At 44.6% G+C, this 572,568-nt stretch overlaps 6 protein-coding genes and 2 long non-coding RNA genes across 14 annotated transcripts; 6 read left to right on the top strand and 2 right to left on the bottom strand.

Annotated features, from left to right (window-relative positions):
• The first annotated feature begins 42,655 nt into the window (after nucleotides 1-42,655).
• LOC141981077 (uncharacterized) lies at nucleotides 42,656-44,347 on the top strand. Its single transcript, XM_074942881.1, has 2 exons — nucleotides 42,656-43,238; nucleotides 43,827-44,347. The coding sequence occupies exons 1-2, from the start codon at nucleotides 42,656-42,658 to the stop codon at nucleotides 44,345-44,347; spliced, it is 1,104 nt and encodes a 367-aa protein (XP_074798982.1).
• Nucleotides 44,348-91,150: 46,803 nt separating this feature from the next.
• EED (embryonic ectoderm development) lies at nucleotides 91,151-117,523 on the top strand. Of its 2 annotated transcripts, XM_074956223.1 has the most exons (13): nucleotides 91,151-91,291; nucleotides 98,438-98,590; nucleotides 105,489-105,581; nucleotides 106,544-106,609; nucleotides 107,368-107,493; nucleotides 107,612-107,693; nucleotides 109,580-109,671; nucleotides 113,138-113,271; nucleotides 114,463-114,568; nucleotides 115,722-115,880; nucleotides 116,333-116,406; nucleotides 116,647-116,790; nucleotides 117,327-117,523. In XM_074956223.1, the coding sequence occupies exons 1-13, from the start codon at nucleotides 91,172-91,174 to the stop codon at nucleotides 117,451-117,453; spliced, it is 1,476 nt and encodes a 491-aa protein (XP_074812324.1). In that variant the 5' UTR covers nucleotides 91,151-91,171; the 3' UTR covers nucleotides 117,454-117,523. The 2 variants fall into 2 exon arrangements, with proteins under 2 accessions (XP_074812324.1, XP_074812314.1); XM_074956213.1 differs by lacking the exon at nucleotides 116,647-116,790 and having other exon boundaries at nucleotides 117,327-117,514.
• Nucleotides 102,641-117,562, bottom strand: LOC141989485 (uncharacterized). The gene is made up of 3 exons (XR_012639991.1): nucleotides 117,342-117,562; nucleotides 103,397-104,123; nucleotides 102,641-103,096 (listed from the first exon to the last, which is right to left on the bottom strand). It is a non-coding gene; the product is annotated as an uncharacterized LOC141989485 (long non-coding RNA).
• A 9,894-nt stretch (nucleotides 117,563-127,456) lies between these two features.
• On the top strand, nucleotides 127,457-156,459 carry HIKESHI (heat shock protein nuclear import factor hikeshi). Of its 2 annotated transcripts, none has more exons than XM_074956245.1 (5): nucleotides 127,457-127,598; nucleotides 128,903-129,140; nucleotides 140,751-140,902; nucleotides 153,226-153,344; nucleotides 156,241-156,459. In XM_074956245.1, the coding sequence occupies exons 1-5, from the start codon at nucleotides 127,569-127,571 to the stop codon at nucleotides 156,293-156,295; spliced, it is 594 nt and encodes a 197-aa protein (XP_074812346.1). In that variant the 5' UTR covers nucleotides 127,457-127,568; the 3' UTR covers nucleotides 156,296-156,459. The 2 variants fall into 2 exon arrangements, with proteins under 2 accessions (XP_074812346.1, XP_074812352.1); XM_074956251.1 differs by having other exon boundaries at nucleotides 127,461-127,590.
• Nucleotides 156,460-162,150: 5,691 nt separating this feature from the next.
• Nucleotides 162,151-195,780, top strand: CCDC81 (coiled-coil domain containing 81). The gene is made up of 15 exons (XM_074956263.1): nucleotides 162,151-162,342; nucleotides 163,366-163,427; nucleotides 164,441-164,597; nucleotides 166,275-166,531; nucleotides 167,877-167,962; nucleotides 171,281-171,408; nucleotides 172,946-173,063; nucleotides 176,609-176,732; nucleotides 182,258-182,404; nucleotides 184,057-184,164; nucleotides 184,768-184,937; nucleotides 187,307-187,385; nucleotides 188,328-188,554; nucleotides 189,241-189,366; nucleotides 192,838-195,780. Exons 1-15 carry the CDS (start codon nucleotides 162,264-162,266, stop codon nucleotides 192,977-192,979), a joined length of 2,010 nt encoding a protein of 669 aa, XP_074812364.1. The 5' UTR covers nucleotides 162,151-162,263; the 3' UTR covers nucleotides 192,980-195,780.
• ME3 (malic enzyme 3) lies at nucleotides 195,262-378,148 on the bottom strand. Of its 3 annotated transcripts, none has more exons than XM_074956276.1 (14): nucleotides 377,847-378,148; nucleotides 283,586-283,719; nucleotides 281,497-281,646; nucleotides 256,683-256,758; nucleotides 248,772-248,933; nucleotides 245,280-245,383; nucleotides 222,778-222,887; nucleotides 209,427-209,524; nucleotides 206,904-207,017; nucleotides 206,055-206,160; nucleotides 204,691-204,833; nucleotides 203,444-203,617; nucleotides 202,476-202,574; nucleotides 195,262-198,256 (listed from the first exon to the last, which is right to left on the bottom strand). In XM_074956276.1, the coding sequence occupies exons 1-14, from the start codon at nucleotides 378,027-378,029 to the stop codon at nucleotides 198,095-198,097; spliced, it is 1,815 nt and encodes a 604-aa protein (XP_074812377.1). In that variant the 5' UTR covers nucleotides 378,030-378,148; the 3' UTR covers nucleotides 195,262-198,094. The 3 variants fall into 3 exon arrangements, with proteins under 3 accessions (XP_074812377.1, XP_074812395.1, XP_074812387.1); XM_074956294.1 differs by lacking the exon at nucleotides 377,847-378,148 and adding an exon at nucleotides 363,169-363,212; XM_074956286.1 differs by lacking the exon at nucleotides 195,262-198,256 and adding an exon at nucleotides 199,546-199,666.
• Nucleotides 272,648-281,187, top strand: LOC141981467 (uncharacterized). The gene is made up of 3 exons (XR_012637789.1): nucleotides 272,648-272,716; nucleotides 279,414-279,497; nucleotides 281,076-281,187. It is a non-coding gene; the product is annotated as an uncharacterized LOC141981467 (long non-coding RNA).
• Nucleotides 378,149-439,172: 61,024 nt separating the features above from the next.
• On the top strand, nucleotides 439,173-450,980 carry PRSS23 (serine protease 23). 3 transcript variants are annotated; one of them, XM_074956319.1, is made up of 2 exons: nucleotides 439,173-439,559; nucleotides 447,637-450,980. In XM_074956319.1, exon 2 carries the CDS (start codon nucleotides 447,650-447,652, stop codon nucleotides 448,766-448,768), a length of 1,119 nt encoding a protein of 372 aa, XP_074812420.1. In that variant the 5' UTR covers nucleotides 439,173-439,559; nucleotides 447,637-447,649; the 3' UTR covers nucleotides 448,769-450,980. The 3 variants fall into 3 exon arrangements, with proteins under 3 accessions (XP_074812420.1, XP_074812410.1, XP_074812429.1); XM_074956309.1 differs by having other exon boundaries at nucleotides 439,173-439,555; XM_074956328.1 differs by lacking the exon at nucleotides 439,173-439,559 and adding an exon at nucleotides 440,640-440,659.
• The last annotated feature ends 121,588 nt before the right edge of the window (nucleotides 450,981-572,568 follow it).

Below are 572,568 nucleotides of genomic sequence, written 5' to 3' on the forward strand. Positions count from 1 at the left end.
CTGTGCCTTCTTAGCGCCAGCTGGGGTGGGTCGCAGGCGGTGCCCTGGTGCCAGCCCTTCTCGTGCTAAGGCTGCTGATCCTCCCCAATCACCAGCGCTGCCCCGATTGGCTGGGACCTTGGACAGGTCCCTGAGTGTTGCGATACAGCAGTTTGCAAAAGTGGGGCGTCAGCACGATCTAGGGTGACCAGATGTCCCGATTTTATAAAGACAGTCCCGATTTTGGGAACTTTTTCTTATATAGGCTCCTGTTACCCCCCCACCCCGTCCCGATTTTTCACATTTGCTATCCGGTCACCCTAGCGCGATCCCATGTCCGCCAGTGTGCCCCTGGCAGCTGTGTGAGGCCCTTGCTCCTCTGGTGGGGACTTGACAGCCCCTTGTCAGAATTCATCCCGCTGGCTCTGTCTGCAGCATTCAGCGCCTCTCATCACAAAATGCCCCTCCCGCCTCCAAGAAGCTACAGGAGGGAATGTAAGTGCCAAACCCACAGGCCCGCAAATGTTCTTCTTCCACTTCCAGAACTGCTTCCTGAAGGGTTCTTCCAGACTGGGTCAGTGCCTGCACCTCATCCACAGGAAGTCGCTAGGCTGGGGATTTGATGTGTAAAGTAAACACAGAATGAAAGGGAAGCCGCGGGTAAATGATGCTCTCAGCTCTATGTCTCTTTTACAGGATATGTAAAAGTCCTCGGAGATCTGCACCAGGATGAAAGATAGCTGGCTAATGCTGAACCCAAGGAAGACTAAGGCTGTGCAGATAGGTAGAAGGAAACACTTTAAAAGAACTTGCCTCCTCTGCCGTGCCCCCAACAACTTCAAGAGAAACTCTATGACCTCATCCTCCACGAACCACCCAATGGACATTCTACATACTTCCCAAGATACACAAACAGGGGAACCCAGGCAGACCCAACCTATCCGGCCACAGCACTCTTACTGAAGACTGTCAGGACTTGTAGAAACCATCCTCAAACTAGTCACCATACAAAGCACCAATTTCTTCCAGGACACAACTGACTACCTCCAGAAACTCCACAACATTAACAGCCTCCCTCAGAACACCATCCCTCAGAACACCATCCCTGCCACCATGGATGTCACCTCAGAACACCATCCCTGGCACCGTGGATGTCACCTCCCTATGCATCATCCCTTACAATAACAGAATAACTGCCTGCCTTAAATAGCTAAAAGACAATGGACAATATTCAGATATCCATCCCAAACACATCGCCAAACTCATCCATTTCATCCTCACCCATAATAATTTTATGCTCAACAACAAACACATTGTCCAATCCATGGGAACAGCTGGGTTAAGTAGGATAGCTCCCCAATAATCCAGCCTCTTCATAGGACACTGTGAAGAAGAATTTCTGGATAAATGTACCATGAAACCAAAGATATACCTGTGCTACATGAATAATATTTTCATCCCCTGGATAGATGACCTAAACTCTCTCAGATTTCCACCACAACTTCAACAGCCACAACCCATCCATCAAACTCTCCCTAGAATACTCCCACACTAGCATCAACTTCCTGGACATCATGATCGGCTTCAACAATGGAATCCTGTTGACATCAAAACCAGGAAACCTATGGATTGCCATGCTTATCTTCACAGATTTAGTAACAACCCAGACACACCAAGAAATCTGTTTTCTACAGCCAGGTTCTCAGACACCACAGAAAATGCTCTGAAGAGAAAGTCCAGGATACACACTGTAACATACTTAAAACCTGATTCACCAAACAAGGACACTCCAAAAGAGAAGTAGTTTGCATCATGGAACTGGCTACCCAATGCCCCAAGAGAACCCACTTCAAAACAGGGAAAACAACTCTCTGACCCTACACCCCTAGTTGTCATCAACCACCCCACACTGGAATCCATGTGGCATATCATTAAACAATTACAACAAATACTCAATGGGGACCACATCCTGAACCCCCTCTTCTGGCCTTCAGACAACCCCCTGAACTTTGCCAAACTCATCATCAGAAGCAAGCTTCCCACAAACCAGGACCAAATAACTCAAAGTGGCAGCAGACCCCGCCATAACAAGACATACAAAACCTGCAGACATATCTCTATTTTTGCAATGATCAATAAAATCCGCAACATACCTTTCAATATGCATGCCTATCATAGCATGTGATGTACCTCATCCAGTGCAATAAATACCCGCAATAACAACTGTATAGGTGAAACAAGACAATCACTATGCTCTCAAATGAACTCATACAGAAAAATCATAAAAGACAAAACCATCATATCATCTGTGAGTAACATTTTTCACAAAATGATCACACCCTACCTGATCTCTCAGTTCTTGTGTTTAAAGGAAACATGAACAACACCTTCAAAAGACAAGCCTGGGAACTTAAATTCACAACTCTACTAGACACTAAAAATCATGGACTTAATAAAACAGTGGATTTATGGCTCATAGCAACACTCTGTAACCCACTAACCCTCCTTTGTCCTATGATTTAACTGCCTACTTCACCTTGAATGGTCTAGTTATACCGTGTTAACTATTCCACCAGTGTATGTAGCTGTGACACTGAGTCGTTTTCCAGACCTGAAAAAGAGCTCTGTGTAAGCTCAAAAGCTTGTCTCTTTCACCAACAGAAGTTGGTCCAATAAAATATATTACCTCATCCTCCTTGTCTCTGCTGACTTTAAAGTCAGGCCATGTCTACACTGCAAGTTACGTTGGCACACGATTGCTGCAGTTAGTATATCACTTGTGCATGTGCACAGCTGGCTCCTTGTGTTGGCACTACACATACTCATTATGCGTGCTTGTGCCGGTGCACCATGGATGGGTATCCAACTGTGTAACTTGCCACCATTCAGTGCACTCTCTGTTGGGTAGTTTTGGCATTGCATAGTGGGGCAGAAACAGCTCACACAGGGGATATAGTGAAAACTAATTTAAGGTTGTTGTTGCTGTTCATGGAACAGGGTGGAGTGCTGCTTCTGGCTGAGATACAAGCACTGCCTGGTGAAATTGTATTGTAATGCAGGTTTGGAATTATGAGGAGTGGCCAAAGAACTTTTGGATGTGCAAGGCCACATTCCTGGATCTGCGTGCCGTGCCTGCCTCAGCCATCCAATGCAGGTACACCAAACTGAGAGCAGCACTGACAGTGGAGAAGCAAGTGGCAATCAGACTGGAAACTTGCAATGCCGGATTGCTACCGCTCAGTGGGAAGTCATTCTGGAGTGGGAAAATCCACTGTGGGGGCCACTGTCATGCAAGTGTGCAGGGCTCCTAATCATCTCCTGCTATGCACGACTATGACTCTCTGCAATGTGCAGGACATAGTGGATGGCTTTGCAGCTACAGGGTTCTCTAACTGTGGTGGAGCAATAGACAGCATGCACATCCCTATTTTGGCCCCAGAGCATATCAACTGAAAAGGCTACTTTTTCATGATTGTGCAAGAGCTGGTGGACCACCACCACTAATATCAGTGTGGGCTGGTCAGGGAAGATGCATGAAGCTCTCATTTTTAAGAACACAGGACTTTTCAGAAAGCTACAAGCAAGGAACTTCTTTCCCAACCAGCGGATCATCATTGGCAATGTTGAAATACCAATAATGATCCTGGGGGATCCAGCCTACTCCTTAGTCCCCTGGCTCATGAACCCGTACGCCGGCTACTTTGACAGCAGCAAGGAAAGATTCAACTACGGCTCAGCAGGTGCAGAAGGACAGTTGAATATGCTTTTTGGTTGACTGAAAGGTTGCTGGTGTTGTTTACTCACCAGATGGGATCTCAGTGCAAAAAATATCCCACGGAGAAAACTTGCTGAAGGGTTGGAGGTGGGACGGCTGTGAGCTGAGTTTGAACAGCCAGACACAAGGGCTATCAGATTAGCTCAATGAGGAGTTATATGGGTTAGGGAGGCTTTGAAAGAGCACTATAATAAAAAGCCACAATAATGTGCTATGATGCACAGTGCTCAGCCTGGCACTGCAGCTTGGGGATCTGTTAGGAATCTTGTGGTGCTTTTTGCATATCTATACATGTATCACTGGCAGTGGTCCTATTACTGTTGGGCTGCTTCCTGTACATTTTATGATGACTACACTGTTTGGCACTGATCTTATGGGTTGTGAGTGTACAAGACCACTGCTTTCACTGCCCGCAGGCATTATGCACCATGTGTTGTAATCTAATGAAGGTGAACAACTTTTTAAAACAAAAGAGATCTATTCATTTACAAGAACAGCCAAAAAAAATCTGAAGAACTTAGAAGTAAAATATAGGAACTTCAATAAGTAAACAAGAGGTAGGAACACTGATGTCCATTGTAGCTGTGAGAGCCATGGTTGATGTATGTGAAGCTGTGGTTGTCTCTGCTTTTCCCTCATGTGGAGTGGTAGGCGTGTCGGTCCTGATGCCTAAGTTCCTGCTAAGCTGTGCAGCCACACAGCAGGCTGTTAAGGGCCATGCAGACATGCACCGGGGAGAGGTGCTTTGGCCCTGGCTCCACCAGAACTGCCGCAGCTGGGGAGAGGTGCTTCTCCCTCTCTGCCGGCCCCATGGGAGCTACCGCAGCCGGGGAGAGGTGCCTCTTCCCCGGCCCCGCCAGAGCTGCTACGGCTGGGGAGAGGTGTTTCTCCCTCTCCTCCAGCCCCACTGGAGCTGCCGCAGCCGGGGAGAGGCGCCCCTCCTTCTTCCCCTACCCCACCAGAGCTGCCATGGCAGGGGAAAGGTGCCTCGGCCACTGCCCCAGCCCTGGCCCACCGGAGCTGTTGTGGTGGGGAGAGGTGCTCTCCCTCAGACCTGGGCTGCTGCAGCAGCAAGAGAGGGTTGGGGGAGTCCTCTCTCTATGCTGCAGCCCTGGGGCAGCCTACACCCCAAACCCCCCCATCCCCGGCCTCACCCCAGAGCCTGCATGGCCAGCCAGAGCCCTCAACCCCCTGCATCCCAACCATCTACCCCAGCCCTGAGTCCCCTCCCACACTCCGAACCCCTCAGCCCCACCACTGCCACACATCACCTCCATATTGGTGCACATAACAAAATGCATTCCGCACATGGACATAAAAAATTAGAGCCTGAGGCTATGTGGAATGTTGGGTGGGGCGAGGTAGGGAAGTGCTGCACTGCAGTTTTCCACAGACTGCAATTGGAGTCCAGTGCTGGCTTGTTGCCTCTGGAGGTCCACAAGAGTCTTCAGCATCTGAGTTTGGTGACTGAGAAGCCCCATTATGTCCTGGTGCATCTCCCTCTCCTTTTCCTGCCCTTTCTCCTGTCTGCTCTTTCCTTCACCATAAAGTCTGCAGTATTCATCCTCCAGGCCCTCTGTTCAAGGCCTGATGCAATACTGGCTTGCAGGATCTTGCAGAACATGGCGTCCTGCATCTTCTTTTTTCTCCTCCTTTTCTGAGTCAGTTGTTCTAGTGGCGTGGGGGGGGAGGGTACCCCTCAAGGCTGCAATGGCCACAGCTACAGATCAAACACACAGAGGTACCATAGTAGGAACGGAAAGAAAAACTTAAGATTCAGAACTCTCCCCTTCCCTTGCACCCCTGCAGTGTTAAAAAAGACATGCTTTTTTACACTTCTGCTTTGGACTGCTTGTGCCCAGTGCCAATTTTAGCTCTAGCCATGGTGAGTATGACGCACCCGGGGTGAAGGAAACGAGGAGGGAGTTGCTCGTTTGCATGAAACTATGAGTATAGGGCACTGGCACTGAATAATGGCGCCGTTTTCTACAGGTGCTGGGGTTTTAGCTGATATTTCACTCCTGAGGGTAACAAAGGCAGAGACTGCACAGCTGCCGCTGGCATCCCAACGTCGCCCAGGCTCCATGCCACTAGCTTGTTTACTGCAATGGAGCCTGCCAAAGTTATCGCCGACTGGCATGGGAAAGTGTCCTACTGTGGAAGAAGAAATACGGCTGCAGTGTATCTCCATGGAAGTTTCATCAAGATCTCTCAGGAGGCTGCCACGTACATCCCAGTGTACATAAACAAACTGCTCTGCATCCCCCCCCGCCCATATCTAACTCGACTGGGGAATGCAAAGCAGATAGCAAAATCTGCAACATCTGTGTAAATACAGTGAAATTGGAGCAAAAATTATATACCGGGATCCCGAATTTCTCTTGCCTGGCCTGGGGATAACAGTCATTTGGGGGGGAGCATAGCCCCCTCTATGTGTTGTAGGGTGCCTAAGACCCTAACAGGACTGGGCCTCCCACAATGCATTATATGGCACCCAGTACATTCATGGGACAGTAACTTCTCTATGTTGTAAGGCATCCACCATGTGTTATAGGGTGCCCACCACACAGCTGGCACCACATCATCCTCTCTGCCTCCTATGATGCCAAACACATTGACAGTACTCAGCAAATTGTGAAGAAAGATTCACTTTTGTTCATTTTTATAGTAATCATATTCAACTTAACTGTAGCAAGCACCATACCAAAACCCAGGGGTTTTGGCTGAGATTCAGATTTGTGGGGGAGTTCAAACATTCTTGGAACGGCCTCCATGATCTTAGGACTTCTGGAGTGCAGCCATGAAAGTGATACAGGTCCCATCCAAACATGCAGTAATGAAAACAGTTCTTGAGATCCACCATTATTAGGATTAAGTTACAGTGGTAAATATACTATTCCCCCCAATTTTTAATAAAAAATGCATAGGAAGTCAGCCTTGTTTGTTTTTGATGTTGTTGTTTGTTTAAATTACAGAGAAAAAATGCTAGAAGGAGGAGGTTATGGGTGCAAGCTGAAAGGAAACCTCAGCCCTTCAACTTCCCAGCGTAGCCAGGTATGGGCTCTACATGTGCCTGTGATAACATTATAATAAATCCATGGCCTCTTTTGTCACTTACGCTGCACCTCATGGTGTCTCCGAACGTTATGGTGAAAGCAGGGCTAGGATTCAGTTCCCATTTCTCTAATAGCACAAACCCTTATATCTTGCTAATGGAAACTTTTTGTTAACAGTATTCACAGCCTAGGGCCAATGACACTCAGGCTATGGCTGTACTACAGAACTTACGGATGCAGCTGCCCCGCAGTAGCGCTGCTAGTGCAGATGTTCTAAGCTGACAGGAGAGAGCTCTCCTCCCATTGACTTAATTACTCCAGCCCCGGCAAGCAGTGGTAGCTGTGTCAGTGAGAGAAGCTCTCCTGCCGACAGAGCACTGTCCACGCTGGCGCTTTGGTCGGTGTAACTTATGTTGCTCAGGGGGGTGGCTTATTCACACCCGTGAGATACATAACTGACACCAACTTAATTGGGTGTGTGTACATAGCCTTAGTTGAACAGTTCCAATTGTGCCAGTAAAGGGACATAAGCACTACTCAGTTTCTTACAGTATAATAATTTTAAAGACATTTTCAAAGCATTTTGCAAAGAAAGATTTATTTTCTGTGGATTTCTATGAGGCAGTTAGAATAATATTCAACATTGACTACAGAAAGCACTAGCTGTAATTTGCATTGCTATAACAACTTCCATCCAAACATTTTACACATTAATTAAATTAAGCCTTGACACCCCTGTGAGGTTGGCAAGTGTTATTACCCTACGGTACTGATACAAAATTGGTAAGATACAAAAAGTCTAAGGTCAAGTGACACTTGTTAGTAGCACAGTTGAGAAGAGAGTAGATCAGGGGCATTGCTCTAACCACTGGTATATGCTGCTTTTGCCATTGCCAAATGGATTACAGATGTCCCTTTTACAGGTGGGGAGTCAGATTTAGGGCTGCTGGTATGGCACAAAAGAGCAACAACACACTACAGAATCAGATTCATTTTTTCTCATTGTTAGCTCTCTCCTTTATAGTTGCTTGCACCCACATCATACCTACCACTCAGGCCCATAAACTGAACATCAACTCCTCCCACTCTTCCTTCCCTTACACCAGTCCCTGGCCACATCCTGTTTATCCTCCTCTTCTCTGGTTTTCTCTAGACTATTCACATTAGCCCCCTGGAATCTGTACAAAATGCTCCAGCCAAAATTCTCTCTCATCCTTGTTCTGACCACATCCTCTAGCTGCCTCCTCATTGCCCTGTGCATCGAGTTCAAACTCCCTGCCCTTGCATTCAAGGGATTATGCCACTCAGCCCCAACCGATATCTGACCCCATCTCCTTTGAGTTCCCTCCATTCAGAGTCCCACTGCCCTTCTTGGGGCTGTGTGGATTCAGACTAGGTACAGCCCTAGATCAACTTTTACCAGCTGGCCTCTTTTTATTTAGGCCTAGATCCCTAAAAGTATTTAGGCTTCTAATTTAGGAAACTAAATACCTGTGGAAATGCAGGCCCTAGACCATGACCTAGGAGAGCAGTCCTTCCCTGTTATGAGGGAAGAGGCAGATTACATACTGCCCTCTTTTAACAGTGCTTATTCTGGTTGTTGGGGAAGAGGGGAGCCTTGCCCCACCCTAAAGGCTTCTGGTTCCAAGCCCTTAAACAGCCAATAGTCTGTGTTTTCTCCAAACATTAGCTATTCCCTGTGACCACTTCCTCTTTCCTAACACCTGCCTCTGCTTTCCCGTCAGTCTTCATCTGCTCCACAAGTTTAGAAACCTTAAAGGGTCATGCCATCAAACAGGGGTTGACTGACCCCCTAGTCTCTACTACCCTTAAAGGGTACACTTGTTACACCCATCCAGTTGCTAAAAGAAAAAGTCCATGTAACCCTACCCAACCCCAGTGATTGGTGCCCTGATTAACACCCCCGAGGTAGCTACAAATTCCTCAAGACCATCTCCAAAGGCAAAGCAACTCTCCCATTCCCAACTAAAGAAACTGTCTCCAACCCTTCCCCTGCTCCTCGAGTAGTGCCCACTCTCAGCTGCCAGTGCTCTTTTCCCCATCATACCAGGCTGGCCGTGTTCGTGGGACTTGGCAAGAGATCGAACTTGATAAGGATCCTTCTTCTGAGCACTTCACAGAGGGCCACACTTAACTAATTTCACTCCCATACCAGCTCACAAGGACTAAGGCATCAGAGAGAGCCCAGGAGCGACTTCATTCCTTTCAAGATCATTTAACTTGGAAATATCCCCTATCATTTTCTTCAATCACCTTTGACCCAAGAGCAAGGGTAACAAATTTGAGCCCCAAAGGAATACTTTTAAAGAAAGTTATAATCAACTAGAAGTAGAGGGTCAGAATAGAATAGCCACTTCAACCTATTGCCACGCTACAATTAGTAGTTACACATATACACAGAGTGCAGAATTTCATAGCGTTTAGGCTCATGCTATCATATTCTATCAGTGGCTGGCAAAGCTTTACACCTACATGAATTCTGATGTAGAGATAAAAAATGTTGATGCTTACATGGCTAACTACACCAGGGGAATAACTACATTTGGGCGCAGTCCTGTAAGCACGTAAATGAATAGTCCCACTGACTTCAGTGGGACTACCCACTTAACAGAAAAGCTACATGTAAACGTTTTTTCAGGAGCAGGCCTATAATCAGTACAGCAAGGGTGTATCCTGCTTCACTTACTCATATCACTAGTTCAATGTATGCAATGAGCGAAATTCAGACCTGGTGTAAGTAGGTGCCACTCCTTTGACTTCATTTTACACAAGGTCTGAATATAGCTAATGGGATGACTCCTGTGAATAAGGCTCTCAGGGACTAGCTGTGTATTTCTACGTGGCAGTGATTTGTGTGTGCAAACCTATGTGTGCAATACAGCCGCTCTATTTTTGTAGTGTGCAAACCCAGAGGCTAATTAGATTGTGTATAAGGTTTCATGAAACCTAAAATTAATAGATTTGTTTTAATACATTCCAATGTACCTGAACACAAAAATGAAAGTGACTTGATATTTGCCATTGGGTGAAATAAAGGACGTACAAAATGGCAAGGGATTGTATAATTAAATTAGTTCAGTTTTAATGATCTGAGATGTTATTAGTAACACAGGAGCAAGGAGCAAGCTCAGTCCTCTAAGCACCCTGTGTTCTCTGCTTCTGTCTCTGAGCCCTGATCCTATGAGCATTTATGCTCACGAGTAGTTCCATCACAGTCAATTGGATTAATGATGTGCTTAAATGTATTCACTTGCCTCAGTGTTCCTAGAATTGGGGCCATAGTTTGTAAGCTCTTTGCGTCACAGACTATCTTTATTTCATGTTTTGTACAGGTCAACACTTAACTATTATTATTCATTAAAAATGAAAAACACCCTGCTTTTCTTAATGGGAAAGCCAGACAAGTGACGGGGCTTATCACTGTAGGAATGAAGGAGCATGATCCATAGGAATGGGATACAGCTACTGAATTGCATTGAGATGTCATCAAGTTAGACACTAATCCAGCATATATTGTATCCATTTTTAACTTTCTCTTAGTCACCTGCTTAATAATGCCTTTGTTCATTGCAACACAAGTCTGAATGCAGGACGAGTTTACTATTGGACCTGTACTATTGAGCTTGGTCTGCAACATCATTTTATTAGCCCCCATAGCCCATAAAACAGCAAAAGATAATAGGCATTTTTGTCCTCTTATCTGAGTTGTACTTGTTCATATTACATAATCCAGTTGCAGGGAAAGGAGAAGATAAGTCACTTGTGCAACAGTTTGTTGACCTCAAAGTTCAGATGCTCAAAAGGACATCTCAATAAGAACAGCTGTAAGGAAAAGAGAATGAAATCGGCAGGTGAAGCCACGTATCTGATATTTTGCAAGTACATATTTTGTCATGTGCACTCTATTTTCAGAGCCCAAATCCCAGTCCTGTTGAATCAATGGGAAAATGCCCATTGAGAACAAACTGAGAAGGATTTGTCTCAGTTGACAGCATGCAGAGCAGTACTGATGGAGTGTCTATAGAAGAAGGTGCTCCGGATGTGGAATAAACACTAAAAGTTCAGCATCTTGACTCTCTTAACACTTTATCTCCAACTTAACAAAAGCAATGTACTTTGCCCTCATTGCCCCCTTTTAGCTACCTTATATTTTTAAAATCCTAAATACCTTAAAGTCTGACTGCAGACACGTTTAATGCTAGTAAACTTTGCTGAGTGGTTTACTTTAGCATATCTAAAAAATGGTTAAACAAAAAAAAATCACTTTAAAGCAGAGATTTGACAGCAATTTTTGCCCATCAAGTTTAATAAAAGCTCGGCACTGTTATTCTCCCTCTTTCCCCGTCCCCGACCAGTGACATTATGATAACTGAGATTCTGTCAGAATGTACATTCTTAGGCCTTGATTCTGCAGTTGGATCTGCATGGATAGACCCTTGCACTCACATGGAATCCCTTAGCATTATGGCATGGGGGGAGAGGAGTGGGGGAGAAAGAAATAACTTTATATATAATTAAATAGTAGTTCACCAAAATAGATCTATTTGTTAAGAATTCATCTGTAATGTTTTAAAATAGAATAAAAATAGAGCTGCTGTATTCTTTACTATAATTAGCAGAGTTTAAAGATAGCCAAATCAGCAGGAGATATCCAATTTGTCCTGATTGTGTGGGAAATGAAAAAAATGAAATACTTGGCACACACAAGAAATGTGGTAACCAAAAATCCTGTTGAAATATTAAATTAAATATTTACTGGGGAATAGTCTGTACTTTCTAACAAACTGGAAGAACAGACCCGTAAAATTGTGAACTACAGAAAAAAATTAAACCAGTGAAGTTTAATGATCAACAATCCTCTATAGACTTGAAAGATGACGACAATACTACATAAATCAGTCAAGTCCTTGGGCCATTTTTGGATACATTTACTCTCAACGAGTAGCACTTTATCATACAAATAGTCCCATTGGCTTCAGAATCTAGTCTCGTTACACAATTTGAGTTGCAAACTGTTTAAATTAAGAACAGCATTTTCAATAGTGGCCACCAATTTTTGAATGGCTCTGTTTCTGGGGTGTCCAGCTAGCGAGTCATGTAGCATTGCAATGAGAACTGAGGTTGTGGGATACATTATTACCGTTAGTTAAGTAAATTATCAAATTAATATTTTTTAGCAAGGCTGTTGTTGTTTAGCCCATATGTAGTTACTGTCTGTGAGACAATCAGCAGTACATGCAGCACTGCATAGTATCCTGGAGGATGTGTGGCAGCTTTGCATTTTCTGCTAAGCATAACCCTTTAGAGCAAATGGATGGCAGAGGTATCAGAAGTGCTCAGCCCTTGCCGCTCCCATGGATTTATGCTGGAATTGGGCGTGCCCATGTCTTATCATCAGGCCCCCATTGCCTCAAGTCGGGCATCCAACAATGGAGCACCCAGACTCAGTGGTCTTTTTCAAAAATCCCATTGGAAAGACTTTATTTGGTGGCCCACAAGAAATCAGGTGGTAGTTTCAATCCAAATCAGTCCTTAGGGGACAGGTGTCTGCATTAGAAAATACACCACTGCATTTGGCAGTAGTTTGTAGCCTTAGGCTCACCTCCTCTATCAAAGGAAAAACTGATTCTTCAGGAGCCAGTGCAGGACATTTCACCCTAGGGGACATTCACCTTTGGGGATGGGCACTGCTGCCTTTCTTTGGGAGTTCCATTGAGGAAAAGCAGCATGAAGTTTTGATGTGAGTTCCTGCCAGTGGAAATTGTGCAAGAAATGCACTGAATTCGTGCATACAACAGCTGCTTTGGTCATACCCACTCCCCAGCCAGCATGATTTGGGGAATGTATTCGCTACAGCCGTAGGCCTCTCAGTGGTCTGTGGCACTGCAAACCTCTTCTGGGTAGACTTTCTGCTGCCAAAGCCTGTTGGTGGTCTCTGCAAAATCTGAAGGGGCTTCCCTTAGAGTTGGTCCCTCCAGGGTAGTGTTAAGGCATAGTGGTGGAGTGGCATGGTGAAGAGCTGTTGCCCATGCTATGTTGTTCTGTGCATTCAAAGACAACGTTATTATCAAGACTGTCAACCCCGCAGGAAATTCACATAAAATGTTTTCTAATATCCACAGCTGTGGGTTCTGAAAAAAACATGATATGTTGACAGTGAATTAGCAGATTTATTATTTACCAGCCTTTTCTATATTTAGAAATGTGTGCCATTTCCCCCCACCACCCCCAAGAACTTAATTATGTGGATGTTTCTTCTTGTTTATGGACTTGACATTTCATAGCCCTGCTTTAGGGGAAGAGGTTAACTGAAGAACTTCTCCACCATGCAGGGAGGAACATATCTTTAAGTTCTTCTCATCGCTTAAGTGTTCCATTTCCTTGAAAGGACAGCTCACAGTTTCACAGGCACTTCTGCAAGAGTGTCCTTCCTCTATGGAGATGGTCTGCCTGATAAAAAATACCATCCTTCCAAAGGTCAAGAAGTGTAGCACGCATAATCTGAGTTCTCGTCTATGCTACAAAGATTTACCAGCAAAAGTCCTCTTCTGTCAGCACAGCCTGGTATGTGTCCATACTTAATTTTGCATCCCACCAACAAAACCATTTATTTTTGCCAGCACAGTTATTCTCTTTTCCAGAGTGACATACATCCTTTGTCAGAACTGGACTATTGGCACAGTGCCAGTGTGGACAAACACGTAGTGTCCCCTTGAAATTTATCTCATACTTGCAGTGGGAGGATAGAACTTATAAGGGGGGTTCAGGCCAACTTTGAGGACCTTTGTACCTCTGAACAAGTTGCTTTTGGATGTGCTCACTCTTTGTGATCTTTCCTCATCTCTTCAGGCCAGATCCTGAGATGCTGAGCGCCCAGATCTCCTGTTGAAGTCTGTAGGAATTGCAGATCCTCAGTACCACTCCACAGACTGGATTGCCCTGCCTGGGCTAGAACACACAGGACAGGGCTAAGAGGAAGGAAGATCCCCATGCAGAATTTCTCCCCCAGTGTTCAGTGGAAGGTGCAGTTTATCTCTTTCTGGAGAAGGTCACAAAGCTAGTTTTCAAACCTCACAGCTCTGGTGGGATTCAAAAGAGAGCATGTACAAACTCTTGCTGGCTCAGTGCCTCTGTATCCCCTTTCCCCATTCTCTGGCTCAAACAGAGCTGTGCACCAGGGATCCCCACCCCAACCCCCACTCACACCTGCCCCCCTGCTTTCATTGGCAGATGTAGCTTAAAAATTTATGGCACAATATGGCCATTTGTACTTCTGCACTGGCTTTCCTCTCAAACAACTTTACAGACAATGAATGCATCATCTTGTGAGGTAGGTAGGGATAATTGTAATGCAACCCATTTTGCAGTTGGGGAAACCAAGGCATAGAGACATTAAGGACATGAGGATTTGATGGTGGGACAGAAACCTTCCCCAGAGGCAGATCATAAGAGTGACCACCACTGACTCACTTTACAGCCAACCCCACACAGCTGCTGTGACCTCCCAACATATGAGGGGTATTTGACCACCTTTGATCCCATAGTTCGAGATCCACAGACCTCTTCTCTACACCATCTCTGAAATCCCATTTGTGCTAGGGTGCATGACTCTCCAGCATGGCTATGGTGCATGGGAATCCTCGCCCATGATTCTCATGGTTTCCTCCTGACATACAGCAGAACTTCACTAATGCCACTGCATCCAAGGCCTTCTGACCCAAGAGGGTAGGGGATGGATTTGCCTCTAAGTGATTTGCCCAAGGATATACAGGGAGAAAGTGGAAGAGCTGAGAACACATTCCTAACTCCCAGTCCTCTGCAATAAGCCCTGAACAATACTGCCTCCTTTCTTAAAAAAAGCAGAGGAACATAAACACATTAGCAAACCAAACTGCAGCTACAGCCATGTATGGCCAAAAAAGGAGCAACTGTGGGATTGTAATTTATTGAAGGTGTTTTCCTGGGAGTATGGAGCATTTGATAAAAGCTTATTTAAATCTAGCCAGTCCAGGAGCCTCAGGAGTCGTGTCTTCTGCTTTAGAGCTATGCTGATACTTCACTGAGGCCAAAAAAGCGGCATGAGTTTTTGACGCAGCACTGGGAGAGGAGGAGCTTTGAAGATTGAGACTGGAGCTTGTACAGCATAGGGCTGAAACAATTTGTTTAATTAAAACATTCTGCCAGTCAGAACATCTGAGTCACTCGCTTCAGACCCTGGGTGGTCCATCACCAGAAAATGTGGAGAAAGACATGGCCTCCCAGACTCTTCCCAGGCCCTCTTTTATTTATCTCAGACACTGCCGTAAAAATCTATCAGTGTCTTTACAACTGCTCCAGCCGTGATCAGACGGACGCTCTTCGGACGCCTTCCACTTCATATGTAAGTTCCTTCATTTCCCCTTCAAGCCCCTGCACAGTTTAGCACCTGCTCATCTCCGTGCTGTCATTTTTCTTTCCCCTCCTTGCTCCCTTTGCTCCACCCAACATATCAACCCCCCCTCCTCACACACACTTTTTGCCCTACTCCCAGTCTCATCTCAACATCTTCTTCCCTGTGGCTGCTCTGCCTGGAATCCCCCATCTCTGACCTGCCCTCCTTGAGGCACATTGCTTCTAGCAAGAGGCATAAAAACCCCAGCACTCCCTACAATATTGTTAGCCACCACCCATGTGCCCCCTCCTGGCCAGGGGTGCCTCTGCACTGCACTGCCCTGCCCTGCCCTGCTCTTTATTCGCCTTCATTCAGGCCCATTCACACAGATTCCACACACATCTGTTCATCCAATCACAATACGCCTTCCTGGGCTCTCGATTTGTTTAGATAAAGGCCAGGTCGACCCAACAAACTTACATTGGTATAACTGTGTTTCTCCGGGGTGTGAAAAATCCACACTACTGAGCAGCACAGTTATAAGCACAGTGTAGACAGCGTCTCCCGTCCACAGAGCTACTGTCTCTCACAGAGTTGGATTAACTATGCCGATGGGATAAGCTCTCCCCTGGGTGTAGTATCATCTTCACTGAAGCACGACAGAAGTACAGCCGTGCTGCCGCTGCAGCTTTTTAAGTTTAGACCAGCCCAAAGTAAACTCGAAAGTAAAACGTTGAAAGTCCCCAAACCAAATCCATCCATTTTTACCCTCTTGTTGGGTCACTCCCCCGCCGTTCCTGCCTATAGTTTCAATCCCCCATCCCAGGGCTCTCTACTGGAGCCTGCTGACTCCTGGTAATTTCTTGTCTCTCTTACCATGCCCACCCCTCCCCTGACTACAGCCTCCTGCTGATTTTTATAGGGAAAACACCTGATCCCTATTACGTATGGCTAATTATGTAATCAGGGTTGGCTGACCCCTGCCTTTCCAGCCTGTGGGGCAAGCGACCAAGTTACACTCCCCTTAAAGAATAGTTAATAAAATAGCTAATAACAGTATATAAAACAAAAACCATGCAAACAGTTTTTAATAACAGTATATAAAACAAAAACCTCCCATCAGCATCACGGGGCTACACGAGTGCTCTTACAGCAGCGCAACTGTATCAGTACAGCTGTGCCGCTGTAAGCTTGTAAGTGTAGACATGGCCTTAGACTGCAAACTCCTCAGAGCACGGACTATCTTCTCCTTTGCCTGTAAAGCATTCATTGCACCTTTGGTGCTATGGTGTGTTTCCATAACTATTGCAACTGTAGTTTAAAAGGGACACACAACGTTAGTATTCAGAGTAGCAGCCGTGTTAGTCTGTATTCGCAAAAAGAAAAGGAGGACTTGTGGCACCTTAGAGACTAACCAATTTATTTGAGCATAAGCTTTCGTGAGCTACAGCTCACTTCATCGGATGCATTCAGTGGAAAATACAGTGGGGAGATTTATATACAAAGAGAACATGAAACAATGGGTGTTATCATACACACTGTAAGGAAAATGATCACTTAAGATGAGCTAATACCAGCAGGAGAGCGGGGTGTGGGGGGAAGAAAACCTTTTGTAGTGATAATCAAGGTGGGCCATTTCCAGCAGTTGACAAGAATGTCTGAGGAACAGTTGGGGGTGGGGAATAAACATGGGGAAATAGTTTTACTTTTACCCATCCACTCCCAGTCTCTATTCAAGCCTAAATTAATTGTGTCCAGTTTGCAAATTAATTCCAATTCAGCAGTCGCTCATTGGAGTCTGTTTTTGAAGTCTTTTTGTTGTAATATTGCGACTTTTAGGTCTGTAATCGAGTGACCAGAGAGATTGAAGTGTTCTCCGACTGGTTTTTGAATGTTATAATTCTTGACTTCTGATGTGTGTTCATTTATTCTTTTACGTAGAGACTGTCCAGTTTGACCAATGTACATGGCAGAGGGGCATTGCTGGCACATGATGGCATATATCACATTGGTAGATGTGCAGGTGAACGAGCCTCTGATAGTGTGGCTGATGTGATTAGGCCCTATGATGGTGTCCCCTGAATAGATATGTGGACATAGTTGGCAACGGGCTTTGTTGCAAGGTTAGGTTCCTGGGTTAGTGGTTCTGTTGTGTGGTATGTGGTTGCTGGTGAGTATTTGCTTCAGGTTAGGGGGCTGTCTGTAAGCAAGGACTGGCCTGTCTCCCAAGATCTGTGAGAATGATGGGTCGTCCTTCAGGATAGGTTGTAGATCCTTGATGATGCGTTGGAGAGGTTTTAGTTGGGGGCTGAAGGTGATGGCTAGTGGCGTTCTCTTATTTTCTTTGTTGGGCCTGTCCTATAGTAGGTGACTTCTGGGTACTCTTCTGGCTCTGTCAATCTGTTTCTTCACTTCAGCAGGTGGGTATTGTAGTTTTAAGAACTCTTGATAGAGATCTTGTAGGTGTTTGTCTCTGTCTGAGGGGTTAGAGCAAATGCGGTTGTATCGTAAGGCTTGGCTGTAGACAATGGATCGTGTGATGTGATCTTGGTGAAAGCTGGAGGCATGTAGGTAGGAATAGCGATCAATAGGTTTCCGGTATAGGGTGGTGTTTATGTGACCATCGTTTATTAACACCGTGGAGTCCAGGAAGTGTATCTCTTGTGTGGACTGGTCCAGGCTGAGGTTGATGATGGGATGGAAATTGTTGAAATCATGGTGGAATTCCTCAAGGGCTTCTTTTCCATGGGTGCAGATGATGAAGATGTCATCAATATAGAGCGGCACTGCTATGGGTACCCGCATGGCCCCACAGTATTCCAACATTTTTATGGCTGACTTAGAGCAACGCTTCCTCAGCTCTTGTCCCCTAATGCCCCTACTCTACTTGCGCTATATTGATGACATCTTCATCATCTGGACCCATGGAAAAGAAGCCCTTACAACAAAAAGACTTCAAAAACAGACTCCAATGAGAGACTGCTGAATTGGAATTAAATTTGCAAACTGGATACAATTAACTTAGGCTTGAATAGAGACTGGGAGTGGGTGGGTCATTACACAAAGTAAAACTATTTCCCCATGTTTATCCCCCCCGCCCCAACTGTTCCTCAGACGTTCTTGTCAACTGCTGGAAATGGCCCACCTTGATTATCACTACAATAGGTTCCCCCCCCCCCGCTCTCCTGCTGGTATTAGCTCATCTTAAGTGATCACTTTCCTTACAGTGTGTATGATAACACCCATTGTTTCATGTTCTCTGTGTATATAAATCTCCCCACTGTATTTTCCACTGAATGCATCCGATGAAGTGAGCTGTAGCTCACGAAAGCTTATGCTCAAATAAATTTGTTAGTCTCTAAGATGCCACAAGTACTCCTTTTCTTTTTACAAGATTAGTAGACTTGCAATTTACCTTCTAGCCCTCTCCCTTTCATATTCCCCCATTATTTGTTGGCAGGGTCATCTAATTTATGTATTTTACACACACAAAATAAAATACTCCACTGTTTCCACTAGCCTTCCTTTCAAAAATAAACCAGTGCCAACAACCAAGTCCTCTTAACCAAGTCCAGTGTATGCCTACAATGGAAACAACGCTCAATAAAGAAGACACGTTTTCATTTCAGGCATCTAAGGGGTTTTAAACAGTGAGTACGAAACATTTTAAGCATTACAAAGAATAGAATCCTCAAGTGACCTTTGAAATTGAGGAGCATTTGAAATGTTAGTAATTTTAACAGTTTCCATTCCTGAGGGCCTGTATGGGAGTTCTGCACTCAGGTCAAGAGCACTGCGTGGCCCCAAGATAGATTTAAAATTCTACTTGGCTGAGACACTGCTGTTTAAAACAGATGTCAGCATTTTTATTTTGGGAAACAAAATTTGAATTACAGTTTAAGGACAAGGGGATTTATAGTGGATTTGTTCAATTAAAAAACTATACCTGAATGGGGAAAAAATAGTTTATTAATAACATTGATTTTGAAATTCTGAGATTAAACAAATGCAGCGGGACACATTTTCAAGGGAGTGGCCTCCATTCTGTAACTGCACTTCGTGCCCACAAAATTTGCTCCCACATCCTGGACGTGTGGCTGCAAACCTGAGAACTTGTTTTCTAACTATGTGATTGTGGGCACCAGAAGGGAGTCTGGTCTCAGCCATTTGAATATTTGCCCCACAAGACATTGTCCCTGGCTAGCATGATTTCCTCATGCCTTTGATATCTGGCCAAATAAGAATGAATGAAAGACACATAGCTCTCAAAGCCCCGTTTCAGCCTTAACACAGCTGAGGCGAGATAATTACAGTTGCGTAGCATTTTTGATGTTCAAAGTACTATATTAATATCTCTAGATTGGGACATACAGCAACTTGCCAAAGGCCAGCCATCAAAGGCCTGTTTTTCAGTAGTGTCAAGTACCTGAAGCTCCTACTAATTTCACTTGGGGTTGTGGTTGTCCCATACTTGTGAAAATCAGGCCTAGAATCAGGAACAGGATTAGAATTCAGGATTTGCTGGCTTTCCAGTCCTGAGCTGCCTCAGAGGCATCTGAATCTCCCACAGGAGATTTGCTTAGTACCCATTATAAAAACTGGACTTTATTTTATCGGGGCCTAGAGAAAAGCTCGAATGTGAGAATGGCTGGAATGTGTTTTTTGGAAGTTTTTCTTGCCTTGGTTTCCACCATGGAGAAGTTCCTCCTCAGGGACCATTCTGGGTATTTTCACTTCTCATTATAAACAGCAAGTTTAAAAAAGCAGCTTTTCTCTTGCAGGTAGCACAAATGTCCAACCGGCAGTAACAGAGCTTGTAGATCTGAGCAAGCATGTACTTAAACTTTGGATGTCATGCAGTCATACCTTTGACACGGTGTGGGAGTCAGCAGAAAGAAGAAAAAAGAAAACAAGTACTCCTTTTCTTTTTTCTTTTTACGAATACAGACTAACACGGCTGTTACTCTAAAAGCAGAAAGAAGGGCGAGGAGAGCCAATCCACTGTTATTCAAATGAACAGAGCAGCCTTACTTGCAGTGTGGAGGTGTGATTGCAACTATTTTTAAATTTAATTATGGGATAGGTAGAGTTCTTCGGCTTTCAGGCTACTTGAGCTCCTCACCTACTCTTTTTATTTTTGCATGGTGTAAATATTGCTATTTATGTAACAGGAAAGGTGTTAACCGCATCAGTGCTGGCTAGTGAACCATGTGAGGCCACACTCTGTTCTTGGATAGAATCACAGAATTGTAGGACTGGAAGGGACCTCGAGAGGTCTTCTAGTCCAGGCGCCTGCATTCGAGGCAGGATTAAGAAACACAATGGGGTAAAATTCAACCCTGTGCATGGCGCTAAGGCAAACCTAGCCACCACTTATACTCTATTATAAGGACTATTGCACTAGTTTAGATGGAATAAAGGGGCAATGTCTCCCCAAACAAAGAGTCAGGTCCCTCCATACACTTCATCCACCAGGGGCTACTTGCCTCCACTCTGTGTTTCCTGCAATATTAAAATTGCAGTCAGAATTCCCTATTGCTATTTTTAAGTTGCTGCTTTACTGTAAGGCTTCAGCTAAAACATGGCTTTAACTGGAAGTAGGATTTCTTTTTATTATGCTGCTCACGCATTTCACAATAAAATTTGTAGCAGTTATAGAGCTCTTGATAAAGATTAACCAATTATTCTCTCCACACCCTTGAGAGGTAGGCAAGTGTGTATTCTTATCCCCCTTTTACAGATGAGGAAACTGAGCTACAGATTAAGGGCAATATTCTGCCCCTTGTATCCCCATTTGCTAGATCCTGGCTCGGGGGTGGATAGCCAGGAGGCAGGCGTTGCTCTGTGACATGCTCTGTCCATTCCTGGGAGCCTGTTGGAAGCTGCTTTGCTGCCACTTGTGGAGTTCAATATTCCATGAAGAATTTGGGGGTAGTAAGCACACAGCCTCACCTTTAGGATACCCCCTCGTGCCGGGACACAGCATCACAGAGATCCTCATCTCTGGCAACCCTTATTTAGCTCCCCCCCAGATCTGCAATGGGCCTTTCTCAGCCTGCATCTTTCCTCAACTCCTGCTCTGGGTGTTATGTGCCCTGGCCAGAGGGCCAAGACACAGAAGTGTATAAACCCCTTCCAAAATAGCACAAAAGTCCAAACAAATCTTCAAACCCTTCCACTCCTTTCAGCTTCAGAGTAATTCTTGGCCCTACCTCTGGGCTCTCCCTGTAGGAGCCCAACCTGCTCCTATAGTGTTCTTTCTCCATTGCTTCCTGTCTGTTAAACCTTATCCCAGGGCTTTTCTCTGCCAAAGAGTCCACTTTCTCTCCACCTGAGCTCCCCTCGGTCTATTTATCAGGTCTAGTTCTGCCTCCTCTGGTCAGGCGGCAATTAGTTAATCACCTCCCAGATGTGGATCATGACTAATTGGGGTTCTCTCCTTTGCCTTACAAGTGATGGAAATTAAGCCTTATCCCAGGAGTGATGAAGGGAGCCAAGGAACAGTATCGCCTCTAGTGACCCTGCATATTTCTTGGCAGCCTGATTGGCTGTCAATGCTGCTTCAAAGTTGCAGCTGCACAGCATGGGATCAGCCAGTGGGTAGAGCCCTGCAAATCTGTGGATATCTGCTTTATGTCCACGGACCATGTCTGTGGATTGCGAATTGGATGCGGTTTCCAATTTTGTATCCGTGCAGGGCTCTGTCAATGGGGCAATGTTGACAGGGAGAGGAATGGCCAGCAGGGTGGCTACCACACATCTTCCAGGATTCATAGGGTTTGGGACTGAACCCCCATTTGTTCCATGTGGGGAGGATAAACCACCTGATGATGGAACAGTTAACAGAAAAGAACAGTGGAGTGGGAGATTGTGGAGGAATTCTCATGACTCTAGTTACCCCTCCTGTCTCTGGCTCATAAAAATATTTCTGATGAGAAAAAATATTTACCTTTGAAATGCATGAGACTGCAGATCGGTATTTCTGAAAAAGTCTCAGGTCAGGAATTCCTGCATCCCCAGAGAAGGATGGCATTCCCCAGAACCCACCTTTGCAAGATACTCATTTCACACACATTTCCTGTTAAGTGCAAGTAGTACACAGAAGGTAACGCCTTTGTACCAATAATACAGAATAATCTCCCTGTAGGAGTTTTGCAAGCAGTTTACACTTGGAAAAGCTCGACTTATGCAAGTCTACAGTCAGCTGCCAATTAGACAGCAGCCTTGGCACTCCCAAATTCTGTTCTTCTTTTCCTACCATTCTGTATGTACCAGAGTCCCCAGGATGCTCAGTCAGTTCACTGCTGCCCTGGTACTGACTTACTTGTCAAGTGTCTGTCAGTTTCTCTTATTCACCCAGGGATGCCTGGAGGCTTCCCATATAGACTCCTTCAAGACGTCTGAGCACAGCCTTCAAGCCATTGGAAGCGGACGGAAAGCATGGGTGGATGAATTCAATGGTAAGCATTGGCAGTACGTACTCAATATTCAGCAAGCATCCACACGGGGCTTTAACATTTCTGTTCTTTTGCTTCTCCCCACATCAGATTGGCCCAAATTTTGGTGCCTCAGGTGATCAACCAACATGACCACACAAGGGTGCAAGTCCTTACAGAATAAGTCCCTTGAAAGTAGCACTGATGTTAACAATTTACAGCTACATAGCATCTTTCCTCCCAAGGGATCCCAAAGCACTTTACAAACTGATAATACTGACTGCAGCCTCTCTGGAGTTAAAAAGCGCAGCTGTTTAAGAGCATGATCCTGTTCCAACTGGAGTCAACAGGAGTTTACCCATTGATTTCAATGGAAGCAGGATCAAGTCCTCAGGAAGTGCAATTAACAGGGCCCTGTGCTTCAGTTACTTATTTGTTAGCAGGTTTAGATTAGCAGGGAAGAAAGGTAAGCAGCAGAATACGGACCCTGGACTTCAGGAAAGCAGACTTCGACTCCCTCAGGGAACTGATGGGTAGGATCCCCTGGGGGAATAACATGAAGGGGAAAGGAGTCCAGGAGAGCTGGCTGTATTTCAAGGAATCCCTATTGAGGTTACAGGGACAAACCATCCCGATGTGTCGAAAGAATAGTAAATATGGCAGCCGACCAGCTTGGCTTAACGGTGAAATCCTTGCAGATCTTAAACATAAAAAAGAAGCTTACAAGAAGTGGAAGATTGGACAAATGACCAGGGAAGAGTACAAAAATATTGCTCGGGCATGTAGGAATGAAATCAGGAGGGCCAAATCACACCTGGAGCTGCAGCTAGCAAGAGATGTCAAGAGTAACAAGAAGGGTTTCTTCAGGTATGTTGGCAACAAGAAGAAAGCCAAGGAAAGTGTGGGCCCCTTACTGAATGAGGGAGGCAACCTAGTGACAGAGGATGTGGAAAAAGCTAATGTACTCAATGCTTTTTTTGCCTCTGTCTTCACGAACAAGGTCAGCTCCCAGACTGCTGCGCTGGGCATCACAGCATGGGGAGTAGGTGGCCAGCCCTCTGTGGAGAAAGAGGTGGTTAGGGACTATTTAGAAAAGCTGGATGTGCACAAGTCCATGGGGCCAGATGCGTTGCATCCGAGAGTGCTAAAGGAATTGGCGGCTGTGATTGCAGAGCCATTGGCCATTATCTTTGAAAACTCGTGGCGAACGGGGGAAGTCCCGGATGACTGGAAAAAGGCTAATGTAGTGCCAATCTTTAAAAAAGGGAAGAAGGAGGATCCTGGGAACTACAGGCCAGTCAGTCTCACCTCAGTCCCCGGAAAAATCATGGAGCAGGTCCTCAAGGAATCAATCCTGAATCACTTACACGAGAGGAAAGTGATCAGGAACAGTCAGCATGGATTCACCAAGGGAAGGTCATGCCTGACTAATCTAATCGACTTCTATGATGAGATTACTGGTTCTGTGGATGAAGGGAAAGCAGTGGATGTATTGTTTCTTGACTTTAGCAAAGCTTTTGACACGGTCTCCCACAGTATTCTTGTCAGCAAGTTAAAGAAGTATGGGCTGGATGAATGCACTATAAGGTGGGTAGAAAGTTGGCTAGATTGTCGGGCTCAACGGGTAGTGATCAATGGCTCCATGTCTAGTTGGCAGCCGGTATCAAGTGGAGTGCCCCAAGGGTCGGTCTTGGGGCCGGTTTTGTTCAATATCTTCATAAATGATCTGGAGGATGGTGTGGATTGCACTCTCAGCAAATTTGCGGATGATACTAAACTAGGAGGAGTAGTAGATACGCTGGAAGGTAGGGATAGGATACAGAGAGACCTAGACAAATTGGAGGATTGGGCCAAAAGAAATCTGATGAGGTTCAACAAGGATAAGTGCAGGGTCCTGCACTTAGGACGGAAGAACCCAATGCACCGCTACAGACTAGGGACCGAATGGCTAGGCAGCAGTTCTGCAGAAAAGGACCTAGGGGTGACAGTGGACAAGAAGCTGGATATGAGTCAACAGTGTGCCCTTGTTGCCAAGAAGACCAATGGCATTTTGGGATGTATAAGTAGGGGCATAGCCAGCAGATCGAGGGACGTGATCGTTCCCCTCTATTCGACATTGGTGAGGCCTCATCTGGAGTACTGTGTCCAGTTTTGGGCCCCACACTACAAGAAGGATGTGGATAATTGGAGAGAGTCCAGCGAAGGACAACAAAAATGATTAGGGGTCTGGAACACATGACTTATGAGGAGAGGCTGAGGGAACTGGGATTGTTTAGTCTGCGGAAGAGAAGAATGAGGGGGGATTTGATAGCTGCTTTCAACTACCTGAGAGGTGGTTCCAAAGAGGATGGTTCTAGACTATTCTCAGTGGTAGAAGAGGACAGGACAAGGAGTAATGGTCTCAAGTTGCAGTGGGGGAGGTTTAGGTTGGATATTAGGAAAAACTTTTTCACTAGGAGGGTGGTGAAACACTGGAATGCGTTACCTAGGGAGGTGGTAGAATCTCCTTCCTTAGAAGTTTTTAAGGTCAGGCTTGACAAAGCCCTGGCTGGGATGATTTAATTGGGGATTGATCCTGCTTTGAGCAGGGGGTTGGACTAGATGACCTCCTGAGGTCCCTTCCAATCCTGATAGTCTATCATTCTATGATTCTATGATTTGTGATATGGCAGTGTTATTTGACATGTCCACAGTAGCTAGATACTTGATTGGCTAATGGGTTGTGTAGGCATAACTAAGGGCAACGTTTGGCATGCAGTATCTTTACTAATGATGGTGATGCAAAAGCAAAAAATCTAGCTTGATTTTCATATCCCAACATGAATTTGTAGTGCTGGCAGCTTGAACAACAAAACAATAACAATAGTATTTATGTGAAAACTAAGCAATCTGATCTACGATGAGACAACCACTACTTACTTACTGAGACTGTAAGTTCTCTCTCAGGGACTGTCCTTTTGGTCTGTGTTTGTACAGCACCTAACACAACAGGGTTCTGGTCCATGACAGCAGCTCCTAGTTGCTACAATATTACAAATAATAGTAATAGCAACAACAGCTATGGAATCTCATGATATCATTTTTACAGAGGCATCTTTCATAGCAGAACTGCATTTTATGACGGAAATCTCTTCCTTCCAAATTTATTGCTGGTGTAACTCCATTGACGTTAGTGCAATTGCACTTGGGATGAATTTGATCCATGAAATATGAGAGTTACTTGAGGAGCCTTCAGGTTATGTGCACCTGGCTGTTGTTATATTCTACTGTCAGTCCACTTTCCAGCAAACACTTCAAGTGGAGGGTCCAGTTTGGGCAAACTGTTTAGGTGTAGAAACTACTTTGAAATGTGGGTCTAAGACTCCCCTCTGTATGTTATACCATCAGGAAGGCTTAGAATCATAGAATCATAGAATATCAGGGTTGGAAGGGACTTCAGGAGATCATCTAGTCCAACCCCCTACTCAAAGCAGGACCAATCTCCAACTAATATCATAATACACAAAAACCCAACCACAACCAAAACCAGACCCAATTATTATACATCATACCTGCAGCAGAGAAGTCTCTCGCCTGTCTGTATGACTAGTTATTACAGTTACAGCACCCCAAAGTGGTGCCAGCCTCAGAGAGATCACAAACTAGTAACACTTGATGCCACAAAGATGACTGGGGGAGGAAGAAGAGAGAGAAATATTTTTTAAAAATCATGCAGTTATTTGGAAAAAGGCTAGTGCACAGTGTGGTGAAGCTATCTAAGGGCAGGTCTACACTATGGGGCTAAGTCGATCTAAGTTACGCACCTCCAGCTACGTGAATATTTGTGGTGTCTCTCCCGTCGACTTACCTTATGCTTCCTATTCTGCTGGAGTACTGGAGTAGACGGGAGAGCAATCAGCGATCAGGAGAGTGATCTAATGAAGACCCGCTAAATCGACCCCTGGTGGATCGATCGCCACGCATAAGTGGAGACAAGCCCTAGGTATTTATATAGTTCTCATCACCATAGTATTTGGGCAAGATAATTATCTTTACCAATCTCTTTCATATCATGCTTTAACTAGGTGTACCCCCCTTTTCTTTTTCTTATTTCATGGTTTTCAGCCAAAAACACTTATTGCTGTAATTACAGCTGCTGTTTCTACTTGCTCGGAGTTGATATAGAAACATTCCCAGACAAGGTGGCAGCATAGAGTGACTGCAGAGAAGTAGTTGCTATTTTAGCACACTAGAGGGAGTGCAGGAAGTTATTAACCATGCTCAGTAGCTGTTTTTGAAGCTAGTGTGGAAGGCATCATTAAGGACAGACATTGCTGTATGTACATCCATTATGCCCCCTCCCCCATAGTCAGAAGCTGGAAGCTTGTGGCTAATCGTTATTGAGTTCTGTCAGGGGTACAAAACTGGCCGACATTTTGAGCACCAGTCAGTTCCCGTCAGTTTCGGGAACCTTCACAGTAAATATCAGAGAGTGCTGACGAAAGGATAAATAGAGGGTTTTGAGAGAAGTTGTCATAAATATAAAGGGAAGGATAAACACCTTTAAAATCCCTCCTGGCCAGAGGAAAAACCCTTTCACCTGTAAAGGGTTAAGAAGCTAGGTTAACCTCACTGGCACCTGACGAAAATGACCAATGAGGAGACAAGACACTTTCAAAGCTGGAGGGAGGGAGAAACAAAGGTTCTATCTGCCTGTGTGTTGTTTTGCCAGGAACAGAAAAGGAATGGAGTCTTAGAACTTAGAAAGTAATCTAGCTAGATATGTGTTAGATTCTGTTTTGTTTAAATGGCTGAGAAAATAAGCTGTGCTAAATGGAATGTATATGCCTGTTTTTGTGTCTTTTTGTAACTTAAGGTTTTGCCTAGAGGGATTCTCTATGTTTTGAATCTGATTACCCTGTAAGGTATTTACCATCCTGATTTTACAGAGGTGATTCTTTTACTTTTTCTTCTATTAAAATTCTTCTTTTAAGAACCTACTTGCTTTTTCATTGTTCTTAAGATCCAAGGGTTTGGGTCTGCGTTCACCTATGCAAATTGGTGAGGATTTTTATCAAGCCTTCCCCAGGAAAGGGGGTGTAGGGTTTGGGAGGATTTTTTGGGGGGGGCGGGGAGGGGAGAAGACGTTTCCAAGCGGGCTCTTTCCCTGTTATATATTTGTTAGACGCTTGGTGGTGGCAGCAATAAAGTCCAAGGGCAAAAGGTAAAATAGTTTGTACCTTGGGGAAGTTTTAACCTAAGCTGGTAAAAATAAGCTTAGGGGGTTTTCATGCAGGTCCCCAAATCTGTACCCTAGAGTTCAGAGTGGGGAAAGAACCTTGACAGAAGTGAAGGAAGATATACATATATATTAAAATATTCTGAGTACTTGGTGAGCAAGTTATTTCAAACTATGTGCATATATGATTTATAGGCTATTAAAGCCTATAATATTCATTATATTTGCTTGAATATAGGCTAGCTTTTCTCACTTTCTCAATGCCTGTCTAGAGAATACCAGTCTTTTTTCTGGTAAATTCTTTCTTTCTCTTTCGCGCATATAGCTTTTTGTCATTCTGTATGTCCGAGGTGTTTACTCGAGACTAATTAGTGGTCCTGGGGGAGACAGAGGATAGAGAAGTGAACGTGAAGAGAGATGTCTGTCTAGAAAATGCTGCAAGAAAAGTTATCTGCCCTATGCGTTCTGTGCATCAAAAGTGACAAACTCTGTAGCTTATAATTTGAGGACATCATCAATGACTTAGCTCTCCAAAAATCACAAAAGAAAATGTTTTAAATTTCAGTGTTAAAATTAATGTGATCTGCAAACAGACATAGTGTAGGTTGTACTGCTTCCATTTAGTAAGCCAGTCTGTATAACAGTAACTGCTTTTGTATTCCTGTAGATATAAAGTTTTCATATCTACTAATTAAGAAATCATAGACAAAAATATGTTAATTTGAAACTATTTTATAATGCAAGCAGGCATATTTCAAGACATGTTTTAGTTAAATTATTATTCTATTTTTACAACTTTACCTTTGTATTTATGCCAATATAAAGCTTTCATGTTTATATATTGAATGTTCTTTTTGTGAAAATAATAAATTAATTTTTTTAATGGCATGGTTCCTCTTACACTTGACATAGCTGAGTTATTTCCTCTGGCCTGCCATAGGCGCAGACTCCACTGGCAGCCAAGCTCCCCTCGCCGCCCCCCCCCAAGCGCACCATGTCCCCACTCCTCCGCCTACCTCCCAGCGCTTCCTGCTGCCAAACAGCTATTTGGTGGCGCTTAGGACTTTCTGGGGGGGGGGAGGAGGAGGGACGTGGCGCACTCAGGGGAGGAGGCAGAGAAGAGGCGGGGTGGGATTTTTTCAGTGCTGTAACTGCACAGTTTCTGTGCACTAAGTGGCTTGGCAGTGTGTACACCTCGAGAGTTACACCACAGAAAGCTGCTTTACTGCGCAGAAACTTGCCAGTGTAGACAAGGCCTAAGCATTACAGCAGCATAGCTGCAGCACTGTAAGTGTACACAAGCCTTCAATCTGGAGTTGGATCTCAATAAAGTTTCCTGTAATTTTACAGAAGTGGGTGGGATTGAGACTGGGAAACACCATAAAGGAGGAATCACAGACTGTCGGCCAGATGTCTTTGGGAAGTGTATTACATCATTAGCCTAACAGCTGGTTATTGTCAAGTTTTTTTTCTTTCATATTTGAAGTTGTATATGTGCTCAATAGTGCTGATGCTGAAACAATTGGTGATATAGCACAACTAAATATTTTATTTTGTCAGTATAATATCCATGGAGAGCCTACATGAAAGCAGATCTCCAATTGTCAGAAGTCCCAATCCCTGTATTTATTTTGTAAGGTATTATAAATAGATAGATTTTTGGGTTTAGGCCCTGAGTTATAGTCTTCATTTTAAAGCAAAATAACAAATCTCTGTTTAGTGATGGTAGTCTAGCTAAGGTGCATTGTAACGCCTGTTCTGTAATGGTTTATCTTTGCAGTGTTATTCATAAAAAGGAATTTGAAATTGTTATTTGGGTGTGCGCGTAACTGTCTTATGATAAAGATTAACGGTGAATTCCTAAGAAGAGAAAGAAAGTGAATCCTATTATAATTTCCACTTTTGGTTTTTAGAGGATTCTTACAGAAAAAACACCTCTAGTCTCTTGCAAAGATAGGAATTCATGGTCTGTGCAAATACTTTGTCAGACAGAGGAATTCTGTAGCACAGAATTGGTGAGTAAATTGACTTATCTCTCCTCTATGTAGGTTACACAGGCATGACTCATGCGTGTTCTTTGCACCAGACATTGAAAAGTTATTTTATCCTGTCCAGGTATGATCCGGGAACTTTCACTAGTATAGGCCCTGAGCTGACACACCAAGTCCAAAGTTATAATTCCTGAACAAACTGGTTTTCAGTTAGGACTTGGACACTCAGAATTTTGTGGCAACACTGAGAGTAGCACTTCATTCCTCTTGGGTCAAAATCACAAGGCTCTACCAGAGGGCAGTGATGGTTACATGTACACACAAAATGATTCGTTCCTTACAGTCCTCTGCACTTCTATACTGCCTCGTTCACCCAACGGTCTCACAGCATTTTCCCACACAGACACCCCCGCCCCCTGCGAGAGAAATAGGTGTGTCTACATCTCTTTAAAGAGCAATTGAAGCTACAGAAGTTTTAGAGACAGAATGTTGTCCAAGGTATTAAAGTGGAAACCAAATTTTGTTCATCTTACTCAAGTGAAGAGTCCCATATACTTTAACCGGGCTACTCACGAAAATAAGGCACGTAGAATCTGATGAAGTCAGTGGCAGTCAGGAATAAGACTCAGGATTTCCTCATTTTCAGTGCCTGACTCTAACTAACTTTTCATGCAGGGAAGTACTCAAGTACTAGGGAGTGGCAGATCCATCAGGGAAGGGTACATTGATTGGATGAATGAATGAATGAATGAAGCAAAACTTAGCATATATTTGCAAAAACTTTAACTTCCAGTGAACAAAATTCATTGGAAAAGAAATAATATAAGTATAAGAAGCCAAAGCAGGACCTCTAGTACGTTAGGAAGAATTTACTCTAATGGACTGAATGTCACAGTGATGGATAGGTATCTTATCCCCTACCCCTAGGGCAAGGCATTCCATTACTAATGGTCTGAATTTCTACTGGCAGATGATGAATCCCATTCTGGATCCAACACCTCCTACTATAAAAACCAACTGAACAGTGTTTCAGAACAGCTGGTACCTTACCAAATGCCTATGCTATTGTGCTTAAATTTAGGGCACCAGCCACACTTCCTGCATCCATCTGTCCGCCTCAGTAATTGCTCCTGTTTCCTGAACAGGAAGGAGATGTCTCCATCCATTATCTTATTTAGGACTCAATTCACATACCCCTGTGACAGTGGAGTGCCAGAAAGAGAAAAATGCAGTTGCTCTGGACTCTTCTGCTTTCTATCATTTCATCTGGTGCTCGGAGAACAAGGTGATCGATGCCTTGTAAATTCCACAGATTAGATAGGTGGCTGTCAGGATCTGTTTCCATATTAAGAAATATTTTTAAGCTTCCACTGTCAATTGTTCCTCTTCTGTTAAGCTGGGTTAAATCCATGAACGACAATGGGGTTGAACCATTCTGAGAGCAGAATTTTAAACCTCTTCCATGCCAAGTGCCCTTCTTCATATCCATCATCTATGAATCTATTAAAACCCACTACCTAAACAAATTGATCTACAGACCATTCCTCCTTCTCCTCTTGTATTTGCATCATAACTCCGTACATTATGGATCACATTCACCAGCATGTTCTGGCTGCTTTGTGCTGCTCTGGTGATGCAAAGCGCCGTCAACTTCATTTCACTGGTCATTTGCACCAAGGTTCGCGGCTACAACACTGGAGCAGTGCAAAGCAGCCAGTGTAGTGATGAACCTGGCCACATATTTGTACAACTGAGAATCCCTTCAAGCTGAGGCCAGGTTTTCTAAATGATTTTATTAAGTGTGATATACACATGCAGTGCTTCATACATCACATCTGCATATCAGTAGTAGAGCAGTATTATGATCCTGCTCTGTACAACCAAGCACTCAGCGTAAAAACCAGTCTGCGCTTATATTTGGCTGCTGTTATGTTTGATGTTCAACTTCTATTGCTGGATTAGAGCTGTCATTGCTACAGTGATGGTCAAAGACTGGCAGGATGCCTAGGAAGAGCCATCCCCAGGGCAGCCTAACCCAAACACCATTAGTGAGCAAGCAGCATGAGATACTGGCACAAGCTGTTGAATATGCTATCTTGAGGTCTCCAAGATGCAGCTTTTAACAATTGCTAACAACAAGCTATGGGAAAAAGGGATTCTGTATTGTAGCTACAGGAGGTGCAGAAAGTGTTCTGAAACAGTGCACTGGTAAAAGGCCAAATACCAAAAGATGGTCAGCAAAAGCACTATTCATCCCTCTGAAAATAAGGGTGTGTGAAATCTTTGATTCTTAAAAAATATTCCAATTTCCTTTTGCTTTAATGAAAGGGCAGCTCTTCCTCCCCAACCTTTTGGCTCAAGGGATATTTTTTTAAATTTGGACACAAAATGTGCCACCTGGATATCTGTCAACATGTCAAGGCAGCTTTTTTTTTTTTAAATGTACCTTTATTGTCTCACCGTGGGAGGAACATGATACTTCTCTGCTTCCTTCTTGGTGGAGTCTCTCCCATGTGCTCAGGAGAGTGAGCAAATGCTTTTCTCCATTTCCCTCAGCAAGGAAGGAGGCTGCACCTTGTGTGAGCTCTCTGAGCCAGTCAGAAAAAAATGGACTGAGCATGGTTCACAGCCGTGCTTCTCAAGCTATCGGATGTGGGGGACCGGCAATTTTTTTTTCCCAATGTGCGCGCAGACCGGCAGCCGATGGCTCGTGGACCGGCACCGGTCTGCGGACCACCACTTTGAGTAGCACTGGTTTACGCATTTAGTGTTGTCAGGGAACCAATTTTGGAGGGCCAAGATTTTCAAAAGAGACTGATTTGAGACACCGCAATATATGGATGCTCAACTTGAGATACTGCTTTTCAGAAAGTGCTGAGCACCCACCTTTAGGGTCCATCTATACTGCGTTTAAAAACCCCTGGCAGCGACTGTCAAAGCCCAAGCCTACAGACGGACTTGCTCGTGCTATGTTGCTGCGCAGACGTAGTGGCTTGGGCTCTGAAACCCAGGGAGCGGGGAAGGCCTCAGAGGCTGCACTCCGGAGCATGCCCAAGCATCTACACTGCTATTTTTAGCGCTGTAGCGCAAGCCCCACTAGCCTGAGTCTGTAGACCCAGGATCCGAGACTCTCTGCCGTGGCTTTTAAAATGCAGTGTAGACCAGGGCGATGGAACAAGTTTTGTAGTGGGGGTGCTGAAGTCAGACACCATGTATTTGGGTTGTTTTTTTCTACTTCGAGCAGGGGGTGCAGCAGCACCTCCAGCACCCCTAGTTCCAGCACGTATGAGTGTAGATGTACTGCTAGAGGGGTTTCGTGTTGGGCATCCAAAAATGGAGGTGCCCCATGGTCACTTGTGGAAAACTTGGCTTAATTAATCTTCACATTTTTATTAGCAGATCACTTTACAAAGGGAGTGGCCCCCTGAAAATCTGTTGGGTTGTGTTTCTGTCTGTGTGATTCCTGAACTCTTCCAGGCACCTATTCTATTCAAGTCTGTATTCAGCAAAGTACTGCAGCATCTGTTGGACTTTAAACATGTGCATACTTCCATGGAACTAGTCGTGCTTACAGTTAAAAAGATGCTTATGTTGTTTTGCTGAATTGGGGCTTTCATCTCCCCAGCTGGTACAGCCTGAAAATGTATTTTGTCCTCAGCATTTGGTGGGCTAGGTCGGTGTATGTCTCTGACTATGTAACCTATACAGTTAATGAGGCAGATATGGAAAGACGTCCTCAGTATGTGTAGTGGGTCAGAATTAAGGTTGCTAACAAAATGTGTAAGGGTGAGTGTTCACATATCACTATTGTGTACAGTAGTGTATGAACTGTAAGGCCAATAGAATATTTATGTAAGTAACTTTAATTGGTCATTTCCATTCCTTCTAAGGCTTAGGTTTCTTAATTGTAATGATCTTATTATGATTTTGTATAAGGGTTGTACAAAATCATGTAACTGTAACTGAAAACTTTGTAACTTGGAAATGTCTTTGTTTTTATTGTATTAAAGAAATATAAGTGGTATGTCTTATAGGTTGCTTTTACCTGTGCTAGGGGCCAAATTGGCCCCATTCTGCTGTGGTCCTGGGACAAGTGGAGCTCAGAAGATCTGAGATCCAGTCTATTGGGTGTAATCTGCTGCATACACTAAGGAGATGATATCAGTCACAGAAGTTAGAGAGGGAAAAGGCCAGATAAGTGGTTGTCCAGCTCTCTCCCCTGCATTCATGGTTCGAGACAGCAAGACTGATAAGTGGTGCTGGAGCATTTTTAATAGTGGCGGTGCTGAAAGCAGTTTTTACTTTTTACCTCATGCCCCCCCTTACCCTTGTCCACGCCCCTGCAAACCCTCAGAGCTGGGGCTGGGAGCAGGGCCGTGCCTCCAGGACGGGGGGAACTGAACAGGGGGCCAAAGCTGGGGCAACAGCTGGGGGCGGGCACAGGGTCAGTGGGGACCTGGGTACGGGGCCAGCAGCCAGGACTCTGTGTGCGGGGCCGGTGGCCAGGACTCCGGGAGCAGAACCCCAGCTGTGGGGCTGGGAGTGGGGCCCCGGGAGTGGAGCCTGCAGCACCCCCCGCATCCCTTGTTCCTATGTTCTCTTGTACACCTATGAGACTGATACATTATGTGATGGTGATTTGATCCACATTCACTTCTTTGCAAAGCTTCATGAACTTATATTACAGGAGTTTCATTTACAAAAACCAAACCCAGCGGTGTGCTGTTCCTGCTTGAAATGCTAGGAGTAGAAGTGACGTTTTGCATGATTCAGTGGGAAAAGGAGTGGGAAGCTTCTAGGGCCATGAAATTACCCCAGAGAGAACAGCAAATACGTTCACATGAATTTTTTTTTTAAATGTCACCCAGCTCATCTTGAAAGCGATGTGCCAATATCAAACAACAGCCATGGCCCTGGAAGTGGAACAGAAACAATCAGATCAACCGCATCTGCTTCTAAAGAATTAGAAGTTTGATAAAATGTTCTAAGCCTTTCTAGTGCTATGGTAGATACAAGGGAAGCGACTGGAGCAGCTGTGTTGTAACAGGCTTTACTGAGAGAGCTTGGAGACTATTTGACTTTTTCTAAGCAGGGGTTTGGCAGCTGCTGAATAGATCAGAGAGTACAGACATGAGGAAAGAGACCAGAGCTGCATCCAAAACACAAGGACTGACAGAGGCTCTTGAGGTTGAATTTCTGTTTTATGTCAGCAGTGCATCCAGATGCAGGCAGCTGCCATCCCCACTGAACTTGTCATTAACATGGATTAACATCAAATATTTACAACCTATCCTGAAAAATGATCCCTCACTCTCACAGATCTTGGGAGACAGACCAGTCCTAGCTTACAGACAGCCCCCCAACCTGAAGCAAATACTCTCCAGCAACCACACACCACACAACAAAAACACTAACCCGGGAATCTATCCTTGCAACAAAGCCCGATGCCAACTCTGTCCACATATTTATTCAAGTGACACCATCATAGGGCCTAATCACATCAGCCACACTATCAGAGGCTCGTTCACCTGCACATCTACCAATGTGATATATGCCATCATGTGCCAGCAATGCCCCTCTGCCATGTACATTGGCCAAATCGGACAGTCTCTACGCAAAAAAATAAATGGACACAAATCTGACACCAGGAATCATAACATTCAAAAACCAGTAGGAGAACACTTCAACCTCTCTGGCTACTCAGTAAAAGATTTAAGGGTGGCAATTTTGCAACAGAAAAGCTTCAAAAACAGACTCCAAGGAGAAACTGCTGAGCTTGAATTAATATGCAAACTAGATACCATTATCTTGGGTTTGAATAGAGACTGGGAGTGGCTGGGTCATTACACATATTGAATCTATTTCCCTATGTTAAGTATCCTCACACCTTCTTGTCAACTGTCTAAATGGGCCATCTTGATTATCACTACAAAAGTTTTTTTTCTCCTGCTGATAATAGCTCATCTTAAGTAATTAGCCTCTCACAGTTTGTATGGCAACTTCCAACTTATCTGTATGTATATACATATCTTCTTACTATATGTTCCATTCTGTGCATCCGATGAAGTGGGCTCTAGCCCACAAAAACTTATGCTCTAATAAATTTGTTAGTCTCGAAGGTGCCACAAGTACGCCTGTTCTTTTTGTGGATACAGACTAACACGGCTGCTAGTCTGAAACCTAAAATTAATATGGATGAGGCTAACGTGGAGAATGGGGCCAGATTCTGTCCTCATTTACACCAGTGTAAATCCAGAGTAACTCCATTGACCTCAGCAATGGCCTAGCAGTGAATGAACTCTTCTAGGCACCTAACCTGTTTATAATCCCCTCAGTGGAGCCACTCTGAATTTACACCGGTATAAATGACATCAGGATATGGCCTGTGTTGTTAGATGGTCAAGACAGAATGTGGCTGAAAGCTGATTTTAGATAGGAGAAGACTGAAAGGAAGTTTGGGATCTGAGATATGAGAGATCTCCTCTCACACTGTATATTGGCATAGCAGGTCAAGAGGAGCTAGAAGGGGTTTAACTCTTTTTGCTCCCTTATGTTGTATAAAGAAGGTTTGGGTGGTTTGACTTGTTTGTTTTTGAGTGGGATTTTTATTCCACGTTTTTTAAAAAAACGCCCTTTGAAATATCTGGAATAGCAATTCTGTTCTTCCCAGTTTTGCTGGAGGGCCTCTCAGAGGTTTCAGGAGATAAGTATTGCAAGCTAAAGAGATGGGATCGTTAGCAAAGCTTTCTCCAAAGTGTTCATTAGGGAATGGAGTTAAATAGGCTGTAACAATAACAAATGAAAAACCCAAGTTTTAAACAGGCTAAAAATCTTTTCCCCTCTCACTTGCTCAGCCATCAGGGTTTTGTGAGGTGTTTTTGTCTTTTGTGTTGTCAAAATTTCACAAATTCTCCAGTCTCTTCCAAGGTACACAACAGTTGAATTTCTAATACTAAAACAAGCTATTTTTTTCTTAGGCAAAGCCCTTTTAGGCTTTATTATTGATCACAAGGAAACAAAAAATGGCCCAAGCCTAATACATATATTATATAAATATATATATAATGTCCAGGTCATCTTTAAGATCAGCTGAGAATCTTTTATTGTCTGAACCTAAATTTGATACCTCAAGCTAAATTCATCCTTGGCATAAGCAGGCACAATGCCACTGATGTTAATTTAACCCTTCATGTGCTGTGGTGGTGAGCAAAACAAGGAAATACATCTCTATTATTGGATTACAGTAGTTGAGAGAGTTTGACTCCTGTATCAAGGCAAGATAGCCATGTCTGAGGAACTAAGTGTATGTCTGCACTGCAGCTGGGAGCGTGCCTCCCAGCCTGGGTAGACAGACTTGTGCTAGATATACTTCATGTGGCCCTGTAATGCAAGCAGCCTACATTTTGGACCCTCCTGTTTGGAAGTTGGGACCCCAGTGAACTGTAGCTAAATCATTGATCGCAGTCAGAACCCTAAATACTTTGTCTGCTCCAAGTGGACATGCACACAAATCAGTCCATCTTTAGCAAAAGCTGTCAGGGACCAACAAATTAGATGCCGTCCAGGTATTCTCAAGAGAGTGTGGCAGTATGAGGCTTTTCATCAGAGGCACCAAATTGAGCACAGCTTCAAACCACTTCAGAAAAAAAAAAAAAAGAACAAACATTAGCCCTCTTACACTGGCTGGTTTTCTGAAGGTTGAACATGGTATCCATCCACTGTAGCTCAAGGAGAGGAAGGATCACATAACACTAGGCCTAAGTGGAAACTGCCAGTTTTTGCAGGCTTTCTTATTATATTTTTAAACCAGGGAACACTTCTACATTCCTGCTGGAGCTATAAAGATCCCCCCGTTTCCCCTGCTTTATGCCCCTTTATACATGTCTAGTTCTCTCAAACTTTTTCATAGTGTGGAATGCATCTTACAGAGATTGTTTCATGAGCACCTCTCCTCTCATTAACTATTTCATAACATCCCAGTGGCAAATACAGCAATTGTATACATGGAAAAATATCAGGCAGGTATTTAATGTATTTTTAACAGCTTTTAATGCAAGTCAGCAGTGGGATGTGAGGAAGAGAGCCAGCATCAGGAGACTAGGCATCTCTCTGTGTACAACCAACAAGTGCTCCATGGACCTCAGTTTGGGAGCCACTGCTCTATGCCAGCTGCATGCAGACCTCATTGAAGCTTGTCAGCAAATCATCTGGAGAAGGGCCGAGGTGCCTTTCTTCAGGGACCAAGTAAGTGGCAGCTGCTGCTACTTCACCCCCTGCCCACACACTTTAAAGATCTATTTCATTTCATAGAAAACTATGTCTTTTCTATAGGCTTTCTCCCCTTTTTTGGACCATTCTATAAAGTTGAATATTCCTGGTACAGAATTCTATGGGAAGGTTTAAAAAAATATTATAGAAAGGATCTCATTCTCTAGTCAACTCTATAGGTTTTTAAGAACAATTTGTATAAAACCCTATTGGTTTAATAGTTGTTAAAGTCTATGGACTTTTCTCTCTGGGTTTTAATGTTTTTTTAGTGTACATGATTGTACTTAGAAAATATGTTGGTTTAATAATTCTGGCAAATCAGTTCCTTCCTGTATGCACAGAACGGGGGAGGGTTTGGACAGCTAAAATCTTTCAGTTATTTTTTCAGTGTTTCTCAAGCTGGGGGTCCCGACCCAAGATGGGGTTACAAGACTATTGTAGTGGGGTTGCGAGAGTGGCTGCTGGCCGGGTGCTCAGCTCCAAAGGCAGTGCTGCTGCCAGCAGCAGCACAGAAGTAAGGGTGGCATGGTATTTGGGGGGGGGGCGTGTCATCACTTTTGGGAGAGGGGTCATCACAGCCTGAAATATTTTCAAAGAGGGTTCCAGCAAAAAAAGTTTGAGAACCCCTATGCTAGACTGAAAGTTGTTACAATCTCATGGCTGGGCAGTGGCATGTTGAGAAATATTTGGTGGTTTCAGTTCTGTTTCCAATGGACAGGGGCCAATATTGCTTGGCATTAGCTGTGCACCTGTGGGCAGTACTAGCAGAAAGGCTAAAGACTGAATAGCATGGAGAGTGACCTACCTCCTCACCTGTAGATGTCGTGTTGTGTCCCCAGGTCTGGTGTGGTGGGTCTGGGGAAGCTTATGCTGTAATTCTTTGTGTTCTGTCTATTTTGTGAATAAAAAGAGGGCTTCATGGTCCAGAAATGTTGAGCTGGGGCCATTCACAAGCTCCACATTTACACAAAAATGTAGCTTTTCAGATGTTAGTAAAGAACAGGAGCAGCATGGACAGCAGCAGTGCGAGGGTCCTTGCTGTACTCCACCTCCAGGGAGTTTCAACTCTCATCTGGACGGACCTGAAAGGATCATTTAATTTCTATATTGATTCAGCACTTGGCTTCTCTGCTGAGAGGCTAGTAACGATTCCACCTGGAACAGTCGATTTGTGATATGGACTTCTGACTGTGAGCAACTGGATGGAGACCACCAACTCTTGCAACAGAGCTTGGCAAAGATAATTAAGGGTTGGTTTACACTAGATATAGTTAAGCTGACCCAAATCCCTAGTGTAGACAAGGCTAGGTTGATGAAAGAATTCTTCTGTATACCTAGCTACCGCCTCTCATGGAGGTGGATTACCTATGCCAACCGGAGAACCCCTCCCAAAACTGTAGTGTCTACCCTGAAGCGCTGTGACTGTAACATTTTAAGTCTAGACACTGATAAATGTTCTAAATTGGGAGGTGGCTGTTTTCAGACTGTAATAGCACTATTCTTGCCCCTATAGTTGTGACCAGTTTACAAGCTCATAAAATAATCCCACGGGACATCAAGGTCTGGTCTTCATTAAGGGTCTAATCCATGGTTTCATGGTTTGTATGTATAAGAACATCTTCTCTATTTTCCACAGTATGCATCCGATGAAGTGAGCTGTAGCTCACGAAACCTTATGCTCAAATAAATTGGTTAGTCTCTAAGGTGCCACAAGTACTCCTTTTCTTTTTGTGAATACAGACTAACACGGCTGTTACTCTGAAACCTAAAGACTATAGAATCCAAAGGAGAAGACAGTTCAAGGAGCACTGATGAAGAACAGACACATGGCTCAGCTGGCTGCAAGAAATAATCACAAACTTTCGGGAAGCCATTATCAGTGCAGTGCTCCAGTCCAAAACATAGGCTAATTTCATTGTTAAGTCCTCTTCTAGGAAATAAACTATTTCATTCAAGAAGTTATTACATTAAACAGAGATGATTAAGAGCCAGATGTTGTTACCCTTATTCATGTTGAATATAACCTTAGTCTGTGAACACTCAGTTCTTAAAGGACATGGACTTTCAAGAAGTAAACTTTTAATTTACACAGTTGCGAGTATTTTTAGCAGAGCCTTAGTCTTATTTCTGAATTTTTTGGCTCTTGCCACAAGGAGTTACAACTTCTCTGAATTTAATATGGAATAATCCAGAGTTGCCCCAGAGTATGATCTTATTTGCTACGTAGGATCAGGCCTGGTGAGAAACTCGAAGGAGCTACAGGAATTGGTCAAGGGCGATACAGTAGGTGGCATACTTTTCCATATCTGTACTGAGCAATGCTCAGCCTTGTGCTGGGCAACACTCGTCAAATAGTAAAAAAATTCAAATGCATTCACAAATATTTTTGTGAATACAAGCAAAGAGTTTGGTTTGCTCTGACGACTGGGCTCATAGGTATTTGCAAGACTTCGGATGATGACCAGACTTCTGGGAGAACAGTCACACGTCCTGACTTTTCCCTGAATTTTAGTCCAGTTGGGTATTCGGTGCTTTAATTATTGACTGTTCATTGCTCTTCTGTTTTAAACATTTGAGCCATGTATTTCGGGAGCAGAAGCAATGCCATGTGACGAAGGGCATGTCTAGCACTTCAGACAATGGGGGTGTAAATAGCAGTGCAGACCAGAGTGCTGCTCTGTAACTGCCCGCATGTGGACGATGCGGGTGCGAACCAAAGGGTTCTCAGCTGAGTTCACATAAGGGCGACTCTGATGTGAACTAGGAACCTTTTGGCTTGCAGCCGCAGCATCCACACAGGGGAGTTACAGTGCAGCACTTTGGAATGCACTGTTATTCACCACCCCACCCCAGCCTCTGAACTGAGGGACAGCATAGATATATACTAAGGCTATGTCTTCATTGCAAACACAGGTGTGGGGGTCAGCTGGCTAATCTGGGAGCGAGAGCTATCTCATTGTACAAGCCTGGTGGAGAGAAAACACTAGTTTTTAATCTTGATGTAACTAGTCAAAGTAAACCCCAGGTAGTGGGGAATAGAGTTGACTGCCTCGAGCTTTCTTTTTCTGCAGTGAAGACAGAGCCTTAGATGCCAAACACACAGCATGATTAATGAAGAGCAAACAGTGTAAGCAAATGATTTGCAAACAACCCATAGGCTGAGAATTACTCATTGAAAACAGGTTTCAGAGTAACAGCCGTGTTAGTCTGTATCTGCAAAAAGAAAAGGAGTACTTGTGGCACCTTAGAGACTAACAAATTTATTAGAGCATAAGCTTTCGTGAGCTACAGCTCACTTCATCGGACGCATACACTGGAAAATACAGTAGGAAGATATATATATACACAGAGAACATGAAAAAATGGGTGTTGCCATACACACTATAATGAGAGTGATCAATTAAGGTGGGCTATTATCAGCCGGAGAAAAAAATCTTTGTAGTGATAATCAGGGTGGCCCATTTCCAACAGTTGACAAGAAGGTGAGAGTGACAGTAGGGGGAAAAATAAGCATGGGGAAATAGTTTTACTTTGTGTAATGACCCATCCACTCCCAGTCTCTATTCAAGCCTAAGTTAATTGTATCCAGTTTGCAAATTAATTCCAATTCAGCAGTCTCTCGTTGGAGTCTGTTTTTGAAGTCTTTTTGTTGAAGAATTGCCACTTTTAGGTCTGTAATCAAGTGATCAAAGAGATTGAAGTCTTCTCCGACTGGTTTTTGAATGTTATAATTCTTGACATCTGATTTGTGTCCATTTATTCTTTTACGTAGAGACTGTCCAGTTTGGCCAATGTACATGGCAGAGGGGCATTGCTGGCACATGATGGCATATATCACATTGGTAGATGTGCAGGTGAACGAGCCTCTGATAGTGTGGCTGATGCAATTAGGCCTTATGATGGTGTCCCCTGAATAGATATGTGGACACAGTTGGCAACTCGCTTTGTTGCAAGGATAGGTTCCTGGGTTAGTGGTTCTGTTGTGTGGTGTGTGGTTGCTGGTGAGTATTTGCTTCAGGTTGCGGGGCTGTCTGTAAGCAAGGACTGGCCTGTCTCCCAAGATCTGTGAGAGTGATGGGTCGTCCTTCAGGACAGGTTGTAGATCTTTGATGACAAGAGGCTGCTAGGCAGCTCTCCAACACCACTTCCCCTCCGCCCCCCCCCCCCCCAACTGCTGTTCCTCAGCCCTGGTCTACACTAGGACTTTAGGTCGAATTTAGCAGCATTAAATCGATGTAAACCTGCACCCGTCCACACGATGAAGCCCTTTATTTCGACTTAAAGGGCTCTTAAAATCGATTTCCTTACTCCACCCCTGACAAGCGGATTAGCGCTTAAATCGGCCTTGCCGGGTCGAATTTGGGGTACTGTGGACACAATTTGACGGTATTGGCCTCCGGGAGCTATCCCAGAGTGCTCCATTTTGACCGCTCTGGACAGCACTCTCAACTCAGATGCACTGGCCAGGTAGACAGGAAAAGAACCGCGAACTTTTGAATCTCATTTCCTGTTTGGCCAGCGTGGCAAGCTGCAGGTGACCATGCAGAGCTCATCAGCAGAGGTGACCATGATGGAGTCTCAGAATCGCAAAAGAGCTCCAGCATGGACCGAACGGGAGGTACGGGATCTGATCGCTGTATGGGGAGAGGAATCCGTGCTATCAGAACTCCGTTCCAGTTTTCGAAATGCCAAAACCTTTGTCAAAATCTCCCAGGGCATGAAGGACAGAGGCCATAACAGGGACCCGAAGCAGTGCCGCGTGAAACTGAAGGAGCTGAGGCAAGCCTACCAGAAAACCAGAGAGGCGAACGGCCGCTCCGGGTCAGAGCCCCAAACATGCCGCTTCTATGATGAGCTGCATGCCATTTTAGGGGGTTCAGCCACCACTACCCCAGCCGTGTTGTTTGACTCCTTCAATGGAGATGGAGGCAATACGGAAGCAGGTTTTGGGGACGAAGAAGATGATGATGATGATGAGGTTGTAGATAGCTCACAGCAAGCAAGCGGAGAAACCGGTTTTCCCGACAGCCAGGAACTGTTTCTCACCCTGGACCTGGAGCCAGTACCCCCTGAACCCACCCAAGGCTGCCTCCTGGACCCAGCAGGCGGAGAAGGGACCTCCGGTGAGTGTACCTTTTAAAATACTATACATGGTTTAAAAGCAAGCATGTGAAAGGATTACTTTGCCCTGGCATTCGCGGCTCTCCTGGATATACTCCCAAAGCCTTTGCAAAAGGTTTCTGGGGAGGGCAGACTTATTGCGTCCGTCATGGTAGGACACTTTACCACTCCAGGCCAGTAACACGTACTCGGGAATCATTGTACAACAAAGCATTGCAGTGTATGTTTGCTGGCGTTCAAGCAACATCCGTTCTTTATCTCTCTGTGTTATCCTCAGGAGAGTGAGATATCATTCATGGTCACCTGGTTGAAATAGGGTGCTTTTCTTCAGGGGACACTCAGAGGAGCCCATTCCTGCTGGGCTGTTTGCCTGCGGCTGAACAGAAATGTTCCCCGCTGTTAGCCACAGGGAGGTGGGAGGGTTGAGGGGGTAGCAACGCGGTGGGGGGAGGCAAAATGCGACCTTGTAACGAAAGCACATGTGCTATGTACGTAATGTTAACAGCAAGGTTTACCCTGAAAGAGTGTAGCCAGTGTTTTATAAAATGTGTCTTTTTAAATACCACTGTCCCTTTTCTTTTCTCCACCAGCTGCATGTGTTTCAATGATCACAGGATCTTCTCCTTCCCAGAGGCTAGTGAAGATTAGAAAGAAAAAAAAACGCACTCGAGATGAAATGTTCTCCGAGCTCATGCTGTCCTCCCACACTGACAGAGCACAGACGAATGCATGGAGGCAAATAATGTCAGACTGCAGGAAAGCACAAAATGACCAGGAGGAGAGGTGGCGGGCTGAAGAGAGTAAGTGGCGGGCTGAAGAGAGGGCTGAAGCTCGAATGTGGCGGCAGCGTGATGAGAGGAGGCAGGATTCAATGCTGAGGCTGCTGGAGGACCAAACCAGTATGCTCCAGTGTATGGTTGAGCTGCAGCAAAGGCAGCTGGAGCACAGACGGCCACTACAGCCCCTGTGTAACCAACCGCCCTCCTCCCCAAGTTCCATAGCCTCCACACCCAGACGCCCAAGAACGCGGTGGGGGGGCCACCGGCCAACCAGCCACTCCACCACAGAGGATTGCCCCAAAAAAAGAAGGCTGTCATTCAATAAATTTTAAAGTTGTAAACTTTTAAAGTGCTGTGTGGCATTTTCCTTCCCTCCTCCACCACCCCTCCTGGGCTACCTTGGTAGTCATCCCCCTATTTGTGTGATGAATGAATAAAGAATGCATGAATGTGAAGCAACAATGACTTTATTGCCTCTGCAAGCGGTGATCAAAGGGAGGAGGGGAGGGTGGTTAGCTTACAGGGAAGTAGAGTGAACCAAGGGGCGGGGGGTTTCATCAAGGAGAAACAAACAGAACTTTCACACCGTAGCCTGGCCAGTCATGAAACTGGTTTTCAAAGCCTCTCTGATGCGTACCGCACCCTCCTGTGCTCTTCTAACCGCCCTGGTGTCTGGCTGCACGTAACCAGCAGCCAGGCGATTTGCCTCAACCTCCCACCCCGCCATAAACGTCTCCCCCTTACTCTCACAGATATTGTGGAGCACACAGCAAGCAGTAATAACAGTGGGAATATTGGTTTCGCTGAGGTCTAAGCGAGTCAGTAAACTGCGCCAGCGCGCCTTTAAACGTCCAAATGCACATTCTACCACCATTCTGCACTTGCTCAGCCTGTAGTTGAACAGCTCCTGACTGCTGTCCAGGCTGCCTGTGTACGGCTTCATGAGCCATGGCATTAAGGGGTAGGCTGGGTCCCCAAGGATACATATAGGCATTTCAACATCACCAACAGTTATTTTCTGGTCTGGGAATAAAGTCCCTTCTTGAAGCTTTTGAAACAGACCAGAGTTCCTGAAGATGCAAGCGTCATGTACCTTTCCCGGCCATCCCACGTTGATGTTGGTGAAACGTCCCTTGTGATCCACCAGAGCTTGCAGCACTATTGAAAAGTACCCCTTGCGGTTTATGTACTCGCCGGCTTGGTGCTCCGGTGCCAAGATAGGGATATGGGTTCCGTCTATGGCCCCATCACAGTTAGGGAATCCCATTGCAGCAAAGCCATCCACTATGACCTGCACATTTCCCAGGGTCACTACCCTTGATATCAGCAGATCTTTGATTGCGTGGGCTACTTGCATCACAGCAGCCCCCACAGTAGATTTGCCCACTCCAAATTGATTCCCAACTGACCGGTAGCTGTCTGGCGTTGCAAGCTTCCACAGGGCTATCGCCACTCGCTTCTCAACTGTGAGGGCTGCTCTCATCTTGGTGTTCATGCGCTTCAGGGCAGGGGAAAGCAAGTCACAAAGTTCCATGAAAGTGCCCTTACGCATGCGAAAGTTTCGCAGCCACTGGGAATCGTCCCAGACCTGCAACACTATGCGGTCCCACCAGTCTGTACTTGTTTCCCGAGCCCAGAATCGGCGTTCCACAGCATGAACCTGCCCCATTAGCACCATGATGCATGCATTGGCAGTGCCCATGCTTTCAGAGAAATCTGTGTCCATGTCCTGATCACTCACGTGACCGCGCTGACGTCGCCTCCTCGCCCGGTAGCGCTTTGCCAGGTTCTGGTGCTGCATATACTGCTGGATAATGCGTGTGGTGTTTAATGTGCTCCTAATTGCCAAAGTGAGCTGAGCGGACTCCATGCTTGCCTTGGTATGGCGTCCGCACAGAAAAAAGGCACGGAATGATTGTCTGCCATTGCTCTGACGGAGGGAGGGGCGACTGACGACACGGCTTACAGGGTTGGCTTCAGGGGGCTAAAATCCACAAAGGGGGTGGCTTTACATCAAGGAGTAGTTCAGGCAGGACTTCACGGAGGGTTCCAATAAGAAATGGTGCACCTAAGTTATTGTTCTTATCGGAACAAGGAGGTTAGCCTGGCCTCTGATTGATACATGGCTAGATTTACCTCGCTGCACCTTCTCTGTGAGTGACTGCAGTGTGACCTAGAGAAATGAGTCCCCTAGACAGGGGAGAAGGCAAATGAGTACAAAACAAATCTGGTCTGTTTCTTGTTTTGATCCACTCCATCTATCTTTTACATCTTTGGCTGGCAGCAGACGGTGCAGAAGGACTGCAAGCCATCCACATCTCATGGCTGCTCGGCAGAAGATGGTACAGTACGACTACTAGCCATCCTCATCTCTTGCCTGCCTGGCAGAAGATGGCACAGTACGATTGCTAGCCATCGTCATCTCTTGCCTGCCCGGCAGAAGATGGTACAATACGATTGCTAGCCATCGTCATCTCTTGCCTGCCCGGCAGAAGATGGTACAATACGACTGCTAGCAATCCGTATTGCCTGCCTGCTCACCATTAGACGGTTCAATACGACTGACTGCAGGACTAAAGAGAATGACCTGGTCAAGTCACCAAAAATTTAGTCCCTGCGCCCATGTCTGCCCAGGCGCTCCTGATCGACCTCACACAGGCGACCAGGAGTACCTCGGACATGACGAGGACGGCTACCAGTCGTATTGTACCGTCTGCTGCCACAAGGCAATGGGTTGCTGCTACTGTGTAGCAATGCCGTATCGCGTCTGCCAGCACCCAGGAGACATACGGTGACGGTTACCTGAGCGGGCTCCATGCTTGCGGTGGTATGGCGTCCGCACAGGTAACTCAGGAAAAAAGGCGCGAAATGATTGTCTTCCCTTGCTTTCACGGAGGGAGGGAGGGAGGGAAGGGGGGACTGACGATATGCACCCAGAACCACCCGCGACAATGTTTCAGCCCCATCAGGCATTGGGATCTCAACCCAGAATTCCAATGGGCAGCGGAGACTGCGGGAACTGTGGGATAGCTACCCACAGTGCAACGCTCCGGAAGTCGACTCTAGCCTCGGTACTGTGGAAGCACTCCGCCGAGTTAATGCACTTAATGCACTTCTGTGGGGACACACACACTCGAATATATAAAACCGATTTCTAAAAGACCGACTTCTATAAATTCGACCTTATTCCGTAGTGTAGACATACCCTCAGACGTTCTTGTCAACTGCTGGAAATGGCCCACCTTGATTATCACTACAAAAGGTTTCCCTCCTCCCCCCCCCGCTCTCCTGCTGGTAATAGCTCACCTTACCTGATCACTCTTGTTACAGTGTATATGGTTTCAGAGTAGCAGCCATGTTATTCGCAAAAAGAAAAGGAGGACTTGTGGCACCTTAGAGACTAACAAATTTATTTGAGCATAAGCTTTCGTGAGCTACAGCTCACTTCATCGGATGCATTCAGTAATGAAAAGCTTATGCTCAAATAAATTTTTTAGTCTCTAAAGTGCCACAAGTACTCCTGTTCTTTTAGTGTGTATGGTAACACCCATTGTTTCATGTTCTCTGTGGATATAAATCTCCCCACGTATTTTCCACTGAATGCATCCGATGAAGTGAGCTGTAGCTCACGAAAGCTTATGCTCTAATAAATTTGTTAGTCTCTAAGGTGCCGCAAGTACTCCTTTTCTCACTGAAAACATTCGGTGAATACTTATGAATATCACAGATACATTTGAAAAAAAGATTCACTAACCAAAAAAGGTGATTAGATTCATAAAAAATATTATTCAAAATGATTTGTTCACCTTGCTTGGTTTTTTGTAGCTCTAATGCTAGCAAGCACCGTAGTTAGTGATGGAAGTACCTTCTTCTGGATGAAATGTAAGGCTAAGCATGTGGACTCTTGTAACCATTACTATTCTGACACTTTTCACAGGAGTCGGAGTTTTAACTTCAGTGACCTGGCTAAATTCTAACTCATGTGTTTTTCTTTCTTTCTCAGTTTTCCCGATAGTTTTAGTTTGATGAGATATTTCTCACTTCCCATCTTTTGTGTAATGTTGGTGGCATAGAACGGCTGCAGCGTTTCACACCACAGAGACTGCCTATGGCCAGATTGCCTGAAATGCAGCTAAGGGATCTCTGTACAAAAACCATCACAAATATGCCCTCAGGACACATTCACTTAAGGGGAGCTGCATATTGGAAAGCAGAAGGCAGTCCACAGCCTAAGAGCTTTGGGATCCTTGCTGATTAATTGTGCTAGAGAAATGGAAGGCATTATTCTGAGGAATGTCGGCTGGACTTATTCTTCATATACGTAATTCAGGGGCTTTTTTCATGCCAAATAAATGAGAGGAACAACTGGGATTAGCTAATGAACTATGAAAAGGCGAAATCAAATGTGAGGAGCAAGGCTGCAGTATAATAAAGGGGAACTACAAAGGAACAAAATAGATAGACTTGTACATTTATGGTGTCCAAAGGAGCCCTGAAAAGATCAAAAGGGGGTCTCCTCTCCCCCCCTCTCGCCTTTTACATTAGAAATTCAAGGTATGTCTTATCCTGGAACTTTGTGAATGGTTGCAGAACTACACTGATTGGCTTTAATTCAGCCAACACATGACATGACCGAGGGATTTAGGAGTGTGGATGGAGGGTGAGTTAGAGTTGAGCTAAGGGAACACTCAAGCTATAAGTATCTTGGGTGTTTATATGGTCCCATTATATAATACCTGAACACCTCACAGTGCGTAATGTGTTTATCCTCACCACACCTCTGGGAGGTAGGGAAGTACTGTGACACAGAGAAGCTAAATGACTTGTCCATGGCCACACAGGAAGTCTGTGGTAGAGCAGGGACTAGTCTGCCAAATTCTAGGCTAGTGTCCTAACCATGACACCACTCTTTGTGCTTATCTACACTTGCAACGCTACAGCCGCACTGCAGCTGTGTCGCTGTAGCACTTCAGTGTAGACACTACCTATGCCAACGGGAGGGGTTTTCCCCAATGTAGGAAATCCACCTCCCTCAGAGGTGGTAGCTAGGTCGACAGAAGAATTCCTACAGCTGTTCTGTGGCGTGCAGGAGGCACCAAGAGGGAGGGGGAGGAGCTGATCGGCAGGGGCCACAGGCGGGTGGGAGTGGAGCTGGGTGGGAGGGGAGCTTGGATGCCGGTGGATGGTAAGCAGCCCTGGAGCACCCATGGAGACAGCGCCTATGGATGTAGCTATACCAACTTAACCCCTGGTGTAGACAGTGCTCGGTAGATGGAAGAATTTGTCTGTTGATCTAGCTCCTGCCTTTCAGGGAGGTGGATTAACTATGCTGACAGGAGAACCCCTCCCGTCGGTGTAGATAGTGTCTGTGCTACTGTGCCACTGTAGCATTTCAAGTGCAGACAAGTCCTAAGGGACTGAAACCTGACTGGTTGAGGTGAACTGTGGCTTTTATTCAGAACGTGTAAAACTTTTCATTTGTTGGTAACACCTACTTAGTTACAACATCTGGACAATCTCATTGTCAAAGATTCAGGCAGTTCCCCTTCAGTTAAGGAGTTAGAGAGCTCGCATTACCCATCTCAGAGCCCCAAAACGTTCTCCAGCAAAATCAGCGTAGACCAGACTTGACATTGCTGGAATTTCTATGGAACCCCCAAGCAAAACTGCCATTTACTATATTTTTAAAATCCTTTCAGGCCTTCTTTATACATAATAAACAAAGGTACAATCCAAATTTCTCCAAACACACCTTTAAAATTGCTTCTAGGCAGAGCGGGGGCCAAGTCCCCGGCTCAAACTTTTGAACAATCCAGATGTGACATTTGTAGCTTGGGCCCCATCTCTGTTTCATAGCTTAGAAAACTATTCCAGCTCTACGTGTGTGATTTTAATTTTTAAAGCCATCTGGCAGGCAGCTCTCCTCTCTGCCTATTACGTAAAGCAAATTATTGACAGCTGCAGACCTGTTGAGCCCATATTTTCATATTTTCTGCTAAATTCAAGCCTTGTTTAAAAAGTGCAGTTTTAACATGTTGTTCTTTCAGAAATATTCCACACTATGGGCTTTCACGTTTGGTTATATAACATTACATTCTTTTATAACAATAAAGCACAGTGTATTCTGGATTTCTCTACAGACTCAAGCAGTTTAGCAAATGGGGCAGATCCAGATGTGAAAACGTTCTGTGGCTTGGCTAGACGTGTTACTAAACTTTTGGATCAGACGCCCAAATGACACTCCATATGAATTTAGATTTCCTTTCTGAAAAGGGACCAACTGCTTTCCTAATATACAAATCAGAGTGTTCCCCCCCATCCCCCCATTTCTCTTTTAAAGGAGACCTGCAGTTTCACATGTCTAACTATAAATGCCAGATTGAATGTTAACTCTGTAACCTTATATTTCTTCATGCACTTTATTAAAAAGGTTGTAAAACCTGCTAACAGATTTGATACAGGAGAACACGTGTAAAGAATGGTGTTTTATTGGACCCGGTGACTTCTGGTTTAGAGAGGCAGGGATGATTGGCAAGAACTCAAATATATCATGGCACTTTTTTGTGCACGCACTCAGTGCAATATTAGCAGGTTGCAGATAAGTACTAAAAGACAAGTGACAGAAATCTGGCATCGCATGATGTAATACAATAAATATAAGAAGTTAAATGTACAAAGCACCTTTTAATGCCAAAAGATCCCAAAGCCACATACAGTTCATACAATACCATTGAAATACAATAGCCTCAGGGGTAGAGGTAAGCAGCCAATCTGCTGCACGGCCATGAGCCAGAGGAGATTCTGACAAGGGCACCAGGACAAGCCCATTTCTCATGAAGAGTTCCATAAGAACTTTGATGTCCATACAAAACAAGAAAGGAGGTCAGGGCTAGGTGTTGGTCTATGCCTTTCAGTAGGCAGCTCAGAATACCTGGATGGTTTTGCCCTGCCTGTTGCTCCTGTAACATCATTTGCACATCAGGCCAGGAGCTTCAGAGAGGAGACAGCTTGGGAGTTGTGTATGTCTGCCCTACATTGCTCCTACACAAGGGGAATTCTCTGTTGAAGCTCCTTTATGGACTCTATGCATCAGTAAAGCAGCAGACAGAATATGCCCCTGAGTGTTTAGGGTCTCTAAGAATACATCTATGATGCAAAGAAACCCAACAGCAAAAAAACAAGGTAGTGGGTCTCAGAGCCCAGGTCTACAGACTCAGGTGCAAGGGGCTCATGCTACAGTGCTAAAAATAGCCATGTAGATGTTCTTGCTTGGGCTGTGAGACCCACCCCCTTCGCCAAGTTTCAGAGCCCAGGCAGGAACGTTTACATGGCTATTTTTTGCACATGGCGCAAGCCCTGTGAGCCCGAGTCTGTAGACCCGGGCTCTGAGACTTACTGCCATGTGTTTGGTGGGGTATTTTTTTTTTGCAGTGATCACGTATCTGTAATGACATGTTTCTTGATTTATCTACACTATCTGGGAGAAGATGAAGGGCTAAGAAGACTGTATCAGGACTGGACATTGTGATTCTAGTGGCCTGATTCTGATCTCATTTACACCAATATCAGTCAAGACTAACCCCATTAAGTCAGCAGCATTTACAATAGTGTAAAACCAGTGGGTCTGAGTCAGCATTGTGTTACTCCATATACTCCTGGGGTAGGTAACATCACTGAAATCAGTGGAGCTCCAGTGGCATCAAACTGTGCTACACAATGGTGAATCTGCCCAGCACAAGTTTTAAATCTACAGCTTAGCCTGTTTGTCCTTTTCAGAGCCAACTGTACGAAACTCTGTGTTGATTGCCTTAGAACAGTGTTTCTCAACCTTGCAATTGCAAGACGGGTTTAGAGGGGTCATGGGTTCTGGATGTCAGCCCTGGGTGGCAGGGCTCAGGAGATTCAGCCCCAGGCAGTGGGTCTCCAGCTGCTTCAGTCCCAGCCCCGCATGGCAGGGCTCAGGTGGCTTCAGCCCCCTACCTTTTCAAGTCTTAGTAGAGGGGGTCACAATTTTTTATTTAGGTCCAAAGGGGGTCACCAGCGCAAAAAAGTTGAGAAACACTGCCTTAGAGCTCAATATCTGCTTTTGTTGTTGTTCCAGTTCTTGGTTATTGTTCTTCTCAGCATTAACCAGATGCTTTGCAACCGCAGGAATTGATACAGCTTCAAATTCCCTTTTTAGTTCCCCCCAAATGACTTATGAATATCTAGATGTAGAGGCCAAATGTTACAAAGTGCTTTTATCCCATCCTTCAAACAGACATAATGCACTGATTCACCATGCTGCTTGGTTCTTTATGTTTATTTCCCTGCACCATTTATTCAGAGAATTAAATCTGATGCATTTCAATTTATTTTGCTGGTGAGTACTGGATTAAATAGTTAAGCAATGTTTTCCTTTATAAAGGTAACCATTTTAGCTTCACACTTATCTCCATGTACCATTCACCCACAAGACACCTGTTTGTGTGGGGGACAGGTGATAAGAGAGCATATACAAGTTCATTATTTTGTAGTCCTAGTGCTTAAGATACAAAAGAAATGTATATGTCCAACAGATGTATATATCACACAGACACACACACTAGGTGTTTAAGGTAAACCAGTTCTGCAAAGTTAAGTTTAAACAACTTTTCACATAAAGTTCCAGATTGGGCTTTTTTTTAGGACTGTCAATTAATCTCAGTTAACTCATGCAATTAACTCAAAATAAATTAACTTGATTTAAAAAATTAATTATGATTAATCACAGTTTTAATTGCACTGTTAATAATAATAATAATAGAATACCCATTTACATTTATTATACATATTTTTGGATGTTTGTCTACATTATCAAATATATTGATTTCAATTACAACACAGAAAAGTGTACAGTGCTCACTTTATATTAGTATTTTTAGGGCTGTCTATTAATCGCAGTTAACTCATGCGATTAACTCAAAAAAATTAATCACAATTAAAAAAAGTGATCATGATTAATCGCAGTTTTAATCGCACCGTTAAGCAATAGACTACCAATTGAAATTGACTAAATATTTTGGTATGTTTTTCTACATTTTCAAATATATTGATTTTAATTACAACACAGAATACAAAGTGTACAGTGCTCACTTTATATTATTATTTTTATTACTAATATTTGCACTGTAAAAATGATCAACAAAAGAAATAGTATTTTCCTATTCACCTCATACAAGTACTGTAATGCAATCTCTTTATTGTGAAAGTGCAACTTACAAATGTAGATTTTTTTTGTTACATAACTGCACTCAAAAACAAAACAATGTAAAACTTTAGAGCCTACAAGTCCACTCAGTCCTACTTCTTATTCAGCCAATTGCTTAGACAAACAAGTTTGTTTACATTTACAGGACATAATACTGCCTGCTTCTTATTTACAATGTCACATGAAAGTGAGAACAGGTGTTCACTATGACAGGTTTCAGAGTAACAGCCGTGTTAGTCTGTATTCGCAAAAAAAAAAAAAGAAGTACTTGTGGCACCTTAGAGACTAACCAATTTATTTGAGCATGAGCTTTCGTGAGCTACAGCTAGAGCTCACGAAAGCTCATGCTCAAATAAATTGGTTAGTCTCTAAGGTGCCACAAGGTGTTCACTATGTCACTTTTGTAGCTGGCACTACAAGGTATTTACGTGCTAGATATGCTAAACGTTCATATGCCCCTTCATGCTTCGGCCACCATTCCAGAGGACATGCTTCCATGCTGATGACACTCGTTTAAAAAAATAATACATTAATTAAATTTGTGACTGAACTCTTTGGGGAAGAATTGTATGTCTCCTGCTCTGTTTTACTCACATTCTGCCATATGCTTCATGTTATGGCAGTCTTGAATGATGATTCAGCACATGTTGTTTCTTTAAAGAACACTTTCACTGCAGATTTGACAAAATGCAAAGAAGGTACCAATGTGAGATTTCTAAAGATAACTATGGCACTCAAGAATCTGAAGTGCCTTCAAAAATCTGAGAGGGACTAGGTGTGGAGCATGCTTTCAGAAGTCTTAAAAGAGCCACAGTCCAATGTGGAAACTACAGAATGCGAACCACCAAAAAAGAAAATCAACCTTCTGCTGGTGGCATGTGACACAGATGATGAAAATGAACGAGCGTCGGTCCGCACTGCTTTGAATTGGTATCGAGCAGAACCCATCATCGGCATGGACACGTCCTCTGGAATGGTGGTTGAAGCATGAAGGGGCATATGAATCTTTAGCGCATTTGGCACATAAATATCTTGTGATGCCAGCTACAACAGTGCTGTGTGAATGCCAGTTCTCACTTTCGGGTGACATTGTAAAGAAGACATTATCTCCTGCAAATGTAAACAAACTTGTTTGTCTGAGCGACTGGCTGAACAAGAAGTAGAATTGAGTGGACTTGTAGGCTCTAAAGTTTTACATTGTTTTATTTTTGAATGCAGGTTTTTTTTACATGAGTCTACATTTGTAAATTCAACTTTCACGATAAAGAGATTGCATTACAGTACTTGCAATGGGGGAATTGAAAAATACTATTTCTTTTGTTTTTTACAGTGCAAATATTTGTAATAAAAATAAATATAAAGTGAGCACTGTACACTTGGTATTCTGTGTTGTAATTTAAATCAATAGATTTGAAAATGTAGAAAACATCCAAAAATAGTTAAATAAATGGTATTCTATTATTGTTTAACAGTGCGATTAATCGTGATTCATATTTTTAATCGCTTGACAGCCCTATTATTTTTATTACAAATACTTGCACTGTAAAAAAGAAACAAAAGAAATAGTATTTTTCAATTTACCTCAGAAAGGTACTGTAATGCAATCTCTTTATCATGAAAGTGCAGCTTACAAATGTAGATTTTTTTGTTACATAACTGCCCTCAAAACCAAAATAATGTAAAACTTTAGAGCCTACAAGTCCACTCAGACCTACTTCTTGTTCAGCCAATCACTAAGACAGACAAGTTTGTTTATGTTTACAGGAGATAATGCTGCTGGCTTCTTATTTACAATGTCACCTGAAAGTGAGAACAGGTGTTCCCATGGCACTTTTGTAGCTAGCACTGCCAGATATGCTAAACAGTCGTATGCCCTTTCATGCTTTGACCACCATTCCAGAGGATATGCTTACATGCTGATGATGCTCGTTAAAAAAATAATGCTTTAATTAAATTTGTGACCGAACTCCTTGGGGGGAGAATTGTATGTCCCTTGCTCTGTTTTATCTGCATTCTGCCGTATATTTCATGGTATAGCAGTCTCGGTGAGGACCCAGCACATGTTGTTCGTTTTAAGAACACTTTCACTGCAGATTTGACAAAACACAAAGAAGGTACCAATATAAAGATTTCTAAAGATAGCTACAGCTCTCCACCCAAGGTTTAAGAATCTGAAGTGCTGTCAGAAGTCTGAAAAGAGCGACACTCTGATTCAGAAACTACAGAACCCGAACCACCAAAAAAGAAAATCAACCTGCTGTTGATGGCATCTGACTCAGATGATGAAAATGAACGTGCATCAGTCTGCACTGCTCTGGACAGTTATCGAGAAGAACCTGTCATCAGCATGGAAGCATGTCCTCTGAAATGGTGGCCAAAGCATGAAAGGGGTCCGGGATCGGGCCCGGCTCCCACCTCCTCTTGGTGTGGGTCCCCTGTGGGGGGCAGGTTGGGCAGCACCAGGGCTGCAGCAGCCAGGATCATGGGCACTGTGGAAACCAGCACCTCCCTGCCAGAGCACAGAGCCGCCTCCGTGCCTGGTGCATCTTGCCCACTCCGACTGTGCCGTGTGTCTGCTCTGCCTCCCCCAGGAGGGCCCTGCCACTGGCACCAGGGCTACTTCCCAGAGTACTTTCCATCCCGCCCTGGTGCCCAGGTCCTTCGGTCCCGCACTGTGCCCCAGCTGCATGGTCACTTCCTCAGTCCCTGATGCCTCACCTCTCTCCTCACTGCCTGCACTGGGGAATCTCTGCCTCTCCTGGGCCTCCAGGGGGCAGCAGTCTCCTTGCAGGAGCCCCCCCGGAAATGAAGGGGGTGCTGGCGGAAGCGCTGCTGGCGGGTGGCGTCCCCAGCCCTGAAGGACTCGCTGCCCAGGATGCAGGAGCTCAGCTTGCACTGATTTAGCTGCTGCTGCACTTGCTGGGCGTAAGGCAGGCTCAGCATGCTGCTGGCCTTGCGCAGGGGTGTGGGCGAAGCGGCTGCAGCCCCAGCGCAGACAGGGCGCTCTGTGGCCAACATGAGCCTCCTACTGCCCTCGCTGGGACCGGCAACTGACACAGCTAGCCCAGAGGTGCCAGAGCTCATCCCAGCAATCCCTAGCACAAATTCAGCACTGTCCTGAGGTGCCGGGGCTATGACTTGCCAAATCCAGAGGTGCAGGGACTGAAATTAAGCACTGGTAACACACTGGACAATGGTTTGCCTATACATGGCTTAATTGGGGCTTCAGTTTTGAGCTGTGCTCCATTTCCCCACCTTCTCTCACCAGAGTGAGATCTAAGCGGGGAGTTAACTAGAGGTGGAATTGAACCACTTCTTAATTAATAATAAAATAAGGTAGTCTTCACTGTTCTAGAGGTAAGAGACACCCATACCATTATCAATCCACTAAAAGCCACCATTTCCCAAACATATGAAAGCTGACTCCCCACTTCCAGTAAAATGAAACCAATCTTCCCTCCTTCAGCCCTGCCAAGTATTGTTAAAGGCCTATCCATCTTAACTGACACATCTTCTGTGCTATCTGACCCCAGGCTAGTCCTTCAGTCTCCCCCAGGAGACACTTACCAGGCTCGGAAAATGCTGCAGTACACCCTGAATGAAGACAGCAGGATTTTGTGTGGGCAGGGAAGGGGTTTAGCTGTGTATAAGGAAAGGTTCCAAGATCCATTACTGAAAGCTGTCTGGCTAAAAAATCTGGAAGTTGTAGAAGGTTTTTTCATGTCAAATACTTGCTGTAACGGGAGTAATTCCTTTTCCAGAAGAGGCAAGATCTGTAAATTTCATAGTTTTCCAATTCTCTGATGCTGTCTCCAGTGTTGTATCTATTACTCCTTTGGAGTAGGGTATCTTGGAGTAGGGCCATCCTCAAAAGCAAGCGTTTAAGAGAGGCAGTGAACTTGTCCCCTGTTAGTTATTGATTGCAGTGATCACTGTTGTTCAGAAACTGTTGATACTGGCACTCTGGTGACATCTGGACAAGATTTTCTCTGTTACAGTTCCAACCAATGTCACTTTTCCTCTCATTATTCACGTTTTGATCTGATGGAATGTCTGTGCAGCTTTTTGAAATTAATCACTTTTATATAACAGCACAAGGACATAAAGCACCAGTCCAAAGAGCAAGTCCTTCTACATTTCTATCCTTAAAGGACCTTATCCTGAAGTCAATGGAGTCGCTCACTTACACCAAGGCCGAATTGGCACAAAAAGAGCTAGAATAAAGATTGCAGCATCAAGCCCTTAGTTTAGTCCACTTATATTTTAACTGTAAGAAATCAATAACAACTCAGACTTGCATTATTTTGCAGCCCTTTACCCTAATGCTTTCTTTAAGATTAAATGTAGATTTAATTCTTTAAGATTAAAAGACCTAAATATCCTGAGAGTCCTGAATGTTGTGTTTGGTCTTTTGAGTATAAGTGAGACATCATGTGACCCAGTACATGGCACCAGTGGCTCATCCCTGCTCTGGGATAACAGCCTTTACTGCTGCTAATATAGTTAAGTCCTGTAACTCAAGTGATAGAAATATTTTTTTCCAAGTAAATTTGGGGGGCAACAAATGAGAAAACAGGGACAGGAGTGAGGGCCATTGTCCCAGCTTTCCCCTTCCCCCCGGACTGGAGTCACCATGGCTAGGACTGCTGCAGTGTTCTATGAATCCCAAGGAGAAGTGGGAATGTAGTGCTTGTAACTTGTGTGAATCAAGGCGGGTGAGTTCAGAATTCCAAGTTTCCATTTATCGTGTGAATACACTCACAATAGTACCTCTGTGGATTGTATCTTTTGCAGCTGGAAATGTGGCCTTGAGGGTCTCTCCATCCACACCAGCAGAGCAGCTCAGCCAGATAAGGAGAAGGACGAGGATGTGGGATGACATGTTCCAAGAGATCCTGCAAGGCTCTGGTGCTTCAGATACCGAACACCAGGGCTTGGAAGATCATCCTCATGGACAGGGCTAGAGTGGAGAGGAGAAAAGCACAGGAAAAGGAGAGAGACGTGCCACAGGAGATGCTAGCACTTCTCAAGCAGCAAACAGACATGCTGGAGACACTTGTTGACCTTCAAGCTCAATAGACCCAGGCTTGCCTTCCTCTGCAGCCCATAGAGAACTGCATTCTGGGTCCTTCTTACATGCACCTTCATTCCACGACTGGGGCCACTGAACTATCCCTACCATTTCATCCCAGGGGAGAGTACAGATAATCACAGCTGCAAGTACACTGTTGGTGTATGTGTTTGTGAAATTAAAATGACTGTTCTTTCCCCTTCTGAAGTTCTTTTTTCCTGTATTTATAAAGCTTCATTCAGTTATAAATATGTCTGTTTGCATGGGTTTGGAATAAAAGTGTATTTTTAGAAACTTAATTCACCCTTATTAGTTCACAGCATGTGCTAGCTGGGGCTGACGTCATTCACAGATAATAGCAATAGGTGCATTTGCGATGTTCTATTACTACACATACAGCGCTCATTACAAGGTTCATACCGGGATGCAAAAAAAAGCAATGCCAGGTAGAGCACACTACAGCAACACACATTACTGGGCTCACTAATAAAATGGTCTTTCAAAGCCTCCCTGAGCTGTATAGCTCCCCAATGAGCTATTCTTATAGTGCTGTTATCTGGCGGCTCAAAACCAGTAGACAGTCGTTCTACCTGTTCAGGAAGGACAGACAGGGCAGAAAAGGTGGGGGAGTAGCACTGTATGTAAGGGAGCAGTATGACTGCTCAGAGCTCCGGTACGAAACTGTGGAAAAACCTGAGTGTCTCTGGATTAAGTTTAGAAGTGTGTGCAACAAGAGTGATGTAGTGGTGGGAGTCTGCTATAGACCACCGGACCAGGGGGATGAGGTGGATGAGGCTTTCTTCCGGCAACTCACGGAAGCTACTAGATCGCATGCCCTGATTCTCATGGGTGACTTTAATTTTCCTGATATCTGCTGGGAGAGCAATACAGCGGTGCATAGACAATCCAGGAAGTTTTTGGAAAGTGTAGGGGACAATTTCCTGGCGCAAGTGCTAGGGGAGCCAACTAGGGGGGGCGCTTTTCTTGACCTGCTGCTCACAAACCGGGTAGAATTAGTGGGGGAAGCAAAAGTGGATGGGAATCTGGGAGGCAGTGACCATGAGTTGGTTGAGTTCAGGATCCCGACGCAGGGAAGAAAGGTAAGCAGCAGGATACGGACCCTGGACTTCAGGAAAGCAGACTTCGACTCCCTCAGGGAACAGATGGCCAGGATCCCCTGGGGGACTAACATGAAGGGGAAAGGAGTCCAGGAGAGCTGGCTGTATTTCAAGGAATCCCTGTTGAGGTTACAGGGACAAACCATCCCGATGAGTCGAAAGAATAGTAAATATGGCAGGCGACCAGCTTGGCTTAATGGTGAAATCCTAGCGGATCTTAAACATAAAAAAGAAGCTTACAAGAAGTGGAAGGTTGGACATATGACCAGGGAAGAGTATAAAAATATTGCTCGGGCATGTAGGAAAGATATCAGGAGGGCCAAATCGCACCTGGAGCTGCAGCTAGCAAGAGATGTCAAGAGTAACAAGAAGGGTTTCTTCAGGTATGTTGGCAAAAAGAAGAAAGCCAAGGAAAGTGTGGGCCCCTTACTGAATGAGGGAGGCAACCTAGTGACAGAGGATGTGGAAAAAGCTAATGTACTCAATGCTTTTTTTGCCTCTGTTTTCACTAACAAGGTCAGCTCCCAGACTGCTGCGCTGGGCATCACAGAATGGGGAAGAGATGGCCAGCCCTCTGTGGAGATAGAGGTGGTTAGGGACTATTTAGAAAAGCTGGACGTGCACAAGTCCATGGGGCCGGACGAGTTGCATCCGAGAGTGCTGAAGGAATTGGCGGCTGTGATTGCAGAGCCCTTGGCCATTATCTTTGAAAACTCGTGGCGAACGGGGGAAGTCCCGGATGACTGGAAAAAGGCTAATGTAGTGCCAATCTTTAAAAAAGGGAAGAAGGAGGATCCTGGGAACTACAGGCCAGTCAGCCTCACCTCAGTCCCTGGAAAAATCATGGAGCAGATCCTCAAAGAATCAATCCTGAAGCACTTACATGAGAGGAAAGTGATCAGGAACAGTCAGCATGGATTCACCAAGGGAAGGTCATGCCTGACTAATCTAATCGCCTTCTATGATGAGATTACTGGTTCTGTGGATGAAGGGAAAGCAGTGGATGTATTGTTTCTTGACTTTAGCAAAGCTTTTGACATGGTCTCCCACAGTATTCTTGTCAGCAAGTTAAGGAAGTATGGGCTGGATGAATGCACTATAAGGTGGGTAGAAAGCTGGCTAGATTGTCGGGCTCAACGGGTAGTGATCAATGGCTCCATGTCTAGTTGGCAGCCGGTGTCAAGTGGAGTGCCCCAGGGTCGGTCCTGGGGCCGGTTTTGTTCAATATCTTCATAAATGATCTGGAGGATGGTGTGGATTGCACTCTCAGCAAATTTGCGGATGATACTAAACTGGGAGGAGTGGTAGATACGCTGGAGGGGAGGGATAGGATACAGAAGGACCTAGACAAATTGGAGGATTGGGCCAAAAGAAATCTGATGAGGTTCAATAAGGATAAGTGCAGGGTCCTGCACTTAGGATGGAAGAATCCAATGCACCACTACAAACTAGGGACCGAATGGCTAGGCAGCAGTTCTGCGGAAAAGGACCTAGGGGTGACAGTGGACGAGAAGCTGGATATGAGTCAGCAGTGTGCCCTTGTTGCCAAGAAGGCCAATGGCATTTTGGGATGTATAAGTAGGGGCATAGCGAGCAGATCGAGGGACGTGATCGTTCCCCTCTATTCGACACTGGTGAGGCCTCATCTGGAGTACTGTGTCCAGTTTTGGGCCCCACACTACAAGAAGGATGTGGATAAATTGGAGAGAGTCCAGCGAAGGGCAACAAAAATGATTAGGGGTCTAGAGCACATGACTTATGAAGAGAGGCTGAGGGAGCTGGGATTGTTTAGTCTGCGGAAGAGAAGAATGAGGGGGGATTTGATAGCTGCTTTCAACTACCTGAAAGGGGGTTCCAAAGAGGATGGCTCTAGACTGTTCTCAATGGTAGCAGATGACAGAACGAGGAGTAATGGTCTCAAGTTGCAATGGGGGAGGTTTAGATTGGATATTAGGAAAAACTTTTTCACTAAGAGGGTGGTGAAACACTGGAATGCGTTACCTAGGGAGGTGGTAGAATCTCCTTCCTTAGAGGTTTTTAAGGTCAGGCTTGACAAAGCCCTGGCTGGGATGATTTAACTGGGAATTGGTCCTGCTTCGAGCAGGGGGTTGGACTAGATGACCTTCTGGGGTCCCTTCCAACCCTGATATTCTATGATTCTATGATTCTATGATTCTATACCTCCACCCCGGCAGAAACTTCCTCCCTTTGCTTCACAGATATTATGAAGCACATAGCAGGTAGCTATAACCACTGGGATTATTTTTTGCATTGAGGTCTAATCGAGTGAGTAGACTGTGCCAGCAGTCTTTCAAGTGGCAAAAGGCACATTCAACTGTCATTCTGCACCTGCTGAGCCTGTAGTTGAAGTGCTCCTTGCTGCTGTCAAGGTGGCAGGCGTACGTCTTCATGAGCCACCGGAGTAAGGAGTAGGCTGGGTCTCCCAGGATCACTGTTGGCATTTCAGCATGTCCAATGGTTATCCTCTGGTCTGGAAAGAAAGTCCTTGCTTACAGCTTTCTGAACAGGCCTTTGTTCTTAAAGATGCATGCATCATGCACCCTTCCCTGGCCGTCCTGCGGTGATGTTGATAAAATGTCCCTGGGGATCTACCAGGGCTTGCAATACCATAGAAAAGTAGCCTTTTATGTTGATGAGCCCTGTGGCAAGTTGGTCTGGTGCTAAAATAGGGGTGTGTGTGCCATCTATAGCCCAACTGCTGCTCGAGAACCCCCTTGCTTCAAAACCATCCCCTATATCCTGCACGTTGCCCAGTGTCACAGTCCATCGCAGAACACGATTAATGGCCCTGCACACTTGCATCACAGCAACCCGCACCTTGGATTTCCCAGCTCCAAATTGATTCCCGACAGATTGGTAGCAATCTGGCATTGCATGCTTCCACACAGCAATCACCACTCACTTCTCCACCAACCGTGCATTTTGGTGTCGCTGTGCCTGAGGGCTGGGGCGAGCTCTGCACACACTTCCAGGAATGTGGTCTGGTGCATCCAAAAATTCTGCAACCACTACTCACCATCCCATACATGCATAACGATGCAATCCCACCAGGCAGAGCTTGTTTCTCAGGCCCGGAACAGTGCTCCACCATCTGCAGCTGCTCTGTGAATACCAACAACAATCATGAATTGTTTCTTTCTATGTCCCACAGCAAACTAGCCCCCAAGGAATCATCATGTTCCTTGAAGCTCCTGGGGTGGCTCTGCAAATACTGCAGGATGAGGTGCATTGTGCTCGCGATGCTCATCACAAAAGTGCAGAGCTGTGCAGGATCCATGCTTCTCACAGAGATGGCAGACGTGCGGGTTTGCAGGGCTTTTGAAAAGAGGCACAAACTATTATGGGATGCAGATAAAATTATGGGATGGAGAAAACTTCATCATGGGACATTGAAACCATGTTCCCAGTCACTCCTGCATGACTTGTTTGCCCCCGTGAGGCATTGCAAACCCTTCCCAAAACACCCTGGGCTAGATGGTGGCAAGTTGCACAATCAGATAGCTACCCATGCTGCATAATGCAAGCGCTGAAAGTGAGACCGTGCACCACTGAGACAAGGAGTGTAGTGTGGACATGCAAAAGCGATTTAATTACTGCGGCAGCTGTATGTCGATGTAACTTAGGTCAACTTAATTTTGTAGTGTAGACTTGCCTTGAGTAAGTTTCCCAGACCTGAAGCAGAGCTCTGTGTAAGCTCAGAAGCTTGTCTCTCTCACCAACAGAAGCTGATCCAATAAAAGATACTATCTCATCTACCTTGTCTCTCTAACCATAGGGCAGACTGTTAACAAACAGGGCAGAGAACCCAAACTGGTTGTGTGCCCTATAATTAGATTTTGCCAACTCAGTAACAAATATGAACTCCTAAAACAGTCTTACCATAGAGTCAGAGACAGTCCCCTTGGGCATTCCAGTCTATCTTGCCAGGCAAGCTGGACTGACTGATAGTTGGTTGCTACTCCAAAGATCACAAAGTATTCAGGCCACTCCCAGTCCCAAGAGACCAGTAACTTACCCCAAGTCAGTTGGTACCTTGGATCTTAGACCAAAGACAATGCTTGTAGCCAATCCTATAGCAAACTAACTAAAGAAAAAGGAAAAAGAAATGAGAGTTATTTACAGGTTAAAGCAGGCAAACATATATATACACAAACGAGTTACAGTCGGTGCTGACAGACTGTACGTTCAGTGCCGACAGACTGCTATAACTCTGACACCAAAAGATGACAGAATTGTAGCAGGTTGACACTGGGGAATCTCTGCTTGTGTTTTGTAGCTCCAGCCCCATGAGAATCCAAACTGCCAAAGAGATGAGGATTTTCTTGTCAGCTGTCTTGATTTCTTTCTTCCAGAATTCAAGCTGATAGGATGAGCCCTGTTGCACATAGTCTCTCTTGGGTGTGCAGGGGACAATTCACAAAATCTTTGCATTGTGATGTCCCACAATGCCCCACTGCATTTTGATAGCCTTTTTGATGGTTAGGAGATGAGCCCTCCTGACTGGATTAACAGGTTCAGAACAAACACTTTTTACAGTCATAAAGCAAAAACTTAAATATTACCTTCCATGCAGTGTAATAAAGATATTAAAGATAATGATGATATTATAAGTGACATCAATGCCTGCAGCAGCTTACAAGCATTTCATAAAAACTAAACACATTGTTAAAAGTTCAATACCTGTCTTAACCATAGTAACACATAGGTGAAACAGAGTGGTGTCCAGCAATGAATTTGTCAGTGCTTGGCTGAGGCCTAAAGCCTTGGCAAGAGCTGGCACCTGGTTTGCCAGCTTCACACCCCCAACATAAAACTGATAGAGGTAGGCGTGTCACTGATGCTCCTGAATATGCTTCAGGGTCCCCCTATTCTGGACAAGGGATCTGCCTCTACATTTTCTTCCCCTTGATATGGAACAATCCAGTCCTTTGCTCGATGTAACCATATTCGAGGGGAATGATCTGTCAGAACCTTAACTTTTTTATTATACAACTCAGGTTTAAGTTACTTAACAGCCCAAACGATGGCACAGCATTCCAGCTCAATGACCGCATAGTTCTGTTCAGTGGGGATCAGTTTTTTACTTAAGAAGACAATAGAGTGCCTCTTGTTTCCCACCCCTAACCCAGTGTTAGAAGCACCAGTGCACAGCGCATAGGGTTTGCTGAAATCAGGGCTTTTTTGTAAGGTCTGTTATGTGGGCAGTGTTGCTAAACCCCTTTACAACCCCCTGTCTTAGTTGGTTAGACCAATAAAAGATTAGACTTACTTCTTAGTTTGTGGGGCAGGCCAACTCTGAATAGCTTCTACTTTTAAAGGCTCAGAGCAAACAAACCCACTACCTATCCTGAGTCCTCGATAAGACACCTCTGCAGCCGCCATCTTGCACTTGGACACCTTGATAGTGAAGTTGGCTTCTCTAAGCTAAAGTAACACAATCCCCACATGGTTCAAGTGGTCCTGCAGGAGCTAGTGAAAATAGCAATTTGAAAGCTCCTTCAACATAGCCTCCAGTGTTCAGGCTGAGTCCCAGGGTCTTATGATCAGTTGTTATGCCCCGCAAGAGGGAGGGTAATTGATAATTGGGTTGCAGGCTCCTCTGACTCCCCCCTCCCAGTAGCCAAAGATCCCATTGCCTGACAAATTTGATGGAGAGTAGGGCAAGTTTTGAGGATTCCTGAACCAGTGTTGGCTCCTGTTCTTACTTTGCCCTTGATCATTCCCCCTGGACCAGGCAATGTGGGGCTTATCTTAAGCCTGTTGACTGAAGAGACCTTGGCTAGGGTGTCCCACATCCTGAAACAGTCCAGTCCCCTCTTGCAAAAACTAGAAAAATTCATTCAAGTCATGTCTATTATCTCTGACAACCCTAACCATGCATAGACCACCAAGACAACCGGGTTCTTCAGGCCTTACAGCGGGGATGCCAACCCATATCCATGTACTCCCAAATTTCATTGTTTGGCTTCAGACCCCAGGTGGGATGAGGTGGTACAGCACCACCATTTCTGCCTTGGTTTAAATGGGGATGTAAAAGATGAGCTCAAGTGGGTGAAGCCTCCGCCTAGTTTGAACGATCTGATTGACTGGTGCATCAGAATCTATGCTTGCCTCATGGAGTGATGCTACGAGTGTATCTTGATTCTCAGGTGGTCACCATCCACCCCATCCACAGCACCCCAACTATACAAGTCTTCCTTGGCCTCAAAGCTCTTGCAAGCCAATCAGGCTCGCCTGCACCTCCCCACCTTGAACAAGCACTGATGCTGGGCATAAAGCTTGTGCTTATATTGTGGGGAGTCCAGTCAACTTGCCTTAACGTATCTGGTGAAGACCTGCTCGGAAGCAGGGCTGGGAAACACTAGGTCCGCAGCTCTATGAAGCTGGTCTTCTCCCCCTCTAGTAGTCCCTAGTACTCCCAGACCACAGCCAGCTTCTGATGAAACTCCAAATACCTCTATTGATTTGACTATCAGTAAGCTTCAAGATTCACCTAGAGGCCCTAGTCATCTTGGGGGCCTCAGGTAATATTATGGACTTGAATTTTGCTAAGGCGTATGCAGTTCCCACCATATGCAAGAATTCTCCAGATCTGGTCAAGACTATTGATGGGTCACTTCTCTCCTCAGGACCAGTAACCCAACAGACCTTGCCAGTAACCATTATCATCTTCTAGGGGCATCAGAAAACCCTCCAATTCAGAATAATCTGCGCCCCCATGGTCCAGTCATCCAGGGTTGGGTGTTGGCTGGCAACCAGTGGGTATACCATTTGTAAATTGCCTTGGTGACTTCTCACTGCCTCTAGAGTTCTTGGTGTACCTGTGGGACATGGGCCATGAGTTCAGTAATGCTCGGCATCGATGATTTGAAGGCAATCTCTAAATGAGCATAAAGGTGGAAACCATAGTTAGCAGAGAAAGGAGCCAGCTTATTGGAGGTATTTGTGGTATTCTTTACGCCAACTTGGCATGAAGGATCAGGGACAGTCAATCATCTTGGTGATAGTTTAGGAAGCAATATAGGTAGTGTTCTAGGACCTGAGTGGTTCACTTAGCCTGACCATTGGTGCTTGGGTGACTGACAGGCCATTGCAGTTAGGGTATCTGCTGAGACGGTGTAGAAATTCTCACCAGAAATGGGAAATAATCTGGGATCTTCAGTCATAAGCAAGCTGTGGAGATGAAAGATGCCTCCACAAACAAGCGGGATGTCTCCTGAGCAGGACAAAATGTGCATGGAACAAAATGTGCCATCTTGGTTAAATAATCAACCACAACTAGAACTGTAGTGTGGCTTACCCTGAGAAACTGAGTCCCGAGGCCCTTTGATGGTGCCCTCAAGGACAGGATACTGTTAAGAATCAGAGTCTACAACAGAGCTGCAGGCAATTTACCATGGTAAATCTGACAGAAGAAATGATATTACTCATAAAATATTGCTGCTAACAACCAAACAGGCACAAATGGATATAACCATAGTAATAGCATGGATCCTGGTAAATGTAGGGATAGCAGGCAACAAATTGGTGGACTATGATGGAGTGTATGAGGCCCTCTGCTGGAGGCCTTGCGGTCCTACCACACCACACCCCAGAAAAGGAGCAGTGAAGGTGGATCCTCCAGGCCTGCCTAGAGAGGCTGCAGCAAAGTGGCCAATCACCGCACAGCAGCCCAGTTAAAAGGAGCTGCAGGGCCTGAACAGATCAGAGGAGTAAGGAAGGGGTTTTTTTTTTTTTTTTTTTTTTGCTGGAGTGCAAGTGAGAGCTATAGCCCTGGTCAAGTGGTGGGTCTCCATGGGAAGTGGCCCAGGGAATAACAGCAGCAACTATTCCAGAAAGCAGCAAGTGGCTGCTATTTATAGGGTCCCTGGGTCAGAACTCAGAGTAGTGGGTGGGCCCAGATCTCCCCCTACCATCCACTGGCAGAGTAGCCTAAGCCCCGAGAAGGGGACAAGTGCTGTCTAGAGGCCCAAATGAAGGGCAGGACGCAGAGTATCCAGGGAGAAGGCCCTGGGGGCCTTGCTCTATAAAAGGGCAGGGAAAGATTGGAAGCTAGCCCAGAAGGGACTGAAAACTGAGCCCAGAGACAAGGCTAAAGACATTACCAAGGGCACTGTGACAAGCCCTGTTGGACCTTTCACCCTGGAAGAGGTTGGTATGTTTGTGCGTTCAGGCATATAGACAATGTGTGACTTAGCCGGAGGGCTGAGCCCCTGAAGACCTGCCTGACAAGATTAACTGCAGACAGGGAGCACGGCAAGCAGAGAGAGAGAGAGTGCGGGTCTGCACACATCTGACAGAGGCACTCATGAGGTATGAGTGACATCACACAGACCAACAGGCAAAAAGTGCTATTAATCATGAACAGGATGACCTAGGTGTCCCCTTAAGCAAAGTGGAATTTAAGCAACTAATCAGAAATGAGCTAAAGAGGGAATGGCAAGAACTGTAGGCAAATGAAACGAAGGAGAAAAAATTCAGAGAAATATGCCCTACAGTTGACAATGTTGATATATTCCAAGGCTCTGAGTAGAAGAGTGAAGTGTTTCTATTTAGAATTCTAACAGGGCATTTTGTATTAAATAGTAATTTATTTCTAATTAACATGCACAAAGATGGATTATGCATAACATGTAAGGTCCAAGAAACAATAGATCATATTATTTGGGTCTGTAATGGAGTGAAAGGAGGTGTTTATATAGAAAACGAAGAGGTCACAAAATTTTCCTTGCAGCGTCTATCAAGAATACAAGGAAAATGGGGTCCAATTTTTCTGCAATTCTTTAAGAATGCAGGAAAGGTGCAAGATTCTAAATCATGGAAGAGATGCAAAGTACAGTGCGTGGCTGTCGGCGAGGTGCGATAATGGTCCCTGAAATGAAAGTGTCATTATTTGCACATGTAAGCAGTGTCAGGATGAGCTCCACCCTGACATCTGGTGGTGAGGTGTGGCAAGTTGTGGAAAAAAAAAACTTCAGGGGCTGATCTCATTTGCATAGGCACACCCACGCCGCCTAGACTGAGGCCATAGCTGCCCAAATGGTCACTTCGGCTGCTGTGGGATCCCCAGTGTCTCTGTTATTGGGGCAGGAAGAATAAATTGTTATTACCCTGATTATGGGAACTGTGCTTGGAACTGAACTTGGCCTTTTGCTATGATGGAGGGACTCACTATCAACTAAGTAGCACTCGCTAGGCAAGGGTCATGGGTTCCAAAACTGTGTGAATTGAGAGAGACTTGAGACAGGTATTAGTACCTGGTGGTGTGGGCCCCTTTGTGAGGGCCTGAAGCACCAATTGCACCTCTGTCTCTCTCCACTGTGGAATGTCAGAGCTAATTTTGGGTCTATTAAGAGTCTTGCTACAGGTACTGTGCTGCATTCACTTTGGCCTTAAGGTGCACCAGCACTAAGGCCCCCACTACTATGAGCTGAAATCACTGAGAGCTGTGTCAAGTAGTGGGGAGCCGGAAGATCTAGAGTGCAGCGGTGTGTTCGTGAGACGGCGAGCTGTGCGGAGTGGAGCCGTCTGTGAGACAGCGGTGTGTGCGTGAGACGGCGAGCTGAGCAGAGCTGTTCGTGAGACGGCGAGCTGTGCAGAGCGGAGCCATTCATGAGACAGCGAGCTGAGCAGAGCTGTTCTTGAGACAGCGAGCGGTGCAGAGCAGAGCCGGTCGTGGTGGAGTGGAGCCGTTCGTGAGACAGCGGTGTGTTCGTGAGACGGCGAGCTGAGCAGAGCTGTTCGTGAGATGGCGAGCGGTGCAGAGCGGAGCCGGTCGTGGTGGAGCAGAGCCGTTCGTGAGACAGCGTAGCAGAGCAGAGCCCTGTGGGGCAGTCAGCTTCAGGACACGTAAGGTGCCCCTTGCCCCTTTTCCCCACACACAGGCACATTTTAGCCAGACTGGGGAGTAACACTATGCAGATGAACTTTTGAACTCTGGGGCTGGACTTTTTGGACTTTGGGTGATTTGTGGATTGCTGGACTCAAGAGACGTTTGGGTGCTGGGACTCAAGAACCTGAGGGAAAGGGGCATGCCCCAATTTGCTTGGGGTGGGTTTTTTTGCTCATGGGTTGTGTTATGAATCCTGTTGGTGGTGTTTCCCCAACATAATGCCACATTGTTTCTCTCTGTTATTAAAAGGCTTTTTGCTACACTCAGACTATGTGCTTGCGAGAGGGGAAGTATTGCCTCTTGGAGGCGCCCAGCGGGGGTGGTATATATTTGTCCCAGGTCACTGGGTGGGGGCTCGAGCCGGTTTGCATTGTGTTATTGGAATGGATCCCCTAGATATTGAACCCGGCCCTTGTTGCTGCCAACTCTGATGGGCAGAAGGGTTACACACAGTTCTAGAAACACTGCAACATGCCTAAGACTACAGTTTTTATTGTTTAAGTTAATTTCAACACCTTAATGTGATGTTTATTGGTCAAATCTACCAAATGAAAGTGTACTAAAATATTTGTATTGGTTTTGCATGGGCGACTATTTTTTCCCAGACATAATTAAGCTGTTTAGGATGTGGCAAAAATGACTAATATTAATATTTTGCAGGTTACTAACATGAAATATTTTCATTTTGCGTATTCTTAATTGTCAAAATATCTCATTAGTGATTATAATCATTTTGTATATTTTGAATTGAAATTTGCTGACCAGATCAGGCTCATATTGGTTGTGCACCCGCAGCAGTAGATTGCATGCCTCTGGTTTGTATTGCATAGTGGGTAGCTATAAATGTATGTGAATTCCTAACGTAATGCTTCTCCATCTGTATGCTTTTGTACATACAATGTAGCATCTAGTCTGCATGTAGAAGAGTTTATTTTGTAATTGTCTTGGTACTCAGCACTAGCCTTTGAAATATTCTAGAAACTAGCTTTTAAATTCAGTGACATTTATGCACGGGTCAGCATTGGTGTTAGAGATTACAATACACAGTTTCATATTGGGCTTCAGTCAAAGTGCTCATTGAACAAAAATGGCAATTTTGATACCAATATACAGATCTAATTTATATCTAATTTAGCACAAGCCTGTATATTTGTACAGAAGGAAAAATGGTGGTGATGGTAAAGCTAACAATATACTTGGGGAATTTTAACTTTACAGGGAAGTTATATTATATAAAGACGTGGAGGACACAAGCTCCTTACAGCTTACATCAAAGAGACAAGGACTCTCCACAAACTCTGAAAAATATGTTATTTGTTTAAAAAAAACTAATCAAAAGAATGAAAAACTATCAAAAGCAACCAGTGCTGGACAGAATTCTGTGATGCTGGCAGCAGAAGCCAGGAGACGTGAATTGTACTGGCGGCTACTGGATGAGTTTTCTTATTTAGACGATGTGCCACCAATACTCTATCACAAAGTTGCTTTCAGAAATACACAAGCAAGTTGAATTTGGCACATGTCCAAATCGTACTGAACCCAGGAAAGAAAACAGACTCTGAATCTGATCAGAGAATATCATAGCCACCAGAGAAAGCACAACAGCACGTCCTCCAGTGATTGATCCTGCTGCATTGTTTGCTTGAGAAACACGCAAGGAAGACAAACTTCATAAAATAGAAACATCAGAGCAAGAAACCAATCTAAGGGAGGAAGCTTTTCAAAAAGGGGTAGGTGACATGTTGCACAGAATATCTGTGAAAGACTTGATTGCCAAGTCTCACTCACCATGTCTCTCTTCCTACTTGAGTAAAATCAATTTTAAAGCAAAACCATCTAGTTACATTGCAACAATAGAGTCACCTTATGACATTACATTTTGTCAGGGGACTCGAGATAGTCAATGATACAAGGGTCATTTCCTATCCAAGCTGCTACAAAAATATACAATCGGACTTCCCTCGGATGTAGAAACTGCAAGCTATTCCAGTAGCAAATTACAGGCAAAATTAGAAAAACGCTATCAGTCTGCAATTTAATTCCATGCACGGCATGGACAAGGCAGTTCCACGCATTTGATAAATTGGCTGCTGAGTTCTTGAGACAGGTCTTAGAAGGATTTGACAAAGCTAATTCTGTAATCAAAGACTCTGACAGATATGACAACAGCAACTCTGTGAAAACAACAGAAACAGAACTCTGGACAGGATTTAAGGTTGGATGCAAGAAATACCAAACGATTGGTGGATTCCCTGTGTCTCCAGGGGAAAAGTTTCTAAATGTGGCATCTAACAAGCAGTCACTTGTAAAATTCCTCTGTGAATATATGGTTCAAAATGCAGCTGAGAGTGTAGTAACACACCCAACACAAACATTCCTCCTTGCTGGAGGCTTTTCCAGTGGTGAAGTAGCAAGTTAATTACCAGTAGAGGTGTTGAAGAAGCCCAAGACTTAGTACTCAAGAGAACTGGACACAAGGATGCTTCTGCATGCTGTATGTACCCATATGATTTTTGGGTCTCTTGGTGTCAAAGGAACCCTAGAAATAACACCTAGTACAGATGTTTTGATGTTCACTACTTTCCAAAATAAACACATAGATAACGTGGATTGAAACAATCAGCATTACCAACACAACTGACAAATGGCATTTTATACCTGTGCATACAATCTGTGATACAGTCACTCCTGACTTCTGCAACATACTCCCTGCTGTGTGCTCACATCATTAACAGGATGTGGCTCTGAGCCATCCCTATATGGTATTGTGGGGCGGGGGGGGGGAATGCTTAATGTTGTCAAAACAAAGGGATCTTACTGCTTCAGAGATCTTGCCAAAGTGGGACAGAATGATGACCACGCCACAATTTCTGCAGCAAGAAAGTTGGTAGAAGGGCTGTATGACCCGGGCGAGAAAGAAAAGGAGACCCAGAGAGACCTGAATTGCTGGTGCATCAATCTAGCCATCCAACAGGACAAGTCACTGTGGCATACTCCCATCATCTGAGGACAGTTTTAAAGAGCATGTCAAAAGAACATTTTGGCAAACAAAGATTTGGATCTCTTTGCACATAGGTAAATGAGATATTGGATCAGCAATGCAACATGGATGATGAACTACTTCCTGTATTCTTCAAGGGCCTAATGGCATCTAAGCTTCTTCAAGACCTTATTTGTGCCTGTATTGGTAGGGGTCATTGCACAACCAACTGTGTCTGCAGTCAGAGTAATCTTCCCGGCACAGAAATGTGTATGTGCCAGGCAAGGAAGACTATGGTAAACCACGTACTCTTGACAGAGGTCATAATGGTGAACATTGGCAAGATGATGATCATGATGTCGGCTAGAAATGTCACTCATGCTATGACATTTCAATGATGTACACATTTATTAAGATTTTGTTTTACCCTGTAAATTCTTGTTGTGATGCTTTGAGGTCACAAAGCATTAATTTTATGTCTTGAAATAATACACAGTCATTAAATTAACAGAAATGAATGCAAATATTTCAAGGTGGTCATTTTAACATGGTGATGGTGTCATTGTTTATCCCCGTTTCTATGCCAATGGTACCACTTGACAGCACCACATCGCTTTCTCTTAAAGCAGACATAATACGCTTTCAAATGATGTATGACGTGCCTGTGTGTTGAGAGGGTACATTAAATAGACCATATTGGTGCCGTCTGCTGCTTGCTTAAGGTAGACACATTGGCTTTGAAGCTCACTTCTGAGTGAGGGTGTATGTGAGTAGGGTGTGGGGTGGCAAAGGTAGCTTTAAGCCACCTTTGCAGTCTCCATATTCTGAGGCAGCTGGCAACCTTTGGGCTGCTCTAATTTACACTCTGCTTCTCCTGGTCAACTCCATGAAATTTCCTCCTTCTCCCTGTTCAACCCTGACAAGCTGAGGACTAGAAGCAAAGCTAACGTAGAGCCAATATGATAGTTTTGTGCTACTTCAAAGTAGGCTCCCTGCACAGGGGATACACTCAAGTTGTCATTTCCACCCCCTTTATGTTGGCAAAGCGGCATAAAGGGATCTTAAGTGTAACCAAGACTCAAGTCCATTATTTTTAAAAGATGAGAAAGATCTTAATGCTAAAGACTTTGGCATGCAAAAAGAGGTAACAGCTTTACAAGGATTTTCTCGATCAGAGGAATGGCTTGAGAACAGAAAAGCTAGATGCCATTCATCATGTTACAAGGTTTCACATTCAATTTAAAGAGACTTCTCCAGTAACTACTTACTAATAAATTGAAATATGCTCTGAGTGAAAAATCCAATTATTTAAAACAGTTGATCAGCCTGGGGTGTGAAACCATTTTTCAGGTATGATTCCAGCACCACACAGCTAAAGAAATTCAGGGTGTAACAGAATTAACAAGTCTGTACCTATCTTAACGTTTTTCTAAATTATCAATTGCTGTGGTATCTAAGCACTGTACACTACATGGTATTTTGGCATTGCAAGTAGTTTCTGAAGATGCTGCCAAAACCCTCATCAGTGGCTGTTTCAATGGAAAATATTTAAGGCTGGGTCTGTATTATTTTTTCCAGGGAGTGCCCTATATGATAGAAATGCCTGTTTAAGGAGATTACCTATATTCAGGGAGAGACCAGGGAGTGAGTGGGCTGCCAGGGACAGAGTGATAGAGGCTTTTGAGTGGATGACCCTGGCCTCCGGCTTATCTCCCAGGGCCCATGCAAGGGCCAGGGGGATCTGCAGAGTTTGTGGATGAGCCCTGTGGCCTCTGTGGGAATGACATGGAGGGAACCCTCGTGCGGTATGTACCTGTTTCTATGCCCAGTATACAGATACGGAAACTGAGTTACAGAGAGGCATTATCTGAACATTTATGTTTACCTACCTGTCCTTTAAGAGTCTTTGGCTGCTCACCTGAACTGTCATTGCCTTCTTGAGAAGATGCCCTGGCACTCTCTTGGTCACTGCAATGTGGCCAGATTCTGATCGCCATTGCATGACTGTAAGGCCTCATCTATATGAGAAAGTTTTATCAGTTATACTGTATAACTATGACAGTATATTAGAACCTCAGAGTTACAAACACCAGAGTTACAAACTGATCAGTCAACCACACGCCTCATTTGGAACCAGAAGTACAGCAGCTGAGACCAAAAAAAAAAAAAAAGCAAATGCAGTACAGTACTGTGTTAAGTGTAAACTACTCCAAAAATAAAGGGAAAGTTTAGAAAAAAGATTTGACTGGGTAAGAAACTGTTTCTGTGCTTGTTTCATTTCAATTAAGCTGGTTAAAAGCAGCATTTTTCTTCTGCATAGTAAAGTTTCAAAGCTGTATTAAGACAATGTTCAGTTGTAAACTTTTGAAAGAACGGCCATAATGTTTTGTTCAGAGTTACGAACAACCTCCATTCCCGAGGTGTTCGTAACTCTGAGGTTCTACTGTACTGATATGGTCATACCAGTATAAACATCTCAGGTAGATGCTCTTATTCTGGCATAAGAGTATCTTTTTTTTTTTTTTGGTATAGCTTAAACTCCTTCTCAAGCAACATAAGCTACCCTGGCATAACAAAGCCCCAGAGAGCTCTGGTGCAAGAACAGGTAAGGGGCTCCTTTCCAAATCCAAAATCCACCTTCTCTAATTCCCCCGCAGCCCCAATCCAGGCCCTCTGTCCCCCTAGCTCCTGCCTAGGTCCCAGAGGCCACTCAATCTGCTAGGTAGTACTTCATTGTGCTGTCCCGCAGGCCCCTCAAATTTGACCCAGTGAAGTCCAAGACAGGAGAGCAGTGAAATGGCAAATATTGTGGGCGTTGTTGGTGAGTTTGATGAAAACCATGAATCATGGGTAATGTACCTTGAATGGTTGGAACAATTTATAGCTTGCAACTCCATTCCAGACAAAGAGTTTCAACTTGCTGACAGCGATGGGTCTGAAGATATATGGATTGCTGTGTGACTTTTGTCTCCAACTGTGCCAGGAACTGCAATTACTGCAGCAATGCAGGAAAATTTTTCTCCGATGCCATCGATGTTGGCAGAATATTGGTTCCATCAGTGACACCAGGGAAGTGGAGAGTCAGTAGCATGGTTTGTTGCTGCTTTTAGGAAGTTGTGACGTTCCCCTCTGCTGTTATATGGATTGGTGATCTGCTAGGTCACTCCAATCCTTGACTCTGGGAGCCAGCCTTATCCTGCTCTGCTGTGAGAACCCCCACTCCTGGGCTGTTCACGCACAGCCTCTGGCATGTAAGCTGCTTGGATTCTGCAACTGAATGACGCTAGCCAATCTCTCCGGTCCCAGACACAACCCTAGGAACCCCCATCTTGCAGTGTCCAGTTATGCCCGCTGGACACTGCAAGCTTATATGAGTTTGTCAATTTAACAAAGAAATTGATATGTACCAGGCTTGTTATCCCCAGGGGAATCTCTGACATGCTTCAAACCAAATGCACTGCTTCAAGTGGAATAAACAAACAGATTTATTAACTATAAAGATATATTTTAAGTGGTTATAAGTCAAAACATAACAAGTCAGAGTGGTTACTAAAATAAAATAAAAGCACTCAGTCCAAACTCTCAACCCCATAAGACTGGGCAGCAATTAGATTAAGCAGTTTTTCTCACCCCACTGGATATTGCAGTCCTTAATATACAGGTTTGTTCCCTAAACCTGGGCCAATCTCCTGTGTTGGAGTCTTGGTTTCTTCTCAAGGTGTTGGTTGCTTGCAGCATGGGTGAGAGCAGGAGAAGGGCCCAGTATGTGTCCACTCGGTCTGTTTTACACCCTCAGTCCATGTGCTTGGGGAGCATAAGTCCAGGCATGTCTGGGGGGCATTGCTGAGTCTCTCCAAGCAAGGTTAAGCAATTCCCCTGGTGTGGCCTCAAGCAGGTGAGTCATTGCATTGTAGCGCCCTTGCTGGACAATGGCTGGCTGTTGATGGGTTGTTTGACACCCTGCCCGGGCGCTGGTTACTTTCCTTGCTGTTGCCTCTGTGGAGCTAATATCTGGCTGATTCCCCAGTTTACAGCATGCTTTAGTGACCACCATACAACACAATTCTCATAACTTCATATGCATTAATGATACACATATATGGATAGATAAATGTCTTCCAGCAGATCATAACCTTTCCCCTGATACATATACAGCATGCCTTGTAAGGTAAGATAAGATCACGATTATATGAAAATGAGGAATATGCGGGTTACAGTATGCTCCCCCAGGGTATAGAATGTCACAGAAGTTGTCACAGCATGTCAGTTTGGACAGACACCAAGTGATGCCCTGCATGACCAGTGCATCTCTGGATTATGCAATGACAAGATTAAGAAAATATTACTGACTGAATCAGCGCTTACTTTCAAGAAGGCTGTTGAAATAGCAGTTATCATGGAAAGATTCTCTGGAATTTAGTGTGAGCCAAGCAGTCCACCTCCTGAACCAATGAGACAGAGGACCACAGGAACAGAAGGAAGTTCTGTGTGGCGTTGTGCACAAACTACCCACGGTGAGAAGGATTGTTGGGCACCCAGGTCATTTGCAGAAAGTACCAGAAGAAAGGACAAATTGCCGTGACCTGTCACACAGTTCAAGGACAAGCAACATAGAGTAATCCTCCATCCAAGAAGACACCTATGAAGACTGAACCTAAGAAAGGATGGTGTCAGGGCACAGCTGGCCCCCTTCCTGGTTGGCATGCAACCTAGCAAGCTCAGCTGAGCCCAATGAGCCCCTTTCAAACAGTTGCACTTCCTGATTGGTCAGGGAAGCCCGTGGTCTGCTACTTGAGTCTTGAACAGCAGCAGTACATCAGCTACTTAATGCGTACCATGCCCGTAGCTGCACTTAACATGCTTTCACTTCCACTTCCTACTTCAGTCCTTGCTTCAAGCCCTGCTCCTGTCCTCTTCCTGCTCCAGCCCAGCCTCCCTGTCTCAGTTTCTGGCTCCTGGCTCTGACTCTTGGCTATGTCCTGACTATGACTCCAGCTTACCCTTTGGCTTAGAGTTCAACTTCTGACTCCTAGATCTGACCCCCTGGCTATGTATCTGTCTATTATTCTGGTTTACCCTTCATCTTAGGCTTAGGCTTCTGACTCAGGTTCTAACCTTCAGCTTGTCCCCTAGATCGTGACATTGGCTTTGGCCTGGGACTGGTGCCTGATCCCTGGACCTTTGCTTGACATTACCCAAACTCCCACTACGACCACCAGACTGGATCCTGCTCCATCCATGAGATAGGCAGCCTGTGCCGCAGCAGCTTGCTGTTTTAGCAGCCCACAAGACACCAGACATAGGGAGGGCATGGGCTTAAAGACATGGAAATCCCTTTTGGAATAACCACAGCAGGAGCCCTGCTCACCCTTTTGGTAGGGGTGTTACAGGGTCTGCAGGCTCAGGTTGCCATGCTTTGAGAGCAGAATGCAGTCTTGCAGGCCCTCAAAATGCACGCCTAGGCAGCTGCATTACAGCACTGGAATGCTTCCCTCCAGGCCCACGTGCAAACCCAGGGGGTGGCTACATGGACCCTGATGCTCACACCTACTGTCCACAAGACCAAGGTTCCCCTACTGGACAAGTTCACTGGGGACTGTGCCAAATTCTGGTTTTTTTTTAAAATCCATGTCACCTGCTGTTTGTACTGCGACTGCTGTTATACCTAATGAACCGGTCAGAGCACTAGTGAGATCCAGCTCAGCCCTGCAAGGAGAAGCAAGAACAGCCAGGGGACACCCAACTGAATCTGTGGGTTGGGTCTCAATACAGTTTCCTCAAAAAAACAGGAGTACTTGTGGCACCTTAGAGACTAACATTTATTAGAGCATAAGCTTTCGTGAGCATGCCGATGAAGTGAGTTGTAGCTCACGAAAGCTTATGCTCTAATAAATTTGTTAGTCTCTAAGGTGCCACAAGTACTCCTGTTCTTTTTGTGGATTCAGACTAACATGGCTGCTACTCTGAAACCTGTCAATACAGTTTCCTGTAATTTTACAGGTTAGGTGGACACTATTGGTCTGCAGCCTATATGTTAAGGTATCTGTAAAGTCCTTGGTCCTGAAAAGGGAAATAAATATATTTTATATAGAAGTGGGTTATAATTAAGGGGATAGGGAAGTATGCTACTTGCCTGAAAGGCTGCTGCCTTACTCTTTTATTATTCTGAGAAGTGAGCTTAGAATTAAATAAGTAGAGCAGTTGTATATATGTGAATATATATATATTCACATAATATTTTGTTGAGACACAAGGCATGGCGCTGTGCCCTGACTTGTAGAGCACCTATCAGATCTAGCCTAGCCCTGCAGGGAGAAGATAGAGCTGCCAGGAGTAACCTAGACTGAATGTGTGGGTTGGGTCTTAACACAGTTTCCTGTAACTTTACAGAAATCAGTGAGAATGAGACTGGGGGTGGGGGACTTACCATAAGGGAGGAAATGCAGACTGGAGGCCAAATGTCTTCAGGAGGTGTACTATAACACTGAACCAAAGACAGTGTTTGTGCTTAACAGCTACAGTAATTATCAAGTTTTTTTTCTTTCATATTTGAAGTTGTGTAAATGCTTAATAGTGTGGATGCTGAAACAACTGGTGATGTAGTAAAACTAAATGTTTTATTTGTCAATATAATAACCAGGGTGAGCCTACATGAAAGCAGAAGATCTCTGATTGTCAGATGTCCCAATCCCTTGTATTTATTTCATAAGGTATTTTAAATAGATAGATTTTTGGATTTAGTCCCTGTGTTATATTCTTCATTTTAAAAGAAAATAACAAATCTCTATTTAGTGATAGTCTACCTGGGTGCATTGTAACTGGTGTGCTGTAATGCTTTATCTTTGTAGTGTTAGTCATAAAAAGGAATTTGAAATTATTAAGTGTGTGTGTGACTGTCTTGTGGTAAAAACTAATAGTGGATTCCTAAGAAGAGAAAGAAAGTGAATCCTCTTATAATTTCCACTTTTAGTATTTGGAAAGATTCCTATAGAAACTCCAGCTGTAGTCTCTTGCAAGGATAGGAATTCATGGTCTGTGCAAATACTTTAAGTCAGACAGATCAACTCTGTAGCACAGAATTGGTAAGTAAATTGACCCACCTTCCCTACACATAGTTTACACTATGTTTAATTCATCTTAAAATAAACATGAGTAGATGAGAGCCTTTTAAGTGTGTCAACTCAGGGCCCAGATGTAGAAGGGCACGCAGGGTGTCAAGGTTCCTCCCCCACTTTGAACGCTAGGGTACAGATGTGGGGACCTGCATGAAAAACCTCCTAAGCTTATCTTTACCAGCTTAGGTCAAAACTTCCCCAAGGTACAAAATATTCCACCCTTTTGTCCTTGGATTGGCCGCTACCACCACCAAACAAATACTGGTTACTGGGGAAGAGCTGTTTGGACACATCTTTCCCCCCAAAATACTTCCCAAAACCTTGCACCCCACTTCCTGGACAAGGTTTGGTAAAAAGCCTCACCAATTTGCCTAGGTGACTACAGACCCAGACCCTTGGATCTTAAGAACAATGAACAATCCTCCCAACACTTGCACCCCCCCTTTCCAGGGAAATGTTGGATAAAAAGCCTCACCAATTTGCATAGGTGACCACAGACCCAAACCCTTGGATCTGAGAACAATGAAAAAGCATTCAGTTTTCTTACAAAAAGACTTTTAATAGAAATAGAAGTAAATAGAAATGGAAAAAAAAAATCCCCCCTGTAAAGTCAGGATGGTAGATACCTTACAGGGTAATTAGATTCAAAACATAGAGAACCCCTCTAGGCAAAAACCTTAAGTTACAAAAAAGATACACAGACAGAAATAGTTATTCTATTCAGCACAATTCTTTTCTCAGCCATTTAAAGAAATCATAATCTAACACGTACCTAGCTAGATTACTTACTAAAAGTTCTAAGGCTTCATTCCTGGTCTATCCCCGGCAAAGACAAAATATAGACAGACACACATACCCTTTGTTTCTCTCCCTCGTCCCAGCTTTTGAAAGTATCTTGTCTCCTCATTGGTCATTTTGGTCAGGTGCCAGCGAGGTTACCTTTGGCTTCTTAACCCTTTACAGGTGAGAGGAGATTTCCTCTGGCCAGGAGGGATTTTAAAGGGGTTTACCCTTCCCTTTATATTTATGACACAGGGTGCTGAGATTCATAGATTCAAAGGCTAGAAACTACATTAGATCCTCTAGTTGGACCTCCTGTATATCACAGGCCATTAAATTTCATCCAGCCAACCCTATACTGAGCCCAATAACCTATGTCTGGCTAAAGCACATCTTCCAGAAAAACATCCAGTCTGAATTTTAAGACATCATGAGATGGAGAATCCACCACTTCCCTTGGTAGTTTGTTCCAGTGGTTAAACACCCTTACTGTTTAAAAAAAATTGTGCCTTGTTTCTAATTTGAATTTGTCTGGCTTCAGCTTCCAGCCAGCGGTTCTTGTTGTGTATTTCCCTGTTAGATTAAAGATTTTCTCCCCATGAAGATACTTATACACTGTAATCAAGTCACCTTTTAATAGTCTTTTGAGTAAATTAAACAGATTGAGCTCTAATTCTCTCCTTGTTATGCATTTTCTCCAGCATGCCAATGGATTTTGTGGCTCTTTTCTGCTCCCTCTCCCATTTTTTCAACATTCTTTTAAAAATATGTACACCACAGCTGTATGCAGTATTCCAGTATTGGTCTCACCAATGCCATATGCAGAGGTAAAATCAACTTACTCCTCCTCCTCCCTTGTTTATACATCCAAGAATTGCTGTAGCACTGCTATGGAGACACTTGTTACAGGGACAGAGGGGCTCTTCCATCAGTGTAGTAAATCCATCTCATCTCCCTGAGAGGCGGTAGTTGAATTTTCCTGTTGACCTAGCGCTGTCTACACTTTGTCTTAGGTTGGCTTACCTACCTGTCTCAGGGGTGTGGACTTTTCACAATCCCAGGTGATGTAGTTGGATTGACTGAAATTTCTAGTGAGACCAGGCATTAGTTAGAGCGTATGTTGAATTGCTTGTCCACTGTGACCTCTAAATCCTTTTCACAGTCCTGCTTTCTATGAAACAGTCCCCCAGTCTGCATTCTTTATTCCTAGATGTATAACTTTGCATTTGGCTATATCAAAGTGAATTTTGTATGAATGAGTCAAGTTTACCAAGCAAACCAGATCGCTTTGTATGATTGCTCTGTCCTTATCATTATTTACCAGTTCTCCAATCTTTGTCAGATTCCATCAGCAGTGATTTTATATTTACCATGTATATATTTTTATATACAAGTATATATCTCTATGCTACTATATTTGTATATACTACTCATGATGGCCCATGGCTTTGCCAGTCAGATTTAAGGCTTTATGGTAAGTATAAGTGAGGAGGGAGGGCTGTTGTGCTGATAGATATTTGTTGATTTGTGCATGGGGTGAATGAGAGCTGTTTGCTGTGGTGAAGGGTTATGTGTGTTTGGATTACTGTGTGTGCTGCTTGTGTGGGTGGCTGTGTTCATTTGTGTCTGGGGGTGGGGATATGCTGGGGGAGATTTTGTGTGGGTGCCACATGAGGGGTTTGTGCCATGGTGAGGGGCTATGTGTGCTTGGGGTTGTTGTGTTGTTGGTTGAAGAGATGTGGCTGTTGGGCTAAGTAATTTACCATCTATGCAGTCTTCTTCAGGCAACCAATAAACTTGTTGCATGCAAATTAGTTGTAGAGTAATGGTGCTGATTGGTTGAGTAGCTCTGATATCACAATGGGCTAGGACTCTTGGCATGGTATAGACACAGGTCAGGTGTGACTGGTGAAGTCAAAATGGCTGAGAACTTAAAAATTGGATGGTAACAGACCATGAAACCCAAAGATGATTAAACCTGATGATATTCTGAACATAAAAGATTTTCTGTCATGCTTGTAGCTATTTCCATCCCTTCACACTGACTCAATAGACAGTCTAGGCTTCAGAGTGACATACAGACAGAGGGACAATCCTAAAATCTTATACATTTAGATGAGGCAGCTTTGCCACTAGTCTGGTGGCTGGGCTGGCAGATGAAGGATTCTCTGACCCCAAATGAAGTCACTCTGAAAACTGAAGAAGAGTCTACTGGAGTGGGAGAATCAATTTTTTAAAAAAAGGAGGGGGAGAGGGGAAGATAGTAGAAGCAGAAGCAGGTGATGATATCGGCAGCAAAGGAAAGCTGAGGAAGGAAATAATCCAACATGTTATAATTATAAGATTCCTAGCCAACGAAATACGAATAGATGATGTTAACCCTATGAAAGTAGCTGACTGGATTACAAAAAGAGAGAGAATACGGTAAGATCTAGGAGGCTGGGAGATGGAGTCTTTTAATTGAATGTAAAAACAAAGTGCAAGCTGATAAACTGATAAAAACTAAAATGCTAGAGAAAGTTAAAATAAGTTGCTAGCTACCAACTATCTGACTGAAACAAAAGGGTAATATATGGAGTGCTATTAGAGCTGACAAATGATGAGAACCAAAAGCACAGGAGAAGGTAAGTGACTAATTAGTAAACAAGAAAGAGAAAGCAGGCCATCTACAGCTGTACTGATTATGTTTAAGGGAGGGACTCTATCTGAGAAAGTAGCACTAGGTTTTCAGATACTCGGGACCAAGTCATATATCCCCCCACCCCAACCCACCCCCTTAAGGTTATTACAGTGGTTCCCAATCTTTAACAACCCACGAACCCCTTTCATGAAAATATCAAATCTCGCAAACCACCTCCTAAAAATGAATATTTCCAGGGATTTTCTCCCTTACCTGAGCATAAACAATAGAAGCAGTGATTTTGGAAATAATGTGGTTTTTTGTAAGCAGAGTCAGGATGAGCTCTACCCTGACATCTGGTGGCGAGTTGTGGTGGGTTGTGGAAAAGAACTTCAGGGGCTGATCTTATTTGCATAGGCACACCCACCCTGCCTAGATGGTCACTTTGGCTGCTGTAGGAGACCCAGTTTCTCTGTTATTGGGGCAGGAATAAACTGTTGTTGTGCTGATTTATGTGAATCAAGGACAGGGGAACTGTACTTGGCCTTTTGTTATGATGGAGGGACTCACCATCAACTAAGCAGCACTCGCTAGGCAAGGGTCATGGGTTCCAAAACCCAGTGAAAGAAGAACAGCTGGGGATAGGTATTAATGCCTGGTGGTATGGGTTCCCTGGTGAGGGTTCTACATGCTAATTGTACTGTCTCCTCTCTCTACTGTGGCATATCAGAGCTAATTTTGATTCCAATAGGAGTCTAGTTAGAGGCTGCTAAGCTGATATCACTTTGGGCCAATGGTGAACCAGCACTGAGGCTCTCCTACTACAAGCTGAAATCACTGAGCATTGTGTTGGGGGGGGGCGAAGCTATATTGTGGAGCAGTTCGTGGGATGGCTGGTGGAGCAGAGCAGTTTGTGAGATAGCTGGAGTGGCTCATGGAATGGTTGGTGGAGTGGAGCGGCTGCTAGAGCAGAGCGACTCATGGGATGGCTGGTGGGGCAATTGGCTTTGGACTATGTAAGGTGCCCCTTAACCCTCCCCCATTTCCACCCAGGTTGGGAGGTAAAACTCTGCAGATAAACTTTTGAACTCTGGGGCTGCACTAACCAGGGACAGAGACTTTTGGGTTGTTGGACTTTTGGGACTTTGCATGACTTTTGGGTTGATGGCCTCAAGAACCAAAGGTCCAATTTGCTTGGGGTGAGTTTTTGCTCATGGGTTGTGTTATGAATCCTGGTGGTGGTGTTGCTCTAACATAATGCCACATTGTTTCTCTCTGTTATTAAAAGGCTTTTATTACACTCAGACTCTGTGCTTGCGAGAGGGGAAGTATTGCCTCTTAGAGGCACCCAGCGGGGGTGGTATATATTTGTCCCAGGTCACTGGGTGGGGGCTCGAGCCGGTTTTTGCATTGTGTTATTGGAATGGAACCCCTAGATACTGAACCCGGCCCTTGTTGCTGCCAACTCTGATGGGCAGAAGAGTTACACACCTATTTATTATTACATTATTATTTAGCATTACATAATGAATTTTATTACATTATGAAAACGGCAACATTCTTCTCAGATTTCACTTCTGTAGCTCATATAACTTCGATTTTTCATCAAGGAGTAGCAGACATGAAACAGCATGAAGGTGTTTAAGAAGCCAGCTCAAATAAAGAGTTCCTCCTACAAGATTTTGGGTCTTGAGCAGTCCAGGCAAAAAACACACAACTACAACAAAGCTTAAACTTGTTCTGCCAGGAAGTCATGGTCACTAGGGTCGGGCTGCCAGCCACCACGGGGGTTGGAGTCCCTAGGGGCGGCTGTCTGCCATCACAGAATTTTTTTCTGAGAACCCCCTGATACATTTTGAGAATCCTCAAGGGTTCATGAACCCCAGTTTGGGAACCACTGGGTTATTATAAGCGCCAACAGTATGGGCACGTAGCAGCTGTTTGTAAAGGGAAAACAAGGTGTAGTAAATGTGGGGGAGAGCATTCCTATGAAAATTGTATAGAAGGGATAGAGGTCATGTAGTAATCACAGTCCAGCATACAGAGGGTGTATTGCAGCAAGGCAAGCTTGCTAAAGAGCTACAAAAGAGAACAAATTGTTAACAACATGTTTTATGTGAAGGCTGTAAGGAGACTTTCAAAGCACCGCATGAAGAAGGAAGGAACAGTCAGCACAAGAAAAGGGGAACTGCAGACACAGCTTCATTCTATAAAGAAGATAATAAACACTGGAAGAATAGGGCAATGATAGACTAGTAAAATGAAAGCTTTAGTGCATTTATGATAGAAGTCATAAATTGTACATCACAAACTGGGAAAAAAATCATAGCAGTGGAAAATACTTATATATTAGTAATATGTCAATGGACCTTATTCATGCAATTCTGCATGAAATTGATGGTGAAATATGATCAAGTATAGGGACCTCAATCTTTTATGGGAATATGCACAGCCTGATAGCACATGGTCAAGAACTATCCTGGAAATGAAAGCTAAACAACATGTCATATGTATGCAGGAAACATGGTTGGTTGAAAAGCTTGCATTTAAAATTCCAGGGTATATTGCCTTTAGGCAAGACCAAAAACTTGGAAGAGGAGGAGGCATTTGTACTTTCATAAGGGAAAGATTAAACTACCTTGCAATAGAGAATGAAGAAATAAGCCTAGATAGAATATAATGGAGAAGAGTAATATTTCTTTAAGGATTCATAATATCTATAACCCATGTAGGAAATTAGAAAGTTCAGAGCTACATGAAATAGTGAAGAATGCTAAAAGACCATATATTATATGCAGTGACCTAAAGAGTCATAATAAATTGTGGAGAAGGAAGACAACTGATTAAAAATGGTGTATGCTTAGAAAACAATCTAGTGGTTTTAGATGATGGCACCTCTCACTGTGCCTGAGTGGATCACAGCTGAGGTTGCCAAATTCATGACAGACTGCTGAGAAATAGGACACACTCACCCCGAATTGGAGATTATTCCATCATTAGATTATACCAAGCCAGTAACAAAACTGTATTACCACACTGGTTAACAAGAAGTCAAAAATGCAGTCTCCTTAGGCATTCCAGCCTTTGGCTCACCACTCAGACACTACTAGACTTTATGATGTGTGATTACTGAAAACCAATTTAATCAAATATAGGGTTCTTCTAATTCCAAGGGATCAGCACTTAGGTCAATATATAATTCAGATCTTACCCAATAATCACTCTGATGCTAATCCTTTAGTAACTAAAAACTAAAGGTTTAATAATAAAAGAAAAGAAAGTTATAATGGTTAATAGGTCATATATATACGTACGAGATTTTTCAGTGTTCATAGACCAGGATCATAGCAGTGACGGAATAAACTGGTAGCTTGCAAAAGTCTCTCTGGAGTTAACCAAACATATTAGGGGTCATCAGTCCTTGTCCAAAGCTTCTTTGTTAGAAATTCATTCCAGAGAAATGAAGCAGGAAATGAAGACAAAATGGAGACATCTTGGAGACATTTATATATCCTTCACCATGTGTATGGCATTTTACTGTCCCAAAGAAAGTCCACAGCCCAATGAATGGAAAATTACTAGCCCAAGATGGAGCACTTACATACTTTGATGAGTCACAGAGGCGGCCATTGCCCATATTCTTTCTGAGTTCTCCACAGGAAAGGCTTAATGGGTGGAATGAGTTTCTTCAATGGCCCTTTGTTAGAGTGAAGAGTCCTTGATGAGTCATCAATACATAGCTGCCCGGCACCAATGTAAATTCTATCTGGTGGATAAAAAGAACGAGGAGTACTTGTGGCACCTTAGAGACTAACAAATGTATTTGAGCATAAGCTTTCATGGGCTAAAGCCCACTTCATCAGATGCATGCAGTGGAAAATACAGTAGGAAAAATAAATTTGTTAGTCCCTAAGGTGCCACAAGGACTCCTCGTTCTTTTTGCTGATACAGACTAACATGGCTACCACTCTGAAACCTATCTGGTGGGTGTTACCCAGGAATATAATGCATGAATAAGATACAAGTCCATAGCCAATATTCATAACTTTAGATACAAAGATGATACATGGAGTTAGCCAGATAATTATATCTGATAGACTATAACTTTTCCATTGACATGATATATTTTGTACAAGATTTGTTGCAATTGTATTACAGTGGTAATATCAATTATATAAATGGTCATATTCAATCATACAGCATCACAGCACCTCGACTGGATTTAAGGCAGCAAATGGTAGTTTTTCCTGCTTAGACCTGGGAATTAGAACAGCAGATATCACAAGTAAATGCTACTGGGAAAAATATAAGGAAGAAGGAATGGGGAATGGTCATTTCCCTATACTTATTACTTTTCAAGGGCCAGGTAAGGTTGAAGGTCATGGAAAATTAGCCACCTGGCATTTTAAGAAAGCTAATGGAGAACTATTTACAAGTAAATATACTGAATTTGTGAATAATCACTGTGTGAGTCATGACAGTGAGAATTTCAATGATAATGTAACAAAGGGATTAATAGCAGCAGCTACTGTAGCCATGCCTAGGATATTGAAATACCCCAAAACTAAAAACTCACTTCCATGATGGAATGAGGAGTGGAAAATGGCTGTTAAAGAACAGAACAAGGTGTATAAAAAAGCAAAAAATACAACAAATAGTAAAGATCTAATGAAGTATAAAAGAATTATTTAAAATAATCAAAGAAAGAAACTTGGAGGAAGTACTGTGGATGGATAAACAAGACATCAGAAATATACAAGGAAATTAGAAGAATGAATGGTATTTAGACTAAGTTACATCCCATGTCTTATTGGGACTGACAATATAGTTAGAAGTTCTGATCATGAAAAGCAAAAGTTCTAGCAGAAACTTTCTGAAGGGTGAGTAATGAAGAAAACCAAAGTGAAGTTTCCCACCAGATTAAAAGGCAATTCACTGAAGAGAATCATGATTGATTATGTAGTTGGGGGTAAATATGAAGATACTATACTGAATGAATAGTTTGTATGCAAGAACTTGAGAAAGCTATTGATATCAGCAAGAATACATCCCCTGATAAAGATAATATACCTACCATAATATTTAAATCTCTCTCTGAAAGCAGTTTGAGGGCTATCTTGGAATTATTTAACACTATATGGGAAAAAGAAGTGATACCAGTAAGGGTGGAAACATGCAGTAGTAATTCCAGTATGAAAACCAGGCAAACTATCCACAAAAGTGGATGCTTCTAGACCAATTGCCCTTATGTCCTGCCTGGGTAAAATTATGGAGAGAATGATGAATGAAAGATTGGTTGCCTATTTTTGAAAACAATGGCATTATAGATAGGATGCATCATTGTTCACGTTGCTAAATTACAAACTGAAATACAGGGAGTACAAGTGGCACCTTAGAGACTAACCAATTTATTTGAGCATAAGCTTTCGTGAGCTACGGCTCACTTCAGCGGATGTATTCAGTGGAAAATACCACAAGTACTCCTTTTCTTTTTGCAAATACAGACTAACACGGCTGCTACTCTGAAAACTGAAATACAACAATGTATGAGGCACAAGGGCTTTGTGACAGCTGTCTTTCTAGATATTGAAAAGGCATATGACATGCTGTGAAGGGAAGGCTTATTGTACAAAGTCAGTGTACTAAGGAGAAGAATGTATGTTGGGAAAGTTATGTCAAATATACATAATACTAAAAATGGTACACCACAGGGAAGTGTTATCAGCTTGACCTTATTTAATATTCTGATAAATTGTCTCTCAAAACAAATAAGTGCTGGAATAGGTGTCACTCTATTCACAGATGATTGAGAGTTAAGAGCAAGATTATTGAGGTGGCAGAAAAGAGAATCTACAAAGCATTCTGAGAACCTCTGACCCAGGAAATGCCTGGGGTTTCAGGTTTTCCATTGCCAAAGGATTGAGCATTACAAAAGGGAAAGTTACAAAGGAATGCAAACTGTATTTGTCTGGAGAACAAATGGATATAGTTAAAAGATTCACATTCTTAGGGGTAATATTTGATACTAACTTACTTTGGAAGGATCATATAAACGATGTTAAAGATAAGAGAAGAGTGAGGGGGGATTTGATAGCAGCCTTCAACTACCTGAAGGGGGGTTCCAAAGAGGATGGAGCTAGGCTGTCCTCAGTGGTGGCAGATGACAGAACAAGGAGCAATGGTCTCAAGTTGCAGTGGGGGAGGTCTAGGTTGGATATTAGGAAAAACTATTTCACTAGGAGGGTGATGAAGCACTGGAATGGGTTACCTAGGGAGGTGGTGAAATCTCCATCCTTAAAGGTTTTTAAGGAGCGGCTTGACAAAGCCCTGGCTGGGATGATTTGTGTGTGGTGCATTTATTACAACACCTATATGTGTGCTCCAGACAGGGCCGGCTCCAGGCACCAGCGAACCAAGCAGGTGCCTGGGGCTGCAAATGTAAAGGGGCGGCAATCCGCCCTCAGCAGCGGCGGGAATTCAGCAGCCCCTCCGTCACAGCGCGTTTTGTGCTCAGCGGCAATTCAGTGATGGGGACGCGACTCTTCTTCGGTCACTGGCGGCAGTTCAGCGGCCGCACCATCACTCTGCCTCTGTGTTCGGCAGCAAGTTTTTTTAAATTTTATTTTATTTTATTTTTTTGCTGCTTGGGGTAGCAAAAGTGCCAGAGCCAGCCCTGTTTTCTAGTGAAAACCAGTTACACTATGAAACTACAGAACCTAACTTTCTGGGCCAAAGGTAATGAGAACTGCAATGATCAAAGAACCAAACAAGTTTATGAAGATTGTTGGGAACTCAATAGGTGAATTATAGCACACGATGTTAGAACTCCACAGGCCATTTGAGTTAAAGTGTGGATGTAGGAGATGAAAGACAAGGAAAAGCTGAATGAAACCAAAACTTTCAGTCATGGGAAAATTAGCTATGGATGGAAAGTTCAAACATAGATTAAGATTTATTTCACAAATTTATGGGTACAAAAGAAGTAGTAGTTATTAAAAATGAAGTATTCCAGTATATAGATGAAAAGTGTAGTCAGTTTTGTCAAATATATACAGATAGGTCCTAAAATGAAGAAAAACCAGGAAGAATAGGGATGGCAAAATTGGGAATTAGGACATCTAAAAGAATATCTGACTATGTAGCTACCATGACAGCCAAACTAGTAGCAGCAATGCTAGCATTAAATTGGATCTGGGATGTATGCCCAGCAGCAGTGGTCATTTTTCTGGATTCAATCTCAGGCCTTATGGTGATCAAAAAGAGTGTCTCTGGATGTAGAAGTGATTTATTCAATGCAGTTATATTACTAATAGCAGAGTTAGTACAGATGGGGATACACGTAGCATTAGCTTGGGTTCCAGCACATGTTGGGAAAACAGAGAACGAAATGGTGGACAAAGCAGCTAAAAATGCTGTAAGAAATGGAAGGATTGATGGTAGAGTAAACAGGATTTCAAATGCCTAGACCAGACAAATTTAAAAGAGGAATGTCAAAAAAAATTGGATTAATGAAAAAAGAGAGAGAAAATTTTTTGAATTATGCCCTCGAGTTGATGCTTATGACGCACTTCAGGGCTTGCATAGGACTAATGAAGCGCTTTTGTTTAGAGTACTAATTGCCCATTTTGGCTTAAACAAAATCCCTTTCTGAATAAAAAGGACACAAAGATGGACTATGTGCACTCTGTCAGGTGGAAGAAACAATTGATCACCTTTTATGGGTATGGAAGGGCGCTGATTTTAAAAAATGGAAAAACTTTTTGAGGAATATAAACATCTTAAGGTAAAAAAATACATGACATGACTTAGTAACAATGTGGGGGAAATGGAGTATTATGAATAAGGTGCAGACACGTTATGTGAAAGACACAGGGCAGCGTGAGAGCATAGACACTGCCAAGGAGTGAGGAATTACAGTTTCTGGCAGCTATAGACCATTCAGTGAAGGCTGCTTTGCCATAAAAATGAGAAAAGGAAGAAAAAAAGCTTTGCCACTAACGCCCAAACCCTAAAAGGTGTTTAGGCGCCTGCCGTCCGTTGAAATCAATGGACGATATGAGACTAAAAAAGACCCCTGAGATCATCTGAGCCTGCCTGCAGTACCCACTCGCCCGCCCGCTCTCTCTCTCTCTCTCTCTCTCTCTCTCTCCCGCCCCCAGCCAGCTCTAGCAGCTGCGGGGCGCCTGGGGCCAGACTGGATTTTTCAGCAGTGTGGCATCTCCCGCCACTAGACTGTCAATCTGCTTGGCGGCGCGAGGAGGACTCGTTACGGTGGTGCGGCGGCCCTGGCCCGGGCGCGCTTTACGGCTCCGTGGCGGGGGGCGGGGAAGATGTCTGAGCGGGCTGATCCGCCGGCGGCGGCGGGAGCGGGCAGTGAGATGCCGGCCAAGAAGCAGAAGCTGAGCAGCGACGAGAACAGCAACCCCGGGGACCTGTCCGGGGACGAGAACGTGAGTCGGGCGCGGGGAGCGGGGCCCCCTTGTCCCGGCGGGGCCCCCAGGGGAGCCGGGGTTGGGGGCTCGGGGGGGCCCTGTCCTGGGCTCGCCCCGGAGCAGGGGGCGCTGGAGATGGGAGGGGCTGGGGGCAGCCCGTTACTGGGGGGTTCCCCACCCTTAGCACGGGGAAGCCCCTGATCCTGGGTCCTTCCCCTCCCCAAGGGGGATCCCCACACTCCTGCCAGCAGGCATGGCCGGGGTCACCCCGTTACTGGAAATTGCCCCAGTGCCCCCCCCCCCAATCCTCGGGCCTTCATATCCCAAGGGGGATCCCCCATATCCCTCCCAGCAAGTGGGGCTGCGGTCACCTTATTACTGGGGAATCCCCCCAAATAGCCTGTATCTTGGAGCCTTCCCCTTCCCAAGGGGGATACGCACACACCCCTCACAGCAGGCTGGGCTGAGAGTACCCCCTTAACTGGGAAATCTCCTCCAGCAGCTTGGGATCTTCCCCTTAGCTGAAGGGTCCCACCGTAATATGTGGGCGTGGGGAGGTGCGGGACCCTCCAGCAGCGAGGAGGTTCTGGGATTTGTGTTTTAGGCTGTATCCGCTGTGGTGTTGGGGGAAGGAGAAGGTCCTTCACCTCAAAATAGTGATGGGGCAATTTCTGTCTGACGTTCCCTGCACTCTAAAATAGGGAGAGGGTATTTTAGGACTGAGGGGGCTCAGGAGATGCCGCATTCCTAAATAATTTAAGTAGGGTGGGGTTGGGAGATAGGCAGGCACCTCTGAGGTAAGGTGTAGGAGGGGTAGAGGTAGAGATTTGTAACAATTTACACTATAAAATGGTAATCAGTTTCTAGTAAGACATCTTAAAGTGAAAAAATAAAACACTATATGTGTGTGTGCTGTCTGTTTTTAAATCTTGTATTGTGGAACAATATGTTTTGCAATATTCCTACGTACACGTAGTCTTTTGGTGAAAGAAGACTACTTGAGAATGTTTTTAAATTAAAGTTATTACAGTGTTAGAAAACTCCCCTTTTGTGGCAAAAAATTATCACCAAATATGTGCCTCTAAAGACCATCCTAATATAAGAGCAAAATAAAGGCCAATGATTGGCTGCAACAGAACTGTTTAAAATGATAGAATTATACAAGCCAATAGAAAAGGAGTACTTGTGGCACCTTAGAGACTAACCAATTTATTTGAGCATAAGCTTTCGTGAGCTACAGCTCACTTCATCGGATGCATACTGTGGAAATTGCAGAAGACATTATTATATACACAGACACCATGAACCAATACCTCCTCCCACCCCACTCTCCTGCTGGTAATAGCTTATCTAAAGTGATCATCAAGATGGGCCATTTCCAGCACAAATCCAGGTTTTCTCACCCTCCGCCCCCCCCACAGACAAACTCACTCTCTTGCTGGTAATAGCCCATCCAAAGTGACCACTCTCTTCACAATGTGTATGATGATCAAGGTGGCCCACCTTGATTATCATACACATTGGTTAGTCTCTAAGGTGCCACAAGTACTCCTTTTCTTATTGTGAAGAGAGTGGTCACTTTGGATGGGCTATTACCAGCAAGAGAGTGAGTTTGTCTGTGGGGGGGCGGAGGGTGAGAGAACCTGGATTTGTGCTGGAAATGGCCCATCTTGATGATCACTTTAGATAAGCTATTACCAGCAGGAGAGTGGGGTGGGAGGAGGTATTGGTTCATGGTGTCTGTGTATATAATAATGTCTTCTGCAATTTCCACAGTATGCATCCGATGAAGTGAGCTGTAGCTCACGAAAGCTCATGCTCAAATAAATTGGTTAGTCTCTAAGGTGCCACAAGTACTCTTTTTCTTTTTGCGAATACAGACTAACACGGCTGTTACTCTGAAACCATACAAGCCAATGAGATTCATACCTAACGATATAATTTTTTTTCTTTTGCTTTAGTACCATAGGTTACATTCTGTTCATTCATTCACACAATACAGTTTGCAAGGCTTTTCTGTTAGACTGTTAAAATTAAATTCCGAGGTCCCAATTCTGCAATGAGCTGTGGTGTTAGATTTCTTCACCTATGTATAATCCACTGAGGGATGGAGGCTTAGTGATATAATCTCCTATAAAGGTGAAGTCCCTGTTTATTGTAATGCATATACAATATTTATACAATTATTTAAGTACCAACCATTATAATCTGTGGACATATTTATGTAGTTTAAGTTCTGAAATGATAGGATACAATACTAAAAAGTCCTGTGTGTAACCCTAGTCGGTCACTTCTGATTTACCCCTCTTTCTCTCTACACACAGGCTCCTGCTATGTCAAAACAGCAGTTAAAACAATAAGTCAAACTAAGAATATGTGGGCAGATGGGCTTGGAGGAAGTAGCAGTGAAAGACTTAAATGAAAGAGGGATTGGAGCAGAAAGGGAGGGGAATCCATTCCAAGAGGTAGAAGCAAAGTAAGGGAAGACAAAATTTTGTGGGAGGAAAAAAGACAGAGGGAGCAGTTGGGAGAGAGGATTGGGTGGAGCATGGGAGGCAACAAGAATGTGGAAACAAGGAGGAGCAGAGCTATTCAGACCCGTGAAGGTAAAGATAAAAAGATTGAAACCTGAGCAGATGAAGAGAATAACTGTATCAATCCCCCATCCCCCACAAACTTCACTACTTCCTCTTTTCATCTACTCAGATTTCAAGCACCTTATCTTCACCTTCAGGGGGTCTGAATAGCTCTGCTGCTGCTTTTGTCTTCACATTCTTGTTGCCTCCAGTGCTCCACCCAGTCCTCTCTCCCTTTGTCTTTTTTCCTCCCACCTTTGCCTTCCTTTCATTCTGCTTCCAAACCAGCTCTTTAAGGGTATGTCTACACTGTCCACGTTACCGCAGCGCTGCTGCAGCAGCATTATGAGGTGGGCAGTGTAGACATGCTTTATTGCTGGGGGAGAGCTCTCCCGGCGCTAAAAACCCCCCCACCCCTAACAAGCGGTGATAAAGCACTGTCTATGCTGGTGCTTTTCAGCGCTAAAAGTTTTGTCGCTCAGGGTGGTGTTTTTTTCCACCCCTGAACGACTAAAGTTTTAGCGCTGAAAGTGGCAGTGTAGATACAGCCTAAATAGGCTTAGGCTAAATAGGCTAATATGTTTGTGCTTGAAATGCTGCAGCTGACTGTAGCACAGTAGTAGTGTAGACACTTACTAAAGTGACAGAAGGGGGTTTTCCATTGCTGTAATAAATCCACTTCCTTGTGAGGCAGGAGCTAGGTGGATGGAAGAATTCTTCCATTGACCCAGTGTTGTAGACACCACACCTTAGGCTGGCTTAATTGTGTCTCAGGGGAGTTAATTTTTCACACCCCTGAGTGGCGTAGGAAGGTCGACTTATCTGTAGTGTAGGCCAGCTCCAGTTTACACTTAAAACTTAGGCTATGTCTACACTACGGACCTTACAGCAGCACAACTGTACCATTACAGCTGTACCGCTGTAAGGTCTTCTGTGTAGCTGCTCTGTGCCGGCAGGAGAGAGCTCTCCTGACGTCATAATTAACCCACCTCCCATGAGCAGCAGTAGTTATGTCAGCGGGAGAGCCGACGTAGCGCTGTCCACGGTGGCCCTTTTGTTGGTGAAACTTATGTCAGGCAGAGGTGTATTTTTTCACACCCCTGACTGACAAAAGTGCTAATGTAGACAAAGCCTTAGGTTGATAGAGCTCTGGCACTCAAAGGTATGAAAAATCCACACTTCTGGCACTGCACTTAAGAATGGCCATATTGGATCAGACCAATGGTCCATCTAGCTCAGCATTCCGTCTTCCAGTAGTGGCCAGAGCAAGGTGTTTCAAAGGGAATGAACAGAACAGGCAATCATCAAGTAATCCATCCCCTGTTGTTCACTCCCAACTTCTGGCAAACAGCGGCTTGGGACACTCCGGACATGGTGTTGCATCCCTGCCCATCCTGGCTAACAGCCATTGATGGACCTATCGTCCAGGAACTTATCTAGTTCTTTTTTTAACCCTGTTATAGTTTTTGGCCTTCACAACATCCCCTGGCGAGGAGTTCCACAGGTCGACTGTGCGCTGTGTGAAGAAAAACTTGCTTTTGTTTGTTTTAAACCTGCTGACTATTAATTTCATTGGGTGACCCCCTAGTTCTTGTGTTATGTGAAGGAGTAAATAACATTTCCTTATTCACTTTCTTCACACCAATCAAGATTTTATAGACCTGTATCATATCCCCCCTTAGTCATCTATTTTCCAAGCTGAAAAGTCCGAGTCTTTTTAACCTCTCCTTAAATGGAAGCTGTTCTCTACCCCTAATAATTTTTGTTGCCCTTCTCTGTACTGCAGTTGTGCTGTCTATAAGATCAATGGAAGAATCAGTTGAGGTGGGGTCCTTACAGCAATGAAAAACCCCCTTTTGTCACTGTAGACTGCGACTTATCTATGGGGTTACAGCAACATAGGCTGTAACTATGTTGTTATAGCATAGATGTGGTCACAGCTTTCTCCCTTTCTGTCCCAAACCCACTTTATTCAGTTAGTGTTGCTTTCTCCAAGCCCATGTGCCCACACGTTCTTAGTATGACTTAATGTTTTAGTTAATTTTTTTTTTATTTATAGAGTCAAATCTTGCTGTACCCGTTAAGTCAACTCCCACTGATTCCAGATAAAATCTGTATGGCTGCAGAGTGCTTTCTAACAGCAAAAAGCAGACAGACAAAACTGACATGTAAAGGTGTGCTGAGAGCCTGTGTATTACAGCAAGTGAAGATGGTACTGAATCTAACTACTTCGCAGGGAGTCTTGCCTGAGTAAAGATTGTGGGATTTGGTCTTTGTAGTGTAAACTCAGTGTGTGTGGGGGGAACTTTGTCGTCTTTGTTTGTAAAGAACCATGTATACTACATAAATCCAATGAGAATACTAGTGAAAGCTGCACATAAGATCATCTACATTGTCTTAACTCAGATATACTATCTTTGCTTGCTCCTGTACATTGGCTCTGAATGCACCTGTGTGTCAGTTTTGCCTGATTGCTTTCAGATGTTACCAGGATTATTGTGAATTACAAGAAAACATCATTTTGTAGTATCTGTAAAATGTATGCTTTACAGCTCATACAGTCTGTTAATTTTAATACTTGTCTGTGAGGTATAAATGGGGAAGGTGAAAAAGCCTCCTGTTAGAATGTGGGTTTTTTTCAGTTGGCCATTGCAGGGAACTAGCAAGTGTGTGTTGTATTTTTGGTTGTCTTTGTATTGCATGCAACACATACTTTTAGTGGTTAGTTTAGCAGACTGCTGTGGTGTCAGCTTGAGGATAAGGAATAACCTGAGGACTTGGGCTCTCTGGATTACTGAAGAATAGGCTCACGATGGAGGAGAGAGGAGACCACTTTATCTAAGAATCACAAAAGAGGCTTCTGGGGGGACCTACACTTAAAAATTGTACTGACATAGCTCTGCCAGGTCGATTGTGATCGTGTAATGTTGCATAAACTATACTGGAATGAGCATTTTTATACTGATATAACTACATCCCCACCATACTGACAAAGTCCTCCTAATGCCGACAAGGCCTGTTTTTTGACAAATCCACTGAAACTATAATTTCCTTAAGTTTAGTGGGGGTAAGAAGAGAGATGGAATTGAAGACCACAGACTTCCTATGGCTCTCAGAGCCTGTGAGGGCAGTCAGCCTTGCCCTGGAAAGCTGTCCTTCAGTGACAGAGATTGCAAGCACAGCCAGTATTTTTGGGTACCATATTGAATTTGTTTATGTTCTGTATATCTGCTGGGCCAGGGACTGTATTCAGCTCCATGGGGGAGAAGGGGCGGTTCCATAACTCCTCCAGGAAGTAAAAACTGTGGGGGGTGATTACTCCAGTCCCAGGGATTGTAAACAGTTCCAGAGGGGATATGGGTTGGTTTGTATATACTGGTTCAAATGGGTATCAGAAACCCAAGGAACCAAAGAAGGCTGAGTTTAACGTAATATGGGTGGGGCAGGGGAGGGAGACTTCTTACCATCTCAACAAATGGACTTGATCTTTGATTCAAGGCAGGCCCCAACACTGCTACAGTTTGGTAAACTCCAATTTAGAGGTTCCTGTGCAGAGAGAGATGAAGGTCTCGGGCATCTAGTCTAAGTGGGTGTTCTTTGAGAAGACCACGGGGTCAGGGAGGTAAAGGTGCAGTTATCCTGAAACTGCCCCATTCTATGGGGGGGGGGGAACACGGAGGGAATGATTCCCTCTGACTGAGGTGATTCACTTATTACCTGACTTTCAGAGGTACTGAGCTGCTGCAGCTCTTCAGTGGGAGCTGTAGTTGGTCAGTACCTTTGGAAAATCAGGCCATTACTGTCTCTTTTGTTTCCGTTTAGCCCCACGACACCTCTGAAGTAGCTTGATCTGTTACTGTTTTGTGTTCACTTTTATTCCTGAATGTTTATTGATACCATACAGAAGACAGCACTCCTAGGAAAGCAACTTCTGTCAAGAATGTAAATTTATACTAATTCTCTGCACTCAAATATTCTTTTCATTATAAATACCTCAGTGGTCTTTACAAGCATTGTTTATTCCTGTAAAATGCCTGTGAGGTAGATAATTACCATCCCTTTTTTTAAGACCATTTCCCTGCCTTGAAAAGGTTTAGTTTCTATTTCTTATCTAACCAAATTTCATGTGATGAAATGAGAAAGTGAGTGTCATTTAGTGTCATTACAGATAGCAAATTTGTTGGTAACAGTAGGAGGCTAAGCAATGAAAATGTCCCCCTGCTTCTGGAGTCGTTCTAGAGTCTTGCAGCTGTCTGCTCTCTTTTTGACGTACCCGAATCAAAAAAAATTAAAGGGCTAAAGTTTCTGTCTTTAGAAAAATGACAAGTAACCTAGTATTTCCTGAAAAAAATGACTTTACTACCGCACTGGACACAGCTGTCTGACCTTTCAATATCTCTGCAGAGGAATGCTGTTTTTATTTAGAAAATCTATAACATTTTTTTTCTTGAACATTTTCTTTTTTTAAAGTCCGTGTGCAGACAGTATTCCTATGGGTGGAGGGAGGGGAATGTAAAAACAGCTAGTTTTCCATTATTTGGGTTTCTTAAGTTAGGTACTGATGTCTACCGATTTTGTATATTTTCAGGATGATGCTGTTAGTATAGAAAGTGGTACTAACACTGAACGCCCTGACACCCCAACAAACACACCCAATGCACCAGGAAGAAAAAGCTGGGGAAAAGGAAAATGGAAATCCAAGAAGTGTAAATACTCCTTTAAATGTGTAAATAGTCTGAAGGTAAGGCTCAAATAGATGAGATTGGACATTAGATGCTAGTTGTGGTGACCACTTTGATTTAGAAACACTATCCAGTCTGATATCTCACCTTTGCTCATGCTTCAGAAGAAGGTGATCCTCTTTCCCTTTCTCTGTCCCTCCAAGCTAATTTATGCAATATTGGGCAGATACTATAGTGATGAACACCACAGAAATAACCATAATTAAATGGTGTATATGCAGTGGAGATGTCATTCATGATTCCTTGGGAAACAGCTTATGCCATGTGGTATGAAATGTATTTTACCCATCTTTGACCTATACAAAAGTGTAACAAGACTACACTTAAAAGTGAAAAATCACTAAAACAACTTAAAAGAATGGAATTTCACGTTATCCTGTAGAGATGTGTGAAGTAGGATATTTCTACCTTCCTAGACTTGCTTTCCATTACTTTTACTGTTTTTACACATTTGCCCTCAAGGAAACCATGAAGTGTGTCTATTACTCACTGCTGTAAATTTTAAACACTGTTATGACTGAGTCTGAAAAACCACTCTAAAAATATTTTTTAAACACTTGTGTAGGAGCTCCCTTAGGTGTAGTTTAAATGCCAAGAAAACAAAAGTATAACTTTCCAAATAAAGCAAACCTTTATTTCCTGTTTTTGTGTAGATTTATGTAATATTTTTTACAAATTAGTTGTCAAAGTCCCTTAAAAATTAAGTAAAATGTCTTTTTGGGGGGTAGATATTTTGAGAGCTCAAATCAGTAATTGAATATTGTAGATGTAAAGGTTAAGCAGTAAATAAGTGTGTATGCTGGGATGATAACCTATGGCGCAGTAGGTTTTTCTGAGAAAACAGTAGTTTCTTGATGGAAGTTGTTTGAGCTGTTTTGACACATTTCCTTTTAAAACAAAATACTGTCTTTATTTACTTTCCAAGACCTCAGCTGAGCATTGTATGATTGTACTTGTAAGAATTAATATAATTGCAGATACATTTCTGCTTTTCCTGAACTCAAACTCAGATTTGGACAGATAGGTGTAATTTTTTTAAAAACTTTTTGTTTAAATATATTGTCATGATTACAGGGCTAGCTTCACCCTCTGTCCTCTTCCTGGTGTCTGAATGACCAGAGTCCTCCCGGTCTTGTGCCTTTAGCTCTTACCTGCTTCAGAATGGTATTTCACAATTCTCCCACTCTTTCAGTAGGACCACGGCCAAACTGCCCTGTGTGTACCATGCATTTCTCACCATGCTGAGATTTGGACACCTATTTTCTCTCCATGGTAATCTGTGACTGGTGATATTGACCAATAGCCTTCTTAAAAAGAAAATATTTTCTATAGCAGCAAAGATTTAGAGAGAAAAAACTGATTTTAAAACAACCAATTTTTATGCTGTATCCCATAATGGTGACCTAGGCCAGATTAACAACTTCAGAGGTGAGTTCCTGTGGAGGTCTTGGGCTGTTTCTCCGTTTCCCTGTTCTCCCCCTCTCCTCTCTCCCCCTCCCCCCCCAAAAGTGTGTCCATTAGCTCTTTTATTGAACCATCTTCTGTTGGTGAAAGGGACAAGCTTTTGAACTACAAAACCGCTTCAGGACCTGAGGAAGAGCTCTGTGTAGCATGAAAGCTTGTCTCTTTCACCGACAGAAGTTGGTTCAATAAAAGATGTTGCCTCACCCAGGGGCCAACACTGCTACAGAAAGCTGCAAACAACTAAACAGTGTCAGCTTTCTTTGTTCTCCAGGAAGCTATTTCAAGTGTTGGTGGCCCTTGGCCTCCCCGCTTCCTCTATGCTGGTCAAACCAGTTCAGGGGCTGGACTAGAGTTGTCAGCGCTAATTGTTCTGGTGCATCTGATGAAGTGAGCTGAAGCTTACGAAAGCTTATGCTCTAATAAATTTGTTAGTCTCTAAGGTGCCACAAGTACTCCTTTTCTTTTTGTTCTGGTATTGTCTCTTAATACCTTCCATTTGAAGGTCATTAGACAACCATCATGACACGTTTCTTGCCTGCCTGGGCTAGATGGTCTCTTAACACCATGGCAGTGGCAGGCCAAAATACAGTCTTAATTATTAAAGAGCACCCTTATGTTTGTCACAAGAAAGAAGACACATGTGTAATTACAGGCCTATCTTAGTAATATTAAAATTTGTTTTTCTCACTTCTATAGTACCTTTCATTTGAAGATTTTAATCCACTTTGTAAGTGCTAACTTCACAGGCATATTGTGACCTAGGTTAGTATTGAAGTCATTTGTGGCATGGTTTAACTAAGGGTATGTCTACACTTGCAGAGTTTTTTCGCTGTAAGTTTCACTGGTGATAGGGAACTGGTGAAAGTAAAAGCGCTGGTTTGTGTACTCACTTAATTCCTCCGGCATCAGAGAGTTTTACATTAGCAGCACTTCCATCCGGGATGAGAGCAGCGCTCTAGGGCAGCTATCCCACAGTATACCTCTCTTCATTTTGACTATCAGTCTCGTGGGAAGGGGAGGCGAGCAGAAGGCATTCTGGGTCCTTGCTCAGTGCCCCGTGATGCACTGCTTCATGTCCCAGCAGCCCTATTACTTTCTTGTTTCTTTCGCGGCATTTTCTAACACTCCTGGCTGTCTGGCTGCTTTTCCCGCCACATCTACAAGCACGGCTGTCCACTACTCTGATAGCTGTCACATGCACGCCGCCGTGCTTGGCAGTGTAGCTGCTCTTAAACTTGCAAAGAGAACTGCAGTCAGAGATGCCTGATGAGCTGCCTGAAATGGAAATAAGTAACATTGGATTGCTTTTGGCATTAACTGAGGAGCTGAGCACTGTGGAACAGCGTTTTTTGGGGGTAGAGAAAGTAGCTCACAGTAGTATCATCGTATTGTTATGCTTGTCTGGGATGATGACCAGTGGCTTCAAAACTTTTGGATATGGAAAGCCACCTTCATAGAACTGTGTGCTGAGCTTTCCCCAGACGTGCATCGCAAGGGTACTAGACTAAGAGCTGCACTCACTGTAGAGAAGTGTGTGAGACAGCTACTGGTTGGCTGTGAACCAGTTTGGAGTGGGGAGATCGACCACTGGTGCTGTGATAACTCAAATGTGCAAGGCCATTCATTGCATCCTACTGCGCAAGACCGTGACTCTTGGTAATGTGCGTGACATTTTGGATGGCTTTGCAGAAATGGGCTTCCCTAACTGGTGGGGCGATAGATGGAATGTACATCCCTATTGTTGCCCCAGCCCACCTTGGCACCAAGTACATATATCGTAAGGGGTACTTCTCCATGGTTTTGCAGATGCTAGTGGATCACCATAGGCATTTCACGGATATTAATGCTGGATGGTCTGGAAGGAGCATGACGCATGTATCTTTAAAAACATTGGCCTGCAGAGAATGCTGCAAGCAGGGACTTTCTTTCCAGACCAGCTGATCGCTGTCGGGGAAGTGGAAATGCCCATTGTGATCCTGGGAGACCCAGCTTACCCTTTGATGCCATGGCTCATGAAGCCATACGCTGGAAACCTAGATGTCAGTAAGGAATGTTTCAACAACAGGCTGAGTAGGTGCAGAATGGCTGTCGACTGTGCATCTGGCCGTTTGAAAGCACGCTGGAGATGAGCAGGGAAAATATTCCCATGGTTATTGCAGCGTGCTGTACTTTACATAACATCTGTGAGGGGAAGGGGGAAAGATTTACTCGTATGTGGCGCGTGGAGGCTGAACGCCTGGCTGCTGAGTTTTAGCCAGATACCAGGGCTATTAGAGGGGCACACCATGTGGCAGTTAGGATCCGGGATGCCTTGAGGGAAAAGTTTGAAAATGAAAATCATTAACTTTGCTGCTGTGCTTGGGAAAGGAAGTGTTAACAGCACGTGCTGTGCTACGTGGCGGTTCTGTCTGTAATTTCAGTGAAGATGAAGTGCTCGTTGACTTGTAGCTGTGATGACATGTACAGAAATGTGAACACAAATAAAGCTTGCTTCTTTTTGAAAATTTTGTGCTTTTATTTTAAAAAGAGAGAGAACACCACATGCACATATATCCATCCTCAATATTGGTGGTGAACAGGGTGGGGGGCTCAGATACCTCACAGCTGTGTACAACTCCAGCTGTCATTTGATAAGTTGTCAGGGGGTATGGATTGTCGAGGAATGGAAAAATTTGCAGCGAGCCTATAAGAATGTGCAGTGGGAGTTTGGGGAGTGCATGGGAAAGAATTCTGCACTTGCCGCAATGCGGGGCGAGCACGATTCAGGTCACTCTGCAGTATAATGAGAGAATGCAACAGATTTGGCTGATGCTCCAGAACGTTGATTAGTTTCTCCGTGGCTTCCCTATGGAAAGCGTTATTCTCTTTTCAGTCTCAGTTCTCTTCCTCTTTCCACTTTGTCATGGTTTCTCTCCATTTATTTTTATCATGTGTCTCCGCTTGGGAGTACAGAATCCCCTCACGAAACATGTCTGCCTCAGTGCATCTTGGCCGCCTTCTTATGCGTCGTAGATGGTCTGCTACAGCGCGGGGTGGGTCTTCTACCATCATTTCCGGGAGACAAAAGCAACACATTACTGTGAAACATACATATAGGAATCACTGTGTATGTTGCAATACACCACTGGTAAGAAATTACTGTTGTGGTGAGAAAAGTCAAGCACCCATGGTGCATAAGAGCCCAGCAATGGTGAGGGAACGCAGGGTTAGAGGATTTATTGCATACACCCATTCTGAAAAGCAAGCATGAAGGGAGGGCACCCAGCACACAAACACAGCCACCTTAGTACTTTTCTATGCCCTCAACCTGCTTTATGCATTTTCAAAGCAAAGCAACTTACCAGAGCTCTGCTCTCCTGCCTCTCCCTCAGCAGCCAGTGGCCGCTCACACTGGCTAGACACTTCCAGAGCGGAGAAGGGCTCCTGAGTGCAGGCAACAACAGGCTCCACAGCTTCCTCAGCCGCTGCCTCCTCATCTACGACCACCTTCTCCTGGCTAGGGCCACTTTCCACTGCCTCCAGACTTAAAGAAGTATCCACTGGGCTCTTTGCAATGGAGGTGGGGTCGGAGGATTGCATCCAAGTCACTGTAAAAACGGTAGCTTCGGGGCGCAGCACCAGACTGATGGTTTGCCTCCCTCACCTTGTGGTAGGCGTTCCTCAGCTCCTTCACTTTCACTCTGCACTGCAGTGTGTCCCTGTTATGCCCCTTCTCCTGCAAGCTGCCTGCAATCATCTAGTAGGTATTGAAATTCCTTTATGGCTGGAACGCATCTGGCACTGCACAGCCTCCTCTCCCCAAATTCTGATCAGGTCCAGTAGCTCGGCATTGCTCCAAGCAGGGGATCATTTGCTATGTGGAGCAGCCATGGTCACCAGGTCAAATGAGCACTCGGAAATGGAGTTTCAAACTTCCTGGGGCTTTACAGAGGGAGGGGCTGACGTCTGTTTACCTAGCATCAGAGCAGCGGAGGTGCTGGCCAGAGTGGTCACTTTGGGCACTGTGGGATATCCTTCAGAGGCCAAAAGGTGTTTACGCAGGAAGAATGTGTCTTCACTTTCACATCACTGCAAAAAGAACAGCGGTAAGAACTGTGTGCCTTTCTTTTTGCGGTGAAACTTCTGAGTTTCACGGCAAAAAGTAATTAACAAGTGTAGACGCTCCCATGGATTTTGTGCAAAAAAAGGGACATTTTGCACTTTAAATGGCAAGTGTAGACATGCCCTAAGGCGTTACTCTAGAGCAGTGGTTCCCAAACTTTTAACAACCCACGAACCCCTTTCATGAAAATATCAAATCTCGTGAACCCCCTCCTAAAAATGAATATTTCCAGGGATTTTCTCCCTTACCTGAGCATAAATGATAGAAGCAGTGATCTTGGAAATAATTTGTTTTCTTTATGACACGCTTATTTCACACTATTTATTATTACATTATGATTTATCATTACATTATTAATTTTATTACATTATGAAAATGACGACACTCTTCCAAGATTTCACTTCTAAGGCTTATATCACTTCGATTAAGCCTCTCTACATGTTTCATCAAGGAGTACCAGACGTGAAACAGCATGAAGGTATTTAAGAAGCCAACTCAAATAGTTCCTCCCACAAGCATTCAGGTCTTGAGCAGTCCAGGCAAAAAACACATGACTGCAACAAAGCTTAAACTTGTTCTGCCAGGAAGTCTTGGTCACTAGGCTTGGGCTGCTGGCCCCCACGGGGGTTGGGGTCCCTAGGGACGGCTTCCCGCCATTACAGAATTTTTTTTGTGAACCCCCTGATACATTTCACGAACCCCAGTTTGGGAACCGCTGCTCTAGAGATTTGTACCACTTTAACAAGACAAGTATAGTTAACACCCCCCCCCCTTCCCCCGCCCGCCAGTGTGGACACAGTTATTCCAATATTGCTTTTTTCTATCTCCATAAGGAATAAGGTATGCTGATAAGGCCCTTTATACTGATATAACTGCATCCCAATTAGGGGTTGTATTAGGATAACTATTTGGGTTTACAAAAATCACACTCCTAACTGAAATAGTTATACTGGCACAAAATATATGTGGACCAGGCTTTAGACCCAGAGGTTGCCTTGCCCAGGATCACCAAACAAGCAAGTAGTCCAAGCTGCAAATAGAACCAGTACATAAGAGGTGGTGTTTTTTTCACTTCGCCTTTAAAGCTTGGAGCAGAGGAACATGTTTTTACCTCCCCTGAAGACGAACAAGTTAATGTACTGTGCTACTGTTTTTTTAAGAGCGAGTATATCGGGTCAGAACATGTAAACGGCTATAAATGTAGTGACCTTTTATATGGGAAGAGGTTGTACAAAAATAGGCTCCTTTTGCCACAAATCATGAGTTTCTGAGAAATAATGTCTGGTCTTCATTCTCTCACGTGTTTCCTTGATCTTATTTTTCCTTTACAGGAGGACCACAGTCAGCCATTGTTTGGAGTCCAGTTTAACTGGCACAGTAAGGAAGGAGATCCATTAGTGTTTGCCACTGTAGGCAGCAACAGAGTGAGTAATATGCTCAGTTTCTGTCTAATCATGTTGCCCCTACACGTGCTTCTTTATCTGTATGCCATTTTCTTCTCCCTCCAGTTACCAGTGTTCAATATTTAAAATACTGTGGTGGTGTTTTGTATTCCATTTTTCAAGGCTGTAAATGCTTGCAATTTTAAGATGGGTGAATCCAGTAGTTTGAAATGTGGTGGCATGCTTCAGCGGCTTGAGAATAAGGCTCCTATTTTACTAAAATTCCTTCAGTTTTGTAGAGGTTGGAAGATCTCTGAAAGGGAGACACTAAAATTCTTTTCAGGTAAAGTGTTGGTTCTCAGCTGTAACCTGTTTAAAGGGCTAAGTGATGTACAACAGAATGAAAGAAGCATCTTTATTGGTGTCAATGTGCCAAGTACTGATACTAAGTAAAGATTAGTGGCCTATGTGAGATGAGTTGATGGATTCTTGGTGAACAGGCGTTCACTTAACAGCAGCCTTAAGAAATAGTTAACAGCATTCAGAGAATGGAGTATCTGTTTTATGAGTAAATAAGAGAATTTCATTTTTCCAGGGTTGTCAGTGCGGCAGTTATTACAAGCACTAACTAATGTAGAGAAATAAGTAACAAGGGCCATAGTTCTGTGCAAAGAAATTAAACCAGACAATAGAATGGTTTGTCAATATCAAATAGAAGTAACAAGTTAGGTTAGAACTAATTGTATTAATTTCAGGGTATGGTATAGCCTGTCAGCAGCTTTCATCCCGAGGAAGTTTCACCATGAGGAATGTTTAAATAAGTCATTAGTCTGATAAGACACATGAATGCTTTTGCATCGAACCACTTCCACATTCAGCTAAGGAACAGATAGTAGATGGGACTTGTGTAGAGCAAGACACCCTTCAGTTTGCACAGATGAATGTGAAAATCACATGCCATATTGCATGAAATTAATAATCCATTAAACCTTTTTTCCCCCCAGGTTACGTTATATGAGTGTCATTCCCAAGGAGAAATACGTTTATTGCAGTCTTACGTGGATGCTGATGTATCCTTCTAAAGCAGCTTGTCATAAAATGGTATTTTAGTAGGACTAACATGAGAAACGTTTGTTTACTCCCTCTTGATGTGTAACAATTGAATTATTGTCTGTGATAAAATACTGTAAACACCTGTTGATAAGGAACATCCTTCACTTCAGATCCAAACTCCTGCCTGTATCCCACAAATTTTAGCTTTTCTTTTCTAATATTACAAATGCAGAATCAGGAAACATGTTATATAAAATATTGTTAAAATGATTCCACATAATCTTATGCCTCCCAGCGCTAATACTTGTATAACATGTTTCATGTTTGTAGCTTCTACAGTTTTCTAGCACTGCTATGTAGTACGTAGCATTCCTATTTTACTGCTTGGGCCAGGATTGGAAATGGGAATTCCTGGCTCCAGTCCTGAGGTTAGACCAATTACATGGCTAATAAATTATTTTCTCACCTTCATTTTAGTCATTTAGTTCCACCACTTGAGTCCTTTTGAAGAAGAAGAGAGAGCTGATAGATCAGAGAGCATTTCAGGTGTATGGTGCAGTATGAGGAAGTAAAAAGAGCAGCAAGGAGAGAAACACGCACAGGGGAAGGAGTGGAGTTGTAGAGAGCTTAGAAATCATAATAAATATTAATCTTCTTATCTCTGGTCATACACTATTGAGCTCTTTTATAAAACAGCAACTGTGCTTCTAAACAAATGTATGAATACCTTATTCTCTACAGCTGCTTCTGTAGTCCTTAACATGGCACCTATTAGGCAGATGAGAACTTTTATACTTGTGCATGGACCTATGATAGCAATACAAGTCACCCGCTTCTGGCTGTGGCTGGGTCAAGGGGTATTATTAGGATAATTAATCCCATTACAATGCAGTGCATAAAGGTGAGTGGTCACGGCTTCAAACTGCAGATTGCAGCTTTCTAAAATAATTTACAATGTATGTAGTCTAACTATCTCAATTTGAGGGGTGGGAAATAATTTTCTTTGAAATCTGTTCTAGCACTACGTGGGCCATGGAAATGCAATCAATGAACTGAAATTTCATCCAAGGGATCCAAATCTCCTTTTGTCTGTAAGCAAAGGTACGGCAGTTTAGCTGCTTTTTTTTGTTTAGGAACCATCTACTTAGATTTTTTTTTTTAAATACCATGTAAGAGGTCTTGGGTGTGAACGAGATGAGCTAAACCCCATCAGAACACAAAGATCAATGTATGACACTTTAAGAATTGAGGTGGACAAGGTGGGTGTGGTAATATCTTTTTATTGGATCAACTTCTGTTGATGGAAGCAACAAGCTTTCGAGCTTCACAGAGCTCTTCTTCAGGTCTGGAAGAGATAACCAGAGTGTGCCAGCTCTTTTCCAGACCTGAAGAAGAGCTCTGTGAAGCTCGAAAGCTTGTTGCTTCCATCAACAGAAGTTGATCCAATAAAAAGATATTGCCACACCCACCTTCTCTCTCTCATATCCTGAAACCAACTTGAAGCATTGAAACTCTAGAACAAATTAACTCTGTTAATTTGGATTTATGTGTGTTAGATGAAACCCACGGCCTGTATTAGATGTAACTGCATCCATTGGTGCCTAGGGACTGAAAACAATGTCTCCGTAGGTAGAAAGAAAACACCCATGTTTAGCTGTGACAGTTGTGCAAACCGTTGGGCATTGATGGAGCTTTGTGATTATCATTTAAATTGGTTTTTATATGCTGAGTTGTCCTGCCATCTACTGGTGTGGGTTACATGGTGCACACTACTTTCAGTATGGAAAAAAATTCTTAGCCTGATTCTCCTGTCACTTACATGAGTATAAATTAGGAGGAAGTGAAAGGAGAACTGGTTCGTATTGTCTTGATTAGACTATCCAACCAATCATAACCTCTTAAACTTGACTAACTTAAAGCAAGACTGTGTGCTCACAAGAGTGAAGTTTTGCAAGTGCTAGAGTTAAAAACTTATTTTGTTCCAAAGGCGGAACATCCTACAATAGTGCAGTGTTGTGGATGAGACTTCACAAGAACAAGAGTTGAGAAACTGAAAGTGATTCCTGCAGCTTTGTGTACAGTGTGGTGTAGCTGTATGAACCATAATTTTTTGAGTTTATTTTATTTGTAATTAAATAGTTTGGAACTTTAAAGAAGTGAAAATCATGCAGTCACACTATTGTATGATCACTGGATCAAATTTTGCCTCTTGGATGGCCAAGAACTGCTTGCCCACTTCCAATATAGATGAGGAGAGAGTGGGGGGAGGAAGGGGAAGCAAAATGCAACTAGTCTGACACATCCATCTTATAGTGTACTGTACTTTAGTGGAACCATAAAATCTTCTTTCAGTTCTTTCTAAACTTGATGTTTTTAAATGTCAGTGGCTCTTCATTGAAAATTGGCACGAAATTCTGTCTTATGAAACAGCTAGACGATTCCCACTGACTTCAGTGGAAGTTGCGTGTATGTAATTTATGGCCCATTCCTGCCCTCAGTTCACACTGTATTAAAAATCTTTTTTTGGCTTATCAGAGCACAAAATAATAGCTGAATACTTTAAAGAGTGAAAAGCACCCTTTTTTTCCTGCATACTTGGTAACTCAAATGACTGAAGGGATTTTTTAGCACACTGTCCAAAATATAAAATCATCATTGAGCTGAGAATGAATGGGACGTTAACTTTTGGCTGAAATATATTTTTCCTTCCTTTCTCCCCAGGAAATGACTTAAGGCCTGAAAATAGGCTAGGTAGGAGTTCATCATTAGAATGAAAACTTTCTCAACCATACCTAGAGTGGTGTTAAAATGATACTAACATTCAACTGAAAACAATTTTTTCTTGTAGTAATGGAAGAACATACTTTTCATACATTATAAATGGTACCGTGGGATTCCTGTTCTTGAAAGTGGTGGCTACATTAACTTTATTGAGGTACAAATGGATGATTAAGGTTAACCTGTCAGCTTCTGTGTTTGTATTCTAGATCATGCACTGAGACTGTGGAACATCCAAACAGACACGCTGGTTGCAATATTTGGAGGTGTAGAAGGGCACAGGGATGAAGTCTTAAGTGCAGTAAGTGGAAAACTATAGGGCAATGCCTTCAGTCTTATGTATGGGAATCCCAATATCTCTCTTTGAATCATATTTAGGCTTAAATATTGTGCCCAGCAAACCCAAAGTACATGAATTGAACACTTTTAAAAACACATTTAGGCTAATATAATTCTAAGATTACAAATCAGCACTAAAATACTTGCCAGCCCATAAAAACTGACACCTGCGTCACTCAAACTCTCTATCGAAATTGGATATTTTGCAACATGTCCTGAAGGTAAATAAACTAGGACTCTGTGGGATTAAAGAGTCGTGTTGGATGGAAATGGGAAGGAACTGTTCAAAGCCCTTCACTAGGAACACCTTGTTCTAATGAATGCCTCTAGGAACTGTAAGTATCCCAGTTGACCTCAGCTGAGAGAACTCATCATAGGGTAAGAGAAACTGGTCAGTAGCTACACTAATATTTAAAAGGTTTAGTTTTAGTAGGTAGTTGGATGAAGCAACCAAAGTTTAAAATAGCTTTATCCTTCAGTTTTTGCATTTGTAACATATAGCTTAAAGTGCGAAAGATTGCATAGCTTTTCATGGAATAGAGACACACTCCCTACCCTGAAGAACTTGCAGTCTAAGGCCCTTATCCTACCTGTGCTTAATTTTACACATGTGATTGATTCCTTTTGACTTCTGGTGGTAGGCACAATACAAATATCTTAAGTAGGCCGAAGTTGAAAGAAAAACAAAAGTTATATTTTAAATCTCTAAAATATTTATAATTTTTCTGTAAATATATAGAATAGACTTCCAACCATCTTATATTTTAAGTGGATAAAATTGATTAAAAAAAGTAATTACATTTTTATATAAACAGGTTTATTTTTAAAAGTAAGCCTATTTAAAATTTGAAATTATTACAATGTGTTTTTATGCCTAAATTTACTATAACCTATTAAGAAAGGATTAATATTAAGCAATACATGTTTGCGGCTGCAGTTTTAAAGAAAGTCATAGCGCTGAACTGGTGGAAGTCACTGGCTTAGCACCTAGAACCAGAATACGTTGAAGTGCTACACCAGCTTTTGACAACAGTAGCTTCTTCGGGTGTAGAGAGAATGTTTTCTTCATGTCAGTTTGTTCAGCTAGTCCAGTTCAATGACAATCAGTTCCATTCACTAACTACAGATAGTACTTCTTTTGCTTTAATAAAACAGTTAGCTTTAAATACAAAACATGTTTTGTTCTGAAAAACTTTTTTTCTTGTGTAACCAGCACATTTAAGGTAGTTTTATTTAACTAATAGAAATCATTTTGAAATGTTCTTTTGTGCATTTAATTTGAATTTTAACGTCCATCCAAATGGAGCTTGACACAATTCACAAGTAAAACTTAATCATCTTCTACTAAATAAGAAATGAATTGTTCATCATTTCTTAATATTTATTTAGTTAAGAAATATAATACTTTAAATAAATGTGTGTAGATACACCATATCTTTCTGGTCAGCAAAAGCACCAAGTTTAGTGTAAAGGCTACATTTAATTGTGAATCAACATGTTTTAATAGTTACAAAGCAGTGAAAATCAACCTTTCTTTATGATCAACCTTGATCTTTAAATATTTATGGTAAATAGGCCCAATGGCCTGTGATGGGATGTTAGATGGGGTGGGATCTGAGTTACTACAGAAAATTCTTTCCTGGGTATCTGGCTGGTGAATCTTGCCCATATGCTCAGGGTTTAGCTGATCGCCATATTTGGAGTCGGGAATTTTCCTCCAGGGCAGATTGGAAGAGGCCCTGGAGGTTTTTCGCCTTCCTCTGTAGCATGGGGCACGGGTCATTTGCTGGAGGATTCTCTGCTCCTTGAAGTCTTTAAACCACGATTTGAGGATTTCAGTAGCTCAGACATAGGTGAGAGGTTTTTCGCAGGAGTGGGTGGGTGAGATTCTGTGGCCTGTGTTGTGCAGGAGGTCGGACTAGATGATCATAATGGTCCCTTATGACCTTAGTATCTATGAAAATCACTAAAAAGTACAAATGCAAAATGAGATTAAAATCCATTACTTTAAATCAAAGCAATTTAAATAATCCCTCCTGGGGGGGTGTGTCTTTTTTTTTTTTTTGACACTTGTTTAGGATGATTTACAGTACGCACTCTCCTGTAGATTCACCTCTCAAGAGACGCAGTTATTGCTTCATGCCACCAAAACCTTTATACCTATTTCTGTCTTCTACTTTCGATGTGTACAAATAATCTTTGATTACAGAAATGTTTCTTTGGACACCTGTACAAATTTTTATTTGGGAGACCCAACAAACCTTGCATAATCCAAGCATCACATAACTGTGGAGTTTACTTGTTTGTCTATAAAACACCTTTCAAAGGTGACTTGGTGTTGAAAGACTTTGCATAAGTGAGCTTTAAGGATGAGTAGAACAAAAAACCTGGTGCTTTCATCCACAAGAGAATACAGTCACACGTCCCACAATTCCTGTTTTGGCCTACGGCAGTATACAATTAATTCAGTACTATTTCTTTAGTAATTAAGGACTTGACACAGATTTCACATTCAGCATGATTTACACCTAAGATGAGCTTTCAATACTGTCCTGGCCTCATATATCTTAATCAAATTGTGTGCATAACACGAAGGAAAGCAACAAAAAATATGAAGAGAGAGGAATGGATAAGGAAGGAAAAGGGTTACATTAATAAGGGAAACAGTGACTTGTGCTTGTTATGCTTGCTTACTTATGGCTCTCTTTATGTACAGATACTCAAATTTTATTGGTATGTAACAAATACCTAGATAGAATATTTGTGCTAGAAACAATTAATCATTTGGCTTTGGTCTTTCTTCCCATAGAAACATCGGTATTGCCATACCAAATCAGATCAGTGGTTCTTCTAGCCCAGTAATGTTTCTGATATTGGCCAGTACCAGATACTTCAGAAGAAGATGCAAGAAACCATATAGTGGACAATTAAGGAATAACCTTCCCATAGAAAAACATTTTCTTATCCCCAGCCACTTGCTGGCTTACACTCTGAAGTATAAGGGTTTATATCCTCTTAAAATTGTTTTTGTTCTGTATATTGTAATGGTGGATGGCCCTCATTTGTGTCCAATCCTTTTCTAAATTCTACTATAGTCTTTGCCTCAATTAAATCCTGTGGCACAGGTTCTACGTTGGGGAAAATACTAGTCTTCAATTTGTTGTCTTTCAGCTTCATTGAATGTTCTCTTGTTTTTTGCATTCAAGAGAGTAAAATAGGTGTGCCAAGATATGATACCTTTTACAGGAAGCAGGCTTAAGTTATATTTAATAGTTTTCTATCTTGAAATATGCTTATTTAGCTTGCTCTCTAGACTGAAAATATGACTTGAACATATATGCATCTAATGTAAATGAAGAAAATAGAATCAGTGAGTTAGTATGCTGAAACTTAATATTGAGGGCTTAAAGCTGACTCTTTTTGTGTAGGATTATGACCTTCTTGGTGAGAAAATAATGTCCTGTGGTATGGATCACTCTCTGAAACTCTGGAGAATCAATTCAAAGAGAATGATGAATGCCATTAAGGAGTCTTACGAGTACAATCCAAATAAAACCAACAGGTGAACGCAATCTTGATCTTTATTCGTTGATATATCTACTAAATATGAATCTTCTCACCAAGGGCCCATATCAGCTCCCACTGTAACGAGGGAGGTTTTCCATTGACTTAGGAGGTGCTGATCCCTAAATTGCTCTGGAAGAAGGCTTCTCTTACTGATATGTGGTGGCAACAGTGTTCTGTTTAATTACAGGTCCAAACACTTATTGAAATAGTCTGACTTCTTCCATTTATGTGCAATTGGATGGTTTTTGGAATTGGTGTTTTAATCCAGTTCTAATTTCTGAAGCATATATATAAATACATATCAGCAGCCTTTCCTGTCCCCTAAAAGGTTTATAGTAGAGTAACAAATACACATCAGAATAATTGACTAGACTATCGTAAATAGTTCCTTAAATTCTAGGTATGAAAATAATACAAGTTATTGTAATCAGTAATTTATTTGGGGGATATAGGGCAAAAATGCTTACACAGTTGGAATTACACTTGAAATTTTCAATCCTCCTGTGATCCAATTTCTAAGAAATAAGTTGATTTGAAAAGACCGTTACCTTTCAGTTATGCTACTAGCAAAATTTGTCCTTAATATTAAGGGAAACCAACTCATGTAATTACCTGTTCGTACCAACCCTAGTGTTGAGTAGCCTCCAATTTGTGAAATAAAATGTGAAGGATCTAAAACATACTGAACACATTTTACAATAGGACTAATACTAGAAGTGTGCCTACTTCTTAATGTTACCAAATCTTAAATGGCACTTCAGACAAAACAAGGTCCTTCGTGTGTTCTTACACATACCTTGTCAAAACATTTTAGATTTTGCTTGAAGAGTGTTGGGGGCTGAAGGAATCCCAGAAGTTGTTTCTGTTTTAACATGACTTGAAGTGTTTGACACAGGAATTGCTGAATTTCTTCAGAGGCTAATATGTTGTCTTTCCAGTGCCTCCAGTCTTTCCTCTCCTCTACCCCCTCCCCACACATATGTTGGGACCTCAGCTAATTCACTGAAGATAGTCTTCTAGTATTTACCTTACAGATAAGTTTCTGAAATGTACGCCGCAAATTATTAGACACAGTAGAAAAAGGTTCTACTGACAGTTATAAATTATCATTTTAGTGTTTTAAATAGTTTTTTTTAAGTGCCTCTCTTTGCTCTTCTTGCTATGACTCATTGGTTTTTCCCCACAGGCCTTTTATTTCTCAGAAAATTCACTTTCCTGACTTTTCCACCAGAGATATACATAGGAACTATGTTGACTGTGTACGATGGTTAGGAGATCTAATACTTTCCAAGGTAAAGTGTCTACTGTTTAGCCATATTGTTCAAGATTATTTGCTTACATTCAGGGCCTCAAACAATAGTTTTTGGGTGAGAGTGGAGTAGAATGGGGTGTCTTTCTGCTACTTTGATTTATTGGCCGGAAAGTTAACTTATTGTGCCATGCAAGGTGATTTTTTCTAGGTAGATTGAGAGTTTAACTAATTAGGTTTGGGTATATAAGTATCTTGTATTAAAAATCTATGTAAATTCTTCTAGCAATCAAAGCTCTAGTAAAAGTATATGAGAACTGAAAAGCCAGGATTCGGGTGGAATGTTCATTAGGGAAAAAAGCAAGACTGTTCATTTCTGGGATTTCATATAGCTCTTGCAACAAAAAGGAGAAATGAAATAGGTGTACTTAAATTGGAAAGTCTACATCACGGAATGACTTCGATTTGTGTTGCAACGTTAGTAATGTTTGCTCTGCAAATGTTGGCTAAGACCTGTTTACTCTGAGACTTGAAAACAACTTAGCTCGTTTCTAGTAAGAAACATGTTTGGAACATTACTAAAATTCTTCAAATTTGCATAGAGACAGAACTAAACCCCTCTTCTGTGTTTGAATTGTCCAAGCGCACTTCACTCGCACTCCTTTGGCAATTAAAGGTCATTGGCAAGTAGCTTGGGGTGAGCTGGCTGTGTTTGGACTGCATGGTGTAAGATCTGTGGATAGACACCTAAGGGCATGTCTTCACTGGCAATGGGAAAGCTCTGCCATGGCAGCACTTTAAAGTGGCTTGTGTAGTCACAGCACAGCGCTGGCAGAGAGCTCTCCCAGCGCTCTAAAAACCCACTTCCACGAGGGGCGTAGTTCCCAGCGTTGGGGGGCCTGGCTCCCAGTGCTGGTGCACTGTCTACACTGGCATGTTACAGCGCTGAAACTTGCAGCGTTCGGGGGTGTTTTTTTTACACCCCTGAGCAAGAAAGTTGCAGTGCTGTAAAGTGGCAGTGTAGACAAGCCCTAAGATTCCAAGTGACATCCTTGATTTTTTTCTTTATGTATTCGAGGGTAGTTGTACAAGGAGAAGTTTGGATAAAATTATAATTTGAAAAAAGCATGGGTGGTGTTTATGGGTTTTTTTTTTTTTCCCCCTCAAGTAAGTGATTCTTCTTACTCTTCCCATAGTCCTGTGAAAATGCTATTGTGTGCTGGAAACCTGGCAAAATGGAGGATGATATAGATAAAATCAAGCCCAGCGAGTCAAATGTGACTATACTAGGACGATTTGATTATAGTCAGTGCGATATCTGGTATATGAGGTTTTCAATGGACTTCTGGCAAAAGGTAAGAGTGAGCTTTGAACTTTTTGCTGTATTTGAAGAAAATCCCAGTTTCAGAAACTAACTCTTCCCCAGTTACATATTTAGATGCCTTAACGGTATATGAGGAAAAGTTTTCCGCTCACATGTGCTGATATGATGGGAGGCAACATGGTCTGGAGCAAGGAGCTTACTATTGGTAGTCATGAACACTAGATTTTAATCCTGACTCTCCATTAGTGGTATTGGAGGGAAAATTACTCCATCTTTTATCTCCATTTTACTGATGAGGAAACTGAGGCAAATACATAAGACACATGGGTGTAATGCAGATCATTGGTTTTATAGTGATTTGAGTATGTGAAGCGCTATGTGCGCGCGCGTGTGTGTATGTTGTCAGTCTTAGAGACTTTATGAAGTCTGGCTTCTGTTCTTTGATACCATATGTTAAAGTGTCTATATTCTCTCATTTCAAAGATGCTTGCATTGGGCAATCAAGTTGGCAAACTTTATGTTTGGGATTTGGAAATAGAAGATCCTCATAAGGCTAAGTGAGTATATAGAAATTTCTAAACTCCCCTAGATTCCTTTGTGCTACTGAGACATGGAGTTGGGGCACTTTCCTTCTTTACACAACTCATACTCTTGAATGGTGGTAGGGCACTTTCATTCTTACTTTACCCATAACACAAACTCTTGAGTGGTGGTAGCCACACCTTCAATTCTAACTTGTACGGTGAATAAGCATTTTGACCCTGTAAAGTTAACATCATTATTTGTATTTATTACAGTAGCGCCCAGAGGCCCCAGTCGGGTTGGGGCCGCATTGTGCTGGGCACTGTACGTAGATACAGTAAAAGAAAGTCCGTGCTTCGAAGAGCTTACAGAGTAATTAGGAGAAAAGTTTACAAAGTAATTGAGAGGAGACTTTCCAGGTGGGTGTGGCGCACAATGGAAGGGGGAGGGGAAAGGACTAGGGTAATAGTAGAAATACAGTTACATAGGCTAGCTACATGCATAATTTGGAGGGGCTTGTAATGTGACTTTCCAGTTGACCACCTGTTCCTGGCCAGGTGACTATTGAAGAGTCATATATGAGGCCTTCCTGGAAATCTTGCTATCTTTCATCACCCAATTACAATACTGTATTCCTAAGTAAAAATTAATACTTAGGTTTATTACAATAACCTACCTAAGATGACCCACTTTCAGAAGAGCTTTATGAAAATTGATCTTGGGTGGAGGAAGAAATTGCAGTGAGAGAGAATTAATTTCCTCTGGGTTCCAACAGCTAACTAAGGAGTACAGAATACACTAAGGGCCCAGCCTTGCCAACCTTTCCTTTGTGAGTGAGCTTCCACTGGCGTCAGTCAGATAACAAGTTAAAGTTCTGATCCAGCAAGCCCTTACTCACAAGTGTAATAGCAAATGCAGACTTAACATTGCAACTAAATCATTTCTTTCTTTGTAGATGTACGACACTTACCCATCCTAAATGTGCTGCTGCCATTCGACAAACCAGTTTTAGCAGGGATAGCAGTATCCTTATAGCTGTTTGTGATGATGCCAGTATCTGGCGCTGGGACCGACAACGATAAGTTCCTTTTTTAATTAAAAGTAGAAAATACATTGTTGGTTTACAGTTTAACCTGTTAACTAGCTTCTACTGTAGTTGCATTTAGAATAGTTTTTTCCACTGTTCAGTTGGCTGGAGCTGAACTTAGTAATGTTTACATTCTTTGTACTGTTGTCTTGCTCAGACTCTGCTGCTTTCATTAATAAAAAATATTTTTGTAAAGCTTTATGCATTGTCCACTTCAATTATTTACCCGAAATGAATTTCACAATTTAACTGTGACCTGTGATGTTGTGTTACATTGTGTATAGCTGGTACATATCATATGCATGTTAGCGTTGTGGTAGGAATTGAGTATACATGAGATTGCAGTCTTGCCTGTGTTTTTTTTCTTTTTCTTTTTTTAAGTGTGTCTTATAATAAAAAAAAGGAGTGTAATGTTGCTACAGAAATATTTCTTAGGGTTCACAATAATTTAAATTACATTCATCTGTATAACAAGTTCCTTAAAGTATAATATAAGAGAGATGTGGCTGTGCTAAAAATATTTTGCACCTGTTCCTTTCCCTGTGTTACTTTCACTGTAGATTATTATTAAAACTGAAGGAATTTTAAAACCCAAATGTGCTTTTCACCCATTAACATAAATGGCAAAATACTATGTTTGTTTACTTTTTGCATTTTAATGTTGGATAGTGGAAAAACAAGATAAGCCACCCTAGCTTCCTGATTCTTATTTACTACCTCAGTGCTGTAATGTTCAGATTTTGACTGGTGTGGGGGAATACTTTAATCCTAGCCATTGTTACTGACTCTTTTTAAAAAAGGGTATTTAGGTTTTATAAAACATTCCTTTTCCTAAATACAACCTAAATTTTGGGTCTTCTATGGTGTCTCGTCAAAGGTTTAGTTGTAAGAGCAAATAAACTATACAATGACTCTTGTTACTGTTTTTAATATTTTTATTAGAACTTAAAATGTATACAGTTAACCAAGAATGAGGAGAGAAACTTGAACAAGATATTCCTGCTAACGACATTTGTGTGGTGTTTTTGTCACTGTATAGTTCCAAATCCAGTAGTACGCAAGTGACCTAAGACAATGCAAAATAGTCATCTGACTATTTTAAATATATATAATCAGAATTTGCTGTCCAGAACCAATTTATCTCCATTCTTTTCTCTTGTCCTCTTTTGATTCTAAACACGCACAACCCAGGAAGAATGTACTATGGTAATACAGAAACAAATACACCAACCCTAATAATGTATCTGGCGCACTTTTTTTTTTTTTTTGGTCTGTAGAGCTAGCTCAAAGTTTGTCCTCCACAGCACCAATTTGAGGCATCTGGCTTTTCTGTCAGAAAAAGCCACTTCAGCTATTTCTTAACCAATTCTGGGAGATTGTAAATGTTTCACTTTCACAGGATCACCTGTCCAGTTAGTGAGTAATACGACCAGCACTCATGTTAGAATTTGCTTAGCGATGCAGATATTAGAAGGCAGGCTCCCAAGAAGAATAGATCTAAAGCTGAAAGGCAGCTCATAAGTGTTCAGTATGTGAGATGCCGAGTTTTAAAAAAATACTGCTTGTTTGGACATAAAACATCACTGGAATTGGAGAAACTGTACTTCCCATGTAAGTGTGCCTGAGCATCTCTCCTGAAGTTGCCTGGATTCTAGACCAGCGGTTCTCAAAATGTGGGTTGGGACCCCATTTTAATTAGATTGCCAGGGCTGGTGTTAGACTTGCTGGGGTCCGGGGCCAAAGTCCAAGCCCCACCATCCAGTGCTGAAGCCCAAGATCTTCAGTCCTGGGTGGCTGGGCTCAGGTTACAGGGCCCCCAGCCAGGGCTGAACGCCTGGGGCTTCAGCTTTGGCTGGCTCACCCACCTGGGGTGGTGGAGCTCGGGCTTTGGTCCCCCTGTTTCGATGGGCTCAGGCTTCCATCTCCCCTCCTGGGCTCACGTAATTTTTGTTGTCAGAAGGGGGTCACAGTGCAATGAAGTTTGAGAACCCCTGTTTTAGACCATCTCACTGTTTAGTACTGTATTTTGCTGCTTTTTATTTTTGACATGCCCAGCAAACTAGTCGGTTTATCCCTCTTGCACCATGCGTTTCAGCTCAAAGTGAGCTCAAAGGGATTAGCCAGATCTGAGGAAATAATTCTTCATCTTCTCTGCTTTATACGTATTACTGTCACGGTGAGATTTGTTATGGTTAATGCTGTGAAAAGTCACAGAACGATGGCACAAGCCAGGAAACTCTTGGCAAAAACCCTGAAACAGCAAGGGTGGCCCTATCCCCAACCTTACTAGCCACTGCAGTGCAACCCTTGGCTGCACACTCAGGCAAATCCCCAGTTATAAAGGCATTCACATTTGGAGCTTAATCACTGAACTTTTGCAGATGCTTTACAGCTTAATGCCTTTGGACCCCCCAAGTCTCCTCTTTCCTTCTAGGTTCTTCAGGCATTTAGGAAACTCTCAAAGCTAAGACGGAAATGGGACATGATAGAACTGGCCACTTCAGCTATTTCTGTTTTCTTTCTGGTGGCAGCCCTAGCTGCTTGCATGGAAGAACTGGGCGGGTGACATAGGAGCTCAGACGGGAGGAATGTAGTGCCCATCTTTAAAAAAGGGAAGGAGGAGGATCCTGGAAACTACAGCCAGTCAGCCTCACCTCAGTCCCTGGAAAAAGCATGGAGCAGGTCCTCAAGGAATCAATTCTGAAGCACTTAGAGGAGAGGAAAGTGATCAGGAACAGTCAGCATGGATTCACCAAGGGCAAGTCATGTCTGACTAATCTAATTGCCTTCTATGACGAGATAACTGGCTCTGTGGATGAGGGGAAAGCAGTGGATGTGTTGTTCCTTGACTTTAGCAACGCTTTTGACATGGTCTCCCACAGTATTCTTGCCAGCAAGTTAAAGAAATATGGGCTGGATGAATGGACTATAAGGTGGATAGAAAGCTGGTTAGATTGTCGGGCTCAACGGGTAGTGATCAATGACTCCATGTCTAGTTGGCAGCCGGTATCAAGCAGAGTGCCCCAAGGGTCAATCCTCGGGCTGATTTTGTTCAATATCTTCATTAATGATCTGGAGGATGGCGTGGATTGCACCCTCAGGAAGTTTGCAGATGACACTAAACTGGGAGGAGAAGTAGATACGCTGGAAGATAGGGATAGGATACAGAGGGCCCTAGTCAAATTAGAGGATTGGGCCAAAAGAAATCTGATGAGGTTCAACAAGGACAAGTGCAGAGTCCTGCACTTAGGACTGAAGAATCCCATGCACTGCTACAGACTAGGGACCAAGTGGCTAGGCAGCAGTTCTGCAGAAAAGGACTTAGGGGTTACAATAGACGAGAAGCTGGATATGAGTCACCAGTGTGCCGTTGTTGCCAAGAAGGCCAGTGGCATTTTGGGATGTATAAGTAGGGGCATTGCCAGCAGTTTGAGAGACGTGATCATTCCCCTCTATTCGACATTGGTGAGGCCTCATCTGGAGTACTGTGTCCAGTTTTGGGCCCCACACTACAAGAAGGATGTGGAAAAATTGGAAAGAGTCCAGTGGAAGGCAGCAAAAATGATTAGGGGACTGGAACACATGACTTATGAGGAGAGGCTGAGGGAACTGGGATTGTTTGTCTGCGGAAGAGAAGAATGAGGGGGGATTTGATAGGTGCTTTCAACTACCTGAAAGGGGGTTCCAAAGAGGATGGATCTAGACTGTTTTCAGTGGTAGCAGATGACAGAATGAGGAGTAATGGTCTCAAGTTGCAGTGGGGGAGGTTTAGGTTGGATATTAGGGAAAACTTTTTCACTAGGAGGGTGGTGAAACACTAGAATGCGTTACCTAGGGAGGTGGTGGAATCTCCTTCCTTAGAAGTTTTTAAGGTCAGGCTTGACAAAGCCCTGGCTGGGATGATTTAGTTGGGGATTGGTCCTGCTTTGAGCAGGGGGTTGGACTAGATGACCTCCTGAGGTCCCTTCAGACCCTGATATTCTATGAGTCTATGAAATGGATGCGCAATTCAAAGAGGAAGGAGTGGGTGTTGTAAACTGTCTGAAGACTTGACAAGATTTGTGGCTGGGATTTGGTTGTAAATATCCCACAATGTACTGGGAGCGCTCCTAAAATTTAGGAAGACACCCGTTCCTACCCCAAAGAGCATGCAGACTGTGAATAGTAGATGGATACCAAATTCAGAGGAGAGAAATTTGCTACAAAGGTGGTGGGAGCCCTAGAATGTTGGCTAGTAAAAGCAGTTCTGGAATAAAAGGGGAAGAAAGATTCATTTGCATGCCCTCGGTCTTCCTACTTCCAGAACATAAAAGACTGAGAAACCCATGCCTTAAAAGAAGTTTAAATGAGATTGTCAAAGGAGCATCTGTGTTTTTTTTGTTTTGTTTTTCCTTTTGTGCTCCTTTCATCTATAAAGGCTTGAATGTTGAAGGTTTGTGGGTATTTTTTTTTTTTTTTTTAAATTTTGCTTTTTCCCCTTTTGTATTTTCTGGGGGACTCTGGAGGATTGGAGAACTGGTGGAATTGTAGGAACCATCAAAGAGGATTAAACAATTAATGGGGAAGAGATTTTTAGTCAAACTTCCTAAGACCTATAGCAAACTTAACAAGTACTTGAGAGAAGAGCTCTCTATGAAAGGTTAGACCACTACTGTATACTGAGAGCTCCTCCTCCCAATGAGTTTGCCAGCAATAAACAACCTCCCCCCACACACACGCACCTTCCTCTTGTACCTAAGGTTATAAAGCACAGAGCTTTCAAAATTCTCCTTTCAGGCTGCTTTTATATATATTATAAAGAATCAAAAAGGGCATAAACGTGTGTTGTCCTCGGCCTTTCCCTACCCTTTGCAAGCCACCTTTAATTCTGTGTTCATCTCTTTGCCAAAGTGCATAATTCCCTCTTTTCTTGTCTCTGGGTTTGCTGGAAGCAGGATAGGTAGGGTCATGGCCCCTCTTCCTCCTTACCTTTCTCTGCCCCTCATAGCATGCTTTGTGGGCCAAGGAGGAAGTTGTTTCAGGAGGCTGCAAGTTTTACAAATGTGCCCCATTCAAAGTGGCTGTAAGTTGTGGAAGTTCTTGTAGCCTTGCTCCACTGCACCCACACTTCGTGCACGCACTTATAGGTTGGCCACACTCTGTCTCCTTGTTTACTCGGCATAATACTATTCCATTGGCTTCCTGTGGAATATTTGAAAGTGCCTATCGTGTTTCTCCTTATTACAGGAACAAGCTCATAGTACGTCATCCACCTTTATGGAGAGCTCCTCCTTGAAATGAGAGTTCTATGTAAAAAGGGGAGGGTGGAATGTAATCTCTACTTTATCAATTCCAGTTTATTTTAATGGATGTAGAACATTGATTAGCTTCAGTGTTGTTATAAATTTGCAAACGTCCCATCATTTACATGCTTTGTGTTGGCATTCATTATGCCCCTAGCCCTAAGTTTCTCTGTCAGAAAATCATTGTGCCTGTCATTGAGTTTTGAGTGGTGTAGATTAATCAACACCAAAGCAATGCAAGAACAGAAACTTAGTACTAGTTTACAATATATTACAAGTAAGGCTAAGATTTTGTCATGGTAATTTTTAGTAAAAGACAGGCCATGGGCTTCTGTGAATTTTTGTTTATGGCCTGTGACCTGTCTGACTTTTACTAAAACTAACCCTGACAAAATGGGGAGTGTGTGTGGGGGGTCCCAGCATCCACCGCTGCTGCCGCTCCCAGCAGCTGGGAGCTGCCCGTGCAGGCTCGGAACTCCAGGATGTGTGGCTGCGAGCTTGGAGCTCTGGCATCCCCCCGCCATTGCTTGGCACTGCTGCCATTGCAGCTGGGAGCTCTGGTGGCAACCTGCCGCCCGCAACGATGGGGAGCTCTGGGGACCACCCATGGCATCTTGGACCTACATAGGCCCCTGCTGTGGTTCAGCTCTGGCAGCTTGGAGCTCCGCACTGGCAGGCTCCCCACTGCCTGCGGGGGCTGGGAGCTCTGTGTGTGTGTGTGGGGGGGGCACTACAGCTCAGAGGTCCAGGGCAGGCAGCTCTGAAGTATGGTTAGTAGAAGCACCTACAATTAAGGTAGCCTATTATAAGACTTTTCAGTTGCTTGAACTTACAATGTTTAGGATGAAATTTTCCAAGCTTCCCCAGGCTAATTTTTTTTCAATTTCAGCCAAACTGTTTAGCCACTTCCAGGAATGTACATTTTGTACATGTGAAATTCTAGTGACCTTTACTCTGAACAGCTCTAGCCCCCCGTGCTTTGGAGCAGGAACTTGAAATGTGTGTCAGGGAAATGCCGCCTCTTGCCCCTTCCCCCCCAATCTGCCCCAATTTGCAAGCCTTTGAAAAATCTCAGTTCATACTTGCTCGCTAGAAGCTTCTTAGATTTCACTAGCTATAATTAGGGCCCTACCAAATTCATAGTCCATTTTTGTAAATTTCATGATCATAGCATTTTAAAAATCTTGAATTTCATTATTTCAGATATTTAAATCTAAAATTTCAGAGTTGTAATAAACCATGAATATTGAAAAATGGCAAAATAGAAACATTAAAGCCCTTAAGTCAGCATTTCTCAAACAGGGGGTCCTAACCCAAAAGGGGGTTGCTAAACTGTGTGTGTGTGTGAGGGGCGTCATAGTATTGCCACCATTAGTTCTGTGCTGCCTTCAGAACTAGGTAGCTGGAGCACGGTGGCTGCTTGATGGGTGCTGAGCTCTGAAGGCAGCGCTGCCACCAGGAGCACTACAGCCTTCAGAGCTGAATTCCCAGCCAGCAGCTGCTGCTCTCCAGCCACCCAGCTCTGAAGGCAGTTGTCATAAATATAAAGGGAAGTGTAAACCCCTTTAAAATCCCTCCTGGCCAGAGGAAAACTCTTCTCACCTGTAAAGGGTTAAGAAGCTAAAGGTAACCTCGCTGGCACCTGACCAAAATGACCAATGAGGAGACAAGATACTTTCAAAAGCTGGGAGGAGGGAGAGAAACAAAGGGCCTCTGTCTTGTCTATATGCTGCCTTTGCCGGGGATAGACCAGGAATGGAGTCTTAGAACTTTTAGTAAGTAATCTAGCTAGGTACGTGTTAGATTATGATTTCTTTAAATGGCTGAGAAAAGAATTGTGCTGAATAGAATAGCTATTTCTGTCTGTGTGTCTTTTTTGTAACTTAAGTTTTTGCCTAGAGGGATTCTCTATGTTTTGAATCTAATTACCCTGTAAGGTATCTACTATCCTGATTTTATAGAGGGGATTTCTTTACTTCTATTTACTCCTATTTCTATTAAAAGTCTTCTTGTAAGAAAACTGAATGTTTTTTCATTGTTCTCAGATCCAAGGGTTTGGGTCTGTGGTCACCTATGCAAATTGGTGAGGCTTTTTATCCAACATTTCCCAGGAAAGGGGGGGGTGCAAGTGTTGGGAGGATTGTTCATTGTTCTTAAGATCCAAGGGTCTGGGTCTGTAGTCACCTAGGCAAATTGGTGAGGCTTTTTACCAAACCTTGTCCAGGAAGTGGGGTGCAAGGTTTTGGGAAGTATTTGGGGGGAAAGACGTTTCCAAACAGCTCTTCCCCAGTAACCAGTATTTGTTTGGTGGTGGTAGCGGCCAATCCAAGGACAAAGGGTGGAATATTTTGTACCTTGGGGAACTTTTTGACCTAAGCTGGTAAAGATAAGCTTAGGAGGTTTTTCATGCAGGTCCCCACATCTGTACCCTAGCGTTCAGAGTGGGGAAGGAACCTTGACAGCAGTATTACCCCAGCAGCAACACCATACTATGCCACACTTTCTTTTGTGCCGCTGCTGGCAGCGGCACTGCATTCAGATCTGGGCATCTGGCCACTAGCTGCTGCTCTCTGGCCACCCAGCTCTGAAGGCAGCACAGAATTAAGGGCGGCAAGACCGTGACTCCTTTACAATAGGCTTGAGACCCCCTTTTGGGTTGGGACCCCTAGTTTGAGAAATGCTGTGTACTTGTATATACTTTTACCTTACAGTATAAAAGAGTACAGTATAAGGTAAAAGTATACAAAAGACCAGATTTCAGGGTTGGTCCGTGACATGTTTTTCATGGTTGTAAATTTGATAGGGCCTTAGCTATAATCTCCAAAGATTCTGTCCAGTCACCACTTGCAGCTGCTAGTGCTGCCCAGAGTACACATATGCTATCCCCACTGAACGTATTCCAGCCAAGAGTTACAGGGGTGAAGATGAACTTTCCCTATAATTAGTGGTCCAGGCTGGGGTGGGGCTGGGCACCAACTAAGAGCAGGGAACCTGTCTTCCGTGCTGTCAATGACACCCCTCCCCCTGCCTCCCTTTTTGGCATCCAAGCACTAGAGAGGAAGAAGCTGCCTAGTTCATGCAGAAGGAACAAGAGCTGGACCGTGGGGAGGGAAAGGAGTAGAACAGATGGGATAGAGCCTGGTAGGATGGTACTCTGAAAAATCAGGTCCCAGGCATTTCGTAATGGGCACCCTAAACTAGTGGACAATTTTGATCTTAATATCTCTGCTTCTGCTCCTCTTTTAGGATAACAAAGTGAAGGTTATGGGATGATTTGACTTGTCTATAATTACCATAGTGAGCAAAAAAAAAATTGATAATGGGCTGTTCAATCCAGCAGACAAATGTAGAACACAATTAAATAGCTGGAAGTTGAAGCTAGAGAAATTCTGGAATTGCAAGTTTTTAACTGTGAGAGTAATTAACCATTGGAACAATTTATGAAGAGTCATGGTGGATTCTCCATCTCTGGCAATTTTTAAATCAAGAGAGGATGTTTTTCTAAAAGATAAAAAGAAAAGGAGGACTTGTGGCACCTTTGAGACTAACACAGCTGCTACTCTGAAACCTTTTAAAAGATGTTTTAGTTCAAACGGGAATTAATTCAGGGAAGTCCTGGGGCCTGTATTATACAGGAGGTCAGTTTAGAGCATTACTGTGAACCCTTCTAGTCTTATTTATAATTCTGTAAAATGGGGATACTACCTGTTATAAGGTCATTGGCTCTTTAAGGGATGATGGGTCCAGCCCCACTTGAGAGACACTTAGCCCACATTCTCAAGTGGAGAAAATAAGCAAAGTCACATGACAGGCAAGTCATGTTATGGCTTATTCATAGCTGCTCCTTGCGCCTTCACAAATACTAGTTTTAGGTGCCAGGAGAGAGCATGTTGAAGGAATTGCTAGATGAAGATAAACTGCTGGAGAACTGTGCTTCACGTGCTCTAGTTTGTACGTGTATTTGAACAAAACTGTAAACTATGTTCCTCTTATTTTCTATGGTTGTTCTTGTTATGCCATGTGGCTCCTGCCAGCAAAGCCTGTGCAAACTGAATGGCTTCTGAAACACGTTAAGGGCCATACAAGGCCCCCAGCACCGGTTGTTTCACCCTGATGAACAGATGCAATGCGAACTTGTGTCCTTGCAACCTACCAACATGATCACAGCCCAGCACAGGCAATGAGGTATCTTGTATGTCAGGATACCAGTCAACCACTGCAGAGAAACCCTTTGATATGGTTTCAGAGTAGCAGCCGTGTTAGTCTGCATTTGCAAAAAGAAAAGGAGTACTTGCGGCACCTTACAGACTAATCAATTTATTTGAGCACAAGCTTTTATCTGGGCTACCTAAAATCTTCCCTGAAGGACCTTCTTGGCAGCTCGATACAGGTCCAGAATGCAGCAGGCACCACCACCTCTGAGAGAGATAGGGCCACCCCCATACAGTCAGAGTCCTTAGCACGCTCTACTTTATAACCCAGTAGGGCCCAGCCTGACAATAAACATCCCAGCATGCATTGCTCCATCCCTCTGGGAGAGGCGGTGTTCGGTGACAGACTACATGTCCCAGCATGCACTTCCCTTTCCACCCGCGGCGCAGCCTGGGACGACAGGTCCCGGGATGCATCTCCCGTAGCGCGGTGCATACTGGGGTATGTAGGCCTCATGAGGAGCGTAGACGAAGCCCCGCCCCTTGCCCGGAAGTAGTTCCGTCACTAGGGGTCACAGGCAGGGGCTGTTTCCGGGGGGACCAGGCATTATGTAGGCTGCGGAGTGGTCGGCCGTTTCGCGAAGCTTCTGCGGCTGTCGGGCTCCGCGGCTGCCGCCATGTTCGGCTGTTTGGTGGCGGGTAGGCTGGTGAGCGGTTCCCCGGGGCTTGGCAGGCGGCGCTTCCGGAGGGGCGGGGCCTTGGCGGGCTGGGTGGAGCCTCTGGAGAGACTAGTGTGGGGGAGGGGCCTTCGGGGGCCGGCCGCCGGCCGGGGAGGCTGTGTCGGGGGCCTCGTACCCTTCGGGGGTAGCCTGGCCTAGAGGACCCCCGAGGGAGGAGGCTCCAGCCAGTGGGGTTCAGGGGAGCGAGCTCGGGAGGAGCTGTGGCCGGGGGCGGGGAAGGGAGGGTTAGTGCCTGGGGACTCAGCCTGTGGAGGGTGTCTCTGGGGGAGGAGCTGGAGGAGTGGGGGGGTTTAGCCTATGGAGTGTGTGTGTGTGTGTGTGTGTCTGCGGGAGGATCTTGAGGAGTGTGTGGGGCTCAGCGTAGGGAGGGGGTGTGTCTCTTGGGGTGTGGGCTGTGCCTGGTGATAGCATTGGTTGTGAGGAAGTTTGGGGAGGGCCATACTGTGGAGGGCAGGTTCCAAGCTGGGGTGCCTCTGATTTTTCTTTCTCATTGTTGCTTTTTGGGAGCAGCTCCTGCATACATGACATATGTCATTGTGTCTTCCTCCCTCTCCAGATGTTCAAGTTCTGTGCAGACCCCATCCCAGTGTGCCCTCCTTCCCCTCATACAGGGTGGCACCCACATTTTATTGGCTAATGGGTGGGTAACCTCACCTTGCCAGAAGATTGCCTCAAGTTGCAGCAGACTGCAACCATGTTTGGTAATACAGATTTTTGGGCATATGGGAGGCGATAGATAGGTCCAAGCATTTTGTTTTGTGACTTGTTCTAAGTAGGAGCTACCTATATCAAGATGCATGCACTGATGTGTCATGTACAAGGACTCTGTAATAAAGACAAGGGTGGCTCTGTGTCCTCAACATTTAGCCATCCCTGAACTAAATGTATAAAATCATATCTTATTTCTTGCTTAAAGTGGTTTCCGTGATTAGGGTTCTGCTAGCCATGTGGTCGACAGCCACTACTTTATAGACTTGGTGGCTTCTTCTGCACCATATTGTACCACTATCCATATAGGGAGCTAAGGTACTCTGATACTACAGCCCTAGATGTGATATAAAGCCTGTGTAGCTAGAACAAGGACTGTGATTCCTTGTTAGCAGCTTATTACACAGTTCCCATGTGGTTGTGTTTGCCACTCTCTGTTTATAAACTAAAACTGGCATGTACCTCACTTCCCCTTCTTCAAACACTAGATGGATTTCTGAAAAGAGGGCTCACAGGTTGTCAAAATTAAGATTTCTAAACTAAAACGTGGTTTTATATTCTAGGTGCAAGCAGTGGCACAACAGGTGGCCCAGGATAAGTTTGTATTTGACTTGCCTGACTATGAAAACATCAACCATGTGGTGGTCTTTATGCTGGGAACTATCCCATTTCCAGAGGGCATGGGAGGATCTGTCTACTTCTGCTTTCCTGACCAGAGTGGGATGGCAGTATGGCAACTCCTGGGGTTTGTCACCAATGAGAAGCCAAGTGCCATCTTCAAAATTTCTGGTTTAAAATCTGGTAAGAGCAGTGAAATATAGCCATTAAACAACAAAGCAATTAGACAATGAAGTGGATGTTTAGTTGCTAATGAATAAATGTAATAAGATATCGGAACGTATTGTGGTTTTTTTTTTTTATTTGTATTATGTAGCACTTAGGAACCCTGTTACTACTCCACACAATGCACAGTCAACTTGTGGAACTCATTGCCAGAGGATGTTCTGAAGGCCAAAATTATAACTGGGTTCAACCAGATAATTAAATAAATTCATGGAGGATAGGTCCATCACTAGCTGTTAGCCAAGATGGTCAAGGATGTAGTCCTATGAGTGTCCCTAAACATCTGACTGCCAGGCTGAACTAGTCAACAGGGGATGGATCATTCGATAATTGCCCTGTTCTTTCTCTTTGAAGGATCTGACACTGTCCACTGTTGGAAGGCAGGATACTGGGCTAGATGGACCATTGGTCTGAACGAATATGCCCATTCTTACATTCTTATTCATAAACCATCATGTGACATGCTATACACTGGCATGCTACTTGAAAAGCCAAATGTCTGTGTCTTTTCAAGTGGCTCTTAATAGACCTAGCACTTATATTCTAAACAGTTCATTGAAACTGGCAGTTGTAGTATCTGATTGTAAATGAATGCTTGTGGCAGTGTTTCTCACCCTTCAGAGTTTGCAGGCAGTTTTCACATGGAGGCTTTGAAAACTAGAAGCGTAGAAAATTAACGTGGCACACGTTAAATGGATTAAAAACTAGCTACTTGATAGGTTTCAAAATGCAAATAGGGAATCATTGAGCAGGTGTATTTCAAGAAGCAATCCTTACACTATTTGACATTTATCAATGACCTGCGAGAAAACCAAAATAGTCACTGATAAAGTTTACAGATGATCCAAAAATTGGGCGAGTGGTAAATAATGAAGAGGACAGGCTGCTGCTACAGCGAGCTCTAGATCGCTTAGTAAAATGAGTTTAAGAAAACTGTTTTAATCCATATAAATGCAAATGTTTTAATCCAGGAGCAAAGCATGTACCTCATACTTAAAGGATAGGGGACTCTATCCTGGGGAGTAAACACTCTGAAAAAGATTTGGGGGTGGAGGTGGATAATCAGCTGAACACAAGCTCCTGATGACATTCTGTGGCCAAATGGGCTAATGTGATCCTGGGATGCATAAATGGGAATCTTGAATAGGAGTAAAGAGGTTACTATACCTCTATATTTGGCACTGGTTTGACTGCTGCTGGAATACTACGTCCAGTTCTGCTATTCACAATTCAAGAAGGATGTTGATAAATTAGAGAAAGTTCAGAGAAGAACCACCAGAATGATTAAAAGATTCGAAAACCTGCCTTATAGTGAGAGACTCAAGGAGCTCAATCTGTTTAGTTTGACGAAGAGAAGGTTAAGTGGGTGACTTGATTACAGCCTAGAAGTACCTGCATGGGGAACAAATACTTGGTAAGGGGCTCTTCAGTCTAGCAGAGAAAGGTAAATGTGATCCAATGGCTGGAGATTGAAGCTAGACAAATTCAGACTGGAAATAAGGTGTAAATTTGTAACATTGAGGGTAACTGATTGTCGGAAAAACATAGACTTGTAGACTTTGAGGCAAGAAGGGACCACCAGGATTATCTAATATGGCCTCTTGCACATTGCAGGCCACAGAACCTCGCCCACCCACTCCTGTAATAGACCTGTGACCTGGCTGAGTTACTGAAGTCCTCAAATCATGATTTAAAAACTTCAAGTTACAGAGACTCTACCATTTACACTAGTTTAAACCTGCAAGTGACCCATGCCCCATGCTGCAGAGGAAGGTGAATCCCCCCAGGGTCTCTGCCGATATGACCCAAATGAAAATTCCTTTCCAACCCCAAATATGGCAGTCAGTTAGTCCCTGAGCATGTGGACAAGACCCAACAGTCAGATGCCTGGGAAACTTCTCAAGGGTCATGGTGGATTCTCCATCATTGGCAACTTTTAAATCAAGATTGGATGTTCTTCTAAAATATCTGCTCTAGGAATTATTTTGGAGAAGTTCTATGGCCTGTGTTATACAGGAGGTCACACTAGATCATAATGGGCCCTTCTGGTCTTGGAATATATGAATTTGCACATTTTCAGTAGATTATAGATAGATGCACTTATATACATATTTAATGTAAAAGAGAGCTACCCTGTATGTTAATTAGTAGCATTTGTTAGGCACTTAGGTAGAAATGCCAGTGAATATTTATATTCACACTCAAAGATTGATTTTTTTGTCAATGACTCTTGCTTCTAGTAGCTATATGTCGTAGCTTCATAAAACTAGCCTCTTGGAATCTAGATGATATATGTACTGTGTATATTTTATTCCTCGAAACATCAGCTTTGGAAAATACTTTCCAGATTTTTGAGCATTCTTTGTTAGCACTTCAGCGTTCATAGTAGAATTTACTTCAGTGGGATGTCCGATTAGGTGGCCTGTTCTAATTAAATAGCTTTTTCCATGTGCACTCTAGCCTTTAATGCATAAGGCTGCGATTCTGTCGCGGAAGTCATGGATTCTGTGACTTCCGCAACTGCAGCGGATGGTACAGCTGACCCCAGGGCTGCCCAAGCAGCTGGCCCCGGGGAGTGCCCCAGCAGCAGTTGGTGTGCCTAGTCGTGGGAAGCGCCCCAGCAGCGGTCCCCCGGGGGCCGTCTGTACTGTCCGCTGGAGGAGCGGCCCCTGGGGGCCGTCCTGGGAACCACCCAAGCAGCAGTGGTCCTGGGGGTGGCCAGTGTGGCTGGTCCTGGGGGCTGCCTGAGCAACAGCAGCTGGTACGGCTGGCCCTGGGGGCCATCGGGAGAGTGGTCCCTGGGGGTTTCAGAGCAGGGGGCCACCATGGGCAGTGTGCCCCCACCGCTCAAATGGGCTCCCCAGAGCAGCGGAGCTCAGGAGCAGAGACTTAGTAATGGGTATTTATAGTAAAGTCATGGACAGGTCACAGGCCATGACTTTTTGTTTATTGCCCGTGACCTGTCCAGTTTTTACTAAAAATACCCATGACTAAAGTGTAGCCTCATGAATGCACTACAGCATGGATAGTCAATAGGTGGACTGCAGGACAAATCCAGACTGCCAGATGCTCTTGAACAGATCGCAAAATATTTTTTTAGGGTTGACGATTAATCGCAGTTAACTCACGTGATTAACTCAAAAAAATTCATCTCGATTAAAAAAAAATTCATCTCAATTAATCGCAGTTTTAATCACACTGTTAATTTCAATTGTTGTTCTATTGTTTAAATATTTTGTATGTTTTTCTACATTTTCATATACATTTGATTTTAATTACAACACAGAATACCAGTGTGTATTTTTATTATAAATATTTGCACTGTAAAAATGATAAACAAAAGAAATAGTATTTTTCAATTCACCTCTTTTTCAATCTTTGTCATGAAAGAAAAACAAAACAATGTAAAATTTCAGAGCCTATAAATCCACACAGTCCTACTTCTTGTTCAGCCAATCACTAAGACAAACAAGTTTGTATACATTTACAAGAGATAATGCTGCCCTCTTCTTATTTACAATGTCACCAGAAAGTAAGAACAGGCATTTGCATGGCACTTTTGTAGCCAGCATTGCAAGGTATTTATGTGCCAGATATGCTAAACAGTCTTCATGCTTCAGCCACCATTCCAGAGGACATGCTTCCATGATGATTATGCTCGTTAAAAAAAAAAATTATTAATTAAATTTGTGACTGAACTCCTTGGGGGAGAAGTGTATGTCCCCTGATCTGTTCTACCTGCATTCTGCCATATATTTCATGTTATAGCAGTCTCGGTGAGGGTCGCGCACATGTTGTTCATTTTAAGAACACTTTCACTGCAGATTTGACAAGACACAAAGAAGGTACCAATGTGAGATTGCTAAAGATAGCTACTGCACTCAACCCAAGGTTTAAGGATCTGAAGTGCATTCCAAAATCTGAGAGGGACGAGGCATGGAGCATGCTTTCAGAAGTCTTAAAAGAGCAACGCTCCGATGCGGAAACTATAGAACCTGAACCACCAAAGAAGAAAATAAACCTTCTGCTAGTGGCATCTAACTCAGATGATGAAAATGAGCAAGCGTTGGTCTGCACTGCTTTGGATTGTTGTTGAGCAGAACCAGTCATCAGCATGCACGCATGTCCCTTGTAATGGTGGTTAAAGCATGAAGGGACATGTGAATCTTTAGCACATCTGGCATGTAAATGTATTGCGACGCCGGCTACAACAGTGCCATCAGAATGCCTGTCCTCGCTTTCAGGTGACATTGTAAACAAAAAGCAGGCAGCATTATCTCCTGCAAATGTAAACAAACTTATTTGTCTGAGCGACTGGCTGAACACAAAGTAGGACTGAGTGGACTTGCAGGTTCTAACATTTTACATTGTTTTATTTTTGAATGAAGTTTTTTTTGTACATAATTCTACATTTGTAAGTTCAACTTTCATGATAGAGATTGCACTACAGTACTTGTATTAGGTGTATTGAAAAATACTATTTCTTCTGGTTTTTTACAGGTGCAAATACTTGTAATAAAAAAATGAGAATTGTACACTTTATTCTGTGTTGTAATTGAAATCAATATGTTTGAAAATGTAGAAAACATCCAAAATATTTAAATAAATGGTATTCTGTTATTAACAGTGCGATCACAAACCCTAATTTTTTTGTTGAAGTTGGTCAAAAAGCAAACCTTGACTTTGGGCTCTGCGGCTGAGTTTGCAAGGTTTGCAGTTATACTGTTCCTTCTTGTAAACTGGGGAAGATACCTACTGTAGATGAGAGAAATGCTACCCCACAAGTCCATACTCAGAGTAGAACTACACTTTACTTTTACGCTACTTCCTCTCCCCCTACCCCGTCCCCAAGAATCCCAACATATATCAGCCCCCAAAATGATAACTTGTGCTCAGTGCCATAAAGGTACAAAATTAATGACATCATCCATGGTATAAAATGCAGAGGGATAAAACCTACTGAGAAGGCTAGGAGAACCCATCATCTAATCTCAGTACAATTTCCAACTGATACCTTAACCAGTTGGAGGCATGGTCATCTGACCAGTTACAAGTAACATGATTCAGCTTGTTTTTATACAGCAGCTTTATTGTTGAAACTGAGTTAGTGCACCTGCACCTACCAGTCTGCCTATCTGGGTTTGTATTGGTGCACTTTGGGAAAATCTGCCTCAACAGGAGATAAAGTGCCAGAGAGCAGTGCCAGTTGTAGGAGGACTGGTGATGCACTTTGAAGTGTCCTACTATACATGGAGCTGAAAGGAAGGGTGACTGGCCAAACTGGCACATTTGGGAGTCTTGTCCGTGCTTTAGAAAACCTAAACGCATGCTGAACTGAGTACAGGAAGGCAATCATGTGCCAGCCTAGCTTTCTGACAGAGGTAAAATCCAATAACAAGGCAACTAAACATTTTTAACCATGTGTTGTGCAGATGCAGCTCATGTTTAGAGCTAACTATGCCAATAACTGGTTATAAAGTCTGTTCAGTTGTGACTTGGACGGGGTTTTTACTTCTTGCCTAATGGCCACAGGGTAGCAAAATAAATTACTCAAGTGGATGGGAGTGGTAAAACTTAAATATATTTAAGGCCAAGCAGTACAGCTGTGAGAGATCAATTTCAAAATCTCCTACCCTGCATATTAAAATCACACTTAAGCATAAAGTCAGGGAATATAGAAGTTAGCTTTCACTAGGTAACTAACTTGCCCAAGTTGCACATAATTTTAAAGACTAGTTGGACTATTAAATGCATACATTAATATAGCGTGTGCAATTGTGTTGCTATTATGGGAACTTCACTATGCGGTTTGTTGACTCTGAATATACACTAAAATTGCATTGATAAAGATTTCTCTTTAGTTTCCAAAGAGAGAGAGCAATACTGCCTATGCATGTGAGTATTTTCCTTCCAATTAGGCTTTAAAGTTCACACCTCACTGAGGTGAGGGCAGGATGACATTTATCAGGAATACCATTTTTGTAAAGGTGGATCAAAAGGGTAACAACAATTCGAGAAAGTAATGAGGACAGCAAAAGGAAGTGAGGAAATCAGTACTTGATCCTGCTGTCTCAACTGTAGTTGATTACAGTTCCCAATTGAACCAGTGGGAGTCTTGTCTTAGTAAAAGATGGCAGGAATGGACCTCTAATTTGAACCTCTTGGATGTTGCAACTGTGTTTCAGTGAGACACTTACAATCTTTCTCTTGCAGACTGGTCCAGCAGCATCCCTCTCAGGCCATGCAGGGAAAGTGTACGTTTTAATGTCTGCTTAGAATCTTAGATGTTTACTGAGTACACTCAAAATGACATTTTTTTCCGTTGTTTAATGTTCTAATTTCTAAACTTCCCAGAAAACCTACTATCATTGGGACTACTCTAAACTAGTTGCATTAAAATTTGAGAATCTTTGTACGGCAGTTTGTATTATTGATGAGTTAAACGTCTTGATGTGGAAAGTATCTGTTTTTACAATTCAAGCAGGTGAAAGAATTTTTATTTCTTAAAAAAAAAAAAAGTCACTTTGAAGCCAGTCACAACAGGAAAGGCACTTTAGTAAGGTATAAGAGTGTGATGTTAGAATTGGAAGTCCTGAAAGAACCTTTAACTACTCTCTTGCTACCAAGTGATTGTGATGTCTAGACCACAAGCCACAATATCAAAATAAGTTACTGGTAGATTTAAGGACAGAAAGTATCTTTGCCAATTAGAAGAACTTAAAAAAAGAGAAGAACTTAGTTATATAGATGTAATAGCTCTTAATAACCTAGACTTCTTTTTTTGAGGTTTAGTTAACATCAATGCTGACGAGCATAATAATAATGATAAAATCTAAATCTTTTTCTCCAGTTTGGCTGGAAACAAGGCAACCATATCTAGCTTCAAATCAGAAGTCCCTCAATAAAGAAATTATCTATCTTCTACAGGCCTAAGTAGCTCTAGCAATATCTGGAAAAACATGAACGCCGTAACCATGGGAATGAGTCATCTGCTTTTCCGAGATTGCTGTGATCAATTTTTGTGCCCATGTTACCAAAAGACACTAATCGGGAATATTTCTGGCTTCTCCGTACAGGAGTTTCAGGTAACCTGAGTAGATCAGAATTTTTAATAAGGAATCCAAAGGTCTCTCTGTTTAATGATACATTTATATTTTTTTTCCTTTTGATCCCTCTATCAAACATACAGATAGGTTCTTAGTCCTTTTCAGTAACATGAAAGGAATGTTTCATATTTTTGCAGTCCATTTGCAGTATTAAATATATATATATCAACTTAACCAATGGATATGGGAGTGAGCTTCTGGCAGCTATTTCGTCTGGAGCAGGGGGGTAGTTGGGCTGAAAGAGCAGGCTTCTCTGGATCTCAGAAGTAAAGCAGGGTCATCCACTGCTCCAGATCCCTTTCTTGAAGCCAAATAAAGGTGGTGAAAGATCAAACATGCTGCTCTGACCGCTGCTGGTGTAAGATATGCATTGGATCTCAAAAGTTAGAGAAAATGGTGGTATACTCTGAACAAAGTAAAAACAATGTCATCTTAGGGGTTCTTTGTGTTTCACCGACTCAGTTCAGATAAGTTTTGGTTGCTACCAACCCTGTAAACTCATCCAGGGATTTGACAGTCAATCTGTTGCTCTTTTTGGATCCTGCATCTTCACCAGTAATAAGGATTCTGCAGCGGGGAGTGATTTAACTGCCAGACTAGAAACTTCCTCACACTCCCAAAGCTTTATTGCCTCTGCAGCACAAACAGGAGTAAAAAGAAAATAAATGTACATTTATGGGAAAAGTGAGCAGATAGGATAGAAATACACAGGGAGCTGATCTTTGTAGTAAGAGATGCAAATTTTACTCTCTTTCTGATCAAAGCTACTGTTTTAAGTGCTTTTAGTAACAAAGGCTCTGGTACAATAAGCACCCAGTAGAGTTAAGTGCCCTTAGCTTTGCATTAGGTGCTTAAATATCCTTGTCATGCCTAATTGAACTGATGCTGGGTCTTATCACTTAAATCTTCAGATAGTGTCCTCTGCTTTCAAGCTTATTGCAGCATTTGACTTTTTCCTCTTGATACTGTGATCCCTTTTTAGGATTTGCTTATTCTCCAGTATCAAAACTGGGACCAGATCAATTTTGACTACGTCCCTAACTGAGTTCAGAATCTTTGAAATGATTCTTCTGGGTACTCATACTGGGTTCCAGTGATATGTCATCATCTAGAACTTCTTGGCATAAAAATGCTGAGGTCTGAATGTTTCCTTTCCTGCTAGGCATGGGTCCAGAGGACAGGAGCTTGTCTAGCAAGCCATCAAGATTGTCTTTGCCATGCTGTTTTGGTGGCCTTTTTTAATCAGGTAGGGATGCCATAAGGAAAAGGTGAAGACCAAAAGCAGTAAACTTAAATGAGAACAAAATGGCCCTGATGGAAGATGCTACCTCTCACAGCAGTTGTAGCCAGCCACCAGATCTTGAGAGCAGAAGCACTTGGTAACACCATGGCAAGTGCAACTGCTTGTAGCTGTCTGCGCACTTTGTGTGCCAGCTTCCAAATCTCCTTTAAGCCGTGACTAACTTAGACCAATTACATTTGACTCTCACCAGGAAAGAGAGTATAAAGATGCTTCCCTCATGAAGTGGGGAAGCTTGCTTTTATTTATTTATTTTTTTTTACTGTGCCTAAATGTGCTAGGCACTTTGGTGTGCAAGAGGAAAAACATGCTCTTGGCAGCAAAGAGCTGACAGTCTGATTGTAGACCTGAGATGACAAGTGGGGGGTAATATTTAGAGGTATAAGTCACCATTTTGCTCCCTCTAGATTTTTCCTATCTGGTGCTGTGATGGTTTACATCAGTCTTTAGTCTCCCCATCTCAAAACTTGTGGTGTAAAACCATGTCTGTGTTTGATTAAAGGAAATGGCTAGAGAATAAACCCAAACTAATTTCAAAGCCTGAAGGTGCTCTGAAATAGCTGAGTACTGTGGCAAATAGTTGGATAAAGGAAGAGAAGTGGGAGATCAGTGTGAAGAGACTATCCCTGCTTGCTCTTTTCCTGAAATGCTGGGATCTTTTGCAGCATTGCTTCCGAAGGCAAAATTGTGAATGCAAAAATATTTAGTCTGTATCTTGAAGTATTTTGAAATACTGCATGTTCCTTGAAATTTATGATTTATACGTTGTGAATAGAAGAGTTAGGCACTGAAAACAGATGTATTATTTTATAGGGCTTGTGATGGCCGAATATAATCCACATGCAGAAGAGGATAACTTTATTTTATCCTCACAAGTGGACAAATCTTGAGTATCTGTTCTGTGCTGTGTTCAACACTAACACTGTATGAGCTCTGAAGGTGTGCGTGTATGTGTCAAACAGATCTCGGTTGAGGAGGTGATACTTGAGGCAACTGGGGAAGAGGAAGGGAACAGCATGTGGGTGGGTTAGACCACCAGGAGGTAGTGAGAGGGCTCTGGCAGCTGCCTTCTTTGGTGCGGAGACATTTTTATGTGGGATGTTTGGATTGGGTTAAACTAAGATCTCTTGTGAGTCGGACCATCTCTTCTTGAGCTCAGTAGCTACTATTTGGCAAAACAAATCTAGATCTAGTATACAGTAAAGGTGGCAGATAATGTAACTGCTAGACTTACTTCATTGCAGATTGCAGTGCTACATGGAAAATTAACACTCTTAATTGAGTTTCTACATAAACTATGCTAGGAAGGACATGGTACCTGCTTCCTACATACTAATGTTTTAGGCCCGGGGTAGGCAATCTATGGCATGCATCCCAAAGCCGGCACGCGAGCTGATTTTCAGTGGCACTCACGCTCCTGGGTTCTGGCCACCAGTCCGGAGGGCTCTGCATTTTAATTTAATTTTTAATGAAGCTTCTTAAGCATTTTAAAAACCTTATTTACTTTACATACAACAATAGTTTAGTTATATATTAAAGACTTATAGAAAGAGACCTTCTAAAAACGTTAAAATGTATTACTGGCACATGAAACCTTAAATTAGAGTGAATAAATGAAGACTTGGTACACCACTTCTGAAAGGTTGCCAACCCCTGATTTAGGCCTTTGCTGAAGAATTAACTGTCTTCTGGAATCTTCAGATTTCCTTGATTCCTTTGAGCTGGGGTAGGGCAGAGACTTATGCTAGTCTCACTGGCTGAGATTTTAGCAATTGAGCCAGGTCACGTGGTGGTGTAGTTTTCATTTAGCCCAGTCAGCAGCTTGTGATACCACTTATTGGCATGTGGACTATGGCATAGCTCTTAAATGGCTCTGCTCTTCTCTGCTAAGATGATCCAGAGGGTGGTACTGAGCAGTTGCTTCTTTATTGGGAGGATGTTTTTCTACAACATTCACTAGAACTTATGTGCAGCTGTGTGTCTTATTCACATCTAATGGCATTACAGGCATTCTCTGGGCTTCCCATACACATTGAACAGGAGGGAGTGACAGATTTCAGTGAATCTAGATGATTGTGTTTATTTTTGGTGAGCCCGTGAGACTTGGGTTTAGAGCTGATTAAAGCTCAGCTTAGAAGAGTCAGAAGTGATGCTGGAGGTCTGGGATGATGCCTGCACAAAAGGTTTGCTATTTTCAGCCGGATTGTTAATGGATTCTCCAATGGCTTTTGTGACCAACAGGGCCTCTTTATTTTGCAACCATTTCTTTCTGATGTGGACCTTGTTACAGTCATTGGTGGCTTTATAATGCTGAGATTGGATTACTGCAGTGCATGCTACATGGGATAGCCTTGAAGATCACTCAAACCTCAGAAACAGCTGCCTATTTGCTTAGTGCAGTATGAACCACTGGAGCATTATACCAACCCTCACAAGCATTCACTTACTTTTTATTTGCTACTAGGTGCTGTACAAAGTGGTGGTTTATTTACGTTCATTTAAAAATTCATTCAGCATCCAGAGGCCATGATGGGGGCTGCTAAAAATAAATGCTGCATAATAGCTGTGTGATCCAAGGCATGAATATTGTCATATTTTTACTTTGAATGAATGAACCAAAGGACTGTGCCTCAGTACTTGTTGGTTCTGAGTTTTTCTGTAAACATTTCTGTGGATATTAAAGGATAGAGTAGTACTATAAAATCATACTCCTGAGCTTTTTAAAAAAATGATCATACTCCCTGTTGTACTGGAAAAGTCAGTAATAGCAAGAGGTTCAAATGCTTCTGAATCTTGCATACAAATATACAACCCAACTGGTTCAATGGGGAGGTTAGTTTACGTCTTAGGGGATTTAAGAAAAACTGATTAACTCTTCCTTACAAAACTCCTTCCCTGTAAGGTTCTGTTAGGATTGTCTCTCTCTTCCTAGTTATTAGCAAGATTAAAGATATTTTTGTATTTTAAAATTATCCATTGCATTTTTTCACACACTTAGTATATGAACTGTAGACATTTTTTTCATAATTCTGTATGTAGACAGACCTCTGCTTGGCAAGTAACAAGAAACCTCACACAAGAAATCTTGGTTACTTCAACTTAATATAATAGTTGTACTGATGCCAAGTTTGACATTTCTGCTGCTTGTGCTGTTTGTTTCAGGGAAAGGCAGCCAACACCCCTTTGGAGCAATGAACATCCCTCAGACTCCATCTGTAGCCCAGATTGGGATCTCAGTGGAATTGCTTGAACATTTGGCCCAGCAGACTCCTGTAGCAAGTGCTGCTGTATCATCGGTAGACTCGTTCACTCAGGTAATTTGAAACCATTGTTTCTAGCAGTCTTTTGCTCATTAGCGTTGTTATACCAATAAAATAAAAACCAGCAGGATCTTATTAAAGGGGATAAAGCAAAATGCCACGTTCATTGTGAATACAGAAAGAATCGGAGTAAGCAGTCAGTTATAGCTGTAACATCTCATTCACTCACACTCACACACAAGTTCTGTAGAGTTGTTATAGTTACCAGCCTAGGAGTTGCTTGTGCCAAGTCACTGGCCAGGTGGCCTGGACGCGAGGGTGGAGCAGGGCCTTGTCAGATGCGCGTCAGATGCTCCTGGAGGTTGGTTTGCAGAATCAGACCCAAAGTCCTCAGTCTTAGGGTTTGTTCTTATAGGGATTTCTCCTCATACAAGTTTATAGGGTTTGCCTAATCATGCTCTTCTCATGTTTGAAGTGATAATCAATCACTGTTCTCATGTTTGAGGTGATAGTCAATCATGCAGATGGCACAGCAAGGATGAAGTGACAGTATGTTATCTTGTTTCTCGGCTCTTTGGCCCCCCTGTCTTTGGGGCAAGTATGCCCTCAGGGTTATCGGGCTATTTCGTCCACTGCTTTCTTCAGCCAGACGATCTTATTTTAAGACTGGCACCTCAACCTTTAATTTTTCATTCCTCATTCAATCATAGATACATACAATCACACTCCAGCATATATCCTGTCACATCTGCATTTTAATCACCTACCCATCCTTTAACATAACCAGTCTAAAATCAGTGGGACATTGCAGACTTCAATAAGTCTATTCATCCCACTTATTGTATCTAAAAGGAAACAAACAAGATAAGCATGCAAGAATGGGGGGTTCACACCTCTTATTCCAGAGTTCAGGAAAACAAAGTTGTACCAGCCATAAAGGACAGCTGTTATCTTGTTACTTTTAGAACAATCTCTTTGTCTCTGGATGAGCTTCTACAATTAACACTGATCTTGTAAAACTGCCAGGCAATTTCAGTCAACACAGGCTCATCAGGGTGGCTGAGAAACATATTTCTTTCTAATGGTCAGGCCAAATTCTGGGGTCTGCAGTGGAGTCACTCTTTCTTACATTTCCCATATCGGAAATATACCAGTTATCAATCTAGTCCAATAGCGTAAGAGCCAGTTAAGAATCAAGCTCTCTGTTAAAGCAGGTGTGAAAAATTGTTACAAGTACAGTAGTTCCAAAACTACAACCCCCAATTGTATGTTATCAAGCTAACCATGATCTGGTAGTCTATTCATTCAGCAGAATACTTCAGATGAGATTTTTTCCCTTTGGAAAATATAGAAATTGTGTGCGTTTTTGGGGTGTTTTTTTTTCATTGACATAGTCTGCATACTTACACTTGTGTAAAATGCTGATATATTTCCCTCTTCAGTCAAGTAGTTCTATGTACATGATTTATAATTCAAGTAAACTTTCTTTAAAAGAACGTTTTAAGCCTTTCCATCACAGGAGCTGAAACTGAGGTTTTGGTGCATGAAGAAGATAGCTAAAGTAGGACTCTAGGCTCCTAACTGGTGCGGGAACTTAAAGTGCCTAGACTTGGGGGATGGGAAACACTTGGGGTGGAATACTAGGTCAAATAGGAAGGTAAGTCTTCTGTCACAGAGTAACAGGGCTAGCTGCACCTCTGTCCCCTTCCTGGTGTCTCCAACTTCACTTGCTTTAGGCCTCGTGCCTTTACCAATTTCAGGGCAAAAGTTTGCAATTTCCCCACTTTTACACCAGGCACTGAGTTACAGTACTGTGTGTGTCAACTATGCTTACCCTACAGGACTGACTGAGTTTGGGAACCTGCGGTTCTTCCCTTGGGAGTCTGTGACCAGTTGTGTACAGTGATCAGACAGTTTTCTTAAAACAAAAGTATTATTTTGTTTAGTAGTAGGCACAAAGCACTAGAGGGGGGAAAAAAGATTTGAACCGTCTACATGAATGTGTGTCTAGAGTCTTAGGGCAGGTCTACACTACAGGACCTATATCGTAAAACTACATTGCTCAGGGGTGTGAAAAACCACACCACTGAGTGACATAGTTATACCGACCTAATCCCCCTGTGTAGACAGTGCTATGTTGATGGGAGAGGTTCTGCCATTGACATAGCTACCATCTTTCAAGGAGGTGGATTAACTGTGCCAACGGGAGAAGCTCTCCCATCTCCGTGTAGGAGCGTCTTCACTTAAGCACTACAATGGCGCAGCTGCATTGGTGAAACTGCACTGATGCAGCATTTTAAGTGTAGACCTTCCCTTACTGTCCCCTGACATAACCTAGGTAGATCTAAGATCTTCAGGCACCCCCACTAGGTCCCAGGCCGTTTCTCACTAGAAAGACTATGGTGCCATAGCCCCCTGGTGTAGCCTACACCAACAGAAGGAGTTTTTGCGTCATTATAGGCACACCACCTTCCCAAACAATACGCTGTGTTGACAGAGTCACTCTTCCATTGACATCACCACATTTGCATGGGAATTTTGCTGGCATAACTATGTTCAGGGGGGTATTTTTTTCACACTCCTGACTAAAGTAGGTATGCCGATAGTACGTTTCAGTGTAAATCAAATCTCAGTCTGGTTTCCCTGAACACCTATTGCTTCTCTTCTGAGAAAAGAGTCCCTTTTAAACTCTGTTATAGGTGTGGGGTTTTTTGTTTTTTTTGTTTTTTTGTTCTTCTGTGTTCCCAAGGTTTGACTCTCCTGTTTAAAACCAGTCCTGTAGGTACTGCAGGATAACGAGCCAGTGGTTCTAGCATTGTACTTTAACAGTTCACGTATTTGCTGAGGAATGGCTTATCTTGAGCCATTTTCTTTCCTGCCTGTTTTTCCAGACACTCTTGTTGGTCTAAACCAATGTAGTCATATAATAAATATTCCAATAACCAACATTTATTTATAAATTATTACAGAGCAGCTCCAAATCTTTCACCAATATACTCTGAAGAAACTTACTCTTGATCCAAGACTATGCTGCACATTGAAGCTCAGGGCTCTTGCTTGGGGAACCATGGGAATGGCCAAAGCAGTTGGACTGGGCTTGAGGCAGATATTGTGATATCTCCATCAGCAGGCTTGTGCTGCTGCCTTAGCTAGCTGGATCCTCCTGCTTCTTGCTGTTGTGATATGTTGATGCACAGCTTTGCTGCTGGTGCAGGGACCCTGATATACTCCATGCTCAACTGGATACATATTCCCTTTGCCACGATCACCCTTTCTTCCTGCTCCAGCACCTCTGAGCGGTACCCTGGCCCATTTTCTCCTCCCAGTCTCCTGACCATTCAGTGAAAAGGTACCTTTGAAAGCCCCTCTCTTCTTGAGGGAGACTGCCCTGCACACTGAGGACTGCCATATTTTGGGCCTAGACTTAAGCATGTCCCACCTCCCCAGGCTCATCTCAGACAGAGGGGAAGGTAAATGGGTTTTTGATGTTCACCTGGGCAGTTGAACAGAGAAAGGGGAGGAGTGTGCAGAACCATGGGAAATTATGCCAGTGGCAGCTGCTCGGGACAGACCCTGCTTTAGCTTCTTGATCCAGACAATAAATTGTTGCTTCAGTTCTGCAGAAACTTTTCAGTCATTTATGATCAACTTCGCTGCTGCTGATTAATAGTTGTAGTGTGATAGGATCAGTTACTCCTAAAGAGCTGTAATGGAGCACTTTGAGAAACCTAACTTATCAGCAGCGTTAATCACACTGTTCACTGCTGCTCACAGTTGCCAACTTTCATGTAAATAAGCACCCCGACTTTCACAATAAGCCAAAAATCAGGCTTAATCCCACTTCAAAACAAAGCCAAAACAAGCGAATCCCTAAGAAGTCCAACACACTATGTGACTAGATCCCCCAGGTGTGCAGTCTGGGACTGTGGTGGGCCCGCTGTGCACGCCTGACTCTCTCACCCCCCCCTTACCCCTGCTTCCCGGGAGCCGATATTTAAAAAAAAAAAAAAAAAAAGAACCGACAAGCCAAAAACGAGCCAACAAGCAACTCAACAGCCTATTAAGCGAAAAACAAGCTCAGTTTCTGCTTTTTTTTTTTTTGGGTGGGTTTGGCATGTCTGCTGCTGCTTCCTCCAAATAAAGCTATAATCCAGTCTGTCATCACAACTAACTGTGCGGGTGTGAGGGACTTTAGAGTGCCTTTCAAGTGAGGAGTACTCAACAGGCGTAACTAACACACCTAAACAAATGCAGTTTTTATGTAAATATACTAAGCATGCATGGGGTGGGAGAGGAGAAAAACGGGATGGTTTCTGAACAATATTTCTCTGAAGCATCAAATCTTCCATTACTGTTTGTTGCACCACTAAGATAATGTACCTTGTGGGATAATTGACAAAGCAGCTAATGTCTTTTGTTGGTAGTTACAGTTAAGGGAGAGGCATTTGATATTTGCAAGTTACTTTTTACAAGTATATTCCAAGTTCAATTAATATATTGTTATAAAAAATGTAAAAATGTGCTTCAGACTTAGTCTGCGCTACGAAGTTTCGCCAACATAGCTGTGTCGGCTAGAAGTATGGCGGTGAAAAAAAAATCACACCCTCTAGGCAACAAGCAATGCTTTATCCTCCTCCCTCTTCTCCCCCCGCCCCCCCCCCGACTCCCATTCAGATCCAGCTATGTTGACGGCAGAGTACTTCTGTTGGCTTAGTTAATGTGGGATAGCTCACATGACTGGAGTACAGTCATGGATGGTTATAAACTGTTCAGGAAGGACAGGCAGGGCAGAAAAGGTGGGGGAGTAGCACTGTATGTAAGGGAGCAGTATGACTGCTCAGAGCTCCGGTACGAAACTGTGGAAAAACCTGAGTCTCTCTGGATTAAGTTTAGAAGTGTGTGCAACAAGAGTGATGTAGTGGTGGGAGTCTGCTATAGACCACCGGACCAGGGGGATGAGGTGGATGAGGCTTTCTTCCGGCAACTCACGGAAGCTACTAGATCGCATGCCCTGATTCTCATGGGTGACTTTAATTTTCCTGATATCTGCTGGGAGAGCAATACAGCGGTGCATAGACAATCCAGGAAGTTTTTGGAAAGCGTAGGGGACAATTTTCTGGCGCAAGTGCTAGGGGAGCCAACTAGGGGGGGCGCTTTTCTTGACCTGCTGCTCACAAACCGGGTAGAATTAGTGGGGGAAGCAAAAGTGGATGGGAATCTGGGAGGCAGTGACCATGACCATGAGTTGGTTGAGTTCAGGATCCTGACGCAGGGAAGAAAGGTAAGCAGCAGGATACGGACCCTGGACTTCAGGAAAGCAGACTTCGACTCCCTCAGGGAACGGATGGGTAGGATCCCCTGGGGGACTATCATGAAGGGGAAGGGAGTCCAGGAGAGCTGGCTGTATTTCAAGGAATCCCTGTTGAGGTTACAGGGACAAACCATCCCGATGAGTCGAAAGAATAGTAAACATGGCAAGCGACCAGCTTGGCTTAATGGTGAAATCCTAGCGGATCTTAAACATAAAAAAGAAGCTTACAAGAAGTGGAAGGTTGGACATATGACCAGGGAAGAGTATAAAAATATTGCTCGGGCATGTAGGAAAGATATCAGGAGGGCCAAATCGCACCTGGAGCTGCAGCTAGCAAGAGATGTCAAGAGTAACAAGAAGGGTTTCTTCAGGTATGTTGGCAACAAGAAGAAAGCCAAGGAAGGTGTGGGCCCCTTACTGAATGAGGGAGGCAACCTAGTGACAGAGGATGTGGAAAAAGCTAATGTACTCAATGCTTTTTTTGCCTCTGTTTTCACTAACAAGGTCAGCTCCCAGACTGCTGCGCTGGGCATCACAGAATGGGGAAGAGATGGCCAGCCCTCTGTGGAGATAGAGGTGGTTAGGGACTATTTAGAAAAGCTGGACGTGCACAAGTCCATGGGGCCGGACGAGTTACATCCGAGAGTGCTGAAGGAATTGGCGGCTGTGATTGCAGAGCCCTTGGCCATTATCTTTGAAAACTCGTGGCGAACGGGGGAAGTCCCGGATGACTGGAAAAAGGCTAATGTAGTGCCAATCTTTAAAAAAGGGAAGAAGGAGGATCCTGGGAACTACAGGCCAGTCAGCCTCACCTCAGTCCCTGGAAAAATCATGGAGCAGGTCCTCAAAGAATCAATCCTGAAGCACTTACATGAGAGGAAAGTGATCAGGAACAGTCAGCATGGATTCACCAAGGGAAGGTCATGCCTGACTAATCTAATCGCCTTTTATGATGAGATTACTGGTTCTGTGGATGAAGGGAAAGCAGTGGATGTATTGTTTCTTGACTTTAGCAAAGCTTTTGACACTGTCTCCCACAGTATTCTTGTCAGCAAGTTAAGGAAGTATGGGCTAGATGAATGCACTATAAGGTGGGTAGAAAGCTGGCTAGATTGTCGGGCTCAACGGGTAGTGATCAATGGCTCCATGTCTAGTTGGCAGCCGGTGTCAAGTGGAGTGCCCCAGGGTCGGTCCTGGGGCCGGTTTTGTTCAATATCTTCATAAATGATCTGGAGGATGGTGTGGATTGCACTCTCAGCAAATTTGCAGATGATACTAAACTGGGAGGAGTGGTAGATACGCTGGAGGGGAGGGATAGGATACAGAAGGACCTAGACAAATTGGAGGATTGGGCCAAAAGAAATCTGATGAGGTTCAATAAGGATAAGTGCAGGGTCCTGCACTTAGGATGGAAGAATCCAATGCACCGCTACAGACTAGGGACCGAATGGCTAGGCAGCAGTTCTGCGGAAAAGGACCTAGGGGTGACAGTGGACGAGAAGCTGGATATGAGTCAACAGTGTGCCCTTGTTGCCAAGAAGGCCAAGGGCATTTTGGGATGTATAAGTAGGGGCATAGCGAGCAGATCGAGGGACGTGATCGTTCCCCTCTATTCGACACTGGTGAGGCCTCATCTGGAGTACTGTGTCCAGTTTTGGGCCCCACACTACAAGAAGGATGTGGATAAATTGGAGAGAGTCCAGCGAAGGGCAACAAAAATGATTAGGGGTCTAGAGCACATGACTTATGAGGAGAGGCTGAGGGAGCTGGGATTGTTTAGTCTGCAGAAGAGAAGAATGAGGGGGGATTTGATAGCTGCTTTCAACTACCTGAATGGGGGTTCCAAAGAGGATGGCTCTAGACTGTTCTCAATGGTAGCAGATGACAGAACAAGGAGTAATGGTCTCAAGTTGCAGTGGGGGCGGTTTAGGTTGGATATTAGGAAAAACTTTTTCACTAAGAGGGTGGTGAAACACTGGAATGCGTTACCTAGGGAGGTGGTAGAATCTCCTTCCTTAGAGGTTTTTAAGGTCAGGCTTGACAAAGCCCTGGCTGGGATGATTTAACTGGGAATTGGTCCTGCTTCGAGCAGGGGGTTGGACTAGATGACCTTCTGGGGTCCCTTCCAACCCTGATATTCTATGATTCTATGAATGTTGTTCATGGAGGTGTTTTAACTATGCTGTCAGAACTCCGAAAAAGAAAAGGAGTACTTGTGGCACCTTAGAGACTAACCAATTTATTGAGCTGTAGCTCACGAAAGCTTATGCTCAAATAAATTGGTTAGTCTCTAAGGTGCCACAAGTACTCCTTTTCTTTTTGCGAATACAGACTAACACGGCTGTTACTCTGAAACCTGTCAGAGCTCCTGTCATCCCCCACTATATCTCCACTAGGTGGCTCTGCTGGCACAGCTAGACTGGCAAAGGCTCATACTGTTTCTCAGGAGTAAGGCTGCTCCAATGCTAGAGATTATGACTAGGATGAATTACAGGCAGTCCTCGGATTTACGACGCAATTGGTTCCTGAAAATTGCATCGTAAGTCTAAATGTTGTAACTTGGAACCGCAATACACTCCATTGCGGGACCGAGCATCGTAAAGTCAAAACCAATTGTCGTAAGTCGAATCAGGGTGTCAATTCAGAAACATTGTAAGTTGAATGCTGTGAAGTCGAGGACTGCCTGTACTAGTTAAGGACAAGTTTGCAAAAGGAACAGTTGCAACTGGCCTGTATTTTAAAAAAAAAAAAAAGAAAAAGAAAAAAAATATGATTGGAAACATAGTTTTTAATTTTATATTTAATCCATTTTATATTTAATCTTCATTTATACCAAACTAAAATTAAGTTGAATTATTTAGCATTGAACTTGAATTGTTCTTCTTCAAGAGATAGTCCCTATTGTATTCCACTGTGGATTACACATACACCCTGTGTGCCTGTAGTTGGAGAATTTGAAGGTAGTGTCCGTTGGTCTGCGCATTCACCCTGGCTTGCCTCATGCTTCTGACTGAGGTGATAAAGGGCAAGGCAGACTGATCACCTCCTTAGTCCCTACTCACCACTGCATGGTCAGAGTCAGAATCTTTAGCGTCCTCAGCCCCATCCTTTCCTGTATCCCATTCGAGTGCCAGACTTATGCCCAGTACTCCGGGCTTCAAACTCTGCACCTTCGGCCCACGATCCTTCTCAGTCAGCGATGACCATCAATGCTGCCTCTACTGTCTCGGAGAGGCCCACGCTGTGGCTCAGTACAGTATTTGTCAATCTTTCACCAGCTGTACCTGAGAAGGACAGGCACTTTGCCTCTGTAAGTACCTCATGGAATTGACCATGAGGCCTCAATCGGACCCAGGCTGGGGACATCCTACCCCCAACCCGCCCAGTACCCGGGCCTGAATCTGCAAGGAAGGCACCTCCTGCTGCAGAGTGTGACTTCAGTGCTGGAGGATCCGACCCCACAGCGGGGCCTAGTTGGGAGATTAGGAAGCATGGGACTAAATCTTCATCTAAATCCCTTCCAAAGATATCAGATCTGCCTAGAAGCAAACCCACCGGCCCGGCTCATGAGGTTGTCTTATGTCCGGATACCATCATCATCGCCACCACCAATGGCCCAGTAGGAGTCCCTCTTACACTGAGGAGATCTGGATCCATGGTTGCACCATAGGACGTTTTTGCTGTCCCGGATCCAGAATCCCCCCTTCCATTGGGATTCTCCATTTTTAGGGAGCTTATATCATCTCCGAGAGACCTGTCGGTGGGACGGAATTTATCATTTGCACTTATACAAAATGTACACCTCTCAGTCAGCACCGATGGTACCACCATCAGAACCCGAGTCAACTCTTTCCTTCTCAGGAAACTTGGAACCATTGGAGGAACCGATTTTCCTGTACTGCCATTCTCTACAAGGCCCACATGACCCTAGGACCAACCACCACCTCACCTGACTCAGTGTCACTGGTACCCGATGCCACCACCTGTCCACCTCACCTACTGGCCATATTGTAGCCTCCTTTGGGATCTATACGATCCACTAGAGTGTCATCACTTGCCTCCCCTACGAGAGAACCTCAAATTTATCCCCAGATTCAATAGAGGAGGCAGGGTATTACACTCTGGTTCTGGCAGTTCCACCTGAACCAGCCAGACTGCCATCACCATCGCTGGATGAAGTGGTGGCTTTGGTATTCCCCCCCCCCCCCCACATGTGTCACTCCATTTGTAAGACAAAACCGTAGTTGCCTTCAGGCATGGCTACAGTCAGTTTACGCCCCAAGCCGCTATTCTATGAACCTCATACTGAAAGTTCCCACTAAGGTACCGTTGTCCCTCCTTGGTATGCTTAGGGGTCCCCTTTCTCCCCTCCTTCCTGGACAAGGCCATTATTACAGATGCGTCCCTACTAAGTTGGGGAGCCCATGTGGGCAACCACATGGCACAGGGAACATGGACATCTCAGGAGTCCAGAATGCACATCAATGTCCTGAAATTACAAGTACTATTGAAGGCATGCGAGTTCCTTCTTCCTTTCATCAACTCTCACCAAAACACTATGATGGTTTTCTACATCAACATACAAGGGGGAGCGAGATCTGCCTCTCTGAGTGCAGAAGCAGTCAATCTCTGGAACTGGTGCATCAGCAATCAGATCACCCTATTTGCAGCCTACCTTCTGGGGACGCAGAATATGCTTGCAGACGCTTCACGATTGACCACAAGTGAGAGCTTCATGACATTTTCACATGATGGGGAACCCCAACCAGGGATCTGTTCACTTTCCAGGCCAACAACAAGTGTGCCACATATTGCTCCAGGAGAGTCCTAGCTTACTGCTCCCTCTCCTTTTTCCCTGGTCATAACAGTTCAACTATACCTTCCCTCCGCTACTGATTCTGTCACAAGTGTTATGCAAGATCAGACAGGATAGAGTGACAGTTATCCTGATAGCGCCTTTCTGGCCCAGACAGTTTTGGTTCCCCAAAGCCTCCTATGCCTGTCATCTCATCCTCTGATTACCTTCCCAATCTTCCCTGAGCTCCTAACCCAGTGCAATGGCAGGATCAGGCATCCCAATCCACTACCACTTCACCTCAGGGCGTGGTATTTTAGATGTTTGTCAGCCCTAGAATGGGTGTGCTTCTCGGCCGTGTAAGACATCCTTTCTAATAGCAGAAAGGACTCAACTAGGAAACATTACCAATCTAAATGGAAATGCGTCTCATCCTGGACACAGCAGAAAAGCGTTCTACCAGAAGCTACAGGTATCCCACTCATCCTCAACTATATCCTGTCTTTAAAGACATCAAACCTATTCCTCAGTTCCCTGTGAGTCCACTTGGCAGCTATCTGTGCATTCCGTCCCCCTGTGGAAGGCTACTCTATTTTCGCACACCTGCTAACCACTCGATTCTGCAAAGTCCCAATAAGAACTTTCCCACCCTCTCAAAAGATAATACCCCGTGGGACTTGAATCTTGTTCTTTCAGTTCTGACACAGGCTCCCCTGCCCCTTTGAATCCTTAGTGACTTGCTCCATGTCCCTCCTTTCCATGATGCTCGTCTTTCTTGTACCCATTGGCAAGGAGGGTTAATGAACTTGGTGCAATGATGGCAGACCCTCCATACATTGTATTTCACAAAGACAAAGTTTCTTTTATACCTACATCCCAAATTTATCCCCAAAGTGGTTTGGAATTTCACCTTCACCAATCCATTCCTGAAACCACACACGTATGTTAAAAAAGAGCATAGGCTCCACTCCTTAGATGTTTCATGAGCCTTGGCCTTTTACCTGCAGAGAACAAAACCATTCAGAAAGTCTTTGAGGCTGTTTGTCGCTGTAGTGGAGAGAGTCAGAGGTTATACCATCTTCATCCAGAGTTTCCAAATGGATATCTGATTGCATTCTACTCTATCAGCTCTCAAACCTCCCCACTCCATGAGAGATCAAGCCACGACTGTAGCGTCTCTTCAGGATGTACCCCTCCTAGACATCTGTAAAGCGGCCACATGGAGCTCCATCCACATGTTTGCAAGATGTTGCATTCTGGTACAAGATTCGGCCGCTGATGCCTCATTTGGTACGGCAGTTCTCCATTCGACCCTACCATCCTCATCCTTGCAGCTCCTCTTACTTAGGTACTGCTTGTCAGTCACCCACAGTGGAATACCATAGGGACCATCACTCAGCGAAGAGGAGGTTACTTACATGTAACTGGAGATTCTTTGAGATTTGTGGTCCCTATATAGTTTTCCATTACCCCTTCTCTTTTCCCTGTACTTTGGATCGTATCTGATTTGTGGTGGAGAAGGAAGTGATGTGGCAGTTGGACCACCCCACCCTTTATTGCCTTGATCAGAAGCATAAGGTGAGCCAGGGTGCATGCTCAGACCAACAAATGCTACTTTCAAATTCTCCAATTCCAGGCGCATGGTGAACATACATAATCCACGATGAAATACATATAAGGACCACACATCTTGAAGAACCTCTGGTTACAGGTAAGTAACGTCTTCTTACATGGAATTACCACTAAGTGAGCAAATACAAAAAATGAAGTACTTGTAGGCAAAATCATCAACAGCAGGTGCTATTGGTAGGCTGCCACTAACTTGCTAGTCTAGTTTGTAGGACAAGGCCCAAGTCTTAACACTACATCATCCATTAGTCCCATAAGACTTTACAAATTTTATTTTTGTTTATCTTGAGGTCGTTTAAGGCTTTCCTTCAGAAACTTGCTCCAGGAAACTAATCTTTTGAAAAGAATAACTGAATAAAAATCAAAATATTTTTAAGTTTCTGAGAGAATCTCTTTAGAGAGGCAGTGTCTGAGGGCAGGACTGGAAGCTAGGAATTCTAGATCTAATCCTCTCTAACACAGACTTCCTTTTTACTTAACCTCTCTGCCTTCCTTTCCCCCATCTGTAAAAGAAAGATTTAATCCACCCAGCATGAGGCTTGAAGATTAGCTAATCATTTGAATTGTGCTTTAGATATGAAAAGCATGATCAAAGTGCTAAATATGGATTTGATTTACAATGTGTGCTTTTTGGTATTTCAGTTCACTCAGAAGATGCTGGATAGCTTCTATAACTTTGCCTCATCGTTTGCTGTCACGCAGGCCCAGATGACACCGAATCCCTCTGAAGCTTTCATCCCTGCAAATGTGGTTCTGAAATGGTAAAGGAAAACATCTCAAGCAATAAGCTTATTTCTAGGCACCAAAACTGTGGGTTTCATAGCACTGAATTAACTTTCATGCCATGCAGAAATCTTACTTTGAAAATACTTAACTAAAAGTTCTCCTTTTGACTTTGCTACACTATAGTAGCTTCTTGTATTCTGTTCTACATAGCCTCTTTTTAAATACTAATCTTGGATCATTAAAATGCTGTACCTATCTCACTCTTGTTTGCTACCAGGCAGTTTAACCCCTACCTGCAGTACGTGGCTGATTCCGGAAGCCGCCTTTGCTCCTTGTAATGGTACTGACCATGGGAAAGCAGAACACACTGCCGTCTCTTGGGCTACAATCAATGTCTGCTAAGTTCTCAGGAGCACTTAGTTAACAACATTGTATGAACACTCCTAGTCCTTTCCCCACAAAGTCATCACCTCTTAGCCCAGGGTACATGTATTCAAAGGATGTTGACCTAGACCAAGTTTTAAAACACTACTTAAAAATGATTCAGACTGCCTGAACATGGTTTGACCATCTAGTGTGGGCAGGGCAAAGAGCGTTAAATGAGTTCAGCCTAATTAGTTAAAAATTATGCCTCAGACTGGTTTGGGTAACGGTTCCTAGCCAGCGTAGATTGGGAAATGTGGGGGGACGGACTTTTAATATACAGTAGCACCTCAGAGTTACGAGCACCAGAGTTTGATGAACTGACTGGTCAACCAGACACCTAATTTGGAACTGGAAGTATGCAATCAGGCAGCTGCAGAAGCCCTCCCTCCCCCCTGCCCCCCCCCCCCCAAAGAAAGCAAATGCAGTACAGTACTGTGTTTAAACATAAACCACTTAAAAAAACTTTCCTTTTTTTTTCTTTTTTTTTTTAAAAAGATGATGATTTGACAAGGTAAGGAAACTTTCATTTAAATTAAGATGGTTAAAAGCAGCATTTTTCTTCTGCATAGTAAAGTTTCAAAGCTGTATTAAGTCAATGTTCAGTTGTAAACTTTTGAAAAAACAACCATAATGTTTTGTTCAGAGTTATGAACATTTTAGAGTTATGAACAACCTCCATTCCCGAGGTTTTTGTAATTCTGAGGTTCTACTGTAGTTAGTGAAATTCCTTTGGGCTTGGAATTTGTAATCCTAAGATTTATTCTGAAAATAGCTGGTCCATTCTTATCCTTTGATTCTGATAGCACCGAGAATGTGCTAGGCACTGTACAAACGTAAAAGCAGGCAAGATCCCTGAAAGAAAAACGAAGGGTAGGGGAAAGGAGTTAAACAAATAGTCAGGATAGTGTCTGGTCAAGTCCTGATACAATTTTGATAAGGGCCAGCTTCTCTGTGACAGTTGAATGGCAAAACCGCTAGGGATGCCCAGTATCAGCAAAAGGACTTTTCCAGAGAGCGGCAGGAGATCCATTTCACTGGGGAACTACACTCTGTGACCCTGCTGGGATTCTGGTGTGAAGACTTGCTTAGGTGTCCTTTGGCCTTTGGTTAAATAAGTTAGGTTCCTGACGAGACATTGTTCAGTACATAAATGCCTCACTGAATCTGTTGAAAAGCCATGGAGGCAGGGATGCACCCATCGCTTTGCACCAGGCCATCCGAGGAACATGAACGGTGAGGCCAGGAGAGGCACTCTGGAGGTCTGCAGGGGCTATACCAATACATTAAAAAAAAATTAGAAATAGAAAAACTGAAGTGGGCCAAAGCAAGATAGGATCAAGCAATCTCCTTAGCTGACAAAAGTTCTAATTGATCTAGTAATCTGATCACAGCCATATAGGGTACCAGTAGTTTGACCCAGCTGGAGCAAGAGTTTGAAGAGCTTCACACTCTGCTCTCATTTGAAGTTGTATCAGGTCTTTCCAGAGATGACAGTATTTCTTTCCTGTGGCCATTGACTATTTCATCAATGTGATCTGTGAAGTGTGGACAGCTTGTGTAGAAGTGAGGATTTTGAAGCTTGTTTTTGGCTTCTGCAGGATCAAAGCCTGTAGTATATTTGTTGAAAAGGTCTCACAAGTCTCATATTCTGCCCTGTTTTTGGAACCTGTTAGATTATTAACTTTGATTATAAAAATTCTTGTTTTCATCACTTATGCTCTTTGTCCAAGATGGCAGCAATAGAGGAAGTAGGATGGTCTGTGAATAGTTAATTTCACTAAGCATTAGCACACTGTAGGGAATGTTAGCATCTAAAAACCCATTATTTTTATTTCTTTAAATTCAGCACTGGATTTTTGTGAAATGTACTTATATTCGTAAAACATAAATGTTGGGGTTTAAACTACTGTCATTTCAGCATACACAGAAAAAATGGCAAACTACTTATCTGGTGCTCTTCGTATGCATTATAAGGGAACATGTCGCATATGCATTAGTCTTCGATTACATAATCAGATACGATATTTTCCACAAGATCAAGAGCCTCATTTATTTCACAAGATGGAATCAAAGGGGACAGAATTAAGGGTATATGGGCAACCTTAAATGGGCGTTTTCTGACTTTTGAGTGCTTGACTTTGCAACCTGAATAATGTTCTTATAATGTAGTTTAGTATGTAATCCATGAAATATTTTAGTTTTTGTTAAATTTTAATCAGCTACACCGTAAAGATAATGACCTAATGGAATATACCTCTCAGTATCAAAGTGCCTGAAGCATGAGTGGGAAAACAGGGTTTGAAAAGACCATGCAGGGGAAAGATATATTTAAACAGTTTTCCATGCTGTGTGTGGGGGTAATACTTAAATCTTGCCTCTGTACAGATGACTTAATCTGTGATCTGGGCTAGTTCTTCAGTAATGGTTTGGAAAATTGAAGTTGTAATTCTTGAGTTGCATCATTGGGAAGCCATTTTAATTGGTACAAACTTTTGTCTCTTCTAGGTATGAGAACTTCCAGAGACGACTGGCTCAGAATCCTTTCTTCTGGAAAACATAAACTTCAGTCATGTCTTTTGAAGTGCTCTCCGACTATAGTCATGTCTTAAAGATACAGTAAATCACCCCACTAAAGAAAGTTGGTGCAGTAATCAAAGTCTAAGCAGACCACATGGATTTTATAGTACCATTGGAACTTATTTAAAATTAAAAACCTGAAAACAACTGCTCATCTTTGTGTTTTTTCTAGCTAAAATTATTGAACGTCAAGAAGTCAATGTTGTATCTACATCTTTATAAGTGCAATTGTATCCATTTGTAATTACGTCCCATTTTAAAATGGCTGTACACCATATTTGTACAAATTTTATGAAGTATTTACAGCATTTTGTTTAATGGTAAAGAAACCAAATTGAACCCTGTTCGTCTTATTCTTAAGAAATGCTATCAGGCTAAATCACAGTTTTACATTACTAATATCTTGGAACTAGATGTAAGACGCAATCACTTCTTATATTTCACTCAGCATAACAGTCTAAGGGTTGGATCCCCAGCTGGTGTAAACTGGCATAACTTCATTTTCCCTTGTCCTTGCAGGGCTCGATCCCAAGGGTTATGTGCTTCCTCCCACTTGTGAGTGGATGGGTGGGGCAAGCCTTTGGGCCTCATTTTCTCCACTCCACTTCAATCTGTCTTTTAAAATGGCCATCACAGGCCAATTCAGGGGCCCAAATTAATATTCTGTAATGCCAAGCAAAGGACTTGTTAGTGGGGAGAAAGAGGGAGGAAGGTTTGGGCAGCAGAGGCTATTTATAGTGGAGGCTCTTGGTGGGTTCTTACTTAGCCTGAGGGGTTTACTTTTTGTTTGTTATGATGCATGATCTGCTATCGAGGGGGGAAAGTCTAATACTTCTTAGTATTCAGAGTTTCTTTTTCACTAGTATATAATAGATAGTGGGGGTTGCAGCACTATCTTTCAACAGTAGTTTAAAGGGTCTTGGTTCTCTTAGGCTTGATTAAATAAGCTTATCAGATGCAGTCAGTAACAGTCTTGTGTTGGCCTTGCTCTACATGAAGCTGCCCTGACAACCAGTTAACATCTGTTTGACATTCTAGTCTCCTTTGTACTTTGCTGTGATTCTATTCCAAGGAAAAACAAAGGCACCTCCTATTGTTTCTGGTAAATTTTTCCTTCCCTTATGTATTCCCAGTCTCAGGGATTTGAACTAAATCAGTGCCTTTTCACAGCCTTTTGTTAGAGGGAATTTTAACATCTGTTTCATGCTTAATGTCTCAGTACCGTTCCATACGCTACAAACAATATTCTCTGATCCTAAAAGTGTTTGAAAAGAGGAATCTTTCCCTTTTACTAAACCAGCTCTTCTTTATACATACATACATACACACAGAAATGTGGGAGTGTTATAGCTGCATTATACACTGCTCTCAAATTATCTAGTTCCTCACCCCTAAATTCTTATTTTGTTAACCAGTTTGCTTTCATTTTAAACTATGGATTGAATTCAGTCTCAGGTGATCCAGTTTGATTTGAAAACTTCATTCTTTTGATTTCTGCACATTTCTCTTAACTTTTTAGTTTCTTCGCCATTCCTCAAACAAATAAATCTCAGACTTTAATGGAAACCACAAGGCTTAGAAGGTCAGGAAACCAGGGCCCTAACCTATTTGCGGTAATATTTCACTTTTTCCTTAATCTCTTAAGTAAGTAGTGCTGCTGGAGCATGGTAGTATCTAGTCCTTTTAGTGCAGCTGTGAGGCAGGGAAGAATTATCCCTATTTTACAGATGGAGAGACTGGCTAGAAATCAGTGAGTTGCATAATATGTTGGGTAGAAGATACTTTGCAGTAAATTGCTCATGCCTAAAAACAAAAAAATGCCATTTGGGATTTTAAAGTTCACTTTTTAAGATTGTTTAAAGTCTAGTCTTTGTCTTGTTTTTCTAAGTGAGACAGTGGCTCAAATGTCAGTGAGAAGGAGGATAGTCCAGTGGTTGGAGTATTAGCCTGGGATTTGGAAGACCTGGTTCAACTCTCTGTTTTTGTAGACTTTGTAGTGACCTTGGAAAAGCACTTAATCTGTCTGTGCTCTATCTATAAAATGGGGCTAATAGTACTTCCCTTCCTCACCTGGGTGTTATTCTTAACACCTTAGAGATTGGGAGGTGCTTTTAAGAGGACAGCTACTCTGCACCTCCTGAATATCATTCTGCTTTACTGGGTATGAAAAAGCAAGGCATTCAAAGATCACTAGTCACTTCTGAAAATCATGGCTGAGCTGTTTAATTGCCTATGTTTCTCTGTCTGTAAAAAGATATTTGCTTTTGGAAAATGATTTGCAATCTATGGTTGTAAAGCTCTGTATCAAAGAGGAGTTCTAGGTTTTATTGGCTAAATGAGATTCTTGTGTGTGCATATACACTCAAAGGGACTGCAGGGTGAGAGATCCCAATAAATCAAAGTTTTACAAATGCAAGATTGGGGGACTGCTTCAAGCCTACTAGGGAGAAGTGACTAGTTTATTTCCATTGTCCAAGGAAACAGCAATGCAGAAAGTAAACAGCGTAAAGGGTAGTGAGGTTAGCGGTCTATCACAGGAGTGGGTGGGTGAGATTCTGTAGTGTTCAATGTGCAGGAGGTCAGACAAGATGATTATGATAGTCCCTTCTGACCTTAGTCTACGAGCATTAAAAATGAAAAGGAGACTAATTTTAAAACTACATTTGAGTTTTAAAACTCTTAATGTTTGAGGTGGGAAACATGCTTTTTCAGCAGATAATGTTCCTTTAATTCCTAAACTTTTGGATAGCTATTCCTCCACCTCATTAGTTGTGCTTTTTTCCTGTATACTTCCTACGCGTGACAATGCCCTTTCTTTGTAACTCTTCATTTCCTTTGTGGCAATCTAAGGGCTTGGAGACGCACACATTGTACTGCTTTACGTACACTAGGCTAGTTAAAAAGCAGTGCACCTCCCTTTAAGGTGGATGCAGTTATACTGGTATATTCCTGTAAGGGAAGGGGAAACTACACCACTCCAAGGCAACTTTCATACCACTATAACTGTCCATGCTAGGGGTTATACTGATATAGCAGTTTGGGTAGAAAATCACATTTCTGATAGCTAAATCAATACAAAAACTGTCTGTAGATCAGGCTTTAGTCCAGTCCCTGTACGAAGAATAGTGTGCAAGAGGCGGCAGAGGGGGGCTCAGTCTGTCAATCAATACTCTTCCTGGCATAGCTCTGTCAGTGAAGAGTGGCAGGGATCCACCCTCTTCCCAGATATAGCTGTGCCAGCAGAACTACATAAGGTAGATGGAGTTATACTAAGAAAATTACGCTTTTTATCTTGCTTGGGGGCTGGAATAAATTATACCTACTAGGAGTGATTTGCTGGTATAATATAGTGGTATAGCTACACTGGCAAAGTGCTCCTACTGTAGACCTGGCCTTGGTCTCCATATTCCATCTGTATGCAATGCTACGTAACCAACACAGTGTAAGCAATGTGGCATGTTGGTTTAACGGTAAACAAGGTGTGGGTGGTTTTGTATTTAATCCATAGACCAGCATGCATGTCCCAAAGGAGGGTCTGCATCACTCTCCCCAATTGACAGGTGGAGAGAGAACCACATAGAAAGTGACTTGCCTGAAGTTGCACAATCAGAGGTGGAGCAGGGAGGATAACCCTTCTCTATCCCCTTTCAGGCCTTATTGAACCCACCAGCATCAATGTATATAGCAAAGGTTAGGGCTCAATTTCTGTGGAAAAGGATAGCTTAGTTTTCCCCTCTCTGGCAGTATAAGAAGCTCTTCCTTTTTAAATACTTAGTTGTGATTGATAGCACAAGAGAGGCTAGTCTGACCATCCTATACATTAAACTATATTTACGTGTCATTTTGGGGCTTTAGGAATTTCCATGATGAGAAAACTTTACTGGGAATGTTATATAGCTGCAACTGGGTCTACTGTCTCTCTGTTTATGCAAAAGAAAATGGGTGCGCACACTAAATCCTCACTCCCACTAAAAATCTGTATTCACTCCACATTTAAATACTAATCATGTGAACTGTAGGATGCTAAGCTCTGCCCTACAGCGTGCTGCCTTTCAGTCTGAATAGATTTTGATCACTATAAAAATAATTCCCAAACCACTCCCACAATATGTAGCAGGTTTCAGAGTAGCAGCTGTGTTACTCTGTATTCGCAAAAAGAAAAGGAGTACTTGTGGCACCTTAGAGACTAACAAATTTATTAGCGCATAAGCTTTTGTGAGCTACAGCTCACTTCATCAGATGCATTCAGTGGAAAATACAGTGGGGAGATTTATATACATAGAGAACATGAAACAATGGGTGTTACCATACACACTGTGATGAGAGTGATCACTTAAGGTGAGCTATTACCAGCGGGGGGAGGGACCTTTTGTTGTGATAATCAAGGTGGGCCATTTCCAGCAGTTGACAAGAATGTCTGAGGAACGGGGGGGGGGGGGGGGGGGGGGATAAACATGGGGAAATAGTTTTACTTTGTTCACATCAGCCACGCTATCAGAGGCTCGTTCACCTGTACATCTACCAATGTGATATATGCCATCATGTGCCAGCAATGCCCCTCTGCCATGTACATTGGTCAAACTGGACAGTCTCTATGTAAAAGAATAAATGGACACAAATCAGACGTCAAGAATTATAACATTCAAAAACCAGTTGGAGAACACTTCAATCTCTTTGGTCGCTCGATTACAGACCTAAAAGTGGCAATTCTTCAACAAAAAAACCAGACTCCAACGAGAGACTGCTGAATTGGAATTAATTTGCAAACTGGATACAATTAACTTAGGCTTGAATAAAGACTGGGAGTGGATGGGTCATTACACAAAGTAAAACTATTTCCCCATGTTTATTCCCCCCCCTCCCCACCCTACTGTTCCTCAGACGTTCTTGTCAACTGCTGGAAATGGCCCACCTTGATTATCACTACAAAAGGTTCCCCCACCCTCTGCTGGTAATAGCTCACCTTAAGTGATCACTCTCATTACAGTTTTCAGAGTAGCAGCCCTGTTAGTCTGTATTCGCAAAAAGAAAAGGAGGACTTGTGGCACCTTAGAGACTAACACATTTATTTGAGCATAAGCCATCCGATGAAGTGAGCTGTAGCTCACAAAAGCTTATGCTCAAATAAATGTGTTAGTCTCTAAGGTGCCACAAGTCCTCCTTTTCTTTTTACAATATATAGCATAGGCCAATATTTTAAATAGTAGTATTTTGTATTAAACTGTTTCAGACGTTAGAAACTGTTGCGCTTTTGTGCATTGGTTAGATGCATTTTAAAGAGGAGTCATGTTGGATTTCCCTCTTAGTCTTTTTATTATTGTGCTATGGAGAGAGAGTAAACTAACTTCACCAAGGGAAAGGGGGAACTTTGCCCTCCAGCAACCAGGGGCTGTGGCCGTTTGCATGGGTAGGTCTTAATGAAAGAGCAAATAAAAAGAAATCCTTCCTTCCCAGACTCTAAGCAACGCATGAAAGTTCATCCCGAAGGAGGCAGAGCGGGCAGCTGGGCTTTACCCTGCCTGGCTGACGCTCGCACTGCGACACACCCACCTGGGAACACCTCCCCTTGCGCTCCGGGTAGAAACTCACGGGTGGGCGGGGCCCTAGAGCCTCTATTATGACGTAAGTTCTAGCAACAAGTGAGCTTCTCTCGCGTCCTGGATACGGCTCCATCCCTCCCCCTGCAAGCTCCCTCCCCCTCCCCCTGAGCAGCCCTTTGAATCCCTGGCCCCCCAGCAGCTGGCTTGTTTGCCTTCTCCTTCCCTCCCTCCTCAGGGGCTCGGGGGAGGAGGCAGTGGAGCAGGGAATGGGGGAGAGGCGAGGAGGGCAGCGTGCTAAAGTAGAGAGAAGCTGAGAGGTGGGGAAGGCGGGAAGGTGACAGCCTCCTGGAAAAGGAAAAGCAGCGCAAGCCCCTCTGCTTTCTGCTGCTTCACCTTGGTGGGGATGTAAAAATGCTGGACAATATCCACGCTGCAATCCTCGAGTCTGGCAAGAGCGTGTTCCCAACACTCCCGAAGCTCACGGCGGACGGTAAGGCCTTCACGCCCCCCGGAGCCTGATTCGTGTGAATTTCATCAGGGAGACTCCGACGTACAACGGTGTTCTCCAGAGGCCCTTTGTGTGTCTGGTGCATGCTGGGGATGCCCATCCATCCTGCCACTCGCCCTACTGCGCTACGTACAGTGCCTTAGGCACAGACATGGCAGCCAGGGTGTCTGGGTTCTATTCCTGAGTCTGCTACGGATTTCCTGCATGACCTTTGGACAAAAGTCACTTGCCAAAAGTCTGGGCCTCCGTTTCCCCATTTGTAAAATGGGAGAAATACTAGTCTCATGGGAGGGAGATTTGCTCAGCTTAACTCATCTTAGTTAAAGTGTTTGGTCCTCTAGAAGAGTATAGTGTGGGTATCTATCCAAGGATAAAATACAGCTTAAACATAATGTGGTGTGTGAAATACAGGAGGGTTGTTGGATCCCCTTATGCCTCTCAGTAGTCCAGTCCTCTCACAAGCATTTGCATGGAACTTCCATTGACAAGTTTCCCTAGTGACTGGGTTTAAGGTTTGCTTTTGGAAGGAAGAGGGGTATTTGGCTTTTTAATGAAAGCTTTAAGCTTCCTATGATGCTTTTCTGTGCTGTAGTGACATCGCCAGAAATGACAGGTCTTAGCGCTGTTCTAAATTAAAAATCTAAGCTTGTGAAAACGAGTTTTTGAACTCTGAACATCTGTCCACTGTTATGTGTCAGGCTGCAAGAACTCCTTGCCCAAATCATTTAGAATTTGTAGAAAAAATCTGTTTCAACCCCAGACTCTTACTGAGGGTTTTAGAAGGTCCAAATCAGGTTTAAAGTGGAACTTGGTTGAAAACTTAACTATGGAGCAAGTACCATTGCTCTATAGTGAATGTATAAACTATGCAGGATGCTTGTGATTACACTGGGATGCTTCATTCTTATTAGTCAGAAAAGAAGAGTCCTATTTTCCATGGAGTGTGGCGAATTTGTGTGCTTGTCACTAGAGATCATGACATATTGTGTTTCACTTGCATTTCAGAAGTCTTTAGTATTTGGGCCAATGTGTCTGAATTTGTGGAACGGCAGCTGTCAATGAACAAGGTGGGCCTCACATCTTATTCTTCCTCTTGAACCCAAATGTTTCCAAGGATTCTGATGCACGCCCATGCCACTAAAACCTGTTATGCACGCCTCCTCTTAAAGCAAGAGGCATGCACAGGCAAACCAAACCAAAAGTACATTGTAGTCTACAAATGTGCCACAAGTGTCTCTTACCTAGTTTACTGGGTTATTCAGCACAGTGTAGCATAGTAAAGTTAGATTTAAAAAAAAAAACCCAACCACGTAGATCTATATGTAAGGAAGCTTAACACTTTTTATAGAGGTGGGAATTTTAGTATGATACCCCTTTAGGCCTGTTTTCCATGCTAAGAACAGATTTTAAAAACCCCATTGTGCTCATTTCTTTTGTTTTTAAAGGAGAAATAACCCCATTATTTTAAAAATTAGCCATTCAGGAATTGGCAAATATGTTAAGATTGGTACCAAGCCAACAGGTTGCTCTGGGGATTCCAGAAAAATCTAGCAGTGCCCTAATGCACATCTTTGGCTATTTCAATTAATTGTATCTAACAAAGAAATATAAGTTTCGTAAGGTATTTAGATTTCTAGGTTAAGCACTTAGAACCTGTTCCTGCCAATCCTTGATTGTAGGGGTAGTCCTTACTCAGGGTGATGTAGTCCAACTATAGCCTATGGTGCTACTTGTGTGGGTAGGAGGTTTACTCAGTGGGGTGAGGATTTGCAGAGTCGAGCTCTTTGGGGCTTCTCTAGATTAGAGTTATTTATTTTGCAGTTACTATATCAATGGTTTTTTTCAAATAGCGAAAGGGAGGGAGAGGAGAAAAATAGGAAATATTTGGTGCTTTCAGGGAGCTCTGAGAATTGCCCCATCCCGCTTCCCTGCACCGGAAAACATAAGGTGTGGACCGGATGTCAATCACCACCATCAAAATGCTCTGGCATAGAATAACAAATTATGAATTGATTGTGATTATATAGAAGCAAAAATGTTTCCCCTCCGTCCTGAATATTTATTATTGCTTATTTTTCAGGGTGTCCAAATACCAGGGCTTGGAACATTCTCCTTTTTAAGACAAAAATTAGATGTTGGCAACAATAAATTTATCCTTATTCAAAGACCTGTGTTTCTTCTGTCTGAGAAACTAGCCCAGATTCATGGACTCAAACTTGCCAAAATACACACTCCTGGTAAGAAGTTTGATTATGGCATTTGCCTTTCTTTGAAACATATTTGTCCTGTGCTATAAAATATCTGACAAGATTAATAATAGCTAAGCAACCAAATGTGATACATGTATAGAATTCCTTCACTGATAACAACGTAGGCTCTGTTGATAAGACACCAAGAGGGAATTTCTTTACAAGACACTGTTGCTTTTATATTTATATCCTGTGTAAGGTTAGTATGTCGCTGTTTGAAATGTTCTTTTACCTTCTGACTGCATAATGCCACATCTGTGGAGCTTTTATGGTAGCTGCAATATATTCTAGTAAAACTTTATTACCACTGAAATTCCATATGCATCTTTCACAATACTTCAGCTCTGCAAATTCAAAGCTTTGTGCCAGGTTTTACACATGCACAACTCCAAGTCTAAAGTGGCCTGCAACCGGTTTATTTTATTTTAGTGGCACATACCTTAATAGAGTAATCAGCTGGAGACAGCTTAAAATAGACCCGAACAAACAATAGGTTTTATGAAGCATGCGTACAGTTGTATGTATTCTGAACAAAAGGAGTTTCACATCAATACCATCATGTTTGCACAGAGTGGGGAGCAATGGTATTGATTATGCCTCTTGTGCAGCATCATGGGGCTGCTTTAAAAAAAAAACTCTTTTGAGTTTGAGTCTCAGTCTGGTGCCCCCTGGTGACAGAGCACTGGTACTGAAGGCAGAGAAATGGGCAGGCAAATTGTTAGGGAACTGTACTGTCGAAGGTAACAGATCTAAGAACTGGCCAGCACAGTCTTTGTACCATTTCAACTATATTGGTTTGAAACTGGTATAATTAAATCGATACAAATGGATGCAGTTACACTGTTGTCAAGGTGCCTTATATGGGAATAAGCTGTGCTTATACAGGTAATGCTTATTCCCATCATAAGCTATGCAGATATAAGGCACCTTTATACCTGCATATATAGTGTACACACTCGGGGTTGTACAATTTAACTATATCTGTTTTAAAGAAAATTGCACTCTTAACTGGAATAGTTAATTTGGAACAAAAACTGAATGTAGACCAGGCCTGATTCTCCTCTGCATTATGTTGGGCTTATGCGGATTTCAATAGTTATGCGGAGTTAATAGTTACACTGGTGTACAGCAAAGGGTGTAATGGAGTGCAGAATCAGTCCCCATATCTCTAAGATGAGTTGCAAAATGAAAGTTCTGATCACTTGTGGTTATCAAAGATCACTGTATTTAAGAATAGGGGTCCTGGTTAAATTCCTTCTCTGGTTTCATGTTCCATCCCCCTGCAATTTCAACTGCATACAGTATTCTTCACTTCCTGCCCTGAAATCCTGTGCTGTATAGCTGCCATGTTTCATTTTTGTATTTTCATATTGAGGAAGTCATCCCTGTATAGCTGGCATATCAGTTTGCTTTTAAAGAGCTTGGGATCCTTCAGAATAACGAGCTATATGGAGTTGTAAGAAGGTCAGTAAAATGGATATGATAATGAGCTCATAAAGGTTTTGTGAGGCTTTATTCATGGTTGTAAAGTGCTTTGAGCCTTTTACAGGAAGGTGCTACGTAAGTGCAAAATGTGATTCATTAATTCACAGCCTTGTTGCTGCTGTTATTTAGGAAGTCTGCTTGCTGTTTGAATTAGTGGGTTCCCCTGATTGTTGATTTCAGGTGATATCCCAATTATTCAACTGAACTTCATCATGTTATCCCTGGAGGGTCCCTTTAACAGGGAGATAGTGGAAGGATGTGTAAAAGAGACCCTGCTTTTTTTCTCACGATCCATCGCTATCAAACAGAATGTTGAATTCACTTTCAAGGGAATCGGAGTTCTCGTTATCCGGGACAACAAAGTGAAAATGAAATTTTACAAAGATTTCCTTCAAGCCATGGATGGCAGTGGCAATCTGGTGAAAGCTCTTTCCAATGTAAGTTTATCATTTTCCCAGGAGAACTTAAATTATTTTGAGTCAGTATCAGTCAATAATGTCTATTAGGCAGGTGGTGGGTCACACTGTGCACACAGCTAGTCTTGTACTGTATTATTCTTACCTTGTCCTCCCATATTATCATAATTTATTTATTCTTTGTTTTCTAGTAGTGCTTAGAGGCCTCCACTAAGTTCAGAGCCCTGCTGTGCTTGGTGCTGTGGATACACATAGTAAGAGACGGTCCCTGATCAGCAGTGCTCACAATCTCAACAGACAGGACAGCTCAATGTTGTTATAATGCTGTTATCCTTATTTTAAAGATGGGGAACTGAGGCACATACAAGCTCAGGGTATGTCTACACTGTAATTGGAGGTGCAATTGCAGCACATGTAGACATACTCGAGCTAGCTTTTTTCTAGCTAGCTCAGGTACCAATAGCAGTGAAGCCATGGCGGCACGGAATGAGCCTGCAAGGGAGTCTGATATGTACTCAGGTGGCTAGCCTGTGCGGCCATGACTTCACTGCTATTGGGACCTGAGCTTGCTAGGTTAAAGCTAGTTTGGGTATGTCTACATGTGCTGCAATCACACCTCGGATTGTAGTGTAGACATGCCCTAAGTGACTTACCCAAGGGCACACAAGAAGATTGCGGCAGAGTCTGGAACAGAACCCTGATCTCCTGAGTCCCATCCAGTGTCTCTCTCCCTATCCTACGTATTGCATCCTGTCATAATGCTCTCTGGGACAAGGACCATCTCTTGACTACATGTTTGTTCAACCGTTAGCACAACAGGGCCCCGATCGGCACCTCAGGGTGCTACTGTTGTACAAATAATAATGAATAATAGTACTTTGGGCAAAGAAAAAGAAGGCCTGAGTTTGTGTCCCTCCTTGGTATGAGGACAGAAATTTTAGCTGTGGGAAAGACTTGCTGCAGCTTTGTGAATGAAACCTTAACTGGACTAACTGATGTCTGTTCAAGTCCATAATCTGCAGGAACCGTACAAACAACCAACCAAGCAGTGCTTTAAAACCACACTAGTAACATGTGTTAACCATGTACCTGTCTCCACTTGCTTCTCTACTGGAAAGTAAATATCCTCTTTATTGAGTCTAATGATTCCTGACCACTCAGAAATCATGACAATATTATCATCCATTATCAGTGATTGGCTGGGACAGATTCCATCCGTTACAGTGAAGGACAAATGTGAATGAAATATAATTTTGTGACAGGATTTTGGAGCAGCAGCCTGTTGTTTTAGAAGTAGAAAGGGATGCCTTATTTGTTACCTGCTAGACAATGTCCTCCGAGTTATCTCAAATGTCTGTCATTGTAGAGGCCCGGGACAGGCGATTCAGTCATTTCAGGCAGAGAAACTGCTATGTCTCAGTCCCGTGGTTGCAGTGTTGTCATGTTTCCAAGGTGAGTACTTCCGCTTCTTTACCAGTTCACTGACCAAGCTAGCATCTCCTATCTTACATTTGACAGCCCAGAATCTATTGTGTTAGGGCTTGTCTACACATAGAATTATTACTCCAGAATACCTATTCAGGGTAGCTATTCCAGGATAACTCTATGTGTGGGCACTCTTTTTCTTTAAAAAAGTATTAAGCTAAATTGGAACAAGGCACTTTTATCCCAGGATAAGAGAGTCCACTCATGGAGTTATTTAGGAATAGTTGTTGCACTTTAACTTCACACTTTACCATAATCTGAATTAACTTCCAAGTATAGACAAGGTTAGATAATGTTTTTCATAATGCTTCACCTGCCTCATCTCTTTCTTTTGTATAAGATTTCAAAAGGAGTTTAAATATGTATGTTGCCTGATTTTTACATGAACAGCTTCCATTAAATTATGGATCTGGCCTTAGACTTACAAAAGTCATATGGTCATGTATGTTACTGGTATTTGTGGCATTCAATTGAATAAATCCGTACCACCAGTCTTCCTGGGTAGAAGATCCACAGGAAAAAGTGACAAGTCAAAAAGACAAAAGGATATCTTGCTTCCCTCTTCAGTAATTCCCTTTCCTTCATAAACTAACTGAGGTACACAACCTCCCAGGGAATCATTTCCTCCTTTTCCCCCAGAGGAGGAGTTCCACCCTGTCTCCCCCTTCCTGCCCCCATGACACTGGTTCAGAACAGGAACTATCCATTCATGTAACAGTGATGGGTTTAAAATATGACACTTTGTGAATCATCAGGAGTAGACTTTCACCATTAGAAAAGTGAACTTTTCAAGGACTTTCCAATAGTATCAATTATTTGTTTCTAGTCCTAGTACCTCGTGATATGTTGAACTGTAAAATTACAGCACTGTCATGATATTTAAGGTAATTTTTTGAGTTTCTAAAATATATTAGTTTTATTTTTTCCTCTCCCTCCGAGTCCCATTTGGGTGGACTTTAGGTAACGGAGGGGCTGATCCTGAGAGGGGCTGAGTACCCACTTCCAAGTTGCTCAGCTCAGTTTCCGCACACCTGAAGATGCTCAGCACTTAACAGAGCTCTTGCACCTTGCAGGCTGGGATCCTATGGGAGCCATAGGCGCTGACTCCATGGGTGCTCCGGGGCTGGAGCACCCACGAGGAAAAATTGGTGGGTGGTCTGCACCCACCAGCAGCTCCCCGCCCCGCCCCCTGCCTGAGCTCACCTCCGCCTCTGCTCCACGTCCTCCCCTGAGCACGCCGCGGCTCCGCTTCTCCCCCTAGCTCCCAGCGCTTGCCGCCGCGAAACAGTTGTTTTGCGGCAGCAAGCGCTGGGAGGGAGCGGGGAGGAGCAGGAATGCAGTGCGCTCTGGGAAGAGGCGGGGCCAGGGTGGGGATTTGGGGAAGGGGTCCAATAGGGGCAGTGAGGGGGCAGAGTTGGGGCTTTGGGGAAGGGGTTGGAATGGAGGTGGGGCAGGGGTGGGAGTGGGGGGACAGGGGGCGAGCACCCACCGGCACTGGGAAAAGTGGGCGCCTATGATGGGAGCCTGGCTTTAAATGAAGGGGAATGTAAAACACAGCACGAGTGAAATATTTGCAGCTTTCTGAAGCATCTCCAATAGTGACATCTCTATCAAATGTGTAGCATACACAGAATACATGGTGTATTGATGTGGTGTGATCTAAAGGGTTTATTGGTGTGGCTTGGGATGAAATGAATCACACACACTCATGCTGATAAAGCCTTCAACATAGATAGGGCCTAACCAAATTCACAGTCCATTTTGGTCAATTTCACAATCATAGGATTTTAAAAAAATTTAATTTTCATGATTTCAGATATTTAAATCTGAAATTTCAAGGTGTTGTAACTTTAAGGGTCCTAACCCCAAAAGGGGTTGTGGAGTGGGGGAGGATAACAAGGTTATTGTAGGGGGGACTGCGGTACTGTCACCCTTACTTCTGCGCTGGCAGCAGCTCTGCCTTCAGAGCTGGGCAGCTGGACAGCAGCAGCTGCTGGCTGGGAGCCCAGCTCTGAAGGCAGAGTCGCCGCCAGCAGCAGCGCAGAAGGAAGGATGTCATGGTATGGTATTGCCTCCCTTACTTCTGTGCTGCTGTCTGCAGAGCTGGAACCTCAGCCAGCAGCCACCACTCACTAGCTGCCCTGCTCTGAAGGCAGCAGCACAGAAGTAGGGGTGGCATGGTATGGTATTGCCACCTTTATTTCTATGCTGCTGCTGCAGGGGGTGCTGCCTTCAGGGCTGGGTGCCTGGCCAGCAGCCGCTGCTCTCCAGCCACCCAGCTCTGAAGGCAGCGCAGAAGTACCATAACGCCCTCCCCAACCACCTGTTGAGTTGGGACCATAGGTGCCAACTCCGTGGGTGCTCCGGGGCAAGAGCACCCACAGAAAAAAATTAATGGGAGCTCTGCACCCCCACCAGCCAAGCTCCCCTCCCCATCCCCCCGTCTCACTTCACCTCTGCCTCTGCCTCCTCCCCTGAGCATGCCGTGTCCCTGCTCTTCCGCCTACTTCCCAGTGCTTGCAGCCGCGAAACAGCTGTTTTGTGGTGTAACAAGCTCCGGGAGGGAGCAGGGAGGAGCGGGAACACGGCGCGCTCAGGGGAGGCGGCGGGGAAGAGGCGGGGCTGGGGCGGGGATTTGGAGAAGGAGTCCAATAGGGGCAGGAAGGGGGTGGAATTTTGGCAGGAACTTTGGGGATGGGGTTGGAATGGGGGCGAGGCAGGGGTGGGGAGGGCGTGGGGCAGAGTGGAGCTGGGACAGGGCCAGGGGCAGAGGGGGGTCCAGTGCTCACCAGCGCCAGCAGAAGTTGGCGCCTATGGTCAGGACCCCAGTTTGAGAAACGCTGGTCTCCCTCGTGAAATCTGTATAATATAGGGTAAAAGTACACAAAAGACCAGACTTCATGGGGGAAGACCAGATTTCACAGTCTGGGATGCGTTTTTCACAGCCTTGAATTTGGTAGGGCCCTAAACATAGAGCTTTGGTGTCCTTCGGTATAAAAGGAGTTATAGAAATGTAAATGACTGAGAATAGTTAAACTGAATACTTTCTGCCTTACTTCGTGACATATAGATTGCCATAAAGAATAATTTTTGTTACTGTCCATTTTTATGTAAATCATTTTACATGCATAATCCTTAAGGCTGCTCTATATTCTGCTTTTGAAAAGTGCAATCTTTACAGTAGTGCTAAAGATGCTTGTGTGACCAGGTTACTAATACAATATTGTGCCTTCTATTCTGGCATATGTTCTACAAAACAAACTGATATCTTTTCCTTGTTTCCAGGATTGAGTTGAAGGAAACAGACAACAAAGCAGCCATGGAAACCATCATAGAAGAACGTGAAAAGTCCAACAAAGAAAAGGAGCCAATAGAAAAAGAGAGAACTCATAGTAACAGTAGCAGTAAAAAGGGTAGGTTGTCAACTGAATATTGATACAGGTTCATTGTCATTCACTTGTCAGACAATAGGGGCCAGGTTTAAAATGTGCAGTTTGCACATGGTCTGGCACACATTTAACAGGTGTAAGCATCCATCATGGCAATGATCAATCACGCTAGCCATCATGGAACGGAATCACAAAAGGGTCCAACCCTTCCAATTCAAGAAGATATTTCCACTCAACTCTAATACCTACACTGTATTGCAAAAGGCTCTCTGCAGTTTTATGAGTTTGGCTAGGCAAAAAGCATTGAAAGTTCAGAAAATCTATTAGCATTCCAATATGGTGTTTGCCTCGTACAAAATCACAGCTGGCTTTTATTTGGAGAGAAAGCATCCTCCTGTGATGATCATTTGAAGGCTGCCAGCCTATGCCAATACTGAATTCTATCTTTAAAGCTGGGAAGCAATTTTCATTCTAACCCTCACTTTCAAGTTGCTCATAAACATCACAAAAATAATCCTTTAGGGCTGTAAATTCCCATGCTTAGGGTTTATCTCCACAGGAAAGTTTTATCAGTATATTGGTAAAAATAAACGAGTATAACTCCCTGTGTGGACACTTTTATTTTGGTATGTCACTCCACATGGGGAGTTACACCGGTATAAGTATATTGGTTTACATTCACACCTTAGCTTATACTGCTATAACTTTCCTGTATAGATAAGTCGTGAGTCTCAGCCAATGAGCCACATTCTGCATTGTGCTTTATCAATGGACAGGGAATGGAGTCTGAGACTAGTTGGTCAAAGTTAGGAAGAGACAAATAAATCAGAAGTTATTCAGAGAAAAGCAGCTAAAAATGCTTTAGCCTCGAGAGATTGATTGAAAGTGGCTGGTGTGCTTTGGAGGCTCTGTGCACACCACTCTCTTTGAATTCAGCTGAAAATCAGTCAGTTGCTGTATAGCGTTGCCAAATTAAGCAGGGCTGAGATAACCATCTTCAGTTATTTATTGTTTTGGGGCTATAACCAGGAGTTATGGGATGAGATAAAGCAAAGGAAAACTTAGACTCACTGAGCCAGATGCTGGAGCTACATCATTTTATACCATCTGAGCATCTGTCCCACTCTCATGGAAAATATTCCTGACACTGAGATCTATTAGGCTGTGCAACAGTCTCCTAAAGGCACTGGTAGCCCCATTTGTTAGAACACAGTATAGTGTAGAGTGTGGGGAATGATGCTGCACTATAGAAATTAATAGCTGGGAAACACCCATGATATTATGTGTCAGACAGGTATTAAAACCTGTAGGTGACTGAAACTCCTCCATAACTAATGTAGTTCAGTGGTAAAAGAATGGTTTTACGGCATTGGAATCAATGGGAGTACTCACCGAGTAAGTGACTTCTAAGACTATCAGAGTCTGTTCCTAAGGCATTTTTAAAACATGGAAATGCTGCAGCACATCTACAGTGTGTGTCTTATGTGAGCTCCCCTGCTATTCTCGTCTAAGTTGTCACAGAGATGCTGTTCTTGGGATTTTCCTTGTTTCACACTTACAGAGAATCTTCCCATTAAGCGCCTTCTGTCCCGACAATCTATTGTTCCTGCCAAAGTATCAGGGTTCAATCTGACTGATGAGCTGGAGAAGAACATCAAGCAAAAGAATGCCCCTGAAAGGTGAGACTCCCTGGGAGACGTGGATAAGGGTAACTATAAGCTTTTCAGTATTTTGATCTTGCACTGAACTACAGCTACAAAGTCTGTATTAATTGTGAAAAGAAAAAAAGAAAATTATTAATTAAACTAATGAGGAAGGGGGGTAAAATTTTCAAAAGTGCCTAAATCCCATTTTCAAACATGACCTGGGGGCAGATTTTTAAAGATATTTAGGCACCTAAAGATGCAGATAAGCGCCTAGTGGGATTTTCAAAAGCACCAAACAAGTTAGGCGCCTAAGTCTTCTACCACTACCTTTTGCTGCTCCTCCAGAGGCTGTGTTTTGTGCGGGGCCCGATCGGAAGACATGCTCTAAAGTGGCCTCTGAGCATGTCTACTGGATCAGGCCCTGCAGGTGAGACAGGCAGGGGAATGCCTAGTTTGTGAATCCCATTGGGACTTATGAACGTGTCAAGTGCTGAGCTGCTTGGTGGTGTCAGGACACTGGCTGTGCACTGACAGAAATTTAGGCACCTAGTGGACTTACCAATGGAAACCTAGGTGCTTAGGGACCTTAGGCACCTACAGGGTTAGCCAGCAGCTGAGTGGGTTTTGAGGACCTACATTTTGGACTTAAATGCCTAAAGTGGCCGTTAGGCATCTAAGTCCCCCATGGGAATCCCACCCTTAGGAACCTAAGTTCCATTGGCTTTCAATGAGATGTAGGCTCCTAAGTCCCGGAGTCACTTTTGAAAAGTGGCAAATAGGCTCCCAAGTCACTTAGGTGCTTTTAAAATTGTTACCCGAATCTGCTTGATGTGGCAGGTTCAGGCTCTCGAGTAAAGGCTTTAGAATGTGGCCAATATTTTGTATCTTTGTGTCCATTAGCAATAATCCTCTGAAGTCGGATAAGTAAGTAGATTTAATTTGTGTTTATTAGAATTATTGTACAAGCATGTCAAAATCTAAGCTATTTGGGGATGAATAGTATAAATGGGCATTTTCTATATAATGTCCCTGGGACACCAAGTTCCAGCTTATCCCTCGATCAGTGTATCAGTGTACCAGTTTATTTTCTTGAGATAAAAGTTAATTACCTAAGTAAACTAAAGGTTAAAAATTCCCATTGACTGAAGCTTTTATCATGCAACAGCCCTTTAAAAAACCCCAAATCTAGGGTAAGGGTGTGCTATTGGCTCATCTCACAGTGCCATTGGCTCATCTCACATTTTCTTGCTGTCTGGGAGGTATATAGCACAGTGAGTGTCTGTGAGTGTCTGGTGTCTACTTCATTTTCGTCTGACGCCATCTCCATTTTGTATCTGATAGTTTGGTAACTAAATGCAAACAATTATTCAAGAGGTTCAGGATCCTCTTACCATTCACAGTGGAGTTGAGTGAACCTGATCCTCCTACTTGATGAGAACAGTCTGCAGAGTTTATAAACATTTAATGGAAGAGAGACTCAGAGTGCTCTTCTAATGGCTTCTAAATGTTTTCACTGCTTGTCTGAGCTTTGTTTGACACTGTCAGTTGTTCTGGGAGGTCACTGAGACCCAATTCAGCCATGATTAAACATGTAGGAGCTCTTTGTTTTAATTTGACAGATACTGCTTTACAGGGCAAAGTGAAATTCAAACTTCTCATGCACCAAGGGGATAGAACAGTGCCCGTCTCCATTGTTTGTCTGGGGTTTAATCAGTTAACCGAGAGGCTTTTTCTTTTGTACTAAAGCTTATTACTGTGATGGGCACAATAGAACGGCCAGAGATTGATAGGTAGATAGAATTGCTTCTCTTACCAAATTGCTTTCTCTTTGTTTACAGCGTTCGCTACTAGCAATCTATCTGTATTGATCTTAGGTACTAATATGGCCCCCATTAGCATAGTGTATCACAATCTGTAGTGTATTTAAATGTATGTACAATGCCCAGTACAACTGTGTCCCCAGGTGCCTGACATTTAGATGACACTGTTAGTTAAATAGTGAGAGGGGCCTGGATCTGGGACACCTTGAGCTTTAGGGAAGTTCAGACAAGATGAGAGTGTTGTTGTTCAGGGTCATCGTCTCCCCCTCTCTGTTCATTTGAATACAGTCAGTGAAATAGGAGAAAACTGAATGCATGTTTCCATCCCCTGCCTTATTTATTGGTCATTTAAAGATATACATCGCTGCTTTGCATCTGAACCATCTCTCTGCCTCTCTGGCCGCTATCACCACAGCAGCTGAGCACCTCACAGACACTATTCAATTTATCCTCACCGTGCGCCTGTGAGGGGGGCACGTGCTGTTATCCCTGTTTTACAGTCACACACGGCATCTGCGTCAGAGCTGGGAACTGGGCCATTGGACCATTAGGCATGGGACAATCCTCAGCAGACGATGGATTGGACCCTAACCGATCGGTAGCACATTTTTTATTCAGCAACTATAAATGCAAGTGAATTCCTGCAGAGTTCTGTGTCCTGCTTTCCTGTTTCTCCAGGGGGTAATTTAGTTTACTGAAAACTTGTTTAGCCCTGTCTTTAGGTGTTCCTTCCTGGGCACATTGGCTCACTGAGGTTTTACTGTGTTTGTACAAGAGATAGTGGATGGACTCCTAGAATTGCTTCTGGGCCAGGCTGTGACAGTGTGCATGACAAAGCATCATATGTGCACACTGATGGCAAATTAGTTACTGGCTGTGACACAGGGTATGACCACACTGGTGCTAGAGGTTTATGTCCAGCTCAGGTAGACATACCTACGCTAGCTCCGATTGAGGTAGCATGCTAAAAATAGAAGTGTGGCTGTGGAGGTACATGTGGCAGGAGAAGGCTAATTGCCTCAGTATGATCCTGTCTGAAACCCTACTCGGGGGGATAGCTGGTCCTGTGGCTTGTGCTGCTGGAGCTACCTTGCTATTTTAGCATGCTACCTTGGTCAGAGCTAGCGCAGGTATGTCGACTGAGCTGGGAATTACACCTCCTACTCCAGTATAACCATACCCTGGAACAGTCTATTGTTAAGCTCAGTTTGAAGCTGTGGTCCTGATCTTATGGTTTTGAAGCCAATGCAAAGACTCCCCGTATAAGCCCATGAGTTCAGAGGCCTATTAAGGCAAGGTCCAGGCCATGGAGCTGAGCGAGTGCAGGAGCCAGTATTTCAGCTGTGAGCAACAAGAGGAGTAGCACACACCTGAGCACTGCTGGATGACTCCTGCTGCAGCAGGAACCAGACAGGGGCTAGCTCTCCAGTGCCTGGGATGACAAGACCAAAGGGAAGAAAGGATGGCAGCAGTTGGGAGCCCTGTGACTTGTGACTGGCTGTTTGGGAGCACCAGTGAGGTTTTCTCTTTATTCTTTTTACTGGAGGATGTAGCAATTTAGAGAATTTGGGTCCAGCTTCGTCTTAAGCCACCTCTTTATGTGTGGGCACTATCCTCTGGTGTGCATTCATGAACATGTGTTTAGTTTCTCAGTGATGTGCCAAACTCCATTGCAAAACTGCCTTATGCCCAGTGTGTTGGTGTCTGTACACGGCCCTTGTAATAAACTAATGCACACGTCCTGTTGTCTATTCCTAGCGCAACATCACCTGCTCCTCCGTGTTTCTCAAAGACTGAAACTGACTGCGGTCCCAACCTAATTCATGCTACCGGATCCAGAACTCCATCCCCTCTTTGTCAAGATCATGGTAGGGCTGGACAGGTACAATATATGGATCTTATTTACTTATTATGTCACTTTTTAATCGCAGCAAAACGTGGTTACCTGGGGGGTCAATTTTAAAACTGTCCCTAATGGCTGTTCATTATAACAGTCAATGGCTGTTTTTATAGGCCATATTGGATCTTACTTAAAAAAACAGGCAGTTCATTATGCAAGTATGAGTAAATCCTGGTCAGCACTCTATTTTGAAGAAACATATAGGAATACATTATTTGAGACCTGGTTATTATGGAAATGTTAACCATAAGGCTCTTCATTCATTAGCAATTATGGGATGTAGAAAATAAATAGTTTCCCTATTGTGCACAAGTGTTTTGCCAAAACAAGTGCGAAGGTTGCATATTTTGTCAATTATTTTTACACCTTGAAGTTTTCTGGGAGCTACTGAAGCAATGTGGGGACACTGCACTTTGATTCAAAAAGGGATTAGATATTTATGTGGATATCAAGAATATCCAGTGTTGTCATAATTAATGACTACAAACATTTTGGGAGGGATATTAAAATCCGTGATTTAGGGTTTGAGCCAACCTCTAACTATGAGAGACCAGGATGAGACCTGTGTGTGGGGCAGATTATCCCACATCTGCCTATTTAGGGGCTCTTACATCTTCCTCTGAAGTGTCTTTTAACAGTGAGGGTAATTAACCATTGGAATAATTTATCAGGGGTTGTCATGGATTCTCCATCACTGGCAATTTTAAAATCAGGACTGGTTGTTTATCTACAAGATCTGCTGTAGTTCAGACAGGAATTATTTTGGGGATGTCCTATAGCTGGCCTGTGTTATGCAGAAGGTCAGACTTGATGACCACAGTGGTCCCTTGTGGCCTTAGAATCTATAACTCTGGTGCTGGTCACTATCAGAGACAGAATACAGGATTAGATGGTCCTTGGGTCTGATCCACTGTGACTGTTCCTATGTTCAAACCATGAGAGCTGGCAACACTGATTGGGTCAGATCTTCAAAAAAAAAAGGAGCATAAAATTAGGCTCCTGAATCCATATTTAGGATCTATAAAAATTGTCAAAAGTTCGGAGCATGCAGCACTTCTGACTGGGGCTTATGTCCTCGTAATGCTGCTGTATTAATTCTTGAGATCAATAGGAGCTGGTGGCTGCTCAGCAGTTTTGAAATCAGGCCACTGATTTAGGAGCCTAAATATGGATTTAGGAGCTTAACTTTAGGCTATTTTTTTTTAAATCTTGGCCACTAGCTAATTTGTCCTATATTTAACTAACCAGCCAGCCGAACACAGACAACACATATACTAACAGCTGGGAAAATTTTCTGTTACTCTCACCTGCAATGTGCACTGTAGAACCCTGCTCACTAATATATATAAACGTTGCAGTTTGTCCATGTCTGACTATACGCAAAACCAGGCTCTTCTGTGATTTTGTTGTGTTCATGTTTGATTTCCAAGCTGATCTAGAAAGATTCTACTGCATGTTCTGGGTTGGAAATTATAAAGTGATTGGAATAACAGAGACTTGGTGGGATAGCTCACATGACTGGAGTACAGTCATGGATGGTTATAAACTGTTCAGGAAGGACAGGCAGGGCAGAAAAGGTGGGGGAGTAGCACTGTATGTAAGGGAGCAGTATGACTGCTCAGAGCTCCGGTACGAAACTGTGGAAAAACCTGAGTCTCTCTGGATTAAGTTTAGAAGTGTGTGCAACAAGAGTGATGTAGTGGTGGGAGTCTGCTATAGACCACCGGACCAGGGGGATGAGGTGGATGAGGCTTTCTTCCGGCAACTCACGGAAGCTACTAGATCGCATGCCCTGATTCTCATGGGTGACTTTAATTTTCCTGATATCTGCTGGGAGAGCAATACAGCGGTGCATAGACAATCCAGGAAGTTTTTGGAAAGCGTAGGGGACAATTTTCTGGCGCAAGTGCTAGGGGAGCCAACTAGGGGGGGCACTTTTCTTGACCTGCTGCTCACAAACCGGGTAGAATTAGTGGGGGAAGCAAAAGTGGATGGGAATCTGGGAGGCAGTGACCATGAGTTGGTTGAGTTCAGGATCCTGACGCAGGGAAGAAAGGTAAGCAGCAGGATACGGACCCTGGACTTCAGGAAAGCAGACTTCGACTCCCTCAGGGAACGGATGGGTAGGATCCCCTGGGGGACTATCATGAAGGGGAAGGGAGTCCAGGAGAGCTGGCTGTATTTCAAGGAATCCCTGTTGAGGTTACAGGGACAAACCATCCCGATGAGTCGAAAGAATAGTAAACATGGCAAGCGACCAGCTTGGCTTAATGGTGAAATCCTAGCGGATCTTAAACATAAAAAAGAAGCTTACAAGAAGTGGAAGGTTGGACATATGACCAGGGAAGAGTATAAAAATATTGCTCGGGCATGTAGGAAAGATATAAGGAGGGCCAAATCGCACCTGGAGCTGCAGCTAGCAAGAGATGTCAAGAGTAACAAGAAGGGTTTCTTCAGGTATGTTGGCAACAAGAAGAAAGCCAAGGAAAGTGTGGGCCCCTTACTGAATGAGGGAGGCAACCTAGTGACAGAGGATGTGGAAAAAGCTAATGTACTCAATGCTTTTTTTGCCTCTGTTTTCACTAACAAGGTCAGCTCCCAGACTGCTGCGCTGGGCATCACAGAATGGGGAAGAGATGGCCAGCCCTCTGTGGAGATAGAGGTGGTTAGGGACTATTTAGAAAAGCTGGACGTGCACAAGTCCATGGGGCCGGACGAGTTACATCCGAGAGTGCTGAAGGAATTGGCGGCTGTGATTGCAGAGCCCTTGGCCATTATCTTTGAAAACTCGTGGCGAACGGGGGAAGTCCCGGATGACTGGAAAAAGGCTAATGTAGTGCCAATCTTTAAAAAAGGGAAGAAGGAGGATCCTGGGAACTACAGGCCGGTCAGCCTCACCTCAGTCCCTGGAAAAATCATGGAGCAGGTCCTCAAAGAATCAATCCTGAAGCACTTACATGAGAGGAAAGTGATCAGGAACAGTCAGCATGGATTCACCAAGGGAAGGTCATGCCTGACTAATCTAATCGCCTTTTATGATGAGATTACTGGTTCTGTGGATGAAGGGAAAGCAGTGGATGTATTGTTTCTTGACTTTAGCAAAGCTTTTGACACGGTCTCCCACAGTATTCTTGTCAGCAAGTTAAAGAAGTATGGGCTGGATGAATGCACTATAAGGTGGGTAGAAAGCTGGCTAGATTGTCGGGCTCAACGGGTAGTGATAAATGGCTCCATGTCTAGTTGGCAGCCGGTGTCAAGTGGAGTGCCCCAGGGGTCGGTCCTGTGGCCGGTTTTGTTCAATATCTTCATAAATGATCTGGAGGATGGTGTGGATTGCACTCTCAGCAAATTTGCAGATGATACTAAACTGGGAGGAGTGGTAGATACGCTGGAGGGGAGGGATAGGATACAGAAGGACCTAGACAAATTGGAGGATTGGGCCAAAAGAAATCTGATGAGGTTCAATAAGGATAAGTGCAGGGTCCTGCACTTAGGATGGAAGAATCCAATGCACCGCTACAGACTAGGGACCGAATGGCTAGGCAGCAGTTCTGCGGAAAAGGACCTAGGGGTGACAGTGGACGAGAAGCTGGATATGAGTCAACAGTGTGCCCTTGTTGCCAAGAAGGCCAATGGCATTTTGGGATGTATAAGTAGGGGCATAGCCAGCAGATCGAGGGATGTGATCGTTCCCCTCTATTCGACACTGGTGAGGCCTCATCTGGAGTACTGTGTCCAGTTTTGGGCCCCACACTACAAGAAGGATGTGGATAAATTGGAGAGAGTCCAGCGAAGGGCAACAAAAATGATTAGGGGTCTAGAGCTAAATGAGGAGAGGCTGAGGGAGCTGGGATTGTTTAGTCTGCAGAAGAGAAGAATGAGGGGGGATTTGATAGCTGCTTTCAACTACCTGAAAGGGGGTTCCAAAGAGGATGGCTCTAGACTGTTCTCAATGGTAGCAGATGACAGAACAAGGAGTAATGGTCTCAAGTTGCAGTGGGGGCGGTTTAGGTTGGATATTAGGAAAAACTTTTTCACTAAGAGGGTGGTGAAACACTGGAATGCGTTACCTAGGGAGGTGGTAGAATCTCCTTCCTTAGAGGTTTTTAAGGTCAGGCTTGACAAAGCCCTGGCTGGGATGATTTAACTGGGAATTGGTCCTGCTTCGAGCAGGGGGTTGGACTAGATGACCTTCTGGGGTCCCTTCCAACCCTGATATTCTATGATTCTAAGTCTAAAACGACATAGCTGATAAGGGTAGGTCCACACTTGGGGCAGTGAATAGAGCCCAGACACAGCACACTCAGCTAGCACAGGTATAAACAGCGGTGGAGAGCGGGGTGGGTAAGGCTTAGGCGAGTAAAGACATGCCAGAATGCTAGGGTCTGTACCTTACATGGCTCTCTACACACCCAAGCCATGCCTCCCATGTCTCTATTTTTAGCAGTGTAGTGTCCCACTGCCTTCCCACTGCTGGAGCCTTTCTCCACTGCAGTGAAAGATGCCAGCAGCAGGGAAAGGCTCTGGCAGAGGGAGCCAGCGAGAAAAGGCTCCACCACTGGGGAGCTGCCGGAGCCTTTTCCCACTGCCAGAGCCTTTCGCTGCGGCGTGTAGCTACACGTACCCTGCATGTCACTGCAAGTGTAGCCATTGCCAAGCTCTGCCAGAGAGGCTTGTAGGTTGGGTTTTTTTTTGTCAATTTCATGTATATCTCCTGCCGTTGGTCCCATGTAATCTTTTGCACCGGCAGACTGTTCCAGATCTAGGAGTGCTAATAGTTATCAGGGATGGGATTTTCAGATGTTCCTACAGATTTAGGAGCAAAGTGACTTTCAAAATAAGTTTTTTGCCACTGCACAGGAATTGTGCATCTAGCTCAGGGGTGGCCAACCTAAGCCTGAGAAGGAGCCAGAATTTACCAATGTACATTGCCAAAGAGCCACAGTAATACGTCAGCAGCCCACCATGAGCTCCCCTCCTCCACCCGTTCCCAGCGCCTCGCACCCACCGGCAGCCGTGCCGATGAGCGCCTCCCCGTCCCTCCCCACACCTCCCAATCAGCTGTTTCGTGGTGTGCAGGAGGCTCGGAGCGGGAGTGGGAGGAGCGAGGGCATAGCAGGCTCAGGGGAGGGGGCGGGAAGGGGTGGAGTGGGGGCAGGGCCTGTGGCAGAGCCAGGGGTTGAGCAGTGAGCACTCCCTGGCACATTGGAAAGTTGGCACCTGTAGCTCCAGCCCCGGAGTCTTTGCCTATACAAGGAGCCGCATATTAACTTCTGAAGAGCCGCATGTGGTTCCGGAGCCACAGGTTGGCCACCCCGATCTAGTTGGCCTTAGTAAGGAGGAAATAATTTCCCTCTAGTATTTTTAATTAAAACACCATTTGTAAGAAGGTTGGATTTTCTTGAAGACTTGTGGAAGTTCATTGTAGGAGAAGGGTAAATAGAGGGTGAAAAAATAAAAGAGATGACTGTAATGTGCATTCTTTTATATTTCTATGGGGACTCCAGGAAATGTGCTACCTGTGTATGCAGCGTGCTCAGAGGAACATCCCAGCGTACTTCAGCGAAGAGAGGCGGAGGAAAGAGCAGGATGATGACAGAATATTGGTGCAATACCAAACTATGAAAGACCAGGAGGCTCTTCATAGGCAGCAGGTATTCCATGCAATTTGGAGCACTCAGAGAAACAGGATTCCTACCACCAGGGAGAGCTGAGTTTTGAATCCTTCAAAGAAGTAGGCAGGAAAGGTATCTATAGATCAGTGGTTCTCAACCTATTTGCCACCGTGGGCCACATATGCTGCTCTCTCTGTTATGTGGGCCGCATCCACACACTATATATATTACTTGTATGGCCCGAAGGCTTCACGTGGGCCGCAGCTGTGTGCTGATTGGGCTGCAAATGGCCCGTGGGTTGTGAACCACTGCTGTAGATGCTTGTCCATTTGCTATTCTGAGAGAAAAATTTCTAAATAAAAAATGAGGGAATAAAGAGAGACCTGCTGCATCAAGGTCTTGGTCCAAAGCTAGCTGAAGTCAATGGAAAGAGCCCCATTGAAATCAGTAGGCTTTTGATCAGGCCCTTAATTTAACTATCACATTGTTGCTTCGCAGAAATCTCTGTTTGTGCCCAGAGTTCTAAAGGCTTACAGCAGAATTCTCTCTGCATGGCAGTTCTTTACATTCGCTGGTCTGGGAGTGAAATGTGTTCCAATGAAGAGGCCCCACACAAGACTCTGTGCACCACTTCAGCCCCAGAGGCTTGAGGGTTTAAGTGGTTCAAAAGGCCCTGTGCTAGGTCCTTGGCATTGGCAAGCATTTCAGTCACCATGTGCAGACCAAGTATTGCCATGTTAAGTATTCAGAACTCATGGGAATGGCTTAAAAACTGTGAGATTTTATAATAAAAAACAAAAATTTAGCTGTTTTTTTTGTTTGTTTTTGTTTTTGCCTCCTGGCTTTTGGGTCACATTTTCAAGCTTTTCGCTGCACCCATGACAGCTAGAAACTTTTTTTTTAAAGAAAAAGTGAGAGCTGAGTTTCTCACCGAGTCACATTATTTCATGAGCGGGAGGTTAAGAAAAAGAACAAATATCATAAGACTGCCTATAAAATCACAAGAGTTGTGAATGCTGAGCTCTCAAAGAGACGTAAATTGACCCCTGCAAATATACAGCAAAATATCAACACACAAATCTGCCAGGTGGATTGGAGAAGAGAATTGTGCCCTTAGGGGAGGTTATGTGGCCTAGTAAGTAGGGCCCTAGTGGTCAGGAGACCTGGAGTCTGTTCCCAGCTCTGCCACTGACATGCTGTGTAACCCTGGGTAAATCATTTAACCTCTGTGCCTCAGTTTCTCCATCTGTAAAGGGAAGATGATGATACTCCCTTTGTAAAGCAGTTTTAGGTCTATGGGCTGAAAAGTGTTGTAGAAAGCTAAGTGGTATTATCGTTATTCACTATAAATATATTAGTTTTAGAAAGTATTAAAATGTTACCAGTAATATTCTTATTTTATGTAAATCTAATCTTTTAATGGTGTGGTAAATAATATTAGGACCTAAACTATTAGGACTTGATCCAAAGCCCATTGATGTCCATGGGGAGTCTTTCCACTGACTTCAATGGGCTGGGGCTCAGGCCTTTAATGTACAGAATTATCTATTTCATTATAAAAGGAAGAATGTAAACTGCATGTCCAGAGAATAGACATGTCATTACTGGAGGATTTCCTGGCTGTGCAGTGACATTACTTCTGTTCACATCTTCATTTAAAATGCATCTCTTTTCTTTTCTTCCCACGATAGATGAAGTTCTTGGCGAACAGAGAACAGAACCAAAAAAACGCTGCCTTTAATCTGGGGGTGGCCGAAGCAATGAGAAACCACAAGAATGAAAAATCCACAGAATTTCATGTAAGAGCTTTTTGTTTGGTTTTGTTTTTTAAGAAGAATAGTCCCATCCTGGTAACTTTTCTGCCCAAGCTGTGTATTGACTTTCCATTAGTATATATAACATGGAAAGAAACATAAGAAACTGGGTCACATAAAGCATTAATAGACAAATCCTTTCAGTGTGAGAACTTTCAGCAAGGGAGACTATTAATGCATTTAGCAGTGATGCTCAGATTTTGTTATCATTTAGTCTGACCTGCCTAACACAGGCCGCAGGACGTCACCAGTAATTCCTGTAATGGAAGGAATTATTCTTTCCTGCGATGTAAGTGAACATTATCTAGCACAGAGTACTGGAGCACAGTAATAACAATAGTGATAGTGGTTGGGCTACTTGGGGGCATTAGTGAGATCTTTGTCAACATTTTGCCACCATCCAAGGGGAATTTTGGGGTGATTCTCCTGGTTCTGATGGGATTGTCCCCTTTCTGGGTACTGCTAATGCATCTCTGCCTGAAATGGTTCTGCAGTGTTCATATTTAAGGAAATGATGCCATGTTTTCATGGTAGCATCTTCTATCTCATTTCTCCCATCAGATATGAAATGTGTTTCTTTCCTTGCAGAAATCATTTGTTTTCGTTAAACGGCCGCCCAGCCCTCCCCCATACGCCAAGCAAGAGGAGTATTCACAAGACTTGTTGAAGCAAATGGAGGATAAGAAGGAGAAGGAGGCAAAACTAAAGCAGGACAAAGAGCTGATGGATCGGCTGGAACAAGTGCAGCTTGCGGAAGAGTAAGTCTGCCTGTTGTCTCTGCCTAGGGTAGGAGATGGGTGTGGTGTTGGTGGGAGTGGGTCCATTCTACACATCTCTTGCCCTTGGCACTAGAGTTAGGACCCAGAGGCAATGGTAGTAAAGCCAGTCTTGTTAGAGCTGAGTGAAAAATTGATTTTTTGGTTCTGTGGCCAAACCACTTAGTGTCAAACAGAAACTGAATTTTTCATTTTTTCTCGCCAGAACAAAAACCAAAGAAAAAACAGTGTTTGGGCTGAAACTGAATGTTTCGAATGTCGATTTGAAATGACATTTGGAAACGGACCATGCCAACATTTCAGATTTTTCTTTTCCGCTTTTTCCCCAGCTGAAACTGTTCCCTGAATTCAATCTGAATTTCATGAATAGATTTGGTGCCCTGAAAAAGGCATGTTTCAATGAAAGAACTATTTGCACAAAAAATGTTACCTAGCCCTTGTTCTGTTCTGTTTTGAATGCTGGATTGGGACCCCCGTGAGAATGTGATCAGAAATATGATTTTAAAATATTCCTATTGTGTCTCTATCCAGTCTCACCTATCGAATCATTCCACCCACCTACTGGTGTTTAAGCACCTGATGTTACAGGTCAGTTCTACAGTACAGGTCAAAGAGATACATATACAACAACAATCCATCCCATAAATATCCTTAAAAGTCTACGTTCACCAATTCACTCCTATACAATTAGTATGGGGAATGAGGGGAAGCCACTACTGCCTTATATGAAATGGCACAAAGATCAGGATTGTTGACTTCAGAATGACTTGGATTAATCTTGTATGGTAGAAAAGGGGCTTCTTGGGGTAAGGACTGTTTCTGTGTGTCTTATTCAGTGTCATTGCTAAGGTAGAAGAAAGTAATATTAGGCTCACAAATAAACATAAGGGTCCAGATTCTGATTTCGCTGATGCTGATGTAAATCCATTGACGTCAATGGAGACACTTTTGGTTTTACACTAATGTAATGGCAATCAGAATCTGGCTCAGAGAGTAGTAAAGATGCAGATTTAACAATGTTTGTGTGCAGTGAGTGTAATGCAATATCTCTACAAGCAATTTAGGCAGAATTTATGTGCGTGGGTGTGGAGAGAGAGGCTAATTATGTGGCAGTACCTTCCATGTTGATTTGAGCCAAAGGTTTTTGTAGCCAGAGCTAAAATTCAAGCTGAATCACTATATGGGATTTGAAAAGAAATATATGTGAAATGGTGAACGAGGACATCGTAATCATGAGGAATCAACTCTGGTTTATTGTGTCTTCCCTGCATCTCATTTATGCATAATTGCAGTACAAGCAGGCACTCTGAGCCAATCAGGGCAATGGGTAGCAGTCATTTCATTCTGTTATAGAATTACTCCAGTTAGCGTTCTCTACAGTAAAATGTTATCACCTCACCTTCCTATTCTGTATAGTGTTCGCTTCTAAGTAGGTTCTTATCGCCATAGTATTGGCGCGCCTTCCAGCCGTGTATTAAGTGATATAATTATATCTGCAGTGTAACTTCTGGATTTGGTTCGGGTTCAGTTTTGTTGTGTGTTGTTTACCTACATGCTACTCTGTGTTTGTATTAGAGAAGGCAGGTGGAAGAAGTGCTCCTTGCATTTGGAGTGGAAGGTAGAGGGAGGTTTGTGATGGTTCTTGGTTCCTAGGGGAGTTCATCCCATGGTCTCGGACTGGCCCTGAGAATGCTCTGTCTCCTACACAGATTAACTTTACTCTTATGGTAGGAAATTCTAGAGGTTCAGCCACTTATGAACTGTTTTTTTGCCTCTTCAAACACAAGGACAATGATTTAACAAACTAGCTGGCTAGGGTTTACTGTATGCGTATCACTGCCCTCTGCCAGATGGAATCAGATCATTTACATTGTGTGTCATAGGCCCTATATTGCTAATAGCCAATAGAGGCTTCCTTTGGATCACATAGTAGGGGCTGACTGTGTTTTTGGAGCATGAGGAGGTCTCAGTCCTATTCCTGCTGAATTTAGGAAATTCCAAGCTGCCAAGGTAGGCAGCATCATAGTGACAATCCTAATAATCTGACGTGGCCAGAGATTTGTTGCTATATTATCGCATGGAAGCAAGGGTGATGCACACAGCTCAAGCTCAGTGTCGTAAGTTGTCTTACTCTATCATGGAAGTCATCATTATTAACGATTATTATTATAATAATTTTCGAGGAAGCAGAGCCATCTTGGTAAGGTAGAGAATCGTGGTAGCTAAATGTTATGGACTCAGCTATACTATTGGCAGATTTGTATTTCACAGGGCATGCCTGGATGAATCGTATTTCTTCAAAATATCACCTCAGTAAAACTCTTGTGACTCTTTTGTATTTTTATTTCTAGGCTAGCTGCCCAAAGAGCTAAATATCTGAAGGGCAAGATGGAAGAAATGCAGTGCTATAAGAGGGCCTTGGATACACAGGTAAAAACTTGTGATTAATAATTATGTGCTCCTCACCAGGCCAGGTCCACTGACCTGATAGTGACAAAGTTTTTAAAATGAAAAAAAAAATCCTGTGTTTGATAACTTTCCTACCTATTATGTGGCTAAGTTATATGTGTTTAAAAACTGGAATGTTTCTCAGAAAGTTGTGGAGAAGGGTGGAGATATACCATATCTGAAGTGACATATTAAAAAACTCTATAATGATATAAGCAATAATAAGATCCTCCAAAGTTTTAAGAATTATCCTTCTAGCCAGTATTTTAAAGCTGTTGAGATAGTGAGTCTATTTAACACCTAAAATGAGGTGCAGTTTACAATGTTTCTATTGCTGGCTGAGAAAATAGCCCGTCCCCCCTCAAACTAGTTATGTAGAGGTATCTGTTTGGATTGAGTAGAGCTATACAAAGTCATGAAGGATTTTTTTTGAGAAATTTTGAATTTCTAGATTGCCATGAGATTCCAAGAGCTTAGGCAGCATTCAGTCCCTGTCCTGAAGATTTTACAGAGTAAATGGACAAAACACACAAAGGGCGGGAGGGGAAACAGAGTTGCAGAGAGGTGAAAGGATTTGCCCAAGGTCACAGAACAGGTCAGTGGCATAGGTGGGAATAGAACGTAGGTGTCCTGACTCCCAGTCCAGTGCCTTATCCAGTACATCATGCTGCCTCCTCCATAAGGTGATATTTAAAAAGGAAAAATATGGACTTGAATATCAATGCTTCCTGACATTGAACTATAAAATAATCAAGGGAAGTGGTAGAATCCTCATTGGTTGTGGCATTTAAATCCAAATTGAGAAAGTGGATTAGCTGATTTAATAGGTCTTCTCCCATCCCTAGCTTCTGTCATTCAAAGTTTTCAGAGCCATGTGTGAGGTTAGTTCCATCATGGTAAAATCTTCATATCAACCTCATACAGATAAAGTTGAAGCCGATACAGTTGCCGGTCTGTGAGCCTGACTCAGCAGATCTCATCTTTGGGAAGAGTGATATGACCAATGAGAAGCTTGCAGAAAAAAGGCACCGAGCCCGGGAGTTCTACAAGCACCAGCTGCACTCCGCAGCACAGCAGAAGAGGACGGCTATCCTCAATCAGCTGGTGGAGCAGAGGAGAGAAGCTGACATGCTGCAGAGAGCCAAGAGAGAGTAAGCCTGCAGCTCAATCCAGTACACCATTTCCAATGAAGCCTGGGGAAAATTCAACAGCAGTAACGAAATTGCCTCACAGGGCTTTGGGGTAGGGCAGGAGGGTGCATTTTCTCCTCTTTAAGGCCCCAGTCTAGCAAAGCACTTAAGCACAGGCTTAATTTTAAGCATGTGAATAGTTCCTACTGAAGACAATAGGACCACACGTATGCTTAACTTTAAGCCTGTGTCTAAGTGCTTTGCTGGATCAGGTCTAAGTGGAGAGACTTGGAGCCTTCTGCTGGGATTGATTCAGTCTGTGCAAGTCCAGAGCTGAACTTTGTGGATTGGGCCCATTTCTGGCTGAACATTTCAGACAAGTGCCTGAATTTGTGGTTAATCTTCTCAGCTGAGCTAGCGGCCTTCATAGGCTCTGCCAAGAGCAGCCAGATCTGCCCAAGGCTGTGTGGGGTTTCTAAGCACCACAGGGTTTCTGGCTCAGGTAGTGCTCTCGGTCCATGTGCAATTCATTAACTTTGTCAGAGCCTCCAGCAGCTCTGCTGCTGGCAGGGAGAGGGAGTCATATTAGACAGCCCACCATGCTGGGGCTGTGGTTAAAGAAACCCAGGGACAAACTGACAGAGTGGGGGAGTGGGAGATAGATTCATCCATGAATCGTAGGAGAGACCTTTTCAATAACATTTCAGGTGGATTGCAGACAGAGGAGCGCAGTTTGAGAAAATATTCCAGATGAATTTAGCAATGCAGGATGACTGGCAAAAAAGCGCTGGAATGAAAAGGCTGAGGGAAGTTGACGAGAAACTATTTGAGCGGTAAGATTCCTGAACGCTGAGGGGATTTCCCCTTTCCCATCTTCCTTTTTTCCCGTTTTTGCTACAGTGCCCATCCTTTCGCCAGTCACACCTGCTGCAGTGCTTTGCCTTCAGAGCACAGGGAAGTGGCAACCCCATAACTGATCTCAGTACTGCTTCATTCTAGAATGGGTTAGAAGCAAAACCATAGTAACACAGTACAGGCCTTTGTCCCACTGTAGTAGCTGGACCATGTAAGAAGTTTGAGTCCACCACTATCTCCAAGCTAATGGATGTAAGGACCAGATTTCTAAAGGTATTCAGGTGCCTAGAGATACAAATAGGCACCTAGTCATAGAGTTTAAGGCCAGAGTGGGATCATCAAATTATCTTGTCGGACCTCCTGTTTGTCACAGGTCACCAGCACCAGAAGCTGGGTATGGGTGACAGGGGATGGATCACTTGATGATTTTCTGTTCATTCCCTCTGGGGCACCTGGCATTGGCCACTGTCGGAAGACAGGATACTGGGCCAGACGGATCTTTGTTCTGACCCTTGTATGGCCATTCTTATGTAACACCGCCCTGCACCTGCACACTAAACCCAGCAACCAAAATCAGACCAAAGTATCACAGCCCATAGGAGACAAAACTGTTATGTGGCCACAGGCAGAGAACAGGAGTGGCCAAGGTGCACCAGGGCCCTAGGCCCCCGGAATGGAAGGGACTTGATTAAGTGAGATATACCCAGTTAATCCTGGCAAATGACCAGTGCCCCACACTGCAGAAGAAGGTGAAACTCCCCACCCAAAGTCACTGCCAATCGGATTTAGGGCAAGAAAATGTTTGTTTGTATACTCAGCTTGAACAGAATCATAGGATTGGCATTCTTCACTTCCAGGATTTTTACTGCGGATTTGTATTGACATTTTATACTGTCTGTTTTCTGTTTGGGTGGATGGCAAGAAAGCAGGAGATGACAGTTAGTGGAAGGCTAGCCAAAAGGATTGAGTTTTAAAGTGCAATTCTTTCCTATACAAGTAGCTCCATATTCATGGTTTCTCACTGATTTCTGGATCACATTTGCTCAAGTAAAAAAGATGTTATTTCAAACGGGCAGCCCTGGAAACTCACCGAGGGCTCTGACAATGAAGCTTGGACTTTTCCATCCTGTGCATCATCACCAAGGCTCTGCAGGTCAAATTATGGCCTAAAACAGTGGTCCTATTGGGATCCAGGATAAAACAGTGGTTCTCAACCTTTCCAGACTACTGTACTCCTTTCAGGAGTCTTGATTTGTCTTACCCCAAAGTTACACCTCACTTAAAAACTACTTGCTACAAAATCTGACATAAAAATACAAAAGTGTTACGGCATACTACTAGTGAAAAATAGCTCACTTTCTCATTTTTACCATATAGTCATAAAATAAATCAATTGGAATATAAATATTGTACTTACATTTCAGGGGATTGTATATAGAGCCGTATAACAAGTAATTGCCTGTATGAGATTTTAGTTGTACTGACTTTGCTAGTGCTTTTTATGTAGCCTGTTGTAAAACTAGGCAAATATCTAGATGAGTTGATGTATCCCCGGGAAGACCTCTGTGTACTCCCAGGGGTATGCATACCTCTGGTTGAGAACCACTGGCCTAAAATACCTGTTGTCAGCTTATGCCCTCAATGTTACCTGTGTTAAACCTTTTGTCTTCAGGTTACTCCTTCAGTAACATCTCTCCAAACCTGCTGAAGGTTAAAATCCTAGTGGGATACCTAGGCCCTTTGATATCCATAGGTTCTCTTCCTATCTTCTCACCTGTCTACTCTGGTTTTCCAGAGGTGGGAATCGTTGCTGCATAAAGTGCCAAACAAGGTGGATTTAAAAAGATTTCTGAAAAATGAATAAGTGTAAAGAGGCTAATAAGAGGCATATCTAGGCACTTCAGGTTGTGTTTTAGTGCTCCATTGCCACAGCCCAGGTGGAATGTCTTCATGCCACCTTCTAAAGCACTTAGCATCTCGCAGCCAGTCAGATCTCTGCCATGGCTGGACACTGCTAGCCTTCGAATGCAGTACAGAGAGGGTGATACCTCCTGCTACATGGCTAGTGCATAGAGCAGTGGTTCCCAAACTTTAAGAACCCGCGAACGCTCTCCTAAAAATGAATGTTTCCAGGGATATTTCTCCTTGACCTGAGTATAAATGATAAAAGCAGTGATCTTGGAAATATAAAATTTGTTTTGATGACATGCTTATTACACACTATTTATTATTAGTTATCATGACAGTATTTTTATTACATTATGAAAATGGCAACACTCTTCCAAGATCTCACTTTCATAGCTTGTATCACTTTGAGTATATTTGCCTATACTAAGACAAGGATCCTAGGTTTCATCAAGGAGTATCAGATGTGAAACAGCATGAAGGTATTTAAGAAGCCAACTCAAAGAGTTCCTCATACACAAGCATTCAGGTCTTGAGCAGTCCAGGCAAACAACGCATGTTACAACAAAGCTTAAACTTATTCTTCATAATAATTGTACAAACAATATTAGCTGCCTATTTAATTTTAAAAACAGCAAAAAATATCAACCTCCCTTTCCATTTCTTATAAGGAGTCTTGAAGTTTAAATCTCCTCAGTGTGATAGATATGCTTGCTTTGATCTGCTTAGCTCTTGGAAGTTCAGGGGCTCCAGGCTGCTGGCCCTGTGCTGCCCGGGATCCCTAGGGACAGCTCTGTCCACCATGAGGGAATTTTTTTTATGCGAACCCCCAGGGGTTCACGAACCCCAGTTTGGGAACCACTGGCATTTGTTTACCAGGTCTGTTTTAAGGACTCGCTGACGGGAGCCAGCAATCTTCATTTGACAAAGACCAACAAAAACTAAGTACATTAGGTGTGTTGTTATTTGCCATAGATGATGTATAAATGGCCTTAGAGGTGCCTTTGAGTTAGTGGGTCTCCTGCGGCCACCTCTTGTGGGCCAGAACCACTCTGCTCTGCCTTGTCCGTTGGGAGTCTTGTATCAAAACTGCTGATCAGACACAGCTCACACACAGAGGGGCACCTCTAGGGCACCCTATACATAAGTGAATTGAGTCTAAAGGGCTCTCTAGATTTACCAAAAGGTTGGCTCCAAAGTCCAGCTTAGGCTGGCCTTCCTTTCATGCCACCTTCCAAGCAAACAGGCTTGCAGCAGTCAGCTGTGTACTGCATTGATGCCTTCTGCACTGGCTTACTTCCGTTGAAGGGCCCAGATCCTGCCTTTCTCAGCCCCCATATGAACAGCTGCAAACTTTACCCTCCAACTGTATTGTACAGGAGGGCTCTGTGTGATCCGTGACCCAGACAGAGAACCAGTTGCAACTCTGGCATTAGCAGGTATAATTCCCATTGACTGCAGTGGGGATGACGCTGAATTGGTAAAGCTTATTTCTCTGTTTTCCCTTAGTCAACAACATTTAACACATTTCTCTTTAACTTTAGTGCTGGGGACAAGCTTATGCTACTTGACCAGTGCGAGAGATACCGACGCTGTTTCCAGTGTAAGAGGCGCACGACCAACTGTGGGGAATCCAATGTGTGGTCAGAGTCTAGATACGTTCCAGGATCCCGGCTAATGGTTTAAAGCAAGTTTTCACCCTATTTTTGTTTTCTTCTTGGGGATTTTTTCCCTCTGAATGTGGTGAGCTATGTCTCACAGCTCAATGAAAATTGCTCAAAAGATTGTTGCTTTCGGACTTAGGTTTTTATGAGAATTATGTTGAATTAAACAAAGTTCCAAAGTAGTAATTTCCTTGCTTTGGTACCAGATCTGTAGGTTAGTTGAACGGATGGCAAGATCTGGAGGGGCAGAAAGAAGACAGCGTGGGGGGCAGGAGATTGTTACCCTGTCAAGTTGGCACTGAGTGATCAGCAATTGCTACTTCTCTGATCACCATTTAGTACCCTGTAGGAAAGGAGTTGGTGTCCTCGGTCCAGTATCTAGGGGACAGCTACCACTATTTAACACCCTTCTTAGCAATCTCAGCAAAGAGGAAGAACCGAATCGGCATGGAGACTGACCAAATCTCACACCAAATTGTTGTACCTCCTGATCCGAGGGCAGGCCTTGCTGGTAGGGCAGCTTCCACTGCCACTGCCCATGTCGTCATCTATTTGGCTGTCTAGACAATTTCACTCGCCAGGGTTGTCACATAGACTGGTGCTCTTCAAACCATTCAATTCACCTAAATATCAACTGTTGATGCCAGTTAACATTAATCTCTGCTGTGGAGTCTGATAGCGAGAGGCATTCTGAAAGGAAGTTCTGTTACACAGCCTGCCTGCTATCCCACAAATATTGTGGGTACTAAGTGGAATAAGTATTTCCAGATGAACTGCTTCACCCCTTCGATGTGCTACAGTGCTTGGGTGTGAGGAGCCCTGTGGGCGCTTTGCTGAAATACTAGCTCAAGCAAGCCTTTCAGAAAATCCTAAGCTCCAAGCCTCATTTTGAATACAAGCTCTGCAACTGAGTCCTCTGCTTGTCAGGCACTTGTCCAGCTGGAACTGCTGAATTGGAATCAGACATGTTTAAAGGCTGAGACGCTGAGCCTTAGTGGAGACAGGCCAAGAGCTGAATCACAGCCACGGAGGCAAGTTGAGAAATGTGCTAATTAGGCGAGAGATCAACCAATACTGCCAATTTTCGACAGAACCCAAGAGAATACAAATTGTCCAAACAGTCAGATGCCTGCCCTGACTCGCACTCCAGAGTGCAGCAGTGCTTTCTCTTGCTATTGCTAAAGTCCTTGAGATTTAAAGTCTGATCCTGCAGTATTCCGGCAAAGCTTGTTGAGCTCATCAGGCATTTTGCAAGGGCTATAGCATTGGGGCCTTACTTCTAGCTCTTCTTCCCCTTCCCAAAACTCACCTTTGATAGAGTGCAATAACTGGTCTGTTACTGACAGCTGTAGGCCCCACTACCCAGGACATCACCAGCTACACCTTTCTACTGTCTGCACAAACGGTCCCCGAACATGAGCAGGGACAGAGATTGTTTCTGTACACTGGAACTGTATTATCTTTGAATATTTATACTGCAGTAGTTCCCAACCTTCCTACATAAGACCTCATTGTACTAGATGCCACAGAAATGCTTAGGGAAGATACTGTCCCTACCTCAACTAACCCACTTTAGCAATCTGTGCAATCAGTTAACTAAGGCCTTCAAAAGCCCAGTGAGGTAAATAAGAGAGAGACCCAATGCAGGCCTCCTTTGGGGCAGCAGGGGCTCTTGGACAGCGAATAGCAGTGCTCCATAGCGGGGTAGGACAAGCACTGAAGATTCTCCTATCCAGGTGAAGCTGTAACTAGGCATGTAGGTGGGCAGGGCTGGAGGACTAACAACCTTAAGGTGCCATGGGATACATAATGGTCACAACTGTTCTGGTCGAGACAGGTTCTGAGCCCGTGCTCATCGCCGAGCACTTTCCAATAGTGCATTAACCGCTGTGACTACCCATCTGTCATGTGTTTCTCTCATGCTCTCCACAGGCGGAGAAATGGCTGGCGCGTTCTGTTTTGGAATTTATTTTTCTATACTGTTAGAAGTTGTGAGGCTCATGGCTTGCTGTCTAATTTGAAAGATGGCAGCTCCAACAGCGCAATGCCCCTAATGCACAAGTTCAGTCCTGACTAAGCAAAGAACTTGAACATGTGAGCAGTCCCACTGACATTAATGGGAACCCTCACCTGCTTTGGTGCCCAAGAGAGTAGGTAACACTGCATTCGCTTCCATTTTCAGGTGTAGTCTGAATGCCTGGCTTTCACTGACAAATGTCTAGTATGGCATATGCAATGAATTTGAAATACTCTTCAGAAACCATTTGGCATACGTGGGTTTTAAAAGAAGGGATGATGTTGCACTTTTAAAGTAAGCTTTAATTGATTATACAAATGAAACATACACAGTTCACAAACCTGTCATTGTGTTACAAAAGCACTGCAATCACTTACAGGAGCTGTTTAATGCTCTCTGATAAAATGGCCAGCACATTCAGCTTGTCTGAGGTCTTCATAAAGTAACACTAATTATTACTAAGGCAGTTTACCACAGTTTTACAGACAAAGCAACAATGAAAGAGTTCCATTGGACCTGTACATGGAAAAGCAGAATAATATTGAGATTAACTTGTCATTATAGCACCTGATGACTGGAGGGGAGAATAAAGACAATGAAAAAATCCAGAAGGTATTTTGGGCTGGAAGTGTGCATTGTTTTGGGAGTGCTTTCTTCTCCTGCTGCTTTAGTCACTGACTGAATTCAAAATGTGGTTTATGTTAGCTCATGAGCTGAGTGGGGTGTGAGCATGCCACCTGGGGTGTTCAGAACAAGGTATGCAAATAGCTCGAAGTAAAGGAGAAAAATCATTAGTGATTTCAGTTCAGATACTGACTCTTGTTTAGAGACGGATACAACCTCCACCCTCCATCCAGGTGGGACGCTGAATGTTTTCCTCCAAAATTTGGGGGTGATCAGCTTGGATTCTGGTGCATGCCCATTTTTACGTTACTGGAGCTGAAAGTAAAGCTTTTATTGAGCCGAATACTGACTGAGGAGAACCTAAGGTTAAACCCTGAGAAGCACAATAAATTTCACTGCTTGCTGAAACATGACGTCAGTGGACTCAATGTAGAGGCAGATAGTCTGAATGGCTTAGGCCCTGATCCTGCAAAGACTTACTGTATCCGCTATGAGTAATTGACCCCAACGATATGAGTGTAAGTTAAGTCTGTGTGTAAAGCCTTGCATGACTGGAAGCTTAAAGCACCTAGAAAGCTCTCAATTTTGGCTTTACACGTCAGATGTGTTGCAGGTTTTAATTTTAACTGATATTTTAATTGGGGAAAGAAACTAGAGGTCTTAGCTAATAAGGAAACAAACATTTACATTGCTGAACTGGTTGCAACAGTTCAGAGAAAACTATTTGACTGCTGTGATATCAGTGGGGATGCATCATATGTGATCTAACTGGTTCATCGTCGTTCCACATGTCAGCGTTGCTGACTCTTGATATGGTCATGCTGAATTTAATTATGTGATGAGTCTGTTTTCAGCCAACCATAATCTAAGATTTTGCATCAATTAATAACATTTTAAAATAGATCAGATTCTGTTTTCCCTTTTAGTGTGTTAGTCTGAAAATAAACAGATGTCCATCCCTTTGCATTGGCAGTCAGATTTGATGAGGCAAGACTTGTATGGTTAAAGCCTGTATTTAACCCAGCAGCAGAAATATAAACTTGACTTAGTGTATATGATGCTTTGGGTGCTGTTTCATGTTAAGTAAAAAAACCCTATTACTATTCCCTGAGACCTTTCTTGGCCATATTGGAGCCAGGTAAGGAGAATGTGTTAGGAAAATCAAATATTCTTAAATCTGTGGAGTGTAGGAGCCTGATTGTAGTTATGTAGGTTACCGACATTTGATTATATGAACCAATAGAATAAGGCTTTAAATAAACAGAACAAACTTACACAAGGTAGGTGAAGTAATATTTTATTGGACCAACGTCTATTGGTGAAAGAGACAAGCTTTCGAGCTACATAGAGCCATTCTTCAGGTGTGGGAAAGCAGACTGTCACAGCTAAATACAAAGTGGAACAGATTGTTTAACGTAAGTAGTTAACACATATTTTAAGAGACCATTCAAGGCGAAGTGGCCCCATTAACACCTCTCAGTCATAGGACAAAAAACGAGGAAGAATTTCTGGACAAATGCACCATGAAACCAGTCATATGCCCCATCTTGTATTTAGCTGTGACACTCTGAGTACCTTTTCCAGACCTGAAGAAGACCTCTGTGCAACTCAAAAGCTTGTCTCTTTCACCACAGAAGTTGGTCCAATAAAAGATATTACCTTACCCACGTTGGCTCTCCAATATCCTGGGACCAGCATGGCTACAACAACACTGCAAAGGACAAACTTGGATCTTCAAGTTATCGTCTCTTTAAAAACATCTTCAGGTTGGACTGATACTATTCCCTTTTAGAGGAATTGATAAGGAAAGGATACTCCTCACTAATACATTTAAACTGATTGGTAAGGTCCCAGGATATTAGACACTCAACGTGGAAGGTTTTTGAAAGGCCTTCCTAAACAGCAAACTCCATTGGTTCCAGTGCAGCGACTTCTGATTTCCGCTAGTGTCACTGAAAGGAGACTAGAGTGCCAAAACAGTAGTGATGCTGCAGTGTCTTTGATTGCAATTCTTTCTGATTAATAATAAAAATAAAAAAATCACTGCAGCACTCTGTGTGTCAAAGAAATGAAACTTCAGTGACAGTTTTGGCCTCTACCACCATCTCTTTGCAGAAGAGAGGACCCAAGCCAGCTCCTTCGGAGCTATGGTTCCTGTGTGATTTGCAACTTTACAATTCATTCTTTTGATACAGAAGTGAGACAATTTGTTTAGAAGAGAATACTGTTTATGCAACGTCACAGGAGTGCTTTAAAGGAAGGTGGAAACTGCGGTGCAGGACTTCTTGGGGGGTAAGCCTTTAGACATATATGTCTCTGTCACTGCACATGTTGGCTCTGGCCTTTTCCCTAGTCAGATACTTACAAAGTAAAAAGGCAGCTGCAAGTAAGAAAGTGCTTGTTTCCAGATACAGTAAAATTTTGCAGGCCTGAAGATGCATTTATGGCAATGATGGTAACAACCAGGGAATATTAAGGATCAGAATTTTTAAAAAATTATACATCTTGAATGTGCATGGCTGCTTGTGGCCACCTGTAGTTATCGATAGCAAATGACTCATAATCAGTGCTATAGATGAGGGCTCTGACAAAGGCTTCCTTGTCTTCTGGTTCTGGGTACCAGGAAGCGAGATTATGTTTGTAGGCGTAGTCAACAATCTGCAAAGAAAAACAAAACAAAACAATAATGAATAGCTCAATCCCTGGTGCTCTTTATCCCCAAGACCTGGTCTACACTATGAAGTTCAGCTGACGTAAGCCACCCTCCGTTGACCTAGTTGTGCCTGTATCTACACTTTAATTTGTCTCACACCGATGGGGCCCCCTTACGGAGACACGGTAACCCCACCTCCCCGAGCAGTGTTGAGCCAGGGTTGATGTACTGAGGTCGACACAGTGCAAGTGTAGACACTGCGTTATCTATGTCGACTCGAAGCCAGCAGCTGTCTCACAATGCCTAACACTGACTGCTGTGGTCACAGTTGTGAACTCCACTGCCCAGAGGTCACAGAGACTGGAAGGCCTCACCACCACCTTAAAACCCTGCAAATTTTTGAAATGCCGTTTTCTGATTGTCTGGCTTAGCAAGCACACCTAGCAGCTCTCCACTGTTGTGTGCAACTGCCCAGGTGACCAGGCTGGCTACATGCTCCAGACTTGCTCTGGCCTAAAGTAGATGGGAGATCTTGGGTCTCCTGAGCCTGTGGGGAGAAGAGCCTGTGCAGGCATAGCTATGGACAAACTGTAGAAATGTGGACAGCTATGAGCAGCTTACGCAGAGGATGCAGCAGAGCCATGAGAAAGTGACGGAAATGCAGCAGGCCTATCAGAAGGCCAGGGTGGCCAACAAGTGATCCAATGCCAAGCTGCAGACCCACTGCTTTTCCAAAGAGCTACATGCCATACTTGGTGGAAACCTCACCAGCAGCCCATGGATACCTCTGAGGAGCTTAAGACACAGGCTCATGGCATGCACAGAAATGAGGAGGAGAAGGTGAAGGAGACTGGGGGACATGCAACCAGGGTTCCAGCTATGTCGCGAACCAGGACCTGCTTGAGACTCCACCACAGTCAAGTCAGTGCCAGCAGTTGAGCATCAGTGAGCCCAATGCAGAGGAAGGAACCTTGGGTAAGAGTGTAAATGTATTTCCCAGTACCGTGATGTACCCCAATGTAACAGGCCACAGCTATTGACTTTTCATTAGTTTACTCATCCTAGAAGAGGTAGTGGCACAACAAGGAGAAGTAGAGTTGTTAGTTGCTCTTCATTCCCCTGTAGAGTTAGGCGGGGCAGTGTGGGGTTTGTGGAGCAGTTTGTTTACGTACACAGGGATGTCCCTTGAATCCGCTTGAGAGATCTCAATGAAACGTTCATGCTGGTACCCTGCAATCCTCTCCTGAAGGTTTCTAGGGATGGCAGCCTTATGTCTTCCTCCGTGGCAGAACATTTTCCCACGCCAGTTGGCGATGACTTCGGCAAGCACCGTTGCAGTCAACAGGCTAGCGGCATATGGGCCCGGGCAACTTCAGGACACCAACAGCAGCTGTGCTGTCCATGCCTTTGTTACCCTGAGGAGTGAGATATCAGCTAAAATCACCACCGCCTGTGGAAATTGGTGCCAGTATTCAATGCCACTGCCCTATACTCATATTTTCATGCCATCAAGCAATTCCCTTCTTATTTCTCTTGCCTCTGGTGGGCCATGCTCACATGGCTGGTGCTGTGAATGGTGCCGTGCACAAGCACTACAAAGCAGAAATGACAACAAGGATGTCTTTTTAAAACTTTAGGGGAACAAGGGACGGGAGTTCTGAATCTTAATTTTCGCTTTCTGTTGTGACTATTCTGACAACCTGTGTGTGTGTTAGGGGTAGCTGCTGCTGTTCCCCCTCCATACCCGCAGGATGCCTGAGCCAGATATGGAGAAGAAAGAAGAAGACTCAGGGTGACATGTTCAGCAAGGTCTGGCAATCCAGCGCTGCATCAGACCGTGAACAGAGGGCCTGGAGGGTGAATACTCCAGGCTGTATGGACAAGGAAAGAGTGGACAGGAGAAAGGCCCAGGAATCCCAGCAGGAAAAGGAGAGGGCGATGCACCAGGACATAATGGGGCTTCTCTGGCAGCAAACACAGATGCTGCAGCTTCTTGTGGACCTACAGATCCAACAGCCACTCCCTTTGCTGTCTGTGGAAAACTCCATTAGAGCACCTCCTTACACACAACCCCTTCAGGCATCAGGAGCTGTATCCCTACCTCTGCTACTCCTCACCGGGGGACAGTAAGGCCAATCACAGCTTCACATGCACTGACCTGTGAGAGCCAAGGTTGCTGTATGTGTGTAGCCAAAATGGACATAAATGCATGACAATGGCACCACCTACAGTGGATTTTCTGACTCCAAAATGATTTCCCATTAATCGGTAGCAATCGGATATTGCAAGTTTCCACAGGGCGGTTGCCACTGGTATTTCCACTTCAGTGCAGCTCTCATTGTGGTGTCCCTGTGTTGGAAGGCTGCGGCAAGCATAGAGCCAGGAATGTGGCCTCGCACATCCAAAAGTTCTGCAGCGACTGCTCGTCATCCCAAACTTGCCTTATGATGCGATCCCATCTGTTAGTGCTTGTTTCTTGGGCCCAGAAGTGGCGCTTCACTGTCTGCAGCTGCTCTGTGAATGCCACCAACAGCCTTGCTTTGGTTTTCACCATATGCCATGAAATCTGCCCTCCATGAAATCATCGTGTTCCCTGCTGATTTGGTTCTGCAAATACCGGAGGATCGTGTGTCCTGTGCTTGGAACACTCATGACAATAGTGCAGAACTATGCAGATTCCATGCTTCTGTCAGATGGTGGACAGCAAGGAGGGCCATGTAGGTTCATGGTTTTTTGTTGTTTTTTTTTAAAAAGGCACAGAAGTTATGGGATAAGGATGACATTACAGGATGGAGAAAGATGCATGCTGGGACTTTGTCCCCTTGCTCCCAGTCACCCCGCAGACTCATTTTTGCCCCATCATGCATTGCCAAAACTTCCCAAAAGACAGTGCACTGGATGGTGGCGAGTTGCACCCTGGGATACCTACCCAGGAGGAGGGAGATTTCATTATCTGAGTTACACTAAAATGCTGAAGAGAAGACTAACTGTTCAGGACCAGCCAAGACTTCTGTGTTAGAGGCTGCACCACTAGTCTGTGAAGCAAGATGTGCTGTTGTATGTTTTGCATGGAAAGTGAGTGGTATTTCCTGCTTCACTTTCAAAAATCTAATCCTGATCAGTTGTATACAGCACTTTACAGACTGCCGGATGCTCAAGACACCTCTGGGGGCAACTAAGTATTAACATCCCCATAGTCAGAAAAGGTGAAACTGAGGCATGAGGTAAATTTTCAGAAGTGGTCTCTAAGTTGGGGGTAATATAGACATTAAGGCCAACTTATTCAACCATGGGTGCCTACATGTACACATAAATCCATATTTAATCACTGGCCACGACTCTTCACGGAACATTTGCAGCTCCTGTTAAGGATGATGGAACACGCCCTGGGTGCTCAGCACCTCTGAAAATCAGGCCACTTATTTAGGTGCCCACGTTTAGACACGCAAAGGCTGACCATAAACTCATTGAAATCAATGGAAAGGTTCCAACTTATTTCAGGCATCACTGGATCAGACCCCCAAAGTCTGCAGATGTTGGCCCTGATTTGCAAAGGTGTTGAGCACTCACAGCTCCCATTGACTAAGTGCAGTTGGGGATTATCTACAATTCTGAAAATCCAGCTGTGTGTACCTGAACATGGGCCACTTTTAACATAAGGGTCTCAACCATTTGCCCAAATACAGAAAGAACCACTGGAAAATCTGGGATGAAACTCAGGAGTTTGTGAGTACTATTGCTTTGCTCAAATCACACAAGAAAGCCACACAACTTAGGACAAGAAACATAGAGCATGGAGCTTTAAACCACCTGGGATTCATTTTCTTAGGATTATTAAGACACTCTTCGCCTCAACATCCCGATTCAGTATTTACAATGTCAGTAATTTGGAATGGGCAAGGAGGCTTCACTGATGTGTGCCGGAGGCTAATTTGGAATTAATGTCAGGCACACTGGGAGCCAACTGGGAGTTACACAGTGTGGGGCTACCTGGAATTGTGATTGGCCCGTGGCACTGAATCAGCTCTGATAAACCTGAATGATCTACTCTATCCCGTGGAAATCACGCCCATGTTTCTGGGTCTAATATAGCCAGTGCATTTATGCTGATAGTCATAACCACATCAAAGATGAGAGCAAGAGAAAAATCCTTGCCAACGTTACGAGAGGTAGAGCTTGGCTTATATATAAACAAAAACTTCACAAGAATACTTGAATTCTTACTTTAACAGCGATTTTGAAGGACACCTCTCTGATGGTACTCAGGGGAGGATAGAGTCTCCCTTCAGCAAGATGCTCCTCCGTGACCTCTTCAGCAATAGACTAGAATGAAGAAAAGGCAGGTTATAGGTGATGTTCTCAATCAAGTACAGCATGCGCCCTCTTAAGGCTTTAAACAGGCAGCGCGTAGCTGAGACTTCAGTTGCTACAAGAGTCAGGAGAAGTCCTTGCAATCAAAAGCAAAACCACTCAAAATTCAAACGTGCATTCATTTCATTCTGAGCTTGAAAGCGCAGCCCATTCTGCAAACTCCCCCCCCCCCCCCGTGCGTGACTAGATACCGTTTTTGAAAGAAGTGAGTCCATTTCTGAGAAAAAGTTGGCTATGCCCCCCAAACGTGCTGCTTGGCTGTATGTTATGATATGAAACCAGGCAGTTTTCTAAAAATACAGCCTACAGCAAAGGCTGAGGAAAATGCAAAGTGGCAAAAATGTCTTTGTGAGAGCTGCTGGCGTGGCGGGAACCCTGGCTGCTTGCTTTTCCCTCCACTGACGGGAGCCAGGCATCTCCTGCAGCAGGGGAAAGGCTATGGAATAAATTCAGCTGTTTCCAATATGATCAAAGGCTTTGGGGGATTTTTGGTTTGTTTTGGATTTTTTATTTTTGCCTGTAAGAAAACAAACGCAGGACTCCAGAGGCTATGTCCCCTAGCCCTCCCCTCAGCTCCCTCCATGGAGGGGAACCAAATGCTGGCTCATGCAGAGGACTTCTGTTGGCACAATGGAAGCTCTGGCATCCTGCTGTGTTGGGAATGTCTGCAGCCTTTTGCTGAGGGGGTGAAGTTCTGATGATGCACATTGCCCTGCGCCTGTTCCTAGCCAAGGACTTAACTACACTCCTGGGGTTCAACAAGCCTCACTGAAGCTGCTTTTTTATGTTTTAAAAGCACCAGTTAAATATGGATCTGAAACCTCTGCCGTGGTGAGGAAGATCTCGTTGGAGACATGCCGGACCCCACAGGCAATGACTCCCAGCGCCACTCCGGGGAACACGTAGGCATTATTTCCTTGGCCGGGGAAGAAAGTCTGTCCACTGGCCAGGGTTACTTTAGGGAACGGACTCCCACTTGCAAATATGCCTCGGCCCTGTTGAGAGAGACAGACACACACAGATATTGGAGAGGCAATGTCTACAATTGAGGGGATCCCAGAACCCAGCTCTGGGAGCACAGTGACTGTGGTAGCAAATTCACTGATCATTCAGCAACAGCTCCACCACCGATCTCACCATTATGATCTGACTGCTGATTAAACTGACATACAGTTTGTTTGCCAAGGGGAAAGAGCCATGTAGCATTTAGTTTCTATTTGGCCTGGTAAAATAGACAGACAAAGTCTCATTCTAACCTATTTATCTAGATACATACATGGCTCCTATCAACACAGTGTCCTGTGATGCAGGAAAATATTCCCATTTTACAGAGGGGAAGGAGATGCACAGAGATATTTAGGCCCAGATCCTCAAAGGTATTTAGGCTTAACTTCCACTGAAATCAATGGAAGTTAGGAGTCTAAATACCTTTGAAGATCTGGGCCTAAATGACTTACCCAAGGTCCCCCAGAAAGGTTGAGGTAGACTTGAATCCAGATCTCCTGAGTTCCAGTCCAGTGCCTTACCCACTCTCTTTCCCCTTGCCTGATCCAAATCCCAAAGTTACCTCCCATGAATACCTGAGCTAGGGCCCTCATGCATTTGAGGAGCTCACTGAGGAGCACAGCTCTGATGGGCCAGCCTGAGAAGGGAGTTTGGGGTGGGAGCAGGGCCTCCCTCCTCTCCACCTAATAAAAAGATACAACCCCAGCAAGGTTGTGTAGCTGGGCCCTGGATCGGAGGAGGGTGTCTGCATCAGGAACGCCCCCTTCAACAAATCACCACCATTAACGCTAAAGGTATGTCTCTACTGTGCCAGTGTAGATGCGTCCTACATCAAAGGGGGAAGTTGCCCCCATGGGGTGATCAACTGCAAGAGCCCTGCAGACTGTCATTTTACTAGACATGAGACATACGTCAGTGGGGCTCTGCCAGGAGGTTACATTTATCTATGACCCACCAAAGAGCCCTCTGATCACTGTAGCACACAGAGAGGTTGCTCTGTGTGTTAAGTCTCTTTGGCTGTTCCACTCAGCTGCTGTGTTGGGAGAGACAGTCGCACATTTACCTCTGTTAGGTGATAGCACTGCTCAGCTGTGCACTCTGCTTTACTCGTGGGGTTACTTAGGGCAAATACGATGGGCCTGTCATTGAAAGCCGCCATGTCCTTCAAAATCTTCTCCGTGAACGCACCTGCGATGGCGGCTACACCTAAGAAGTGAACAGTTAATTCCTGATTCACTCTGTGACTTCCAATGGATCGGGCCCATGTTTCCTTAAACCTCAGCTCTTGTTAGTGCTCAGTAAATTGAACTGTGTGACTCCGAGGGAGAAGGCCACCCCTTTCCAGAGACCCCATGAAAGTCAGATTTACAGTGACAAAACCACCTTCAGGATCAGCAAACAGCCCAAATCAAGTGTTTCTCTGGGTTGGCTTTGTGGTGATGCTCAGCACTATCCTTCAGGAGATCTGGCACTGGTAACTGCAACCAGCCTCTTGCTCTGCTGGTCAGCTGGGGATATAGAGGGCCCTACCAAATTCACAGTCATGAAAAATGCATCACGGACCATGAAATCTGGTCTCCCACTGTGAAATCTGGTCTTTTGTATGCTTTTACCCTCTACTATACAGATTTCATGGGGGAGACCAGAGTTGCTCAAATTTGGGGGTTCTGACCCAAAAGGGAGTTGCATGGGGGTTGTGGTATTGCCCTCCTTACTTCTGTGCTGCCCTCAGAGCGGGGTGGCTGGAGAGTGGCGGCTGCGGACTGAGGGCCCAGTTCTGAAGGCAGCAGTGCAGAAGCAAGGGTGGCAATACCATACCATGCCGTCCGTCCTTCTGCGCTGCTGCTGGCGGCGGCTCTGCCTCCAGAGCTGGGCTCCCGGCCAGCAGCCGCCGCTCTCCACCTGCCCCGCTCTGAAGGCAGCGCCGCCCCCAGCAGCAGCGCAGAAGGGTAGCAGTTCTGCAACCCCCCCTACGATAACCTTGCGACCCCGCCACAACTCCTTTTTGGGTCAGAACTCCTGCAATGACACCACCAAAAAATTTCAGATTTAAACAGCTGGAATCATGAAATTTATAATTTTTAAAATCCTGTGACTATGAAATTGATTAAATGGACCGTGAATTTGGTAGGGCCCCAGCGATATACATCCTCAGGCTCTGGGAGCCGCAGAACTCTGCTTAACTCAAGAGTGCCCCCTGTGGCCAATTGAGGGCAGCACCGATTGGCTCCGGAGGGATCCCTATTCAACAGAAGGAGGGAGCTTGTGCTTCATAGCCTCAAGAGACGGGGGCTGTTGGGAAGTAAAGGAAAAAAATGCAGGCAGGGAGGCCTGGGGAGTCGGACTGGACAACAGAGGAGCCCCTGGAAAAAAGAAACCCCCAAGAACTGGACAAATGAGAAGGAGCTCCCGCTTCCGTGACTCTACCTATAATAGCTGTTGGCTTCACCCTTTGCACTACCTCCTCCAGAGTTCTCATCTGGGGGTGGTCTTGGGCAAACATTTCCTTCTCATGGTTCAGGTGACTCCTCCCCTGCAGGGAAAAAAGAACAAACCAGCCTATGGCAGGCGAGAAAAGTCTGGATCGATCATTTGCGAAATCTTGTTTGCAAGATTTCAGTGCTTCACCCTTCTATATTCTGCTATACCGCACTCGTCCCTGTAGTATCTGCACACCTGCCTCTCGTTCATTACGTGACTAACATCCGTCACTTGTGGTTTGTTCTCCCATCCTCTCATGGGGGGAGGATTGTGTGCAGTGGAGTAGTTTGTGTTGGTAAGTTTCTTTTTTGATGTGCTCGTTTCTCTGTCTCTGTCTGAAAAGGTCAGGTTAAAGAAATGCACCTTGCACTTCATGTGGAAGGTGGTGAGGTTTCTGATGGTCCTTAGTTCGGGTGGGAGTTCATTCCAGTGTCTTGGACCAAATCTCAAGAAAGCTCTGTCTCCTGGAGAGAGGAGATTTACAAAGATTTACAAAGTCCCATTGGACCTGAAGAGCAGAGTGGTCCCTGACCCTGCAGCTGTAGCTATCCCCAGAATGTCCAAGCTCTACTGGAAAGGGCATCAAAAACAGGAGAGCAAAGTCTACCCTGCTGTGTATAAGCAAGTGCAGCTCCACTGACTTCAACAGAATTGCAACCACTTACTCCAGGGCTGACTGTGACCCACTGGATCTGCTTGCTCTGGGTTAATGAGTCAGGCCCCATTGTACCCTGTGCCTGTTACACTGCATCTACCATGCACCACAACACAGTAGTGCAACAGAGGCAGATTTACCTTGACAATTAGTCCCTTGGAGTCCACCATCCAGACTTTTTTGATGGCATCTTCCCTTGAAATTCCTTCCTTTTCCATGGCCATAATGATGAGCTGGGCTATGCCCATGGCAGCCTGAAACCCATAAGCAGAAAGCAAATTCCGATCATTTCCTCAAACAAACCTGCCTCACTTTGGAGAGGTTTAAAAAATGACAGCCTCCCCCCCACTCCTCCCAAAAAGCACACGGATTGTAAGCTCTGTGAGGCAGGGACCCTCTTTTTGTTCTGCCACACCGGAGCCCTGGGATAGGACTGAGGCTCCTACGCACTACAGTAATACAAATTATCATTATCTATCTGAACCGTGTCAAGAAGGAGGGAGTGATTAATGGCTTCTAAAGCAGCAGACTGGTTAAGGAGGTTAAAGGTGGAGCATCGCCCTAGGATCTGACCAGGAAAAGGTTGTCAGAGACCTTCAGACTAGCAGTGTCAGTGGAGAGAAAGCGGGTGGAAGCCAGACTGGTGCGGCTCCAGGATGAAGCCAGCAGAGAGGAACTCTAGGCAACAGTGGTAAACAGTGCATTTGAAATGTTGAGAGGGGAACGGTCCCCTCTTTCTTCCCCCTGTCTCATGATACAAAAACAAAACAACCCTGACTTGCTGTATATAGTTCTTGGCATTACGGTTTCACCGAGAGGCCCCACCTGAGATCTGGGTGGAAAGATGCTGAACATACCCGTCTGTCATGACTATTAGATTGTAATCTCCATTTTACAGAGGGGCAACTGAAGGGTTAAGTGATTTGCCCAAAATCACACAGGCGGTTGGTGACAGGAATTGAACGCAGATCTCACAAGCCTCACTTTAGAGCCTTAACCACTAGCTACCCTCCCTCTCTTCTCCGCTCCCTGTTGTGCTAGGCACTGTACACACACAGAGGAAGGGATGGCTTCTGCCTCAAAGGGAAGGTGTGGCTCAACTCTGACAAATGATTGTACAAGTGGCATGGGAGAGTTCTGTGTTTGTTGTTCCTCAGTGACGTGCTCAGTTTACAAGGAAGAAGATTTTTGTTTTTCCTAACTGCCAGCTCAGCAGACAGGCACCGAGCTTCAAGCTGGGCTTCTTTCAGTTCATGCATCATCGGTAATAAAGATTCTTCAGGCCAAATTAAAACCCCATTGACACCTGTGCAACCTCATCGCATTCAGTGGGTTTGCACGGAGTTGACTGTAAGTTAAGTAAACCATTCTGTTAGTGATGCACAAGGAGGAACAGGCTCCAGCTCCCTCTCAGATGTGCTGGCTCCAAAGGGTTAACAAGCAATGAAGACCACTCCTGGTCAGAAAGGTACACTAGGAGTAGGTTGCTCCTTTGCTTCTCCTTACTGAATTCCAGCCTGGCTGAAGCCTTAGGCCCGAATCCACAAAGAGACTTCGGCAGAACACTGCATGAAAAAAATCACTGGAACAACACTGATCTGCAAAGCCAAGTGAGGCACTCAGGCTCCCTATATAATGCATGGGGAGAGACAGGTGCCTTAGAATGTGATCCACAAAAGCCAGCATGCTAGGCGAGGAGCTGCGTAAACTAGCCAATGGGAGATGGCGACAAGAGGGGTGTGTCCTAAGTCCTGCCCTCTCATGGAGATAGGCACCTATCTCTGCTTGCAGTCCACAGCTGGGAACCCCTCTCCCAGAGTCAGGCATCTGATGTGTTTCTTGTGAGAATGAGTTAGGTGACTGCTTCACGCCACACAGCCCCGTGGGGGAGGAGAGGAGGTGGTGCCCACCTGCTGGGATATTCTGAGGTGGGCTCCCTCACTCTCTCCTGTTGAAGCTGTTCTATTTTGTATACATAATTAAACAGTGATTGAAGCAGGGGGACTGACCCAGTATCTCCCACGTGGGCGCCCGAACCACCGGACTACAGAATTGCTCTCACCCTTTCTCTGGCCCAGTGACTCTATATATCCACAGCTTCCACAGGACAGACTGAGGGAGCCACACGTCAGAGTATCTCAGAGCTTAGTGGTTAGCGCACTCCCCTGAGAGGTTTGAGGCTCCTGTTCAGATCCTTCCCCACCTCAGGGGAGGATTGAATTTTAGGTCTCTCATGCCCCAGGTGAGAGCTCTAACCACTAGGATAGAAATTTATAAGGTGGGTGGCACCCTCTTGATTTTGAATGGGACCTGATCCAATAGGTGCCTCTGAGCACGCTTACCAGATTGGGCCCATGGGTGAGACAGGCATTCTTCTGCCTGTCTTCTCCTGCTTTGTGGCTCACTCCGGGGCTTAGCTTGGAGATAGGCATCCAGGGACCTGGGGTGGGGTGGCAGTGTGCACATGCAGAGGCAGAAACTTAGGCGCCTACAAGGTTCGGTGTCAGCTGAGCGGGACTTTTGTGGATCACAGTGGAACCCAAAACTGAGACTTAGGCACCTCACTCTGGGGTTTGTGGATCTGGGCCTTATGCTTCCATGTTTACCTCCTCAAAATGAAAGGACAAATACTGTATTTAGCGCCGAACCCGGGTGAAGCCTACCTCTCCGGCTCCTTGGAAAACAAACTTATGGTCGGAGAGCTTGTTCTTTGTGATTCTTAAGGCTGCGAAGATGCCAGCTACTGCAACAGAGGCAGTACCTGAAAAGAGAACAGAGACACAGTGAGCAAGAGGAGCAAAGGCAGAAGGTGCCATTCACTAAATCCAGCTGCTAGTTGTTCGAAAACTTGCAGGAAACCATCTCTTGGGTACTTGGGTCACCATAGTAGTATCTGAGCACCTCACAACCTTTCATGTATTTATCCTCATAGCCTCTCTGTGAGGCAGGGCAGTGCTATCATCTGTTTTACAGATGGGGAACTGATGTGAAGAGAGACTAAGGGTGTGTCTACACTGCAATCCGAGATTGGACTACAGCTTGCGTGGGTATAGCCACGCTAGCTTTAATCTAGCTAGTCTAGTGTATTATAATACTCATGGTTCTAGCCTGTGCTATTGAATCTTCACTGCTATTTTTAGCCATGTTAGCTAGATGATTTGCGCATTGGCCTGCTAAACCCAGGGTTGTGAGTTCAATCCTTGAGGGGGCCATTTAGGGATTGGGGGCAAAAATTGGGGATTGGTCCTGCTTTGAGCAGGGGGTTGGACTAGATGACCTCCTGAAGTCCCTTCCAACCCTGATAGTCTATGATTCTATGAAAGCTAACATGAGTAGGCCTACTTTGGTAGCCATTGTACCTCCAGTTGCAGTGGAGACATACCCTAACTGACTTGACCAATGTCACTCAGGAAGTCTGTAGCAGAGCTGGAAATTGAAGCTGGGTCTCCTGAGTTTCAGGCTACTGCCCTAACCTCTGGACCTGCCTTCTCTCTTCCAATTCCCTTTCAGCTCCCTGCTATTTCTCTTCTCTTCTCTTTCACTTCCCTCACACTCACTCCTAGCTCAGTGCCCAGCCTGTCTATTAGCCCAGAGCTGGGGAGAAAACTACCATTCCAGAGTCAGCAGGAGGAAGTTGGGTGGTGGCCGTGGGTGGTAGGGGGGAAGGGAGAGGGTCATGAAAAGCACACATCAGCTAGGCCTCGGCTACACTTGCGGCGACGAGTAGGCCGGGTATGTGAAGCTACGCACAGCAGTGAAAGGCACAGGCTGCATCCACACTGTGGTGTGTAGGGTAGCAGGGAGGCAGTGGGACACTACATTGCTATTTTAGGCCTTGGGCATGTAGAGAGCCGGGTAGGGCATGTGCCCTAGACATAGCCTTAGATCCACTGGTGTTATAGCCTCAGCCAGATGTTCTGCACCATTCCAGCTGCTTCACCAGGACAGTTCAAAACTTCCTCCAGCCTCCCCGCAAACAGAGTTAGACTTGGACTGAGTCATTCCCCACCCCCAGGAATCACTAGAAGCGTCTATCTATGGAGTCTGGCCAGGCAAAGGGCCACAGTGGAAATGAGCTGAGGGAGTTACAGGCTGGTGAGGAGCTTGGGATTGCGACAGATGCAGGGTATATATTATGGAAACACAGGCCCAGAGTCAGGTGCAATGGCTTGTGCTGGTGCAAAGGCTTCAATGGGTATGGTGGGTCTGCTCCTGTGCCCCTCCCGTGCTGGGCAGCCTGGATCTGCCCCGAGGGGCCTCCCACTAGCCTCTCCACTCTCACCATGCACAGTTAAGTAAAGAACCTTCCCCACTCCAGGCAGGCTAAATACCCTGTTTTCCCCCTGCATCCAGCAGTTCACATTTTCCTGCCCTTTCTTCCCCAAGTCCAGCCAGGCAGAGTTTTCATCAGCCAGAGAGAGGTGGTGAGCCAGCCCAGTGGCTCACCCTGACGTCAGGCCAGGGGAAAATGCAGCTTCTACCCCTCCACCCACTCCAAGGAGCTTAATGGAAGATGATGCTAATTAAGGGCGCATGAATGTGAGCTATACAACCACCAGATGGCGCTGTACCTATTTCAATGGTAGGAAATCTCTCAGCAAAGATCATCATGCGATTGTGTGGCTGAAGCTTTCTAGAGTTAAGTGGCTGGTGAGGAGGGTTATTGCTTCAGTTTGATCCCCCTCCTCTTTCCTCCAGCTTGCACACAAAGCAAGGCTTTGGGGATAGTGCAATTTAGTTAGGGTGACCAGACAGCAAGTGTGAAAAATTGGGACAGAGGGTTGGAGGCAATAGGAGCCTATATAAGAAAAAGACCCCAAAATTGGGACTGTCCCTATAAAATCAGGACATCTGGTCACCCTAAATTTAGTGCGTTATCGCCCACCCTCTGCATCTGGTCCACTTCAGGGAGTGGCTGCCTGTGGAGGAGAGCGAACTGCATGCTGTTGTGTTTTTGGAGGTATCTAATTCAGGGTAAAGGCACCCAGACACGCTGATAATTGCCATAGAAAAGCACATAATAACAAGCAACTGTTACTATAGAGAAACCCTCTGCAGAGGGACTAAGCAAGTTCCCAGGCTATTACAGAGAAATTCCAGCGTCTTGGCTTTACAGAGCAGGCTGGTTGCTTTCTAAGTAGGCAATAGGGTTGCCAGACGTCCACTTTTGAACGGGAATGCCCGGTTGAAAAGGGACCCTGGTGGCTCTGGTCAGCACTGCTGATCAGGCCACTAAAAGTCCGGTCGGTGGCACAGCAGGGCTAAGGCAGGCTCCCTGCCTGCCCTGGCTCCGTGTGGCTCCCAGAAGCAGCTGGCATGTACAGCTCCTAGGCATGGGGCGGCCACGGGGGGCTCCGCATGCTGCCCCTGCCCTGAGCACCGCCTCTGCAGCTCCCATTGGCCAGGAACTGTGGCTAATGGGAGCTGTGGGGGTGGCACCTGCAGGCACGGGCAGCACGCAGATCCCCCTAGCCCCTCCATCTAGAAGGCAGAGGGACATGCTGGCTGCTTCCGGGAGTCGCCTCAGGTAAGCGCAAGCCTGGAGCCCACATGCCTCACCCCCTCCCACACCCCAACCCCTTGCCCCAGCCCTGAGCCCCTTCCTGCACCCCAAACCACTTATCCCTGGCCCCACCCCAGAGACCACATCCTCAGTCAAAGCCTGCACCCCCTCCCACACCCCGAGCCCTGCCTCAGCCCTGAGCCCCCTCCCACATTCCTACCCCCGCGGCCCCAGCCTGGAGCCCCCTCCTGCACCTCAAGCCCCTCATCCCTGGCCCCATCCCAGATCCCGCACCCCAAGCCAGAGCCCTCACCCCTCCCACACCCCAACCCCCTGCCCCAGCCTGGAGCCGCCTCCTGCACCCCAAACCACTTATCCCTGGCCCCACCCCAGAGACCACATCCTCAGCCCAGAGCCCGTACCCCCTGCCACATTCCAATCCCCTGCCCCAGCTCAGAGCCCCCTCCCACACTCCAAACCGCTCAGCCCCACCCCTCCAATCTGGAGTCCCATCCTGCACCGCAAACCCCTCATCTCTGGCCCCACTCCAGAGCCCACATTCCCAGACAGAGCCCTCACCCCTCCCGCACCCCAACCCCCTGCCCCAGCCTTGTGAAAGTGAGTGAGGGTGGGGGAGAGCTAGCGACGGAGGGAGGGCAGATGGAGTGAGTAGGGGCGGGACCTCGGAGAAGGGGCAGGGCAGGGGTGAGGGCTTGGGGCAGGGGGTGGGGCAAGGGTGTTCCGTTTTCTACAGTCAGAAAGTTGGCAACCTTAATAGGCAATGCTGTTATTTATATGAACACTGTGTATGTGGGGGGCAGACAACAGAAGGCTGTTGATGGAGAATGATGCTCTATAACACTTGACTGGGATTCAGGAGATCCAGGCTCAAGTTCCTGCTCTGCCACAGACTTCCTGTGTGACCTTAGGCAAGTCACTTAAGCCCTCTGGGCCCCAGGTCCCCACCTGTAATGGTGGGCTAGCATTTTCCTCCCTCCGGTGTTATGCGGATACATTCAGTTAGGCTGTGAGGTGCTCTAATTCCAGTAGGGATGGGTGTGATGTAAGTAACCAGCGAGAAAGACAGTTTATATTTCACAAGAGTAAATACACAAGAAGCGATCAAAGCAATAGGGATGTGCAAATGTCTGACTGGCTATTGGATGTATTTCATCCTTTCCTCTAGCGTCTTAGGCTAGAAACCTTTATCAGTATGGTAACATCTGTTTGGAGGGTGTGTGATTTCTTTTTAGTGACATTTCTATACTGGCAAAAGCCCTCATATGGACACAGTTATTCTGGCATAAGAGTGTGTTTCCTGGTCTATTTAGTTTGCCTAGGGAACCCGGTCTGAGCAATACTAGGAAAAGCAGTTTTTAGCCAGTAGAAGCTACATCTAGACTAGGAGGGTTTACCAGTAGAGCGATACCAGCAAAACTTTTTTAGCTGAGACCTGGTCTAACCTACAGGAAGGAAGACCTACTGGCACCTAATCAAGATTCTGATTTAGCATAAATATTGAGGTTGCTTCCAGTCCTACACTTCTATGATTCTACCAGTAGCAGAATCCTGTTTCCAGAGCAAATTGTCCTGTGCTATCACCATAATGTGTGCATCTAGGCATGCAGCTCTGGGCTAGTTACAATGTAATTTATCAGATGCAACAGTAATTGAAGTATATAATTCCTAGGGATAGCTGGAGTAGACGGATCATTTAATTTTTCAGGTCAGAGTCTCTGAACTCTCGCGATCCTCAGATCCGTACCAAAGAGGAACCCCCATTGTCTGCTCAGAAAACGTCTCGTGCCAGTTTGTTTCCTGATATGGAACTTCTGGATCCAATCTCTTTGAAAGGAAAAAGACACCCACATCTTTAAAGGAATTGCTGTAATTGAATGTCCTGCTCAGAGGGGACTAAAGTTCATCAACTCTGGAAACCAAGGAACCGGAGGATCCTCAGTATGTGGGAAGTGTTTCCTCTTTGCTCCTCCTGTACTAAATCATCATCTCCTGGCCATCATTGTTTGGAAAACCCAGCTGTCTCTGCCCACCGAGATGCCCATTACCTATGGCAGAGGAGAATAATTAACCCCTTCCTCAATGCAAACTTTTACACACTCCATGTAGTTTATGGGAATGCAAGGAAACTGTGCCAGCTTCGATGTTGCCTTCCAATGGTGTCACTTCGCTTGGCCTGTTAATGCTTTGGTTTTCTAGTATCCCCTTTGTTGTGCTTGTTCACTGCATTTCAGCAAACCCACGACCAATCGGCTGGCTCAGCTGTCACTGTGTCACAGAGTAGGACAGTTCAGAACTGCACAGAAGTAGTAGGGCTAGAATTCCTGCCCCAACCTCTGGAGCTAACAGAGAATGCTCCAGTGTCTGGCAGTGGCACTGCGCCTATGTCCTGGAGATGAACAGATCCAATTCCATGCAGGACAAAGGTATGCACAGGCCATTTCATTACAGCATTTTGACTGCACAAAACTCCAAACACCACAGCGTGGTGGGGCAGAGCAATTGATCTGGGGAGAAGCAATTCTGGCAGGTGCAAGGGCAATGTAGTTCTCCATAAGGCACACAGGACTGGCAGTGATGGAAGCCTGGATATGGCCAGAAAATGCATGTGGAAGAATATTAGAGAGAGAGAGAGAGAGAGAGAGAGAGAGAGAAATGAAACTGGAGAAACTCCATGTTTCTCTTGGTTCTGGCCCATGTGAAATTGCTTTAAACCCCAGTGGTCATCTAGGGACCAATAGGGAGTAACCCTTATCGTGGGATGTGTCTGTGAACCCACATTAAAACCAGTGAAAATGCAACTGGAACATGCTGCAAAAGAGACTTTTGGTTCTTTTTAAATGTGTTATTTACAAGGATTTAAGCATTGGGAGAGAAGAGTGAATAACGGGTGCCCTGACTCAGGCTGCAATGTGATGTGCTTTTGAGCGGCCCACATGCCTATGGGACAGGGCGTGCCATTACTCATCCCTCTGTACTTTGGTTGCAGATATGACTGAGTGATGGCTGGACTCTGCTCAGCTTTGCCGTTTATAATAATTCTCCTCTCTCTCCAATGTGTTTCTAATCCTCCTTCCTCTCTCCAACTGCAGCTCACTCCCATTACTCAAGTAACAAAATTACTGCACCTTGGCCGGGGATCAATAGTTATCTTTGAAATTACAATTTCTGCACTTGAAGCAATAAAGCATCTCTGTGGAGAAGGAGAGCTCACAGCTGGTTTCTGTAAGAAGCTGGCTAATCAATGCTCTAATTCCAAAAGGACCACAAAGGGAAAAACCTTACCAGAGGCTGTGGCAAGAAAAAGGCCTTCAGCAAGTTGGTCTCTCTGTTTTCCAAACAGATTGAATGTCATTAGTTCAGATAACTACTTCCTGAAGTAATTACTGAATGAGGGCCAGGTTGGCTAGTCTGGTTTTGAGGTGGGGGTGGGGGAAGGTGCGGAGACAGAAGGGTGAATGTTCATAAATCATGTTGTTCTTCAGTCTTGAATGGAAAGCTCAACAGAGTATCACTAAATAGCTGACCAGCCCTCAGGAGCCCCTCCTGGGAGTCCAGAGAAAGTGTCAGGAAAAGAAAATGGTGTCTTATGCTTAAAAACAAAGCTGATACAGGCAGCCAAAGCCAGTCTAGTAAGAAGAAGCCCAGAGGCCATTTCTGAATATTGTTCTCATTGAGGGCTAAAATACTCAAGGCCTGATTCTCCTCTCGCATTGGTGTAAGTCGGGAATAACAGCACACGATGTCAATGGAGTTGCGTTAGTGGAAAAGCAGGCATAGAGGGTCACACCCCTCACAATTATATACAGAAAATTACATCTTCGGGGCATTGGACAGGCATTAAATAATTAAGCCCAGAAACACCCATGTGGGGAAGGCAAATATTAACCCAGGTTTGCAAATTGGGAAAGCAGTTATGGAAAGGTTACACAATGAGTCAGAGGCAGAGATGGGATCAGAGTTCAAGGGAGAGTTAGGTCTAGTGCTGATGTTACAATCGTTCCACCATGACAGACACTAGCGGTTAATTAAGTGACACCCAAAGAATTGGCATGAACAGCGATCCTTTCGTCTTTAACCACAGTCTAGTTCCAATACTTTTGGGCAGAATAGTTTCTTTTTGCTTTGAGTCCTGGAGCTGCTCTTTTCTCCATGGTCTTCTGAACCAGTTACTCTGCTGCGACAGATTAAAGGAGGAGAGGAAGAACGTTCACATTGTAATGGGCTGGCTATGGGGCTGATCCTGCCCAGGAGAATGGCGTGTGGGAATGGAGGGGCTTTGGGCATCTCAGCAGATGCACAAGGAGACATTGTGGGAGAAGAGAGGTCACCTCTTTGCATGCCTCTGGGCTGTGTTTATATCCCTCCCATATGGGCCCCACGTCTAAGTACACGAGGATAAGCAAGAGAAAGGTGCATAAAGCAGCCACAATTTGGGGACAATTGCCACCCTGTTGCCTGAATAACTGGAAATACACACCCTAGCCGGCCCAGCAGTAAGCAGCACAGGGAGCAGGGCTGCCACTCTGTCTACTGTAGCAAGTCCAGGTCCTCTAGAAGTACCCAGCGGATGCTCTGCTGCACACCATTGCAGAGCCAGTGGGGCAGAACTCAGAGCCTCCTGCTCCAAAAGCACAGATCCTACCACTTGAGCTCAGGGGGGATCTCCAATAGCTATTAGCTGCATAGGGCCTATGACAAACAATTGAGCAGTTCCAATTCCATCCTACAGGAGCAGTCACTCACACACGCACACAACACTTCATCACATTACCTAGACCTTCGGTACAGTGATACTCCCTAGCAGCCTTTGTATCTCCCTTAACCACCATGTCCAATGCACCTGGTGGAAGGAGCTGACACTCAAAATTCTAATCACTAACCCGGGCTCTCCTCCTCCTCCTAGTTCACTCCACCAAAGCCTCTCAAGAATCTGACCCTTAGCAAATATCAGGAACAAGGGAATAGCAAATGCCATTTTTAACTGCTTCGTGAAAGGGCAGCCAAAAATATGCGATTTTATGGATGTGGAGCAAACAAGCCCCAGCTGTTCAGCTTTTCCAAACCTTCCTTCATATTAATCGTCTGCAGCCTTTGCCATTCAGATGGTTACTGGAGAACGTAGAGTAGCCATCCCAGATGCAATCCAAATACATAATTGAAAGTAAAACACAGCAAAATTAAAGTGAGGTGAAGATCTCCGAATATTTTCAGTTTGACCTCCTAATCTCAAAGTCTCTCAGTGTAACCAGAGTGCTGTTACTCTTCCCAAAGAGGATCTAGATAAAAGGTTAAAAAATAAACCATGAAATGGTATGGAGCCAGTCAGGCCCAGTGATCTAGCAGCACAGTAACATGCTGATGGTCAGAGGATGCTAGTTCAGACCCTTCACTCTCTAGTGTGACAGGCTTGGGACCACTGGAGATGCAGAGCATTTAGCACGGTGGGGGAAGAGCTGCCCAGCTCATCAGTGACACTGAAGAGATTAAACCTCATTCCCTTCAAAGGAAGGGAGAAGCAACTGCTATCCATTGCCTCAGCAACCTTGCCAGGGGACAAAACTGCAATAGGAGCGTCAGTGTTGAGACCGGGTGTCAAACACCTTTTTAACATGTCAAGAGCGCAGCAGGCCAGAAGGGGCAGGATAATGGAGAATCCTGGCAGGACTGAGAAAAAATCTCCCCCTTTGCCTTCCCACGAAGGATGGGAAGGTCCCTACAGGGACATTACCCTGTTCAGAAGCTGTCCAACAGCACATAGGTTGCTCTGTTTATAGCATTATATCTTCCAGTGCTCTCTTCCTATTCTGCTTCTCTTCCCTCTTAGTTTCCTGTCATAATGATCAGTGCATAGTCCATGTCAGCTGAAACAACAAAATAAGATACCGTACAGTTCAATCTGCTGAAATTACAGAGCACATTGCCAGACACTCGTCCGATTCTGCTTGGCCAGTGGACCTGTGCCTTCAGCCTGGGCCACAGTGTGGAGCTCTGGAGTCCAACCCACCCAAACAGTTGAGGGATTCAGATTGGGACGGCTGCAATAAACACACCTCTCATCTCAGCTAAGACCTGGAAGCAGCATTCTCCTATAGTCCAAGGACTCTGAGCCGGCATAAAGAAGTTCTGAGGAACGAAATGATCCCTGTGCACAGAGTACATTCCAGTTTCATTCCGCAACTGCTTTATATAAATGGCCAGGATTTTCAGAAGTGGCTAGTGATTTGGGGTTTTCATCCTCAGACACCTTGAAGAGGTCTCATTTGCAGAGGGTAGGTTTGCTGCTCTTTCTGAAAATCAGGCTGGACATAAGGACACCCAGAAATAGAAGCACCCAAAATCAATGGTCACTTTTGAAAAATCTTAGTAAATATTATTATTCCATCGAAAAACTAATGTAAAGAGAACATCCACATTACTCAAAAGTAAGGAAATGCCAAAGTAGGGACAGCCACGCCACCTTATCTCTGCCCCTATGTCTATATGCATGATACAGTCCCTTCATTACATGATCAAATGCTATAAACGACTTGTCAAGAGCACATAATATTTTTTTCTGCAACCATAGATACACTTTGCACAGCAACCACTTCTACTAGGTACTTCTCTGGGCATGGCAGATGATCAGAGCCCATGAAAGTCATCTGTATTCTTTATGTGCTGCAAATAAGTGGAGCTTCTTGGCCCTGATCCATGTGACAGGTACCTTCACTGAAGCAAGGGGCCCTGGGAAGACTTGTTCCTTTAATCCATTGTTGTGTAAAGTTTTCCAAGACATGGAAAACTGTGTGCTGGTTGCACAAAAATTTCAGCGGTGTAAGCCAGGCCACCCACATTGAAGTCCACAGAAAGACTTCTATTGGTTTTGATGGCACTGGATCATCACACACTTCAGTGCACAGTGAACGAGGCACGTGGCCATGTAGCTTTAGCCTTAGCATGAGGAAGGGCTCTGATGGGCTTCTGCTTAATTCAACAGGTGCTTTCCTCTATATAGTGATGAGGCAGAAACGTATGGAGCCCTGTCTCAATAGTGCACAACATTTATTCCACTGCAGGAGTTCTGAATTGTCTCCTCTCTCTTCCCCGTTGTCTGTGGGTCAGGGATGTACACAAACCACAGAAGGGTAGGATATTCCCGTTGCCTCTCCATCCTGCTGCTTAGCACATCCCTGACTTTTCAACGGGGTGAGGGAACAGTCAAAAAATAATCTCTTGTAGCTGAAATCTCAGCTGCTGCCCCATGAATGAACCGAGATCAGGCTGGGAAAGCAGTGATATCATCACCCCCAGGGAGAAATGAGGAGCAGTCCCTGAATGGGGAACTCCCACACAGCAGGGCATTGTGAGCCAGCCCCTGCCTCAGGCCTGGGCTAATGGGTTTCATAATAAAAACAAAAAGAAAAGGAGTACTTGTGGCACCTTAGAGACTAACCAATTTATTTGAGCATAAGCTTTCGTGAGCTACAGCTCACTTCATCGGATGCATACATGCATCGGATGTGTATAAAAAGATCTTCTACACTTTCCACAGTATGCATCTGATGAAGTGAGTTGTAGCTCACGAAAGCTTATGCTCAAATAAATTGGTTAGTTTCTAAGGTGCCACAAGTACTCCTTTTCTTTTTGCGAATACAGACTAACACGGCTGTTACTCTGAAACCTATAATAAAAACAATCACCTTTTCCCAGTCTGTGATACATACATGGCAAACTTCCCACTCCGCGTTAGCAGGCCGGCCAGGGCAGGAGAAGGGTTTTTATCCTCGGAGTCACTCTCACTGTGTTGCGTTAGGATGCTCTCTGAAGGAAGTCAGTATTGTTAACCAAACAACGGTGGGAATTCATCTTTCAGGAGATGGTGTCTTTTCTCTCAGCCACCCAGGGGCAAAGAAAGGGAGGCTGAAGGGATTCTGAGAGGTGGGATTTATACATTCTTCACACACCTTCAGTATGGGCGTTCGTTAGACCTGCTCAGCCTCTCAGATTCCCGTTTGGCTGGATCTCCACTACAGAGACTAAACTGGGACAACCCCGCGGTGTAGATGCGGCCTACTCCAATGGAATGGGGTTTTCCACGGCTGAACTGCCTCCCCAAACGATGGTAGTTATGGTGACAGCAGCACTCTTCTGTCAACATAGCTTTGTCTACACTGGGGGTAGCATAGATATGTGGTTTTTTCACACCTCTGCCCGACACAGCTATACCAACCTAACTCTTATGTGTTTACCAGGCCTTAGATTCATATCCACTTACTGATGGTGAATTTCCCCTGTGACTTTGGCCAAGAAGCTTGAACTGGTGCAACTCTAGCCTGGTTGCACCATTTTAGCTAACAGCGTGTTTTTAAATCTGATTTTGTTAAACCCGTGCAAACCCCTGTATGGACACTGTTAAGTTAAATACATATAAGTAGAATTCAGGTTGAAGTAAATCTATTCCTTAATGACTTGAGCTAAACTGAAGCAAGAGTGTCTACACACAGGGCTGAGAACTGGTTTAACTAAATCATTTAAAACCCGATTTAAGTTAAATTGGCACAACTTTGAAATGTAGACAAGGCCTGAGATACAAAGGGATCAGAAGAAAGGCAGGAAAAGCAGAAAACAGGAGGGTATGAATTAAAGTCAGACTCCCCCTACTTTATCACACCTCTGTGGTATACAGGTTATCCTGGCTTAGACTCAGTGGCCAAATTCAGAGGGGATGGGTAAGGGGATGAGAATTACAAGACAGTATGAGTCCAAGTGAGCGTAACTGAATGTAGAGAGGCCTAGAAGAAGCTTCCTGCGACGCATTCACACACACTTCTGGACTTGTCCTCCCCCCCTTTTGCTGTCTGACATACAATTAAAAGCCAACCTCATAAACCCACAAGACAATGGTTAGCTTCCCTGACTCAGCTCATGGCTACCCAAATGATTAATGAGCAGTGGTTTCCTCATCTGCTACAATGTAACCAGCCCCAGCTGTGTGCTTTGTTGTAGGGGAGATCAGGAAGTTTGGAAAGCGGGAAGTGTCTATTGCTTTAGCATGTGGGGATTTTTGCCTATGAGCCAATTTCCTAGGGCCCAGATCTTCAAAGATGCACATGTGCAACCGCACATGCCTAACTGAGGAGACCAGCCAATACCTGTGTGCTGGCAGAACCCTGCGGGGCCACCCCCAAATCCTGCTGTCCTTCGCAGTGGAACCCACCAGCAGTGCTGCCAGGGGGTGCCCTGGCGAGTTAGATCCAGAGATTGCTCCCAGGCACTCAACTGTGGGGTGGCCTCAGAGAGGGTGTTAATCCTCTCCCTAGATGGACTCTCCCCACCATCTGCCCTGTCCCCCAGTCTCAGAGCTACCATGTCCTTTTCATCTTCTTCCTCTCTTCCCTCACACTGACAGTCACCAAATCCTGCCCCTTTTCCCTTTGCAAATCTCAAAAAAATCTGCCTAACCCTCTCTAGCCCCCTCACCAAAATCCCTTGTCTGGGTCACAATTTTCTCCTTTGCACTCTGTCTAGATACTTATCACCACAGCATCTGAGCCCCTCTCCTCTGGCTTACTGATCTCTCCCCCATCCCCCAGACACCCATCTCACCCCTCTTCAGTCCATTCCCCCTGTGCTCCAACCAAGCCCATTAATCTCTTTACTAGCTCCACATTTCCCCCCTCAAAAAAAAAAAAATCAAACTTAAGCTTTGTCCTGGCTCTCAAGGCCTTGCAAAATTTGGCTCCTACTTCCTGGTCTGTTCTTACCTCCTTCCTCTGTCCTCTTAACTCCACCCAAGCTGCATGGACCTACCATCCCCTTTTGTGTCCTTCTCCTACTCTTTGTCACTTGGACTTCTTCCCCTTTACTCCACGTCTCTCTTTCCCAGTCTGACATGTCTCCACCAAATCCCTCCTCAGAACATGCTTCTTCCAGGATGACTGCTCATTCTGCCTCTCTCTCCCATACACCTTCATCCCCCAAAGTCCCTCGGGGGCCTGATTGCTCTTGGACCTTCATCGCTGTGAAGGACCTGTCAGACAGCATTGCAGGATGTTGCTGGAAGGAGTGTGTACATAGATACCTCTGGGAAGCACCTTGTGTAGGGACAGGCCTTGTGCGAAACTGGTACTGGCACAACATTTCCTTTTAATCTTTTTCAGAGACAGCATTTGAAGACTAAAAGCCCTACATAACTGCTAAGTATAATTTTTATTGTCTCAACCAGATTGCAGAAAATTAAGTCAACTCTCTGAACTAACTAAAGCACTGGGAGAGCATACATGGTACATTTTATCGCACTGACAACTGCTGCAGAAATTTGCAGAGCAGCTAGGTTACTGGAAATGGCAGGCACACTTTTTAAAATACATTTCTGTGCTTTTGTTTACATTGTTATTGCTGGGATATAAGCTCTATCAGGCTCAGTGGAAATTTGAGCTCAGTATATTTAATGGCCTTGTGAACTCAGTTGCATTTCCCTGTGAATCGGTCAGGATTTCACTGGCACTTACCCTGAATGTCATCGTTGAATGTACAATATCTGTTGCGGTATTTGTTGAGAAGACGGAAAGCGTTGGTATTGGCAAAATCTTCAAACTGGATCAAGCAATTCATGCCATACCTGTAGTTTAAAGGACAATTAGAAGTGAATAAAAACCTCCACAACACAGGAAGAGAAGTATATATCTGCCAAAAATTTTTTATTAAGACAACATGGCTGTATGTACCGAAAATATATACAGAAAAAAGACTAGTAGAGATAACCATCCAAGGAAGTGGTACATTGAGAGTGCCTATGTTAGACATCAAAATCATCCACTCTCATCAGCGGGTTTGTCTCCACTTATCGGGAGATTGACATGTGGCGATTGATCAACCAGGGGTCGATTTAGCAGGTCTAGATCGACTGCTGATTGCTCTCCCGTCGACTCCAGTACTCCACCAGAAAGAGAAGCATAAGGTAAATCACTGCAATAGCATAAGGTAAGTAGACACTGCAATAAGTCAACCTAAGGTACGTCAATTCCAGCTATGTTATTCATGTAGCTGGAGTTGCATAACTTAGGTCGACTTAGACCCATAGTGTCGACCTGCCCAGAGACTTTGCTGCTACGCTAGGGAAATGTACTTTAATTTGCACTGCAACAGGCCCTCCCATCTGAGTATCTCAATATGTTCCAGAAATGACAATGAGTTAAGCCTCACAACGTCACACCAGGAGATAGAGAAATTTTCAAGTGGAGGAAACTGAGGCACAGAAAAATTAGGTGACTTCCCAAGGTCACATAGGGAGTCAGTACAGAGATAGAAATTGGACCCCGACTTGCTGACTCTGTCCGTGCCTGTGTTTTAAGCATGAGATTATCCTTCCCATTTGTATTGATTATACAGAAGGAATTATGGCTAAGGCAGAGGAAGCAGGACACATTAATTCTGTTACTTGGTCTGTCACTGATTTGTCACGTAATCTAGGGCAAATCACTTAACCGCTCCATACCTCAGTTTCCCCATGGGGACAACAATACTTCTCTAACAAGGGTATTCTGAGTATCAGTGCATTCATGTTTGTGAATCTGTGCAAGATCCCCAGAGGGAAGGCACTACAGAAGGACTAAGCAGTAGTATTACAAAGTCCCATCCATAAGGGACATTGAATATGTATTTGGGATAATATTAAATATTGAACTGACCAATTTTCAAAGGAGAGTTTGCATACAAATCTTAGAAAGGTAAGGAAATCAACTTTTGCGCTTGATTCAGTTTATTTCTTTAGAAAGACAGTACCCTGCCTACAAAATAAATATCAGTTAAAAGGACACCATCAAGAGTCCACTTGAAATCTAGGTGCTTGAAAGAAATGAGTTCAAAGCTCTTTGCATCACTGCATGTATCAGCCTCTGATCCCCCTATCATTCTGTGATTTGACAACTACACTCTCCTACATTCAGAAATGTTCCTCTCTCCCACGTTGCACTGAGGAAGATTGAAACACAAACAACAGGTTATACAAAAAACACAAAGTAAACAAATTAGAGGAAAATAGTTCTCTTCCCCTAATCTCTTTCTGTTACAGTCATGCTAGCTGTTACTTGTAGATAATTTTTTTCCAGATAGCAGTATGATTTCAGATTTATGTGCTCTTTAAACTTTCAACAGTCATCTGACTCCTGTCTTCATTGCTAAACTAGTAAAATAAGAGAGAAAGTGATAACTATCACCAGCCAACGGCAGGAGCATTTGGAATGAGCAATGCAGCGATTAGCAACCTCAGTGCTGTAGTTATGTCAAAGGAGGCTAAATGGCTGTTGCGCTATTACAAAAATGACCCTCTCTGGGACCTTACGCAATGCAAAGGCAGCACTGCCATTCATACCTCCCAGCCAGTCTCTCCCTTTTGCCATTGACATTTGACATGAAAAAGTGGGACACCAATGCTTTAAACTAGAAAGTGATACCAGGCAAATCATGCTTTGTTTAAAAGCCAAGATTACAGCCATCAAAAGCTCCATTCACAACTCTCCGAGTGGCTAGGCTCAGGCGCTCTCAGAGTGTCCCAGATTTTTTTTTTTTTTTGCTACTTTCAATTTCTACCATGTCTGTCGGCAAGGAGACAATGACAAGCCCATTTATTGTCCCTATTTAGTACTCCGTCATGAGAAATTTAATCAGGCTGGTCAGACATGTTTTATAAACCATCTGGCCTCTCTAAGAGCCAGCCCTGCCAACTTTCTCTCTCCCCACTTCTCCTGCCCCTCAAGAGATATAGGGTAACATTTGTCAAAAAGTGCGTAAGTGACTTAGGCACCTGCACCCCATTTCTAAAGTGACTTAGGCACTTAGAAGCCTAAGGCACATTAACTTTCAGTGAGACTGAGGCTCCTAAGCACCTACATTTCTTTTGAAAAATTCATTTACAGTCAGTCCCCTTTTCCACTGGTCTTTTTCTTCCTCTTTTTAGTTCAATACACACAACTGATCTACAAAAAGCATTGTCCTGTTCTCCATGTCGGTGTTTCTTTCACACCCCTGAATGACATAAATTATACTACAAAAGTGGTAGTGCATGGCAAGCCCCTCGTGCATGGCAAGTTGGGGTGTAAATCGACAGTGCTCCTAGCTTGCTGGGCACTAACTGGTTGTGTGGACTCTGCTACCGGGCAGTAAAAGTTCTGTTATGTGCTTTGGGGTACTGCTTGTGGTATATTGAAAACTGTAAAAATCACAAGCTGCCACTCTATACCCTGGTCCTGCTTGCAGGCTAGAGGGCTCTGTAGGGAAGAATCAGTTTGTAGGCAGTAAGCTAGGTGAGTTGTGCCACTCTATTTTAGGGAGCAGCCTGCTTTGTTTCTCTCTGTTTTGGGGCTCTTGTGTTTTCTGCATTCTAAGCAACAAAGAAGAGTTATGTTGCAATCTTCCAGCAAGAGCATTTTATGTTTTTATCTAATGTTTCTGGGTGTTGCTGAAACATAACACTGCTAGTACATCAAAGCACACTAGAGACCTTTTAGTGCACAGTAGCAGGGTCCACACAACCAGTTAGTGTGCAGCAAGCTACTGCGCTGTAGATTCACACCTTGATTTGCCATACACTAAGGCTGTGTGTAAACAAGCCCTAAGTCACTAGTTGGCAGAGCAACAAAGCAAGTCCACATTTCAGATACCTGGTCCTGTGTAATGGTTGTAGTTGGAGATCATATATCAGGACTGGGTTCTATTCCTATCATTTACACTGACTCACTGTGTGACCTTGGGCAAGTCACCCAGACCAACATTTTCTTACATGGTTGGCTACATCTAGGCACCTATTTACTTAGGTATAGACTTTTCCCTGGTGCTTGGCACTGTACAATCCGAGCGCCTCACAGAGAACAGCAGATTTCTCCTCACAACACTGCTGCAAAGGAGGGAAGCATTATTATCCCCCTTTTACAGATGAGCAATTGAGCACAGAGCAATTAAGTGAGTTGCTTCAGGTCACACAGGGAGCCTGCCCACAGCCTTAGCCACAAGACCGTCCTTCCTTTCACAAAAATCTGTATTATTAGTTGTAGTGGCCATAATGGGCTAGGAGCTTTCCAGACAGAAGGGAAGGTCCCAGTCCCTGCCTTATGCAGCTCACAATCTAATGAGAGACAGACATTTTCAGAGGTGCTGGACACCCACCGTCCCAGGAATTACAGCTGGGGTGGGGGTGCTAAGCACTTCTGAAAATCACGCCGAGGGTGCCTCAGATCAGTCCTCCCAAAACAGAAGCAACCAAATCTAGGGGCTGCTTTTGAAAGAATTGTCCTTACTGTCTAGAGCAGGGGTGGGGAACCTACGGCCTGTGGGCCGGATCCAGCCCCTTGCTCATTTTAATCTGTTTTGCGGGCCACACATGTTCAACTCACCCACTGGGAAGAGGGAGGGGGACTCCGGGCTTCCCCCACCATGGCAGGGCGAGCCAGTCCTCATGGAGGGGTGCCGAGTTTCGGCTCCCCCCCGTGGGGCTGGAGCCGCGAGCGCTGGCTCGCCCCACTGCGGAGGGAAGCCCCGAGCCTCTGCGCCCCCCCCCCCCGGCAGGTGAGTTGAACGTGTATGGCCCACACTGATGTTTTCAGTGGTCAATGGCCCCTGACACAATATTTCCTGAACATCCTCCTCCCTCTCCCACTCCCTTTATCACACCTCTTTATCACACCATCCAAAGGGCTGTGGACTCCATCCCTGGGAATGGCTGGAGAATGCATATTCTATTCTGTTCTCTTTGCGTTCTTAAACTGTGCACCCATCACCGTGGTTTCATCTATTCTTAGATGTTAAGTCAGAAGGAATCATTAGATCATCTAGTCTGACCTCCTGTATAGCCCAGGCCATAACCTTACATCCAGCTGTCCTTGTACTGAGCCCATGGGTGTATGTTTGGCTAACACAGACTTTCCAGAAAGGCATCCAGTCTTGATTTGAAGACATCAGGAGACGGAGAATCCACCACTTCCCTTTGCAGTTTGTTCCCCAGTGGTTTGTCACCCAAATTTGTGCCTTATTTCTCGTTTGTATTTGCATGGATTCAGTTGCCAGCCACTGGCTTTTGTTGTCTCTTTTGCACTAAATTGAAGAGCCCTTTAATACCCAGTGTTTTCTCCCCGTGAAGGTACTCATACGCTGTAATCAAGTTGCCTCTCAAGCTTCTTTTTGATAAAATAAACAGATTGAGAGCTTTAAGCATCTCACTATAAGGTGTTTCCTCCAGCCCTCAAATTATTTGTGCGGCTCTTTTCTGCACCCTCTCCAATTTGTCAATATTCTTTTTAAAATGTGGACACCAGAACTGTAATCAGTATTATAATTATGTATATTATCGTATTGCCTGGTAGATGCTGTACAAACACAGAACAAAAAGACAGGCCCTGCCCCAATGGGCTTACAATCTAAATAACAAGACAAGAGACAGCAGATGGATACAGAAACAAACGGGGGAGTACAAAGAAACAAGGAGACAATATTGGTCAGCAACCATGACAGCCAGTGGTCTCAGCACACCAGCAGCCTAATCATTAAGTTTTTTGTATTCTACTATCAATTTCACCAAAGAGGCAAAATAACCTGCCTCCTCACTACTCCCCTCTTTATGCACCCAAGAATCACATTGGCTCTTTTTGCCACAGCCTCACCCTGGGAGCTCACGTTCGGTTGTTTGACCACAATGACCCCTAAATCCTTTCTAATATCTGGGTGCCTTCCATCAGTGCAGCGACACAACCAGCATCCACGGTGTCTAGCCTTTCCTCCTCTCTCCAAGAGGAAAGAGGTGTGGATTATTAAAAAAACTGCTTTAATAATTGTTTTTATTGGGCTGTCCACAGCTGCAATGGAGGGGCATTTACCCTATCGAAGACAGAGTCGTCTCTGGAGCTGTAGAACCCAGCAGAACTTCTATAGGCTGATGGACCCATCAGGCCTTACTGTAGTAAACCAGCTATTTCTAATCTAATTTTGCTCTTCTCTTTGGAGTGATGTGCTTTAGCTCTGCCCCAGGTACAGAGTGCTCCAAATTACCATTATAAACACCTCTCCCCCTCCTTCCCTGCAAATGTTAGAGCTTAAGGTTAGATTTTCAAAGGAGCCGAAGGGCTTTGAATTTCAATGGCAATGAACTGCCTTAGACTTGCCTAAAATATTTAGCTGGATGAAACTAGTTTTCATACCACTTATAAAATGGTTTGTATAATTACAGCTAAATGGGACAAAGCAGAACAACAATGGGGAAATACATTGTGTAAACATTGAGTGAAGCACACACAAGGAAAGAGCTTGACACCCATTTCTAACAGGACACATTCTTTTCCTTGCCCCATAAGGTTTCAAAGGGTCGGAGACCATGTGGGTTCAACTGAATACCTTGCTAATCTTTTTAATTCCCTTCCTAGAAGCCACCAATCTGCTGCCAATTATTTGGGAGTTGCATAGTATATTTTGGGGATGGAGCTGTTACAAGTTCCATGCACTTTTAATCTTTTCACATCATTAATTCTGCAAGCTAGGGAGGAAATATCTAATATCACAATTCCTCCAAAACACTGACCACTGACCAATGCCCCTCCCCACTAAATGTGAAGCTTCCCAAATTTCTCTCCTCCACTAAAGCTTGGCAGCTAAAAGGAGTACTCTGGGTTCCCATGGAACATGTTAAAGGAATGAATAACATGGCAAGTATCTGGCAAATATAATTCTCTTCTCCTTTATCTGCCAAGTGAGTGGCTTTGCACTTGCAAGGGAAAAAGTGATGATCAGCAAAATGCCACATCACCTTTAACATGTGCTGACATTCGCCAGGGCTGAAGAAAAACACCACAATTGGACTGTGTGGTAGGTCTCCTCTTGGCGCAATGCAACCTCAAATACTACACAAACAATGGGCTTAGCAAATCTTTAACTAGGCATGCCTAGTATTTTGCTCTAAAAATTGCAAGCTATTTCCATTAAAATCAGTCTGACCTCTGAATTAACATTAATTGGTTAGTAAAAATGGTGTTCTTGCACAGCAATAATTTGTGCAACCAGCACTTCAAACATCACAATCGTGGGAAGGTCTCCATGACTATGGGATCATATTTTCATGAGGATTAATTACTCCTGAACAATTTCTTTTCTGTGTCAGGCACATAAATCTTTTCCTACCACACACATTCCTCTCCAATAGTAGGCAGATGTGATGATAAGGGGAAATTGTCTATGTACAGCTTATGAATTCTGTTTGAGACTGAGGGGCTGGTTATGAGCATCTGAGCCAGACTGCAGCCTCCATTTTGAATGTGCAGTTTGTTTACTTTCTCTGTTGTCCTTTTACCTCCATGTTGAACTGGAAGTCCAAGGGGTAGTAAAACAATAACAAAGGGTTGTTAGCTTAAGTGCTCTCCCATTGAAATGAAATCACTCCAGACAGCAGGCTGGCTCCTATCCAGAAGGATCAGTTTACCCAGGTGGGTTAGTAACTAAGTAATAGATTAGCTGGTAGAGGATTCTGATCACCTGATGGGGCTGATCAGGGAGTCACTTGACAAAGGGGCTGCTGGGACCCCATTTGAAAATATTTCTGGCTGTGACGATCCCCCTCCATCCTATGCCACCCTTACTTCTGCATTGCTGCTGGTGGTGGCGTGGCCTTCAGAGCTGGGCACCTGGCCAGCAGCCGCCACTCTCGCAACCCCTCCCACAATAGTCTTGCGACTCCCTTTTGGGTCAGGACCCCCAGTCTGAGAAACATTGGACTACAGGTTATAAAAGAGAGGGTCTCTCAGCAGCCATTTGAGAGAGAGGGGGATTGATTGGTTGATTGATTTATTCCATATTCTGGAAGAGAAGCCATGTGCAGAAGGGATGAGGAAGGATCCTGACTTCCTGAGAGGATTCTGGCCTACTCCCAAAGAACTCTCCTGAGTGGTGAGGAAACTGAGGCAAGGAAATTTGTTTTGGTGTGTTTATTATTTTGCATATATCTATATATTTCTTGTGCTACCAGGGTAAAAAGCAATTGGGTTCTAGAATCCTGGGCAAAGTCTGCCTGTCAGCTTTCACGGTCACATAGCCCTGAAGAGGTAAACTCTAAACCAGAAGTCTCACACTGTCGGTGGGATTCTGGGGAACGCGCAAGAGCTGCTAAGGAGGCTTGAGGGAGATGGCACTAGAGTATTGGACCGTGGGTTTCCCACTGCGAAGAGGGGTATTAGACGTGAGGTCTGCTCCTGGATTGTGTGCCTAGAGGCCCAAACCCAGGGACAGCACCTGAGCTCTGCCCAGCCCCAGCAAGCTGACACATGCAATTCAGCAGTCTGTTGAGTGTCCAACAGGGGGCGCTTGATCCGATCTCCTTCCATCTATTTTTATCTTTAACAAACATTCCCTGAGGACAGTGCAAAGAGAGTATGATGCTCCATAAATATTTAATTTCTCTCTATGTCCCTTCAAGTATGGCAGGATTGTGATGGATCGCTGAATCTTTTTTCACCAAGGTATTTTTGAAGGTTCAGAATGGAATCAATATTGCCAACCCCAAATGTTCAAAAATCATGAGTCTGCCCCTCCCACGCCCACAATCATGAGATTTTAAAAATATTTTCTTTTCCTTTGCCTTCTGGTTTGTGAGATTTCGGGCACCCTTAGGTCACATTTTCAAGCTTTTTATCTGTAACCACAAGGGCTAGAAACTCAAGAACAATAATGATATCTGAGATTCTCACATACTCACAGGATTTCAGGAACTGGGTCTTTACATAAAACATCCAATATTGCAAGACTTGCAATAAAACTGCGATAGCTGGCACCATTGGAATGATCTTCAAGGACAACTACTATGCTGAGACTTTCAGAGGATTTTAAGGGATTTAGGTACTCAAATCCCACTGAAATTAAATGAGAGTTAGACACTTAGTTTACTGGGGCTGCTTTGAAAATCTCATCATTAATGTTTACTGCTCCTTCCTAGCAATACGTTTGCGGCTTTGTTTAATCAGGTCCATCCCAAGCCTGGTCATAATTCTGAGGGTGTTTTCAATACAAATTAGTTTATTTGTGTTTGTCAGAATTTCTGAGGAAAAAATCTCCATTGCCTGATCCGCTCTATTCTGCTAACCTTGTGAGAGCCCCAGGTGAGATATGGCTGCAAGCATCCATGACTTGCTTCATTGTCTGCAGGTGCAGGATGCCTCTAAGAAAAGCAGCTGCCAAATGAGCAGTGTAAGGATTTTGAGGATCTGCTCTATTATATTTCAGCACTCTTAAGTTTATGACAACAACCAAGAACAGCCAGGGAGAGAGCACCTGCAGCAGCTTCTAGTTAGAAGAGAGTCCTCAGGTCGGTCCAGCTGGCATGTTACCAGCTCTCATACGGCCATTCCGGACTCCCACCTCCCCACTTATGGCTCCCAGTCTGAGGAAGGGTTGGGAACCAGCTACACAGAGTCACATTAGGACTGAGTGTTTTTCAGCAGGGGAAAGGCAAGGTGAGTTAGGACAGGCTCCTTCCAGGAATCTCACTCTACCTACTATTTGTTCCTCTTTGGCATGCTCTCCTGAAGTCCATCTGAAACCTTAGGAAAATGTTCAGTGCCTAAGAGGTTGACCACCCAGAGTTTATCTACCTTTTTCGTAAAGCAAAGCTGTAGTATATACTATGTGGGATAGTGGTTTAACCTGGCTGGGGAGGCTTGAATAGATGGATGCCAGCATCCAAATTGCCTACCTCCATCCAATGGATATGCTGAGCAGATTGTTTTTCCCCCCTTCCAGTAAAATGCAGTTTTATTGCTTGACCTTCTAGTTTTGGACTCCAATGTATTCCCATTCCTCTAGGGCACTGTCATAAATATAAAGGGAAGGGTAAACCCCTTTAAAATCCCTCCTGGCCAGAGGAAATCTCCTCTCACCTGTAAAGGGTTAAGAAGCTAAAGGTAACCTCGCTGGCACCTGACCAAAATGACCAATGAGGAGACAAGATACTTTCAAAAGCTGGGAGGAGGGAGAGAAACAAAGGGTCTGTGTGTCTGTCTATATTCTGTCTTTGCTGGGGATAGACCAGGAATGGAGTCTTAGAACTTTTAGTAAGTAATCTAGCTAGGTACGTGTTAGATTATGATTTCTTTAAATGGCTGAGAAAAGAATTGTGCTGAATAGAATAACTATTTCTGTCTGTGTATCTTTTTTGTAACTTAAGGTTTGCCTAGAGGGGTTCTCTATGTTTTGAATCTAATTACCCTGTAAGGTATCTACCATCCTGATTTTACAGGGGGGATTTCTTATTTCTAATTACTTCTATTTTTATTAAAGTCTTCTTGTAAGAAAACTGAATGCCTTTTCATTGTTCTCAGATCCAAGGGTTTGGGTCTGTGGTCACCTATGCAAATTGGTGAGGCTTTTTATCCAACATTTCCCAGGAAAGGGGGGGTGCAAGTGTTGGGAGGATTGTTCATTGTTCTTAGGATCCAAGGGTCTGGGTCTGTAGTCACCTAGGCAAATTGGTGAGGCTTTTTACCAAACCTTGTCCAGAAAGTGGGGTGCAAGGTTTTGGGAAGTATTTTGGGGGGAAAGACGTGTCCAAACAGCTCTTCCCCAGTAACCAGTATTTGTTTGGTGGTGGTAGTGGCCAATCCAAGGACAAAGGGTGGAATATTTTGTACCTTGGGGAAGTTTTGACCTAAGCTGGTAAAGATAAGCTTAGGAGGTTTTTCATGCAGGTCCCCACATCTGTACCCTAGAGTTCAGAGTGGGGGAGGAACCTTGACAGGCACATTAAAGTGTGTATTTATTGGGACTATCTGCTCATGTAACTCTCTTTATGTAAAGGTGCCTTTCCAGTTTGCATGAGTAATTTTCATCTTTGCTGGCTGTTAAAAGTTACTTTTTGGGAGACTGTTTTTGTGTTTCTCAGCCCTCCTTCCAAAGAGCAGAAGACAGGCTTAAAGGAATTCAGGCACCTTAGGACAGAAATGTAGGTATGAGTAGCAAAAAAATAAAAAAAATAAAGGGGGTTTACAAACACTTATATTAAACACATTTTTCATTTAAAAATGGGCTGTTTTGGAGTTGCAGCTGAAACACTGCAGGACTGGTTTAGTGCCTGAGAACTGGGCAATTATACTGATTGCAAATCGACAAGGCTGGTTTCAGGTGCACATTTTTAAAGTCCATGCTCAGGGCTCTGTATGAACTTCTGCACATGTGCAAAACACCTGATGTGCACACACATCTAGGCTGTGTGGGTGGGCAAAGCTGTGTGCATTCACAACTTGGGTACAAATCAAATGCAGAAAATAAGTGTATGAGCACTTCTGAACATAGCTACAAGAAACAGCTGTACAGACCAGAGCTTGTGCACCACTGGGCAAGTCTGATTAAGTGCTGGCAATCCCAAAGCATGGTCATGTAAGAGATCAGAAGGTAGAAGTGATCTGAGTGCTCATAGAACAAGCCCAAGTGTGTCTATTTCCAGAGCATGCTGCAAACCCCAGCTATTTGGCGAAGCCTTCTCACAATGGCAGGAGCTCACGGACTACGGGAATGGCATAGGACTTAAAACAATTCCAAGTTTAAGCAGCAATCTCATGGATGGCAGGAGCAGAGGCTACTAAGGACTAAACCCTAATGAATTCTTCATTCTGTGCTCACCAGCTAGAGATTTTGGTGAGGAGCACTCTGCAAACTTTGCCATCAGTATGACTTTTATTTCTCAGCCTAAAGCAGATCATACATGCCAAGTCCCCTCCTATCCATCCATTCATTCCTTGAATGCTTATAGAGACCTCATTGTTATAGTATGCAAACACAGAAGAGGATGAGGTTCTCTCTCTCTTCCCCCAACGCCATCAGGAAGCAGGCTTATTATTTGTTTAGTTTTTTTATGAATCAGTGAGATTGAGGGTGCTAAAGCCTGGGCAAAGAGGCAGGTTTTATATTTGGCTCTTTAAGTGCAGCAAGTCCAGTGGTCACTCTTCTCTGTTCTGGTAGCGAGTTCTATGTTCCTGGTCCAGCTCCTGTCTCCCATGGTCACAAGCCTCCCCTATTGGTTGAGTGAACCACTGTTCTGGTGGAATGCAGCTGTTGTGGGAGGTCCTGTTTGCAGCGGATGAGACTGTCTCTCCAGTAACCAGGACTGATGCCATGCACATCTAGTTAGTTTATACCACATTACACAAATGCCTGGCAGTTATAAGAGTTGAATGGGTCTATGTTTTTCCCAGAGTTCTGTTCACTCATGCTAAGCTACATCCCACAATCCCTTGCAATAGTACAATTCAGCATATGGCATAAGAAGATAGGAAACACGTCAAAATCAAGATTCATTCATTCTATGTTTTAGTACAAGTTAGAGAGGTAGTTTCATGGGCTAGTGCCTGGAATGCTAGTATCCAAAACAATGACAAGGAAGGGAGCACACCTTTTGTGTAAGGTAAATTTAACAACACTGCACAAGATGGCTTCCTGGAAACTGGTATTGTACTGAGCTTTCTTCCCGGACTATGCTAGTATTGACTTTAAGCAATAAATCTGACTACTTGCTACTTTTCCTAGATAAAGAGAATTGCAATAGTCCAGCCTAGAGGTTACAAATGTGTGCATCACTATGGCCAGGTCTGCAAGCAACGGGATTGGATCCAAACTTCTAGCGTGTTTTTCCTCACCTTAACTAACTGGGTGTTCAAGCACAGAATCTACGAGGACCTCACACTAGTCTACAGAATTACGTGGGTGATGGCTTCAGAGGAGGTTACGCAAGAACCTCCAGCCTGAAAGAAAATGTGCCAAAATGATAGGTGTCAAGAGGACAAGGTGTTGGGAGGATAATGTGTGTGTGTTTGGGGGTGTGTGCAGGTGTTGGTTCACTTCTTGTGGGAATCACAGAAGAAACAAATCTCTAGAAGGGACCTGAATGCAGAGAATGCATCCATTTCTATCCTCCATCACTCCTAAACGCTCTGAAGCGGGTGTTTTCCTGCCATTGCTCCAAAAACGGCACTGAGGCCTAGGAACAGGAAGCTCTATAACCTGTTCAATCTGCCTGGTGTTAGACAGGCCATAGTGAAAGCTAGATAATAATAGCGCTCATGCATCTGCATTTGACGAAAGGACCACAGGGTCTCAGCACCATTCCTGGAGTTTGTTCTGCCATTTCTACAATAGAAAACACAAGTCTGCAAGCGACTCACCATGTGATCTTATTGTTGTTATCCTTGCCCTTCCTCACTCCTTACTCTTACACATAGCATCATGTCTAAAATTAAATTGCAAGCCCTTTGAGGTAGGGACTGTGTCCTGGTCTTTACTGGCCCTACATAAATAACAAGCTATGGTCCAAATTCTGGTTTCATGACTCGCATTAAGCAGTATATCTTCTTCCACACTTAGCCCCACTGAAATAATAGATTCTGACCCCAGAAGGGACCATTATGATCATCTAGTCTGACCTCTTGCATGACACAGACCAAAGAACCTCAGCCAGTAATTTCTGCATCCATAGACATGTTGAGCGAGCTGCTATTCAGGGTGAGGAAGGGTATAAGAATCTGGCTCCTATTCCATAGTTTCATGTTTTTCTAAGCAAAGGCAACAGTGCAAGTCTGTTTTAACAATTAAACCCCCAAAACTGCTTCTCAGGAGACAGATATTAGGTGGGCCTCTGTAAGGATTTGTGTTTTGTCTCTCATTGTGTTATTTTCCACTGCTGTGATCAACAAAGCTTCACTGATGCTTTGGACAAAGCTAAGAAGAAGGACACAGAAAACAAGATCTTTACGGATGCACTCTCTTCTCTCTCTGAAGATAGGGATGCATCTCTCTCTTGGAATGTGCTCACAAGAAGACGTGTGAATCCCTGAAGCAGCAGGCAGATGTTTTGCTGATGAAGTTGCTTTCAGTTCCTCCAGCAGAAAACTTTCTTTGTAATTTCCTAAACAATTTGACCATGCAGCCTGGTTCTTTTATCCACATTTGCATGTATCTCATCAACTTCTTCCAGCCTCATTATAGGTCACACGATCATGGGGAAAAAATTCTATGAGGCAATGCTCTGAGAAGCACCTGACTGGATAATGTAAGTCAAACCTTAAAGGGCCGAGTCCATGGGCTCTGTGTGATGCATTTGCTGCTCAAGGTTGACAAGGCATTTCTATTCACTGTGAGCAGAAAGCATAAACTATTTCCCCAGAGGCAGGAACAAATGTTATTCAAGTTCCTTGGTGGCAAGATTCCTACAGAGGTGGTTTCCAATTCCTCCTTGAATATAAAAAGAAAAGGAGTACTTGTGGCACCTTAGAGACTAACCAATTTATTTGAGCATGAGCTTTCGTGAGCTACAGCTCACTTCCACAGTATGCATCCGATGAAGTGAGCTGTAGCTCATGAAAGCTCATGCTCAAATAAATTGGTTAGTCTCTAAGGTGCCACAAGTCCTCCTTTTCTTTTTGCGAATACAGACTAACACGGCTGTTACTCTGATCTTTGAATATAACACTTCATAATAGCTCTCCAAGCCCATTATGGAAGAGAACTGCTTTATGCATTGAGTCCCCAGGCAAAGGAAGAGGTCTTTTCTCCCTTGCCCTCAACATTCCTCATCATATACTTGCCAGTTTCATAATGGGAAGGCCACCTTCCAACCGCCAGCCTTGTCTGTGCCTCACAAGCGATTGGCATGTAGGCTGAAAATCCACAGATTCCTGGGCTGCAGGCACTTGGCTAGAAGTTGGCCACTGAAGCAGAGATGAACAAGATTTCCCCACCCAAAGCTCCACCCAGCACTTTGCAGGGGCTGCCAGGTACCAGATCAACAGAATCCACTGGGAAAGATAAAGGCAGCAGCCCAAGAGTCTGCATTTCCCTTGCTTATGAACGGGAGCTACTCTCCAGGCTCTAGCAGCATTGTGGTGGCTTGCCAGGCTATCCCACAGGAATGACAGAAGGTGCTGTGGGTAGAGGAAGGGCTGGGTCCAGCTGGTATGTTCTGAGAGAGAAAAAGGCAAGTCACTTCCCCCCGGTCCCTTGCAAGTCCTGGATTCCTGCTCAGGGGAGTCCAGCTGAAGAGTTGTCCATCCCCTGAGGCAAGAGTACAGGGATCAGAAAAAAATACCTTGTGCAAGCTGGAAACAGAGCAGCAGCCAGAAGCTCCAAAAGAGCAGGCACCAGCAGAATGGATCAAGTAGAGAGTTTGTGGGGGGAAAGATGTTCATGCCCAGCCCTTTTACCAGGGTTCAGAGTCCAGGCCAAGCTTTGCTGTTGTGGATCCACTAGCTTCCTCCCGACCTGCAACTGGACCAGTAGCCCTTTGGCTGGTAGCTCAAGGGCATGTGGAGCTCCTGCCTGAGCAGGGCCACACACTAGGATTTGGCTATGGCATACAAGAGTACATCTACACTTCAATTAAACAGTTGTGGCTGGGCTGGGCCAGCTGACTCGGGCTTGCAGGGCTCGGGCTGCAGGGATCTTTACTTGCGGCGGAGGTGTTTGGGCTCGGGCTGGTGCCTGGACTCTGGGACCCTCCCTCCCCCACCCAAGTTTTGTTTTTCCATTGTTCTCACAGCTTTACGTGCTTCTGGCCCAGGGAGGAAATAATGGGGGCTGCAGGGAGAGAGCTGACAGCCTGGACAGTACGGGGGACAGGTGACAGTGCTATTATTTGTCAACAGAGGCTGGAATGTTTGTTTGCCCATTTACATCAGACAGACATTGGGTTTAAAGAAGAAAAGTCCCTTTCATTTTTATAGCATCTGTCTAGCTAAGAGACTTCCCGTAAGAACTGACAGAGTAGAAAACAACCTGCAATATTAAAATAAAAGCGGGCGTTAGGGTTTTTATAGCACCGAAACCCACACACAAGGTGGAGTTTTACATCTTTGCGGTGATTCACCTGCCCTGATGGCATTATTTATCCAGCATTGACAGCTGCGAAAAGTGCTTTACAGACGTGGGAACAGCGGGAAAATTTGTTCATACCTGTAAGTTTGTCTTCTCAAAACAAAGAAGCCATCAGTCTGGGTTACGGACTATTGGGTGAGCCACGCTCACAGGGACTCCTGGATGCAGCTCTGTGGCTGGAAGTTTTGGTGCCCAACTGCTCCTCCAGAAGAGCCCAGGAACTACACCATGAGCCCAGTATTCTGCCTCTGTCTGTGAGATGCAGCAAATTGTGCTTTATCTGCAGTTTGCCTTCACTTATTCCGGAATATATATTCCATTCCAATACAGGGCAAGAGTCAGACTGGGCCCATGTCAATGTGAATCCTGGGGCTGGGCCCTAGAGGCATAAAATCTTCTGAGGAGTAAGATCAGGTTATGAAAGGGTTAGTGCAGCTAAAATGAGGTACAGCACTTTCTGGGGATTGGGAGTGGCCAGGGGATGCAATATTGCTAGCATGGAGCCCTGAACACAAACCAACCCTGCCTCACGGCAGAAAACACCAAAGCCACCTGCCCTCCCTCAAGACATATCCTTCACCTAGAAAAGCTACAGTAAATCAGGTTTAGCTGTAAATGTACAATGCCAGAAAGCCCCAGTGAAGGATAAAACTGTTGCATTCCAAATCAGTCAAGGTCATGTACAAAGTGTGAAAGCCCATTACCACAGGGACAGCACAGCAGCAGTGGCTGAAGTTCAGTCCTTAATCAGTAACAGGATGTCGTGCGAGTGGAACCAGGAGTACAGTATCAGTACTGCTCTCCCACACTCAGTATCAGACCCTGCTCCAAAGCAAGTCACTATGATCATGTGATGAGTCCAGCTCTTTCACTTCGCCTTCTCACTCAGAAAGGTCACTGGGAGGAGCACAGGGGCATTCCCGTTTCGGATTCCATGGCTGATCTGTCTTGCTGTCTGTTTTGAGAGCCGTGCTGCAGCTTGGTAGTTTAGAAAGGGCTGCTCTGTGCATATTTAAAGCCACTTCACTCCAATCTGAGGTGGACACGGAGGAAGTTCAAGCCCCGAGCACCATGGAGGTACAGATGGGGGATATACAGCTAGCTAGCTCTCTGTGAAACTTGCACAGCAAAAACTGAAACTAAGCCAATCTGGCCTTGGTTTGAGGAGTTATTACCAACCCCCAAATGGGGCTGGGTTCACAAAGCAGGATCCATTTATAGCTGTGGCCGAGCATCACGTTGATATTTTCAGATCAATAAACTATATTCAATGTAAAGTCCAAATAAATAACACAGGGGATACTGTACTGATTATTTAGCATCATAAAAGCGGCCACTGGATTTCCAGTCTGATGCATTAGAGAGCTGCTGAAACCAGAGGAACTTGTTGCAGAACATATGCCCAGCTTCCTGCAGGGCACTTGGGACCTTGTCTGTAGCTCTGTTCAAGGGTAAACTACTGCGCAGAGCTCAGGGGGAAAAAAATCTGTTTCAAACCAAAATTAAAAGAACTACTTAGAGCTACTTTCCCTCTCTTTCCATTCAAATTCCCCAGCACTTGGTCTCTGATTGTCTCCTGCACCCTGTCAAATGGAACAGGCTCATAAAAGAGACAGCTTCTGTTTTCACAATTACCCTGGTAATCAGCTGTGATGGGAAAGGAAAAGGGAGAGAAGTTATGACAGCTTAACGAGGCTTCGGTGACACAATCTGCTGGAGTGTGGAAGTGCCTCTCCCAGGGCCTATACTTTGTTTGCTCAACATCTGTCAGCAAGCGAGCAAGGCTGGCTTTCACAAGGGAGGCTGGCGCTTTGGGATGGCCCATCCATCAGCACTTCTAGCCATTTGGAATCACGGTAACAGAGTTACTTTACAATGGGACTACGGAAGAGATGATGGGAGGTGGAAGTGGAGTCAGAAAGAAGGAATTCAGGAGAAAGGGAGGAGGAAAACACTTGACAATCTTTTTAAAATTCCCCAGCTCAATTCCAGATCTTGGTTGGTTTTTTTTAAAGGGAGTTTGCCAATTAAAGCACATTATTAGTGTATAGACAGAGTCTCATCACACTGCAAGGGCATCCAACTCTCCACAGCACAAAGAAAATATACCCTGGCACATCAGCACCCCACACGGGTCTTTGGATTTCGAGCACAGTTTTCTCTGATATGTGGAGATTACGGGATAGTCCTTCTGATAGGATTCCTGGACTCAGCAAGTGAGTTTTTATTCCAGCCTTGAAAATTTACCAGTCCAGGTGCGAAATCTACTCACTCTCCTTTTGCTCCAGTGACTGAAGATAATCTCGATATGCATATGTTACTTGCCCATCGCAAAAAAACAAAACAAAATAAAAAAACCATCCCACCCCAATTACTTGCTGTGGGCAAGTAGCATTTTGCAAGGCTGCTTAATCCTAAATCCATGGCCTGAGCTAAGTGGCCAAATTCTGGCTTCTACTGGGGATAATGAGAGCTGCAAATACAAGAATTTGGCCCTTAAAAATGGGAAGTCCTTTTTTGCTTTCTAGGTGAAAGAGTAATGAATGGAGGTTTAGACACTGGGAAAATGCAGATATTTCTTCCAGCTGTTTTGAGAAGGGCTTCCATTAATAATTTGGTCTAAAAATGCCCATACATCTCATTTTATTGGCAAATACATTCGTGCTAACTGTGGAGTTACTGCTATACCCGTCCATTATTCAGCGGCTATTATGAAGCCGTGAGCCTTTGCCTCTGAGTGGAGATGCCTCCAGCCATAGCAATTGGAATCACATCTGTTTGATTTTATTCATACATGAGAACAATGAATCGTCACTCTTTCCTCCTTCCTGTGTTCTGACACATTCCACTTCCTTTACACATGTCGCTGAAGCAGTAGTTACTAGCTGGGACTGGAGGTGCTCTGGCAAAAGAGCTGACCACTGATTTACATGAGAATTTAAAGGACCCTTATAAACTAGATTAAACATTTTACATGACTAGCATGTCTCCATTTTGGAGAATTCAAGAACTGTTCTTTCAAAGCCTCTCAATATGAACCAAATTAACCTGGTTAATTAATCATTAGGGACTCAAAAAATCCCCCCAAAATAATCAGACAAGCTCTCCCCTCAGATTGTGGGTTTATTCTCAGATGATTCTCAGATGATTCTGAGAAGTGCTATTCTCATGAATAACAAAAGCCAGAGCCCAGAGTCCAGATTTCAGGGATCAGAGGTTTTCAAATTCAAAGAAAAGAAAAGGAGTACTTGTGGCACCCTAGAGACTAACCAATTTATTTGAGCATAAGCTTTCGTGAGCTACAGCTCACTTCATCGGATGCATACTGTGGAATATGCATCCGATGAAGTGAGCTGTAGCTCACGAACGCTTATGCTCAAATAAATTGGTCAGTCTCTAAGGTGCCACAGGTACTCCTTTTCTTTTTGCGAATACAGACTAACACGGCTGCTACTCTGAAACCGTTCAAATTCAAAGGTCGCTTCACAAGTACCACTGAGGTTAGCTACAATATGACAGCACTTTCATGCACTTTCATTACCCTGAACTGTTCAGGTGGTAATCCAAGACCAAATGAATGCACTGCATTCAAGCCTGCTGAATCCAGTTCAGCCTAGAGTTACCTCCTTTCCCAACACCAGGGTCTTCCCAATAAAGAATAACTATTAAAATGAGCACTAGAAGAAGTAGTAATACAATTCTATAATGCCTTGCACCCATGGTCTCAAGATATCTAATATATATGAATGGATTTGTCCTCATAATACACCTGAAAAGTAGGTATACCATTCTGGAGATAACCTCTCTGGGTCTCAGGCTGTCTAAGTGATTTGTCCTGCATTGTTGAGAACAGAAGCCAAGGCTCTTGACCCCAGTACCTTGCTCCAATCACTAGATCACACTGCCTCGGCATGTCATTCCACATGAGAGGAGAGCTGTGTTCCATGGCTGAGTTCCCTCTGTGTTCTCCTCTGGGATTAGCCCATCTAACCCAGCCATAAGGAAACAATAGGCAGTCTTTTCCCAACAGCTAGCACAGAAGAAGCATGCTGCCCGGGAGCATATTCCCATGGGTCAGGGTGGCAGGCCAGGGCTGGCTAGCTGCGTATGTTTTGCCCTGTTCCCAAAATACATCTCACAGTGGTGGCGGGGTTCATATCCTGCATGTTGAGCAATCTCTGCCATAGACATCACAAACAAAGACCAGAGCCAGACTAGTGATGGGAGGGAGCCATTATCTAGGTCCTTCTACTACTCATCACCATAGAAACCAAGTGCCTCAAGCTGTTGTCCCAGGACCCTGCTGAGCTCTGAATTCTCTCTCCCTGGTCCTCTTGTTGCCAGAGGAGAAGAGGAAAGTTTAGGAGACATCCTTTCTCCACTGTGTTCATTAGAGGCTGGAGTTAAAATAGAAGAGCGGGCCAACAAAAAACCAACAGTGAACACTCACACTACAATTCCCTTCACCTCTCAGTTGCTTTCAGTCTCCTGTGATTCCATAGACGTGTTTCTCTACTGCCAGAGTCTTCCAGATTAGACAAGACATGAATTCCTAATGTCAACACAAGCCACAAAAGATCCAACCTTTCTTTTAAATAATCAGGCTTTCATCCATTATAAAGAAGAAGAAAAAGCTCAATTTTTCCCACTCTCTTTTAAGGTTCTCTTTTAAGCATTTCTAATGCACCCCTCACTGAAGTGATAAGGTTCATCACTAGATAGCATATTTTTTATCCACAGATCTCAGGGGCTTACAAAGCTATGTAATAATTATTAGCCCAGGTTGCAGATGGGGAATCTGCAGCCCAGAAGAGGTGAAGGGCCTGGCCTAAGGTCACACAGTGAGTCAGTAGCAGAACTGGGAACGGGAACCTTGGGTGAAGTGCTGGCTCCACTGAAGTAAATAACAAAACTCCCATTAACTCAATGGGGCCAGGATTTCACCCCAATTCTCTCAGTGTGGTACCCAATTCCACTGGACCAACGGCCAGTCACAAAAACGGAGGATTGCACTGACACTGTCTCTAAAGCAGTCAGCTCCTCCAGGACCTACAGCTGCTAAAGGCACTGACCAGTCCTCACCATTTCCCTCCTTACAGCTCCTCCCAACTCATTTGGGCATGGGGAAAGGGCGCTGGTCATTTTTTTGGGTAGGTGTTGCCCTTAGAACTCTCCAGACCTAAGACAACCCTACAGTTCGCAGCAGTGCACGCAGAAACAGCCTGCTGAGACAGAGGGAAGGGGGAGACCTAATTCATGTAACTGACGTGATGCCTTTAAATGCAAAGAACTGAAACAACAACAGTGTGGAGGGAAGACAAGCAAACATGAAGCACCTCATAAATCAGGTGGGTAGGAGTGCGCTGCAGCACTCTGCAGTCCCTGATTAACGTCATCTGTTACTTTAGCAGAGGCAGAAAATGATGCTCAAGAGGTTAGGGCTTTTCCAGTCTGTTTTAAATTGCTGTTTTCTCTCTCTTCCTTCCAATATCCCCTTCAGTGAGTCGAGGGGATTGTCATGTACTTTCACCTTCCCCACTTGGGCACAAGAGTGCACTGCAAAGCACGTAACCAATAGCCATGAGCAATGGTTCTCAGCTTTTTCCATAGCATAACCCTGTGTTACAACAGAATACTATTCGGGATTGCCATCCCCTCCCTCCCAACTAGCCGTAAAGAAAGGTGGGGTGGTTGTGACTGACCTTGAATCTACTGGAAGGATGAGAGTCCAGCAGAGATCAGCCCAATCTGCAAAATCTGAATCCAAATTCCCCAAAGCTCAGGGCAAGCAGATAGGAGATTTTGGAGTGCCAGCTGTAAAGCTCCAATCTGGACCTGAACTGCAGAGGTTTTTTTGGTCTGGTGTGCAGGTTCGGGCCCATATCTATAGATTTAGGGTCCAGTCCCACAGTCCTTACTCTTGTGAGCAGTCCCAGTGATTGCAGGGGGAAAGAGTGAGAGCTACAGGACTGGGCTTCATGCCTATGTATCAAACTCATTCAATGGAGAGGGCTTACCTCCATTTTGAATGATGGTCCATGGGTTGGGGTATAAACAGAGAAACCCACACTCCCCCAGTTCACAGTGGATCTCCCACTGATGCTAATGGAAGATTTGGGTGAAGATCAAGATAAGGGGCGAATATGGCCTGTATATAGTGTAGGCCTTGCTGTAGCACTAGGCATAACTAACAGTGTGAACCAAAGGCTGTGAACCAGAGTAGGCCTGGCCTTGGCAAAACAACACCACACTCGGTATTAGCTAACACCAAGTAAGCACATTCCTGACTGGAGGGGATGGTACAAAACCACACAGATCTCTCAAGTAACTTGGTAAACGCATTCCAGTGAGATGGTACAAGAACACACCGACCCCTCTTCAGATCAGGCTGGGATGACACAATAATGTCTCCAGGCCCAGAGCTAGCACACTAATCACTGGACCATCTTTCCTCCTGGTTAGTGTGTCTCTTCTCTTTTCATTTCTCTGTTCTTCTTTCCCTTCCAATTCCACATTCTTTAGCCAGGGAATTCACTCCTAACACCTTCCCTGTTCCACAGCTAAAATAAACAGTATGATAGTTGATGCTTATATTTATAGTGTCTTCAGGGTTAACACTGTTGTGGTTACTGGCAGGCAGGGAAGCTCACACCTCTCAGAGTAAGTCATTTACAGGCTGCTTGCAGATTCAGGCAGACAGCCCCACATTGAATTACACCCTGTTTACTTTTAGAAGGTTTACTTCACAACCATGACAGCTAGACCCTTAACAAAAAAAACCCAACAAAAACCAAAAAGGATGCTGAGATTGTGAATCTGCTATGTAGCTCACGTAAATACACCATGGAGGCCGGATACAGCCCACAGGGCCCATTTGACACCTTTAGCTTAATGTATGGACAGGAAATGGTTATAAATAGTCAGTCCCCTCTCAACTCTCTAAAGACATAAATAATTTTGACATGGAACGTTCGAGCACTCAGTCAGGGTCATTTCCAGACCACCCACGGGGTTTGCATTAATGGATTTTCTTTGCTTATCTATCAATTAAACTAGTGTTTACTTTGAGTGTTTTAACATCTTTTAAATGGAAGCAGCTAAGAGGAGACTCACACAAAGCCCCACTTACTTGTTAGTGACTGCTTGCATAAACTCATCAATCAGTTCATCGTATTGTTTCCCACGGACCCGCTTGTGTTTCAGTCCAATATAGAGTGGATCATTCAGGAGAGCCTAAGACACAAAGCAATCTGTTTATGGCACCTGCTTCTCTGCCGAACAGAGATTTACATACAAAATGTACGTGTCTCACATTTATGTCCGCTTCAATCATTATCGCTAAGCAACAAAACATGGCGGGCTGTCCAGTTCCTGGGCATGATGCAAACACAGATCCCTTCCTGAACACCAGCTTTAGTTCATGATAAATAAACCCACACCAAGGAGCGTCTCATTGTGGAAATACAATCATAGGAATTGAGTGCTTGCTGGACAGCCCTGGGAAGCAGAGTCCTCTCTCCACAGGACCAGGAGAGCTCATGCAGGGACAGTACTTCCTTATGCCACCTTCCTGAAGTGTTTCACTCTTGCCCTGTAAGGCCTAGCTTGTAGGTAGTTCAGTGTCCATTGCTCATTCAGTTCCTGGATTCTTACCCGAGACTGCCCATGTGGGGTTCACTAGGGACAGTCATGATTTTTGCAACATGGACTCCTCTCCATTAGGAACTAATGAGGCCATCAATCCATTTCATCTAAGCCACCAGATGCTAACAAGCTTTCTATTGTATTAACCTGAGCTGGATTTGCACCAGTGATCTCCTGAACCATCTAGTCCTCAACTTCACCTGTATGTGTTTGCTCGTCTCCTTGAGTTTGCTGCCATTTTCTAACTTCAGACTCAGATTTCTATTTCTAAAAGCCTTTTGCAGATATTGGACACAACTCCATACATTCAAAAAACTGTTTTTCCAATCAACCCCACAACTGCTGAACAGGGACCTGCATCCTATCTATGGCTGATAAGAAGCTGTTGCCTCCAAAAGTGGTGATTCAGCATGGAAAGAAATAACATCCGGGAGAATGTGACAGAAATAGCAGTAGCAGGAGACAGATGGGCCACCTAGCAGGATGTTTTGAAGGTCTCAGTGAGTCATCAGAAAGAGATCCCACTTCCGCCCTGGCCTCAGGAACCGAATCATGGCTGTCAGAGGGGCGCATCCTACCAAAGCCCTATTGTCCTGTAGCTTTGCAAACCTTAACTGTTGGCAGGTATGCTAAAACGAAATCTGTTTCCAGAGCCACAGAAACCCAGCTGTTTTTCCTTTAGCGGGGAATACGAAAGGGGTTTTCCATTGATTTTGCTTAGGTCTGCTCTTCTATGCCATGGTTCTTGAAAGAGGAGACACACGTTCCCATTACTATATAGCACTTGAATACATTTTTAAGTGGTCAATGGCATGTTGCTGGTTCTTTAAAGTGAGCTACCTGGGCGATTCCAAGTTCTGAAAGCCACAGGCTGAGTTGCCCAAGCAGTACATGGAAGTATTCTGTAACACACTGACCACGTCTCCCAGTAGTTGTGGGAAACTTCTGATTTAGTAATGTTATCTCCTGCATAAAAACAACAAAAACCATCCATTTATGCCAAATTCAAAAACTCAGCTACATGACCTAGAATCATACACGTCAGCCCTGGGTGCGCATCAGCATAGGCTGTGGAGCTGGCATTGGGAGGCAGGCCTGAGCCATGGCCCGACCATGTTTAGCCAGGCCAAACCTGAATGTGCAGGACCCCGTGGGCCAGATAGCAATGCCACTCACTCCAATCTGGCCCGGCCACCACCACAAATCTCCCTGAAATTAATTTGAAAAGTTTGATCTGTATGCGCTGCAGTACCAGCAAGATGGCAGGGAAGTGCTTCTAAATGCATCATTATGCACTAAACACAGAAAGAGGCAAGTCGTTTAAAATGTTAATTTATTAATTTTTTCATGTAAGTGGGATAGCCTTGTGGTTTGAGCATAGACCTGAAAGCCAGGAACCCCTGAGTACCAATGTGGAGAACATGGGGAAGAGCTGCGTTACTTTTATGACAAGCATTTGTGATTCAGTTTCCCTCTCACTTTTGTATTGTTACCCCCTAGGTTGGAAGGGTTGAATGTCTTTCCTGGGGCAGGGGATAAGTAACGAAGGGACGGTGTGTGAGTCACATAAGGGTTGGGATGAATGGTCTAGCCAGAACTGGCAACATGAGACTGGAGCTACCTTGGAGATACAATGGAGACCGACAACCTGACTTTTAAAGAATGCCAACCAAATGGGCTTTTTGGAGCAGGATGGGTAAATTACCTGTCTGATGACACTTAGTCCCGTTCCACTGCTGGCACGGGGAAGTCACTTAGGTCACGTCTACACTACCCGCCGGATCGGCAGGTAGCGATCGATCTATCGGGGACCGATTTGTCGAGGCTAGTGTAGATGCGATAAATCGATCCCCGATCGCTCTGCTGTCGACTTCGGAACTCCGCAATGGCGAGAGGCGGAAGCGGAGTCGACGGGGGAGCGGCGGCTGTCGATCCTGCGCCGTGAGGACGCGAAGTAAGTGATTCTAAGTCTATTCTCGTAGCTGAAGTTGCGTATCTTAGATCGACCCCCCCCCCCAGAGTAGATCAGGCCTAAGACCCGAATTTTCCATAATGGCCTCTAATTTGGCTTCCTCAGTTTTGGGGCGGCCCAACCTGAAACACTGGGCCCCACATCTAAAGAGGTGTTGAGAACCCACAACTCCAAATGAAGCCCATGAGTGCAGAGCACCTCTACAAAAATCAGGTGGCTGATTAAGGTGCCTAAGCTTCGATTGAGGTGACGGCCTTTCAAGTTTGAAAGTTTTATCTCACCAGTTTTGCCGTGCCAGCTGAGAATCATATATTCAGATGGCTTATGGTCAAATGAGAAGCAAGTACATTTTAAAATAGTTTCTTGCATATTCGACAAGCATTGGCCATAGCAAATATCTATAGGAATTTATTTTAAAAACATCCTCACAGATGTCTCTTCTGGCATCAGTAAAGTGTTGCATTTCAGCCCTTCTGAGCCAGAGTCATAAGGCAGAAAACTGTGAACAGATGGAGTCCTCCTGTCCTGTTATCGTGTGCAGTAAAGTGTGCAATCTGACAAAACACTGCCATTAATTAAGCCCAAACCACCCAGTGGGGATTCTCCGTTTGCTGAAATGTAATCGCTTCCAAACACACCCAGGGATGTGTCAGTTTCCTTATGCTTTTCACAGGAAAAGTCAGTCTGTATCTGCATGGCTGAAATCTTTTAACTCACCTTATCATGCTGAAAGATGGAGCTGACCCTTCAACTCCTGCTGGCCCAGTTCCAGCTTCGCCTTCCCATCAGTGGAACATGAGGACTGCCAGTGTTTATCTGATCTCATACTACGAGCAAGAGTGCAAGCTGGCAACTTCCGTGCACTGTTGGGTTAGTTGTCTTCTTATCTTAGGTGTCTCTGACTCTAGCTCCGAATTCAGGGACTGATTCTCCGAGTTAAGAACCCAGCTTTAAATAAAACAGCTTTTCATTTTTAAAATGCACAGAATAAGCAGGTAATCTTACCTCGTTGTCTGTGCCAACATCAAGCAGGACAGGCAGACACTGTTGCGGGTTCACTCCACCACAGGCTGTGTACAAGGCAAGTTTCCCTACTGGGATGCCCATGCCATAACTTCCTAGATCTCCTAGGCCTAGAATTCGCTCTCCATCTGTCACCACGATGGCCTGCAGATAATGAAGAGCGTCCATTATACAGCGTTGCCAATTCTTTATTTAACACTGTTTGCAGTACCAGCTCCCTAGATTTTTGTAACAAAGCAGGTTTGTAGCCACAGTATGGGATGGAAGTTTGTTCCCTTCGTAGGTTACTCTACCACTAGTTATCACAAAGGTGCAGGTCAGCCATGGGGAGAGGGCTAGGAGGGCAGCAAAGCACGGTGGAGAACATCAGTGAAGGACTCTGAGCCCTGGTCTGCCCTGCAAACGTATGTTGGTATGACTATGTCACTCAGCGGTGTGGAGACTCCACACACCTGAGTGATGCAGTTATGCAGGGTAGACAGCGCTATGTCGACGGGTGGTGGCGTACTGTGCTGACAGGAGAAGCTCTCTCTTTGGCATAGGTCGTGTCTTCACTAAGTGCTACAGTGGCCCACCTGCACTGGTGCAGCACTGTACGTGTAGACACGCCCTTAGGTCAGCATTTCTCAAATGGGGGTCCACGAGGGTACTCCAGGGGCGTCCACCAGCCGCACTGATCAACTCCTTCCCCTCCCTCCCTCAACTCCTCCCCCTCCCTCCCAGCACCTCCTGCATGCCGGGGAACAGCTGTTCAGTGGGGTGCAGGAGGTGCCCTGAGAGAGAGGGAGGAGCGGGGATGGGGTGCGCTTGGGGAAGGGAGCAGAATCATGTCTGAGGCCGCTGGCCCCACTGATCAACTCCTCCCCCTCCCTCCCAATGCCTCCTGTCCATAGCAGAACAGCTGTTCAGCAGCGTGCAGGAGGCGCTGAGAGGGAGGGGGAGGAGCAGGGATGGGACATGCTCAGGGGAGGGGGTGGAAAAAGGTGGGGAAGAGGAGGGGCAGGGATGGAGTGGGGGCAGGAAGAGGTGGGTGGGGGTGAGGCCTTGGGGGAAGGGGTGGAGTGGGGGCAGGGCCTGAAGCTGAGCAGGGGGCTTGGGAGTTCATGAAAAATTTTAAAGCAAAATGGGGGTCCTTGGGTTGCTAAAGTTTGAGAACTGCTGCCTTAGGTAGTTAGTAACTCTTGGAGTGAGGAATCCCCCTCCCTGCCCGCCCCCCCGCCTTTATCTATTTTATGCACCTATCAGATCCTTCACTAGCAGTCTTTGAAATGAGCCAATTTTGAAGACATGGGAAGAGAGAGATTGGATTAAAATTATTTAAACTTGTTTAATTAAAAAGTGTGATTTAGCTCTTCCGATCGCCTCTCTTTGCGGATGTCATTTTCTGCATCAGCCAGTGCTATGAGATCTCAGTTGTAACCCTATACCAGGTATATTGATCACTATTCCCTTCACAAACTGACCTAGGCATTAGCCTCTTCGCTAATGGTGACAGCGAAGTTCCTAGAGAGACTAGTTGGCACTCATGTAGTGCCTTTCAGCCAAGGATCTCAGAGCACTTTGTATGTATTCAGAAATTAAGCCTCACAGGCCTGTGACCTGACACCTTGGTCAGTATTATTGTTGCTGTTTTCCAGATGGGGAAACTGAGGTCGAGAGAAAGGCATAAGTGACGTGCCTGAAGTCATGGCAAGCTTGTAATGGATACCTGCTTTGCTGACTCCCATTCCTGTGCCGTAACCCCAAGACTATTCTCCCCATCACGTTTTTCTTCTCTCCACTCTTAGGCTAGCTTGACCTAGCTATGTTGCTCAGAGGTGTGAAAAATTCACAGCCCTGAGAGCTGTAGTGAAGCTGACCTAGGCCCTAGTATAAATGCCAGTAGGTCGACAGAAGAATTGTTCTATTGACCTAATACTGCCTCCTGGGGGGGTGGATTAACTGCTGTGATGGAAAAACCCCTTTCATCGCTGTAGCAAGTGTCTACACTATGGTGCTAGAGAGGCACATGTGCAGTGCCGTGGGTGTACCACTGCAGCATCTGTAGTATCGACGTAGCCTCACTTTAGCCTTTTCTCTCATCCACGCGTTGGCATCTACACTGGCCCTGAGCCTGAGTTAACGAATTGTCGGGTAACACTGGTACCTGACGTGTGTGTAGGTGGCTAGTGGGGACAGTCCCCACCCTACCAACTTGTGCCCTTTTCAGCACTACGATGGCAAGCAAATACTTAGGTTGATCCCTGAGAGAATGTCCTGCTGCACTTACACGTTTATTTGACTGGTGGTTTTGTTTGTTTCTTTGTGACAACCAGGAGGAAAAAAGCATGGCCAAGATTTTCAAAGTTAGAAGCTTGAAGTTAAGCAATTTAATCACCAGCCTGAGGTTAAGAGTGTCAAGGACCCAATCACAGCTCTCACTGAGGTTAATTAGGCTCCTATTTTTGCCACTCTTGTTGTGTATGTGTGTGTGTGTGGTGGCGAAAACTAGTAAGAACAGGACAAAATGGCAATTCTGCCTTAATGCAGGAGGAAAGTGGTTAACACAATGCCAAGACCGTCCAAAACTGGCCAGGAGCTTCAGGGAACAGAGCATTCAGATTCAGAACATGTGGATTATTTGATTGAGGGTGACCTAAATGCACAATCTGGCTTGGATATCAAAGGAGAAGTCCATGGCGAAATTATATTTATTTACTGATTCACTGAGTTAATGCCAAAAGGGAACCCACATGCACTTTTAGGAGAAATAAGAGAATGGAGGATTATAAAATATCTCAACAGATCGCCTTTCTTTGGTGGGGGATAATAAAGATGGGTTTATTGGCTAGGGCTATTTGCTAGGGCAAACTGGCTTTGTGAACTCAGGGAAAGAATAAACCACATGATCAGCTCTTTTAGTTCAGGAGAAAAAATGATTTTCGAATGTTCTCTTTCAGCATATTTCTGATGATTAAAGGGAGATACCATTGGAGGATTTAAACTTGTGCTATATGGCTTTAATTCCATTGCTGATAAACGGTCAGACACTGTTATTCAATGCACACAATATACATCTCCCAAGGATCTTGCAGTTCTTTTCTCCCCCGAGTTAACCCGCAATTTTAAACTGGAAAAAACAGAACGGCACCAAACTGGCTCATGAAAAATCATGAGACGGGGGAAAGAAAAAGATGGCTTGTTTGGCACAGTGCATCCATGCATATATTTGTGTTTTGTCTCCCTGCCAATATCTGTTGTACATTTTGTGTAATGTTGGGTGTTCTAAAGATATCACGAGGTGTATGCAGTGGTTGCTCTTGTGACATTCCCTGAGTAGATGCCAGCTAGGGTTGCCAACTCTTTAATTGCACCAAACCAAACACTCCTGCCCCACCACCTGCCCCGCCCCTTCCCCAAGGCCCTGCCCCTCTTCATGCCATCCCCCTTCCCTCTGTCGCTCGCTCTCCCCCACCCTCACTCACTTTCTCCGGGCTGGGGTAGGGGGTTGGGGTACGGAAAGGGGGTGAGGGTTCTGGCTGGAGGTGCGGGATCTGGGGTGGGGCTGGGGATGAAGGGTTTGGGGTGCGGGAGAGGGCTCTGGGCTGGGGCAAAGTGGTGGGTATGGGTTGTGGGCTTGGGGTGCATGCGGGCTCCAGGTGGGGCCAGGAATGAGTTGTTCAGGGTGCAGAAGAGGGCTCTGGACTGGGGCAGGGGGTTAGGGTGCAGGGGCGGGGGGGCGTGAGGACTCTGGCTGGGGGTGCAGGCTCTGGGGTTGAGCCGGGGATGTGGAGTTTGGAGTGCAGGAGGGGGTTCAGGCTCCGGCTGGGGGTGTGGGCTCTGGGGTGGGGCTGGGGATCAGGGGTTTGGGGTGTGGGAGGGGGCTGGGGTAGGGTGTTCGGGTGTTGGGGTGGGGTGTGAGCTCCGTGAGGGAGTTTGGGTGCGGGAGGGGATTCCGGGCAGGGACAGGAGGTTGGGGTGCGGGACCAGGTGCAGAGTCCCGGAGGCACTTACTGCGGCTCCCAGGAAGCAGCTGTCAGGTCCCTGCAGCCCCTAGACGCATGGACAGCCAGGGAGGCTCCGCACGCTGCCTTCACGCACACAGGCGCCACCCCTGCAGCTCCCATTGGTCGCGGTTCCCGGCCAATGGGAGCTGCAAAGCCGGCCCTCGGGGCAGGGGCAGCATGCAGAGCCTCCCTGGCCGCCCATGCATCTAGACTCTAGGGACAGCAGGGACCTGGCAGCTGCTTCCGGGAGCCGCGTGGACCTTGGGCAAGCAGGCACCCTGCCTTAGTCCTGAGCACCCGCCACGTCACTGACCGGACTTTTAATGGCCCAGTCGGCAGCGCTGACTGGAGCCGCCAGGGCCCTTTTTGACTGGGCATTCCAGTCGAAAACCCAATGCCTGGCAACCCTAGTGCCAACTCCTTCCTACCGGGAGTCAGGGTGAAGTTTCAATGCAAAATGCATTAAAAATAACAGCAGGGCTGCAGACCTAGCAGAGGTTAAGCAGGGAATACCATAAAGCCATTACAAAGCCATTGCAGTAACAAGCCAATCACTAAGGGAAAACAGTACATGTACTTCTCTGCAGTCAATGCATTCATTTTCTTGCATTTGGGAAGATTTTCCTATTTACTTTTCTTTGTGAGTCAACACTAAGTGCTAGCCAGAGCTAGGAAAGGCTCTTTTTGGGTGGGGTCCATCTGTTTTTTGTGTGCACTCCCTCCCTAACCACGCCCGAGGCACACAACTGGGATTGGAAGATGGCAGATGTGGGAATATGGAAAGCAAAGAACTCATGCTTTGATGGAAATTTATGGTGAAACTAATGCAAATTCCATGGAAATTCTCTATGCAGAGATTGTTGTTTAAAAAGCAAGTCATAACTAACCAAATGCACCATGAAACCAATGATATACCTGAGATGATGATATTTTCATCCTGTGGATGGATGACTTAAACTCCACCATAGATTTCCACCACAACTTCAACCACTACCCATGAATTAAACTCTCTTGAACACTCCCACCATGATCAGCTTCAACAATGGAACCCTACAGACAACTGTATACAATAAACCCACGGATCATCACATCTACCTCATAAATCCAGTAACCACCCCAAACACACCAAGAAATCTTTATTTACAGCCAGGCTCAGATACCACAGAATATGCTCTGAGGGAAAAGTCTGGGATATACACTTTAACATACTCAAAACCACCTTCACCAAACAAGGACACTCCACCAGCGAAGTAGATCACGTCATGGAATGGGTCACCCAAATATCCCGAGAGAACTGGCTTCAATACAGAAATAAAACCCCCTCCAAATGCACACCCTTAGTTGTCACCTGCCCCCCACACTGGAACCCATATGAGGTTTTACCAAACAACTACAACCCATGCTCAATGAGGAACCCATCCTGAAAGAAATCTTTCCTGCACCCCCTCTCCTGGCCTTCAAACAACTCCCCAGCTGCTTCAAGCTCATCATCAGAAGCAAGCTCCCCACAGACCAGAACACAGCAACTCAAAGCGGCACCAGACCCTGCCAGAACAACAGATGCAAAACTTGCAGACTTTTCTCCACTGTACAATGATCAACACCCCGCACGACACCCCTTTCAAGATCCCTGGGACCTGCATTTGCTCATCACAACATGTGGTGTACCTCATCCAGAGCACGAAATGCCCCAATAACAACTACGTGGGTGAAAACAATCACTGCACTCTTGAATGAACTCACGCAGGAAATGATAAAAGAAAAAAACACTACATCACCTGTGGGTGAACACTTTTCACAAAGCGATCATGCTATATCTGACCTCTCAGTCTTCATCCTCGAAGAAAACCTGCACAACACTTTCAAAAGGTGAGTCTGGAGCTTAAATTCATAACTTTGCTAGACAATAAAAATCATGGACTGAACAGAGACACTGGATTTATGGCTTATTACAACAATGTGTAACCCACTAACCCTCCCCTTTTTTTCCTATGACTGCAGGGGTTTTAATCGGCCACTTAGAATCATAGAATATTAAGGTTGGAAGAGACCTCAGGAGATCATCTAGTCCAAGCCCCTGCTCAAAGCAGGACCAACACCAACTAAATCATCCCAGCCAGGGCTTTGTCAAGCCAGGCCTTAAAAACCTCTAAGGATGGAGATTCCACCACCTCCCTAGGTAACCCATTCCAGTGCTTCACCACCCTCCTAGTGAAATAGTGTTTCATAATATCCAACCTAAACCTCCCCCACTGCAACTTGAGACCATTGCTCCTTGTTCTGTCATCTGCCACCACTGAGGACAGCCTAGCTCCATCCTCTTTGGAACTCCGCTTCAGGTAGTTGAAGGCTGCTATCAAATCCCTCCTCACTGTTCTCTTCTGCAGACTAAATAAGCCCAGTTCCCTGTCTCTCCTCATAAGTCATGTGCCCCAGCCCCCTAATCATTTTCGTTGCCCTCTGCTGGACTCTCTCCAATTTCTCCACATCCCTTCTGTAGTTGGGGGACCAAAACTGGATGCAATACTCCAGGTGTGGCCTCACCAGTGCCGAATAGAGGAGAATAATCACTTCCCTCGATCTGCTGGCAATGCTCCTACTAATGCAGTCCAATACGCCGTTGGCCTTCTTGCTGCTTAGCCAGTGGGTCCCCAGCCTGTAGCGGTGCATGGGGTTCTTCCTTCCTAAGTGCAGGACTCTGCACTTGTCCTTGTTGAACCTCATCAGATTTCTTTTGGCCCAATCCTCCAATTTGTCTAGGTCTCTCTGGACCCTATCCCTACCCTCCAGCATATCTACCTCTCCCCGCAGCTTAGTGTCATCTGTGAACTTGCTGAGGGTGCAATTCATCCCATCATCCAGATCATTAATAAAGATGTTGAACAAAAGCGGCCCCAGAACCGACCCCTGGGGCACTCCGCTTGATACCGGCTGCCAACTAGACATCGAGCTGTTGATCACTACCCGTTGAGCCTGACAATCTAGCCAGCTTTCTATCCACCTTATATGGTCCCTTTATTACAGTTTTATGTGCTAAACTATCTGTTTGAGCTTGTATTTAGCTGTGACACTTGGAGTATCTACCTTTCCCAGACCCGAAAGAAGAGGTCTGTGTAGCTCGAAAGCTTATCTCTCATGCTAACAAAAGTTGGTCCAATAAAAGATATTACCACACCCACCTTGTCTTGCTAATAACCAACCAAATCATCTTCCAGAGTCTCAGATCCTGTCTCGTCCAGCAAAGCAAGCAAATTTTCCTTTCGATCCTGTATGCCCATTATAGTGGGCAATTTCTTGAATCACAGATTCACCAGGCCAGACTGATGGTGCTGCACCCACTATGCACAGTCTGTATGGATTGGAGAGGAGAAATCTGACCCAAGTTTTCAAAGTTTTCAAAGGAACAAAAGGAATTGTATAGATATAAGCTCAATAGAGCAGCCAGTGTAAAATTCTTAGTTGTACAGCTGTTGATGAACAAAGCTCAATGAACAGGGCATTTGCCTGTAGTTGAGAAAGGCAGGCTTGTGACTGAACCCCAGGATTAGGACTCAGGATTTCTGAGTTCTATTCCCAGCTTTGCCACAAATGTCCTTTGTGACCTTGGGTGAGTCACTTAACGTCTCTGTGCCAGTTTCCTCCTTGGCAAAAACACATTTATCAGACTCAAAGGGGTGCTTTGAATCTTAATTAAATAATGAATGGAAACCACTTTGAGATCATTGCAAAGAAAGCCTACAGAAGAACAAAATACTTCTCCTTTGATTTGTTTGTTCCAATGCAAAACTTGAGATCAGAGGGATAGGCTGCATTTCCTTTTGGAAGCTTCAAATTCTGTTAGATTATTGTGAGAAATGGAAAATATTTGCAAGCTTTTCTCAGCTCCATAAAAAGAAATCAAGCATACCTTTATATCTTCTTCGGGCCAGGAGTTTAGCATTGTTGCAATATGGCCTTTGTCATGAATGGTGATAAACAGCCCACTAAGAAATGAAACAAAAACAAACCATTCTATAAAATCAGTAACTACAAGGTAAGAGAGGAGAGTAGGTGGGAGCTGATTTACTGAACCCAATCATTAGACATGTATTACTTATTGGTGTGGAAATACTACCCCTGTATACTTGTTAATATCAAGGTTAGGGCTGATCTTATAACCGTTGGGCTTAAAGGCTACATGATTAGGCCCATAAGTCTCAACCATCGAGACCTGTTTTGCCACTTTTCCATTTCAGTCTGGCAAGAGTCAGATTTGGCTTAATGGACATTTCCTTAAAATAAAACCTTAAATGTAGCAGAGATTGGTAATTCCGCTTTTAGGCCTTTAATAAACCCTCTCGCAATGAGCTTATTGCAGCCAGTGCGTGGTTTTGGCTACAGAACACATCAGGAGGCAATGTGACTCAGTGACTGGGGCTAAAGAAACCTGGGTTCCATTCCAGACTCTGCAAGTCATTTCGCCTCCCTGTGCCTCTGTTTACTCACCAACCCTTTGTCTGTTTTGTCTATTTAGACTGTAAACTCTTAGGGGGAAGCTGCATCTCCCTATGTGTTTGTCCAGAGCCTAGCACCGTGAGGCTCCCAATGCATCTAGGACTGTAGGTACTTCTGTAATACAAATAATAATAATAATAATGGACTAAACTTCCAGAGGTCTGCACAAGGGGAAAATTGAAAGACATGCGCGCTTCTGTTTCACCCACCCTGCACTGGGTTTTGTGGGCACATTAACATTCAGTTTTATTCAGTTATCTAGCTTGCAAACACAAACCTCTTGTTTTCCCAGCAAAATCCATTTTAAGTGAGGCAAGGGATGTATGTGCATTCTACGCAGCTCTCCCAGTACGTAGTTCCGATGGCTCTGATGCCCAGGGTAAAATTTCAGTATTCAGATATTTGCGGTAGTAATGATGTACACCATTCATGCTAGGTACCTCCAAAGACAAAGATAGCCACCTGCCTACTCACTGGAAAATCAGATCAACATTACCAGACCATCACTCCTATCAGCTGCTTAGTGTTTTTTTGCTGTCACTCCCAGATGTACTGCCCTCTGAAAGTGGTATTTCTAGAATAGCCTCTGCAGTGTTATGCAGAGTGACTGACTTATGTTGTGACTGGCTTATGTCACGATGTCCCTTTTTTGAAACCCTACTTTACCAGTGATAACATAGAAAACAGCAGCCTGATGTATCCATTCTATACATGGAAAGTAGGTGCCCAATCCTGCAAGGTGATGAGTTCCCTCCACTCCTGTTGGCTTCAGGAAATCTTGAAGATTAGAGCCCTTGATTTGGACTGGGTGTAATGTATATAATATATATTTGGCAAAGTATCCATTGTATTTTTATTTTTTTATTATATATATCAGAAAGCAAATTTTTATATTGCCTCTAATTTCTTACAACCAGTCCAAGTCAAGGGCTGTACCCTGCAAGATTGCCTGAAGCTAACAGGAGTGGAGGGAGCTCGTCACCTTGCAGAATTTCCATTTCACAACTCTCGCTCTTAGGGCTTGTCTACTCTACAAAATTAAGTCGACTTAAGTTAAGTTGATGTACAGCCACCACAGTAATTAAAGTGGTGGTTCACATCCACACTTGCTCCTTCTGTCAGCGGTGTGCGTCCTCATCAGGGACATTGATAGCTGGAGCCTGGCAGCTCTGGGGCTGACAGCCTCAGGTGTCAACACCACGTGGGGCCCACAGCTGGGCCCCCCCGCTGCTGACAGCCACCCCAGCACTGACAGCCTGAGCTGTCAGCCAGACACGGGGCTCACCTGGTGCCCGGCTGACAGTGTAGGCTGTCAGCACCAGGGAAGGGGAGGGAGGGCTCCAGCTGTCAGCCTCACTTGGGGTTGACAACCAACAGGTGATGTAAATAATGCAGTGTCTACATGGACACTGCGTTGCCCTATCTACATTGACATAAGTGCTACACCTCTTATAGAGAAGGAGTTATTATGTTGGTGTAGCAGGGGACCTACTTCGGTAGAAGCAGCATTCTAGCATAGACACTGACAAATTAGGTCGACATAAGCCACCTTGCGTCAACCTAACTCTGTAGTGTAGACCAGGCCTTATAATGCTGCAGCTGCACCGCTGTAGTGCTTAGTGCAGACGCTATCTATGTTGATGGGAAAGCTTCTCCTGTCGGCACAGGTACTCCACATCCCTGAGAGGCGGTAGCTAAGGTGGTGAGAGAAGCCCTCCCATACCGCTGTTGCACCAGGGGTTAGGTTGATACAACTGCGTTGCTCAGGGGCATGGAAAATCCACACCCCTGAGCGAAGTAGTTATACCGACATAAGTTTGCAGTGTGGACCAAGCCTTACTATCTGTTCTAAATCAGGGAACACATGCTAGTGATAAGCATTATTCTGTAACACAGTTACAATTATTAACAGCATAGCATCATGAGGGAGCTCTGGAGCCACTGGAGAAGTAGCTCGGCATTTCTAAGCCACAAAAGCTCTTCAGTCCAGGCAAATACAGATCATTTCATGGTTTTGTCTTCCAATATAAAAACATCAGCTACAAAGGAGATATTTTATAGGGCTTTGAAAAACCATCCCCTTTCCAAGCCCAGAACACTGCTGCATGAGCAAACCGAACTGGAAAGCAATGATTCGTTTGAGAACAATTAAAACAGAAGAGTATACAACTTTTTACAGCCATTAGTTGCTTTTGGTAGCCGACAAAAGGAATTTTGCTGTGCACTAGACTCCTGCTGAGAATCTTGATTAAAAAAAAGACCATGGTTTTTTAAACAGAGGAAATACAAAATATAGTGATAATTTCTGTGGTAATCAGCACCTGAGCACACAGGAAAACTGGAAATGTAATAAAATTGAATCTACCAGTCGATGTACACAGTACAATGCTTTTAAACAGTCCCCACTAACCAACAACAAGTTAAGCACATACACATAGAATCACAGAATCATAGTAGATTAGAGTTGGAAGAGACCTCAGAAGGTCATCTAGTCCAACCCCCTGCTCAAAGCAGGACCAACCCCAACCAAATCATCCCAGCCAGGGCTTTGTCAAGCTGGGCCTTAAAAACCTCTAAGGATGGAGATTCCACCACCTCCCTAGGTAACCCATTCCAGTGCTTCACCACGCTCCTAGTGAAATAGTGTTTCCTAATATCCAACCTAGACCTCCCCCACTGCAACTTGAGACCATTACTCCTTGTTCTATCATCTGCTACCACTGAGAACAGCCGAGCTCCATCCTCTTTGGAACCCCACTTCAGGTAGTTGAAGGCTGTTATCAAATCCCCCTCACTCACTCATGTGCCCCAGCCTCCTAATCATTTTCGTTGCCCTCCACTGGACTCTCTCCAATTTGTCCACATCCTTTCTGTAGTGGGGGAAAATTGGATGCATACTCCAGGTGTGGCCTCACCAGTGCCAAAAAGAGGAGAATAATCACTTTCCTTGATCTGCTGGTAATGCTCCTGCTAATGCAGCCCAATATGCCTTTAGCCTTCTTGGCAACAAGGGCACACTGTTGACTCATATCCAGCTTCTCGTCCACTGTAATCCCCAAGTCCTTTTCTGCAGAACTGCCGCTTAGCCAGTCGGTCCCCAGCCTGTAGCGGTACATGGGATTCTTCCGTCCTAAGTGCAGGACTCTGCACTTGTCCTTGTTGAACCTCATCAGATTTCTTTTGGCCCAATCTTCCAATTTGTCTAGGTCACTCTCGACCCTATCCCTACCCTCCAGTGTATCTACCTCTCCCCCCGGCTTAGGGTCATCCACAAACTTGCTGAGGGTGCAATCCATCCCATCATCCAAATAATTAATGAAGATGTTGAACAAAACTGGCCCCAGGACCGACCCCTGGGGCACTCCGCTTGATACCAGCTGCCAACTAGACGTGGATCCATTGATCACTACCCATTGAGCCCAATGATCTAGCCAGCTTTCTAATCCACCTTATAGCCCATTCATCCAATCCATATTTCTTTAACTTGCTGGCAAGAATACTGTGGGAAACTGTATCAAAAGCTTTGCTAAATCAAGGTATATCATGTCCACTGCTTTCACCATATCCACAGAGCCAATTATCTCATCATAGAAGGCAATCAGTTTGGTCAGGCATGACTTGCCCTTGGTGAATCCACGTTGACTGTTCCTGATCACCTTCCTCTCATCCAAGTGCTTCAAAATGGATTCCTTGAGGACCTGCTCCATGATTTTTCCGGGGAATGAGGTGAGACTGACCGGTCTGTAGTTCCCCGGGTTCTCCTTCTTCCCTTTTTTAAAGATGGGCACTATATTTGCCTTTTTCCAATTGTCCAGTACCTCCCCTGATCGCCACAAGATTTTAAAGATAATGGCCAATGGCTCTGCAATCACATCAGCAAACTCCCTCATATCATGCAGATCTCCTTCTCTGGCCTATCTCAAAAGAATTAACAGATGCTAATCTCAATTATAGAGACATACAGTAATCAAAAGCATATTCTTTAGGATGGTCTTCACATGATTCTGCATGAAAAAGGGAGTAGTTGACCAGATCTTAAAAGTACAAATTAGCAACATAACTAAAAAGCGTATCAACTCAAAAAAAAAAAATGTAAAGGGTAGTAATAATGTATTATTTCATGTATTTAATAGAGACACCATTGTGTTAATTTCTGGGCACACTTTACATGGATTAAATCATTTATAATTTTTTTAAATAATAAAGCATATATCCTTGAAAATCCCATAGGATCTAATCAGCTATTTAACCTCTTTAAAATGTCCATCCCTAGACATTATATGTGCCTTTACAGACCAAGAGCCAAATTTAGTGATGCATCTAATTTGCATGATAACTTGCCACAAACGTAGTATGAAGTGTCCTCTGGGTTCGCACAGGTGTAACTGACTAGCTCGGTCAGTGGAACCCAGCAAACAATTCTGTTGATGACTGCACAAGCGGGAATAGCATCCAGCTCACATTCTGAGCTGCACTGGCTATGCAGGGACCGCACCAGGGAGTGGAGATGAGGCCGTGTCATTTTCACAGTCACTTTTCAGAGTAGATGTGACACAGAGAGAGACACAGTTACTTGCTAATGTACTGGGAAATCCTCATATCTAATTAATGACACCAAGCAGTACACAAGAAGTATCTGAGTTACCGAAAGATAAAGTTCACTTAGAAGAAAGCATGTAGTGTGAACAACAGACTCCTGCTTCTGGTGTGCCCTCTATTCTTCTTTGGTTTAGGCTTAGATACTTTGCTTCCTGGAAATTAAAAGATAACTATATTCGTGCTAGCCTACTTGGCACTTAATGAAAATGAAATTAGTTAACAAAAGGTCAAGGACATTGCTCAAACCGCTCAGGGGACCTCAGTACAGTGCACGTGCAATTCTTCTGACAGACTCATTTTTTACTATTAGTCTGGCATTCCAAGCATAGTTCACTACAATGCAATGTGTGGTCCCTTCTCCCCACTCAAAAAATAAAAGAAGTGAATATATAAGTGGCTAGGTAGAAGCCAAACGGGGGAGAAGGAGAGATGGGTAAACATAATAATAGGAAACAAGGCTGATTAAAAATTAACTGCAGTAAAATTAACTGAGTCTGGTCAAGATGCACAAACTCTGCCATTCTCCCAGCTAAACAATAACCTAAGGAAGGAGCTAGCTTCTTGGGAGGTAAGGTCACATGCCTTTCTCCAATATACCGCACAGAGTGATCCAATCTACGCTTGGAGCAGGGCAGTTGGCACTGGTATCATATTCAGCTGCTTCCTCATCACGGGTTTCACTCTAGTCTGCTCAGGGATGATGAATGCATATTTGATTCTAACATGCCTCTCATCCATTCAGCCTGCCTAATTCACATGACCTGTATGGAGGACCACGAGAGTTTACTCTTTCTTCTTTCCCAAATCTTCTCTCAGAAGATGGTTAGTCTCAGGCCCGGGAGACAGGAGACCTATCCTCCATTTTTGTCACCAACACAGGCTTCTCTGTTCCATGATCTGTGAAATGGGGATAATAAAGCTAATCTGCCTTACAAGAGCATTTTTCATCCCCATGTCTGAGGCAGTCTGTCCCTTTGTACTTACACTTTCTTTCTGCTTCCGTTCATAGAAGTGCTGTCCGAATAAACTGTGAAGCTAAACTTTTTTGCCTGCATTTGGTTACTTAACACATGAACCATCCAAAACATACTGTTATCACTTAATATCTGTTAAGCCTGGACAATGTTCTTGGCACTGTACAAGACCTGAAAGGAAGACAGTCCAGACCTTGAAGAGCTTCCTGTCCAGTAGACCAAACCCAAGAAGACAGGACACACTCCACGCCCGGCAGAGGAAACAACATTGGTTTATTGCTGATTTTTCTAAAAATAATGTTTGAGTGGTTCACTTCTTGTGGGAGTCCTGGAAAAAGCATAGCAGATGTTTGCAAATAAGAATGTTCTTTTTCTGCTTTCATTTAATGAGATGCTGGTTTTCCAAAGACAACCTACTAACAACAATACCAGTTAGGTCATTGGCCTAGGACGTGAGGGAGCTGGGTTCGAGTCCCTGCTCCAGCACAGACTTCCTTGGGCAGGTTACTTAGGCGCTCTGTGTCTTGGCTTCCCATCTGTAAAATTGGAATAAGAGCACTGCCCTGTCTCACGGGTGTTTGTGAGACTCCAGCCAGTGGGAAACGCAGAAGCCAAAGCAGGGACTGTTGTATTAGAGGAAGGGGGTAAAAGGGGCTATTCTCACCTCAGAGGGGAAAAAAACATGATCAAGTGAGAGGACTCTATTTCTATAGTATTAAACATTTCGATTTCAGCAATAGGCCTACGTGGTGCTTCTCAGAGGGATACGGTCCCTGAGTCGAGGACCTTACTGTCTAGCTATTAGAACATGAAGAAAGCAAAGTGCTTCACACATGAACAATTAATGGAGCATCTTATCCTACTGCAGTAGAGGAAAGAAACTGAGATAACGTGCCTGAGTCTCTAGGTAGCCACTCACCCATGTGCAGAGTGAGTGCTGACCACTACCAGATCAAAATGGTCATGCAAGGCCCCTGATCCTGCAAACACTTGTGCACATTCACAGACTTAGAGTTTAAGGAATCATTGGGTCATCCAGACTGACCTCTTGTATATCACAGACCATTAAATTTCACCATGTGCGTAGTCCTATTTAAGTCAATGGGGCTGCACACAAAGGCACTGCTCTTTCTGCATACAGTGAATTGTAGAACTGGGACCTAAATGACGAACAAGGCAGAGAATTATGGTGTATTAAAAAGTCTTAAAATTGTGCTATGTGTCTTTAACTTCTCAGGGGTTTTCTCTGACCTGTGTGCAGGCAAGCAGGGGGTTCTGTACGGAAACATGCAAACAGAGTAATCTTGTAGCCAGCCAGCCTAGAGTAAGGTGGGGAGAGTTGTGCCTCTCTATTTTTTTTAAGGAGCAGCCTGCTTTGTTCTTCTCTGTTTTGTGGTTCTTGGGGATATTGTTCTGGAGTCTAAGAATTAAAGTAGTGTTACGTTGCAACCTTCCAGCAGAGTATTTTATGCTTGTATCTAACTTCTCAATGTGTCTGCCATAAGCATAATGTGAAGAATCAGTGTTCTATTTTTCTATTTTGAATACAGGGATGGTGCTCAGGTATGACTGCAATAAGGGCCTTATAGTAGACGAAAACTAATTGAAAGTATCAGCTATCAGCAGAGCAATATGCATTTCTGAAAATAAATGAATACACCTAAACAATTTTGGCTAAGGGCAGATTGAAATACACCACAATTCAGTGCTACTGTCCATAAAAGAAGATTGATTCTACAGATCAAACTGCTGACATACAAGAGGCAAATTTCTACATTCACCATTAAAGACAGAATGTTGAAATCCTGGCCCAATTAAGTCAAAGGCTGTTTTGACTTCAGCAGGACAGAGGAGGTAAGGAATCTGTGCAAAGCTGTTACTTAAAAAATTATGGGCCAGATCCCTGGCTACATCTGAGGACTACACAGTGGAGCTCAGAAATGGGCTACAAAGGTGGCTTTAAGCGACTTTTGTTTCTCTGATTCTGGGCTGACTGTGCACCAAGCCGGGTTCCCTACAGTATATTGCTGGCTGCCCATAACTGCAAAGGCACCCATATAGCAGCTGGGGCTCAGCAGGGCAACAGTGATGCCCAAGCCACACCTCCTATCCTGGCCATTGCATAGTGGTGAACTACTTCATCCCTTTTCCTAGCTTTATGGGACTGGTGGATTCCCCTTCAGGGAATTTGGAGCCATTTTGTGCTGGTGATGCAGTGCAGAGCAGCTACAGCACAGCCAAGGCTCTGGGCCTTTAGGCTTCCAAAATCAAACATGAAACTGACACATTATGCAGCTTGGGTCTCCAGAGCCTTTTCAGTCAGCCACACCCCCTTATTATTATGATTATTCTTTTGTAATCACTGTGGTAACAGGATTAGATGCTCTGAAATAAACTTAAAAACTGTTTGGCTCTTTTTGGAAAGCTAGAGTTTGTAACATGCCTCTGGGATATTGTTTTTGGAGTCATTATGTTTTAATATGCACATATTTGTCTAAATATTGTGTAATCAATCATCAAACTGGACAAAATCAACATGGTAACTCAGTGATTTTTAGAAGTTTGTTTACATGTAGATGGAAGACTTTTTGTCAATAGTCAGATTTATTTATTTTATTCAGGGAAATAATAGTGTGCGGGTACTAATGAAAAACAAATAATACAGTCCAAAGTAAGAGTGATTCTTATTATATTCTATTCAGAGATTTATAGGACAAAACCCTACTGTCTATATATGATAAGCTTTATCCTGAAATAATCCATTTGTGGGAGAGGGAACAGGGCTGCCTTCACTCGTCATGTAAACATTTCTAAAGCTGTCATCACATACTTCAGATGGGAAAACTAGAATTTAATATCAGACCCAGAAGATGCAGTTTCAAAAGTTCACGATAAAGAGCCCCACATGTTTAAACATCCAGGATCCTGAGGGACTGAAAGTAGATATGCAGCAAAGAGCATTTAAAATACTGTTTATGAATAAGTAAAGACAATTAAAAAAAACCAGATTCTCAATACTAATTAGTGCACAAGTATTTCTGATGGAGACCTCGATCCTGCAACTTCTTTGGCATGGGCAGACTCCTTGCACATCCCTGGAGCCCCTCATTCACCACTTTGGGGTTCTGTGGAGGGGAGAACCCATGGCAGGATCGGGGCCTCTGTCATAACTTTTTGATCCAATTGATAGTTTGCCACATAATTATCAGATTTTTTTTTTAAATCACCCTAGTATAGTACATAAATAAATGAGCCTTTTCCCCTTTTCAGAAATGGAGGGGCGAGTGGCAGGGGCCGAGGGTGGCAAACATCACACAGAATGCTTGTGAAGCAGCAGAGGGATGGACTGTATGCTCTAATTCCATCTCTAATTCCATTCTAAATTCTGATTAAGGAGAGGTAATGAGCAATACGGCTGGGTCTGATCACAATTAGTTGCACTTATTTGAGCCTAATCACTCTCACGGGCAGGCTCTGCTTTTAAGCAGAAAAGCTTTAACCCAAGTGCTCTCATGTATCCTTTGCCAATCCCAATGGAATGCTTCACATTATGATATTCAACAGTACAGGCCCCTCTGGGGTTTCAAGACTCAATTGAAGGCTTTATTCAGCCTTAATTTTCAGCAATTGTCATATTTTTAAGTATAACCCTGGGAATGACCCTTGCATTTTAGAGGGCTGCATGAGGATTGAGCCACAGAGCTCCTATTAAAGTCAATGTGTGGTAAAAATCTGTGCAATTCTGAAGATTTAGGGCCTTGATTTTTACATATTTGGAGCAACCGCAGCTCCCACTGGTTCACCAGTGCTGACATGTGAAAAATTAGGCCGATAGTGGCAGTCTGTTGTATGACGTAAATACATAGGTGTGGATGGATCAGAGCCATGCTTCTGGCAAGACCAGAGACGCTGAGGGATCCGATCCACCATCCAGTCAGTTTGCAGGTCAAGACTAGACTCATTATACCCTGCCCACGCTTGACGAGCAGAATGAGCCACAGGTTCAAGCTCAGGGATAGAAGGCTGAGTTCATTCCTCATCCTGTTCTGCGGTGAGACCCCCAATCCCAGCCCTCACAGCATGATGGACACCTGGCAATTGAGAATTAGAGAGGGGAAAAGTGTACCAGTTTACCAGCATTAAGCATTGCCAAGGGAGGCAGACAGTGCTACCTATGGCCTGTCTTAAGCAGCAGTATCAAAACTGGACTTCATCTATTATAACTGTCAGCACACCTTTTATTTCATTTTACAGGCTCATGCAAAGGTTAAGGAGAGATCAAGTTTGCCTGGGGAAGTTCAATTAAATCCTAGCCTGATTGTGTTTCCTTCTCACGCTGAGAAAACTTCACTGAGACCACACCTACACTTTTCAAATGCACCGCAGGCAGCCCCGAGGATAAAGGAAGAACTTGGACAAAGTGTGACACAGAGAACAAAAAAAGGAAAGAAAAATATTTGTACAGTATAAGGGCAATTTGCCTTCAGCTAAATGAAGTCTAATCTGGCACATCCTGTCCTGGCAAGGTGGATACATTTATTAAAATGTCCCTATCTCTATTTTAAATTGCACTTATCACACAAACATTAACGGCTACATTTTCAAATGTCACGTGCCTAAGACGTGCTTGGCTTGCTGTATCGTACGCTTAGCAGTTTACCCTCAGGGCTCTGCTTATCAGGCATAAGACATGAAATGTTTGGAATTACAGCATTAAGGATAAAACATGACCTTCTGTTCATCCCACTCATAGAATTATAGCAGGAAAAGACCTACTAGGGCCTAGCTACTAGCCCCCGGCTGGCGCAAAATCGCTCCCTCCACTTTCTTTTCTAACATTTTGTCTGGTCTATTTAAAAAAGCCTCCCCAAACCCTGGTGCACCCACCACTTCCTTTGGGAGACTTTTCCACCGCCTAACAGATCTCACCCATAGAAAGATTTTCATGATAATCAACTTATCTTTTCCCTTTCCCTTTCATCCCATTACTGCTTGTTATGCACCTGGGCACCAACCTAGATATTTCTTCCCCCTCCTTGGTGCTTATCCCACTGTAACTCCTCCTTATATCGAGATGCACAAACGTACACCAGGGCTAAATTAACAGCTCTGATTCTCCTTCCTGAAAGGCTCCTGCACCTCAACCCCTGGCATCTCTTTTTTATTTTCAGTTTCTCTATCAGCCCTGCTCCCACTACTCCTCCTTCCTGTCTCTGCCCAAATTCTTTACTAACAAATCTGATGCCATCTGACAAGAGCTCTGCTCCCTTCTGTGGCTTCCCTACCCCTCTTCTCCCTGTCCAAAGCCCTCCTGCTTTCATTCCAGTCACAGAGAAATCTCTCCTACTACACACCTCATATCCCACTTGTCCTGCCTCCTTGACTGCATCCCCTTCCACCCTGATACATATCCACCTTCCTTTCTCAGCTGGCACCTTTCCCTTAGCCTGCAAACGCATTCCCTTGCATCCCCTATCCCTGATCAACCCTCACTTGATCTCCTCAAGCTCCTCCTTTGAGCCTACCTACTCAGAAACTGCATAGGGAATTCCACTGGCCTAATTTCAAAACAACTGGTCTAATTTCAAAGCTGACATCTGGGGTGAAATCCTGGCCTTCTTCAAGTCAACAGGAGTTTTGCCATTGATTTCGATGGGGCTGGGATTTCACCCCTGTGTTAGGCAGTTACTTGTGATCTCAAATGTCACGGGGTCCACATGGTGCTCCAGAGAGACTAGCGGGTGAGAGAGGAGGATGAAGAAAAGCAGAGAGGGGGAAACCAATAGCTGCAGTACATTATACACTATGTACCAGCCATCCACGTAGGCCAGCTTGACTTTGAGGGAGCATGTGGAAGGTTCCTGAACCTAAGACACAGCACAGACTTCCCTTAGCTAGAAAAACTCTTGAAGAGATTGAGTTGCCTTGAAAAAGACCCTATGAATTTAAATTACAATGTGAGAGAGAAAGGATGTTGACTCTTACTTTCCTTGTCTCCCTCCTGGTTAACCCAGCTTCCTGCTCTGGGGCACCTAGGGTGTGTCTACACAAAGGGGTAAATCCGAAGCTTTTGGATGCATGTTAAGTAATGCACGGTGTGGGAGTAGGGTTGCCAGGTATCCAGTTTTCGACCAGAACGCCTGGTCAAAAACAGACCATGGCAGCTCCAGTCAGCACTGCTGACCGGGATGTTAAAAGTCCAGTCAGTGATGCAGAGGGGGCCTGGGGCTGAGGCAGGCTTCCCACCTGCCTTTGCTCCATGCGGCTCCTGGAAGCAGCCCTCAGATTCTTGCGACCCTAGGCCCTGCCCGAGTGCCGGGTCTGCAGCTCCCATTGGCCAAGAACCGCAACCAATAGGAGCTGCGGGGGCGGTGCCTGTGGGCACAAGGGCAACGTGTGGTGCCGCGGAGCCTACCTGGCTTCCCATGCATCTAGGGGCCGCAGGGACCTGGTGGCCACTTCCTAGACGCTGCGGTAAATGCTGCTGGGACCCTGCACCCCCTCCTACATCCCAACCCCCTGCCCCAGCCCTGAGCCTCCTCCTGCACCCCAAACCCTTCATCTCCGGCCCCAACCCAGAGCCCACACCCCAAGCTGGAGCCCTCACCTCCTTCACACCCCACTGCCCTGCCCCAGCCTGGAGCCCCCTCCTGCACCCCAAACCTCTCATCCCTGACCCCACCCCAGAGCCCATACCCCCTGCCGGAGCCCTCACCCGCTGCACCCCAACCCCCTGCCCCAGCCTGGACCTCCCTCCTGTACCCCAAACCCCTCATCCTCAGCCCCACCCCAGAGCCCTCACAACTTGCCCCCATACCCCAACCCCCTGCCCCAGCCTGGAGCCCTGTCCCACACTCTGAATTCCTCATTTCTGGCCCCGCCCAGAGCCCGCACTCCCAGCTGGAGCCCTTACTCCCCTCCGCACCCCAACCCCCTGCCCCAGCCTAGTGAAAGTGAGGGTGGGGGAGAGCGAGTGATGGAGGGAGGGGGGATGAAGCGAGCAGGGGGCGGGGCCTCTGGGAAGGGGCTGGGCATGGGCGGGCCAGGGGTGTTTGGTTTTGTGCTATTAGAAAGTTGGCAACCCTATATGGGAGTGACACCGATAGCATGCACATGGAATGCCTGTTTCACTTCCAATTCACATCGTGTGAACGCACAGAGGCAGTGTATTGTGAGTGAGGGCATAATGTTCTTCGCAGGTATCTCATGGTCCTTTGATTCACCTCTGAGCAGAGTGCATGCTGGGATTATTTTCACTATGAACTGCGGGAAGCCGGGTGGGTTTAAATTTAAAAAAAATCCAATGATTCTGCTGTCTCTGCACCATGCTTTCTTTCTGGGCTGGTTTATACCATTTTCAAAATGTGCTCAGTCAGTCATTTGTCATTTGCCTGGGCGGTGCTCGACCCCCCTCTCCGCCTCAGGCCTGCCCCCACTCCACCTCTTCCCCCAAGGCCTCCAGGACAAATTACAACAACTCAGTCACCTTTTCAAGCCATAGACAGAAACTCATTTGTGTATATATGTTTTCCTGCTTTAAACTTGTAATAACTCCCTCATTTCTTTTCTTAGTTAATAATCTTTAGTTCATTTATTACAGGATGGGCTACAAGCGTTATCTTTGGTGAGAGATTTAATGTACAAATTGACCTGGGGTAAGTGACTGGTCTCTTGAGACTGGAAGCCACCTGAATCTTTTGTGATCTTTGGTGTATAGCAACCAACTATCATTAAGTCCAACTTGTCTGCGTGGTAAGATAGACTGGAATGCCCAAGGAAACTATCTGAGACTCCATGGTAAGACTGTTATAGTGCTTGAGGACTTCACGCTTGTTATAGGATTGGTAAAATATCATTATAGAACACAAAACCAGTTTCAGGTCTCTGCCCTGCTTCTTGAGAGTCTGCCCTGACATTGGCATTCATGGTTGTGAACCACTCCAGACAGCATGACATGAGTCACCATTGCTATCTGGAAGCTGGCTACTCCAGAATGTTGCCGGTCTGTAGCTAACCAATTTGGCATGGGGGGATCAATTGTGGGGGCCATTCTCAAGCAGGTCTGCTATGTGCTGTCTAACTGGGCCATGAAACTGAGGTAATGCTCAGAAAATTATTGATAGCCTTGCATGTATGGGGTTCCTAAACTGTATAGGTGCAACTGATGAATGATGCACCTATCATTTTCTTCAAACCCCCTCCTCCCTCCGTGCCCCGCATCAGGGCGCAGAATTTATAAATAGAAAGGGCTATTTCTCCATGGTGCTGCAAGGACTGGTGGACCACCACAGCAAGTTTACGGACATACATTAATGCAGACTGGTCTGGAAGGGTCCACAATGCTAGGATCTTCTGGAACTCAGTACTATTTAAATTAATGGAGAAAGGATTGTTTGCCCTTAGGATCACTGTGGATATTAACGCGGTGGAGGGTGGTCTGGTTATTTTGGGAGACCCGGCGTATCCCCTAATGTCCTGGCTAACAAAGCCGTACTCAGGCCACTTGGATAGAAGGCAGGAACATATCGACTATTGCCGCCGTAGTTGCAGAATGGTAGTGGAGTGTGCATTTGGCTGTTTGAAAGGCAGATGGCGCTGTTTATGGAATTGCTTTGAAGCAGCAGGAAAAAAGTATTCCAATCATTACAATTGCATGTTGTGTTTTGTGTAATACTTGTGAGAGCACGGGGAAAGCCTTGCAGACGGGTGGGAGGCTGAAGTGTGGAGACGTCCCATAGAGAAACACAAACAGCCGGGGGAATGCTATAAGGGATGTCTATTGTTCATATTTTGAGTCTCATGGCTGAACATGTTAGCCCGTAGGGGTTGTATTGGGATACAGACATTGTGAACACTGGGGTATTGTGTGTGTGTGGTTTAAGTTTAGCATTCCCTGTGTGCTTTTGCAAAACCCATGCATTATTTCATCCCTATTTAAAGGATTTTCTGTGTTAACTGCAATGATGACTCATAATGGATGTACGGTGAATGGTTTTTAAAGTTTTAATGAAACCTCTGGAAAAATAATCTCTTTGTATTTCGAAATACATTTAACTAACCAGCCTGCAAAATAACCAATTATACATAATCCTTTTAATGAATGCAACAGTGCAAACAGAACTCAAAGTGCAACAGTAAGAACATTCCAAATACAACGTTTTTGGTGGTGGTGGTGGTGGGCGGGGGGTGGGCGTAAAGTCGTCAGGCTAGTATACACCTTGCCTCTGGCTCTCATGTCCACATGGGTTCTGGGGTTGGGTGCCGTGGCTCAAAATTGGTTGGGGCATTGGAAGGCTCAAAAGAGCCGGACTCCCAGGTGCAAGTGTTCTCGGACTCCAGAGGTTGTATCGGAGAGGTGAATGGGAGCTGCTGGGAGCGCTGCTGTGGGGATGTGGCGGTTAGGGGTTGCCACTGGTCCCAGTAGCCAACATTGCCCAGGGGCTGAAGGACATGGCTGGATCCCAAAGTACAGGACTGCAGGACCTGCTGGTCTAACAGAAGCATGTTTTGCAGGAGGGCATTCTGGGTCAGGATAGTGTCCTGCATCTCTCTGTCATTTTCCATGCTCTCCTTTGCCATGATGATGCTGGCCTTAGCCACTGCCATGTTTTCCCTGGTCACTGCAATATTGTCCTTGGCCACTACCACAATTTCCAGGACAGCTGCATCTGCCTCTCCCGCTGAGTCCTCTTGTGCAGTCTCCACCTCTCAGCCAGCCTGGTTTTCCTCTGTGACTCAGCTATGAGTTGTGCAAACATGTTGTCACGAATCTTCCTTTTCCTCCCCCTCAGGTTGGCCAGACCGTCAGCAGTGTGTAGAGGCCCTGGCCTTGATGATCTGTCTCTCCCCAGTCTTTGGGGGAAGCTGAGGGATGGTAAGTGGTCTGCTTGTTCAGAGGGTGCTGGGTGCATCTGGATTTCAGTCTACTGTATCTGCTGTCATGCTGCTAGGGGTGGGGTTGGGTGGTCAGAGCTATGTTCCCGGTTCGATTTTGCAGATTTGTTGGCACACTGGAGGTGCTGAAGTAAAGGGGGCACTGGGGAGGCATTGGGGGTGAGCTGGATAGTAATCCCCTCTACATCCCCTTTCAGCCTGACTCTCCAACTTAGGGTGACCAGATATCCCAATATTATCGGGATCGTCACGATATTAGGGGCTTTGTCTTATATAAGGAACTATTATCTCACTCCCTTCCCGATTTTTCACTCTTCCTATCTGGTCACCCTAATGTGACCCCGCGTAGTGAGGAGGTGTGGTTTCCCTCCCGGACAGACAGGAAGAGAACTGCGACTGCCCCCTGTGGGCAGAACTGGGATATCCGTGGCTGCCCTGCCAGAAGCGGAGGGGTGGGACAGGAAGTGGAACTATAAAAGCCCTCCAGCTCAGTAGGTGAAGAGCTGCCAGAGGAGCAGGATGTCTTCCCCTCACTGCTGGAGCTTGGAGCCGACAGAGGCAACTACAGCGCCAGAGACCCGGAGGAATTACCAGACACCAGGAGCGCCGAGGAGCTGTTGGGGCTGCCACTTGCCGTTTACCCTAGTGAAATGAATGACAACCCCAGAACCCAGGCACCCCTGGACTGGGAGTGTAGGAAGGAGCCCAGGGAAGCTGAATAGGGTTCGGCTGTGTGACTGACTACAAGCCGACCAGTGTGTTATGGCTGGATTTCCCCACTGACCCCTGGCGGATCACTCTGCCCCTATTAGGGCCCTGGGGTGGGACACAATGGAATGGGTGAGCCTGCGTCTGGCAGCCTCCCGACCTTTAGATCAAGAGGCCTGCATTGGTCTGGTGCCCATCCGAGCTAGGACGCCAGGTGGTTTATCTGGCTCTCCCATCAGAGAGACAATCTCCCCCTAGACTGATGAGCCGCTCCGCCTGACAGCAGGCCAGAGCCTCCTTACCTGATTGCTGCTCCGCCCTGAGTGAGGGCCCGGGGCAGACAGACTACTTACTGCTCTGCCTGACCACAGGTCAGAGCCCCTTACCGGATTGCTGCTCCACCCTGATTGAGGGCCCCGGGCAGACGGACTTACTACGGTGCTGCCTGACTGCAAGCTACAGCCTTTACTTGAGTACGGCCTCATCCTGATTGAAGGCTCTGGGCTATAGACTTGCCGCCACCCGGCCTGACTGCGGGCTAGACCCATTAACTGTGTGCTGCCCCCGCGCTGGCTGAGTGTCGGGGCTACCAGACCCAACTGATACCCAGCCTGGAGTGAAGGCTAGGGCCTATTAACTGTTAGCTAATTCCCCCTGAACGGAGTCGCTCTAGGAGCATCGCAGCGAGGGGGCGTGGTCTCCCTCCCTAACAGATGGGGAGAGAACCATGACTGCCTTACAGCCCGCCATGTAAAAGCCCTGTTAGAGAACCATATTACCATCCTGTAATGACCAGGGTGGCCGAGCAGTTTTGTAACAGGGCTATAACGTGGTTGGTTTTGCCCACGTAGGTAGATTTCTGAAGTGCTCATTATCATAGCTGTGATAGATTTGGAGCTGCCCTATAATAATTTATGAATTCTGTATGTTGGCCTGGTTCTTGGGTTATTTACTGTGTGACTATGCGAGTATGGGTTATCTCAATAGAGGGCTGTCCGCGCGGAAAGAGACAGGAAGGAAAATAATGGTTCAAGATAGCCACCTCTCAGCAAACACTTAAAGAGTTATTGAGAGACAAGCTTTGATGATTTTGCCTCTTCTCCAGCTATCCTACAAAACTGATTTTGACCAAGACAGGCAGAAACCAGAGTACACAGAACAACAACAACAAATCCTGGGAAGATTAAAGTGACCCTTTCCCAAGAGAGGCAGTAGTTATTCAGGAGAACCAGATTTGGACAGGACATGGTTGGGAGTGTCTGAAGTTTTTAAACTAAGTGCTGGGGGAAAGCCTACAGGCGCGGAGGAGCACATGGTTTGGACATCCTTTAGGGGAGGATCTATTAATAGAGAATCTCTATGTCCTAGTGAGGACAAGAGGATGGAAAATGATAAAATGCAGGCAGGGTCTGATCAGAAACAGTCAAATAAAAAAGAGTCCCATTCAATTACATCATGTAATGGCACACAGCTAAAAGGAGACAAGTTTTTTAAGTGCTTATATACCAATGCTAGAAGTCTAAATAACAAAATGGGTGAACTAGAGTGCCTCATATTAAATGAGGATATTGATATAATAGGCATCACAGAAACTTGGTGGAATGAGGATAATCAATGGATATAGTAATACCAGGGTACAAAATATATCATAAGGACAGAATAGGTCGTGCTGGTGGGGGAGCGGCATTATATGTGAAAGAAAGCGTAGAATCAAATGAAGTAAAAATCGTAAATGAATCAAATTGTACCATAGAATCTCTATGGACAGAAATTCCATGCTCTAATAAGAAGAATATAGCAGTAGGGATATATTACCGACCACCTGACCAGCCTGGTGATAGGGACTGTGAACTACTCAGGGAGATTAGAGAGGCTATTAAAATAAAAAACTCAATAATAATAATGGGGGATTTCAATTATCCTCATATTGACTGGGTACACGTCACCTCAGGATGGGATACAGAGATAAAGTTTCTTAACACCTTAAATGACTGCTTCTTGGAGCAGCTGGTCCTGGAACCCACCAGAGGAGAGGCAATTCTTGATTTAGTCCTAAGTGGAGCACAGAATCTGGTCCAAGAGGTGAAAATAGCTGAGCCGCTTGGTAATAGTGACCATAATATAATTAAATTTAATATCCCTGTGGCAGGAAAAACACCACAGTGGCCCAACCTTGTAGCACTTAATTTCAGAAAGGGGAACTACACAAAAATGAGGAGGTTAGTTAAACAGAAATTAAAGGGTACAGGGCCAAAAGTGAAATCCCTGCAAGCTGCATGGAAACTTTTTAAAGACCATAATAGAGGCTCAACTTAAATGTATACCCCAAATTAAAAAACATAGTAAGAGAACCAAAAAAGAGCCACCGTGGCTAAACAACAAAGTAAAAGAAGGAGTGAGAGGCAAAAAGGCATCCTTTAAAAAGTAGAAGTTAAATCCTAGTGAGGAAAATAGAAACACTGGCAAATGACATGTAAAAATACAATTAGGAAAGCCAGAAAAGAATTTGAGGAACAGTTAGCCAAAGACTCAAAAAATAAGAGAAATATTTTTTTTAAGTACATCAGAAGCAGGAAGCCTGTTAAACAACCAGTACGGCCATTGGACAATCGAGGTGCTAAAGGAGCACTCAAGGACGATAAGGCCATTGTGGAGAAACTAAATGAATTCTTTGCATTGGCCTTCATGGCTGAGGATGTGAGGGAGATTCCCAAACCTAAGCCATTCTTTTTAGGTGACAGATCTGAGGAACTGTCCCAGACTGAGGTATCATTAGAGGAGGTTTTGGAACAAATTGATGAATTAAACAGCAATAAGTCACCAGGACCAGATGGTATTCACTCAAGAGTGCTGAAGGAACTCAAATGTGAAATTGCAGAACTACTAACTGTAGTCTGTAACCTATCATTTAAATCAGCTTCTGTATCAGATGACTGGAGGACAGCTAATGTGACACCAATTTTTAAAAAGGGCTCCAGAGGCGATCCCAGCAATTACAGGCCTGTAAGCCTGACTTCAGTACCGGGCAAACTGGTTGAAACTATAATAAAGAACAATATTGTCAGACATATAGATGAACATAATTTGTTGAGGAAGAGTCAACATGGTTTTAGTAAAGGGAAGTCATGCCTCACCAATCTACTAGAATTCTTTGAGGGGGTCAACAAGCATGTGGACCAAGGGGATCCAGTGGATATAGTGTACTTAGATTTTCAGAAAGCCTTTGACAAGGCCCCTCACCAAAGGCTCTTACGCAAAGTAAGCTGTCATGGGGTAAGAGGGAAGGTGCTCTCATGGATTGGTAACTGGTTAAAAGATAGGAAACAAGGGTAGGAATAAATGGTCAGTTTTCAGAATGGAGAGAGGTAAATAGTGGCGTCCCCCAGGGGTCTGTTCTGGGACCACTCCTATTCAACATATTCATAAATGATCTGGAAAAAGGGGTAAACAATGAGGTGGCAACATTTGCAGATGATACATAATTACTAAAGATAGTTAAGACACAGGCAGACTACAAAGAGCTACAAAAGGATCTCTCAAAACTGGGTGACTGGGCAACAAAATGGCAGATGAAATTTTATGTTGATAAATGCAAAGTAATGGAAAGCATAATCCTATACATATAAAATGATGGGGTCTAAATTAGCTGTTACCACTCAAGAAAGAGATCTTGGAGTCATTGTGGATAGTTCTCTGAAAACATCCACTCAATGTGCAGCGGCAGTCAAAAAAGTGAACAGAATGCTGGGAATCATTAAGAAAGGGATAGATAATAGGACAGAAAATATCATGTTGCCTCTATATAAATCCATGGTATGTACACATCTTGAATACTGCATGCAGATGTGGTCGCCCCATCTCAAAAAAGATATATTGGAATTGCAAAAGGTTCAGAAAAGGGCAACAAAAATGATTAGGTGTATGGAATGGCTTCTGTATAAGGAAAGATTAATAAGACTGGGACTTTTCAGCTTGGAAAAGAAACGTCTAAGGGGAAATATGATTGAGGTCTATAAAATCATGACTGGTGTAGACAAAGTAGATAAGGAAGTGTTGTTTTCTGCTTCTCATAACACAAGAACAAATTAAATGAATAGGCAGCCGGTTTAAAACAAAGAAGAGGAAGTATTTCTTCACACAACACACAGTCAAACTGTGGAACTCTTTGCCAGAGGACGTTGTGAAGGCCAAGACTATAACAGGGTTCAAAAAAGAACTAGGTAAATTCATGGAGGACAGGTCCATCAATGGCTATTAGCCAGGATGGGCAGGAATGGTGTCCCTAGACTCTGTTTTCCAGAAGCTGGAAATGGGCGACAGGGCATAAATCACTTGATGATTATCTGTTCTGTTCATTCCCTCTGGGGCACCTGGCATTGGCCATTGCGTGAAGACAGGATACTGGGCTAGATGGACCTTTGATCTGACCCAGTATGGCTGTTCTTATGTAGGTGCCATCAGGGGATGGAAAGACTGTAGGTGTGATAGACATGCACGTAGACTATTTGTGGTTTAAAAACTTTTTTCTCCAGAAGTCTTGGTTCTACTGCTAAAGGAACAATATTTTGGGTTAATATGGCTGCCTGGTCACTGTCTTCACCACTGGCCACATATTTGTGCAGGGAAGAACCACAGGTGCCTAAACCCAGTCAGATCCACTGGGTAAGCACAGCTGATACACAGGGTATCTGTAGCCCAAGTCTTGTTCTAGGAGTGGGAGAACTGCAAACTTCCACCCCAGGATAGATTACACTTGATGGGGTAGAGTCAGAAAGACCAGAAAAAGGACATAGGAGCAGCTAGTCCTGTAACCATGACAATAGTATCTAGGAGACCAGGCAAGACTTAAACTTGCCTGTGATCCTGGAAAGTCTCATTCTTCTCAGATACCATTTCAGTTTGCTTGCACAGTTCAGCATAACCATACTGCAAGTGGTAGAAACCCAAATTCTTTTCAAGAGTTAAACCTTAATTCCCCTGCTCCCATCAAATTTTGAGGATCCCGCTCCCAGTGATTTCAACCGAGAAGTACTGGCATGCTGCATTGAGCCAAATATTCCCTCAATCCAACCCCTTTGCTCCACAAGTTCCTCCACAGGACAAAGTAATTTTTACTACCACACAATTATAATCAGATCGGAATAAGAACAACAGCAAAAAATGAACGTTTCTCATGTGAATCTCATCACTTTAAATAATAAAATAGGAATTTTTCTTGTTGGAAGAATGACTGTGTAAATATGACTTGGGAAAACAACCTTTATCAAAGTAAAAACTGAAATTAGACTGCAGCTCGCAGTATATCAGTAGAGAAAACGTATCCTTTGTAAAATAAGAAATCAACTGCAATCAGGGCATTATGGTTTCCCCTTTTCTGCAGAAGCCACAGGCTGGAATCCATAACAGTTCCTTGCCTAAGTTCAACAGAGACTCTTTGCAATGGGACACCAGTGCATGACAGCAGATGTTCTTACCACAGTGGCAAAATAATGTAGGTTTTAAAAAATGAGTTATAGGAAGGGAATTCCTCCAACAGCAACAACTGCACAAAATCCTGCATGAGGAAAGATACTGCTGCTTTCCCTGAGATAACAAGGGCTTTGGGAACAGAATTGAGGACAAGCCAAAGACATGGTTTAATCTCAGTGTTTGTTGTGTAGACTTTAAATCAAACTGCTCAAAGGTGGAGGCAGTGTGGTCTAGCAGCGTGACCATGGGACTTAAGGTCAGGAGCTCCCAGTTCTAACCTTGGTTGGTGAAAAGCCAACAATTGGCTGTGAATAGTGTAACAGTCCTTGTCTCAGAGTGCTCACAGGTAGAACTATCCAGGGGGAGGGGTTACTTTAGGTTCTTTTCCCTAATTCTTTAGGACCAGATTGAGGATATGCTTACACTACAGCAGCACATCAGCTGTAGCATCGTAGTGTCGATGCTTCCTAAATTGATGGAAGGTGTTTTTTTTTCTCTAGATGCAGTTAACCCACCTCACTGCGAGGTGGTAGCTAAGGCAACAGAACAATTCTTCTGTCGACCTAGCGGCATCTATACCAGAGGTAAGATCGACCTAACTACTACACTCAGGGCAGAACATTTTCCATAGCCCTGAGCGAGGTGACTAAGTCAATCTAATTTTTAAGGGTAGACCGGGCCTGAGACTTTACATCTCGTCACGTGTAAGGGGCAGCACACCACAGGTCCTTCTCTTGTTCCCCTGTGCTTCAGGGCAGAGGGGTGGGGATGGGGAAGCAATCTGTCAGCTAGGATGGTCAGCACAGATTACTTCACCTTCTTCACTGCACACTGGCTCAGCACAGCTGGCCAATGAGTTTGGGGCTCAGGAGGGAAATTAAGTCTCACCGTACCCCTGGGTGGTGGGTGAAGCTTCCCCTTGGGGAGGTTAATCCCTTGCCCTGTCTCTTCTGACTGAGGCCCAGCCTCTTCCTGCCAAGGCCACACCCTGCTCTCTGCACTCAGGCCCCCCACCATGGCCCCGGCCAAGAGACTGGCTGGGGTGGGGCTGATAGCTTGGGCAGAGCTCTGGGAGGGGGCGGGGATGAGAGCTCGGCCCTGGCCGGAGCTATGACCCCAGATCCCTTTCCCCCCCAGCCCCAAATTGGCTGGGGCCCCTGGGCATGGGCCCCATGTGCCTGTGCAGTAATCCGCCACTGCCCGTCGCAGCACAAGGTTTGGCGAGGCTTAGACTCCCCACGCCTCTGTTATGTGCCACCCATGCCCCAACCTCTGTCCAGTGGAGGCAGAGGGAACAGCAATCCCATTCAACCTGCTTTCTCACACACAGAGCAGCGAGCTGGGTAATCCGCTTAAGGGAGTAGGGTGGCCTTACATTTCTGCATGGCATCACACACACAAATGAATCCTGTCCCTAATCTTACTCAAGGCCTCACTTCCTCAAGGCCTTCCTCATACAGTACCTTCTGAGTATGTCTACACCGCACCCAGGAGTGAACCTCCCAGCCAGGGTCCACAGACATGTGGTAGCCGGGCTTGTGCTTGCACCTTAAAAATAGCCCTGCAGATCTTGCTTTGATGTTGAGGCTCCCCACAGGCTTCAGAGCCTGAGCGCCAGCCCATGCTGTACTGTCTGTACAGTTATTTTCAGAGCAATAGTACAAGGCCTGTTAGCACGAGTCTGCAGAGCCAGGCTAGGAGAATCACTCTCAGATCCAATATAGACATGCCTACAGTGACCTTGGGCCAGTCACATAATGTCTGCCTCAGTTTCCCCACCTGCGATATAGGGGTCATACTCCTCATCCACCATCACTTGGGGTGCAGTGAAGGTGAAAATAGAAAGTGATATATATAATAATTATTATTATTATGTCACTCCTTTATTAGATGCTGATATTCTTGTAATACAAGTCTTTATAGTAAAGCCTATGTTTTTAGCCTTGTGATATATTTGGAGGATGGAAAAATAAGACACTTTATAGGAAAACTTGAATCTTCACTATTGAACTTTCAGGAAAGCACTAAAACCTTCATAGCTAACAACTATAATTAGAGCATTAGCTAATCAAAATGATTTATTTTTTAAAACTATATTATTACAAGGAATCATGCAGAATATTTCCCCCTAAAAATGCACTTTGCTGTGCAATCCTTTGCAGGGCATATGAAACGACGCAGGTTCTCCGAGTCACCAAGAGGTATTTAAAACCCAAATGTTCCTCAAAGGGCCGTGCTGTCAAAAGAACTTCAGTGCTATGGAGACAGCAGAGGAGAGAAAGGAGGGCAGGGAGAGGAAGGGTGTGGCTTCAGAGTGACATTTGTGGCTAAATTACACAGACTGTACAGTACTGTTTCAGAACAAAACCACCCTCTGTTCACAGTTTACAGGAAGACAACAGAGTTACTCCCGGCTACCCAGCTTGTCATTAAAAGCACAACAGCACAAACTGTTTGATAGCCCATCTTTTGATCAAGAATCAAATTTTATTTTTGCTGGGCCGCCCACAGAAATATGGGTGTTCAATACAAAGATACATTCACATCCAATTAAAGAAGGGAAAAAATAGTCAGTCTACTCACCGCGGCCTTCTGAAAGCTAGACCATACTGCTGACAGGCCAGGCCGACGGTGGGAGTATAAACTATGGGCATGAATCTCTCAGTGTCTGAGGTCAGCACTCTGTAGAAAAGCTTCTCATTTCTGTCTTGCAGTGTCATAAGAATAATGTATCTAAAAAACAAAAACAACAAAACCCAGATAGACACATCAAAGAACCTGGGTGTGGACAATTCCACCAATGCTGCGCATGACTGACGAAGCTAATGGCATCTAGATTCATAATGTCTCACTTGCTAAGAATGCAGGACACTCCCACAAGGGCCAAGTACTAGTCTTTGGATGGGCAGCTCAAGCCTGAGGTTCCAGAGGTACTCAGCATCCATAGCCCCATTGCCTTCGACAGGAGAGGTGCATGTTCAGTACCTCTGAAAATCAGAACCTGCAGTATCCTCAGGATCTTCTGGATTTGCAGCACAAACATCGCTAAATGAGGAGGATGAGAAGAACTATGCTGAAGGCATGGTTATGAGGGCCAGTGCCGGAATTAATCTATATCTGATTTAAATTTATCAAGTGGTCTGCGTGCTATACATATTTTAAAGACTACACATATGCAAACTGCAATAGATTCGTATTCCTAAAATTCTCCAATCTACCCCCAATAAAATTTCTGCCCATCCACCCACAGTCTTCAACACACATCAGCCTTCAAACCTTACATACCCCAATCAGCCTATCCCCTTAGAAAGAGCCTGGGAAGATATTAGTGTTAAAAATGAAGGAGGATAGTTAAATTCCATTCCAAAAAAAGAAGCACTAAAATAATAATAATTTTAAAAATGAGGTAATAAAAAAAAAAGTTAGGTCACCTCTGTAACCTTAACTTTGCCCACCTGTGCATATGCATCATGACACAGTCTTAGATGATCACATATTATTTTTTGTGTAGGATGTAGGATTTGCTGATGTGCTTGAGTTATGTCAAAACATCTCCCCTATACTCTCTTCTTTCCTGAAAATGATTCCCGGGCTGAGAATGAATTTGTCTGAAAAGTGAAAGTCTGAAAAAATTCTAAGCAACTGGAAAGGACCCACTTAGAATGGAAAAGTCCAAACTTAACCATACTATCTGTTCAGGGCCTAATCCTGCAAAATAGAGCATGTGGGCAAACTGCTGGGCTCCTCATAGTCATCGCAGTCTGCCTGCAAGCTACACAATGCAAGACTGGTGCCTAAGTCTATGATAAAGATGGGCCAATGCAGCAGAAGTGCTAAGCCAGAAAGCAGGGTACAATTTGTCTGAATTTCTCAGTCGCCAGGCCAGCAACAGTGATGTAAAAGCAAAACACACAGCCACTGGGGAAAGGACGCACCGAACATTTTCCCACAGTAACTCTTATGAGTAAGGATATGATTTCGTCACGGAGGTCACAGATTCCGTGACTTTAACGGACCTCTGTGACTTCTTCAGCTTCAGCCCCACCGCCTGCAGTAGCGGGGCTGGAAGAGCTGTCAGCCCCTGCCACAGCAGTCAGGCTCAAGATGTCATTCGCCCCCAGACAGGTCGTGGGCTTCTGTGAATTTTTGCTTATTGCCCATGACCTGTCTGTGACTTTTACTAAAAATAATCGTGACAAAATCGTAACCTTACTTATGAGCTATACTGAAAGTGATGGTGGGTTAGGAACAGGAGGAGAAGCAAATATTTACCACTGCATAGGATTTTTACATTTCTCTTATCTGCTGGCAGCTTCTTTTTGTTCTTCCATCAGGCATTTTTCTGAACATGCTGATAGATAGACAGAGTTAAGTGAACCCACTATGTTAGCGATCATGTTGTGTGTAGTGTCATATCGGAGACATATGTCATATGGGAGACATATGTCATATGGGAGACAACTGGAGTGAACAGAGGAGATACTGGGCAGGCTAGAATAGACACAACTGGCAAACTGTTAGTTAACAGAGTATCCTTAGCTGGAAGAGCAGTGATTCTGAAGAAGGGCTCTGAGCACGTAAGGCTTAAAACGGGATCCTCACATCTCCATGCGGGTTGTAAAGACCACAGTCCCAGCCAAAAATTGAAAATGGAAAGACTTTTTCAACATACTTGTCTAGATCACTGGATTTGGTCTCGTAGCTTTTCATGACACGGAGAACTTGAACATCTTGGCTCAAGAAGCATGGAGGAAGCAAACCATGAATTCCAAGTTGAAGCCTCTCTTCAAGTGTAAAGGCCATCCCCTAGGAAAGAAAGGCGAAGGCATATTTAAATAACGGAATATATCATAGTCTGCTCTTACCACCACGGTGACCCCTCTTCAGAATAATCTGCAGAGGAGCCTATCTTAGTAAAAAAATATCATCCAAGGCACTTGCAAAAGGTGTCCTTCTACATCGACTAAACTGTAATTCTACACACATTTATTATGGCAAATAAATAGGTTAGTACAACTGAAAATAAAAAGAAGTAGACACTGATATAGAAATAAAAATAGAAACTTTAATACGGGAGGACCTGAGGTGAGCTCTTCCACAATCATGTGTGTCTGGCACACTCCTCTGGAGGAGCTACCATGGGACAGAGTTTAAGCTAGGACACGGGACTGGATAGACCATTTCTCTGGTCTAATAGCACCTCTGACCCCTGTTTATACAGTAGTAGTGCACTCCAGATGGATATGCAAAAAATGGATTATAAAACAATGGAAAGAGACTAAGATCTTCTGAGGGCAGTCCAAAAAATATTTCCCCAAAAAGCGTGCCTGATATTGCCCAACTACAACAGGAAGAAAAGTGTGTTTTTCTCCTTTGTACTTTTGACATTTGTTCTCCAAACCTGTGAGGCTTCTGAAATAATAGAGAATAAAATCAACATTGGACACCAGCTCTAAGGCAGTCCTGGGCTTTACAATGAAAATATTGTGGCACAGCAGGGAAAAGGCTCACAGCTACTACAAATGTCAAAGTTTAGCTACAATGGATGGCAAAGAAAGAGACAGTCACAAGTTCAAGCCATCTATTTCCTACAAATACAGAGGAGTAAAGAGGCCAGCAGAAATTTCAGCATTAAAGCAAGGCTTGAAAAACCCACATGCCCAAACAGAGTGATCCATTTGGAGGGACTTATTAAGGTTTGGGAGCAAAGCAGCTGATTTCATCCCCAGAGGGAAAGGGACAAACCTAGAAACAAAGAAATCCAGTGGCTGCTGCTCCTTTAGAAGCAAACTGGGTATAGTTACTGGCATAGCTATGTCTGTTAGGAATGTGATTTTTTAAAAATCAATATAGTTATGCCGGTAAAAACCCTAGCGTAGACACAATTATACCTGTATAATGTGCTTTATACCAGTATAGCTTATTTTGCTTCACTGAACTAGAATATGCTATATTGATATAGGAACTTTTATACTGGAATAATTGCATCTACACTAGGGTTTGTTTGTTTGGGGTTTTTTCATTTGTTTTTTTGCTGCTTTAACTATAGTTACAGCAGTAAAAGTTTGCAATGTAGGGAAGGCCCCAGTCACACAAGGAGGAGTCTATGGCAAAGCTGGGAATAAAACCCAGGCTGCCAATCCTCTGGGAGCATTGCTCCAGTAAGGTTATTAGAAGGCCTAAAAGTAGGTCTGTGCAAAGAACCCCTTGGTAAAACGGTTCTATGCACCGAGTTAATACATCACAGAATAAACTTGGAAACAGACAACGTCCCGGATCAAAAGCTTTGATTCACTGAGGTTTTTTGTTTTGTTTTTGAGATTCAAGAGTTCTGCCTAAAAGCCATATTGCATGGGTCATTTTTCTTGTGTTGATATCATTGGTAATTAGCTACTTCCTAAAAGAGCTAAAACCAATCAACAAGCATTCTGATCATTTTACAAAACATATGGAAAATGAATCATTGTAGTGGATGGCTATCACTTCATGAAAAATAAAACAAAAAACAAATGGGAAAATCCAACCACTAGCAAAGCACAACATTACAAGGAAACTTGTTGTGGGGGGTATTGCTGAAGATTCTAGCTCTGGTTAAGCCTCAGATGTTTAGATGATCATGATGGTCCCTTTTGACTTAGTCTGTGAGTCTATGTTCACATCCTCTCTTATCTGAGAGGGCATTTAACCAGTAGATAGCAGCTTCTTTGCAACTGAATCCCATTCCCCATTTTCAAAGACTGGAAAAGGAAGATACAAAATGTCAGTTACAGCAAAACTACAGGGCCTGATCCTACTACTACTAACAGGAGCTGGATCAGGCTGTTGGAGTCTGACCCTATAGGGAGCCAAGTGTTATGCTGAGGGCATGCAGAGACGTTCGATAAAAACATAAAAATGCTCTTGCTGGAACTTCTCCATGAAACATAACTTTATTTTTTAGACTCTAGAATGATAATACACAAGAACTTCAAAACAGAAAGAGACAAAGCAGGCTGCTCCCTAGAACAGAGAGGCACGTTACTCCTCTTTACTGTAGGCTGTCTGCCTGCTTAGCAGACTCTGATTGCACACCTCCTTTCAGAGCCCCCTTACTGCAAACAGGACCAAGAAACCCCAGAGAATTTAAAGTAATGAATCACAATCTTAACACAGTTTTCAATATACACCACTGAGCACCCACAATACCCATTAAAAATCAAAGCCAGATCTAGGTGCTCAGCACCTCTCTAGATCAAGGCCTTAATTTGCATTGTCTTTCAAAAGCTCTGTATCCTACAGTGCAACTAATTCCCACAGTACCTAGCAGTCCAGGGGCTGCTTGGGTGGCAGGACCAGTGATTCTGCTGTTGCAGGGAGCCATGGGCCAGTGCTTAGGAACCATGGCACAGAATGGCAATTTCCTAGTCTGATGAGAGCAATGTGATTGGCAATGAACATGGGTGAAATTTATTTACCTTCCCAATCCAATGGGGACAGAATTCGTCCTGTAACCCACAAGCAGGTCTGTAGTGATACCGTTCCAGTCTATGGGCTGCAAGAGTGGCCAAAACTCCTCTGCAACCAATATTTGGTCAAGCTTATGGGAAAGCCTTACTGAATGTAATGAACTAAAAACAACTGGGTTCTACATAGACATTTAATAGGGTTCTATAGATGCTATTTAAAACCTGTAGAGAATAACGTCCTTTCCATAGGTATTTGGACCTATAAAATTCTGTAGCAGGGCTATACTTAGATTGTAAGCTCCTTGGGGCAGGAACTGTCCTTTTGGTCCATTTGTACAGCACCTAGCACAATGAGTCTTGGTCCATGACTGGGGCACCTAGGTGCATGCAATAATTAAATAAAATAATAATAATAATAATAAATCTCTATTAAATTCAAATAATAAATTCAAAGGCTATTGTTTTCTGCTATGGTCAATAGCATTTTCCATAAGGGGCCTCCTCCTCTGACCCCCTCTGCACCAGCCAACTAAAGGTGGGTGCAGAGTACCACTTCATCATGCATGGGAAGGGGGAGGGATGGCGACCACACCTTGCACAGCTCCTGTCACTCCCCAGTTCTTTCCCTGCAGAGCTCTATGGAAAAGCTGTAGTGGCACAGAGGGGCTTGCACAAGCCCTCCCTTGCCCTATAAGAATTGTGTTTTTTAATTATATATTGCCTGAGTGGCGTGTGAGCCCCCAGTTCAGGGAGGCTAGCCACACAGCCCTGCCCCTTCCACCGGAGGCCCCCTCCTTACTGCCTCCCCATCCGCCGGAGCCCCAAGCGCCCCCCCTCGAGATTGGAGGAGCCCCGGTCGAACCGCTCAGGGCTACTGGCTCTCCCCAGCATCGGGCCAGCTGCAGCACCAGCCACAGCCCCCGCCGGCCACCCCCAGCCCCAGCCCCAACCCCAGCAACAGAACACTGGCCAGCCCCAGCGCCAGATTGCTGTCTGCCCCCAGCGCGGGCCCAGCGCCGGGCCACTGGCCTCCGGCCACAGCTGAGCTCCCGTCAGCTTGGGGGAAAGGGTGGAGCATGGGCAGGGCCAGGGCTTGACTTAGGGGAGGCTTAGCCTCCCCTGGCATATTATACCCACTGTCCATGATATATTATTTGCATAACATGGATCGAAGGAGCACGAAGGACACAGGGATGAGCGCCCTCTGGTTTCTTGTATCTTGTGGAGTATTGGCCATTTTGATTTTTTAGTAAAAACTAAAAAAAAAAAAAAAAAAAAAAAAAAGACAGTACTTGTTGCTTCTGGATTTTCAGGTGCCTTGCCTCAGCATGTTTTGAGATCTCCTCTGAAACCCAGAAGAATTTCCCATGACACATTCCCACTGATTATTGTTGTGCAAACCTTTTGTTGACCATGATTTACAAAATCCCTTTTACTTTCTCTCTCTGGGTTCAAATCCCACGATCCTGGTCATCCCTTCTTTACAAACTGGTGCAATAGTTGTTGGTTTCTAATCCAGTCATACAGTTTGCTCCTTCCTCTCCCACGGAAACTAGGAACTTTCAAAAATGATCATTAAGCAGCTCAATTTTTCATTTGCTTTGTAAAGATCTTTAGTACAAATATCGGAGTCTGGGGATTTAACTACAGTAAGATCTGTTGATCTAATTATGGCATCAAGTGTATTAACTGCCATTGGGGCTGTAATAATAATTATTGCTTTGTGCAAGTTTGATTTATCTGGTTGGGCTACAACCACAGGACCAAATACTGCTCTCGTTTATACCAGTTCCACAGCAGTGCAACTCCAAAGACTTCAGTGCAGTTACTCCTCATTTATGTTGATGTAAATGAGCACAGAATTGGGCCTATAAATTAAGAGAAGGTCCCTGTCCCAAAGTGCTTGCAGGCTAAGGGCTCGATCCTACAAACTCACCACAGTAAGCATTTCCATGATCAGAATATCCCTATCATTAGATGTGAAACGACGAGAGAGTGACAGACAGGGGCACAAAGGATGAAGTACTGATATTCCATGACATTATTGGAAAGTTTGTTTATTTCACATTTTCTTCCATGTGTTAATTCAGAACCAAACTGTTCACAAGGTTTTATTTATTGAACCATATGAACAATTTCGTTGTAAAGATCCTAAATCCTCACATTATCCCTGCACACCCCAGTGATAGGGTTATGCATGACAATTAGCAGAGAGCTCATTACTATTTTCCATGGGTTGCCAGGCCCCAGGGCATCAATTTTTCTTCACAAAAAACAAACGAATCCATATGTTAGAAATTATAAGCGTTTTGATTCCCTTTAATATCCAGGCAAACAGATTTTCAAAACAGGTCTAGGCAAAACTCCATAAAGAAATCATTACTAGTCTGACTGAATTCCTTTGTAAGGGATCTTCCAACTGTACCTATATTTAAAAATACCCTTACTAGTGTATTAGAAGGGGATATTGAGATGTTTTGATAGATGTTTTTTCCAAGGTGACTGTCAGCTAATAAATTATCGTAATTGGTTCTTAGAAAGCTCGAATGTTGGCCTGATTCATTTCCTGTTTCTTCTGAAAAAAACCCAGCATTACGATAGTGAGAAATAAAAACAACACTCATAGAAGCTAATCCAGTTAGTATTCAAGTCCATGGAAAGACTTTCATCGGTTTCATTGGTATTAATTCAGGCCCATAGTCGTTCTTCCATAGGAGATTCTCAGAGGGCTTTACAAACACCACTTCAGTAAGAACCCTCTATACCCCAGTGAGATGGAGAAGTAATACTGTACCCATTTTACAGAATGCATAAGCTGAGCCTCATGGGCACTCTGGGGTAGAACCTAGAAGATAACAGAAGAGACCTGACACATTATTATTTGCATTACAGTAACAAAGAAGCCCCAGTCAGGATTGGAGCCCCAGTGGGCTGGACGCTGTGTATACAGAGTAAGGGACAATCCCAGCCCTAAAGAGCTTAACATCCTAATACACCCACTTGCTGCATCCTGTCATTGAAGAATCAAAAGGAAAAGGTAGGCGAGGGTAAGGCAAGCAGTAATGAGACTGTCAGCTTACACAGACCAGCTATGTGCACAGCTAGATCTCAGGGAAACATTCTCCACATAAGGCCTCTGAATCCTGCATTGGGAAGGTTCTCAATTCAGAAAGAAAGAAAGAAAAAAACCCACCCCAAACATATTGAAACATGAACTGGTGGCTTTCTGGTTCCTAGGCTCACCATAGCCTCTGGCAGAACAGTTCCAAGCTCAGCCAGTAACAGGCTCTGTTACACACATTATTACACTACTCTTAACTTTCTGTCGAGTTCGTTTGTGGATAACCAACTTCCTCTAGTAGTGAAATACCACAACATCTCCAGTTTAATTTGCTAGGATAAAAGCTATAATGTTTGAGAGTCTTCTAGAGCATACGCTGATCACCAGCTGGGGGAGCGGGGCAGGAGATGGAGCTCCCCCGACCCTGTGGTATAGTACTTCATAAGTAGATACATTATGCTACGCATAGAATAATAGAATCACAGAAATGTAGTGCTGGGAGACACCTTGAGAAGTCATGTAGTCCAGGAACTGTGCTGAGGCTGGACCAAGTAAACCAAGAAAGACCATTCCTGACATGTGTTTGTACAACTTGGTGTTAAAAACCTTCAATGATGGGGATTCCACAACCTTTCTTGGAAGCCCATTCCAGTGCTTAGCTACGCATCATGTCTTCTTTTGAAACGTCAGGCAACAGCCCATTGTAAGAGCTCCTCTAACTAGATGGAACATTTCTCAGTTACGGTACAGCAGTCCTTATGATTGTATAAAGTCATGCTGGTCCCAAGTACAGCACACACTTCCCCTGGACAAGAAGAATTCTACTTATTGAGGAATGCAAATATTAAATGTAAGTATAAAAAACAGCCCCTCATGTTCAGTTCAAACAATCAAACCTGTATCAGCACAAGGATCAAGGCAACATCAAGATTTAAACTTGATCCTGAAATTTCGAATTGAAAGAGTAGAGTTTAAAGAGTCATTATTTTAGCTTGTCTGGTAAATGCCTCTGTTATACAGACAGCAGATCATACTTGCATGTTATAGGGTTTCAGAACTATTGAGAGTAATAACTTCATTTAGAGATCCTAGACACAATTGGAAAGCTAGCTATCTAGTTAGCTATATAGTGAGATAGATGAGTTCTCTAATTACCATTAGCACAGGATCAGCACTTTAGTTTTTGGAGGACAAAAGTCCTCATGTTTACAGCATACACCTAATTCACTACAACAGTCATTCTACCTGTTCTAGGCTTGCCCCTGTTTGAAGCATTTTGAGTTTGACGTAGTGGTGACCAACTGCAGTCCTATGCATGTGGAGAGCACAGATGGAGTCTACTGTAGGTCACTGCTCATGCCATGGAGCCACAGACTGGCTTTATTAATTATTTGTATCACTGAGGTGCTTGGGAGCCCCAGTCATGGACCGGGATCCCACGGTGCTGGGCACTATACAAACAGACCAAAAAGGCAGCCTTGCAATACAATTGTGTGTGTGTGTGTGTGTGAAATCCTGGCCCCACTGAAGTCAATGATAGTTTTGCTGCTGATTTTAATGGTATTAGGATTTCCCCTACTGTGATCATTCCCACATCAGTATGAACTGCAACTGCAAAGGACCCCAAATTCAAGGGAAAGTATGGACATGGGGAGACTCCCTTTTCTGACATCTCCAGTATACTGTAGTGCTCTCTATTCACTGCTGTGACATCTTGTGCAAGACATAGTCTCTGTCCCTCAGTTCCCACAGCTGTAAAATGGGGTCATACATGCCTCCTTCACAGCACATTGAGGGACATCATTAGTATATATAAAACATTTTGACATCCTCAGACAAGAGGTGCCACAGAAATGGGAAGCATTAAGTCTCTCGACCCTGCCTGTTCTGTCTTATCTTAAATGTGAAATTCCCTCACACCTTTTAAGTAAAACTAATACACTAATGAAAGTAACCCTAAACACTGTTTTCTCTAAGTTATTAACCACCACCACTCCAAGATGTAGTCAAAGGTGCAAATAGCTGTAGATCTCCCCACAGAGATGCCCCCGATCACCATTCCCCGTTTGACTAATTCACATGGCCTTTGTTGTTCCCTGCCCCCTCCTGTCGTTTATCTACATAGTGAGCTCTTTGGCCTAAGTTCTGTCCAAAACGCCCAGCTAAACACTAGGGCTCTACAAATAAAGAATAATGATCACAATGTGCATGTGGAGAATGTGTGAAATCATCTCTGACCGTGCAAATCTGTACTGTAACCAATTAGTTAAGAGACACGCAGCATTGTGCAGTCTCCCATGGTCCTTAGTAGTATGAGATGGACATTTAACATTCCACTTCTTCTATGGCACAAAGATGCTCTGGTCATTGTCAGCATGATTTAAAGCAGCGGGTCTCAACTGGGGGTCTGCGGCCTCCTGGGAACCATGAGCCCTTTCAGCTGAAGCCCCAGTGTCCCTCTCCAGGCAACAGCCACAGAGCTGAAGCCCCGAGCCCTGGTGCCACGGTGGGGCTGCAGCTGGGAGCTGCGGGGTTACAATCCCGAGCCCCATACTAAATCCTCGAGCCCTAATGCCGCAGCAGGGCAGCTGCAGGGAGCTGCGGGCTGAAGTCCTGAGCCCCGGTGCCACAGCGGGGCTGAAGCACTGAGCTGCGGGCCTGAAACCTCAAACCCTGCTGTTGCAGTGTGGCAGCAGCTAGGAGCTGTGGGGCTGAAGCCACAAACCCTGGTGCTGTGGTGAGACAACAGCCAGGAGCTGCGAGCCCCAGTGCCGCAGCCAGGGCCGGCTCTAGGCACCAGCAAAACAAGCCAGTGCTTGGGGCGGCCCATTTCTAGGGGCGGCATTCCGGCGCCAGCCATGCCGCCCCTAGAAATGTGCCCCTGCCGCCCCAGCTCGCCTCCGCTCCGCCTCCACCTGCTCCTCTGAGTGCGCCGCCGCCGCCGCTCCCCTTCTCCCCCCTCCCTCCCAGGCTTGCCCCGTGCGAAACAGCTGTTTCGCGCGGCAAGCCTGGGAGGGAGGGAGAGAAGCCGAGCGGCGGCGCACTGGGGGAGGCAGCGGTAGTGCAGCGGAGGTGAGCTGGGGCGGGGAGCGGTTCCTCTCCCCCGTTACTTCCTGCGCTCCCCCCCCCCACCTCTGCTCCGCCTGCTCCCCTGAATGCCCTGCCTCTCCCTCGCCTGAAAGGGAGCAGGGAGAAGACTCAGTTTCTCAGTGTATTGATCGGCTGCATGACAATGATTTTGCTATACAACTAGATGAATCCACAGACATTCAGAAATGTCCCATTTACTTGCCTAGGTGCAGGGGTGAAAGAAAGTCGAGTGATTTTTGACGGTACTCTGGGGCCAGCTCTGGTCCCCGGAAGGGGCAGGGCCTAGGGCGGAAGGGGCGGGGTTGAGGGGGATCAGAGCCAGCCCCAGCCCACCCTGTAAGGTAAGTGCCCCCTCCCCATCGGGGTAGCAGCAGCAGCCCGGGGCTCCGGGGGCTATTTAAAGGGCCTGGGGCTCCCCTCTTCTACTGCTCTGGCCCTTTAAATAGCTGCCAGAGCCCTGGGGAAGTGGCGGGGCTCCAGCGGCTATTTAAAGGACCGGTGCGGCAGAGGCAGCTGCTACCCCAGGGCTCCGGGGGCTATTTAAAGGGCCCACGGCTCCCCTTCTTCTACCGCCCCAGTCCTTTAAATAGCCGCCGGAGCCCTGGAGTAGCAGCAGCGGGGCTCCAGTGGATATTTAAAGGGCCCGGGCGGTAGAAGCAGGGGAGCCCCAGGCCCTTTGAATAGCTGCCGGAGCCCTGCAGCTGCTACCCCAGGGCTCCAGCAGCGGGGCTCTGGAGGCAATTTAAAGGGCCTGGGGCTGCCCCAGTACGGTGCACCGGCTCTTGCCGGTATGCTGTACCTGGGCGTACCGGCTTACTTTCACCTCTGTGTATGTGTGAATAAGGAAATAATGGAAGACTTTTTGTTCTGCAAAGTTCAAACTGTTAGATGATTTTATAATTTCAGCAGAAATCAGCTGGACTAATTGTATTGGGGTCTGCACTGATGGAGCCACAGCAATGACCGGAAAGCATGGTGTTGTGAAAAAATAAAAGCCATTGCACCTCGCACTATTTGGACATGTTGCTTTTTACACTGAGAAGCGCTTGCTGCAAAAGATATTGAACCAGGTCTTTACAGTGTTCTGAATACAGCAGTAACGCTCGTTAAGCTTATTAAATTCAGAGCAAAAAACTCCAGGTGTTTTGCGGCACTTTGTGAGGAAGTAGGTGCAGAGCACCATTCCTTGCTCATGCCTACAGAGGTGAGATGGCTGTCTCGAGGCAGAATGCTTGCCCGTATATTTAATCTCAAGGAAGAGTTATGTACTTTCTTAGTTGATAAGAAAACTGAATTTGCCAAAGTGCTGAAAGATGATGTGTGGCTGGGTTACCTCACAGACATACTCAGTGAGAAATGAATAAGCTGAATAAAACTATGCAAGGTGGGAACACTACTTTTATTGCCCAGCGTGAAAGAATGGAGGCATTCAAAAGAAAACTACAATGCTGGAAACTTTGTGTCTGTGGGGGCACTACTGATATGTTTGAACTCTTACATTTTTTCATTCAGGAATGAAACACTGACTTTGACGTCATTAAACCTCAGCTAGCAGCGCATCTGTCCGGTCTGCTTAACAAATTTAATACTTATTTCCCCAAACTCACAACAGAACAAGCTGCTACACACAGGTGAACTACAAACCCCTCTAGTGAGAACACTGAAGCTTAACTCCCATCCGATGTTCCATTAAAATTGTTAGAAGAGCTCACTGACATTTCGTCAGACAGCTCCCTCAGAACCAGGTTCAAAGAAATGCTGCTGGAGACATTTTGGTGTGAGTGTTCTGATGAACACATCACTGCTTCTTCTGCAGCACTGAAAGTTTTGATCCCCTTTAGTACCACCTCCTTAGGCGGAGCTGGATTTTCAGCCATGACATCAATGAAAACAAAGTACCGAACCAGGATGAACATTGACCATGACACGCGCATGTGCTTGTCAAAGATACTCCCGCGTCTTGACAGAATTGTTGATCATCACTATCCCTTTTTATATATTTTATGTGTGTGTGTGTGTGTGTAACTGTATAACAAGCCGTTTAATACAGCTTTTGATCTATGGGACATGCAGAAAAGCCACGGTTGTGGCACAGGTGGGCCTTGGAGTTTTTGTAGCATTGTAGGGGGGCCTCAGAGAGAAAAAGGCTGAGAACCCCTGATTTAGAGCCTCCTTTTGCTCCCACTAGTCAATGGGACTTCTACCTGAGCAGGATTGAGCCTTTAGTTTCTTCTACTCTTTGGCACTGGGACTAATTCCTGCCTCCATGCTCCCTTTAGAACAGTGGGCACCAACTGGGCGATCACGATTTCCGGCAGCTAAAAATGGGGACCTGTGGCCAATGGGAGATGAAGGAGCAGTGCCTACAGAGAGGGACAGCATGCGGAGCCACGTGCCCCCTCAGGGGCCACAGGGGCATGTTGGCCCCTTCCGGGAGTGGTGTGGGACCAGGGCAGGCAGAGAGCCTGCCTTAGCCATGCTGCACTGCCAACCGGGAGATGCCCGAGATAAGTGCTGCCTGGCAGGAGCCCGCACCCCAACCTCCCTCCCGGAGCCAGCACCCCATACCTCCTCCTGCACCCAAACCCCCTCCCTGAGCTTGCACCCCTCACCCTTCCTGCACCCCAACCCTCTGCCCTAGGCTCAGCCTGGAGCCCCCTCCCACACTGCGAACCCCTCGGCCCCAGCCCAGAGCTTGCACCCCCTCCCACACTCCAACCCCCTGCCCCAGCCTGGTGAAAATGAGTGAGGGTGGGGGGGAGCGAGCGACGGGGGGCGGCGGGGGGGGAGATGGAGTGAACAGGGTGGGGCTTTGGGGAAGGGACGGGGTAGATCCTGGGTTGCCCTTAAATTCAAAAAGTGATCTTGGGCTTAAAAAGGTTGGAGACCACTGCTTTAGAACGAGCTGTGAGAGAGGTGAGCCCTTTGTGCTCTTCTGATTTGGCAGCTGCCCCAAGCATCTGAACATCTCTCTTTTCAGCTTGAGGACATTTTTCTTTCTCCTCCCCAGCCTCCCATAGGACTGCACCATGGTTGTCTTCAGCCTGCTGCAATTTTCTTTTCTTTCAAGATATCGAATGCCCTGCCCCCTTTTTTTTTTTTAACTGAAGAGCAGTAAATGAATAAATAAAGAGAGAAACTATATATGTTACACCAAGATCATCTTTAGTGCTGGAAGGGTGCTAGGCTGGGAAGCAAATCTGCTTCTCAGTTTTAACTTGTGTGTGTGTGTCTCTCTCTTTCTCTCTCTCTCTCACACACAAACACACACTTCCTTCCCAGCCTAGCACCCTTCCAACACTAAAGGCCATCTTTGTCTTGATTCCTGGCAGTGTTATTTTGCCAATACATGTTTTGTTAAAATGCTGGACTCAATCCAGACACCTCTATTGACGTCATAAAGGAAAAGAAGCTAGCTTTCTGTGACTGCCCTCTGACCTGGACTATCTCATTCTAGACTTTGGCCTCATATTTTAGTATAGTCCATTTTTATTTAATCCAAAGAAGAGCCAGGATGTCTAAGTACCACTAAAGGTTTCACTTGACCTTTGGCTTTTGTAACTCTCGTGATGCCCTTGTATGCCCTCTTCCTTCATCTTGTGTTATTTATCAGCCTTTGCTGTGTTCATTCTAATTACACTGTGTCTAAAAGTTATCATATATATATTATTAGCCAGGATGGGCAGGGATGGTATCCCTAGCCTCTGTTTGCCAGAAGCTGGAAATGGGCGACGGGATGAATCGCTTTGTTCTGTTCATTCCCTCTGGGGCACCTGCTACTGGCCGCTGTCGGAAGACAGGATACGGGGCAAGATGGACCTTTGGTCTGACCCAGTATGGCTGTTCTTATGTTCTTATTATCCAGCATGATGGGGCCCCAATACAGAATGGGCACTCTGAACACTATTCTTATACAAATATTAAACAATGTCTCACACTTCTATTGCACTTTCCTTGCAAGGATCTCTGAGCATTCTGCAGACATTACTGAATCCCAAAGCCTTCTAATCTTCATGCATCTCATCATCCACTACACCCATTTCTGCACCCTTTCTATCTCAGCTCTGTCATTTTTCCAGAAGGTATGATCAGAACTGTACACAGTATTTCAGGTGACGATATACCATAAATAGCTTTATAATATTTTTATTATTATTGGATTTGGTAAAATATTCTTTTTTCAAAAAGTGCCCAGAGCACTAGAGAGGTACCTAACTACTACTATAAATCAAATAAATAAAAGAAAATAAAGTCTCTGAGATCGTGCAATGAAAAGGGCTAAAAATCTAAGATATCCTCCTCCTCTTCCAATTGTTTCTGATCAAGGACACCAATATAAAACAAAGACTAAGTTGTTCCAAGAACAAGATGGGAAGAAAATGTCTTCAATTGTTCAGTGATGAAACTGATTATAAAAATACTTTCATGCTGCCATTTGTTTGATAAACATTTCTATGAAACAAGAATTGTGACAGAGATTTTATAGAATGTGTGTGTCAGTTTGCAGCATGCTTTACCATATGGGGATCAAAACAGCTGAACCAGCTGTTGTTATTAGACAGTTTGGGACTTTGTCCCTGCTCGTGCCCATGTTTGGGCCTGGGCAGGTGGAGAGGTGTGGGTGCGTGTCTGGACACCAGGTGCCCCAGTGTGGCACAGGGTAAAGCTTCAAATGGGTTTCATAAAAAGTTTCAATTTTTGATTCCCCTGGATGCTATCACCTAAATGCTAGTGATATTGCTCTTGGCACAACTGCTGGCCGTCCAGCGCAGCACAGCCATTGTTACAGCCTCTGCCTGCTCAGAGGAAGACTGGCTGAGGCCAACAAAGCAGCTTCCTTCCTCTGGCAATACAACTAGTCGTTTTGACTATATTGCAGAGTAAGTCAAGTGACTCAGAGGTGAACTGTGACTATAGCAGGGCAAACAAAGAGTGTTTATTCAAGGGATCCGACTAACTTTAAAAATCCTTAATGCCACGATCCTGAAAGGGAAATGGCAGAAGCTGCGGCACAGGAGCCAGCAAACAGAGCTAAAAACAGGGGAGCTGGAGGGGGAGTTGGGGGGAGAGTGTGTGGCTTGGGGGTGTGTGTGGGTGGGTGGGTGAGTTCCTTGGCAGGAGCTTAGGAAGGAAGTCTATGACAGTTACAGAGGCAGCAGTGACCAATAAAATGGAAGAGACAAGAAGATGACTGGATGTGGAAGCTGCGGGTAGGACCGCCAACGGGGGAAGGGTTCAACTGCTCAGAGGCCTGGCTATTTAAAAGGGCCCGGGAGGATGGGATAGTGGCCAGGCTCCTGCTGGGGCCTTTTATAGGTGCCTCCCACTGCACTGGGCCAACTGCTGATGTCACCCTGGCCCAGCCCACCAATCAGCAGGTGCCACTGCAAATGCTGCAAGATCTCTGGAGCATCAGCACCAGCGCATCCCTTGCCCAGCCCCGCCGCTCCACACCCCGTGCCCAGCCGCAATGCAATAGCTGCCACGCTCCAGAGGGTAGCCAGGGACCCCCCAGATACAGCTGTGTGGGAGGGCTGGCTCAGAGTCAGCAGGGCTGTCTCTGTGCCTGCTGGCAAGGAACCCTCCACGGGGATATTCCCTGGGCAGTGAGGCTGGACAGCTGCTTTCTAGGGGGGAATTGTCTGTTCTGCCCTGGGGTCCGGAATTGCTGTCAGTGGGCCTAGCTATGGGATGTACATTATCCTGGAGCGAGTACCTGAAAGATGCTTCATTTGTATGAAGTGCCACTTGACAGATCTGATGGAAGGGAAGATCCAAGGTCTGGAGATGCAGGTAGAAATTGTGGTTGAATTTTGAGGGAGATTTGAGCAGATGATGGAGGGATGGCAAGAGGAGGCTGAAGGGAAAACTCAAGACTTGCAGATGCAAGTTGAACTGGAGAACTGTGAAGGTAGACTGCTGGATGAGGAAAGTGGCCAGTGGAAGTATGTGACTAAGAGACCCAGGCAGAGGAAAAGACTGGCTAGTGAAGGAGAAATAGAGCTGAAGAACTGGTTTGCTGAATTGGAAAATGAATCGGAGAAGCAGCCAGTAACAGAAGGTCAGAGAGCAAGGAAGAAGAGAAGAGCAGCTAATCCTACAAGAAGAGGGGAAGAGTCAATGAAGATAGCCAGAATTTGGAGCCCCAGGAGGATATAGGATGACTTACAGAAGACTGAGAATGAGAACAAAAAGGCAAGAAGACTTCCAGCCAGAAAGAATAGAAGGAGGAAGGCTGGAGAATTGCACCAACATCAGGAAGAGGCAGGTCTACATGACTGGGGAGTCTTTACTAAGAAGAACAGACCAGTCTGTCACCAGAGTTGGTCCAGGGTACAGAAGGATGTGCTGTGCACCAGGTGTTGAGATATGGGCTGTGGACCTGAGGCTGAAAGGATCTAAATGGGAGCAGGAAAGAATCCACTGATTGTCCTTCATGTGGGAACAAATGATACTGCTAGATTCTTGCTGGAACATATCCAGGGAGACTATGCCAGGCTGAGGAAGACACTTAAAGAAATGGAGGCTCAGGTGATCTTCAGTGGGATTCTGCCTGTCCCTAGAGGAGGAGAGCGAAGGCAAGACAAGATTATGATGATTAACAGATGGCTCAGGCAATGGTGCTATAAGGAGGGCTTTGGGATGTTCAATCACTAAGAGGCATTCACTGGACATAAGATTGTTCTCACAGGATGGACTCCACCTGAGTAGGGAGGGAAATAGATTTCTGGGATGGAGGTTGACGCAACTGATTAAAAGAGCTTTAAACTAGGGATTCAGGGTAGATGGTTGGGAGATGCTCATGTAATTGCCAAGCCTGATTCTAATACCGAGTGGGTGAAAAATCAAGTAAGAAGATACAGCAATGGAGAAAATAACAATAGAGGGTAGGAGAATGGATATCAAGAGGAAAGATAGTGTCGTTGGTATTGGCACTAACAGTCAGGTAGGAGACACTGGCAGTAGAATGACTGTACCTAATCAGGTAAGGAATCTGGGCGAAGTGAAGCAGAAACAACTAAGATGCCTGTACACCAATGAGAGGAACCCGACTAGCAAACTGGAGGAACTAAAACCACTGGTGCAGGAAGAGAAACCATATATTAAAGGGATAACAGAAAAATGATGGAATGATAGTCATGATCAGAGTACAGGTATTAAAGGGTATGTGCTGTTCAGGAAAGACAGAAGAACAGGCAAAGGTGGTAGAGTAGCATTGTATATTAATGACAAGGTAGACTGTAAAGAAATTAGAAGTGACGGAATGGATAAAACGGTATCTGTTTAGGTCAAAATCACTTTGGGGAAGAAAGCTAACAGAGTTCCACTGAGATAGTGCTTGGGGGCTGTTATAGACCCCCAGGATTCAATCTGGATATGGAGAGAGACACTTTTTATATTTAATGAAACAAATTCTCCTGGGAATTGAGTGACTATAGGAGACATTAATTTCCCAGATATAGACTGGAGGGCAAGTGCTACTAACAATGGTAGGGCCCAGATATTCCTGGATGTGATAGCTGACAGATTTCTTCACCAAATAGTCACTGAACCAATAAGACGTGATGCCATTTTAGGTTTAGTAGCCATTCTAGTAGGTAAATAGTGAGGACCTCCTAGAAGAACTGGTTGTAGGGGATAATCTTGGTTTGAGGAATCATGAGCTAATTCAGTTTAAGCTAACTGGAAGAATCAACAAAAATAGGTCTGCAACTAGGGTCCTTGATGGAATTACTTAAAGTCAAAGTTGCAAAAACTACCTGAAACCAGAGGAAAAAAATTTGTAGGGAACAGCTGGAGACGAAACTGGATGAACAAGCACTTCAAACAGGTGATTAAGAGAAAGCAGAAGGCCTACAAGGAATGGAAGAAGGGATGGATCAGCAAGGAAAGCTACCTCTTGGAGGTCAGATAGTGTAGGAGAAAAGTGACAATTGCCAAAAGCCAAGAAGAGCTGGACCTTGCAAAGAGAATTAAACCAATAGTAAAAAGTTTTTGTGCCATATAAATAAAAAGAAAAGGAAAGAAGAAGTGGGACCACTAAGCATGGAGAATGGGGTGGAGATTAAAGATAATCTAGGCATGGCCCAACAGCTAACCAAATACTTTGCCTCAATTTTTAATAAGGGTAATGAGGAATTTAGGAGTAGTGGCAGGTTTATGGGAACAAGGATATAAATGTAGAAATTACCACAGCCATGGTGGAAGTCAAATTCAAACAGCTTAATGGGAGCAAATCAGAGGGCCCAGATAATCTCCATACAAGAATATTAAAGAAACCGGCACATGAAATTGTAAGCCCAATAGCAAGGATTTTTAAGGAATCCATAAACTCGGGGGGTCATACCCTAGGACTGGAGAATTTCTAATATAGTTCCTATTTTTAACAAGGAGAAAAAAGTGACCCAGGAAACTACAGGCCTATTAGTTTGACATCAATTGTATGCAAGGTCTTAGCTACTTTCTCTTTCAAAATTTGTTCTAAGGACATAGAGGTAAATGATAATTGGGATAAAATACAACACGATTTTACAAAAGGTAGATTGTGCCAGACCAGCCTGCACTGTTTCTTTGAGATGATAACTGATTTTCTACACAAAAGAAATGCAGCAGATCTAATCTACCTGGATGTCAGTGAGGCATTTGATACAGTTCCATATGAGAAATTATTAGTTAAATTGGAGAAGATGGGGATTAATATGAGAATTGAAAGGTGGGTAAAGGAACTGGTTAAAGGGGAGACTACAACGGGTCATACTAAAAAATGAACTGTGAGGGTGGAGGAAGATAACTAGTGGAGTTCCTCAGAGATCCATCTTGGGATCAATTTTATTTAGCATTTTCATTCATGACTTTGGCACAAAAAGTGGGAGTGTGCTAATAAAATCTGCAGATGACACAAAGTTCAGAATTATTTCAAATATGGAGGAGGACTGTCATATCATATAAAAAGATGGCCTTGAAAACTGGAGTAATAAAAATGGGATGAAATGTAATAGTGCAGAGTGCAGAGTCATGCACTTAGGGACTAACTAGAATTTTTACTATAAACTGAGGACATATTAATTGGAAACTACACAGGAGGAAAAAGACCTGGATGTATTGGTAAGTCCCAGGATAGCTATGAGCCTCCAATGTGATGCGGCTGTGAAAAAGGTTAATGCAATCCTAGGATGCATCAGACGAGGTATTTCCAGTAGAGATAGGGAAGTGTTATTGCCATTATACAAGGCACTGGTGAGACCTCATCTGGAATACTGCGTGCAATTCTGGTCTCCCATGTTTAATAAAATTTAATACAAAATGGAATAGGTGAACGAATGGCTATTAGAATGATCAGAGGAATGGAGAACCTACCTTATGAGAGGAGACTTAAGGAGCTTAGCTTGTTTAGCCTAACCAAACAAAGACAGAGAGGAGATACGATTGCTCTATAAATACATCAGAGGGATAAACACCAGGGAGGGAGAGGAGTTATTTAAATTAAGGGCCAATGTTGGCATACAAACAAATGGCATATACTGGCCATCAACAAGTTTAGATTTGAAATTAGGTGAAGGTTTCTAACCATCAGAGGAGTGAAGTTCTGGAACAATCTTCCAAGGGGCAAAAAATCTAACCAGTTTTAAGACTGAGCTTGATACATTTATGGAGGGGATGATATAAGACAAGACTACTTACAATGGCATGTGGCCCATCTCCTACTGCTAATAGCAAATATCTCCAATGGCCAGAGATGGCACACATCCACAACCCCACATGAAGTGGATAGGGGAATCCAACAGGTGGCAACAGGCTGCCCATCTGTGCCATACACTGCCTAATGGGAGAACTCCACTGCCCACGTGCCAGTGTGTTTCCCCCAGATAAAGCCCTGTGACTTCAGGTTTGCATAGCATCCAGAATTTCATCCCTACAGCAGATTTATTTTTTATCTTCTTCCATTATGTTTGAGCCAGGGTGCACCTTCTACACTGATGGGTTCAAAACCCCAACCTTCATCTCTTCCTTCAAGCATTTCTGAGGACTTCCTTTCAAAGAAAATGCAAGAAGTGTAAATGCAAAGTCAGTCCCAGTTTTTAATTCCATAATCAACAACTAACAAGTTAATTTACAGACCAACAATGCCTATACACGAACTGTAGTAACTTAATTCAAATGAGAATACAATAATCTAATTCCAGGATCTATAAATGCTGGATATAGCGTGTGGGCCTCCCATGGACGTCAGTGGAAATTCTGTGCATGCTCTAGCAGTAACATAGCATGGGTTTTCCTGTGATGATTTCCTGAAGGGTTATTTTTGATTTTTGTAAATATTAGCATGAAATATGCGTGTGTCAGAACCCAAGGAAACAACATACATTTAGGGCCAAACCATCAAGAGGAGCTTTGCTCCTACTGGACCAAGTATTAAATAAATTTCCCTACTTGGACCTGGTTAATGTTACAGCTTATCATGCACTAAACCTTATCAAAAACAAAAATATCTACCACTTAATCCTCGTGATAAACACGCCAGAAATATCTGAAACTTCTCTGTCTTACAAAAGGTACCACAAACAACTAACCAGCATCTACTTTCATCTCAAGATGAGCTTCTGGGTCCAAAGTATGAATTTCACCTAAAACTAGAGCTAAGCACCATTTTTACTTGACAGATTGAGTTAACAGCAAGAAAGTGAATACAATGGTCTTGTTGAACTGGAAGAACAGTGCTTCCCTAACAGTCAAAACTGACATGTAGTCTTGCTCAAAAAATGCCAATTTTCAGAGAAGGATAATACAAAGGTGTAATATGAAAGTCTATCCAATTTTGAAGGGTACTGATTGCAACAGGACTGGCGAGAGAAGGTAACAAATATTTGTAAGGTACAATGTTTAGTGGTATAGTTGTTATTAAAGATGGTTGAAAATTGTTCAACAACGGTTTTAGCTAACAAAAATACCAAAGATGTTGGGCGTTGGCTTTTGGTACTGTGGTGGTTTGTTTGTTTGTTATTTTTTGGGGGGGGAGGGGGATTCTTTTTGAAAAACCAGAAATCTTACACAAATTTGTTTGCAAAAAACCCACAATTTTTTCTTGTCTTTCTAAATTTTCCTACAGAAGATATTTATCACTTTCCAGCCAGCTCTAGTTGTTTTAAAGAAATCTCTTTTTGAAAATGCATTTAACCGTCCAGCCATCAATTGCTATTTAACTATTACATATAGCACCACAGGTGGGCCTGGGATATTATTCCATTGTACTCACACAAGCCTCTTACTGGCACATGTGTCATTCCACGGGCTTCACATGTGTAAGGAGGAGGAGAATCAGGCCCACAGTCTCTGCCATGAGAAGCTAGAACCAGCTTGGGTAAGAAAACACAAAGCCAGGATAGATGATATCAAGCAAAGGAGACAGAGGAAGCCTTACATAAAATACGACTTTGTGGTGAGGACAAAAGTCCGGAATGTGTTGTGGAAGAAGAGGAGAAGCCATTTCTCTGTTTTTGCAAGGTTAGGAGTTAACTGATCATCGGGGTCCATCCAGCAAAGCATGGAGATCAATGGGACTACTCAAGTTCTTAAAAGTTAAACACAGGCTTAAATTCTTTGTTGGACTTGTGCCTCGGTTATGGAATGTGGGATGGAAATAAATGATTACAAACAACTAATTCTTTGTTTTATACCTTGTTTTTAGTAAACACTCAGTGTGAAACAGCAGCCAGTGTAACATGTACCTTTGTGCGGGCAAGGAGCACGGCTACCATGATTAGAAACACAAAGAGTGTGTTTGTTCCACCAGAAAAAGGCTGATATGCATGAATAATACTAAAGGTGTTAAAGACCATGCTCAAGTCCTCAGCCAGCTTCTGATGCCCGATTAAGTCCTTAGTCCTAATTTTCAAAGCAATCACTGGATCAAACCCTAGCTACACCAAAGGCTGAATTTGATCTATGAACCAATGTGACAGATGTGTTCTTCTGAGACAAGGCAGATCACAAAGCCCAGGATGAAGCATGTGAGAGCTGGGGACAAAACATTCTCTGTCGAGGGGATCCAGCTATGGAACAATCTTCCAGAGGAGTGCAGGCAAATCCAAAGTTTGACCATTTTAGGAAACATGGCAAAATCTTCCTCTTTGAGAAACCCTTTCCACCCACAGTTGACATAACCTCTTTATTCCTAAACCCCTTGCCAACACCTCCTCCGTCCAAGAAAGACCCCCCTTCCCAAATCAAAAAAACCCTATTCCTAGCAGAGTCTCTACCTCGTAAAGGGAGAAGTGTCAGAGACTCCATGAAGTCCACTGGGGACTTTGCGATTGACTTTATGTGGAAGACACTCAGATACTATGATGATGCGGGGCAGTATAACACACTAAGATAGTGCTAGCGTATATCTCATGCACAAAACTTTAAAGCCAACTTAAAAGGGTTTTCCAAAATCTGTGCAGAAAACAGAAGCTGGTAGAGTTGTTTCAAAGCATGCTGCAAACTTTGCTCAGCCAGGATCTGTGACTGAAATGATGAAGCTGGTGGTTGCAAAAAGCCACTGCCACACCCTGTATGTCCTGAAAAGAAAGAAGAAGAGAAAAGTGAACGAAGACTTCTTTGTTCCTTAGCTGGAGGGTATGGCTTAGTGGCCAGCCCAACCCTTCTTCCTTCCAAGTTTAGGCAAATACTGAACTCCAGTTGTGAAATCCTGGCTCCACTGAAGTCAAAGGTGACTCCCACTGACTTTAATACGAGTGAATAATAAACAAATTGTGTCCCAGATCTGAGATATGGCCTTCAACAGGTTCTATTGACTCAGTTGTTTTTGTCATGTAAACGGGTCCTTAGTTATATGGCTCAAATTTTCCAAAGTGACCTCTCAATTTTGAGTGTCTAACGAGATTCCTTGGGACTGGTTTTCAGAGGCACTGAGCATCCAAAAACTCCTTAGGGAGCGGTGTGTGTTTTTAACTTCTAAAATAACAGACGCGAGACATCTCAAGTTGGGTATCCCCAAGTGAGACACCCAAAACAAAAGATTACTTGGAAAAGCCTCTATTAATGGATTTAATCATTTAATTTAATGGAGAGAACAAACAAACAAACCACAACGCACCTTTTCAAATTTAACCACCTAGACTTTTCAACAATTATTTTTAGTTTAGAGCAGTGATGAACTGCCAAAATCTTAACAACCAGTTCCCTTCTCACCCCACGAGGGGGTCGTAACCCGCGCTCCACCCCGGGACCACTGCCCCATCCACCCTGCTCCCCTGACTGCCCCTGGAACCGGGCAGGAGGGTCTCGTGGGCCACCGTAGTGGGTGCCCACCCCGCCCCTAAGAGCCAGAGGGACATGCCAGGGAGCGAGGTGTGGAGTCCCGGCAGTGCTTACCTGGGGCGGATCTCAGGAAGCATCCAGCAGGTCCCTCTGGCTCCTAGGGGTGAGGTAGCGAAGCTAGTGGGGAGGTAGGAGGAGCAGCCACTCCCCCCACTGATCACATCAAAAGTGGCGCCTTAGGTGCTGACTCCGTGGGTGCTCCGGGGCTGGAGCACCCACGGGGAAAATTTGGTGGGTGCAGAGCACCCACCGGCAGCTCCCCGCCCCGCACCCAGCCCCAGCTCTCCTCCGCTCCACCTCCGCCCCTGAAGGCGCCGCCCCGCTCTGCTTTTCCACCCCCCTTCCCGCAAATCAGCTGTTTGCGCGGGAAGCCGGGGAGGGCTGAGAAGCAAGCGGTGGCTTCGCGCTCAGGCCCAGGGAGGCGGAGGCGAGCTGGGGCGGGGAGCAGTTCCCTTGCACGCCCCCCTACCCTCCGGGTTACCTGCTGCGGTGCGGGCGGCCCTCCTCATGCCCCCCCACCCCAGCTCACCTCCGCTCCGCCTCCTTGGACCTGAGCGCGAAGCCGCCGCCTGCTTCTCAGCCCTCCCCGGCTTCCCACGCGAACAGCTGATTTGCGGGAAACCGGGGGGGGAGTGGGGGGGTGGGCGGAGAAGCAGAGTGGGACGGAGCGTAACTCAGGGGCAGAGGAGGAGCGGAGGTGAGCTGGGGGTGGGGCAGGGAGCTGCCGGTGGGTGCTCTGCCTAAGGCGCCACTTTTGGCCGGTTGTTAAATTTAGAAGCCTTTGTCCCTCGTGGGACAACCGGTTCTAAAAGGGCTTCTAAATTTAACAACCGGCTCCAGTGAACCGGTGCGAACCGGCTCCAGCTCACCACTGGTTTAGAGGAATAGGAAACATTAATCTGCAGATATGAAGACATAGCTTTGGATACAGATGCAATCAGTTAACATGGTTTTGTCAGCAAATCTTTGATTACTTGGAGCTGTCTTGGAGACTGGAACAGAGCCAGTGGAATGCTTGTTTACTGCACTGAAAGAAGGGAAACACACTGTAGGTCAGTCACTAAAAGAGATCCTTCTGCTTCTACCCATTGCCAAATTACTTGGAAAGGTGGCTGATGAAAACAGCTTGCTTTTATTGGTTACAATGCAATTCTTTCAGGCTCTCTCCTCCCAGACACATTGTCAGGACTGTACACAGGCTGGCGCTTCGTGACTTCAGTATGAAGTCACCACAGAAATGACCTCTCAATAGCCTTTCCCGGTTTTGACATAAACTCGGCCTCAGCATTAATTTGGCAACAACTGGCTTTTTCTGAAGACGCTCAAATAGCTGGGCAGTTCAGATGGAATTTTTTCTTAGGGCCAAATAAATCCTGTCCCCATTGTAGCCTATGGGAGTTTTGCCACTGGACTTCAATGGGACTACAACTTGGCCATTAATACATGTAGATTTGCTACTGTGACTCAGGCCTGCTTTAGGACCCTGCTGTTTGATTCATTCTGTATTAGCTTGTTTTTACTGTAGGGGGAAGGGCAATGTGACCAGACGGACTATGGAAATAACCTTTTTATTCATGGGAAACTAAACACTAAGAACTGAGTAAGATCAAGGAACATCAAGATCTGGCCCCACTAAAAACAAAACAAAACAAAAAGCTACACTCCAATTATGCGGGCTGGGTGGGGAGGGATTTTAAATTCATGAATAGGCCAAAAGCTTTTTTAAAATTACAGTCTCTCCTGCGTCTGGCTAAATAATGACCTGTCGGGGTGCAACAGGGACAACAATACATTTTTCACAGGAGCTACCTAACACGGTATGCTGCTATTTAGTTAATATAGGATTTATCCAATTGGAGTAATCATGGGTATAATCATAGAGTATTAGGGTTGGAAGAGACCTCAGGAGGTCATCTAGTCCAAACCCCTACTCAAAGCAGGATCAATCCCCAATTTTTGGCACAGATCCCTAAACAGCCCCCTCAAGGATTGAACTCACAACCCTGGCTTTTGCAGGCTAATGCTCAAACCACTGAGCTATCCTATTCCTCCTCTCCCATGCCATCTTGAGGAGTCTCCTCTACAGTCTATAGATGTCTGTGAGGAAGCGGTTTCCACTTTTCCCGAGGATGCAGCAGAGAATTTGTCTCCACTATCTGTGTGGATTTCAGCTATTCTGTTTCAAGCACAGGGACATAAGAACAGCCATACTCGGTCAGAGCGATGGTCCATGTCACCCAGAATCCTGTCTCTCAACGGTGGCCAGTACCAGATGCTTCAGAGGGAATGAACAGAACAGGGCAATTATTGAGTGATCCGTCCCCTGTCGTCCAGTCCCAGCTTCTGGCAGTCAGAGGCTCAAGGATACCCAGATCATGCGGCTGCATCCCTGATCATCTTGGCTAATTGACACTGCTGGATCTATCCTCCATGAACTTATCCAATTCTATTCTGAATGCAGTTATACTTTTGGCCTTCACAACACCCCCTGGTGACCAGTTCCACAGGCTGACCAAGCTTTGTGTGAAGAAGCATTTCCTTATGTTTGTTTTAAACCTGCTACCTATTCATTTCATTGGGTGGCCCCTGGTTCTTGTGCTATGTGAAGGGGTAAATAGCACTTCCCTAGTCACTTTCTCCACACCAGTCATGAATTTATAGACCTCTGTCATATCCCCTTTTAGTCGTTTCTTTTCCAAGATGAACATCCCAGTCTTTTAAATCTCTCCTCATACGGAACCTCTTGCATACCCCTAATAATTTTTGTTGCCCTTCTCTGTACTTTTTTCTAAATTCTAATATATCTTTCTTGAGATGCGGCGACCAGAACTGCATGCAGTATTCATAGAGTGGGCATACCATGGATTTATATAGTGGGATTATGATACTTACTATCTTATTATATATCCCTTTCTTAATGGTTCCTAACATTCTGTTAGCTTTTTAGACTGCCACTGCAAACCGAGTGGATGTTTTCAGAGGATTCCACAATGACTCCACGATCTCTTTCTTGAGTGGTAATAGTTTAGGCCCCATCATTTTGTATGTGTAGTTGGGATTATGTTTTCCAATGTGCATTACTTTGCATTTTACCAACACTGAATTTCATCTGCCATTTTGTTACCCAGTCACCCAGTTTTGTGAGATCCCTTTTTAACTCTTTGCAGTCAGCTTTGGACTTAACTATCTTGTGTAATTTTATATTGTCTGCCAGTTTTATCATCTCCCTGTTTACTTCTTTTTCACAGATCATTGAAAAATATGTTGAACAGCACAGGACCCAGTATAGATCCTTGGGGATCCCCGCTATTTACCTCTCTGTGAAAACTGACCATTTATTCCTACCCTTTGTTTTCTGTCTTTTAACCAGTTACTGACCCATGAGAGGACATCCAGATAGATGCACCAGCTCATTGTTTCCCTGCTGCTCTCTCCATGGAATACTGCCAGGGCTTCCTCAGCCAGCAGCTCATCCCAGGAAAATCCAGTGGGGAATGAGCCACAGCTGGGGAGCCTCCATTAAGAAGCCATTATAGCTTTATGCCGTATTAACTCTAGATTTACTGCTGGATGCTGAGGGAACCATACAAAAAACTCCATTCCACCCCAACCCTCTTCCACACATGGATTTCCCAGACTTGCAGAGAGCCAGCAGGTCCAGGGATGACACTGATGACAAAGATGCCTCCCAATCCCCTTCAACACAGGAAGACCAACCCCACCCACCCACCCACCCACGTTGGGCCAGTGAAGCACCATTCAATCATCTAGTTTGACCTTCTTGCAAGCATCTCTAATATGGTACAGCATTAATAGTGTCAAAATATAGATATATAATAGCATAGGCAGGGATTTTCAAAGCCATACATTTGAGAATGGGAGTTAGGTGGCTAAATCATCTAGTTGGCTCTGAAAACTCTCAGCCTGTAGAGTCTGCCTGTCAATCAGAGAGAACATTGGCTAATTTAAAGTCACGTCCTCAGACCTCCTACTCATATCAAAATCCTTTAACAGCTGTAGAAATACCATTATAACAATGGCAGAGAAATCTGTGGAAGGGCATAATGTTAGAGGACATCCTGGCTTGAGTGTCTCCTGTTAACAGGACTTGAGGCACTCTTCCCCTCATGTTTAATTATCCACATGAAGCCAGATCCCCAGTATTGAAGTCAATGGGACTACATACATGTAAATTAAGCATGTATGTAAATCTTTGCAGAATCAGATTTACACACACACACTATTATTTGAATTATGGCAGCATTTAGGAGTCCCAGTCGTGGTCCAGGATCCCATTGTGCTAGGTGCTGTACAAACACAGGACAAAAAGATGGCCCCTGCCCTGAAGAGTTTACAATCTAAGTCTAATGCAAGAGCCAACAGGCGGATATGACAGTGGAAACGTAAGGAAACAATGAGACAACGCTGGTCAGCATGATAGGCAGTGGCCTCAGCACACCCGCAGCCTAACCATTGGTAATAATTATAAAAATAAACCAATATAAGCTGTATTTTTATACAAGTTATACTTCTGTGCAAGTTACACTTCTGGGCCTATATTTGCTCTAGGCCCTACATTTCCCCTAAGTACTGAAGAAAAAGTGCCTGGCTGAATTTTTACTGTAAGAAATGAGCAAATCTCCCCATGGAAGGCGGATTTATTGCTTATTGGCCCATTGAAATGTTAGCATAGGAAATTACCACTGCCCCTAAAAGTCTGCGCACAGCCAACTGAGCATGCCGCGCAAACTAGAAACATTTCTGCTGCAGATCTCAGCAATAGCTGTGCGGAGAGACGTAGCTAAGCACGAGACCAGGCTGAAGAAGACAGATGATGAAACACTTGGGACTCATGTGGGAGAGAGCATGCTTGTTTATTGTTTGTTTGCTTTTTAAAAGGGGATCACTGAAGAGAGGAGGCTCTGAATTTTTTCTTGATTCACATGAAAAACCTGGCCTGTAATTGGGTTGTGTTACCAGTCACACCTGGCGCTTAATCAGCATAATTTACTTGATCATCAGCTGTCTAACGAGTAAGATCTACACTCAGAATTAAGCAGGTGAACCAGAGAGGAAGCTTGGGCAGAGTAAGCAGAGATGATCGGTACAGGAGGATAGTCTTTTCCCCCTTGGCATTCCTCTCTGATGCAGCTCACCGGCTGGTAAAAGTGATGGAAGTTCTAGCACTACATATAATACTAGACATAGTACATAGTTGGGGTCAGTCCTGCTCTGAGCAGGGGGTTGGACTAGACGACCTCCTGAGGTCTCTTCCAACCCCAGTATTCTCTGATTCTATGATATCTGTGCTTTAACCACTGCATGGTCTAGAAGTGCTCAGAGAAAATCTAGAAAACCTGCTGGCTAAACGCTGGGGGCTCTGGTTCTCAGTTCCCCATCTGTAACTGGGGATCACACTGCCCTATACCATAGCGGAGCTGCGAGAATAAGTTAATTAATGACTTGTGGAGATACTCAAATAATACACTGAGGGCCACATAAGAACATGATTGATACAGATGTTCTGACTCAGATGGTGGCTGCACTTCAATGCTGCTGCATTTATATAGCTTGTGATATGCTTCAAGATCTTTTGAAACGAACAGACACTAAATGCATGCATGCACTGATTGATGACCTAGATTCTCCCAGTCTCACCTTCCAGGCACATTTTACTGAAAATACGGACACACTTAGGCTTCCCCGTGCTGCTGCAACTCAACTGTACAAATACCATTTCTTGATCTGTCTCTGGAGTATATGACAAGTTTTCAGTTTCACAGCACCAGAGGGATTTTTTCCAGGCTGGAGAAGAACTACAGCCAAAAATTGAAATATACAGTTTCAACATTTCTATGACAGTGTACAAAATGTATTCCAGCACATTCCTTTAGGGAGAATGCTAATTACAGTTGCATAGCACTTTTTATAGACCACAGTGGTATTAATTCGTTGCCTGATTTTACTTAATAAAACGGTAAGAAAACAACACTTAGAAAGAGGCTAAAAGAATGTTGTCTTTCCTTAACCCTTTTGCCACTGGGGAAGCCATGTGATGATCTGCACTACACAGATTGAAGACAGAAGCTACCTTGTGGGTAACAATAAGTATGTCCTCTTTGCCCCAGTCCTAATGGGTGCAGGTTTCAGTCATGTCACTCAAGTTAGCTTAGCACCACTGAAAAGCCCTCTTAATGCTCATTAAGATGCAGGCTGAAATCTATGAAAGCATCTTAGCTGTGTTGTAGCCTAGCTTACGTTACAACACAGCCGGCTGATTCAACTGAACTGAGATGAGGGAAAATCGCACCTTTTTTGCCCATGAAGACAAGGCCTTAGAAGCACTACTGCTTTTAAGATTATGATTATATACACAGAAAGAGAAAGAGAGAGAGAGCGTGCATTTTTAGAGCACAGTTTCTAAACTTCCCCTTCACAGCTCCCCATCCATAAGGCTGGAAATATATCACTATATTAGAGACGCCCATCATCCTTTCCAGAAAAGCTGTATCTGAAGTTACCTTAAGGTAAGGACTTTCATCATAGATTGTTCCCCCCCCCCCCCCAGTATCTCAGACCAAGTATTTAATCCATTTACTGGGGCTTTCACGCATTCTTCATCATTCTTCCTACCATGTTTATTTGAGTGATTGGGGCAGAGGACAATATACTCCCTCACAGTACCCCCATGTTCTTCTCTTTTTTGATCATGGGGTCAAGTGATAAAGCCAGTTCAATGTGGCCCTTTGGGGAGAATCATAGCAATGCAGTACAGGGCTGGAAAGGACCCCAATAAGTCCTCTAATCCAGCCCTCTGCACTGAGGCAGGACCAAGTAAACCTAGACCCATCCCTGACAGGCGTTTGTGCAACCTGTTCTTAAAACCCCTCCAGTGATGGCGATTCCACAACCTCCCGTGGAAGCCTAGTTCAAAGCTTAACTACCCTTACAGTGCTGATTGCTTCTTATCCTACCTTCTGTGGACATGGGGAACAATTGAATACAGTTGTCTTTACAACAGCCCTTAACGTATTTGGAGAATCATTCCCTCAAAAGCCACAGAGCTGACACTCGACACAGGGACACCAGTGGGTCTTTCACACTTTCAGTGGCAGAAGGATGATCAAGAGCAGGGCTTAGAGGTCAGCAGGTGAAACCTGCCATTTTAACATGGATTCCTGGATACTCCCTGTGATCACTATACATCATTCTTTTATTGGGATCATGTCTGCTTCCAGTGGAAGCATCAGCATGGTTGCCAGAGTCCTTTAGAACACAAAGTCATGCTGCAGAACCTGGGATTTTGTTGGTGCTTTTTATTTATTTCAAAAAGGTAAAACCCCCCACAAAGGGGCCAGAATTTGGTCCATTATCTTGAATTTTTGATGTTGTAGTCATTTCCGCTGCAACAGACTGTGATACAAATACGGCTTTATAGCTTCCCGAAATAGCACCTGGGCTGCAAGGGAGAGGAGAGTAACTGAAAACACAACAAAACCACTGATGGGATCAGGTAGAGCAAATGGACCAGAAATATCCTGGCAGCTATTTCCCCAGAATTGCTTGTTGCAGGTAAAGTTTTACTAATTTCCCAGTGTGAAGGTTTGCCTTTAGAACAGCCCAAAATCATGATAGCATGCTCACTCTCTACCAAACAGCCCCTTTAACAGCTGGCTGTATTTTAAAGAATCCGTATTGAGGTTGCAGGAACAAACCATCCCAATGTGTAGAAAGAATAGCAAATATGGCAGGCGACCACCTTGGATTAACAGTGTAATCCTTGCTGATCTTAAACACAAAAAAGAAGCTTACAAGAAGTGGAAGATGGGACAAATAACCAGGGAGGAGTATAAAAATATTGCTCAGGCATGCAGGCGTAAAATCAGGAAGGCCAAATCACACCTGGAGTTGCAGCTAGCAAGAGATGTTAAGAGTAACAAGAAGGGTTTCTTCAGGTATGTTAGCAACAAGAAGAAAGTCAAGGAAAGTGTGGGCCCCTTACTGAATGAGGGACAGAGGATGTGGAAAAAGCTAATGTACTCAATGCTTTTTTTGCCTCTATCTTCACGAACAAGGTCAGCTCCCAGACTGCTGCACTGGCCAGTACAGGAAGGGGAAGAGGTGACCAGCCCTCTGTGGAGAAAGAAGTGGTTCGGGACTATTTAGAAAAGCTGGACGAGCACAAATCCATGGGGCCGGATGCGCTGCATCCAAGGGTGCTAAAGGAGTTGGCGGATGTGATTGCAGAGCCATTGGCCATTATCTTTGAAAACTCATGGCGATCGGGGGAGGTCCCGGAAGACTGGAAAAAGGCAAACATAGTGCCCATCTTTAAAAAAAAAGGGAAGGAGGAGGATCCGGGGAGCTACAGGCCAATCAGCCTCACCTCAATCCCTGGAAAAATCATGGACCAGGTCCTCAAGGAATCAATTCTGAAGCACTTAGAGGAGAGGAAAGTGATCAGGAACAGTCTGCATGGATTCACCAAGGGCAAGTCATGCCTGACTAATCTAATTGCCTTCTATGACAAGATAACTGGCTCTGTGGATGAGGGGAAAGCACTGGACGTGTTATTCCTTGACTTTAGCAAAGCTTTTGACCCAGTCTCCCACAGTATTCTTGCCAGCAAGTTAAAGAAGTATAAGCTGGATGAATGGACTATAACGTGGATAGAAAGCTGGCTCGATTGTCGGCCTCAACGGGTAGCGATCAATGGCTCCATGTCTAGTTGGCAGCCGGTATCAAGCAGAGTGCCCCAAGGGTCGGTCCTGGGGCCGGTTTTGTTCAATATCTTCATTAATGATCTGGAGGATGGCGTGGACTGCACCCTCAGCAAGTTTGCAGATGACACTAATCTAGGAGGAGAGGTAGGTACGCTGGAAGGTAGGGATAGGATACAGAGGGACCTAGACAATTAGAGGATTGGGCCAAAAGAAATCTGATGAGGTTCAACAAGGACAAGTGCAGAGTCCTGCACTTAGGACAGAAGAATCCCATGCACCGCTACAGACTAGGGACCGAGTGGCTAGGCAGCAGTTCTGCAGAAAAGGACATAGGGGTTACAGTGGACGAGAAGCTGGATATGAGTCAACAGTGTGCCCTTGTTGCCAAGAAGGCCAACGGCATATTGGGCTGTATAAGTAGGGGCATTGCCAGCAGAGTGAGGGATGTGATCGTTCCCCTCTATTCGACATTGGTGAGGCCTCATCTGGAGTACTGTGTCCAGTTTTGGGCCCCACACTACAAAAAGGATGTGGAAAAACGGGAAAACATCCAGCGGAGGGCAACAAAAATGATTAGGGGACTGGAACACATGACTTATGAGGAGAGGCTGAGGGAACCAGGATTATTTAATCTGCGGAAGAGAAGAATGAGGGGGGGATTTGATAGCTGCTTTCAGCCACCTGAAAGGGGGTTCCAAAGAGGATGGATCTAGACTATTCTCAGTGGTAACAGATGACAGAACAAGGAGTAATGGTCTCAAGTTGCAGTGGGGGAGGTTCAGGTTGGATGTTAGGAAAAACTTTTTCACTAGGAGGGTGGTGAAGCACTGGAATGGGTTACCTAGGGAGGTGGTGGAATCTCCTTCCTTACAGGTTTTCAAGGTCAGGCTTGACAAAGCCCTGGCTGGGATGATTTAGTTGGGGATTGGTCCTGCTTTGAGCAGGGGGTTGGACTAGATGACCTCCTGAGGTCCCTCCCAACCCTGATATTCTATGATTTAAGTTGTGCATCCAAAAAACTCACTGGTCACTTTGTAAAATTTTTAGCCCATTTTCCAAAATCCTTGACATTTTTAGACAGATAACCAAGGCCACGTCACCGGGTGAGCGTTACCCACAATGAGGGGCTCATCGGCATAGATCTCCTTCACACACAGAAGGACATTTAGCCATCTCTGCAGTACTATGCCCATCAACCTGGATCTTAAAGACCCACCGTGGTCAGGGATCAGTGGCTGGGAAGTGGGCAGGAGCCTGGGGCAGGAAAGGATGTATATTATGAGACATTCCCCTCCCCTAAAAAGCCAGTAGTGAGTCAATGCAGTGCTCCCCTCTGCCCTGAGGGGGAAAAAATCCCAGTTAAAGACTGGATCTAGGGAAAGCAGAAACTGGAAAAAGCCTCTGCAACATGGTTCCAATGCAGCTGCCCTGTCAGGAATCTGAGATGATTCAAGAGGCGAGGGGTGGTGGGGCGCAGAGGTTGTGTGTAGAAACAACATCTTCAGGAGACTCGTGGTTTGGAAGGATCTGTCTAACACTGCCAATGACTAGTGCATGATCCCCCAAAAGAGGTACAGCATGGGCAGCAGAAGTACAAGCTTTGTCCCGCACTGAAAAGATCACCCCCAAACTTTAGATTGAAGCTCAGTCGCTGTGCAAAGCCAATCACTGGCTTCTTTACAGAACCTGCCAACAAAGCAATGCTGCTGTCAATCAGGGTGGTGGTTTTTGTGAGGCGGACACGTGTCTGGGGGAACTGGACTGAGATCATCAGCTCTACAAGGAGCCTCATTTAATTAATATTGTGACAGAGCTCAGAGATCAAAAGGGATTTTTCTTTTTTTTAATTTTCTCTGAATCCTGAAGACCTCATCATGTATGACACTTGGATCCAAGGAAAAAATAACCTGAATTTTCCTAACATAGGAAAGTTATTGCATATTTTCCTCAGCAGCACAGATCTTTGTTTATAGTCCCCTTGACTGCCATTCACTTTCACTGTTCACACCCCAGAACATTTCATATTTATAAAGCGATTTTTCATTCACTATTAAAAAAAATCATGCCTTAATTACAGCCAGATGTATATTCAACTCTGTGACAAGGCTTTTCTGTACAAGCTTCACTTATTTTATTCCTGGGTCTGCTGCATATTTCAGGAATGAGTAAAATGCCTGATGAATTCTCCTTTTCTCATCCAGTGTTAATATTTTCAATGTGTTTTAAAAACCCCACATGCATACACACAGTTTCCATTTTTTAATTTATTTACATAACTTTACTCCCCAATCTAATCTGGAAAATTCAGTGATAGATTGGAGCCAAAATACATCCATCCACCCATACCAACTCTCCTGGTGCTCCCACTGAAGCCAGTGGCAAAATTTCAAGGGACTTCAATGGAAGCAAGTTCAGGCCTACAAGAGCGTCATGATTTTTTAATCTACTTTATTTATGGAGAAGGCAAAATATCCACCAGTAAATTATTTGTACAAGTCAATGGCAGAGTCTGTGTTAGAACTCAGGAGTTCCAAGCTCCCAGGCTGTGTTCAAGCTACTACACTGCTTCATAGTGCCATCATGTCAGAGCTGGTGGAGTTTCTTAGTTTGTTTTATGCTGAACGAACGGGACCCCAACTTTGATTTCTCTCCTGCCACCCAAGTAAATATGCAAGGCTGCCACAGCTGCCTAGATAAATCCCAAATGATCTGATATTTTATGCTCCTGAAACACTGGAGAGAGAAAAAATAACAAAATCTTTTTGATTCCTTAAAGTGTGGAGGAAAGCTGGTTCATATTGGGAGTTAAACAGCAATCTGGTTAAAAATCAGCTTTCACCCCATACCAATTCTCCTCTTGGTTAAAAGGGCCATTGTTGTGCGAGGGGAGAGGGGAAAGCAGCTGTTTACACAGGGCAGATGAGAGACCAGATTGGAGGGGATGTGAATGTCAATGAGAAAAGGGGTGCTGACCTGGGTGCCACATACACTTCTGTGTTTAAATTCTGATCACAGAATGCACTTGCAATTGAAGCACTAACTAACCTCAACTCAGCAGTGACCAGAGAAAATCTGATATTTTCAGTTGAACTAGTAACACTCACGAAAGCTAATTCTCTTTGCATTCCATTGTCCCAATTGTGTGCTTCAAGGAGCAAATTCAGCTCCCTCCTCCATGACGGTCCCCTGCCAGCAGAACTAGCTTGACACCGCTATGTGGTGGGGAAAGGGGCAAAAGGCATTTGGAGGGAAGCCACACAGAAAATTCCCTGCCAGTAACAAATCCTCCCGTGCAGCAGCGAGTGGATGAGAAAATGGGTGTGTGGCTACAGGTGTCACAGCTCTTTGGACCCTCTGGCAGTGATTCCCATCCGTGGTGGGGGTCTATTGGAGCTATAAAATCTGGAAAAGCCTCTGCTGATGTGGGAAGTACATCGATTATTGATCTGAATGAACAAAGCCCCAGCACACCACTTATTCTGGGGGCTGAAGCATAGAGCCATTCCAGCAACTCTCCAGCACCAGAGAAGCCCCTTATGCCAGTGGTATTCCCCGGGGCTTTGATGTGGCTGGTTCATGGCCCTTTCTGATGCTGGAGCAGCCAGGCAGGAACCAAGACTCAAGCCCTCAGCCATAAGTATTTGCATGAGGATATCACAATCATGTGCTGCACTGGGGGGAGCTCACTGGAGGAGAGTGTTTAACTGCAGTGCAGCAGCTAGAGCTGGGGGCTGGGTGGGTGTCTCTTCTCTCCTGGACCTGGGAGAAGAGCACAGAGGCAGCCAGCAGGGTTTCTATTACCGCCTCAGGACTCCTGCAATGGAGGTGGATGAGCAGCAAGGTTAGGCCAGCAGCTCTCTTCCTTCCCTCTAGTCTCTCCACAGAGCCAGGGTACAAAGGAAGGGGAAGCAGGTGGGTACAGCAGGGCCACTGGCCTAGAGTCTCCTGGGATGCTACAGGCAGCTTTTCAGGAGCCTTGGAGGATAAGCTATGTCCTGCTGCCTCAAGCCACCACCTCTTGCTCTGCCAGGGCATTGGGCTTTGAGTCAGCCTCACACGCTGGGCCGGACAACTCAACTCTGCTGTGGAAAGGCTAAGCCAGGAGCAGGAAGGCTCCCCAGTAAAAAAGAACCCATCTTAGCAGAATCTCCCTGGAGCCTGGGTGGACAACACGTGGCAGCAATGGGGGCAGGCGTCTGTGGGGCTGGAAAAAAGCCAGCAAGCAGGGTGGCCTGCAGCCAGGTACACAACCTCGGGCTCTGAACCCCTGCAAAGAGAAAGGGGGACAGACTAAGGGCCTATCCAGTCCAGTATCACCCTTCTGACAATGGCCACACCTGTTGCTTTCAGAGGGAGGTGCCAGAAATACTGAAGTGGACCAACTGGAAATTGCCTTGCCCATAAAGGTAATCTCAACCTAATCTCAGGTAGGCGGTTTATGAACTGAAGCCTCTATTTCTCTTTCGGTGTTTACAGAGCTCTATCGGTGCCCCACACAATCTTTAATGTATTTAACCTCACAACATCCCTAAGAAGTAGGAAAGTGCTAATATCCCCATTTTACAGATGGAGAATTGATGTACAGGGCATGTTAAATGACTTGCTCAGGGTCATATAGTAGGTCAGTGGCAGAGCCAGGAAATGAACCCAGGTTGCCTGAGTCCCAGTCCAGTGCTCAATCCCCTAGATCATCCTTCCAACAGAAGACCATGTTATACTTGCTCCAGGCATAAAGGTTTATGTCCCCTATCCATTTTAACCTTATCTTGTGTAACTGTATTAGAGATCAATATTATCCATATTGATCTCTAATTGTTTTTTGAATCCTACTGAATTCTTGGCCTGTTGTAAAACTGAAGCCTGACACACCTGCCAATTGTGAGCTCAACTGTGGAAAAGTGGCTAAAAGTTTATAAAATGTTCTCATCACCTATAACAAATGTTGATGGGAAAAGGTACAAGAGGGAGACACAAGACCAGGTTAATCCAAATAAAAAGGCCTACTGATAACATAACTCAAGGGCGGTTGTTAAGATCACGTCTTGTGAGTAAGAGGAGTGGGGGATCAGAAAAAAATGGACCAATGTCGGAAATCAGACCTAATTGGAGAGAAGAATAATGAGAAGATGGACCCTTTTGGGGTCCTTAAAAAAAAGACTTCACAAGGAATGATCATAACACATGGCTGGAAGCTGGGTGAACTGAAAGGAATAAGTTTCATCAGTACGGCTGCCACCCCCATCATTCCCTGGATCCACCATGACATCACTGGACCTTCACTATCCTGTTCCTGAGAGAGATGTCCTGTGCAGAGAGAGGGACCCAGGTGATGTTGCCACCTCCCCCAACTTTGGCTAAATACCGACCACCACCTGGGATGTGGGACTTTGGCACATGTCCTTTTCTTTCCCCCACCTTATTTCTTCTCTTTCCTGTCTCTCTCCCTTTGCCTTACATCTAAGAAGAGTCTGGCTTCGATAGACAAGACTGTATATTTTGCAACACTGCTTGTGAGTCTGTAACCAGAAAGGCAGGTCACAACAGGTACATCCTAAACAGCCCAATGTTTAGCTCTCGACATAGCTGATAAGACTGTGGGGTGGGCCCCAGGGATCTTTAGAAGAGGGGTCACATGTAAGATTCAGCAACAGAGATAGAAGCTGCAGCCTCTATCTTTGCTGTTCTTTTCTCTCCCTTAGTGTGTGCTTGGCTTGTTCTGTCTTCTAGGAAATGGGATCCAGCTTTAACAACAGCCATAGCCACTCCAGCCCATCTTGTGAACTTTTCTCATTTCCCCAGAAAGGGTTGTTATTACCGTCTTTAACACCAGCTAATAGGCTGCCAAACCAAAGAGGAAATACAATTAAACAAAAATGGACAGGAGCAGGTAGAATAACTAAACCCACCTTTTTTTTTTTTTTTTTAAAAGCCAAACTGATTTGAATTCAGTTGACAGTGTCCAATTTTATAACTTACAACATAGCACCTCCCTCTGTACTGTGTAAAAAGCAAACCAAATTCACAGTCCAGTGGGTTCATGTGTTCCCAACAGAGGCATTTAAGGTGCAGAATACAAGCTGAATGGAGCCAGTTTAGAAAACAGGTGTTAGGGTGGGGGAGGGGCGAGAGGGGAACGTACACATCTTGCAAAATAGTCAACATGTAACAATGCAGGTCAGATGATACAAATGACTTTAATTAGGAAAGTAAAACATGTCAATGGAATTGCTCCCTGTCTGGGTTCCATGTCAAAGCGTTTCCGCTTGACTGTCCCAGCAGACATTTGGGTCTAACAAAGGAGATGAAAAAATGACAGGAAATGTGTGCTCTGGGTGTATCTGTGTAAGCCTGCTCACAGCAGAGATGTTATTGCCCGCCTCCGTCATCACAAGGGTACAAGAAACAAGAAGGGCTGGACCCCTGATGTCGCGTGACTATTCTTCACGTAAAAGCCCTTCAACACCCTGCATCCGTAGTCAATTAAAATCTCCGGCACGTGAGCTTATGGCTTTAGCAACTCTGGAAAGTTGCAGCAATAATCTGAACAATGCTATGGCTCAGGGCATCAGTTTTGACAATGGAAGAACAAACAAGTTGTGTCACTGACTGCTAGGAAATTACTTTTATTCAAAGCACCTGAGCTAATTTCCAATTGCAGTGGAGCACGCAACCCTCAAATACACCTAAGCAGTGGAGATAAAGGATTTCCCTCTTTTTTTTTTTGTTAAAAATAATATTGCTCCTTGAAATCACTTACTGAAATTTAAAAAAAAAAAAAATATTTCCTTGACATGTAACAGCCAAGTAATTGAATCAGTTACTCTCTGACTTTAATATAGCTTTAGTGATAGAAACTGGGTAGTACCCCTTTAAATACTTTGTGAGCCTTCTAGTGACTCTCACTGTCTTCTATGTTTCAGAAGCCTCCAGACTTGGGTGGGTGGGCGAGCTAAGGCATAGGTGCTATGGGTACGTCTACACTGCTGCTGGGAGCAAGCCTCTCAGCCTGGGTAGCCAGACTTGTGTTAGCAAGGCTCACACTAGAGTACTAAAAACAGCTGTGTGGATGTTGGGCACTGGTGGAGGTTTGGGCTAGCCACCCAAGCCATCCTTTCCCCTGAGTCCAAGCTTAGGTGGCTAGCCTGAGCCTCTGCCAGTGCTGCAACATCCGCACAGCTGTCTTTAGTGTGCTAGTGTGAGTCAGTCTCCCTGGGCTGGTTGGCTCTCCCCCAGCTCCAGTGTAAACATACCCTGTAGGGCTGTGCCTAAAGTCCCAGCACCCAGAGTTACATGAGGACATCAGTCTCGTCTTTCATATGGATACAAAGAAAAACTCAAAACACATGGCCTGAGTGTACCCAATAGCTTCCTGAATCCTAGACACGGCCCGCTACATTGGAGGGGTGGGGGGACCCTACAGAATATGTAGATCTCCTGAGGAATTCCACCCAACTCTACACATGCTGGCCTGGCAGACAATGTCCTTGAAGAAGGCTTAGCAAACTGTCCACTGCTCTGGTAGCTGGTATGGGAGGGACATCTCTACCTAATGGATAAGTCTAAAAATGTAACTGTAAATGGGGGAACATAATCAAGTGGGTCTGTTTCCAGTGGCGTCCCACAGGGATCAGTTCTTGGCCCTATGCTATTCAACACTTTTATCAGTGACTTGGAAGAAAACATAAAAGCATCACGAAGAAAGTTTGCAGATGACGCAAAAATTGGGGAAATGGTAAACAATGAAGAGGACAGGTCACTGGATTGCTTGGTAAGCTGGGCGCAAGCAAACAATATGCATTTTAATATGACAATGTAAATGGATACATCTAGGAACAAAGAAGGTAGACTCTACTTACAGGGTGTGGGACTCTGTTATGGAAAGCAGAGGCTCTGAAGATTTGGTGGGATGGGGGGATAATCAGCTGAACATGCGCTCCCAGTGCAATGCTGCAGCCAGAAGAGCTAATGCGATCCTGGGAGGCATGAACAGGAGAATCTCAAATAGGAGAGGTTATTTTACCTCTGTATTTGGCACTGGTGCCACTGCTTCTGGAATCCTGTGGCCAGTTCTGGTGCCCACAATTCAAGAAAGATGCTGATAAATTAGAGAGGATTCAGAGAAGAGCCACCAGAATGATTAAAGGATTAGAAAGCCTGCCTTATAGTGAGAGACTCAAAGAGCTCCATCTATTTAGCTGAACAAAGAGGAAGTTAAGGGGTGAGTTGATTACAGTCTATAAGTACCTATCTGGGGAACAAATATTTAATATTGTGCTCTTCAGTCTAGCAGAGAAAGGTATAATGCAATCCAATGGCTAGAAGTTGAATCTAGACAATTCAGACTGGAAATAAGGCATACGTTTTCAATGGTGAGAGTAATTAACCATTGGAACTATTCACCAAGGATCATGGTGGATTTTCTATCACTGACAATTTTTAAACCAAGATTGGATTTTCCTAAAAGATCTGCTCTAGGAATTATTTTGTCTGATGGCCTGTGCTCTGCAGGAGGTCAGATGAGATGATCGCAATGGTCCCTCCTGGCCTTGGAATCTATGAACAAACTGTCTCCCCATCCTGCCCCATTCTAGGAACATACCATTAGCAGAGATTCGCAGGGGGAACAGGAATTGTACTCCCCAAAAGAATGTAGGTCGGGGGGGGGGACAAGCAGAGGCAGAAGAACCCTTCTGCTCCCCTTGCCCACCCACACTCCCTTGCACAGAGGCTGACCAGACTCTGGAGATGAGCATTATTCATTGAAACAAATAAATTTGTTAGTCTCTAAGGTGCCACAAGTCCTCCTTTTCTTAAACAGAGGGTTATAGAACAAGGCAAACCAGCACAGATTTTGTGTTTTTAAACAACATCAGTTATTTCTGAGTGTTTACTTAGGTTTGTAGCTGCCCTGGCCATTAGTTTACAAACAGTGCGGGTGAAAAATATATTCCATATGTCTGAAAGACATTCCCCTCTCAGCATCGAGGGACTGGAATCTAATTCAGATTCTGCCCAGCATGACTGCAGAAGGTACTTGGAGCACACATTTTTTCCAAATGGGAGACAAAAGCTACCAACACATTTCTCAGCCTTAAATCTAGCAGATGAACTCTGACAAAAATCTCATTAGTTGGGACATACTTCACCTCCTGCAAAGGGTGAAACGGGCAGAGATGGTAAAAAGGGCTCCTGCAAACTGAGCCAGGCCTGAAGAAATACCAGAGAGATTCCACTGTGGGGAGCTGCAGACCAGACCACCTTCCAGCTCACTCATTGTATAGGAAACTAAATAAAATCAGAACCTAAGTCCATCAAGTACGATTTGAAGAGAAGAGTCGCTCCTAGGAGAATGTTTAAACAAATAACCCAGCGAGCAGGGACCAGAAGAGATGCATATCTACAACTATAGGAACAATCAGACCCATGATCAAGCCACTGGCCAATCCAATCTCGTATGTGACCCCCAGCAGTGGCCAGTAGCTGATGCTTCAGAGGAATGTGAACCCTTCCCTCCCTCAGGAATGCAAGGCTCTTGAGGGAGGAATTCCTTCCCAACCCCCAGGAGGTGATCAGTTTAGGCATGTGCATTAACTCATTGACAGCCTGGTATTCTAGCCAAGCATTCTCCCTAAATCCTTCAAGTTTACATCAGATCATAGCTAATGGCCAAGAAAACATACATTCACTTAAAACTATAGCACAAGTGGGGAACCACATGACCATCAACAGATTACCTGATTTCACCTGGCAACGGGGAAAAGGGAAAAAATAAAGTAACAAAGGCTATTAGCCAGGAGAACTTGAGTTAGTGAGGCAAAGTAGCCAAAGGATTTCTGACTCAAGCCAAGTGCATAACAGCTCAGCACGCAAGCGGAAGCCAGATGCAAGTATTTGGGTCCCAACAATAAACCTTTCACAGAAACGTGCTGGGTACAACATAGAAAACCATGGATGACTGGAAACAAGTCAGCCATATTCAGAAGGGAAGACGTCACTCCCTAAGCTAGGCCCAACTCAAACATTTTAAATCTGTTAGACTGCCCATATGCCTGGGGCTTCCAGGGGTATATGAAGACGCCTGCTTCCCACAAAGCTTGAATCCTCAACAGGTAAGACAGGATGAGAGCAGGTACAACTTTCCAAATGCCCAGACCTAACGGGAAAAACCCAGCCCTGTCATCAATGGAGTGGTGTCCTCTTGATCCAAATTCACCCCTGTCTGAAACTGATGGAGTTCTGCCCACTTACACTTTGGCTGAATTTGACCCAGTGTGTTATGGTCTCTTCCAGCTTCTTTATGTTTAAGGAAAAGGGGGGGGGGGGGAGGGTTTCCAAGCCTACCGACTTTGGTGGATCCTGAGATGGAGGAGGGTATAAAACAACAGGCCGGGGGTGGGGTGGGGACTGGGTCTCTGCAACATTCCCATCCCCCACCAGGCTTCCGGGAGCTGTCTGAAGTCCCACAGGACTTGGCACAAGATTTGGAACCATAAAGGGAGCCCTGGTTGCCAGTAGTCCAGCAGCCAAGGAGGACCAGAGCACACAGAGCAGCCCTGTTCATAGTCAGCAGGCTGGCAGCAACCAAAATACTGCTTCTCCATTCTGTGCTGGGCGGGTGGCTGCCCAGCTGCAGGGCTGGGACCACGGGCAGCACAACAGTGTGCCAAGTCTATGTAAGCATGAAGGGTAGCCATACACTGTTCCTAGCCCTCCCTGCCTCACAGCCTTTATTGCAGCAACCCAGCGGGTCTACTTTGGTCTGAATGAGGTCTCACATGCAGGCAACACATGACAAGATATGGCGGGCAGAGTATACAGACATATTTTCCCTGCTGTTTAGGGAAACCTGTATTGGAGGAGAGAGATAAGGCAGAGACGAGAGAAAAAGACAGGATAAGGCCCCCCCAAGATAGAGAACAATTAGGACAACAGGCTTGTGGCATACATCACCTATGATGAGCACTTTAGAATGAGGGCAGTCCTGAACCCCTCCTTGAGCTGGGATAAAACTGATAAGGAACTATGACTGGAGTGCATGGTTTGGGGGCACCCTTTGATGGGACTCCACACTGAGAGTGGCCATATACTAGTAAAGTTGGGAAGTGAAAGAGGGGACAGGGCTGGGCTCCAGGCGCTAAAGCCTGACCAGCTGAGGCGTTCATGCTGGGAAGATAATGAGACAGAAAAGTGTTTTCAAGCATCCTGTAGGTTTCAGCATAAGTGCGGGCATTGTAGAGGTGAGCACGCACCTTTAGGCTGCCCGTGTGTTATGTGCACTTTCCCTGAGGTCTGGCCACAGCACAAGACCACGTGCAATGGGGGTCGGGCCAACATGGCTGACAAAGGCAACATCTCCAATCTCTTAGCCTCCCTGTTAAGAGATTATACCAAGTAGGAGGATGCAATATTTTTGTGGAATGGATTTGTTCAGGGTTTTAGGATCCTTTAGGAAGGGGAGAGGGTGCATGTCATGGCAAATAACCTCAGATCTGTCCAATACATGGAGAATATGGCCAGGGACAAGATTCAAAAGTCTCACTTGCAAAGAGCAACATTAAGTCACCCTTCCACCTCCCCCAGACCCTCCAGCAGATTTTGACCTCTTGGGCATTTCTTTTGATGGTCAGTTTTACGTGGACAAAGCAGTGCCCTATGTCCATGTATGACATGGGCTATGATACTTTGTCTGTGACTTTTGATAAATTTAGTACAATGCTGGACTGGGCAGTTAGGAGGCACGCAGAATGCCAACAGGTGATGCAGTACCTGGATGATTTCTTGTTTGTGGGGAGGGCTGGGTTGGGCAACTGTGAGTGGCTGCTTCAGGTTTTTGATGAGCTAATGGATGAATTAGGTGGTCCCCTAGTTAATTAAAATACTGAGGGCCCTGCTACCACATTGATGGCATTGAACTAGGCACAGTTCAGCAGTCCTGACTTCTTCGAGACAAAGTCACAGAACTAAACCATCTGGTCATCTGTGTAGGCAGGGCCAAAAAAGGTTTGCCTGAGGGATCTCCAATCAATCACTGGTGGGCCATTTGAATTCTGCATGCAACGTCACAGCCCCTGGGTGCACCTTCTGTATGTGGTTCACTACTGTGAGCATCAGGCATGGGCGCTGGGTCACTTTATAAGTGTTACTATGGAAATGGGGGAAGACCTGGCAACTCAGCACTGTTTCCTCACTCACTATAACGGGGTGTCCATGTGGGGGGATGTATATATGCTCAACGCTGATCTGCAGGTGCACTTGGACACAGGAGGTGTGATACGTTTCAGTTTGTATTTCAGGGAGTGCTGGTGTGCCCAGGAGTGGCCCTGGGAGTGGAAGGAGGCTGGAATGTTGAAGGACATCACATTCCTGGAGTTCTTCTCCATTCTGCTGGCAGTCACCATATGGGGTGGGGAATTCAGGGACAAGAGGGTCAGCTTTTGGTGCAGCGATCAAGCGGTGGTCCACGTGGTGAACTGTGTCTGCTAAAACTACCATGGTAATGAGATCGGTGAAGCCTTTCATTCTTCTCTGCCTCTAATGCAATATTTATTTCACTAATGCCCAGCTTGTGCCTGGGCTTAACAACGGCATAGTCAGAGCTCTTCCTCAACTGCAGATCAGCAGATTCCGAGCACTAGTACTGGGAGCCATGGAAATGCCGAACAGATGCCAGCAGCCCTATGGAATCTTGGTTGCTAGAAGCCGTATCCACAGCCCAGGGATCACTTACACTATGTACCTTTTTAGCCTACATAATAGTGTTTAAGGTGTTTCAGGCATTCAGGGAGCCTGTGAATCTACCCAGAGTCCACACTATACCAGAACTCCAAATTTGGTGGTTCACAGTTTTGCTACATAGGCAGGGGCTGGCTCCATCAACAACAGCTAACCAGTTAGCTAGAATAGCCTTTAATTGCAGGTCTGCAGGTCATCTGGACCCATTGGGGTTTCCATGGTCCACAGGATGCTGGAGGGCTGGGCCTAGGCTGCCAGGACACGAAGTGACATCAGGAAGCCAGTGACCTCACACTACCATTTGCAGAACATGATCTTAGGGAAAGCTCAGCTGCAGGAGAGAAGTCCAATAGCCTCCCTAGAAGTTTCATCTCCTTATTAATTAACCATATATACAGTCATACTGAATAGAAAAATGACCTGATCAAAGAACACACTTTAAATCGGAATGGTTCTCATTCAGGAATAGGCATTTTGAACTATGGCCAGATCCTAATCTGTTTGTCAAGTATCACTTAAAACATCCATTATTGCAGCTGCCCTGGTCTTGTCTTCACTTCTATCTTAATTGTAAGGCTATCGCCCTCACATTGCTAAGCCAAATGTGACTAACTTTCAAAATTCTCTGGGGCTTTCAAAATCAAGTTTTACAACAGCTTTCCAAAGACTTCAGAGACAGGGAATAGCTGCCCTTCACAGTTATTGCATCACATGTACACCAACATTTTAATATACAATGTATGGATTTCACCTGACAGCCCAGACTTCTAAGTGATTCAAAATTAATTTATGCTGATCCGTATTAGAATGCTTGAAATGCTTTAATGTATCACACCTGAGCACCACAGGACTTTTATTTTCAGGGCAATGATTTAATGCTCACTCCCACATCATGAAGTAACTGGTTTTAAATGGTCCACTGAGAAAAGGTAACCGATACTATTCTTTGGCCCACAGTAGTTATGGGAGTCTCCTTACTGATCGCTAATGCTTCTGAAACAATTCTTATGCAAATAAATGTCAACTGTATTTGGGCTGGGTTGCACATGAGCGCTGCCCAGCCTTCTAGCCACAGTTAAGGAAACAGTCTCACCTTGGTGTGTGCAATGAACCTAATTTAGAATGGTCAACAGATATGAGGTTTTATTCTGATCTAACTTACAGCAGAGGAAGTTAGGATCAACTCTCATGAAGTCAACAAAATCACAACCATGTCAATCAGGCTAAGTGAAAGAAAGAATCAGGTCCACAGGCGTACCTCCTAATATTTCCAGTGGCTAAAATGATGCCACTCAGCTTTGGCCCATCCACCCCTCTGTAGATGGAGATGGAGGGGTGGACAGGCCAAATTTGACTGGTGTTGTGACCCACATGCAGCAGGTTGCAAGGCCACTGAGTTTGGGGGTCCTCTCAAATAGGAGGCCACAGGCACATTGCCCCTTTTGCGCCCCTCATGGGCAGCCCTGAATGCAGACAATGTTCACTTCAACCGCAGGGGTGCTGGAACAATTTTTTATAGTGGGGGAGCTGAGAGCCATTGAATCAAACTGTAAACCCTGTATATAATGGAAACCACTCAAACCAGGGGGTGCGGTAGCACCCCTAGTTCCAGCACCTATGTTCAACTGGGACACGGGATTTTGGGCATCAAAGCAGGCTAGTCCCATGAAACCCAGGACTGTTAGGAGGTCTGCGTAGACATCAATAGAGTTCATCTACATATGCCGGGCCTCAAGCCTCAATTTGGCCTGGTCTGTGTAACTGCCCTTTATGTTCATGTGAGGCCAGCATGTACAGTAGAGGTGAAAACAGACATCAGTTTGGGGAAATAATGGATGTTGCAACAATATTCTTGGTTATTTCTACTCTTTGGTTTCAATGTTAAATCAGCTGGCACAAACGGTTTTAAACATGAACTGCATTCTGGATACAAATAAATATATGAAGAAAATTTCCCCCCACATAAGTTTCTCCTTTCACTCTTATGGAATGAAAACATTTTTTTCAGAAGACCATAATTTTAATTGCATAGGTTGCATTTTTACTGCTGTGTTTCATACCAAACTTCATCAGTTGTGTGTTTTAGAAAAAGGCTATGAAAGCTACAAATTTACTGTGTTCAGTTCTGAATGCTGCACTTTAGGAAAGACATGGACAAATTGGAGAGTCCAGAGAAGAGCACCAAAAATGATGTTTTAAAAAAAGTGACCTATGAGAAAAGGTTAAAAATACTGAGAAAAGAAGACAGATGGAGAACCTGATAGTCTTCAAATATGCTAACAGCTGTTATAAAGAGGATTCTGATCAATTGTTCTCCATGTCCACTGGAGGTAGGACAAGAAGTAATGAGTTTAATCTGCAGCAAAGCAGATTTAGGTTGACTAATAGGAAAAACTTTCTAAGGGTAGTTAAGCTCTGGAATAGGCTTCCAAAAGAGGCTGTGGAATCCCCAACACTGGAGGTTTTAAAGAACAGATTAGATAAACACCTGTCAGGGATAGTCTAGGCATATTTGGTGTGACAGGCTCCTCTTGGGGTGCCACCTGAAATTGGGGTACAACTGAGCCCTCTGACCCACCAGCCTGGGGTCCCTTTCACACTGCTGCTGTGACAAGCTGCAGACATGCTCCCGGTCTTACACTTCCACAGGTAGGGACACACCCAGCTGCAGTTACATGCAGGCTCTCTGACTATCCACTGCACAAACCAACAGTAGAAAGGCTAAAGTCAAGATAACTCTCAGCTCATAAGAACATAAGAGTGGCCATACTGGGTCAGACCAAAGGTCCATCTAGTCCAGTATCTTATCTTCCGACAGTGGCCAATGCCAGGTGCCCCAGAGGGAATGAACAGAACAGGCAATCATCAAGTGATCCATCCCTGGTTGTCCATTCCCAGCTCCTCAGGCAAACACTCCCTCTGGAGCATAAATCCAAAATTATACCATCTTCCGCTGCACAGGGAACTGTACAGTGTAAGCTCATAGAGTTCACCCCCTCGCCCTGAATGTGGTGAGGAATAGGCAACAGCCTATGACCCTTGAGCAACAATCTACCATGCAATTCACTCCAACTCACTGGTTTAGATAGACCAAAAACAAGTTTATTAACTACAAAAGATAGATTTTAAGTGATTATAAGTGATAGCAAACAGATCAAAGCAGATTACCTAGTAAATAAACAAAAACAAATTAAGTCTAAGATACTAGAAAGATAGGATATGAATTAGCAAATTTTCACCCTGGCTGATGATAGAAGCAGGCTGCAGATTTTTGAGGGACAAGCTGCACTTGCTTTACAGCTTAGAATCCCCAAGTCTTTCATACACAGGCTAAAAATGCTTTTAGCCTGGGTCCACCACTTTCCCCAGTTCAGTCTTTGTTTCTCAGATGTTTCCAGGAGTCTTCTTGTGTGGAGTGAAGAACAACAGATGATGTCACTCCCTCCTTATATAGCTTTAGCATATGGCAGGAAACCTTTGTTTCAAAACTTGGTTCCCAGACCGGTTTGTGGAAAAATACTGACATCCCAAGATGGAGTCCAAAGACATGTGGTCTGGTCACATGCCCTTGCAGTGTTATAGCACCCATTGCTTACAGGCTGGCCAAAATGTTCACAGGAAGATTAAGTTCTTCCAGGGTCCATTGTCTTTGTTGATCGGGCCATCAGCAGTGTCTGGCTTCTACATTGTTGTACCAGAAAAGCTAGCTGTGGATGTCAGCCAGCACAATTGAAATACAGATACATAGTCAATATTCCTAACTTTAGAAATAAAAATGATACATGCATACACATAGGATAATCATATTCAGCAAATCATAACTTCTCCAATGACACCTCACATGACCCATTCTGTACAAAATGCATGGTAATTATGCTATAATCATATAATAATATCAATATGAAGCATATCTGGTGCAGTGTCACTCTTACCCCTGCCTCAGTGAAGGGGCTGGATGACTTCTCAAGGTCCCTTCCAGCCCTACATTTCTATGATTCCATGATAAATCTAGAGTTGGTGGGAAGTACTGGACTGACAGCCCTGGAAAGTGAGGCCACAGGAGAGTTACAGAGTGGGCAGCAGCAAAGCAATTTTCCACTACTCCCCACCCCAAGAAAACACCTAAACTCTTCTATTAGGAGTTTGTTTGGCATGTGGCTGTGTGCTGTCTTGTTGTTAAAGCACTGGGCTGGGAATCAGTAGATCTGAGTTCAATACCAGCCCTACCGCAGACTTCTTGCGTGACACTGGGCAAGTTACTTAGGCCAAACATGTTGAAAGTGGCCACTGATTTTGGGCACTCAACTTGAGATACTTTGGACTTAATTTTAGGAGGTGCAGAGTACCTGCAGCTCCCAGTGATTTCAGCTAGCATCAAGTACCACCTGAAAAATCAGGCTCAGAGTGTCTGAAGTTGGGGTCCCCAAAATAAATGGACTGAAAATCACTGGCAGCTTTGGTCTTTTGCTTCTCTGTACTCTAGTTCTTTTTCTGTTCAAAGTGGATGAAGATACTTCCCTACCACCCAAGTGAGTTGTGAGGATAAGTTAATTAATGCTTATGAGGCTCAGATGTTATGAGAATGGGGAGTGAAGCATACAAAGAACCTACATAGATTAGATAGGGGAAGTCCAGCGGCATTAATATATTAGCATAGCACCTGGAAACTCCACTAGTGGACCAGGACCTTACTGGTGTTACACAATGTACCCTGGGGTGCTTTAGGGGACTTCCTCTTTTTTTGATGTGCAACTTGTAACTTCAAGAGCTCTGTCCCTAGGAAAGAGGGAAGGAAAATGGAAACAGACTTTGTGTTTGGCATAGGTTTTAAGAAAATATCACCCAGTGCCAAGAGTTTGAATTTAATGTCTGTCTCCTTTAAAAAAATAAATGTTACAGAACATTAAAATCCTACATTTTACATTTCTTATGCTGCAACAAAGTATCAATTAATGTCAAATGAAATAAAAAGAATCCAACCAGTGATTTTTTAACTAGTCATATGTCATACATTGTTCTTTGTTCATAACTCAAACACAACCTTCAAGGGCAGACTTGCTCTCCTTGGTCTTTCGGACAGTATTGAAACAATACCCAACTGCCTAATGGCTGGACTCCTCCATTACTGTGTCTAAACAGTCTGAGGGGCAGCTGCTCTGCCTATTAAAGTAACATTTCTCTCAGCTAGAGGAACATCTCCTCTCAAAAATGAACAAGAAGTTGGAATGGGCGACAGGGGATGGATCACTTGATGATAATCTGTTCTGTTCATTCCCTCTGCAGCATCTGGCATTGGCCACAGTTGGAAGACAGGATACTGGGCTAGATGGACCTTTGGTTTGACCCAGTATGGCTGTTCTTATGTTCTTAAGGAACAGACAGCGCTGGGGTATGAAGATAAAGGGGCAAGTTCTGTCATCATTTATGTAGATTCACTTTGTGAGATAAAAAGAAAGAAAATTTAAATCGTGTCCTCAAAAATGAGTCACATTTCTGAACTCTCCTGAGCAGCAAAGATTTTTATAAACAAACCAACCAGGAACAGACACCCCCCACACACACACCCCACACCTCCAAAAAAAAGGATCTGGACACACCAGGCCGAGCAGTCTGACCTCAGTCTGACAAACTTGAAACACTATGCCCCTGATCCTGCATGTTCTACACAAGCACTCATCCACTTCAGGGGGGCTCTACACAGGTGAATGGGTCCCAAAGTGCAGGATCAGAGTCTGTGCACACACATGATCTAATATCATCCTCATCGGCACCAACTCCGTGGGTGCTCTGGAGCTCAAGCACCCAAAAGAAAAATAGGGCATGCTCAGAACCCACCAGCTCCAGCTGTTTGGAGGGGCCACTGATCAGCTGTTTGGTGGCTGGCAGGAGGTGCTCGGGGGAAGGCAGAGAGCAGCCAGCAGAGGGTGGGCAGGGGGCCTCAGGGGAGGGGTAGAGTGGTGGCGGAAAGAGGCGGGGCGGGGGCGGGGCCTTGAGGGAGGGCACGAAGTGAGAGTGGGAAGAAGTGGCGTGAGAGTGGAGCCTCGGGGAAAGGGGCGGAGTGGGGGTGGGGCCTCGAGGCAGAGCGGGAGGTGGAGCACCCACCGGGAAAAATACAAGTCAGAAACTAAATTGGATACAATAAGACAGCTCAGAATATGAAGAGTAATTTACTTGGCGTAACCTAGTGAAACCCCAGATCAGTTCAAATTTCTCATGTATTTGCTTTTAATATTGTATTTTGGCCACAGGCATCTTAGCATTGACTTTCCCAGGCCCATCCATCCCAGAACCAAGGCACATGCCAGGGGCTCTCACCACAGTTAGTACAGAATTTGGAATCCTGAAACTACCAGAAAGAGGCTTGTAATAAGATCCCCTAATAAGGCAAAAGCAGTAGTTCACAAAGCACTAAAATAGCACAATTCCAAGCATGGCACAAATGGCTCCACACTGTACAATAGATATTAACCCTAACACCACAGTCATATTTCCTCCTCAGTATCCAACCTTTGTACCGCATATAACAGGAGTGCTATTAATCAGAGAGATTAGCTTTCGTAACGGCAGAGGACTGGGAACCAGGTATTAAGTTTTAGAGATTTCTTCCTTTTCAGGTGCTTCCTTTCTAAATCTAGGGAATAGGGAAAAACAGGTCAGAGGGTGAGTGGAAGGAGGAAGGATACTTTGAGTCATTCTGGCTGGCCAAACTGGATGAACAAAGACAAAATGTGTTTAGAAACCAGCGATAGCCAACATCTTTACATAGATTGGAATGTGTTTTCTAAACAAGTTATGGCCCCAGCCACCACAGGCAGCTAAAAATTTTGACATGGAGTTAGTTTTAACATGGTTCAGGTGGAGTTATGAAAACAGTTCGGCTAAACATGATGAAAAGGCCCAGTGTAGCTTTGGACACAAGCAACATGTACACAGCAACCAGCACTTTGCTCTAAACTGGAGGTCTTTGAACTAACAAACAAAACATGTTTTCAAATTTGAAACACTTTGGATGCAAGAGTGTCCTTAACGCAAGGCTACCAAGAAAAAAGGCTTCTACGGAAAGCCAAGTTACAAATCAGTAGCATCTTCTAATGATTGAATATATACAGTAAGTTTCCTGGCATTTCTGCAAGTCTGGGCCACAGATTGTTTTCAGAAAAGCAAACACTATTTGGACTGTTTCTAAAAAGACTATCAAGACACAAAGATCATCTTTGAACCAAAGACCGGCACTTTAAAAAAACCCTCCAAACACCATGCACTACATCTGTTTATACTTTATCTTTCTAACAGCACTTGCTGGATAACGTACTTGTTCTGTTCAGGTGAATGAGAAGGATAAAACTGGTGGTCTGTGAACTGAGAGACATGGGACTGAAGAGCAGTCTCACTTGTAAAATGGCAAATGTATCTGTGATTACGTGAGAGTCCTTTCAAAAGGCGAGAATGCACAAAACGGAAAGAATCTGTGTCACCCAACTTCCTCCTCTCCATCAGCAGATCTGGATGAAACAATAATACATAAAAGATTTGACAGTGATTCTGAACTGATTACCACCAAGGACACAGCCAGTAGGGCCGGCTCTACTGTTTTTGCCGCCCCAAGCAGTGAAAAAAAAAACTGCCATCGTGGACGGCAAAAGGGAGAAGCTGCCGCCGATCTGCCGCGGTGGGCGGAACAGAGAAGCTGCCGCCGAATTGCCGCCGCAGCCGGAGGAACTGCTGCCCCTTTCTAACTGCCTCCCCAAGCACCTGCTTGGAACGGTGGTGCCTGGAGCCGGCACTGAGAGCCAGAAAGCTTTACTTCATGGCTGCCTAACATGAGACCCATCCCTAATAAGAAAAATAATATGGTTCCCTTTTAAAAGAGGCCTCTATATAGTACACGTGCTCTTTATTTGTATTGGAGAAGCTGGATAGGTCTACAAATTAGTCGACTACATTGGCAATACTCCCCTTCAGCCTCAGCTGAAATCATGGCCCTGTAACTTTCCCTCACAGATGTATCAGATCTTCAAACACCCTTGGGCAAGCTCTGGGGTGGCCCTGTGTGATGCTATAATTAAAGGTCACATGAAGGTTTTTAAGTTGAGATCATGACAAAGTTTTACACTCCATCATGAACAATTGCTTTAGGCCGGAACTTGTTCCATGAGGCCTTTGTCTCGGGAAAATAAAAAGTTGAGAAATGTGAAGGAAAAAACCCATGGCAACATTCCAACTTACTAAAAAAACTTCCACCTCCACCAAGAAGTTTGTTTTTGTAAGATCCCACCTCTTCGTGTGTGTAAACTCATCAGTACTCTACCTGTATTACAGTAGCACCTAAAAGCCCCAGTCACAGGCTGGATCCCATTGTGCTAAGCTCTGTACAAACACAGAACAAAAGAGACAGTCCCTTTCCTAAAGAACAGGAGGACTTGTGGCACCTTAGAGACTAACAAATTTGCTTGAGCATGAGCTTTCGTGAGCTACAGCTCACTTCATCGGATGCATGCAGTGGAAAATACAGTGGGGAGATTTATACACATAGAGAACATGAAACAATGGGTGTTACCATACACACTGTAACCAGAGTGATCACTTAAGGTGAGCTATTGAGCAGGAGAGCGGGGGGGAAAAAACCTTTTGTAGTGATAATCAAGGTGGGCCATTTCCAGCAGTTAACAAGAACGTCTGACAAACAGTGGGGGGTGGGGTGGGGGGAATAAACATGGGGAAATAGTTTTACTTTGTGTAATGACCCATCCACTCCCAGTCTCTATTCAAGCCTAAGTTAATTGTGTCCAGTTTGCAAATTAATTCCAATTCAGCAGTCTCTCCTTGGAGTCTGTTTTTGAAGTTTTTTTGTTGAAGAATTGCCACTTCTAGGTCTGTAATCGAGTGACCAAAGAGATTGAAGTGTTCTCCGACTGGTTTTTGAATGTTATAATTCTTGACATCTGATTTGTGTCCATTTATTCTTTTACGTAGAGACTGTCCAGTTTGGCCAATGTACATGGCAGAGGGGCATTGCTGGCACATGATGGCATATATCACATTGGTATATGTGCAGGTGAACGAGCCTCTGACAGTGTGGCTGGATGTGATTAGGACCTATGATGGTGTCCCCTGAATAGATATGTGGACACAGTTGGCAACGGGCTTTGTTGCAAGGATAGGTTCCTGGGTTAGTGGTTCTGTTGTGAGGTGTGTGGTTGCTGGTGAGTATTTGGCTTCAGGTTGGGGGGCTGTCTGTAAGCAAGGACTGGCCTGTCTCCCACGATCTGTGAGAGTGATGGGTTGTCCTTCAGGATAGGTTGTAGATCCTTGATGATGCATTGGAGAGGTTTTAGTTGGGGGCTGAAGGTGATGGCTAGTGGCGTTCTGTTATTTTCTTTGTTGGGCATGTCCTGTAGTAGGTGACTTCTGGGTATTCTTCTGGCTCTGTCCATCTGTTTCTTCACTTCAGCAGGTGGGTATTGTAGTTGTAAGAATGCTTCATAGAGATCTTGTAGGTGTTTGTCTCTGTCTGAGGAGTTGGAACAAATGTGGTTGTATTGTAGAGCTTGGCTGTAGACAATGGATCATGTGGTGTGGTCTGGATGAAAGCTGGAGGCATGTAGGTAGGAATAGCGGTCAGTAGGTTTCCGGTATAGGGTGGTGTATATGTGACCATCGCTTATTTAAACAGTAGTGTCCAGGAAGTGGATCTGTTGTGTGGACTGGTCCAGGCTGAGGTTGATGGTGGGATGGAAATTGTTGAAATCATGGTGGAATTCCTCAAGGGCTTCTTCAGATGATGAAGATGTCATCAGTGTAGCGCAAGTAGAGTAGGGGCATTAGGGGATGAGAGCTGAGGAAGCGTTGTTCTAATTCAGCCATAAAAATGTTGGCATACTGTGGGGCCATGCGGGTACCCATAGCAGTGCCGCTGATTTGAAGGTATACATTCTCCCCAAATGCGAAATAGTTATGGGTGAGGTCAAAGTCACAAAGTTCAGCCACCAGGTTTGCCGTGACATTATCGGGGATACTGTTCCTGACGGCTTGTAGTCCATCTTTGTGTGGAATGTTGGTGAAGAGGGCTTCTACATCCATAGTGGCCAGGATGGTGTTTTCAGGAAGATCATCGATGGATTGTAGTTTCCTCAGGAAGTCAGTGGTGTCTTGAAGATAGCTGGGAGTGCTGGTAGCGTAGGGCCTGAGGAGGGAGTCTACATAGCCAGATAATCCTGCTGTCAGGGTGCCAATGCCTGAGATGATGGGGTGTCCAGGATTTCCAGGTTTATGGATCTTGGGTAGCAGATAGAAAACCCCAGGTCGGGGTTCCAGGGGTGTGTCTGTGTGGATTTGTTCTTGTGCTTTTTCAGGGAGTTCCTTGAGCAAATGGTGTAGTTTCTTTTGGTAACCCTCAGTGGGATCAGAGGGTAATCGCTTGTAGAAAGTGGTGTTGGAGAGCTGTCTAGCAGCCTCTTGTTCATATTCCGACCTATTCATGATGACAACAGCACCTCCTTTGTCAGCCTCTTTGATTATGATGTCAGAGTTGTTTCTGAGGCTGTGGATGGCATTGTGTTCTGCACGGCTGAGGTTATGGGGCAATTGATGCTGCTTTTCCACAATTTCAGCCCGTGCACGTCGGCGGAAGCACTCTATGTAGAAGTCCAGTCTGTTGTTTCGACCTTCAGGAGGAGTCCACCCAGAATCCTTCTCTTTGTAGCGTTGGTAGGAAGGTCTCTGTGGGTTAGTATGTTGTTCAGAGGTGTGTTGGAAATATTCCTTGAGTCAGAGACATCGAAAATAGGATTCTAGGTCATCACAGAACTGTATTATGTTCGTGGGGGTGGAGGGGCAGAAGGAGAGGCCCCAAGATAGGACAGATTCTTCTGCTGGGCTAAGAGTATAGTTGGATAGATTAACAATATTACTGGGTGGGTTGAGGGAACCACTGTTGTGGCCCCTTGTGGCATGTAGTAGTTTAGATAGTTTAGTGTCCTTTTTCTTTTGTAGAGAAGCAAAGAGTGTGTTGTAAATGGTTGTCTAGTTTTTGTAAAGTCCAGCCACGAGGAAGTTTGTGTGGAAGGTTGGTTTTTTATGAGAGTGTCCAGTTTTGAGAGCTCATTCTTAATCTTTCCCTGTTTGCTGTAGAGGATGTTGATCAGGTGGTTCCGCAGTTTCTTTGAGAGTGTGTGGCACAAGCTGTCAGCATAGTCTGTGTGGTATGTAGATTGTAATGGATTTTTTACCTTCAGTCCTTTTGGTACGATGTCCATCTGTTTGCATTTGGAAAGGAAGATGATGTCTGTCTGTATCTGTACGAGTTTTTTCATGACGTTGAATACAGGCTAACACGGCTGCTACTCTGAAACCTTTCCTAAAGAGCTTACAATCTGTGTTCTGTTTTATTCCTGAGTCCTGACTGGGGGCGGAGGGGGTGTTATTTTATGGAAGATGAGTTTTAACAAAGTTTTAGAGAAAAGTGCAGCTTCCCTTCCTGTACAGTATTTCTTATGAAGCAGTCTCTTGATATTGGACTCAAAACTTTTTTTTGAAATACCAGTTACATTTTGCAAGCCCTTAGAGCTCCTCTTGTGGATTATGTAAAAAAGATGTGATGCAAACTAATCCCTGATGTAATTCCAGTGAAGTACCATCTTGAAAGGCTTTTATTTGATGACCACATATTTGTTTTGACTCTTGTGACAAATTCAGAGGAGCTGAGGAAGGAGTGCACGTATCCTGCATGTGCCACATGTTGATAAGTGGGCAAAAGTCTAACTTACTCAGTGTAAGGGAGCCTTAGTCAGTATAAAGGACAAATGCTGAGGAGTTGCAAAAAGGTCTAAGTCACACTAACTTACACTCTTCTAGACTCCCCTCTGAACTTAACCCTTTAGCTCCAGTACTCCAAGTGTTTTGGATACCACTAAGTAATCAAATATCTCACTTTAAAAATGTAGCTTCTTTGGAAGGAAAAAAACCTGGTATCTGAAACAGGATAAATGATTATTTTCTAACATTGACAGAAACACCAGCCTTTGAGGGACTGAGACTAGACTGCTGGTAATATATACATACAACAAGTGGCCAAGAACAAAACTACACCCCAAGAATTATTTGCACAGGTTATTCAATTAATATATTTGAATAATAAATAAGTTTGAAAATAGAAAAGGTCAAACTCCATGGAATAAAATTATCTGCTGTGAATTATCTTCTCAGCTCTCATACTAATAAACATCTAGGAAAGATTTCAGAGTAGCAGCCATGTTAGTCTGTATTCACAAAAAGAAAAGGAGGACTTGTGGCACCTTAGAGACTAACAAATCTATTTGAGCATAAGCTTTCGTGACCTACAGCTCACTTCATCGGATGCATGATGATGCTCAAATAAATTTGTTAGTCTCTAAGGTGCCACAAGTACTCCTTATCTTTTTGCATCTAGGAAAGAGTAACTAGGGGAAGGTACCATCACTTGAACTATGCACAGGAAATGAATGTGATGTTCTTTTCCTAGGTTAGAACAGTTTAGGTGAAATGCTGTTTTCAGACAAGCCTTTTGTGTAACCAGCTCCCCAAAAGGAATTACCATTTCATGGTCATATGGCAATCATTCCAATGGGAACTGTTTTTCCAAGAAAATTTAAATTACAAGGAGCACCCACTGGAGAATTCCATTATCCCACTGCTTCCTTTTATGCCCTCTGAGAAAACATCAAAGAAGGAAAGCTCAAGAATAATTTTTATACTTTATTCCTTTAGTCAGTATATGTATGTAAAATTCTCTCTGGCTTTGCGAGAATCTCCAAGGGAATCAGGACTATGGGAAACCACAAACAAGATCACCCAGCTCCACTGCAGAGTCCCAAATAGACCCATTTCCCAAGAAAATCAGTCACCTTATTTTTCTGCAAAAAGAAAAGGAGTACTTGTGGCACCTTAGAGACTAACAAATTTATTTGAGCATAAGCTTTCGTGAGCTAAAGCTCACTTCATCGGATGCATTCACTTATGCTCAAATAAATTTGTTAGTCTCTAAGGTGCCACAAGTACTTCTCTTTTTTTGAAGTTTCTTGTTCTCCCAAGAGCATTTAACCAGCATATAATCTGTGGTTTAGTCCCTCATGAGTCACTAGTGTTGATGTAGCACACAAGAAATTTCATTTAGAAAGAATTCCTTAAGTCTGTGGATGGGAAATCCCTTCCTCTTGTCCCACAGGGGGTCTCCATTTCATGCTTCTTTTTCTGACGTAAACACTGAAATTTTCAACAGTAAAAGTGAGGGGATACTAAATTTTGTGTGGAATGTGGGTAGCTTCAGGACTAAAATGAGGGACATTTGAGAAATATTATCAGGCCATAGTGACCAAGGGCAGTTCAGATAACTAGAAAGGTCAGTAGTAATTGGGTGTCTAACATAGTGAACACCAGTGAAAATGAGCTAGGATCTGAGGCTAAGAGAGGGAAAGAACAAGTTAAAAATTACTTAGACAAGTTAGGTGTCTTCAGGTCGGGGAGGCCTGATGAGATACATTCTAGAATACTCAAGGAGCTGACTGAGGAGATACCTGAGCCATTAGCGATTATCTTCGAAAATTCATGGAAGACGGGAGAGATTCCAGAGGACAGGAAGCAGTGCTTAATTTGTGCCAGGGCTTGCCAGGGTGGACTGACCTCTGGACTTGCCACATCAGTTATGAAAGTAAAAAATTCCTTGAGCCCCGGCACCTAATTGCTTGAGCTCCGGCACCTCTTGCATTACAAGTTAAGCACTGACTGGAAGACAGCAAATATAGTGCCAACCTATAAAAGGGAGAAATAAGGACAACCCAGGGAATTACAGACCAGTCAGCTTAACTTCAGTACCTGGAAAGATAACAGAGCAAATAATTAAGCAATAAATTTGCAAACACTTGGTGATAAGTAACAGTCAAAATGGATTTGTCAAGAACAAATTGTGTCAAACAAACCTAATAGCTTTATTTGACAGAGTAACAAGCCTTGTGGATGGGGGGAAGCGATAGATGTGGTATATCTTGACTTTGGTAAGGATTTTGATACTGTCTCACATGACCTTCTCATAAACAAACTAGGGAAATATAGCCTAGATGGAGCTATGATAAGGTGGGTGCATAACTGGTTGGAAAACCATTCCAGGAGAGTAATCATCAGTCGTTCACAGTCCAGCTGGAAGGGCATAACGAGTGGTGTCCTGCAGGGATTGGTCCTGGGTCCAGTTCTGTTCAATATCTTCATCAGTGATTTAGATAATGGCATAGAGAGTGCACTTGTAAAGTTTGTGGATGATACCAAGCTGGGAGGGGAAGCAAATGCTTTGGAGGATAGGATTAAAATTCAAAATGATCTGGACAAACTGGAGAAATGGTCTGAAGTAAATAGGATGAAATTCAATAAGGACAAATGCAATGTTCTACACATAGGAAGGAACAGTCAATTGCACACATACAAAATGGGAATACTGGGAATGAGTAACGCAGAAAGGAATCTGGGGGTTATAGTGGACCACAAGCTAAATATGAGTCAACAGTGTAACCCTGTTACAAAAACGCAAACATCATTCTGGGATGTATTAGCAGGAGTGTTGTAAGCAACACAAGAGAAGTAATTCTTCCGTTCTACTCAGTGCTGACACGGCCTCAGCTGGCTTATTGTGTCCAGTTCTGCATGCCATATTTCAAGAAAGATGTGGACAAGTTGGAGAAAGTCCAGAGAAGAGCAACAAAAGTGATTGAAAGTCTAGAAAACATGAGAAAGAAAGATTGAAAAAATTGGGTTTGCTTAGTCTGGAGAAGAGAAGACTGAGGGGGAACACAGCATCATAGAATCATAGAAGTGCAGGACTGGAAGTGACCTTGAGAGGTCATTTTGTCCAGTCCTCTCAAGACAGAGCTATGTAATAACTAGACTATTCCTGACAGGTGTTTGTCTAACCTGTTCTTAAAAACCCTCAATGACAGAGATTCCACAACCTCCCTAGATAATTTGTTTCAGTGCTTACTACCTGACAGTTAGGAAGTTTTTCCTAATGTCCAACCTATGCTTTCCTTTCCTAAGCCCGGTAACAAGAACAATTTTTCTCCCTCCCATGATCCCTCCCTCCCTCCCTCCCATTTTCAAGTACATAAAAGGTTGTTAAAAGGAGGAGGGCAAAATTGTAGCAGAGATATGGGGGGATTGAGGGGGAAGTAATTGGCAAGGAGAGTAAGGAAACATAAAGCATACTTTGTATCTTGTATGAAGAACTAGATGTATCTCTTTCTCTGCAAATAAATTCTACACTTATTCTCATAAGAATTTTCGCTATTCTTAGTATTTGAGTCCTTGACCCAAAAAGCTCACAGAGAAAGTTTAAATCTTTGTCCCTCTTTTATAACAATTAAAAATGAACATATACAGCATTCAAGGATCTCAAAGTGGATTGCAAGGTTGGGTAAAGTATTAATTTGTTTCCCATCTGGAAAATGGGAATACTAAGGCACAGAGAGGTAAAGTGATATTACCAAGGTCAAGTAGTAAGTGAGTGGAAGGATTGGGAATAAAAGTCAGGTCTGCAGATTCCCACTCCTCCATTCTAACTGCAAGGTCATGTTATCTCATCATGAGAGTCAGAATCAATAACTCTTTGGCTGCTGCAGAAATCTATCCTATTTACTTAGCTGGCAACCTGGGAAGAAGAGAGAGGAAAGACAGAAGGTTAAGACAAATACAATATGATCCAGATTCTCCCATTCTTGCATGTAGTCATCTATATCTTGGCAAAGTAAATGCAAAGTGGCTGCAAAATACTCCCTGAACAGAATATTAGCATTACACACCCAATCTGCCTAGGGGTCAAATCACCACATAAGAGGCAAAGCAGTGGAGAATCATGACCTTTAGGTCTGATTTATTTTAATCACCGTTCAGTGTATCTCACTCAGCACCAAACTGTGCACTGTGATACTTTCTCTCTGGTATAAGAGACACTTCGCAAAAATCAAAATTCTGACTAGATGATCCAAAAGACATCTAAAGAAAAAAATCATGGAAACCAGAAATGTAGATTCTTCAGGCTCTAAGCTTTGTTACTGGAGGTGGGGATGGTTTATAAGTGTAAACACACAATTTCTAGTTCTTAGTCCATTTAGTCAGACTTCCCAGTGTAATCCAATGGCCAAAGCAGTCTGATTCATTGAGTATACCAATTCAAATATTAACACCAGGAGCTGTATGAACTTGTGCTATGAAGATATATGGAGTGTTAAGGGATTGCAACTGGGTTCTAAAGATAAGCACCAACATTGAATTAAGAAAAGGAGTACCTGTGGCACTTTAGAGACTAACAAATTGCTTAGTCTCTAAGGTGCCACAAGTACTCCTTTTCTTTTTGCGAATACAGACTAACACGGCTGCTACTCTGAAACCTAACATTGAATTAGCATCACTAATGATACTAGTACAGGCAGAAAACATGCTCATCCAGCATAGTTTGACGAGTATGTTGACACTCATTTGTATTAATGTTCTAGTGATCAGCTTAGAGGTGACAAGTGAAGCTGAACATTGGCACTGTACCCTCCCTTCATGTTTTGTTTTGATTCTGATGACCACTCCTCCACTTCTTATCCTTTTCCGCGCTCCACCCCAAAAAAGAAAAAAGAAAAAAAATTACCAACTCGCACAAAAGCCAATGACCACAAGCTCCAGGAACTCATGCTTTCTGATCTGTGATTTCTACCCTTTAATGATTAGCTTAATACTTAATAAAGTCTACTACCAGACCACCCTGGCACTCAGAATCTGAGCCTGATGGCCGCAAGAGGGAAAACAACTAGAGCTTCAGTGGAGGAAGCCTCACTGCAGATCAGAATAAAAACAACAAGGAGTCCTTGTGGCACCTTAGAGCCTAACAAATTTAGTTTAAAAATTAACAAATTTAAAAATGTGTTAGTCTCTAAGGTGCCACAAGGACTCCTCGTTGTTTTTGCTGATACATACTAACATGGCTGCCACTCTGAATCCAGATCAGAATGACTGCAGCATCAGGTGTTTTCCAAGTCAGGTGCTGAGTCAAAGAAAGTTTGCCTCGGCAGCATCCAGCAAATGTTGATCAACCAAACTGTTCTGGGTGATTATCAGCTTAATTACCTAGTTGTTTGCATCTGGTGACAGAGTTGAGGAGTTCCCACAGTAAGGAGTTGGGATTATTTTATGGGTAACAGAGCCTAGCTCTGGGCTGCGTGCCCTCTTGACAGAAGAATCTGCGGTCAGAGGAACAAGAGCTAGGAGTATTTTCTGAGTGTCAGTTCATAACACCTTCTAAAGAGGATAGGATTTTCTCCCGATGACAGATCCAGTCAAGTGTCCATGTGGGTTCTCCCATACCCACGAGGTGCCTTCAGCATCACTCCCACCTTTTTGAAAATGCTCAGCAGGCAGTATTGGGCAAGTATCACTTGCTTTAAGAGCTCTCTTAATCAGTGTACTTTAGGCTCCCAATCTGCCACCCACATTGTTTCACATGGATGTAGGGACATGAAGGGGCTATGACTAAACACGGGAAGTATACAGAGGACATCCAGTTTCCTTTCCCATCCCATCTCTTCTGGTTCTTCCCAGAAGCTTACCCACCCCGCATGCAACAAAGGCTGGAAAGTTGGCAAGAGTGATTATGGCTAAGACTCAAATTGCTTGAGATGGAGCTAATGCATGTGAGATTGTGGAAGGTGAGGGGAAGAGATGGCAGGAGTTATGGGCTCCTTAACACTAAACCACAATAGTAATATGTAACAAAAAGCGTACAGTGACAAGAACAAAATCACGTATCTGCCCATGCTATTCCCACCGTCCTACTTAACCAGTATTTTATTCTTTGCTCTACAAAGATACATCGGTAAATTCTAACAGAATGATCTTCTGCGCGTCCTTAGATGTGGCCTATGACCTACATTCTGTGTTAATTTGCTGAGAGCTCACAACAGCAAAAAGATTGTAGGGAAAGACTACTCCACCGTATGTTTTAAGAACTGTAGTTTATAGTGTACTTACCCAGCCCATTTCATGTAGCTAGTTTGTAAATACTTACAGCCAAATTTGGTCAGTGGATTTGCATTCACATTTATCAGTTCTGAACTGGGCCCAACATGTCATGTCCATACACACAGTGGAATAGCCAAAATACTGGACATCATTTTTGAGCGTACAGAGTACTCTGTGCTGTACTTAGTCCAAGTGGTTAAACATAAAACAACAGTCCCTCGTCCCACCAGTCTGCTCTTCATCATGCTGACATTTTCTGAGCCGGGGTGGCGGGTGGGGGGATGTGCGCACTCCCAGAACAATATCAAAATATACTGGGGATGGGAGATGTACAAAATCCTGTAGAGAACATGGTAACACGATACCAAAGCTACTACTTGTGCCATTGTTTTCATATTACCACTGAAATGAGCACAAGAGACCCTTTCTGTCCCATGTCTTCTACTCTTTACTCTAATACACACTAGCGCCAATCGCTTAAACTCTTTTTCCTGTATGTATGTGTCTGGTATGTAAGAGAAGGGTATGTGAATAACATGAAACAGTGAAGAAACATCACACCCCCTTATAAGATTAACCACAGAAAACAGACTGGACCATACTATCACGGAACGTCAGAGTTGTGATTTCATTTCATTCCTTTAAACCACAGGCTTGCAACTATAAATTAGTTTCCCAAACATTTCCACTGATGATTTCCAGTCAGCATTATTAAAAGAAGAACTCTGTAAAAGAGGCAAAAGAAGTAAGAGATCTCATGAAGCACATCAAAAGGGCACTTACTGGAAAACTGGCATTTGTAAGCAATTACTGACATAAAGACATGGTTTATCATCTGATTGTAAAGTACAGAAGTGCATAAAAATGAGGAGTCAGCAGAAAGTGGAGAAAGAAATTAGTTTCCCACAAGGACACAAGATCTGAAGCATGGATTAATCACTGATCATAAATGCCATGGATCAACCAACATGCACTTAGCAAAATACTGATATGAAGCTATCTATAATCAGTCTCTATTTCATTGTTAATAGAAGATAAGACTATGGTTTTGAACGTTTTCATAGTCGTCATACATTCAGAGGCTCTGGCAGATATTTTTACTGTGTCAAAGATGCTGATAGTTTGCAGGTCCATGCAGAAATCTCACTTATTCTCTCACTGATTCTATCATTGCTGAAGAATCAGAAGGTTTTAATTTCAGAGAACAAAGGGGGAGGGAATGTCTATTCAGTGCTCAGGATATGAAGACACCAAATACTAGCAGTAGTGTTCTTACCATGGGCCACACCTTCAGAACTGGTGTCTAAATTGTATGTACGGTGTCCATACACTTACATGCCTAAATGCTTATTTATGCACACAAATACGGGTTTGTGTGCATAAGTTGTCCTTATGATATTTCTCCAGCATGTTCTCTAGTCAGAAGAGATCTGTTCAGCAAAGTTCAAGGATACTTGGACAAGGCAACTTGAAGATATGAAAAATTAGATTTTTCCAAAAGCCTCTAACTTTGTTTGTCTTGGAATACCATTGCTCAAACACAGCATGGTGTAGGTGCTCCAATTTATTTTGCTCAATTGTCCTCAATGAAAATTCTTGACTGAGTATTTTTAGGTAGTCTGGGTTGTTGTTTTTAGGGTTATTCCCACCAAGGCTCTGTACCTTTAAACTCTGCTAAGACCTGATGGGAGAGTTCATGAACTTTGGGCTCAAACCTGAAAAGACTACTGGGCTCCAGGACCATGAGCAGTCTCATTGAGATCCTGCTTGTGGCAATAAGCACTATAGCTAAGTAAATTGCTACACAATTGGGCCCTTTTAAGATGAAACCTTTAGACAGCACTCTGAGCTCCACCTTCATTTTAAAAAAAAGTTTCCAGTCTTTTTGACCACAAAGAGCCTTGTAAGTGGAAAGCCATTAGCTAAAGTTGAAAGTTTGTCATGGTAATTCGTTCTTCCAGAAGTTACAGGTTATTCACTTCCTGCCCAGGAAGTAAATTAAATTAAATGCTAATCCTAAAGTTGATGTGACATTAACATTGAGAAGTCAAGCAAGCTAATTAAGAGCATTCATTTCTACAGCACTATTGACTGACTCACATGTAGTATTTACTACTCTTGTCTTCCTGGTTAAATGTAAATAATATACTGTAATATGGCAAGTTACTTTGAATTGGCTGAGCCTCACTTCTCATCTTTAACCAGGCATTAGCCTTTGAGGCTTTTGTATTTAGGCATTTACCTTTCAGATCTGTCTTAGTACAGCATATGCTATTGCATTTCATTTTTGCACCTTTCCTTTCTGAAAGCAAAGCCACAGGACCCCAGAACAGGTTTACTCTGTTAAGTACAGGCTTAAGGGCTTTGCTGAATAGGGATGGAATTACGCATGGACTTTTGGGCCTGATCCAAAGCCTTGAAAACTACTGCCAACTTTAGTGCACTTGGGATCAGGCCTTAAGTGCTTTGCCATAAGGCTCCAATTCAGGAGAGTAAAGCAAGAGGAAAATTGGAACAGTAATTGCTCAGTCTTCATTAAATCCTCCATCACAGCACCTACCCAGCCAGTCGTTTGAGAGGAATCACGTGCAGCAATCAATAAGGAGACAGACAGACATCACAGCCAGACTGCCTTCCCACCAGCTTTCAGAGTAAGCTTTCACCTTACGTGAGCTCTCTATTTAAAATATTACTCATTCAATAACACAGCCCAGGTACTTATCACAGATACACAGACATTCGATTCTATAATCTAGCCACAACATGGCTGGAAATGTAATCTAAATGATTAATGAAGCACTTCGAATGGAAAAGCAAAGGACCCAGTTTTAGTGGCTGGAATTACACCTCTCCCCAGATCAGCGGTTTCTCGCTGCTTGATTCTTTTCCGTATAACCTTTTGGCAACACAACATGAAATGTTTCTCCTCCTTTTATAAACATGAATGACTAGGTGATGCAGCAAAGGAATGCAGCAGCTGATCTGCCTGCTGAAATATTAGTATGTGTTATTCAATAAGCTGAGAATCACATGCTTCCTTGGTGGGGGCTGGAGGCAATACACTAAAGAATCTAGGGTGAGTAAGTGGATGATCCAATGGTCAGGGCATTAGCTTTGGGAGAACTGGGTTCAATTTCCTGTTGTGCCACAAATTTCCTGTGTGACCTTGGCCAAGTCATCTACACTCAAGCTGGAGGTGTGATTTGGGCAGAGGTACGTGCTAGCTTTGAGCGAGCTAGCACGCTAAAACAAATGTGTAGTTGTGGTGGCATGGGCAGTGGGATGAGCCCCCCATGCACAATCCCACCACGAGACCTTCAAATTCTTCTATCACTTAGCAAGTGTGTAGAAAACGACTCAGGCTGGAACTCCCTATGTACACCAATATTAGTGGGGAGCAGCAACTGGCCTCTCATCAAGACATCAAGATTTTTGTCCAATAAAAAGCAATTTTTGGTTTAGTTTTGCAGTCAGCTCAGGTTAAAAAAAAAACACCCAACCCCCCAAAACCTTAATATTCCCTACCTTTATTTACCTTCTCTGTGGGAGAAATCTTAAGAGATGCTGAGCCCCCAGCAGTGGGAGTTTGAAGTACTGAGCACCGGAATTGTATTATTCATTGGGCCCTGTGTCTCAGACTCATGTTGCCAAGAATTCCTGCACATCCATACACTGAAAAAAAAATTGCCATAAAAAATAACCAACCCCTCCCTGCACCTAGCCAAAAAAGGATCTAAATTCTTGTTAAAAAACAGATTTCTATTAAGTAGTTAGACATGAATGTCAGTTTATTTTCAAACTAGGCAGCACAATGGAGCTATGACCATTGGCATCAGCTGAGGAGCTGCCCCCATTTCTTAAATATCACTTGCATCTCCCATCTGCCCTCCTTATTTGGTTTGAGGTTTTTTCCTCCAGGGATATTGAAATGGCTGGTCTCTGGTCTCCACAGGTATGTCTCGTGGGAATAACCTGGGGACAAAGCTTGCAATGCAAAACAAGGCTGGTTGAAAACAGCTGACTGCTTATTCAGTGTTATCATAGCATGATTTTGCCCTTCTGCAGAGCGCCATTCCTCCAGGGCTCTCAAGACAGGTTGCAGACATCAGTCCTCCAAAAAGCCACGTGAGGTACGTAAACATTATGACAGTCTTTACACAGTGGGGTAAACTGAAGCCTGGGGATTAAGTTACTTGCTTGAGTGACTAAGGCTGTGTCTACACTACGCACCTTTTAGTGACACATCTGTGCCACTACAGCCGTGCTGCTAAAAGGTGCGCAGTGTAGCCGCTGTTTGTCGCTAGGAGAGAGCTCTCCCGCCGACAAAAAACTTCCACTCCCAACAAGCAACGGTAGCTTTGTCGGCAGGAGAGCTCTCCCGCCGACAAAGCGCTGCTCATACCCGCGCTTTTTGTCAGTAAAGCGTTTGTCGATCGGGGTGTGCTTTTTTCACAGCCCTGAATGACAGAAGTTTTACCGATGAAAGTCCAATGTAGACAAAGCTCGGGTCACACAACAAGTCAGTCAAAGCCGGGAAGAGAATTCCTCCAGCTGCTGACATGTTGCTCTGCTACCTTATCCAAAATGCTATACATATAGACAGCATGTAATATAATATATGCACACCATAGACGCCGACTCCTTGGGTGCTCTGGGGCTGGAGCACCCACGGGGAAAAAATGGTGGGTGCTGAGCACCCACCGGCAGCCCCCCTACCAGAACCTCCCCCTCCCCTCAGCACCTACCGCCTGCAGCAGATCAGCTGATTCATGGCATCTGGAGGTGCTGGGGAGGAGGGGGCAGAACTGGGCAGGGAAGAGGCGGGGCAGGGGCGGAACAGGGGTGAGAAGAAGCAGGGCAGGGGTGGGGCCTTGGGGGGAAGGGGTGGAGTAGGGGCGGGGCCTGGGCAGAGCCGGGGGGGGGAGCACCCCCAGCAGAGTAGAAACTTGGTGCCTACAGTGCACACTATAATATGTCAGAACACATATCCATAAGGCTCCTACACCAAAGAACCTCTCTTTCACCAAGTATTCTCTTGCCTGTAACCCAGCATTTATATTTAGCTGTCTCAGAACTATACTGTAAGCACTTTGAATTCAGAAGGGACATCACTGTCCTTACAAAATGTGAAATGTAGTCTCTAAGGTCCTGATGCAAAGGAAAAGACCCCCATGGTTTCAATGCACTTTGGAAGGGTTTACTGGTACCAGCCCAGATTTAGAGACTGATCTTGAAACGTCTTGGGAAAATTAAAACCAGCAGTTACCACCCAAGTGACTATTTTATCAAAGAGACTGAAATGTATGCCTCCCACATGCACACTTGATGGGACACAAAGACATTGAGAAACAAAGTCGTTGGCTGTATATTGCTTCCTAGAAGAGCCATAAACATGTTTACCCCACCTGCCCTAGTGTTTACGGTCCTGTGAACTGCTCTAATTATCCCCTACCAAAAATGAAGAATTAAAGTCAATTTGTTATTCCCCGCGGAATAGACATTCAAAAATCCTTGCTATACATTATAATCTACAATGCAAACAATGTCATATCTGTAAGTCAAGTGAGATGAACATGTCTCTGGGAAATCCTAATAAATGACAGAAGGGTTTTCAGCTTTCCAGGAAGTAAGACTGCTGGACTCCCATCTACTTTATTTCTGGCTTCAATGGGAAGCTCATTTTGTAACTGTACTGCAAAGCTGTCAGGCTGCCAGTAGATACGATATTTGACCTTGCACAGAAATCTGAAAGGGGTTTGTGCTAAACAAGATCTAGTTACAGTTGCATCCTCACTGCCAACCCCCTTAAGGTTTATCTTTAAACCTTAATTAACTTTTAGCAAGTGGACAATCACAGATTACTATGATGGCACTAACCAAAGCCTGATTGCTGCTTTCCTGCACCTTGTTTCTGAAGTATGTGAATTAATTTAATTAGCTTCAGTTGGAAATTGCATGAGCTAGCGAGTTAAATGCACAAAAGCAGGTCACCCTTTGGTAGACCTTCCCAAGTCAGTATGCATGGATAATGAATCCATGCTGGCTTCACATTGATAATTTCACTTGACTGATAAAAATTTGCAAAGCCAGGTCTCAAAGGCATTTGTGTAATTTCCATAGGCATTGTAGCCTAGAGGATAGAGCACTGGACTGCGACTCAGAAGAACTGGATTCTTGTCCTAGCTCTGCCACTGGCCTGCACCTCTGTGCCTCAGTTTCCCCACTTTACAGATGGGGATAATGATACTGACCTCCTTTGGAAAGTGCGTAAAGATTTACAGACAAAAAGCACCATATAAGAGCTCAGCATTACTCTGGGAGAACTCTACACTGCTGCTAACCTTTCCTGGGCTTTCTAAGAAATATTCCTAACTTTCCTGCAATAACTGCTGTGAAACAATCTGGGTACACTTCCCAGCAGGCCACAGGGTTATTTTCAGTAATGAAAAGCTTCATTTAAATAAAGGCCTCCAAACATTACAGGAAAAACTTACACTCAGAGGGAAATTGGCAGCATTAGGTAGATGAAGTTAAGGGAGAGGGGGCCACCAAGTAGTTGTCTTTTGGTGCTGTTTTGGCAGTGGCTGTTGAGGCAGTGTGGGCCTGCACAATAAGCATCAGTGAGAGTCAGTCACCAGTGCCAAAACACATTTTCACCTGCTGAGATTTCAGCTGAAATAAGAAAGATGCTGCAAATGTGGATAGCTATTCCTGTTTCTACTGCAATTCAGTTACAAAGCAAGACTGGGAAGTTTCACACTGCACTCCCCGTAGTTCACACACGGAGCACCAGCAGTGACCCGTCTCAAACTATGTAGCTCCTTTTACTCACAGGGGGCCTGAAGTCCATTGAAGTCAATGGAAAGACGCCCAGTGGATAAGCCCATGCTGCCTTTTAGAAGGCAGAGTGCTGGAGTGATCTCTGTGCTGCAGCAAACAAAAAATTCCACCAGACTGGGGTCTCTCACAAAGACTGACCAGTAGAAGTTGCTGGCAGTGGCATGTGAAATGAATGGCATCTCACACATCATGTTCTGACACACACCACCGTTAGAGTATGATCAGGGCAGAGCACACCTGAGGTGGCCTCCCACACCCATGAAGCATCTGTGCTACATTCATGCACACCAGTGGAGAGAGAGGCATGTCTCATGACTCCTCAGTATGTGCCCTGGAGACCCTTCAAAAAGCGAGAATGAATGAATCTCATAATGCTTTTGAGTGGTGGAGTTTACATTCTAATGTGATTTAGCTGACAGGTGTTTATTAAAAAAAAAATCTTATGTAAACAGACAACTCTTGGCAGCCGGTATCAAGTGGAGTGCCCCAGGGGTCGGTCCTGGGGCCGGTTTTGTTCAATATCTTCATAAATGATCTGGAGGATGGTGTGGATTGCACTCTCAGCAAATTTGCGGATGATACTAAACTGGGAGGAGTGGTAGATACGTTGGAGGGCAGAGATAGGATACAGAGGGACCTAGACAAATTGGAGGATTGGGCCAAAAGAAACCTGATGAGGTTCAATAAGGATAAGTGCAGGGTCCTGCACTTAGGACGGAAGAACCCAATGCACCGCTACAGACTAGGGACCGAATGGCTAGGCAGCAGTTCTGCGGAAAAGGACCTAGGGGTTACAGTGGACGAGAAGCTGGATATGAGTAAGCAGTGTGCCCTTGTTGCCAAGAAGGCCAATGGCATTTTGGGATGTATAAGTAGGGGCATAGCGAGCAGATCGAGGGACGTGATCGTTCCCCTCTATTCGACATTGGTGAGGCCTCATCTGGAGTACTGTGTCCAGTTTTGGGCCCCGCACTACAAGAAGGATGTGGATAAATTGGAGAGAGTCCAGCGAAGGGCAACAAAAATGATTAGGGGTCTGGAACACATGACTTATGAGGAGAGGCTGAGGGAACTGGGATTGTTTAGTCTGCAGAAGAGGAGAATGAGGGGGGATTTGATAGCTGCTTTCAACTACCTGAGAGGTGGTTCCAAAGAGGATGGTTCCAGACTATTCTCAGTGGTAGATGACAGGACAAGGAGTAATGGTCTCAAGTTGCAGTGGGGGAGGTTTAGGTTGGATATTAGGAAAAACTTTTTCACTAGGAGGGTGGTGAAACACTGGAATGCGTTACCTAGGGAGGTGGTAGAATCTCCTTCCTTAGAAGTTTTTAAGGTCAGGCTTGACAAAGCCCTGGCTGGGGTGATTTAATTGGGGATTGGTCCTGCTTTGAGCAGGGGGTTGGACTAGATGACCTCCTGAGGTCCCTTCCAACCCTGATATTCTATGATTCTATGAACTCATTAGTGATGATACAGTGGCAGACGCTTCAAAGTACAAACTATTCTCCCTATTCTGATGGTGAAACCCTCTCTTAGCGTAATATTCACTTACAGAATCACAGAGATTTATTGGAACACTGCAAGTACCAACTCTAGCACATAGGCAGGACTGAACTTCCTGCTGACCCCCCAATTCAGATCAACAGTAATAAACATGACAACAATTTAACACTAAGATAAAAACACAGCACCATCTATCGGAGGAGGTGCTGTCTACACACATCATTACATTTTTATTAATAAACTATGTTTATTACAATAAAGCCTATGGGCCAACCCAGTGCGGGGCTCCATTGTGCTAGGCACTGTGCCAACGCAGAGCAATAGATGGTTCCTGCCACAAAGAGCTTTCAATCTGAATAGTCAAGACAGACAGAGGGAGGGAGAAGGGGCCTGACACACAAGCAGGATGGGTAGTTTAGTAGGAGGGGGATCAGCCAAATAGAAAGGGAAGGAGGGATGAGTGGGACAGGAATGTGAAATGAAGCTGAGGTGATAAGACTGAAGACATTCTCTTTCCTTCCCAATCTTCCCTAGAGGAGAGTCCTTCTGAATTCTAAGCCAGTTCTCACTGCCCCAACTCAAAGGATTCAACCTGTAGCAATTCATCATTCTCCCAGCCTTGTTTTTAAAAGAGACCTTATTTTAACCATCCCAATCAATGTGAAATAGGATTTCTTGGCAGACGGTTTCAAGGCTTTCACAGTACTCAGGTTCTTGGTGCGTCCTCGCAGGATTTCCTTGGCTTAGTGAATCTTACAGCAACGCTTTGACTGTTCCTTTACCATGGTTTTTTCCTGTGGTTTGTCTCTGCAGCAACAGTACACATAAGGCCTTATTTTCAGAAAGAGCAGTGTTGTACCTGTCGTTAGTTGTGGGCACAAATGACAGCATGCAGCCATCTAATTATCTTAATGCTTCCACAGATCTGAGAGTTTGACATGTATGGTACATTCTCTCATTTGCACGGCAAATTGCAAACAAAATTTGCAGTTGCAACACTGCACCCATAACACTGGAGATTGGGCTGAGGCACTTCAAAACAAAACAAAACAAAGTTCATAATGAAACCGTCCTCTAAGTGGGGAAGTTAACAGTTATTTGCCTAGGACTGAACCATGCCAATAATTAAAGGCGCTGACATGTATCTAATGCTGCAGAACATAATGCTGCTTTATCTGAAATATCTGTAATACTTCCCTCGCAAGCCTTGTTATGCAACATAATAAAAACTTAACTGTGTGTTTTACAAATCTGAATACAGTTAATCTGTTTGGATGAGGGAGAGACAGGCTCATCAATTCAGAGTTTAATCCCATGGAGAAAAAGTCTCTGGGCCATACTGCTGATCACTTACCCATAACAAGCATGTTTATTGCAAACCCATCCTCGTTCCACACACAGAATGGGTCAAAAATGTGCAGTCAGTATGGGGTGAAGTGGAAAATGTTGCACATACAATATAACAACCATGTTGAGATAGCAACTCTGCTAGGAGTGGTGCCTGAACACTGCAATACATTTGGATCCCTCAGAGATTATACTGCAACACTGGCCGATGCGACATGTGATGGGAACAGAATCCATGATAAGCAGTGCCTTTAATACACCCACCCACCCATCCATCCACCAGCAATACTAAAAAGAGGAAAAACCCTCTGAGAGAGCACTTTCCTCTGTCTCCCAGTTCATTCAATGCTTTATCATATATTAAGTGTGCCCAGAGCCGTGCAAAACAGAGAACAAAATGGTCCCTGTCTTGAAGAATTTACAATCCAAAAGTGTTTGCCATCTGGTTAGGGCATAAACATTCCAGTGTAGTGACTGTCTTCTTATGTTTTGTACTAAGCTAATCACTCTGTCAATGCTTAAAAATATGATAAATCATCAAGCAATCACTCTTGGTTGGAAATGATGATAAAAATGTTGAGTGCAGCAAATAAAACTATAGGGTGTAGGTTTGGGCTGGGAGCTAGCAGAACCTCTCACACACACACACACACACACACACACACACACACACACACACACACACACACACACACACACACACACACACACACACACACACACACACACACACGGCACCTTTCAAAGTACAGAAGGCTTTGCTGTTTCTAACATTCTTAATGAAAAGAAATTACATTGGGGCAACAACATGTCGGCCAAGCATCAAAGATTTAAAATGAAGCTAGACATCCTCCCAGAAGTGAGGTTTAAAATGGAAAGGGGCCAGCTTATCTTCCCTGTTGAAGAACATTAAGAACGGAGAGCAGATAAGTTTGCTGTTGGGCTAGCTAAGCCTTCTATTGATGTAGGCCACTCACAGAATGAGAGGGCGAGAGCCTTACTGGTATGAAGTGTTTACCGTCCCCAAAGCCTTTCGGCTTGTCTGACCTGTTTCTATTCATGGCAGTTCTAAAATTAAGCTCCTCCAAAAGATACAAAGAATAAGGAGTTAGAGTTTTAATAATAGCTTCAATAAAATGGAGTAGCTGTCTAAAAAGCTTCAATTTTTCAGCCTGATTTACCTCCTCGGTTTTGCTTGTATTATATTCCTGGCTTCAAAACCCCCAGCTTAGTTAAAACAATCATTTGTCTTTTAGCTCACTGCTCCCTCTACACTGAATAGAGATAGGACAGTCTGTGATCCCAGATCATCTCTAATCACAGCTGCATTGCCGAGGTTTCTCTTGCCCAGGGAACGACAGAGCATTCAATGAGCCAGTGGGGCACCGAAAAGGTGCATTTCAGCGAGAGAGCTGTGTGCCAGTTTTCCCAGAGACTGCAGCTGCCCCAGTGCTACCAGTGGTAGACGCACCAGTGGAAACAGGGCTCCCGCATTTTCAGCACTGTTCTAATGCACTGGGCACTGAACCTGCATGGGGCTGAAAATGCCAGATTCCCATCTGCACTAGTGATTACACTGTTGCTAGCACTAGTGCCTCTGAAGAATGGGTACCACATCTTTTAGTATAGAAAAGGCCCAAGAGGTGCAAGTGGGAGAATTTGTCTTAAGGCAAAAATGCCTTCCTTTCGCCAAACCAGGCATAATGTGTTACGGCCCAAGATGGTGAGTCCCTTCCACACCTGAAGGAGCCAATCATCACTAGGCCTCACTTGTAGGAACCAGAGAAAGGAAAAACATACCGCCAAAGCTCAGGAGGACATTAGGCATTATAAACAGTCAATTGTGTCATTTGCCCCTCTTGGTAACAATAGAAATAACAGTATATTTGATACACAAGTGTATTGTTACACCCAAGGGCTCTATGCTGGTCCTCCTGAAATCAATGGGACTTTTGCCATTGCTTTCAATGAGATGAGGATTTAGCCCTAAGATTTGGTTCCGCCTCTTTAAACATGCCGTACTTAACTCTCCTCCTTAACCATGATCCTGGATATTGAGGGTTCCGTATACTCCTGGGTATTAGAATAGTCAATATTTTATAAACAGGCAAAAATTCTGCCCTTGGACGTGCTTGTTTCTCCCACTGATATCAAGGAGCCAAGGCAGAACTTAGCCTTACATCCATACACCTCAGCAAGCACAAATTCATTGCTTAAATAACCCCAGTGCCACCTCCCCCAAAACAAGCTGGAACTACTGTACAGTCGGCTACATTCATTGCAGCATAATGACAACTAATTTACTAGTTTGGCTTGCCCTAGGTATTTCATCCCTTATCAAAGGCAAAGTAAAAAATTTAGATGAATGATGTTTAGTCTTCTGCAGATACTATAATGACAGCTTTTGGGAGGAGATTACTGCTAACTGGGTCTTTGAAAATCTCATCTCCCCCATTATTTTGTTAAAAAAGCAACATTCAGGCTTGGAGTTTGAGAAATGCTGTAAAGGTTTCAGAGTAGCAGCCGTGTTAGTCTGTATCCGCAAAAAGAAAAGGAGGACTTGTGGCACCTTAGAGACTAACCAATTTATTTGAGCATAAGCTTTCATGAGCTACAGCTCACTTCATCGGATGCATTCAGTGGAAAATAAATACAGACTGTATTTTCCACTGAATGCATCCGATGAAGTGAGCTGTAGCTCACGAAAGCTTATGCTCAAATAAATTGGTTAGTCTCTAAGGTGCCACTAGTATTCCTTTTCTTTTTGTAAAGGTTTAGTAATTTTGCCCTAGTTGGTTCCAAAACAGGAACAAATTAATATCACTGTGAAATCCATGCTGATATTTTTTTAAAAAGAGCTTACATAATTTGACCACATCAGCAAATGAAAGAAAAGCAGAACAGAAACTATGCACGTGGTAATTAAAGCTGTCAGGATAAGGGTCAAGTTTAATGTCCAAAGTTGTCCTATTTATGGTTTGTAAACTCATCTTGCATGTTTAAATCCAATCTGCCTTGAGATCAGTAAATCAAAGTCCAAAAGAAATCTAACGTAGACATCCTCTCATCTCAACATTATATTAAATAGTTATGGAAAAACAGGGCAGAGTAGGCAGGAAGCAGAAACAAATGGAAAAATAAGTTGACTTCACATTCTGTAAAATTAAACTTTTTGCTGAAGGCTGCTACATAACTCCTTTTTCCATCATCCCCTGTAACAGATTTAAACTTTTTATGGGCTGCTCCCACTAAAGAACAAACTTTAACACTGTATTTCTATTAGCAAGTAAGTCCCCAGGAATTGCTGTCCCAAGGGCACATAGGACTAAGGGGCACTTCTCTCCATAAGCAAGGACTCTGGACATCAGGATCTCAATCCAGAGAGGTCCTGAGCACTCAGTAGATCATAGGATCAGGCTCTAGGACAGTTCAAGGGTGGAATTAGTCAGGTTTCCCATGCCTTCATTCCAACACATTGTTTGTCTTTTCTTTAGAGTTCCCATCTTCTCCTTATGTAGCCCCAGCAGCTCTGAACTTACCCTACCAGCCAAAATGGTGGCAATGTCAGTTAACAGTTTAATGATGCTTTATGGCTGCCTACAAAAGGGGGTCCAGAGAAATTCAGTTTGCATTCTTTCCATCCAAAACCAAGTCAGAGTTGCACCTGCTTACACCAGAGTTGCATCTAGCCCAGTGAGCGCCAAATCTGTAAGGCACAAAGAACAAGACCGCAGAGGTCAATCTCAGATGTGAGTCTGCCACAAACCAATGCAATAGCCCAGCCACTGGATCATCAATTACATCAGTATCTTTAAGAGAGGCACTAATGCATGGCAAATCCAATGACATGTCTAGAACAAAAATAAATAAACAACACCCCCACCTGTGTTCTCAGCATCCACTTGAAAATGAAAGTGTTAAGATTCCAGGTGCATCAAACAGAGACTCACTATTTCCATCAATATTTCCTGGCACTTACCAGTGTAAGTTTTACAGCACATAACTCACAGAAGGTCAATGACAATGTTACACAGTATCTGTAATTACTGTGTGCTACGTATGAAGGGCCAGATCCAGAACCCATGAGAGGCAATAAAAAAAAAAAAAATCTCCCATGGTCTTAAACTGGCTTTGGATCAGCTCCTAAGAGAAGAAACTCTACAGGGACTCACCCCACATACGGAATTCATCAGCCCAAAGTCTTCCTTAGACATCATGGATCCATCAAGCTCCCAGTGAAGACTACTTGTTTGCCACTGACTTCAATGGGAGCAGGCCCTAACAAAAGGCAATGCTGAATGTACTGTAACACACAGCAAGCGATACATTTAAAGTATTATGAAAACAGTTATTGCTGCAATTTTCAAACAACAGCTCACGTTGTTTTAAATGTGTTTCTCTTTTACACACACACACACACACACACACACGTGAGCTAGATTCAGCCCTGGCATAAACTGATTGAGCCGGGCTTAAAGAGAGCAAACTTTCCTTAAAGAAGAACTGTGGGAGGTGGGGTACAAAACATAAGAAGCTGCCAAACTAGGGAACCTCTGTACTTTATGGGGTTTCATTTTTATAGTGTAACTTCCTTTCTAACCTGAGATTTCAATGTAAATTCTAGAGATGGTTTTTGGCCTGAGTTACAATTCATGTTCATTGTTTTGTTCCAGTTTTAATCTGTGTGTGTGAATTTAGTGCCTGTGAAAGTTGCCCAGTGGATACCCCTAGCACCTCTATTCTTATTTATTTGCAAAGGGCTGACAGTGAGCAAGCGCTTATCTGTCCACAGAACTGGGACAGCACAAGCAGCAGGAGCGCTGGCTTCCCCACCCTGGCCTGTCAGAATGATTAAGGCCTAGTCTATGTGTAAAAGTTTTGCCACTATAGCCATGCAGGCAAAACCCTCCAAGTGTTGACACAACAAATGTGCTTTTGCTGGTGTAGCTCATACTGGCTCAGCAAGTGAAATAAGCTATCCCAGCAGCAGCTCTTTTTTGTTGATATAAACATATCTGACACGAGGGCTTTTGGTAGCACAGAAACACCGCAAAATCCCACCCTTAACTGAGGCTAGCAACCATTTCTAGTGTAGTCCAGGCCTAAGCCCTGATATACAAACACCACCTTTAGGGGGGGCATGCAGGGCTCTCTCTGACCATTCAGGTCAGTCCCAGTTCTTTAGTGTTAGGGCATGTTAGGCTCCAAGGCCTAGTGTACGTCGGGGATTTGCCCTGACTCCAGCCACTGTTGCTGGCCAGCCACCAGGATGCACACCCATGGATGCACACCCTTAGTGTAGACAAGTCACGCTGCTATTAGCACTTTGAAATGAGGGTGAGCGGCACCAGTTGGACTCCATGAAAATAAGGGTTAGCGAATATTGCTGCAGAGGGCTGCTGAACGTTAGCCACCAAAACCTCATTCTCCACTACCTGATTTAAAAGCCTATAAGCGTTGCATTTTGTAAGTTTCATAGTATCGGTGGATTGAGAATCAAACACAAAACACAGCACATTCCTCCAGTATTGCAGAGCTTTGCATGAAGGGTCCCTGCAGCCACAAGTGCATTTTCTCCCATTTTCCTGTGTACGCCAGTAACAAAATGCTAGAACGGTGCCTCCTGAAACAGGCTGCTGAGCAAGTATTTGGGGACAGCATGACCACATGTTATTGAAACGTTGACCTTGCTTCCCGCTGTATTAGGACGCGTGCCAGCACATAGAGAGCATCTTTTGTGCTTTGTTCACAGCACCAAAGGACTTCTGAGAATGGATCTGGAACACATCAGAATAAACACAGGCCTGTGAAGCAAAGTATGGATGTAGTACAACTTCTCTGATGTCCGGGGGGAAAAGAGGGGAATAGAAAGGGGGTGTTGACTCAAGAGTTTGTCCCGAGGCATTGCTATATCAATATCCACACCTGTCACTGAGCATAGCTTGGCTTCCTTCACCTTTAAAGAACTTTCAGTTAGGGTGCAGACAGTCAAAAGGAATAGAACACCTTCCAGGCACGACTGCGACAGACCCTGTATGGGTGTGCTAGCATGGGGGAGAGAATAAGGCACAAGACTATTCCTGTCCCCTCGTTCAGGAACTAATCTCAGTCCTTATGCCCAGAGTGCATGCAACTAACCTCACCAGCTGCACTAGCCTTCCCACAGGCAGACAACTGGGCAGGGCCACAGCCCTGCCTCCTCCTCTGCACCAGCCAATAGGCCAAGGGGAGCACATCCTGCACCCTGCCAAAGATTGCAGCACAGCTATGCTGGTCTATGCTCCAAGATTCACTGTGGTTAAGTCAGGCGCTATCCCCCCAAGAGCTTCTGCTGGAGCAGAGCCCCCCTCCCCCCCCAACTCATGGTGTCAGTTTTCACCATGTCGCAATCACCACCATTCTCCCTTCTACACAGCCACCGCGGTTGTATGGTTTGATACCAGGAACAGACAGCAGAAATGTCCTAATCATCGTGAGGGACACTTGCAGGGCCGCCCAGAGTGGGGGGGGCAAGTGGGGCAATTTGCCCCAGGCCCCACAGACGGGGTGGGGGGGGGGCAATTTTGGCGGCAGTTCAGTGGCCGGTTTTTCAGTCCCTCTCTTCCTCATCAGCGGCACTTCAGCAGCAGCTCAATTGCTCCGCTTCAGTCTTCTGCGGCAATACAGCGGTGGGTCCTCCTGTCCTCTTCTTTCTTTGGCAGCACGACTTGGGTTTTTCTTTTTTTTTTTCTTCACCGCTTGGGGTGGCAAAACTAACTTTTTTTTACGGAAGGGGCCCCCGAAATTGCTTTGCCCCAGGCCCCCTGAATCCTCTGGGTGGCACTGGACACTTGAAGGAGAGGCAGCCTCTCAAATAATCAGGACCCAACACATTTTGGGCCCTCGAGAGAAAGCACAACCCAAAATCATATATTTCACTCAGAAGTAAAGATGTGAGCCAGGGCAGATCTCAGAGCACCAGCATTATACTCTCCCTCAGGCCTCACACTCAAGAGGAGAATCCACGGCGTTCATCACCATCTACTTTTCAAGGGTAGCCCCAAGTAGAGAACACTGCAGTGATCTAGCCTGCAAGGGATTGTGAGTCAGGTAAGTGTTGTGAAGTCTATATACAAGGAAGTTTGTACCCTCCTAGCATCTCTTGGATACACAGAAGAGGTACCAGAAGCTGTTGCCAAGTCAAAGGACAGAAGTGCTTGCAAGCCAAACCCAGCTCGTGCTTTACCCACGAAAGCATATGCCCAAATAAATCTGTTAGTCTTTAAGGTGCCATCAGACTCCTCATTGTTTTGGGGATACGGACTAACACAGCCCCTCTGATACTTCGTGCTTTATGTCAGTCGCTTGTTCATAATACAATAAGCGGCATTTTAGATTGCGATCACCAGTTGCTTCCTACATTCAATATGCTTGACTCGTCTTCTCTGTCCCAAAATGCTACGATCCGCCCTTAGCAGGAAATATTTGGAACCAAACAAGAAGCCTCCCACTTCATATGCAGGGCCTTGTATAAACAAACAGTGACAAAGCAATGGTGGATCCGGAATATAAGAGATCCCCCAGGATACAGAGACTAATTCATCCTTGCTGCTGCCACTGAAGTCAATGGAGTTTCACCCAGGATGAATTTGGCCCAGCATTGCAGAGCTGGAGGAGAGATTTGTCTCCATGCCAAATATTAGCGGAGACTAGTTATGCTGCGTGCTCCACTAGCCAGCACTATTGATGATGAATGTATTAGCTCTAGACCAAACAAGGCTTAAAAAGTATAACCTTCCAGGGCGCGGAATGGCTTCAGGTATTGTTTGTTCCCGTCAGGGTAATCTCCTGGGGGCCTGCAGGCTGAGGAATACAGTGATGGAAAAGCACCCATTTGTTTGGCAGCCAGAAGGGGACTCCTTAAACATCAAAAGCACAAGCTCAAAACTCTTCCCATCCTACACCTAGACGACCAAATGAATAGAAAGGATAGAGATCCCCTGAGCTCAGAGCATAGCACAGAAGCCTACTGTGATTCAGTCTTCGCACCCACCCAGTCTGAGCACCCATCTTATACTATGCTCATCACCTTGATAGCCGGTCACCTCAATGCCTCATTTTGCCCTACACACACCCACCTTATTATTCTGGCTATTTTTAGGCTTAACCACTTAAGTGCTGCCTCACCTACTTGGTAGCACCCACGTGGCTCCATGTGCACCAGGCTGTGTCGCTGATTCCCACCATTCCAGTGGAACATTCGGGCCAGAAGCACTCAGCCTAACTCTGCACCCAGAGCGTCAATGGAAAAGCTCAAAAGAAGACTCTGGCGTTCTAATAATGCACCAGATTCCAGTGGTACATTCCAACGATGCTGGAGCAGAAACCAGCAGTGAGGGAATTAATTTCCCTCCCCTTAACTGGGTTCATTCTTAAGTATCCAAACTAGTCAATTTGGTTTTGTATAAGTCCCCAAGGTAGACTGCATGAAAAGTCCAAGAGGGCAATCAGTACAGACAAACTGTAATATATTAGCCAGACATATAAAAGACCTCCTTCTACCCACTGCATCTGCACTGCAGCTGTCAGAAAAGCATGCTGAGTTATCTATTCGAGGGGCGGAGAGGAACAATAACGCCAATATTCTGCCATCCTCTAAAATGTACTGACTTCCAGATCGTCACGTCTTTAGTGTTTGCAATGGCAGATCTCCAAAGGAAAACACTGATTTGGCTCCAGAGTGGGCATTTCAGCAAACTGCATGAGTAATCCCTAAACTACCAACTGAATAATGCAGAACTTAAGGCAGTTTGGTGCGGGAGGAAAAAATACAATTGATTTTGGAAGCAATAACTTAAGTTCTTGAGCCTCCACAAATGTGTGGTCCAAGAGGGAGCTGGCTGGCTTATGAGTTTACATGTCTTGCAGCTCAATTAGCTGGCTAAATGCATTTGCACCCAGGGAGGGACAGCAGGTGGATTCACAACAGCCCTGGAAAAACTGGGGTGACTAGAACACATTTATGGATCAACGTGGCAATAATGTATAACTGATAATAAGTAACGATCAGTAAATTGCCTTCTTGCTTGAATTGCCCCAGTGGCAAAAGGCCCCCGACAAACCGTTAATGGCACAAGGAAGAGGAGACAGCACCTGGCCATATGACGGTTGTGTATCATGAGACAACTCCGGGGAAGAAAGTAGCAGGAAAAGATTCCTCAGCCTTCTTAACAGAGTCCAAGATCCCCAGAGAAAAGTCTTCCTGCTCAGCCAGGCACAGGTTACACAGGAGTGCCGGTTCACCTCTAAATTTACCCAGCACCACCTTCTCCCCCTTCAGCTGATCACAGATAAGGCAGTCAGAGGAGCCAGGCCCTTTCCAACCCAATCTGTGCTGGCACTGCATTCTACATCCTTGCCACATGGTCCTTGCAAGGGGTCACACTGAAGGTACTACTGAAGTCAGTGTCTGTGACACAGATCATGTTTGCTTTTCTAGGGATAGGCAGGCCTTACACCAAAGTGATGCAGGAGTTCTGCACATTGGACAATGTCCCTTCTTTGCTGGATACTATAGATGTCATACAACCCCTGGAGGGGATCAAGGACAGAAAATACGGGGTACAGAGATACAAGACATACTTAATCCATCAGTGAGATAGCTGTTGGCCATCCAGGAGGGAAAGGCGGTGTTTATGACTGCAGTGGCTATAAATCCAGAATCCCTATATCCTACCATTTCCTCCCCCAGAGTATTTACCTAGCTTACATTCAGAGTACAAAGCCTCTGCTCTATGTTGGCAGAAAGGGCTTTTGAGTGTTTAATCAGTAGCTCTTCCTGGAGGAGCATCATTTCTATGACTATGGTGTTGATTTTGGATCTGAGTAGTTAGATTCCTCTTGCTCCCTTATTTTCTAAGCCATTTTTCCCACCACCTCTGCTTGTCCCAAATCCTGGGGATTTGGGCACTCTCCAAAGATATCTGAAAAAGACTGCTTTTATACTGCACACACAGGCCTCTAACATGCATAAAGTGATAACGTCAGTATATATCTAGTGGGTGCATCAGCTCAGTCATAAGAATAACCATACTGGGTTAGACTACTGGTCCATCTAGCACAGAATCCTGGCTTCCAACAGTGGCCAGTGCCAGATGCTTCAGAAGGAATGAACAGGGCAATTACTGAGTGGTCCATCCCCAGTCACCCAGTCCCAGCTTCTGGCAGTCAGAGGTTTAGGTACACCTAGAGCATGGGGTTGTGTCCCTGACCATCTTGGCTAATAGCCATTCATAGACCTATACTCCATGAATTTATCTAATCCTTTTTTGGAACCCAGTTATACTTTTGGCCTTCACAACATCCACTGGCAAGGAGTTCCTCAAGTTGGCTGTGTTATGTGAAGAAGCACTTCCTTATGTTTGTTTTAAACCTGGTTCTTATTAATTTCATCAGGTGACCCCTGATTCTTGTGATATAAAAAGGGGTAAATAACACTTCCCTAGTCACTTTCCATTCATGATTTTATAGACCTCTCTCATATCCCTGTCAAGTTCTGGGATGGAATCCCAGACCAGTGAGGGGCCCCTTTGCTGGACCATTCAGAGGAATAATAAGGTTTTATTTGCTCCTCAAAATGCATGGCTTATCACTTCAATTCAAACAGCACTGGGCTGGTTTAGATTAAAAGTAAAACAAGTTATTAAGAAAAGGAGATAGAACTTTTAGTGAGTTCAGGTATAAAGGATAGAGCTAGAAATGGTTACAAGCAAATAAAAGTCAAAAACACTTTCTCGTCCAGGGGTTCTCAAACTGGGGGTTGGGACCCCTCAGGGGGTCGTGAGGTTATTACATGGGGGGGTCGCAAGCTGTCAGCCTCCTCCCCAAACCCTGCTTTGCCTCCAGCATTTATGATAGTGTTAAATATAAAAAAGTGTTTTTAATCTATAAGGGGGGGAGTCACACTCAGAGGCTTGCTATGTGAAAGGGGACACCAGTACAAAAGTTTGAGAACCGCTGTTCTAGAGACTAAGACTTAACAAAACTACAGACTTGGTTCAAGGTAAGATTCTTACCACTCTTCCTCCAACGAGATGTCTGACCTCACACTGGGTCAGGCTATCCCACAAAGACGAAGTGCTCAGTACCTTTGTCTTCTTAGGTGAAACTTGGGGTTCTTTGCCTATCCCTTTTATAGTCCAGTGACCCTTTGAAATGGATTCTTCTGAACGTTACCCCCCCACACACACACACAAAATAAAGTGCATTCAAGCTGTGAGGAAGGAGACATGGGATCTGGTCGTGGAAGGAACCATAGTGGTTTCTTTCCCCACTAAAATGCAGATTGATCCGTGCCTGCCCTCTGCGATGCAAATGAATGGCCACTTGACATGTGATTGCTAATTACCTCTGAGGACACCTGGCTGGAGGCACTGGCTGGGAGAAACCTGTTTACCCACTCATGAGATTTGCCCGGTAAAACACATTTTAGCTCCACATTTTCTTCATACTTGTATGGTCCCTAGGGCATTTACTGTACATACACCAGGGCAAGAATATTAATGATCAGTGTGTTATTAATTTTCCAATAATACCTTAAATGACACACATCAGATACAGTGTATGACATTAATGAACAGGGATACAATAAACTGGTTAGACCAGTGGAAACACATTAGCAGATACCACTGAGCCCCCCGCTCTCTTGCACTGGGATGCAGTTAGGTTCACAATCCCCCCTTAGTCATCGCTTTTCTAAGCTAAATAGTCCCAGTCTTTTTAATGTCTCCTCATATGGAAGCTCTTCCATACCCCTAATAATTTCTGTTGCCTTTCTTTGCACCTTTTCCAGTTCCAATGTATCTTTTTTGAGAAGTGGTGACCAGAACTGCATGTGAATGTACCATGAAATTATCATATTTTCTGTTTTATTGTCTATCAATATCCTAATTGTTTCTAACATCACTTTTTTGACTGCCGCTGCACACCGAACAGATGTTCTCAGTCACTCCAAGATCTCTTTCTTCAGTGGTAACAGCTAATTTAGGCCTCATCATTTGTATGTACAGTTGCGATTATGTTTTCCAGTGTGCATTACTTTTTAGCGAGATCCCTTTGTGACTCTTCAAAGTCAGCTTTTGACTTAATTCTCTTGACTAATTTTGCATCATCTTCAAATTTTGCCACCTCACTGTTCGTCCCCTTTTCCAGATTATGTATGAATATATTGAACGGGACAGGTCCCAATACAGATCCTCAGGGGACCCCACTACTTACCTTTCTCGATTGTGAGAACTGACCATTTATTCCTATCCTTTGTTTCTTAACTTTTAACCAGTTAGTGATCCATGAGAGGACCTTCCCTGTTATCCCATGACTGCTTACTTTGCTTAAGAGCCTTTGGTGAGAGCCCATGTCAAAGGCCTTCTAAAAGTCAAGTACACTGTATCGATTGTTTCACCCTTCCCCACATGCTTGTTGACACCTCAAAGAAGTCTAATAGATTGAAGCATGATTTCCCTATAAAAAAATGTGTTGACTCTTCCCCAACATATCATGTTCATCTATGTGTCTGATAATTCTGTTCTTTCCTATAGTTTTAACCAATTTGCCTGGTACTGAAATTAGGCATACTGACTTATAATTGCCAGGATCACCTCTGGAGCTCTTTTAAAATGAGTGTTACATTAGCTATCTTCCAGTCATCTGGTACAGAGGTTGATTTAAATGATAATTATATACCACAGTTAGTAGGTATGCAATTTTGTATTTGAGTTCCTTCAGAACTCTTGGGTAAGTAAATACACCGGTCCTAGTGACTTATTACTGATGAATTACACAATTTGTTCCAAAACCTCCCCTACTGACACCTCAGTCTGGGAATCCTCTGAAGGGAAGACCGATGCAAAGAATTCATTTAGCTTCTCCACACCAGCATGTCTTCCTTGAGTGCTCCTTTAGCACTTCAATGGTCCAGAGGCCCCACCAACTGTTTGGTAGGCTTCCTGCTTCTGATGTACTTAAATAATTTCCCTGTTAGTTTCTGTGTCTTTAGCTAGTTACTCTTCAAATTCTTTTTTGGCATGCCTAATTATACTTTTACACTTGATTTGCCAGAGTTTATGCTCTATCTATTTTCCCCAGTAGAATCTGACTTCCAATTCTTTAAAGATGCCCTTTTGTCTCTAATCACCTATTTTACTCTGCTGCTTAGCCACGGTGCCTTTTCTTAAAAATTTATTTATGGTATAAATTTAATTAGCGCCTCTATTATGGTGTTTTAAAATTGTTTCCATGCAGTTTGCAGGCATTTCACCCTTGTGACATTCCTTTTAATTTCCATTTAACTATCTTCTTCATTTTTGTGTAGTTAAATGCTACTATGGAAAATGCAAAAGAAACTCACCAATATGAATGTTAAATTTAATTACATTATGGATGCTATTACCCATGGACTAGTTCTTGTGTTCCATTTAGGACTAAATCAAGAATTGCCTCTCCCCTTGTGGATGCCAGGATGAGCTACTCCAAGAAGCAGTCATTTATGGTCTAGAAATTTTATCTCTGCATCCATTCCTGAGGTGACATATACCCACTCAAATATGAGGATAGTTGAAATTCCCCATTATTACTGGATTTTCTGCCTTTGTAGCCTCTCTATCTCCCTAAGCATTTCACAGTCACCATCACCATCCTGGTCAGATGCTCAATAGTATACGCCTACTGTTATACTCTTATTATTCAAGCATGAAATTTCTATCAATAGAAATTTTATGGTACAGTTTGAGTCATTTCAGATTTTTACTTTATTTGACTCTGTGCTTTCTTTCACATACTGTACTACTCCCGCACTAGCGTGACCTCCTCTTTCATTCCCATGTATTTTGTACCTTGGTCATCAAGTTGCAGTGGCTCAACAGCATATGTACCAACCTCAGGGAAGACTGTTAAGAACCAGGGCACAAATCCCAAATTGGCTGTGAGTTCTGTACTTAAGACTTCACCAACCAATTACAAAGTGCAAACTCATCAGACACTATAACAGCCTAAATATGGAGTCACAGACAGTCCCCTCGGGTACTCCAATCTGTCTTGCCACCCAGGTGAGTATGCCTTTGTGATACATGGTCCCTTCCATGTTCAGGTTGCTCCCAGTCCTAAGGACCAGTCACTTACTCCAGGTCAATCAAACTTAAGATCTCACACCAAAGACAACACTTGTAGCCAATCCCGTAATAAACTATATACAGATTTATTAATAGGAAAATTAAATAGGAGAGTTCTTTACAAGGTTAAAGCAGACAGACATATATACACACAAATGAGTCCCAATCTTACCTTTCAAAAAGTAATAAAAGCTTCTACGATAAGCAAACTCTATATGTCCTTATGGCTAACCCAGGCTACGCACTGGGGATCTTTTGCTTATGCCTAGTAATCCTTGCCCACAGAATGCAAGCAGCATAAAGATATAGTTCCTCCTTGTTAGGGCTTTTTATTCCCTTCCCCACTTCTCCTTTGAGTGGCAAACTCAGCTGGTGGGAGGAATTCATTTGCAAGTCTCATCTACATGGGGGGAGGGGAGAGAGTAAACAACAACAGCTACATCTACACTACAGCCAGGATTGACGCTCTGAGATCAATCCACTGGTGGTCAATTTAGCAGGTCTAGTGAAGACCCATCAAATCGACAGCAGATTGCTCTCCAGTCTACCCCTGTACTCTACCCCCGATGAGAAGAGTAAGGTAAGTCGACGGGAGCGTTTCTCCCATCGACTTTCGTTGGTGTAGACCCCACAGTAATTCGACCTAACGTACGTTGACTCCAGCTATGTTATTCACGTAGCTGGAGTTGTGTAGCGTAGGTCGACTTACCGCGGAAGTGTAGACATAGCCAAAGTCTTTTGTCCTCTTTAATGTTCCACTCTAGTCCATCTAGTGTTGATGGGCCTTCCTTGACGGGCAGGACATAACACCTTCTGTTGGAGATCTACATTCACACTAATTAGAGCACGTCTACACTTGCCATTTAAATTGCAAAAAGTCCTTTTTTTGCGCAAAAAGAGTGGGAGCGTCTACACTTGCCAATGACTTTTTGCGGTGAAACTCAGAAGTTTCACTGCAAACAGAAAACCACCTGTACAAGAGGCATACAGTTCTTACCGCTGATCCTTTTGCAGCGTTGTGCAAGTGAAGACACATTCTTCCTGGGTAAAAAGCTTTTAGCCTCCAGAGGATATCCTACAGCACCTAGGGTGATCACTCTGGCTAGGCTCTGACACCAGGTAAATAGACGTCCGCCCGTCCCCCTGTAAAGCCCCGGGGAACTTTGAAACTCCCTTTCCTGTGTTGTGTGCAAGTGCTCATCTGGCCAAGTGACCATGGATGCTCCATGGGTCAAACGATCCCCCGCTTGGACCCTGGGCTCACCCCGCCCCCTTCCCACAAGAACTATCGTCAAAATGGAGAGAGCTGCATTGTGCGAGAGCTGCCCTCGGTGTGGTGCTCTCATCAGCTATGGAAGTGCTGCAAATGCAAACACTATCTGATGCCTCTGGAAGTAAGTGAGTACACAAACCAGTGCTTTTCTTTCACCGGTTCCCTGTCACCAGTGAAACTTACAGCACAAAAACTCTGCAAGTGTAGACATAGCCTTAATGTCTCTCTCCTGTCTAGGGATTTACACAATTATAGAGGCTCACAATGCAACCGCTCAAATATTATGTTGCAATATGGGATCCAGATGTTATAAATGAGATTAATTCATGCAGCAACTTACAAGCATTCAGTAACATCTAAAAGCATTCTTATAATTCTAATACCTATTTAAACAATACTAACACACAGGTGATCCAGACTGGTTCCAGCTATATATTTGTCAGTGTTCAGTGGAGATATGGGGAACGTGGCATGAGCTGGTACCTGGTCTGCCAGCGTCACACTGGTATCACCATGTTCCACTGATTATCTCATTCCACCAAGTATCCACGATGCCTATTATGTCAATAACCTCATTTAATGCCAGGCCACCTAGTTCATCCACCTTAGTATTCAGACTTCTGTATGCAGTGTTGTTGTAGCCATATTGGTCCCAGGATACTAGAGAGACAAAGTAGGTGCGGTACCATCTTTTGTTGGACCAACTTCTATTGGTGAGAGAGACAAGCTTTTGAGATTACACAGAGCTGTACAGCAGCTGCATAAGCGCAAAAGCTTGTTTTTCTCACTAGCAGAAGTTGGTCCAATAAAAGATGGTACCTCACCAACCTTGCCTCTCTATTTAGACTTCTCACTTTTGTATATAAGCACTTGCAAATTCTGTCAATATTCAGCTGCGTGCTTTCATATGTTATATGTAAATGGGACTCTTTTACATTTGACTGTTCCTCATTGCCTCCTACCTGTACTTTACCAACTTCTTTCCTATCCTTTTTACTAGGATATAGAGTTTCCCCTTTACTAAATTCATCCCTAAGGATCTAATCCCGCATGCGCGACCCATGTGCTCCCCCGCACATCGGCTTTCCCCCAACTTTTAGTTTAAAAAATTCTCTACAACTCTTAATTTTACATGCCAGCAGTCTGGTTCCATTTTTGGCCCATCCTTCTTGTACAGGTTCCTTCTTCCCCACAAGGTTCCCCAGCTTCTAATAAACTTAAAACCCTTTGCCTGATACCATCATTTCATCCACACATTAAGACCCTGAAGTTCTGCCTGTCTTTCTGGCCCTAAGTGTTGAACTGAAAGCATTGTAGAAAATGCTACCATGGAGGTCCTGGACTTTTATCTCTTGCCTAGCAGCTTAAATTTGGCCTCCAGGACCTCTCTCCTTCCTCTCCCTGTGTCATTGTACCTATACATACCAAAACCAGTACGGCTCCTCCCCAGTATGGCACACAAATCTGTTTAACTGTCTCATGAGACCCACAACCTTTGCACCCAGCAGGCAATTTACCATGTGGTTCTCCTGGTCATCACAAGCCCAACTATCTAGATTTCTAATCATCAAATCCCCCATTACTATTACCTAGCTCAGGGGTTCTCAAACTTCATTGCGCTGTGACCCCCCCTTCTGACAACAAAAATTACTACACAACCCCAGGAGGGAGGACCGAAGCCTGAGCCCACCTGAGCCCTGCTGCCCTGGGGGGGGGGGGAGGCAAAGCCCAAGCCCCACTGCCCCGGGCCGGGGGGCCAAAAACAAATGCCAGCCCCCAGGGGGCCTGTAACCTGAGCCCCACCATCCAGTGCTGAAGGGGGGAGGGATAGCTCAGTGGTTTGAGCACTGGCCTGCTAAACCCAGGGTTGTGAGTTTAATCCTTGAGGGGGCCGTTTGGGATCTGGAGGAAAAATTGGGGATTGGTCCTGCTTTGAACAGGGGGTTGGACTAGATGACCTCCTGAGGTCCCTTCCAACCTTGATATTCTACGATTCTATAATTCTATGACTCTCTCGGGCTTCGGCTTGGGCCCTGGGGCTCGGGCTTCAGCCCCAGACCTCAGCAAGCTAAGACAGACCCACAGTTTGAAAACTCCTGACCTAGGTCTTCCTGGTATCTGGAGTTCCCTCCCCTTCAGGGGTAACCTCAATGCGAGAGGATACCATGACATCATCAAGGACAGCTCACAGCCCCAAATATGGGATTGTTTCCCTCTGCTCCAGCTTGCTGTTCTCCTTCCCTGAGACTTTCATCCTCCTTAACAGCACAAAGTCTGTGAGGCTGAGTGGAATACTGCTCTATTGTGTCCCTGAAAGTCTCTTCTATGTACCTCTCTGTCCCCCTTATCTCCCCCAGTGCAGCCACTCTGGCCTCAAGAACCCATACTATGTCTCTGAGGGCCACAAGCTGCTCGTACCATATGCACACATACATTTGAGGAATGTTGCATTCAAATTTGTTACATTAGTATTGCTACAAACTATTCCAAACACCCTGGCTATCTTAGAAATACAGTTCAGTGTAAATGTATGCAGCTAGGAACAAGGAATGTAGGCCATATTTACAGGATGGAGGACTCTATCTGGGAAGCAGTGACTCTGTAAAAGATTTGGGGGTTGTGGTGGATAATCAGATGAACATGAGCTACCAGTGTGACGCCATGGCCAAAAGAGCAAATGTGATCTTTGGATGCATAAACAGGGGAATCTCAAATAGGAGTAGAGAAGTTATGTTACTTCTGTATTTGGCACTGGTGCAACCACTACTGGAATATTGGGTCCAGTTTTGGTGCCCACAATTCAAGAAGGATGTTGATAAATTGGAGAGGGTTCAGAGAAGAGCCACAAGAATGATTAAAGGATTAGAAAACATGCCTTATAGTGATAGACTCAAGGAGCTCCATCTATTTAGCTTAACAAAGAGAAGGTTAAGGGGTGACGATTACAATCTATAAAAACATACGTCCTGAGCACCCAGGAAATTTACATGACTGCTTTTGAAAATCCCACCAATGGTTTCTTGGGCAACTTGAGCATGGCTAAAATCCCTTGGGCGTCCAACTACCACTTGTACCCCTAGATAGCCATTTGGGTTACTATCTGCATCTTCCCAAACTTTTGAAAATGTTAGCAAATGTATCTAGACACTACCCCTTATGTGTTTCATGTTCCACTTCTGCCACATTTAAGGACAGGAAATTGAAAGCTGCTATATCTGCACTTTCTAAAAACTCAGTGACTAATTCCTCTCTCCTCCCCTCCATCTATTTTTGAGGCTTTTGTATCAATTTGAGGGCAGTAACCTCATTGTATTGCCCCAGTAGGCCAAAAGTGCCCCAGCATCTTGAGTGATTTTGGACGGGAGGAAATGCAGTAACATTTACAAAAGGGGAGATCAGCAGCACTTGGAGAGCATAGGAAGACACAGGAGTAAGATTTTGAAAATCCCAGCATCTTGTGCACAGGTGAGCCCGAGCTTTCAAATAGCTTGGATGCCTGTCCTGACATCATCTTTTCAAAGACCAAGCATCCAGCCATGTTGTTTTTTGAAGCATCCCTTGTTGTCGGGGTGTCTAAAACTGGCTGCTCAAATCCTCTGCAGAGTACCCAAAAGAGGCCACTTGAAAATTCCTTTCCATGTGACTTTCTCTAACATCACATAGGAAGTCAGTGAAAGAACTGGAAACAGAACCTAGGCCTCCTGAATCCCAGTCCTCTGCCTTAACCACAAGACCATCTTTCCTTTGTGCTTTCTGAACGATGTTGCAATATGTCCAACTCAGGCAGGACATACTGGTGCACTTTTAAGTCATAAGGATTTGCGAATTGGAGGTAAATATATATCATAAGGATTTGAGACCCCAAAAGTTAAAGCTCTAAACACCACATCCCAAGCTCTAGACAGCTTCGACAAATACTTAGAAATAAAATTCTTGGGCTTTGTGGTCTCCCCTGAATATCAGTCAATTCAGGCTACTTTAGGCAAAAGAACAGGTATGAGTTTCAAGTTTGAAAGGCCCTCACAGAGAGCCCAGACAACAGCTCCCTTTGTATTAAATCAATAGAGCTCAAGCCTTTACATTGATTACTAAACTAACTCACTCTCCATGTGACTCTGCTGCAAAGAGACAGTCTTTTGGCCAATTGGGTCCTAAGCCATTAATTTAGATGTCAAACCCCACACCTAAACGTCACTGGGGAGCTATTAGGCTACCATAGCAGCCAATGCAGAGTGTAGAGCACCAAGGTGCTCATTAACACGGCTGCTACTCTGAATACTGTGTAGTCTGTATCCGCAAAAAGAAAAGGAGGACTTGTGGCACCTTAGAGACTAACAAATTTATTTGAGCATAAGCTTTTGTGAGCTACATCCGATGAAGTGAGCTGTAGCTCACAAAAGCTCATGCTCAAATAAATTTGTTAGTCTCTAAGGTGCCACCAGTCCTCCTTTTCTTATTACACAGTATGACACTACATCGCTGCTATCTGAAAATGTAAGAGCATCTGGAAATGACAAATTCACATGAAACTGGCAAATTCACATGAAAACAGCAGACTCAGACCCTCAACCAAAGCAGCAGCTATGATCCTTACCACATAGCATTCCATGATCACAGATAAGTTGGATAAACTGCCTGGAACATCCCACCTCAAATGAAGATAGTTTATTCCTTAGTAATTATAATATTCTGTGGTATGTCCAGTAAAGAAATAAAAGCCTGTTCTGAATTGCTCAGAAAGAACAAAGTACACAGCTCCAGTTACTGGAGAGCCATACTCAGGTTTATATATATATATAGAGAGAGACAGATAAACCATGGACCATAATTAGCAGATCTTTCCTACCTCACAGTGGTGTTGTAAAGATAAATGCATGAAAGATTGTGAGGCACTCAGCTCTTATCCTAACAGGGCCATATAAGTACTTAAGATATGGGCAGAAACATGGAATTTGAAACCAAGGTGTTGCACATTGCAACATATTTCACTGCTGACAGAAGCTCTTCTTCCTCCCTTCCTCTGCATGCATCCAAGTACATTAATTCTTAACAAGAGTCTTCCATAGCCCTCATGGAAGAAAAAAACCCTTCACAGCAAGTTTGATTCTTAAGGAAGTACCCAATGGAAGCTTAGCCATTGACTTCAACGGGAGTAGGATCATGTTCTAAAGCAGGGGTGGCCAACCTGTGGCTCCAGAGCCATGTGCGGCTCTTCAGAAGTTAATATGCGGCTCCTTGTATAGGCACCAATTCCGGGGCTGGAGTTACAGGCGTCAACTCTCCAATGTGCTGGGGGGCGCTCACTGCTCAACCCATGGCTCTTCCACAGGCCCTGCCCCCACTCCACCCCTTCCCGCCTCCTCCCCTGAGCCTGCAGTGTCCTTCCCGCTCCCCCCTCCCCCCCAAAGCCTCCTGTACGCCACGAAACAGCTGATCAGGAGGTGTGGGGAGGGAGGGGGAGGTGCTGATCAGTGGGGCTGTTGGTGGGTGGGAGGCGCTGGGAGCAGGGGGGGAGGGGAAGGAGCTGATGGGGGGCTGCTGACGTATTACTGTAGCTCTTTGGCAATGTACGTTGGTAAATTCTGTCTCCTTCTCAGGCTCAGGTTGGCCACCCCTGTTCTAAAGAAATATCGTGTAGAGATGATTTGTACCAGGTGTGCAAACCATGCCAATTTGAAGCAATATCATATTGCATCATACCAAGTGATTCACTTTCAAAGGTTAAGGTAATAATTATTCAGTAATAATCGATACATGTAATCTCAGTAGCAACGCCAGATATTTTGCTCTGCATAAAGTACTATTGCACAAGACTAGATGACAAGATAGCATCTGAACAAAAATTATCTGCAGCGCTTTAGCACTAGCAATTGATCAGTGTTCATGTATAGCTGACAATATTCATAATCTTTTCAGCCTTACAGATTTTGCCATAAAGTGATTGAAAATGACGCAGAAGTCCAGAACCCTAATATATAGATAATCTGCAAAGCTGCACATGCAGAACTGCCTTGAGTTGTAGTGCTCCTATATATTTGGGGATGCAAAATCGTATGTGTCAAAATAGCACTTGAAGGCCCAAGCCCATTGCACTAGGCACTGTACAAACATTAAAATAAAATATGGTCCCTACTCCCGATAGCTTACAATCCAAGTACAAGACAAGAGATAACGGGTGGATACAATGGACAGCAGGAGTATAAAGTAACAGACAATTTGTCAACTATCTAATTATTGCCAAATTTATGGTAGGCATGATTTCTAAGAGAGCTAAAGTATTTTGAATAATTAGTAACAATATTAATGTAACAAATCTGAACCCAATGTTGCTGAAACACACACATTTATATGATTCTCAAATTCAATCTAAAATACTGAGCTGTATGATTCATAGCTAAATTACTTTCAGGTCCTATTTTGGATTCCCTGTGAGTTCTTCCTGAGTAAGGAATGAAGAATAGGCTATCCTGCTATTAAGTTTGTCTATGCTGCAGTTTGAGCAATACTGAGAATCAAGACTTCCTCTTCCAGGTGGAAAATACTATTTAGGGCATAGAACAGAGAGCTATAAACCCATTTAAGATTAAAAACCAAACAAACCCAAAGCAAAGAAACTCAAACTTGCATGTCTTAATGCAAAGAAATAAATGGCTGGTTCTATACCTAACTGCCAAGTACTGCGAAATGCATTGCAGTATCCCACCTGTTAGAAATGGTCTTTTTAGGAGCTATCCCGTTTTCCCCCTGCACTAATTTTTGGTTAAATGGAGTTCTTTTGGAGAATACACACTTGATCACTTAAATGTGCACCTGGCACAAGGGGGCCCCAATCGGGTGTGAGTGTTACCACAATACACACACAAAAAGAGAGAAATGGGAGACTGTCCCAGACTGAAAAAGGCAAGTAAGTGCCTGTGGCCATACCTAGACCAATCAGAAAGTGAGCGGTTCTGTGAGGTGACGGGAGGGAAATTTAAACGCACGCTGGGGCTGTGTTATTTCACCCAACCGGTGACCCCACAGTTCTCCAAGGAGAGCTGGAGCCATTCCCAGGCTACCCTCCGGTCATTCTGCCGACAGCTGGGCTCCAGTCCTGTACGCGGCTGGCCCCCACGCACCAATCAAAGCCGCGGCTATAAACGCCGGCTGCAAGGCCAGGCTTTGATTGGTTAATGGCACGCGGAGGGGCCCCGAGGGGCTCCGTCCCATAAAAACAATATCCAAGCGGCCCCTGGGTCTCTCGCTGGCCGCGTGCCTCGAGCACCCGCTCCGGGGGAGTTTGGCACACGTGCCCCCGCGCACGATCCCAGCCCAGCCCGTGGGGCCGCTCTGGAGTGTGGATGCGGTGCAATACGCAGGGGGCTCGCCAGGCCAAGCACCCCGCGGCCGGGGCGTGGGGCAGGCTCAGGGCTGGCAAGGCGGGGCACGTACCTTGTTGAGATGGGGGTTCCTGGTGATGTCGTAGCCTCTCTTCTTGGTGGCCTTGGCCGGGGCGCCCTGGGCTTCCCCCGAATGGCAGCCTCTGCTCAGCGGGGGGCTCAGGAGACGCAGCCACTGGCTCGCCCCGGCCACCCGCAGCACGTGGCGCCCAGCTCGGTTGCAAAGCGGTATCATCGCCTCGGGAGCCCGGCTCCACCTGGTCGGTGCAAGCCCCAGGTAGCGCGGTTAGCGAGGCAGCTCTCCCCAGGTGCCTACAACGGTGGGGGAGACCTGGGGGCCTGCAGAGATGGGGGGCTATCCGGGGGTGGGGGACCTCACCACCAGCTTTGCCCCAGGGGCGGGTCTGGAGCGGGAGCTGCTGGCTCGCAGGTAGCGCAGGGCTCGGTGCTCGTCACCCAGCAAGTGCCTCAGCCCCTGGAGCGACCCTGCAAAAGCGAAAGCAAACCCAGGAAGCAGATCAAGTAGCAGCTGCGGCGGAGGCAGCACCTCCTCCCAGCCGCCCTCCCCCCCCCGCACCCCCCCCCCCACGGACCCGTCAAGGCTCAGGTGCTCGAGGAGAGGGAGGGTGATCCCGGCAGCTGCTTCTCCACGGTCACCGGCCTGCTCCCCTGCGCTGGGAGGGACAGAGGCGGTTGGTCCGGATGGAGAGCAGCCTCCCCAGGGCCACCAGGACAATCACAGCGGGCTCTGTCTTCCCTCCCCAAATCTAGCCCCAGGCAGCAGGAGTCTGAGCCTCCCTCCTCCTCCAGCCAGCTGGCAAAGCGGAGAGAGCCTGGAGTACGGGGGCTAGGTTCATTCCCCCTGCGCCGCCCGGCCAGGAACCGGACTGAGGGAGCTACCCCCATCCCTTCTCTGCATCCCCTGAGCCAGCAGCAGGGAGAGAACATGCCGGTAATGGAGCTAGATTCCCCCTCTCCTCCCCGAAGACCGCAGCAGAGAGACCGAGGGGCTGCGGAGGTTCAGATGCTCCCAAGCTGGCAACAAGGACTTAGGGTGCAGGAGCTCTACAGGCCCCACCGTCAAAACAAATAGATCTAGGGGGCCTGGAGGTGTGAGCCCTGCAGAGCCGCACAGCAGTGCTGTGCTCACTCCCCCTCTCATCAGACGGTGCTTCTGGGACACGCCGCCGGTGGCATATTGCGCCAGTTACATACCCAGCAAATAGAGGACACACAGAGGCTTAGATATGTGGATACTTTTTATTCAGAACTCAAAGTACATTCACCTGCAAAAAACCCAGCACAGTTGTCCAAATGTTTTGAATATTAACATTTGAGAGACATAGCTGGTCTGTTAAAGGTGTAGAGTGATATTGCACTCAATTTAATAAAGTCACTAGAAATGACACAGGTGTTTTCATGAGACTCCCTGTATGATGCCCTGTTAAACAGAACGATCTGAGGACTATATTCCTGTATAATGTCTCTTTAAACAAAAGCTACCTGTGGTAATGATTGTTTTGTTTCTGATATTTACATGGGAAGGATTTGTAAACTTATTAAAACTTCCAAAAAATAAAGAAAACCCCAATAACAACAAAATAAAGTGTCATATTAAGTAGGGCCAAATTAGTGAGACATTGGGGTCACGGGTTAAAACTGAGAGCTGTTTGCAAATCTAGGGAACGTCAGTCCTTCCCCAAAGCCCTCTCACGTAACCTTCAACCTGAAAGGGAGGGAGATTGGGACAAAGGACTGAGGTCTGGTCTATACTACAAAGTTAGGCCTGCGTAAGCTGCATTAGGTCGAGTTACTAATGTATGTGCCTATGCTACTGAGTCCCTTCTGCCGACCTAAAGGGCTTGTAAAATCGACTTCTGTACTCCACCTCCACAAGAGGCGTAGTGCTGCAGTCAACATCAACATGGGGATAGTGTAGACGCTGCACTGTGTAATTCAAATGAAAATTGGCCTCCAGGAGGTGTCCCACAGTGCTCCGCTATAACCACTCTGGAGAGCACTTGCAACTCCACTGCACTTCAGCCAGGTACACAGGAAACAGCCGCCCGCCTGTTAAAGCCCCGGGAACTTTTGAATTTTCATTTCCTGTTTGATCGGCGTGGAGAGCTTGCCAGCACAGCTTACAATGGATGCTCAAGGCTGCAAATGCGCTTCAGCATGGAGCACACAGGAGGTGGTGGATCTTTTTGCTGTGTGGGGAGAGGAGCCTGTGAGGCAAAGCTCCAAACCAGCAGAAGAAATGCTGGCATCTATGCTAAAATCGCGTAGGGCATGGGGGAGATGGGCTACACCAGGGACACACAGCAGTGCCACGTGAAAATAAAGGAGCTTCGGCAAGTGTACCAGAAGACAAGGGAAGCAAACAGTCGCTCTAGCTCTGAGCCACAGACATGCCGCTTCTTTGATGAGCTGCATGCGATTCTAGGCGGCGACCCCACCACTACCTCAAAACGCTCCGTGGATACCTCCCAGGAGCCCTGGGCGACCTCGGGCAACAACGAGGAGGACATTGTTGAGGAGGAGAAGAAGAATGCGCAGCAGGCAAGCAGAGGATCCATTCTCCTCAACAGCCCAGAACCTTTTTTAACCCTGGAGCTCAGCCCCTCACAGGACCAATTGTTGGCGGAGCATGATGCTGAGGAAGGCAGCTCTGCTGAAGTACGCATTTTCAATCAGACTGTAGGGGTTACATGCTATTATTTTTAATGTTGGATCTGAATTAAAATTGGGATAGAAGTTATCAGTGCACTCCAGCTACGTAGAGGGTGCTCTCAGAAAAAGACTGTTTATGTGCCCAGGGATGGCCTGGGAATTCTCCCTTGAGATCTCTAGAAAGCTTTCATGGCGGTACTCTGCAATCCTTTGCAGAAGGGTTCTGGGAAGGGCTGCCTTATTTCCTCCACCACAGTAGGGCACTTTCCCATGCCACTCCAGTATTAACTCTGCTGTTATCATTGCGGTACACAGCATTGCAGCATAATCTTGGGAGACAGGCAGATCTTGGGAGACAGGCCAGTCCTTGCTTACAGACAGCCCCCCAACCTGAAGCAAATACTCACCAGCAACCACACACCACACAACAGAACCACTAACCCAGGAACCTATCCTTGCAACAAAGCCCGTTGCCAACTGTGTCCACATATCTATTCAGGGGACACTATCATAGGGCCTAATCACATCAGCCACACTATCAGATGTTGGTTCACCTGCACATCTACCAATGTGATATATGCCATCATGTGCCAGCAATGCCCCTCTGCCATGTACATTGGTCAAACTCGACAGTCTCTATGTAAAAGAATAAATGGACACAAATCAGATGTCAAGAATTATAACATTCAAAAACCAGTTGGAGAACACTTCAATCTCTCTGGTCACTCGATTACAGACCTAAAAGTGGCAATACTTCAACAGAAAAACTTCAAAAACAGACTCTAACGAGAGACTGCTGAACTGGAATTAATTTGCAAACTGGACACAATTAACTTAGGCTTGAATAGAGACTGGGAGTGGATGGGTCATTACACAAAGTAAAACTATTTCCCCATGTTTATCCCCACGCTCCCACCCCCGACTGTTCCTCACACGTTCTTGTCAACTGCTGGAAATGGCCCACCTTGATTATCACTACAAAAGGTTCCCCCCCCGCCCCCGCTCTCCTGCTGGTAATAGCTCACCTTAAGTGATCACTCTGGTTACAGTGTGTATGGTAACACCCATTGTTTCATGTTCTCAATGTATATACATCTCCCCACTGTATTTTCCGCAGTATGCGTCCGATGAAGTGAGCTGTAGCTCACGAAAGCTTATGCTCAAATAAATTTGTTAGTCTCTAAGGTGCCACAAGTACTCCTTTTCTTTTTGTATAATTACAGAGTTCCTGCTGTAAAGTATGTGCTGACACTCTGGGCTCCAGGTCAGCACTGATGTTATTAGTCCCATGGCTGAGATACCAAAAAGAATACTTTGCATTCCTATAGCGACCTCCCCATCACAGAGCAGCACACCGTACAAATATTTATGAGGTATCCAGATATCAGAGAGATGGACAGATAGAATTTAGCTTCTCTGAGGGAGATGAGTATTGTCATCACTACTTGACAGAGGAGAATCTGAGGCATAGTGAATATCTATGTATCTGGATACTTATAGGGCTCCCCATTAGCCTCACAACACCCCTGCGAGGTAGGGAAGTACTGTCATTCTCCGTTTACAGATGGGAAACCAAGGCACAGAGAGACTAAGAAACTTGCCCAAGGTGACACTGGCACCCTGTAGCAGAGCAGGGAATTGAAACTGGGGTCTCTCAAATTCCTTGCCAGCATCCTAGCCACTGGGCCATCCTTCTTCTCTTTAAGGGTAACATTTTCAAATCTGGGGAAGGCCCCCAGCTATGACTTGTGGCGCTAGTATTTTAAAAATGTGGTGAAAGTGACCACCATTGTGACACGAGAGGTCTGTGGCAGAGCCAGGGAGAGAACCCAAATCTCTTGACTTTTAAGCCTGTACTTCAACCACAAGATCAGCCTTCTTTGATGCATCACAAAAAAAGCCCAGTCATGTACCTACATTTCTCAGGTGGGAGGTGCCCTTGGAGATCCTGCATCAGTTTCTCCTCTGTGTACATTCGCTCTTCGTGCCTTCCCTTGGGCTTACTCAAAGTCCCTCACTCCTAGACTACCACAGAGTCAATTGACCAGTTGTGGTTGTGCACCTTCAACCAATGGAGACCGCACATGGTTGCAAACTCTTCAAAATGCTTTCCTCTACTTACCAGCATCACCACTGTCTTGCTTGGGTTTGGGTTCAGCTTCAGGTGGCTGTTCTTCATCCAAGAGCTGATCTCATCCACGCGCACTGGCCATCTCAGTGGCAGTGGTGTGGTCATATGTGGTGAAGGATAGGTAGAGCTGTGTCTCATCTGCATATTACTGGCATTTGAGTCCATGTTGTCTGATCAGTTCACCTAGTGGCTGCATGTAGTTGTTGAAAGGGACCAGAGAGAGAATTGATCCTCGTGGAACTCTGCAAGTGAAGGGTCTAGTGGTGGAGGTGCCGTTTCTCATCACTGCTCATTGGGTGCATCCCTCCAGGAAGGACTCAAACCATTGTAGTATTATCCTGGATCCCTGTCACCTCTTTCATGTGAGGCAGCAGTATCTTATGCTCAGCAGTGTTGAACACCGTGGATAGGTCCAGGAGGGTGAGAGTGGATGTCTGTCCACTATTCGTTGACAGGAGAAGGTCATTCATCAGTGCCACTAAAGCAATTTCAATTCCATTTCCTGGCCTGAATCCAGATTATGCTAATTCTAGAATGTTAGCTTCAGTTAGGTGAGTTTGTATTTGGCCTTTGGCTAGCTTCTCTATGAACCTGCTTCTCAGGTTGGATACTGGGCAGGAATTGCCTAGAACCAATGTTTCAAGGGTGGGTTTTGTTAGTGCTGGCTGTACTACTGCATGTTTGAAAAATCTATGCAAGGGTTGAAAGAAGATCATTTTAATGGCAATAGTGAGGTAAGATGCAGAGAGGAAGTTAAGGTAGTCAAAATGAGAGGAGACCAAACCATGGAAAACTAGTTAGCAACATTATTCTGTGTAGGGTTGTAGAGCACATACATAGTATCTAAGTCAGGTTAATTAGATCTGCATGGCACTGTAAAGGTGGACAGGCTTTGAATTAGTCTAATCTCCTCTTCAAGCTCATTCCACAGCTAAACCCCTTCAGATGAGAACACCTTATTTCCAACTCTCATTTGCTTTCTTCTATGCTTTATAAATTGCCTTGTCCTGGAGGAGCTGTCTTAGAGGATGGCAGTCTAGTTGCTAATGTAGCTGCTGATGGCTTTGAAGATCAGGACCAAGGCCTGGAACTGTCAGTGGAAATGGCCTGAGAGTGAATGGAGGGACCAGAGTACTTGTATGATGTGCTCACAGAGACCCGGCCCACTGAGGAGGTGGGTCGCTATATTCTGCATGAACAGGAACCTCTGCATGGCTTTCACTTTTAATCCCAGGTACAGTGCGCTGCAGTAGTCCAGATTGGAGGTGATGAGTACATGGATCACAGCTGTAAAATCATCATCTGGGAGCAAGGGGCAAACATTGCCTCCAACGTCACTTTGTTGCTTAGCAATATCAAACAAGACCCTGGGGCTTCACACTCATTGACAAATTGGGGAAGGGACTGTTAACTTAGATAACAGTGAAGGTCAGTGTCTGGATTAGTTCTTCACAGCTTTTCCCCCTGCCAACCGGCATCACATTGGTCTTGGTCAGGTTCATTTTGAGTCAGCTGCTGTCCATCCAGATGCTGATCCACTGTAAGCTTTGTGATGTCTTGGGTTGTCTTTGTAGAAAATAGGACATATTAGTGGGGGTCATGAGCATATTGTTAGCAGCAGAGCCTATGGTCTGATGTACATCCTGAGAGATTTGTAGACAGCAAAGATTAGGAAAGAAGAGCAACGTCATGATTGCTTCATTAAGTCTAGCATGACTAGACTTTTCTAAAGTGAATTTTGGTGATAGGAAAAAAGAACCAGATTGACAGCACTGAAAACTGATAGCCTCTATGCACAGGACAAATACATCATAGGAAGCAGTGCAAACTCCCCAACTAATGGGCCTTAAGCACAGGGCTCATAAACAATTGGGGCACATAATAGCAGTCTTCAAATACTTGAAAGGCTGCCATGAAAATGATGTAGAAAAATTGTTCTCTCTTGCCACAGAAGCCAGGTCAAGAGGCAATGGGTTCAAACTACAGACTAGCAGATTTAGATTAAATCTCAGGAAAAACTTCCTAACTGTAAGAACAGTAGGACAATGGAACAAACTGCCTAGGGAGGTTGTGGAAGCTCCTTCACTGGAGGTTTTCAAAAGGAGGCTGGAGAGCCATCGGTCTTGGATGGTTTAGACCCAACAAATCCTGCATTTTGCCGGGGGGTTAGACTGGACGACCCTTGTGGGCCCTATGATTCTACGTCTTGGAGAATCCAGAAAGGATCTTTCTACCTCACCTTTTTTACAACTGCATCACATTGCTGAATGATATTCAGTTTGTGATCCACTATAACCGCCAGACCTTTTCAGCAGTACTACTGCCGAGACAGTTATTCCCCATTTTGTAGCTGTGTGTTTGATTTTTTTTTTCTTCCCAAGTATAGTAGTTTGCACTTGTCTTACCTGAATTTAATCTTGTTGATTTCAGACCAGTTTTCCAATTTGTCAAGGTCGTTTTGAATTCCAATCCTGTCCTCCAAAGTGCATGCAACCCCTCCCAGTTTGGTGTCATCTGCAAATTTTTTAAGCATACTGTCCAGTCCATTATCCAAATCATTAATGACAATATTCAATAGTACCATCTCCAGGACAGACCCCTGCAGGGCCCCACTAGATATCAACGGTTTGACAGCAAACCATTGATAACTACTCTGAGTGCATTTTTTCAATCAGTTGTGCACCCACTTTATACTAATTTAATCTAGACCACATTTCCCATTGAATTGCACCCTTTCTGTGTCATCGGTAACAGTGCCGGCTAAAATCTCTTTTGAATTCACTCACCTAAGCTAACATCTCAAGTCACTGCTCTGTATGTGGTCAAATTCTAATTGGGGGTGTCATTTAGAACTGAACTGGAGAATATACTGCAGGGAACACTTCGCATTGGCCCAAGGATGGACTAGATGATCTGACTCAGGTCGTCTCACATGGAAGGTGCTATGGAACTACAAACATTAGGTAAGAACTAGAGTGGGCTGAAATATTTGGAAAAACCTTTTTTGACCAAAATGAACATTATCACAGCCCATTTTTGTTTTGATTGAAATCATCTGGGTAACTAAAAACTGTTTTTTCAGTTAAAAAATATTCTCAATTTTCAAAAACTAAAATGTTTTTTACTGAAAATAGTTGTTGCAGAACAATTTTTTCAGATTTGGTTATCTGTTAAAATACCAATTAAAAAAACTGCTGTCAATAATTTTCACCCTCCATTTCCTGTGAACAATAATGAACATCCTTCGACCAGCTCGAGCAAGACCATCTATTTTTCAGACTATTGCTTCTGCTGTTTGGAATCACTCAGCTGTAGGAAACACTGAAGAGATAGTGCCTTTCGTGTTGGGGGCAGGGCAGGAAATTCTTGGCTTCTATAGCTACAATCATGTAGCAAGCCTCCTCCTAATCCTCCCAACGTGCTCTTCCTTTGTGCTCTGAGACACACTGCCCAGGCCTGCGTCAAGAATTAGACAATCGGGCAACTGTTAAAGGCAAGAAGATGCAGAAGCCCAAAATGAGCAGAACAGCTGCTGCGAGAAGAGAGCAGCTGATGATGAAGAGCAAATTTGCTCCCTGTGTTTGCTCGACAGAAGACAGGGGAGTTGGGGGGAAGGAAAAAAATACTAGGGGGTATTTACCACCTCCTGATTCATGACACTGGATAGATCTGCAGATCAATCTGATGTTGTTGGCTCCCAGCCAGATCCCGCAAGATGCTGAGCACCCTCACCTCTTATTAAGTCAATGGGAAATGAAGGGTGGGGGTTCAGCAACTCTCAGGACTGGGCCCACTCATTGCTCCGCTTCCTAATATACTTGGAGGTGCACTTTCAGAAGCAGCGAGTGTGTCCTTATGAATCAATCCAGCGTCAGCATGGGGGATGGACTATATGACCTCTTGAGGTTCTTTTCAGCCCTACATGTATAGGATGCTGCAAATGTGTGATGTACACTTTCTCGTTACACACATGCAGTATGAAAAACACATGAATTAAAGCCCAGCTGAACTGACTCAATGCCAACAAAAGGGCTCAACAGCCTCCTCCCAAAATAAACCAAACACCCCCCAACCCATCCTTTCATGCTTGATGAAACAGCTAGGCCTCACTAAGTGCCCTGAATGTCAACCAGCCCCAGCTCTGGTGGAGCTGCTGGGGAAGCGAATTCTAGACTCGAGACTACTGACAGCATCCAAGTCCAAAGAACACCCTGCCTTCAGCCCGAGACTGTGGGGTGTTAGCTTGAGCCCTTCAGCTTCTACTGAGCCACTAGCATGAGGCTAGGGGAGAAGGGTGCTCTATAAACCAGACAGTATCTAAACCCTAAAGAGATCAAGATCAGGACCTTGATTTGCACCCTGTCTAGCCTGTGTCCATCAATGTATCTGCGTGGTTGACAAAATTATAGAAATCCATATGAGTGCTCAACAACTCATCCTGAGTTTTCCTTTCTCTATCCAAGATCAGGTAGGAGGAGGAGGAAGATCACAGTAATGCCTAGAACCATGCCATTGTGCCCTACAAATACACAGTGAGCTTTTGTCTAAACATACAAGACAGATAAAGACGGGAGGAGAAACAGAGGCACAGAGAGGTGAAGGGACTTGCCTAAGATCACACTGCAGGTCAACTGCAGAGCTGGGAATAGAGCCCAAGTCTCCTGCGTCTTAGTCCAGTGCTCTAGCCACTACATTAAAAGAAGCAGTGTGTTATCTCTTGTCACAGAGGGCAGGACAAGAGGCAATGGGTTCAAACTACAGCATACCAGATTTAGATTAAATCCCAAGAAAAACTTCCCAACTGTAGGAACAGTAAGACAATGGAACAGACCACCTAGGGAGATTGTGGAAGCTTCTTCACTGGAGGTTTTCCAAAGGAGGCGGGATAGCCATCAGTCTTGGATGGTTAGACTAGATGACTCTTACAGTCCTTTCTAACGCTATGGTTCTATGATTCTGCAGAGGCTGATTTCTGAATAGCCTTCAGGTGTGGCTGCAGGAAGAGTGACTGCTGAGACCACTGTGACTACTAACTTATACACACCTGTTTGACACTGTCTTGCTCTCCTCTTCTACCCCAACACATTTGTTGTGTATTGTCAAAATCCTAGCTACTGAGCTTTCAGGGGCAGGGAGCATCTTTGTGTTATATTTGTACAAAGCCTATTGCAATGGAGCCGTGATTTCTGATTGTACTACCACAATAGAAATAATCATCACCATCATCATGATTAGCAATAATTGCAGTAATCCAAGTTGGAGCTGACAGAGACACAGAAAACCGTTGTGAGGTCTCTATCCAAAAGAAAAGGCTTTCACAATCTTAATGGGCATAGGATGAATAAAACACTTCTGGATATTGCAGCTATCTAGCATAGACGCACATATGTAAAGGAAGTTATGGGCTCAATGCAGGAATTTCTGAGCGAGGTTCGAGGGCTGTCTTATGCAGGAGGTCAGACTAGATTATCACAATGGTCCCTTTTGGTCTTAAAAATCTCTGAATCTGTAGCATGTTCCATAGCACTCCTGAGAGTTAAGTATTATCATTCCCACATTAAAGATGAGGAGACACAGAGCAATTAAGTGATTTGTCCAAGTGAGACAGTGATGGAGTCAGAAATCGAATCAAATCCATAAGTCCTGACTCTGGCTCCTCTGCTTATCATCCCTGAACTCCCTTTCCCACAATTTACTTCATGGACTTCTTCCCTAGCTATGTTGTTATTTTAGTCGCAATGGATTTAACCATCATCTAGACAAAAACCATCTGCAGCTGTGCAGTGAATTGCCTTGGCTAGACTTACAGACCCCGTTCCTAGCTTTGGCTGGTTGTAAATGATAATGATGATGACTTACTCTTATGCCTCTTAAAGTGAAGAATGGAATATCCTTATCTACATACTCAGTCATACTGACAAAATAAGGTCTTAATGGTATCAGTCTTTATTTGTTGGCAGATTTTATTGTCGTCTTACATGTCCTGTCCAAAGTATTACATTAACCCTGAAATGCAAATGTATAATTCCCCAAGTTCGCTGCTATCAAAAGCACAGCCACATGGGCACAGTTCTAGTTTACTCTTTTTATAGATTCAGCTCCTCCATTCATATAATTTATCAGTGTCGTGGTATTATCTCTGTTATCATTCAACCCAAGAAACCAACCCTTGAGATTGCCATTGAACTCTGAACTTGTGTCTTGATAATAAGGTCAATATTTCTGGCTCCAGCCCACAGTTATTGTTCCACATGTGGGCTATTCATTACTATGAATACTGATACCTTCCAAGTCAAGAGATCAGAGATCCCAGCTGACAGATTGTAAGGCGAGTTCTGTCCTATTTCCCTCCTAGATCAGACTCAGATCTTGTCTTGGAAGTAAATAAAAGTTGGTACCTAAGTGTAATACATAAGGAGGGAAAGGGGGCAGAAGAGCAAAGACAACAAACTACATAAAATCATACTAGTTCCTATTAAAATAAATGACAATGATCTGAAATTAACAATTTTCAAATTTCTTGTTAATATCACATTAGTCCTTTGATAGAAATAGGCTATGAACCTGTCCCCATTGGAGGCAAGGTGAGTTTTGCTATTGACTTTAATAGACTCAGTACTTGGCCCATTGTCCAACTGCTTTAGACTAAAAATTTCATTTCTTCCCCTGTTTAAAAATAGATCTTGGCAAAATGCAGGTGTAAGTTTTCATGCCTACACAATAACATCCCTGCTTCAGTTATAGGGAGTATATTTTGAATCCCTCTGGCACAGTACTGCTGTAAGAAACAAGTCTTTGAAGAGTAAAACTAGGTGAATCTTTTTTCCCCTAAATGTTTGACAGTTTAATGCTAATGAAAAGGGCTAGATTGACAGCAATGAAAACTGAAGTTGTATATTAATCTATAGTGTACATACAGCAGTAACAGGAGCTGAGTTACCATCCCTCAGCCATGCTGAAACCTGACCTTAAGGGATCATCTCTGAAGCCTTGTCTTCAGACTTTTATCAGTTGGACTGTGACCTTGACAAGCTGAGTTACCTAACACAATGCTGGCCATAACTCTGCTAAAAGTCCTGTTTAGCATCGGGTCAGCTAGTTATGATTAAAGCCTGGTCCCAGGAGGTTTAACTATAACTAGCTGAAACAATGCTAAACACAACTTGTCCTTCTCTACCCCTACTGCAAATGAATGGTCAGCATCACCTGCATTCGCTTAGTTCTCCTAGGTCATGTTCTAACATTTTGTACTAAAGACAAGTCTTTAGAAAGAGATGGTAATTCTAGCTCCGTACCCATTTTACTTATTGGCCTCCTTGCTGAGCCTGCTTACCAGGGTCTCCAGTTTTTATGAGTGTGTGTGTGAGGAGTTTGGTTTGATTTTTTAAATATTTTTTTTAGTGCCACAAAGTGAGACACACAACATTTTATAAGGCCGCATAAAACTGAATATCATGAAAACACACCGGAGAACCAAAGTGAACAATTCCATTTCCTCCCCCATCCCTTTGTGAACCCCATAGTAGTTATCTCTTCATTTAATAAGCCTCTTCATAGGAGCTGAGCATTCTCAGCGTTATGCAATGACACATAGGGAATAACTCCAGCCCATTACTACAGCACTTATTCCATTACAGACCTTACAAACAATTTCAGGTCCAAGTATGAATAGCAGCAGCTACACAGACCAAAAATTGCCACCTATGATAAGGTTTCTGAGTCCCCTAGAATGGCCTATGTAGTTCTGTTTTTTACCACTGACTCTGAGAATCTATTTGTTCCCTTCCCTTCTTGTCAACTGTTGAGAATAGCCCACTTCCACCTTAACTGAATTGGCTCGTTAGCACTGACACCCAACTTGGTGAGGCAACTTCCATCTTTTCATATGCTGTGTATTTATACCTCTCTACTGTATTTTCCACTCCATGCATCTGATGAAGTGGGTTTAGCCCACGAAAGCTTATGCCCAGATAAATTTGTTAGTCTCTAAGGAGTGCCACAAGGACTCCTCATTGTTTTTATTTATTTGATGAAGACTTTGGCATCCCATAATAACCAAATCTTAACTAAAGTTTTGCTTTATAACCAACAACCAATAACTGCAAGTTAAATGCCAGCAGTTCCTTCTCAACTCGAAACTGGCGTGTTCATTTATTCAGTTTCCTGTTTCATCATGGCCACCTATTGGTGAGTTCAGTGCATCAGCATTATATCAGAAAGTGTGTTATCGTCAACCTTAGTAGCGAAGGAAGAATGTATAAGAAATCTGCAGATGTTAACCAATTTCCTGAGTGCAGCAGGCTTCCCTCTGGCTTTGTCGGTCCTCCTAGTTGCACATTACACAGCACATCAGAAGAACACTGACAAGATACCAAACTGATAACGAAAATAAACAAAGCGAAAGTGAGAAATAGTTTGAAAGGTCACTCGGGTGAAACAGATTATTCAGTAGGTACATAAGTTCTTAACTACTGGCACATTATCATTCCCGGAGCAAATCTCTTCTGAAAACAGCCATGTCTCTGCCATTTAAAGAGATAAGTATGTAATCAAACACACAAATACTTCAGTGCCACATATTAGAAAACTCAGAGGTGCAAGGCAGCTAAGTGATGTAGTACAACATTGTAGTATCTACTGAATTAAAGCAGAAATTTTATCTTCATGATTCTTCTTATACATCCTTGTAATTAGAACATTGCAAAATCTTGTCCTTAACTAGTCCTATAACCTCCAAGGAGAAACCACCAGAGAGACTTGGGTCTGACCCTGCTTATGCTGGCAGAAATCAGGAGTAACTCTTTCAAAGTTAGCACATTATATCCTCCATTGGTGTAAATCAGTGTAGACTATGCTGATTTATACCATCTGAGGAGCTGGTCCAATGGAGTAAAACTATACAGCTAAGTTTATCAAGGCAATACCAATGTAAAGCATTTTTCTTCTGTGTGTATATATTATGGAAAACCCTCAACAAAATCATAGGAAACTGACACACAAACAATATAAATTAAAATAGCAGAAAGGTACACACTGATAAAAGCCCGTTAATCCAGTTCAAATGCTGTATCTGTCATTAGGCCAGAAACGAGGAATACTTGTGTTCAGCTATTCTTGCTGAGATGATAATGCAATCCAGGCAGTGTAGCTTGTGTCACGGAATCTGTTTGTGTGTGCACAGTTGCAGGATTAGGGTTACGGAGTTTTAATAAAGTATGTTTTATTATTGGCAGACATGTTTAGCACTGTCTTTTGTAAAGTTTACTTCACATTTTTCCCATTATAAAACCATCTTGAATTACTTATAACTTCGCCAAACTTTACCTGTTTGGGGTGAAATTTCTCATGCTGGGTGTCTGCCCCAGCTTTTTAAAGTTTTACCTAAAATGGTTCCGCTGCTTCTGAGAACAAGTCTAGGTGTTACAGTAGATTGCTTACCAACAGAGGGTGTTACAGCATGATAGCATGCTTATGTATAGGGTAATGTCTAGCAATGGAGAGAACGCTCCGTTCACAAAGTGCTTGATGAGAGAGGACAGAATATGTAGAGGAAGGAATAAAGCCTGAATGTCTTGAATCTCTCTCTTTTTATACCTGAACCCTGAACATGGTGTCAGAATTGTGTTGCCTTCTGTTGGTATGTGAAATCAGAAATGAAGAATATTGCAAAAAAAGAGAGAGAGAGAAGAAGAATTGTGGGAGCATACCAGATTCCTGTCGAGAAGCAGACGAACATGTCACATGAAAGGGGATGTGTCTAGGAACTGGACTATCTTTAGATCACACTGGGAAAACTATGACATTGCAATGGAGATGGATAAAAAGGAAAACAAGATAAGACTAGTCACACTATTAGCTCTAATAGAAAAAGGCTGCCACCTGCTCCAACAGCATCTGGATATGTCAGAAACAGACCAGAAGGGCCCATGTAAAATCCTAGAAGTGCTCCAAAAGTATTTTGAAAAGTCCTACACAAAAAGTCCTACACAAAAGGTATCTTTTCAACAATTGTGATCAAGAACATTGAGAAATGAGAGATCAGTATATTGTCAAACAGTTCAAAATGGCTGACTCATGCGGTTATCAAATCTTAAAAGATGAACAAGTTCTTGGTAGATTAGTAATAGAGACAAAAGACACAAAAGTTCAAATGAGAATGCCCAGAAAGCCTTCTCCAATGCTTCCAAGAGCTATAGACATATGCAGAGCTAGCAAACAAGCTCACATCCAAACACAGAGAGCAAGTGGAGGAGACATAGAGATAATTCACTAAGTAGCACAGGGAAAGCTGCAAAAAGAGCTGGAATTTGGCGAGAACTTTGTGGATAACCCTCTCTGTTATTGTTTTGTTTTCCAGCGCTTTCCTGGGAATCTTTAATACCCAAGGGTAGGCAAGTAAGACCTTGGTTTTACCTCTCATCCACAAGGAGGTGCCTCCAGCAGCATACTGGCCCCTGGGACATTGGTTCAGCACTTTCTCTAGCACTTCAGGGTTCCTTGGACATCTCCCATCCAAGTACTGAGCTGCCCTGGATCTGCTTCTATGGTGATATCTTATAGGCTCACAATACAAGGCAGCAGATCTGCAGGTGAAAATCTGATTCAGGTACCAAGGGAAAGGACTGTAAAGGTCTCAATATTTTTCTGATCATCTCTTCCCAAAAGAGGGCTAGTGGTTGAATGGGGGGTACTGCAGGTCAGTATGCATTAGCAGAGTCCTGGAGGGAATGCTTAACCCATCTCTTTCTGCAGTATGGCATATCTGGCTCAAGCCTATTAATTGTTAATATTAGTAGTAGTATTGTAGTAGTACCCCTTGTGATCTGTAAAACCATAGAATAAAAGGTGGTCCCCCAAAAACTTACAATCTAACTTATGACAAGATGCACGCATGTGGTTACATTGGCCTGCAATCTTGCAGAACTAGATGGTTTCAAGTCAAATAATTTTTAAAAATGGTACGAGACAAACATACAGGAAATGAAACAGCGCTTAGAATTCTCTACTAGCCAGCAGCCCACCTGTTATCAGCTGGCAGTTTCCTGCAAGCATCACGATACCAGTGGGCCTTGAGGAGGGCTTTAAAGGAGGACAGTGTGATGGTTCTTGGGCCGCCCTGGGCTGTTACCCCTGCCTCCAGCATGAGGGACTCTTTCAATGGGTGTCAGCTAAATAAAACAAAAGTAGGTTTATTTCAGTGAGAATAAAGATTTAACTAGAGAAGTGAAGGAAACAAATGGGTACAACACAAAACAAAACCCATAAAACATGAACCTGGGTCTACACTTACCAATAGTTACTTTTCCTGGCTAATAAAGTAGGTTCTCCCCCAAAAGCTCAGAGTTTTACAGTTGGTTTCACAAGAACCAGAATCCAATCATTCATGAAAGTCCCCCCACTCTGCAAAGGGTTTCCTCAGTGAATGGATCCAGAGAGCTTCTCCCTCCTCTGTGTGATACTGAAAACAGCCTTTTGTTCCTATTCACGCTCAGGGCAAACCCCTGTCTGTTTTAATGTTTCTTTCACACCTCCAAGAGGTTCAGTTGCTCAGTGGTGCCTCTGATGGTTTCCATTGGCAGTTTTGGGAGGGAGCAAGGCTGATCAACTGAGCCTTGCATTACCTTGTCGGTTGATTAGGGAGGAGTGACAACTCCCTCTTGCTTGGATAGGTCATCCTTGAGGTCCATTAATTAATTTCTGGTAATTAATTTGTACTCCAGGTCCATAAAGCAGACTTTCAATGTAAATACATTGTGTCTTAAATATTACCCATACATACATCTCACAATGATTATGAGTCTTGACAAGTTATTTGCTTTCTGAAGATACCTTATACGATATCCCTTATGGATAAGTACCTTGCAAGATGTGTGTTTGGTGTAATGAGTTTGTCGGGTCTGAGGTGAGTGCTGTTTACAAACAACAGGGGACCTTTTGCCAAGGGCTCTCTGTGTTACAAACAGGATAGTGACTTTCCAGACCATTTGAGGGAGGCTATTCTATGCTTACAGGATGGCATGGAAGAAAGAGCAACAGTGCTTATGGGAGAAGCAGTCAGACAGGTGGAGTGGAGGAAGCAGGGGCAATGCAATGAGACTGTTTCAATTACCCTTTCCTTGAGCCCTCAGGTTCACAAAATTAAAGAAAATCAGACATGAAACTGTTTGTAAACTAGGAACCACCAAAGAGGATCACTGGAGGATAATGGACATTGTGAATATAGAATTAAATCTAGGTTCTAAACTGCACTAGTACAACAGACTGCCAGTGATAGACACCGTCATTGCTAGGCACACACAGCCACTATAGAGGAATGTGATCCATGGATGGATCTTAAGGTGCTAACCCCACTCTGTTTAAGTCAATAGGGGGGGTTGGCTGGGGAGAGATTTTTGGTTCTGTGAAAGTGTCCTCTCGCCAGGGCGAAATGGAAGAAAATGTGCTCGAGCAGTTTCACCTGCCTGCAGAAATGACTTCAAGAGGAGACTGTAGGCTTAGGTGTTTATTTAACAGGTGTGTGTGTGTGTACTAACCACATGGTGCTTGGAGTCCTCAAGGGGAAAGGCTGTAGCAGCAATAATTATACCTGCACTTACCCAGATCAAAGCTAAAATATGGATCGTTTGGGAGCCTTAAGGGTCCTGTGTGGAGACTGTGCACAATGGGCTTATGTGCACCTGCCAAGCATCACATCACAGAGCTTTAACTAATGAATGGCGACAAGCCAGGGATGGAGATTGTGGAGTTACAACATGCCTTGAGTAAGGGGCAGAGCAGAGCTGCACTTTCTCAGAAGGAGACAAGGGACTGAATTGTGCTTGAGTCATGATTCAGTCCCGGCTTCTCCTTTGCTCCAGGGGAAAAGTAAAGTGTGCCAGGCCTAACCTGATGCAGCTTTCTTACCCCTTTGAGTCAACCCAGCTGCATTGGCCAGAACATTGAGGGGGGCCACTAATGATCCAAGACCGCACCCAACTTGCATGGGACCCAAAGTAGCAGCCTGTGACAGCTGTTTTCCCGCTGTGCACAGACTGGTAATGTGGATAAGCCATACAAGGGAATGAAGGGCTGCCCTTACTCTCCTCCATAGGTTCAAAAGGGGGCTCACAGTTGACCCTCCTTTGGCTGGAGGAAAGGGCAGGAGAGAAGGTTTTGAATATGTGGAGTTCTGATTTGCGAGTCCAAGGAACTGGGACAGTCTAATGATTTTTCCATATAGCAGGGTTAAGCTATGTCAGTGGGAGCACTCAGAGGATGTTTGTTTAAAGTGATGACTAATGATGGAAGAAGACCAGGCCTGTAAAAAACCAAGTCCCTAAAGATCTAAAGTCATAGCAAATGGATGGGCTAAAGGAACAAATGTCCATTGTGAATTATCGTTTTTATCTTTTTAAACCGTTGTGGCACTAAAGGCTGTTGGATCAAAATCTACAAACACACTAGAGCAAAATGCAGCTTAGTTAGATCCTCTCTCCCTCTAGTGGTTGGACTCGAAGACGACTAACAGCCATTAGAGTTGCGCTTAGCTTAGCTCAAGTGATTTGGTTGTGATGCTCTGATGACCATGGGATCGACATATTTGCAATTATGGATCATTTTGCTGGCTGCATCTCCTTTAATTATGCAGCATCACCTGTTACTCCCATGCTAAAAAAATACATCTTTTTAACACATAGACATTAAAAAGGAGGTCAGACTACATGATCACAGTGGTGCCTTCTGGCCTTGAGATCTATGAATCTAGCCTGAAAGGGTATTAACCGCTACTACAGCTAATATCCAACCAAATATTTTTAAGCCTCCCTATTATAAACAAATTAAAATCCCCTAAATGTCAGTAAGTCTGGAAATGCACTGTTAGGTGTTGAGCCAATGTCCCCACTGTGGGTTTTTTCCATGTCAGGGCAGGGTGTGGGTAAACTGGCTTTTATAACAGGAAGAGTGTTTAATATTTCACTATGATGAGATGACAGTCTAGAACATATGGTCCCTAACAAGCTAGGCAAAAGAGAGCATTCTAACTCAGAGGGTGCAGACTCAGACCCTGCTTTAATCAGAAAGGGAGGAGGTGATCCCATTTGCATACGTTCAATGCCTATAGAGACAGGCTTCCATATAAATATTCTGACGATGGGAGATATGTTGCGTGAATAAGAAAAATGTCTTACATATAAACTACTGTGAGGCCCCAAACCCTTCATCTGTTTTCTGTCCAGCATTCACAAGTAAAATGAATAGTAAGTTTTGAAATTTAATTTATCACTAAGGCAGCTGTTTAAAAAAAATCTGTGATTAAATACATTTATATTTAACTTGAGTGTTCTTTACAGTGTCTCTCCGGGATTAGTGCTTGAATGACTTACAGGATGAAATGACGGTATGTATGTTTGTAATTTATTCACTCTATATGTCCCTCTCTTGCTGTAGTATTGGAGCACCTCACAACCTTTAATGTACTTGTTTTCAAGACCCCTGTGAGACAGTGGAATACTGTTATCCCCATTTTACAGAGGGGGAACTGCAGTCTGCAGCACATACAGACTAAGTGATTTACCCCACGTCACACGGGAAGTCTATAGCAGAGCAGGGAATTGAAACTGTGTCCCAGGCTAGTGCCCTACCACTGAACCATCCTTCCTCCTAAGATTTTCACAAGTTCTTTGGAGCTGGGACTGTCTTTTTGTTATATGTTTGTACAGTGCCCACCACAATGGAGTTCCCAGTGCTACCTCAATACAAGTAAATAACAACAGTCACTGTGGTGTTATATAAAACCCTAGATGGATTGCTTGTGGGGAAGGGTACTGCTCAAAGTGAGCAAGGACACCAATTCATTGTACAATATATACTTTCACTTTCAGGGGTTAAAGATGTGCGGCATTTTACAACATGGGCAAATATATGTGCCAGTGATCAGACATGGGCTTTCAGACAGCATCTTTTGAAGCCGTACATGAAACATAATAAACTGATTTGACCATAACTCTGCAGCAGTATTAACTCTATTCCATACATAAAGTCAGAGTAATCCATGATATATCTGTTGGCTAGGCTTGGTCATCCAAACAATTACTACACAGAAAATTGCAGACGACAGTCTACTAATAAAAAAGTTAACAAGACCTGCCCAGTGATTTATACTGATTCTATTTAAAAGGATTTGCTCCTATTCATTGCCTCAAGCCAATAAATATCTGCAGTTACCTGCACATGGCCCATCTCTGAGATGTTCATTAACCACACATCACAAAGGCTATGTTTGAGAAGTGAGTTTGTCTACACACACTGTGGATGTAAGGGGTGGAAGCAGGTTTGGTGTGTTATGCCTACACCCATCAATTCCACAGTTACGTCAATGTCGCTTTTATTTGTACAAGGTCAGCTTTGAAATGTCACTCTTGCTTCCAAAGGAGTTTTCACTTTTAAGTCTAATGCAGGTGGATCAGCTGCCTTTGGAATTTTATTTGAAGTTACTTTACTTTGGCTGATGGACAAGAGCCATATTTGAAAAGTTTGCTCAGATTTCACATGGCTGGGCACAGTATATAAGAATCTAACTCAAGGTAACTAGGGCCCAATTTGACTTGAATGGTGCATGATCACCCTTTTTGTTTGCATTCATTTCTCTTAAGTATGAAACCCTATCATTATTCCTCCACAAAACAAGCACAGAGACAAGGTCCCTGCCGTGAATACTTTACAACCTCAGATCACGATTCTGCAACTGACTTCCCACAGGTGGGGCCCTGCATGCTCCACAAAAAGGTGTAACCTCACAAAGCCAGTTATGGGATCAGGGACATGGGCAGAAATGATGCACTGGGCCACAGTTCAGAGCAAGAGGCCTGGAGACACTGTCATGGGGGAGGTCAGAGGAAGGCTTCCCAAAAGGAGTGGCTTTTGAGGAGGGGCTTGGAGGAAGAGAAGGGAGGGTGCTGGAAGCTCAGGAAGCTGTAGGAAGCTTTCAATAATGAAGCGAGGAGCTCGGGATCCCACAGTCCTGACCCCTTGAGGTGAAGAGGGATGTTCTGAGGGGACAGTTGATAAAAAGCAGCTGGAGCGCAGTTGTAGAATTGGCACAAAGTAGTGATGAGTCTCCTCGGTGATTCACAATTTCTTCCGTTTTTTCTATTGACCTCAGAATTTTAAAGTAGAAATTTTCTCTGAGGCCTCAAAAGCTTGTCTTGAAACTGTTAGTTTACGGGCTGTCTGGTGCCATCCAGGTTGCATTAAACAATACTGAACTTATGCAAGCATGAACAGGGGCTGCACAGCACGAAACAAATCACTCCACCTATGGGAAGATACTGGTAGTACCTACAAAAGCCATTCACTGATGCATGAGGATACGTGAGTCTCCTGTTCTGAGGCAATGAACTTGGCAGTGTACAACTGTTCAGCATTCTGATAGCAAAGACAACCTACAACGAGCGAGCTTACTTCACTTCCAAAGCCTGAGCTGAGAAGCATCATTTGAAGGAGTGCCAGCACCCAGTTTCCTGTTGATCTTATTTAATGTGGGCAAGTCTGTACCTCTTAGTGTGTACAGCTACTAATACGACAAGTGTAGAGCACTTAGAATGGATGGGGTTGTGGAGGCATCTGGGCAGACTTAAAAAAAATCTCATCAGCAAAGGAGAAACATGAACATACATGTGGAGTAGGTGTTAATGTGCATGATTGGTCTTTCCTCTGAAGGGCACTAGCTCTTTCCTTCCATATGAATGGCATATGCCCAGGAACACAGCAATAGATGGTGACTGTACAGCTCATGATATTGACAGTGGAATACAGAGATCAGGTCCAGATTAACTCTGGGCTATTAGATTTTGTGGGGCCCCTGGGGGTTTGGAGTGGGAGATGGGGCTTAGGGCTGGGTCAGGGTGTGCTAGGATTGCAAGACCTCCAGTAGGGGGCCTCAAAGGGCCTGATACACTCTGTCACACAGGTCACTAGAGTCCCAGGTCACTGCCTTTATCACAAGACCATCCTTCCTCTCTTGCTATAACCCATTTTCCTTCATTATTAATACTTGGATTAAAGCTGTGAATGATATAATGGAAATTTACAACTATTTCAAGAACGTAAACACTAAAAGTTATTATTTAGTCTAATAAAAGAGAAGGAAAATGGAGAATGAATATAAGGAAAAATTTCCTGACAGCGAAATCTATTAGAATATGGAATCATTCCCCAGGGAAGAGGAGGAGGCCCTATCAGACTGGACAAAGCGCTAGTAATGGTACAGTCGGGAATAATCTTGCACTGACAGGCAGCTGGACTATATTACCTGGATTACGTTTCACCAGGAATTAGTCCTAAAAGTATACTCCAGGGTCCCAGACAAGATTTTTTTATGCAGATGATTTCTAACAGAACAGTGATCGTCAAATATGGTGATGGTTCAAATCACCCGCGTCGTATGAACAACATTCCCCAGGGATCTGTACTCACTCCAATATATATACAGCTGACCTGCCACCCAGGAGGTCAACTAAAGCAACTAAGATTGTGTATGCTGCCTGTATGACACCTGCCTGGCAATAGCCAGAAAAAATTTTGAGGATCTAGAGTCTTGCCTGTCATCTAACTGAGATACCTTGGCCAAGTATTTTTCGAAGTGGCAACTTAAATTAAATGCACTAAAGACAGTGTCATCTTGTTTCCATCTCACAGGCCAATTAGCTCATCGACAGCTACAGGTCCTTATGCACAATCGGCCAAACGTTTTTGAACGATACCTTATTTATTGGGGATAAAGCACATTGAGAAGACAAAAGCTAAAATCCAGTCAAGAGTTGCTCAGCTCCACAGGGTTGCGGGCAGCTTATGGGGCAGTAGTGCTGTTACCTTATGGACATCTGCTAATGCCCTAATTATTGCACCTGCCTGCTGAACACTGGGTGGTAGCATGGGGCTCCAGTTGTCACTGTGGCAAGTTGGACTCAGTGATCAGCTCTGCCGCTTGTATAATCAATGGTGTGGCCCAGAGAACTCCAGTCTCCAACCTTCTGGTCCTGGCTGGCATTGATTCCCCCGTGATTAAGTGTGAAGGCAAGGCCCTTTGCTGCATTACTGTGCATAGCCAACCAGCAAGACAGCTTACTTCACAATTTCATCTCAAAGACACATCAAAAATGCCAGCTGAAGTCAAGACACCCCTTCTCTGGAACAGTTGAGCCTCTCAGACATGCCCTTTCTAACGAACAGCAGCAACATGTGGTGCTGGACTATATTTGGATCAATGGAGCATTCCTTGGCAGATAGGCAACTCAGATCTGTGTCCCCTAGTCTCTCTGGCTCAGCTCATGCACACCCCTCAGAACTACCATATGAACGGAAATATCCTTCTTCATTACAACAGAATACACTTGAGGTCGCAGGTGGTTTAACTCACATTTTTACCATTGCGGCTTCTTGAACTCTCCATCCTGTCCTTGTGGAGCTCAAGAACAAACAGCAAGCCATCTGGTTATGGACTGACCTTTATCATCTCAATGGTGGATGGATGCACCTGATATCACCAAATGATGCTGTCCTGACAGAGTGGCTACATCACTGACCCAACGTCTAATTCATTGTTTATGCTGTCAAAAGCCATATGCCAGAAGATGACTTTTCTATCTCTAGATTTATTGATTCTATAAGTGTATGCAGCTATGTATTAAATATCTGCTGTGATGCTCTGTACCTGGGGGGAACACCCAGCACCCCCATGTTTATCCTTGTAAAATAATTGTGTGGTATCCAATGCAAAGTTTGTCATGTCGGGTGTCTTCGGAAGGCTCACGATGCACTGAACATTGTTGCTATAGTAATGTTATAGGTTATAATTTCATGTATGTAGTTATGAGGCTGAAGATGTATCCTCATGGCTTAAAATAAGCCCAGGCAAAAACTCTCTAAGAGCAGAGAGGCAGTTCACACCTCATCAGGACAGGTATGGGACAAACGCAGCCCACCTCACAGGAACAAAGAACACTGGCCTAGGCAGCAACAAAAGGATCTGTTGGACTCTCGCATGAGTCACTCCCCTTCCTTTGGCCAGTTTGGGACTGCGATGAGGTAATGCTCACCTGACTCTGAAGCGGGGGGGACAAAGCCAAGAGGGAAGAAAGAACATGATAAAAGGGAGAGATGTTTGACATGCTCTTCCTCTCTCTTCCACCTACATCTACAGACACCACACCAAGTGACTGAAGTGCTGATCAAAGAGGAGAGCCTGGCTGAAGAGCAACCAGCCAGCCTGTGGTGAGCAGCATCTAAGTTTGTAAGGACATTGAAAGTGTTAAGATCAGCTTAGAATGCGTTTTGCTTTTATTTCATTTGACCAAATCTGACTTGTTATGCTTTGATTTATAATCACTTAAAATCTATCTTTCATAGTTAATAAATTTGTTTGTTTATTCTACCTGAAGCAGTGCGTTTGGTTTAAAGTGTATCAGAGACTCCCATGGGGATAACAAGCCTGGTACATATCAATTTATTTGTTAAATTGACAAATTTATATAAGCTTGCAGTGTCCAGTGCGCATAACTGGACATTTCAAGATGGAAGTTCCTAGGGTTGTGTCTGGGAATGGAGATATTGGCTAGTGTCATTCAGTTGCACAATCCAAGAAGCAGCTTACATGCCAGAGGCTGTGCGTGAACACCGCAGGAGTGGGGGTTCTCACAGCAGAGCAGCGTAAGACTGGCTCCCAGAGTCAAGGATTGGGGTGAGCTAGCAGATCACTGGTCCAGAGAACACCAGAGAGGAACGTCACACCTGCACATGAAGGTCTAGTCTTTAACTCAACCCACTAACTTGTGTGAAAACTACAAACTGTTTTGTTTTCTGTAGGATTTTATCTTGAGTTATTTAACTCAAATTAGCTAACTCAGGTGAGGAGCACAGCTTTTTTCCTGGTAAAGACAAGGACTCTGGGGTAACAGTTTTTAAATCTAATAGATTAGAGATTACTCCACTGATCTCAAATACTAAGAATCATTGTAAAATTGTATTGCAATGAATGTGTGTGTGTGTCTGAGAGACAGAGAGAGAGAACCACTGCCTTCTACTGGATGGAATCAGAACTGTCAATTGTGAGTCATGAATCCTATACTGTTGATAGCTAACAGAGATCTCCTTTAGTTCAAGTGATAGTAGCCTCTCCTTTTCAGAACCATAGGCGCTAAACTGTATCACTGTTGCTGCTGTGAAATTCTAAGAGGCCACAATATGAAGCAAGATATCACCTGTGATGTTCTATGTGGTTTCACTATTATAGATTCAAGAGTTGTTAAAAATCACATTTTGGATGCTGCCTATTAAGTTGTTGTGCATTGTATCTTCTAAGTAACAAGGTATTTTAAGTGGCCATGACCATAAAATGTGATCACATTGTTGCTCAACCTGTGTGTGGGAAGCATACACTATCATTTGGCAGAGCAACTCAGAATTACAGGACACTTTCCTTGCGTTAGCTTTTCTCAAAACTTTGCCCCTTCACACTGTTTCCTGACTCCCACACATTTATCTGACTAATGAATTCTGAACAAAAAGCAGCTTTCACAAGACCAGGGTCCATCACTCCCTTTGAGACGTGCAAGGCAGCAAGAAGAGGGTGGGCAAGGGGGATAAGGTAGGAAGGGGAAAAGGAGGAATGTGAGAAGAGAAAAGGGAGGATAAGATAATAGAGAAGACACTCCTAGATGTTATGTTGATGAGCACAGTAGAAATTCACTGGGGGGGAGAAGAGACAACCAATGGGAAAGGGCAAGGATCAATCAGTTGGAAGTAAAGCTGATGGTACTGGTTCCTGTGCCAGGTGCCCTCTTCACCCTGGTACAGAGGGCATGTCAGGGGAGGAAAGAGGCACATCATGGGCAGGGAAGCCTTTATAAGTCTAAATAAATAACTGTCTTGGGTAATGCACCTGTCACCTTGGTATCTACACTCTGATACGTTGCTTCTCTTTTATGGGAAAACTTGATGTAGCTGCTGCTGTTTTGGGGGCGGGGGACTGGGAAGTGTGGGGGCTGCCATTTCAGTTGCGGTATTGAGATCTGATAAAGCATTTAGGCCCATTGGTTGTGACTTACAATAAATTGTCTGTGGTCAGTTATTTCCCCATGTGTAACAATGAGCCGGTGGTCTGGGCACTTTTCTTGTGGCAGGAAATGGGGTAAGTTCAGCCACTCTCCAAGGCTGATTTTCATTCTTTCTGCTTTGGAACCTGTTTTAACAACAGATCCGAATATTATAAAATTGCCTTGGGAACAAGAGACAACACAGTTAATTTCATATAGGTAGCTATATCTTTTAATGTAATCTGAGCCCAGATCCCGGAGCAGCCCTTGTGTATCATAAAACATGCTATGTAAATAAGTCATATTTTACTTAACTAGCCTTTCCCTTTATGGTCTGTGTTCTGGGTATCTTAGAAACCAACATGCTCTGTGCTTTAACCAGTCATTTAAAATCAGCTGAGTTGTTCAAGATGACAGTCCTTAGATTTATATGTAGTGTTGTTGATGATCTGAAGAAGAACTGTGCGTAAGCTCGAAAGCTTGTCTGTCTCACCAACAGAAGTTGGTCCAATAAAAGATATTAGCTCACAGTCCTTAGATTTGGCCATTTAGGAGCTTGTGTTGGGATTTGCAAGTCTTCATTACTTCTTTTGGTCAATGCTTCCCCCGCAGTCTGACTGAGCCCAAGGTCATTGGCATTCTGGGTCTATTTGCAAAGTCTAGTTATAAGTAACAATCAGCATGGATTTGTCAAGAACAAATTATATCAAACCAACCTGGTAGCTTTCTTTGACAGGGTAACAACCCTTGTGGGAGGAAGTGGTAGATGTGGAATAACTTGTCTTGAGTAAGACTTTTGATACTGTCTTGTATGACCTTCTCATAAGCAAACAATGGGAAATACAACATAGATGGAACTATAAGGTGGGTGCATAACTGGTTAAAAAACCATTCCCAGAGAGTGGTTCACAGTCAAGCTGGAAGGGCATAGTGCAGTGGTTCTCAAACCTTTGTACTGGTGACCCCTTTCACATAGCAAGCCTCTGAGTGTGACCTCCCCTTATAAATTAAAAATGCTTTTTAATATATTTAACACCATTATAAATGCTGGAAGCAAAGGGGGGCTTGGGGTGGAGGCTGACAGCTTGCGACCCCCCACATAATAACCTTGCGACCCCCTGAGGGGTCCTGACCCCCAGTTTGAGAACCCCTGGCATATTGAGTGGGGTCCCACAGGGATCAGTTCTGAATCTGGTTCTATTCAATATCTTCATCCATGATTTAGACAATGGCATAGAGAGTACATTTATAAAGTTTGCGGATGATACCAAGCTGGGAGAAGTTGCAAGTGCTTTGGAGGATAGGATTAAAATTCAAAATGATTTGAACAGACTGGAGAAATGGTCTGAAGTAAATAGGATGAAATTCAATAAGGACAAATGCAAAGTACTCCACTTAGGAAGGAACAATCAGTTTCACACATACAAAATGGGAAATTACTGCCTAGGAAGGAGTACTGCAGAAAGGGATCTGGGGGGTCATAGTGAATCACAAGTTACATATGAGTCTACAGTGTAACACTGTTGCAAAAAAAGCAAACATCATTCTGGGATGTATTAACAGGAGTGTTATAAGCAAAACACGAGAAGTAATTCTTTCACTCTATTCCACACTGATTAGGCCTCAACTGGAGTATTATGTCCCGTTCTGGGCACCACATTTCAGGAAAGATGTGCACAAATTGGAGAAAGTCCAGAGAAGAGCAACAAAAATAACTGAAGGTCTAGAAAACATGACCTAAGAGGGAAGATTGAAAAAATTGGGTTTGTTTAGTCTGGAAAAGAGAAGACTGGGGTGGGGGCATGATAACATGATAACAGTTTTCAAGTACATAAAAGATTGCTACAAGTAGGATGGAGAAAAATTGTTCTCCTTAACCTCTGAGGATAGAACAAGATGCAGTGGGCTTAAATTGCATCAAGGGCAGTTTAGGTTGGACATTAGGAAAAACTTTCCAACTGTCAAGGTGGTTAAGCATTGGCATATATTGCCTAGGGAGGTTGTAGAATCTCCATCACTGGAGATTTTTAAGAGCAGGTTAGACAAACACCTGTCCGGAATGGTCTAGATAATACTTAGTCCTGCCATGAGTGCAGGAGACTGGACTAAATGACCTCTCATTGTCCCTTCCAATCCTACATTTCTATGATTCTATTTAGTTTCACAACATCCTTGTGAGGTAGGAAAGTGCTATTATTCCCATTTTACAGATGAGGAATGGAGGCACAGAAAGACTACATGACATGCCCAATGTCCCACAGGAAGTGATTAGGCTAGTACACTAACCACGGGACCGTCCTTCCTCTGTCTCCTATAACAGTGTTGACCGTGGTTTTGCCCTGTCTTTGCTAGCAGCTGGTTTTCAACACCAGTTGAAGTGTGTTCAGAGGTCGCCCATTTTTTATAACCATTGTCAACAGTAGGTCTTTCTCCAAGGATAAAGGGACCCTAAGTGTCACAGAGTCTTTATTATGATGATGATGATGTTTGTTCAGATTACTATCATGATATACATTTTAAAATAAAAATGTAGTGTTCTTGAACTAGAGAGATATAATAGGTGTAATGTATACACTAATATTTATTAAATTGAGCTCTCTCTGTCTCTGTGTGTGTGTGTGTGTGCATGTGTAGCTAGATAATTGTCTCTTACCATGTGTTTTATACGCTGGCTAATCCAATGGGACTCTAATCCTGATTAGGTTACTGGGTGTCCAAGTAACCACAAGTGATTACAAGTGAATACAATTCAAATAAATAAAAATTACATATATTGTTCCTTATATCCTATGAGAACAGACCTCAGAGAATATTAGACATTGGGCTAAATTTTCCCTCATACCAGACTGTGGTCAAGCACGTCACTTTTTTTCAATTTGTACTCATAATTGTTTTTTTCCCATAAAAGTATTTTTAATGACTTAAGTCCCTTAAGCCCTATGGCTCAAGATGCATATTTTAGTTGTTTGTCATATGCACAAAGTAACTCAGAAAAATGACCTGCCTTTCAGGCCATAAATGACCTGCCAGCTAGAACCAGTTTACATGATCTTTATCTGTAAAATGCCACTAATAGTTTCCATTAGTCTGAAAATAAAACTTTGTAAAAGTGGTGTTAATGATTATTTAAAACGTGGCAGTGACAACTCAAGATTTTGTCAGCTGAAATGCCTTCTAAATGAACTACCTATAGAGTGAAATGCATTCAAGTCAACAGTAATATTCCCATTGACTTCAGTGGGGCCAGGATTTCCCTCCAGGTAGTTATTAACCTTTCAGCTTCATGGCACTTTGAATTATCTATATCATAACAAACAATTCATATCTGTTTGGGGTAGGGTTTTGTACAATGCATTGCCAGGGCTTCCCTACTGTGGCTGAGCTTAGGAGTTATTCAAACACATTTCTCCCAAAGTCATGATTACATAAATATGCAAAATTAAACACAGATGTTTCTACAGATCAGCATGACACACTCCTCTCCTTCCCTCTATCAGCAAATATACAGCCTACTTTCTGTGCCTTTCCATATTTCTTCCCACATGGAGCAACTAACAAACATGTCAAAGCCAGAAGGTGCACTAATAGAGATTCATTGGGCCACAGCCAAGGAAAGACATGTGTGAACTATACGCTAAATTGTGGTCCCACTGAAGTCAATGGTAAAATTCCCTTGGACTTTAGTAGGAGCAGGATTTGGTCACATGTGTAGCCAACTGCCGTTAGGCCTTATTCCAAAATGCCCCTCTCTCTACCCTCTCCATGTATGAAGCACTTTCAGAGAGGTCCACCCCTGAGAGGAGGATACGGGAACCAGAGTGGGAACAGAATGCTCAAGGTCAGTCAGGAGCATAGAACACCCATCTCTTAGTAGATGTCCCATCCTGTACATTAGCCACAAGATCATCATTTCTCCCAGTTCAATTCTTTTCAAATTGTTTATGTTTTACTATATGCTAATTTTTATCCCCAAATGACAATACTCACTTCAAGAATTGTTTCAGTGATGCTCATTCAAAGGCTTTTGATCTTCTCACCCTGGAATGAACTCAGATACAAAGAGAGATTTACCTAAAAGGAAAGTGTTTTGAGTGTTCAGTTAAATATTTACTTATGACTTTTCTGGCTTGCTGATTTATTCCCATGTTCTTTGAGACATCAGTATCAGTTCCCACTGACTCTATGGACCCTTTTTCTGCTCAGGCAGTTACTCAATATTGTTTGGACTGGTCTACTACTACTTAACTGAACTGCAAATATTTTCATAGTTATGTTTTGAAGGTCAATGAGGACACCACAGACAATTTCCTCCTGTTCTCAGAGAAGCACATGTGAGTGTGCTTAGGATTTAGACATTTAAAATTTGGCTTAAATAATATTGCAGGATCAGGCTGAAAGTACTGACCTAATGGGTTGAAATGGGAAAGCAACAAGACACATCTCCTGAGGCAGCTTGCCTTAAATATCAATTTGTTACTGTAAAGTTGACTCAAGATGGCCACCTGGGCCGTCTAACAACAGCCTTTGCTGGTTCAACCATAAAGATGCAGTCAGAGTTAATTCCCTGACCAGGCCAGATTTCTTGGGTTAAGACAGGGGAAATCCTTCCTGCCCCAAGTCCACTCAGAACTGGCCCTGGAAGAAGCAGCCAGCCTTTTTCTATCTTGCCTGCTTGGCTCTAATTGGCTTCTGCCTGCTCCATGCCCTTCTAGCCACTGGAGGACCATTCATTGGCTCTGCCCGGATTGACCCTGGATGGCCTCTCTGGGCAGCTCTCGGAGTTCTAAACTCTCTGGTTTCCCTCAACAGGATATCTGCACTAAAAAAATAAAAATTCTGCACACAATATTTTAAAATTCTGGAAAATTCTGCAAATGTTATTTGTCAATAAATAAATGTGGAAGCTCCAGGATGGCAGTGGGTAGCACCGGTCACTGGTTGCATGGAGGTGGGAAATCACCCTGCACCATCTCCCTCCCCCCAGAGACAGGGACTTAGCAGTGAGGCTGCACCCAACCCTGACACAGCGCAAGGGCCAGGCCTGCCCCAGAAACACCCCATGGCCCTGCCCCTCTGCGCCAGGTGCACCAGGTGTGGGCAGGCAGGCTCAGCCCAGAAGGATCCAAGTGCAGAGGAGCTTAGTGTGGGGGGATCCAGGTGTGAGGTAAGAGGGTTCTGTGTGGAGCAGTCTGGGTGCAGGTGGCTGAGTGGGGGCTTTGGATGCACAGGGGCTTGTTGTGGGGTTCTGAGGCAATGGGACTCTACAGAGGGGTTCAGATGAAAGTGGTTGGGGATCAGCAGGGGGTCTGGGTGTGAGGGGATGGAGCTCGGCAGGGAGGTCCAGGTGCTGGGGGAGTGGGCCTTGTTGGGGTTTAGGTCTGAGTGCAGCTGGTTGGAGCTCAGTGGAGTGGAGGTCCGGGTGCAGGGGGCTCATTGGGGTCATCCAGGTACAGGGGAGATCAGGCTTATCGGGGTAGGGATTCACAGGGGAGCCCCAGCTGCTACCACTGATGGGACACCACATGCTGGGCTCCCATTTCCCACCCCCCTACCCCGGATTCCTCTATCCCCTTCTTTTCCCCATCCCATCCCCCTTCCCCTCTGCCTCCTGCCCCATCCCCTTCCTCTCCCCACTGTCCCCTGCTCCATCTCCCTCCCCTCATTCCCACATTCTCCTCCCCCTGCCATATCGCACCCCCCTTCCTTCCCTACAGCCTCTTCCCCTCTTTTACTGAAACATACTGCAGCTGGGATCAGGAGACACAGTTGAGCTGGAGTTGCCATGGTATATAAGAAAGGGTGCTGCTGGCAGGACATTCTCCATGAAAGCCCCTTGACTGTGGAACCCACTCCCCTCCACAGTCTGATATAGCCCGAATGTGCAGCAAAGTTCCTTTTTTGGAGCAGCATGTGGGAAGGGCTGTAGTAATGGGGGCCTGAGGATTCCCTGGAGAATTTTAGGGATGGGTAAATGTTGAGTTGGTTTGTAATATGTTTTTATTACCTGATCCTTCTAAGGGAGGACTTTGAGTCAAATTCACTGGTGGCACTCCATTTATTTTAGTTGGATGGCACTGCCTTCTGCTGGTGGTCAATTTGTCCTCTGAAATTTTCTGTTTGTTATGTGCACGTACACTACAGAACTATTGTCATGAAAATCCCTATTCCTTGCAAATTCATGTTTCTTTACTAATGTTTAAAGTGTAACTTGGAACCATTGCCTGGGTTACTTATATACCCCAAATTCCCATGAAAGTCAACAGACGTAGGAAATGCAGAACTGGGGCCGGATATCAGCTGCATTCAGTATGTTCATATGATTCATTGTGGACTGTGGGTTAAATTCAGCCCAGTGCAGAGGCCCATCCTTATGCCCTCAGGATAGGGTTTAAGTGATGCCTATGTCTTGGGCTGCTGCTCTTAACTGGACTGAATTTTCACCAGAAGTTTTCCGTTTGTCCATATTTGGGAGCTGCCTGCAGCACACGGTCAGCCTGCACCTGTAGTGCATCTTTCAATTTGATGTTGATTTAATTCTATGCATGGAAAGCACAAGCATTGACCTTCAAAAAAAGCAACCATTGTGGTTGGTTTGCATTTGGCCGCCCACACAATTCAGATCGGCCATTCATAGTTTTGTTAAATTCAAGTCAAACAACATTACAATAAACTGCATCCAGAGCCATTCTCTTGACATTGCACAAGGCGTTTTGTTCCCTGGTGAATATTTTAATGTAAACCAGGTGCAGAATTACGATACTGGGGATTAACCAAGATAGTCTAGACTTCATGGAATATTCCCATACCCAGTCCTTGCTGTGGTCCATCCAGAGCTCTGACTAAGCATAACCACAATGCGAGTTGCAACAAATCTTAAGCAGCCTGGTTTCAGTATTAGGTATGTTTCTTCAAACAATGTGATTGGAACAACTCATTTAAAATGTTAAATAAATTCTCTCCTTGGAAGCAGTTTGCTAAGATGATTATTTTATACCAGCTGGGTTCCTTTTATCTCCTTCCTGCCCTGCCATCAATAACATCTGCAGTGTTAATGACAAAGAAATAGTCTTTGGCGTTGCTGCTGTTGCGCAGTGAGATTCTACTGATAGACTCAGTTTGATGGGATATAAAATGGCTGTGGTGTATAAACAAGAGAACTGAAGAGTTCTGGAAAGCTGTCAGCTGGAATGTGAAAATATGGTTTGGGTTCAGTGGTATAACAAAGTTTCCCAGAATGTCTCCTTTCTCTGAAACATTAGAGGGACAGCCCTTCCTCATCATTTACTGTACTGGCTTGTGGGCATCGGTAAATCTGACAATGATTAGGGTGCAATTTTGGTAGATGAACAAGAAGAACCTAGATCCTGGTTGCATTGTGGTCAACTGGTTGAAGCAGGAGGCTGGATGCCAGCTCCCGGATTCCATTCCTGAGGTTGCTACACTGACTCACTTCAGACCTTGGGCAAATTTCTTAACTTCCTTGATTCATTTTACCTGCAAGATGGGGATGATAATAATATGCCAGTGCAGTCAAGCTCGGTGTAAAGTGCTGTGAGAGCCTCTGATAAAAAGCACTATACAAATGCAAAGGGCCACATTAAGCAGCCCTGGCACACATGCATTGAAGGTATGGATGGGGGGCAGAGGACAGGGGACAAAGCTTCTGCTCAGGCGGCAACTTCCTACCAAGAGCACAAAAGAGGAGGCTGCATTGTTATTCACTACTCTGTCAGCAGCACTGAACACCCCAGGAGGGCTGTGTGTGAGCAGCTCTGAACGGCTGGACTATTGCTGAGACTGCGATCACTGGTCTGGGCCAAGGAGGGGACCTGAGACTTGCAGCAGGGCTGTGCAGCACTGGCAGGAGCCATGATTAAATCCATATTTATGCATCTAAATAGGCAGCCTGGTTTTCAAGGGCACTGAGAGGCTGAAAGCTCCCACTGATTTCCTTGGGTGCTGCTGAGAGCTCAGCACTTCTGAAAACCACTTATTTAGGCATTTCATTGTAGGCACCCTTTGGCCAGTACTTTCAGCTGTGGGTGCTCAGGTGTTGCTCCATCGCCCCCTTCATGTTACTAGGACTGCCACCATGGGTACAATATAGAAAGAATTAATCCTCCAATGGCCTTATACCACACAAATTCTGGTTACTGAGCTAGGTGTAAGGCAGCTGGGTGGTCCTGAGTAGCCCATGCTGTGCAGAAGGACAGACCAGATGATCTGGTGGCTCCTTCTGCCCTTAAACTCTGTTACTCTGATCTGATATCTTTGATTATTATAATGATATTGACATTAAAGGCCTTGTTTTTACTAACATGGCAAATTTTAACAGTAAAAGGTTAACACTTTGCATTCATCCAAGGATCCCTTAGTGTAATTCATATTCACAGCATCCACATGATGCAGGGAGACATTATCATTCCCAATATACAGATGTGGTAAATCAAGGCACAGAGAGGTAAAAAGACTTGCTGATGTTTACACAGCCAATCAGTGATGGAGCTGGAAACAGAACCCGTGAGTTCTGACTCCGACTACTAGACAACACTCTGTCCAGCTGAGAAAGTGTCCCATGTTATTATAATGAAGTTCTGTTTGCTAGTGTCTGAAACACTTTGTTTCACAGGCTGTTAGCCCAGAATAATGGACAACAGAGAATCTTGATGGATGACAGTATGCCTTTGTAATTTGGGTGAAGAACAATTAGTAACTGGCTAGGCAAAGCTCAGGAGCAGCTCGGTCGGTGTCCACAATAAATATAGTCTGAAGCCAAACTGAGTCACTTAAAAGTTTCTGACCTGATGTCCCCAGCTGGGAATGGCTGCTAGTGCTGAATCTAATCCACAAGTGCACACTCAATCTGATTTTACAGCCACGTCACAAGAGAGGTTCCTGCCCTCAAGAGATAATGAGTCTTTGACATCTGTTCGAGATAAAGTCAGGCCTTGCCTACACTTAAAATATAGGTCTACATGACTACGTCACTCAGGAGTGTGAAAAATTCACAAGTGATGTAGCTATGCCAACCTAATCCCCGCTGTAGACAGAGCTATGTTGATGGAAGAATGCTTCCGTCAACCCAACAACCATTGTTTGGAGAGTTGGTGTTCGTACTGTGATGGAAAAACCCCTTACAACAGCGTAGGCTGCATCTACACTACAGGGGTAGGCCACCATACATATGGTGCCATACCTATGCCAGCATAGTCTCTGCACTGTAGACATACCCTCAGAGAAACAATCAGTGAAGGGAGAGGGCTGGTTATTTATTTTTTAAATAGAGCTGTGTTGTCCTTGAGCCCTTCTCTAAGGTGAATTTTCTTGCCAGACATTATCAGCTTCAATGGTTTGGCTCACATTTTTGCTCAGGCTCTTTTGTTCGGTTGACTCTTGGATCAACTCTGCATTGGCTCTGTTTTTAAAGTTGCTGTATCCATATTAATGTTTAACTTAAACAAGCACTAAATCATAAATCTACCATGGAAATATTTTGGTCTCCGTTCGGTTCCTTTCCTTGTTGGTTTTCTGAGCTGTGCATGAATATTGGTTCGCTTGCCAGAAGCAAGTTTGGTGTCAGTCTCATGATGCTCCTAAAGTACTGTTTGTTTTTAATGCACTCTAAGCAATGGAAAAATCTTTGACGTTAAAGGCAATAGTGGAGTCTAACTGGCCCAGGAAACAGATGTTAACTTCATACAGTGTCTGATCAATGCTGACCTCCCAGAGAATAAATTTGGGGGCTGCAGAAGAGGCTAGGGTCAAGCCTCCACCCCCAAATCTGTGATTCCTGAGGATCTACAGGGAAAGGAAATGCCTCTCCCTGCCTGGTCTCCAACTATGGATCCTGCATTACCTTCCTATACACCCATCTGGGGAGGAAAGATACAGGTGCGTAGGGGAAGTTAATGCTGGGAGGAGTTAATGACATGCAGATATCTGCTCAGATATCAGCTCTGAGGGGAACTTGCTGATAGAGTGATTATTCCCCTGCTGCCCCACCATACCCTTGTACCTCAGAAAGGATGAACAGAGGTCATTCTGCAGGTTATTCTGTGGAATATGTTGGCTCCCCATTCCCCTCTTCTGCTCTTATTGGCTCCATTTTCCTTTTATCTGTTTCCCACTGTGCACAAGGTCAGTACATCATATAAGTGTAGTGTACAACACTACACTTCACCCTCCCAGGGGTCCTCATGGGCAGTTCACCAAGAGCCTGATGGCTGCCTCTAATTTGCATAAAATGGAGCTGACTGCAGTTGCCCTCCTCTTTCATATGGAAGTGTCTCCTATAGAGACCTTGCTTTGAGAATCCCCCTGACTTTCAATGGGAGCAGAGTTGGGCCAACATAGAGCAAAAATTCTACCCCAAAGGTTCAGGCTGCAGTTCTCCACCTTGATCCAAGCAGTCTGTGCCCTCTGCAGACCAAGCCTCCTGCTCATAGTGTTACCTGCACAAAATTCTGTTACTCACACACTCTAGGGGCTCCCACTCTTACCCTGTTCCTAGAGCTCAGGTGTAACCCTGCGGGTTTGCAGGATCTTTTACCAGTTAAAGAGCCTTACACAGTAATATCCTTATCCTCTATTTATAAACAATCCCCAAAAATGGAATGCACACATTACACATACAGTGCTCACCACTCCCAGTAAGATGGATGAACTTTTCTTGATGGTCAGTCAGGATCAGGTCCAGCTGGGGGACTCCAGTTTCTGCACGGTGTCATTGGCAGAGAGTTTGAGGTCTCGCAGCTCTGATCTTTGGGGCTGTGTCCTGGAGTTGGTTCCCAAAGAACTTCCTTTTGGACACCAGTTTATATAGTGAAATTTGATTCCTTTTTAGCTATATCTTAAGCAATCATTATATTAACATTTTACTAACCATCCTAACATAGTGTAACAAAATTCTCTAACCAATCCTACCTCACCACCTTAATTAATTTACACCTAGCAAAATTAATTATGTAACAGACAGAAACAATTAAAGAACCAGATAGAGACCATACAGATAAACAATAGGGAAGTGGGGACCGTAATGACAAAACAATAAAGAAATGAGGATTTCATAACCACAAGTATTGATAAGTGATTTCTTGACAGACAGGATGCTATCAAATTAAGTTTTCTTTAACCATCTTAAGATCTGTTTCTTTATCTGGTGATAGTGGGGGCCATTAGGACAGGATCTCCTTCTTAACAGCCTGATATTACATCGTTTTAATGTAATTTAGGTGGACTATGAGGATGTGACTTTCTGCTACTCAGCTAATGGCTGCTGCTCGGCTGCTCTTTCAATCTTGCTGCAGATGAAGGCCTTAGGCTTTAGGCCTTACAGTATGGCTGCAGACAAAGGCCTTATCCTTACAATAGAGGGTTACTGGGGGCAGCCTTCTAGAACTGTCTGTGCTGCCTGTGAACCTGTGTGTTCTAGGTTTGCTGTCTGAGGAGGAGTTCATAATAAGATTCACTCTGATTTAGTCTTTATTTTAAATAAACCAAAAACCTAAGAGCAGCATCCCTGGGATGGAATGATCTGGCAAATAGATACTAAAGACACTCTCTTTAATGGGTTTGTTACATTTCACATATTAAAGGTCCCCTATTTGGTCTAAGTAGAAGGGACATAGAGTTTCTATGGGATCAAGAGTGAGCATGGAATGACAGCAGCTGGAAGCTTCTGCTGCTGATCCTAAATATTCCTGGCCTGTGTTTATGCTATAAATTAATGTTGTTTCAACTTGGGGTGGCAACTCATGGGTCATTCGCCTGCCTTGCAACAAATATTACTCATTGTTTAATAAGCGTTGTTGGTGCTCAGTGGTGTACAAACAAAGGAAAGGGGAGGGCGTGGAGCTCAGCACTTCACAGGGCTAGGCGCTCAGCTCTGTCACCAGTCTCTTACTAGCTTCCCCCACCTTGCCACTGTGAGCCAGTGTTATTTTTAGGACATTCTCTTTGCATTACACATGATCTTCTAAAGCCATAGCAGAACATTCTGCCCTCTCCATGGGCCATTTTTCTGAGGGTAAGTAAGCCTCTGAGTGGCTCCTACAGCTTTTTCCTCCCAATCTTGCATACACTTTGTAAAGCCAATCACCTACGTGCACAGTGTATTTGTAGTTTAGAGGCCAGCATGCTGTGGAAATGTAAATATAGAACATCGGACAAAGTAATGTCAAATCTGATGCATTGCCAAATGGTGGTTGATTGAGGCTGCTGAATACTTCCTTGGAGCAGTTGAAACAGCAAAAAACCACGTCTTTCTACCATCTAGCAAAACATAGAGTGAAGAGCCTAAAGCACTTTAGGAAATGTGACTTTGCCTCCTCTGGGTCGGTGTGTGACAACTGTTTAACTGGGCACGCCACATTATATAACAATTTAGAAGAGGGAGTGAAAACAGTGTATTCAGCTGTAACTGCAGGGGAAAATTTACATAATTTAGGCAGGGTGAAGAGCCAAGAGATGGCACAAAAGCAGACTACTTGCCTGCCTATTTCTTGTTTGCATTTCTCCATGTTTATTGCCCCTCATCTCCCAATAGGTGGGAGCAAGGTCCAGTTAGTGTAACGCCACTGACTGTTTAAAGTGAACTCTCAGGAAAAAATTCTCATCTCTTGGATAAAAAACCTTTTACCAGCCTAGCCAGTCTGGATGGATTCTATCCTAATTTAGCCCAGAGGAGAATAAAATAGAATTATGGCTACAAGCCTCCTTCTGGCCGTAATGTTTTGCTATGATTTCCAGAACGCTATTTCTGATGCTTCTAGCAGAACTTGACATTCAAGGTTACAGTGATGTTGCAAAAAATTACCAATAGAGCTATGGCAGAGTCCTAAGTGGCTAGATTGGGAATTGGCTAGGACCCCAAGTTTAACAGCCTTACCTTGAAAAAAACTACAAGGTCTTCATTGACCACAAGTTGTTAGGACCTTAGGTTGCCATCCTATGCAAAAGATAGCACCTCCAACAGCACTTGTCTTTATACCATTCTGGAGTACTCATCCAGTGATTAGTCAGAAAATAGTCATTTCCTATTACCAGCATCACTTCCGTCCATAACATGGGCTCTTCTTAGAGGTCTCTCTTATATGTACTGGCTTGCCCTGCTATTGCTTAGATTAGGAGATCACAGCCTGAGGTTAGCTCTGTTACCTCTACTGGACTTAGAAAAATAGAGAAGAGAGCCAGTAGTGGTGAGCCCTGCAAATCCCATGTGACTTTCTCACCACTGCTTTGGACGTGAGAACAGTTTCTTACATTAGAAAGCGTACTAAGTTGCCCATGTGCACAGGATGAGGTAGGAGGCAAAATTCTCCAGTATTAGTTTGGCTTGGGAATGTGGAGAATCTCAGTGACAGCTGAAATCTTTTGGCCTCACTCACCTCTGTTTGGCAGTGGAAAATAATTCTCCCTCTTCCAGCTCATTTGGATCCTCTTCCAGCTCATTTGGATCCTACTGGCCAAGGTCTGGTCCAGTGGTTATTAGTTGCACATTGCCAAACTTATGGGCTATTTAATGTTATCTGTGGTATTTTATTAGATGTAAAATTACAAGAACAAAGCTATCGCTTTTTTTGTTGCACTAAACAAACATAGTGGGCCAAAGTCACCCCTGCAACATCCCGTGCAGTGAGGGAAGGGACACCAGGGAGGAAGCTGACTGCTTACGGTTAATGGGTGGGAATGAGAGGCACACACATAGTTTAGGTCTCCTTTAAATTTACTGGCAGTCTTCCTAGCCTCCCTTTTTTTCAGCTATCACCAGTGATAGTTTGTTCCCACCCCTCCCACTGTCATGTGAACTTTAAATTAATTAATGGGGGTAATGAAGAGAAAGCCTTTTTTTGGCTGTAGGTGCATATTCTGAGTTAGGCCCTGGCTGCTGATATGAATTAAAGATCACTTTAATAAACAATTATGCCCACCCTGCTTTCGCCAACTGGATGCTACAATGCAGGTTAGCTGGTGTGCTTTTAAATCAAAAGCTGTAGTGTCCCCCAGTGGAATCAGATCCTTGTTACCTTTGGCTACCCAGGGAAAGCTTCTCTCCTCTGTGAAGGGAATGTTACTGATGAGATCCCGCCAACTGTCTGAACAGCAAAGACTGTGTCAACATTACTCGATAGGTTGTTGGAATGTTATGAAAATGAAGGTGTGGCTCTGCGGTTCCTCTCAGATTGGGCTAAAATCCACCCGAACCGTTAAAAGGGGCACCTTTCCTGGCATTCAGCGAGAGATGCAGGGATACGTTTGGTGTCCTATGGCTATTGGGTGGATGGGGGCCTTCCCTAAGGTTAAATGTTTTCAAGGAATAGCATAATAAGAGCTTAAACAAGATTCCAGCTTTTGAGAACTGATGACATGCATGTCAAACTACAGGCCTCATTCTGACTTCAGTGGGTGCAGGATTAAGCCCTTATTTATAGCCTATCTAGCGGGTTTGAGATTCATTTATAGCAAACCCAATGAACTGAGCTGATGTGTTTTAAAAAACCTCTGCCGGAAAAGGTTATTTGAGTCATAGTGACTCAGAGAAGGCCTTTTATCAACATATCTTTGAGCACCATGCAAGGTAAACTTTGTGCCAATGACTTAAAAATCTCAAATCATAGGCTGGCTGCTGGCTCATTACACTTCAGATAGGGCTTCAAGTTCACATGTGATCTTGAGCTCACTGCTGTATTTCCACAGCTGTTTAGCTTCTTTCATTCCAGAGGATGGATGCTCCTCCTCTTGCAGTTCTGCAGTCCCCCAGGCAGCCCTACAGGGCTGCATCTCTTAACTACAGATTTTGATTGCATGTAGGATAGTGTTCATCACAGGGAGAACTAGAGGGCTGATCCTCTGGCTTTGTGTAGCTGTCCGACCCTTTCTGCAGGAGGAAGTCAGTAGCCCAGGGTAAAGAGCTAAGAGATGGCACATATAAAAAGAAGCTGACTACTTGCCTGCCTATTTCTTGTTTATGTTTATCCCCTCTCATCTCCCAACAGGTTGCAGCATGGTCCAGCTAGTGTAACTGTGCTGACTGTTTAAAGTGAAGGTGGTTGCACTCAACATTCATTGGGGGTGGGGCAGAGGAGGAAAAAGTCGCCTCTTGGACAAAACTTTTTACCAGCTGTAAACAAGTGGCCTTCCAGGCACCCCTGTGGTAGGCCTGCAAGTAACTCTTTGGCTCAGTTTCCCCTCTTAGGTAACCCCAAGGACTGCACTTCAGACCCTTACTTAAAGGCTACCCCTCCTGTGAACCATTTTGTTAGAAAAACCTTGCGCAAAGTCTATATCAAAAGTCCCAAAACACAGGCCAGGTAACCAAGTACATGTAGGCCTTGCTCTCCTCATAGCCCCATGTCTTCCATCATAGCAAGGCTCTTATCCATCCTCTTCTGTCCCTCTGCCAGGACAGCCACCCCAACCCTTCCTTCTGGGGTACAACCCTGCTCTTCCCAGCAGGAACTCCCACAGCATCCCTCCCAAGGGAGCATCCCTCACTCCCCCAACTCCCTCACTGTCCCTCAAGGCCAGCTATCTAGCAAGGAGACATCAGTAGGTAAGCCCTTCTACTGCACCCACTTCATTCAGCCCATGGCTCTTCCTCCCCAACTTAGAGCCAGCAGACATCTCTCTCTGTTGATGCCACCATCTTCAGCTATCTTCTGCCCGGGCCCACCAGCTTGGGGAGACCAGCCAGCAAACCCCTCTTACTGCACTGCTGCCTTCAGCCTTCTCCCAGAAACCACCGTCTATCTCTAGCAGCTCTCATCTCCTTTGCCTTTGTTAAGACTGTATAAGTTTCATGTATCAGACATTGATTTGTAGGGGAATTCTGATACCTCCAGATGAAAGTGGTCTTTCAATAGAGGGAGCTCAGGGCCATGTACTCTTGGCAGTGTCCTTGCTGCTCAATATTATCACTGACTTCAGCAAATGGCAAGGAGGAAAGAGGGATTATCTAGCAAGGTAGAAGGGGAATATACTGTAACAAGGAGGAATGGGATGAAATATAAAGGAAAATTTAGGCTGAATATCAGGAAATGCCTCCTGAGAGTGACATTTCTGAGACTGCAATAATACTACCACCACCTCTTTCTTATATAACGCTCCTCATCAGTAGCTCTCAAAGCTCTTTACAAAGGAATCAGTATCAACATCGCCATTTATAGATGGGGAAACTGAGACCCAGGCAGGGAAATGGAGTAAGCCCAAGCTTTCAGAAAAGAAGAACATAAAAGTGTTTTGGTGGTGAACTAGAGAGCTACAGGGACTGACAATGGGATAATATTCTGTCGGACATTCAGATCTGGCCCAGGTCAATAGTCAATAGGAAAAGCTCTCTGATGCTGGAAAGAAGTTGGTCCAATACATTACCTTGCCTATCTCGTCTCTGTCATTAACGGACACTTTCATTAGCAGTATCAGCAGAAAGGCCAAAGACTGGGTGGGGAAAGGAGACCAGAATACCCTCTTGTCCCAAGAGCTGGGCTGCCAGGGCAGGGCTGAGGCATATTGCTAGAACAGCTTGGAGACAGAGGCAGATCAAGCTTTCATGGGGCTCTTGGCCAGAGCAAGTGTGTGTGTGTGGGTTTCTCCCAACCCCTTCTGCCTGCGGTCCCGTCCCCGTTCCACCCTTTCCCCCACGGCCCCACCCCTGTTCCACCCATGATTCTACCCCATTCCACCCCCCACTGTGGACTCGCAACCCATTTGCTCCTTTCTCTTCCCCCAACTGCAGCCCCAAGACCAGAGAAGCTTTTCCCCCACCCCCCACACCAGGGTCCCGGGGCTGCGGTGGGGAGTGAGAGCTCCCCCAGCCCTGAGGCTGTGGCTGGGAGCCAGAGCTCCACCAGTCCTGGGGCCGCAGCTGGGGTCCAGGTAATGGGGCATCCCCCACCACCCTGTGCTTCTGCTGGGAACCGGGGTTGGGGTGCGGGGGCTTCCCCCACCTGCTCTGCCCAGTGCTCCTGCAGGGAAGTGGGGTCAGGGTGCAGGGGCTTCCCCCATCCTGCCCCATGCTTTTTCCAGGGCTCCAGGCTTCCACTGCCCCACAGTGGATGTCTGCCAGGGGCAGGGTGCCCATTTTTCCAGGGCCCCGCAATTGGCCAGGGCCCCTGGGCATGGGCCCCGTCAGCCCATTGGCTAATCCGCCAGTGCTTGGAGAAACCCAGATTGCTGCTGCTTGTGCTGTACATCTTCTTTGTTTGGTTTAGAGAAGGGCTTTCAAGACATTTTCACCAACCCGAAAAGGAAAAGAAAGGCTTTTGTTACCTAAGCAACGAAAGGACTTCTTTTTTTTAAAGGAGTTTCTTTTCCTGAATGGCCTCCATAACAGGTGATATAATAAAATTAACCTCCTGGAATAAATAAACCACTCTGAGTTTCCCAGAGAACTTTCTGAAAAGCCTTGGCACCCCAATCTGAACGGTGCCCTTTTCCTCTGCATTTCTTTTCCTCTCAGCTTCTCTAATTCTTTTTTGGAGGGGAGGGGGAAGCAGCATTAAGCACTTAATATTTCTGCTTCAGATCTCTGTCTCCTCTTGTCTCTAACCCTGATAGGAAAAAAAGAACTAAAAAGTCTGCGTCCATTGCAGTCAATGGAAGTTTCCTCATGGAATGAGGGCAGGGTTGGAGCCTTGCTTATCAAGTTTCGTACTCCATTCCTCACTCTTCTTTGGACCTGGTCCGTCAAAGTCCTGCCAGGTACTGAGCATTCAATTCCCACTGAAGTCAATAGGAGCTGCAGTCTCTCAGGACTTTGCAGGAGATGCTCAGCCCCTAGTAGGATCTTGGGCATTTCTTTTTAGAGGGAAAAAAAAGAATTTAAAACGTGAAGGGTGCTCCAATACCATGGTATGGGCATGGACTCTGAAACCCACTATAGCGGAGGCTCTTGGCCAGAGCAAGTGTGTGTGTGTGGGTTTCTCCCAACCCCTTCTGCCTGCGGTCCCGTCCCCGTTCCACCCTTTCCCCCACAGCCCCACCCCTGTTCCACCCATGATCCTACCCCATTCCACCCCCACTGTGGACTCGCAACCCATTTGCTCCTTTCTCTCCCCCCAACTGCAGCCCCAAGACCAGAGAAGCTTTTCCCCCACCCCCCACACCAGGGGTCTAGCAGACTGGGACTCAGCGATAAGGGTTCTATTCCTAGTTCTACCACTGGCATGCTGTGCAACCCTTGGGCACTGCACCTGCTACTCTGTATCTGCCATGTCTGTTTTGAATATAAGCGCTCCAGGGCAGGGATTCTCACTGTGTGTTTGTACAGTGCTTAGCACTCTGGAGTCCCAGTTCTGGTTGGAACCTCTAGGCTAGGGATAGGCAATAATTTTCACAGGGGGGCCACTCCACGAATTTTGGTAAGTCATCACGGGCAGCACATTATTACTATATTAATGGAAGGTGCAGGGTCTGGGCGGGAGTTTGGGTGTAGGAGGGAGCTCTGGGCTGGTGCAGAGTGTTGGGGTGCAGGAGAGCATGAGGAGTGTGGGCTCTGGGAGGGAGTTTGGGTGCAGGATTCTGACCTGGGGCAGGGGGTTGGGCTGTGGGTGGGGGTGTGAGATGTAGGCTCTGGCAGGCAGCTCCCAGCCGGCGATGCAGCAGGGCTCAGGCAGGCTGCCTGCATGCCATGGCCTCATGTTGCTCCCGGAAGCAGCTGTGGCCGGCTGCTGTTGGCATATCTCTGCATGCCCCTTAGGGAAAGGGGGGCAGTGGGTCCCTATGCACTGCTCACACACGCAAGCACCGCCCCCACAGCTTCCATTAGCCAGTTTCCAGCCAATGGGAGCTGTGAGGATGGTGCTAGGGGCAGTGTGCAGAGCTGCCTGCCCCCCACAAGGGGCGCACAGAGACCCATGCCAGCAACAGCTGGCCGCTTCTGGAAGCGGCATGGGGCCACGGGAGGCAGGCAGCCTGCCTGAGCACCCAGCTGCACCACGGGACTTTTAGATCGCAAGGAGGCAGCCAAAGATCCTGGTGGGCCAGAGAGAAATGTTAGACGGGCTGGATCTGGAACCCCTGCTCTATGCTCTAGAGTAATACAAATAATCCTTAATAACAAAATAGTCTCCTACAGTCCGTATTCAGCCAATACTCCTATTGATTTCAGAGGGAGTGGTGCCTGAAGGACTAGGTCACCAAGTTACTAATGAAGGCTCAATCCACTCTTCCCGTCTCAACTCTTTCCACTGAAGTCACTGTTGGGGCCTCACGTTCACTTGTACACTTCTCTTGCCACTCCGTCTTCCTCCCTGCACAAGCACCAAACTCACATTCAGAGCAAGATCATTCATGATGCAGTGATCTAACTCTGACTATGGCCTGAGGTTTCACTAGCTCTGTTAACATCTGGGCTTGCTCCGGGGCCATGCTTTATGTGAGCCTAATATGTACACAAAGGCTCAGGAACTGGAAGCCTAGCAGTGAGCTTGCAAGCTTTAAGGGGCTTGATCATCTGGGCTGAATGACTGGGTAAACAGTATGCTTCAGCTCAGACTTGTACATCCTGAGGAGAAATCAAATGCTTGGCACTAGCTGCCTTCCATGACATTTAAACAATCAAATATTTAAACATTTGCAGCAGTTCGCATGGTCACTCCCGCTACTTGAAAGACTTTCTGTTGCATTTTTTTTTTCAGTGCAGATGTGAACATGTTTACTGAAAACTTTTTTTAAGAAACGTTTCACTGCACAGGAAGGGTACAAGCATGGTTGTCCAGAAGTCAGATGGCGTAATATGTCAACAAGTACCAATCATAACACTGATAAGCAATGTACATTTAGACAAAGAATAACCTAAGGTGTTTCTGGAACAGATTACAGGGTAGCAGAGGGTTGGCTTTTAACAAAACATAAAAAGGGAATTAATTATTTTAAACCTGACTCTAGGCTATTACAATTCTGCTTGTAACAATACAGTAGGGGATGTTTTATTTGCTCCTTCCTAATATGGCATGCAGGAAATACTTGGCAATTGATCTGTAGGTAATTATTTTTAAGCATCATTATTAATGGATTACGGCTCCATTTCAGCAAGGATTGAAGTCAATGTGTTTGAACGTTAGGCCTGTTCCTGAGTACCTTGCTGAATCAGGACAATAATGCCTATCACAATCCGTTTTAAGGAGATCAGGAGGTTTGCTAGCATACCTTCTACATGGAAATTATGAAAGTCTGTAAATGAAGACATTGGCATGTAGTTTTGCTATAAAACATCGACTATGAGACAAATAGTTTTTAATGCTTTTCACTTCTTTTTGAGCTGCAAGACCACTCTCTCTTAGCTGTGTCAAGCTTGAGTGTCCTCAACAGGTTTGCTGTTTACTGAGTTTCAGCCAACCATATGTTGTGCAATCCCGTTGCCTTCAATTAGGACTGGATTAAAGGCTTGTCTTCACTTCAAAGTTAACTTCACTTGTTACTCAAGTGTTGCCCCCAACTTGAGTCCCATTCACCCACAAACCTTAACTTGAGTTGCTGGCCTGTCAGGGTGTATAGGCTAAAGCTCAAGCGAGCACAAATTGTCAGCTGCTAGCACAACCACTCTGTAGTGTGGATGCAGACCAGTTCTACTTGAATGCTGCCAGTCTTCCAGTACCTTGGCACAATTCCCTCCATGGGCTCAGAAAGGACAGACAAATTCTCCAACAATTCACTGGGAAAGAATTTATAGAGTGGCTCAGCCTACTGCAGCACAAAGAACCATGGGATATGCTCCCTGGAAGTCTTAGCACTACACATGAATGAGGGAAGTGCCAGTGTGGACCCAGCAACTCAAGTGTTATTTCACAGTGTGGCTCTTCTCACTCAGTGTAGGCTAACTTAAGAGAAGTAACCCAAGTGTAGATAACTTGAGTTAACTCTGCAGTGAAGAAACTCCCTATGTCAACCCAGACCTCTAGGCATATCATGACATGGGGCCCAGCATGGCACTGCCCCCACAGCCCTGTGCCCACCTCCACTTGGAGTGGCAGTGACAGGGGGTTTCCTACTAATCCAGAGAGATGGGGCAGAAGCAGTGGCTTGGCACCCCTTTCTCCCCCCCAGGAGTGGAGGTGACGACAGCTGGGGTGTATCTGAATGGGTGTGTGGGTTGGGCCCACTGCACTCTTCTCCTCCTGCCACACACAAAGCCCTCTGTTTGGGTGGCATTGAAGGGTTTCTCCAGAACAGTGCAACTTGTTATTACTCCTTTGGGATGAATGGAACAGTCCACACCTCACAGAGCTATAGTTTCAGGCTGTCAGCAGATTCAGGCAGGCGTCTCTACATTGATTATGCTTGGTTCAGATTTACGAAATTTTCTTTGCAGCCACAAGGACTAGAAACTTTTTTTTAAGTGAAAGCTGCGATTCTGGTACAATCACATGACATCTCGAGCTGGAGCCCTCGATATGGGCTGACAGTGTCTATGCTGTTATCTGGCTCTGCCTTCATTGGGGTTGCACAGGTGTAAGTGAAAGCTAGATTTGTCCCTCAAAACCTCTTTTCTTGGTGAAGATTCACAAGATGGAAACCAGCTTGACAGGCCCAGGTTGTCATTTAGAAAAGCTCAGCATCTTTACTTGTAAACCAAACACATTTGAGAAAGAAATTACAGATAGACAATAAACAGGTACATGACACCACAGCTGTATTCTTAGAGATTGACTTTTCAGAGGAGAAATGCACTTGTAGATATGCTCTAAGATGTAAGCAAGTTATTAGAAACCCAGTCTTCTTGTAAATATCTTAAGTGGTGGCTTCCCATACAATGTATCACCAAATGGTTTATAATAATCTACAGTTGGATGCATTATAGAGTCTTGAATCCTGGAAATTAGAGAAGGAAAAAAGACCTATTTGGTAAGCCAGACTATTGTCAAGAAGTATGGGAGTGCTCCCTGCAAAATATTTTGTCTAGTGCCTTGCCCAGTATCCCTAGGGATTGACTTCTCTGGGGAGAGTATTTCACAACCACGTAGTTTTCACTAGTTAGCCTAAATGTTCCCTTTCTTAATCTCACCCCATTACTTATCAGTAGACTTTCTTGTATCACGCTAAATAGTTCCTTCTTAGTGTGATATATACTGCAAATACTTGAGACATGATATACTGCAGCTGAAGGGGAAGGACCACAGGTTAGCTAAATAAGTTGCTTGAGACAAAAATCTCCTCCATGATCTGCACAGTGGAAACTCTCAGAGCTTAGAAAAATTTCTAGACAACTACTAGCTAGAGGCCAGTCTCACTCTGGAAAGATGAGGGAAAGAATTGTCCAAGGGCAATGCACTGGTGAGAAACACAGACCCTGCTTCATACTGAGAAGGAAGTGGTTGGAAATCCCATTGCGGGCTGTCCCTAAACCCTGGTCGGGGGGGGGGGGGTTTCCATTTTTCATGTCAGCCTCCAGCCAGTAGATGTCTAATAAATACAAACTCCCCCCTAACCTTGTCTGGCTGTACTAGAGCAGGGAGCGTTTCTACTTCTTTACTTCTTTTCCAGCCTCTTGGTGGCTTCTGTAAGGGGAGGTGTCCCTGTTACTCTGATTACATTGTTTTAGGATATATTTGTGACACCCTGACATCCCAATATTCACCACTGTCATGTAATTAGGATATGTTTTGTACAAAGTATGTCTTGTGAGATGATATGCTAAAAGTCGTGATCTGCTAGACATTAGTATCTCATTGGATTGTATGTGTTATCCTCATATGTGAAGTTAGGCTATGTACGTGTTACTGACACATGTTGTGAGGTTCATATAAAAGGGGGACAATGACAGCATGGGGAGACCTCACTCTCCCTGCAACAAACACCTGGAAATACTTGAGGGGCAAGCACTGAACGGTGGGAAGTGATGGTCTCTAGCCTTTGTATGAAAATCTGGGAAAGCCAAGGGTGAGAATTTGCTAATTTATATCCTACCTATCTAATGTGTTAAGCTCAGTTTGTGGTTTTTGTTTATCTACTGAGGTAGTCTGCTTTGATCTGTTTGCTATCCCTTATAATCACTTAAAATCTATCTTTTGTTGTTAATAAACTTGTTTTGTTTTCACTAATCACAGTTTGTGAAATTCATGACTGGGGTGGGGGGCAGGGAAGGCAAAAAGCTGTGCATATCTTTGTCCACATTGAGGGATAGGGTAAATTTCAATTAGCTTATGCTGTACAGTTCTCTGTGCAGAACAAGACAACACAATTTTGGATTTACTCTCCAGAGGGGGAGTGCACTTGAGTGCTGGGCAATTCCCTAGCTGAATCTTCCCCTGCAGAACTGATTTCAGTGTCTGTCTTTCTGCAGCTGGGTGTGTCTCTATCTGTATGTGTGCTGGAGGAAGCTTGAGGGCCTGGCTCAGCAGGAGAGGGTAAGTGGAATAGGTAGGCTCAGTGGTACCCCTGTACATCAGGTGGCACCCCTGAGTGGGGGGTAAGCTCTCACAATATTACATCAATGAGGGAATCTCACTTAACTAGAAAGCAAACACATCAGATAATATTAAAGAGTCTTGTAGATTAAAGGCAGAATGGGCCAAGTTCAGACTCAGAATACCCTGTGCTGCCACAGCATTCTGGATGGATTCACTCTAGTTAAGGAAATACAACATTTCCCCCTCTGTTCTGTGCCAGGTATATGGTGTAGGCAACTTGAAATTAAAGCAGAGCTCTGTTCCAGAGCTTCTGCCAACAGCCTCCTCAGTGAGTCCTGTATCAGCAGTGATGATGGCTTTCTGGGACATTGTTCTTTTGGTACTAGCACTTCCCACATTTGTTGCAGCCCCAGTTACTTAATCGCCTCTCCCTTCCCCATTGGTCACCAACCTCATCCATATCTGCTGCTATCAGGGTCCTCAGTTAACCAGCCAGGACATGTGAAATCAACAACAGCATGTTTATCATTCACACGCCAGGCATGGAGTACAACCTGCTTCATGCTGACAGAGCTCTGGGGAGATATCTTGAGAAAAATTCATACTCTAGTTCTGGACATATTCCCCACAGAACCCTACATCATGGATCTAAAGCTTTCCCCATCAGAGCTGAAGCAGGTTGAAGGAGAACCAGTCACGCACAGGATCTTGGGCTTTGTAGATGGGGACCCAACTTAATTAGTTAGCAGGGGACCTATATTTATTTGAACCGGTTCTGCCCCTCCACCTGTACAATTTCTGCCCCAGGTCCTACTAAGATACGAGGGTGATGTGAACTATAGAATAAACTAAGCTAGACAGCTAAACTGGCATATTTATTCTACTCAGATAAATGCTAGTGGTGATTTGGCCCAATATCTGTGTAACACTGAAGGATCTGTTCTTGAGGAAACTCCCTAGTTCTTGATGAGTTTAATTGCACTGCATGTTTTATTTTTCAGGTGCTATTTTGGGATTACCTCACTCTATCATTATGCTGTTTGTACAAGCTGTGAAGATATGCCTTGCATGCAACTGAGTCCTGCTGGAGTAAATCCAACTGCCTGTTTTATTTCAGGCAGTTTTCACCATCTAGAAATCAAAGGGACACCATCAACTTTAAAATGATCACAAGCAATTCCCCACAATCAGTATAGCTGAACAAGACTGCAGAAAAAAATAATTTCCCCCTGTTTTTTCAGTTGTTTATATTATGCATTTCACACCACTTTCGCCAAAATTTTCAAATTTTGTGTTCATTTTCTGCATGCCCAATGTGAGGTGTCCTGACTCAGCTTTTCAAAAGAAATGAAGACCCACAGTTGCAGTTGAAGTCAATGGGAGCTGCAGGTGCTCACCCTGCTGAAAGTCAGGACATATACCCAAATTTTCAATGCTGGGTAGCTAAAGTTAGATTCTTAAATAAAAGGCATGTGGTATTGCTCTTGTTGCATGTGAATTAAGAGGAAAGGAACCCTAGAGCTGTGAAATAAATGACCTCTTTTAGTCTTCCCATAGTTCTGTAACTATATAAAAACCACTTAGAAATTTTCTAATCAGTTTGAGTTCTATGTGGACTGCCCTGGGTGGGGGACCTCAGGCTTCCAGGGTCTCTGACTCTGAGACAGCTGCAACATGCAAACTGCCCCAGTGCCAAGGACCCCAGGGTTTACAGGGTCCACAGTTCCTGGGCAACCCCACCACATGGCTTCTGAATCGAGCTGGGGTTCTCAGGACTAGCAGACTCCCAGCCACTGAGCTGGGACCCTCAGTGCCAGGAGCCTGGCAGTGCAGGGATGGGTTTTCAGGGTCCTTGGCAGCCTCTCCAGATGGACTGCGCCAGGCTGGAGAACCCAGGGCTTCCTGACTCCTGGGCCAGTCAGCATAGCGGGGCTGTCCTGGAGCTGCAACACTGAGAGGATGGCATCCAGCTCTACTTAGAACCTTATAGCAACTGAAAGGACAGAACACAGGGCCCTACAACTTGAGTTAAAGCAAGACACTCCGATAGATGTACAGCAGTGGTCTCCAACCATTTTACTGCCAAGATCACTTTTTTAATTTAAGGGCAACCCAGGATTCCCCCCCCCCCAGCCCCTTCCCTGAGACCCCTCACCTTCCCCAAAGCCCTGCCCAGCTCACTCAATTTTCCCCATCTCTCACTCTCCCCCACCCTCACTTTCATCAGGGTGGGGCAGGGGGTTGGGAAGGGAATGCAGGCTCTTGGCTGGGGCTGAGGGTTTGCAGTGTGGGAAGAGGCCCCGGGGAAGGAAGCTGGGGTGCAGGAGCGGGTGAGGAGTGCAAGCTCTGGGAGGGAATTTGGGTGCAGGAGGAGGCTCGGGCAGAGTATTGTGGTGCAGGAGGGAGTATGGGGTGCTGACTCTGGGAGGAGGCTCAGGGCTGGGGGTGCAAGAGGGGGCATGGGGTGCTGGCTTCAGGAGGGGGCAGAGTGTTGGGGTACAGGGTCCTGCTGGGCAGCACTTACCTCAGGCAGCTCCTGGTCGGTGGTGCAGCAGGGCTAAGGCAGGGTCCCTGCCTGCCCTGGCCCCAAGCCACTCCTGGAAGGGGCCAACGTGCCCCTGCCGGGGCGCATGTGGCTCCACACACTGCCCCTCTCTGCAGGCACCGCCCCATAGGCCACAGTTCCCTGTTCCTGGCCAATGGGAGTTGTGGGGGCAGTGCTTGCAGGCAGGAGCAGTGCACGGAGACCCCTGCTTCTCCCCCTCACCTGGGGCCACAGGGGCATGCTGGCCACTTCCGGGAGCAACGTGGGGCCAGGGCAGGCACAGAGCCTGCATTAACTGCAGACCTGCTGCACCACTAGAGATCGCAGTCGACTGGGAGAGTCTCCAGAATTGACCAGCTGATGGCAATTGACCAGCTGGTGACCACTGATGTACAGGGTCTATGAAACTGGTTGAGGAGTTCTTATTCCATCCAGTAGAGGACACTGGTACATATACACATGGGACAGTGTATTTACGGGTATGAAATGAGCTGCTTAACACTGTATCTGAAACAAAACCAGGTGTAGGATTAAGACTGCTGGAATCAAAATGCTTTTCCACATGAAATACGTTCTGTACATGTTGGCTGGGTTTTATTGTGCTTACAAAATGAAATGTTACCCATTATGTTTTCCATGTGGTTGCAGTTCACTTTGCTGATGATTTTAAGAGGTTTACCTAAGGCCCTAGCTGTCTTAAGATGACAGCATTGTTGTTCATCAGCATGTTCTTGCCTGCAGAGAGGAGTGCACAGTCTAATTCCTTATTGCTGTAGTGAGAGGGTTAGCTGCAAACAGGTTTAAATCCTCCCCTTCGTGTAAGGAAGAAGTCAGACCTATGGCTCCTTAGGCCCCTATTTCACTGAATCATTCCGTACTGTTGAAAGGACTGCTAGCAAGATGGAACAGCCAGAGGACTTGGGCCCTTATTCTCAAAGGTATTTAGGTCCCTACATCCTGGGAGTTAGGTGCCTAAACACTTTGAGGATCTGGGCTTTGGCTCCCAGTTCTTCTATCCAACCAACGTAGAAACTTAAGGACGAGCTTCCAGCGGTTTCAGTCCCAATGGGTTTGGGGTCTCATGGGAATAACATCTTGGTTCTTATTTGGCCTAACAAGTGCCTTCCCCCAGCCACCATCATCTCCACAACCTTGTAAAGCTGTGGAGAGGGAATTCATACTGATCAAGGTAGCAAAATTTTACATTGCAAATCACTCTTACATACTTATATGGCCCCTATTCCCATAGTATCTGAGTGCTGGAAAATCTTCCATATACTTAACCTCACAACACCTATATGAGATATGAAAGCATTATCATCTTCATTTTACCAGATTGGGTACCAAGGCAGAGATGCCAAGGGACTTGCCCAAGGACACACCATGAGTCAGTGGCAAAGATGAGAATAGAACACAGGTCTCCCAAGTTGTAGGCTAGTTCCCTAATCCCTGTAACATCTCTCCTCAAATTCTGCTGCCTCAAAAGGGCTATGTGAACTAAATCATCTTATCTTTGGGCTCCTCCCCTCTCTGCTTCCATTGGAACCTCCAAACCATGATATTTGTTTGCAGGAGGTTCTGGCAGATCAGAGGGAGAGAAATATTGCTTCCACTCCACTGACACCCCTCTGGCCTATTCCTGACTGCATTGGATCTCCACCACAATAAGAGATAGGAGGAATCATCTGAGCCATAGTCCTCCATATGACTCTTTTCATTCTCTTCCCCCAGGCCCCACTGCTGGGTTTGAAATATCTACTGTAACTCTAAATAAAGTAGCAGGGGCCACCATTTGATGATCACTTCAGGCCTGAAGTCAATGACAGTCTATTGACTTCAGTGGAATTTGGATCAGGTGCAGAATGCCAGATTTCTTCACTTCCATCTCAGATTAGAGGATTCCTTCAGCCAAGATAAATTATCTCCAGATAATGCAGTCCATCAGGGCCCCAGCTCGAGGCTGTCTCATTTGCAACTTGTTCGTAAGGTGATGACATATATTAGCAGGTGTGTTATCACTTGATAATGCTGCACTGTTAATATACTTTCACCATTTTTTTGTTACCACTCCTCACTGTTTGCCTACAGAATGGCTTACAGTAACTCAGAGAATTCAGAATTCAAGATTTTTTATGCAGAATTCAATTTCACAAGATCCTAGGAGCTCTTGTTTCCTAGGAAATACACATATGAATAAACTGCAACTACAATGCCTCTAATTTTAATTTAATATCTAAAGGAGGAAGAAGACAAATGCTGTTACCATACTGCTCCCTTCATCTCCTTTTCCTATTTTCTTCAGGTACTATGGTGATAAAAGCATATGAATACCTAGATAGGCAAGGCCTTTGTAGCAAGATGCAACTCACCGGTGTGGCGCCTCCCACCGGTCACCCTGGCAATTAGCCCTCCAGAGCACCCTCTGCAGGCCAGTGTCCCGCTTGCCTCAGGCCCCTTTGTCCCTCCTGGACCCCAGTGCCCCTCTACATCAGGGTTCTGCCCCCTGTAATACCCTCACAGTCTGGATCTCTCCTTCCCAGGGAATCCCCACCTTGCCTTAGCAGCTACTGCCAGTCATCATCTAACCCCTGCTTACTGGGGCAGGTAGCAGTCTAAACCAATAATCAGCAAGGGGGTTGGACCAGCTGCCTCTGCCTATTCCCAGGCTACACCTCTATAGCCCCAGTACCTTTCCTGGCCTTTAGCAAGGCCTGCAGCCTGGGGTTTTTCCAGGCTGGAGTGCCGTGCCGTGCCGTGCCGTGCCGTGCCTTGCCGTGCCTTGCCTTGCCTGGCCCCTCCCCTGCTTAAGGTACCTTGCTCAGCTCCCAAGCAGCCAAGTCCTTCTCTCCCAGCTCCTGGCTCACTGGCCTTTTATAGGGCCAGCTGTGGCCTGATTGGGGCATGGCCCCAGCTGTGGCTGCCTTCCCAATCAGCCTAGCCTTTTCTCGCAGCCCCAGCCCTCTCCCGGGGTGGGCTTTAACCTTTTCAGGGCTGGAGCGGGGTGACCGCCCAGCTACAGCCTTACTCTCACTTCAAGGCCCCTTTACACTTCAAGAGTGGCATAATGTGGCTTCAGTGTAAATGAGAATCAGGCCCATGATCTTTGCACTTTCTCTAATGCTGCCCCCCTGCTTTGGACCAGGCTCTCTTGATATTGTCCATCTGGAGTCCTCTCTCTTCTTTTAAATCCTCATTCAAAATCTATCACCCTCCCTTCTCAGTGTCAGGACTGAGATATGGGTTGTCTGACCTGTTGGTTAGAGTCAGAGCCCAGCCTCATGGTTCGAGGCAGAGGACAAAAGCCAAAGCTGGAGTCAGAAACCAGGAATTAAGTCAAGGGCCAGAGCTGGAATTAATAACCAGAGCCAGAGCCAGAAGCCAATAACCAGAACCAATGTCAGAGCCAGAGTCAGAAGCCAGGCAAGGGAGCTGGGTTTAGGGGTCTGGCTCAGGACCAGAACAGGGCAGGATCAGATTGGAGCAATACAGGAACAAGGCAAGCACAGAAGTGATTGCAATTGCAAACATAAGCATTGAGCAGCCAGCAACCTACTGCTGCTGCTGAGCTTAAATGTTGACCTGTTGGCTCCTTTCAGTCAGTTGGGTCGGCTGGCCATCAGTCAATTCTGCAGCAGCCCATCTGGGCTGATTAACCTGTCTGAAGGCTGTACCAACTAGCCCCGGGGTCAGCTGAGGGAACTCCACCCCAGGGCTCCTGATGCTGAGCACCACAAAACAGTAATACGTTTCTCCTTACAACATCCCTATTAGGTCAGGAAGTGCTGCTACCCACATTTTACACATAGGGAACTGAGGCATCAACAGACCAAGTTACTTGTCCAAGGTCTCACAGGGAGCAGAACCAGGATCTAAACCCAGAACTCCCAGATCCCTCCATCCATCTCTTCAAGCAACTCCTGCTCCCTTCTTTTCATCACTAATGATCTCCACCTCCAGCCCCTCTCTTTTTTTTTTGAATAGCTGTACAGTGTTTTGTGATTGTTTTGTCTTAGTTTATAAATTCTCTGGAGCAGGAAATGTGTCTTAATCTGTTTGTAAAGCTGTGTGAATTTATGGTTCAATGTAAGCGTTTATTAAAAACAATTAAAAAGCTAAAATTTAGGAGGATTTTATTCAAAAGTGTCTGGCGTTGACAGCTATGGGAACCAATTGCCTCAAAATCAATTTTAATTTAAAGCTACCTTACCACAGATCTTTATTTGTGGCTTCACCCCTCTGGAAGAGTCTTACAGACTCTATCGAGAGTGGTTTAAGTCCCTACTCATATGATCTGTCTGTCTATATCTATCAATCTTAAGTTTTGCTATGGCACCTGTCAACATAATATCTAAGTGCTACTCTAGGATGGTGCCAGTTTTGGTTCTTGTCTGGAGATGAAGTAATCCCTCTAGAGTTATTCATAATCCCGTCTTTCCTCTTGCTTTTGTTCGTGGTAGTTGACAGAGAGAAAGTCGGGATAGAAAGGGAAAGAGCTGAAAGGGGAAGATGAAAAAGTGAGACAATCTGGATAATATTCATTCCCTCTTCCTGCTGGCTAAACAGCAGCTGAGGCCCTTGATATGCCATGGTGATGATAGATGGACTAGATGAGCTCCAGACAAGAGATATGAGATTTGGGGAGCAGCTGGGTGGAATGCTGAGGACTGAAGGTTCCATGGCAGTTGGGAATGACAGTTTGTGCTTCGTATGCAGTGTTGTTGTAGCTCTGTTGGTCTCAGGCTATTAGAGATTGTGGTGCACTGGATGAGGTACACCACATGTTGCAATAGGCATGTGTGGGACCCAGGGATCTTGAAAGGTGTGTTGTGGGGAGTATTGATCACAGTAGCCGTGGAGATATGTCTGCAAGTTTTGCAGCTGTTGTTCTGGCAGGGACTGGTGCTGCTTTGAGTTGGTGTGTCCTGGTTTGTGGGATGATGAGCTTGGAGAGGCTGGAGGGTTGTTTGAAGGTGTACCTCATCCAGTGCACTAACTGCCCTAATAACAACCATGTGGGTGAAATCAGACAATCACTGTGCTCTCAAATGACTTCACACAGAAAAATGATAAAAGACAAAAACACCATATCACCTGTGGGTAAACATTTTTCACAAAGTGATAACTCTATAACTGACCTATCAGTCCTTGTCCTCAAAGGAAACCTGCACAACACTTTCAAAAGACAAGCCTGAGAACTTAAATTCGTAACTTTGCTAGATATATGAATTATCACTTAAATCATGGACTGAACAGAGACACTGGATTTATGGCTTATTACAACAATATGTAACTCATAACACCCATTGTTTCATGTTCTCTGTGTATATAAGATCTCCCCACTGTATTTTCCACTACATGCATCCAACGAAGTGAGCTGTAGCTCACGAAAGCTTATGCTCAAATAAATTTGTTAGTCTCTAAGGTGCCACAAGTACTCCTTTTCTTTTTGCGGATACAGACTAACACGGCTGCTACTCTGTAACCTCCCTGTTTTGTCCTATGACTATGTGGTATAAACAGGCCACTTCACCTTGAATGTCCCTTAGGATATGAGCTAACTACTTATGCTAAACAATCTGTTCCATCTTGTATTTAGCAGTGACACTTTGAGTGAGTCCTGGTCTACACTACAGAGTTAGGTCGACCTAACTCTGTAAGCGTCTACACTAAAATGTAGCTCCCATCGATATAACTTGCCCACTACACCGACTTAATAGCTTCACCTCCATGAGAGGCGTAGCGCTTAGGTCGAAGTAGGCACTGCGTTGCTTATATCAACTGTTGCTGCCTTTTAGAAGCCGTCCCCCCACAATGCCCCACACTGACAGTCAAATCAGTGCAAGCGCTCCTGGTGAGGACGTGCACCGCCGACACAAGGCGCATAGTCTGGACATGCAAAAGCAATTTAATTACTCCAGTGGCTGTACACAGATGTAACTTAGGCCAACTTAATTTTGTAGTGTAGACTTGCCCTTAGTTTCCCAGACCTGAAGAAGAGTTCTGTGTAAGCTCAAAAACTTGTTTCTCTCACCAGCAGATGGTCCAATAAAAGATATTACCTCATCCACCTTGTCTATCTAAGTTTGTGCTTCGTCAAAAGAGGAAGAGGACCTTGAAAATCACAAAATCTGATTTTGTGTTCTGAGCTCCTACACTTGGAGAAGCCCATATTGAGATATGGTCCCCAGAAGAGGGAGGCTTGTTGATCGACTGCTGACTGGGAGCAGTGCACCTGCTGGCTGGTCAGTGGAACTCAAGAACCTTATCAGGAAATTGTTGCAGCATCCGGTGCCACAGGATCCACTGTCACAAGATTTTGCCTCCTCCCAAGACAGCTGAATATACTTCTCCATCCATGCAGAATAGCAAAAGCTTTTTTTCCTGCCTCACTGAGTCTGCTGCCAAGAACCCTACAGCAGTGGGACTTCGTATCTTTAATTAGGGAACATATGTTTCAGGGCAATGGGAGTTTGAGCTTTATAGTCAGTCACAAGGCCCAGAAAAGATTTGAAGCCCTGTTGAACTCTCCCCAGGAAGGGATGGTGACTAGTTTATCATCAGTATCACTCGGGAGGACCATATCCTGGTTCTACTTGTTAACCCTTGTCAAAAGGTGAGCTGACTAGTGATAATTCTGGGGTTTGCTAATCATTGCACAATGTGCAATCTCAGTTTCCCTCTGAGCTAGCAGTGGCTGACTTAGTACCAACTGCACCTCCCTGTTTACCTTTTAGTGCCAGCCAGTACATTAACTTACGTTTTTGCTGGAGCTGCTTAGTGGAGATCTTTGGAAATCAATATGTGACGCTGTAATCAGCCATTTTAGGGAAGCAAGGATACGTGCTGAAGCCAAACTGCGTGATGAAAAGCACAATTAATATGTATTTCTAACTGTATTGTCCCCCTTACTCTTTCCAACCTTCACTTTAAAATCCTTTAGTGAAACCAAATAGGTCATTCTCATTGGCTGACAGGGCACCTAGAATCTGGGATTGGTGTTTTTTTAATAATACAAAATCAAAATAAATTAAAGCAAAAAGTATCTGTATATTCCTTGAACTGAAGTTCCAGCACCATCTCAGCTTCTAAGACTATCCACGTGGAAAAGCAATCTATGGCTTATTTAGAACAGTTCTGTCTGCATTTCAAGCTTTACTAGTTCTTTGTAAAGTTAGGATGAGAGAGAAGGCTCGAGTCAGCACACAAATTGATTCCTGAAGAATTTATACTTATTGCACGGGCTAATGGAAATCAGCAGGGAATTCTGGCAAAAACGACAGGGATTTTCCCCGCAAATCTGCAGGATTTTTGCATCTGTGTTTGTATCTTGGCTTTTCTTCTTCTTGGTTCTTCTTTTCTTTTCCTGCCAGATATCATTATATAGATTCAACAAAGATGGGCAATTAAAAATAAATATAGACATAATATATCATACAAATAATTAGAATCATATATTTGCATGATGTGGCAATAGCTGAGCGATACACTGCAGAGCTGTGTGACAAAATGCATTTGGACTCATCCTGCAAACATGCACGTGAGCAAATTAACGCACGTGAAGAGCCCCACTGATATTACTACTTTGGTGTGTAAGGTTACACATGTGGGAAAGCATTCACCAGTCAGAACAGGGGTTGGTAAATTATGGCCCACGGGCCACAGCCAGCCCTCAGCTCCCGCCACAGAGCGGGGTCAGGGGTTTACCCTGCTCCGGCGCTCCCGCCAGGGAGCGGGGTTGGGGGCTTGACCCACTTCGCGTGGCTCCCAGGAAGCAGCTGGTATGACCCGCTCCGGCTCCTATGTAGTACAGGGAGGCACGGCCAGGTGGCTCTGCGCGCTGCCCTGCCTGCAGGCTCCGCCCCCGCAGCTCCTATTGGCCATGGTTTCTACGGGGCAGCACAGAGAGCCGCCTGGCCACTCCTCGGCGCCGCAGGAGGGACATGCTTCCGCGAGCTACTTGCGGTAAGCACTGCCTGGAGCCTGCACCCCTAAGCGCCACCCCCCCGTTCCCCAATCCCCTGCCACAGCCCTGTTCCCCCTTCTGCCCTCTGAACCCCCCAATCCCAGCCCAGAGCCCCCTCTTGTACCCCAAGCCTCTCATCCCCAGCCCCACCCCTGAGCCCGCACCCCAGCCAGAGCCCTCACCCCCCCCCCCCGCCGTGCCCCAAGAGCCTGCCCCATCCCTGATCCCTCTCCTGCCCTCTGAACCCATTGGTCCCAGCCTGGAGCCTCCTCCTGCATCCCAAAACCCTCATCCCCAGCCCCACCCGAGCCAACACCGCCAGCCAGAGCCCTCAGACCCCCCCCATACCCCAACCCCCTGCCCTAATCCCCCCCACCGCCCTCCAAACCCCTCGGTCCCAGCCTGGAGCCCCCTCCTGTACCCCAAACCTCTCATCCCCATCCCAGAGCCCTCACCCCCCCTCCCGCACCCTGAACTCCTCATTTCTGGCCCCACCCCAGAGCCCACACCCCCAGCCGGAGCCCTCACCCCCCTCCCCTACACCTCTACCCCCCAATTTTGTGAGCATTCATGGCCCGCCATACAATTTCCATACCCCGATGTGGCTCTCAGGCCAAAAAGTTTGCCCACCACTGAGTCAGAACCTTCCTTATTCAACGGAATAGGTAAAATTTGTACAGAGGAGAAATCCTGGTCCACAAGGCAGTGGCAAACTCCCACTGACATCATTGGGATCAGGATTTCGCCCATAAAATTCATACTTACACCTTAAGGTCTGGTCCCACGGCCTTTATTAGCGTGAGTACCTGCCCATCCTGCCTTTACTTTGAATTGACCAGCAGACTCCTGCTGGGTAAGAAGTTAAGGCCTATAAATATCATTTGTAACATCCCTTTATTAAGCAATAATATAACAACTGTACACTAACAGCCGCGAACACTGCAGCCTCACTATTGCAAGTTGTGCTTTAGACCATAACTGCAGAATTCAGTGGGGTACAGTATTGTGTGAAATTCCCAGAGTGGGGTCGTTAGGGGGAGTCAGCTGTTTCCCCATCTATTTTATGCATCTGATTAAGATCATAAAGTTCTCAGGGAAGGATCCCTGACTTTTTAGGTGTCAGTCAAAGCTCTGCGTCTTCACCCAGGGCAGTGACAAGCTCAGTATTAACGCCACCATGGGTGGGGTAGGTGGCACCTTGTAAACCCGCCCGCACAGAGCTCCAAGGGCTTTGTGAGCCAGTTTTCAAACGGCGAAACCAGCGCAGGAAAATAACCCGAAGCAGATTAGGCATTGGCCGTTCCCTGGGGCTGGAAAGGAACTGCAGGCAGCCCCGAGGATTTTTGGAGGGGGGGTGGGCAGAGGATCTTTGCCACAGAAATCCCCGCTTGGAAACGGGGGGGGCCACACCTTGCGTCTTTGCAATTCTCCCCATGGTAAGGCGTAAGGGTGCAGGGAGGCGGGGAGGCGGCCGCTGGCTCCTCTTTGTGCCAAGAGTGCGCACAGAAGGGGAGGGGGCGGTGGGCCCGGAGTGGGGGTGCTGCGCGGGGGGAAGGGCAGTGGATCTGCAGCACCAGGCCAGCCTCCTGCTAGCTCCAGCAATCCGGAGTGCGGGTGGGTTGGGTCTCATGGCGCCTGCGCTGCGGAGGCGCCAGTTGCTGTTTGCAGGAAAGTTTTGGTAGCAGCAGCAGGAGCCGGAGGGCTCGAGGGTGACACCTGCAAGGAGGACTGAGCTGCCTCTTCCAGCCCTCCCCTCCCCTTCCCGCTCCCCTTGGAAGCTTTCTAGCCAATGCAGGGGAGCTGTGCACTGGGGATCGCAAGGGAAATGCAACTGGAAACCCCAAAGTGTGTGTAGCAACCTGAGCATTTCACTGAGGGGGTGATAGGAGGAGGCAGGTCTGAGTCAGCGAGAGATTCCATCAGAAGGCAGCAGAGCAGCCTGAAGTTATGGGACCAGACCCTTCACCTGCCTGATCTTGCTCAGAAGGGCACTTAGCTGTAAACCTTGACTGAGCCTTGCATGTGAGGAGGTGGTAAGTACGTAAAGCGATCCTGGACATTATGGTTTTAGAAGGGAGTGCAAGTGTAAATCGACCTGGCTGGCATATGCTCTGCACAAAAGGGGACAATTCTTTCTGGGGCTTGGGATGCTGACTTTTTTTAAGGGGGAGTCGTTGGGTCTATAACTTTTGCAAGCTGTAAACAGTCTGCTACCAAAAAAAAAAAAATGCAAATTCCTTCAGCAAATCACTGATCCATGGATCAGTATTAGCCAGGGGGTGGACAAAGGGTACTGGGATGAGGATAACCAAGCTGCCTAGATAAGATGTGTTAAAAGTATTACTAGCTGTCTCTTTATTCGGTTAAAATAGTTTTTGTGCTGAGAAAGATACAAGTACAAAGTCTTACCGAGATCTAATCATCAGACATAGTTGATACGGACAAAGTAGAAGAGTAATTTCAGGCTAGAAGTTGTGGAATCCAAAGTCAATATCACATTTCCTAATTGAGAGATAGTCTTGGGACCTTTAGCCCGGTGCAGTTTATTTATTTATTTAGGAAGAATGAAATCTTTGGCATTAGTTATCAGAAAGAAACTAGCCAGTAAATTAAATAGAATCCAGAGAATTATTTCATGACCGCTGTCTTTCCTCCATGAGTTTGCCTGCCTTCAGTTTTGTTCACACATTTTTAGGAAGCATAAGGCAATTTCTTTGGGTGGAAATTAATGTTTAACTCTTAGCTACATGAATGTGAACACACCCTGGCCAACCCTCCTCCCCCCACCCCCCAAATATATCTAGCAAACAAAAAGTAGAATAATGTTTCTTCTTGGATTCTGATTGTGAACTGAAATCACCTAACTCCTGAAACTATAGTATCAGCATTTGTTGGATGCAAACACTTCTTTTTCAAGCTATAATCATTCATCAATAGTTGTTAATTTTTAAATAGAAGAAGAAACATGCCTAGTAGAACTGACACTGTGCAAATTACATCATTTTGAAGTACAAACAGGGATTGGCAGAGCATCTTATGAGAAAATAGCTGATAAAAAATCATGTTTGCTTTATTTCACACTGGGTGACACCCAGGAGACATTCACAATAGCCAGCAGCTGGAGCAAGTTCTCCTAGGTAAGGAGTTGTGGTGCTGAGCTCTGCACTGAATGGCTGCAGGTCTATTGATAATCCATTTTTGTTAAAGAAAGATATTAAATTACCTGTATTTTAGGCTATTGCTACAATTGGGGACATTCAGTCTTGTTCCGAGGGTGGGTGATCAAGTGGAGATCTGCTTTGCAGTGTCCCATAGGGCAGTGGCTCTCAACCTTTCCAGAGTACTGTACCTTTTGCAGGAGTCTGATTTGTCTTGCGCACCCCCAAATTTCACCTCACTTAAAAACTATTTGCTTACAAAATCAGACATAAAAATACATAGCACACTAGTACTGAAAAGTTGCTTACTTTCTTATTTTTACCATATAATTATAAAATAAATAAACTGGAATATAAATAATGTACTCTCATTTCAGTGTATAGTATATAGAGCATTGTATGAACTTTTAGTTTGAACTGATTGGCTAGTGCTCTTTATGTAGCCTGTTGTAAAACTAAGCAAATATTTAGATGAGCTGATGCGCCCTCTGGAAGACCTCTGTGTACCCCCAGGGGTACATCTATCCCTGGTTGAGAACCACTGCCATAGGGAACAGTGTTTGGGCAACTACAATAACTCCTGTCACATTACATTACAGTGTGTATCGCTCAGGTTGGTTGATATCAGTGGCCATGTGTATCATCACTTACAATTTGCTAATTTAGAGAATGGTCCATAATCTGTGGTCCTGTGTAATGAAAACCAAAACTATTTTATAGCAAGGGGAAAAAATGGATGGGGGTGGGTGGGGAGGCAGACAGAAGAATCTTCTAAAGAAATTGAACTAATTGGTAAAAATATAAATATGGTTCTATTTCTTTTTTTGTGTCTCTCTAGTACATGTGCCAAAATGCCCTCTGTGCCTACTGTATATGTTGGCAGATACCTCTGGCTTGATAGTATTGAAGTCTGTTTCAGGTTTTCCAGCACATCTCTTCTTATAATCTTCAAACTAGTGGAGAAGGGACAGAGTGAGTGAAACTTTACTCATCCACTGGCCTCACTGTTCAGTGTCACTGACAGACTAATGTATATGTGTTATGTTTTAATTGCACTGAGGGCTTTGGTAGCTCTTAAACTGGTGCTCGGTTAGTTCTGTGTTTTAACAAGTTTCATGACTAAGAAAAGCAGCTGAGGTATTTTGGCACAGTGGTAACAGTAATTTGGTTCATTTCTGTCATTTGGACTGAGGTAGGTTTTGGTTGGTTTTTTTGTCACAGCCCTATGGAAAAACTTTCTTCATTTCAAAATGTAGTGGAGACTAGTCTGGTCATAGGATTTAACACTGTACGTTCCAGGACTTATTTTCATTTTACAGTCCATTACGAGTACCACCCCTGAATGCTGAACTCTTTCAAAAATGTACTTGCTTATTAGAAGATGATTCATGTACACTCCGAACAAGGCAGTTCTCTTTCACCAGCATTTTCTTAAGGCATGACTGTCTATTGCAGACAGGAAAATGTGTCTGCAAGTGTTCTAGTCGCCTGGGGAGCCCCAGAGTAGCTGTCAGTGTTTCCATTCCCAAAGCAATTGTAATGCCATTATCACACCTGACCATGTACAAAACACTTTCTGGAGGTTCCTATCCTGCATAGCAGAGCAATATTTTGTATTGAGTAAAAGAGTGTTCAGCGCTTCTGACATAATTCACGAAAGTGTTATTGTAGCCATGTTGGTCCCAGGATAAGAAAGAGACAAGGCAGGAGAGGTAATGTCTTTTATTGGACACTCTGGTTACCTTCTCCAGACCTGAGGAAGAACTTGAAAGCTTGTCCCTTCCACCAACAGAAGTTGGTCCAGTGAAAGATATTACATCACCTGCATTGTCTCTCTGAGAATTCAGTAAAACAGAACAATAGTTTCTAAAGTATAAACAGTTGTACATTGCAGAACAGTATTCTCACCAATGAACTAAAAATATGTTACAATAATCCGTGAAAATGTGCTTCATTTCTTTTCCATTTTATCTTGTTTTCTGACATCTTTGAGCAAGACTTGCAAAATAATCATTATTTGAATCTAGTTCAAGGGTAATATGGCACAGAAATGTCCTGCCTACTATTTATTTTCTTTAAAACTCAAAATGAAGGGGTAAATACTAGGTTCCCTTGGAATAAATTTGGCATGGTGCCTAATTTTGGTTTCAGAATTAGGGAACATCCACTCGCTTTCAAAAATAAACTCATGTTTCCCTCAGATAACTTTTTGAGATGATTCCTCCATATGGAAAGAAATGACATGCAGTGGTTTGCATCCCGTGATAAATTGTACAAAATTTGTTTTACGTACTGTACATCAGAATAAGCTTGTATAGATATATGCCTACCTGAATTTCTTAGGTTTTAACAGTGAAACAATAGTAATTTATTATCTGGACACATTACACAGACTGAAACAAATGTCCCACTCTGTAATCAGTTTTGGCTACTAATCTGACACTGAAGCTTTTAATTTTTTTTCTCTAGTGCCTTATTTATGTTTTGATAAGAATTGAGATAACAGAATAGTAGCTGATGAAACGGCCTTTACATCCAAAAAACTCACAGTGGGTTCAGGCAGCACTAAAGACAGGGAAAAGTTACAGGAAGCTTTACACAAATGCATTAATTACTGTAAAGCCCGCTTTAAAAAAGTTCATAGTAGGCACAGATGTGATTCATTCTTTTGAAACGTTTTCTGGGCGCATGTACAGTTCCAACACACTCATCTTCTTATTCTTCTCATTGGAAGGCTACCCTCTGCTGGCTGAAACTACATTTACACAGAGAAGGGGAAACTTTCAGCTTTGGGCAAAGGATGGTCTACAGCAGTGGTTTTCAACCTGTGGTCCGCAGACCCTAGGAGTCCACAGACTATGTCTAAATTTCCAAAGGATTCTGTAACTCCATTTGAAATTTTTTAGGTGTCTGCAAATGAAAAAAGGTTGAAAACCACTGGTTTGCAGCATGAAACAGTTTCATTCTTCCCCTCCTGCCCACTCCTAAATAAACCAGCTAAGGGTGAGTGGCAGTCGTGTCACCAGGAGTGGCTTTATGTGACAAATTAATTAAAAAGGGATCTGATGTATATGTCTGAAACGTCATATGTCTTAAGGGGAGATCTTCATGTTGCTCTAGAACTCTGGGAAAGACAGAGGACCAAAATGAAGCCTGTTACTGTGCAGTTCCAGTAATGGAATACATTACCTTGTGAACTACCTAGCCAGAATGACATCTATACTCAGTTCCTAATGGTTCCCACATATGGTCCTCCCTATCACAAGTAAGGTTAGTTCTCAGCTGACTAATGCGAGAACATATGGTTTACAGAGCTGGAATGGTAAGATTTGTTTTTGTTAGTTTGTTATTCTGTACTTTTCCTCTCACTATTTATGCAACCAGTGCTCACTATGCCATCTTTCTGCCAATTTGCAGCTGTCTAAATTGGTAGATTTAGCAAGACCCAGCTGGTTTCCAATATTAATCCAACACTTTGCTGTCTAAATCATATATATGTGTAAGTTCAGGATGCAAGGCAGGAAAGGGAGCATGAGAAGTCAACATTTCTAGCTGAATAAATGAGCAGCCATTTTCCAGTCTTATGAGATCTCTGATTTTGTGATTATTATTGATTTTCAAGGCTGGCTAAGATTTTTCAGATGTTCCAGAAGTGACTAATGATGGTGGGTGCCTAACATCACGCACCCTTCAAAAGGTGGGGGCTCAATGTTTTCTGAAAATCAGGCACCTTTAAGGTGTCTGTTGTTTGGCATTCAAAAATCAAGGCACCCAAAATCACTAGTTATTTCTGAAAATCATATAACCACTTCTGGGGCTAGGAACTGGGGCACTATGTTCAGCCCCCATTCACCAAGTCCATAATCTACACATATCTTATCTGCTTTTTTAGTGGTGTGGCAGAAATCTAATTTGCTGTGAAACGCAGCTTATGTCCTGAATGTACGAAGCCCATGCTAGGTCAGACCAATGGTCAGTCTAGCCCAGTATCCTGTCTTCCGACAGTGGCCAGTGCTGTATACTTCAGGGGGAATGAACAGTACAGGGCAATTATTAAGTGGTCCATTCCCTGTTGTCCAGTCCCAGCTTCTGCCACTCAGAGGTTTAGTTGTGTCCCTGACCATTTTGCCTAATAGCCATTGATGGACCTTTCCTCAATGAACTTATCTAATTCTTTTTTGAACACAGTTATACTTTTGGCTTTCACAACATTCTCTGGAAATGAACCCCACAGGTTTACTGTGTGTTGTGTGAAGAAGTACTTCCTTATGTTTTTTTTAAACTTGCTGCGTCTTAGTTTCATTGGGTGGCCCCTGGTTCTTGTGTTATGTGAAGGGGTAAATAACACTTCCCTAGTCACTTTTTCCACACCATTCACGATTTTATAGACCTCAATGATATCTCCTCTGAGTTGTCTCTTTTCTAAATTGAACAGTCCCAGTCTTTTTAATCTCTCCTCACATGGAAGTTGTTCCATCCCCCTAATAATTTTTGTTGCCCTTTTCTCAACCTTTTCCAATTCTAATATATATAGTTGAGATGGGGCAACCAGAACTGTATGCAGTATTCAAGGTGTGGGCATACCATGGATTCATATAGTGGCATTATGATATTTACTGTCTTAATATCTGTCCCTGGCCTAATAGCTTCTAACTTTCTGTTAGCTTTTTTGACTGCCTTTGCACATTGAGCAAATGTTTTCGAAGATCTATCCACAGTGACTCCTAGAGCTCTTTCTTGAGTGGTAACAGCTAATTTAGACCCTGTCATTTTGTAATATAGTTGGGATTTTATGTTTTCCAATGGGCATTACTTTGCACTTGCCAACATTGAATTTCATCTGCCATTTTATTGCCTAGTCACGCAGTTTAGTGAGATCCTTTTGTAACTCTTCACACTCAGCTTTGGCTGTAACTGTCTTGAGTAATTTTGTATTGTCTGCAAACTTTGCCACCTCTCTGTTTACCCCCTTTTCCAGATCATTTATGAATATGATGAACAGCACTGGTCCCTATACAGATCTTTGGGGGAACCCGTTATTTACCTCTCTCCATTGTAAAAACTGACCATTTATTCTTACTCTTTGTTTCTTTTAACCAGTTACTGATCCATGAGAAGACCTTCCCTCTTATCCCATGACTTCTTACTTTGCTTAAGAGCCTTTGGTGAGGGACTTTCTGAAAGTCCAAATACATAATATCAGCTGAAACACCCTTGTCCACATGCTTGTTGACCCCTTCAAAGAATTCTAATAGATTGGTGAGGCATGATTTCCCTTTACAAAAGCCATATTGACTCTTCCCTAATATATCATGTTCATTCTGAAAGATGAGTTTTGCCTACCTTTGTCTTAGCATCGATTACTACAAATGATGCTGACTGTAAAATTATCCAGAAGTAATATTTGAATCAGACACCTGTATCCTCTGCCAGACCATGGTTTCCGAAGGGCTCCCCAATAGAGCTTAGGAACAGAGAACTGTTTTGTAAAGAGTTGGGGAGAGTTATTTTCTTTTTAGTTCTTAGACACCTTCTGCAACTGTTTGTTGTAGTTTATTCACTTGAGGCATTTCAGGAATGATCATGAAGCCATTATCAGTGTAACCAGCAGGGTTTCAATATACATAAGCTCAACATAATTGTGATGTTTTGTTTGTATAATCCTTGTTCAAGAGAAGTCCTGCCTGCCTTCTCCCACCGAGCACTATGGCTCCTGCAGTGATTCAGCTGTATGGCTAATTTTCAAATAAACTTCAGTTACACATTTTCTTTGTTCTCTGCTGCTTGAGACACTCTGCCTGTGGTTCATAAACACATTTACAGTCCCTCTGCGCTGTGAGAGGGTTGGTTTGCATTTCTAATTGATTTACTGTGGAATAAATCAATATGTTAGCTGAAAGTTCCTTCAGTACCTATAATCTTTTCTTCATTAGCTACCCTCACATAATAGCCGGACCTTCCCCATGCAAGCCTAAGGGGTAAAGTATGTTAAATAGACTAGAAACCCTCCTCTGTCTTAAACTGCAGGGGAAGCAAGCCTCTAATATACCAATGCTACAGAAACATGCCACCTGTGTATTTACTTCATCCATTTGATTAATTGTTAACCAAGATTATAAGCCCCTTGGAGCAGGAGCCCTCTATTTACTGCTTGTTTGTACAGTGCCTGGCACTGTGGAGTCCTGGTCTCAGTGAGGGCCTCTAGGGGTTACTGTAATATAAACAATAGATTATAAGTCAATTCATTGTAGCCTCTGAATGTAGGTATATGCTAATAGCCTGGCATTTTGTTCTGCTCCTCTAAAGATGCTGAGTACCTGCAGTTCCCACTGATGTCAATGGGAGATGCTGGTGCTCAGTACCTCTGGAGAACCAGGAGGCTACCTATTTACAACTGTGCAGCCAAATTTAGATTTAGATTCCTACTCTTGGCACCCAAATTTGAAAGTGTCAGCCTGAGGGGTTTGTTACAATGTCTACATTGACCTAGCAGTCAGCCTAATATCCAGTAAAAGAAGAATTTGAAACAATTGGGACCATTAAAATTACTGGTTGGGAGCAGGGAACTCTTCTTAGGGGGCTTATGAAGTGGAGCCTGCGGGCTGCGTGATGTAGGCTGCCTGACATAAAACTGTACTATACCTACAATGCTACCAGTTTGCTAAGAACAGAAAGACAATCAGTTGATATCTCAGGACTGGCAGTAGACCACATAAATAATCCCAAGCTCAAGTGCAAGCTTTAAGTGAGCTACGATGTATTATACAGAACTTTTCCTTCCCCCAGTTACGAATCGCCTGATCCTGTGCACTGACTTCAATAGGATCAGGATTTACCCTTAAGTAGGGATAAAATTTCAGAACAATGTCAGGCATTTTGTTTGGCTAGCAAACTATTGCTTTGCAATGTGAATGAATGTTTGCTTTAATAACCAGAGGATTCTTTTCTTTCCCCAGATTGGTGTTCAGCATGGCAGGTGTACCAACTTTGATCCTCTTCCTGTGCACTGTTAAGGATGTTCTACCGTCCAATTCCCGCTGGAAACCAACCTGGCCATCTTACAAAGTGCCAGTAATCCTGCCACAATCTACCCTTAATCTAGACAAACCACAGTTTGATGCAGAAACCAAACTGGAGGTGGTATCCTCTTGTGGCCTAGAGTGCCACAAGCGCTCCCCGCTGCCGACGTATGAAGAAGTGAAGGACTACCTGTCCTATGAGACCTTGTATGCCAATGGTAGTCTTGTTGAAACTGAAGTAGGCATTTACATTATCAGCCGTGGCGGTGATGGGTCACAAAGCAGATCTCGAACAAAGAGGCAGATTTATGGCTACGACAGCAGGTTTAGCATTTTTGGCAAGGACTTCTTGTTGAATTACCCTTTCTCCACTTCGGTGAAGTTGTCCACAGGTTGTACAGGGACGCTGGTGGCAGAAAAGCACGTCCTTACCGCAGCTCACTGCATCCACGATGGCAAAAGTTACGTCAAAGGAGCCCAGAAACTGAGGGTGGGCTTCCTGAGGGCTAAAGTGAAAGATGGTAGCAAAGGGGCTAATATCACGAGCTCAACAATGCCTGAAAAAATGAAATTCCAGTGGATCCGGGTGAAACGGACACACGTCCCTAAAGGATGGATCAAAGGAAATGCCAACGATATCGGCATGGATTATGACTATGCCCTGTTGGAGCTCAAGAAGCCGCACAAAAGAAAATTTATGAAGATAGGTGTGAGCCCACCAGCTAGACAGTTGCCTGGAGGGAGGATTCACTTCTCTGGCTATGACAATGATCGTCCAGGAAATCTGGTTTACCGTTTCTGTGATGTCAAAGATGAAACGTTTGATCTCTTATATCAGCAGTGCGATGCCCAGCCAGGGGCGAGTGGCTCTGGGGTGTATGTGAGGATGTGGAAGAGACAGCATCAGAAATGGGAGCGTAAAATTATTGGGATATTTTCAGGGCATCAGTGGGTGGACATGAATGGTTCCCCACAGGATTTCAATGTGGCTGTTCGCATTACACCCCTCAAATATGCACAGATCTGTTACTGGATCAAAGGCAACTATCTTGACTGTAGGGATGGATAAAGACAATGAATCTTCCAGAAAGCACTTCATAGCCTTAATTACTTATCCAAGGAAATGCCAAACTTCTATCATTACGAATGTGTGTGATTCTACTTTGAAATACCTGGACATAATTTATAAAATTACAAGCAGGCCACCTTGTTCTTTGGAAAGTGATTGTGTGACATAATTGCAGTTAGAAAATGTTAATTTGAGGAGGAAGAATAACTGCTGGGAGAGGAGAGCTCAGGTGGAATTGCTGACTTTGCAGTTCTAGCAATTTAAGATTAACTTGGGGGTTGGTAAACAATGCAAAATCTGAAGGGTTTCCAAAGAGTTGTATGAAAGGAATGCTGTCGGGTACCTCACACCAGCTTTGTTTGTACCCCAAACACAGGATTGATGGAAATGTTTTAATCTGAAATTTTAAACAAAAATATTTCCATGATATTGGAGGTAAAAAGGGGTGTTTAACAACAACCCCCCACCTGCAGTGTTTGCCACCTAAATGTTGCAGTATTGTGCGTGCATGAGAACCAGAGTGCAAGAGAGACTAGGCTTACATTGTTGAAGATGAATGTCATGCAAATAACATAAAGGGTAAATAAATAGATGTGATTTTTCCAATTTTAATGTTTGAGTGATTTGAGGCTTTATGAATAACATAGGTAAGAAAATACTTTTTAAACATCTAGGCCATAATCATGCAAAGCCAGGCATGCATGGAATTTGAGTCACGCAAGCGGTGCTATTGAGTTCTGCTCACTTAAGTAGAGTTGTGCATGGGATTAAATTTTTAGCATCTGGGCCACAGTTGTTAACATGACAGTGTCCTTATACATATATTGTATAGAAGGTGTATAGGGGGAAGAGAGTTGTTTCCTTTTGTGACTTATCTAGATCTTTAATAATGGAAAATTTCTAGCCGTCAGCGTCCCCTCCAGCAATGCAAGCCCTTTGGGAGGGGAGAACCACCATCCTTAGTTTTCTTGGCTTCCTAAGTTGTAAGGCCTTAAAATAAATAGAAGGAGAGAGGATGATGTAGTTGTTACTGCATTTTTCCTTCCATCCCTTGAAAATCTGTGCCCTTCTTCCCACAGATGGATGAGAAAGAAAGAAAAGATTTGTTAACTAGATTTCTATGTGTCTCTCTGCCATCCCACTTTGACAGTGTACCTTAACCCAGATCTTGACTTCTTATTTTTTCTTACAGCATTTGGGGGCAGTTTTTTTTCAGAATTGCAAGTCATGAGCAGTTCTTGACATGCACAACTCACCAGTTCTGCAGCTGTAATAGAGCTAGTTGAAAGAGCCAAATTGTAGGACGTAGTCCGAAATATGGATAAAATGATGCACCGGTGTCTCTTGTAGACATTGATGCCTGTAATTTTACTGTAGCAAAATCATAATTCCAACAAAAACTACCTTTTTATGGGTTGAGAAAACCCAGCCAAATACTGTTGTGCAGCAAACAATGTTGGTAAAACAAAGAACTTTTTATATATAATATTTCGCAGATGGATTTCACCACTGTATTTCAGTAACATTGCTAGGCTGGTGTCATGGCAGCCTCTCACCACTCTTTAAATAGGAAGGTGGACACTGCTTCAAACTCTAGTCTCCATTCCATCCATGCATCTCCCGCTAATTTCTGAAGCTCGTTGACTTATGCATTGCAGAGATGTTACTGCAAAGTGCAGCGCTGTCTGGCAAAATGGCTGAGCTGAGCAAGATTGAGTCTAGGTAGGCTTTGTTCCTGAGCTTTATAGGAGAATTGTAATTCAGTTAAGCCTTATTTTTCTTTCACTTTACTAATTTTTGTGGTGTGGGAAAACACACTCCCGATGGTGCTTTATCTTTCTAGAGGCTTTCTGAAAGCCATTTTTGCTAGAGCAGCCTAAAGATGTTTTTGATAGCAGGTGCAGTGTTCAAGACTGTGGAACCCTTCCTTGCTGGGTGTTTGCACTCAGATACGTACAGTTACTAATGCTTTAAAAATATGAATAATCACCATATGTATTTGACAGACTTCTTCTGCCTTTTTTATTCTAGATTTACTTTATTTTGTGGCTGTTAGCTGGAGCACTTCTGTTTGAATGTATCACAGTGAATAAAGAAAAGTAATGGAATTTCAGTGCGGACACTCTTGTACTTGTACTTGTACCATACCTGGGTTTGTAACTTCAATCTCTTTTAGCTGTTACTTATTTGTAAAGGCATTCAAATACAAGCACAGTTGTATCAACATCCTCGATGCTGTTTCTTCATTTATTTCCTTTCAGCTTTCTTTCTTTCCTCCACAGTCATTGCAGATAATCAAATGTATTTCAGTAGAGATGATTATTTAACCCTACTGAAAGGCCTCTGGAAATGCTCACCTGCATGTGATGGTTGCATTTCCAAATCAAGAGTCATAGGATCACCTTAGAGATGAAAATGACCTATTACAACACATAGTCAAACTCATTCTTAGTGTAACTCCACTGAAGTAAAGGGAGGAATGTGGCCCAATGATTCCATCTCCTGCAAGTGCAGGATATAGTCTCATGACAAAGAATATAATGGACCTGATTTTCCTACTCTTACGTTGGTGTAAATTGGAAATAACCCCTTTGACAACAATAGTTACAGTGAGAGGAGAACAGGGGTCATTGAGTGAAAATATGTTGCATGCACTGAATCTTTTTTTTTTAGATGTGCAATTTTGAGAATTTAGTCCCTGATTCTTTGAAACACATAAGCACATGCTTACTTCCCATTAAAGCACATTCTTAAGTGCTTTGTCAAACTGAGGCCTTAGCTCTCAGGTATTCTAAAGCATCTTAATATAAATATAGAGATGCTGTTAAGGCTGGTGGAGTGAACATTTTCAATAGGCAAGCCAACTGGTATGTATAATTTTTTATCAGTCAAATTAGAAGTGTGCTTATGCAGCAAGTTTAGAAAGAGGTAGTGGGGGATCACTTTCCTCTTACCGTAATCCCTATGCATGCACTAGGTTTTTAATCATAAACTCAAGGGAATTTGTAGACATCTTGGGTGGAATTTTCATATATACTCAGCATTGGCTTAATTGCTCCCAGTTACATCAGTGGAAGTTTTGCCACTGTTTTCAGTGGGAGCAGACTTCAGCCAATGCTGAGTGGTTTTGAAAATCCCGCTCTCTGAATGCATTTGTCTTGATGTTATAATTGGGGCATATTTTAACTAGAGAAAAGCAGCTCATCAAGGGGGCAAAAATAACTTTTGTTTTTAAAGGCACAATATGGCAAACCCACATCTAACAATATACCACATTGCTTTTATATCTCAGTATAGTGCAGAAGAGGAACCTAGATATTCTGTTCTGGTTAGTTTTAGATTCTGGTACATGGAAAGGATTACATGGGATGAAGTGAACCTCTCCTGTTACAGCATCCTTACAAGGCTGACATAGGGTAAATCCTGGTTAGTCTGAAATAACTCTCCCCTCTGGATGGAGGGGTTGATGAGGGGATGGGGGCGGGGAAGATGGAAACTGAAAAGAAGCAAGAGCACAGAACATTCTCAGCTCTCCCAGGTGGCCATGCTGAGCTTATTTCACTGAGAACTGTAGAATGTCAACATGGTCCATTGTCAGAGCAAAGGTATTCTCCTTGAATCTGTAATTGCTTTGCAATAGAATTCCCGGGCCTGGCTGCGTATAGTGCAGTGGTGATCTTAAAGTTCCATGCTGAACTCTGAGCAAGTATAATACATACTTGAAATTCTTTTCCGTGTTGCCACTTAATCTGCCATTTGTTAGCCCTTCCTGGTAGAGTGCCAACTCAATGTGCACACTGTCTTTTTCAAGAGAAGCTTTCAAAGAATGGAAAGAGCATGCCGGGTGGGTAGAAACATTTCTGTTTTCTTGGAGTGAAAGGAAATGGTGGACAGCCCAAAGCAGCAGAGAGAGGAGTGTAGTTAAATGGGGCATCAGTACAGCATACAATAAGAACAGGATTTAAAGTACTGTATTGGTCACATTTTGTAAATGATTATTTATATTTCCATAGCATTATTTATCTGAGAATCTAAAAACACATCATAAGCATAAATTAATTAATCAAAATGCCTCTGTGAGGTAGGTAGGTAAGTAGTAGTATCTGACTTTTTAAAGACATGAAAACTGAGGCACCGAGAGCTTAGGCCAAAATTTCCAAACATACATCCTAAAGTTAGACATCTACAGATAAATAAGTGGCCTCATTTACAGGTGTCCTAAACTCCCATTTAGGAGCTCAAATATGGAGCTTGGTTGTCCATAGTTAGGCAACCATACTTGAAAATTCTGGCCTAAGTGGCTCCTCCGTTGTCACACAGGAAGTTTTCGCTTGAGCTGGGACTACAGCCCACATCTTTTCCAGCCCAATCATATGCTTGAACCACAAGAACATCTTTTCCCATTTCTGCGTGGTAAATACTAGCTGGCATCTGAAAGGTGTATTACTGTGGATTCTACTTGAATGTGGATTTGTGCAGGTGAGTAGAAAAAGGGTAGAACAAAACTGGAAGGGAAGACATCTGAGTGGCCTGAGCTCTTGCCAATGGTAATGAGAAATTGGGTGAAAATTAGCAATAATACTTCACAGTTCTATGAGGCCTGATTCCGAAATCAGTTGGTGTCTTTCTGTTAACTCAGGGGGACTATTAGTCAGGCTTATAGTGCTTTTTGGCTAAAGATTTGAAAGTACTTCACAAACAACTGCTGAGTGAGTTTATATAAAATTTGGGGGCTAGTGGCAGAGAGAAGCTAATATTCTTATGCAAAGATTTTATTGGATGTCTAATGTTTTTGTTAAAAGAAAATAAAACATAATTAACAGCATGAATGTAGACCAATGTGTATGTACAGCTGCAGTTAAAGAACTAGACACCTTTGATACTCGGTCAAACATATGCTTATATTATACTAGAAATTCAATTCACTCCACATAGTGAAATTGTCTATTATGTGTAACTGAAATTCATCAACATTCACTAACTTCGGATTCAGATATCACTGGTTATTGTACTTTGATAGGAAGATTTTCTTTTCCTGATAAGAGACCAAGGAGGATTGTGTGTAATACATGACGGTAGAGTGTGGTATGAAGGTTTTATCAGCATTTGTTTGGGATGACAGACATCCTCAGCTGTAGTGAAACCATAAGAGTGTCATGACATTTTGTGTGTCATACTAAAGTTCTAATAAAATGTTTTTGCCACACCATCATGTACTTGGCATACGCCATATGTGATACAGAAAAAAAAACTATTTTAGGAATGATGTAGACTTAAATCTTTTTTACTGGAAATATTTCTTATATCATTCTGCCTGTAAATCCAGAGGCATTTAGCTAACATGTGGGGCTTATTAGGGGAAAATATTCATTCGTTTTCATTTAAAACATCTCCAAAAATTACTTAAAAGCTTTTCTAGTCCTAAAACCAGATTCTGAGCTGGAACCAAGACATATTTACCACAGCATGGAAGGGGTTGGGTGACACAAAGGTTGGTTTTAGCTGAGTTGTACCATTACTTTTGTGCTGGGTCTTCTGTACCGGTACTATTCTGTCCTCAGTGTAAGGGGGATGGACTCAGTGCTCAGACGTTGGTACTGTAGCTTATAATCAATATTCTAAACAAAATTCTATATTAAGTAAAAACTCATTTGGTAGTTGCTTTGTTGTAATCTTATTTCTATTAAATAGAGGAATTTAATTACATGGGGGGTTTTCAGTAAGGAAGGTAGTTAGTGGGTGGGGGAATGCTGCCATAATGGGGATATGAAATGACACTTGGCTCAAGGGTTAAATAAACCATTTCCAGTTATACTCAGAGCTCAGTGATTCAGGAGCTAAATTAGCAATCAACATTACCCAAAAGAACTACAGTAGTGTGAATGCATTGTTCCATTTCCTATAGTACTATATATCTATATTTAAACAGTATGAAATATTTAATTTATATATATTATTCTCACAGCAAAATGACTGACCAAATATTACATTATTTTATCAACTACAAGTGGTTATTAACACAGTGAAAGCATCCTGATTGGTTAATAACTTAGGCTGGTTAATAATTAAGTCACACACTGTTTTAATATCATGTGCCACAAAGAACCACAAGAGACACATTAAAGAGCCATTTGCGGCTCGCGATCCTCAGTCTGAGTATCACTGCATTAGACAGTTTTCAGTGGACTCCAAAGACACTATATCTAAGGCTGACTATGCTGCAACCTTGGGCTGTGATTCCCCTGCTTGTGTATGCATACATGACTAGTTCTCATCAAGCTATTGTGAGTATAAATTGCCGTGTAGCTGCACTAGCACTGGTAGCAGTAGCGAGGGCACGTCTGAGCTGTGCCGAGTATATTCCCACCGGTTTCAGGTGGGTTTGTACGCACCACAGGGGAGCTATGCCTCTGCTGTTGTGTTATTGGCTACACTGCTATTTATACTTGTACTAGCTCGATGAGAACTAGCACGATGTGTACATGAGCAGGGGAAGGAGTGTAGACATAGCCTACATCACTTGGATGTATTTTCCGCCTAGTCCTTATGCAAAACTGCAGCGAATATACTTGTTCAGTTTCCCTTTAGCTCTGAGCTGGAGGCACAGATGCTGTGGGTGAGAGAATAATTCCATTTCCATCCTTGATTGATCCAAGTGAGAATGGTGATTTACTGGGAATGGGACAAGGAAGCATTAGCCTTATTTCACCCAGGTTACAGAAGAGCTGTGGGATGGACAGCTTCCTTTTGTTACTGCCCTGGATTTGGTTTTGAAATGGCAGCCTTCAGGTGAAAGCCGCACTGTCGCTTTTAATGCTCTCCTAAGACACAGGCATCAAGTCTCCACCATGGGGTCTGGGCTAGAATGTAAAGTAGTCTGATAGTTAGCCTGCCTGGGGAACATAATGCTACCAAAGCTCTTTCCGAGGGTCATGGTCTTTCCGTGAAAGCCAGTTGATAACTTCTCCAGTAAAGTGTTACCAGAACCTGGCTGGCAAATAAACTGTCTTGTGCAGGCCTTGTAAAAACGTGGGCACTCTGTCCTGCCTCATGTCACAAAAGTTTCAGTCAGCTAAGAAGTTTGGGGGCGGAAGGAAAATGTCACAGTGGACCTAATCCCGCTTCCACTGAAGTCAGTGAGGAGTCTTGCCATTGACTTCAGTTGGAGCAGAAGGAAGGTCTGTGTGCACAGTAAAATACCATGAGACTTAACAAATGCCACTGGTCATGTGAGAGAGCACTTCTACCATGCCAGCTCTTCTGAAAGGGCATTGTTAGGAACAGAAACAGAGGAGAAGATGTTTTCTAGCACTTGTTGGGTCGGGGGGTGGGAATCAAATGTTCAGTAAAGCAGGAATACAGTAGAATGTTAGAGTTACGAACACGTCGGGAATGAAGATTGTAACTGAAATGTTAATAATTCTGAACAAAACTTTATGGCTCTTCTTTCAACAGTTTACAACTGAATATTGACTTAATACAGCTTTGAAATTTTACTGTGCAGAAGAAAAATGCTGCTTTTAACCATGTTAATTTAGATGATACAAGCACAGAAACAGTTTCCTTACCTTGTCAAATATTTTTTTGATAAACTTTCCTTTTACATTTTTAGTAGTTTACGTTTAACAGTGTACTGTACTGTATTTGCTTTCTTTTTTTTCCTCCCTGGTCTCTGCTGCTGCCTGATATTGCATACTTCTGGTTCCAAATAAGGTGTGTGGTTGACCGGTCAGTTCGTAACTCTGGGGTTCATAACTCTGAGATTCTACTGTGTTTCAGAATCTGTCAGGATATGGTACACATTTTGTCAGTTGACTCACTGTATGTATAATTTTGTAACTTATTTTCCTTAAAATAAAGGTTTAAAACTTAAAGCCCTGTAGGGCAATATTTAGGGCTTGGCTACACAAGGGATGTTCAGGACGGTTAATCCTAATTAAATAAAATAATGAATATAAAGTGGATTAGTTAACTGCATCAAACCCCTGTTTTGACAGGCTTATTCAGAATAGAAGTGGCCTAATTCAATTTAGTTAACTTAATTAAGCTAAATTGAATTAAGATCACTTTAATTCTGAATAAGAGCATCCATACGTGGGTTTAACACAGTTTAAGTACTCCACTTAAAAAAATAGTTAGGTTTAACTTTCCTTAGTGTCCCCATGAAGACAAGTCCAAAAGTGGTAGTAGAGACAACATGGAAGGAGGAATAGAGGAGGGAGATTTGAGGATCAATGTTTCAGCAGGTAGAATTACTGAACCATTATGGGATGCCATGAGAGCTATTCAGGAGACTACAGTGCATTCTCCTGGACACTGGACTCTTGGAATCAGGGAAACAATAATTGTCACATCTTGTTTCTTTGTGTGTGAGAGAAAACACGATGTGCTGATTCTTGTCAATGGATCATTAAATACTGCCCCATACGTAATGGAGCTTTCTCCTTGGTGGGAACAAGCACAATGAATATTTATCTGAAATTCTGCACTAGAAACAAGATGTCATCAGTTTAAAGAATCAGTGAGACAGCATGTTTGCAAATGGGGGCCCCACATGCACCAACATCTTTCCCAGAGGCACACAGAAGTGTGTGCATGTCATTTAATATTTCCATGGCTGCAGTGTTTTAGGATCCCAATCAGGCCTTATGGTCCAAGTGTGCTAAGAAATGTACTAACAAGCATAAAGACTGTAGCTGCCACCTCAAGTTCAGAATCTAGGATAAAGCGTGGGTGATACAAACCCACTATTTCATAACCTTCCTTTTTTAATTATTTGCTAGAATCTTGGAGATAAGACCTCAAAATCACCCTGAGCTTCAAGGTTAACAAAAAGTTCTATAGATCTATATTTTTTCTTAAATGATCACTCAGAACTTAAGGATCATCTTGACTTTTTTCAGAAATAGTTGATTATTAAAGCAGGTAATAAACTACAGAAATTAAGAATTGCAATCACGTATGTTCTATAACTGCCTCATTTACACTGTTGTTAATCTTCTGAGCAGATATCTTTAGCTTCATCAAAATCATAAAACAGATCATTCTTTTGATGAGAATGTGTGAGACATATTTTTGATGCGACTCTGAAGCCCAAGGCTATAAAATTTGCTTTGTCACAAGTGATAATTTCTTTTGCTGAGCCTGAAAGGATTGTGAGACGTCTGGAAATATATTAATCTTTTTATTCTAAAATATAACGTCGCCTTCGTTTTCTCCAGATTTTGGCTCTCACTATCTAGGAAAGGTTACAATAATAGTTTGTGATGTTGGTTTATTGGAGGCTTTGGCAGCAAGCCCCTATATAGAACACAAAATATTTTGGATATTTGAAGGGGGGAGAGCTACAATCACTAATCAAATTCAGAGATGTCAGCTTTGAATAATAAAATTCCTCATCCTCAACTATTTCAGGGAACCTGAAGATGCAAACATTACAGAACTTGGTACAGTGTTCTTGAGCTCCAATCTGTTTAAATAAGACACTATCATGTATCATATTTTTTTTCTAATCTCCTTTACTGTTAAGGTCTCTCAAATTTCTGCAACATTGTTTTGTTTTCCTTTCTCCTGTGGTTAGTTACATGTGGGGAGAATTGCAGTCACAGGGGAAAGGAATCTAGATGTTTGTCAGGGTTCCCTCCCCACTCTGAACTCTAGGGTACAGATGTGGGGACCTGCATGAAAGACCCCCTAAGCTTATTTTTACCAGCTTAGGTTAAAAACTTTCCCAAGGCACAAATTTTGCCTTGTCCTTGAACAGTATGCTGCCACCACCAAGTGATTTAGACAAAGAACAGGGAAAGGGCCACTTGGAGTTCCTATTTCCCCAAAATATCCCCTCAAGCCCTTACACCCCCTTTCCTGGGGAGGCTTGAGAATAAACAAGATGAGCACAAACCAGTCTTGGATTTTTAAGACCCAAAAAACCCAATCAGATTCTTAAAAAACAGAACTTTATTAGAAGAACAAAAAAAGATAAGAGAACAACTCTGTAAAATCAGAATGGAAGAGAATCTTACAGGCAGTCAGATTCAAAACATAGAGAATCCCTCTAGGCAAAACCTTAAGTTGCAAAAAGACACAAAAACAAGAATACACAGTTCCTCTAGCTCAGCGAATTTCACAAGCCAAAACAAAGAAAACCTAACGCATTTTCTAGCTAGAATACTTACTAACTTTACAGGAGTTGGAGGGCTTGCATCCTTGATCTGTTCCCGGCAAAGGTATCACACAGACAGACAAAAGCCTTTCCCCCCTTCCAGATTTGAAAGTATCTTGTCCCCTCATTGGTCATTTTGAGGCAGGTGCCAGCCAGGTTACCTGAGCTTCTTAACCCTTTACAGGTAAAAGGGTTTTGCCTCTGGCCAGGAGGGATTTTATAGCACTGTATACAGAAAGGTGGTGACCCTTCCCTTTATATTTATGACAATGTTCCATGTACTTGTTACTTTACATAAAAACCTGAGACTGGCCCTGAAGATAATACCAGCAAGACAGGTATGTTTTGTGTTCTAATTGGAGACGGCCTGTATGTGGAGGGTGAAAGGGGAAAATAAAGCTGAATTAAATTTATTTTAATTTAATAATAACTAACACATACATCACCTTTCAGCTGCAGGTCTAAAAGCACTTTACAAAAATGGGAAGCGGCAGCATCCACAGGGAAACTGAGGCACAGAATAAGTGACTTGTCTAACCTTACCTAGTGAGTCAGTGGCAGAGATGGGACTAGAACCATGTCTTCTGTCTCCCAAGAAGGAGTGCTACATGTTGTACCATACTGTCCCCCTTTAGCTCAGATGAGTTCTTTTATGTAGTTGGGATTATTTTTAAATTATATGTAAGCAGGGGAATGGTCCCACTATTGTGGGGAACTTTCCTGGTTTATGCACTATCCCAGTGGAATTGGCTAGTGAAAGGATCTGAGTCCTTACTCCCACTCCCTTTACCCAGAGGCCTTCCTGGCCATAAGGACTCCCCTTCCACTCTCCTGTGTGGCAAAGTCCTCACAAACCTGACAAGGCTGGGCCCAGGATTCCTGGGGGGCTCAACCCCCAGTCTTGTCATAGTCACTTAGGATAGGGGCTAGGGTGTCCGAAAACCGAACACCCTTGCCCCACCCCCTGCCCCGCCCCTGCCTCGCGGCCCCACCCCCTCGCTGCATCCACCCTCCCTCCATCGCTCACTCTCCCCCATCCTCACTCACTTTCACTGGGCTGGGGCAGGGAGTTGGGGTGCGGGAGGGGTTGCAGGATGCAGGCTCCAAGTTTGGGTGCAGGAGGGGGCTCAGGGCTGGGGCAGAGGATTGGGGTGCAGGGAGGGGGGTTGAGGGCTGTGGCTGGGGATGCGGGCTCTAGGGTGGCACCTCTCTCCCGGCCATGGCAGGTCAGTGCTGGGGGAGAGTCATTTGTCCCCGCCACAGTACTGAGCCCCTGCACGGGGCTTAATAGGCAGCTGTGCAGCTTAGAGGGAACTTAGGTGCAGGCTCCAGGAGGGAGTTTGGGTGCGGTAGGGGGCTCAGGGCTGGGGTTGGGGTGCAGGACGGGTTTCGGGGTGTGGGCTCCAGCCAGGTGGCGCTTAACTCAGTGGCTCCTGGTCGGTGGCGCAGCGGGGCTAAGGCAGGCTCCCTGCCTGCCCTGTCTCCACACGGCTCCCGGAAGTCCCCTTACATATAGTGTTCTGTTAAAATTTTTCTAAAGGGAAATATGTACTCTTAGTATTTGTTATTTGTATAATCCTAGCCCCTAGGAGCCCCAGTCATAGACCCTGACCCAGACCTCTTTGTGCTAGGCACTGAATAAACACTGAACAGAAAGATGGTCCCTTCCCTGAAGAGTTTTCCAGTCTACTAAAACAAGACAGACACAGGTGGGAGCAGGGGTCTAACACACAAGCAGAGTGAATAATATTGTGGCAGCAGGTGGGATATTCGTTCCAGGAGATCGACATCTATATTTTGTAGGTTTAATTAGGAGAGGCTCAGCTAAGAGAAGGGAGAGGGGACTTTTCCAGTGAAGGTGGCTTCCCTTATGAATCTCTAACATCCATTATTTCCCTTATGAATCTCTAGCTTTGCTCATCCATTGAATAGATGCTAGTCTTAAGTTTAAGCTCCTCTGCTTCTCCTGTCTCTGCACCTTTTTCCAAGATGCCTCCGAGTATACTGGGACTTGCAGTCCGAAGGGAAGCCTGGAAGTTGGAAGCGGGGACAGTAAAGCATGCTGGAAAATGGTGCAGGGAATCTACACAACTCCCTTTCCTCAGTGTGAAGAACTGGTTGGTCTCCCCTGTGAAGAGGCAGGAGAGCAATTGGAAAAGGAGAAAGTGCCATGATCTCTCCAGTCAGAAGGCTTGGGTAAGAGCTTTGGAGGAAGAGGGCTAAAGCAACAGACAGACAGCTTGGAAAAGTACCCTGGAGAGACCGCTGAGTAAGGCACCCTGAAGCAAGGGTGTCATTTGGACCTCAGACACACACCAGTCCATAGATGGAAGTGAAGGGTCAGTAGCAGAGTCAAAGGAACTGGCCTTGATGGGAGTTTGAGGTCAGACCTGATACCAGCATCACCATACTGAGCCCAGGGCCAGAGTGCTCGGAGGTGGGAGAGAGCATGCTCTTCTCAGAGTTGTTACTGTCATCTGCTGGAGACAGGGTGACTAGCAAGTGTGAAAAATTGGGACAGGGGGTGGGGAGTAATAAGTGCCTATATCTGAAAAAGCCCCAAATATTAGGACTATCCCTATAAAATCTTCCTAGTTGGAGATGGGCAAAATTTTAGCAGCTGAACTGGAGAGCTTCCGGATAGAGTCAATAGCTCCATGCGCACAGTGACCAGGTAAGGAAGCCAGCATCCCAGATGCATCCCCATCTTGGTAACCATGCTGCCACACTGGCTCCAGTCAAGTGTCTTTCAAAGACTTGTTTCTTCTGCAACGCTCACATGACGTGAGACAATAATATAAAAACACACAAAATACCAGTCCAAATAATTCCTTCGGCTGGATTTCCCAATGTGCTCTGTGCACTGTTTCTTATGTAGACTATACATTCTTCACTCTGTGTGTTGTACAGGGCTAAGCACAGTCTCTGCACCCCTGTGCATTGCAATAACAATACATTCCTTAGATTAGCTGCAAAATCTAGCTATTACACATATTTTTAACATGAGTCTAGTTAAAGTGCTGCATGCCGCTTCTCTGTGCTCTCCCCATTGCAGAACACATTGTTCTATTAAAAAGCCTTTAGCACATGGAGGACATGGTGCCATAGCTTGCTTTGATCTTTGGAAATGTGGGCTGCTTGCCATTCGGCATGTACATTTGCTCTTTATATACTGTACACAATTTATGTGGCTCTCATTAAAAGTGACACACAACAGTGATAAGTGCCCTGATATCTTGTGGAAAGCGGCATTCCAAAAATGTCTGTCTATCTACACAATGAGTTATGAAAGTCGATATAGGCCTCCCAGCAAGAAAATGCTCCTGCCACAGCACACTGTCCGCAGCATGCGTGACACCTCATTATCTTGCCACTGCAACATTAGCAATAAAGCTAACTGGCTCTTACCAAAGAATATACATGAAGCATGAACATTATTGGAGTTTTCCTGCAATTTACTGAAAAAAATTGTGCATAACCGTATTGTACAAGGGCAAAGATAGGGTAAGCCTGGGTTGCAACATCTCATGTACTATCTGAAAATGAAGTACAGTTATGTAAATGTTAACATATTCCTGCTGATACCCAGAGCAGTTTCTCATCATAGACAGTCTACAACTAGTACTAAACCCCCCTCCTATCCACCGTATTAAAAGAACATTATTAAGTTAGGAAATGTCAGAATGAAGGTTGCCTGTTCATCCTTAATTCCACCCCTCATAATAAAGTCTTTATTTACATAATCACACACTAATTTTTTTCACAGGACCCCTACTTCATTCATTGTACAGGATGCACGGTGCTCACTAAATGCTCAGCTATTCAATATTTTGTTTTCTCCTCGTTGTTCAGTATATGGCCCCCAAGCCTTATTTACTGCACACCAAACACTTCTCTGAAGATAGAATTATTAATTTCCTCATGGGCTTTTTTATGGTCGTCATCGTTATAGTATGGGAATGCTGCACAAACATGAATTAATTTATTTTCACAAGTGCCCTGGGAAGTCAGGGGCTATTATTATCAGGCTATTATCCATATTTAACAGATTGGGAGCTGAAACACAGATTAAGGTCAAAGTTTCAACCCATTTTGGGTATCCAATTTGAGATGAGTAGGACCTCACCTTTTAGAGTACTTAGTCTTACATAACGTTCTATATGTTCAAAGCACAGCTCTGTTGCTGCTGAGCGTGTTCAATGTTTCTGCAAATCAGATGCCAGGGTATCAAGTTGGGCACGCAGAAAGTGAGGAACACCCAGTTAGTGACCAGCTGTGAAGACTTTGGCTCTGTGGCAAAGGCAAGCATAGAAACCAATTCTGCAGGGCATCATTCACTGCCTTAACCATGAGCACCTTCTTTCGCTTCCTGCAACTCTTGTGCCTCATTCACCACACACCTCCCAAAAGAATTAGATGATGCAATCGCATCATATGGTGATGATAACACTCTTTCCATTTCCCTAGTATCTCTGAAGGATGTTAAACAGAAGATACTAAAGTCAGACTTTTTAAAATCAGCAGATCCAGATAACTTGCATCCAAGAATTTTAAAAGAGCTGGCTGAGGAGCTCACTGGCCCAGTAATGTTGATTTTCAGTAAGCCCTGGAGCACTGGAGAAGTTCCAGAAGACTGGAAGAAAGATAATGTTGTGCCAGCATCACCATACTGAGTAAAAGGGTAACTCGGATGACCCAGGTAATTATAGGCCTGTCAGCCTGACATTGATCTTGGGCAACATAATGGAATGGCTGATATGGAACTCGATTAATAAAGAATTAAAGGAAGTTCATATAACTAATGCCAATTAACATAGGTTTATGGAAACTAGATCCTAGCAAAATAACAATATCGTTTTTGGATGAGATTACAAGTTTGGTTGATAAATGTACTAGTGTTGAAATAATATTCTTAGACTTCTCTAAGGCATTTGATTTTATACTGCATGCCATTTTGATTAAAAAATTAGAATATAAAATTAACATAGCACACATTAAATTAATTAAGAACTGGCTAACTGACAGATCTCAAAATTTAACTGAAAATGGGGAATCATCTTTAAGCGGGTGTGATTCTTATGGGGTCCCACAGGGACTGGCTCTTGGCCCTATGCTATTAATATTTTTATCAATGACCCAGAAGAAAACATAAAATCATCACTGGTAAAGTTTGCAGAGGACACAAAAATGTGGGGACTGGTAAATAGCAAAGAGGGCACGTCACTGATTCAGAGCAATCTGGATTGCTTGGTAAACTAGATGCAAGCAAACAATATGCATTTTAATATGGCTAAATGTAAATGTATACATCTATGACCAAAGAATGTAGGCCCTACTGACAGGATGGGGGACTCTCAGTTCCAGTGCTTACTCTGAAGCAGCTAGGAGCAGCCATTACAGAAAAAGTGTGGCTTTGTCCCCATAGCCTTGGGCTCGAGCATGCTCAGTTACTCTGTGCTTGAGGGTGGCACACGTAGTTGGGTCAGCACTAAGAGCTGTGAGAGGCTTGAGAATGCTCAGCCAGGATGGCATCTTCAGATCTTTCAAAGTCGTCTCTGTTGAGCGTAAAAAGAACAGGAGGACTTATGGCACCTTAGAGACTAACAAATTTATTAGAGCATAAGCTTTCGTGGGCTACAGCCCACTTCATCGGATGCATGCAGTGGAAAATACAGTAGGATGATTTTATATACACAGAGAACATGAACCAATGGGTGTTACCATGCAGACTATAATGAGAGTGATCAGGTAAGGTGAGCTATTACCAGCAGGAGAGGAACAGAAAAAAAAAAAAAAAACCTTTTGTAGTGATAATCAAGATGGGCCATTTCCAGCAGTTGACAAGAACATGTGAGGAACAGTAGCGGGGGGGGGGGGGGGGGAGGAGGGGGAAATAAACATGGAGAAATAGTTTTACTTTGTGTAATGACATATCCACTCCCAGTCTTTACACAAAGTAAAACTATTTCTCCATGTTTATTTTTCCCCCCTACTGTTCCTCACACGTTCTTGTCAACTGCTGGAAATGGCCCATCTTGATTATCACTACAAAAGGTTTTTGTTTGTTTGTTTGTTCTTCTTTCCTCTCCCGCTGGTAAGGGCTCACCTTAACTGATCACTCTCATTATAATGTGCCTGGTAACACCCATTGTTTCATGTTCTCTGTGTATATAAAATTGTCCTACTGTATTTTCCACTGTATGCATCCAATGAAGTGAGCTGTAGCCCATGAAAGCTTATGCTCTAATAAATCTGTTAGTCTCTAAGGTGTCACAAGTCCTCCTGTTCTTTTTGCGGATACAGACTAACACAGCTGCTACTCTGAAATCTGTTGAGCGTGTGAGCTGCAGTTTTTCAAAGGCTTGTAACAGTCAAATTTGGGTGGATTTTCACAGGGATGGCAAAGGCCTATCCCTGACACAAAGGCCATCCCTCTGTCGAATTTCAAGTTCCTCATCCGAAATATGGGGGTGCTAGAGGTTTTCAAAAAAAGGTTGCCTTAATTTTTATCGTGGGCAAAAAATCATATTTTTCCCTAGCCTCCTTCTCAGAAACAGCTGAATCTTTTTGTCTGAAATTAAATCATAATAAAATAATAATAATAATTAATAATAATAAAACAAAATGCCAGCCTGAGGCAGTCACCCAGCATGGAAAATTTCATCCCAAATGATTAAAGTATGGCAAAATTATAAGAAACTGAAAATAGGGCCTTATAATGGGAAATGTCTGACAACCTTAATAATAGGTGACTCTACCAGGCCCAGTTATAATAACAGGGCATCCTGGCTTTTTAAGGTAGAGTACATGAGCTGCAGCATGTATCTAGCAGTCCAAGGACAATGGAGAGTCATTAACCTGAACAGCTCTGCTCTGGACTGAACAATGGATATACTAAGGAGATTAGCTTCTCCTAGATCTAGCCACTTCTCCAATTTGACTGCAGAGGTTAGGGGTCACTACAGGAGTGGGTGGGTGAGGTTCTGTGGCCTGAAAAGTGCAGGAGGTCAGACTAAATGATCACAATGATCCCTTCTGACCTTAAAGTCTATGAGATGGGAAAGTGTAGAAAAGAAAATTCCTAAACAGGACAGAGACAGAGGTGACAAAGCAGGGGTTTAAAAAGGAATTATAAAAAGAACAAAAGGGGAAGGCTTTAGGATGGACAGGAAACTTGGAGCATGCTTCCATATCAGAGAGAGGTCCAGTTTAACAGTTGGACCAATCAAGGTTAGAGAAAGCTAGCTGGGTTGGAGAGACTCCACGATTTGGAAGAGATGTCAAGAGTTTTAGGGGAAGGATCCTGAGCATCTCAGAGGACTCTGCCCAAGTCCAAAGAACTCTCCAGAGTGGTGAGGAACCTGAGGCAGGGAAATGCATTTCGGGCTGTTTATAATTTTGTATAGATCTGTGTATTTTTCATGCCACCTAAGAGTAATGGTGTAAAGTCTGTCTAGGTGTCTGTTGGCTTTCACTATCATGTGCTTCTTAAGAGGTAAACTGTAACCCAGAAGGCAAACAGCATCAGTGGGATTCTACAGAATGTACAGGAGCTACTCAAGAGGGTTGGAAGACATGGTACTAGCTCAAGGCCTAGGCAATTGGACTGTGGGGTCCTCACTGCAAAGAGGGATGTCAAACTGAGGTCTGCAGTGTACCTGGAGTGCATGCCTGAGTGGCCCAGCCCCAGCAAGCTGAGGGCATGTGGCATTCAGTGTGTGGATTCCCTCACACAAGTTTGTGGAGTGTTCAGTGGGAGAAGGTCATCCAGATGTGTGAAAGAGATGGACTGGGAGTCGTCTTCTTCTCTGGGACCAAACTCAGTCTTCTGGCAAAGACAGATGGGAGCTCCCCTCCACGCCAACAGCAAGGGGAGAATTGTTACTGTTATACCCAGGAGAGGGGAGAAGATCCCCAGATACGAGAGAGAGAGAGAGAGAGACTGGATGAGGGGTTGAATTTCTGTTATTTGGGGCTTTCTGTACCCTGGAAGGGGTAAAGCTTTAGTGTAGCCAGAGGCAAAGGAGAGGAAAATTGAGATAATGACTGTGTTTGCATGACAGAGAGGTAATCCACTGCAATAGTAACTTCCCAGCCAGTAATTTTAACCTATAACCTTAAATAATTATGTGCAGCTTCTACAGAAAAATTACAAACACTTAACATTGCACCACTGCAACTAACCAGTGTGTTCTAGGACAGATGTCACACTCTTAGACTACTGTAGAACTTAGTGCCAAGACTACATTAATATACAAGTTATTAGTAGAGACCAGCTGAGGAGGCTCTACATGATTCTGGGTGAAGTGCAAATTTGAGACAAAATAAGGTTTGGTTTAAGGTTTAAGTAGTAAAATCAGGTGATCTGATCTTGTGCAAGATTTCCAACATGGTGTAAATTTCAAGATTAGCAATCCAGGTGAGATTTATGCTATTTTGGAAGGTAGAAATCCTGCAGGATCTACCATAGTTTCCATGTGTGACCTTCTTCAAGGAGTTTAGTCCCTCTGCCCTAGACCCTCAAAGGTATTTAGGCTCCTGACTGCCATAGCTTTCAATGGAAATTAGGAGCCTAAATACTTCTGAGAATCTGGCCCTCTGTGCCTCAGCTCCTCCATCTGCAAAATGGGGATAACAGTACTTCTCTCTCTCTCACTAGGGCACTGTGAGGATACATACTTAAAAAATTAGGAGGTGTTCAGATGCTACAGTAATGGTGGCCATATAAGTACCTTAAAGACAGGGTCTGTTTGGATCTGGAGATTCAAATGTGACCCCTTCTCCTCTTAAAACTCAAAGGCGTTTCAGTTTGAGGTTCCCTTTTTGGCACATCTTTAATTATTCTATTCAGGTTCTTGTACTGTGCCCACCGTCATAAGGTGAGCCATGGAACTAAGAGTATTGGGGAGATGTTGAAGGAAAAGTCAATCAACTCTTCTCCAACACAATCTAGCTACAATCACCAGCCAGCACTCTGTTTGCTCACTCTGCTCTACCATATTGTGCTGAAGAGATTGTAAGATCTTCAGGGCAGGGATTTTTCTCTTTCTTTAACTCGTGTGCCCTTACAGTGGTACAGAAATGATTACATTAACTAAAGACATTAAGAAAACTATGATTTAACATGCCACTGCTTAATCACCTAGTACAATGGTTTTCAAACTGTGGGTCAGGATCTCAAAGTGGGTCATGACCCCATTTTAATGGGGTTGCCAAGGGCTGGCATTAGCTTTGCTGGGGCCCAGGGCCGAAGCCCAAGCCCCACTGGTGGATGGGTGTGTGTGTGTGTGTGTGTGTGTGTGAGAGAGAGAGAGAAGGAGTTTTTGTCAGAAGGGGGTTATGGTGCAACAAAGTTTGAGAACGCCTGACCTAGTATTTAAAACTCCTGTGATAGTATTGGTTTATTCCCCCCGCCGCCCATTTTGGCAGAGCTGTGTATCTTGTGCTTTTGGTGCCACCAGTCTCCTTTTCTTTCCTTTCTTAATCTGAAAGTAGCTTTTGTTTACTGCTGAATATGGCTCCCAGAACCAGGGCATGGTCCTGAACTAGAAAAAGCAAATCAGAAACCACTGTGATATTTGGGGAACTTTGTATATGGATCTGGTTCCGGATTTGAATTCCATTGTTCTGACCCTGAGTTAGGTCAGATACAAAACAGAGACGTCCGTGTTAGCCAGAGGACTTTCCCACTTCCACCAAATCTCTTCTGAGGGTTTGGTTTGGGAACACACGCACTCTGTGACCCTCAAACAGGATTTCTTGTTGCTCTTACACCATTGGCCGATACAGGCCGATTAAATAAAAAAGAAGACCTCTGTCACTTCCTGTATCCTTGTTTCCTCTCATCAATAATCTGAAGCATTTAGGAACATAAAAGTTTCTGCCCCCCCATCTTACATGTTAACTTTCCGAAGTCAGGCAAGGGGCTTGGTCACAAGCCCAAATATGTCTGACCTGTCCTCTTTGGCAGGAAAGTCAAGGTCTTGAATAACCCTGGATCAAATGTGGCTCTTTGTTTCCATTCTTCTCCCCATCCATTAAAAATTCTTGCACACATATTAATGGAGTGCCTCATGGGGCCTCTTCTCCCTGGAGCAGATGCCACACAAACTACACTCACTTTTTAAAAAGTTCTCTCAAGCACCAACATCAGAGCAGTAGAGAGCGGGGTTTGGTGCTCTACTACAGATGGGTAATTTCTTCCCTAAACATAAGTCATACTACAGACTGCATCATGGGGTTCCGTAGTTCTTAATGGGGCTGTAACGTTGTTTGCGACTGTGAGCATGGACACAAACTGTGTCACATGTGTAAACAGGTTTGAAAACTGGCTCAAGGGTAGTTACAAGCCTGAGTATGCAGAAGGCCTTAGACTTCTGGATCATGTAATCTGACCATACAATGCCTGGTCTACAGATGCTGTGGTCCACATGAGTCTTGCTCTAACAAACAGGACCGTATCACCGCATCCTCCTTCACCATCATCAGCTTCCTATTCATCTCTTCCACTTGTTAGAAATCACCTTCCCTCTTTTCCAAACTTTCCATGGAGATTCTCTGCCATCTAGTGCTGACTTTATATCCATGTGCTACCCTGCCCACTCCTCCAATCCCACCTATTTACGCCCCTAATCTTGTTTTCCAGTTTCTCCTTCATCTTGACTCAGTACACTGGGGGTTTCCTTTTCATTTATACTGCCCCATCTATCTGTCACCTGCTTCCCCTCTGACCTATTGAGCTTTTGTCCTGTTTAACATGTTGTCTTTAAAACCTCTTTTTTTCTTTTTCTGCTGATGAAACACCACAGTGAGTTAATCTGATGCCATGAGTGAAGGAGGTGACAGAAGAATGCACTGGATGCTGTTATCTTTGACAGAAGGCCTGTAATAAGTTGCCTGCTGGTTTTGCTTCCATCTCACAGACTGATTTTGACAGCAGCCGCTAAGACATTTTCCTCTTTGTGTTCTTTCATTTGGTTGCACTACCCTTTGCCAGTGATTTCCGAGTATTTTGAAAAGTTCACACCATCGTATTAACTGAAAGGAATCTTGTCATGAAGTCATCATCATAAACCGGCAGCCCTAGTCGTTTCATGAACTTCTACAGCAATTTGTCCTTTTTCCAAATCCGTGCTGCTACCTTGTCCTTAGTAGCATTCTAATGACTTAGAATCATAGGAGGTAATGTTGGCAAAGACTGATTACATCATCTAGTCCAGCCCTCTGCTCTTGTGCAATAATTCCCTAGAGCAGGGGCTCTCAAACGTCATTGCACCGCAACCCTCTTCTGACAACAAAAATTACGACACGACCCCAGGACGGGGGACCAGAAGCATGACCCAGCTGAGCCCCACTGCCTGGGCAGGAAGGCCAAAGCCAAAGTCTGAGTCTGGGGGGTGGTGGTGGGGGCACTAAAGCTGAAGCCCAAGGGCTTCACCCCAGGCAGGGGGACCTGTAACTTGTTGTCCACTACCCAGGTCTCTTCAGCTTCAGTCCCAGGCGGTGGGGCTCGGGCTTTGGCTTCGGCCCCGGGTCCCATCAAGTCTAACGCCAGCCCAGGCAACCCCATTAAAACGAGGTCGTAATCCACTTTGGGGTCCCGACCCACAGTTTGAGAACCGCTGCCTTAGAGAGCACACTAGTGCTTTGTCTAGCCCAATTTTAATGTGCCGCTGTGCTCTGAAAGTGATTCTGCAAAACAATATTTTGGGGCTTCGTGTTTGCCTCTCAGCCACTTCCAAAGCAAATTTGCTCAAATTACTAATCAAGTGTTTTTTTCTGTCATCCCTGCAAACTCCACTTGAATCCTGGGAGTCAAGCTGGGTGCTTTCTGACTCTGACATCACTAACAATGGAGAGGCTGCAATTGGAAATGAGTCAACAATTCAGTTGATGTGCAAGCCAGAATACAATCCATCTCATGCTGCCATAGCTGTGTTGGCTCCATATGGTTAGCAGTAGTACAAAGTCAAAAAGTCGGTTAAGTTTGACTCAGTATGTACACCCTCTATCAAGTAAGAAGGTATGTTTTTAGATAGCAATGTTTGAGAGAAGAACTACACTAAAAGAGCCGAATGATGATGCTTCTGGAGTTTTGGTGGTTAGTAATGCATTGCACTTCTATACCATTCATAGCTTTCAAATCTCTTTTTATTAGATGGACTAATTAGTACAATTTTTTATTAATATTAAGAGGAAACAAGGATTATTGGTTAAAGCAAAGCATTGTCAGTCAAGAGACTTCAGTTGTGTTCTTCACTTTGCCGCAGACCATCTTGTGTGACTGTGGGCAAGCTACTTTACCCCCTTTGTGATTCAGTTTCCTCATCTGTAAAAAAGGAATACTGTTGTTTACCCATTTGTGCCTTACATAACAAACATAACATGAAACAACCACACAGATAGAGTAGAGTCCAAACAACAGTGTTGTACTTAATATCCAAGGCACAACTGCTAGGCACACTAGTGCTCTAGTTGGTTTCTAAAATAGAACACAGTGAGCACCGCGAGTGAGCTCCACAAGCTATTTAAAGGGATACTAGCCTATTTATGTACACTTCACCTACCTCAAAGGGTTGTTATGAGGATTAGTGTTTGTAAAGTGCTTCAAGATCTCTTGATACAAGTTGTGACAGAAATGCACCTTATTAATAAAATGTACTGTTGTTCTAATGATTTTATTAAGAGCTTGAACCAAATAAATGGCACCCTTTTGAGATTTTGCCCTTAATTTGACTATAGAACAGTTAGCTATTAATGCTCACTAACCTAGTATTGCACTTTCATCACAAGGCTACCTAGATGTAGAGTTTATTAATTTAGGCTCCTGATCCAAATAATTACATTTATAAACCCTTTTAAACGTAATATTCACCTTTGCACCCACACACAATTCTAAGGGAAAGACACATAGTAAGGAAGCACACTGGGGCTTTTGCCCCTGTAACAGAGCTGCTGCAGAGATCCCTTTGCAGTTGCCTCCCTCTGTTCGCCCTCTTCAGGGCCCTTTACAGGCTCCCCAGAGCCTCATGTAAGACCTGCCATCCTCCACTTGGGGCTGCTTTAATGCCCACAAATTTTCCCACCAATAAAGTCCATCACCATAGGCATGACTTCCCCTCTTTCCTGTGGGTGCTCGACCTGCTCCTCTGTGCCCACCCCCGCCCCCACTCCACCCCTTCCATGCGGCCCTGCCCCTTCCGACCCCTGTCCTGCCTCCATTCCAAACCCTTCCCCAAAGTCTTCGCCCCAACTCCACCCCCTCCCCGCCAATATTCCAACTCCTTCCCCCAAACCCTGCCCTAGTCCCGCCTCTTCCCCGCCGCCTCCCCTGAGCATGCCACGTTCCCGTTCCTCTCCCCTCCCAGAGCATGCTAATGTTGCCAAACAGGGGAGCTTGGCTGCCTGTGGGTGCAGAGCACCCACTAATTTTTCCCCGTGGGTGGAGTCGGCACCTATGTCCATCACTTCAAGCCGAAGGTTCAGCTTTATCTCTGGCTCTTCTGCCATCCACGTGGAGCTCTTCCCCTGCCTTAGCCTGCTCTTCACAAGGTCACTTCTCATAGCTGTCTCTCCCTAGAGGTTAGTCGTCTGGCTTCCTTCTTTCACCAGTCTCTCCCCTGTTCTGGTGGGGAGCCTTGCCTTCCTCAAGAGAGCTCCTCCTGACTGGCTGGAAGAGAGGGGAACCCTGCCCTGCCCTATGCTACAGGGATCATGATACTGGGCCCTTAAAAGATCAGTGTCCTGGGTTTTCCTCCCAACCAACTCCTAGTTCCCCAGAAGAGTTTCCTCTCTTCTGCCATCAGGCCATATCCTGGGCCCTTGTTTATTCCAGCTCCCCGAAACGGGGTCTTCTGGCCTCCTCTACTCTTAAATGGCCAGTATACCCCATTACACCTCCCCTTTATTAGTTTTCATCATTCATCACTGGGTCTTGTAGGTTACACATTAATTTCATTCTGAAGTTATACAGCTGGAGAAGCCCATTGTCATATTGTGAAGCAGTAGGCTCCAGAGTAATGCTGCTTGGCTGCAGGGCCAACTTTATACCTTATGCACCCGTAGGCACAGCACCTTCAGCTCCCCCCACAGGGGGTTGGGGCTGCAGCTGCACAGGTGTGTCAGGTGTGTCAGGGCTCCGGGCTTATGACCCTCAGGAGCACCAGGTCTCAGGGCTTTAGACAGGGGGCAGCACTGGGTTTGGGGGCTTCAGGCCCAGGGCTCAGCTCTTGGTTTCAGCCCCACGGGGGGCACTGGAGCTCAGGGCTTCAGCCCAGCAGCTCTGTTCCCACTTTCAACCCAGAGGCTTGAGCTACAAGTGGAGCACCAGTTTCAGCCCCAGTGCTCCCCCCGTAACTAAAGCCCCAACCCCTGGCACACCCTCCACCCCAGCTAAAGCAGGGAGTGAAGCTGTGGGGAGCCCTGTGCCCCGGCATCCCCGCCCCCTCCCAGGGCTGAAATTGGGAGCGGAGCCGCAGGGCTGAAGCCTTGACCCCAGCACTCCCCCCCGCCCCCAGGTCTAAAGCACTGAGCCCTGGTGGAGAAACCCTGAGCACCCCCCCAGAGCCCTGGCACCCTGAGAGTCAGAAGCCCCAACTCCCCAATGCTGCCCAGAGCCTTGACCCCCCCTTCACCCTCCGCAGCTGCAGCCCCAACCCCCTGTGTGGCTGAAGTCTGTAACCTCTACTTCAGAGTTACAGAACATTTCAGAGTTACGGACAACCTTCATTTCCGAGGTGTCCGAAATTCTGAGGTTCTACTGTATTAGCTTAACTTTTAACCCACTTTTAACTTTTAGGCACCCCTAGAATGCCAGCGCCCCTCAGCATGTGCTTACTGTGCCTAATTGGAAATCTGGCCCTGGTTGGTTGTATAATTCAGGCTTGGCCTGGCTCTCCATGACGCAAGCCCTTATTAAGCTCTTAGATGTGTGCCAATCAAGGACTGACTTAGTCTCCATTAAGGTCCAATCCAACATCTATTAAAGTAAATGGAAAGACTCCACTTGACTGCAGTGGGCATCACAACAGGCCCTTAATGCTTGAATAGCACTAGTCAGTCCCTTGGGCATTATTTTTAAACAGTGTCATAGGTGTGCAAAATTTGCCATCAAGTATTGTAACCAGCATGAAGTTATCTCCCCTTTTTACCTAACTGCTTTCCTTCCGTTGAGGGCCGGTTGTTGGCCTGGTAGCCTCTCTACTTGAAATGATTTTCATTTGCAGTACAAGGGCCTGCTCCTGCGCCCAGTTACATTGACAGGACTTCTTCCATTGGCTTCAGCGGGAACAGAATTGGGACTCAGAACAAAGCCATTACGCGTCCTTTAGAGTACGTGCCCCCTGTTTGATCTGCTGCCCAACTACTCTCCAGTTCCTTGACATCACTACTCCTCTCTGGGCATTGCTGTGTCCTCAGGGCTTGCGGGGTTTGCACAGATTTCCAGGCTGGGTGGAATTTTGTTATCGTTAATTGCATCTGGTCCTGAATGTTTTCTCAGCATCACTAGTTAAAAAAAAGTTAGAAGAACTAGCTAATAAGTCCTCTGGCACAGTGATCTTGCCAGCCAAAGCAGGATGCCGCAGCAAGGCTTATGGCACCACTCAGCAGGCATCATTTACTGCCTCTCTCAGCGGGAGTAACACACACACCTAGCAGCTCTTACGGGGGATGACATTGTACGAGGCAGTCAGTTTGGGAGGCCTTTGACAGACCACATCCCACGGGAGGAGTTATGTGTGGGCTGTTGTGTTAGCTTGACCCACCACAAACACATTAGTGGGTGCTGTAGTGAGATCCTACCCTGCTGCTTGAGTATGTGTGTGATGGGGGAAATGGCTCTCAATGCTTATGATGGGGGAAAATGGCTCTCAATGTTTATCCCTTTGCACGGCCGAGGGCAGAACTGAGGCCCTAAGTACCTTACTTGTTCTAAAATAATCTTTGCCCTTCAGAATGTGATGGGTTCCCCCAAGAGTGCCACCTGGAACTGGGATATGACTAAGCCCCCTGACCCACCAGCCTGGGTTCTGTGACAAGCTACAAAGTCTTCCAGCCTACACTTTCACCAGCATAGACACAGGTAGGGACAAACCCAGCTTCAGTTACAAGCAGGCTTCTGACCAGCGCCTGCATGGGAAAACTACTCCCAGCTCCTTAAGCACGCCCCCTCGCCCCTCTGGTGTATAAAACCAAAATTATACCATCTTGTGCTGCACAGGGAACTGTACACTATAAGCTCATAAAATTCACTTCCTCCCTTAATGTGAAGAGGAATATGCAACAGCCTTTTCCCCAAGTTATGATTCCGACACACTGGTTTAGATAAAGCAAAAATAAATTGATTAACTATAAAAGATAGATTTAAGTGACTATAAGTGATAGCAAACAGATCAAAGCAGATTACCTAGCAAATAAACAAAAAAGCAAATATACTAAATAGATTGGATATGAATAGCAGATTCTCACCCTAAAAGATGATAGAAGCAGGCTGCAGATTCTTGAGGGGCAAGCTGCACTTGCTTTACAGCTTGGAATCCCCAGGTGTCCCATTCACAGGCTAAAAATCCCTTTAGCGCTTCCCCCAGTTCAGTCGTTATTCCTCAGGTGTTTCCAGGAGTGTTCTTGTGTGGGGAGCGAAGAACACCAGATGATGTCACTCCCTGCCTTATATAGCTTTTGCATATGGTGGGAACCCTTTGTTCCAAAGTTTGGTTCCCAGACCGGTCTATGGAAAAACACTGACATCCCAAGATGGAGTCTAGAGACATGTGGTCTCATCGCATGTCCTTGTAGAGTCATAGCAGCCGTCATTCACAGGTTGTTTGGAGCATTTATAGGAAGGCTCACCAGGTGGGAGATAAGCTTCTCCTAAGGACTATTGTTCTTTCTAATAGCTCTTCCCCACCCACTATCTAGAATGAAAGCAACTTGTCTAGTGGGCATTACCCAGGTGTAACTACATTTGAAATACAGATACATAGTCAATATTCATAACTTCATATACAAAAATGATTCATGCATACAAATAAGATAATCATACTCAGCAAATCATAACCTTTCCAATGACACCTCACATGACTTATCTTGCATAAAATACATTATGATTATGTCATAATCATATCATCATCTCACTGTGAAGAATATGGGATGAGGTGTCACACCCACGTCTTATTGACTAACCGCCTGCAGACTTAATTTATTGAGATAGTAACCAAAATCCCAAGTCCAAATGCCCCCAACGTTTGGGCCAGTAGTGTTCTGTTTAATTACTTACCGCATTTTGTATAATAAAGGGGAAGCTGCTAAACAAAGGCTGGATCTGTTAAATAGAGCACAGTAATTATGACTATTTGAGGATCTGTCTGTGCAACTTCTGAATTCTGGTTGATATTGTGAAGGTGTTATTATGAAGGACATAAGGGGAGGAGAAGCCAGGGGTAAATCACTCCAACTCTTTTGTTCTTTTCACTCTCTGTGAAGCTCTGGTACTGGCCACTGTCAGAGTTAAGATACTGGACTAGATGGATCTTTGGTCTGATGCAGTATGGCAATTCTTATGACTGCCTGCCCTGTAACCTTGGGTGCCTTTATTTACTATCGTAAATCCTCCAAATGCTCACTTGAAGTTATTCCATGTAAACGAAGGGATTGGAAAACAGCTTTGGTTCAAACCTCTGATACCAATAGCCTTCCTGTAAGTACAAGGTCTCACCCTGGTTTCCACCAGCCTAATTAATCCTTGCAGGGTGACATCAACAGCCCCAAGTCTCCCCAAATCCATCCTCTGAGTTCTTAAGTATCTGACACTGGACTTTCCCCCTCTGCTTAGTCAACCCCAAAGGCATGAAACCAGGCTCCCAGTCACCAGCTAGTCTGCACACCAGAGACCTGCTTGGGGTAAAAAACAAACGCTTTATTTAAGAGAAAAGTCAGAGATAAAATAGTAAGGAAAAGCGAACATAATTACACAGAAAATAAACAGATGCATCCTCAACTTTACACTCTCAAGTTAGATAAACTCCCTTTGCTAGTACAACTCACCTCTTGCCTCTGAACAGTTTTCCAGCATACCCTTTGGTCACAGAGGGGATCCAGCATTTTATGGACAGCATCCTCCATGTGTCTGTCCCTCAGTTTCTAGATAAAGTCCTCAGTTTTTAGCCTCCCCCCTCAGACTAAGGTGACTCATGGTTATTCAGATTGAGACAACTGTACATTTCTCCAATGTTTTTCCATTAACTTTAATGGTCCACCATTATCCTTTCCTGGGTTAGGCAATGGATAATTGCTTGAAGCCAGTTGTGTGTGAACACCTGGCTTGGGAGGTGCCCCTCCTCACTTAACTTCTCACCACCCTGCTGTGAGGTGTCGCTCAGGTTGCCAACCCTCCAGGATTGTCTTTAAGTAAAGATTGTCATGTGATAAAGCCTTGAGAGTATGACATGTTATTATCATCACCACACTTCTTTGTAAAAGGTTACGCTACTCAATACAAACCTGCAGGGAGGGAGATTCTGCTCTGAAAGGTGACTAATAGATAGTAGTTTGTGCCATATTTATTGTCTCTCAGTGCCATCCAGATCTAATCCGCTGAATTTATAACCGCTAGAGCTGTAAACTCAGCCTCGAATCTGAAAAGCACCAATCCAGTGACCCTGAAAGTCAATGGGAATGTTTCTACTGACTTCTATGAGTGTTGCATCAGGCCTAAAGTCAGACTGGGGTTTTCCTGGCTCTTTCATCACCAATATTAAAGATTCTGCAGCTGGAAATTAATTAAAACATCTCTTCTTAGCGCAATGGTTCTAGAGGTGGTTAGCAGGTGCATCTTGCTAGCTAACTGCTACAAGGGATTAATCTGGCAGTAGTGAAATATGCTGGTATTATGGAGTAGATGAACCTAAGTTACTGTTTTGTTTTTAATAGTTCATGTGAATATGGGGATAAAGGTCCTGACCTCCTTTGTAAAGTACTTCGATATCTACTGATGAAACATTATATAAGAGCTAAGTAGGCATTATGTCCATTAGCAGTTCACTGGAGTAACACACTGGCGACTCTGGCCTAGACACTTACAGTCCAAGAGCCCGATCCTACAAGATACTGAGAATGCTTGGCTCCAGTTGACTTCAGGGAGAGTGAAAACAGCAAGTACCATGGATTCTTGGAAGCCTGTAGCCTATGTACTCTGGACTGACAATGAAACATCCACATCCATCTTTAAGACATGATTATCCTCTGCAGTGTTCCTAGAAATGGGCTTGGGCCAAGATGTCTGAAGCCATATCTGGAGCTGAACTTAACCCAGAGTCTTGTTTCTGTGTCACTGATTCCCTAACTACTTTCCTCTCCATTATTTCTTTTTGCTGTCAGATCACTTAGTGTGACTCTTCTGTTGAAGAACCTCCCTACTCTATCTTCTAATCAGATAAGGACATGAGGATTTTATTTTTTTAAACAGGAAAAAGCCAACTGGGTCATTACACAAATTGAATCTATTTCCCCATGTTAAGTGTCCTCATACCTTCTTATCAACAGTCTGAAATGGGCCATCTTGATTATCACTACAAAAGTTTTTTTTTTCCTGCTGATAATAGCTCATCTTAACTAATAAGCCTCTTAGAGTTGGTATGGCAACTTCCACCTTTTCATGTTCTCTGTATGTATATATATCTTCTTACTATATGTTCCATTCTATGCATCTGATGAAGTGGGCTGTAGCCCATGAAAGCTTATGCTCAAATCAATTCATTAGTCTGTAAGGTGCCACAAGTGCTCCTGTTCTTTTTGCAGATACAGACTAACATGGGTGCTACTCTGAAACTTGGCTCTACTAGTCTTTCTTCATTAATCTTATCTCAGTCCCCCCATTACCCTCCTTACTCCTATGGTTGCTTGGTTACTGCAGCTTGTAATACTTCCTCTCTTGATAATGAGCCTGCCTCAAATTTAGCTGTACCATTAACTTCAATTGCCTTACTTGGCAATTTGTTCTCTTTATGATTGGCCTGTTTGTTCATTTTTTTTATTATTATTATTTAGATTGTGGTCCAGGGTTATAAAAATATATCTTGCATTAATTCAGCACCATTCCCACACTCCCTGAAAAGCACTGCAACCGTTAATGCATGCATTCACACAACAACCTGTGTCTTGGTATTATTATCCTCATTTTTCAGAAGCGTAAATGGAGGCACAATGAGCCATATCATCAGCTGGTAAACTGACATAGTTCCACTGAAGTCAATGGAGCGTTACCAATTTACACCAGATGAGGTTGTGGCCGAGAAATGCACAGCAACATATATTTAAAAACAAACAAAACCCCTACTAAAATAAAACATTCCACTACACATGTTTCTCTCCCTGGGGAAAGGATCTGACAGATGTTAGCACAACGCTGCCTGCAGTGACTCAGAAGCATGAATACCAACTTCAGGGCAGACTATCGTGCCCTGGTTCCTAATCCCCAAATTGGTTGTGAGTTCTATACTTCGATTTTACCAATCATTTATCCAGTGTCAACTCCTCAGGCACTATAACAGCCTTAATATGGAGTCACAGACATCCCCTGGGATACTCCAATTTATCTCACCACCCAGGTGAGCATACCTTTGTGATAGATTGTCCTTTACACTAAGAATCACACCAATACTCAGGTTACTCCAAAGGACTTGTCACCTACCCCAGGTCAACTGTATCTTAGATCCTACCCCAATAACAATACTTATAGCCAATCCTATAATAAATTATATAAAGCTGTATTAAGCAGGAACAGGAAACCTGAGTTATTTACAAGGCTAAAGCAGGTAAACATAGATACACAAATGAGTTACATTCTTACATTTCAAAAGTTCATAAAAGCTTCTATACTCAGCAAGCTCTTTATGCCTTCTAGTGCTAACCTACGCTAAGCAGCTGGGGATCTCTTGCTTATGCCCAGAAACACTTTGCCCCCCACAGTCCAAACAGCACAGAGATACCAAGTTCCTTGTGTTTAGGGTTTTTATCCCAGTCCTGCCATGTGCTCTGGACAGCTAACGGGAGGAGTCCACTTACATGACTCATCTTCACGGGGAAGAGAGCAGAACAACAAGTCTTTTGTCAATAGTCCATCTGGTATTGATGGACCTTTTCTTTTGGGAAGAGTGTAACACTTTCTGCTGAAGGTCAGCCCTTCACACTAATTAATGTCTCTTTCCTATCTGGTGATTAACACAGTCACAGAGGTTCACAATGCAACTGCTCAAATATTACCTTACAATATTGGATACAGATGTTATAAGTGAGATTGATGCCGGCAGCAACTCACAAGCATTCAATAAATGCTAAACACATTTTTATAATTCTAATATCTATTTTAACAACACTAACACACAGGTGAGCCAGACCGATTCCAGCTATGTATTTGTCAGTGTTCAGCTGAGACATAGCATAAGCTGGCACCAGAGCTGCCTTTGTCACAATGAGTCACATTGTTTAATGGATTACTGGAAGGCCCTCGAACACTACATTGATGAGCATGTTATAAGAACCTAAATAGAACAGAACAGAAGAGCCTGGTCTGCAGAGGTGCTGAGCACTTGCAGCTGCCCTTAACATCACCTGAAATTGTGGGTGCTCAGCACTTCTGAAAAGCTGGCCCTGAAGGATATGTCTAGACTGCAATAAAACACCTACAGCTGGCCTGTGTCAGCTGACGGGCTTGTGGGGCTAGAAAATTGCTGTGTAGACAGTCAGACTCAGGAACCCTTGCAGAGTCCAGGCTCCAGTCTAAGCCCAAGTGTCTACATGGCAATTTTATAGCCCTGCAGTCTGAGCCCCACAACTCCAAGTCAGCTGACACAGGCCAGCTGCGGGTGTTTTATTGCAGTGTAGACCTACCCTCAGGAAATTGACGGATGTCAGTGGCAGATTTAGAAAGAGAGCTTAGGAGTCCTGCTCTGAACTGCCTACATAACTCTCACAGTTGTTAACAGTTTATCTTATTACACTATTCAGCCCCACAGAGTTTTGAATACTTCAGAGTTCATGGATTTGTCAAAAACAAATAATGCCAAACCAAGCCAATTTCTTTCTTTGACAGGTTTACAAGTTGGTAGATGGGTGGGGAAGCCACAGATGTGATATATCTTGATTTTAGTAAGGCTTTTGACACTGTCCCACATAACATCCTCATAAACAAATTCCCTGATCCAGGACAGGATACTAGGGTTTACTCTCCCCCTAGACTTCCTCCTTGTCCCTACCCTACTCTCTCTTCCTTTAGAGCTGACTACAGGCCCTTTCCGTATAGCCCAATCCTGCTTTCACTTCCTGGCTTTATAATTCAATCCCAGCTCCTCCTGCTGCTGAGTTTTATCAAGCCTTGGCTCCTCTCCAGATGCAGCATATAAGGCTAATTGGCCCTTTCTGGCCCACATTAACCTGCTCAGGACTTGCAGGGGGTGAGCACCTCATCACAGATGTATTAACAGGAGGATGCAAGACACAGGGGGTCACTGCTGGTGAGGCCTTAGCTGGAATATCGTGTCTGGTTCTGAGCACTGCACTTTAGGAAAGATGTGGACAAATTGGAGAGAATCTAGAAGACAGCAACAAAAATGGAAAAAAAGATTTAAAAAACCTGACCCATGAGGAAAGGTTAAATAAACTGAGCCTGGTTAGTCTTGAGAAAAGGAGACTGAGGTGGGTGCCTGATAACAGTCTTCAAATATGGGAAGGGCTGTTATCCAGAGGACCGTGATTGATTGTTCTGCACAGTCGTGGAAGGTAGGACAAGAAGTAATCGACTTAGTCTGCAGGAAGGGAGATTTATATTAGAGATTAGGAAATATTTCTAACTAAAAAGGTAGTTATGCTCTGAAACAGGCTTCCAAGGGAGGTTGTGGAATCCTCTGCACTGGCGGTCTTTTAGAACAAGTTAAACAAACACCTGCCAGGGATGGTCTAGGTATACTTGGTCCTGCCTCGGCACAGGGGGCTGAACTAGATGACCTCTCAATAGGGTTGCCAGCATTGCATTTCAAAAATAAAGGACGGTTTCCTTAGCACCCACACTGCACCCCACCTCCCGATATCATCATCATCATCATTATTAGTAATAATAAGCAGTAGTGACCTACATTCGCCAGGGATATTTCTTGCTGCTTTTTGCAGCACTCAGCAATTCCCGATCTTGTTGTAAGGAAAAAATAAGGGCTGTCCCTTGTAATAAGGGACTGTTGGGAGTCCTGCCTCTCAAGGACCTTGCAGCCCTACATTTCTATGATTCCATTATTCTAAGTTTTCTGCAATCAGAATGACGCCGGATGCTTTAGCCTCTTTTGATAACAAACAATTCTCCGAAGAACCTGGTTCCCTACACTACGCTTTCTAAAGCACAATAATAGCTTCCTTACCCACTGAAGAGAAGGAGCCCCGTTGGGCATCTGAATCTGAACTTTCTCAAAGTTTGGGGTGCTCCTCTCGGGAATTTGGTATGGCCACGGTTGTTATCCAGATCTGTATTTCAGTTAGTTAACACTGATGTACTTGACATTTATATTTATGTTATGGTAGGGACCCCAGGCACCTAGAGATCATGCTAGGTACACTTATATAAATTGTAAACCTACACTGTGGCACTATCGCATAATCTAAACACACTTAAATGACTGCAAGAAAATTACTTCTTCTCTGCTTCCTTGCAAAGATCTCTAGGTTATCTGAATAATCCAAATAGGGATATCACTAAAATAAAATATGTAATGTTGTTACTGCTGTAGCACCCAGACACCCCAATAAGACTCAAGACTCCATTATGCTAGGTGCCATGTGAACAGAGAAACATAATTTCTGCTCTGTAAGGAAGTACTAACAATGCTTGTCAGAATGTTTAAAGCTGGGTGCCTTCAGACAGGTTGGTAAAGTCACATTTTGGCACCTAAACTGATGCCCTTGCTAATTTCCTGCTGTTCTCATTGACTTCCGTGGGTTTTGTGGGACCTCAGCACCTCTCAAAATCAGACTGATTTTTATTTAAAATATGAATTTTGCAACCTAACTTTAGGCACTTTGAACATTTTGACTACTGTTGTTGTTCTTAGGTTTAGCCCTGTAGCCACTTCAGCCAGTGTCTGGTTCTAGATGACGTCTAGCTAAGCAAGACCATTCTGTATTTTTCCAAACCCTGCCAACTTTCCATAAATATTATAACTTGTAATATTGTGAGTCACGTCCTTTGGCATGGGTAGGTTGCTATATTTATACATGGATTTATACTTCTTTTGCTTTATAAATAAAGTTTAACTGAACAAATTTATCTACGAACTTTACTATGTATTAAAAATTCAGCTCAATATGTCACTACAAGGGGGTACTTGTTTCTTTGTTTGTTTGTTTTAGTTTGAGTTGATTTGGGGAGGGGATCAAGAAAACAAGACTCTTTTGAGCAAGGCAGGTGCTGTGCAAATCTTTCTCTTTTTTTTTTTTTTTTTTTGGAGCACCTCAGTTCTGGTCTGTAACAGTCCCTGTTGTTGCAGTGCTGAACACCTTTAGCAGAGCCTGCCAGTTATAACAAAGGATGTAGTAGTTTGTGACATACACAAATGGAGATCAGCAGAGGCGCCCATGCTTATCTTCACTTGTCGCCTAAACCAGCACTTGAATCCAAAGGTAAGGCGAGTGCGTTCACGACTTTAATTGTGAGCTATTTGGAGCAAGGACTGGCTTTTTGTTCTGTGTTTGCACAGTGTGTAGGACAATAGGAATCCCAGTCATGGACCAAGGCGCCCAGTAATACCACAGTACAAACAATAAATAGTTAACCCATGGTGCCAGCTCAAAAGCAGGCTACCAACGGTGGTCACATACCCTCCATTTGACAATATCTGACCCCCACACTCTCTAAAGTCTACACAAATCGCAACTTGTACCCAACTTCTCTGGAACTGTAGTGTTGAGATCTAGCTTTTGTTGCTTTGTAGGCCAGGGTGGGTGGGTTGGGGTAGGGCGGGGGTAGGGCAGGCAGCACGTAACTGATTTTACTCTGAAGTTCCAAAAGGTTCACCACTGTGATAAGAAGCAGCACTGAAGTCTTCAGCCCAAAAGAATTAGCTTGGCCAAGTTATGGGCAATTGAAAAAGAAGGCCTAATCCTTGAGTACCAAACCTGCTGTCCACACTATGCATTTTCAAAGCATTGGCTGGAGATTTGGTCATGTGACTCCTAGTCAAGTGAATGGGAGTTATATGGGTAAAGGCTCAGAGAGGACTGTTGGTCTTGTGGTTCAGACACTGGCTTGGGTCTAAAGAGATCACCCTGACCCAGCTATTTGACCTTGAACAAGTCACCTGTGAAATGGAGATAATAAGGGTTTTTTCACATACCATATGTCTTTTCTATTTAGAAAAGAAACAATTTTGGGCAGGGACTGTCTTACTGTATGTATGTACAGTGCCTTGATTGGTTCCTATTGGTGTTTCCATAAAACAGATTATTAATAATAAATGCAAAGCTTTGGGGGAAATTAATGGTTTAAATGTCATTGTTGTCAGATGGCACCAGGGAGACTTATTTCCTTGGTTTTCTAGTTTAGATCATGGATCATCTGTTTGTTCCAAATATTTCTGTTTAGTGATTTTTTTAAAAAGGAGTTCAGTTTCTGGGGACAGACATTTCTTTCCAAAGGGTATTTTGCAAAGGAAGGGCTAAAAAAGGTCTGTCTAAATGATGAGCAGTTCCGGAAGAAAATCATGTTCTTTTTGCTTCCAGACAGCAAGTGTTCATCAAGCATAAACAGTAAATATCTCATCCCAAAAGTGACCTTGGAGACATGCAGCTGAAATGAAAACAATGTTTAATTGCTGTTGGACTGAGTCACACTTTAATGGAGCTGACACTGAGAGGAAGGTTTTGCAGTGTTTCCTTAAAATGGATTTCCTCTGGATTTGTCTGATCGCCTCTTGAAGTTTGTTCCATTGCGAGATTCCCCTGACTGAAAAAAATTCTTTGTTCCAGCTCTTATGTGTTTTGTCCTTGTCTTTGTGATCCGCATTGTCCCAGAGGAGTGCAGCCGCTGTGGTGGTTCACAGATTGAAACTCAGTCTTTGATGTAGCTGATCCATTAACTGCTTTGAAAATTAGGATCCAGGCCTTAAACTGGCATCCAGAGCTGATGGGGGCCAATGGAGGGACTTGAGCATGGGCCTGATAAACTGAGGGCAGCCTAAGCCCTGGAAACAATGGGCAACTGCATTCTGTGCCAGCTGGAACCTGTGCATTTTTTCACATCCAGTTTTATGTACAGTCAGATGCAGTAATCCAGCCTGGAGATGATGAATTCATGGATTCCTCTGGCTAGTTCCTCATCTGTGAGGGGGAAGGGATGAAGTTTTTTAGCTAGCTGAAGGTCTAATAAGGCAGTTTTAGAAGCTGATACTATCTGGCCATCCAAGATTAATGAGTCTTCAAAGAGGATGCTGAGGCCTTGTGCTCCCATGATGAATGGGAGTGGTGAGCCTTTGGTGGAAGGAGACAGTGCACCAGCACTGGTAGCGACTTCCCCCGTGGGGGTGGGTTTTTTACAGCACTGGGAGAGCTCTCTCTGGTGCCATGACTACATAGCCACGTTAAAGTGCTTTAACATTGCTAGTGAAGACATACCCTTAGTGTCATCAGCATACTGTTAACAGCTGAGCCCATGGTGTCTCACTCTCTCTCCCAGTGACCTCATGTAGCTATTGAAGAGAAGCAGGGATAGTCTGGATCCCTGCAGGACCCCATAGAGGAGGGCTGTCATAAAGATAAAGGGAAGGGTAACCACCTTTCTGTATACAGTGCTATAAAATCCCTCCTAGCCAGAGGCAAAACCCTTTCACCTGTAAAGAATTAAGAAGCAAAGGTAACCTCGCTGGCACCTGACCCAAAATGACTAAGGAGGAGACAAGATACTTTCAAATCTGCAGGGGGAATAAAGGGTCTGTCCGTCTGTGTGATGCTTTTGCTTGGAACAGATCAGGAATGCAGCCTTACAACTCCTGTTAGTTAGTAAGTAATCTAGCTAGATATGCATTAGATTTCCTTTTGTTTAATGGCTGGTAAAATAAACTGTGCTGGATGGAATGTATATTCCTGTTTTTGTGCCTTTTTGTAACTTAAGGTTTTGCCTAGAGGGATTCTCTATGTTTTGAATCTGATTACTCTGTAAGGTATTTACCATCCTGATTTTACAGAGGTGATTCTTTTACTTTTTCTTTAATTAAAATTCTTCTTTTAAGAACCTGATTGCTTTTTCATTGTTCTTAAGATCCAAGGGTTTGGGTCTGTGTTCACCTGTACAAATTGGTGAGGATTTTTATCAAGCCCTCCCCAGGAAAGGGGGTGTAGGGCTCGGGGGGATATTTTGGGGGAAGATGTCTCCAAGTGGGCTCTTTCCCTGTTCCTTGTTTAAAATGCTTGGTGGTGGCAGCATACGGTTCAAAGACAAGGCAAAGTTTAGGGGGTTTTTCATGCAGGTCCCCACATCTGTACCGTAGAATTCAGAATGGGGAAGGAACCTTGACAAGGGCCTTTGAAGAGAAGGAGCAGTTATCCATCACCACTCTGAGTTCTGCTGGAGAGGAACAAACTGAAGCCACTGTAGTGCTGGACCATCTACTCCTGCTAGATCAGTGTTTCTCAAAATGGGGTCTGCAGACCCGCAAAGATACTCCAGGGGGATCATAGGCCCCACTGAGAAACTCCTACCCCTCTCTCCCAGCATGCCAGGGAGCAGGCTTCCTACCTGCCCCGGCTCCACAAGGCTCCCGGAAGCAGCCAGCATGTCCCTGAGGCCCATGGGGGCAGGGGGCAGGAGAGCTCAGTGTGCTGCCTCCGCCCCGAGTGCCGACTCTGCAGTTCCCATTGGCTGAGAACTGCAGCCAATGGGAGCTGTGGGGGTGGTGCCTGCAGGTGGGGGCAGCACATGGAGAACCCCTGGCCCTCCCACCTAGGAGCCGCTGCTAGGGGGATGCATCCGATGAAGTGAGCTGTAGCTCATGAAAGCTCATGCTCAAATAAATTGGTTAGTTTCTAAGGTGCCACAAGTACTCCTTTTCTTTTTGCTAGCGGGATGTGTCGGTCGCTTTTGGGACCTGCTGGAGGTAAGTGCCACCCCCCTCACCTCCTCCCATATCCCCAACCCCCTGCCCCAGCCCGGAGCACGCCCCCCATTCCCACTCCGGCACCCAAACTCCCTCACAGAGCCAGCACCCCTCACCCCCTCCTGCACCCCAAAGCCCCTGCCCCAGCCCTGAACCCCCTCCAGCACCCAAACTTGTTCCCAGAGCCTGCACCCTGCACCTCCTCCCGCACCCAAACTCCTTCCCAGAGCCCACACCCCCTCCCACACCCAAAGTCCCTCCCAGAGCCTGCACCCTACACCCCCTCCTGCACTCCAACCCCGTGCCCCAGCCTGGTGAAAGTGAGTGAGGGTGGGGGAGAGTGCGCGACGGAGGGAGGGGGGATGGAGTGAGTGGGGGTGGGGCCTCAGAGAAGGGGCAGGGAAGGGGGAGGGGCAAGGGCTGAGCAGGGTGGTGGGACTTGGGGGTCCCTGACAAAATGTAAATCAAAATGAGAGTCCTCGGGTTGCTAAAGTTTGAGAACCGCTGTGCTAGATCATATAGGTGTGTTAGCAATACCTTATGATCCGCCCTGCCAAAGGCTGCCGAGAGGCCCAGCAGTATGAGCATAGAAATCTTGGCTTGTCCATAGCCATGAGGCAGTTGCCTTTTAGTGCCACTAGAGCAGTCTCCGTGCTATGCTTTGGTCTAACTCCTGATCGTGAGGTATCCAGGCTGTCTGGTGCTGCTGGCAGCTGAGACCCTGTGATCCCAGCTAGCGGGGGGACATGCGTGAGCAAAGAGAAAGAATCCTGCAAACAAACAGGAATTCACCATCCTCAAATACAGGAAAGGCAAACAGGAATTCACCACTTTGAAAATAAATGGGCTAGTTTAAGATGTTGATGAGAAATGGAGATATAAATAGAAGCTCCCGGGTAAGAAAAAAATCTTGTGTGACTAATGCTGAGTGCAACTGCAGTAAAGAAACACAAAGCAGGTAAGCACTACCTGGTCTGCATTAGCTGAAACACTGGCCAAGCCTGTGGAGGACTTGACAAGTCCAGGCTGAGTTCAGGTGCAATGGGAATTTGTTCAAGCTCAAACCATACAAAACTCAGTGGTTTCACATAGGTTTGACTATAGAGTGAGTATGTTTGATCCCTTGTGGAACTCAGGAAAATTGTCTTTATTTATAGCTCTTTCATTATGGATTGTTCCGTTTGATTCTCTTAGAAGTTAATCTTCACAAACACTTTTATCCATTAGACCCCTTCTGGAGTGGCTTCCATCACAGTCTTCAACTACATCAAGGCCTTCCTGAGTTCATAGATTCCAAGGCCAGAAGGAAGCATTGTGATTGTCTAGGCTGATCTCTTGTATAACCCAAATAATTCCTACAGCAAATCTTTTAGAAAAATATCCAATCTTGATTTCAAAATTGTCATTGAAGGAGAATCCACCACGAACCTTGGAAAATTGTTCGAATCATTAATTACTCTCACTGTTAAAAATTTTGTACCTTATTTCTACTCTAAATTTGTCTAGCTTCAACTTCCAGCTATTGGAGTGTGTTATACTTACCGACTATAATCAAGTCACCCCTTAACCTTAAGATAAATAGATTAAGCTCCTTGAGTCTCTCATTATAAGGCATGCTTTCTAATCCTTTAATCATTCTTGTGGCTCTTCTCTGAACCCTCTCTAATTTCTCGAATCCTTCTTGAATTGTGGGCACCAGAACTGGATATGGTATTCCAGCAGGGGTTGCACCAGTGGCAAACACATAGGTAAAATATCTAACTTTAGTAGCTGCTGTTTGACATCCTCCAGAGACACTAGTGGAATGGCAAGCATGTTATCACCACGTGATGAGACTATATCATCTTTTTTCCCCCAAATACAGACTAGAAATATTTATTGATCACTTCTGACTTTCCTGCATTATTATTCCTAATTCTACCGTTTCCATATAGTAATAGACCCATATCAGCATCAAGATTCTTTGTTATATATATTTTCATAGCTGCCTTTTTCCCTCTAAACCAGGTTGGTTTTTTAACCAGTTCAGCCTTTTTCCTCTATAGTAAGATTGTGGCTTTGGGGGCATCTAGTGAGGTGTTCTTAAATGATTCCCAAATCATTCACATTTTTCCGATTACATTCTTTCTCCCAGCTGATTTGGCTCAAAATTGTTTTCAGCTTTGTGAAATTGGCCCTTTTAAAGCACCAAGTATATATCTATTACTGGTCTGAACTTTATTTGGCTTTCACACTATAAATGTGCTCAAGTCATGATCACTTGTACCTCAACTACCATTAACTTTAGTTCTGTGATCCAGTCCTCTTTATCATACATGTTATAGGTGCATAAGGAGATGGTCATCCTGTTCCCTAGTGTGATTTGGTGGTCTATAGCAGACACCAATTATATCCCATCTTGTGCTTTATCTATTAGGACATTGATCCATGTGCACTCAAGATCATTTTCTTCGGAGTTATCAGTGACTTGGAACCAGATAATGCCATTTTTGACATAGCATGCCACTTCCGCTCCCCTTTTGCCCACTTGATCTTTCCTAAATATGTTATAACCATTGGTTTTTAACATTCCAGTGGTGTGAATCATCCCACTAGGTTTCAGTAATATGAGCTAGATCATAAATGAGCAATTCCAATTCCTCTTCTTTGTTGCTTCTGCACAATGCTGGGTTGTTCCGCTGTAAAATACACTGCTTGCTGTGTCACCCTTAGCTTGGTTACAGTGTGGATATTAAAGCTTTTCCCGGCCATTTGTCACTTTAGCAGTACTGTTTTCTTACGTGCGCAAGACTTTGAACACGACTTTACCCTGTTCTGTAATGGAAATGACAAGTGGCTAAAAGGCTTCTTTGTTCCCCAGTGTCGGAAGGCCCACCTTCTGCTCTCTTTGGCATTTTTCATCCAAGTTGTGTCATGCATGTTTTTAAACTGTTGCCCCAGAAACATTCTGCCCTTTGGTAATGGGAATAATGCTGATTTTTCTTAAATAGAAGGAAGGCAATTGTACCAAACTGTCATGGGAGATTTGGGCTGACTGAGCTCAAGATTCACTGTTTTACTGCTTTAAAGCATTTATCCTGCTATGGGTTAAAAGAACAGCGATGTCTGCAGAAAACTCAGAGTTCCTGTTGAACCAGCACCCCCTTTTTTTAGTAGGGCCCCACTGAATTAAATGAGAAATGTCCCAGACTTGGGTTCATTGGCATCTTTCCCATACCATTAAGTGCATTGTACCACAGTTCTGGGGACAGAGCCTCGTTCTGTCTACTTTCTGCTGCTCTAGTGGTGCAAAGGAGAGGAGGAGCTGCCCTAAAGCAGCAGCCAGAGATTCTCCCTGGGTGTAGGGGTGGATCAGAGGGTGGGGAAAAGATATGAAAATAGCAGAGCTGAAGTGCTAGGCACGCTGCCTGACCCACATCAGGCAGAGCAGTCCCTATGGTTCCAGCCAGTAAAATTGTAGCCAAAAAGTGGTTCTAATAACTTATGCTAGAGGCTGTTCTGGCTCCCGACTGCTTCCAAGAGTGGAGAGGTGGCTTAGATCCACATTTTCCCCCACCCTCATATTGTGTCATGTGCTGGGCACAGGTTGGCTGGACCTGATGATCTGGACCCAATTATTAAGGCATTACTTTTGGTATAAAAATACCTTATGTGAGACTCAGGTTCAATACACTTCCCTCAACTTGGAGAGAGAATGTGCATGGTTAACCTGCTAGCAATAAAAGCCGTCTCTCAAAAGACTGCTGCCATACCTATCAAACCCTAACTGAAGGCAAATCTGAGGTGTCTTAAACACTGTGATGAGAACACACTTGCCATTTTCTTTTCTTTTGGTTAAAGGAAGCATTTTAAAAGGCATCTGTTTGCAAAGGGTCTATCCGAATTTCTAGGCAATGTGCACAATTGCACTAAAGGTACAAATATTTCTAAAAACATCTATTCCCCTACCACCACACACACAAAATTAACTATGATCTGCCCCCTCAGCACCCTTTTACTGAAACTGACCAAGAAATATATGAGCTTTTCAGCACCCCCTAAAGGTCAACATACTTTTGTTCTGTTGTATCAAGGAAGGAACTCCAGAGTTAAGAACCCTTCACTGAAAATGGCCACCCTTCCATGTATTTGGGGGTGAACCGCTGTATGTTTGAACACATCAGTGGCCTGGTAAAGCACAGGGGGGAGGGGGAATCTCAGATACTGGGACTAAAACAATGTAGGCCTGAATCAACACCAACAACTTGAATTGCGCTTGGAAATGAATTGGAAGCTGGTGCCACGTGGAGCACAGCAGTTCAGTAATATGCTTCTCTACATGCAGCTCTGCTAATAAGTAGGCACCTGTGTTCCACACTACTGAAGTCTCAGTGATCTTTAGGAGTAACCCTGTGTAGAGCATCTTGTAACGATCTAATCTGGTCTAGTGATGATAAAGGCAGGGCTAATCACAGCAGCATCCATATCCATCAGGAATGGTCAGAACCTCCTAGCCAAGTATAGACTGAATCAGCATTCCTAACTGTGACACTGACAGACTGGTCAACTTGTGTGTGACCCATAACAACTTAACAGGAGGCACTGAAATGGTAAACAGAGCCATTCCTTGTAGATAGGTATCAAAGCCATGTTAAGTAGACTAGAATCTTTAATAAGTTTGCCTGTATTGTTAGAGAATCCAAGGGTGGATGTTAACCTATATCTCAGCCGTTCTCAAACTTCATTGCACCACAACACCTTTCTAACAACAAAAATTACTATATGACCCCAAGGTGGGGAATCGAAGCTTGAGCCCGCCTGAGCCCCAGTGCCCCAGGGCTGAAGCCAAAGCCTGAGCCCAAGAAAGCTCAAAGCAGAAGCCCAAGGAATTCAGCCCCGGACTGTGGGCCTGTAACCTGAGCCCCACTGCCCGGGGCTGAAGCCAAAGCCCGAGCCCCACCACCCAGGGCTTGAGCTCTTGGGCAATGGGGCTTGGGCTTCGGCCCTGGTCCCCAGACAGTCTAATGCCAGCCCTGGTGACCCCTTTAAAATGGAGTCACAGCCCTCTTTGGGGTCCCAAACCACAGTTTGAGAACTACTGGTCTATGCCATAATGAACTGTCTTGATAATTTGAATGGTTAATATCCTTATGTTAATGAATATCACTAGTTACCTGTATATGCAAAGGAAACAGGAGATTAGCTTCAAAGCAACAATATACATTACCTATTCTTCGTCTGAGGAAGGCCCTGCTGTGACAATTGCTGGCTGAAAAGCAGCTTTCGGGCCTGATCCTTTTTTGTCTCAGATCTGCTTAAACTTTGACAGGGAAAGTCTAAGCTACAAGACTGAGGTCTCCAGGTTTACTCTAGATTTACAGTGGAATTCTCATGGAAGAATTTGAACAAACTCTGCACATGGACTGCCTATTGGACTACAAACCAGTATCCCCAAATTTTTGAGGGGGGCCCCCCTTACCCTTGTCCATGCTCCCTGCTCCCTACCCCCCACCTGAGAGCCAGGGCTGGGAGTAGGGCTCTGGCTAGGGAGAGTGGGGGTGGACAGGGCTAAGGGGGCTAAGGCTGAGGCTGCAGCTGGGAGTGGAGCTGGGCCAGGAGCAGGGCCAGGGCTGGGAACGGAGTCGTGGCCACAGGACGAGGCTCGGGGTGGGGTCCAGGCTGGGAGCAAACCCACAGCCAGGCGGCAGTGGGGACTGGCAGCTGGGCCTGCAGTCAGATGGAGAGCCGGGCCAAGGCTGTGGACAGGTCCAGGCACAGGGCTGGGAGCCGTGGCTGGGGGTGGGGCCGGAGCAGAGCTGGGGGCGGAGGGGGAGCGTGGCGCTCCCTCCCCACCCCTTGTGGGAGATGGCCTGGCCCACTGCACCCCCTCCCGAACATTTCTCCATGGCCCCCCTGGAGGGGTGCCCCACAGTTTGCGGGCCTCTGTTTAAAATTGATTCCAGAAATCAATTTTACAAATCAGCAGCCTCACCATTCTGCTATGAAACTAACCTAAGGGCTTTACACATTCATATGTATATTGATCTCTTAACCATATATAATTCTCTTTCTTTTTTACTTTATTAATAAATCTTGGATTTAGTTAATAAGGATTGGCTGTAAGTGCACATTTGGGTGAGATCTGAAACATTCTTTGATTTGGTGTGCAACGTGTCCAGTCTCTTGGGCTTGGTAGAACTTGAAGTATGGTGAACAAGGTTTTTAGTAATCTCTCACTATATTAGACTTGGCTGTCTGGATGGGAGCCAAAGGCTGGATTGCTTAAAGTGGACTGTAGCTTGGCTTCTTGGTAACCAGTGTGGTATTACAGAAGCTGTTTGGTTACTGGCTTGGTGAATCTATCTAATTATAGAATAGACCAACAGTTTTAGGGATTTTCCTTGCAGTTTGTCCTGAGTAAGAATTCTCAGTGACCCCCCAGGCACCATGGTCACACTAACCATGGCAGACATCTAAATACTCAGAAGGTATAAACTCCTCCTATTACCATATAAAATGTGTGGAGCAGGAGCACTGATGTTTCAGCTACAAAACTAGTGAAAATAATACTAGCAGCTCGTCTTCAAAGCATCTTACAAATATTAATGTGGCCTGTGAAAAGGTTAATATCAACACACCCATTTTACAGGTGTGGAGAGTGAGATGGGGAGTTTGAGTGACTTGCTCAAGGGAGTTGGTGTCAGCGCTGGGATTAAGACTAAGGAATTCTAGCTATTTCTCTCTCCAGGCACTGCTGCTCCTCTGCTGCTTCACATAGTGACAAAAATGAGATCCTAATTAATTTCTAATTTTGTGGTGGCTTTGTGTCCTATCGATTGCCACATTCCAGGCCCTTCAGTGGCCACGATGTGGAATTCATGATATCAATCTTGCTGTGAAGCCAAAGATCTTTTGAACTGCAGTTACACCAGCTCCAATGTACAGTAGTGAAACATGGATGGCTGTAGAGCAGCAGAAGGACATTTTCAATTGGCACCATCTTTGTCTGCAGTTCCATATTAAGGGGCAAGACAAACGCAGCAGTGAGAATATTCATGGCCGAACCTAGATGGAAGACCAGCAAAGTACAGAGCCTGCTTACCAAGGACTGCTGGTACACAGCTAGCAATCACGTGGTTGCCTAATGCTTCACTGGTATGATAAGATCACCAATGACAGACATAGACAACATCTAGCCAGACCATCTTAAGGATTTAGCTAGAGCTCCATCCGGGTGATGCTTGATCTGCAAGGATGTGACATTCCTTTGGGATTTGCCATGATGACGATTTCCCCTCATCAGAGAGTATTCTTATCAGGGCAGGCATCATTCTGTGTTTTGTCACTGCCTCTGCTATTCCACTCTTGAGCCTGCCAGTTATATCCGTCTGTGTGGTGGTTACTGTGAGATGCATAAAAGGGATTAACATAGACTCTCATGTTCCTGAGCACATGTGACCTCAACCAGAATTTGGATCTAGGGCTCCAGGAGGGAAAACCCATGGTCTTTTTTTTTTCTGTTAAACTCCCTTTTAACAAAGGCTCAAGGCACTGAGATTCCTTGCAAATGATGACTCCAACACTAAGATTCTCCCCCCTCCCGCACACACACTTTTTTTTTTTAAATGAAGAGCTGTCTGGTACTCGCCCTGTTGCAGTATGCCACAAACGGCTTTAACAAGAGTCAGGCTAGGAGCATGACAGTTTGATCTGGATTTGGTTGGAAGTGGGTCTGGAATTCAGGGTGAATGAGAGCCTTGATCCCATGCTTTGGACCTGAAGGTATAATAATTTCATTATTTTTTATTTCTTGTCATACAGACTCAAAATGGCAGAAATCTCATGAAAACACAAAGGGAGCACATACCAAAAAAAAAAAAAACCCAACCCTCCTGGGTTCAGATCTAACCCAGAAGGAAAGGCATCACACTGGATTTGCTTCCAGTCCATTATGGACCAAAATCTGAAGGACATTATGGTTCCTGCTCAATGTTAGTTTTAAGAGGTGTACTTGTGAGGGAGCAAATAAAAAGCCAAGAAGTACATTAACTCTTCTTTTCTCCTCATATGAGGTTTGATCCTGCTGAATACTGAGCACTCAGGCCCCTATCCAACAAAACACATGCTTAACTTTCTATACATGGGCAATGTCATTGACTTAACGCTTCAGTAGAACTGCTTACTCATTTTAAAGTTGTGCAGGTGCGTAAGTGTTGTGCTGGATTAGGGCCAGAGTGCTCATCTTCTTGCAGGCTCAACCCTCATACGAGAGGGACGAGGACTTGTATGTACCAAGAAAAAATTCTGATCTCGCTGTAGACTTTATTTTTTAAATGTTTAAATTTCTGTCCCAGCATGAGTCTGGTTTTGTTACATGCATAGGACTCCCTCTGGTGGCTGCTTTAATATGACTTTATTTTGTTCTCTTTGGAACAGATTTGGTGTAGTCAAGAGCAAAATTTTCAAAAGTGCCTGTGTCCCATCTTCAGAAGTGACTTAAGAATGTAAGAGTCTACATTTCACTGCAAGTTAGTGGGACTTAGGCTCCGAAGTAAAGCTGTGAGAATATCTGATTTTTCTGGTTCACTCGCACCTCCGAAAAATCAGGAGGCAATTTGTTTTGGGCTAACTTTTACATTTGTTTTAAACTATCAGGAAACTGAAAGGCCAGGAAAAAACATATTTGGGGGTCAAACAAAAGTTTCACTCACCCCAACATGTAATGTTTTGATTTAGGTTGAACTAATCTTTTTAAAATAAAATTGAAGATGACTTCGAAATGCAGTCATTTAGAATGAAAAAAAATGAAATGTTTTGTTTAAAAAAAGTCAGAAGAAAGAGATTTTGTCATCCCCCACCTCCACCCCCCAAAAAACAATTAGGTAAATTTGCTAAATGGGCCAGTCGACCTGCCTCTGAATTTTTCATCAACGTTTCAGGCCTTAGTCACTTACACACTTTTGAAAATTTTCCCCTAAGATCCCAATCCAGCAAAGCATTTAAGCACAAACATAACCAGAATGCAGTCAGACTACTCACTTGCTTAAAGATATACAGCTGCTTAAATGTTTTGCTGGAGTGGGACCTAAGGTAGCTGAACTTGGCACAGAAGGGTGTAAGTTCAAATCTTTATGCAAAACTCCCTTAATTCAGAGTTAACGTCCATTTGTCTGTCCCAAATAATAAGAAAAAAGCTTAATTCGTTTCCAAGTAATACCTAATCGAAGTCCATGGGCTATTTAAAATTAGATAAAACAAAATATTAATAAAGTACGATCAATCCTGAAATAGCGAGACCTAATAGACTAAGTTTTCTGGATCCTATGACATATCTATAAGAAAAGCCACAATTGAAGGAAGTTAATCACTTAACTGATGGGGGCTTGAAGTGGCCGAGAGGTTGGAAAAAATTATATTCTCCTAACAATTAACTTAAATAGTCTTGGGGAGGGGGGCAGAGAGAGAGAGAGAGAGAGAGAATGAATGAATCCAGAGATGAGCAATAACAATGATCAAAGGGATGGAATGCAAGCCATATGAGCTAAGGCTGAAGGAAGTGGGTATGTTTAGTTTTGAAAACAGGAGATTAAGGGGGGACATGATAGCGGTCTTCAAATACTTGAAAGGCTGCGTTAAAAAGATGGAGAAAAGTTGTTCTTGCTTGCCACAGAGGGCAGGACAAGAGGAAATGGGACAACATAGCAGGTTTAGATTAAATCTCAGGAGAAACTTCCTAACTGTAAGAACAGTAGGACAATGGAACAAACCGCCTAGCAAGGTTGTAGAAGCTCCTTCACTGGAGGTTTTCCAAAGGAGGCTGGATAGCCATTGGTCTTGGATGGTTTAGACACAACTAATCCTGCATCTTGGCAGCAGGTTAGACTAGATCAGTGGTTCTCAAACTTGTTTGGTCGCATCCCCTTCTGTGTGTCTATAGGACTTTACCCCTCCTCCCACCACACAAGTACATATACCAATAAAAAAACATGCAACTCTCACTACATATTAAAAACAGTAAGGCATTGTTTCAAACAGAGCCAACGATCCATTGTAATAAGAGCAAAAGCAAAACTGCGATTGTGGTCGATGCTTACAATGAAATATGCACAATGTGTCGTAGCAAACGGATTAACGTACAGATGGCAACAACTTGGCATAATGCTTTGCAAGCTTAATAAATCCATCAGAATGCACGGCGCCCTCAAGTCAAATGCACAGCACCAAATGCAAATGCACTATGGACCTGGTTTGTCGGGAGGAATCAGCTTTCCTTGTTATTCATTGCTGTGAGTAAAATGTGCACAGTAATGTTTTTTCCCCTAAAGCTTCTCATGCCCTCCCAGGACACAATATCTTCATAAACGATCTGGAGGATGGTGTGGATTGCACCCTTAGCAAATTTGCGGATGATACTAAACTAGGAGGAGTGGTAGATACCCTGGAGGGCAGGGATAGGATACAGAGGGACCTAGACAAATTGGAGGATTGGGCCAAAAGAAATCTGATGAGGTTCAATAAGGATAAGTGCAGGGTCCTGCACTTAGGACAGAAGAACCCAATGCACCGCTACAGACTAGGGACCGAATGGCTAGGCAGCAGTTCTGCAGAAAAGGACCTAGGGGTGACAGTGGACGAGAAGCTGGATATGAGTCAGCAGTGTGCCCTTGTTGCCAAGAAGGCCAATGGCATTTTGGGATGTATAAGTAGGGGCATAGTGAGCAGATCGAGGGACGTGATCGTTCCCCTCTATTCGACATTGGTGAGGCCTCATCTGGAGTACTGTGTCCAGTTTTGGGCCCCACACTACAAGAAGGATGTGGATAAATTGGAGAGAGTCCAGCGAAGGGCAACAGAAATGATTAGGGGTCTGGAACACATGACTTATGAGGAGAGGCTGAGGGAACTGGGATTGTTTAGTCTGCAGAAGAGAAGAATGAGGGGGGATTTGATAGCTACTTTCAACTACCTGAGAGGTGGTTCCAGAGAGGATGGTTCTAGACTATTCTCAGTGGTAGAAGAGGACAGGACAAGGAGTAATGGTCTCAAGTTGCAGTGGGGGAGGTTTAGGTTGGATATTAGGAAAAACTTTTTCACCAAGAGGGTGGTGAAACACTGGAATGTGTTACCTAGGGAGGTCGTAGAATCTCCTTCCCTAGAAGTTTTTAAGGTTAGGCTTGACAAAGCCCTAGCTGGGATGATTTAATTGGGGATTGGTCCTGCTTTGAGCAGGGGGTTGGACTAGATGACCTCCTGAGGTCCCTTCCAACCCTGATATTCTATGATTCTATGACACATGCTCCCCCTCTCTCTCCCCCCAGTTTGAGAATCTCTGCACTAGATGACCCTTGTGGTCCCTTCTAACCCTATGGTTCTATGACTCTACAGCCTATTAGTTAGAGACCGTCAACAAGAGATATTGAGAACCCCACATCAGAATATCCCAAGCTCAATGGGAAGAGCTGAGCTATGGGACCCCATGTTCATATCCTCACATCAGACAGAGAGGGGAATTGAACTGGGTCTCCCACATCCCAGGTGAGTGCTCTAACCTAGGGTTACCATACATCCATATTTTCCTGGACATGTCCGGCTTTTTGGTTCTTAAATGGCCGTCTGGGAGGAATTTTTAAATATCTAAAAACGTCCGGGATTTTGCCATTATTGTTTTTCCCCAAAGAGGAGTTGATCATTCAAGAAAGAGAGTGAATGTTGATCACTCGAGAGAGTGCCCGCTTTTCCCCTCCTCACTCCCAGCGCTTGCACTGTGGAACAGCTGTTTTGCATGGCTGGGAGGGAAGGGGGAGGAGGAGGAACGCAGTGCGCTCAGGGGAGGATGCGGGGCCGGGGTGCAGATTTGGGGAAGGGGTCCAATGGGGCAGGGAGGGGGCGGGGAAGGGGTGGAGTTGGGGCAGGGCCAGGGGTGGGGCTGGGGGGCATGAGCAAATACACCTCCTCCCCCCCATGGAGTGTCCTCTTTTTTGAATGTTCAAATATGGTAACCCTATCTAACCCCCAGGCTTAAAGTTGCGGCGGTCTCCTCCTTTGGCAATTTTATGTAGAGTTATGCAGGAGCCTAACTCATTCTTGCAAGAAACACCTTAGGCACCTAAGCCACCTAATTCCAGGAGAAGGGTTCCTGGCAGTGGATTGCAAGCAGAGACAGGTGACCAGATTTAGGTGCCTACCCTGGTAAAAGGGGCAGGTCTTAGGACACACACCTCTTGTTGGCATCTCCCATTGGCTAGCTTAGGTGGCTCACTGTCTAGCTTGCTAGCTTTTGTGGATCTCATTCTTAGGTGCCTATCTGCCCCCATGCATAGTATAGGAAGCCTGGGTGCCTAACTGAGGCTTTGTGGATCCCCTTGTTCAAGTGATTTTCTAAAAATTAGGCATTGCAGCACCTCAGTCCCTTTGTGGCTCCAGACCTAAGTGACTTCTCTGCTGTTACTTGTCCCGTGTGGCAGAGTGGGGAGTTGAATTAGGATGCTAGCCTGGGACTTGGGAGACCCAAACTACTGGCCCTTCATCTCCTGGAAAACAGGTGTCTTGGCACCATACTGAATTAATGTCAAAGAGCTTAGAGGAGTTAACCAAATAGAAAGACAACAAAATACAAGTAGACAGTAGGGAAACAGTCAAATTAATAAACAGGAAGAATCAAAGTTATGAGTTCTTCAGACCTTTACTTAGAATTATCAAGCAAAAGTAGTAAGTTTGGAAAACAAACACTCAGGGAAAACAAAATCTAGGCAAAACACAACTAAGTCAACAGTTCCCAGAAGATTGTTAGCAATGCTTATGGGTTTTGTTTAGCTCACTGGGACTGAGGAACTCAGCTAGATAGCTATTCACAAGTAATTATCCCTTGTCAAACAGGGAATCATGGCATCTTTTACAGATAATGTAATGTCCCCCCATTTTATACAATGAGGGAGAAGCCAAGATTTTTGTAAAGGAGTTTATGAAAGCTCAACCTTTCACATGATATAAATCAGTCCTTGAAATAAATTAACAGGAATGTAAACAGTCACATAGCACTGCCCATGCATGTGAAGCTTTATAAGGCATAACATTACACACAGTTCTGGCTCGGTAGGGCTGACATTCCAGTCTTGAATAGGAAAAGTCTAAATCGAGTAAAGGTGACTACTGTGTAACAATCAAAGGGTTTTGTCCAACATGTAAAATTCAGGGTCTGGATCAGTATTTGGAGCACCACCTAGCTTGGAAGTGCTTGGCTCTGTGGTTTTGGTTTGGGCCTATCCCAAAATAGCACTGGGCTTGGTCCTTGCATCCCATTCTAATGTTGAAATGGGAGCTTTGGATGCACAAGGAACACAGGCTGGGGTCCAATAACAGTCTGACATACAGGATTGTATGGACATACCCCAGCTGTTCAAAAATCATGAGTCAGGCCCCCCACAATCATGAGATTTTTAAAAAATAATAAATGGTCTCTTAAATTTTCCTTCTGCTCTTTGAGTCTTGAGTACACTTGGGTCACATTTTCAAGATTTTTTCCACAACCATTAAGACGAAGTATTTTTGTTTTTAAAAGGGAAAGCCACTATTCTCCCATAACTGCACCTCTCCAGGAAAGATAACAAATATCACACTGGTTGGCAACAAAAAACATGATGCAGTAATTAACAATGGACCATTGTTTGAGGCTTGATGCAGATATACTTCAAATAAGAAACTTACGAATGCTTATCAGAAGCCACCTGTATCTCCTGGAAATTGGTCAGGCTCTCTCACAAGGTTGTTTAGTATGACCTGGTTCTGACTGGGCCAAGATTATACCAAGAAGAGCTATTTCACTGATAGTTCTGAGCTTCCTCTTCTTGGCTAAAACTGAGGCACAGAAAAACTTAACCAAAGCTCAGAAAGATTCAACTTTAGTTCTCTCATCTGAACTGCTTTTCCCACTTCTAATTACTCCTGGGGGGATTCTGCACCAAAAAATTAAAAATTCTGTAAAATTCTGCACATTTTATTTGTCAAAATAATGCAATATAATCACACCAGTTTCAGTTGTTTTGGTAAGTTATTTAAACTACAATGGAGAAAAAAGTGACAATAACTATTCAGCATTTTCTAAACACATGAAAGTTACATTATAAACATGTGGTAATTAATACCCTGCATTCCAGCTATAATCCTGGATTTTCATTTAAATTACATTACAGAACACCAAACAGCAAACCCCCGCCCCCCCCCCCAAACCAAACAAACTTAGAATGTCATTTTAAATAGCTCAGACTTTCACACATGAAAGTCATACAGTTTTGCTAATCATTGTTCTGGACCTGGCCGGGTACTTTGGGAAGTGCTTGGTTCTGATTGTCCTGACATTTTATTGACTGCTTGGTAAATGTTTTATTTGCCCTTAAAGTCTTTTTTTTTAAATGGGTAAGTAAAATAAATCCCGAGCTGTAATCTGACCCCATTGTGCCATTTTGGCACAGGAAAAAAGTGAGACAGCACATAGGTCTTCCTAGCTGATTCCCTTACTGTCATTTATAAGGCTTTACATCACTCTGGCAATGTAGAGGCCTTAAAAATTTTAGAGGTTTTATGCTCCTGGGGCAATTGACTCAGGGGGAACAATTAACTAACAATAGGAACATTAATAATGTTACTATGCAGGCAGGTTGCTACATTTCCGCCTCAGGAAATGAGATCAATTAACCATCAACAGCAACATTAACAAAATGTGGTGTTTCTTTTAACAAAAGCTATTTTCTTTCATTTAAAAACAAACAATTTTCAGTAACATGATACTAATATTTAATTGAGTGTTTTTTCAATTCTCAAGAAGTTACAGACGTGTTACTAGGCAAGCAGGCAGGCTGCTACATTTCAGCACCAGAGAATGAGATCAATTAACTAGCAGGCAGGCTGCTACATTTCTGCCTCCAGGAGAGAGCCTTCCTTTTGCATAATAAAAAGACCTATCCCCCTCCATGCCCGGCGAGCCACAGTAGCAAGCGGGAGGGATAGAGTCTCTCTTACTTGTTGGCCAGCCCCACCCCCTGTCAGTGATCAATGTCTCCCCCACAGGCACACACACCCAGCCCCCCTGCCCCCACAATGATTTGCGTCTCTGAGGCTGCTCCAGGCATGCTGGAACAGATGTGCTGCCTGGGCTGCCGGGGACGATGCACGTGTCCCCCCGCAGATTTTTTTTTTTGCATTTTTCTGCCTGGGGGGCACAGAAATACGCAGACCATATGAATTCTGCACCCCCAGAAGGGTGCAGAGTTCTGTCAGGAGTATTCTAATGTTCCTTGTCCACCAGGTAGGAAACATAAATGCAGAAATAAATTTTGCATTGTCAGACAATGTTGTATGTTGAGACAATTCTTCAAAAGGGTCAATAGGATTAAAGTTCCATTAGCTGCCTCATATCAGTTTCACTTCAGTGGAAATGTAAAGTACTTCAGCATCAAAGGGTACATCTACATTTGAGCTAGGAGGGGTGATTCCCAGCTCGATTAGGTGTACCTGAGTTAGCTTCTACTTGAGCTAGCATGCTGAAAATAGCAGTGTCGCCAGGGGAGCATGAGTGGTGGCTCAAGTACATACCCATCTAGACTCCTGGGTACATACTCAGACAGCTAGCCCAAGCCATCACCCATGCTACCCCGGCTACCCTGTTATTTTTAGTAAATTAACTCGAGCAGACCTGGCTCAGGTGCATCTGCATGAGCTGGGAATCACACCTCCCAGCTCAAATGAAGATATACCCCAAGAGAAAGTAACATACAGACTTCAGAGACTTATTATCAAGAGAAATCAGAATATTCACTGATTTTTAAGGCCAGAAGGGACCATTAGATCATCCAGTCTGACCTCCTGCATAACTCAAGCCTTATAATGTAATCCAGTTATTCCTGTACTGAGCCCAGTGATTTTTGTTTCACTAAAGCACATCTTCCAGAAAGGTGTCCAGTCTTGATTTGAAGACTTCAAGGGATGGAGTATCCTCCACTTTTCTTGGTATCTAATACTGATGTGCCTGTACTAACAGAGAAGATTGGGTAACACTACAGATCTTTGTGGCTTCATATTCCCCAATGGACCCAAGGTTACCTCCAGAAATGTCAAACGGAGGCTAACAGATGTATCCATAATAAACCAAATGTCACCAGCTTAACTGGAATAAATGAAATACACTGTGATACAGATACACTGTGGACAGGAATGTGTGATCTGTAGGAACAATTCATCAATAAGGCCTTCAAAGGAGGTTAACTCTATCCAGTATAAACCAGCTGCAGACCCAGAAGGGAAAGCATGGTAAGTCTCTGGTATTATGCAGCCATCTTGTAGCTGTCCTAATTCCCTGGAAGCCACATCTTCTCTGCCTTGCCTTTCCGACATTTCTTCTTGATTCCAGGTACAGGCTGTCCATGCCTTTGTCCTCCAGGTGATCTCATGAAGAGGCCCATCAAAATGGTGATAAGCTGAATGTTTAGGTTAGGTTACACTTGTTCTTCAGATCTGCTAGGATCCAGTCTTATGACTGGTTCCACTTGTGTGGATTTGCAGCATCCAGAGCAGATGTATTTCAGAAAACACAAATAAGCACTCCCCGATAGGATAACAGTTACAATGATGATAACGGTAGCACTGAAGGCTGGTGACACGGTGTCCTTGAAAAGTGAGTGGAGTCCTCCAGTTGCTGAGAGGGGAGGCAGCTCAGTTTGCTCATCTAAACAGGACAAAGCAGTAGCAAGTTAGACAACTTCTTTGGAGTCATATTGTAAACTGTAGGCTCAAGTTAGTCTGATAAAAATTTAGTAAAACAATAGCCCATGTATTTTATAGTTTATTATTTATGGCTATTATGGTAGTGCCCAGAGGACTGAGACCCATTAATGGCACAGAGAGGTAAGCTCTTCAGAGCCAGCACTAGTTGGCCCATTCTTATGATCATATCCACAGTGGCTGAGGCACATTTAGCATTTCAGTCATTATCATCCAATAGCTGTTTGGACGCTCTCTATGGTACATGTAAGTGCACTTAGTGTTCAGAGGGGTCTACATCAAACACAATACTAAATGAGGCCTTCAAAACCAAGATCCTGTCTCCTCTTTTCGATAGGCCCTGAATAAGGGTTCCCCACCTCCCTGTTGCTGGGCAGCGTGTTGTGGATTGGTGGAAGACCGCAGTCAGCCCCAGAAGTAACAGCATTTTAGTGGTGCTTTATGCATGTGGTTTGTGAAATGCTTTGTGGAATGGAAGGCTTATAAACTATTACAGCTGCCATTCTTGTTGGCAGCCTCAGCAGAGGGCACAAGAAAGATGAACTATCCTCTCACCCCGGAGCTCTGGCAGGGACTGCAGTGCCGTTACCAGGGCAGTGTGCAGAAGCTTGCGTTGCTGCTGACGCTTGTACTGCATCTGGTCTGTGGCTACTTTGAGGACTTCAGGAACCAGGGCTGTCAATGCAGCAATCTTGAGCATTGCATGCCATGACTGAAACAGCTGTTTGGCGGTGGCAAGCACTGGGAGGAGAAGCGGGGATGTGGCACACTCAGGGGAAGAGGCAGAGGCGGAGGTGAGGTGAGCTGGGGTGGGGTGGGGAGCTTGGCTGCCGGTGGGTGCAGAGCACCACCAATTTTTCCTCGGAGCACCTACGGAGTCGGCGCCTATGCCTGGCACTGATTTTTTTAACAGCTAAAGTGTTTGGAATTGCAACTTGGCTATCGTTTAGATGGTTCTCTACCTGAGTGCACCTGAGAGAGAGTTAAAAACCGGCAGAACAAATAGGATGGTATGCCAAGAGTTAGGAAGAAAAGAGAAATTAGAAGACACAGAAAGGTTATGTTGGTTGGGAAATTAACAGGAATGGGAACATGTGAGCTTTAATTTTAAAAATATAAACACTTTTTTTCAGGCCGCATGGGTTCATTGTGGCTAAATATAGCATTATCCAAAGTTTCAAACAGAAGCATAAGAAGCCTTAATCTGATTTCTCTCCCACTAGTTTAAATCAGGAGTAAGTACAATGAAATCAACATAGTTGCATCTGTGTGTTATTAATTTATCCTGAAGCATCTAAGCACCCTGATCACTGTCCAGGGCCTCATTGTGTTAGGTGCTGGGTTTATGAAACAGACAGACAGTCCCTGCCCCAAACAGCTCACAGTGGAAGCATATGATGAGAGCTAACAGTGGAAAGGCAAAAGAAGAAGACCAGGTAACTGTGAAGTAGTTGAATTTGGCTGAGCGACCACCACTGGAGTCCAGTTCTGGTGTCCAGAATACAAGAAGGATGTTAATAAATTGAAAAGGGTTCAGAGATCAAGTCTGGATATTTTTTCTAAAAGCCTCTACTTCAAGCAGGAATTATTTGGTGGAAGTTCTAAGGCCTGTGTTATACAGGAGGTCAAACTAGATGATCACAATGGTCCCTTCTGACCTTTGAATCCATGAAGAGTCATGAGAATGACCTGAGGACTGGAAAACGTGCCTTATAATGACAGACTCAATGAGCTCACACTATTTAGCTTAACAAAGAGAAAGTTAAGGGATGACTCAATCATTGTCTACATGGGAAATAAATATTTGATAATGGGCTCTTCAACCTTTCAAGAGAAAGGTATAACAAGATCCAGTGACTGCAATAGCCAATGTAGCTAGACAAATTCAGACTTGAAATAAGGTGCAAATTTTTAACAGTGAAGGTAATTAACTATTAGAACAATTAACCAAGACTTGTGGTGGATTCTCCATCACTGGCAGTTTTAGAAAACATCCAATCCTGATTTTAAGAGAGATGCTCTAATTCCTGTTGGAACTAGTCAGCCAATTTCTGTGGCCTATGTTATACAGGTGGTCTTACTAGATGATCACATGATCCCTTCTCCCCTTAGAAGCTACGGATCTGTAATGGGTGTAAAACTGGTGTAAGAGCAGAATCAGGCCCAACAAATCTGATTTTCTATATACCCAAAATCCACAGTGATTGAGGATTTAATCTATCTGGGTTAGTTAATTCAGGCCCCATTTTTTTCATGTTGCTGGATGAAGGTAGATACGATCCCCATTGGGATCAGCCATTCATCAGCGAGGTGTGTGTTGGTAGTGACAGTAAAGGAAGGAACAAGAAGCCAAAAACTAGAGCATGGAGTGTGTTGAATTCATGGAGAGAGAAAATGGAAAACTGACATTGAACACTCTGCTGTTACAAGGGGAAACAGCCATGCAGGTGGTACAGGCATTAAAAACAAAATAATTGCAGCAAATTGGAGGAAGGTTGCTACATCATAGAAGACATTCAAACAAACAAGCCACTCACAGGGTGCAGTGCCCCTGACACCTCAAAGCTTTTAGGATAACATCTGACAGGTAAGATGCTGTTTCCCACACGCTGAATCTGCCTTAGCATGATCAGTGCAGTGTATTTGCATTACTCCAGGAACTGAAAGTTACACTGGCCTGAAGTTCTGTACTTCCTACAACCAGTGAAAAAATGCTTTGGTAGTTGGAAGGACCAGGATAGTCCAAGATCTGCTATTTCATAAGCTGGCAGGGTTTGGTGGCAATGCTTGATACGACAATGAAATAAGCACTCACTTCATTACAATTCCTCCCTGCTGTTTACCTCACATTTCCCTTCCCAGATCTATCAAAAAATGCTGCCAAAAACCCCCCGTTTCTCCTCCCCTGCTGCTCAAACCATGTCACTCCCCTGTTTGAATTCCTTCTCTATCTGACACTTGCCTACCAAATCAATATCAAGCTCATGGTCCTCGCATTAAAGGCTCCAAGCCTGTTTATGGCCCTAATTCAGCAAGATACTTTTAAAGTAATTTTTAAGCACATGAGTAACCCTCTTGAAATCATATCCTTAAAGTTAGGAATATGAATAGGTACATTGGGGCCTATGCCTCTCCTCTCATTTACGTCAGACTCCTCAACTCAACTACTAGGAATTATAGCCTCACAGCACTTTTGTGTATCACATCTGCATTTTACAGACAGAAAAACACAGAGACAGACATTAAGTGGTTTGACCACAGTCGCACATGGGTCTGATTCTTGACTGCACTGTGCCTTAGTCAGTCATTTACACCTGATTTCCACAACCAAGTCTTTCCCCGACTTTTCACAGGGGTAAGTGCCTCCACAAGGTACAAGGCAATGGAGAATCAGGCTCAGAGAATTTGTGGCCAAGCTAAAGCCTCCTGTTCCCCAGTTCCCTTTAACCCCCAAGACCATTCTCCCATCTCTTATCGTACATGAGGGTTTTTTTTCATACTGCATGTTCTGTATGCTCAGCATGTCCCGTCTGACTTTATTAGCAAAGAGAGTAGCTGAATAGTTACATTTTCCATGTGGTGTTCATCCAAGTTCAAAGCACTGCATGAAGTGTTTCAAAAGCCGTTATCCATCAGTAGGCAGCCTGAGGGAATCCATGGAGAAACAGCTTTAAAATAAAAGGAGTACTTGTGGCACCTTAGAGACTAACCAATTTATTTGAGCATGAGCTTTCGTGAGCTACAGCTCACTTCATCGGATGCATACTGTGGAAATTGCAGAAGACATTATTATATACACAGACACCATGAAACAATACCTCCTCCCACCCCACTCTCCTGCTGGTAATAGCTTATCTAAAGTGATCATCAAGATGGGCCATTTCCAGCACAAATCCAGGTTTTCTCACCCTCCGCCCCCCCACAGACAAACTCACTCTCTTGCTGGTAATAGCCCATCCAAAGTGACCACTCTCTTCACAATGTGTATGATAATCAAGGTGGGCCATTTCCTGCAGAAATCCAGGTTCTCTCACCCCCCTCCAAAAGCCACACACACAAACTCACTCTCCTGCTGGTAAGAGCCTATCCAAAGTGACCACTCTCCTTACAACCTGCATGAAAATCAAGGTGGGCCATTTCCAGCACAAATACAGGTTTTCTCACCCCCCCCCACCCCCATACACACACAAACTCACTCTCCTGCTGGTAATAGCCTATCCAAAGTGACCACTCTCTCCTTACAACGTGCATGAAAATCAAGGTGGGCCATTTCCAGCACAAATGGCCCACCTTGATTTTCATGCACGTTGTAAGGAGAGAGTGGTCACTTTGGATAGGCTATTACCAGCAAGAGAGTGAGTTTGTCTGTGGGGGGGCGGAGGGTGAGAAAACCTGGATTTGTGCTGGAAATGGCCCATCTTGATGATCACTTTAGATAAGCTATTACCAGCAGGAGAGTGGGGTGGGAGGAGGTATTGTTTCATGGTGTCTGTGTATATAATAATGTCTTCTGCAATTTCCACAGTATGCATCCGATGAAGTGAGCTGTAGCTCACGAAAGCTCATGCTCAAATAAATTGGTTAGTCTCTAAGGTGCCACAAGTCCTCCTTTTCTTTTTGCAAATACAGACTAACACGGCTGTTACTCTGAAACCTAGCTTTAAAATATTTTTTCTTCAAAAGCTGCTCTAAAAGTCACCATTCTCCTCCAAGATCTTCTCTCTAACCAAGGCCTGATTTTTCCACCCTTCATCTCACTGAGCACTACAGTGGTCACACACAAGGTTTCTACCAGTCAGAGAGAGACTACCACCCTTACCAGTATCTCCCATTTAAAAGTAGGGCTCCTCTTGCAAACAGGTGGAATATTTCTAACTGCAAGTTTCTTTAAGTGCACGCACTGCACCTTACTGCGCAAGCAACCCCTTTATTTCAAGATCCCACTATTTAACACTGACGTCTGCTGTGATGAGTACAAGACGGTCCCCAGTGGCTAGGGAACAAGCACACCATGACTGCTGCTTACCATACTGAATATGGTGTTTGCAGTGTTCTCGTAACTGTGTTGCTCCCAGGATATGAGAGACAAGAGGGGTGAGGTAATGTCTTTTATTGGACCAACTGCTGTTGGTGGAAGGGACAAGCTTTCAAACTACACAGAGCTCTTCTTCAGGTCTGGGAAAGGAAATCAGAGTGTCTCTTAATATGTTCTTAATATTAAAGTGTTACTTACTATGGTCAGACTAGATTATCTTAATGGTCCCCTCCGACCTTAAAATCTATGAGTATTTCACAGTTACCTTATCCTCCCCCTCTGTTTGTTTGTCTCCACCTTTTGTCTCTCCTCATATGGTTAGACTGTAAGCTTCTTGGGGCAGGGGATTATCTCAATTATAAAGGTATACAGTAGACTTTTCCCTAATTGGAACCTGTCCTGGCTGGGTCATGGGCAGCCAGAACCAGAGTCTGCAGTCATGAGACAGGAGTCAAGAGTCAGCTGAGTCAGGACACCAGAGACATCAGAGGTAGGAGTCAAACTGGAGATCAGAACCACAAGTCAGGAACCAGAGTCAGACTGGGTCAGGATACTAAGGGATCAGAGGCAGCAGACAGATTGGTGGCCAGGAACCAGATGACATGAGCAGGAGCCCAATTGTTCAGGAGCTTCCTGTTCCTGCTGCTGCTTAAGTAGGGCCAGCAGGCCAATCAGCAGCTCAGGGACTCCATCAATCAGGCCTCAGGGGCAGAGCCTCACAGTAGGCTGGGTTTCATGGATCCCAGATAAGATATTGTCAGCAGGCTGCCAGCTGGAGGGTTGAAGTGTGCCTGATCCTATGGGCCTGGGCTCAAAACCTATGAGTTATGACAGGGTCTCCAGATTCTACTTCAATACAAATAAGTACTAACACTCGGTGTGAGCACAGAGTGGCAGAATCTGGCTCTGCCATTCAGTTGCACTGAGGAAAGCAAAGTTTGCAAGAAATATTGTCCAATGCAGCAGCAACTAAGAAGCTCCTACAAAAGCTAATTCTGCTCTTATCAAGATTCATTTTGAGGTCTTTTTTTTTTTTTCATAATACAACTTTCCAGCATCCTTACTAGTAGCTACAATTATTGGGTCATTTTTCACCTAACCCATCTGTTTGCTTACGCGCCTTGTAGATTGTAGTAACCTATGCATAGCATTGCCTTGGGGATTGCAAATGTAATAATCCTAGAACCCACGTCATTTTGATAAGCTGCTGGTGCACAGCATAAGCTGATGGTACCTCTTTCATTGGCATAAATGATATGCGAATAGACTGCTTACCCTTATTCAACAGATGCAAAAAAGTATACAAGGCCATTCCCCCAGTAAAGAGAGAACACGGATGATTGTTCAAGTTTTCTGTTTCTCTGTAATATTTACTTTTCTTATTACGTTATTCTGCCTCAAATTTTTATACAACTATCACAGATTCCAATTTTTCACAGCACAGGCTTTGGCATCCATTGCCAGGGAACAGAAGTGCCCAGGAAGAGAAGGGATTGATGTACAGTACCTGCAGGGAAGGGAGTGAGAGTGGATGGTGGGAAGATCAGCACTTTGAGGGCAACTTTAGCTGGACCTTGCTCCAGCCTGGGCACTCCGTATGGTATGCTGGGTCAAAATGTCATTTCCAAATCTGGGTAGTGGAGTCTGACTCTGACTGAAGTTTGTAGATTGTCCTCTTATTTCATAAGATGCCTCTTCCTGCTGGGAGAAGATTTCTTGAACATCCAGGATCCAGCATTGTAATGGAAGGGATTTTCTACATGAGAAAAACCGTACCCTTGGCTTGTGATAAAGTTGTAGGGCCTGATTCTCCACTGCCAGAATGGTTGCATTTTACACCCTCTCTGCACAGGTGTAAATGATCACATAAGGTGCAAGGCAGTGGAGCATCCAAACTGCCTGAAGAAAAGGAGGATTTGTGGCACCCTAGAGACTAACAAATTTATTTGAGCATAAGCTTTCGTGAGCTACAGCTCACTTCATCGGATGCATGCAGTGGAAAATACAGTGGGGAGATTGTATATACACAGAGAACATGAAACAATGAGTGTTACCATACACACTGTAATGAGAGTGATCAGGTAAGGTGAGCTATTACCAGCAGGAGAGAAAAAAAACCTTTTGTAGTGATAATCAAGGTGGGCCATTTCCAGCAGTTGACAAGAACGTGTGAGGAACAGTGGGGGGGGGGGGGGAATAAACATGGAGAAATAGTTTTACTTTGTGTAATGACACATCCACTCCCAGTCTTTATTCAAGCCTAAGTTAATGGTGTCCAGTTTGCAAATTAATTCCAATTCAGCAGTCTCTCATTGGAGTCTATTGCTCCAAGGAGGAATTCTGCTTGGAGACTCCTGCACCCTATTCTGGTGGCCTGAAAGTGCCAGTCTAGCCTTGGTGCTGAGTGACGCAGGATCTTCAGACCCACTGGCATCATGCTACAGCGCGTGGCTCTTTCTTGACTTCAGACTTTGTGGAAAAGTGAAAAACTGCACATTGTCTGCATGAGCACCAACATCAGAATTCAAAGCCGGGGCCTTGGAGACATAGCTAAGCAGTACCAAAGTGCACTCAGTTCATACCCAGGTACTGGAGGAAAAGTCACTGTGATGCTGCAGATGCCCTGAAGAAAAGCAATCAATGACTCTGTTTAAGCTCCCAGTCACTGACTGAATTAACATATGCTCTCTCTTGGGTATAAGAAATGTTGGTGGGCCCCATGAAATAACCTTAAGTCATCATCAAGGGCAGGAAGCAGCATCCAAAATCCACTGACTTAAATAAATCTGCTCTTTTGAGAAGCCCCACTGGGGGAGAAAACAGTTTAATTTTATACTGAAAGATACAACAGACATAGTGGCTGCTCTCATTTAATGTACCAGAAATGCCAGTTGCTAATGATTTTTGAAAATGAGACACGGACAGGTGGATTCTTTGTCTGTAATTGTATATATCAGAAACACAGTCCAACACGGTTCCTTAGATCAGCAGTTTCATTAGTTCAAAATGCCATTGGTTCAACAATTTCAAAAGCTTTTATATTAGTCAAGGTAGGGAGGAGGAGAAGAAAAGACAAGGAGGGATTGCGCTGGCAGATAAAAACGTGCAGTGCAGGGAATCTTGCCTGACATTTATTGAAGGTGGTGTCTCACTTTCAAATACAATCATTTCAGTTTGAGAAAATCAATCTTTACACAGCAGGGACTGAGTGCCTGTTGCCATTTTGGGCCCAAGAGGTTAGCCAATATTTGGAGCCTTGCTGGTTTGTTTCCACTAGGAGGAGAAATTGAGGATACAAGTCAGGTATTTCTTTGGTGCAACCCTGTTTATTTACAAAGAATGTACACAAAATCCTATTTCCCTGCACACAGTGGAAACAAACAGCAGACAGTTTCCTTGTTCAGAAATCCAAGTCTGCCTTTCCAGCTAATACTGTAAGAATCGCTGTCTCTCATCTTCCTCCCAGGGCCATACTCACCGCTGCTTCTCTCATGCAGTGCTGCTTTGTGCTTGCTTTCACCTTTCTCACACAGCTTGCCAAAAAATCCCTTAGCCCATGAGTTTACAATCAGTTCCAGGGAAACCCGTCAGACTACACAACTTCACTCTGCTCAAGTTTTCCCATGCAATCCCCTGGGCGGTGGCTTCCTATTCTTTCCAGTTCTTGCTATATGAAAGGCATTTAATTGCTCCTTCCATTTAGCCGTAATGAAAGGTGCTAAGCACATCCATTAGCTTTAACAAAATCTATGATTGTCTATACTCATGGCAGCGATTAACATTTTGCAGCACAACAATATTCTTATCTCCTGTCTCAGAGGAATTTGCCTCAATTCCCATTTCATTAAGACAAACCTGGGCTGTTTTTCTTGGTAGACGACATTTTATTTCTTTCCCACCACCTCCACCCCCATTTCACTCACTCACTGACACATCCCTTCTCACAGGGAAGGATTTCTTGTTGTGAATGAGGATGTCACGATGCTGGACCCACGTGCACGACCAGTTCAGATCCTATACAAGTGTGGACTAAAGCCAACGTGATTTTAAGCTGAAGATGCAGATGCCTGACATTGTGCGGCTGGGAAATCAGAGCTCCTCTTCCTATGGCTGTTTTCAGCTCTAGGGGCCTGATCCAAAGCCCACTGGAGTCAGTGGGAGTCTTTCCATTGACTTCAGTGGGCACTGGATCCAGGCACAGGCACATTAATACCAGACAGGAGAATATCAGTAAATTGGAGAATTCAGAGATGGGGTGGGAGCTGAAGGGATGGAGTTCTGCAGGAAAAATGAACCAGTATGAATATTGGATAAATGAGAAGGAGAAATATGATACACCACCCAGTTACAGTCCTTGTAGACATAAGCACCAAGGAAGGATTGCTCAGGGTAGACCCCAGGGGACAGAACTAAGAGTAAGAGGATGAAACTTTGTAAAGGAAAATTTAGGCTGAGTAGAGCATCTGGAAAAGTTTCCCAGTAGTAGACTTTAGATTTTAAGGTCAGAAGGGACCATCATGATGGTCTAGTCTGACCTCCTGCACAACACAGGCCACAGAATCTCACCCACCCCCTCCTGTAATAAACCCCTAACCTATGTCTGAGCTATTGAAGTCCTCAAATCATGGTTTAAAGACTTCAAAGTGCAGAGAATCCTCCTGCAACCCGTGCCCCAGGCTGCAGAGGAAGCAAAAACCCACCAGGGCCTCTGCCAATCTGCCCTGGAGGAAAATTCTTTCCCGACCCCAAATATGGCAATCAGCTAAACCCTGAGCATGTGGGCAAGACTCACCAGCCAGACACCCAGGAAAGCATTCTCTGCAGTAACTCATATCCCACCCCATCTAACATCCCATCACAGGCCATTGGGCATATTTACTGCTAAAATAGTCAAAGATCAATTAATTGCCAAAATTAGGCTAGCCCATCATACCATCCCCTCCATAAACTTATCAAGCTAAGTCTTGAAGCCAGATAGGTCTTTTGCCCCCACTGCTGCCCTTGGAAGGATATTCCAGAACTTCACTCCTCTGACGGTTAAAAACCTTTGTCTAATTTCAAGTCTAAACTTCCTGGTGGCCAGTTTATATCCATTTGTTCTTGTGTCCACATTGGTAGTGAGGCCTCAGACTGTGGAATAGTGTCCCCAGGGAAGTGGTGGAAACCCCATTGTTTGAGACACTGACAACTAGACTGAACAAAAACCCACAGAGCAATTCTGCCCATGGAGTCAATGACTTAACATGTTTTTTCTCCATTTTTAATGCCTGTAGTTTTATTGGCAAACCTTGCAGAGCAGCAGAGTCTGACAACATTTAGGAATGACACAGTGTATCTTGGGCTAGATTGCTTAAGATATAGGAATGTTTTGCTTTGCATCTCTCTAAGGTCTGATAGGGTGAGCTAAGTTCTTGTATAACTTTATTCCAAGCAGCACCCTTTCCGTTCTGAAGAAAACTGAGAAAAACAACCCCCCCGAAGTCATCATAAAGACTAGCCAAATGTGAGTTGCAGTTACTGTGATTATTGCTATTGACTGATTTGTTACACCTACAAACTATGCACACAGCTAGCTATTATTATTATTGTACTATTGTTATTATTGTTACTCCATCCTCCCTCCCAATGCCATCCTCCCTCCAGACCTGTTACATCTGGTTTTGTCTAATTAAGAGATAAGCTCTTTGGCACAGAGATGTCTCTTATTCTGCGTCTATGCGGTACCTACGCAACAGGGCAGTGACTTAGCTGATGCCGCTACACACGAGTGTAATACAAATAATAATCCTAGTCTAGATTACTGAGCATGGACCCTCTGTTGCAATCACTGGGAGTATCAGTTTTTGGGGAAAGGTCACTGGTGGACCTTCTAGCCGTGTTCATTGCTAGCAGTGTCGCAGTACCGTATAGGAGCCCAAGTCATGGGTCAGAACCCCACTGCGCAAGGCACTGCACAGACACCTTGCAGAAGGGTGGTCCTTGCCCTGAGGAGTTTACTGAGTACAGTCAGCCTCCAGGTCCAGCCTATGAGTATGGGCAAATCTCTTCAGACTGCTTTATCATGCCCTATCCCCACCACCTAACCACACCATTTTGTATCTTCCTAACCTAATGGGTAGACAATGGACCACTCTGCTGCTCTGTGAGCTGGTAAACTGGGAGGAAGGGGATGCCGGAAAGCAGGGTATTAGACACCTTGCCATGGTCTCCCCCATCAGTGGAATGAGACCAGAACCGAATCTTCCTAAAGGAAGGTCTGGCTTCCACACTACCCAACATACTTTGAAGCTATCTATTTAATTTCTTCAATATACATGAAATGGCTGACATGAAGGGCCAGATTGTGGTCTTTTGCCACTGACTTGCACTGGGGGCAATGTGGGGCCACCTGTCCCAGAAGCTGCTACAGGAGGGATTGTGCTTCAACAGGCACACGCCCTTCTGAAGTTCCCTGCCACACGTGGTGATACAGTCGGCTACCCTCTCCACCCCGGCAAGATCCATGGGCTGATGTGGAGAGGGACTGGATGATGTATCAGTCTCCTTCCTAACCCCAAAGGAAGGCATCCATGGGATGCACGCAGCGTATTAGTCCCTTGTGCCCCCACCTCCCCAGTGCAAAGAGACAGCAACTGTACCCAGCTCCTTGTGCGTGAAGAATCTGGCCCTAAGGTATTCTCGGCCCATATGTGGAAGCTTTTCTTTCTTCTAAATGTGATGTGCAATCACAAAGCTCTCTGCCAAGATAGCGCAACTCCCCAGGTCAGGAGAGGGTTAGCAGTTCATTCATTAGCTATCCTAAAAGAGCTCTGTAATTAAGAGTAATTTGCTTCAGCTGACTGCTCTACGCCTCTCTACAGCCAACCTGGGCCACCTCCTCTCTGCATTCAGTATCGCAGCATGAAGCTGGCACATGTCCTGCTTAAATTACCATGCTCAGTGAGTCATTCTTTTCCCCTGTCCATCTCCTCTTTTTAAAAATAATGTCAGGGTGCAGTGATGTGTGAGCAGGCACTGGCCAGTGACAGATCATAATGCCATGGTCTGGCCAACCACTGCTTAATCAGTCAAGCCTGTCTGGGAAGGGGTTGCATATTCTCATCAGTATTTTTTTCAGCCGATGTTTCTACAGTGCACTAGGTGCTGTGCAAACTTAAAGGAGAGCACAGTCCCTCCCCCGGGAAGCACATAATGTAAGTCAGTGTGATGAATGCAGGGTTGGGAATCAGGCTGTTCTTAATATTCATCTTGGCCCTGCCATGACTCCTTGTGTGGCCTTAGGCAAGTGCCTTCCCCTTGGTCTCCTGTAACTGGAGCGCTCTTGGGCTGTATATATGTAAATAATTAGTTAATAGACAAGGTGCCGGTAGATGGCGCTCAACCAGCGCCCTCCTGCTCCACTGGCTTCCACCAACCCAGGGCCCAGTGACACAATAATTCAAAATATGTGGCCTAGGAGGCGGGCACCTCTACACCTGCTCCCTGGGCCTCTTCCTACCCTGGCTTCCATTCCTCTGCTGGTGCCACTGGGTTGCTTCCGAGTTCCCCCTGGAGTCCTGTCTGGCTGTGGTCTGGAGGGTCTTCCTCTCTCGGTCGGGGCTCTTCGCTGCCGTCCTCCTCAGCTGAAGGGCCTGCGTCAGCTTGATGGTGGGGCCAGGTCCCAGCCAGATCGGCAGGAGTCGGCACCACACAACTGCTCTCCTGCTCTGCCACCTAGACTGAGCTGACCTGCTCCCATTTGGCCTCAGCCTCCATTGTGAACATGGCCAGCAGGAGCTGCCGGGCGTGGCTTTCTGGGCCCAGAGCTGCTCCTTAACCCTTCCCTCCCCAGTGTGGGGCTTGTACACCCCATCACAGACGACCCCCCCCCCTTAAATGTAGAGTACCAAGGAAGCAGCACATCTTTTTCAGTAATGGCTACAGCTCCGCAGGGGGAAGAAGCAGAATACGCGGGGGGGGGGGGGGGGGGGAATCAGACCGCAGTGTGCCTCCCCATCCTGAAAATGGCACGGGTGGAAGAGTAGAGGGCGCGACCATGTTTGGTCTCCTGCTCCTGCTTGAGGAAGTTCCTTCTTTCTTCATCCTCGGCAGGTCCCTTTGTGCATGCAGTGGATATGGTTGGTGTTGCTGACACTGCACAGCTGGGCTCATTGAGTATCTCTGGGGCTGCCTGCAAAACCATTAATAGGGGTCAGGATCCAGAGCGCAACCCTCCCACCTGCGTGTTGCCCTGATTACAATTGGTTGCTGATTATTAATTATTATTATTATTATTTTATTACAGTAGTGCCCAGAAACCCCAGTCAGGATTGTGGCCCCATCGTACCGGGTGCTGTACAGACACAGTCCCTAGTGAAGTTCATGACACAGCTCTCATTGTCTTTGATGGGGCTAGGATTCCACCCCAAATAACTTAGTCACCTACGGCAGCGGTTCTCCACCTTTTTTTTCACCCAGGGACCCCTCAACTTAAATAGACAAACCTGCGGACCCCCCCCCCAACCAGAGGCGACACGCGGGGCTAAAGCCCAAGCTTCCACTGCTCAGGACTGAAGCCTGAGCCCAAGCCCCGCTGCCGGGAGCTGAAGTCCGAGCCCAAGCCCTGCCACCTGGGGCTGAAATCCCGTCCCTGGTGGTACTCCTGAAACCTGCTTGTGGCCCGCCAGGGGGCCGCTGACCCCCAGTTGAGAACCAGTGACCTACTGGACAGCCTAGCAAGCTGGATGTTATCATGTGATCTCAGAGACTCAAAAGAGCTTCTGCATTTGACACGTGACTATGTTTTACCATAGACTTCCTTGCCATCATAAGGAAGGTTGAAATTTTAAATTTTAAATTAATAGATGCCTCCTTGACAGCAAGATTTGTAGTGCAGAGGGAAGACTGTTAGTAAGAAATCTTGGCAACGTATAAAAACCCATCCTTCCTCCATCCCTCTCTCTCTCTCTTAATGTGTATATGTACACAATTCCTGAGAGGCAGATAGAAGAGAATTTTATACCAGAGGACACTAATGCTATTCTGTTTGCCCATAGCCCTGAGTAATTTAGCTTTGCTAATGAGAGGAAGAGTTTCTGTGTTTCAGAGTAGCAGTCATGTTAGTCTGTATCCGCAAAAAGAAAAGCAGGACTTGTGGCACCTTAGAGACTAACAAATTTATTTGAGCACAAGCTTTCGTTAGCTACAGCTCACTTCATGTGAGCTTTTGGGATTATTACAATGTTGGCACTGGATACTTGTTCAATAGCCTAATAGTTGTCCAAACAAGTTCTGGCAGAGTTACATCTTGGGGCACAGAGAGAGAGACACACACTGTTACTGATAAAAAGAAAAGGAGTACTTGTGGCACCTTAGAGACTAACCAATTTATTTGAGCATAAGCTTTCGTGAGCTACAGCTCACTTCATCGGATGCATAACAAAAGCTTATGCTCAAATAAATTTGTTAGTCTCTAAGGTGCCACAAGTACTCCTGTTCTTTTTGCGAATACAGACTAACATGGCTGCTACTCTGAAAACTGTTATTGATGATGGCATTAGGGTTTCTGATATATGAACTGAATGTGAAGTCCGTTGAATGTTGAATGTGCCAGGATTCAGAGTGAAATTTTTAGCAATGACTTGGAGGAGTGATTGTTGTTACTGCATTTTACAAGGAGTGGTAACTTCAGGGATGATCAGACAATGGACGTTATCACACCTATTTGGGTCAGTAGTTCTCTTACATGCATTTCTTATCAAAAACTTTCTGTGCCAGAGGCGGAGCAATTTTCCTAATCAGAAACACAGCAGAAAACCTCAGAGAACAGACATTCACCAAGGACTCCTCAAGATAAGACTGGTAATTTTAAAATAAAACTTCTTATCTATGTTATCAATAACTTGGCTGACAAAAGAAATTGAAAGGACTGGATTTTCAAGTACTCTTCAAAAAGTCATGGAAGATGGGAGAAATTCCAGAGGACTGGAAAAGGGCAAATATAGTGCCCATCTATAAAAAGGGGAATAAGGACAGCCCAGGGAATTACAGACCAGTCAGCTTATGGAGCAAATAATTAAGCAATCAATTTGCAAACACTTAGCAGATAATAAGGTGATAAGAAACAGTCAACATGGATTTGTCAAGAACAAATCATGTCAAACCAACCTAATAGCTTTCTTTGACAGGATAACAAGCCTTGTGGATAGGGGAGAAGAGAGAGATGTGGTTTATCTTGACTTTAGTAAGGCTTTTGATACTGTCTCTCATGATCCTGTCATAAACAAACTAGGGAAATGCCACCTAGGTAGAGCTATTCTAAGGTGGGCGGGTGCATAAATGGTTGGAAAACTGTTTTCAAAGAGTAGAGGAGCTATCAGTGGTCCGCAGTCAAGCTGGAAGGGCATATTGAGTGTGTCTCTGTCCCACAGGGATCGGTCCTGGGTCCGGTTCTGTTCAATGTCTTCATCAGTGATTTAGATAATGGCATAGAGAGTACACTTATAAAGTTTGTGGATGATACCAAGCTGGGAGGGGTTGCAAGTGCTTTGGAGGATAGGATTAAAATTCAAAATGATCTGGACAAACCGGAGAAATGGTCTGAAGTAAATAGGATAAAATTCAATAAGGACAAATGCAAAGTTCTACACTTAGGAAAGAACAATCAGTTGCACACATACAAAATGGGAAATGACTGCCCAGGAAGTAGTGCCGTGGAAAGGGATCGGGGGGGTGGGGGGAGTCATAGTGGATCACAAGCTAAATATGAGTCAACAATGTAACACTGTTGCAAAAAAAGCAAACATCATTCTGGGATGTTGTAGTGGGGTAGTCACCCCGCTCCGGTCCTGAAGGGGTTAAATCAGCCCTGGGAGAGGGCTGAGGCTGCGAGAGGGCTGCTGCTGCTGGGGAAAGCAGCAAGCCTAGGCTGATTGGGGAAACAGCCACAGCTGGGCCATGCCCCAATCAGGCCACAGCTGGCCCTGATGAAAGGGCTGTGAGCCAGGACCTAGAGACTCTCCCTCCAGCTTCAGAGAGAGAAGGACTTAGGTGCTTGGGAGCTGAGGGTGCAGGCAACCGAGCAGGGCTGGGGAAAGGTGAGAGGAGCAGGGGAGCTCCTGCCTGGCAATTCCCCAGGCTGCAGGTCTTGTCAAAGGCCAAACCAGGTACTGGGGTTTCAGAGGTGCTGCCCAGGGTAGGCAAAGGTAGCAGGTCTAAACCCCCCTTTGCCAATGATGAATGGCTTGTATGCTGCAGTCTGCCCCAGTGAGCGGGGGCTAGAAGGTGACTGACAGTAGCCATAGACTGAGGCAAGGTGGGGATAGAGGGTTGGGGGTTCCCCTGGGTGGGGAGACCCAAGATAAAGGGGCATTGGGGTCTGGGAGGGACATGGGGGCCTGAGGCAAGTGGGACACTGGCCTGCAGAGGGCGCTCTGGAGGCTGGAGAGCTAATTACCAGGATGACCAGCGGGAGGCGCCATGCCAATGAGTCATCCGCCTTGCTACAGATGTATTAGCAGTGTTAGGGGGCTTATTCCTTCACCCACTTACTTCCCTGGTTCTTCTCGCATGAACAGAGAGCAACAATACCCGAAGTCCAAAGGTGCAAACAATTCGATGTTTATTGGGGTGAACTTCCAGCAAGCATGATTCCAGTTTCCTTCCTTAGTATCCTCCTTCCCAGCTCTGACACCACAGAGCCTTACACCTGTGTCCCTGTTCCCATTCCTGCCCTTAGCCAAACATTATTCCAATTTCCTTACCCTCATTCCCTGTTCCCATTTCCCCCTTTAGCAAAGCATGGTTCCAATTTCTCCACCCCCATACCCTGTTCCCATCTCTCCCTCCCTCCCTCACACACTCACCCACCCCCCCTCACTTCCTCATTGACTACAGATTATATAGTAAAACTTCAGTTCTGCTTAGCTATACCTTAACCAATCATTTTCCTGAAATTTAACTAACCAATCCTAACATATTGTAACATGATTATGTAACCAATTATATCCCACCACCTTAATTAGTTTACACCCAGCAAAATTAATTATACAGCTGACAGGAACAATCACAGAACCAGACAGAGATTATACAGACAAACAATAGCAAAGTAGGAACTATAATGACAAAACAATACAGAAGTGAGGATTTCACATCCCAGTATTGATAAGTGAGTTCTTGCCAGACAGGATGCTGTTTCCTTTTTACATTTTCTAGGCACTTCCCTTTCTCTGGAGGTGATAGGCATTATCAGGACAGGATTGTATTCCTAACAGTCCAATAGCACCTTCTTTCAATGTGACTAGTTTGGAATGTGAGGATGTGACCTGTCGCTTCCTAGCTTATGGCTGCCTCTGCTGCTTAGCCAAAGGCCTTAGCCTAAGCACAGGGCCTCAGACTGTCACAGTAAGAGAGGGCCCTTACACCAGCAGACAGTGATTTTGATTCTTTCTTTTATACTTCTAGAACTAGCGAAGTGATAAGAATACCCCTAAATTCTTAAAGTACAGGCCTTTACAGACAGGCCTGAATATCTATATCCTAACAAGCAGGAGTGTTGTAAGCAAGATATGAGAAGTAATTATTCCTGTCTACTCTGTGCTGACACGCCCACATTTCAGAAAAGATGTGGACAAATTGGGGAAAGTCCAAAGGAGAGCAACAAAAATGATTAAAGGTCTAGAAAACATGACTTGTGAGGAAAGATTGGAAGAAATGAGTTTGTTTAGTTTGAAGAAGAGAAGACTGAGGGGGAACTGATAACAGTTTTCAAGTACATAAAAGGTTGTTACAAGGAGGAGGAAGAAAAATTGTTCTCTTTAACCTCTGAGGATAGGATAGGAAGCAATGGGCTTAAATTGCAGCAAAGACAGTTTAAGTTTGATGTTAGGAAAACTTCCTATCAGGATAGTTAAGCACTGGAACAAATTGCTTAGGGAGTTTGTGGAATCTCCATCAGTGGAGGATTTTAAAAGCAGGTTAGACAAACACTTGTCAGGGATTGTTTAGATAATACTTAGCCCTGCCATGAGTGCAGGGGACTGGACTAGATGACCTCTCAAGGTCCCCTCCAGTTCTATGATTATCATCAGGTGAGGGCAAGACAGGCTCTTTTTTTTTTTTTTTTTTTGCATATCTACTTTATGCATTTCAAACATAAAAACAGCTGACTGAGAGATGTCTACCATCTTGAATGGCATAGGTTTCTCAAGATCAGTTGTTCCCTTTAAAATTTCCACTACCTTGCACTGCAAAGGACACAGAACCAAAGAGCAGGCCTCTTATGCTTTTGATTCCAATCCATCTCCAAATCTCTTGGGGCAGATCCAGTTTCTAGAGGTCTGAATCTCTAGCACCCTTAAAATATGGGTAAGGGAGTGCTTAGATCTGAGGTTCCAGTCCAGACCCATCTCTAATAGAATGAACTAAGTGAAGAAAAAAACAAAACGCTGGAATTGTGAGAAGGCATCTCGCTGTGAATTTCACACTTCAATGAACCCAAATTTAAAAGAGGAGAGACTGAGATAAAAACAATGGCTTAAAGAGGGAGGTTAATGAATTGTCACAGTTAGTAGTTTGGTTAGACAATCCAAGGTATAAAACTTAGTTTTATGCTCCTAGAAGAAGCACGGGCAAATTACACAGTGGTTTGTGAAATACCCCTGAGGCTCCAGACAATGCTGTACCTATGGGTACAGTCGGCACTTTCTTATACCGGTAACCGATACCAGACCAGCTCACTTTCACCTGTGGGCGGGCCACAGGGCCCCTCCACGTGCGCAGTGCAGGGGCACCGCATCTGAGGGCAGGAAGGAACAGCAGAGAGGAGCCTCCCCTCTCGCAGGGTCAAGCAGGTAGGAGGCAGGGTCAGCTGGGCACCTGGTACCTGTTCCCGATAGACATGTGCACGGGGGAGGGGAGTGAACCAGGAGAACCCCTGCCTCCTACAGGCATCTAGTATCCTCCATACCTGCCCAATTCCCCAGCCTCCCACAAGCAACCAGTGCACCCCTGCCTCTCTAAACACCCATCACCCATGCCTCACCCTCCTCCCATGCAATCTCCCTTGCCTCCCACAGACATTCACTGCCCCCAGACCACCTGCATCCTCCCAGACATGCCCCAGCCTCCAGCTCTCCTCAGCGTAGCCAGTTTAGTTGGCTGGTCTATCCCTTTCCTGTGGTGGGGGACAAGGTGCCCATAGCCCTGGAGAAGCCTAAGCTGCAGCTGGACATGAGCCTGGCCCTGTGGTCGTCTCTTCCTCCTCCTCCACTCCATCCCCCTGCAGGAGGAGCCTGAGCCCCGGCCTGGTCCCTTGTTCCCTTGCCTCGCAAACTGGAGCCCCCTGGCCCAAGTCTGCTGGTAAGTGCTAAGGCTGCCACCTTCTCCACCCCATACTGCAGGCTCTCTGGACTGAGGCAGTACACTGAAGTTTTGCCTAGGGTAGTAGATTGTCTTTTGGAGCCTCTGTTCCAATGGTGAAAAGCTGGGCCTAGTTCTCCACTCTGTTAAACCAGGTTTTCAATTCTGCTCCATTGACTTGTTATAGATTCCAACAGGTGGTTCATACTGATGGCTTATAACCATCTCTAACACTTTCTCCTAGTGTGCTTATATATGACGTACTTGTCATGTCTAGAACATCCTTTTAACAACGATTAATGATTTCTTACCCCTTTATAAGTTATTTACAAATACTGTAGAACCTTGATATAGAGTGTGCTCAATGTAAATTACTGGATTATTACTTTAGTATGAGAGGTCTCCATGGGAATGCTGTTCACGTGCTTTATTTTTCAGTTTAGTTTTAACATATCTTTAGACACAGTTGTGGTATGTCCTAACAGATTTCTATCAGACCTGCCAAACTCGCAAGAAAAAAACACATACATTGGCTTGTGAGTTGCTTGTTGGCTAGTTTTTGGCTTGTTGCTCGTTTGGCTTGTAGCTTGTTGTTTTTTTTTTTTGATGGTCTCCTGGCAAGCAGGGGCAAGGGGTGGAAAGAGTCGGGCGCTCTGCGGGCCCACTACAGTCCCAGACTGCATGCCGGGGGGATCTAGTCACATAGAGTGTTGGGGTTCTTAGGGATTGGCTTGTTTTTGGCCTTGTTTTGAAATGGGATTAGCATGATTTTTGGCTTATTGTGAAAGTTGGGGTGCTTATTTACCGCATGAAAGCTGGCAACCGTGATTTCTACCATGGTACTTTAGTTGGCTGGTAACTCCAAAGACTTCAATAGAGTTGCTCCTGATTCACAGTGTAAAGGCAATCAGACACAGACCCAGGTGTTAGGAATAGGGACTCTGGGTATGTCTACACTACACTTCAATCAGATACCCCCTGCTGGCCTATGGCATCTGACTCAGGATCATGGGGCTGGGCTAAGGGGCTGTTTAATTGCAGTGTAGACCTTCAGTGTAGACCATCCCACCTCTCAGGGTCCTAGAGCCCAAGCCTGAACATCCACACCGCAGTTAAACAGCCCAAGCCCAAGATCTGCAAGCTCAAGTTAGCTGGCATGGGCCAGCCGCGGTTTTTTTTAATGGCAGTGTAGACATACCTTTAGGCATTGCAACGCTGAGTCCTGCCACCTAGTGGGATTCACAGCCCTGAGTTAAGTCCCAGTCTCCCTATACAATGCATGAGGAAAGTTAGTCATTTTAAAAGGGGACTCGCAGAAGCCAGCACACTAAGCAGGAGCTCCCTATGGTAGCCAATGGGAATGCCGAGGAGGGGGTGGGGCCTAATCCCCGCTCTTCAAAGGGAGGGAGGCACCTCTCTTCACTTGGGATTCACTGCTGGCATTAGGGCTGACCTAGTTTAAATCACCTCCCAAGTGAGTTCCCTAACCACTGGCTTATAGGGTGTTCTAGGGTGAGGCTCACTCAAACACCCCTATTCAAGCAGTTCCACTTTGTATAAATTAAATATTCAGTGGGCCGCAGAGCATGAGAATATAGCCCAGTGGTCTGGGTGCTCACTTGGGAACTGCAAGACCTGTGTTCAAGTCCCTGCTCCAAATCAGGCAGAATGGGGATTCAAACCTGAGACTCCCTTAGCCCAGGTGTGCACGCTAGCCACCAGGTTTTTGAGTATAAAGGGGTAGGGGGCACCACCATCACTTCATTGGTGTGCACAGAGCATGCCTATGGGATAGGTGGAGGAATGTCTAGTGTTTGAATCCACCCCAGGGCTTTGGCAGCTCAGCATCGTCAGGACTTGGGTGGCTTTGTGCCTGCCCACTGGCAGAAACCTGAGTGCCTAGGGAATTTAGGTGCCTCTAGGATTAGGTGGCAGCTGAGCATGGGTTTTGGGCATACAAGTGGTGCCTCAATGTTGGATTTAGGTGCCTAAGTCCCCCTGGTGAATCTAGCCCCAGTGTCTTTTCAATGGGCCCATTCATTCCATCAGCATCTACACTGAGACCTGCTGCAGAGATAATAGCTTATAATGTATTATTTTAAATTGCTGTGTATATATTTTTTCATTATTTTCCAGCTAGCATAGCTGAGTTGCTGTAATGACTTTAGTTTTCTAAAGTGAGAGTTTCTAGCTAAGTGGAGTCAGAAAAGGCTTCACTTTTCAGGCTTCTGGACTCTAAATTTCTCTTATTACCCCTGGAGTTAGCCACCTGGCTGCATTATCATACATTTCCTAGAATATGAATGACAGTACCTCAAACAGTCGGAGTTATATTTGATAATCATCATGCTATTTTCTTCCAATATGTCCCATGGCTATGTGGGGGGGGGGGGAGGGAGGAGAGCATTGAGACAGTCCAGCTGAATTTTTCTCAGCCAAGGCCATATTGTACCTTCAGCTCCCATGAGTACTGGGAAGGTGGAGGGAGAGGATAAGATCTCAAACTAGTGGAAAAACATCATTCCCCTCCTGCTTACCCTTATCTTGTAGATGCTTTTCTGTGGGGGAGCTTTGGCATTTGGGATTCATGCATGGGGATGAGGCAGATCAGAGGTGGGACCAGCACAGAGCCATGGAAGTGGTTTTATTTTCCCCCATCAATCCTGTGGAAATCTTGTGGGTAAGTTAGCACTGCACCTGTAGGCATTACCTTACCCATGTTTCCGTTCTGTGCTTGGGATCCCCTTACCCCATTTGCAGAGCATCCAGGTCAAGCAACTAGTAAGGAAGTCTCTGAGTTCCTGAAGAGGACAGAGAGGCAGTGGTAGCCTGTGCAAAGATACAGGACCTCTGCACAAATATCCCATGTCTCTACGGATGCCAGTGGATTTACATGGATCTTGGGGGTCAATCTGCTGGTTTCAGAGAGCAAACACCCATCTGCCAATGGGAAAATGTATGGAAAACTCCATGAGAGGAATCTCAGAGTTCCCTTTCCCTTATGTGAATGTAGCCTTCGTCTAATAAGAGACGACGGCTGGAATCATAGGTGCCGACTCGTGGATGCTCCGGGGCTGGAGCACCCACGGGGAAAAAATGGAAGCCCCTTTATCAGCCCCTCTCCCTCCCCCAGTGCCTCCCTCCCACCAGCAGACCCTGCTGATCAGTGCCTCCCTCTCCCACCCCCGCACATTCGAAAGTTGGCGCCTGTGGCTGGAATCTGTTTAATTTCACAGCTGGCATTCACTGGAATGTGCCAAATACCAGAGACTGATAGACCTAAATACCATTCAAAATTTTGCTTTTGGTTGGAACTGAATGACAGAGAGAGGACCTGAAGCATTTAGAGTGTCACCAGCTGCTCTGGCTGGGAGTTGTACCAGCTTCGTGCCTCTGAGAGGTTCATTTTAGAGCTGAGCAAAAAACTGAATTTCCATCCCATGGGAAATTCCAATATTAAAACATTTGGTTTTAGTTAACCTAGTAGTTCTCCAGGTGGACTGTGGACATCACACCCAACTGCATACATTTTATACCATATTGATACTTGACTGAAGTCACCCGCTTTGCTTTTACACTGCTGGAACTCCTTTGACTTTAGTAGAATATTCTGATTTATGCTATAGCAAGACATAAATGCAGCATACTGGCTCATCACTTCCACGTTCACCAGCGTAAAATAGGAGTAACACCACTGAAGTCAAAGATACACTTGTATGACAACTGTGTAAGTGAGAACAAAAACAAGCGCATTGTCTACTTTTTAAATTTAGATGGGTTAATAATTGCTATTGAAGTTTATATCCTATATTCAATTTCAAAAATGTTCCTCAGTTAATATCTTTTTATTGGACCACCTTCTCTTGGTAAGAGACAAGCTTTTGGACTACATAGAGCTCTTCAGGTCAGGGAAAGGAGTGTCACAGCTAAATACAAGATTGAACATGTGCTAACTACTTATGCTAAACTAAGGGACCATTCAAGATGAAGTAACCTGTTAACACCCCTGTAGTCATAGGACAAAAAGGGGGGCTAGTGGGCTACAGATTGTTGTAATAAGCCATAAATCCAGTTTTTTATTAAGACCATGATTTTTAGTGTCTAGCAAAGTTATGAATTTAAACTCCCAGGCTCATCTTTTGAAAGTGTTGTGCAGGTTTCCTTCAAGGATGAGGACTGATAGGTCAGATATAGCGTGATCGCTTGGTAAAGAGTATTCTCCCACAGGTGATGTAGTGTTTTTGTCTTTTATCATTGTCCTGTGTGAGTTCATTCAAGAGTGCAGGGATTGTCTGGTTTCATCCACATAGTTGTAGATACCAGATTTCTTGGTGTGTTTGAGGTAGTTACTGGTTCTTTGAAGGCAGATGTGGTGATATGTCAGTTTCTTGTATATAGTTGTCTGTGGGGTTCCATTGTTAAAGCTAATCATGGTGACCAGGAAGTTGATGCTGGTGTTAGTGTTGCAGAGAGAGTTTAATGGAGGGATGGTGGTGGAAATATGAGGGAGTTTAAGTCATCTGTCCAGAGAATGAAACTGTCATTGATGTACATCATTGGTTTTGTGGTGCAATTGTCCAGAAAATCTTCTTCAAGATGGCCCATGAAGAGGTTGGCATGTTGGGGAGCCATCCTAGAACCCATGGCTGTTGCCATGGTTTGGTCAAACTGTTTGTTGTTGAATGTAAAATTGTTATGGGTGAAGATGAAATGAATGAGTTTGGTGATGAGTTTGGGGTGGATATCTGCGGGTTGTGCATTGTCTTGTAAATATTTGAGGCAGAGAGCTATGCTATCACTGTGAAGGATGTTGGTGTATAGGGAAGTGACATCCAAGGTGGCAAGGATGGTTGGAGGGATGTTACCTAGCAGTTCTGTGTTCTTGGGGAACCAGGGCACACCCCCAGCCTCTGCTTGAACCAAATCTACATCAGAAGAAAGACTTACAAAAAGCAATGAAAAGGCAGTGGCAGACACACCTGAACCCCTGGGATAAGGATGACAGGATTAAAGAAACTCCCCTAGCCTCATTTGCATCGAAGATGCCTCCCTGTCCCATCTCCATCAGCATACAGAATGGAGAACAGAGATTCCAAGGCAAGAACCACACGAGCCCTGGGACCAGAAAAGCAGGGAAGCACTGCATGATGGGGAATCTCTGCTCCAGGTGTTAATGAACCCACGCCTGCACCCACCCAGCTCAGTAGTTATCAGACCAATTCTAGTAATAAATCCTTTGTTAGTATCCAAAATAGTGAAGCTCCCTAATTGCATTTTTCAGACTAACAGCCGTGTTAGTCTGTATTCGCAAAAAGAAAAGGAGTACGTGTGGCACCTTAGAGACTAACCAATTTGCTTGAGCATAAGCTTTCGTGAGCTACAGCTCACTTCGTCGGATGCATACTGTGGAAAGTATAGAAGATCTTTTTATACACACACACAGCATGAAAAAATGGGTGTTTACCACTACAAAAGGTTTTCTCTCCCCCCAGCCCACTCTCCTGCAGGTAATAGCTTATCTAAAGTGATCACTCTCCTTATAATGTGTATGATGATCAAGTTGGGCCATTTCCAGCACAAATCCAGGGTTTAACAAGAACATCTGGGGGTAGGAAAAAACAAGGGGAAATAGGTTACCTTGCATAATGACTTAGCCACTCCCAGTCTCTATTCAAGCCTAAGTTAATTGTATCCAATTTGCAAATGAATTCCAATTCAGCAGTTTCTCACTGGAGCCTGGATTTGAAGTTTTTTTGTTGTAATATCGCAACTTTCATGTCTGTAATCACGTGACCAGAGAGATTGAAGTGTTGTCTGACTGGTTTTTGAATGTTATAATTCTTGACATCTGATTTGTGTCCATTTATTCTTTTACATAGAGACTGTCCAGTTTGACCAATGTATGTGGCAGAGGGGCATTGCTGGCACATGATGGCATATATCACATTGGTGGATGTGCAGGTGAACCAGCCTCTGATAGTGTGGCTTATGTTATTAGGCCCCGTGATGGTGTCCCCTGAATAGATATGTGGGCACAGCTGGCAACGGGCTTTGTTGCAAGGATAGGTTCCTGGGTTAGTGGTTCTGTTGTGTGGTATGTGGTTGCTGGTGAGTATTTGCTTCAGGTTGGGGGGGCTGCCTGTAGGCAAGGACTGGCCTGTCTCCCAAGATTTGAAAGTGTTGGGTCATCCTTCAGGATAGGTTGTAGATCCTTAATGCGTTGGAGGGGTTTTAGTTGGGGGCTGAAGGTGACGGCTAGTGGCGTTCTGTTATTTTCTTTGTTAGGCATGTCCTGTAGTAGGTGACTTCTGGGAACTCTTCTGGCTCTATCAATCTGTTTCTTCTCTTCCGCAGGCGGGTATTGTAGTTGTAAGAATGCTTGATAGAGATCTTGTAGGTGTTTGTCTCTGTCTGAGGGGTTGCAGCAAATGCGGTTGTATCGCAGAGCTTGGCTGTAGACGATGGATCGTGTGGTGTGGTCAGGGTGAAAGCTGGAGGCATGTAGGTAGGAGGGATAGCTCAGTGGTTTGAGCATTAGCCTGCTAAACCCACGGTTGTGAATTCAATCCTTGAGAGGGCCATTTAGGGATCTGGGGCAAAAATTGGAGACTGGCCCTGCTTTAAGCAGGGGGTTGGACTAGATGACCTCCTGAGGTCCCTTCCAACCCTGATATTCTATGATAACTTCTATGAATAGCGGTCAGTAGGTTTCCGGTATAGGGTGGTGTCTATGTGACCGTTTATTAGCACTGTAGTGTCCAGGAAGTGGATCTCTTGTGTGGACTGGACCAGGCTGAGGTTGATGGTGGGATGGAAATTGTTTGCATGGTGAGCTCCCTCCAAGGAACACCACACAAAGCCAGGAATGATCCCATGGTCTAGCCTGAACAAAACAACTTTGGTATACTCCCTTCTTTACACATAAACAAATCTAGTGTTCTCCCTTGAACCATTGTTTTTTCTCTACAAAAACCCCTATCCATGCTCAAGTAAGTGTTCTGATGTCTGGACCCAAAATGTCCCATTGGGACTTCATCTTCTCCTGACTGATCATGCTGGGGGCTCTGCCTGTCTCCAGCACTCCAGACCCTCAGCTACCACCACCACCTGGGACCCTTGATCGATCCAAGAACTCAGCTCGCGCGCGCGCTCTCTCTCTCTCGAAGTATAGCCTTCTGACCCTGACTTGTGTGATCAATTATAGTTTTCTAAACCTAACTTTTATAATCAAATTTAAGTTCTGTTTTTTTTTGGCTCCCCTATGGTTATTATCTGGCAATAAATAACTTTAATGATTAAGCTGGTTGCTTCTCTTCCCCCCCCCCCCGCCCCCACGTGTTTTTTGGTTTCCTCATTCGCTCTGCAGCAATGCTCCTTGTACCTAAGCTAAAAGATCCCAGCAGCATCCAAAAATCCTGTGGGGTTTGCTCATCAAGTGGGTTACTACCAGAACAATTGTAACATGAAAGTGGGGAAAGGGACGTGCTGAACCTGGGACTTATGAGGGTGGCATCTTGAAAGTGCTGCTCGACCCAGCCTGCTCAGGTGTGCTCTATTCCGGTGCGGTGCCCATGGCATATGAGGGTGACAGCTGGGAGGTGCTGCTCGACCCAGCCTGTTGAGTCCAGGGACATAAGGGGTCAGCTTGGGAGTGCTCATTAACCCAGTCCTCTCAGATGTGCTCTGTTAATGTGTGCATGTGTGTGTTTGTCTGATTCTGTGGCTGGACGAACCCAGCCCTGGGAACCTAGGTCCTGTAGGATAGCTCCATTGGGAGGGAACTTGCAGCAGGAAGAAGTAGAGTGCCATATGAGAGCACAAGTGACACAAGCAGTACATTGATAAAAGTACAGAATCTGCCCCCCACCCTAATAAATGAGCATACCCCAAAGTAATGGGCAAAGCTGTTAACAGGGAGGTTGTTAATGTTGCAGAGTTTGTAGAGGAAGTTTGTGTCCTGGAGGAAGCTGACCCTTTGGGTGGTGAGTGGCTTGAGGATGGTTTCTAAGAGTCCTGATATTCCTTCAGTAAGAGTGCCATAGCCAGATATGATGGATCGGCCTGGGTTCCCTTGTTTGTGTATCATGGGAAGCATGTAGAAGTTCCCTGGGGTGGGTTCATGGGGGATGAGTTAGTAGAGTTTCTTCTGCAGTTGTGTGGGGAAAGATTTGAGGAGATCCTTAAATTCCTGAGTGAACAGTGGTGTGGGGTCTTCTTTGAGTTCTTTAGAGTAAATGGTGTCAGAGAATTGGTTGGCCACATTCATGTAGTCATCACAGTTTATTAAAAGATATTACCTCCCTCACCTTCTCTCTAATATCCTGGGACTGCCATGGCTGCATACATACTTCCATTATGACATTGTTCAGGGGAGCAAGGGGGCATAAGCTCCCCATACATGCTCTCTTGCCCATTTTACCCTGTCAAGGTTCCTTCCCCACTCTGAACTCTAGGGTACAGATGTGGGGACCTGCATGAAAGACCCCCTAAGCTTATTTTTACCAGTTTAGGTTAAAACCTTCCTCAAGGTACAAACTTTGCCTTGTCCTTGAATCCTATGCTGCCACCACCAAGCATTTTAAACAAGGAACAGGGAAAGAGCCCACTTGGAGACGTCTTTCCCCCCTTCCCCCCCCCAAGCGCTACGCCCCCTTTCCTGGGGAAGGCTTGATAAAAATCATCACCCATTTGCATAGGTGAACACAGACCCAAACCACTGGATCTTAAGAACAATGAAAAAGCAATCAGGATCTTAAAAGAAGAATTTTAATTAAAGAGGAAAAAGTAAAAGAATCACCTCTGTAAGATCAGGATGGTAAATACCTTACAGGGGAATCAGATTCAAAACATAGAGAATCCCTCTAGGCAAAACCTTAAGTTACAAAAAGACACACAAACAGGAATATACATTCCATTCAGCACATCTTATTTACCAGCTATTTAAACAAAAGGAAATCTAACACATTTCGAGCTAGATTGCTTACTAACTTTTTACAGGAGTTCTGAAGAGCATTCCTGATCTGTTCCCGGCAAAAGCATCACACAGACAGATCTTTTGTTCCCCCCCCACCCTCCAGCTTTGAAAGTATCTTGTCTCCTCATTGGTCATTTTGGTCAGGTGCCAGCGAGGTTATCTTAGCTTCTTAACCCTTTACAGGTGAAAGGGTTTTGCCTCTGGCCAGGAGGGATTTTATAGTTCTGTATACAGAAAGGTGGTTACCCTTCCCTTTATTTTTATGACATAACCATTCTGTATACTGGGGTGATGGCAAGATCAGGACAATTGAGATGCACGAACTCCCCCATCCCTCCAGGGTGGCAGGGAGTGAACAGAAGGGTGGGGAACACACTAACCAGCGCAGCTAATCTAATGCGGAGGGGGAAATAATCTGTGCCTCTCAAAGGTCTGCTAACGTCAACTTCAATTAAGCTACTCTTGATTCTCACTGATGTGAGATCACAATCAGACTAATTCCTGGCAGTTCAAATCTAAACCTTGAGTTGAGAAAAATAAAATTAGGGTCAAATTTTGAAAAATACCTAAAGTCAATAGGATTCATGACTAAGTGATTTAGGAGCCTTTTTTGAAACACGTACCCTTTGTCTTTTTCTGCTATATGCAGCTCTCACTCTGTGAGCCCTAGAGCTGGTCAGAAATGGAATTGCTGTTCCACAGGAAATTCTGACCTGTTGAAACAGACTCCAATGAGAAACTGCTGAGCTTGAATTAATATGCAAACTAGATACCATTAACTTGGGTTTGAATAGAGACTGGGAGTGGCTGGGTCATTACACATATTGAATCTATTTCCCTAAGTTAAGTATCCTCACATCTTCTTGTCAACTGTCTAAATGGGCCATCTTGATTATCAGTACAAAAGTTTTCTTTTTTTTTCTCCTGCTGATAATAGCTCACCTTAATTAGCCTCTCACAGTTTTTATGGCAACTTCCACCTTCTCTCTGTGTGTGTATGTGTATATATATCTTACTATATGTTCCATTCAATGCATCCGATGAAGTGGGCTGTAGCCCATGAAAGCTTATGCTCTAATAAATTTTTTACTCTCTAAGGTGCCACAAGTACTCCTGTTCTTTTTGTGGATACAGACTAACACAACTGCTACTCTGAAACCTGTTGAAATGTGTTTTCTTTCTGCATTAGAGAGGATAGCCAAAATTTCCTACAGAAAAAAATTCTGAAATAATTTCACTTACAACTGTCAAAATATTGTTTCACTAATGTCCAATTGTTTTAAGGTAAAAGCATTATATTATAAAATATATTTTAATGTAAAAGTCAAAATAAAATGATGATTGCACCAAAACACATTACCTTTTCAAAATGGAAAAAAAGTCAAAACTATTTGTTTTGACTTCTTCCTGTTGAAAATGTTGAAGAAATCACTGAGTGCTCATGAAACATTTCAATTTTGACAAAAACTGCATTTTCTGACAGAACAGAGTTACGCCAAAAGAATTTCGACCAGCTCTAGTAAACCAATAAGAAGCTGCCTCCAGCCAAAGCAGGGCAGCCATACCTCTCTTCCCCACTCATCTCGGCTATGTATGAATTTAAAAACTGGGGGCAGCCTTGGTCCCCTGGAAGTCAGGAGGAGATTTACCACTGACTTCAGTCTGGAGCATGATCATGCCTCTGACTGGAACTACTGAAGTAGGATTATTCAACCCCAGCAAATTATTTTATTCCACACAAATCCCCCTCTGCCCCATCACAAACACACATCCACACACTTTGTTTTTTAAAGACCTAACCACCCATTTAATCCTCCCCCACGTTAATTTTAACTGTGCAACTTTGATGTTGCATTAAAAAGCCGGAAGTGCAGCTCTTAGATGCCATCTCCAGTTTGGGGATAGAGTGTGAGCCTCAGACCTGTGGTTCAGGAACCAAATTAGCAATCGGCATTACCCAAAAGGGCCACAGTAGTGTGAATTCATTGTTTCATTTAATAGTTTATATAGATTATTCTAAGAGCAAAGTGACTCACCAAGTATTATTTTATCAACTACAACCAGTTAATAACATAGTACAAGCACCCTGATTGGGTCATCACTTAGACTGGTTTATAATCAAATCGCTCTGTGGTTTAACAGCATGTGCTGCAGAGAGCTCCAGGGCCAGGAGGCACAATAAAGAGCCCCTGGCAGCGCCTGCGCCTCTGGCTGAGTATCGCCTGGCTGGAGTCTGCGATCTGCCTCCCAGGAGCCTGGCAGACGCCTGCCCCCTAGGGCAGCTTCATTTCCAACTGGCCACCCAGGCTGCGCGCTGGGGCCGGACCTGCGCTCGGTCTCAGCCGGGCCCCCTTCCGGCTCTGTACCCCCCACTGCAGCCCCCGGTCACCGCTGCCACTTTCTCCCCTGGGGCGGCCCGGGCCAGCCAGCGCCTGCGGAGCGCTGGGACCTAGGGGCTCCGGCTTCCAGCCTGCCCCCGGGGAGCGGCTGCCGCCTGCGCTCCGTGGACCACGCCAGGCTCAGGCCGGCGGCCAGCCCTGCCCAGGCCGCCGGCTGACGCCCCTTGCCGAGACTCGCTGGAGCTGGGGCTCCGTGTCCCTGCAAGCCGGGGGCGCTCCGGAGCGGGCTCCTTCCCCGCAGCTGGCCGGCCGAGCGAGCCCCGCGGCGGCGCCCCACACACCCGTCCTGCCGGAGGCAGAGAGCAGCAGCCAGGGGACCGCCTCGCCTCCCGGCCCCGGCGGCATCTCCGCTGGCTCCCGGCGCGGCCGGGCTGGAGCGAGCCCCGCACGGAGTGGCGGGGACGGGAGCGCAGAGCTAGAGCGAGCCTGGCCGTGGGGGGAGCCCGGCTGGTGCCCGGGGCGTGCAGCGGGGGGCGCAGCTGGGGACGGGGGAGCCCGCTTTGGGGGAGCGCGAGGCTGCTCTGCCCACCCCTTCCCTGGGAGCTACTGGGATGGGAGGAGGGGCTGCGATGGCCCCATGGGTGCATTCAGAGGGGCCCCCACACCTGGGGAAGGGAGGGGAGTGCTCCAGACCCTTCCAACCGGTGCCTCCCTCTGCTCCTTTCTCCCTCCCCCAGGGCTATCCTGAGTGACTGGGTGGGGGACAGGGGAAGGAAAGGACTCCCCATTCCCTAGTAACTGGCCTGGGGGGCGAGGAAAGCTCCTGCCTCTCCTCCCCTGCTGGGGGTGGGGGGACACTGCAGGGAGCCTTGCCAGGGGAGAGATTTGGGGGTGGGAAAGGAAGAGTCCCCGAAGTCCCTGGCTGGGTAAGGCTTGGCTAGGAGGCAGTCCCTAGGACATGTAGCTGGCTCTCTATGGCAGCAGGCTCTGCACTCATCAACCTGCACCACGAAGGGCAGGACAGTCACGCTCTGTGACTGAGCGTTAAGTGCCACACTGGCAGCTGCAGGCCTTATCCAGTCATAGGAACAGGGAGCACATGAGGGCAGAGATCTGCTCCCTGAAAGGTTTCATGCAAGAGCAGAGGAGTAACCCTGTGCAGCAGCTGAAGGAGCCAGTGAGGAGAGGGCATCTGGCACTGAGACTCAGTGGGCACCAGTAGGTGGGAAAGGATCAGTGCGGTGGAAGTGTGAATGCAGCTAACTAAACAGCGGGGTTCTAAGCCTTTTCCATGTTGCAACCCAGGACCTTCCTCCCTGCTACCTGAGACCCCTCCCATTTCATGCTATGGAAAGGGTAGGGAAGCTGTGACTTCTGACACTTGTTTACAATCCCCATGCGGGGTGTCAAGCTGTCCTGCAGTGACTCAAGAGAGTGAGTACCAACCTCAGGGCAGGCTGTCAAGAATCAGGGCACAAACACCAAATTGGCTGGGAGTTTTACACTTAGATTTCGCCAACCAGGTGTCACGTATGAGCTCCTCAGACACCACAGCAGCCTGAACCTGGAGTCACAGACAGTTCCCTTGGGTACTCCACTCTATCTAGCCACCCTGGTAAGCTTGCCTTCATGATAGATGGTCCCTGACACCAAAAATCACATCATTCGGGTTACTCCCTGTCCCAAAGAACCGGTTACTTCCCCAGATCAATTGCACCGTAGATCTTACGCCAAAGAGAAAGCTTGTAGCCAGTCCTGTAATAAACTAACTAAACATGTATTATATAGGAAAAGGAAATAAGAGAGTTATTTACAAGGTTAAAGCAGGTGAACACACACACACAAATGAGTTACAGTCTTATGTTTCAAAAGGTAATAGCAGCTTGCATAATAAGCAGGCTCCATATGTCCTTTAGGGCTAACCCAGGCTAAACAGCTGGGGATTCCTTGCTTATGCCTAAAAATGCTGTCCCCCTAGAGTCCAAGCAGCAAAGAGATACACTTCCTCCTTGTTAGTGCTTTTTATTCCTTCCCCACTTCTGCTTCGAGTTGCCAACTCAGCTGATGGGAAGAATTCACTTGGGTCGGGAGAGAACAATAAACAAAGTCTATTTCCTCTGATGTTCCACAATAGTTCACCTAGTGTGAATGGGCCTTCTTTGTTGGGCAGGACATAACACCTGTTGGTGACTAGTATTTCACACTAGTTAATGCTTCTCTCCGCTCTGGTGATTTACACGGTTACAGAAACTTATAATGCAAATGCTCAAATATTACCTTACAATACGGGATCCAAATGTTACAGGTAAGATTAATGCATGCAGCAGTTTACAAGCATTCAATAAAGCCTTAACACTAAGCATATTTTTATAACTCTAATGTCTATTTTAGCAACACTAACACACAGGTGAGCCAGACTAATTCCAGCTATGTATTTGTCAGCATTCAGCTGAGACCTGGACATGAGATGGCAGCTGGTTTACCAGCATCACATAGGGCAACGGTTCTCAACCAGGGGTCCGTGGCTGAAACCTGGTACCCTGATCCCCAGCGCTGAAGCCGGGAGCAGCGCAGGGCTGAAGCTGGCACCACACTCCCACCACAGCCAGGAGTGACACAGAGCTGAAGCCAGTAGCCCCCCACCCCAGCCAGGAGCGGCGTGAAGCTGAAGCCGGCATCCCCCCCACAAAGCCAGGCACAGCACAGGACTAAAGCAGACAGCCCCCCACCCTGGAGTTGGGAGCAGTGCGGGGCTGATGCCGGCAAAACTCCCCCCCCAAGCCAGGAGCACCAGCGCCCCCCCCATGGAGCTGGGAGTCACACTGTGAGCCCCCTCTCACCTGTACACAGCCCCTAGTTATCCCCTCCCTGCACCCTGAGCTACTCTCCTCACTTCACACAGCCCCGAGCTACCCCGCCCCTGCACCTCGAGCTACCCCCTTGCCCAGACACAGCCCCTAGCTACCTCCTCCCAGCACCCTAAGCGGTTTTCAAACTTTTTGAACTGAGTTCCTACTTTGAGTTATATTTTTTGGTTGCGTCCCCCCACAGCTCAGGCAGTTTTGGTGGCCTCCTGAGTGAGTCAAGTGATGGAGGTGGCGTTCCCTCCCTGGACCCCGCTGTGCAGAGCTGGCTCCAGCCCTGCCACCTCTTGCCTCCCCCCAGTAGAAGTAAAACTATGCCTGTGCCCAAGGGTTCCCCCCAGCCTGAGCCCTGAGTTCCCCACCCCACCCCTGCTGGGCCCTGGCATTTTTATAGCATGTTGAGGGGGGCCTCAGCACGAAAAAGATTGAGAACCCCTGACATAGGGAACCCCAGAACTACTCTATCTGAGCCATCTACTGGCCATGGTAGAAGCACTCTACCCTCTGGCTGTGTCATCAGAGGATCAGAGTAATGGGAAGAAATCCTCCCCAGCACACAGGCTGTAGCCCAGGCCTGCAAATGGATCTCCTAAATCACTTATCACCCTTTGCATAAAGCCAGGGTTTTGACTGTGTTCGAAAAATATTGCCAGGAATATATGTATTACATTGTAGACCATGAATTCCTTTTCCTCTACTGACATCTCCAATTCTTATACAGAGGACATACACCCAGTTACTGCAGTGACAAGTTACAAGACCCTTACCTAGGCCCAGCCATCCTCCAGAAATATGTACGATACTATTTGATAGTGAAATGCTAGTTTCTTGCCTTATTTCTGTATGATCACATCAGCGAGCACCCAAGTTTGCATGTCGCATAGTGTAAGACTATGGGAATGTAATGGAGTGAGTGCTGACCAGGGTGCTGAAGCTTATTTGTTAGAAGGTCTAGCCTGGGATGTATTCTCCTCTTTTGATCTAGGTGAATGAATGACTTAGGGAGAGCTCTCACACAGAGCAGGGCTCTCACGCTGTCTGCATTGTACACACAGAATATTACTACATAGGAGTTATGTTGGGAAATGTGGTAATTTACTTTTCTCTCTTACTTTAAGAAACATTGGGAGAAGGAACCCGGCCTATCTTGCGACAGCCGGCCCCTGCAGCCCCCATTAAACTTTCATTTTAATTTATATCATTTAGTTAGATTATTTTTCTGGAGACGGAAAAAAGAGGGAGCTCTGGGGTAAATATCTCACATCACTCTGTACCCCCTAGTAACCCCTCCGGCCTGATAAGAGGCAGAGTTGATGTGATCCAAAAATAATCTTGCTAAGTTAAAGAGATGGTGGCAATATTGCCTAGCCTTCAGGGTGAGGCTCGCACCCGTGTTTCTCTCTCTCCTCAGGAGTCTGCCAATGGCCTAGTGTCCCAGGACCATCATGAGAAAATATGGGCCTGACTCACTGTGACGCTGTGTATAAGAAAGATGACCGCTTGTATCCTTGCTGCTACTGCTGTTATACAATGGCAACAAATCTTGGAATGGAAAAATCAATGGAAAAGTTATGATTTGCTAAGTACGATTATCCTGTTTATATGCATGTATCATGTTTGTATCTGCAATTATGAATATTGGCTATGCACTTGTATCTTAAACCTGTGTTGTATTCCTGAGTGACACCCCCAGACAGAATTTACATTAGGGCTAGACAGCTATGTGTTGGTGGCCTATCAGAGACCCGCCACTCTCACAACGGGCCATTGAAGAAACTCATAGTGTCCAGATAGCTCTTCCCGAGGATGCCTCAGACAGCCAGGAGCCAATGGCCACCTCCAGTGATTCAGCAAAACATGTTAGGGCATGTGATATGCTCATATGACCCTGGACTCCATCTTGGGCCAGTAACTTTCCACATACAGGGGCTTTGGGCTTTGTCTGGGACAGTAACTTTTCATGCACAAGGCAAAGGATATAAAAGAATTTTGAGACCCCTCCATGTTGCCTCTTTCCTGCTCTAATTTTCCGGACTGTGGATTTACAACTAAAAGGAGTGTTTTGAACTGAGGAACTTCCAATCTTTTGGAAGTTGCCAGAGAGCCTTTACAGCCAGCCTTCGATTCCATCCCTGCTACAAACCTGACATAAGGACTTTGCAATCATGTGTATGTATGTGATCCATTAACCATTTATAACTCTTTTCTTTTATTTTAGTAGTAATTCTTTAGTTAGTTTACTAAGGATTGTGATATTTGGGTGATATCTGAGATTCAGACTGACCTGGGGATATGTGTCTGCTCCTTTGGGATTAGAAAGAATCTCACATATGGTGAAGTGGGTTTGCAATAACCTCTCACTACATTAGATGTGTTGCCTGGATGGGAGCCAAGGGCTGGAATGCCTAACGGGGACTGAATTAGGCTTCTGGTTAACGAATGTGGTACTGCAGAAGGTCTTTTGTTACTGGTTTGGTGAATCTAATTATTGAGTAAACCACCAGCTTCGGGGATTGTCTGCCCTATTTCTTGCAGTCCGCTCTGAGTGTGGCATTCTCAGTGTGGCCCATCCCAGGCATCAGTTACACTCACTACTACATTACTCCAGTGAATCTCCATTGATTTCAGTGGCATTACTCTAGAATAGAGTAAGACAGTGGAGAGCAAGGCCCTTTGTTTGTAAAGGGCTGTCACAGGGTGACTTGTCCAGCACTCCTGTGCTAGAATAGGTGCTCCCAGATTGACCAATTAAGAGGGCAGGTCATTACCTGGGGCTATAAAGAGTCAGGCTATGTCACCTTGCCTCAGTGGGTCACAACTGAAAATACCAGATTCAGGACAAACTGCTGAGAAATAGGGCAGGCACACCCCAAAACTGGTGATTATTCTTCCATATGATATACCAAACCAGCAACAAAAGTAAACTTCTGTCTTACCACACTCACTAACAAGAAGTCAGAAATGCAGTCTCCTTAGGTATTCCAGTCTTTGTTTCATCACCCAGACACTAGACTTAGTGATGGGTGGTCATTTAAAACCAATTTCATCAACCAAAGGGTTCTTCTGATCTCAAAGGACCAGCCACATACCCAGGTCAATATATAACTCAGATCTTACCCAATAATCACGCTGTTCCCAGTCGTTTAGTATCTAATAGCCAAAGGTTTATTTATAAGAGAATAGAAAAGAAAGAAATGAGAGTTAAAATGGTCAATGGAATCAAATACATACAATAATTGCAAAGTTCTTGGATCAGGCTTGAAGGAGTGATGGAATAAACTGCTGGCTTGTTAAGTCTCTGGTTGCTTCCAAAAGATTAGGTCATCAGTCTCGTGGTTAGAATACTCCCATTAGTATAAGTCATAGTTCAGAGATCAAGCAGGAAAGAGGCAAAATGGAGATGCTTCCAGGCATAGGCACCGACTCCGTGGGTGCAGAGGTTGAGCACCCCCAGGGAAATGAGAAAGCCAGCACCTGGTGCTGTGGGGACAGTTGGTGCGTATCTATGGACAAAGGGGAAAAGTCCTGGTGCATTTCTGTGAATCTATTAGCTGTTGTACCATCTTCATCTGGGCTCAGTTGCCCCTGTGGGCATGAGCCAAAGCCCATTGAAGTCAATGAAAGACTCGCACTGATTTCAGCAGGCTTTGGATCCGGCCTTGGGATCCTTGTACCAGCTGGAACCTATTATTTGATCTCTTTGAGTGAGGCAAAAGCTCCTTCTACACATGCAAAGCAAAGCCCTAGGAGGCAGGCGTCAGGCAGAAACCCTCCGAGTTAATGGGTTTTGCTCTCTAACATGCAAGAATCTTTGAAAATTATTGTCTATTATTTTACTCTGCTCTTGCCTCTTCCTGTTGCATTGAGTGACTATTGTGGACAGTGATTACATTCCCTCTGATGGGAGCGTTTCTGTCTTTCTCCTGTTGTCTGAGATTTATGGGTGAAAAGCACAACATGCACTATTTACATTGAAGATAAGAAAATAAAGCTAACTGTAATGGGAGAAGAGCCAGGAAAGGCAAGTACAATTACAACAACGCAGCTTCAGCTAAGGAAAATAACTGTGCACCAAGAGAGATTCATTTTTGTATTCCTCCTGTCAGTGCGCATTACAGTCATGCTCACTGCCATCCAACACTGACCAAGCATGCAGCTTGAGAGAAACCACACGGGAAGACAGGAAGTGGCTCGTCCACTCAGCAGCGTGGAAGAAAAATAACTGTCCCTATGGACATTTAAGGGGGGAAATGCTGCCTCTGGAGAACAAGGAATGTCTGTTGGATAGAGTTGAGTATATTGCAGTAGCAGATATTGTTTGAGTTCCAGCAGGTGCTTTATCTAAGCAGCAAGATGCACTTACATCGCCCAAACCACTTAAAATCTCATTAATGTGTCTCTACTTGTTGCACCACCCAAGAAACTCCACTGACTTCAGTAGAGTTACTCTGGAATTACAATGGTGTAACAAAAACCAGGATCAGGCCCTTTCTACTGTTTTTCGTCTGCAGATAAAACAATAAAAGATATTGTAAAGACATTTACCATTTTGAAGTGAAGGAAGTGCTCATATATACAAATATTTTATAGTAAGACATACACAGAAGTTGAGAATGAATTTTCCCCTAATACAGCTAAATAGCATTTATGTTGTTGGAGAAGTTTTTGTAAGTGGACCTGTGTTATGTTTTAATTATTGAACCTACAAAGTTATCCTAAGCTCAGTTGTAAGAAGTATGTGAAAGTTGATAAGATGTTACAATAACCATGAAAATTGGTCAAGTTGTTTACGACAAAAAGGTGCAAGCAAACCGGATAGAGAAACTGTATTAGTCCAAACAAAACGGCCTGTTGATACAAGCCAAGGACAGTGGTGAGATCACACTTGGTTTACAAGAAAATGTGGGAACAAAGTTACCTATGCCCAGTTTGGCCTTATGGAAATGGATTTAATTGGTGGACAAAAGAATGAGGAAAAAAATATGCCACCCACTTTTACACCTTTTTGACATTCTTAACAATAGACTTTGAAAAAAAAAGAGTCCCCAGCTCATCCCCCAACCTGCCAGCACTGCAACTCATCTTGTCTCACCTAAAGGACTTTCTTCCTGAGAGGAAGGCCAGCTGGCCTTGCTCTTGTTTGAGGAACTTTATTTCTACCTGTGACTGCTTAAAGTCATCATGTGATCATATGCAGTGTTGTTGTAGCCATGTTGGTCCTAGGATATTAGAGATACAAAGTGGGTGAGGTAATATCTTTTACTGGATCAACTTCTGCTGGTGAGAGAGACAAGCTTTCGAGCTACAGGGAGCTCTGCTTCAGGTCTGGGAAATGTACTCAAGAGTGTCACTGCTACATACAAGGTGGAACAGATTGTTTAGCATAAGTAGTTAACACATATTTCAAGGGACAATTCAAGGTGAAGTGGCCTGTTAACATCTCTACAGTCAAAGGGGGAAAGGAAACACTTTCCACAAAGGGTATGTAGAGGGTCCTAGAGCCTTGGTTGCAGCCCGAGCCTGAGCATCTACACTGCAATTAAACAGCCCCTTAGCCCAAGTCCCACAAGCCACTGAGTCAGCTGGCACAGGCCAGCCATGGGTGGCTAATTGCAGTGTAGACGTACCTAAAGTGATCACTCTATACCTGGCCTCTGAGTCCTCATCCGCAGAGGAAACCTGCAAAACACCGTCAAAAGACGAGCTTGGGAGCTTAAACGCATAACTTTGCTGCACACTAAAAATCATGGACTGAACAGAGACACTGGATTTATGGAAAAAGAAAAGGAGTACTTGTGGCACCTTAGAGACTAACCAATTTATTTGAGCATGAGCTTTCGTGAGCTACAGCTCACTTCATCGGATGCGGATGCCACTTCACCTTGAACCATCCCTTAAATATGTGTTAACTACTTAAGCTAAACAATCTGTTCCACCTAGTATTTAGCTGTGACAGCCTGAGTACATTTCCAGACCTGAAAAAGAGCTCTATGTAAGATCAAAGCTTGTCTCTCTCAACCAACAGAAGTTGGTCCAATAAAAGATATTCTTTCACCCACCCCATCACATCATCATGCCATCAGCCCTCATGGACGGTGGGGTTACCTGAGCTGGTATGCAAAGGTACATAGGATAATAAGGTGATAAGTAACAGTCAGCATGGATTTGTCAAGAACAAATCATGTCAGACTAACCTGATAGCTTTCTTTGACAGGGTAACAAGCCTTGTGGATGGGGCAGAAGCAGTAGACATGGTATATCTTGACCTTAGTAAGGCTTTTGATATTGTCTCACATGACCTCAAAAACAAACTAGGGAAATACAACCTACATGGAGCTACTACAGGGTGGATGTACAGATGACACATGCCTGATGATACTGGGGAGGGCACAATGTAAAGGGGCAGCCATGTGACCAACCCACATGTCACCTCTGGGAGGAACCTTCTAGCCCCACCTCCCTGGGCCAGGGCAGCCAATCACGCTGGTTCTTGGGAGACTGGGGCCACAGGCATGGGGAGCACATGCCTCTGGGCTGGGTTAATGGGCCCCGGCCCAACTCAAAGCATCAGTGGCTCCTTGGAGCTCCTGTGCCCTCACAGACACCTCAGCAGGGGGAAGAGAGTGGGCAATGCCCCTACATGCGGCTGAGCAGAGGGACCAGGCTCCTGGCGCCTTCCCCAGTAACCCCCTGTCCTGCACCTGACCTAGGGTCGCCGCACTCTCCCCACCCCACCAGAGTTACCTATGGGTGGGAAGACTCTGTCCATCTCCTGCTACACCTCCCTCCTCCCCTTCCCACCGCCAGCACTTCCTGCTCACTTGGCCCTTCTCCCTGGCAGCCAGGCCCGGGCAGGGTGGAGCTGCTTCTTTGGCCAGCTGAGGGTCTCTGCTTCTGTGCAGCATGGTGCTTGTCTGCGAGAGCCCAGCTGGGGAGGTAGCCCCTCCGCTCCCAACCCAGCCCCGGCTTCTGGACAGGAAGCCAAACGAGCCAGAGCCCCCACCCCCAGTACATTTCCGGCTCACTCAGCCCTTGTATCCCTGTCTAATTATCAGTGACCCTGAGAGGAGTTTGCTGGTGTGAGAAGCAGCTCCATCTCACCCTCTCAGCTCCCTGGATGGGCCTGGCTGCTGGGGGAGTGGCCAAGTGAGCTGGAAGTGCCAGGGGAGAGGTGCAGCAGGACAAGGACAAAGCCACCCTCCCCCGGCGGTGGGACGAACAGAGCAAGCCCTGCAAGGGCAGCATGGCACCCACCGAAATTGGGGGGCATTTGACCCCATATGTCCCCCCTACACATCACCTATGGGTGGGTGCATAACTGATTGGAAAACCATTCCCAGAGAGTAGTTATCAGAGCTGGAAGGGCCTATCAAGTGGGATCCCGCAGGGATCAATTTTGGGTCTGGTTCTGTTCAAAATCTTCATCAATGATTTAGATAATGGCATAGAGAGTACACTTATAAAGTTTGTGGATGATAACAAGCTGGGAGGGGTTGCAAGTGCTTTGGAGGATAGGATTAAAATTCAAAATGATCTGGATAAACTGGGGAAATGGTCTGAAGTAAATAGGATGAAATTCAATAAGGACAAATGAAATTTAGGAAGGAACAATTAGTTGCACACATACAAAATGAGAAATGATTGCCTAGCAAGGAGAACTGCAGAAAGGGATCTGGGGCTCACAGTGAATCACACGCTAAATATGAGTCAACCATGTAACACTGTTGCAAATAAAGTAAACATCCTTCTGGGATGTATTAGCAGGAGTTGTAAGCAAGACACGAGACCTAATTCTTCCGCTCCACTTCAGGTTGATACGGCCTCAACTGGAGTATTGTTCTAGTTCTGGGTGCCACATTTCAGGAAAGATGTGGACAAATTGGAGAAAGTCCAGAGAAGAGCAACAAAAATGATTAAAGGTCTAGAAAACATGACCTATGAGGGAAGACTGAAAAAATTGGGTTTGTTTAGTCTGAAGAGGAAAAGACTGAGAGGGGACATGATAACAGTTTTCAAGTACATAAAAGGTTGCTACAAGGAGGAGAGAGAAAAATTGTTCTCCTTAACCTCTGAGGATAGGACAAGAAGCAATAGGCTTAAATTGCATCAAGGGAGGTTTAGGTTGAACATTAGAAAAAACTTCCTAACTGTCAGGGTGGTTAAGCACTGGAATAAATTGCCTAGAGAGGTTGTGGAATCTCCATCATTGGAGATTTTTAAGAGCAGGTTAGATAAACACCTATCAGGAATGGTCTTCTAGATAATACGTAGTCCTGCCATGAGTGCAGGGGACTGAACTAGATGACCTCATGAGGTCCCTTCCAGTCCTACGATTCTATGAGTCTATAAGATCCTGTATTTTATTCTCTTCTCTTGCTGTGTTATTTTCTTTCTGCCCCACTGTTTCTTTCCTCCTATCCTAGCTCACTCTCTTGGCTTTCCATCGAATCCCGAAGTCAACTATACTGTATTAATCCAAACCTGCCTTGTCTATGGAAAAAGAATCCAACCAGATGACAGTCCTGACCAGATTGCAGCTAACCAGGGTCCAAGCAACAAATGTTGTGAGTGACTTGCCAGCCAAAGCATCCACTCATAGCTCACCAGCGGTCAAAAACATCAGCAAAAGCCATATTTCATCCATCTTTTCTATCCTAGTTCTACTCCACCTTGTGTCTGTCTGTTTGTTAAGAACAGAATAAGTGAATGCCCTTCACATCGGGGCTGAGAGTGAAATTAACCTTTTCCTTTTCATCAAAGAAAGGTTGTTCTGAAAATAAGAGACTCTGATATTTTAACTCCAAAAGGAGAGAGACTTTGATAAGGTTGGACTAAGTTTGTTTTGCATAATCACCCAACCATAGCTGCTATATGAATGTTTGTTCTTTCTTGTGTTTTATCAATAAACTTTAATTTGAATGAATGCTTTGGGGCGTTAGCCAAATAACTGAGAAGAACCAGGGTGTCTGTAGAAAGGTAACCCCAAACCTATCAATCACTGGGTCATATTGGACAGTGAAAGAGTTTATTAACACTGTTTAACTCTTTAGGCTTTGAGATCAATATCCATACAACAGGTAAGTGGACCTTGTGAAAGATTTATCCTAGCCATTTTACCTGTCAGCAAGAGAAAATCCCAGTGAGTTCTTTGGGGCACAGACCTTGTCTACCTCCATGCACAGTACCTGGCACAACAGCATCCTGGTTTGGATCTTGACTGGGGCACCTGGGTGCTACTAAGTAACATTAAATAAATACAAAGTAATAATAACAGCAAACGCTTACGCTGCATGTATGGAGATTTGCCAGTTCATTCAGTTGGATTCCTTAAAAGGGAGACCCAGTAGAACCCGAATGGGTTGATTTTCATTATTCCTGTATCTTAATCTTTGGCCCTTATGAATAAGAGGGTTGCTATTTTCTTTTACAAATGGATGTGAGGTTCTGTTCACATGGATTTGCAGTATTCCACGTCAGGCAAGGCTACACTGTTAACCATTCAAGAAATAGCACTTGAACATATGGCTCAGACTGAAGGCTTCTTTATAAAGCACTATATGAAATAAAAATGAAAGTCCCCTAACACAATGTAATCCTGTGAAACTCACCTAACTAACAGATTTCTGGGTCTTCAGGAGTAGGCCAGTTAAGATGGTTCTACTATACTAAGTCATCAAGCAGGAAGCTCTGCAAGAAATACAGACATGGATACAAGGTATACATCAGGGATTGGCAACCTTTGGCATGCAGCCTGTCAGGGAAATCCCCTGGCAGGCTGGGACGGTTTGTTTACCTGCAGTGTCCACAGGTTCAGACGACTGCAGTTCCCACTGGCTGCGGTTCACCATTCCAGGCCAATGGGGGCTGTGGGAACCAGCGGCCAGCACGTCCCTCGGCCCGCGCCGCTTCACGCAGACCCCATTGGCCTGGAACGGCAAACCTGTTTTCTAAAAGAATTATTTGGGGAGAGTTCTATGGCCTGTGTTATATAGAAGGTCACACTTCACGAGATAATCATAATTAAGGGTATGATTTGTCACAGAGGTCAGGGAAATCAGGGATTCTGTGACTTTACCAGACCACCGTGACTTCACTTCAGCTGTCAGCTGCGGGGGCGGAGGTGGGGATGTGCATCCCTGACCCGCAGCTTCAACTAGAGCCGGGGCTGTATGCCCTCCCACACCCCCAAAGCTTCGACCGGTGCTGGAGCCGGGACTGTGCGCCCCCCTTGCAGCTGCGGCCAGGGCTGGAGCCAGGACTGTGCGCCCAACAGCTTCAGCGAATGCCAGAGTTGGGGCTGTGCACCCCCCATACCCTGCAGCTGCAGCTGGAGACTGGGCTGTGTTACCCCCCCTTCTTCCCCCCCCCCCCCGCATGGTTTGGGTTGGTGCAGTGCCACAGCTGTGCCCCGCTGTGGGGCTGGGGCTGTCAGTCCCACTGTGGGACTGCAACTGTCATTCCTTCCCTCCACAAGCTCTCTATCCCCCTGTTATTTTTAGTAAAAGTCTTGGACAGGTCACGGCCTCTGTGAAATTTTGTTTATTGCCCTTGACCTGAAAATATAAAAATAACCATGACAAAATCTTACACTTAGTCATAATGGTCCTTTCTGGATTTAGGAGCTATGTATCTATTTTCACACGGTGCATTTACCAAGCAACACATCACATTTACAATATAGATTAAGGGATTCTACATACATGTGCTGGGGTTTAGTTCTGCCCAGCAACACCAAATTAGATTTCCAGGAGAAAGTAAACAAGCAAGTGTGCAGAGCAGAATCTGAGCATCTCAAATGTTAGACTTTTCAATGCTGCTTCAGTTTATCATACAGATGCTTAAAGGGCTCGATCTTGCAAGGGGCTGAGTCCAGCAAAGCACTTAAGTTTCCACTTAACTTTAAGCACATACTTAAGTGCGTTGCTAGACTGGGGCCAGAGGACTGGGCCTCTTGCAGGATCGAGACCAATGTGAGCGACCTTTCCCAGCAATACGGTTGTGCTGTGGATAAAGGGAGCTTCCCCTTTCCAAATCAGTGCCTCACTTTTCAACCACACAAAACAGCAACAAAAAAACCTCATCATTTTACTCCAGCGAGAAAACTGTACTTGGCAAAGAGATGCTCACAGCTGAAAATCTCTTGCTGTGGAATTTCAGTAAACACCCGGCACTACATGGGATAGAAGGAAAAGACAAGAGCAAAGGGATCCCGCTGCTGCCAAGAGCGGGACTATGCAAAGAATGTGACCACGAGCATCCATTTCCAAGGTACAACACTGTCTTGTGAACTGCTGGCAGTGATTTGATCTCAATTCAGGTTTTTCTTTGTGCCTCACTTACATAGTCCATCCTTATTTTCTGGTAAATCGACCATAGCGGGACACATCGTTCCATAGATCTGAACAAACGTAGCAAGTAGAAAAAAATATTGTTGTGTTTGTGATATCATATCATAGAGACATTATTATGTTATGATTATGGCATAATTCTGATGTATTTTATGCAAGACGGATCAGGTGAGATGTAATTGGAAAGGTTATAATTTACTGAATATGATTATCCTATTTGTATGCATGTATCATTTTTGTATCTGAAGTTAGGAATATTGTTTATGTATCTATTACAAATGTGTTTACACATCGGGAATGCCCACTAGGCAGAATGCAATCAGTCTAGATGGCTGGCTGGGAAGGGCCAGTCAGATTAAAGGGCCATTAGAGAAAACAATAGGCCTTAGAAGAAGTATATCTCCCACCGGGGGAGGGGGCCGGGGGGGAAGCTTCCTGAGGATGCTTCAAACAGCCTCTAACTCATGGCTGCTATGACACTACAGGGACATGCGATCAGGTCACCTGGTGCTGGAGTCCATCTTGGGATACCAGTGTTTTTCCACTGACTGGCATGAGAACCAAGCTTTGAGACAAAGGGTTCCCGCTATATGCAAAAGCTATATAAGGCAGAGGAGTGACATCATCGTGGTTCTTCACTGACTCCCCACCCAAAGAGACTTCTGGAAACACCTGAGGAACAAAGACTGAACTGGGGGGAAGTGCCGGACCCAGGCTAAAGGGATTTTTAGCCTGTGAATGAAACACCTGTGGATTCCAAGCTATAAGTTAGTGCAGCTTGCCCCTTAAGAGCCTTCAGCCTGCTTACATCATCATTTAGGGTGAGAATTTACTACTGATATCCGATCTATGTAGTATATTAAGCTTAGTTTGCAAGTTTGTTTATTTGCTAGGTAATCTGCTTTGCTATCCCTTATAACTTAAAATCTATCTTTTGTAGTTAATAACTTTGTTTTTGCTTTGTCTAAAACCAGTTTGTATGGAAGTCCTAACTTGGGGCAGAAAGCTGTTGTATATTTCCTCTCCACCTTGGTGGGGGTCGGGGGGTTGAATTTCATGAGCTTACACTGTACAGTTCCCCGTGCAGTGCAAGATGGTATAATTTTGGGTTTGCACTCTAGAGGGGGGTGCGTGCCTGAGGAACTGGGAGGTGCTCTAGGTGTGCCTCCCCATGCAGGGGCTGGTTAAAGAACCTGTGTGCATGTAACTGCAGCTGGGTATGTCCTTACCTGTATGTGTGCTGGTAAAAGGGCAGACTGGTGACAGCAATTGAGTGTAAAGGGAGCCCAGGCTGGTGGGTCAGGGGGGCTCAGCGGTACCCCAGTTCCAGGTGGCAATCCCAGGGGAACCTGTCACAGTGTTAAAAAACAAATGTGCAATAGAGTTATTCCCCCCACAAAAAATACCTGTGTGTAAATATTTTTGTGCATGGGGACTGTTGTCATGAATAGGTCATTCTTGTACAACTCATAGTCACATGGCCAGTAGATTTGCAAACAACAGGAATAAAGATATTTTGTATGCATACATATATTCAGAGATTCCAAGGCCAGAAGGACCCATTGTGATTGTCTAGCCTGACCTCCTGCATAACTCAGGCCAAAGAACTTCCCCAGACGAATTCCTTTTGAACTAGAGCATATCTTTGTAACAAAACATCCACTCTGTCTCTTCCTAGGTATTGATAACACACCCATCATCATAGTACCTGAGCACAGCAATCCTGACAGGGCCTATCCTAGCAGCCGGCAGGGCCAAATGGATAATGCCTGGCACTGGGAAGCCTATTTTATTCTATTAGTTACAACTAAACACCATTCCACCCCCTGGTGACTACACAGGCAGCAAAGCAGCTTCTGCAGGGCCACCATTACCCCTGTTGTGTAGGTGGATGGAGAGTGAGCAGGCAAGGAGTGGATAGAGACTTGACTCTACTCCACCAATGTGCGAACCAGACTTCAGTCACCAGGAGCCTTCCCCAGTAAACTACTGCTCCCCCGTCAGGTCTCTAGATTAAAGACTAAGCCCTCCTTTTTACAGCTTGCTTGTTCCTTCCCAGCAGGCCTTGTTTAGTCTTAAAGAGACAGCACATGCTTTACAAGACTGGATACCCTTGTATAATAATGTTAAATGATATCTGTGTACATGTTCTTGTTTTTATAATAATAACCAGCGTAGTATATATGGTGAGGGGGGCAAAGATATAAACTTTTAAACACCTCACATCAGTGAGAGCTGAACACAATATATGTGGGAAGAGAAAAGAACAGGGTTTGTATGTACACAGAACAGTATGGCACTAAGAGAAATAGACTCTTTAGCAAATACAAAAATAAAAGCAGCAGCTGAATCTTGAATAGGTGGTTTAGTTGTTCAAGGGTGTTCACTGAAAGCTTCAATAATACCGAGGGAAAAACAGGCCCATTATCTCTAAAGCTTTGTTTCTCTTTAGGATTATTCATTTTATGTTAGGGGATAGATTGTGTATTACAAGGAACGAATGCTTTTGCAACTCTGTACTACTTCTAGTGTTAATTGCCTGCTTATTAAAAAAAAAAATCTGTTTTTGTTGGGGGGAAGGGTTGGAGGGGGTGTGGAAGGGGGTAGCCGGTATCCTTTAGGTTTAGGGAACCACAAAAATAATCATTTTTTTAACAATTCAGTCATTTCAGGTGGGAGAAAGGAAATGTTTATTTACAAAGGAAAAATCTTTTGCAAGATCATTTGAGGCTTGGATTTAATCCCGCATAGATGGTGAAAGAAAATTGGATTGCGCACCCATTATATTTGGCAGATTTGTGAGGAAAGAGTCTGTAATGCTGAATTAATTATGAATCACTTCTTTTCAGTTTGGTAAGAGGTGCCAATTTTCTCTTGATGACATTTTGTTCTATAAAATCTTTGCCCACATATTTTTTTTTTTAGTTCTCTTCAACTTGAAGTGTTTTGAAGATTGGCAGGCTTTATTCTCCACTGCCTTACAACCTTGTGTATTGATTTATACTTAAATATTTATTATCTGTATATTGGTTGTGCCTAAAAGCTCCAGGTCCATTGTGGTAGGTGTTGTATAAACACTTAACAAAAAGACAGTTTCTGTCCCAAATAGCTGACAATCTCCGGTGAGAGACAACAGGTGGATGCAACACACAGACGGGGGAGCACAAGTTAACAGTGATGATCAGATGAGACAGAACAATCAGTGTGAATCAGAATGGTAGCATTTTATTTCTACTTTGCAATCACTTTGCAGCGGTGCAAATGAAGCTGCATGGGGAACGAGAACGCAGAATCAGGCCCAGAACTTTTTAACCCTCACGGCCATCTCATACCATATTGCTGGTGGAATATGATGGAATTGTTAGCATTATTTTATTTTGGCACTGACAGTGTACTTAATACTGCATACTGCATGCCAACAAAGTCCCTATGTAGCATTATCAATTATTTTTTTGTATTTCTTGCTGACCCACTTCCCACCCAATTGTGCAATCTTCTGGGGGGAGGGCGGGGGAGGGTGAGCTCCCATGCCAGGAATCTCATGGAAATCAATGGTGCTGATTCTCCGCTCAGTTACACTAGTTTACACCTGAGTTACTTATGATTAACACTGGGCTGAGAAAAGAATCAGGCCCATTGGGAGTACTCATGCAAGTCGTCATGCAGGTAAGTAAGGGTTGTGCACAGACCCTTCCAGGGTATGATTGGTTTGGCTGTAACTTGATTTCAGTCATCTCATTTATTGTACTATTCCCCATGCAAAGGCTTAACCTTTAAAACACAGTCTGCATTGTTAGATGTTGCCATTTCCCACTTTGAAACTTGCACTTCCATTAGCAACTAATAAAATCAACAATACAGTCTGCCAGAATTTTTCCCAGCCTGAAGAATGGTATAAAAAAGACAAGAAGTGTCTGCAGGGACATCTGGGTTAAAGATACATAACAAACTCTGGCACAGGATGATGGCGTCCGCTTTGCTTCCCTGGTCTTAGTTGGCTAAAGAAGTCTGCTTAGTCACTTTTAGTCAACTACAGCACGATGAGCCAAAGAGAATTGTATAGCCCCTGAATGACTGCTGTTTAGAGACCACAGTCACTGATTTCTTTTTAATTCCTACATGTGATACAGACTAAATCTTCTTTTTACAGAGATCCCATTTAGGTGCAAATGAAGAAGCATCGGTATAACTGAGAAGATCCTTTATTCCCCGCCCCCGCTCCCCCGGTATTTTAAGAGGGAAGAAAGCAGAGAGGGATAGCCTCCTGCTTAATCCTGAAGGCTCCCCCATTGCGGGATGCTTTAGGCATACCCTGAAAGGGACAGACAGGAATATGTGATCTGGGCAAAGAGCAGAGTCACTGGAAGGACAGATCACTGCAGGGTGGAGCACAATGAGAAAGGGAGGTGCCTGGGAAGAAGAGAACCTGCCACACCCCCACCTGACCACTAAATGGCCCTGGTGGTGAGTGTCTCCCTTCACAGGACCATTTAGGAATGCAGATGTGCATTACTCACCCAGCCAAACTCTGTTATATGGTCTGGAGCATGTTATTAATGGACAGTGTGGTATAAAGACAGGACAGAATGTGTACCAGCTATCCTTGATTTCAGTGGGTGTGCTATGTGTGTGCACTTGAGGGACAGTGCGGCTCATGAGATTACATTCCCTGTTGTTGAGGGGAAGATAATGTGAAATACATTCGTATCCTGGAACTTGATCTTGCAGTCCTTAGTCAGGGAGCTAGGTGGGAGGTTTTTCTGAGAAACAACTGCAGGAACTATCAGTAGGACCTTATAATAGCACTCATCAGCATGGAATCTGAGTACCCTATATTATTCATATAAATCTAGGATCATCAATGACTATGGTAAGTAGGTGTATTTCCTAATATGCTGTGCAAACACAGTGCACACTCTACATAAAACCTTACCCACTTCCTGCTTGATTGACAAAAAAAAAACCACCTCAGATCTTCTTTCCTCAGAGAGCCACTCTCACCTCCCTTATATCGAGATGTGGTAACAAGATACCTATCTCAGTGAGTGTGCAGAACTCACTCACGTCTTTCCCATTAGGATCTACAAGTGCTGATGGGGTGGGGTATTTCAGGCAAACATTGTCAGCGTGTTACAACCATAGGCTTTCAAATTCATCTCTCTTGTCCCTTATCACCTGAGAATTGAAAGCACAGTGGTATGGATTTGCCTTATAGGCCTGGCCCAGCTCCTGCTGAAATCAATTTCACACTTTGTGTTCACTTCAGTGGGAATCAACTCAGGCTCTAAACATATTTTTCCTTTAAAAAAACAAAGCAATTAAAAAAACTCAGTCTGTTTCCACCACTGCAGAAATTAAATTACTGACATACATAAAATGCCAAGCATCGTTTTGGTGCTATGTATGTATGAAATAACAAATACTAATATCTAATCATTAAAAGTTAAAATGAATAACATGCATAATACAATTACTATATTCTTCTGGCCATAAGTATCTTTTGCTCCAAGAAACAAACTGACATAGGAAAACATACTTCTTGCATAGTTTGCCCAAGTTGTCACCTACATTCTCTTTTCCTCTAATCAGTGGTTATATATTAGACAGACAAAAAAAAAAAAAAGAAAAAAACCCTGTCCCTGTGCCAAGCAGTTTTGAAAGGCTTCCACAGGAAATTCTCCTGCTGTAGGACATAAGTTCATGAGAAAGGGTTTCCAACGTTTTTCCAGCTGACAGGAAACTGTTTGCCACAAAAGATTTCTTGATGTTCTGCCCCCAACTTGAGTCAATAATCAGGCATTCTGCTTGTGACTCAGGCAATAAAAATGCAAAACATCTGACTTGGAGCTACAAGATGAAGACACTGTGTGGAGATTTGTGAATTTAAAGTGAAATCTCATCTGATTCAATTCCAAAGAGGACAAGCTTACTTTTGAAGAAACACCTCTGATAAATATACTCCAGTATTCTAGGTGCTCATTTCCCACAGTGATGAGAAAAGAAACATGCCTTCAGCAGATTGCTAGACAGACAAATGATTTAATAATAATAATATATTACAATATTCTGCATTATAATAAAATCATAATATTCCTTATTGCTTATGCAGGCAAAACTTCCACATCACTTTGTTTGAGGCATAACCTTAATGGAAGTTTTGCCTAAGTAATGACAGCAAACTTTGGCCACTTAATAATAATAATAAATACTACTAATAATAATGTTTAGTTGTTAAAGTCAATGGGAGTTCTAGCTATCTACCTATTTGATATTTATATAGCCTTCTTCATCATCATAATATCTGAGCAATTCAGAAACATTAAGAAATGTATCTTCACAACCCCCCTTTGATGTAAGGAAGTATTTATTATCCATCTCTTACAGGCAGGAAACTGAATCCCAGAGAGATTAAATGACTTGCCCAGTCTGTGGTAGAGCTGAGAAATGAACCCAAATCAGTTGAGTACCAGTCCAACATCTTAACTGTAAAATTACTTGCTCAGGCACTCAGAATTTGGCCCCTGGAGTTGCACAAATATTCACTACCCTTTACAAAACTCTTGAGTGGAAGACAATTTGGGGTGGCTATATGACCTGCCCATCATCCCAAGCAACTCAGTGGCAGCATCAGGACTAGACCACAGGAGTTTGTGGATTCTAGTCCCATGCCTGGTTTACTCAATCACATTGCTTCTTCAGTCAGCTAGGAATGCGGTACTGGCATAACTCCTTTTCACTCCACTGTGCCACCATGGCCAGGGAAAGAGGCAGGGTTATTTCAGTGGAGCTCTCTCTACAAAGTGTCTGGTAGAATTCTTCTGTGCCTAGTTCCAATACTTGTCTGTGTAGCTTTCCTGTTTGGGTCATTTTGTCTATGATCATTTAACTTATCCTGGGTGAGCGGGATTGGGTGCTGGGACGCACTGGGCCCAGGTTATTATTTCTAACTATGTATTGCTGTTTTACACAACCAGGTGCCTCTTTGGTGATGGGCTGTTAATAAATTACTGCGCTAAATACATTTAAAATAGCTCTGGACATTGTCTTTTAGGCCATCACTCTAGCCTCCCATGGCCCTTTTTGTATTTCAATATCTTTCCGGCATCCTCGACTGGGTGATCCTAGCATGTACCTTTTATCCAGAGAAGATGTTTATTTCCTTCTAATACTTCTCTCCCAGCAAGGCCCCACTCAGACCCCAGTTCCTGACACACCTTGCCAGAGTTAAGGCTTTGTCCTGCAAGTTGCTGAGCACACTCCCCTTCTATCGAAGTCACAGCAATGCTCAAATCAATGGGAGTTGATGGTACTCCACATGGTAAAGGATCAGGCCCTGAGTCGGTGAGGGAATATAATGCAAAGATGTGTATGTGCAGTATGGATTCATGAATTCTCTCATATGAATTTCTCATTGAAGGTGGAATAGTCTCATGGGAGACAGCCACCATCTGTTTGCAGACTGATAGTGATGTGACTGAGGTTTTGCACTGGAGTGTGTGGGACTGTTCAAGTGTGTGACTCACTTTTCCTGTGGGTTCCCCTGCCAGAATTTTCTCTTGAATTCTCTGTACTGCTGTACCTTACAAAATGGAGAAAATGCACAGTGACTAATCTACAAATATCGGGTGGGAAAGGCTGTATTTGTCAGAGTTGTTTGTCTGACCTGGAAATGGATTTGCCAGTTTAAACAAAAAGAACTGCAGATGCATAACTTGGGCTGGAAAGAATTTTTGCTTCTCTAATAGAAAAAAAAGGTATCATTTATTTATCTATTCACCACTCGTGATATTTCTAAGTGCCAAGTGGAGGGCAGAGAAAAGAAGAAATTTTAATAGAAAGTAAAGATGAGCCTGAGCCCTAAAATTCAGATTCGGCTTAGAACCTGCATTTCCCCTAAATCTGGGCGCCTGTGCACTCTCTCTCTCTCGTCTAATGACCATTCCTTTGTGGATAACCACTTAAATAATCACTGGACAAGAGAGAGAGAATGACTCTGTGCTCCAGTGATTGGGGCACCCACACAGGAGACCCTGGGTCCAGTCCCCCTGTGCCAATCCCTTAGAATATAAGAACAGCCAAACTGGGTCAGACCAAAGGTCCATCCAGCCCAGCATCCCATCTTCTGACAGTGGCCAATGCCAGGTGCTTCAGCGGGAACGAACAGCACAGGTAATCATCAAGTGATCCATCCTGTTGCCCATTCCCAGCATCTGGCTTAATTATTTATGGACAGTGAAGCAGCTTCATCAGGAGAGACTGAGGGAGCTCTGCATCAGAATAGCCCAGAGCTCAGTGGTTAGAGCACTCTCATAAGAGGAAGGAGACCTCCTATTCAATCCTTTCTCCCACCCCCATCTGGAAGAGCGGGGAATTAAACCTAGGTTTGCAGTTAAGCAATTATGTACCATGTAGATATATAGCCCTGTATATGTACTTAAGTGATGGGGAGCAGTCAGAAAGGAGGCTGAATCAGGCACCTCCCGAGTGAGTGCTCTAATCATTGGGTTAAAAGTTATAAGGTGGGCACGGCCACCTCCTCTAGCTGTTTTGTGCGGAGTGAGAGACGTGCCTAACCCATTCCTGCAAGAAACACCTTAGATGCCTGACTCCATGCAGCAGGTTCCCATTTGTGGCTCACTAAGCAGAGAGAGGCAGCTCCTTGCAGTCCAGACTTAGGCATCTATCTCTGAGAGCGGGGCAGGGCTTAGGGGACACCCCGGTCATCAGCATCTCCCATTGGCTAGCGTAGGCTGCTCCCCACCTGGCATGCTGGCTTTTGTGGATAGCATTCTTAGACCCCATCTCTCCCCGTGCATTGATTAGGTAGCCTTGGTTCTGAACTCGGCTTTGAGGCTCACAGTGACGTTCCTATGACTTTCTAGGTCTGCAACACTCAGAATTGCAGCAAATAGGTCTCTTCATGAATCCCACCCAGGGAGTTCAAGCAACTTTCCCAAGATCACACACAGTCTGTAACAGAGCTAGGATTGGAATCCAAATTTCTGGAGTCTGCAAAAAACCCCCAAACCCTACATACATAAATTACAATGATGTGGACATGTATATGTGCGTATTTATTTGTTTTTCCTACATTTAATTAAATATTTTAGTATTTAAGTATTCCTGTAGACAAGCAAGAAATTGTCCAGTTTCTGCTGATGACTCAGACTAGCCTTACTGGCTTTTAAATCATTCTTAACAGTTTGTACAAAGCATTCTGCCAGTCAATTTGTAGCAGGATCGTACAGAGCTGAAAGTATGTGAATTTCATTTGAAGCTAGGAACCTCTGAAATCCATTGTCACTCACCAAAGGTAGCAGCAAACCAAACTGGCTAAACAAGGCACAAAGATGTCCAGTGGTCTTGGTGGCTGTAGTAAAAGTCATTCTGAAAACTTCCAGCCATTTTAAATGGGCATTGACTATGACCAAAAACATATAGCCTTCTAAAGGTCCAGCAAAATCCACATGAATATGTGTCCAAGAAGTCTGAGGCCACAACCAAGGGTGCAGACAAGCTGGGCCAGGACCATGCTTAATTTGCTGACATATAGTACAGAACTTTGCCTTCCTCTCAGTGTCTTTGTTGATCCCTGGCCACCAGACATGACTCCGGGCTATGGTCTTCATCCGTACAATCATGGGTGGAGGGTATCAAAGGCAGGGAAAGGCTAAGCCTACCCAAACTGCCTGTGTGGCCCTGGCCACACTCCACCCCCCAGGTTCCCTCCTGCTTCCCATCACGCTCTGCTGTGGCTTTTTCCTTTCCCCTGTGGCCAGGGTCCTGGGCCAGTGGCGCTGGAACCAGGGGTACCAGTGGGCCATAGCCCTCCTACTTTTTGAAAGTAGATGGGCCCATCCTTCTTGACCACTGGTATGATGGGTGTAGCCCACACACCATGGGAAATCAGTGACAAGACTCCAATGTTCACCGAATTGTCTAAATCAGAGCACCACCAGAGGTTTCAGAGCATAAGGCATAACTCTGGGCTTGCAATATTTTGGCTGCCTGTCAGACTTAACTGTGAGCTTCACTGACGCATTGCTCATCCATCCAAGTTCTTTTTCAAAGACTTTAGAATGTCTGTCCAGTATTTCTTGAAGATTTCAAGTGCTTTTGTGATTGTCTTCATATCACTCAAGTTCACCTTGAGCTTCTCAAGCCAAGATCTGCCAAATAATGGTGGATACTTTCCTTCAATCACATATAAAGGTAAAATGACTGATTGTCCATCTAGTTGAACTTTCACTGGAGCATCCCTTGGACCAACTTTTCTGTAGCATAAGTCTTTAAAGTCATGGAGGTTTCTTCAAGGGGAATTTGTGACAAAGTCTTGTGATAGTTAGATACAGAAATCAGTGAAACAGCAGCTCCAGTGATCAAGCTCCATTCTTGTAGGAACTCCTTTGATCAAGGGTGTAACCCAGATGACATCTCTGACTCGAACTTCCGATAACACGTGTCGTGCTAGATCTTGGTCAGTGTCATTAGAGCTGTTGTCTTTTTCCACATTATGAATTGCTGACTTTGATCCTTTCTTAGGCTCAGTCTCTACAGGTGTGTTCTGGGATGTAAGGTCACTTCATGTTATTGGTCGTCAAACTGTACAACAGGTCATGGCAATGAGTCCTTTCTTCTGGCACTTTCTGCAAATAACCTGACATGCCCAGCAATACTTCTCAGAATGTACAGTTTGCACACAATGGCCACACAGAAATTCCTCATGTTCCTGTGGTTTTCTGTCTCACCAGTTCAGGAGGTGACCTTCCCAGTTCACACTAAATTCCAGAGAATCCTTCTCTGCAGTCTCCATTGCTAATGCTACTTCAACAGGCTTCTTGAATGTAAGCATTGATACAATCAGTAACTTCTTCCAGACCTGGTCATTGCATAATCCAGAGACTGACTGGTCATGGAGGGCATCATGTAATGTTTGTCTGAACTGACAGTGCTCTGACAACTTCCTTAAAGCAGCAACAAACTGTGCTACTGACTCTCCACTTCCCTGGTGTCGCTGATGGAACCAATATTGTTCTGCTATCATCGATGGGATAGGAGAAAAGTGCTCCTGCACGGCTGCAGTAATTGTGGCACACATGGGAGTTCCAGGCACAGTTGGAGACAATAGGTCATGCAGCAGTCCGTATGCCTTCAGACCCATCGCTCTCCGCAAGGTTGAAACTCGTCCATCTGGAATGGTGTTGCTGGATACACATTGCTCAGAACATGGTACACCACCCATGCTTCACAGTTGTCGTCAAACTCACCAACATTGTCCACAAAAGGTGCCATTTCTCTGTTCTTATGTCAGACTTCACACCTCCTGGACGCCTTCTGTTCCACAGGGAAATTTGACTGCACTATCTGCGCTCCCTCAGCCTCTGAAAGCTGTGCGCTTACACACTTTTTTGGCTGTACTTGGTCCCCCTCTGCTAGCAACAGACACTCAGCGCAGGCTAAGCCATTCCCCCGCCTGCCTGCTTGCACGAGGTCTGTCAAGATGGCTGCTTGTTTCCTACTTCCAGCTGGCTGGCACATGCTATCCCAGAAGCAAAACACGCTGTCTGTCACTCTGTGCCTCTAGGTGAATTTAACCCCTTTTAATAGTATTATTTGCTTACTGTTTCTTCTTCTTGCAATGGGAGCACTGGACATGCATGGACTAGAAATCCTCATTGCCAAGGCTACGTTTTAGTCACAGGTATTTTTAGTAAAAGTCATGGACAGGTCACGGGTCGTAAACCAAAATTCACGGGCCTGTGACCTGTCCATGACTTTTATTAAAAATACCAGCCCTGACTAAAACTTGGGCGGGGGCCACGGGTACTCGGGGCGGGGGGGAGTGTCCGGGGGCACCGCAGGTGCTGGGGCATGTGGCCCGGGATCCCTGCTGGTACTGGGGGGAGTGGAAGAGCTGGCAGGGGCTTCCGACTGGTTCCGGGTCCCTGCAGCTCCTAGGCGGCAGAGACAGGGGCCAGGGCAGGGGCTCTGCTGCTCCCGCCACAAGAGCCAGCTGCTGCAGCTCCAATGGGCTGGGAACCATAGCCAATGGGAGCTGCAGGAGCGGGGCCTGCAAGCACAGGCAGCGTGCGGCACAGAGTCCCCCCTCCCCCCCGTCTCCTCTGCCCCCTAGGAGCTGCAGGGGTGCCATGCCAGTGGGAGCTGGTGAGTCCCCCCCCACCCCAAGGTACGCCCCCCCGCACTCCCCAACCCCCTGCCCCTAGCCCTGAGGCCCCTCCCACACACCCAAACTGCTACTGCTGGCCCAGGGACTGCTAGAAGAAGGCTGACAAGGCTTCGTTCAGCTTTAATGCTACAGCAAGGTGACTTGGGAACGGTGTCTGAAGAGGGTTTTTTATTATTATTATTATTAATAAACTGATAAGAACAGATAATTTTTTCACTTCAAGGTCCAAGAGACACAGACAAGGTTTTCATCTCAAGGCCAAAAGACCAAAAAACATCAAGACACTTGATCGCGGCCTTTGATAGGCCAAGAGACTACTTACACTTGATCTTAGCACATAGAGCACTGAAGAGTTGGAAGCTGGAGCTTGCGCTGAGTTGCTTCTGAGACAATGGCATTCCGATACTATTTTCAGAGCCCTAGAGAGTGGAGTAAGTCACCTTCTAGTGCTGAAAAACAACAGTTTGCTGGGGTTTTTTATATACATACACTTGTTCTTTGGTTCATGGACATGGTTCAAGGCTAGGTCAGCAGGCAATGGTGGTATCCGAACCACTTACCCTTTTGAGAGTATATGCCGTCTTTTGGTTATGAACAGACTATAGGAGCTTCCCCCGCATCTTACTAGAGTAGAGTATCTAGCCAGACCAATCCCTGGTGTGACTCCACTGGAATTCCTCCAGGGATGAATGTAGCTCTACGTCCCTCTGTGTTAACTGCACTCTTCCAAAACATACCCTCTTCTCCTAAATGCTGAAGAACAGAGCAGCCTCCACTGTGTGAGCACTAATTACATTTCTGTGCAATGCTTGGCACGGAAAAGGTCTGTGGTCACTTCTGTGTCCTTTTTTTCTGCTTTTGAACTCATTACATGTGGAAAAGGCAAGATGTTAGTTGTGCCTTATATTGCTTCCTTGCCAGCTGTAGCTGCAAATTCCTCAAACCGGACATGTGAAGGAAGTTAATTACAGAAAGCTACCACCTTACTCTGACAGTCTTCATTATGAGGTGGAGGGGAATCATGGATTCAGTCAGTTGGGACCACACCCTTTTTTTTTTTGTTTTAAAGGTCAAGAGTAGCTCAGATATACAGAATCTATTTTTTAAATCACCATAACTAAGTATATTTTAAGCTACAAAGGCTAAATCAGCCTGTATTATATTGGTAAGATTAGTCATTGAATACATCACACAAATGGCCGTCAGTGGCTTAAATGAGGTGCCAAGTCCTCTCTATCAACAAGAGACCCTTTTCAGACAGAGAAAAGGAAGGCCTCACTCCCAAAAGAGACAGGCTGTTTGTTTCAGAGAGCCAAAACGCAGGCCTTGTCTACACTACACAGTTTTGTCAACAAAAGTCAGGTTTCATCGACAAAACAGTGGAACTGTACACGCAACAATGCTCCTCCCGCCGACTTAACTCTCCTGCTACACCGACGTAATAAAACCACCTCCACGAGCAGCATAGAGCCTTTTGCAAGAAAGTTAGAGTAGACACTGCGCTTGCTTATGACACCCTAAGTGGCCTCCAGGAGGTGTCCCACAATGTCCATCCTGAACACTCTGGTCAGCAGTTTCTACCCTGCTGCCCTGCAGCCAGGTGCACCCAGGCATGCATCCTTCCCCCTTTAAAGCCCCAGGGAATTTTTGGAATTCCTGTTTCTTCGGAGTGGTCAGCTCACATCGTTCCCAGCTGACCATGCCGGCTTTCTGCAGCAAACATGCTCCCGCCTGGAGTACACTGGAGTTGATGGATCTGCTGGGTCTGCGGGGAGAGGAGGCTGTGCAGTCGCAGCTCCAATCTGGCCGTTGGAACTTTGAGACCTACGAGCAGATTGCTCGTGGCATGGAGTAGAAGGGGCCCCAAAGGGACCCACAGCAGTGCCGTGCTAAGATCAAGGAACTGAGGCAGGTGTACTAGAAGGCAGTGGATGTATTGTTTCTTGACTTTAGCAAAGCTTTTGACACGGTCTCCCACAGTATTCTTGTCAGCAAGTTAAGGAAGTATGGGCTGGATGAATGCACTATAAGGTGGGTAGAAAGCTGGCTAGATTGTCGGGCTCAACGGGTAGTGATCAATGGCTCCATGTCTAGTTGGCAGCCGGTGTCAAGTGGTGTGCCCCAGGGGTCGGTCCTGGGGCCGGTTTTGTTCAATATCTTCATAAATGATCTGGAGGATGGTGTGGATTGCACTCTCAGCAAATCTGCGGATGATACTAAACTGGGAGGAGTGGCAGATACGCTGGAGGGGAGGGATAGGATACAGAAGGACCTAGACAAATTGGAGGATTGGGCCAAAAGAAATCTGATGAGGTTCAATAAGGATAAGTGCAGGGTCCTGCACTTAGGATGGAAGAATCCAATGCACCGCTACAGACTAGGGACCGAATGGCTAGGCAGCAGTTCTGCGGAAAAGGACCTAGGGGTGACAGTGGACGAGAAGCTGGATATGAGTCAACAGTGTGCCCTTGTTGCCAAGAAGGCCAATGGCATTTTGGGATGTATAAGTAGGGGCATAGCGAGCAGATCGAGGGACGTGATCGTTCCCCTCTATTCGACACTGGTGAGGCCTCATCTGGAGTACTGTGTCCAGTTTTGGGACCCACACTACAAGAAGGATGTGGATAAATTGGAGAGAGTCCAGCGAAGGGCAACAAAAATGATTAGGGGTCTAGAGCACATGACTTATGAAGAGAGGCTGAGGGAGCTGGGATTGTTTAGTCTGCAGAAGAGAAGAATGAGGGGGGATTTGATAGCTGCTTTCAACTACCTGAAAGGGGGTTCCAAAGAGGATGGCTCTAGACTGTTCTCAATGGTAGCAGATGACAGAACGAGGAGTAATGGTCTCAAGTTGCAATGGGGGAGGTTTAGATTGGATATTAGGAAAAACTTTTTCACTAAGAGGGTGGTGAAACACTGGAATGCGTTACCTAGGGAGGTGGTAGAATCTCCTTCCTTAGAGGTTTTTAAGGTCAGGCTTGACAAAGCCCTGGCTGGGATGATTTAACTGGGAATTGGTCCTGCTTCGAGCAGGGGGTTGGACTAGATGACCTTCTGGGGTCCCTTCCAACCCTGATATTCTATGATTCTATGATTCTAAGGCAAGGGAGGCCAACGGTCGCTCTGATGCAGCGCCAAAAACATGCCATTTCTACAAGGAGCTGCACGCCATCCTCGGTCACCTCCACCGCCAAGAGTCTCATGGATACTTTGGAGGGACTGGATGCAGTGGCCAGCGGAGCCTACCCCGAGGACGAAGTGGTGGATGAGGAGGTAAAGTTGGAGGAGGATGTGGGACAGGTGACAGGCTTGTCTGGTGGTGTGGCGAGCCAGGACCTCTTTCTGATTCCAGAGGGGTCTAGCCAGTCCCATCAGTCCAGCTCTGGCAAGCCTGAAGCAGGAGAGGGGAGCTCTGGTAAGTACTCATTTCACTTTCATACTGCACGGTTACATGTGGTAGAGGGGTCCTTTATTTCGTTACATGGTGCATGTGGGAAAAGGGTTCAAAATTAACAACACTAGCTATTGTTTGCATCTGCTTCTCATTCCCCTATACTGCTATGCAGTGGGGGCCCTGTGGAAAAGTTTGTTAATGCACACCAAGATCTCCTGGGAATCCTCCATAGAGATCTCTAGAAAACTTTCCTGCAGATACTCTGCAATCCCCCGCTGAAGGTTCCTTGTCAGAGCTGTTTTGTTTCTTCCCCCGTTGTAGGAAACGTTGCCGTGCCAATTGGCAGTTACTTCTGGAGGAACCAAAGAGGCACACAGGTGAGCAGCATAAGGACCCAGTCTGAAGCTGCATGCATGCAGGAGATGCACCCTGGCCTCTTCAGTCACCATCAGTAGTGTGATTTCAGCTTCGATCACCCCCACCTGTGAAAAACGGTGCCAGTATTCAGAATAGTGTCCCTAGGTGTTTGTAGTGATCCCCTTTTGAAAGCACCCAGATCCTTTGTCCTGTCTTGCACCTTCCCCCTCTGGGCCAAACACACCATGGTTAGCGCTCTGGCCACGCGTGCTTGCCAAGGGAAAGTGAGGAAGAGGTGTAAGTAACTTTTATGATTCAAGCCTGTGAGTGTGTGCTCGACTCCCCCTGCAGCCCATTGCCTTCCTTACCCTCCCCAAACTCTCCACACACATTCCTCTCACGTTCCTGGTCCATCACAGTACTCCTTGCACTCCACCTCTAGGGGCATTTTCCATAACGTCAGCTGGACTTACACACAGCTGTGAGATCCTCACTTCAGCGAGTGCTGCTCGGTGTCATGTTCTTGCAAGAAATGTTAATCTGTATATTGCTGTTTTTTAAAAAAAATAGTGATTCACTATTTGTGTCCTACACAGGGTGGCTGCAACAGAAATTCATACACAGAGGCAATCGGCACATTTGCAGACTACAATTAACTCTCAGGCAGGGATCATTACAGGGATCATTCAATCTGGCAAATAAACAATGCCTGGCTCGGTTCATTACAGAAAGACACACTACTGGGGTTTATTATCAAAATGATTCGAATAGTCCCCTGACTCTCCTGTTGAGCCTCTTGTTGTTGAAATGCTCCTTGCTGCTGTCAAGGTTTCCAGTGTAAGGCTTCATGAGCCACGGGAGTAAGGGGAAGGCTGGGTCTCCCAGGATCACTAGAGGCATTTGCACATCCCCTATTGGAATCTTCTGGTCTGGAAAGAAAGTCCTTGCATGCAGCTTTCTATACAGACCAGTGCTGATGTCAGTGAAATAACCAGTGATCCACCAGTGCCTGCAATGCCATAGAGAAGTAGCCCTTTCTATTGATGTACCTGTCACAAGATAGTCTGGGGCCAAAATTGGGATATGTGTGCCATCTATCACCCTGCCGCATTTAGGGAATTCCATTGCCGCAAAGCCATCCACTATTTCCCACACATTGCCCAGAGTCACAATCCTTTGTAGCAGGAGGTGATTAATGGTCCTTGCATCACCGCAACCCCCACGGTGGACTTCCCAACTGATTCACGACTGACCTGTAGCAGTCTAGAGTTGCCAGCTTCCACACAACGATCGCCACTCACTTTTCCACCATGAGGGCACCTCTTGTTTTGGTGTCCTTGCACCGCAGGGCTGGGGCAAGCTCTGCAGAGAGTTCAAGGAAGGTGGTTTGGTGCATCTGAAAATTCTGCAGTCACTGCTCATCATCCCATAGCAGCATCACGATCCGATCCCACCACTTGGTACTTGTTTCTTGGGCCCAATAGCAACGGTCCACCGTGTGCAGCTGCTCTGTGAATGCAACATCAATCATGAATTTCTTTTTCCCATGGCACACAGCAGGGCAGGTAGCACAGATTCTTGTTCAGATTCGCAGCTCATGAAATACTGCAGGATCAGCCGCATTGTGTTTGGTAAAATAATGTGGCTAGGCCTCTGGTTGTTTTAATCCTTCCCTCTCCGTTTGGCACATTCATGTGGACAGACAAATAAAACTTTGCTTTGAAGAGGCTCTTCTGTGTCACTGCACCTTTTTACCTGTCACTGGTTCCCAAAGGTAAGCCAAGACCCAGCTGGACCTGCAGAGGGCACATGGATGGGAACAAGGTGTTGTGACCTGAGCACCCAGTCTAAGCGTGAGGTGCACTGTGGGGAGGAGTACAGGCACAAGGTACAGCTCACCCTGAACCATGATCTGTGATGTTAGAAATGTACAGCTGAAATCTTTAAAACGCTGGAATCAAGTACAGCCCATTGTACGTCTCCCTGTTTGTGTTCCCTGCTGTGGATCTGAAGGCGAGGGTTCTTGAGCCTTTGAGCAAATGGCGTTTGTTAGAATATAGATATTTCAGGCCTGCCTGTAAAGGTCTATACTTTAAGAACGTAGGTGTATTTTTACGTAGCTAGTTACAGGGGTATAAAAACAAAGAATCAAAATCACAGTCTGCCTGTGTATGGGCCTTCTCTCACGAGGATAGTCTGAGGCCTTGTTCTTAGGCTAAGGCCTTTGGCTAAGCAGCAGGGTCAGCCATAAGCTAGGAAGCGTAGGGTCACATCCCAAACCAGTCACATTGAAATAAAGTGGTATTGGGCTGTTGGGAAGACAATCCTGTCCTGATAGTGCCCATCACCACCAAATAAAGAAACAGATCTTAAGATGGTTAAAGAAAACTTAGTTTGATAGTATCCTGTCTGGCAAGAAATCATTTATCAATAGTTGTGGTTGTGAAACCCTCATTTCTGTATTGTTTTATCTTTATCTTTATGGGCCCCACTTTTCTATTGTTAATCTGTCTGGTTCTCTAATTGTTTCTGCCTGCTGTATCATTAATTTTATTAGGTGTAAGTTAATTAGGGTAGTGGGATATAATTGGTTAGAGAATTATGTTACAATATGTTAGGATTGATTAGTTAAATTTCAGTAAAATGATTGGTTAAGGTGTAACTGGGAACATTTCTATATAAACTGGGGTCAAACAGGAAGTGGAAGGGAAATTGGAATCATGCTTGCTAAGTGGGGTGACAGAATAGGGAACAGGGAACAGGGACACAGGCAAGGCTCTGCAGCATCAGAGCTGGAAGGGGGACGTGGGGTAAACGCTCTGCGGCGTCAGAACTGGGAAGGGAAACAGGGGGTAAACGCTTTGTGGCATCAGAGCTGGGAAGAGGGACATTGGGGAACAGGCTCTATTGGTGTATAGAGAGAAGCCCGACTGGTGTGAAGGATTTCAGAATATGCTTGCTTGGAAACTAACCCCAATAAACATCGCATTGTCTGCACTTTGGACTTCTGGTCTTTTGCTGCTTGCTGTCTGTGTGACAAGAACCAGGGAAGTGGGAGGGTTGAGGGAATGCCCTCTAACAGCCTTGTTTGTCCTTAATGATCCTGTGTGCTGACCCTTATACAGATTTCACAGGTTGTGTGTACACTACAGAAGCTCCAGACTGATTATGATAAAAATGCACCAGAAAAATAGTTGCCCACCTCGAAGCGCAATGCCCTACTGAAAGCTAGAACATCTCTTTGTATGCTGAACTTCAAGCTGTGTTTGCTTAGCATTACGACCAGCTGCCTTCTGAACTTCAAAAATTAATCTTCCTTGCTGTAAAGATGTGCTGTTTAAATTCCATTATCAGAAAATTAACAAACTTGTTGGAATTTACCAAGTCCTCCTACTGAAATCTGCATCCAGAAAATCCCAGTAGGTTATCCTAGAGCCAGGTGTATGAGACACGCCACCAGATTGCACACATGTATTTATAAACTTTTTGAAAAAAATAGTTTTACATGACCAAGTAAAACAAATGCAGTAAGACAAAGATAAATCGCAAGTAAAACCAACTAAAGACAAGTGTGCTTATATAGCATAATTCAGGCTCACTATTTGTTGTAAGGCACTCCTTGTATAAAGCAGTCTGATTCCAAAAAGCATCCTCGTTGCATGGTCTCATAGCAGGTTTCTGGTAAACCAAGGGACAATTGGGGTGTACATTGGTCTGCTGGTGCTCTGCTCACATCTTGCATCACTTTAACTGGGAGAACCAATGCACCTTCCTGCCAGTGCTTACCTGATATTTGCAAAATCTCTTAGTTCTGCTGAAGAGCCCTGAAAGATTGCCACCAAAGTACCAAGGATTCTCAGCTCCTAGAGAAGTCATAGGAGCTCATCATACTGCTCCACTATTAGGGTCACCATGTTTCAGGTTCCCAAAGAGAGGGACACAGCCAGAGGGGCAGAAGGGGAGGGGAAGCTAGAGGTACAGTTGAGGGTGTTGGAGAGTGTGTGTATACTGGGAAATATATGGGGGTGTTGGAGGGGTTGTGTACTGGGAGGGAGTATTTGGGGGTGCTGGAGGGGGTACCTGGGGCCTCACTCTTGAGTTGGGGGAGCAGTATTGCCCCCATCACAGTGGCAGGGTGATTGGCGCAGCACTGGGACACAGCAACAGCTGTCAGTCAGTGTCTCCCTGAGGGGCTCAAGAGGCTCTCCTGCTCCCCAAGGCTGGGAGGGGGGCCCGGATGGGCAGGATCCAGCAGCTGCAAGGGACCAATCAGATGCAGATGCAGGGGAGGGACCAATCAGGAAGCAGACCAATCAGGGCTCTTTTGGAGCTGCAACATCTGCTCTGCAAAAAAACAGAACATTGCCCCTTATTTGAAAAATCCGTCCGGACAGAGGATGGAGGATCAAAAAAGAGGCACTCTCCAGAAAAACCCATACATATGGTAGCCCCCTAACTATTATTATATTGTGGTAGTGCTTAGAGGCCCTAACTGAGATTGGAGCCCCATTGTGCTAGGCACCATATAGACACAAAGTAAGAGACTGTCCCTCCATGAGCTTACAATAAATAGACAAAGGAAGGAGAAAGGAAGTGTTATGCCAGTTTTACTGATGGGGAAATTGAGGTACAGAGACCCAGCCTCAAAACTATTTCAGTGCCTAACTCCCACTGAGGATCTGAGCTTAAGTGACTGGACCAAGGCTGCACAGGAAGGCTGTGGCACAAGTGGGAATTTGTGATGAGGTGTCCACCCCACACAAGGCCTGAAGGGGTTAAGGTGGCCAGGTGGGCCAACTAACTGCCCAGGGTGCACCTGGAGGAGGAGCCAGGAAGCAGGGATATTTAGATGAGGCTCAGCTGGACAGGAACAGGTGGGACCTATATAAAGCCCAGGAGCTGAGAGCAGAATGGGGCTACAAGGACATAGGCTGAAGTCCCTCCCTGGAGAAAGGGAGGTGTGTTTGGGGATACAGAGGCAAGTAGCCTTCAGTTACACCCTGGGAGGAGGGAGTCGTGCGCCTGGCAAAATCAGAGAGCCGGAAACGCCAGAAACACTCAAGGGAAAAGCAGCAAGGTATGAGATAGGGCAGACCTGGCTGCTGAAGAGAGGGCTGCTGAGCTGAAACCTGAAGTAGAAGGCAGGCCCAGGTTCCCCTACCAGCCACTGGAGAAGTGTCACAGACCAGGCAGTGGAGAGCGGACTGCCTGGGACCGTTTGCCCCAAAAGACTTCGATACCCTGGAAGGGGAGGAACATAGTGACCTGGCTGGAGGGCCGAGTCGCGAAGAGGAAGCTCTAGTTTCTGGAGCGAGAGGGGCTGCAGGCTGAGAGAAGAAGACAGGTTGGGAGACCGTCGGAGGAAGGCGCAGCACATGGAAGGTGCTAATCATGACAGTGACCAGGGTGATGCGCCCCTAGTGGTGAGTGGAGCCTGTGACAGAATTGAATCCAGAACCATTTTCCAAGGTCTCAGTCCAGTGCCTTTACCACAGGATCAATCTTCAACCGTTAGTTCCTCCCCACCAACCCAGGTGCCTTTTAACACTCTAAAATCAATGACAGCATGAGCCATTAGTGAGTCTGAGCTCGACCTGTGCTTGTCTTATAGGAGCTTTGGCTTCCCTTTGTTATTCAGGGGCTTCTATCCCCAGTATGCTGATAAAAAACCCTATTGTCATGTACCCATAGTCCATAATAGCCAATTCAATTAGTCAGCATGAAATAAAACTGATCTTTCCCATCACAAAGCTGTCACCCTTAGAATGTAATTAGAAAAATGAAAACCATTAAAAGGTCCATGTGCTCACATACCAACCACTCCTTAGACTAGAGCTTAGAAAGCAAGCCCCCACCTGCATTGCCAGTCCCCTCTGCTGACAGCAATGGGCTGAGTACATATGTGTGATAAACGAGTGCACTTAGAACGCTAATATTATAAAAAGAATGGGAGTGGTGATTCTCCAAGCATATCACGGATAACAAGCTTCCACCAGGCAATCTCCCACTGTAATAATTATTATTTTCAGTGACAAAACTTCTTTGTTAGACAATATAGGCTAAATTCCCGCACAGCATAATTCCATCAGAGTTAATGGAGCTAGGCCAAAGATAGCTTTGTCCTCCTGTATTGAGACTGGCGTGCTTTAACCACGGGGTTGACATGTGCTGTAGGAGCACCCTTTCAAAGCAATGAGCAGGAGAGTAGCCACGCAGCCCCTACAAACATTAATTAATGCTAAGGGGAGTTGTTGCCCACTTCCCATATGCAGTCGTGAAAATATACCCTATGAAACTTTCTCAGTTTTACATAGGCCACAATGGGAACAGCATGACCCAACCTGATTCCCCCCTTCTCATTTCTATAGGAGTGAACATAAACCCACACATCAGTAAGTCAGCATTGCAGTAAATTCAAGAAATCTGCCTGAATGAGCTAGAATTGACTGATGTGTGAACAGAGAAGGCTAGACAGACACACACACACACACCCTTGCTTTAGCAAGCTATGAGAACTACAAGGATGCCTGTTAGTAGGGAAGGCAGGTTCCTGAGAGGAAGAGTGAACAATTAAACGGACTCCTCTCTCACATACATAATGTTAGTGTATAAAATCTCCAGCCACACACCTGTGTGAACACATGGTGATGAATGGGGTAGAGATCAGGCTATAGCTCAGGGCTGGATGGGGTGGGGGTGAAAGCAACGCAGATTCTCTGGAACACCTAGCTTTTAATCCAGCTGCAAATAAGGGAAAAGCAAAGTAGCTGCTGGTTTTGCTTCCCATATAAGCAGAGCTAAGAAGGCCCAGTTGTTGTTGTTTTATCCAAAGGCCTCGATCAGGATTGGGTGGGGCGCCCTTGCGCTAGGTTCTGTATGAACACACATGAATGGGCATTCCCTGCCCAAAGAGTTTGCAAGGTATGTGCATAAGAAGATGATTCTGCAGGTTCAGATTCCACATTGCGAGGGACTCACCTGTTGTTGCTGTCCCTGGGAGCGCCCTAAAAGGGGTCCCTCAACATGGAAGGACAGGGCTCTGTGGGAAAGTTCAGACTCTGTTAACTCTTTGGCCCATTCCATGTGGGACTGCAGGGGGATGATACACATGCCCCTAGAGCCAGCAGCCCAGTCCCTTCCACCTTTTCCTGTGGTCAGCAGGGTCTAGGAACAGTGCTGTGGAGGTGACTAATCTCCCCTCCCCTTTTCACGCAGGAAAGGTCAAATCCACATACAGGTTTTGCCTTCCATGTACAGATCTAGTAGGCCTGATCTGACTCAGTTCTTTGTCAGCTACTACCCTGGCCATTTCTCCTTCCTATGGCTGAGGCGCCATGTTACGTTTGTGGAACAACTGTGACATCTAGAGGCTTAATGTATTATTTCCCTGAAGTAATTTGGGACTTTAATTCCACTTCATTTTAATAGTGTTTTGCTATGTTTGCGTTTACTACAGCCATGATAGGGGGCATAGGTTCACAATGTCTGAGTCCACTATAGGTAGGCTCAATCATGCAATCTCAAGGAATCTCTCCCATTTGCTCTTAGCCGCCACTAAATCTAAAAGAAGAGTTCACACTGTCGAGATTCACACTGTATTTCCACCAAATGAACTTTATACAAGTTAAAGTTCCAGGCACCCTTTTGATGAACAACCTATGACTAGAATTGCCCCCACTTCTGGACTATCTGAGCATCTCACAATCTTTTCCTATATTTATCCTCACAACAACGGTGTGAGTAAAGGAAGTGCTGCTATTCCCGTTTTAGAGATGAGGAACTGAGGCACAGAGAGACTAAGACCCAGATCCACAAAGGGACTTTAGGCATATAACTTGCTTTGAAATCAATGGGAATTAGGCACCTCAGTTAGGGGCACCGGAATGGGGGGGCGGGAGGGCCAAGGGACCATGGCCCTCCCACTTTT

The sequence above is a fragment of the Natator depressus genome, chromosome 1 (assembly GCF_965152275.1).
Source record: "Natator depressus isolate rNatDep1 chromosome 1, rNatDep2.hap1, whole genome shotgun sequence".
NCBI classification, from domain to species: Eukaryota; Metazoa; Chordata; order Testudines; family Cheloniidae; genus Natator; species Natator depressus.

Coding starts and splice junctions, on each gene's coding strand:
- ME3 (XM_074956276.1), bottom strand. CDS start 378,029: ATGATACCGCTTTGCAACCGAGCTGGGCGCCACGTGCTGCGGGTGGCC. Junction 248,934..256,682: donor GGCCCGAAGAAGATATAAAG/GTATGCTTGATT, acceptor CATTATCTGCAG/GCCATCGTGGTGACAGATGG. Junction 198,257..202,475: donor CCTTCAAAATCGCTGTTAAA/GTAAGAATTCAA, acceptor TTTTCTTTGCAG/ATTGTTGACTACGCCTACAA.
- PRSS23 (XM_074956319.1), top strand. CDS start 447,650: ATGGCAGGTGTACCAACTTTGATCCTCTTCCTGTGCACTGTTAAGGAT.
- LOC141981077 (XM_074942881.1), top strand. CDS start 42,656: ATGCAGAGCTCATCAGCAGAGGTGACCATGATGGAGTCTCAGAATCGC. Junction 43,239..43,826: donor AGGCGGAGAAGGGACCTCCG/GTGAGTGTACCT, acceptor TTTCTCCACCAG/CTGCATGTGTTTCAATGATC.
- CCDC81 (XM_074956263.1), top strand. CDS start 162,264: ATGCTGGACAATATCCACGCTGCAATCCTCGAGTCTGGCAAGAGCGTG. Junction 171,409..172,945: donor TAACAGTAGCAGTAAAAAGG/GTAGGTTGTCAA, acceptor TCACACTTACAG/AGAATCTTCCCATTAAGCGC. Junction 173,064..176,608: donor CAAAAGAATGCCCCTGAAAG/GTGAGACTCCCT, acceptor GTCTATTCCTAG/CGCAACATCACCTGCTCCTC.
- HIKESHI (XM_074956245.1), top strand. CDS start 127,569: ATGTTCGGCTGTTTGGTGGCGGGTAGGCTG. Junction 129,141..140,750: donor AATTTCTGGTTTAAAATCTG/GTAAGAGCAGTG, acceptor TGTTTGTTTCAG/GGAAAGGCAGCCAACACCCC. Junction 140,903..153,225: donor CGGTAGACTCGTTCACTCAG/GTAATTTGAAAC, acceptor TTGGTATTTCAG/TTCACTCAGAAGATGCTGGA.
- EED (XM_074956223.1), top strand. CDS start 91,172: ATGTCTGAGCGGGCTGATCCGCCGGCGGCGGCGGGAGCGGGCAGTGAG. Junction 115,881..116,332: donor CAATGGACTTCTGGCAAAAG/GTAAGAGTGAGC, acceptor CTCATTTCAAAG/ATGCTTGCATTGGGCAATCA. Junction 116,791..117,326: donor ATTGAGAGGAGACTTTCCAG/GTGGGTGTGGCG, acceptor CTTTCTTTGTAG/ATGTACGACACTTACCCATC.